The 561,342-nt window shown below is 43.0% G+C and overlaps 2 protein-coding genes across 2 annotated transcripts; one reads left to right on the top strand and one right to left on the bottom strand.

Moving 5' to 3' along the window:
* The first annotated feature begins 5,726 nt into the window (after positions 1–5,726).
* rab35b (RAB35, member RAS oncogene family b) lies at positions 5,727–64,408 on the top strand. Its single transcript, XM_060931787.1, has 6 exons — positions 5,727–6,063; positions 20,318–20,368; positions 20,541–20,664; positions 60,006–60,130; positions 62,191–62,315; positions 62,739–64,408. Exons 1-6 carry the CDS (start codon positions 6,012–6,014, stop codon positions 62,865–62,867), a joined length of 606 nt encoding a protein of 201 aa, XP_060787770.1. The 5' UTR covers positions 5,727–6,011; the 3' UTR covers positions 62,868–64,408.
* A 21,021-nt stretch (positions 64,409–85,429) lies between these two features.
* Positions 85,430–381,180, bottom strand: bicdl1 (BICD family like cargo adaptor 1). Its single transcript, XM_060930787.1, has 11 exons — positions 380,773–381,180; positions 330,775–330,990; positions 175,167–175,283; positions 168,268–168,279; positions 159,964–160,110; positions 101,773–101,952; positions 101,331–101,549; positions 94,596–94,739; positions 94,323–94,450; positions 85,938–86,058; positions 85,430–85,480 (listed from the first exon to the last, which is right to left on the bottom strand). Exons 1-11 carry the CDS (start codon positions 381,178–381,180, stop codon positions 85,430–85,432), a joined length of 1,743 nt encoding a protein of 580 aa, XP_060786770.1.
* Between the last annotated feature and the right edge of the window lie 180,162 nt (positions 381,181–561,342).

The following is a 561,342-nucleotide window of genomic DNA, read 5'->3' as shown; positions in this document are numbered from 1 at the left end:
CCACACAGACTTGTGTCATTTTTAGGGCATACCTAACAACCTGTTTTTTCTCTCCCTCCCCCAATCTGTCCCTCTGAGTTACATGTCGGTCCTGGGATCGAGATGCTGACCTCTTCTGTCCCTCGGACCTGCCTGATCCATCCTGGTGCCCTGTGTCTGATTGGAGTCTTATCGCATCGCTCCTGTGGAGGATGGCCCCATGAGGACAGTTGAAAGTTACACCTGGAGGATGCTCTGGACTCTTACAGTAATGCTTTTATGGCTGAGGACCACAGTTGGCTTGCTAACTTTAGGACTGCAGTTGTCATGAACAGTTTTGCACTCAAGTTTCCATCAATGAAGAGTTACAACATCAACGAAACTGTCTTCATGTTAAAACTGTGAATGTTATAGTCATGCTGTCTGTTGTTGCCCAAATGAGGATGGGTTTCCTTCTGAGTCTGGTTCCTCTTGAGGTTTCTTCCTCATGTCGTCTGAGGGAGTTTTTCCTTGCCACTGTTGCCGCAGGCTTGCTCATTGGGGATAGATTAGGGATAAAATTAGCTCATGTTTTAAGTCGTTCAAATTCCGTAAAGCTGCTTTGCGACAATACTTATTGTTAAAAGCGCTATACAAATAAACTTGACTTCATGACACATTTCCTGTTTATGTGGGGAGTTAGACCATAAGGTGAACCCCGTTTTCGTTTTAGGTCGCTCTGACGTCTCTGAACCACATGCTCTTTAGCTGATAAAAAGGACCAAGTTATGTTACACTTATAGCAAAATTTCCGCGTCACAGAATCACACTCATTTTTTAAATCGAGACATTTTCTGAAGAACTATTTTCCTCAGAGCGGAATGCGATTTTGACGTCACAAGACACCACGTTAAACCAATTGCGTAGCCGATTTACGCCAACAAACTGGAAAAATGACAGCCTGCTTCTTGTTGTCACATGTAACCAACATAAAGGAATCTCCCAAAATATCCTTCTAAAGTGGGCCAAATTGATTCTTAACAGTGCTTTATTTATAGCACGAAGAACATTGATACAAGTGGATGATAAAGGCAGACATTTCATGTTGTCATTTTGATCAATAAATGGAAATAATTCTAATTATCAATGATAATGATCATTCATGTATTTCTAAAGTGGGCCAAATGGATTCTAAATAGTGCTTTATTTATAGCACGAAGAACAATGATGCAAGTGACCTTTCATGTTTGTCATTTTGATCAATAAATGGAAACAATTTAATTATCAGTGATAACCATTCATGTATTTCTAAAGTGGGCTAAATGGATTCCAAACAGTGCTTTATTTATAGCACAAAGAACAATGATGCAAGCGGGTGATAAGGTAGACCTTTTCATGTTGTCATTTTTATCAATAAATGGAAATAATTCTAATTATCAATGATAAGGAACATTCAGGTATTCATTTGTTCATTTATTCACTCACAACTATATACAACACATAAAAACAATCATAACAAGTATACATTGACTGGCATAAACTTATATACATGTATAAATAAACATCATAATAAAATGAATGATGATGATATCAATGGAATAGAACAGAGGTAAAAACCACATGACATGCTATTCCTCAGTGTCAGGGCAGTTATCATCTTTCTCTTCTGTTTCCTTTGTGTTCGAACAGCTGGAACACCTGCACAAGTCTGTACAACAGAGTCCTGCAGAGAGACAGGAGCATCTGTTTGTCTCACAGGCACTCCCTCTGCAACCACAGTGTATCACATGCAGAACAGTGTCAGGGGCTGGATTTCTTGTCATCCATGTCACTTGTAGATTTCCATCTTCCAGATGCCAACCATATCCAGTGGGAGATGGAGCGCCAATGTTTTGTTTCACACATGACCTCATGATTGCAGCCTGATAATTTGCCCTTTTGCAGTGCTGGTGGAGGGCATCACTCCAGAGCCACACAGTCTTTGTCCTTGATGTGAACGAGAATGCTATGGTCGTCCTTTACTTCAGCAGCGTCCTGCAACTTGCCTTGTACAAAAGAAAAGAAAAAAGGATGGATAGATAGGCAGACAAACAGTCAGACTTCATTTTTCCTGGTGGACTAGTATTCAGTGGCATATTAACATCAAAGCACACAGACATACTATGACATCCATACAAACATACACACTACCCTATTAAAGTCAAAGTGTACTTTATTGTCAAAAATCTTTGCAACAGGCATTAAGACAGAAGGGGGGGGGCAGTCCTTAACTCAAACACTGCATTTTGGTCATTTATGGTATTGGAATATTATAGGCATGGGGAAGTTATGTATTGGAATGTTATTTTACTCATACCCACACACATACACAACACATTATAGTTCACACACACGCACACCAGCAGAAGTACAACCAATAGACATCTTTCCATATTCATACAGCCATCTGTACGTCAATGTAATATAAATACACACATACATTCAAATTAGACAAATGCAAGGAGATTTTGTGCAGTCAGTAGCAGTGTAGTCATTCAACTACTCACTCTCTCTCTGTGTGTGTGTGTGTGTGTGTGTGTGTGCTGGGGGATGGGATGCATTTGCATAGACTACCTACTGTGTAGTGGGGGATGAGGGTGAGATGCCTTTTAGCTTACCTGCGGTTAAAGTCTGTGTCCTTGACAAAGCTTCTTTTTGTCGTCTGCCAGCCTTGACGACATATTTGCAGGTTTTCTTGCATATTATACAGATGGCAGGAAGGACGGGGCCAGAGCTTGAGATGGACAGGCTTGATCTGGAACGAAGTTTCCTTGTCGGAGTCGTGCCAGTCTGTCAGTACGTTTACATGCACATCCAAATCGAGCTGCTGTCGGTAATCGAGCTGAAGGTCCCAGCAGGGTGCCAGAGAAATCCAATCGTACATGCACACAACTGAAATCCGGCTATTGTGTGAGGTGCATTGTGCACCCGAGCCACAGGTGGCGCAACACGCCCCATCGTGTTGGTACACTTCCGGTTGTCATCATGAAGAAGAGCTATTCAAGAGTGTAAACAAAGTTATCAGTTCCGTGTTCTCCATTGCGCGTTTTTCTCCCGTCCATGAATTTTAATATATTCAACTCCTTAAGCTGAATGAGCATGAACTCTGTCTCCTCATTGCTCCAGAAGTGCACGTTTTTGCTTGCCTGTGGCAGTGGGGGCGTGGTCAAGCGCCGGTCTGTGACAGGAGGGCGGAGCCAGGGAAGGTGAGTGGCAGAATCACTTCACCTGACGGTAATTAACCTGTGTTTGTGTGGCTTCCCAGTAACCGCGCCCTATTTAAGGAGGCAGAGGGGACAGCTCATCCCGGGACTAGAACACAGCGCGCGTGTGCGTGCGTGCTTCTCTCAAGAATAAAAGTAGGCTGTTAAACTGAAAAGTCTGACAATAAAAAGCCTATTAGTACCAGAAGCTTTGTCCTGCCATCCTCTGTGCTCCACCCACACTTCAGAGAGCTCTACATCGCCATTTTCTCTTCTTCGTTTGTTCCTCCTGACCTCTTCTGCTGCTTGCTACTACTGTTGTCATGCCGACCGAGGCTGTTGTGTTTCCCGCTTGTGGTCTCGTCACTCGTCACTTCCGGAAGTAGCTCGACAACTAGCTCGATAGGGTATACATGCACAAAGTAGCTCGGCAGAAATCGCATAAACTAGGTCGTGTAGCTCGATTCCGAGAAATCAAGTTCGGTTCAATTTCAGCCGAATTAAGGTGTATACATGGCATTTTGAACTTCGATTTCAGTCGAGCAACGGCAGAAATTCGATTCTCTCTATGTGCATGTAAACGTAGTGACTGTTGCAGGGATAGCCTCGCTGGTCTGGGGGTCTTGTTTATCATCTCTCCGCTCTTTCTCTCGCACGAGATGCCTTTTTGCTCTTTCAATTTTGCGCTTGTCAATGAACCTCCAGTAACATGTGGGATGGAAAGCCGCGTCTTCAGGAATTTTATCAAAATCCAAGTCAAGACAGTGTTTGTAATGTTCGGATACGTGTCTGCACTCACCCTCAACTCCAGCCACTGCCGAAGGCTGTTTCGGTAAGTATTCCACCATATGCTGGTGAAATTCTGTGTTTTTTCATGCTTCACAGAAGATATGCGCATATAACAAGTCTTACGTGTCGAAGATTTAGTTTTTTCAACAGTTTCGGCCGAGTTTTCTTCTTCTTCGGTACTGCTGGATGATAGCACTGCTACTCCGGTGGCTGCCATGCTGCTTCTGTTTACCAAACACAGCTGGGAGCTACCAGCTACCCGATTCGTCCAGTCTGATGACGTTTCAACCGTGGCACCTCTCGCGAGCCAAAGTGTTATTACGCCTGCCGAATATGTACATACGCCTTGAAGATACTAGTTCTTCATTAAATGTTGCGATTTAAGAAATAAGCGCGATTCTGTGACGCGAACTTTTTGTTGTAATCTTACCACAACTCATTCTTTTTTATGAACTGAAGCGTGTGCGGTTTGGAGAGGTCGGAGCGGGATCCCTTTTCGGAAGGACTTTTCGAGGTTCACCTTACGGCCTAAGTATTAAAATTCATAATATTGTCATTTCAACATATTATAACATATCAAAAATCCCTTCGCAATTCAACATCAGCAATATCTTGGCATAATGTTTGCCAAGTTTGACATGAATCTGATGAACTGTCTAGGAGGAGTACGTTAAAAATGACCATATGTCCAAACGCATATAAGCCCAATTACCTCACTTCCTGTTGGGCGTGGCTAATGCAATGTATATACGAAAGTTGTTCGGCTTGGGACGAACTACATACGTCCCGAATTTGGTATGTGTAGCTTAAACTATATGCCAATCCAAGGACTCCATGACATTAGGGGGCGCTATGAAGTCCCTGGGCCATGCGTCTGTGGCTGAGAAGCGGTTTTTTGAATAATCCTTCGAAAAACAATAGGGTCTTCGCACCGAACGGTGCTCGGGCCCTAAATATGAGTGCGGGTCAGAACCGATTGCATGTATGTGTTGGGGGAGTTGGCCTGAAGTATCACATGAAGTTTGGTGCATCTGCGGTGGAGCGTATCCGAGTAGGACGATTCGATTCATGAGCCCTATTCATTCTCTATAGGAAAAAACCAAAAGAAAAACGACAAGAGCAAGAGAACGGGCGTGTTGATCCAAAAGCTATATACAAGCACACTACACCACTTCGGGCCAGACGTCTCAGAGTTGGAACAGTGTCTCTATCTCGAACGCCCTAGGAGGAGTAGTGGACCCAAAAAACGTGTCGGAATAAGTAAACTTAAGAAGAACAATAGTGTGCTTGCCTTTGGCAAGCGCACTAATAAAAACCTCATAAAATATGCTCTGTGACATTGAAAAATAGGTCAAGGTCACTCATTTTAGGTCAGTGACCTTCCGTTGTCCATGGCTACCAGCGGTTAAAATTTCGGCCAAAACCGAACAACTTTTGGAAGAAAGGGGAAAAAAAATCACCAAAAACAATAGTCTTCATCTATGAAATCTTTAAAAATAGATTTATTTTTGTATAATATGTGCTGATTGTTCCAAAGTGTGGTGTGAAGTTATGCTTAAACTAAAGGCTATTTTCTATGCTTCTAGCGCTTATTTGTTAGTATCCGATTTGAAGCTTGTTCCGCAGAGTAGTCAAGAAATCGCCTGTATCGCTGTACATCGCGAGAGTGTGGATTTTGTACGAGATTACGTACAACGCACAAACTATCGCGCATGCGAGTTTAAGCTCAATGCGTCAACTTTTCACAACATCAACTATTTACGTTACACGGGAACCAATTGGCACTGATGCCATTAGCTTAGCATTCAGTTCAAAAAGGAAGCTTAGTTTCCGCTTTACGTGTAGTCCTGAACTCCTGAAAAAAAAAAAATACGTCCGTTTTTTGGAATGATAAACGACAGTGTAATTTCACCACCGGTGGGTCGTCTACTGAATTAATTTAGTGCGGATTCGGTTCATGAGCCAGGACAGGAGGCGTAAAGCGACAGAGTAGGCGCGGCGAGTTTAGCCGACACTACCGGCATGGCCAGGGACTACGATTACCTCTTCAAACTGCTCATTATCGGCGACAGTGGTAAGCAACCCCGCTGATGTGCCACGGGAAGTAGGCCTGACTGCGGGCTAACCTGATCATTTGCATGATTGAGAATCATATAATGTAACGTGGGTATCGTTGTTGAGCCGCGGAAATCACTAAATAGTCTTTAACTAATCTTTGCTTTAATATTTTCTTCGTGCAAGCCGAGAGGGTTTTTTAATTAATAATCAGAACTGAGCATATCAACCAACTAGGCCGGATGTGTTAGTGTTGGTTAAACTAAGCTTCATTTAAAAAGTATACATTCTTACAGTTGCCTACCAATATGATTTAACTTTCTAATCGCTAATGTTATTTTCGTCTGGAAAAGAGAGTAGTTGAACTAGAGGCAGTATAGAGAAGGGATGATTCAGCGCAGCATGAACAGAAATATACATGACAGTTTTGCGTTCGAAATGAAAATATTTGTTGGAAATGGGTACCTCACGAATCTTGTGCCTTCTAGACCAGTGAACCTTTGGAAAGACCTCCAACCCCCCGAAAATAAATCAAGTTTCTATGTTACCTGTGCTGAGTTTTTATTTTGGTGGAAGGTCTGGTAAGAGAGTGTACCGGTTGGCTGTATGTGATGTACTGTGAGCATGCTCATCAATCATGTATTTAGATGAGGATTCTTGTTGAGTTACACATGTGATCTATAAACTTTCCTACTTTACACCTTCCTGGCATTCAATAGGGGTCGCATGCAGGGTTAGGGTTAGTTAAAACTTACTCTGGTAAGGGTATTTTGTACGTAATATAAGATATATGAGAGTTTAATATGTAGCAGTGTGTAATCTTCAGGTTTACTTGGTTCAGATGTAAGGCATACCACAACATTTATCATTAGAATTGTATGTTTGTTTGTTTGTTTGTTTGTTTGTTTTTTTAAACTGTTGTGTAGTACCAACTAAATACAATATAGGCTATACCTCTTTATGGCAATACATGCATACAGATTAATCTCCTTGAGAATGTGGATCAAGATGTCGTTAATGTTTTCTTCTGCGTGGCTGTTAACCCTAGCAATTGAGCTGTTGGTTTTTGTGGTTGCTGATTGTGCAGATTTCTTCGGGTAGCAGGTGGCTTTGAAGTATGAATAAGTTCAGTGGTGACCACTGTATCAGTGCACGAAGATGCATTGTATTATTGCATTTTCAACTCGTGTGCATCTATCAGGTGTATGCATTGTCGCATTAAGGCTGCAACACTCTGCTGTTCATACATTGCTTCTGGCACTGCCTATCCACAGACTGGTTTCAAAATAGCAAGTGTCCTCTGCACACACTCCTGTGCTCATACACTGGCCTCAGTGTTTCCAAGCAGATACATGCCCAGTATGGCCTGTTATTGAGGCCTTAGGTGAGGTACCATCTGATAAACGTTCCTTGCTGATATTGTCCTGTGTTATAGAATAGGGTGTTGACCTGGTCTCAGAAAAAAATGGTACTTTGTTAGTAATTGGCACATTTTTAGTGTTTCAATGTTATCATTATTTTTCTAATAAATATCTGCTGCTTCATTGCTTTACTACAGAAACACTGTAAAATTCTGTGTCTGACTGCATGAAGTTGTGTATTGGACAAACTGTCTGGCCTGTAGTAGTGTTTTTTTTTTTTTTTTTTTTTTTAAATTTGAGCTAATGAACATTGTCCATTATAGCAATATTGCCGCTTTTCCACTACAAACGCGGCTGAGCCGTGCCGTGCTGTGCTGAGTCGAGCTGAGCGGGGCTGTTGGAGTTGCATTTCGACTACAACCGCGCTGAACCGTGCTGGCTGGAAGTGGGTGGACACATTGGGTGGAGTTAGCGAAAGTGGGTGGACGTCACGTGATGTCGTTAAGCAGCGCAAACAGTGACATCAGTGAGCTTTTAAGTGGTAGTCTCACGACCCGGATAGTAAACAATAAACATGGAGGACATGGAGTCGTTAGTGTTGCTGGTCTTGGTTCTGTGGCTTGTTGTCACCGACAACGCCAACAGATACTGGCAAGAGCGTATAGATGAGGCGAGGCGCATAAGGCTTCAGAAATTCTCGTAATTCTTCTTCCGGGTTTACGGTGTTTACAGATCCCAGCGTGCTCGCGGGGCGTGTGTGGGCATGTGAGGACACTCCTCCTCACCAATCAGTGCACAGGGGAGTGTCTGCTCACGCCCCCAGCCTCACTCGGCTCGCTTTGGCTCGCTTCAGCCCCACTCCAAAACGGTGCGAGTTTTAGGGGCTAAGCAGAGCTGAAGCGAGCCGAGTCGTGCTGTTTTTTGGTAGTCGAAACGTGAGCCGTGTCGGGCTGAAGTGAGCTGAAAAAGGGTAGTGGAAAAGGGCCAAAAGTGGGCTGTAGGTACAGTGTAAGTAGAAGTATTAATCTCTGGAACTTTTCAATATTTTATAACCTAGAATGGACTTAATTGTGATTTGTGCCAGGAATTTACACAAAATAATCCATAAATTGAAAAGGGGGGGGGTCAATATTGGAAAAATTTACAAATAAGTTGATGTAAAATCTGTAAATGCATTCTGTGCAACTATTTGCCATAGGGAGTCACACAATTAGTTTAAAAGTCTACTTGTCTGCAACTGAAGTGTCAAGCTCAATATAAAAAAAAAAAAAAAAACTTTTCATGAAAAACCGCCACACTCCTGTAATCTTTCATGAACAGTTTTTTTTTTTTTTAAACAAAAAAAACACCCCAATTTATTTAAATTATAATCAGTTGCAATCAGAAATATTCAACCCCCTCACCTCAAAAGACATTTTAGTGATGTGGATGAAAGATAATGATGACAAACCTCATTAAACAGCAAAATATTTAATACATATGAATTATTTTGACAACAGAAGTTGACTTAACTTTGAAGTTCAAATGAAAATGTAAATATTTTAACACGTGTGCATGTGCATTGTTATTCAACCCCCAGCTTCATATGCGCGTGCATATATATATATAAAAATATAAATTACACGTGTGTGTGTATGTGTCAAGGCTTTACATTAACTTTTTTGCTCACCGGCCACTGTGGCTAGTGGTTTTCCCGAGTCGCTAGCCATTCAGCCTTTTCACTAGCCACAATTTTGTTGCCAGGAAATCGCAGTTTTTTTCTTCACCATGATGTTAAAGTTCAGAAGCTCTAGACTTAATTATGAATGGCAGCGTATAATGTATCTCTACAGTAGCACTCAAGTATTCAGTGCTGTTAAGGTAGCTCCCTATATGAAAAGATGCAACCAATTCAGACAAAAATATAAACGGAGTGTTCTGTTTATTGAACTCAAATTCAAGCCCCTTACAATATGAAATATCATATAACATGAAAAATAATTCAGTACAACTGAACTGATTCTAATATTAAAAGTCCAATTCAAAACATTTAGCATTGAAAAACATTTGATGTTTTGATATGCAAGTATTGTGTATTATGTATCTATTAATTGTGTGTGTGTATATATATATATATATATATATATATATATATATATATATATATATATATATATATATATGAAGAGTTCAGATGCAAAACCCTCTAACTCCACTTGACCACTTTTTGAGAAAAAGGCCATTTTTTATCAGGCCTTTGTATTTAAGTATAGAAACCTAGATTAATTTGAAATCACAAGGTTATTAGTTAGGGAAAACACTGTGTTAATCTCACAAATGTTACTTCAGCAAAATTACTGTTTTTAACAAATATTTTCTTTCTTTTGCGTCAAAACCAGCTAAATCCATAGGTTCTTTGTGTGCAAAAACCTCTAAATTCATTTTTTCCTTACAGACATGGGTAAGTGTTACAAAATCACCAGAGATACAACTGGAAACATTGAAAATTAGTATGCCACACATATAGGGTGGTTGTAATAGTGATGGTGGTGTGGTTGGCACATTCATAGCTAAGTTAATGGACCTATGATCATGAGATAATCGTGTCATGTTTTTAAGCAATACCTAAATAAATACCAACACTCTTCATAAATTAAGGCAAAAGGCCTGTCATGTCAACATTTAAGAAATTTGAAATCCACACAGTTTAAACAACGCCAATAGGTTTATTTTCTTCACATCAGCAGACTTTTGCTTTCCAAGCAAATGATACAAAGTACTAAACCAAATAAAATACATTGGAATAATACTGAAGTGCAATAAAAACCTGGTGTAAACAACATGCAAATCTTAACACAAATACATGTACAGTAAATGCAACAAGCAATATTCTGCCAAGAAGGGCAAGTTTAAGTTAGTAACATTAACAACATTGACACAATAACTGTGATAATAATAATAATAATAATTTGATTTGATGGTAAATAATATTATTTATATTATATATTAATATTATTAATATTATTTTAATTATTATTAAAATAATAATAATTAGATGGTCATGTCTCTTTGTCGTCTCTTCCCCTCATCGTCAACTTGTTCTCTCCTCCGCTTAACCGGCATAATATTCAAGTGAGACAGAAGTATAGCGTCCTGTTCAAACTTATCTTTGGACGTGTATAACTGTTTTTTGAAGTAAGCCAGGTCGATCTGAGTTAAGCTTACCGTGGCGCACATCAAGCTGTTGTGATGGCAGACTATTCCATTTTCAACATTTTCGCCGCTATATCGCTTCATTTTCGCTAAATAGCGACCATGATTTTCCACAACACGACGTTTCCTCCGCCCATTCACTGTCTGGAGGACAGGTTCATTCATGCCATCGTAATTCATGTCGGTATTAGCTGCCATTTCGCAAAAATCTTCCTGTGAATAAAGTTTTCCTGACGAAACTTTGTTTACAAACGTTATGGCACGCGAGTCCAGGTCACGTTCTGATTGGTTGTTGAAAGTAGAGGCTTTTGCTGCTAAAGTGAAGTGGCGTTTAGAGGTTTTTGATACTAAACCGATATTTTAGACAAGACGGGGAGTAGTTTTTGTGTAATTTTTTTACAAAAATATTTCAGTTACATACCGTATACTAGATGTAGACAGGATTCACACAACATAATTAACTCATTTTTCACAGAGATGGTGTTTAGGGGGTTTTGCATCTGAACTCTTCATATACTATCAGCTGGATTAAAAAAATAATAATAATATATATATATATATATATATATATATATATATATATATATATATCTCAGCTGGATAGTACAGTGGTAATGCTCACTGACTACGACGCAGGAGATCGGGGTTCGAATCCCGGTCGGGGCAAAACATCATCCAGTAAGGGTCCTTAGGCAAGACCCCTCATGATATATCAGCCTACCTCAGGCTGAAGACATGAAGACATAACTGATAGTCATACCAGCTCAGACGTCGCCCGTCAACAAGGTCTGCGTCAGTTGCTAGGGAACCAGGGCAAACTGATGAGAAATGGGCTACTGGAACAAGACATCGATGGACGAGGACAGAAAATACAGAATTGCTGGAATGCTACTATACAACAAGAGAGGGGATACATGCAGCGAATGTGGGACCAGTGGATACTTCGAAACCCACCGTAATCGAAATCTACTATCTACTAGAGATTAATGAAATACAACAATGATGCTATGGCAAGGGGGAGCCAGGAAGACAGGTCAGCGGGGATGACATCATCCCCACAACCAGAGATTGGAAGACCTGAGAAGGAAGATCGTGACCCAACTGGAAACCTGGAACCCCCGACGAATACCTTCAGAAGATCTACTAGTAGATGTGAATGCTGCTCTGAAGACAATCTCCACAAGAACAACGATCACTGAGACCAGTATCCACCAACCTGGGCAAAGGCGATTAGAGGCCAAGATAAAGGCAGCACGGAGAGAAGTTAGCCAGCTAGCTGAACTACAGAAAGGGAACATGGTGAATAAAGGGGTACCCAGGAATAAAGGGGCACCCAGTAACCATCTCAATGGCAGATGTCCAAGAAAGAGTGTCAAAGATGAAGAGCTGGACAGCACCAGGCTCCGATATGATCCATACGTACTGGCTGAAGAACTGCACTCCATGAACGCCTAGCAGCACAGATGAACCAGCTGTGGGTTCATCAAGTACCAGCTACTGGTTGATAGAACAGTCGCCCGAGACTGTAAGAAGAGACAGACCAACCTGTGCACTGCCTGGATTGACTACAAGAAAGCCTACGACTCAATGCCACACACATGGATACTGGAATGTCTGGAACTGTATAAGATCAACAGGAACCTAAGGACCTTCATCCAGAACTCAATGGAAATGTGGAAGACAACCCTAGAGGCCAACTCAAAACCCATTGCCCAAGTCAACATCAAGTGCGGCATATACGAGCGAGAAATGGACTCGCTGATCCACACCACCCGGATCTACAGCGATGACATAGGGATGTCATTCGGATTGGACAAGTGTGGCCGGATGGTCTCAAAGAGAGGCAAGATGATCCGGACTGAGGGGATTGACCTACCAGAGGGCAACATAGGTGATATCCAAGACAGCTACAAGTACTTTGGCATCCCACAGGCTAATGGAAACCATGAAGAGGCCACAAGGAAGTCAACCACAGCCAAATACCTCCAGAGAGTAAGGCAGGTCCTGAAAAGTCAGCTGACTGGTAAGAACAAGGTCCGAGCCATCAACATGTACGCACTACCAGTCATCAGATACCCCGCTGGTATCATAAACTGGCCAAAGGAGGATATAGAAGCCACAGATATCAAGACTAGAAAGCTCCTCACCATGCATGGAGGGTTCCACCCCAAGTCCAGCACCCTGAGACTATACACTAAGTGGAAAGAGGGAGGCCAAGGGCTAGTGAGCATCAAGACCACGGTCCAGGATGAAACATCGAAAATCCGAGAATACATCAGAAAGATGGCCCCAAAGGATGAACTGCTAAGTGAAATGTCTCAGGCAGCAGAACCCTGATGAGAGTGCAGAGGAGGAGGAGGAACAGACAACCTGGAGGGACAAACCCCTACATGGCATGTACCACCGTCAGATAGAGGAAGTGGCTGATATCAAGAAATCCTACCAGTGGCTGGATAATGCAGGACTGACAGACAGCACAGAGGCACAAAATCATGGCAGCACAAGAACAGGCCATAAGCACAAGAGCCATAGAGGCCAGGATCTACCAGAGTAGATCAGACCCAAGATGCAGACTGTGCAAAGAAGCCCCTGAAACAGTCCAGCACATAGTAGCAGGGTGTAAGATGCTAGCTGGATCAGCATACATGGAGAGGCACAACCAAGTGGCTGGGATAGTATACAGGAACATCTGCAACCAGTATGGAATAGAAGTACCCAAGTCCCAATGGGCCATACCACAGAAGGTGGCTGAGAACAACAGGGCCAAGGTTCTGTGGGACTCCAGCTTCCAGACTGACAAACAGATCCTGGCTAACCAACCAGACATACGGTAGTGGTGGTGGACAAAGAGCAGAAGAGGGTGGTGGTGATAGATGTGGCGATCCCAGCTGACGCCAACATCAGGAAGAAGGAACATGAGAAACTTGAGAAGTATCAAGGGTTGAAAGAGCAGCTGGAACAGATGTGGAAGGTCAAGGGTTGCGTGGTCCCTGTGGTAGTGGGGGCACTTGGGGCAGTAACCCCCAAACTGGGAGAGTGGCTCCAGCAAATCCCAGGAACAACATCTGAAGCCTCAGTCCAGAAGAGCGCAGTCCTAGGAACATCGAAGATACTGCGCAGAACCCTCAAACTCCCAGGCCTCTGGTAGAGGACCCGAGCTTGAGGATGACATGGATACCACCCCCCGCCGGGGGTGAGAAGGAGATTTTTTATTTATATATATATATATATATAATATATATATATATATATATATATATATATATATATATATATATATATATATAAAATATAAGGGCTGAACGATATATCGTTATTGTATCTATATCTAGCTATGAACATTCAATATATTAATATCGAAAAAGCAATGATATAGACGATATAGATTTCCCCTCCCCCCGCATGTACAGCTCTGGCAGTCACAACAAACACAATTTTTACTATTGCCCTTGAATGCACCGCTAAGGCCAGCCAACCACCCACAATCCTAATTTCATGCTTGCAGTGGATCGACAGCTGAAGCCAACCAATGACAAACATATGAGGGCGGGAGTGAGGGAGACGGAGACCGATGTGCGCGCACACTACAGACACAGCGGGGAAATTAAAAAGAAAATGCGTCCGGTGGCGGTGCAGAATCTGACTTGGTGCCAAAACATAAATCATCCTCCATTATTTGGAGGTATTTTGGATTCAAAAAGGACTATGTTAACCAGAGTGAGGTGTTGTGCAGGTCGTGCTTAGCACAAATTGCGACGAAGCAAGGTAGCACAACAAACATTTTTCACCACCTGAAACAACACCATCACGTGCTGCGCAAAGAGTGTATGACAATGAAAGAAACACCGGGGACTTCTCAGTCATCCCAAAATAAGCCAAAGCAAAGTTTGATTGCTGATGCGTTCAGTAGTGTTACACCGTATGAGTCGACGTCCACCAGACATAAAGAAATTACAGACGCTATAACATACCACATTGCAAAAGACATGGTACCTGTGTACAGTCTCGAAAGAGGGCTTTAAAAAAATGGTTCAGACGCTGGACAAGCGATATAAAATACCATCCCGAACACATTTTAATCAAGTGGCCATTCCGAAACTCTATAATGAGTGTAAAATGAATGTTGAATCCGAGCTCCGTGAAATCGATCATTTCGCCACAACCACAGACCCATTGTTAAAGCAGAGCTGCAGTAAAATGTTTGATTTGTAATGTATTTATTCATAATTTATGTTAATGTTGATGACTGGCAGTGAGTTCTTAAAAATAAAACTGCACTTTCCACATTTTTTTGTATTATGATGTTTTTATTTTTCTGAAAAATGCTTGGTTTTTACCAAACCCGTAGTCATATTGTATCGATATTGAGTTATCTGGCATGAATATCGAGATATGAAATTTTGTCCATATCGTTCAGCCCTGATGTATACGTGTGTGTGTGTGTGTGTGTGTGTATGTAGGTATAGGGTAGGTAGACAGATAAAGCAAACCTAAACTAGCAGCATCATGTAGACTAAGGAAGTGGCAAAACGGGTTCATGATAAAGTTCTGTAAAAGTATCAGGGTTTGGATGTTGGTCTCAAACCTTGAACATCCAGCAGACTATCATTATTTAATCCATTAATGGAACTTGGATAAGAATGGGAAGAGTGATAAGATGGCGGGGTGCAGCAGCTTCTCGACTCCTGGTTAGCGTATGACCCCTTCCTATCTTTTCTATTAACTCATGCAACAAACCGAGGCTGAAATACAGTGCACAGGACCTATTTATTCTGGGGAACCTGAATGTGGAACTGAAACCAGACCTCAAGGCAGTGTTGGGACGTTTTGGGCTGTTAAAGGAGAGTGGATGAAGGAAAACAAAGTAGCAGTGCGCAAGGAGACAACGGTGCCCCTGGAGGCAGAAGAGGGGGAAGAGAGCCGGCCTGCTAGCTAGGCTAAGGGCTAACAGACCCGCTCTTCCAGCTCTGTTCCTGTCTAACGTCTGCTCTCTGGACAACAAGATTAACCTGTTTAGGCTGAGACTGAACTTCCACAAGGAGATTGCTGTGCTTTCCTGCTCACCGAGACCTGGCTGAACGACAACATGCCAGACTCCGTGTACCACCTGGACGGACTACTTCTGCGCTGACCACGATCAGCTGTCGAGGGGGGGGGGGAAGCTGGGGTGGAGGACTCTGTGCTTATATCAACAAGAACTGGTGCACAAACTGCGTCCTGGTAAGCCAGCATTGCTCTGAATCTGCGGAGTTTGTCGCTAAAGTGCTGCCTGCATTACCTGCCTTGGGAGTTTACAGTAGTGTTGCTGGTGATTGTTTACATTCCTCCGAGGGCGCACGCTGGCACGGAGCTGCACGCACATGTCAGCGAGCTGCAGGATCAACACCAAGAGGTATTTTTTGTGATTTGCTGAGGACTTTAATCACACCTGTCTGACGGACTGCCTGCCCTGGTTTTACAAGAACATAGACATTGCAACCGGGGAGGCAATACTCTGGACCAGGTCTACACCAGCAAGCAGGGTGCATATGCTGCGGTGCCACGGCCCTACCTAGGCTTCTCTGATCACATCTCCGTCCTGCTGGTCCCTGTCCATCAACCTGTGCTGAAAAACCACAGGCCAACATGGAAGACCATCACTGTGTGGCCCAGCACAGCAGTCCCTGCACTGTAGGACTGCTTTGAGTGGATGGACTGGCGGGTCTTCAGGGAAGGTGCTACCACCGGTGAAGGTGTAGATCTGGAGGAGTATACCTCGGCCGTCTCTGGCTTCATCCAGAAATGCATCAATGACGTCACCACCACCACCAAGAACGTCATACGTCCCAACCAGGAGCCGTGGATGAGTGGTGAGGTTCAGCGTCTCCTGAGAGCACGTGACGCAGCTTTCAGGTCTGGAGATGCACTGGCACTGAGAGCGGTGAGGAGGGACCTCCAAGCGGGTGTGACATGGGCAAAAAGAGCACATGCTGATAAAATCCAGGGTCACTTTGCATCCAACGACCCTCGGAGCATGTGGCAGGGCATAAAGGCAATCACAGGCTACAACAGGAAGAGTGCAGAGTGTCCTCGGGACCCATCCCTGCCAGACACCCTCAACGCCTTCTATGCCCATTTTTAACCTGCCAACCCACCCCCACCTGCACCAGGCTCACTATCCCAGAGGGTGAGCTACCATCATTCAGCGTGTCAGCAGACGATGTGAGGAGGACTCTGTAGCGTGTCAACCCCCGCGAGTCAGCAGGACCAGACATCATCCTGGGGAGGGTCCTGAAGGCCTGTGCACATGAGCTCACTGAGGTGTGGACAGACATCTTTAACACCTCCCTCTCCCAGGCTGTGGTGCCAGTGTGTCTGAAGACATCTTCCATCATTCCAGTGCCCAAGTGTGCAGCAGTGAGGAGTATGAACAACTATCGACCAGTAGCTCTCACCCTGATAGTCATGAAATGCTTTGAATGCCTGGTCATGGACCAGGTCTGTAGAGGACGCCATCTCATCCATTGTCCACTCTGCTCCCACCCACCTGGAGAGCAGAGACACCTATGTGAGGCTGCTCTTCCTGGACTTTAGCTCGGCGTTCAACACGATCGACCCACAGACTTTAGTCAACAAACTGCTGCTGCTTGGATTAACACCATCCCTCTGCAACTGGGTACTGGATTTCCTGACACACAGGCCACAGACAGTAAAGATCCACAGCGTCTCTTCTACCATCATCTTCAACACCGGCTCCCCCCCAGGGTTGCGTCCTTAGCCCCCTGCTCTACACTCTGCTCACATATGACTGCTCCGCTAAACATCTGGGCAGTCGTATTGTGAAGTTCGTGGACGACATGGCGGTGGTGGGACAGATATCCCATGGCGATGAGTCCGCATACAGGCAGGAGGTGGAGGACCTGGTGGACTGGTGCAGGGACAACAATCTCTGCATCAATGTGGGGAAAACAAAGGACATGGTTGTGGACTTCAGGAGAGGTGACCGCCCCCTCCCCCCTCTACATCAGAGAAGCTGTAGAGATGGTCCACGGTATCAAGTACCTGGGGCTGTACATCTCTAGTGACTTGAAGTGGACCATGAACACAGCCAGCGTGGTCAAGAAGACCACTCTACTTTTTGAGGAGTCTAAGGCAGGCCGGACTGAGCCCTGCGGTCTTGGGAGCCTTCTACAGGTGTGTGGTGGAGAGCACACTGACCTGCCCCATCACCTCCTGGTATGGAAACTGCTTGGCTGTGGACAGGAAGGCTCTGCAGAGGGTGGTGCGCACAGCACAGAAGATCACCTGTTGCAGCCTGCCGTCCATAGAAGACATCTACAACAGCCAGTGCAGGAGCAGAGTGGCCCGCGTCATGGGTGACTCCACCCACCCAGCGCACAGACTATTCAGCCTCCTCTCCTCAGGAAAAAGACTGCAGCATCAGGGCCAAAACATCAAGGCTCCAGCGCAGTTTCTTCTGAGAAGCTGTGAGACTAATGAACACTAAGCCTAAGCTCTGATGCTACCCCCCCACTCTCCTCATTTTATATTTTTGCACATTATTGAAGTTTTCACTGTTCACCTGAACACTTTTTAATCATGGTTGCACTATTTTTCTATTTATTTTTAATTTTAATTCTTCTATTTATATACGCTGCTGGCCCTGAGGCTCAAATTTCGTTTACATGTGAAACATGCAAATGACAATAAACAACCTTGACTTGACTTGAATATGGCCCAACTGGGACTCTGCTTAGAGTTAGAGAAGGCTATCCGATAAAAGCCAGTAATCAGGTAAGGAGGACATTAGTCGGAGAAGCAGAGAACTTGCCCTACCAAAATTGCAGAGCAGCCTCAATATAGCGCAGCGTGACTTTTAATTCTCAAGCCTAATAAGAGCCAAAACCAATTATGCTGTGGTTTAGATGTGTGTAAACTAAAATGTTATACTCTTCATGAACAGAGCCAACCAGTTGAAATTGCACTGTATTTGATTACTGCTTAAATATATAATTGGGGGCAAAAAGGAAAACTTGATTATGCCAGTATGTCTTTGAGAACTGCATTGTCTGATAATGCTTTGTTTGCTCAGATGATCGTGGGTGTGTGTCTTGTCAGTGCAGTTACCGTTCACTACTGTTAACAGATCAAGACACTTTTGAAGCACTACTAAATCTAAAATCTTAAGACTAAAGAATGTTTTTAAAAGAATAAAGAATAGTTTTTAGTTTTCTTTAGTTTTGTGCAAACAAATGTTTGTCCATTTGCTTCTATTTTGGCCTTATGTGTAGGAGTAAATGTCCTGATTTCTAAGCTTTTTATTTATTTATTTAGGGACACTTGAGACCAAACTTTTACCTTATGAATAGTGGATCTGGGTTAGATCCAGAGGATACCATTTTAGCCATCTTGAGGCTGGAATTTATGCTGAACTTGATTTTACTACTGTCTGCGATTTTTAGTTGGATGGTGTTGGCATCTTCTGTGAGAATAGAGAGCTGAATCTCCTAGAATCTCCAGAGAAGGTAGCCCCAGTTGTCAGTGGAGAGATGCTCCAAGACTACTTGTTCCTGACAGTTCCTCACCTAGCTTCAATTATTTTTCTCCACTTCTTTTAATTTGAGCTGTAGTTGCTGACCAAATGTCTGTATAGAGTTGCTTGTTACTGTAGGGTAAACTTTGTTTCAGATTTTTTGTCGCAATTAATAAAAATGGGTAAGTAGAGTTGTGAGGTTAAAGCTAGCTAGTTCTTGATTGCTAGTTCAAGGTTTCTTAACCAACAAAAATTAACCAGCTTTGTACAGAGGAATCTGAGTTGTGAAAGGTGTTCACCCAGTAAACGCTGAACACCTAAAGTCCATTGCACACCTTCCCAATTCGCTTACTATTTTGTCGGGCCGATTAAATCGCTTGCAAATCGTAAATGTGTGCAGGGGCACCTCATAGCCGATTTCATCGGTTGCTCGGTTCAGATCAAACTGGTCTTGATATTTTCGGATGTGATCTCCTCATACGAAACACAATCGGTAGTGTGTGCGTTGTTACTACGATCTCATCGGTTATGATAATTTTAAACAGCCAATTGGAGTGCCAGGATTGCGCACATGTGGACTGCAGACTGGGAAGCACAACTTGTCACTTTGGGAAGCATCCACCTGTCTTCATGACATATTAGTTCACCTGATTACAGCAAACGGGAAAAGAGGAATGAGGCTATGGCTGTAATTGTGTCAATTTTGAAAATGCCTGGTAAAGTAGTATAGTATTGTCAGTGGTACAGAAATCACTTGTCTGGAATCCCAGAATAAGTTGAATTTTAAGAATGACTGAGCAAGTTAGAATAAATTCTTATTATTGATTTTGTCTAGTTGGGATTATTATCCCTTTTTGATTCTAATATTCAAAATTTAGTGTGTGTGTGTGTGTGTAATTTTATTTTGTACTAACATATCGTGATATATTGAACATGTGACTATCTATTTGGGCTGAATGTGTACGATGTCTCGCAAATGTGTGCGGGGAATTTTGAACCGATCAAATCGAGCTCATTCACTCGTAACAGATCGCCCGACACACGAAGCCCCGATCAAATCGGGAAGGTGTGCGCTGGGCTTAAGACACACAAACTAATCAGGAAACTTGCTCATTTTATTCTGTATTTGGCTGTTAGTATCAGCTGTGAAATGAAATCTGTTTGATCCATTATCTCAATTTTTAAAACCTGCTTCTTTTTTTCCACAGGTGTGGGAAAGAGCAGTCTTTTACTGCGCTTTGCAGACAACACATTTTCAGGTACCGGTGTACTCAGTGTTTGAAGTCATTTTAATATTCTTTTTAAATTGAGCAGTAAAATGTTGAACAGGCAAGACCTGAGGGCTCTTCTCCTTATTCTGGCTTGAAAATGGTAGTTGATTTACATAAAATTCCCCCATCTGGTGATACAGTTGAGTGTTGTGTTGTGCAGGTAGCTATATTACCACTATAGGAGTTGACTTCAAGATCCGAACAGTAGAGATCAATGGTGAGAAGGTGAAGTTGCAGATTTGGGACACAGCGGGCCAGGAGCGCTTCCGAACCATCACCTCCACGTGAGTAATGACAAACAGCACAGTGATATTTGACATGTCATATTCATTGCATTCGTTATTGGATCTAAAAGGGACATGCTTTAAAACTGAGGCCTGCTTTATGGGATGGTATGTAAAAGTGGCCTTGTATACCTATATAGTTCAGGAGGGTTTTTGGTATTGAAATAACACATTTTCACTAAGGACGTTAATTTACAGAGTGCACTGTAGCATCAATGTGTATTAAAGGGCTGATGACACGAACATGACACTATGCAATTTCTTAAATAAACTATACAACATGGCAAACATGTTAGATTTCTGTTATAATTACGTGAAAAGAAGCTGTTGTTACGCAAATATCCAACTTTTAATTGCACAGCGCAAGAAAACTGGGTCCGTGGCTCGCGGCCATGTTGTGACGTCAGCGGAAGAACACGCTGCGGTTCACTGGCTGTTCTACTCAATGGAAATGGCGCATGAAAACGCCAGTGAACTCTCTAGTGCTAGCTCTTCCTCTTCTGGGAGTCTAGAATTGTGTTGATCTCTTCCGAATAGAATCTGTGATAGCCTACCCTCTTTACCCTTTGCCTCTCGTTGCTAGGCGGCAGTTACATGAAAGCCGCAAGCTTTCACAAGCAAATACATGACTGATATCACGCCGACTTTGATTACATTTATGGTTATCATGTAGAATCTATAGCTCTACATACCTTTATCTTATGTCATTTCACAACACATGTTCTGACAGGAGGACTGTCTTTGGATCCGGCATAGCTACTAGTAGACCCCCTCCGGAATACTGGCAGTGTTGCCAGATTGGGAGGTTTCCCGCCCAGTTGGGCGGTTTCAAGTGCATTTTGGTGGGTTTTGAACATATTTTGGGCTGGAAAACGTCAGCAGTATCTGGCAACAGATACTGCTGACGTTTTCCAGCCCAAAATATGTTCAAAACCCACCAAAATGCACTTGAAACCGCCCAACTGGGCAGGAAACCTCCCAATCTGGCAACACTGTGTAGGCACTGCTGATGGTAGTAACACACGTTTGTGCTGAACTGAACACCCAAGAGATTCTTTTAAGCTGGGAAGGGTGTCAAAACAATCCAAATCGAAGTGTTCAGAGCACAGGACGGATGTTGGTGAGGGCTCCCACTTGTCACGAGTGTGCCTGACTTGCTTCACCCACTTCGCATGCAGCTCGGGATCTCTGGGAAACTTGAATAAACTTACCCCATCTTTGTGGGTTTTGGAGCAAAAGCCGGCAACACAACGCGAAGGCATAATAACTGTATATATTTATATTTATAATGTGTACAATAATGTCTAATAAAAATACTAATAATGATAAACTGAACACCTGTCGCATCAACAACAAACTAGTAAGTTAGGAGGAAGGTTCTTTCGCTGACGTCATATAGCTCCTCCTCCTCCTTCGTCTCCTGGGTGCTGCAGCCCCGTCAAATTTGCCCAAATAGCCGCGTTTATCATCATAACTTGTAAAATAGGCGCCTTCGTGAATTAATATATGGATCATCGGGAATTACTTTTTGTTATAAAACATCGCCAAAGATGTCAAAAACGTGTCATCAGCACTTTAACTTATTTGCTTTCGGAAACTGCTAGGGTTTTTTTTTTTAAAAGCATGTCTGATATTAGGATTTTTCTTGGGCTTCTGTGGTTGATCAATACAGTATAAAAATACACTCTTCTGACTTCTACCCTGTCTGCAGCATCGATTATACAGCATTTGTGCTCATTACATAAAGTGCCACTATTCCTCCTTATTTCCTGTGAATATTGACAATACCACGCTTCCTCGCACACGAAGCACAGTGAGTTTGCAGAAGATAAGAGAGAAACAGCTGGCGTAATTTTTTTTTTTTTTAAGTAAAGTTGTGTGTAAATGTTGCGCAAGCCAACCTGAGCTAAAAAATTCTGCTGAATTTATAGTTATGGTCATAAGTTTACATGCATGCACATGAAAGCCCAATATTGCCATGATATTCAATGATTTAGAACTGTTCTTTCTTCTGTGGCAGAATGATTAGACAACATACATCTTTAATTGAAAAATAAACAAGAATTTTGTTCACAAGTTTTTATTTATTTTGGGTTTTCTGAAATCAGCACTCGTCCTGGGCATGACGTTAAACCAGCGGCGCGGGAAGACATTGTCGGCAGGGGGTGCTGTGACGTGACCTGGGACATTTTTTTGAAGGGGGGTCTGGGGGTCCTCCCCCATAAAATTTTGTATTTCTTAGATGAAATTTCCTGCATTTTAACCAATCAGGCGTCCGAAATCCTTTTAAGCTTGCAATTGCAATATTTCGTTAAACTGCCTACTACTTATAGGCCTAATCCGTAAAAACGATGGGTTTTTTTTTTTTTTTGAGTGATGACGGAAGAATCTGAAGCCTGTCTGTCAACGACAATTCTCAGTTAACACGATTACGAAGGACAGGTTATTTTAGAAGCAGAAGCGCACAGCTGTGGTTTAACAGTCGCAGGTTTTACATCTGCTCTAGATAAACTGAAGGAGACGCGGATTCCACCCGATTACAGCCTTACATACCCAGATCCAGTCAAGCGAGTGTGCATTTCAAATACAGTAGTTAGTCGCACGCACACGCGCGCGCGCACACACATGAAACAGAACAACACTCTCGCTGGAACAACACAAACACCATGGTTCTCTCAATCAACAGACCGAAATCCATGAACCCACTCATCCTACTACTATGGGTTAGTGACACTAACTTAGTGTTCTATTGCAAAAATCACTCATAAAAGTGATGCAGCGGTATTTCACACTCTCCATTAAGAAAAGTAAAACATGATGAGCATGGACACACCGTTTTAAACGAACATTTTTTAAGATTGTAGTTACATCTGAGTCAACTTCAAAGCACGATGCTAGCAACACCTGCACTTGTTCAAGGCATACCAAATAGGCTCAAGTGAACATGACACAGCGAGCAAAATTAATAACCAAATGGCCTTACCTTAAAACGCTGTCTTGATCATATGACTTGTCGCAATTATTCCACTTAAATCCACACGGTTCTCTTCTGAGACATAGTAACTATTAAGTTTCAACTAACTAACTCTTACTCTTCTCTACAGACGGTCGACCCGTACTCGCTTCCTGTTGTAATTTCGCGCGCTGAAAAGCTGAACGTCAACGTCACGACAAAAAAAATTCTGATGGTCCACTAGGCTACATATTAAGTTATAAGTTTTAATTAAATCCTTTTTTAAATAACTAAAATGTAGCCCTCATCATCCTACATCTAAAACATGACAATCATCAGAGCCAAATGAAAACAAATAAATAAATATATTTTCACGTAAGTTTTGTTTTATGTTCATGTCAGTTTTGAGGGTCCACCACCAGGGGGTGCTGCCGCAGCACCACCACCACCACCAGGGGGTGCTGCCGCAGCACCACCACCAGGGGGTGCTGCCGCAGCACCACCACCAGGGGGTGCTGCCGCAGCACCACCACCAGGGGGTGCTGCCGCAGCACCACCACCAGGGGGTGCTGCCGCAGCACCACCACCAGGGGGTGCTGCCGCAGCACCACCACCAGGGGGTGCTGCCGCAGCACCACCACCAGGGGGTGCTGCCGCAGCACCACCACCAGGGGGTGCTGCCGCAGCACCACCACCAGGGGGTGCTGCCGCAGCACCACCACCAGGGGGTGCTGCCGCAGCACCACCACCACCAGGGGGTGCTGCCGCAGCACCACCACCACCAGGGGGTGCTGCCGCAGCACCACCACCACCAGGGGGTGCTGCCGCAGCACCACCACCACCAGGGGGTGCTGCCGCAGCACCACCACCAGGGGGTGCTGCCGCAGCACCACCACCAGGGGGTGCTGCCGCAGCACCACCACCAGGGGGTGCTGCCGCAGCACCACCACCAGGGGGTGCTGCCGCAGCACCACCACCAGGGGGTGCTGCCGCAGCACCACCACCAGGGGGTGGACCCTCAAAACTGACATGAACATAAAACAAAACTTACGTGAAAATATATTTATTTATTTGTTTTCATTTGGCTCTGATGATTGTCATGTCGGTTCCCGCGCCGGTGCGTTAAACTGCAACCAGGTGGCTGTGGGATTGCAACACAGTGGTTTCTCTGTTCAGCATAGGAACTCTGCAGAGGGTTACTGGTGGATAGAGAATGTGTGGCAGACGGAAGTCTCCTATAGGAACAATGGCTGGCACTCATCACTCAAGTTAGCTGAGTATTGCAAGTTGTAGTAGATCTGGGGCCCTGCTACAACTATTAGCCCCTTCGTATACACTATAGCTCAGAGAGTAGAAAACAGTGTCGACCTTGTCAAACGGGGCACCAGCTTGGACTCTGGTGGTCCAGCCCAGTGGAGGACCTGTAAGGAGCTGGGCAGACCTGCACCGTCATCAAGTGACTACCTCAGAATTAGATCGTGGAATGTAAGGACATTGCTGCAACCAGGGAAACTGTCAAGAATTATACAGCAGAAGCTGCATATGAAAGTTGATAGTCTAGGTTTAGTAGAAATGCTGGATGTGGGCGAATTTATAGCTGAAATCCCAACATCACAGGGCTCGACATTAGCACTTGCCCGATGGCCCGGTGGTGTTTTTTACGTCTTTCGGGCCAGTTCGGGCCACTAAATTTGGCCAAACAGTGGCCCGGGTGGGCCAGTACATTTTCGATACAAATTAACAAAGTTTATTACTCGTATTTTACCCAGAATTGTGAAGAAATTGTTCGTAAAATGCACCTTTTTGATACGAGGTCTGCCATCTTTGTTTTCATCCCGCTCTGCTCCGTGGCAGGAGTGTGTCGTCTTCGTGCATCTTTGGAGATGTTCGGCACTGTTCGGAAGCGTCATTTTGGCGGGAAAATAGCATCTTGTAGATGAAGACGGTTGCGGCAAGGAGACCATCAGAACGGTGAAATTCAAATAGAAATATGTTCAAACTCCACGCTCCCCAACCTGGCCAAAGGCCAGGTAAACAGTTTAAATAAGATCATGCATAAATTAACTATCGGGTGTTAACGAACGGCTTCATTTTGAACTCGGCAGCCAATCAGAGCGCGCGACATCACGCTCGATTTACAACTCGCCAAATCGTAAAACAGCATTTCAACGCACGCACTTTTTAGCTTCAGATGGTGTGAAATCGTTCAGACTTTGTATATTAATATCAAAATTTCAGGATACACTGCCAAGAAATATGGCTACATGTGTATCAACTTTTAGTGATTAAAGAATGAAGTATAAATGTTGGTTGCTATGACCTGAAATAGAACAGATAAAGTAATGTGGTAAATTAGATCTGATCCCATATTATATTATTCAAATATCCAAAGATGATGATAATCTGTCAAAATAGCCAAACTAGGTCTACATTAGTTCATTACAACAAAAATAATAACTATTCTGACCCTCTCTGGTACAACCAGACCATGCTAAACCCCGTATACCCCCAGTTGCTAGGGTATCTGCTGTTGCCATGGCAACGGTTTATGCAAATGAGCTGAATTTGCAAAAATGTACTACTAGTTCCCCCAAGGACATATCCTGAAAATTTAGTGTTTATATCTTGTCTTATTAAACGACGTTTCACCCCTTTTTGGCTCACCTGAGCATACCTGTTAATTAGCTAATTAACAGGTAATTAGGGTTATAAATCACCCCCGAGCAGGTAAGGCTTTGCAAAAATCTCACTAGGTTATTCCCCAAAGTCCACCCTTTCAGGAAATGTATGGTTTGTCAGTGATTCTCACGATATTTTATTAATTAAGAAATAAAACTTCTTCATGGGCAATAAAAATGCCCATTTAAATCCAGCATGATAAGGGTTAGTATGCCACCCTCACCTTTCATCCAGACTTGGGACTGGCCTGTGTGTCTCTTGTGGCTATTATATAAAGGTGTATATAAAAAGTTCATTGTGTTAGTCACTACACAAGACAACCACGTCATTCGTTTCCAAACTTTTTAATGAACTGCCGCAACACACCACAAGGCGGACTATAGCTCCGCCCAAAACATTTTTGGTCAAAATAAGTCTGTGAGCCGCTAAATAAAATACATTCATGTTTAACAAACTCGTTGTCTTAAAAAAAAAAACACCAGTAAAATATTTAACTAAAATCTTCACAATTATCTGGCACCCTGAAAGAAGAGAGAACACCAATTTTAATGAAATAAAAAAAAAAGATATCTTTAAAGTGCCCCACTTATTGAAGCTCCCATTGTCCATCACTTAGTGCTTTCAGCAGCTGGTGAGCTGATGCACCCTTTTTGGTCACAGTCCGCAAGCTGTTCTTTTGTGTTGCTCCATAACACACGCTCAATCCTCTGCATTTGAACAAGTTCTTTGATGCTGCTCATTTCCAAGCGGAGTCTTTTCTCAGAAACGGACTTGGTAGACTTCAGTGCATCAACAAGGGAATGATTGTCTGTTGGGTGGTGAGTGTTCAGTGTCACCTGATGTCAGTTCAGAAAACAGCATTGCCAGGAAAAATGGCATTATCGATCCCATCAGACATTGCCAATGTTTTTCCAGCAAGGGTACTTCGCACAACCCTTTTAACTCTCTTTGACTGCCATGCCAGAGGGGAAAATTTTCCATTTTCTCCCATCAAAACAATCAGATGTCCACCTTGACTGCCTCCATCTGAAAGATTTCCAAATGAGGCATCACTGAACATTACGAGTTTGAGAGCCTGGTCACTTCCCAAATGTTGAAAGGTAAGCATAACTCTCTTTGATTTAAGCTTGCATACTATTCTGTTTGCCTCGTGGATTGTTTGCACTGTAGCATTTTTGTTTGGAGGCCAGGTTGCTGGCATCAAACAGGACATCTGGCCTACTCTGTCGTGCTACCCAGAGAATCTGGCCTATCTTTGACCAGAGTTGGTCTCTTTCATCTTCACAAAGAGAAGAGTCCTGTTGCACAGCTCATGAAGGTGACATATGTATAGGTTGCAAGTGCTGAATGTAATTTTCCTGGTGGACTTGCACAGTTTTAACAGTTACAAAATCCATTCCCACATAGCAGAAGTTATGCTCCTCACGACCCACTTGAAAGACTGACCTGAGGTGAGGTATCACTGTTTTGGAGAAACTTTGTGTGCCTCCCCACATGAAGTCATCTACATGGCAGGCTAGTATTCCCATCACATTACAGTCCTGATCAGTCCAGTAGAAAACAGCAGGATCGACCTTGGATATCTTGCCTCCCGCTTCCAGCACTATTTCCCTCACTCTGTTGTACCAGTACAGTGAGGCATCTGCCAAACCATACACACACCTTTTAAGTTTCAGGGGCTGTATCCTGCAGTTGTTTTTACTTCAGTGTTGAAGTTTTCTGCCATATCTCTGACCTCTTCATTGTTGAATTCTCCTCCATTGTTGCTGAACAGCTTCTGAGGTGGGCCATGGATGCTTATCCAGTCGTGTATGAAGTGTTTAACGATTTCAGATCCTTTCTTTGTAGTCAAGACGCTTCCTGCACTAAATCTTGTAAACTGGTCAATAATGTGCAGATACCACAGACCTGGCTCTAGTTCATGGAGGTCGACTGCCACAGTTTCATTGTGCTGAGATGCTAGTGGAAGGCCAACAGCAGGCCTCGGTTTAATCTTGCTGTGTCTCTGACAGGTTTCACACACATTCACAATTCTCTGAAGAATGGAAGCACACTCAGCATCTCTGTTTCCAGAGCTTAACAGGAGCCTCAGCAATCTGTCGACAGAAGCGTGACCAAACTGTCTGTGAAGCTTCAAAAGAATCTTTTTCTTCTCTGTTGTGTTCATGTTTTCTGAGATTGTCAATATTTCTTCATCTCTGTTCTCATGTGGAGTGACATCCTCATGCTCAATTGATAGGAGTACACCGTCATCAGCTTGAATGGCTCTGCCCTCTTTGTCCATAATGTTCACACAGTAATGGCCAGAGCTTGTAAAGTCCAGCTTTATAGATTGCTGGAGCATCACTGTGCTGTCATTTTTCATATCGAGTACAGTTCCTGCTCTCTTCATGGATGCTTTACTCAAAAGAAGTGGAATATTAGCTGGAACGACTTCGATCTCAATGTTGCACTTTGTCTTGCCAATTTTTGCAGGAATCTTTAGTTTTTCTGGTGGAATGGACAACTCTCCCATCCCCAAACTTAAACGGTCTATTACTTTGTTGTTCAGACATCTTAAGATTCTCTCTCTCTCTCACTTTTGCTCAGTCCTTTGACATAATTGTCTAGCCATTCCTCACCACACACAATACGTGTACATGCTGTGTCTAGAGCCAAAACATTCAATCAACAAGATTTCAGCATTAGTGGGTGATTCTTTTGTAAAAAGAGTGATGTTGCACTCCTCAGCGTCTTCAGTCTCACAGTCGTTGGTGACTTTAACCTGTTCACTCTTGTGTGGGCAGTCTTTAGCCCAATGAAATGTACTTTGACAAACGGCACATTTGGATCTGCTCCCATATCTGTCCAATGGGTTAGTACCAGGCAGCGGTGCTTTCTGTTGCTCGTTTCGGCCATGGTCTGCTTTTATGTTGTCGTTTCTGTTCCGTTGTTACATATGCAGCTTCATGATTTATTCCAATCGTTTGACCAGACGTTTTCCTGCCGAAAATCCGTTTCAGTGCCGATTTCATTGCAGCAAAACTCAAATCTGTACAGGCCATCAAAGCTAATTGTTTGTCTTTCACGTCCAAGCATGCAGTATCCAGTAGTTTAAACGCTAATACGGCATCGGGCAGTTCCATTTTATACTTCCGCATTCGCGTGTATCGCTGTTCAAATTAAATTATGAAGTCCGCCATGGACACACTACTGTCTCTCGCTATCTTGTCAAAGTTTGAATATGCCTCGTATGTCCTGTCCTTTTCCTCTACTAGAAACAAACCATCAAGTTTTTCCATTAGCGTAGTCATGCCAGTGTCTTTGTTAAGGTCGTCCACGGGTATCTCCATTGCGATTTCCCGGGCTCTCCCCGTTAGTCCCAGAGCCACTGCAAGCGCTTGCTTCTTCTTTCCGAGCTCCGTCACTCTAATCCACATTTCTACTTCGTTCTTCCAACTTTCGTATGGCTTCCCTTCATCGAAGGTCGGTGGATTTTTATAATTTGTAGCCATCCTCTGCTACCAATGTTAGTCACTACACAAGACAACCACGTCACTCATTTACAAACTTTTTAATGAGCTGCCGCAACACACCACAAGGCGGACTATAGCTCCGCCCAAAACATTTTTGGTCAAATTAAGTCTGTGAGCCGCTAAATAAAATGCATTCATGTTTAACACATTGTACCTCTATTTCTATTAGAATATCTACAGTGGTGAGAATTCAATATCTACAGTGTTGAGAATATATGAGCCAAAGTTGAAACCATGACAAAAAAGGAAAATATGTCTACATCACACAGGGTGGGTTACAGGCAAAGCTTATTCTATAAACAAGTTAGTTGCATGGTGAGGCAAAACTTAGCTTATTCTAAAACTTATACAAACAATTGTTAATGTAAAACAGTAATCAACAGCATGTGTTAAACGAACAGAGAACAAGAACAAAGGAAATTTTTAAATGTAACTAAGAAATTGATAGAACAAGAAATGCAAACAATAAAATATCAATGTGAACAAATATATAATAATGTTAGCAAAATATGAATGATCTTATTTTAATTAATTTCACCTTAAAATGCACCAGAATGCACGAATATGAATCGAAAAATCAAAATTTTCCAGGGGAGGGCCCCCGGATCCCCCTCTTTGTGCAAGCACCTTTGGTGCTTGCAGCGGCTGCCTGCGGCAGCTGTGGTTCGGGTACCGGGCACATTCAGGCCACCACATTTTCCATTTGGGCCAGTAACTTTTCAGTTCCACTGGCCCAATGGGCCACCAGTGGTAAATGCTTAATGTCTAGGCCTGCATCAGATGAAGTTTAGTCCTTTTTTTTTTTTTTTTTCTCGTGAATCTGAAGGCAGGAAAGGAGTTGCGTTTATATTGAATGAAAGATGTACAAGGACGCTGATGTATTATGACACCTACTCTGAGAGACTCGTGCTAGTAAAGCTGAACGGAAACAATGACACCGGCATCATTCAGGCTTATGCACCCACTGCTGAGGCAGAAGAAACAGAAATCAACAGTTTTTATGACCATCTAACGGAGGTGATAAAATCCAACTGCAAGTCAAGGGATAAACTCGTGGTATATGGGGATTTCAACGATCAAGTTGGAAACAAGCGTTATGAGAAGATTATTGGCCCTTATGCGCTAGGTCAGAGAAATAAAAGGGGAGATGAGCTCATTGAATTTGCACATGGTCATCTATGCATAACACATACATGGTTCCAGCAACGTGAAAGGTGTAGACATACCTGGACATCACCTGACAGCACTATAAAGAACCAAATTGATTTACATCCTAGTAAATGGCAGATGCTGCAACAGTGTAAGCAACGCCAAAGTGAGACATGATACAGACTGTGGCTCAGATCATCAACCAGTTATATCAACAAAAACCAAACTCAAGAAAGTGACTGACTAAGGAACGCAAAGTAAAGAGTTGGAACCTTGATCAGTTGAGGCTGGATAAAGTAAAATTCAAAGAAGCAAGTGACACCAAATTGAAATCAATTGAGAAGGACCCAGCAACACTAACTTCAAATCAGCTGTGGAATGAAATAAAGAATCGAATAGTTGGTTGCAGACAGTATATGCGGGAAGAAAACATCAGAGAAAAAACAGCATTGGATGACAATGATCTTGGAGAAGATGGAACACTGCAGAAAGATAAGATCAGTCAAGAAGATTACAAAAAACTGAATCAGGGTATCCAGAGAGAGTGCAGAAAAGCAAAGGAAAGATATACTTCCTATAGTGAGTTCCTCCTCAAAGAAGCCTGAGAAAGTTGCGAGGGTGTGAAACTGAATGGAGTAGTCAAGTTTATTTGTATAGCGCTTTTAACAATAAACATTGTCGCAAAGCAGCTTTACAGAATTTGAACGACTTAAAATATGAGCTAATTTTATCCCCAGTCTATCCCCAATGGGCATGCCTGTGGCGACGGTGGCAAGGAAAAACTCCCTCAGACGACACGAGGAAGAAACCTTGAGAGGAACCAGACTCAAAAGAGAACCCATCCCCATCCGGGCAACAACAGACAACATGACTATAATATTAACAGTCCTAACAAAGTCAGCTTCGTTGATGCTATAAACCCCCCACCAACGGAAACCCGAGTGCAAAACCGTTCACGACAACTGCAGTCCCAAAGTCAGCAAATCAACTGCAGTCCCCAGCCACAAAAACACCACTGCAAGAGTCCAGAGCGTCCTCCAGGCGCAACCCCCAACTGTCCGCATGGGGCCGCCCTCCACAGGAGCGATGTGATGAGACTCCAACCAGACACAGGGCACCAGGATGGACCAGGCAGGTCCCAGGAGCAGAAGAGGCCAGCATCTCGATCCCAGGACCAACATGTAACTCAGAGGGACAGATTGGGGGGGGGGAGAAAACACAGGTTGTTAGGTATGCCCAATGTCACCTGAATAAGTAGGAACAGTATACATATTGCACGGAGTACAAGCAGGGACTCTGGCAACTAACTATGACAGCATAACTAAAAGGGGAGAGCCAGAAGGTAACACAGGCATGAGGGAGCCCCGGGACATAAAGCAGCCAGCCACTACACTGTCAACAAACTCGAGTGAGCAAGCGAGTGGGGACTGACAGCATCCATACATCCCAGTTTACCAAAACACACTATTTCTGAGGACCCTCCAGATCTACACCTTTACCTCATAAACACCATTAACAAAAGGCTTGACTAAACAGATACGTTTTCAGCCTAGACTTAAACAGTGAGACTGTGTCTAATTCCCGAACACTACTTGGAAAGCTGTTCCATAACTGTGGGGCTTTGTAAGAAAAGGCTCTGCCCCCTGATGTAGCCTTCACTATACGAGGTATCAGCAGATAGCCTGCACCTTTTGATCCAAGTAGGCGTGGCAGGTCATAGAGGACCAGAATTTCACTCAGGTACTGTGGCACAAGACCATTCAGTGCTTTAAAGGTCAATAGTAGTATTTTATAATCAGTACGAAGTTTGATTGGGAGCCAATGCAGTGTGGATAAGACAGGGGTAATGTGGTCATGTTTTCTAGTTCTAGTAAGGACTCTTGCTGCTGCATTTTGAACTAACTGGAGCTTATTTATGCACTTATTGGAACATCCAGACAGTAAGACATTACAATAATCCAACCTGGAGGTAATGAAAGCATGAACTAGTTTTTCCGCGTCATGTAGCAACATTAAATTTCTTATATTTCTGAGATGAAAGAAAGCTATCCGGATAATGTTATCAGTGTGAGTTTTGAATGAAAGACTGGGGTCAGTAATCACTCTGAGGTCTTTTACTGCTGCACGTGAAGAAACAAAGGCCATCCAGAGTTACTCAGGGCTCTACATTAACTTTTGAAACCACTTGTCCTGTCAGGCAAGTTGAAAGGAAATTTACTTGTCCGAATGTAAAGTTGACTTGTCCGAAGAAATATTTGAGAGAAAAAACACAAACTATTTGTAACCCAACAATCTTTATTGCATTTGTTGCATTTGCATCACACCGCTTGTGGCTTGTACTCTTGCCATGAGACACTAGAATGTCTCGCCTATATGAAGCTGTACCTTTAAACATGCTGCTCAAGACATCAGCATAAGTAGGATGCGATATGCACAGAGAACATTGCATTCCATCTCCGGTGTCTTGGACCCATTCAAATTCATCCTTCCAAGAACTGAGAAATTTCTGCTCTCTCTTGCTTTCATAGTTCTTCTGTGATTTGTTTCCTCTTCTATTCAGCACCAGATGCCTCAGATTCACTAGACTTCTTTGTGAAGCCGAACTTCAGGAGGGACATTTTCTAAATGTCTAAATTTTTATAATGAACACCATCAACAATTCAAAGATTTGGAAATTACCACATACTCAACGTAAATATACAGTTGAATAATGATCCCGCCAACAGAAATGTCAACAAATCCACGTGTATGACACGATTAAAACCAATCATAAACGACCGTTTACTTTTCAGCAAAAATACACGAAGCGGTATTGGCCTGTTTCGCAAGTGGAATATTCAGTCCCCCCCAGGATTTCGCGGGCCTTTTTTGTGATTGTTGCGGGGGGTTTTCCAAAAAATTGTGATGAAAGTTGCGGTGTTTTTTACGTTTTTGTTACATTGCGGGAGGAAGTGAAAGTTGCGAGAAATTGTTGTGATTTTCTCTTTTTGTGATTAAAATTGAGTGATATGTTAAATATTAAATTATTACTGAAAAACTATTGATTAAAAAAACAAAAGACACTGAGAAATGGTCCTATAAACAACTTTACCAATATAAAAGATTACCAGGACTACAAAAATGCAGAAAAATAGGCTTTACTTATCCAAATGCACCTGTTGGTTCAAAAGTTAAAAGTGCATAGAACCTCACAGCACAACATGAAGTTACCTTAAAATATAATATAAATGCCCCAGCTTTCATGTAAGAAAAAAAAACCTATTAATACTAGTACTGTGTGCAGGCAGTCTCTCCTGAAGACTAAATTTAAACAATTATAAACTAATAAAATAAATGGCTCAGGCTTCATAGAAGAAAAAAAAAACAATAGAATCTCACAGTATGATGCTGAAGCTGCCTAAACAATGGAAAATAAAATACCATTTTGGCAAAAATGTTGGCATCCATTAATTTCTTGTATTAAGTAAAAAATAATGTAAAGTGCACACAGTCCTCCACTGTAAACATAACACACTTTCAGTAACAGAATTTAAGCCTATATAAACACTGACTCGCACATGCTGCTTCTCTTGAACGTATACACGGAAGTAAGGCGGAAGGTAGTTTGTCGACGTCACCTCAAGATGATGCCAACGATTGGTCAAATTTGCGGGAAAGTTGCGGTGATTGGATATAATTGCAACACCGCCCTGAATTCGCGGGGATTGGTTGAATTTGCGTTGATGTTGCAAATCGCAACATTGCGAAATCCTGGAGGGTCTGAGTATTGCACATGCGCACATCGCTCTTTCCGAATAGAAACATCCGGCGATTCATCAAAACAATATGTCGAGTGAGATGCTTCGGAAATCATGTGAATAAACTGATAAATGTGATATGTAACCCGAATATCGGCGTATTTTGGCACTTCAGGGTTTCCCATACATAGACCATTGTGTGGCGCGGCGCCACACGATGGATTCCTATCGCCACACAATCAGACTCACGATTTTGAAAAAAAAAAAATTCCGTTGCGTATCGTTCCGTTCATTCATAGTGCTCTTTCTTCTCGTTCACGCGCGTGCACACCCACACAGAGAGAGAGAGAGAGAGAGAGAGAGAGAGAGAGACGGAGAGGCGTGTACACAGGCCTGCCGTTGCGCATATACCCGGACTGCAAGTAGGCCTGTTAGGCTAATTAAAAACAATGCAGCCTTCCCGATTTGCCTTCCGACCCCTTATTTTAAAAGGTAGCCTACGTCGTGCTTGTGATGAGCTTTATCATAGCCTTCTTGGCTTACAGGAAACGGACATCCCTGAGTCAGGCTATAAACCAATTTTGATGCATACAGTAGCAGCTTGACGCGAGGAGCCGGCCTTATTGCATTATCCCGTTTATCCTGCTTCAGCATTCATGTAAGTTATTAAGAATGGCTTGACTTTCACAATAAATAAGGATTTCCCACTAGCCTAAATAAAATGTTGTTATACTCGCGGGGATGCTTAGTTGATGCTATCTGAAGCATAAAATCTGAATATTTTAAGAAACATCTTTATTAGCGAAGTAGAATTGTGAGCGGGATTTCTCAGCTATGAATAGGGTAAGCACATAGAACTTCAGTATTCCTTTGTATATTTTTTTGATGTAATGGAAATTTTTAGTGCTTTGATGAAGAAAATGTACTTTTTTTTATCCATAGATTAAAACAGACCTCAGGAATAGGCTCCAAGGGGAACACCTGGCAGCTTGCTTATGAGTCTCCATAAATGGTCCCGAACCCAATGACTTCCCTTATGATAGGGCACTTGTTTTTTTTTCAGGAAGCCACGCAGAATTAAATGTTCTGATAGGGCATGCAGGCTTTGCACCTATTAGGGTAATGCTTTTTCATTATTGTTAGTTGCCTTGGTGTTACCTTAAGTGGTTTCTTACATCTAATTATGATATTTTATTATTATTTTGTTGTTACATTATACTATTTATTTCATTTTAGTATTGGTTGAGGTAAGTGTTGAGTTCAATATTTAAAATAAAAACCTCCATCTTGTTTTTTGCAATTTATTCCTTGAATGTCAACTAAAGAATGATTGAAAGATTGCCACCAAAAAAGCAAAAAACTAAGGTAAAAACTAAATTTTAACTTCAGTTTTGGTGAGTAATTTTCATAAATTTAAAAGACAGGTTTTCCACCAACATCAGGCCCAGCAAACTAATGGCCTGCCCTGTAATGTCAAGTTGGGTCGAGGAATGAAACCAGGCAGGGTTCTGGTAAAAATTGTTTTAGCGGTCTTCTCTTAAAGAACTTAATTTTAGGTTGAACTGAATAATCTCAAATGCTCCTTGTAGCTTTAAAATAGTCCCAGCAGGTGACTCTGAAGAAAAATACTGTGTGTTTGAACACCGCCCACTGTAAACACTTTGCATACACCCCAATGACCGACTCCACCGACCGCCACGACACCACCGCGCACGATTCCCTCATCGGCACAGTGGAGCACCACAAATTGTTACCTGGTCTGTGGGAAACACTGCACTTGTCCGATCGGACAAGTAACTGAGAAGATGGACTTGTCCGACGTAAAGCATCACTTGTCCCGGACAAGCGTTAATGTCAAGCCCTGTTGCTATGTAATCAGAAAACTTACTTCTAGCTGCATGTGGTCCTAATACAAGTACTTCAGTCTTGTCAGAGTTAAACAGAAGGAAGTTAATAAGCATCCAGTGTCCTATGTCCTTTACACATTCCTCAATTCTATTAAGCTGGTGTCTCTCATCAGGTTTTGCAGAAACATACAACTGTGTGTCATCAGCATAACAGTGGATTCTAATACAATATTTACAAATAATATCACCCAGAGGTAACATGTATAAAGAAAAAAGCAGTGGACCCAAGACAGAACCTTGTGGAACACCAAACTTTACCTCAGTACGTCTAGAAATATCAGTAAACATTAGGCCAAACAAAAAAAAACTTTGTTTCCGGTTACCCGACTGACCCTCTCTGTCTACAAAACGTTCATGCGATGCACACAGCATGGTTGTCCCTGGTCATAGACCAATGTTATGCATAGCGCGAGTGTCTCTCGCATCATAAACGGCTGATTGTACGCATGCGCGTGACTACCTCTAACAGGAAGCAATGAAAATGGCGGTGGTTTGTGTGCTGGAAGACACGTGTCTTGCACATCGCAAGCCCAGTCTTAGACAAATTATGTCGCTAGAAAAAGAGACATTTAAAGACAGTGAAGATTTGTTAGCTTACACCAGTAGTTCTAGAGTAAATATAGAAATAATCTACGTGAAGCATCGGTTGACACACCAACAAACAGCACTCACTGTGTTGCTGTCAGAGTTCAAGTACTTTTGTGGGGCGCCAGTAATACTCCCCGAACATTTTCTTGCCTCAGTTTGTGGTGTCAGATTGCCTCTCAACTATGCAGATCCTGTTGAAATAGCCTACTATAGCAGTGGATTTGGAAGAACAGACATTTGTCCATATTGTCTTAAAGACTCTGTCTGTGTTAAACCAGATCTGAGAAAAAGATTTAAAACAGTTATTGAAGTATGTGACGAGTGCCTTCAAAAAGGCATAAAAGACATTTGCTACAAGCCATATGGGAAGTAGACATTGAACAGCTAATCTTTACAGTTCAACGCACATGTTCAGTGTGAGAAGTTTGTGTATGGTTTGAAATAAATCTTTGAAAAGTGTTCTTTAGTGTTTATTTCTGAAAACAGAATACCTGCAAACAGGCATTCAAACAGAGTGCTGGGTGGGTGGATATTTTGTTGTGAATATGGGGGGAAAGAGTGGTGATAGCCATGGAAACAACATTTAAAAAAAAAAAAATCCCTACTGACCTACCCTAATTTTTCAAGGCATGTAATAAGAAATGATTTTTTTTGTTTGTTTGTTTGGCCTTACCAACATCCGCTACGCAGATGATACAGTTCTGCTTGCTAGCAATGTTCAGTCTTTTCAAGCAATGCTTGACTCACTCTGCAACACATGTAAGGTGTATGGAATGGAACTGAATGCAAAAAAGACCAAGACAGTGTGTATTAGTAAGCCCACACTTGATGCATTTGTAGTTCATGCAGAATGAAAAAATCTGGTGTATCTGGGGAGCATTATAACAGAAGATGCAAAGTTAGAGGATGAGGTGAAGAGAAGAATTGGAAAGGTGAAAGTAAAGTTCTGGGAATGCAAAGAGTTCCTAAGAAGAGAGATCAGCATGGAGTTGAAGATTAGGTTACGGAGATGCTACAATTTTTTTTTTTTTTTTCTGTGGTCACCTACGGATGTGAAGCATGGCAGTTCACCAATTCCATTAAGAAAGGTCTTTTGAGATGTGGTGTCTCAGGAGAATGTTGAGGATAAGTTGGAAAGAGAAAGTAACCAACAATGAATTTCTGCAAAGAGCTGGGACCCAGAGGACTCTACTGTATGATCCTTAGGCAATGGAAAATGAGTTATGCACGGCATGTACTTTGCAGCAATGGAGGAAAACTTGCTAACCTAATTCTGGAAGGCACAGTTGATGGTATCTGAGCAAGAGGTAGGCAGAGAACACAATAGTGATGACATTAAGAAGTGGAGTTCAACAACATCTTATGAGGAAGCGAAAAGAACCGCAGAGAATAGAGGGCAATGGAGAGCTATGGTGGCCAATCTTCATGTCGAAGATGGCACTTGATGATGATGATCATCATCAGCACAGGGCCAAAATTATATATACAAGGTCAAAAATTCACATATGTCCACTCAGTGGTGCTGAAAGTTCCAAAGTTTCTTAACTTTCCAATGCCTCTTAACATCCTGTTAGTGATCATGTTTGACTACAGCTGGTAGCGTCTCTGTGCCGAAATAAGGGTTTGTTTAACAGCACTCATTTTATTGACCAACCCAGTACAATAGGGAAAGTTCAAGGAAGCTCAGTGCAGATCTGAGAAAGGGGACCATAGATTTACACCTCTCAAGAACGTCTCTTGGAGTCATTTCTGAACAACTGAAGATTCTAAGATCTGTTCAAACCGTTGTATGCAAGTACAAGTTATTGGGAGGTGTAGCTACTTTGCCAAGCCGTTTTGGTGGAAGAAGACCCAAACCGTCAACCTCCGCTGAGAGGAAATTGGTTTGGATGGTCAGGAACGACCCAGGAACCACCAAGGCACAGACCTGCCATGACCTGGAAGCTGCTGGACAACATCATGCTCGACTAAAGTTTGCAGCTCACCACATGAACAAAGGAAGCCTTCTGGAGGAAAGTTTTATGTTCAGATGAGATGAAGGTTGAGTTGGTTGGCCACAATGACCAGAAGTACAGAGGAACACTGTACCAACTGTTAATTGTGGTGGTGGCTCAATCATGCTCTTGAGCTGTTTTACTGCCAGTCAAACTGGTGAATTGCCTGAAGTGGATGGAATAATTAGGGAGGACTACCTCAAAATCCTTCAGCATTATCTCGGTCAGAAATTTGGACATGATTGGGTGTTGCAACAGGACAATAACCCCAGGTACACATCAAAACTGGTTGTGGAATCTATAAAGCAGGGTAATAAGGTTAAAACAAGTCCTGAACTCAACCCAATCAAAAATATGTGGACGGTGCTTAAAAGTTGGGTATGTACCAGGAAACACATAAAAATTTAATTGAACTTTACTCTTCACAGAATAGGTAGTCATATCCAGTTGGAATTCTGTCAGAAGCTTGTTGATTGCTACCAAAAGCCACAGTGAAATTTGCTAAGGGACATTTACCCAAGTATTAAGGATGTGTGTATTTTGCCCTTGTAATGCCTTTTTGTAATGCTTTTAAAATGAATAATCATTTAGTAATGATCAAAATGAATAAATAAAGCGGGCGGATAATAAATTATTTTATCAAGCACAAAACCATGGATAAATCGCGGCTTCGAGATCCCCGAAGGAGGCAGCCTTGCTTCGACAAATCTTTCATGATGTCACACGTGGAACCCTGGTTATCTGTGTCATTTCCGTTCATCTGATCCCGTGCTTGTTTACTCAATGAAATTGGATATTGTTGTAGGAATCTTACAAAAATTACAATGGGAAAGCACTGTGTTTGGATGTTCAAATTCCTATACAACAGGACATTCGGTTCATGAATTTCCAAGAGGAAAAAAAAATCTAAAGCGACAGTGGGTGAGTTTTTGTGCAAACGAAGCGGGCAGATTTTGTCGCCTACTAATAATAAATCTGATTCATCATGTGTTTACCACCACCAGAACGACCACATGGGAATTACTGGTACAAAAAAGAAACCCATTTATTTAATAAATTACATTCAGGCATGCTATTTGGTCACGGATCCGCGAAAATCCGCGGATTTGAATAAATTTTGAAAATTTTGTGAAATGCCAAAATACTCAAAAATCGGGAGAGGTGTTGACTTGCGGTAAATGTGCAAACGCAATATTTGCTATTTTGCATCTGATTCCGTGTCCCATTCCGTGTTTTACGGACTGACCTTGACTCCGATTATGCATGTGTAACGAGGTTCATGATTGGAAGAAAATGTGTCAAGTGTTAGTAATGTAGTCAATTGGCAATGTGAATATATTGTAGCTCGTTCTTGCTTGTTTACAACATGGTAACCGCATTTCGAAGTTAGAAAGCGAATATTTTGAACAGTGGCAAAAGTTATTGATTTTGAAAAGAAGAAAACTGAGCAAGGGAAGTTGATAGTGGGTGCAGAGTGAAATGGAATTGGGAATGGTGTTCAAAACCATTAAAAGTCATTTATAACGATAAAGAAATGGGCACCACTGTGGGCGAATATTACCGGAGAGTTGACATTGCTGGTAAATGCAGGTGCGTCTTGTGTGATGCAGAGACTAACTATGCTGATCGTGGTTGTGTTGCCCTGGTCGACCATATCAAAACAAAAGGACACACACGGAAACTGTATGAAAAGTGGTCAAATCATCATCTGCCGAGTAATTTTTCTCACTCGTCGCCGGGAAGATGCACAAAAACAAGATTTGACATATGGCATTAGCCCTGTTTACTTACAGGCCTCGGGAAAGCCTGCAGCTACACAGTCTAAGTGTCTGACACCATTTGTGGACAGGAAAGCGCACATTGAGGTAAGAAACCACTTTTTGCCAAAGTTTTTGGCACTTTCCTCTTAACTGTCAAACAATGCAAATAATATATCTTAATTACAGAGAAAAGTTTCAAATTTAGAATGAAATGCTACTGATTTTGACATTTAGATCTAATTTTGAGTCATTTACAATTGCAAAATCATGAAAATGAAAATACCTCAAGTAATTTTATGCAGATAAAACTTTAGATCTACTGCAGGCTAAGTTTAAAGGATATGGGACATGAAACATAAAAGCACGCTATATCAGTTTCTTTCCATTAAAAATATGAATTAATTGCATCAACAAATACAAAATCATCTATTAAATTCAGCAAAATCGTTATATTCGTGATGATTATATGGCATTTCTGCTCGACTTCCGATATGCATTTTTTGCAACCGGAAGAGCCGCTGTCACGTGATCATGCGTCACAAAAACTTTCGGGCACAGCACAAGCGGGTAGATGAATGGAGAAGTGGATGACAAGAAAATTGTTTTTATAGTCTTTAAAGTACATTGGACATCATGGTGTATTGTGCTGCTTATGGTTGCAATAATTCCAATGGGAAATGCCCTGGAGTAAGTTTTTTTTTTTTTTTTTTTTTTTTTGCATTCCCCAAGGACCCGAAGCTGAGGAAAGTGTGGGCTCACCTGCGCATGCGCAGTAGGCTTGGTAGGGTAACTTTACAGAACACCTGTTGAAAAAACTTTGCACCTACTGTTTCCCACAAACTGTGTTCGGACCATTTCACTGAGGATTCTTTCAACATTAATACTCAGGTACTGGGCGATATTAATTCATGAAACAGGAAGTATAAGGATGAGAAAAAAAACAGTTTAAATCGGGAAGCTGCGCACATTTGCGCCAGGCTGCACAAATGTGCGCAGCTTCCCGATTTAAACTGTTTTTTTCTCATCCTTATACTTCATGTTTCATGAATTAATATCGCTATTTTTTTTTTTTTTTTAAATCGGATCTGCGCGATTCAGCCATGAAAAAGGCTGATCCGCCGAAAGGCGCGCTGTTTGCATCCCTGCACGGAGGCCAGGGGACAGGGCAGGAATATTTTTGTTGATATGAGTGATCCGGTGCGATTTCGCGACCCCCCCTGTTGAAGGATTAGTATTATAATTTTGAGTGTATCAATTATTGATTATCATAATTCTGACTTGTTTCGCCATTTTGAATGTTTTCATCTCGGACTCTGGAAGCATTGTATCTCAGTCAATCTCGAAAAATATCAGCAAAAAAAAAAAACTAGCTTGCAACGGACTTTAGCTAGATCTATGATGAACTTTCAATGTATGATACAAAAATACTTCTTTCAACAGATCATTAGCCTTTGAGCAGAATTGTTTTTAACTTACCAGGAAGTGTTATCGAGCCGACCACTTTCAGTTTCATGGGGATTGAATGAACTCTCACTCTCAGAATCATCTGACCCGTCAGAGTAAAGACAAGATCCATGTTCCAGCTATCGGTTCGAATTGATAGGGTCTAACTTCACATCTCTGTGAAACATCGGGAATGTCACTGTCGATGGTGTCCATTTCGGTAACCTGTTTACATTAGATTCCCAAGCGCTGGCTCCTTGGAAAGTTTTTGTGACGTCACGGGTCACGTGACCACCTAGCTCATTAACGAATCCTTCTTTTACGCTGATGTATAAAAAAACTTGAATAATGTGGTGATTTTCACATTTTTGATGCCCTGCAGTGATTTAGATGACATTTCTTATGTCCTTTATACATAATTATGCCCAGGTAAAAATCCATGTCCCATATCCTTTAACTAATCAAATGTAGTTTACTGCATACTTGCCAACCCTCCCGATTTCTGCGGGAGGCTCCCTATTTTAGCCTCCATCTCCCACCTCCTGATCGTATTTGTTAAAAACTGGATAATCTCCTGGTTTTGGGAAATCCCTACTGCCAAGTTAAAAATACTCCCGATTTTGTCCAATCAGAATCTTATGAGAAACACTGCTGACGTCAACTGATTTTTAACCAATCAACGAACAAAACGACAATCACTTCTTCCGTAATGTAGGATTCACCCAGGCTGCCCGACATTTTTTACAAGCAGTCATTCATCATGGCCACTAAACCCAATACCAAACGGCAAAAATATGAATGCAAATACCAGGTTGCATGGGAGAATGAATTTCCATGGATAAGCAAATGTTCGACCAGCCAGTTACACATTTTAAGGTAAAGATACCTTAAATCAGAATATAATGGACATTTGAGTGTGAAATTAAACTAGTCTTCCATACCATTTCAGAAACAAACTGTACAACTTCTAAAGTGTTTAGTGAAATTTTGCATGACAGAGAATTTGTTTGGTAAGTGTATTTGAATAGTGTGGTAGTGTCTTAGTGCTATTTTGAATTTTATGTTTGAAAGTTTTAAGTGAAAGTTTACAAGTGAATTATCTGGAAAGTAATTGATTTTGATAGTTTTGAGGTTTTAAGTGAAATTACTAGTGAGTGTATTTTGGTAGTACTAAAATTTTGCATTCGAGTGAATCTTTGTGGAGTATATTTTAATAGTATGGTAGTATTTATAGTGCCATTTTAAAATTTAGTTTGAAAACTTTCAAAGTTTGCAAATGAGCAAATTCCTCTGATGCATTCCAGTAGGATTTTGATAGTATTTCTAGTGCTTTTTAAAAATTCTGTTAGAAAGTGTTTAGTGAGAGAGATGCATTTTAGTAGTACTAAGACAGTGCAGTATTTATTTGAGTTGTTACTATTTTGGTTAAATCTTATTAAAATTTAATTTATATATGATAGTTCTCTGTATTTTTACATGAGCTTACAGAAGGAAAACACATTTGATGCAATCCAATAATACTTTTTCACTGTGACTATTTTAAGAAATTATAAACATTTCTTCTAAAGCATCACTTGTTTACAACCCCGATTCCAAAAAAGTTGGGACAAAGTACAAATTGTAAATAAAAACGGAATGCAATGATGTGGAAGTTTCAAAATTCCATATTTTATTCAGAATAGAACATAGATGACATATCAAATGTTTAAACTGAGAAAATGTATCATTTAAAGATAAAAATTAGGTGATTTTAAATTTCATGACAACAACACATCTCAAAAAAGTTGGGACAAGGCCACGTTTCCCACTGTGAGACATCCCCTTTTCTCTTTACAACAGTCTGTAAATGTCTGGGGACTGAGGAGACAAGTTGCTCAAGTTTAGGGACAGGAATGTTAACCCATTCTTGTCTAATGTAGGATTCTAGTTGCTCAACTGTCTTAGGTCTTTTTAGTCGTATCTTCCGTTATATGATGCACCAAATGTTTTCTATGGGTGAAAGATCTGGACTGCAGGCTGGCCAGTTCAGTACCCGGACCCTTCTTCTACACAGCCATGATGCTGTAATTGATGCAGTATGTGGTTTGGCATTGTCATGTTGGAAAATGCAAGGTCTTCCCTGAAAGAGATGTCGTCTGGATGGGAGATATGTTGCTCTAGAACCTGGATATACCTTTCAGCATTGATGGTGTCTTTCCAGATGTGTAAGCTGCCCATGCCACACGCACTAATGCAACCGCATACCATCAGAGATGCAGGCTTCTGAACTGAGCACTGATAACAACTTGGGTCGTCCTTCTCCTCTTTAGTCCGAATGACACAGCATCCCTGATTTCCATAAAGAACTTCAAATTTTGATTCGTCTGACCACAGAACAGTTTTCCACTTTGCCACAGTCCATTTTAAATGAGCCTTGGCCCAGAGAAGACGTCTGCGCTTCTGGATCATGTTTAGATACGGCTTCTTCTTTGAACTATAGAGTTTTAGCTGGCAACGGCGGATGGCACGGTGAATTGTGTTCACAGATAATGTTCTCTGGAAATATTCCTGAGCCCATTTTGTGATTTCCAATACAGAAGCATGCCTGTATGTGATACAGTGCTGTCTATGGGCCCGAAGATCACGGGCACCCAGTATGGTTTTCCGGCCTTGACCCTTACGCACAGAGATTCTTCCAGATTCTCTGAATCTTTTGATGATATTATGCACTGTAGATGATGATATGTTCAAACTCTTTGCAATTTTACACTGTCGAACTCCTTTCTGATATTGCTCCACTATTTGTCGGCGCAGAATTAGGGGGATTGGTGATCCTCTTCCCATCTTTACTTCTGAGAGCCACTGCCACTCCAAGATGCTCTTTTTATACCCAGTCATGTTAATGACCTATTGCCAATTGACCTAATGAGTTGCAATTTGGTCCTCCAGCTGTTCTTTTTTTGTACCTTTAACTTTTCCAGCCTCTTATTGGCCCTGTCCCAACTTTTTTGAGATGTGTTGCTGTCATGAAATTTCAAATGAGCCAATATTTGGCATGAAATTTCAAAATGTCTCACTTTCGACATTTGATATGTTGTCTATGTTCTATTGTGAATACAATATCAGTTTTTGAGGATTGTAAATTATTGCATTCCGTTTTTATTTACAATTTATACTTTGTCCCAACTTTTTTGGAATCGGGGTTGTATTTTCTGTGGGTCTCCGTATGTATACAATATTCAGGCATGATATTTTTCAGCTAAAAATCTGATTTAAGACTTCCCTTTCATTGTTATATTAAAATTCAAGACTAGTATTATTTCAGATTTTTCACTCTGAGCTATCTCATGCCTGATACATGAATCCCATAACCTATAGTAATTTATGGAACAATATCAATAATTCAAAAATGCTTTAATTGTATAAATTTCAAATGGTTTGCAATTAATTAGGATCCACTGTTTTTATCATTTCAACCGCACATTATACCCTCGGGGCACGGTACGATGCCGGGGGTGACCCCGGGGAACATGCTTTTGCTGTACTAGAATAAAGTGCTGCACATCCACTACAGTAGGTGGCAGTGGCGCTCTCATTGTCAGGGTGTGCATGGGGAGTATTAGCGCTATGGGGTAGGGTTTTTTTGCGTACGCACAGAGCAGGAGATATGAAGTGCAGTGAACACACATGGATTTTATTTAGTTTTATATATTGTGCTCCTGAGTTAATGTTGCTGATCAATTTGTATTTATTGATTTTTATTTAATTTTATTTTTCAGTATCAAATGGGGCGCGCCCCACTATTTGAAAAGGACTGAATTAGTCGGTTAAAAAATGTTTTTTTTTTTTTTTTTGTTTTTGTTTTTTTAATTTTGCAAATTGAAAGCACTTTGATGGACTTTAAATCTTTTCTGTTACAGACTAAAAAACAATGTTAAAGTTATTCTTTGTAAGGTGATCTATATTTTTTCTTTTTTGTTTTCTTTAATGTTAATATGGATACAATGTTATGCAGAGGTGCACTTATTATAAGTACACCTAACACCATTGTTAAGTCTTAACAATTTTATAGACAAATTATACTATTTATAGTCGCGGCAGAGAGTAGAGGGGCGCGAAATGTTTTCTTCTTCCTGGGGGGGCGTAACAGAAAATAATTGAGAAGCACTGCCCTCGCCCAATTGAAAATGTCGTTCATGCACTTTTCTCCCCCATGAGAATTTTTTTAAAAGTTGGCAAGTATGTAATGTACATGTGAGTCTTCGTAATACACAATAGAACAGTTAGTGAATCTAATAGGCTATAGGCCTGTATGCTTTTGCATGAAACTGTTAATGTTGTGGTTTAATGCTTCTCGAATTTAAATATTGTACATGTTGATATTAGCAGATATGTACTGTGATTTTAACAACTTTTAAAACTTATTTTTTCAGGCTTTAATCTTAGCTTTTGCTGCAGAGAAAACTCTGGCCATGAGTGATGTAGATGATCTTGTAGCCTTGTGTAAAGTAGCAGCTAAAGATAAAAAAAAAAAGCCTTGGATGCACTTCACATGGCAAGAAGTAGTGCAACTTACAAGCTGATTCATGGACTGGGGAAAACTTTGACTGTTCCACCCAAGAAAAAGAAAAAGCATGCTGCCAACTTAGGATGTGTAATTTTTCAGCAGTATAATAAAGTTATGAGCTATGAAATAATGTACATTGTTTTTGTATTAACTAATTTTCAAAAATGCTATTCTGTTTCAGTAATATTTACTGAAAATAAACTTATCAAACATCATTACCATTTTTAATAAGTTTTAGTAACCCTCTACTAGTCAGAGGAGTGGAGCCAGTCAGATGAAATACCCCTTAGTGGTCATGAGATTTCTTGAAAGTGTGAAAAATCATGTTCTTGTAATTTGAAAGTTTGCATGCATTTTATTCTAAAAGTTTTCTCAAATTTTAAAATGTGTGCTATGAATTCTGTGAAAAGGTCTTGGCTTCTGGGGGCCTGTGACCCCCAGACCCCCCGGCGGGGTGTTGCTCCTGCCCCCACACCCCCTGGCTTGACATTCACTTTTTTATATATATATATCCCCAATGGCATGCCTGTACATTTGATCTGACATTTTGGACAATTTGTTGATTTCCCCGATTATCTCTCTCACACCATGCACCACATTTACATGCTTGCGACATCAGTTCTAATCATATCTGATGCACTTTAGCAGGAAGAAAAATGTGCATGCCCAATAATCATTAATTATTAACTGAAACGTGTTAAATGCTCTCAGATTGCAATATTGCAAGACTCATTGTTTTTAGTTTTGTTCAGGAAAGCATGATGAAAGGTAACCACCGTGTTCAGCATATCTATCTATCTCTCTCACGTGTGATACAGAGGAAGACTGTCGTGAGCTGGCAGTTTCTCATCTTGGGGGCTCGAAAAGTTGATCATTTACTCTGGAATATCCTTGATAATCATCTGCTCCTTTGTCCGACATATAAGAATCCCAATCACTATTAGGATTCTCTCCAAAACGGGATTCCATATCGAGACTGGTCTAACCACTGCTGTGCCCATGAACGAAATTGATACCTGAATTGTGTTGTGGAAAAATGACACACACCAACACCAGTCTCGTCCTTTTGCAAGAGAAAGAAGGTTTATTGCAGAAACGGACGAGTGATGAGGGTTCGGCACATCCCTTACGCCGTCCCTTTGTTCTCAAATCTATATATACTCTTTACGAGATAAAAAGGAGACATTACATCTTTTTGTATTACATCATTGCAATTACATGCCCTGATCACGCGCCGGGAGTGTTATCAGCTCTGAAGCTGATTGGATAGTCTCTAATCGCTGTCTTGAATGTAAATCTGCTACATGCGTCTACTATGCACATAAGGAGCATGATAAGATGAAAAATGTTTCAGTGCAGAATGTTCTGTTGTTAGTCCTTGAAGAGGCAACACTCAGAAAAGAGGAAAATTACAAAACAGTATGACACTAAAATTTACTGTACAATTCCCCCTTTATCATGTAAATAATAACATAACACTAAATCTATAATCCTGTCATATAGGGTTTACCTACTGGTTACTGTCCTGTCTGTGGCAATAATCAGTCTACGAACTACGTGGTGTTGGGTGTTTCCTATAGGAGTCTCTATGCCTTTATTTATTTATTTATATATATATATATATATATATATATATATATATATATATATAAATAAATAAATAAAAATTTGTCACTACCGCTCAACCTCACACACAAGCTCAGGCTTCTTTCCCACCAGAGAGGTGACATTCCATGTCCCAAAAGCCAGTTTTGTCAGCCGGGAATCAGTACGCCAGGGCCTCCGCCTTTTGGCTGCCACCCAATCCACAGTGCACTGGACCCTTATGGCACCTCCTGCGGGTGGTGGGTCCACAGGAGAGTGGTTCCGTGTTGCTCATTCAGGCTGGGCCCGGCCGGGCCCCACGGATATAGGCCCGACCACCAGGCGTTTGCCGATGAGCCCCTCCCCCAGGCCTGGCTCCAGGGTGCTGTTGACTTCAACTGGGGACATCATCCAGTGGTGGAAGGAATACTTTGAGGATCTCCTCAATCCCACCTTCATGTTGTCCAAGGAGGACACAGAGTCTGAGGGTGCTTGGGAGGACTCTCCTATCACAGGGGCTGAGGTTGACAAGGTGGTTAAAAAGCTCCTCGGTGGCCAGGCTCTGGGGGTGGATGGGATTTGTCCTAAGTTCCTGAAGGCACTGGATGTTATTGGGCTGTCTTGGCTGACATGCCTCAACATTTTGTGTGGAGGTCGGGGACCATGCCTCTGGATTGGCAGACTGGGGTGATGGTCCCCCTTTTTAAAAAGGGGGACTGGAGAGTGTGTTCCAACTATAGGGGGGGATCACACTTTTCAGCCTCCCTGGGAAAGCCTATGCTGGGGTGCTGGAGAGGAGAGTCCACTCGAGAGTTGAACCTCGGATTCAGGGGGAAAAATGCGGTTTTCATCCTGGTCGTGGAACACTGGACCAGCTCTTTACCCTTGCAAGGGTACTGGAGGGTGCATGGGAGTTTGCCCAATTAGTTTAAATTTGTGGACCTGGAGAAGGCTTACGACCAAGTCCCTTGTGGTGCCCTGTGTGTGTGTGTGTGTGTGTGTGTGTGTGGGGTGCTTCGGGGGTATGAGGTTCAGGGCCCACTACTGCAGACCATTCGGTCCCTGTATGACTGGAGCAGGACTTTGGTTTGCGTTGCCGGCAGTAAGTCGGACTCGTTCCTGGTGCATGTTGGACTCCGCTAGGGTTGTCCTTTGTCACCGGTTCTGTTCATAACTTTTATGGACAGAATTTCTAGGTGCAGCCAAGGGGCGGAGGGTGTCTGGTTTGGTGGCATCAGGATCACGTCTCTGTTTTTTGCAGATGATGTGGTCCTGTTGGCTTCATCAATCTGTGACTTACAGCATGCGCCGGGACGGTTTGCAGCAGAGTGCGAAGCGGCTGGGATGAGGATCAGCACCTCCAAGTCCGTGGCCATGGTGCTCAGCCGGAAACAGGTGGAGTGCCTACTCCAGGTCAGGGGGGAGTTGCTACCTAAAGTGGAGGAGTTTAAGTATCTCGGGGTTTTGTTCATGAGTGAGGGTAAGGGGGAGCTGGAGTTGGACAGAAGGATCGGGGCAGCATCAGCAGTGATGTGGACGCTATGTTGATGTTGTGGTAAAGAGAGAGCTGAGCCAAAAGGCAAAGCTCTCAATTTACTGGTCCATCTGCGTTCTCACTGTCACCTATGGTCACAAGCTATGGGTGGTGACCGAAAGAATAAGATTGTGGATGCAAGCGGTAGAAAAGAGTTTTCTCTGCAGGGTGGCTGGGCTTTCCTTTAGAGACAGGGTGAGAAACTTGGTCATTCGGGAGAGACTCGGAGTAGAACCGTTGTTCCTCCACGTCGAAAGGAGTCAGTTGAGGTGGTTTGGGCACCTTGTTAGGATGCCCCCTGGGATGCCTCCCAAGGGAGGTTTTCTGGGCATGCCCCACTGGGAAGAGACCCCAGGGCAGACCCAGGACACGCTAGAGAGATTACATTTCTCGGCTGGCCTGGGAACGCCTCGGTATTCCCCTGGAAGAGCTGGTGGAGGTGGCCGGGGAGAGGGAAGTCTGGGCTGCTCTGCTTAGGCTGCTACCCCTGCAACCCGAATCCAGATAAGTGGTAGAAGATGGCTGGATATCATGAACCCAGTTGACAGTTTGATCTCTTTCTGTCTTACTTTTCCAGCTGAGAAATCTGCCACCTGGAGTCCCTGTGGTGTCAGACACTGCTCTTGTAATACGTGTATTAATCTCTGTCACTGGACAAATACTACTTATACCATGTGTAAGGTTCACAGTTAAGTACAGAATGAAGAATGTGTTGGAATGCACAGTCTGTCATGTGGCTGTGTAGGTCATTGCTCGTGTTTGTTGGTCCCTCTAAGGGCCTCTTGTTAGCAGAGTGTCCACTCATGGTGCAACGAGGCCCCCTGAGGGCTTCTTGAATGTTGTCTTAATCTCCTTCCTGTACCAGGGCCCCCTTGTGCTGCTTGTTCGTTGGTTCAGGTACTCTTCTTCTGCAGTGGCTGGCGTGTACCCATCTGGCTCTGTTGTCCACCTTTACAGCTGACTGTGTGGTGAGCAACACTTGGGATGGACCTGTCCACCTGGGCTTGTTCCACTTCGTCCTTCTGAAGTCCTTAGTCACCAGGTTTCAGGTCATGCAGTGGTCCCAGTGCCGGGACTGGTAAGGCTGATCTCACCTGTTTGTGAATATTATTCAGAGCAGAAGAGAGGGTTGCGCACGCACACAAGACATTTTTGACAATTTTGAGAGTAATTGGGAGAATCCTTTGTTATTGCTGCTATCATTTTCCCTTTTGACACATGGTCTTTCCCATGTGTCAACTTGGCATAATATGAAAACGTATTTAGGGAGACAAGGTCGACTGTCTTGGGCTTGTCCAGACCCCATCTTTAATACTACACCCTTCTTTCCACCACACAGCCTTTTTCTCTGTTGTGGCCTGCTGCTGGAGGTCAGAAACCTGTAAGGGAAGTGTAGAAGGGTTATTTGAAAGCATTTAATGAAGTTGGGGTTCTTGTGGCTGCCTGTTTTGCTGCTGCTTCAGCTCGTGCGTTACCTAGAGAGACTGGATCGGATTTGTTAGTATGTGCATCACGCTTGCATATAGCAAGAGCAGATGGGAGTAGGACAGCATCCAGCAGGTCAGAAACAAGCTTGTGGTGGGCTATTTGTGTGCCTGAGCTGGTCAGGAAATTTCTATGTTTCCAGATTATGCCAAAGTCATGTACTACACCAAAGGCATATTTGCTATCTGCATAGATAGTGGCTGTTGCATGTTTACATGCTTCGGTCAAGGCATATAGCTCCGCTGCTTCAGCTGACAAGTGACTAGGTAATGCTCCCACTGTGATTAATTCTTTGTCTGAAACTATAGCATAGCCCACTTGATTTTTACCGGTTTCTGAGTGTCGTGATGCTGACCCATCCATATACAGAATCATGTCTGGATTCGTGAGTGATTCATCCTTGAGGTTCAACCTAGGGGAACATAATTGGTTAGTAAGTGCCACGTAGTCATGTGGTTCACCGCCCTCCTCTGTAGGGAGCAAAGTAGCGGGATTAAGGACAGTACAATGTTTTACTGTTCTGTTCGGCATGTCAAGCAGGACTGTGTCATATCTTAGCCACCGTTGTGTTGACAAGTGTGAAGTTTCTAAGGCTTGCCATCAGATGTAAATGCAAACCAGTATTGACTGTCTTTGTGTATTGGAATGCTAAAGAATGCATTCGCTAGGTCCACTACTGAAAACCATCTATCAGGTGGTACTTGACCTAGAATGGTGTAGGGGTTCGGAATATCTGTTGCACGCTGTCTGACAGCTGCGTTCACTGCTTGTAAGTCTTGTACAAAACTCCACTCATCAGGTTGGGGAGGTTTTCTGGCTTTTTTTTGCAGGAAATGTAGGAGTGTGCACTGGTGAGTCCAGGCAAGGGACAATTACTCCTGCCTGCAACAGAGACTCAAAGACAGACCTAACACCTTCTATGGTCTCTGGCTTTAGTGGGTACTATGTCTGTCTAGGTCTAAAATCTGACTTGGGAGTTATCACAACCGGTTCAGCATGCTTCATTAAACCCACATCATGTTTACCTGTGGCCCACGGTTCTGGTGGAATCTCTACCAGCCTAGGATGGACTTGGGCTGGGGAGACATCTCCTGAAACGCTTGCAAAAGCCCCTACTAAGCACGTGGAGAGCTCCATGTTGCGCTGTACATGTACTAGCATAGAGAGAGAGTGTTTAAAGACATTCTTTTCTGGATTATAAAAATACAGAAAGAGCCGTTGTACTAACCCAATCAGAGGCTTTCTTACTCACACACCATCGAAGCCAACGTACCACCTCCTTCCATGGGACTGCCTTTGGTTTGGTTAAAGAAATGTGGGGTGTGGATGATGGGACATCAAACGGCTCCTTTTGGCAGCACCTAGGGAATTTGGTTATGCCCTCCAATTGAATCCAGGCACAAATGTCTGTGCAGCGCTGTAATTCAACAGAACATGCACAATATTCTTTTGACCAGTATAAATCTCCTAAGGCGAATACTTTCTCGCTCGCAGGTGTCTTTAACCATACTCTCTCATATGCAGCCTCCTTTCCATCATGCATGTGGGCCATGCAGTGAAGGTCTGTATGCTCCATATAGTCAACATCATGTGCTACAACTCTGTCGTGCTTACTACACAAGATATTGAGTTACATTAGTTAGTGTCTGGACAGAGCTTCCACTCATGTACATAAACAGGGAGCTTTTGTTCATGTCAAACACATGTCAAAGTGGTATTTGTAACTGTAATGCCCTCTGGGGATGATGTAAGAACCAAGCCAAACTTGCACATTAAATATCGCCCTAGTAAATTAACTGGGCAGGAAGAGATCATCAGGAATGAGTGCTCCACCTCCTGTCCATCTTCATCCTGATATGAGACAGGTTTTGAGAACTTTTCTACGACTGAATGGCCTGTTGCCCCAATTGTGCAAATTGATCGAGAACTTGGTTCAAATGGTAAATCCAATTCTCCCTGTTTAATGACTGACTGGGTAGCTCATGAATCTACCAGGAAATTAAACTTCTTTCCCCGTATTGTCAATGGTATGCACAGAAGCTTGGTGGATGGGAAGGCTGAATATTTAAGGAAAGATACATTTTCATCACCTTGTTGCATTTGGAGGTCATGTAGCTGTCTAATGTTGTCTGTGCGATTAGGCTGGGGTGTATGTTCCTGTGTAATGTGAACTACCTGATTTGGTTTTGTGTTGTTACCTCCTCTGTTCTCAGCTGCCTCTCTGTCCCTCTCCCCCTCCCATCAGTCAGGTTTGCCATACACTCTCTCGCAAAGTGTCCTATCTTCCCAAAGTTGTAACACACCAGATCAGATCTGTTGACTCTTCCTTTGCCTCTTCCTCTACAAAGTCCCCAGTCTAGGCCCATCTTGGCCATAAGTCTCAGTTCATGTGTGGTAGGTCTGAATACTCTGCAAAAGATCAACAGCTCTTCCCCAAACTTCCTTCCTCCCACTTCACACACATTAGGGAGGTGTGTCATGCTTTCCTTGATATCTGCCAGTCCATGGACGGTGAACCAGCATAGGCCCATTTGCCCCTGCCACTTCTGCCATCGGCATGTTCAACGCCTTGTCGCCATCATCCTCTGGATGTGAGCCTGCTGTGTGCTTTTTAGCTTTTCTCTGTTTCCTTGTCACCAGTGGCGATGGCTCGCTCTGACGAGGTGTTGTGGGGCGGTCCTCATATCTGGGTGGTGAGCCTGTGGCCTCTGCCAGGTCTGGGTAGAGTGGGCGCTGCACTGGGGTCTGCGGGGGAGGTGCGCTAGGTGTAGATGACGTGAGGACTGGGGCTCCTCCCTTTGCTACTGGTGGTGTTGTAACAAGAAGTGTTGGGTCATTCTCATCTGGCTGTGGTAGTCGTTGTCTCGGTGGGGCGGAGTTGAGGTCAGGATCAACCTGCAACTTAAAACACTGAGAAACAGTGAAGGTCCTGCCTGTCGTTTTTCTCTATGATGTGCCTCACTCTGCCACTCTCCAAATGCTTTCCAGTTCGCTAAAAATGCCTCATTCTCTTTTTTTTTTGTCTAATTCATCCTCCTCTTTCTTATCTAAGGCCTTTCTTAAGCCTTCCAACTGCCTCATACTAAAACTTCCCTTTTCAGTAAACCCACATTCTTTTACCCAGATATCAAACTGTGCTAGATTGTCTTCCCCATAGTTAACTCTCATAAACGTTATGTTAGGACTATCATATGAACAATCAGAGTGCCTTATTGTGTGCCGTGTTGTCTTCGGTGCCTTTGTTATGGCACAAACCCATTTTACTTCAAATTACTTAACTCTTTGTTACAGAGGGGAAACCCTTATTACAACTGTATGCGTAGAATAATGAAATAAAACTTTCATTCACTGTATATAAAACTTGCTTCACCCACACTGCATTAAAAATAGAAATACACACACAAGATATCTCTCTCTCTCTCTCTGTCGTGTGCGCATGCGCGCGCACACGAGATCTCTCTCACGCACAGCGCCTTGAAATTGTGTGAGAGAAGAAAGTGAAGAGAGAGAGTAGGCAAAGATACTGTCCGATAGCACACCGGTGTATATAGGACGAGCCTGGTGTTTTTATTGTCTATGAAATTCAATAAAAAAGTCAATAGCGGATCCGTCTTTTGTTGGCAACTACCCGTCACAAGTTACACCATTCAACCAAACTACCTCTTAACCAACTTGCTTTCGTTAGTTTAACAAACTTTCTGTAGTTCCATAAGATATACCCGTCGGTATAAATCCTTAGTTTTTTTCAAGAACTAAGGGAAACTTTTAATCCTCGGCCGTCGCAGAGGTTGAAGTTCCCAGAACTTCTACCTTAGAAACCCAGTTTCTAGATCATTGACTCCTCACTGATACATCTTTGCCATGACAGACGTTAAACTTCACTGATCATTAATTTCAGTACTCCTTTAATTTTGTGAACTTTAAATAAGGTCAAACACAGAATTAGTGGTTCCTACCTATTTAATGGTGGACTGCAGCGTTTCCCGCCTCTGGGCAGCAAAGAGCATACCACCTCCTCTCTGAGGAATACGAGGTTTGAAGATGGATGCTTGTTTCTCCACGAGCATCTTCCGGTCCGCTTGCCACCCAGAAGTCGTGCAGCCTACCCAGGGACGCCAAGATTTTTCGTGGAAAAATGACAAACGCCAACACCAGTCTTGTCCTTTTGCAAGAGAAAGAAGGTTTATTGCAGAAACGGATGAGGGTTTGGCACACCCCTCACACCGTCCCTTTGGTCTCAAATCTATATATACTCTTTACTAGATAAAAAGGAGACATTACATCTTTTGTATTACATCATTGCAGTTACATGCCCTGATCATGCGCTGGGAGCGTAATCAGCTCTAAAGCTGATTGGATCTTGTCTAATCGCTGTCTTGTATGCACATCTGCTACGTACTTCTACTACGCACGTAAGGAGCATGATGAGATGAAAAATGTTTCAGTGCAGAATGTTCTGTCGTTAGTCCTTGAAGAGGCAACACTCAGAAAAGAGGAAAATTACAGAACAGTATGACACTAAAATTTACTCTACAATTGTTACACGTGTGACGTCACACACCCCTTCGGGATCTTCCGGATGAGTCTCGACATATTCCGTGACAATCGGCTAATCTTATTGATTTTCCATCAGTTTATGGCCTTTTGGATCAGCTATGGTTTGAAAACACATGGTCAGTCAACATAATTGCTGCTTTGTACAAGGAAAAAAGTGGGGTTTAGAGACATTACATGCACCTTCAAGTAGCGTGTTGTACAGTCATTCTGCTACAGGAAAAGAACAGTTCAAAGAAGTCATTGAAAGCCCAATATTGTCATAACGTTCATGTCCGTGTATGAATAACTTCTGACCAACTGTACAAAACTTTCAGAAACTGATTTTCTTTGTATTTGCACATGCATGTTGATGAATGCCAATCGCCTATAAATTACAACGCGCGTACGTGGCACAGCTGATTTTGCCTGTTGTCACTCACAAAACTCCATAAAAGTTCAAGTACATAAACAGCTCAGAGCACAAAACAATCAGGCTAAAGCCTGAAAACAAGTGGAAATTTTATTTTGACTATGTCAAAAGTATTTTAATAATATTTAAGTTATTTGCTAATGTGAATACCAGTAAAGAATAACTGAGACAAAATCAAGATTATTCTTCACTGATGTTTACTGAGCCTGAGGCGGATAATTGTTTTAGTATATAACCCCAATTCCATAAATTTGGAACACTGTGTAAAACGTAAACAAACAGAATGCAATAATTTGCAAAGCTTGGAAACCCTATATTTAATTGAAAATGGTACAAAGACAACATGTCAAACGTTGAAACTGAGAGATTTCGGGTTTTTTTTTTTTAAAATATATACTCCTTTTGAATTTGATGTCAGCAACACATTTAAAAAAAGTTGGGACAGGAGCACATTTACCATTGTGTTGCATCACCTCTACTTTTAACAACACGCTATAAATGTTTAGGAAGTGACACCAAGTGCTGTAGCTTTGAAAGAGAAATGTTGTCCCATTCTTGCCTGATGTACCATTTCAGTTGCTCAACAGTTTGGGGTCTCCTTTATCGTATTTTGCGCTTCATAATGCGTCAAATGTTTTAAAACGGAGACGGGTCCCACCTGGACTCGTACAGAGCCATGCAATTTTAATATGCACAGAACACAGTTTGTCATTGTCTTGCTGAAAGAAGGAAGGCCTTCCCTGAAAGATTTTGTCTGGATGGCAGCATATTGTTCTGAAACGTCTATAGAAGAAGCCTTTGTCACATGCACACTCGAGCACCGTGAAATTCATCCTCTGAATTTAACCTATCTGAAGCAGTGAACACACACACACACACACACACACACACACACACAGCAGTGGGCAGCCATACTATAGCACCTGGGGAGCAGTTAGGGGTTCGGTACCGTGCTCAAGGGCACTTCAGCCCAAGGCCACCCCATATTAACCTAACCGCATGTCTTTTGAACTTCATAGCTGCCAACTACTACAAATAAATCGTATTTATTACGATTTGTCTTTTTGATTACGAAAATACGAATTTACTACAATAAAATACGATTTTGCCAATTTTCATGGGTCATTTTCAAAGTCTATCACCAGTGGGATTCATATTTGATAAAACACCGCTTCGTTCCAAGCGGCAGATACTACGCCAAATTTCATTGGCTATTGCTTGTTCTCTCAGCCAATCAATGATGCTATTAGATCATCCATGGTACGCTATCGTCTGGCCTTTGTTCACGAAGTTTCTGAACAAAGCATGGCGTTTCAAGCTTTTGTTATGAAGATGTAGTGTAGTACTAATCTCTAAAGAAAGCATGGCTAAGGGGAAGGGCCAGCACTTCAAGGACTCGTACCAAGAGGAGTTTCCCTTCATTTCTAAGTCAAGTAAGGGCGATAATTAATTCATTTTTGTTTGTGACTAATGAATGAATGGTGTTAGATATTGCCAAGTTTATGTGGTGCAATAACATCAACTGTTGACTGAGTAAGCTCTAGTCTATTTCTCTAATGTGTACTTTGTCAAAAGTTATATGTGCCAATTGCATTGTTTGAAGTTTTTGCCTGATTCACTGACTCTTTTCATACATTGTTGAAAAGAACTTTGCAAATTAATGTAAGATGATAGTTTAGTTTGTAGAATAAATTTTGTCAAACTATTTTGTTTTAGTGTGATTTTTCAGGGTAGTTTTGCTAGAAAGCTTTGGCGGCGGGAAGCCCCCCTGACCCCCCACCAAGACTCAGTACCCAACCTTGTATTACTATTTACAATTTCGGAATGTTGGCAGCTATGGAACTTTGGGGGAGACCGGAGCACCCAGAGGAAACCCACGCAAACACTGAGAGAACATGCAAACTCCACACAGAAAGGCCATTGGGCTCGAACCCAGAACCTTCTTGCTGTGAGGCAACAGTGCTAACCACTGTATGTATCATTCAGCATTAATGATGCCTTCCCAAATGTACAAGCTACCCATGTCTGTGCACTGATAAGCTGGATGATCCCTATCCTCTTTAGCCTGGAGGATGTGGTGTCCATGATTTCTAAAAAGAATTTCTACTTTTGATTTGTCAGACCTTGGGACAAATTCCCACTTTGCCTCAGTCTATCGTAAGAGCTCGGGCCCAGAGAACGTGGTGGCGTTTCTGCATATTGTTTTTATGCATGGTTTTAACTTGTATTTGTGGATGCAGTAATGAACTATTTCACAGATGATGGTTTTCTGAAGTGTTCCTGAGCCCATACAGTGAGCCCATACAGACATGTCTGCTTTTAATGCAGTGTCGCCTGAGGGCCTTAAGATCACAGGCATCTAATGTTAGTTTTCAGCTAATTCAGAGATTTCTCCAGGTTCTCTAAATCTTTTAATGATGTATACTGTAGATGATCCTCAAATTCTTTGCCATTTTACACTGAGGAGCATTATTCTTAAATTATTTAACTGTTTGCCCACGCAGTTTTTCACAGAGTGGTGAACCTCTTCCCATCTTTTCTTCTGAGAGACTCGGCATCTCTGGGGTACTCTCTTTAATACCCAATCATGCTACTGACCTGTTGCCAATTAACCAAACTTTTTTTTACATTTTTTATTTTTTTTAAAGCATTACACAACTTTTTCAGTCTTTTGTTGCGCCTGTCCCAACTTTTCTGTAAGGTGTTGCTGACATCAAATTCAAAATGAGCATATATTTTTCAAAAAACAGTAAAAATTTCTGTTTCAACATTTGATATGTTGTTTTTGTACTATTTTCAAAGAAATATAGGGTTTCCATGATTTTGCAAATCCTGTTTTTTTTTTTATTTACGTTTTACAGTGTCCCAAATTGATGGTATTGGGGGTTTTAAATACACTGATTTTTATTTTTTTTTTAAAGATCATTATTAAATTCACATAAAATACTTTTGTTTTGAAATGGATAAAATAAATCGCAATTTCACCTTACCTTTGAATAGTTTTAGACTAAACTTCATAGTATCTTAAGATGCTGAAGCACTACTTTCATAATTTCTAATTCCTCACTTTCGGTGACGAAGAGCTGGCCGCCATTTTGCCAATTCGCTGGAGGTGATTATCGAGAAATAATCCGAATCTTTCGACCAATCAGCTTACAGAATTTCCTATAATCACCTCCGTATTTATACTAAATAATAATAAGCAAATGGTAAATGTTGTATGAGCTTTTCCATCGTTTTTAATACTTGATTGCAAAATCCTTTGCAGTCAATAACTGACTGAAGTCTAGATCCTATAGACATCCGTCCACCAAACACGGGGTTTCTTCACTGATGATGATCTCACAGGCCTTTTAATGCAGTTTCAGTTCATGCTTGTTCTTGGAATGTATTGCCTTCAAGTGAAATATGCTCAATTGGATTCACCTCTGTACGTTGGTTTCATTTAATTTGGTCAAAGGTTAATTTCCACACTGATTATCTCATTCTCTTTCATCACAGGTATTACAGAGGAACCCATGGGGTCATAGTGGTATATGATGTCACCAGTGCAGAGTCTTTTGTCAACGTTAAACGATGGCTGCATGAAATTAATCAGAATTGTGATGATGTATGTCGAATATTAGGTAAGGTTGCTCCTGTTCCTCTTTTATTATGAATTACACACCTACAAAATACAATTATTAGAAAAATATTCCAAAGAAATGGAAAAGTATTCAAACCAGAACCCCTAAAGGTATTTCTGTAGTGGTTTTCACTTTTAATTGTTCAATGCCAGATCTGCTTTAACATGCACTGCCTGGCCAAAAAAAGTCACTGGATTTAAATAAGCAAATACTTAAGAGCCTTTGATTGGATAATTACTGCAGTGATTGTTTCAGCTGGCAACAATTATTTTAACCTTAACTGATGGTGAATAGCTTCTCATTTTATAAATGACCATTTTGGAAGCTGTATCCTGTGGTTGAGGAAAATGTTACTATTTTTTCAGAAGGGTCAAAATATTGGCCTGTGTCAAGCAAAGAAAACAACTAGGGAGATTGCTGAAATTACTGGAATTGGGTTAAGAACTGGCTGATGCATTATTAAAACCTGGAAAGATAGTGGTGAACAGTCAACTTCGCAAAAGAAATGTGATGGGGGGGGGATCTTGACTGACTGTGATTGGATATCCCTTATTCTTGAAGTTGAATCATAAAAAAAATGACTGTAGAACTCACAGCTATGTTTAATCATGAACATAAAACCATTTCCACAAACAATGCAAGGAGATCTCACAGGATTGGGACTAAACAGCACAGGTCATCATTGGTACTGAACTGCCATCACTTGAACACCTACACAAGACTCGTTGTGTGTGTGAAGGGCCAAAAACAACATCAAGGACATCAGTCATCCTGAACATAACTTGTTTTAAGCTCCTTCCATCAGGCAGATGCTTCAGATCAATCCATACTTTTATAAACGGACTAAAAAATAGTTGGGTCTTTTTTCCCCAACTGCTGTAAACCTGCTGAACTCTGACTTGCCTTAGTCTGAGAGAATCTCTCCCTGAACATGCACAATAAGCTATATTGGTAATTTGCAATACACTGCTTACAAATATGTGCAACAATGATCAGTGCTGCTATATACTGGTGCAATAATAATTTGTCCTGTTACTTGAACACTTAACACTGTATATGGCATCTTTGCTAATATTTTGAACATATTTTGTATGATTATTCTGATTTTTAGCTCTTTATTTATTGGATGTTAACTGTTTGAACTTTGCTTTTAAATTGTCACTTTTTTCATTTCTTAAACGCACCTTTGGGGTTGTCAGAAAAGTAATTTCGTTGTTATACAATGACTAAGTGCTTGAACTTGAAATAGCTGTGTGGCTATAAGAAAACCACTTGTTAGTGAGGCCAGTTAGAGGGGAAAATCAATTTCCTAGGCAGTATAAAGATGGGACTCTGGAGCAATGAAAAAGGTTAGGTCATGTGACCTGATGAATCTAGATTTACCCTAGTCCAGAACGATGGGTGCATAAGGGTAAGAAGGGAAGTGCATGAAGTGATGCACCCATCATGCATAGTGGCACTGTACAAGCCTCTGGAGGCAGTCTTAAGAACTGGGGTTGTGTCCATTGGTTAGGTCTGGGCCCAACAATGTTGTGTGGCAATAAAATGAAGGCAGCTAACTACTTGAATGTATGGAATGACCAGTTTGTCCCATCGATGAATTATTTTATTTATTTTTTTTCCTCCCCTCTTCCCTGATGGCATGGGCATATTCCAGGACAACAATGCCAGGATTCATCTGGCTCAAATTGTGAAGGAGTGGTTCAGGGAGCTTGAGGAATCATTTTCACACATGAACTGGCCACTACAGAGTCCGGACACCCCAATTAAAAGTCTTTGGGATGTGCTGGAGAAGACTATAGAGTGGTTCAACTGCCCCATAGTCAATAGCAGATCTTGGTGAAAAATTAATGCAACTCTGGATAGAAATAAGTGTTGACACTGCATAATGTAGAAACAGTGTCTCAGTGAATACATGCTGTAATCAAAGCTAAAGGCAGTCCGATGAAATATTAGTGTGCAACTTTTCTTTTTTTGGCCAGGCAGTGCAGAACACTTGCATGGTTTCGGTATATCAAAAGCTTGCTTCCTAATGTGCCTTTGTTGCTTCTTGTTTTTAGTGGGTAATAAAAACGATGACCCAAACTCTAAAGTTGTGGAGACAAATGATGCACAAAAGTTTGCAGAGCAGATGAGCATCCAGTTGTTCGAGACTAGTGCAAAAGAGAACATTAATGTGGAGGAGGTGAGTGTTTTGGCTTCAGGGATTGTAATGTTTTAAAGCCCAGTAAAACCACCAGAGGGCTACAGGAAAATGCTCAGAATATTCAGGAAGTATAGCAACTTGGTTCTAACAACCTTTTCTTGTTAGACTACGGAGGTTTTAAGTGTTTTTTTTTTTCCTTTTTAAATTGAGGTTGTACATTCATGATGGAAAATACATATTTGAGAATAGATAATTATGTGTATAGTAATGGTCAGACAGCATATTTTTGGCAGTAGTTATTCCAGTGACAAACCATGAGACCAGCCATATAACCATTATATAACAAAGATCGTTTGTGAGGGCTTTTATGAAGGAGTGCAAATCTGAGCTTTGTGGGAGGAGCAGCATTAATGAACTGCAGTAATTGGTTGTGTGCACGTGCTCTTTGTGTCTTTTATATAGATGTTTAACTGCATCACGGAGCTGGTGTTACGGGCAAAGAAGGAATCTGTGGCCAAGCAACAACAGCTGCAACAGAATGATGTTATTAAGCTTAGCAAGAACAGCAAACGAAAGAAAAAGTGCTGCTAGTGGATCTCAAACTTGACTCTGCTCTTGCTGAAGAATCCCTATAGAGAAAAGGACTATCATCTAAATTAAAAACAGAAAGCTTAATAAAGATAATTAAATGGAAAAAGGAAAACAGATGTCCCTTTTGGACATGAAGACTTTTTAAAGAAAATGTACAGATTTTATTAGAATTAAGGATTTTTAAGTGGGATTTAAATAGATGTATTTAATAAGAGCCTCTTTTCTTGAAGGACCTGCAAGCTGATATCCTCACCACAATGTGCAGATTTTTATATGCATTGAGTTACTCTTAGAGCCATGTCTGTTTTTGTTTCTCTTTGGGTCTCCATATCAGGAGTGTGGTGGTTTTTTTTTTTTGTATTATTTTTAAATGTTAGATTTATTTTCTAGAAATTGTGATGAAAGAGAGCAGTTCTCTGACCATGAAATTTTAGATGCCAATGACTCATGATTTTTCACTTTTACTGAATTTGACAAAAAAAAAAGCATTGCTTTGACCTGTATATCCAGTGATACTGAGAGTGCAAGTTTTTCGTTCCCCCCCCCCCCCCCCCAATCCTTTTTGAACCTAAGGTTTTTCAGGTATCTGCAATATAAATGTACCCTTTCCCTACCATGTGCCAAGCATTTGCAGGAAAACGGTAGAAATATTTTTACTGCCATGATCTTTATCAGGACCATAATGGACTGATGTTATTCTTAAATATTGCCATGCTAATGCACTTGGGACTGCCAAATTGGAAGACTCATTTTGTGTGAATCTTCATCACAGAGGTCTGAGCACTCGTATCATTTGCCACTGTTCTGTGTTCAGTGTTATAGCTGACCTTTTTCCAAAATGAACACACTTTACCTGTAACTGCATTGTGTCGTGTGTTGCTGTATATTCTTATTGCATTTACAGTTAATTTGGCAATGTCCTTCAAGGGAGTCGGAATCCAGTTCAAGTATAAATGTGTTTTAAAGGTACCCACAGTGCTACAAGAGTCACAAAACTAACCTGTTTCCACCATGTAATCAGAAACACTTGTGTGATAATTGCAGAAAGATCTGAGAAGAAGAAATGCAGCTCATTAAGCGGTGACTCATGTTCTGTATTGGGGGGGTGAAATAATAGGCAAAGGAAGGAGTAAAAGTATTGAGTCTTTATGCCGTATATTTGCAGCTGAATGCCTCTTCTTGTGTAACATAACTTTAATCCACTATAATTAAAGCTAAATACTCAATCATCTCTGTATTAAGGGCAGGCTGATTTAAAGTTCTACATGGGTCATGACCCATTAAACCAAGTAAAGGAATCATGGAAACATGTCTCTCTGACTTTTTATACATTATGCCTGTGTATGTATATAACATTTTTAACCCATCTATTTTAATCTATATGATCTCCATATTTGCACATAGCCATGTGTGTGTGCATGTGGTTGTGCTAGGAAACACTTTCAGCTGTAGCTCTGCTGTACACTGGAGAAAAGAAAATATCCTGCCTTATGAATTAAAGTGACAATAAATATTTTAAGTGGATTAACATTTAGCACAAACTCTTTTGTCTTCCCTTTATTTGTGTGAATCTTTGTGTCTGAATGTTTTCCAATGCTAAACTGCCTTTATTTTCTTGTCTTTGTTAGCATTTGTAATCCTGTGTTTGTAGCAGTGAGGACACTCAAATGTACTTGCATTTTCACTTTATCATAGTGCATTCCATGTAATGACACATTCACTGTATGCTTTTCATACCATGGAGATATAGTTTTGTGTAAATTGTACGTTATGTATATTGCATGAAAAATAAGGTAAACCTTACCACTTCTGAAAATGCCCTTACATGTAAACATTATTCTCAAAAAAATTGTAAAAGTCGAGAAAATGACTTTACAATATATAATAGTATGAAAAAGTTTGGGCACTCCAATACATTTGAGTCCTCATGTAACTTTTACCAAGGCTCGAGACCTTAATTAGCTTATTGAGCTCTGGTTTGTTCACATTCATTATGAGAGAAGGCCAGATTTCAAAGCTGTATGTCTCTGGCTCTTCAGACATGTCCCTTATATCAACAGTCACGGGCTTTTCTTAGCAACTTCCTAGCATTCTCATCATCTCTAGCCGCTTTATCCTTCTACAGGGTCGCAGGCAAGCTGGAGCCTATCCCAACTGACTATGGGCGAAAGGCGGGGTACACCCTGGACAAGTCGCCAGGTCATCACAGGGCTGACACATAGACACAGACAACCAGTCACACTCACACCTACGGTCAATTTAGAGTCACCAGTTAACCTAACCTGCATGTCTTTGGACTGTGGGGGAAACCGGAGCACCCCGAGGAAACCCACGCGGACACGGGAAGAACATGCAAACTCCACACAGAAAGGCCCTCGCCGGCCCCGGGGCTCGAACCCAGGACCTTCTTGCTGTGAGGCGACAGCGCTAACCACTACACCACCGTGACGCCCTCCTAGCATTCTGAAAAATAAAATAATTGATGCTGATAAAGCAAGAGAAGGCTACAAGAAGATAGCAAAGCATTTTCAGGTAGCTGTTTCCTCAGTTTATAATGCTATTAAGAAATGGCAGTTAACAGGAACGGTGGAGGTCAAGGTGAGGTCTGGAAGACCGAGAGAACTTTCTGAATAAACTGTTTGTTGGATTGCTGGAAAGGCAAATAAAAACCCCCATTTGACTGCAAAAGACCTTCAGGAAGATTTAGCAGACTCTGGAGTGGTGGTGCACTGTTCTGTGCAGTGACACCTGAGCAAATGTGACCTTCATGGTAGAGTCAGCAGAAGAAAACCTTTCCTATGCTCTAGCCACAAAATTTAGCATCTGAAGTTTGCAAATGAATAAACAAGTCTGGTGCATTTTAGAAACAACTTTTTGGCCACAATGCACAAAGGCATGTTTGGAGGAAAATAAAAAGGGTGCTGAATTCTAGGAAAAGAACCACCTCTCCAACTATTAAGCATGGGGGTGGCTTGATCATGCTTTGGGCTTGTGTTGCAGCCAGTGGCACAGGGAACATTTCACTGGTAGAATGAATTTGAATAAATTCCAGAAAATCCTGGAAGCAAACATCACACCCTCTGTAAAAATGTTGAAGTTAAAAAGAGGATGGGTCCTACAACAGATGATGATCTGAAACACCTTAAAATCTATAATGGAATACCTCAAGAGGTGAAAGCTGAAGGTGTTGCCCTGGCCCTCAAAGTCCCCCGACCTGAACATCATTGAGAATCTGTGGATAGATTGCAAAAGAGTAGTGCATGTAAGACGGCCCAAGAATCTTACGGAATTAGAAGACTTTTGCAAGGTCGAATGGACAAAAATCCCCCAAGTAAGAACTGAAAGACTCTTAGCTGACTACAAAAATGGTTTGCAAGCTGTGACACTTGCCAAAGGGGGTGTTACTAAGTACTGACCATGTCGGGTGCCCAAACTTTAGCTTCAGGCCTTTTTTTTTGTACCTGTACATGATGGAAATAAAAATGTAAACTTGCTGAAAATATTAAAGAAACGTGTCTTTTACCTTTATGCCTTTTTGTGATCAGTTCATCTTCTGTTCACTTAACTATTCATAATAACATACATTTTAAGTAAGGGTGTCCAAACTTTTGCATTAAATAGCAAGGCCATTTTTTAAAATATGTAAATACACTAAAGGTATTGGGGGTTGAGATCAAAAGATGAACATGAGATGACATCAGAATTTCAACTTTCATTTCCTGACATTTACTTTAACAAAAGTGTGTTAAAAATGTTTCATGTTTTAAATTCTTCAAAGTAGCCACCATTTACCTTGACAGTTTTGCACACTATTGGCATTATCTTAACCAGCTTCATGAAGTAGTCATGTGGATTGCTTTTCAATTAACGGGTGTGCCTTGTCAAAAGTTCATTTGTGGAATTTATTGCCTCCTTAATGTGTTTGAGACCATCAAACTTTTAAAAAGTGAATAATAAAAATACAGTAAATATCCAAATTCCACAACTGTAGTAATCCATATTGTCAAGAAATGCTCAACTAAGTAAAGAGAAATGACAATGATTAAGGCATGAATGTCTTCCATCCATCCATTATCTGTAGCTGCTTATCCTGTCCTACAGGGTCCCTGGCAAGCTGGAGCCTATCCTAGCTGACTATGGGTGAGAGGTGGGGTACACCCTGGACAAGTCACCAGGTCATCGCAGGGCTGACAAATAGATACAGGCAACCATTCACACCCACGGTCAATTTAGAGCCCCCAGTTAGCCTAACCTGCATGCCTTTGGGGGAAACCCACGTGGACAGCATGCAAACTCCACACAGAAAGGCCCTCGTTGGCCGCTGGGCTCGAACCCAGGACCTTCTTGCTCTGAGGCGACAGTGTTAACCACTACACCAGCTCGCATGAACGTCTTATGAAGAAAAAAAAAGTTGAATGAGAAGATATGTCCAAACTTTTGACTGGTATTTGTATCTTTAGATCTGAAACCCAAATATCTTAAGTGTATAGCAAAAACAAAACAATTGGCCTTGCTGTTCCAATCCTGTCAGAGGGGATTGTATACAATGGTGCTTGAAAGTTTGTGAACCCTTTAGAATTTTCTATATTTCTGCATAAATATGACCTAAAACAACATCAGAATTTCACACAAGTCCTAAAAGTAGACAAAGAAAACCCAGTTAAACAAATGAGACAAAAATATTATACTTGGTCATTTATTTATTGAGGAAAATGATTCAATATTAAATATCTGTGAGTAGCAAAAGTATGTGAACCTTTGCTTTCAGTATCTGGTGTGACCCCCTTGTGCAGCAATAACTGCAACTAAACGTTTCCGGTAACTGTTGATCAGTCCTGCACACCGGCTTGGAGGAATTTTAGCCCATTCCTCCATACAGAACAGCTTCAACTCTGGGATGTTGGTGGGTTTCCTCACATGAACTGCTCGCTTCAGATCCTTCCACAACATTTCGATTGGATTAAGGTCAGGACTTTGACTTGGCCATTCCAAAACATTAACTTTATTCTTCTTTAATCATTCTTTGGTAGAATGACTTGTGTGCTTAGGATCGTTATCTTGCTGCATGACCTACCTTCTCTTAAGATTCAGTTCATGGACAGATGTCCTGACATTTTCCTTTAGAATTCACTGGTATAATTCAGAATTTGTTGTTCCATCAATAATGGCAACCTGTCCTGGCCCAGATGCAGCAAAACCGGCCCAAACCATGATACTACCACCACCATGCTTCACAGATGGGATAAGGTTCTCATGCTGGAATGTGGTGTTTTCCTTTCTCCAAACATTACGCTTCTCATTTAAACCAAAGGGGGTTTGAGCGAGGTGTAGCAATTGGTCTCCGCGAACGGATTAAGAGGGGCACCACGTGAAGGTTTGCTACTTGCTTCTTTGAAGAAAGTGACGAAATCTTCTTCCCCTTTTCCCATGATGAGCTGCTTGCTGGTCTGAAACACCTAAAAACTGGCAAAGCATCAGGACTTGATGGAATCAGTGCAGAGATGATAAAACACTTCGGTGACAAGGCCTTAGACTGGCTACTAGAGTTGTTCAACAATTGCGTTAATGGTACTCACCTACTCAAGATGTGGCAACGCGCAAAGGTTGTAGCTCTGTTGAAACCCAACAAAGACCCAAAGATGCCAAAAAGCTACCAACCAATATCACTTCTCTGCATACTCTTTAAGTTGTATGAACGACTGGTAATGACCCACATCAAGCCCACTGTCGAGGAACAACTCTGCCATGACCAGCGTGGATTTAGAGAAGGGCGGTCATGCTGTAGACAAGTACTAAATCTCACACAGTTCATTGAAGAGGGCTTTGAGGCCGGTAAGATAACTGGTGCTATATTCGTCAACCTCATGGCCGCCTACGACATGGTGAACCATCGAGCTCTACTGACTAAAGTAGCCTGCATGATCAAGAACACAAAAATTGTCCGCATCATAGAGTCACTCCTGACAAACCGCCACTTTTTCTTTGAAATGGATGGCAAACGCAGTCGATGGAGAGCACAGAAGAACAGTTTGCCACAGGGGTCAGTATTAGCTCCAATGCTCTTCAACATTTACACAAACGACCAGCCTGCCTTCAACAACATCTGAAGGTTCATCTATGCAGATGACGTCTGCCTGGCTACCCAGGCAAGAAGTTTTGAGATCATCGAGAAACATCTCACAGATGCCCTGAAGATACTAACAGGATACTACAGATCATGGTTCCTGAACACCAACCCAGGCAAGACCCAGGTCTGCACCTTCCACCTAAACAACCGAGCTGCATCTAGGAAACTTAGAATCATGTGGGAAGGGAAAGAACTAGAGAACACATCCTACCCGGTGTACCTTGGTGTCACCCTCGATAGGACCTTGTCCTTCAAAGAGTACATTGCTAAGCTCTGGAGGAAAGTATCCACCTGCAACAACCTTCTCGACAACCTTGCCAATTCCAGCTGGGGTGCTGACCCCAACACCCTCAAGCAGTCCACGCTAGCGCTGTGCTATTCAACAGCTGAGTACTGCGCTGCAGTATGGGAGAGGTCAGCCCATGCTTCCAAAATCGATGTAGAGCTTAACAGAGCCTGTCAGACCATCACAGGCACCCTGAAAGCTACTCCCTTGCCAGCACTGTACAACCTATCAGGTATTTGCCCACCTGATATATGCTGAGAAGCTCAAGAGAGAATGGAGCATGACAAGCAACTGAACGACCCCAGATACCCACTACATGGACATCAGGAGGTCCCCCGACAGCTGAGATCACGTCACAGCTTCATGACGGTTCAAGGCTTAGGTGTAGTACCACCAAAAACCTTCAAGATGGAGAAGTGGAAGGAGAATGACTCAAACAACAACAAGTCATTTCCTCCCCCTAGTGAGACACTTCCCCCGGGAGCAGACCTACCAAGGAGGGACTGGGTCACTCTCAACAGAGCCAGATGCAAGGTAGCTAGGACTGGTGACAACATGCTGAGATGTGGTAAATCTACAAGTGTAGCCTGTCCCTGCGGGGAAGACCCCCAAACCATACAACACCTTCTACATAACTGCGAACTTGGTCCAACCTGCTCAGACGGCGATCTCCGGGAGGCCAACAAGACAGCCCACTGCTGGATCCAGAGTCGGAGCAACAAGATATGATGATGATGATTTAAACCAAAAAGTTCTGATTTGGTCTCATCCGTCCACAAAACATTTTTCCAATAGTCTTCTGGCTTGTCCACGTGATCGTTAGCAAACTGTAGATGAGCAGCAATGTTCTTTTTGGAGAGCAGTGGCTTTCTCCTTGCAACCCTGCCATGCACACCATTGTTGTTCAGTGTTCTCCTGCTGGTGGACTCATGAACATTAACATTAGCCAATGTGAGAGAGGCCTTCAGTTGCTTAGAAGTTACCCTGGGGTCTTTTGTGACCTCGCTGACTATTACACACTTTGCTCTCAGAGTGATCTTTGTTGGTCGACCACTCCTGGGGAGGGTAACAGTGGTCTTGAATTTCCTCCATTTGTACACAATCTGTCTGACTGTGGATTGGTGGAGTCCAAACTCTTTAGAGATGGTTTTGTAACCTTTTCCAGCCTATGAGCATCAACAACACTTTTTCTGAGATCCTCAGAAATCTCCTTTGTTCGTGCCATGATACACTTCCACAAACGTGTTCTGAAAATCAGACTTTGATAGATCCCTGTTCTTTAAATAAAACAGGGTGCCCACTCACACCTGATTGCCATCCCATTGATTGAAAACACCTGACTCTAATTTCACCTTCAAATTAACTGCTAAACCTAGAGGTTCACATACTTTTGCCACTCACAGATATGTAATATTAGATCATTTTCCTCAATAAATAAATGACCGAGAATAATATTTTTGTCTCATTTGTTTAACTGGGTTTTCTTTATCTACTGTACTTTTAGGACTTGTGTGAAAATCTGATGATGTTGTAGGTCATATTTGTGCAGAAATATAGAAAATTCTAAAGGGTTCACAAACTTTCAAGCACCACTGTATGTCACAAAATATATCAACAACACAGCACACTGTCATAGTGTGCATGATCTTGATTACTTTGAATTTGCTTTTGTTTTTAATTTGTGCATTCAAGTTGAATTTTGTGTTTTCTTACATATAGGCTGGCATGATAGTCAAGTAATTTATTGCTCTCTTTACTCTTGCTAAAATTGAAAGTCTGCTATGGATGTGTTTTTATGAGCATTGTATTTCTCAGATCACTTCATTTCTGGGTAGCACAGTGGTGAGCACTGTAGCCTCACAACATGCAGGTTTTGGGATCAAATGTGCCAATTGACTAGGGTCTTTCCTTGTGCCTGCGTGAATTTCCTCTGGGTGCACCGGTTTCCTCCCACAGACCAAAGACATGCGGATTAGGTCAAACTGGCTACAAAAAAAAAAAAACCTGCCCATGGGTCTGAATGTGAATGCTTAACTGTGTCTCTTAGCCCTGCAACAGTTTGGCGACCCTGCCTTTCGCCCAGTGTCAGGTGGGATTGGCTTCAGCTCACCTGCAACCCACAATGAATGTCAAAATAGAAAATGAATGAATGAACTATTCCTTTCCAGATCTTATATTTGCTGTAGGCTACTTTGTAAAAGACAATGTGGCCATGTAAGGCATGCTACAAGTAACTCGTCACATGATTCTCACATGCCATTTTGCTCAAATTTTCTGAATGTTAAAAAAAAAGAAGCAAAAAGTGGGTTTTTAAAAGTCAGAACCATATACATGTCCTCTCTGGAACCATTTTCACACACTGTTATAAAATATTGTAGGCTACAAAACCTGTAGCCCAAGTTTCTCCATGGTTGTAGTGAAACTATCATGCAAACATATGAAAAATGCACATACAGCTTTAAAAGATGTTTAAAGTATTACTTAAAAAAGTATGCTATGTATGTGAGAAAAGTACAGTATCCCTAAAGGAGCATGTTAAAAAAAAAGAATGAAAGAAAGAATCTGGTGCACATGAGGAACTACCTGAGAGAAGCCTGAACCCCATAAATATGGTGAAGTGTTTCTGACAGAAGTACAGCCATCCAGAGAGATATATTCTAGGATGCAAAACGTACCAGAGGATATCATAAATAAACTAACATACAATGTTTATACTGGATAGGTCCTTTATGCACAACATACTTTCTCATATGCACCATAAGCGTTCTATTTTTTTCTCTCTATTTTTCTTTACATGTCCCTTTAGGGGCTCCAGAGAAAAACTCTTGAAATGCACACACTTTTGAATGAATGAAAGAGGATTCCAGACACCAGAAAGACTTTTAAAAACAGTTTAAATGGCAAAATGAGAGAATCAAATGATCAACATTTACAGAACACTGAAGGAAAGAAAGCTAAGAATAAATCGCAAATGAAGACAGATTAACATGAAGGGGATCACACTTTACTGTCTGGTTCACAACTGTGGAAGCTTAAAATATTAGTTCAGTCCCAAATGTCTCCCTTTTGAACATGGTGTGTTACATTGAGTGTAAAATGCCAGCACTTCTGTACTTGTTTATGTGGGAAGCCATTTGAGATTCACCCTAGCAGCTATTCATATTCCAGTAGAAAATAGCACATTATACCCTATAAAACATTGCTATATAGCAAACAGTAGCTTTTGCCATTCACAATTGTCTCAGTGAAACACAATTACCTAACTTATATTTTGTGACCAAATATAAGAATGTAATATATTTGTTAACAGCATGATACTGTATATGAGTGGCTGTATGTACCCTAGTGCCCTGCTGTGTAAACCAACCTTACTCAAGCATAAGGAGAGGGATGTATAAGAGGAAGTGGAGGTATCAGTTGGAATGCTTCTACCATTGTGATTTCCTTGGCTATTTGTAAACTGCACATTGGCATGCTAATCCTGCTGAAAGATCCAGGCTGTTCTGCCAAAACAGACAATTGGTCAAACTGGTAGATCAATACTTGTCTTTATTATACTATTTTCTTAAAACAACTTGGCTATGATGTCATTAGTAACAGTTTCTACAGGCTTTAACAGCTTGTTTTAGAACAAGCTGGGGTTTTTTTTCTTCAGAAAATTACTCCAATAATTTGCTTGTTTTAATTTGTTTTTGTTGTTATTAACATCTTTATTTGCTCTTTTTTTCTTTTGCCATTTTAAAAATTGGATCAGATTGCAATGGTTTTTGATCAAGTTATCCTGTTCTACAGTCTTGTTGACTTCCCGTTCTCCCGGGATGGGAAGTCAACACCGTTTCATTCCCCATTTCCTTTTCACCATGTTAGAGATAGTACTGGATTGTAGGCAGTAAAACAGAGACTCTGCTCCATGCCATACCATGCCATTGAAATTCTCATCAGGGCTTCAACATTTTACTCACAAACAGCAGCTCACAAACCCCTACTTGTTCACAGACAAATGAAAATGTAGATTGCTCTAAAAATACTTCTGTCGTTCAAAATTATACATTTATATCAATTTTGTTTTCCCCCCTTATACAGTACCAGTCAAAAGTTTGGACACACCTACTCATTCATAGGTTTTTCTGTCTTTTGACTATTTTCTACATTGTAGAACAATACTGAAGACATCAAAGCTATGGAATAACATTTGGAACATATACGGAATTATGTGGTAAACACAAAAGTGCTAAAAAATGAAATATGTTTCATATTTTTCATTCTTTAAAAGTAGCCACCATTTGCAAACTATGATCTTAACTAGCTTCATGAGGAAGTCACCTGGAATGCTTTTCAATTAACTGGTGTGCCTCATCAAAAGTTAATTAGTGGAATTTCTTGCCTCCTTAATGCATCTGAGATCAAACAGTAAATAATAAAAATACAGTAGTCATATTCAACAACTATAGTAATCCATATCAAGAACCACTCAACTAAGTCCATCATTACTTTAAGACATGAAGTGTCTTGTAATTAATAAAAATAAAGAAAAAGCATTGAATTAGAAGGTGTGTCTAAACTTTTGACTGGCACTGTATTTCAAAACTATTAGTAAAAAAGTCATTTTTGGGGGGTTTCTCCAAGCCTTCAGTTGTTGCTGTTCGTAAGTAGAAAAAAAGAAGACATCTGCATAGCTTCACTCAAACTAGGCCCCAAATGGCACATTCACAAAGAAAAAAAAGAAAAAGAAAATAAATGAAACAAACAAACAAAAAATATCTCTCCTTAACTCCACATGGCTGTTCTCAGACCCATGGGGAGCTGACTTAATTCAGAACCCTAAATTTGAGTAAATTCCACTATCCATTGCAAGCCCATAACCCAGACCTACAATGTCCCCATGTTTCCATAGGCTGTTCTATCGTGTGTGCCATACACACATTCAGATTCAGGGGTAGTATACATTTTTTCATTCTTTTCGGGATTAGTTCACCTGCAACACAATCATTTAGAACTGGCTATCCAATATCTAGAATGACTAGATCTCACACCCTTGAAGACAATCTGTAAAAAAATTTTCCCTCAAATATAGGAGCACATTTTAAAATTTTTGTCAACCAATTTCTAGTTTTATGAATTAGTGATGCAAAGTAATAAAAATTAAAGTTGCACAGTTAGGTAAAAAATGAGCATGCTAACTATAACAATCAGCCATAACATTAAAACCACCTGCCTAAATATTGTGTAGGTCCCACTTGTGCTGCCCTGACATCTGTGACCCATTGAGGCATGAACTCCACAAGACCTGTGAAGGTGTGCTTACACCAAGATGTTAGCAGCAGATCCTTTAACTCTTGTAAGCTGTGAGGTGAGGCATCTAGGGATCCATCACATCCCACAAATGCTCAATTGGACTGAGATCTGGGGAATTTGGAGGCCAAAACAACACATTTAACTCTTTGTCATGTTCCACAAACCATTCCTGAACAATTTTTGCAGTCTGGCAGGGTGCATTATCAAGCTGAAAGAGCTCACTGCCATGTTGCCATGAAGTGGTGTACTGGTAGGTGGTACATGTCAAAATAACAGCCACATGAATGCCAGGACCCAAGGTTTCCCAGCAGAACATTGCCTAGAGCTTCACATTGCCTCTGCTGGCTTACTTTCTTCTCATCGTGCATCCTGGTGCCATGATTTCCCCAGTTAAATGACACACAAGCACCCGGTTCTCCACATGATGAAAAAGAAAATGTGATTCTTCAGACCAGGCCACCTTCTTCCCTTGCTCCATGATCCAGTTGTGAGACTCACATGCTCATTGTATGCACTTTCGGTGGTAAATGGATCAGCATAGGCATTCTGACCAGTCTGTGGCTTTGCAGCCCCAAACACAGCAAGCTCTGATGCACTGTATTCTTACACCTTTTTATCACAACCAGCATTAACTTAACTTTTTCAGCAGTTTGTGCTACAGTAGCTCTTCTGTGAGATCAGACCAGAAGCAGCCTTCATTCCCTACACACACCAACGAGCCTTGGGTGCCCATAAATCTGTTGCCAGTTCACAGGTTGTCCTTCCTTGGACCACTTTTGGAAGGTACTAACTACTGTATACTGGGAACACCTCACACGACCTGCTATTTGGAGATACTCTGACCTAGTCGTCAAGCAATCACTATTTGGCCATTGTCAAAGTTGCTCAGATCCTTTCCTGCTTCCAACACATCAACTTCGAGAACTGACTGTTTACTTGCTGCCTAATATATCACATCCCTTGACAGGTGCCATTGTCATGAAATGTAATGTAATGTTATTCACTTCACCTGTCAGTGGTTTTATTGTTATGGCTTATCAGTGTATTTCCTTTTAACTGTTAATGGATTTTTGTTCATAACATTTCTTTTTCATTCAAACAAAAGCTTTTATCACTTCTTCAACCACATTATATTGATTCAACAGCTGACTGAATAAGGGGACTCTGAAACATCTTTACAAATACAGCAGTGATTGAAGCTAATTTACAAACAACAATCTGCAGCCTGACTTCAAATCAATGAGAACCCTGCAGAATTTAGCTCATCCTGAGTTAAAAGCCAAAAGAATACTTCAGTTTGACAGAGTTAGATCTGACATTTCCACTGAAACCCTTTGGCAGTGGGGTGAAGAGAATATCTGAGGCACTAATAGGGGAAGTTGGCCTCAATATTATTTAAATGTGGTTATCCTGCACATATTACCCTGAAGTTGCAAAATATCCAAGGACCTTTTCCTCAATGCAAGTTTCTTGAATTTGTACTAAGTTTCTTGCCCCTAATGTAGAATTACAACCCTAAATCAGAAAAAGTTGGGACAAAATTTAAATTTAAATTAAAACTGAAAACAATAATTTGTAAATAATATTTGACCTGTATTGTATTCAAAACAATACAACAGCATATTATTTGATGTTCTACCTCATGAATTTGATTATTAAAAAACAAAAAACACTTATTTCTGTTTTGATTCTTGCAACACATTAAAAAAAAGTCGGTAAAGCATTGGATTTCTGCAATGTTGTTATTCCTTCTCACAACACTTAAAATATATTTAGGGAATAAAGACACCAAATGATAAAGCGTTTCAGGTGTTATTTTGTCCATTCTTTCGGCAAACAGGTCTTAAGGTATGCAACAGTACAGAGTTGTCATTGCCATATTTTTCATTTCAAAATTTGCCATACGTTCTCTATTGGGGAGGGAGGGGACAAGCACCCTCTTCTTCTGGCACTGACACAACCCCATACCATGACAAACCCTGGCTTTTGGATTTGTAGCTGGTAACAGTCTGGATAGTCCTTTTCGTCTTTGATCCGGAGCGCATGGCATCCATTTCATCCAAAAAAAGACCTGGAATACTGATTCATCTGACCACAATACATGTTTCCACTGTGCGATAGTCCATCCCAAATGCTTCTGAGCCCAGAGAAGTCAACAATGCTTTTGGACACAGTTAACATAAGGCTTCCTTTTTGCACAGTAAAGTTTTAACTAGCATTTGTGGATGTAACGCCGTATAGTATGTGGTTGACAAAGGTTTGCCAAAGTACTCCTAAGCCCAAGAGGTTATATCAGGTATAGATGAATGACAGTTCTTGATGCAGTGCCATCTGAGGGATCGGAAATCACAGGTATTCAGATTATGCTTGTGCCCTTGCCTTTTACACAATGAAATTCCTCCAGATTCATTGAATCATTTAATGATATTATGCACTGTAGAGGGCGAACTATCCAAATCCCTTCATATCTTTCTTTGAGGAACATTGGTTTTAAACATTTCAATAATTTTCTCATGCATTCGTTGACAAATGAATGGGCGGCACGGTGGTGTAGTGGTTAGTACGGTCGCCTCACAGCAAGAAGGTTCTGGGTTTGAACCCAGCGGCAGGCGAGGGCCTTTCTGTGTGGAGTTTGCATGTTCTCCCTGTGTCTGTGTGGGTTTCCCCCACAATCCAAAGACATGCAGTTAGGTTAACGTGGGACGGCCTTGGGCTGAGGTGCCCTTGAGCAAGGTACCTGACCCCTGACTGCTCCCTGGGCACTCTGGTGTGGCTGCCCACTGCTCTGTGTGTGTGTGTGTGTGTTCACTGCTTCAGATGGGTTAAATGCAGAGGATGAATTTCACTGTGCTTGAAGTGTGCATGTGACAAATAAAGGTTTCTTCTTAAATTTTAGATCCTTGGACCATATTTTCTTTTCAAAGACTAGGTCTTTCCTGGATACTGATTTTGTCCCAAATCATGATTATAATCACCTGTTGACATCACCTGTTTCAAAACAAATCATTATTGTAACAGTCTATGGCTCTTGGGAAATGAAGAAATGGGAGACAGGCTTGACAACTCAATGTACATTTTATTTTTCCTATAACTTCACTTTTCAGTGACTTCACTCTGTTCTACGCATGCATGCACACATGCGCGCACACACACGGTGTTGGATGGCTCAACTGTCTCTCTCTCTCTCTCTCTCTGGTTACTGGCTTCTTCTGAAAGAACACAAAATGCACACAAGAATAGATTGCCAGTCATCGAACACAGGTGAAACTTGTTGACATGTTACCTGCCAGTTCTACCTGACTACTTGCTGCCCACAGATGATATTTGACCACGCCCCACTGTCACATATCCCCACTGCCCGACTCAGGTTGGGGAGCTGTCCGGCCTGAAGCCGACTTCCCCCCGGTGTGAGAGGTAATCTGCTACCATCACCATCTTTGCCCCCAACCTTAAACTTAAAGGGTTGAAGAGCTAGATACTAATGAGTGATCCACACATTAGCATCCTTCTTGTGGTGGAACCACTGGAGTGGGGTGGGTTGGGACAAAGACTGAAAGGGCATCCTAGCAAGTAGTATCAGAGTGAGGACCACCCATTTGATGGCCAGACACTCCTTCTCAATTGTGTTATCTCTCGCGCTGAGACCTTGTGGCTGATGTACAGCACAGTGTGCTTCTTCCCCTCCAGCACCTGGGACAAAATGGCCTCCAGCCTTCTGTCTGCTGCATCAGTCTGTAAGAAAAAAGGGAGAGAAATGTCAGGAGAATGCAATAGCAAGCCTCCACACAAAACCACTTTAACCTGGGTGAAAGCCCATTCACATGGCTACCATACCAGATCTGGTGCCCAGATCTGTCTACTCAATTGACTCTGGTCCCCCCTTTTTAGTGAAGTCAGTCAGCATGCTCGTGACACCTGAGAAATTATGTACAATACTTATGTAATAGCCAGCAAGACTCACACCCTTTTTGGTCTTGGGTCTTGGGCAGGCTGCAATCACTGCAGTCTTATCACATTGGGGATGTACCTGCCCATGACCCAAGTGGAAGCCCAGAGACCATAGTTCCACTTGACCAATTGCTCACTTGGGTCTTCTGAGTCCTGCATGCCTCATGGATCTCAGGAGAGCCCTCAGATGTTGTCAATGCTGCTGTCAATCATTATTGTAAATGATGATGTCATGTAAATAGGCAGCAGTGTATGCACTTTGTGGGTGGAGGATTCTGTCCATGAGTCATTGAAATGTCACTAGGGTTCCAAACAACCCAAATGGAAGTGTGACAAAATGGTGTTACCTAAATGGAGTTGAAAAGGCCATTATTGTCTTAAGATAATGGGGTCAAGGGTATTTGCCAATATCCCTTTGTTAAATCCAGTGTGGAATAAATGCAAGTCGCACCTAGCTGATTGAGCAGTTCATCAGTGTGAGGCATCAGATATGCATCAAATTTAGACACCGTGTTGACTTTTCCAAAGTCTACACAGAACCAGACTGACCTGTCGGGTTTAGGAACCAAAACCACTGGGCTGTTCCTATCACCACGTGACTCCTTGATTACCCTCACATTGAGCATAACGTTGAGTTCATTCCGAACCACTTTTTTTTTTGTGTGTGGAAGCCGATACAGACGGCTGCATACCACAATTCCTGGAGAAGTCTCAATATGGTGTTCTATGAGACTAGTGTGATTGGGCAGAGATGAAAACACATCTGAGAATTCCTCCTGTAATGTGTGCTGTCTGTGACAGTGAGAGGTGGTCTCCACAGGGGACCGAATTGCATTGGGCCACACTTTTTAGACTTACCTCCAGTCTGAGTTGCTCCTTCTCAGGAACTACCATCACCAGAGCCACCGGAACCTCCACAGTTTCAGGAGACTGAGGTGGTATACCTGAAGTGCATCAGGTCTATCCATTCGCCTCACCTCATAGCTGACTTCTCCAACTTGCCGTTTGACCTCAGAAGGTCCTTGCCACTTTGCAAGTAATTCAGAGCTCGACATGGGTAGTAAAAGATGCACTTTACAGTATCTCCCAGTGTGAATTCTTTTATGTGTGCTTCTGTTATACAGTCGGGATTGGCATTCAGGCATCTGGAACAGATTCTCCTGGGTTAGGTGATTCAGTGTGTGAAGTTTTGCTCTCAGGTCAAGAATGTACTGAATTTAATTTTTTAGATTAAAATGTCTCTTCTCCCAGTTTTCTCTGATGATGTCCAGGACGCCATGAGGTTTGTGACCATACAATAATTCCAATGGGGAGAACCCTGTGGAGGCTTGTGGGATCTCTTGGACATCAAACAAAGGGGACTCAAGCCATTTGTCCCAATTTCTAACATCCCTATGAATGAACTCACAAATCATGTTTTTAAGCATTTGATTAAATTGTTTGACTGGCCCATCCATTTGTGGATGGTAAACACTGGTACGAATTGATTTAAAACCCCAGTAATTTGTACAGTTTGTGAAGGGTGCATGACATGAATGTTTTGCCTTGATCAGTCAGGATCTCTTTTACAATCCCGACTTGAGAGCTAATGTAGAAGAGTGCTTCCACAACATTGTGTGCAAAAATGCTGCATAGAGGCACTGTTTCCAGGTATTGCGTTGCATAATCCACAAAGACTAACACAAAATGATACCCTTGTGCAGGTCGATCTAATGGCATGATGAGATCCATGCCAATTCTTTAGAAGAGGATCTCAGTCAGTGGCAAAGGACACAATGACGCTTTTAGTGTGGCTGGCAGATTCACTAGCTGACATTTGCAACATACTCCACATCTCCGGCAAACATTGCCATGAATGCCTGACCAAAAGAAGCAGGTCATGAGTCAGTTTAGTGTTTTATCTTGACCTAAATGCTCCACCATGGGATTATAATAGAATAAAAGTTCCATATCGCTCTTCGGGACCAAGAACTGGGTCATTTCCTCTCCTGTGTGATTATCCTGTCTCACTCAATATAACCTATCTTTAATAAAAGAAAAATACGGAAAGGAGAGTGCAACATTAGGCTGGAGGTGTTGACCATTGATTCCTTTCACTTGATCAAAAGTGAAGCGTGCCACAGAGTTTCATCTTGCAACTGCTCCAGTGGGAAATCCTGAAGGGAAATCCCCATGAAGAGTGGAGGGACAGAGCCCTCCCCATTCTCAGTGTGTCTCCCTGAGGTGGAGCTGATGCAAATGGCCCTGGGACTGCCTAGCCAGATAATGCTGCAGTGGGAAAACAAACGCCCCCACCCCCAAGTTTTTCTACAGCAGGACCCATCCACAAATAAGTGTTTTACTAGGGCTTTAAACAACAGCCAGTTGGTTCCCAAAATCAGTGGATGGGTGAGGCGAGGACTAACGGCCACTTCCAAATTATATTTTTCACCCCAAATTGAATAGTGATGGGTACCAGTGGATACTTGTGAATATCCCCATGTACACATCTCACCTTCGCCAATTGTCCAATTGTGCACTTCCCCAGTGCCCTGCATTGAATCAGGCTTTGAGGAATTATGGTCTGATCACATTCCAAGTCCACCAAGGCCTGATGTATACCCCCTTGAATACTCACTGCCACTCGGTATGCTCCTGCTTGATCAGGGGAAGCCCAAAGTGCATCAGAAATGCAGATTAGAATTCCCACCTCCTTAAGGAGACGCTGAGAAATGTCTGGCTTTCCTACTGCACCTGCAGACCTGCCTGGGGTTTGTCCTAGTCTTGGTGAACATGAATGGTTTGATCTGTGGAGAGAGAGGTAGTTAGTGCAGCATTGGCACAGAGGCACAAGAGGGTGAGATAAAACAAGGAGGGACACAGGTTTGGATAGTGGGCTTTGGGGGAATTGACCCTGCTTCTCCTGTGCAGGAATAGGGGAGGGGTCAGAATATGTGAGAGAGAAGGGGGTGCTTCCTCCCAGAAATGCCCACAGATGGTCTTCTGTTAGTCTGACTGCCTCCTCCAGAGATGCCATGTGCTGGCACTGGACTCAGGATAAAGTTCCTTCCATTCAGCTGAGCAACAAACCACTCCATTACTGTTTGGTAGATGATGACATCAGCATTGCACTCCTCTGTCAGCAGTCACTGTCGGCAGGCATCTCAGAAGTGTTGGCCGATGGCAAATACGATCTCACTGTATGTCAACACACAGAAGTGTTGCCAACGTTGTTCTGGGGTGTGGCCGACCCACTGCAGAATAGCCCACTTCTAGTCCAGATACTCCAGCAGGTTGGCAGCTGTGAGCTGTTGAGCTGCAAGCTGTGCTTCCCCTGACAGGAGCGACAATAGGTGGACCACCCACTGCGAGGTTGGCCATGAGCACACTTTGGCAACACACTCAAACATCTCCATGAAGGCCTTGGGGTTGTCCCATGGACCCATCCAGAGCAGCAGAATGTGAGGCTTGGCAGCAGCATCCGTGGGAATAGCGGCTGGAGTACTCGATAGCTGGACCTGGCTCTGGATCACCTGCCGGTCCTTTGCCTGGGCCTGGTGCAGAGCCTGGAAGTGCTGATGTGTTTGGTGGTTGTTGACGAAGGTCTGGAAGATTTGACAATTGGTGTGGACTCCAAGACAGTGTTTCTTACCCAATTCCTGGTTTTGGCACTTGTGTAACAGACTATGGCTCTTGGGAAATAAAAAATGGAAGACAGGCTTGGCAATGCAAGGTGTGTTTTATTTTTCCTTTAACTTCAGTTTTCAGTGACTTCATTCTGCTCTATGCATGCACGCATGCACATGTGCGTGCGCATGCACGCACACACAGTGTTAGATGGCTCAGCTCTCTCTCTGGCACAGGGGAACTGTCAGGGCCTTCTAGGCCTTCAGAACAGGCCCAAACATAACATTTCAAATGTTATATTTAATTTCTTTCATTCTTTAATTTATTTCATAATTTAATTATAATCATTCTCTTCTAGTTTTAATTTGGCCTCATTTTCTATCAAATTTGCTTCAGATATGAAAGGATTACTGTCCTGAAAACATTAAAATAGAGTTATCCAATGAGATTTTTTTTGTTTGTTGTCTCTAGGCTAAGAAGAGTTTAGAGCTAGTTCACTCATTGGATAGGACTTCATTGCTAGGACAGAAGGCCATGGCAATGAATGTTTATGTAGGAAGTGACAGATGAATTAACCAATCAGATTTTAATTTATAGTGGGATGGACCAAAAATTTATCACCCTCAGCCTTCTGGAAGGCCAATGCTAGCTTAATTGTGCGTTGGAGAGCAATATGCACAGGTTAACGACTGAGAAACTATTCTGTCTCCATACTCTTCTTCCATGCGCATGTAGCATTGTCAAAATTTCATATGAATAAAGGTTTTTTTTGTGTGAACTTCCCCAAATCCCTCTATTGCAAAATATGTTAATTTGTTGGGTTCCATTAATGGTTCCACTATTGTTTCTGATGGGGTGTTAATTATTGTAACACACGTGGACATTATCGTGCTTGGAAAGGGGCACACTGGCTTCGTGAATCCTGCATGGACAATATTCATTAATACAGTATATTTTTTATTTTTCCCAAGATATGATGTTTATTTTTGATATAAGAATGTTTTGGCACACATCTGCTGTTTGTATCAAGTCTAATATGTAAATTAGCATTGTAAAATTCTGTGTGAAAAGTTGAGTGTTTATCTGAGTAGTCATTTGGCTGTTTGCTAACTAGTGTATTATGTTGTGGGGATGCCAGAATTCTTTCCCCCTGTCTCAGTGTGTTCATAACCCTGTCATTCATTGTTTTCCAGGTATGTTTGCCTGACTATATTAAGAAAACTCTTAAGATATGTCAAATATTTTATCCATTACTGTATGGTTTATTTCATTTATTGTACATTGAAAACTACACTATACGCTCAATATTAAGTGCATGACTATTATAGTCTGTTTTATCTCACACAGTGTAATGTAACCAGCCTACTAAACAGTATGTAGCCTTCAGTATGTAAATTTAAAAAAAAATTAAATTATTTTTATCGTGCTTGAGATGTCTGGAAAGGGGGATGCCAGAATTCTTTCCTCTGTCTCTGTGTGTTGATAGCCCTGTCATTCATTGTTTTCCAGAATAAATGTTGACAGATCAACTCTTCGCCTCCTCTGCATCATCTATTAGCCACTCAGAGACTTTTAGTTATTATTAGAGTAACTGACTGGTTATAGTCCGTTACACACACTTGCTCGAGTATTTTTCACTCAGACTTAAGTATGTATTTCCCTATGTAATTTACTTAGTTACTTTTAAAATCAACATTGACAACTACACCCAGTGGAGCTACCTGGCACCCTGCTGCTAATCCCTTGCAAAATCCTTTGTTCTGTTGCTTTTTTTGGTGTGTCTGGCTAAGTTTTGGCTGAGCTGTATCCCCAGCTCTAATAGTAATGGTTTGCCACTGCTCTCTGGTTACTGGCTTCTCCTGAAAGAACACAAAAGACACACGTAAATAGATTGCCAGTAATCAAACACAGGTGAAACTCATGACGTGTTACCTGCTGGTTCTACCTGACTCCTCGCCATCCACAACTGATACTTGACATTACCCCAGCTGCCACAATTATTTAATTGTTTTACCTTGTTACTAGGGGCGGCACGGTGGTGTAGTGGTTAGCGCTGTCGCCTCACAGCAAGAAGGTTCTGGGTTCGAGCCCCGTGGCCGGCAAGGGCCTTTCTGTGCGGAGTTTGCATGTTCTCCCTGTGTTCGCGTGGGTTTCCCCCACAGTCCAAAGACATGCAGGTTAGGTTAACTGGTGACTCTAAATTGACCATAGGTGTGAGTGTGAATGGTTGTCTGTGTCTATGTGTCAGCCCTGTGATGACCTGGCGACTTGTCCAGGGTGTTCCCCGCCTTTCGCCCGTAGTCAGCTGGGATAGGCTCCAGCTTGCCTGCGACCCTGTAGAAGGATAAAGCGGCTAGATATAATGAGATGAGATGAGACCTTGTTACTAGCCCTAAATTGCCCCCACTCCAACTTTTTTTGGAATGTGTTGCAGGCCTGAAAAGCAGGAATGGATGTATATTAACAAATGAAATTAAATTGACCAGACAAAACATGAAATATCTTGGCTTCATACTGTCTGCAATGAAATACAAGTCAAAGTAAATGTAGAAATCACTGCTTCTCTTTTATTTGCATTTTCCATACTGTCCCAGCTTTTTCTGATTTGGGGTTGTATCTGAAGGAGAGGACTGCCTAGGACAGTTAAAGTGCAAAAACAGCTCCAGTATTTCAGAACAAGGTTTTGTTCTTTACTGATTATTAACTTTACTTAGTCTTTGGCTCTGTCAATCATGGTATGCCACTGCTTTTCCTTTACACTTTTAGCATCTCTCTCCATCTTTGTCCTAGACAGATTCATGTCTTCTTGAAAAATGAGCAAAGGTGCTTTTCCCCTTCAAAAAGGTGGGATGCTCCCCTGGAAGAGGCTCCTGAGGAGCCGTAGGTACTAGCCTTAGCCCCAGAGAAAGAGTTTAGAGAGTCTCTCCATTCCCCCTGATGCATATCCATCAGCTGCTGATCTATCACTCTGAGCATATCATCCTGTGAGAGGGTGACAGAGAGGAAGAACTTTTAAGGTTACCCTTGCATTTTTATTGGTATATAAAACAGAAAGAATGTGATGTTTATAAGATGAATATGAATAGTATCAGGAAAACCGGAAATTGATGGAAATACTGTAATGTTTGAGGGATAAAATAATGAATAAAAGTTTCTGTGAAATTGATGGCTCTCCATGCTGTGTCAAATTCACACAGAAGATATTTGTATATGTCAAGAGGCATATAAAAGCTCACCTCTAAGGCAGGAAGGGGCTACCACAGAGGGAGAGGGAGTTTGTATGGAAGCTAAAAAAGGCCACTAGATCAGAAACCACAAGAGCCACACAGTGAACAGCCCTGAGGAGGCAAACTGCAGACAAGGAGAGAGGAGAGCTAAGAGTTACACAGCGAGAGGCAAGGATATAAACACACACACACACACACACACACACACACACACACACACACACACGACGAGCAAAGGAAAAGGAAAAACAATGCATTAGTCCTGAAAATATAGGAAATAATAGACAGTAAATAGAAACAAACTAGAGACACAGTGCACACAGGAGTGGGGGAAGATCCTAATAACCATATTGCACAGTATAGCCAGGCAACACACCACCACCTTACAAAGGAAAAGGGTGGAGTAGCACATCTTCATGCTTCTCTATGCACTAGTCAGAGATCTAGTACGGTATGTAATCTCTCTAGTCCTCTAGTCCCAGTATAAACCAGCACAGATTATGTTTCAAAATATGTTTAAAAATGGTGTCCTGATGTGTCTGTGTGTAAGGAGGTGTGTGCTTGTGGTGTTCCTGACCCACCTGCCAGGCTTCTAACTGCTGGGACAGATTAAACTTCTGCTGGATAGCATCAAGGAGCTGGCTGTTCAGAGACATAATGTCTACCTTACACTTCGCCAACTCCATCTCCACTGCTTTCTTTCTGAAGTATAGATATAGAAAATATAAAAAAAAAAAGGGTTTAATCCCATTGTAGGACATGATATGCTTGACAGAATATTCCTATGGGGATACATGGATTTAGAAAAATAATGTAAATGATGTATCCTCAATATCATAACACTGTAAAAGCAGATTCTACAAAAGCAGATTCAGTTTCTACATTACCAAATACTTTATAAAGGGACAATAATCTAGTGTTTCTTTCAGTCTAATCTCTTTTCACTACTGTTACTATACAATCACTATCCAACTACCAGTCATTTTCATGTGCTTGTTTCTCTACACTGAGATTAGAATCAAGAATATGTTTTACTTAAAGCCAACTTATAATGTACATTACTGTGCAAAAATCTTAGGCACATGTAAAGAAATGCTGTAGACCAAAAAATGGCTTAAAATAATGAAATGAAATGTTTCAACATTAAAAAAAATACTAAAAACAGCAGTAAGCCCTAATAAATGAAACAAAGTCAATATTTGGTGTTAGATGACCCTTTGCTTAAAACAAACAAACAAACAAACAAACAAACAAACAAACAAACAACAACAAAAATGTAGTCTCAGGTACAATTAGTGCAGTTTTATAAGGAAATTGTTAGGACTACCTGGTGACTTGTCCAGGGTGTACCCCGCCTTTCGCCCGTAGTCAGCTGGGATAGGCTCCAGCTTGCCTGCGACCCTGTAGAAGGATAAAGCGGCTAGAGATAATGAGATGAGATGAGATGAGATTGTTAGGACTGGGACTGTTTTGGCCTCTAGAGGCCACTGTTATTTCTTTTTCTGGTCATGTTTGTTTTGGGCCTCTAGAGGTCACCACTGTGTTCTGTGTTTTGTTTTTGTCTTATTGCCTGTTTCCTGCCCCGCCCTGTCCTTAATTAGTTTGTGTATAAATACCCCTCTGTTTGTTCCCTTGTCACGGAGTCTTTTTCCTATGTTATGCTGTTAGTGCTAGTTCCCTCTGTCCCATGTACCTTGCCTGTGTCTTTGTATTCTTGGTTTTTGCTTCTTTCTTTTGGACTTTGTGGATTTTGTTTTTGACCTTTTTGATCTTCTGAGCGTTTGAGTTTTTGCCTTTTTTCTTATTTGGATTTTGGACTTTGTACCTTTGGATATTTTTATTTTTGATTTATCTTCTGAGCTTTGGATTATTCTTTTTGTTTTTTCCCTTCGATTGTACATAGTGTAAATAAACTGTTTTTGCTACCTTTCTACTTCCGCCTCACGCCTCTGCACTTGAGTCATTCCCCTGGTGGCCTAGTGGGGGTTTGCTGGATTATCACACCAGCAAACCAGGTTCAAATCCCAGCAAAACCCTAACAGAAAGACTCTGTCATGACTGACTCAGCAGAGGCTTCTTCATCTGTCTACCCGGCCAACCTTCAGGGAATGATGGCTGCGTTAACATGCCTTGGATCCACCATGGACACTCATGGACGGACTCTCGCAAGCCAACGTGAGACCCTTGCTCGCCACGAGGTACTGCTTCAGCAGATTGGGAGAACCCTGGCACAGCTGACTTCTCTGCCCCCATCTCCTCTGCCTGATTCTGCTCCTGCTCCAGTGCCTCCTGCCATGCTGCCTTCTTCACCTTGCGAACCCAGCCTTCCTGCACCACAGAGGTATGACGGCAAGCACAGTGAGTGTCGAGAGTTCCTTACCCAGTGTCAACTCACCTTTGAGCTTCAGCCTACCACCTACACTACGAATCGCCGCAAGATTGCCTTTGTGATAACCTTGTTAGCTGGTAAGGCGCGAGCCTGGGCTACTGCTATCTGACAGGGACCTGAGTGCTCTGATTTCCAGCTGTTTACTGAGGAGATGCTGCACGTCTTCGATCAAGCAGACATCAGTAAAGACGCAGCCAGAAAGCTCATGTCCATCCGGCAAGGGGGAAGCATCGTAGACTATGCCATCTCGTTCCGGACACTCGCAGCAGTAAGTGGATGGAATGAGACTGCCCTGGTGTCAGTCTTCCACCATGGTCTGTCTGACCCCATCAAAGACGGTCTGGCTTCTATCGGATGCCCAAGTGACCTCGAAACACTGATCTCACATTCTACTCGTCTGGACAACAGGATGAGAGAACGCCGCCAAGTCCTGAGCCTCCCCGGCCTCCCTGCCTCTACCTGGAGCCCGTCTACCTCCTCCAGTGACTGTCCAGAACCCATGCAAGTGGGCCGTACTCGCCTCTCCGCATCTGAGAGGGAGCGCAGAAGGAGGGACAAGTGCTGCATCTACTGTGGCAAGCCTGGTCACTTCCGAGCATCATGTCCCGAACTCTCAGGAAAAGGACCACCCCGTCCAGCCGAGGGAGGGTTGTGACGGGGCCTACCCTCTCTCCCGGACTCCCTGGCCAAGGAATCTACATCCCAGTCTCCATCTCCTGGGGTGAGTCCGTCCACTCTTGTCAAGCTTTGTTAGACTCAGGGGCGGCTGGAAACTTTATGGATATTCACTTCGCCCAAAGTATCAATGTCCCGACTGCACCTCTTGAAGTCCCTCTGTCTGTGTCTGCCCTGGATGGCCAAGCCTTAGGTGACGGAAGAGTCACCCAAGTAACTTCTCCAGTCTTCCTCCAGTCTCAAGGTCACAAGGAAGAAATATCCCTGCACCTGATTCCTTCACCAGAGTTCTCAGTTATTCTAGGTCTTCCTTGGCTCACCCGCCACAACCCTCGTATAGACTGGGTCACTAGCCAGGTTGTGGAGTGGGGTCCTGCTTGCTATGCCTCTTGTCTGCTCTCTAGCTCTCTTGTGTCTCCTGCCGAGCCTCCTGATCTCACCGAGTTATCTCAAGTTCCCACAGAGTACTGGGATCTCAAGGAAGTTTTCAGCAAGAGCAGGGCTGCCGTTCTTCCTCCGCACCGTGCCTATGACTGTGCCATCGACTTGCTCCCTGGGACTACCCCTCCTTGTGGCAGACTGTTTTCCCTCTCTCAGCCAGAACGCAAGGCCATGGAGGAATACCTCAAAGACGCCCTGGTCTCTGGGTTCATTCGACCCTCCACCTCACCCGCTGGTGCCGGCTTCTTCTTTGTCGGCAAGAAGGATGGGGGGCTCCGACCATGTATTGACTACAGGGGCCTGAACAAGATCACTGTGTGCAACCGATATCCCCTTCTGCTGATGTCCACAGCATTCTACCTGCTCCAAGGTGCCACCGTCTTCACCAAGTTGGACCTACGGAACGCATACCACCTCATCCGTATCCGACAGGGAGACAAGTGGAAGACTGCCTTCAACACCCCGTCTGGGCACTACGAATACCAGGTGATGCCCTTCGGACTCACCAACGCACCAGCTGTTTTTCAGGCCCTAATCAACGACGTCTTGAGGGACATGATTAACCTGTACATTTTTGTCTACCTCGACGACATCCTTATCTTTTCCAAGACCATGCTGGAGCACCGCCACCATGTCCGCCAGGTTCTCCAGAGGCTGCTACAGAACAATCTGTTCACCAAGGCCCAGAAATGCGAATTTCATGTTCCCGAGGTCTCCTTTCTGGGTTTTATTGTACGGACAGGCCAACTCCAAATGGACCCAGCCAAGACCCTGGCCATCCGGGACTGGCCCACTCCCAAGTCCGTCAAAGAGGTTCAGCGGTTCTTAGGATTTGCTAACTTCTACCGCAAATTTATCAGGAACTTTAGTTCTGTAGCAGCACCCATGTCGGACCTCACCAAAGGGACAGGTGGATCTTATGTCTGGTCTCCTCAGGCAGAAAAGGCGTTCAAAGACCTCAAGGACCGCTTCTGCACGGCACCCATTCTGGTCCTCCCGGACACCTCCCAACCATTCATCGTGGAGGTGGACGCCTCAGACAGTGGTGTCGGCGCAGTGCTCTTTTAACGTTCGGAAGGAAAGCTGCACCCCTGCGCTTACTTCTCCCACCGCCTGAGTCCTGCGGAGTCCCGGTACGATGTGGGGGATCGAGAACTGCTAGCGGTCAAACTGGCCCTTGAGGAGTGGAGGCAATGGCTGGAGGGAGCGCAACATCCATTCCTAGTTTGGACGGACCACAAGAACCTGGAGTACCTCCAGCAAGCCAAGAGACTGAACCCATGACAGGCTAGGTGGGCCCTGTTTTTCAGTCGGTTTGACTTCACCCTATCGTACCGCCCTGGCTCCAAGAACACCAAACCTGACGCACTGTCCAGGCCGTTCTCTGACACTAACAGGGAGAGTGAAGTCGGGCCTATCATCCCTATATCCCGGATTGTGGCTCCTGTCCGCTGGGGTATTGAGGAGACCATTCGACAAGCTCAACGCCGGGACCCTGATCCTGGGACAGGGCCACCGGGCCTTCTGTACATCCCTCGTCAAGTCCGGGCCAAGGTTCTCCAGTGGGGTCACTCTTCCCCTCTCACCGCCCACCCGGGAGCTCGGAGAACCCTAGACTTCCTGAAAAGACGCTTCTGGTGGCCTAACATGGAGAAGGAAGTGAGGTCATTCGTCCTGTCCTGTGAGGTCTGCACCAGAACCAAGAACCCGCGACAGCATCCCCAGGGTCTCCTGCATCCTCTGCCTATTCCCCGGCGTCCCTGGTCCCACGTGGCGGTCGACTTCATCACGGGTCTCCCTGAGTCTCAAGGTAACACTGTCATATTGGTCATAGTGAACAGATTCTCCAAGGCCTGCCACTTTATTCCACTGTGCAAACTCCCCTCTGCCCTTGACACTGCTAAATTGTTGTTCACTCATGTCTTCCGAGTTTTTGGTCTCCCTCAGGACATCGTGTCTGACCGGGGGCCCCAGTTCTCCTCCCGAGTATGGCATGGCTTCTGCAAGAGCATCGGGGCCACTGCCAGCCTCTCCTCTGGGTTCCACCCCCAGTCCAACGGCCAGACGGAGAGGCTCAACCAGGACCTGGAAACCACCCTGCGAGGCCTGGCTATGGATAACCCGACATCGTGGAGCACCTGGCTGCCATGGGCAGAGTACGCCCACAACACCCTGCAGTCATCGGCCACCAAGCTGTCACCGTTCCAGTGCCAATTCGGGTTCCAGCCACCTCTGTTCCCGGACCAGGAGGAGGACGCTGGGGTGCCCTCGGTCAGCCATTACGTGAGACGGTGTCGCAAGACCTGGAGCAAGGTCAGGAGGACACTCATCCAGACCTCCAGTACCAACCAGACTCAGGCCAACCACCATAGGAGACCTGCCCACACTTTCCGCCCTGGGCAGCAGGTTTGGCTGTCCACCAAGGACCTTCCGCTGCGGGTGGAGAACCGCAAGCTTGCTACTCGCTACATTGGCCCCTTCAAGGTTGTATGCAGAGTTAACCCTGTCTCCTACCGGCTCCAGTTACCACGTATGCTAAGGATCAACCCCACATTCCATGTTTCCCTGTTGCGGCCCGTACTGACGTCCACGTATGCCCCTGCCCCTAGGAACCCCCCGCATCTTCCAGGGTCAGACTGTGTTCACCGTGCGCCACCTGCTGGACTCCCGCCGGGTTCGTGGGGGCCTCCAATATCTTGAGGACTGGGAGGGCTATGGCCCTGAGGAGCGCTGCTGGGTCCCAGCTCGGGACATACTCGATAAAGAACTTTGTCGGGACTTCCATTCGGCCCATCCTGATCGTCCTGGGAACATCAGGAGATGCTCCTGGGGGGGGGGGGTGTTCCTGTTAGGACTGGGACTGTTTTGGCCTCTAGAGGCCACTGTTATTTCCTTTTCTGGCCATGTTTGTTTTGGGCCTCTAGAGGTCACCACTGTGTTCTGTGTTTTGTTTTTGTCTTATTGCCTGTTTCCTGCTCCGCCCTGTCCTTAATTAGTTTGTGTATAAATACCCCTCTGTTTGTTCCCTTGTCACTGAGTCTTTTTCCTATGTTATGTTGTTAGTGCTAGTTCCCTCTGTCCCATGCACCTTGCCTGTGTCTTTGTATTCTTGGTTTTTGCTTCTTTCTTTTGGACTTTGTGGATTTTGTTTTTGACCTTTTTGATCTTCTGAGCGTTTGAGTTTTTGCCTTTTTTCTTATTTGGATTTTGGACTTTGTACCTTTTGGATATTTTTATTTTTGGTTTATCTTCTGAGCTTTGGATTATTCTTTTTGTTTTTTCCCTTCGATTGTACATAGTGTAAATAAACTGTTTTTGCTACCTTTCTACTTCCGCCTCACGCCTCTGCACTTGAGTCATTCCCCTGGTGGCCTAGTGAGGGTTTGCTGGATTATCACACCAGCGAACCAGATTCGAATCCCAGCAAAACCCTAACAGAAATGAGCTATATGAAAATGAGGTTTTATTGAGCATATTGCAGAACCAGCCACAGTTCTTATGGACACTTTGACTGTCACACTTGCTTCCTAATTTTGCAGCAAAACACAGTAGCATTCATTATGTTGTTGTTGTTGTTGTTTTTTAATCTGAAGAGTGGTCTCTTATGTAATATTCTGCTCAGATACAATTTTTTTTCCTGGAACATTTAATTTTGTGCTGGAAAACGAATGTTTGGAATTCTAAAATGTTTTTTTGTACTGCCTCAATAATGTAGAAGTCATAAAATAGAAATCTATAACAAAGTTTGTATGAAAAAAATAGGGTGCCTAAGACTTTTGCACAGTACTGTATGTCTAATTGTAGTTGATTTCTGAAAATAATCTGTGGAATCCAAGCACTCTTTCCCCACTCTTCTTCCATTGGCCATTTCTGATCAAGTTGATTTGAACAATAATGAGACCACAGAGGAACATAATTCAATTAAATTCTATTTTATTTATTGAATGCTTTTAAAAATTGACTGTCACCAAAAAGCTTTACAGAAATTCAAATATAGCTCTCTAATTAGCAAACCAGAAGTAGAAGCCATAAGCAACAGTGGTAAAGAAAAACTCCTGAGGCAACATGAGGAAGAAACTGAGAGAGGAACCAGACTCAATGGTGAACCCATGCTCTTCTGGGTAGGATAGAAGAGGATAGTGGGAGGACAGTGGGAGTATAAGAGGATAGAGGATAGTGGGCTTATAAATTGTTATGCTTCCATAGATGTATACTATAAACAGTAACAAACAATATGATGCTGCAAGGGTGTTCATTATGAGCATCAGAGTCTTTATAATTAGAGCAGCAATTTTTAGGTACAAGTCTACAATATCCAGGCGAGATTATCCCCTGAAGAAAGGGAGAAACTTGGGCATAAACTGTTTTTGAGAAGTGCAATATTTAGAGTTGTGATGTGACTATCCACAGTAATCTTTAATGTATCCACATGGGACCATCCACAGCAATCTCACAACAAGCTTAAGGCAATAAGATTATGACAATCTTAATCATATAGGACCATCCTCAGCAGCAACAAGTTATTCTCAATTGAGGGACACTCCAAGCAGAAGTAGAAAATCAAGTTTGGGGAAGGGCAACATATGGATGTGATGGTCGGGTGTCCACAAACTTCTTACAATATAGTGTACCATTCAAGGTTTGTGACTCAGAATAGCTCCGTGTCATATGCAAAAACCCTGTCAAATGCCTGCTGAAAGTTCATTGTTTGATGCAAGCCAAGATAATCATCAGAAATCCCTTTACAGATTAGTGCATAGATGCAGTGTACTAAATTTCAGCTTGATCAGACTTGTGGTTCATGAGAAACTTTTATATGAACTCTGCCCCATATGGATGACCATGTCCCAAACTTTGCACACTTCCTCAGATTCAGTATTAACAACACAGAATCCTCAGAATTAACAGTGCTTTTGATTTTCATGGAGATCCATACACCCAAATCACGAATGACAGCTGCATGAGTAAACCACGTTCCATCCTACGATCATTAATTAGCATGTGGCATTTTTCCCAATAATTATTGATATAATTGAATCCACTAAGTATTTTGGCACCAAATTTGTGAAGATTTGTAAAAAAAAAAAAAAAATCTATGACTAGTTTGCAAAAGCCCTAGGGCTCTAAATGGTTACAGATTGGTTCCCACTGACTGGTCTGAGCTGAAGAAGATTCCTAAGGAAAACAAAAGGATTCCATGTGACTAAAAAACATACAAAAAATGTAAATTATAAAAGCATTTTACAAAAATATAGACTGTATATATAGTATAAACTGTCCTTAGGCTTCTGATATGAATAAGTTTTGAGTAAACAGGTTTTCTAGGTTTTTTACTTCCTTATATTCACTTCCCTAGTATTTGCACATACTGTATTCTACAAATAAAGTAGGTAGAGATTCGTAAAAACATTGGGGATTATTCCTTTAAGATAGGAAAACAGTCTACGGAATGAAGGCCTACTTGGCGATGGCAGCATCTCGGTCTCGAATGGCATTTTGTAGTTGTTCACTTGGTTCTCGAACCTCCGACACTCTTAGTCTCTTATTCTCCTCCTGTGATGAGCAGACCTCTAAGGAGAGAAGTGCAATCTACAAGAAGATGATGGAATATCCCAGTGAAGTCAAGATCAACTGAATAATAAATCTAAATGAGCCTATGATTTAAGGCATGTCAAACTACAGTGTCAAACGTTTTTCAAATTTCATTTCTGTTTCACTGTCTTCTGATATGTACCTGATTATGGAGTTTCAGCATGTCTTCCTGAGTGCTCTGTACTCTTTCCTGCTCCTGTTCATAATGCTCTCGTGCTTCTCGCAGTTCCTCACTCAGTTTCCGCACCTGCTCTTCCAGCACATCCTCATCACTGCGGCGTGATCCCTGATCCAAAACACACACGCGCGCACACACACACACACACACCACTATACTATTTTTACAGTCTTGTATTCATTTTCTTAGGTTCCAGTGTACCTAAATAATGCTACACAACAAAAATAAAACATGCAAAACAACAACAACAACAACAACAACAACAACAACAAAATTACATCTAAAAGAAAACCAAAAAAGTGTCCAATGTACTAATTTAAATACAATAATTGAATTTGTTTTCATCAGTAAGTGTTGTTTTAGTTTTTCTCTGTACAACATATTTGTGACTGGAGTTTAAGTTTAGTGGAAAATAATGATTGGCAGGAAGAGAATGAGATTCTGCACCTGCAGAAAAAAACAAATACACACATACACAAATGCAGAGTTCAGCTCAACTCTCTCTCTGGTTCACAGCTTCCCTAAAAGACAAACCACACATTCACCATAATCACACAGGTGAGAATCACGCATTACCTGCCTGTTCAACCCACCTCTTCTTAGTCTGCAGGTGATGCTTGACAATGCCCCCACTGCCACACCTTCATAACCAACATAGTATGCAAATTCATTCATAAATTATTTGAAGGTTGCATGCAGTTCTATCCCAAAAAGGCAGATGGTACTATTTCTTTACAAAAATCCTCAGTCATGTAGCGTGAGCGTGATTCATTGACTAGTCTTACCTTTACTAATTGCAGTTTTTCTTGATCATTTAAACATAACTGGGCCTCTTAATTAAACATCCAAAATCCTGACACCTCTCTCTCTATTTGGCATATTACTGCAGTGATGTGGCTGCTCTGATGGCTTTTCTTCCTGCTATCAAGTTTCTAAGGAAGAATTACAGTAGTGGTTTCCCGTTGCCTTCTACTGGATTATTATAGAGGTTTTCTCCTCTCAACCATTCACATGTATGGGCAATTTAGAGTAGCCAGTTAGCCGCATGTCTTTGGGTGGTGGGGGAAACCAGAGCACCCAGAGGAAACCCATGCAGACATGAGAAGAACATGCAAACTCCACACAAAAAGGCCCCTGTTGGCTGGGAGGTTCGTACCTGGAACTTTTATGCTGTGAGGCGACAGTGCTAACCACTACTCCCAGACAGAGCCATTCCCCAAAAGTATAAACACTATTCCCTGTTTTTGCACATGATTCAAATTTGTTGAACTTTTTGTGGAAAACTCTACACACAAATTTCTTAATATATCACTGGCTGCACCATATGCTCGTTTAAAAAGCACTTGCATTCAATATCATTAACTCAAGTCATCACAGCTCAAAAACAATTAACACACAATTACCCGGGTAGAAAAACTAAGAATCAAAATTGTTCACACACCAATCAGGTAGATCAAAGAGCCATTGGTCAATTCACTTGTTTTGGAACAATGGATCCATCACAAAGACCTGAAGGTAAAGGAAGAGGACACAGGAGAGGAGGTGCAAGTGAAATAGAGAATAGAAAGCAAGGAGACAAAATTTTTTTATGAGATTCGTGCAATTCTAGTTGACCGTGCCCTTGTCCATGGGATTTCAATCAGCGAAGCAGGGCAAAGAGTGCAGTTGAATCCGAGCCATTTCACTGTAGCCTCTATAATCCAGATCCTCAGAGAGGAAATTTACATACTGCTCTCTGCTGGACACATACTGCTCTGTTACAACACCACATACAGGTACTGGAGCTGTTTGCTCTATTGTACTGTATGTTGCCTGAAATCCATTCTATTACTGTGCCACATACAGTTGGGTTACAGTAATCCCATCAGCATTTTTTTTTTTGCAAACCTAAGAGATAACCTCCTAATGGAGGCTGAAGATGGCTATTTTCAGCATGAGATGGAAATAATCAATATGGTCATAGCCAATAATAACATTTGCTTGTGGGAGATACAAAGGATAGTTATTGAGGATCAGGGAATATTTCAAAGCATTGATGCAGTCAGTATCTCAACAACTGACTGCATTCTTGGATGGAACAAGATGCGGATGAAACAGGCTTATTATGTTCCTTTTGAAAGAAACTCCGATAGAGTCAAAGACCAGCACTTGGAATATGTGCAAATATGGTTTTTCATACTGTATCATATATTTTAGTACAGTAATGTATTACAGCACAAAGATACTGTAGTACAGGCTATAAGATGGCCTACTTTTGTGTACTATAGCAATGCATTTCAGAGCAGTTGTTTATGTACCATACTGTGTTTTGTAGAGAAAATTTGAAAATGATTTTAGAGACACTCCTCATGAACTCATCTTTGTTGATGAAGCAGGATTTAATCTTACCAAAAGGAGGAGAAGGGTGAGGAAAATAATTGGCCACCAGGCCATTGTGAATGGTCATTGCCAGTGAGGAGAGACTCAGTGCTGCCATCAGCCACCAAGTGGTCCTCTACCACCATGCCACCGTTGGTCCATACAACACCATACTTCTGTTGGCTTTCCTTGATAGTCTGTCAGATTATGCATACTGACTAGACCAGAGGGAGCCAGCACAACCAGAGCAGCCATGTTACATGGTCATTTGGGACAATGTCAATTTCCACCGAGTGACTCTAGTACATGACTTGTTCATGAACAATGCAAAATTAAGCAGCATCTTTCTACCTACATATTCTCCCTTCCTAAACCCAACAGAGGAGATTTTTCTGCATAGTGGTAGAAGGTCTATGACTGAGACCCCTAAATCCATGTTCACCTTTTCCAGCTCCTGGTGGAGGCTTGTTCAGATATTACGGTTGAGGCTTGCCAGGAGTGGATAAAGTATGTAAGTTTTTCCCCCTCTAGGGCTAGGGCTAATATTACCTGTGATGATAAGAATCTCTGCCCTGACCCAGACCAGAGGTGGGATGCTGAGGTAGAATGAATATGATTTCCTTCTTTATGTACAAACCATTTTTTCCCAGTATAGTAAACCATTTCGGAATGGTTTTATTGTTGTGGTTGCCACAATGTTCATCTGATATTCACAAATTTTGGTGGGGACAATCTCCTCACCATTTCAGATATATTTCCCATTGGTTTGTATTAGTTCCACTCAACAGAACGTCTGCCATTTTGAAATTTGTACATTTTTCACTGAATTTTTATGAACTCCTTCAAACTTCTCCTACAGATTTCATCCAATTCTCTTGAAATTTGATTGGTATAAACTCGAGACATACTAATGTCTCAAACAATTAGAACATTGGGAAAAAGTTCAATATTTTCCATCAGTTATTTAAGAAAGTAAAAATTGTATATATTCTAGACTCATTACATGTAAAGTTAAATGTTTCAAATATTTTTCTATTTTAGTTTTGATAATTATAGCCCACAGTGCAAAAAAAATCTCAAAATATGACAATATTTCATTTCGATCTTAGGTAAAACAGCATAAATGCTGTGTATCTCTCGGTCTACTTCAGTACACAGAACCACAAACATGGGGAAGACTGCTCACTTGACAGTTGTCCAGAAGATGATCATTGACACCCTCTACAAAGAGGGTAAGCCATAGAAAGTCACTGCTGAAAAGGTTGGCTAGAAAAGGTGCAAAAGCAACAGGGATGACTGCAGCCTTGAGAGGATTGTCAAGAAAAGTCAGTTCAAGAACTTGGGAGAGCTTCACAAGGAGTAGACTGAGGCTGGTGTCAGTGCATCAAGAGCCACCATGCACAGACGTCTTCAGGAAAGGAGCTACAACTGTAGCATTCCTAATATCAAGCCAGTCCTGAACCAGAGACAACATCAGAAGCGTTTTACCTGGGCTAAGGAGAGAAAGAACTTTGGACTCAGTGGTTCAAAGTCCTCTTTTCAGATGAAAGTAAATTTTGCATTTAATTTTGAAATAAAGGTTCTAGAGTCTGGAGGAAGAGTAGAGAGGCACGGTATCCAAAGCGTTTGAAGTCCAGTGTGAAGTTTCCGCAGTCTGTGATGATTTGGGGTGTGGGGTGTGTGTGGGGGTGTTTTATTAAGTCCAAAATCAATGCAACTGTCTACCAGGAGATTTTAGAGAACTTCATGCTTCCATCTGCTGATAAGCTTTATGGAGATGCCGATTTCCTTTTCCAGCAGGACTTAGCACCTGGCCACAGTGTCAAAATGACTACCAAATGGTTTGCTGACCATGATATTACTGTGCTTGACTGGCTAGCCAACTCAGCTGACATGAATCCCATAGAGAATCTATGGAGTATTGTCAAGAGGAAGATGAGAAACACCCGACCAAAAATTACAGATGAGCTGAAGGCCGCTATCAAAGCAACCTGGGCTTCAATAACACCTCAGCCACAGGTTGATCGCCTCCATGCCATGCTGGATTGATGCAGTAATTTATGGTAAAGGAGCCCCAACCACTACTGAGTGTATAAATGAGCATACTTTTAAGAAGTTGGACATTTCCATATTGTAAATCCTTTTTTTGACTGATCTTAGGAAATATTCGAATAATTTGAGATACTGAATTTTTTATTTTTATGAACTATAACCCATAATCATCAAAATTTAAAAAAGGCTTGAAATATTTCACTTCATGTATAATGATTACAGAATATATGAAAATTACCTTTTTGAATTAAATTATGAAAAAATAACTTTTCCACGATATTCTAATTGTTTGAGATGCACTTGTGTGTGTGTGTATATAAATTTTCATTTTTATTTTTAAATTGTGTAAAAGACAATCCCAAGTTTTGTTTTTTTTTAAGAATATCGTTATATATGACAACATAATATACTTTTTAACAAAGATCAAATATTATGGCGTGGCATTACTTCAACCAATTCAGCATTCCACCTATCTTACTAAAAGTTAGGGTCTCTACTGATTTCTTATGAAAGCAGGAGTCTTCGTTCTGTGGCAAAATACAGGCTGGTTCATTTTATATATATATATATATATATATATATATATATATATATATATATATATATATATATAAAATGGCTCTGACTGACATATTTCCCGATATCTTCACTCCATGATGTCACTCCCAGTGTTTTCCCGCTGACTTGACGCACACTGTCAAAATGGTGAACTGGTTCAAAAGTAAAATTCTTTTGATTAACTTGTGTATTTTTTTGTGGATGTGTCTATCTAATATAAAGAACATTACATGGTGGCATGAAGATATGAAGTTTATGTTCTCATATTGAAAAATATATCATGCGTTTGCTTTGCTTACTCATGATATATACATTCACCACTTGAAGATAAACTTCATCTCTTCACGCGACCATGTAATATCCTCTTTATATATACAGTACACACACCTATCAGCATAAACTTAAAAACACCAACAGGTAAAATGAATTACAGTGATTATGTTGTTACAATGGCGCCTGTCAAGGGGCTATATTAGGCAGCAAGAAAACATTCAGTTTTCAAAGTTGATGTGTTGGAAGCAGGAAAAATGGGCAAGCATAAGGATCTGAGCAACTTTGACAAGGGCCAAATTATGATGGCTAGATGATTGTGCCTGAGCATCTCCAAAATGACACATCTTGTAGGGTGTTCCCAGTTTGCAGTGGTTAGTACCTACCAAAAGTGGTCCAAGGAAAGACAACCAGTGAACCAGCGACAGGGTCATGGGTGTTGAAGGCTCATTGATTCGCATGGGGCACGAAGGCTAGCCCACATAGTCCAATCCCACAAAAGAGCTACTGTGGCACAAACTGCTTAAAAAGTTAATGCTGACACCTTTCTGTTTTAGCCAGTATAAAAGTTCAGACATGTTGTGAGTGTGTTGTAAGATGGGACTCAAGAGTATTGTGTCGCAATATCATTGGAAGATGTGATTTCAGGAAGCCGAGCTGTCTATGTGTGACAGGGTTGCTTCAACGGGTGATGGAGAATTACATTACTGATCAGGACAGCCTTATGAAAACAGGGAGCAGATGTGTGAGTGAAGATGGAACTAGCCAAAACTAGTAGCAAGCAAACTGGCCAAAACCAGCTGCAAGCATGGCAAACAAATATCTCTATCAAGTGTCATACTGGTAGGGGCCATTTAAAAAAAAAAAAAGGGAAAAAAAAGGAAAAACCCCACAACAACCCACACACACAACATACCACTCCTGGTTTAAATCCAAATATAGATAAAGATGCAAATATTTTGAGCACTAAACAGATACAGACAAGTGGCATTATGTTACACCCTTAGTGTACTATATGCTGACTGTGTGTACTGCATGAGTGTATCTGTACTGCATGTTGCATGTGTTGCAAAGATGGATATTTGGAGCACAGATACAAGTACAGATATTGCATTACACCCCTAGTCTTGGGTATTGCATGTTGAATGTGTATGCGTATGCGCATGTTCAGTGTTTGTTTTATTTGCATGTTGTGTATTTGTGTAATGCATATTGAATGTGTATGCAGTGCATGTTGAATGTTTGTGTTGCATATTGAATGTGTGCATTACATGTTGTGTGTATTTGTGTGATGAATGTGTGTTGTATGTTGAGTATGTGTATTGCATATTCAGTGGGTGTGAATTGCATGTTGAGTATGTGTAGTGAATGTTGAATGTCTGTATTGCATGTTGTGTGTGTGTACTGAATGTTGAGTTTTGTGTGTGTGTGTGTGTTTTGCAGGTTGCATGTGTGCCATACTGTAGACTCATTGCTATCCAGCAGGTTTTGTGCAAGTCTCCGCAGCTCAAGTAGACTGGACTGCAAGCTATCCATAGGCACATCTTTAGCTGATGATGTTTCTGATGACTCATCCATAGATGAATCCGTGGACAGGGCAGAGTCTGTGATGTCATTTCCTCTCAGCTGGGAGCAGATAGAGCGAATCTGGCAATAAGCTTCCCATAGCTGCAGACGCAACTGCAGAGAAAGATGATAACACTGAGAGATAGTGGTATTCAGAACAAGAGACTGGCATGTATGGGTGTCTGTTTCTGTGGAGGAGAAAGACTGGAGAGTGAGAAAACTGTGTGTGACCAACTGTACCTGCAAATCTATGCTATTCATCTTGTGTGTGGGTGAGCTGGAATCTGAGTCAGAGCTGTAGGACCTGTATCTCTGTATCATATGCATGTGTGTGTACCTGCTCTCTCTCCTGCTCGAGCTCCTCCTGCTCCATGCTCTGCTCTATCTCACACAGCAGTGAGTGACTGTTAGAGCTGAAGCCCTGGAGACTTTTCTCCTCAGTCATCTCTGCCAAACGGGCACTTAACTGCCGATGAGACACACACACCTCCTGCAGCTCCAACTGACTCTGCTGCAGCTGAGGACACATGACAGACACACTGTGATTGATGGGCTAGAATAATAGGATAAACATAATAGTTTATAGTGGAGTGGAGCTCCTTGCGCGCACTTTGCATATGCAGAGCAGAGCCCCATACTTAAGACAATATGGTTATGCACCGACCTGATTTTTGATGGCTTTGACCATACGATGTCCGGACGTATGAACGACAAACGTATACCACCACAGGGTACCTGACTGTAAGTGCAAGGGAGCATATTTCCTGAACACTTGACCACTGGACAATGAAAGTTGTATCTTTATTTACCTAAGATAGATGGGTTTTTATCCAGCGCTTATTTTTCATTTGCTTTTAAAAAAAAATAACATGGGATTATTTACTAATAAACACAACCACTGGACAAGAAAACTTGCCTTTATTTACATAAAATAAATGGGTTTTTATCCAGCAATTATTTTTAATTTGATTTTTAAAAAATAACGTGGGGTTATTTACTAACACATTTTTTTTAAAGATACTTTTTTGGGCTTTCTCCACCTTTATTAGATAGGACAGTGCAGAGATAGGAAACAAGCGGGAGAGAGACACAGGGAGGGATCGGGAAATAACCTCGGGTCAGAATCGAACCCGGGTCCCTGGATTTATGGCATGGCGCCTTATCCACCTGAGCCACGCTGCCCCCTACTAACACATTTTATGGAAAATATTCATGACAGTTTCATATAAAACTAGTCAAAACAATTTTATTAGTCCACTAGCTTGTTGGACAATTGACAATTACCGTTGTAATGTTTCTGTTGCGTATTTATGAACCAGGAGAACAACGACATGTTGAACAGAAACTTTGTTTATTGTCCCCGCTTTTTATCTGCACTCAACAACCAGCATAACTTCCTTGCTGTTTTCTCGCACTCCCAACAGGTGGCGTAGTTTGACTGCCAAACATTCAAATATACTCTGAACATCACATTGCCCCCCCCCTTTTTTAGCAAATACCAACACTATGTTTTCGCATTTTGACACAATGCTAACTGCTGAATTTTAAACCAACATTCTGCAGTAATTTCAAAACATTCTGACTGTACTGAACATTGTACTTATTCAGACATATAGCTAATGTGTAGTATTAAACACTTTATCTTTTCACTTTTAGCCAACACATATTACTGAAACTCATCTCATCTCATTATCTCTAGCAGCTTTATCCTGTTCTACAGGGTCGCAGGCAAGCTGGAGCCTATCCCAGCTGACTACGGGCAAAAGGCGGGGTACACCCTGGACAAGTCGCCAGGTCATCACAGGGCTGACACATAGACACACACAACCATTCACATCTACGGTCAATTTAGAGTCACCAGTTAACCTAACCTGCATGTCTTTGGGGGAAACTGGAACACCCGGAGGAAACCCACGCGGACAACATGCAAACTCTGCACAGAAAGGCCCTCGCCGGCCACAGGGCTCGAACCCAGACCTTCTTGCTGTGAGGCGACAGTGCTAACCACTACACCACCGTGCCACCCCATATTACCAAAACTCACAAATGAAATACATATTAAAAGATGCTTTGCAAACGCTTTCTCTTGTTAGATGAAAGTTACATGTCTTTTAATCTTGACCAAACCAGTCTCTTATAAGTTCATAACAGTCCATAAGCTATGTGTAGTCCTGGAGGTAGGCGGGAGGACGTCTGTTCTGCCTCAGAGGGTACCTTTGTGGCGATGTGACAGTAGAGGCATCAATGTTATCACAAACAGTATTGTCACCAGGCTCTTGCGTGATGTTCAACAGCTCCGGGACTATCTTTTTGAAGAAAGAGGGATTCCTGACGATGAATTGTCCATTTCTGGCTGCTGTAACCATAGAGCCTTTGACTTTGGTCACAGAGTATGGCTTGGCATTGTATGGTGTGGTGAGCTTGCTGTGCTTGGGCTGACGATGAAGCACAGTGTCACCTGGATGAGAGCATGTGGTACAGCATGATGATGGGAGTCTGCATGTGATTTCATCTTGGTTTTAGCCTTGTTGTCCTTTGCTCTCACTTCAGAGTCTGAATTGTTCCTTGCTGAGTGAGCAAATGAGGGAATCTTTGTGTACACCTTGTGCTGGAACAATAGTTCAGCAGGGGAGCTTTCTGTTGTGCTGTGAGGTGTAGATCGGTATTCACGTAAGAAGATGTTCAGTTGTTGTTTCCAGGGAATTCCTTGTGTTTCGGCTGCACGTATAGCTTTGCCCAGTGTAGCATAAATCTTTCAGCTTTTTGGCCTGCGGCCAAAAGGGTGTGATCTGGTGGTTGTGGAATCCTAGATAGTCCGTGAACTGAAAGAATTGATCACTGTTGAATGGGGGACCATTATCAGTTTTTACCACTCTGGGAATCCCAAACATGGAGAAAACCTTGTCCATCACTGGAATGACTGTGTTCACTGAGGTTGACCTTACACTCTCAACAACCGGGTAACATGTATAATCATCCACTATGACAAACAGATACTCTCTAGTTGGAAGTGGTCCATAAAAATCTACACTGACACTATGCCAGGGAGCTTCTGGTAGAACGGACATTTTCAGTGGTTCAGTATGCGCAACTGGTGTGTTTGCCTGACATGCTATACAGTTGCGTACTGCTGCTTCTGCTTTGTGATCGATATCTGGAAACCAGACTTTGGTCCTGAGCAGGGCTTTAGTTTTGACAATGCCCTGGTGTCCCTTGTGAGCTAGCTGGAGCACTCTGTCTTGTAGAACAGAGGGAATCACTATTCTAGTGCCACGCAGTATGATGTCTGATGCATCTGATGTTGTTAGTTCGCTGCTAACCTGTCTGAACTGTTTCAATATGTCTGCGTGCTGTGATTTGTCAGTTTTGTGCCAAGTGTTGTGTCTTATGTGAGTACTGACCTCTTGTAGGAGTGGGTCTTTAAGTGTCTCTGCTTTGATTTCCATGAGCATCATGGCTTTGGGTGTTGCATGACTAGCAATGAAGTTCACATATTCCTCTGCTACTTTTGCTGCACGTGTGCTGTCACTTATCTGAGCAGGGATGGGGTGACAAGACATGTAGTCAGCTGGATTTTCAGCTCCCTTTCTATATTCCACTTTGAAGTCATAGGGCTGAAGTCTTAGTCCCCATCTTTCAATCCTGGTGGGTGGTTTTGATTTAGGATTGTTCCATATGATTTGCAGTGCTTTGTGATCAGTCACTAGAGTTAAAGGATGGCCATAGATGTAGAGGTGGAAGTGCTCACAGCTCCACACAATAGCCAATGCTTCCTTTTCTGTCTGTGAGTACCATCTCTCCACGTCGCTGAGAGACCGACTAGCATACGCTACTATGCGTTTCACCCCTTTTTCATCTTTTTGGCAGAGGATTGCATCCAGTCCAACCGGGCTAGCATCCACGATCAGTTCAGTCTCTCTGCCTGAGTAAAAATATGACATTGTTGTGTCACTGGTCAGACTGTTTTTCAGTGTCTGCAATGCAGCTTGCTGTTCTGGTCCCCACTCCCAGGGTGTACCCTGTCTGGTGAGCTTGCGCAGCGGTTCAGAGATGGAGGAGAAGTATTTGATAAATCTTGAGCAGTAATTGACCATGCCCAGCAGACTCTTGATTTCACCTGGAGTTTGTGGATCTGTAGCGTGCCGAACCGCAGCAACTTTCTTGGGATCTGCTGAGACACCCTGTGCAGAAAAGATGAAACCAAAGAACTCAAGCCTGGATTTGTTAAATTCACATTTTTCTCGATTGAGTGTGAGACTGCTCTCTTTTAGTTTCTGGAACAGTGCTCAGAGGTTGTTGTCATGTTCAGTCTGAGAGGCACCATAGACAGTAATGTCATCACTAAGGTTCTTCACACCCGAGAGACCTTGCAGTGTTTGGCATATGGCATTTTGAAACACCTCAGTGGCAGAAGATATGCCAAAACTTAGTCTCTTGTACCGCCTCAGTCCAAGGTGAGTGGTGAATGTTGTGATGTACCTGCTGTCTGTGTGAAGTTCCAGTTGGTAATATCCAACTCTCAGATCCAGTTTGGAAAACACTGTTGCTCCATTTAGCTCGTGTATGACATCATCCATGGTGGGAGTTATGTGGCATTCCCTTTCAATGGCCGTGTTAGCTTGGTGCATGTCGACGCAGATTCTGACTTTATTAGGGTCTTTAGGTTTGGGAGGTGTAACGACAGGTGAAACCCATGGTGTCGGGCCTGTGACCTCTTCAATGATGTCATCTGCCTCCAGCTTTCGAAGCTCATCCTCGACCTTCTGGCGGATGTGGAATGGTACACGTCGATGTGGTTGGCATGTAGACTTGACATCAGGATTTATGTGAAGTTTTACCTGAAAGTCTTTCAGCTTTCCAATTCCTTGGAACAGCTCGGGATTACTTTCCACTAACTTGTCTGCTACTGTGCAATACTGTGGTGTGGATGATACTGCAGTGACCACCTTAATCAGTCCTAGTGCTTTGGACATTTTATAGCTGAGAACATTGAATCCATCACCTTTAATCACAAAGAACATGCACATTGTCCTCTTCTGTCCCTTTTCCACACTGCACCTGAAAGCACCACTGACAGGCAAAGGAACATTGGAGCAGAAAGAGTATATTTTGGTCTTGGTGGAGCTGAGTCATGGATGTGGCATCAGTTTCTCAAAACTTGCTTCACTGACACAATTTGCTGAGGCCCCCGAATCGATTAAAACTAGCATGCTGCTGCTGTTTAGCTTGATGTTTGTCTGTGGTAACTCTGAGATCTTGTCAGCATCAATTACAAACACATATGCATCGTCACTGCTGGAAGAATTGTGCTCTGTGTTCTCACCTGGTGCAGTCTTTGTTATTTGATGGACCTTCTTAGGATACTGGTTAACTTTGTTTTGCGGTTGCTTTGTGTTAATAGAATAGAATAGAATAGAATAGAATAGAATAGAATAGAATGCCTTTATTGTCACTATACACACATGTACAATGAGATTAAAGCATCTCCAATAACAGTGCAAACAGCGTGTAGAGAGAGAGAGAGAGAGGAAGGGGGGAGGAAAAAAAAGGGGGGTGTAAGGTGCACAGTTTGAGGTGTATATGTTGTGTTACACATTGTGGAGTGAGGTATTGCACATATAAAGTGCATGTCTCTGGGTTTTGAGTGGCACTGTCTTGCAAAGTGATTCAGTTTGCCACAAGCTCTGCATTGTTTATTTTTGGCAGGACACTCTCCATCATGAGGGTATTTACCTCCACAGTTCCTGCAGCGGTTCTCTGAACGTCGCTTATCTGACCATCTGCTGTGACTTGGGTTTTTCTCCACAGTCTTTCGATCCAGCATGTTGACTAAAGCAGATGTGCCCTTTTCTATGCCAGATGCTTGCATTTCAGACAGTTCAAGTGTTCGCCCATGGTCAAGAAGCTCATCTAAGGTTAGCTTGGGCTCCCTCAGTGCTTTTCTGCGTAGCCTGGATGATGCACAGCTTTGTATTATTTGAGTTTTGATCTCTGCTTCAGTATCTGGTGTGATAACTGTCAACATTTTCTCCTGGTTCCTGCACAGCCTTTCTGAAGATGTACACTTGATATTGCACGTTTTTCTTGGGAGAGAAATATCCAGATAGCTTCTGCTTAGTGTCTGCATATTTGTCATCTTCAGCTGCCAGTGTGCCATAAATATCATGCACTCGTTCTCCTGCTAATTGCAACAATAATGCTTTAAGTCTAGCATCTCCAGTAATGTTCATTGCAGTGGTGTAATTTTCAAACCTTTGCAGCCATTTGTTCCAGGGAGGTCCGACAGTGCCAAGATCAGTTTCAGTATCAAAAGGTGGGAGAGAAGCGGTGTTCACTGCCATGCTTGCCAAGATGCGCTGACACAACCACGTTTCTTTAGTTAGCTTAGCCCACTTATGGCCCACTTATCGCACAGTTTTGGAGTGGGGCTGAAGCAAGCCAAACCGAGCTGAGTGAGGCTAGGGGCGTGAGCAGACACTCCCCTGTGCACTGATTGGTGAGGAGGAGTGTCCTCACATGCCCACACACGCCCCGCGAGCACGCTGGGATCTGTAAACACCATAAACCCGGAAGAAGGAGAATTACGAATTACAAGAATTTCTGAAGCCTTATGCGCCTCGCCTCATCTATACGCTCTTGCCAGTATCTGTTTGTGTTGTCGGTGACAACAAGCCACAGCACCAAGACCAGCAACACTAACGACTCCATGTTTATTGTTTATTATCCGCTTAAAAGGTCACTGATGTCACTGTTTGCGCCGCCTAACGACATTACGTGACTTCCACCCACTTTCGCTAACTCCACCCAATGTGTCCACCCACTTCCAGCCAGCACGGTTCAGCGCGGTTGTAGTCGAAATGCAACTCCAACAGCCCCGCTCAGCTCGACTCAGCCCGACTCAGCACGGCACGGCTCAGCCCGACTCAGCCGCGTTGGTAGTGGAAAAGCGGCATTAGCTTGTTTCTGCTTGTCCACTTGTTCGTCTTTCACCCTCTTTTCTCCTCAGAAAAAAAACAGCAGTGTCCTTGTTGCTTCTTTGAGTGTATTTTCCTTTACTCCTCATCGCCATTGTAATGTTTCTGTTGCATATTTACGGTATGAACCGGGAGAACAACGACATGTTGAACAGAAACTTTGTTTATTGTCCCTGCTTTTTATCCGCACTCAACAACCAGCGTAACTTCCTTGCTGTTTTCTCGCACTCCCAACAGGTGGTGTAGTTTGACTGCCAAACATTCAAATATACTCTGAACATCACAACTGTCATGTAAGGGTGGTAGACATATGTAAGTGCAGGAAGAGTTTTATTGAAAACACACTAGCAAACAGATCCAAAATGGAGACAAAGGCAGAGTAAAAAAAAAAAAGATAGGGAGTGGTCAAATGAGGCAAGGTCAAAGTCAAGGCTTTTTTATTTGTCATTTCAACCATATACACTTAGTACAGTACACAGTTAAAATGAAACAACATCTCTCCAGGATCATGGTGCTACATTAAACAAACATCACAGAACTACAAATCTACAAATACAACATAAAGTGCAAGAATGCAATGAGTGCAAACATTGCAGACAATAAACTACACAAACACAAAGTGCAGACACAAACAGCATAAAGTGCAGAGTTGAGTGTGCATATTGAAATAGTATATGAAAAGGGAATAAATAAATGTAAACCTTGAGTGTGTGATAGACATTGTAAACAATATCCCCTTCGGACACAAGGAAAAATGCTATGGAACTTCATGCTATGGAACTTCATGTGTACACTTGTACACATTATGTCTGAAGGGGTTTGTGGCAGCAGGACATGGCTGAGCATCGGTTTGTGAATGGAGGGCGGAGTCGGGGAAGGCGAGTAGCCAAATTGCTACACCTGTTGTCAATTAATGTGTGTCTGTGTGTCTCTTGCAGTGATAGCACTCCATAAAAGAAGTAAGAGAGCAGAGCAGGAGGGATTGTGACCAGAATACGATGGTATGTATGTGTGTGTGTGTGTGTGTGTGTGTGTGTGTGTGTGTGTGAGACTGTCCCAATTGGGAAAATATTGTGATGAAAAGCCAAATAAAAAATCTGAATGCTAACAACAGCCTGCCATCCTTCTGTGCTCCACCCACATCTGGGCAGCTTCTACAGTGATGCTAAAACCCGGGAGTGCAGAAGGAAACCCCCCCATGGAGTCCTCACCCTTCAAGGAACTCATCCATGCCCTCGCCACGGCACAGCAGAACCAGCATCAAGCACTGATTGCCCTCCAAAAGGAGCAGGAACAATGCTTCAAAGCCTTGATGCTGGCCCAACAAGAAGACCGCCAGGCGTTCCAACACCTACTCGCGTCGGCGGGGTCCTCAACCGCCACTGCAGCGGGCCCTCCCCACCTCACCCTAACAAAGATGGGTCCGCATGATGATCCAGAAGCCTTCCTTGCGCTCTTTGAGCAAGCAGCCGAGGCGTGCGGTTGGCTGGTCGAGCAGCGCGCAGCATGCCTCCTTCCCCTGCTGACCAGTGAGGCACAGCTCACCGCACTGCAGCTCCCCACTGACAGCCGGCTCATATACGCGGACTTAAAGAAAGCCATTCTCCAGCATGTCGGCCGCTCCCCGGAACAACAGCTTCAGTGCTTCCGCTCACTGTGCTTGGAGGAGGTTGGCTGGCCGTTTGCGTTCGGCCAACAACTCCGGGACGCCTGCCGGTGGTGGCTGAGGGCAGATGACCATGATGCCAAGGGAATTATCAACCTGGTGACACTGGAACAGTTCATCGCGTGACTTCCAGAAGGATCAGTGGAGTGGGTCCAGTGTCATCGCCCAGCATCGCTGGATCAAGCCATCGAGCTGGCAGAGGACCACATGGCAGTGGTTCCAATGGCAAAAAGACATGCTTCTCTTTCTCCTCTTTCCTCTCTCTCTCTCTCCCCCTTCCTTGTCTGTGTCTTCTACCCCTCAGGTGAGTGATATCCGTAACACCAGTGCAGAGGGAGAGCCTGGGCTGGTGTGCTGGCACTGCGGGGTGCTGGAACATATCCAAAATCAGTGCTCTGTGATGGAGGTGGGCACGGTGGTCCAGGTCCCCAGTGCGGCAGAAACCACCCTCAATCGGGCCAGAGCGCATAGTATACCGGGAAGTGCACAAGCGGATACATATCAGGCCTCGGTGGATTCCAGCTGTAACCAGATCTCAATCCACCAAAGCCTGGTGCAAGGTGATGGGTGGTGAGATGTGGTAAGTAGGATCCAAAAGCAGAAACACAGACCAGTAACTCCAATAATAAAAAAGATTTAATAGGAAAAAATAAACCAAAAATAATCCAAAAAACTAGGGACAAAAAACCAAGGCAGACAAGGACAAAAAATACTAGCATGAAAAATAGTCCAGACAAAAAATTTGACACAAAAACATAGTGCAACAAACATAAAAAAGACAAAAACGTAGTGCAAAAAACTGTGGCAAGAAACAGGCAAAACAGAGAGCAAAAATCCAAGAAGCGATAATGCCGCAGAGATGACGTGAAAAACCAACGAGCCGTTCTGGCAAAGTCCCCTTCTGAGAACGGCCCTTTTATGCACAGCAGAGCAAATCAGGAAATGAATGCCAGCAAGATGAAAGTCCTGTCCCGGATCTGGATTGGCGCTGAACTGGGAGATAATAAATCTCCAGAGTGGAAGTCTGGGGCGAAGCATGACAGTACCCCCCCCTTCAATGAGTGGCTCCAGGCGCTTTAGGAAGAGCATCAGGGTGTTGCTGGTGGAACTCAGTGATGAGTGTTGGGTCCAGTATGAACTTGGCGGGGACTCAACTTCTCTCCTCGGGACCGTAACCCTCCCAGTCCACCAGGTATTGGAGTCCTCTACCTTGCCGCCGCACCTTCAGCAGTTTCTTGACCATGTAGGCCTCACTGCCATCAATGAGCCTGGGAGGAGGAGGGGGTTTGGAGGGTGGGAGCAAAGGATTGGAGACCAGAGGTTTAAGCTGAGATACATGAAAGGTAGGGTGAACACGTCGCATGGTGAGTGGTAATGCCAGTCTAACAGAACATGGGTTGATGAGGAAGGGTCCAAAGAACCTGGGTGCTAGCTTGCGAGAGATGGTCCTAAGTGGCAGGTGGCACGTGGAGAGCATAACTCGTTGACCGACTCGGTAGGTGGGTGTCTTGGAGCGACGTTTTTTGGCCTGCCTCTTGGATGCGAGTGCGGAGTGAATGAGTCTTCTCCGGGCCAATGCCCACGTCCTCCTGCAGTGGCGTATAAAAAGCTGGGCTGAGGGTGCCGTGACCTCCTCCTCTTGGCTGGGGAACAGTGGTGGTTGGTAACCTAGTGAGCACTGGAACGGAGAGAGACCTGTGGCAGAGGAAGCGAGAGTGTTATGTGCATATTCGATCCAGGGTAGGTATCCCTGGATGCCATGCACCTGAGTGCAACCTCCAAAGCCTGGTTCTCCCGTTCTGCCTGGCCATTGGTCTGTGGGTGGAAGCCTGAGGAGAGACTACAAGTGGCTCAGATGAGTTTGCAGAAGGCTCTCGAGAACTGTGCAGTGAACTGAGGACCCCGGTCAGAAACAATGTCGGTAGGCAGACCATGTAGGTGGAAAATGTGGTGGACGAGTAGTTCTGTGGTCTCTTTGGCTGAGAGGAGCTTGGGCAGAGGAATGAAATGGACAGTCTTAGAAAAACTGTCAATAACAGTGAGGATACATGTGTTGCCACCTGAGTTGGGGAGTCCTGTGATGAAGTCCAGGGCGATGTGAGACCAAGGTTGATGCAGAGTTGGGAGGGATCTTAACAAGCTGGCAGGGGGTTGATTGGCTGTCTTGTTCTGGGAGCATGTGTTGCAGGCTGCCACGAACTCCTGGACGTCCTCCTTGATGGATGGCCACCAAAAACGCTGCTGGATGAGTGCCAGGGTTCGGGCGGCTCCTGGATGACAGGCCAGCTTGGAGCCATGACCCCACTGCAGCACCTGGGTTCGCATAGGACAAGGAACAAACAGGTGGTTAGGAGGAGTGTTGTTGGGGTTACCTTCACTGGGGTCCTGCTCCAGGGCCTTCGGCACAAGCGTCTCAACCTCTAGAATGGCAGCTCCCACCAGGCAGCGTGGAGGAAGGATGGTCTCGGGCGGCTTGGACTCCTCTTGGTGGGAAGAGAACATCCTGGACAGGGCGTCGGGTTTGCCGTTCTTGGAGCCTGGGCAGTAGGAGAGTGTGAACTTGAACTGGGAGAAGAAGAGAGACCAACGGGCTTGATGGGAATTGAGACATTTGGCGGATTTGAGGTACTCCAGATTTTTATGGTCGGTCCAGACTAGGAAAGGGAGATCAGACCCCTCGAGCCAGTGCCTCCACTCCTCCAAGGCTAGTTTCACGGCCAGTAGTTCTTGGTCGCCGATGTCGTAGTTCTGTTTGGCTGGGGATAGCCAGTGGGAGAAGAAGGAGCATGGGTGGACCTTGTTGTCGTTGGCCCTCTGGGATAGGATGGCTTCTCCTACTTTGCTATTATTAAGGATAGGTTATACTGAGTGACACAGGACACTCAGACTGGAGAAAAGATAATCCATCTATCCATTATCTGTAGCCGCTTATCCTGTTCTACAGGGTCGCAGGCAAGCTGGAGCCTATCCCAGCTGACTATGGGCAAGAGGCGGGGTACACCCTGGACAAGTCGCCAGGTTATGGCAGGGCTGACACAGAGACAAACAGCCATTCACACTCACATTCACAGCTACGGTCAATTTAGAGCCACCAATTAACCTAACCTGCATGTCTTTGGACTGTGGGGGAAACCGGAGCACCCAGAGAAAACCCATGCAGACACGGGGAGAACATGCAAACTCCACACAGAAAGGCCCTCGCCAGCCACTGGGCTTGAACCCAGGACCTTCTTGCTGTGAGGCGACAGTGCTAACCACTACACCACCATGTACACTACACCAAAAAAATAACACGGTTATTAATCCCAAAGAGCTGCAGGGAACTCATATTCCATGCGGCTCACATTAATCCTATGGCCGGACATTTAGGGCAGGATAAAACTGAATAATGGCCCGGTTCTATTGGCCAGGGATTTGCAGGGATGTCTGTCAGTGGTGTGCAGAATGCCATGAATGCCAATTAGTAAATCCCACGGCGACTCCAAAAGCGCCCTTGAGCCCCCTCCCTCTGATTGCGACCCCTTCTGAAAGAATTGGGATGGATCTTGTTGGGCCATTAGATCAGTCAGCATGGGGATATCGCTTTATTTTAGTTCTGGTGGACTATGCAACGTGATATCCAGAAGCAGTGCCTCTCCGCAATATCTCAGCACGCAGTATTGCAGAAGCGCTTTTCCGTATTATCTCCTGGGTTGGGATTCCAAAAGAAATCCTGACAGACCAAGGCACTCCATTTATGTCACAAAAACTACGCTCCCCGGCCTGAGTCGGGCAGGGTCTTGTAGGGTCTTGTGATCCGAGACGGTGCAGTTCCCAAACCAGACCATGATGCAGCTGCTCAGAATGCTCTCAATAGTCCCTCTATAGAATATTGTGAGGATGGGTGATGGGAGATTGGTTTTCCTCAGTCTACATAGGAAGTAGAGATGCTGCTGGGCTTTGTTGGCTATGGAGCTGGTATTGAGGGATCAGGTGAGGTTCTCTGCCAGATGAACACTAAGGAATTTGGTGCTCTTGACGTTCTCCACGAGTAAGCTGTTGATGTACAGTGGAGAGTGGTCACTCTGTGTTCTTTTGAAGTCATCAACCATCTCTTTTGTTTTGTCCATGTACAGAGAGAGGTTGTTGACTCTGCACCAGTCCGATAATCATTGCACCTCATTTCTGTATGCTGATTCATCGTTCTTACTGATGAGACCCACCACAGTTGTGTCATCAGCAAACTTGATAATGTGATTCAAACTGTGAGTTGCTGCACAGTCATGAGTCAGCAGAGTGAACAGCAGTGGACTGAGCACACAGCCCTGGGGGGCCCCGGTGCTCAGTATGGTGCTGCTGGAAGTTCTGCTCCTAATCTGGACTGACTGAAGTCTCTCAGTTAGGAAGTCCAGGATCCAGTTGTAGAGGGAGGTGTTCAGGCCCAGCAGGCTCAGCTTTCCAATTAGCTGCTAAGTGATGATTGTGTTGAATGCTGAACTGAAGTCTATGAACAGCATTCGAACGTATGTGTCCTTCTTGTCTAGGTGGCTAAGGGCCAGATGAAGGGTGGTGGCTATGGCATCATTTGTTTACCGGTTACGGTGATACGCAACCTGCAGGGGGTTCAGTGAGGGAGACAGCAGGGTCTTTATGTGTCTCATGACGAGCCTCTTGAAGCACTTCATAATGATGGGCCTGAGTGCAATGGGGCAGTAGTCATTGAGGCAGGACACTGAAGACTTCTTTGGCACAGGGATGATAGTAGTTGTCTTTAAACACTTTGGAATGATAATGTTGCTCAGGGAGATGTTGACGATCTCAGTGAGAATATCTGCCAGCTGGTCTGCACATTTTCTGAGCACTTTACTGGGGATGTTGTCTGGTCCAGCAGCCTTCTGTGGGTTGATTCTGTGTAGAGTTTTCCTCACATCAGCTGTGGTCAGACATAGCACCTAGTCACTGGGAGGAGAGATGGTCTTCCTCGTTGCCATGCTGTTCTGTGCCTCAAACCGTGCATAGAAGCTGTTCAGTGCATCTGGAAGGGAGGCATCATTGTCACAGGCAGGTAATGTTCAAGTCAAGCCAAGTTTATTTTTATAGTGCTTTTAACAGTAGACATTGTCACAAAGCAGCTTTACATAAAATTAAAGACTTTAAACATGAGATAAATTTATCCCCAATGAGCAAACCTGTGGTGATGGTGGCAAGGAAAATCTCCCTCAGACGACATGAAGAAGAAACCTCAAGAGGAACCAGACTCAAAAGGGAGCCCATCCTCATTTGGGTGATAACAGATAATGTGATTATGAATAACTTGCTTCTATAACAGTGTCCTATATAGTCATAAAGTATAACTGTGAAACCAGGAAATTCATTATAGTTTTAACATGAAATCTGCTTTGTTGAAGTTATAAACTGTTCACTAATGGAAACTTGAGTGCAAAATTATTGACAACTATAGTCCTAAAGTTAGCAAGTCAACTGAAGTCCTCAGACATAAATGTATTACTGTATGTGTCCAGAGCCATCTTCTAAGTGCAACTTTCAACTGTCCATATGGGGCCATCCTCCACAGGAGCAATGTGATGAGACTCCAGCCAGACATAGGGGATCAGGATGGATCAGGGGAATCCAAGGAGCAGAAGAGGTAAAGAGGTATAGTTGCTTTGTAAGAAAAGGCTCTGCCCTCTGATGTAGCCTTCACTATACGAGGCACCAGCAGATAGCCTGCACCTTTTGATCTAAGTAGGTGTGGCGGGTCATGAAGGACCAGAACTTCGCTTAGGTACTGTGGCACGAGACCATTCAGTGCTTTAAAGGTCAATAGTAGTATTTTATAAACAATACAAAATTTGATTGGGAGCCAATGCAGTGTGGATAAGGCAGAGGTGATGTGGTCATATTTTTTAGTTCTAGCAAGGACTCTTGCTGCTGCATTTTGAACTAACTGAAGCTTGTTTATGCACTTATTGGAACATCAAGACAGTAAGGCATTACAATAATCCAACTTGGAGGTAACAAAAGCATGAACTAGTTTCTCTGTGTCGTGTAGTGACATTAAAATTCTTATCTTAGTAATATTTCTGAGATGAAAGAAAACTATCTGGGTAATGTTATCGATATGAGTTTCAAATGAAAGACTAGGGTCAATAATCACCCTGAGGTTTTTTACTGCTGCACATGAAGAAACAGAAAGGCCATCCAGAGCTACTTTGCAATCAGAAAACTTACTTCTAGCTGCATGTGGTCCTAGTACAAGTACTTCAGTCTTGTCAGAGTTAAGCAGAAGGAAGTTAATAAGCATCCAGTGTCTAATGTCCTTTACACATTCCTCAATTCTATTAAGCTGGTATCTCTCATCTGGTTTTGCAGAAACATACAACTGTGTGTCATCAGCATAACAGTGGAAACTAATACCATCCTTACAAATAATATCATCCAGAGGTAACATATATAAAGAAAAATCAGTGGACCTAAGACAGAACCTTGTGGAACACCAAACTTTACCTCAGTATGTCTAGAAAAATCACCATTTACATCAACATACTGATAGCAATCAAATAAGAGCTGAGCCAGGAGAGGGCCATTCCCTTCACTCCCACAATATTTTCTAGTCTATCCAGAAGAATGGAATGATCAATGGTATCAAATGCTGCACTAAGGTCAAGCAACACAAGCAGCGAGACACAGCCCTGATCAGACGCCAACAGTAGGTCGTTTACTACTTTAACCAGAGCTGTCTCTGTGCTATGATGAGGTCTAAATCCTGACTGATACATTTCATGGATGTTATTCCTATGTAAATATGAGCATAACTGCTGTGCCACAGCTTTTTCTAGGATCTTGGAGATAAAGGGGAGGTTTGATCTCATCTCATCTCATCTCATTATCTCTAGCTGCTTTATCCTTCTACAGGGTCGCAGGCAAGCTGGAGCCTATCCCAGCTGACTACGGGCGAAAGGCGGGGTACACCCTGGACAAGTCGCCAGGTCATCACAGGGCTGACACATAGACACAGACAACCATTCACACTCACATTCACACCTACGGTCAATTTAGAGTCACCAGTTAACCTAACCTGCATGTCTTTGGACTGTGGGGGAAACCGGAGCACCCGGAGGAAACCCACGCGGACACGGGGAGAACATGCAAACTCCACACAGAAAGGCCCTCGCCGGCCCCGGGGCTCGAACCCAGGACCTTCTTGCTGTGAGGCGACAGCGCTAACCACTACACCACCGTGCCGCCCGGGGGGTTTGATATTGGTCAATAATTAGAAAGCTGACAGAGATCAAGGTCAGGTTTTTTAATCAGGGGTTTGATAACTGCTAGTTTAAAGGATTTGGGTACATAGCCAATCCTAAGAGAAGAATTTATTATTTTCAGAAGTGGTTCAATTACTTCAGGGACTATCTGTTTGAATAGATGTGTAGGTCAGGGATCTAGTACACAAGTTGAGGATTTTGATGCGGAGATTAATGAAAGTAATTCAGTTTCTCTAAGGGGAGTAAAACATTCTAATTGCTGATCTGATACAGTTATATTGTTCACTACAGGGCCACTTAAATTGTCTGACCTTAAATTAGTAGTTTGAATTTTTTGTCAGATATTGTCAGTTTTGTCATTGAAAAAATTCATGAAGTCGCTGCTACTACATACTGCAGATGTGCATGTGTCTATAGTGGTCTTATTCCTGGTTAATTTTGCCACAGTATTAAATAGGAATCTAGTATTATTTTTGTTATCTTCTATTAGGGAGGAGAGATATGTTGATCTTGCAAGCTAATTTGAACATGACCAATTTTGTTTGATACCATTTACATTCCAATTTTCGAGTGGTCTCTTTTAAAGTGCAACTGTCATCATAATACCAGAGTGCTAATTTTTTCTCTCTGGTAATTTTCCTTTTAATAGGAGCTACATTATCTAAAGTATGGTGGAACATTGACTCTAAGCATTCAGTTGCCTGATCAAGTTCTGCATGGGCTGACAGTGACCCAATTAAAGTTGATAACTCTGGGAGATCATTTATAAAACTCTGTGCAGTAGTTGAGGTGAATGTACATTTAATACAGTAGCGTGCTGAGGTGAAAAAATTATTACTGACATATTTTGAATGAGATGAGATAATGATCTGAGATAACTTCAGACTGTGGAAGTGTGACTATATTTTCTATGTTTAACCCAAATGTTAGTATTAGATCGAGACTGTGACCACCATTATGGGCTGGTCCTATGTCACTCTGATTAACCCCTACTGAATCTAAAATGGACACAAATGCTGTTTTCAAAGGGTCTTGTCAGGATAAACAGACGAGGACCCAAGAGCGCAAGTTAAATGTTGAGTTTTATTGATAGCAGGGGAAAGGGAGTTGGGAGGATGTGCGAAGTTCAGTGGCCAGAGGACTGAGAGGCAGGGATGGCTGGTGGGAGCATGGTGGTGATGTCTGCAGTCTCCCATCCAAGTACTAACCAGGCTTGGCCCTACTTAGTTTCTGAGATCAGACAGGATCAGGCATTGTCAGTGTAGCGTGGCTGTAAGCTAACAGCACTTGGGTTTCAGGCAGTCTCCCAGCAAGCAGTCCCTCAGCAGACAGACAGGACAGCACAACAGGCAGGAGTAGGGAACAGGCTGGAACACAGAGTCACAGATGAGGGAGCAAGATTAGGGACAGAAATGCAGGGTCAGGTTACCAGGACCGAAGAGTTGACGGAGTCGATGCCTGAAGACGATCTGACACTGAAGCTTGGGAGGACTGCAGCTTAAATACCCACAGAGGAGGAGCAGGTGATAGGCAACAGCCAATGACAGCTACTGAAAGTTAATAAGAGGAGGAGTATGCGGGCGTGGCAGGTAATACTGAGTGGAGAGGAGTGGAAATGTTACCTGAAGAGAGGAAAACAACAGGTAGGACCATGACAGAACCCCCCCCTCAAGGGACGGCTCCAGAAGTCCCTAGGTGCAGACCCACCAAGACGGGCGGGAGGAGGGGGAATACCGGTGGAGGGTCAGAATTCCTCTGACCGGTCAGTGTCCATAGCCTCCACACCATCTTCACTGTCGGAAGACTCGGATGCTGGAGCAGGGGTGGCGGCAGGGTCCGGAAGTGGCTCCGTATGGTGAGAACCCCTACGTCGACCCCGTCGGATGGAGGGCTGGTCAGGGTGTAGGCGATGGAAGTCAGCGATGAGGGCCGGATCCAAAATCCTTCCAGCCAGGACCCATGCCCTCTCCTCAGGACCATAACCCTCCCAGTCTACCAAGTATTGGATGCCCCCACCCCTTCGTTGAGAGCGGAGCAGTCACCGGACTGTGTAGACTGGTCCACCATCAATGAAGCGTGGAGGAGGAGGTGGCGGTGTTGCCAGAACCAGGGGGTTCTCGTGCACCGGTTTGAGTTTGGAGATGTGGAAGGTGGGATGTATCCTCATGGTCTTGGGCAGCAGCAGCCGAACTGCCGTGGGACTGATGACCTTCTGTACGGGAAAGGGTCCGATGTAGCGAGGCGCCAATTTGCGTGACTCCACCCATAGTGGTAGGTCTCGAGCAGACAACCATACCTTCTGGCCGACGTGGTAAACGGGTGCAGGGGTCCTCCGCCAGTTAGCCCCAATAGCATAGCTGGTACTGGACTTCAGGAGTGCGGTGTGGGCCTGGGCCCACATGCGGCGGCAGCGGCAGGCATAGGCGAGAGCAGACGGGCAGGTGGCTTCTCCCTCCTGGCTGGCAAACAGAGGTGGTTGATAGCCATACACACACTGGAAGGGAGAGAGTCCGGTGGCAGAGCTGGTGAGGGAGTTGTGGGCATATTCCACCCAGAGCAGATGTTGAGCCCAGGCGTGGGGGTTGCGTGAAGCCACACACCTAAGTGCCTTCTCCAGTTCCTGATTCATGTGCTCTGTTTGTCCATTTGACTGTGGGTGAAACCCGGACAACAGACTGGCAGTGGCCCCGAGGAGGTGGCAGAATTCCCTCCAGAAACTGGCAGAGAACTGTGGTCCCTGGTCAGAAACAATATCCCTGGGCAGGCCATGGACCCAAAAGACGTGTTCTAAGATGACCCGGGCAGTCTCCTTCGCAGTTGGCAGTTTTGGGAGAGTCACAAAGTGGGTCATCTTACTGAAGCGGTCCACAATGGTGAGGATGACCGTATTACCTTCCGATGTAGGAAGACCAGTAACAAAGTCCAGGGAGACGTGGGACCAGGGACGCATGGGTACTGGCAGGGGCTGGAGTAACCCGGCTGGGGGCTGACTGGGGGACTTGTGCTGGTTGCAAGTGGGGCAGGCTCTCACAAAATCCTGGATGTCCTTCCTCATCGACGGCCACCAGAATCGCTGAGACAGCAGATGGAGGGAGCGTGTGACCCCGGGGTGACAGGCCAGGCGGGAGTCATGTCCCCATTGAATCACCTGAGACCTCAGGTTGGCTGGAACATAGAGACGGTTGGAGGGGCAAGCGCTGGGGCCTGGCTGGTCCCTGATGGCCTCTCGAACCTGCTCCTCGATGTCCCAGGTCAGGGCAGCAACGACACAGGGGCTTAGGAGGATGGGTGTTAATTCCTCCTTGGATGCCTCATCCCTCTGAAACATCCAGGAGAGTGCATCGGGCTTGATGTTGTGGGAGCCAGGATGGTAGGAAAGGACAAAGTTGAATCGGGTGAAGAATAGTGACCACCGGCGCTGGTGGGAGTTTAGCTTCCTGGCTGTCCGGATATATTCCAGGTTTTTGTGGTCTGTCCAGACCACAAACGGAACCTTAGACCCCTCCAACCAGTGGCGCCACTCCTCGAGGGCGAGCTTGACCGCCAGTAGCTCGCGATTGCCGATGTTGTAGTTGCTTTCTGCTGGGGTCAGTCTTCGGGAGTAGAAGGCACAGGGGTGCATTTTTCCATCCTCTGCTGCTCACTGGGAAAGCACTGCCCCGACTCCCACATCTGAAGCATCTACGTCCACCACAAACTGCCGCTCGGCGTCAGGCATCTGGAGGATGGGAGCTGAAGTGAAACAGGCCTTGAGGGTTTTGAAGGCTTTGTCAGCTGCTGCAGTCCATTGGAAGGGCTGTTTGATGCTGGTCAGTGCGGTGAGTGGGGCTGCCACGGTGCTGTAGCCCCGGATGAACCTCCTATAGAACTTGGCGAACCCCAGGAACTGCTGCAGTTTCTTATGGCTCTCTGGAACCGGCCACGATGTCACTGCCGACACCTTCGCAGGGTCCATTTGAATGCTGCCCTCGGTCACCATATATCCCAGGAACGAGACAGACTGAGCATGGAACTCACACTTCTCTGCTTTCACAAACAACGAATTTTCAAGCAGGCGGCGCAGGACCAACTGGACATGGTGGGTGTGTTCAGACAGGGTTTTTGAGATCAAAATATCGTCCAAGTAAATGAAAATGAACTTATTGAGCATGTCTCTAAGGATGTAGTTTACCAGCGCCTGGAACACTGCTGGGGCATTGGTGAGACCGAATGGCATGACCAGATATTCATAATGTCCCGCCGGGGTGTTGAACGCAGTCTTCCACTCGTCGCCTTCTCTTATTCGCACCAGATGGTAAGCGTTCCGGAGATCTAGCTTGGTGAACACTGTGGCCCCTTGCAGCAGTTCAAAGGCGGAGGAGAGTAGTGGCAGAGGGTAGCGGTTCTTAACCGTAATGTCGTTCAAGCCCCGGTAATCTATGCATGGGCGAAGAGAACCATCCTTCTTTCCCACGAAGAAAAATCCAGCTCCGGCAGGAGAGGACGATGGACGGATTAGGCCAGCGGCCAGAGAGTCGTTTATGTAGTCCTCCATGGCCTTTCTTTCCAGGGCTGACAGGGAGTAGAGACGGCCCTTAGGGGGTGCGGTGCCTGGCAGGAGGTCGATGGCGCAGTCGTATGGTCGGTGTGGGGGCAACGACGTGGCCTTGGACTTGTTGAACACCTCTCAGATGGTGATAGCAGACAGGAACCTTGGATATGTCGGGGGTAGAGCTGGTGGTCTCCTGGTAAGCTGGCAGGATGGCTCCCTTCAAGCAGGTCTGATGGCAGCCCCTTCCCCACTCTCGTATGGTGCCAGTCTCCCAGTCAAGTTGGGGGTTGTGTAGACGGAGCCACGGGTACCCTAGGATGAGTGGTTGGCCAGGTAAGTGTAGGAGGTGGAACTGGATGGACTCCTGGTGGTTTCCTGACAGCAACATGGTCACGGGGGTTGTGATGTGTGTAACTGTGCCGAGACGATGTCCACCCAGTGCTCATACAGGAACGGGTGGAGTGAGATGGTGGCGACCCACACTCAGCTGCTATGCGAACTCTGTATCCATGATGTTGGCTTCGGCTCCAGAGTCCACCAGGGCGGTCAGGGCACAAGTGGTGTCGGGAAGCTGAAGATGAAGCTGAAGCAGGGGTTTACGGATGGAGGTCAGGTGGCGCTGTCGTTCCTCGGGGGAGAGGGAGGCACGGCCGATCTCCATGGGCTCAGACTGATTATGTCAGCTTTGGGGCGTGACAGGCGGGAATTGGGCAGCGGAAGACTCCCCCCGAGTGCGGGTGGCAGGTTGACTAGGACGCCCCTTCTCTCGTCTACGGATCTGGATATGATGATCGATGTGCACGGCAAGGGCAATGGCCTCATCGAGTGTCGGGGGTTGCTCATGGGAAACGAGCTCGTCCTTGACGTAGTCCGCCAAACTGTGGAGGAAGGAGTCCACTAGCGCCGCCATGTTCCACGAACTGCGCCTTGCCAGGGTACGAAAGTCGATGGAGTAGTCCGCCACCATCCGGTTGCCCTGACGGATACTCATCAGTGCTCGTGATGCCTCTGTTTTTGACGAGCCTAGGTCGAACACCTTTAACATCTCCTCGGCAAAGGCACTGAAGGAGGCACAGGCCGGGATCTGCCGGTCGAATTCTGCTGTCCCCCACAGCCGAGCCCGGCCGGTCAGGTGAGTGATGACGTACCCCACCTTGGCTCCCTCCGTCGAGAAGGTCCTGGGCTGCAGAGAGAACTGGATACGGCAGCTGGTCAGGAATGGCCGGACCTGGTTTGGGTCACCATTGAAACGTTCCAGATTACTGATCTTCGGTTCCGGGTCACCGGGGGCCAGAGGAGGAGGAACATGAGCGGATGGAGTGGTGAGGTTGGTGAGTACTTGCAGGACCTGGGTTAGCTGATGCTGCTGCTGTTGGAGCTGCTGCTGTTGTAACAGTTGTTGCTGCTGGTTAAGCTGGAGCAGAGATGCAATGTCGCCGGACATCCGGTTTATGTCTCCCTCTGTACGTTCCAGTCGCTGCAGGGCAGTCATTTCGGACTCAATCACCATGCTGGTCGGGGAGGGCGCTGGGTCCATGATGGTCAGATCGTTCTGTCAGAATAAACAGACGAGGACCCAAGAGCGCAAGTTAAATGTGGCAGATCACAGAATCCAGGGACACATGTCTGCCCGGGGGCATTTTGAGTTATTGACAGATTCAGAAAGTACAGTTTCTAAGCTTTCCAATGATGCCTTCCATGTGGAGATCTGACAATATTTGAAGAATGTGTGGCCTTTTGAAAGTGTATACTTCTTAAAACAGAAAAGGGAGAAAATTGCCCTCAAAGTTTTCCATCTCAGCTACTCTGGGTGTAGGGCGGGCACATAATGGTGCTCATTTGCATGACATTAAGGAAAGCCCTACCCCCTACTAGCTAGCACGATACTACTTTCATGTAAACAAAGATCACCACGTCAATTTTCCTTCCATGCAAAGTATGCCCAACACAATTATGAAGTACAAAAATAAGTCCTAAAGTATACTTTAACGTTTTGTGGTTGAAAAATTACTCACACCGTAAGAAAGAAAGATAGCACGATGATGACACAACTAACACAACACTAGTTTCATGTAAAGCCTCGGTCACAACCAGCCGTATGTGCTCCTACAGCCGGTCTACATGCAAAAAACGCAAGAAACACACGGAGAGCGCGCATGAAATGCACAAGAGCGCGCGTGTGAAAAGCACGAGAGCGCGCGTGTGATGTGCTGATTTTCGAGCCGCAGACCGGCCGCAGAGGTTCTTTGTCATGTCAAACAAACTCTACGGGCGCTTACGTTTTTTTCAGGTTGCAAGACAAACTTACGGCCAACGCGTGTCTTTCTCCATGAACAAAAAAAAAACGCAGCGATTTGGGAAACGCCAAAAATCACACGGCCAAAAAATCGTACGTCCGGTTGTGACCTAGGCTTAACCAAACCACAACACTCTCCGTTACATGCAAAAATAACCACACAGCCTTAGATTAATAAACTTACCCCATCAGAAAGAGAAACGGCGCCTTGCACACACCAATGCCTCCGATGGAATGTAATCCTAGAACGGTCCATGTATCATCCAATCATTCAAGTATTCCATTCAATCTGGAAAACGAGGTTGCGTTTTTTTTTGCTAGAAATGGTTATCTCCGATGTAAATACTGTATGTCTGTTTGCTTCGCGGTGTGTCAGCTCCTCTGTGCTCTGTTTAGTAACTCATTCCATAGTGAAATCACACGCCTGTATGCAGTTACTGTAAGTAGCCATGCGCTCAGCTCGGATCATACAGCTGATTCGCGGAAAAAAAAAAAAAGACTTAAATCATCATGTGAATGGCCCATATGGTAATTTACCCACACCCCCTAGCAGGCTACAGTCCTGACAAAAACGAGACAATTTGCAATAAAAAATGTATGCTTTTCCAACAAAACAATCTATTATCTGAAATACTGATTGCATTCTTCAAGATCTCAACTTGCACATGATGGAAAAAAACAAAAATCACAAATTTCGAAAAAAAAATGCTTCTTTTGCAGTTATCTCGGATTCGTTTCGGCCAACGTGTGTCCCTGGATTCGGTGAGGGGTCACAAATGTTGAGTTTTATTGATAGCAGGGGAAAGGGAGTTGGGAGGATGTGCGTGTGTGAAGTTCAGTGGCCAGAGGACTGAGGGGCAGGGATGGCTGGTGGGAGCATGGTGGTGATGTCTGCGGTCTCCCATCCAAGTACTAACCAGGCTTGACCCTACTTAGCTTCTGAGATCAGACAGGATCAGGCGTTGTCAGAGTAGCGTAGCTGTAAGCTAACAGCACTTGGGTTTCAGGCAGTCTCCCAGCAAGCAGTCCCTCAGCAGACAGACAGGACGGCACAACAGGCAGGAGTAGGGAACAGGCTGGAACACAGAGCCACAGATCAGGTAGCAAGATTAGGGACAGAAATGCAGGGTCAGGTTACCAGGACTGAAGAGTTGACGGAGTCAATGCCTTGAAGACGATCTGACACTGAAGCTTGGGAGGACTGCAGCTTAAATACCCACAGAGGAGGAGCAGGTGATAGGCAACAGCCAATGACAGCTACTGAAAGTTAATAAGAGGAGGAGTATGCGGGCATGGCAGGTAATACTGAGTGGAGAGGAGTGAAAATGTTACCTGAAGAGAGGAAAACCACAGGTAGGACCATGACAGGTCTTCTGGATTATTGAAGTGAATATTAAAATATCTGACAACTAAAGCTTTATCTCAGGAAATAACCAACTCTGAGGTAAATCTGCAAATTCAGAAAGAAACTCAGAATATGGCCTCGGGGGCCTGTAAATAATAAGTAACATAATTAAGTGGGTAGACTTATTTTTCAAGGCTACATGCATTATACTAGTATGAAGAACTTCAAATGTATTAAATTTATTACCAGGTTTGTGTTACACCTAGATAATCATTATAAATAACCGCGACGCCTCCTCTGCCAGTTAGACGAGGCTGGTGTATATAACTGTATCCAGGAGGACTAGCTTCATTTAATGCTATACATTCATTTGGCTTAATCCATGTTTCTGTTAAATACAGTACATTAAACTCCTGATCAGTAATAAGTTCATTAACCATTTGCGCTTTAGATGTAAGAGATCTAATATTTAATAGCCCCACCTTTAGATCAAAGGTGCTGGCAGCAGCTGTACAGTCAGTATGATCTAATTTTTTATTGATTAGGTTACTGGAACAAACTCTCTGAGTATTTCTACTTTTTTTGTTGAGCTTGGGGAACAGACACAGTCTTGATGTAGTGGACCCTGAGTGACGACTCTGTGCATCTAGCAGACAGTCGGTTTAGCTCGTTCGTCTGCTCCCTAGCCTTGGCTCTGGATTGTCAGAAGTTAACTAGACCTGTTCAGAGACTATGACCTATGCTGCAAGAAATGAGAGCAGCACCTTCCTAAGTGGGATGGCATACATGTCAAGTTATATGGTCTCCCCGTATTTTGTACTGGAAAATGCAATTTTTTGGCTAACATGGTGTACACTGATTTTCATAGGGGAAAATTATGTTTTGCATCAGAGATTTTTTTTTCCGTTACTCCGAGAAAATTTTCTTAGCATCCACCATTTATTTTTTCAAACATGCATGCCCAATGAAACGGAACTATTTTCGATTTATGTGGTTTTATAGTTGCACGTGGTTTTCTCGGTCATTTAAGTACATTGGCTCGGACTGCCCAGACTTCTGTGATAGCTGCAGAAGTTATGTTCTGCCACTTTCTCATGGAACACAACATCCCCCCAAGTGTGGCAGACCATTTTTCGCAGCTAGTGAAAAATAAAAGTTTCTCGATTCAAAGACTGCACAGGTAAGCATTTATTTATTTATTTAAAGTTTTTACTGTTTGCATGTAGGAAAGCTTCCTCCATTATCATGATAATTTAGGTTGGCAATACTGGGAGTTGCCGTTTATACAACAGCAACTGTAGTTACCTGGCAATTTCTGGTTTTGCTTCCCTAAACATTTTAATTGCTGATAAACATTATATGTAGACACAGATGACCAACACTCGTTACTACCATCAGTTGTCAGTAAACTGGAAAAGTATTGAATGAAGAGTAATGGTGGTAACGACCGTTAGTAACCTGTCTCTAAAATGTGTAGTAGGGGATGGAAGCAATTTAACACCATCTACATGTTTGCCATGCTCTGATTTTCTTTTACTGACCAGGAAAATAATAGGGGAAAGGTCTTCAATGTAAAAACTGCTCTGGGTGTTGCCAGGTTTCTGATGCTGAAACAACTTTTTACTGCTTTGCTGTGCCTCCCACATAGCAATGCAGATAGTGAGAGGGCTTTTTCATTGGTTAGAAAAATTCATACAGAGTACAGAAAAAAATATGGCTGCAGACACATTAACTGCATATCTGCAAATTAAAATGAACTGTGATGAGGAGTGCTACAACTGCTACCCAAGCAGTTATATTATAGCTAGTGCCAAATCTGCAACATCTTTATACAACAAAGAACACTCCAAAAAGGAATAAGATTTAGATTCTTGTTATAAATTACTGGGAAGATTTTCAATTTAACTTCATAATTTATGAATATTTTCACTTACCCTTGTGTACATAATATACCTGATGTGGTTCAGTCATCTTTAGTTGGATCTAACACTGCTTATGGTGTCAACACTTTTTTCTCAAATGGAACTGTTTGAAGATTATATATAATTTATTACATGTAACCTACTATTTTAATTAACATACCTACTTAGTACTGCTGTTATATTTCAAGTAATTTTCTTTGGTGGAATGTAAAATTGTAGGTGACATCAACACTTGTCAAATAGAACTTTGTGTAATTTTTATGAACTATTTAATATTAATACATTTTATTTGCAAAATTTACATAAATTATTCTGGTATTACTGATACAATGCATATAAAATAATTAAGTTTATAGTTCAGTCATTCTCTTTAGTAGATAATTGTTTACTTGACTGGACATATAGTCCTTTTTAATTCAGTTGTTTTCTCTGGGATCTAAAATTTATTTTTATTCAGTACATGCTTATTTTGATCCCTTTAACTTGATGCAGTGTGATAAATATGCCTATTACAATAGGAGTGTATCATGTGGAATAAAACAATCAGTGCTTTGGATTATATATTGGAATTTTTTCTTGTGTATAAGGGCTCATGGGTGTATGTAAGGGAAAAGTACAGATTTTGTAAGGGCGTGGGTAACTAAAGGTCGACATGTATGGGATGGATACCATCCCACCCTAACAGGCCAGCAGTGCCCTCAAAATTAGTCCAATTATCTATAAAGCCCACACTGTTTTAGAACACCACCTGGACAACCAGCAGTTCAGCGACCATAACCTGCTGTAAGCTACATTGCCACATCGCATTGGGATGGGGCCAGAGCATACTACAGCATTGGACATTGCCTTTGCTAATTTAAACACCTCGACAAAGTTATTCTTTGTAACCCCAGACTGATGAAGGCGTATATCATTAGCTCCTATGTGGATAACTATCTTTGAGAACCTGTGCTTAGCTAGGACCTTAAGATTACCTGCTATGTCTGGTGCCCTGGCTCCCAGTATACACCTGACTAAAGCTGCTGGTGCCCCGAAAGGCCTAGCTAATTTCACATGCCATATGATAGAGTCCCCTATAACAAAGGCTCTTTCAGGTTTCTCAGTGGGTGCATCACTAAGGAGAGCAAACCTGTTCGACACGTGAAGCAGAAAGGAGTGGTGCTCCTGTGGGTGAGCCTCAGCGGTAGCTTTAGCTCTATGCTTATGCCGCCAAGTCGTCACCCATTCACCCCACTGTGAGGGCTCTACACTGAGTGCAGAATTATTAGGCAAGTGAGTATTTTGACCACAACATCCTTTTAATGCATGTTGTCGCACTCCAAGCTGTTTAGGCTTGAAAGCCTACTACCAATTAAGTATATCAGGTGCTGTGCATCTGTGTAATGAGAGGGGGTGTGGTCTAATGACATCAACACCCTATATCAGGTGTGCATAATTATTAGGCAACCTCTTTTCCTCTGGCAAAATGGGTCAGAAGAGAGATCTGACAGACTTTGAAAAGTCTAAAATTGTGAGATGTCTTGCAGATGGATGCAGCACTCTTGAAATTGCGAAGATGTTGAAATGTGATCACTGAACAATCAAGCGTTTCATTGCAAATAGTCAACAGGGTCGAAAGAAGCGTGTGGAAAAAAAAGGCACAAAATAACTGCACATGATCTGCGGAAAATCAAGCGTGAAGCTAACAAGCAGCCATTAGCATCCAGTTCTGCCATATTCCAGAGTTGCAACATTCCTGGAGTGTCAAAGAGTACAAGGTGTGCAATACTGAGGGACATGGCCAAGGTAAGGAAGGCTGAAAAACGACCACCACTGAGTAAGGCACACAAGATAAAACGTCAAGACTGGGCCAAGAAATATCTTAAGACTGATTTTTCTAAGGTGCTGTGGTCTGATGAGATGAGAGTGACTCTTGATGGGCCAGATGGATGGGCCTGTGGCTGGATCAGTAATGGGCACAGAGCTCCACTCCGACTCAGATGCCAGCAAGGTGGAGGTGGAGTACTGCTATGGGCTGGTATCATCAAAGACGAGCTTGTTGGACCTTTTTGAGTTGAGAATGGACTCAAACTCAACTCCCAGACCTACTGCCAGTTCCTGGAAGAAACCTTCTTCAAACAGTGGTATAGGAAAAAGTCAGCATCTTTCAAGAAGAACATGATTTTCATGCAGGATAATGCTCCATCTCATGCATCCAAATACTCCACTGCGTGGCTAGCCAGTAAAGGTCTGAAAGGTGAAAAAATAATGACATGGCCCCCTTGTTCACCTGACCTAAACCCCATAGAGAACCTGTGGTCCATTATAAAACGTGAGGTCTACAAAGAGGGAAAACAGTACACCTCTCTGAAAAGCATCTGGGAGGCCGTGGTTGCTGCTGCACACAATGTTGGTCGTGAACAGATAAAGAAATTGACAGAATCTATGGATGGAAGGCTTTTGAGTGTCCTCATGAAGAAGGGTGGCTATATTGGTCACTGATTTGTTTTTGTTTTGTGTTTGAATGTCAGATATGTTTATTTGCAAATCTGGAGTTGTCATATCAGTGTACCTGGTGAAAATAAATAAGTGAAATGGCTACATATTTGTTTTTTATTAAGTTGCCTAATAATTCTGCACAGTGAAAGTTACCTGAACACATACATATTCTCCTAAAATGGCCAAAACTAAAAACGCCCCACTCTAACTTCCATACATATTCAGCTTTGATATTTATGAGTCTTTTTGGTTGATTGAGAACATAGTTGTTGTTCAATAATAAAACTAATCCTCAAAAATACAACTTGCCTAATAATTCTGCACTCAGTGTAATGCCGGAGTTGGGGGATTGCTAACTCCACCTAGGGCATCCAGACTTTCCCTTACAGAAACTACACTGTTGTCATTCTCACTAGCCTTCTCTAAAGTCTGGATATTCTAAAGTCTGGATACACTGTTGTCATTCTCACTAGCCTTCTCTAAAGTCTGCACTTCTAAAACTGCAATCTTCTCTGTCAGAGAGCTAACTAATCTGCACTTATCACAAATAAAGCTATCACTAGCGATGGAGGAAGAATGATTAAACATCCTGCACTCAGCACACTGAACAAGGTGTGCCATGAACAAGGTGTGCCATGATAAAAGGATTCAAGCACCTTAATCAAGGATCTGTTGACATTAAACCCAATCTGATGTGGATGGCCTCCACTTGTAGTCTTTACACAGTAGGGGGGGAAAAAAAAGCTTCTGGTCTTGGTGTTAAACAAAACATTTCCCAGAGTGAGTAGTGAAAGTGGTTGCCAATGTTAGTATTATAAAATAGTACAAATAATGCAATATTAATAGTATAATTAATATTAATGTAATAGTATAAATTGAATATTACAATAAAATATAATTACTTTTAATATTTTATTTATACGATTATATTAGACAGTATTTTCTACTATATTATTTATACTATCCAAATAAAAGTGTTGGAATTTGGTTTGGAAATAAAAGTTTCAAGTACTAATTGCGTGTGAAAATATTTTTAAGAATAAATAAAAGGCATGATGCATGGATTAAATATCGTGTGTAGATGCTATATTATTATACAAGTGCTTTAGTCATGACACTTAACATGAGGTGAATAAAAATGCACTTTGATGTGCACATAATGTGATTAAAATAATGAAGCCAAGAAGCCTTTATTTGTCACATGTTCACTCAAGCACAGACTTAAGCACACAGTGAAATTTCTTGGCTTTGAGTTGCGAATGAATATTTATGAGGGGGAATGTCCACGTTGGCTACAGGCTCTCTTGTGAATGATGAGACCTATCCTCAACAGACAGGTTCGGCCACAGAGGTTGCAGGTCAGCATGAAATCAGGGTTGGGAGCAGTGGTTGGTCTATTTTTTTTTCTGCTCCTTTTGTCCTCCAGGTTTGCTCTCCAATCGTCCTCAAAGGAACTGACAGCACTGTGAGCAGTTTTTTGCCAGCTGTCACGGTCTGAAGCGAGAGATGTCCAAGAGTTGGGGTTGATGTTGCAGATCTTTAGGGAAGCCTTCAGGAGATCTTTATACCTCTTGACTGGGGCCCCTGGGTTTCGACAGCTAGAGGACAGCTTGGGTAATTGATGGTCCTCCATTCTGGACATGTGTCCAGCCTATCGCAGCCATGACTTCAGTAGCATGGCCTCAAGACTGGTGGCCTCCGCCTTCTGTAGGACCTCAACATTTTTGACGTAGTCGCTCCAATGGATGTTAAGAATGGAGTGGAGACAGCGCTGATGGAAGCGCTCGAGGAGGCGCAGGTGGCGGTGGTAGGTGACCCAGGCCTCAGAGCCATAAAGGAGAGTGGTCAGGACCACAGCGTGGTACACAAGGACCTTAGTGTTCTTTTTTAAGTCCTTTTTACCCCAGATTATTTTCTGGAGCCTGTCAAAGGCGCTGTTTGCTTTGGCAAGCCTGTTGTCGCTCTCCTTGTCAATCTTGGCGGCCGATGAGATGGTGCAGCCTAGGTAAGTGAACTGCTGGACCGAGTTTACTTCAGTTGGGCCAATGCAGATGCGAGGCTGAAGATACATCTCACAAGGTGCAAGTTGGTGAAGCACCTCTGCCTTCTTGAGGCTGACTTCCAGGTCGAACTGTTGGGCTAAGTCTGTGAAGCAGGAGACCATGCACTGCATGGCTGGCTCAGTGTGAGTGACCAGTGCGACATCATCGGCAAACAGCAGTTCACGGATCGGGTGCGCCAACGTCTTGGTGTGGGCCAGCAGGCGCCTCAGGTTAAACAGGCTGCCATCTGTGCGATAGTGGATGTAGATGCCATCATCCTCGCCAAGCTCTTCCATGGCCTGGTGCAGCATCATGCTAAAGAAGATGGAGAAGAGTGTCGGCGCGAGAACATAGCCTTACTTCACTTCATTGCTGATGGTGAAAGGCTCGGAGAGTTTGTTGTCATAGCGGACCTGTCCTAACTGGTTTTTGTGCAGCTGGATGACCATCTGCAGGAACTTTGGGGGGCAGCCCAGGCATTCCAGGATTTGCCAGAGTCCCTGTGTGCTCACAGTGTCAAAGGCTTTGGATAGGTCCACGAAGGTCATGTACAGGCCCTTGTTTTGCTCACAGCATTTTTCCTGAAGTTGCCTGAGTACGAAGACCATGTCAATGGTGCCTCTGTTTGCCCTGAAGCCACATTGACTCTCAGGGAGGTGATCATCTGCTATGTTGGTCACGAGTCAACTGAGAAGGACTCTAGCAAGGATTTTGCCAGCAATGGAGAGCAGTGTAATTCCTCGATAGTTGGAGCAGTCAGACTTTTCCCCCTGTGTTTTTGTAGAGGTTTATGATCACCGCATCTCAGAGGTTGTGGGGGAGTTTGCCTTGTTCCCAACAGTGGCCAAGAAATTCATGGAGCTTAGCATGTAGGTGAGGGCCGCCGTACTTCCAGATTTCTGGTGGTATGCCGTCGATTCCTGCTGCCTTCCTAGGCTTGATCTGCTCTATGGCTTTGATGATCTCGTCCAGCGTAGGGACTTTGTCCAGTTCAGCCCTGATCATCTGTTGGGGGATGCGGTGGATTGCTGCATTGGCGACTGAGCGGTTGGCGCTGAAGAGGTTCTGGAAGTGCTCGGACCAACGACTGAGGATGGATGCCTTGTCTGTCAGGAGCACTGTACCGTCCAGGCTACGCAGTGGGCTCCACACTTGGTGGATTGGACCATACACTGTCTTCAGGGCCTCATAGAACCCTCTGTAGTCCCCTTGGTCTGCACGCAGCTGGGTCCATTCAGCGAGGTCGGTCCACCACTGATTTTGTATTTCACGCAGGGTGCGCTGGAGATTACTGCAGGCCAGGCAGAAGGCTACTTTTTTCTGTGGACAGGTGGGCTGAGCTAGGTGGGCCTGATGTGCTGCCCTCTTCTTTGTCAGAAAGTCTTGGATTGTTGCATTGTGTTCATCAAACCAGTCCTTGTTTTTCCTTGAGCTGAATCCAAGAACGTCCTTGGATGTCTGGATAATAGCAGTCTTGAGGTGTTCCCACTGCTCTTTAATAGAGGTGATAGGGAAACTCTCATGTTCAAGTCTAGAGTGCAGGCTTTCTTCGAAGGTTGCCCTCACTTCTGGGGACATAAGATTGTTGACCTGAAATTTAACCTCTGCATTTAACCCATCTGAAGTAGTGAACACACACATGCACACTCAAATGAGCACTGAGCATACACACATAGTGGGCAGCTTTGCTACAGTACCCAGGGAGCAGTTGTGGGTTAGGTTCCCTTGCTCAAGGGCACTTCAGCCCAACCTCAGGCCATGGCTGCCCCATGTTAACATAACTGTGGGAGAAACCAGAGCATCTGCAGGAAACCCATGCAAACACAGGGAGAATATGCAAACTCCACATAGAAAGGCCCCTGTCAGTCACTGGGCTTGAACCCAGAACCTTCTTGCCATGAGGCAACAGTGCTAACCACTACACCACTGTGCCACCCAATGAAGTGCGATGTTGTCTTCCACCTTGCCAGACATCCATGATGGACTAGTCCACTGCCCCTGGTCTATAAGCTTACGCTGTTTGCACAATGAACTCGTCTGTGTGATTGAGTTCAAACTGCCCAGTGGCAACAGCACCTACTCAAGTCACAGAACATGGTGGTCAAAGAATTCATTGGCATGGTAAGGTACTCAATATTCTGGAGACTGATGGCAAGCCAAAGCTGCCACAATTCAGCACATTTCTGTCACATTTTGTTAACAGAGTAAAATGCAGCACTGAAACTCTCAAAATGGCATGAAAAGCTCAGTGTAATTACAAATGGTGAGAAAAATGGCGCTCCACATGCTCGTGGACCACCGCTATTAATGCAGCCCGGTGTCACCAAGGATGGCATAAAAAGCAGCATTGCCTTAAAGGTACTGACCGCAAAGTTGAATTCTGGGCAAAATGTTCTATTTCTATTGCTGTTGGAGTTTCAAGATGTTTCGCTGCTGCACACACCATGTATCCTATGTATAAATGTTTTGCCGAGATAAAAAGTGTCCCACATTTTACAATCCCGGAGATTGCCAAAGCAAGTGAGCAACAATATCACGTGACCACCATGGCAAGTTTGACCTACTTTTAACCAAACAAGTTGGCATAGGCAAACATTGCAGACTCCGCTCTCCTGCCAGCTAAAAGCCACCGGAAAAGAAAAGGAAAACTTGCCTTGTGGGTGCAACTGCAAGACAAAGCAAGGTTAGATGACATGTCATTTTTCTGGACAGATAACTAAATTATTCTAGCTAGTGCTTAGCTATCTTAGCCTTAGAATGCATGGGCTTGACTCCACAGTAGTGAGTATGGAGTTATACACCTAATGTTTTGATCTTACAGAGAAAGAAATGATAACAAAAAACAGTAACAGAGAAAAGATATATTCATCTTTTGTTTCACAGATCTATTTGTGAATGTCAACCACAAATTACATACCTGTGACTCAAAACTCTCTGATGTCAGTGCAGAGTCACAATGTTTTCCACCTGTCGCCATCTTGGTGTGATGCAGTTCCATAGTTATGCTAAATAGTTAAAGTTCCCCCCATTCGGCTGTTTCCATTGGGCCATATTGTTTAGCTCAAGATGTAGGATATTTGGTCCAAAATGGAGAAAAGTGACCTTTAGCACATCAAAATGATCACATCTTGTCCACATGATATTGTTCTTGTGAGACATAGGAAAATGCCATGCACAATAAAAAAAAGTTTGAAAATTTCAGATGACTTTGCAGTCAACATCTTTAAAAGATAATGATCTCCACCCTGTGGTTTCACAGCCACTAAATTTGAATTGTCATCACCCAATCAGTAAAGAAGAAGGGCAGACCACACTAATTCAGTACAGAGCTCCTTTGCTGCACAGTGACTGCACCCATTGGCCTAACTCAACCATTCTGTGATGTTTGTCATGCTACTTGTTTGGGTAGCCGAAAGAAAAGCCTAAGTATGAACTTAGATGTAATTTTATTCTCCTTACAAACTTTACAACTAAATAAACACTCTGGCATTAACTAATGGGTATGAGTAGGGGTAATACAACAAAGAAATTTAAAAGCTTGCTGGGGTGTCATTGTATTCTAGAGTGACATGGTGTAGGGAAGGCTCAGGCTCAGCAATCTGGGTTTAATTCCCTCTTTGGTACTTATTATTTGGGGAAAACTTTGCTGCAGGTAAATCATTTAAAATGAACCAACCTGTATTTTGGCACCAAACGAAGGCTCCTGCTTTCATAAGAAATCAGTAGAGACCCTAACTTTTAGTAAGATAGGTGGAATGCTGAATTGGTTGAAATAATGCCACGCCATAATGTTTGATCTCTTACAACACCTTGCAGTAGCAGTGTCCCACTTTATCAATATTCACAAAAAGAATTTGGGGTTTGGTCAGTTAAGGTCTAAAGAAGGGTCATTTCATCTGTGCTTGGTATTTTTTTAATTTTTTAATTGTGTAAAAGACAATCTAAACTTTAAAAAGTCTATTATGCTGTTATATATAACAACATATTCTTAAAAAATTAGGATTGTATTTTATACAATTTGAAAATTAACATGAAAATTTACACACACACACACACACACACACACACACACACTAGTGCATCTCAAACAATTAGAATATTGTGAAAGTTTTTTTTGTAATTTAATACAAAAAGTTACGCTTTTATGTATTTTATATTCATTACATGAAAATTGAAATATTTCAGGCCTTTTTGTTGTTTTAATTTTGATGATTATGATTATAGTTCATAAAAATAAGAAATCCAGTATCTCAAATCTCATCTCATCTCATCTCATTATCTCTAGCCGCTTTATCCTTCTATAGGGTCGCAGGCAAGCTGGAGCCTATCCCAGCTGACTACGGGCGAAAGGCGGGGTACACCCTGGACAAGTCGCCAGGTCATCACAGGGCTGACACATAGACACAGACAACCATTCACACTCACATTCATACCTACAGTCAATTTAGAGTCACCAGTTAACCTAACCTGCATGTCTTTGGACTGTGGGGGAAACCGGAGCACCCGGAGGAAACCCACGCGGACACGGGGAGAACATGCAAACTCCACACAGAAAGGCCCTCGCCGGCCCCGGGGCTCGAACCCAGGACCTTCTTGCTGTGAGGCGACAGCGCTAACCACTACACCACCGTGCCGCCCCGTATCTCAAATTATTAGAATATTTCCTTACATCAATCAAAAAAGGATTTACAATACAGAAATGTCCAATTTCTCAAAAGTCTGTTCATTTATACACTCAGTACTTGGTTAGGGCTCCTTTACTATGAATTACTGCATCAGTCCGGTGTGGCATGGAGGTGATCAGACATTGCTGAGGTGTTATTGAAGCCCAGGTTGCTTTGATAGTGACCTTCAGCTCATCTGTATTTTTGGGTCAGGTGTTTCTCATCTTCCTCTTGACAATATCCCATAGATTCTCTATGGGGTTCAGGTCAGGCAATTTGCCTGGCCAATCAAGCACAGTAGTATCATGGTCAGCAAACCATTTGGTAGTAGTTTTGGCACTAATTTGGTAGTAGTTTTGGCACTAAGGGCAGGTGCCAAGTCCTGCTGGAAAAGGAAATCAATATGTCCATAAAGCTTGTCAGAGGATGGAAGCATGAAGTGCTCTAAAATCTCTTGGTAGATGGCTGTGTTGACTTTGGACTTGATAAACACAGTGGACCAAGACCAGCAAATGACATGGCAGTACAAATCATCACAGACTGTGGAAACTTCACACTGGATTTCAAACATCTTGAATTCTGTGCCACTCCACTCTTCTTCCAGACTCTAGGACCTTGATTTCCAAATTAAATGCAAAATTTACTTTCATCTGAAAAGAGGACTTTGGACCACTGAGCAACAGTCCAGGTCTTTCTCTCCTTCACCCAGGTAAGATGCTTCTGACATTGCCTCTGGTTCAGGAGTTGCTTGACATTAGGAATACAACAGCTGTAGCCCCTTTCCTGAAGACTTCTGTGCATGGTGGCTCTTGATGCACTGACACCAGCCTCAGTCCACTCCTTGTGAAGCTCTCCCAAGTTCTTGAACCGACTTTTCTTGACAACTCTCTCAAGGCTGCAGTCATCCCTGTTGCTTTTGCACCTTTTCTGGCCAGCCTTTTCAGCAATGAGCTTCTGTGGCTTACCCTCTTTGTGGAGGGTGTTGATGATCATCTTCTGGACAACTGTCAAGTGAGTAGTCTTCCCCATGTTTGTGAATGCATGTACTGAATTAGACCAAGAGATACACAGTATTTATACTGTTTTATGCAAACTCAAAATGAAATGTTCTCATATTCTGAGATTTTTTTATTTTTTATTTTTTGCACTGTGGGCCATAATTATGAAAATTAAAACAGGAAAATGCTTGAAACATTTTAGTTTATGTGTAACGAGTCTAGAATATAATACATTTTCACTTCCTTAAATAATTGAAAGAAAATATTGAACTTTTTCATGATATTCTAATTGTTTGAGATGCAGTGTTTATATATATATATATATATATATATATATATATATATATATATATATATATATATATATAATTTTTTTTTTCTATCCACATTCACTGGATGTGAGCAATCATGCACTCTGATTGGCTACTCTACTACTACTACTACTACTACTAATAATAATAATAATAATAATAAATTTTATTTGGAGTGCCTTTCAAGATACCCAAGGACACTTTACAAAGAGTGTAAAAATTGTAAGTAAAAGTCAAAGTAGAACTAGTTAAAAGGCACAGAAGCATGACACAGAATCAACAACAAAGTAAAAAACACAGATGATGCAGCAATACAATTAAAATAATAATACAAGAAAAATTATTAATAAAAATAATAACCTCAATCATTCAGCATTATGATGAGAAAGCAAGGGAAAAATGATAAGTTTTGAGCATGGTTTTAAAAGATGAAAGGGAGGTGCATTGACACAATGAAAGTGGGAGGCTGTTCCAGAGTTTGGGACCAGCCACGCTAAAAGCCCTATTACCCATAGATCGGAGATTTGTGGAGGGGGTGGTGAGAAGGAGTGTATCAGAAGAGTGTAAATTTCGGGTGGGTAAGTATGGAGTGAGAAGACTAGAGAGGTAGGTGGGTGCTAGGTTGTGCTGGGCCTTGTAAACAAGGAGGAGAATTTTGAAATGAATGCGAAATTTAACAGGAAGCCAGTGTAGCTGATGGAGGATAGGTGTGATGTGATGCCAAAGTCTAGTGTGGGTGAGGAGTCTAGCTGCAGAGTTTTGGATGTGTTGTAGTCTGTTTATTGATTTACTTGGAAGCCCAATGAGCAGGGCATTGCAGTAATCAAGTCTGGAGGTAATGAAGGCATGAATTAGGGTCTCTGCAGTGGGGAGGATAAGTGAGGGGCAGAGTTTGTTAGTTTTGAGATGAAAAAATGCTGTTTTAGTGATGTGTTTTATGTGTGAATCAAAAGAGAGAGCTGAGTCAATGATGATGCCCAGGTTTTTCACTTCAGAGGAGATGGTGGTGAAGTAACCTGGGATGGAGAACTGCACAAGATTTAACTTCTTCAGCAGTGTTGGAGTGGCAATGACTATGGCTTCGGTCTTGTTATGATTGAGTTTGAGAAAATTGTGTGTCATCCAGTTACTAATATCAGACAGGCAGGTGGACAATTGTGAGAGGGGGAGTGGATGAGAGGGTTTAGAGTGAATGTAAATTTGTGTGTCATCAGCATAGCAGTGGAAGTATAGGCCATGCTGATGGAGGATATGACCCAGGGGAAGGGTATAGATGATGAAAAGCAAGGGACCTAGGACAGAACCTTGTGGAACACCATGTGGGAGGCATGCACTAGGGGAACGGAAATCACCAATGGAGACAAACTGTTCCCTTCCTGTGAGATATGACCTAAACCAGGAAAGTGCAGTGCCAAGAGTGATTCCAGCCATGTGAATAGACTGCTGTGGCAGACAGTGTTAAATGCAGCTGTTAGATCCAGCAGTAGGAGGATGCTGAAGTGGCCTGAGTCAGCAGCAATCAGCAGGTCATTTATGACCTTGACTAGGGCCGTTTCAGTACTGTGCTTGGCCCTAAAGCCAGATTGAAGCTCCTCCCACAAGCTGTATGATGTTAAGTGGTCTTGAAGCTGGGAGGCCACAGTAGGTTTTAGCAGTTTAGAAATGAATGATAGATTTGAAATGGGGCAGTAATTCTTAAAATCATCCACAGCTGCTCCAGATTTTTTGAGGACAGGCGTAATGGCTGCAATTTTTAGGGAGTGGGGGACCACACCTGTCTGGAGAGATGTATTTATGATTTTGGCAAGAAGGGGACAGAGAGCTGGGAGGCAGGCTTTGACAAGAGGGGTGGGCATGGGGTCCAAAAGGCAGGTGGTAGGCCTTGCCTTGGTGACAAGATCATGGACGGTTTCCTCATCAACAGCAGAGAAACAGGAGAGTGATTGAGTAGGTGTTGCAGGCAGAAATGGACCGTCCCTCAGAGTGGGAGAAGAGAGCGACTGGAGCTGCCTGTAGATGGTGCTGATTTTATTTCCAAAATAATTTAGAACAGGGTGGCACGGTGGTGTAGTGGTTAGCGCTGTCGCCTCACAGCAAGAAGGTCCTGGTTTCGAGCCCCGGGGCCGGCGAGGGCCTTTCTGTGTGGAGTTTGCATGTTCTCCCCGTGTCCGCGTGGGTTTCCTCCGGGTGCTGATTTTATTTCCAAAATAATTTAGAACAGGGTGGCACGGTGGTGTAGTGGTTAGCGCTGTCGCCTCACAGCAAGAAGGTCCTGGTTTCGAGCCCCGTGGCCGGCGAGGGCCTTTCTGTGTGGAGTTTGCATGTTCTCCCCGTGTCCGCGTGGGTTTCCTCCGGGTGCTCCGGTTTCCCCCACAGTCCAAAGACATGCAGGTTAGGTTAACTGGTGACTCTAAATTGACCGTAGGTGTGAATGTGAGTGTGAATGGTTGTCTGTGTCTATGTGTCAGCCCTGTGATGACCTGGCGACTTGTCCAGGGTGTACCCCGCCTTTCGCCCGTAGTCAGCTGGAATAGGCTCCAGCTTGCCTGCGACCCTGTAGAACAGGATAAAGCGGCTACAGATAATGAGATGAGATGATAATTTAGAAAATCAAAGCAGAGATCTGCTGAGGGAGTAAGTGGGAAGGATTTAGATGGTTGGAGGATTTTATGTACAGTGGAAAACAGGGCTGTGGGGTTGTTCTGACCTCTCGCAATGACAATGGAGTAATACAAGGACTTAGCCTTGTTTAGGGCCTCCTTGTAAGCCAGAACATGGTCTTTAAAAGCTTGTGCATGGATAGTGAGCCCAGTCTTTTTACTGAGCCGCTCAAGCCTTCGGCCAGCAGCCTTCATTGCCCTCAGCTCAGGTGTATACCAAGGAGCTGAGTGTGAAAAGGAGACAGTGCGGGTTTTCAGGGAAGCAAACTGATTCAATGTGCTGGTGAGGGTTGAGTTGTAGGAAAACACTAGGTCATCAGAGCATGAACTGAGCGGTTGCACTGAAAGCTGTGAACGAAGTAAGCTAGCCAGCTCAGTCGTGTTGATATTCCTAGTGTTCCGGTATGTGATGGAGCGCAGGGGGCGGAGGCGGCGCTGAGGCTCAAGGATAGCCATACGGAAGAGAACAGCTATGTGATCTGAGATAGAGAGGTCTTTAGGTGAGATGTCAGAAGGCAATGTACCACTAGTGCAGACGAGATCCAGGGTGTGACCTTTTGAGTGTGTAGGAAAATTAACATGCTGGTTAAAATCAAAGCAGTTTAAAACATTTAGAAATTGGTTAGCAAAATTACAATGATTACAATCAACACGTATATTAAAATCACCCAGAACCAGGATGGAGGAGTACTTGGGACATACAGAGGAGAGCAGCTCAATAAGCTCACTTATAAAGACAGAGGATGCCTTTGGAGGCCTATACACCAGTAGAATGAGTAGAGGTTGGCTGCCAGTAAAACTTAGGCCAAGACACTCAAAAGATGTAAAATCCTGCAGGGGCACAGCCACAACCTTAAAACCAGAGCGATGTATTACAGCCAAACCTCCCCCACGCCCTAACAGGCGGGGTTTATCAAGAAAAGTATAGCCTGGAGGTACAGCTTCATTTAGCGATATATGTTAATTTGGAAGCTGCCATGTCTCTGTTAGGCACATACAGTCCAAGTCCAAATCTGTAATTACATCATTAATGAACGGCCCTTTGTTATTGAGGGATCGCACATTAAAGAGAGCAAACGTCGCCAGTGCATTTGAGCCGCAGATTGGAGAGGGCTCGATAAACTTTACAGCGCATAGATTGTCCTGATTCGCATTACGCTTCACAGCATCAGGACCGGTGTGGTTGCGACACCGGCTCCAAACAGTCAATGTTGTTGGGGTGGGAAAAACGAGCAAACTTCCTGTGAGAGCCTCTATGCATGTATTTAGGCTGATGACGCAAAATGCCAAGGTGTTGGTGCATTTTAAGGGCATCGGAGAGTTTATAAGAGTCTTTACATAGGCTGTGCAAGAACGCAGCTGAGTATTTCACCATGGTTGATGAGTGCAACAGTTTGTGCAGAATTTGACAGGGCTTTGGTGACAGCAGCCAAAGCTCAACCAGGAGCCAGAGCAACACTATCAAAGGTCACATCGGAGGGGTGGGAATCAGTCACCAATTTATTCACAACAGGGACATTAATCTGTGGCAGTAGCCAGTAGGCAGAATCTATTACGTTAGCCAACACGAGTGACCACCGAGCCGCCTAAGTAAGAGACTCATCCACTAAAGTAGCAGGCAAGTCACCTACCAAGCAGACCCAGCAGAGAACCATGAGAGGGCTCGCACAGATAAAACCTACATGCATATCTAGTACGTTAGCCAACACGAGTAACCACTGACACGCATAAGCAAGAGACTCACCCACTAAAATAGCAAGCAAGGCACTTACCAAGCAGACCCAGCAGAGTACTCACGAGAGGGCTCGCACAGAAAAGCACAAGCAGGCACACCGCCAGAGCATCCCACGGAGACAGATGGTCCAGGTATAATATAGCCCACAAGTAATCCACAGCAGCAACACAGTCTACTCATAATCCACAGGCAGAGTTGCACAGGTAGAACAGGCCATCGCACAGGTAAACAGACCAGCAAAACTCATCCAGAAAAGTAATCAGGAGCAAGTCTGACTCATGAGATGAGTGAAGTAGTTCGTTATCTGCACCAATAGTGCAGAAAATAGCCAGAGTTAGCCCACAACAAAGTTTAAAAAGTAGCCGCAAACGAATTCCGAATTCCAGGGAGCAGCGGCAGCCAGACACGCGCCAGCATTCACTCACAACCGGAAGTGATGTAGTCTATCAGCTAGTCTATCAGCTCATATACCGTGAGTAGAGAAAAACAAAATGGCAGAGCATGTTGCTGAACCAACCGAGGACGACATAAAAACTCTACTCGAAAACAAACCCCCCAAAAATACAAAAAAGCAACAAAATGATATGAAAGTATTTGTTTATTTTTCAAGAATTATTATTATAGCATTTTCACAAATTGCTACTGTCATTTTGCCAGTTTGTTTACATCCTAAGTGGAAATGATTTTGTCAGATGTTTTGTATGAAGTTTTTATTTATCGAATTTGCAAAAAATAAAAATGCTCTGTTTCTCAAAATCCAGTGAACGTGGATAGAATAAAACAATTATTCCACTCAATCTTTTCATACATGGCTTATAGCTTGGCTATCAGTTCATGTATGACTTAATTTTGTGGAACAAACAAACACACACACACACACACACACACACACTGTATATATTATATACAGAGGATGTTAAATTTCCAAAAACTGTCCCACTTTACCAGGCTTCATCCTATTTTCTGTCCAACAGTTTATAATTGTTTTTTTTTATCCCTATTCTTTAATCATTCTTGAATCATTTCTAAACTTAAGCCACGTTTTGTTTACCAGAGTATTTGTCCATCTTTTTTCTCCTCCTCTTCCATGTAGAATTCACACTGAACAAAGAAGTTATTGCAAAGCATGTCTTTATTGTATGATTTTTTTCATGTACAGAGGATTGGATTATTTTTCTTGTCCATGGTGTTTGAATCAGACATTTCTAAAATTCTCAAAAGGATATCATTCTTCAAATTTAGCTTAGAAATTGTACAAATACAAAACAGACATAAATGACATAAAATGGCAATGTTGGAAGCATTGCTGTCTCTTTTTCTAATGATGAACAGCGATAAACTGGAAATATTTAAATTTTCTATCGTAGCCGAAAAGCAATTCCTTAGTATGAGGGATAATGTACAGCAAGCTGGTCATTAATATAAGGGATAATGTACAGTGAGCTGATCATTAATTTAGGCTATACAGTGAGCTGGTCATGAATCAGTGGCGGCTGGTAGTCTTTCAAACAGGGGAGGCTGGTCGGTTACGATATTTCCAGATTTTAAAAGAAAAAAGAAAAAACACATCAATTTTGCCCATACTCTTGCCTCTGATCTGGCTGATTGTTGGCAGGGTCACAAACTGTGAAATAACAGGTTCTTTTGGCCCATTAGCCTACTGTCCAATATACATGATTTGGGGGGGGTATATTTTAACATTTTATATTTTAAAATTGTGGCATGTTGTTTAAAAATTGATCATTATTGAAAGCAGCTCTTTGTCAGGAACCTCAGCAGTAACAGCAGAGTGTTCTGGAATAGGCACAAGCACTGACCTTGGGGAGCCAAACATAGAGCTGGGTGCCACACATTTAATTCAATGACACTTTCCCTATATTTTACTTATTTTGACTGGGAAATGTTTTATTGACAATTTTGATAACCCTTCACTTTTAATCCAGGTCTGTAGTGTGAAATGTTCTTGGCTGTGTTTTTGTTTAAAAATGTTTTCCAAATTGTAGCTGTGTTTAATTCAGCTCATCTCATTATCTCTAGCCGCTTTATCCTTCTACAGGGTTGCAGGCAAGCTGGAGCCTATCCCAGCTGCCTACGGGCGAAAGGCGGGGTACACCCTGGACAAGTCGCCAGGTCATCACAGGGCTGACACATAGACACAGACAACCACTCACACTCACACCTACGGTCAATTTAGAGTCACCAGTTAACCTAACCTGCATGTCTTTGGACTGTGGGGGAAACCGGAGCACCCGGAGGAAACCCACGTGGACACGGGGAGAACATGCAAACTCCACACAGAAAGGCCCTCGCCGACCCTGGGGCTCGAACCCAGGACCTTCTTGCTGTGAGGCGACAGCGCTAACCACTACACCACCGTGCCGCCCCTGTTTAATTCATATCCAGAAAAATATATATTCCAATATAATATACTCAGCATAAACATTTTAAATAGATTCTATATTTTTGGTCCATCCATGACATATTACTAAAGTAGCCTATTTACTGTTGTTGATGTGGGTCACTTGCTGTTAGCCAATTCACTTTCTCGTACCAGGAGAGCTGAAAGGAACGAGTATTATTCCCTACCTTTTTCACCAAGTCAATTTGAGGCGTTGGTCTACCCTGCTCTTTAATTTTAATTTTTTCCTCGAAAGGAAGACTGGCAAATGGCGTCTCCAAAATTAAATCAGCAATGCTTGGCATCCGTGCGCAGCTTTCTTGGTAGCTGACTAGCCCCCTCAAGTTCAAGTTCAGTCACTCAAATAAACGAAATTTCTGGAACTAAGATAGCAAACTTGACAACACTATATTTACACTTTATTTACAATGACAATATATACAAACTAAAAAAGCTGGTAGAAACCGTATGTAATGAATGAAATCGAAATGTAAGCTGATCTCTTACAATACACCACAGCACTTGCGAATCCGCATGGGACTGAACTGAAATTCACCGCTGCCTGTCTATATTTGAAACGAGCTGTCAATCAAAGAAAATATCCGGCCGCTTTCACCAATCACCAGTCTCCTCACGGAAACTGCCATGTCCCTCCCACTGTGAGGCTCGGAGTCCGTAGGTGGGCGTTTTTGCAGTATTTGTCCAATAACTGTCTTGCATTTTGAGATTGAAAAGCGCATAGCTCCCAAATGCCATTGAAGTCCACTGAGGCTGGGAGTCCGTGAGACTCCGTAGGCGGGCGGTTTCGCAGTATTTGTCCAATAACCGTCTTGCATTTTGAGATTGAAAAGCGCATAGCTCCCAAATGCCGTTGAAGTCCACTGAAGCTGGGCTGCATCACGTTGTCACGAGGGGGAAAAACTCATGCACACATTAGGCGAACTGGGGAAAGTTATAACGGAATGATTTCGTACTGTAGTTGGGTTGAGCACATATATTTCTATGATTCTGGATCTGAAATAGCAATGTTATAAGGTCGGCTATAACATAAGCCTAGCGCAATTCATCCTACACAATGTTCGTCATTTTTAGAGGAGGCTGAGCCTCCCTCGTTGTCTTAGAGCAATCGCCCGTGTCATGAATGTAGGCGACAGCGAGCAAGCATTATTGTGAAATGCTTGCTGACGACAGAGATCAAAGGCAGAGTGCACTTACACTCATTGGTTTTACCAGCAGTGGGTTAGGCAAAATATGAGTAGACTTTGGCAAATTTGTAAATGATTTAGCTGTCACAAAATTTTCCCCAAATAATAAATACCAAACCTCCATCCCCTGCTTCATAACTGTGCACCTTCACCACTACTCCACATCACTATACAATACAATAGCATCTCCAGAATGTTTTAATTATCTTTGTTGTTGTCTTATCCCCACTCATACCCACTGGCTAATACCAGTGTGTTTATTTACTTGTTGTTTTTCCATGACATTGTCCAAAATTTGTCAGGGGGATAAAATAACACTGAAGTTCATACTTGGGCTTTTCTTTAGGCTACCCAAACAAACAGCATGACAAACTTCACAGAATAGGTGAGTTAGGCCAATGGATACAGTCTGTGCAGCAAAGGAGATCTGTGCTGAGTTAGTGTAGTCTGTCCTTCTTTACTGATTGAATGATAACAGTTAAAATTTAGTGGCTGTGAAAACCAAAGGGCAGAGATCAGTATAATTTCAGACAATGCAATGCAAGAGATCACTGCATATTTCATACAATGCAATGCTGTCCTTTGTGACACTGGGCAGCATTAAAAGTGGTGTCCTATGAACATATCCAGTGCCATTTATTTTGCTGCTTGTAATTCCAAAGCATTTTTACGCCGTTTACCATAACATGGTGTAAAAAGCAGCATCCTGAAAGTTTCAAATGCTGCTTTTTACACTGTTACGACAGTTTAAGTGCCATATTTTATGCTGTTTTCTTTAAAAATGTGTTAGAAACATGAATTGTGGTAGCTTTGGCTTGCTGTAGGCACTGCTCCTGTTCTCCCCTGCACCATTCTTGAACAGAGAACGCACCTCAGGGATATCTGGATCTGCTGCATCCTTTTTTAGGTGTGACATTCTGTCATGAAAGGAGGATGAGGGACATGGGTGCATGCACGGAATTGAACTTTAACAATGTTTATAAAAACAAAACTAGAGCGATGACTACAATTATCGACAGTCCATAATTATCGACACCTTTTCAGATTTACCAATAAAAAACAATTTTACAAAAGTGAGTTTCAGTTACAACAGTTATTATTGGTTAATTAATCAACTAGAAGACCCCCCTCCCCCTTTGATCTTGTTGTTTGATTACACAACTCGTTACCCAAGATAGAATTTTTTTTAGCACGATTAGCAATTTGAGGAAAACCCGGATGTTATCATTGCAGGTAAGCATGGTGGAAAGATCATGGACATGTTTTTACTTATCAAGTTCACCGATATTCCATGATATCCTTAATAATAATAATAATAATAATAATAATAATATTATTATTATTATTATTTATAAGTGCCTTTCATGACACTCAAGGACACTTTACAAGAATAAAACAGATAAAATAAACAACAGATAAAAACCTACACAATATAAAATGGAAAGAAGAGAAAAAAAATGCAATTTACAGGGAATAAGCTAAACAGCAGACAGAAACTAAACAGGAGAAATAAGAAAAAAGAGAGAGAAACAATGCAAATTACAAAGAATAGGCTATTTTGAACAGGTGAGTTTTGAGTCTAGATTTGATAAAAGGAAGAGAGTCAATGTTACAGATATCAGGTGGGAGGGAGTTCCAGAGTTTGGGGGCAGAGCGGCTGAAAACTCTGCTCCCCATGGTGCTAAGGCGGGCAGAGGGCACGGTGAGATGAGTGGAAGAGGAGGATCTGAGCAAATGGGTGAAAGTTGCGATATGGAGGAGATCTGACAGATGGGGGGGGCAAGATTGTGGATGGCCTTGAATATGTAAAGGAGAATTTTGAAATCAATTCTGTACTTAAATGGGAGCCAGTGGAATTGTTATTAGACAGGAGTAATGTGGTGGAATGAGGGAGTTTTGGAGATAATGCGAGCGGCTGCATTCTGGACCAGTTGAAGCTTATGGAGGGATCTGTGAGGGCGGCCAAAAAGGAGAGAATTACAAATCATCAATATGGGAGGTGACAAGGCTATGAACAAGGATAGACGTGGTGGGGGGGAGGGGCGGAGACGATTAATATTATGAAGATGGAAATATGCAAACCGGGTTATAATACTGATGTGAGATTGAAAAGATAATGAGGATGACACCCAGACTCTTAACCTGAGGGGAGGGGAAAACTAAGGAGCTGTCAATTGTGATGGAGAAACTGTCAACTTTGGATAGTGTGGATTTTGTGTCAAGAAGAATAATTTCAGTTTTGTCGCTGTTAAGTTTTAGGAAGTTTGAGGTAAACCAGGATTTTATTTCAGATAAGCAGTTAGAAAGGGAAGAGGGCAGAAATGTGGAATTTGGTTTGCTGGATAGATAGAGCTGGGTGCCATCTACATAGCAGTGAAAATGGATATTGAATTTACGGAATATATTGCCAAGGGGAAGAAGGTAAATAATGAAGAGAAGGGGTCCCAGGACAGATCCCTAGGGCACACCTGAGGAAACGGGGGATGACTGGGATCTGAAGGATTTCAGTTGGATGAACTCAAATCCTTGTCGAAACCTACTTTGTTTCTTACTCTTTCATTTGACAGTTGCCATTTTGTATCTAAACGCACGTCTGAGAAGTCAGGTGAGGTGCCAATAGTAGTGATCACTTTCACCACTGTCCACCATTATTGACATCCTGTGGAATTAAATGACATTTACAATGGTTATGTCTTGATCTTTGTGTAACATTTTGAAGTAGATGAAGTACTTTAAAAAAATAAACGTGCTATGATTTATAATAATTTGTTTCTGATTCATGAGAGAATGGAATGCGTATAGAGTATTGGGAATCCTATTGCAATAGATAAAATTAGACCAGAACTAAATTCCTAGCATATAAAAAAATTACATGATTGAAATATTCAGATTTTTCTATTCCGTTCATAAATATTTTTTTGCAGTTTATTGTAAATATCTACAATATCAGTAGACATTTTATATTTTTAGATGTAAAAATATAAAGTTTTGGTTTGAGGAATGACATGTGACCTCATCTCATCTCATCTCATCTCATCTCATCTCATCTCATCTCATCTCATCTCATCTCATCTCATCTCATTATCTCTAGCCGCTTTATCCTGTCCTACAGGGTCGCAGGCAAGCTGGAGCCTATCCCAGCTGACTACGGGCGAAAGGCGGGGTACACCCTGGACAAGTCGCCAGGTCATCACAGGGCTGACACATAGACACAGACGACATGTGACCTTTGACTGGATTTTCATGTAGTTACAATGTCAAGTCAAGTTTATTTGTATAGCACTTTTAACAATAAACATTGTCGCAAAGCAGCTTTACAGAATTTGAATGACTTAAAACATGAGCTAATTTTATCCCTAATCTATTCCCAATGAACACGCCTGTGGCGACGGTGGCAAGGAAAAACTCCCTCAGACGACATGAGGAAGAAACCTTGAGAGGAACCAGACTCAAAAGGGAACCCATCCTCATTTGGGCAACAACAGACAAGACGATAACATTAACAGTTTTAACATACAGTCAATTTTGTTGATGTTATAAACTCTTCACTGATGGAAACTTGAGTGCAAAACTGTTCATGACAACTGCAGTCCTAAAGTTAGCAAGTCAACTCTAGTCCTCAGCCATAAAAGCATTACTGTAAGTGTCCAGAGTGTCCTCCAAAAGTGACTTTCAACTGTCCACATGGGGCCGTCCTCCACAGGAGCAATGCGATGAGACTCCAACCAGACACAGGGCACCAGGATGGATCAGGCAGCTCCGAGGAGCAGAAGAGGTCAGCATCTCGATCCCAGGACCGACATGGAACTCAGAGGGACAGATTTGGGGGGGGGGAGAAAACATAGGTTGTTAGGTATGCCCAATGTCACCTGAATAATTAGGAACAATATACATATTGCACTGAGTACAAGCAGGGACTCCGGCAACTAACTATGACAGCATAACTAAAAGGGGAGAGCCAGAAGGTAACACAGGCATGAGGGAGCCCTGGGACATAAAGCAGCCAGCCACTACACCGTCAACAAACTTGAGTGAGCAAGCGAGTGGGGGACTGACAGCATCCATACATCCCAGTTTACCAAAACACTTTGTCTGATGACCCTCCAGATCTACTCCTTTACCTCGTAAAGACCATTAACAAAAGGCTTGACTAAACAGATATGTTTTCAGCCTAGACTTAAATGCTGAGACTGTGTCTGATTCCCGAACATTACTTGGAAGGCTGTTCCATAACTGTGGGGCTTTGTAAGAAAAGGCTCTGCCCCCTGATGTAGCCTTCACTATACAAAGTACCAGCAGATAGCCTGCACCTTTTGATCCAAGTACGCATGGTGGGTCATAGAGGACCAGAAGTTCATTCAGGTACTGTTGTGTGAGACCATTCAGTGCTTTAATGGTCAATAGTAGTATTTTATAATCAATACGAAATTTGATTGGGAGCCAATGCAATGTGGATAAGACAGGGGTGATGTGATCATATTTTCTAGTTCTAGTAAGGAATCTTGCTGCTGCATTTTGAACTAACTGGAGCTTATTTATGCACTTATTGGAACATCCAGACAGTAAGGCATTACAATAATCCAACCTGGAGGTAACGAAAGCATGAACTAGTTTTTCCGCGTCATATAGTGACATTAAATTTCTTATCTTAGCAATATTTCTGAGATGAAAGAATCCATCCAGCTATCCAGGTAATGTTATCAATATGAGTTTTGAATGAAAGACTGGGGCCAATAATCACTCCGACGTCTTTTACTGCTGCATGTGAAGAAACAGAAAGGCCATCCAGAGTTACTACGTAATCAAAAAACTTACTTCTAGCTGCATGTGGTCCTAGTACAAGTACTTCAGTCTTGTCAGAGTTAAGCAGAAGGAAGTTAATAAGCATCCAGTGTCTAATGTTCTTCACACATTCCTCAATTCTATTAAGCTGGTATCTCTCATCAGGTTTTGCAGAAACATACAACTGTGTGTCATCAGCATAACAGTGGAAACACATATAATGTTTATGAATAATACCACCCAGAGTTAACATATATAAAGAAAAAAGTAGTGGACCCAAGACAGAACCTTGTGGAACACCAAACTTTACCTCAGTATGTCTAGAAAAATCACCATTTACATCAACATACTGATAGCAATCAGTTAAATAAGACCTGAGCCAGGAACGGGCTGTTCCCTTCACTCCCACAACATTTTCTAGTCTATCCAAAAGAATGGAATAATCAATGGTGTCAAATGCTGCACTAAGGTCAAGCAACACAAGCAGCGAGACACAGCCCTGATCAGACACGAACAGTAGGTTGTTTACTACTTTAACCAGAGCTGTCTCTGTGCTATGATGAGGTCTAAATCCCAAATGATACATTTCATGGATGTTATTCCTATGTAAATATAAGCATAACTGCTGTGCCACAGATTTTTCAAGGATCTTGGAGATAAAGGGGAGGTTTGATATTGGCCGATAATTGTACAGCTGACAGGGATCAAGGTCAGGTTTTTTAATCAGGGGTTTGCTAACTGCTAGTTTAAAGGATTTGGGTACATAGCCGATCCTAAGAGAAAAATTTATTATTTTTAGAAGCGGTTCAATTACTTCAGGTATTATCTGTTTGAATAGACATGTAGGTAAGGGATCTAGTACACAAGTTGAGGCTTTTGATGCCGAGATTAATGAAAGTAATTCAGTTTCTCTAAGGGGAATAAAACATTCTAATTGCTGATCTGATACAGTTATATTGTTAACTACAGGGCCATTTACATTGACATTAAATTAGTAGTTTGAATTTTTTTGTTTGATATTCTCAATTTTGTCATTAAAAAAATTCATGAAGTCGTTGCTACTACATACTACAGGTGTGCATGTGTCTATAGTGGACTTATTCCTGGTTAATTTTGCTACAGTATTAAATAGGAATCTAGGATTATTTTTCTTATCTTCTATTAGGGAGGAGAGATAAGTTGATCTAGCAGCACTAAGAGCTTTTCTATACATCAGGAAGCTCTCCTTCCACACTAATTTGAATGCTACCAATTTTGTTTGATGCCATTTATGTTCCAATTTTCAAGTGGTCTGTTTTAAAGTGCAACCGTCATCATTATACCAGGGTGCTAATTTTTTTGTCTCTGACCATTTTCCATTTAAGAGGAGCTACATTATCTAAAGTATGGCGGAACGTTGACTCTAAGCATTCAGTTGCCTGATCAAGTTCTGCAGGGGCTGACAGTGACCCAATCAAAGTTGATAACTCTGGGAGATCATTTATAAAGTTCTATGCAGTAGTTGAGGTGAATGTACATTTAATACAGTAGCATGGTGAGGTGCATATATTATTAGTAAGTAAGTAAGTTTAATTTGTATAGCAAATTTAAACACAGCATACACTGACCAAAGTGCTGTACAGAGTCAGTATTAAAAGACAAATGATCAAAAAGAAAATAAAAAAAGAAAGAAATAAAATAAAACTATAATAATAACAATAACAATAAGCTGATGATTAGGGAAAGGCCAAGGAGTAGAGATGGGTTTTTAGCCTAGATTTAAAGGCAGAGATGGAGGGAGCAGATCTGATGTCCGGTGGGAGCTGATTCCAGAGACGTGGAGCAACAACAGAAAAAGCTCTGTCACCTCTCTGCTTCAGCCGCGAGCAAGGTACATGAAAAAGCCCTGTGTTAGAGGATCTTAGAGACCTCTGGACTGAGTGGGGCTGTAAAAGGTCATTGATGTAGGCTGGGGCCAGCCCACTGAGTGCTTTAAAAACAAATAATAAAACTTTAAATTGTATTCTGAAAAAGACTGGGAGCCAGTGCAAGGAGGCCAGAATGGGAGTGATGTGCTCACGTCTCCTGGTGCCAGTTAAAAGACATGCAGCTGCGTTTTGGACCAGCTATAAACGTCTAAGTGAGGTTTGAGGGAGGCCAAGATAAAGGGAATTGCAGTAATCCAATCGTGATGTGATAAAAGCATGGATGACTATTTCAAGATCGTTATGAGATAGGAAGGATTTGAGGCGGGAAATCACTCTGAGTTGGTAAAAACTATTTTTGACCACAGTGCTAATCTGTTTGTCAAAACAGAGATCGGAGTCAAGGAAGACACCCAGGTTTCTGGCAGAGGGTGTGACATGAGGAGTGAGGTGACCTAAATCGTTCACTGTAGTGCATCTTGCCTTGGAGGGACCAAAAATAATGACTTCAGTCTTGTCACCATTTAGCTGGAGGAAGTTGTTAGCCATCCAATTTCTGATGTCTTCAAGACAGACAAGGAGAGATTGGATGGAGTCCCTAGATTTTAAGGGCAAATACAATTGAGTGTCATCTGCATAAAGGTGAAAGGAAATGTTGTGCTTTCTAATGATGTCACCAAGTGGGAGCATGTAGAGACTGAAAAGCATGGGACCCAAGATGGACCCCTGGGGGACCCCATAGGAGACAGAGGCAGTTGATGAGGAGAAATGGCCAATGGAAACAGAGAAGGTCCTATGTTTAAGGTAGGACCTGAACCAGAGAAGAGCAGTGTCCCTGATGCCCACCTGCTGGTCTAGACGGCTGAGGAGGATGTTGTGGTCAACAGTGTCAAACGCAGCGCTAAGGTCGAGTAAAACCAAAATGGCATTATCACCAGAATCTAAAGTGAGGAGCAGATCATTAGTTACTTTAAGCAGGGCTGTTTCAGTGCTGTGAAGGGATCTGAATCCTGACTGAAAAGGTTCAAGTATGTTACGGGTGGTCAGAAAAGGAATCAACTGTGACAGTATAGCTTTTTCTAGAACTTTTGAAAAAAAAGGGAGCTTGGAGATGGGGCGATAATTTTGCAAACATTGGGCATCAAGGTTGGGTTTTTTAAGCAGGGGTTGGACGACTGCATGCTTAAAAAAGGTAGGGACAGTACCAGATGTGAGACATGAATTTAGAATTATTTGAATCGATGGCCCAACAGCATCAAAAACATCCTTTATGATACAGGAAGGAATGGCATCATAGGGGGATCCAGTGGGTTTCATATGTAAAACTAGTTCCCGCAATTCACTGAGAGAGATGGGCTGAAATTGATTAAAAGTAGAAATAGCTAGTGCACGAGAGTGAACAGGTAGAGCAGTTGATAAGGAGGGCGTAAACACTGATATGATGTTCTCTATTTTATCAGTGAAAAACTTGAGGAATTTTTCACAGGTCTCAGTGGATACGTCAGCAACTGGAGAGTTAGGAGGGTTAAGAAAAGAGTTAATAGTGTTAAACAGAATATTGGATCTGTTGGAGTGTGTACTAATTAAGTCAGAGAGGTGCTTAGTTCTGGCTTTTTTAGCTGCTGTCTGGAAGGAAGCTAAAGTCGATTGGAAAATTTCAAAGGAAACAGTGAGATGGTCCTTTTTCCATTTCCTTTCAGCTTTACGGCAGGCTTGCCTGAGCGAGCGGGTGGCCTCGTCCAACCAATATTGAGACTTTAGCTTGGGGCGGGTGAACGTGAGAGGAGCTACAGAGTTAAGTATGGAAAAGCAAGAAGATTGAAAAAGACTGACTAATTCGTCTGGCCCAGAAGAGGATGATGCCGCTGTTGCAATGGTAGCTGCAACAGAGTTACTAATGAAACTGTCTGAGAATTGGGATGCAGTTTGAGTGTTAATGTGGCGAGAGTGATGACCTTGAATTTTGGCAGTTTGCAGAGCATTTGATAAACTAACATTAAACATAATAGGTTTATGATCAGAGAAAATGGCATCCTCAATCACAATGTTATCCACAGAAAAACCATAGGATAGAACAAGGTCGAGTGTATGTCCCAAGATATGAGTAGCTTTGTTTATATGTTGAGTAAGACCAAAGGCATCTATTACACCACAGAATTCGTTAACCATGGGTCTGTCAGGACAACAGACATGGATATTAAAGTCGCCAAGTATAAGAAGGTGATTGTACGATGACAGGAGGTGAGAGAGAAGGTCGGAGAATTCTGTTATAAAGTCTTTGTTGTGCTTAGGAGGCCTGTAGATGAGTACACATACCAGCGGTGACATAGCACATTCTACAATTACGCATTGCAGTTCAAATGTGACAAAACTCCCCACAGAGAGTGTCCGTAAATTATGACTGTTTTTAAAAATGAGAGCTACCCCGCCTCCTCTTCCAGCGCACCTGGGTGTGCTAATGAACGAGCACTAAGGCGGGCAGAGTTCACTAAAGACAGAAGACTGGCCAACTCCAGCGCTAATCCATGTCTCGGTTAAAAACAGGAAATCCAGGTTGTAATGGGAGAAAAAGTCATTTAGAAGAAAAGTTTTGTTAGACACAGACCTGCTGTTGACCAGGGCGACTTTTGCAGTGGAGTGGACCGTAGCCTGAGGGCGGATGTTCAAGGAATTCACCCCACCGCTACATATCCGCAGTCTCGGGTGAGCAGAGCAGACAGGTGTTTGAGGTTGGTCCTCCAGAGTGATGGGAACATGGCAGGAGTACCAGCGGTCCCACAAACGACGGGCCAGGAAGAGATCTGTCCGGCCTAGATGGACTGCAGAGAGCTGACGAGGCCCAGGCTGGGCGAGAGAAACACTTGCGATTTTCCTCATTGCCACTCGGACGCCTCCACGCTTGCCTCGGCGCCTGTGGCGCTTCTTCCGTAGAGAGCTACAACAAGGTAGGTGAAGGACACAATCCAGGATGGGGTAGACAAACGGAGGATGACATTCGATGTATGGAATAAGAGACCCATCGGTGGTCACCAGTGCGCTTCTCAGATGTAGCAGAGTCTGACGATCATAAATCCAGGTAGGGCCAGCAGAGCAGTGGCAGCATAGCATGAGTAGCAGCATAAACAGACATAGCGCAAATCGGACAGGTAGCAGCTCACGGAGCTGACGGCAAGCCGACAGACACACTGGCGCCATCTTGCTTCCATGTGACTTGACATTGTTACATTATTGTTGACATTATTACTCAGACAGATTTTGAATGAGATGAGATAATGATCTGAGATAACTTCAGACTGTGGAAGTCTCATCTCATCTCATTATCTCTAGCCGCTTTATCCTTCTACAGGGTCGCAGGCAAGCTGGAGCCCATCCCAGCTGACCACGGGCGAAAGGCGGGGTACACCCTGGACAAGTCGCCAGGTCATCACAGGGCTGACACACAGACACAGACAACCATTCACACTCACATTCACACCTACGGTCAATTTAGAGTCACCAGTTAACCTAACCTGCATGTCTTTGGACTGTGGGGGAAACCGGAGCACCCGGAGGAAACCCACGCGGACACGGGGAGAACATGCAAACTCCGCACAGAAAGGCCCTCGCCGGCCCCGGGGCTCGAACCCAGGACCTTCTTGCTGTGAGGCGACAGCGCTAACCACTACACCACCGTGCCGCCCCGACTGTGGAAGTATGACTACATTTTCTACGTTTAACCCGAATGTTAGTATTAGATCGAGGGTGTGACCACCATTATGGGTCGGTCCTATGACATTCTGATTAATCCCTACTGAATCTAAAATGGACACAAACGCTGTTTTCAAAGGGTCTTCTGGGTTATCGAAGTGAATATTAAAATCTCAGACAACTAAAGCTTTGTCTAAGGAAATAACCAGATCTGAGATAAAATCTGCAAATTCAGAAAGAAATTCAGAATATGGCCCCAGGGGCCTGTAAATAATAAGTAACGGAATTAACTGGGTAGACTTATTTTTTGAGGCTACATACATTATATTAGTATGAAGAACTTCAAATGTATTAAATTTATAACCAGGTTTTTGTGTTACACCTAGATAATCATTATAAATAACCGCGATGCCTCCTTCTCTGCCAGTTAGATGAGGATGGTGTATATAACTGTATCCAGGAGGACTAGCTTCATTTAATGCTATATATTAATTTGGCTTAATCCATGTTTCTGTTAAATACAGTACATTAAACTCCTGATCATTAATAAGTTCATTAACCATTTGTGCTTTAGATGTAGGAGATCTAATATTTAATAGCCCCACCTTTAGATCAAAGGTGCTGGCAGCAGCTGTACAGTCAGTATGATCTAATTTTTTATTGATTAGGTTACTGGAACAAACTCTCTGAATATTTCTACTTTTTTGTTGAGCTCAGGGAACAGACACAGTCTCGATGTAGTGGACCCTGAGTGACGACTCTGTGCAGCTAGCAGACAGTCGGTTTAGCCTGTTTGTCTGCTCCCTGGTCTTGGCTCTGGATTGTCAGAAATTAACTAGACCTGTTCTGAGATTATGACCTATTGCTGCAGGAAATGAGAGCAGCACCTTCCCGAGTGGGATGGATACCATCCCACCCTAACAAGCCAGCAGTGCCCTCGAAATTAGCCCAATTATCTATAAAGCCCACACTGTTTTCAGAGCACCACCTGGACAACCAGCAGTTCAGCGACCATAACCTGCTGTAAGCTACATCGCCATGCCGCATTGGGATGGGGCCAGAGCATACTATAGCATCGGACATCACCTTTGCTAATTTAAACACCTCTACAAAGTTACTCTTAGTAACCTCAGACTGATGGTGTATATCATTAGCTCCTGCATGGATCTTTGAGAACCTGTGCTTGCCTAAGAACCTAAGATTACCTGCTATGTCCGGCACCCTGGCTCCCGGTATACACCTGACTAAAGCTGCTGGTGCCCCTAAAGGCTGAGCTAATTTCACATGCCATATGATAGAGTCCCCTATAACCAGAGCTCTTTCAGGTTTCTCAGTGGGTGCATCAGTAAGGAGAGCAAACCTGTTCGACACGTGACGCGGAGAGGAGTGGTGCTCCCATGGGCGAGCCTCAGTGGTAGCTTTGGCTCTACAATTATGCCGCCGAGCGGCCACCCATTCGCCCCACTGTAAGGGCTCTAATGCCGGAGTTGGGGGATTGCTAACTCCACCTAGGGTATCCAGACTTTCCCCTACAGAAACTACACTGTTCTCATTCTCACTGGCCTTCTCTAAAGCCTGGATACGCACTTCTAACATCTATAATCTTCTCCATCAGAGAGCTAACTAATCTGCACTTATCACAAGTAAAGCTATCGCTAGCAACAGAGGAAGGATGACTAAACATCCTGCACTCAGCACACTGAACAGGCTGAAGGTGTGCCATGATGAAAGGTTTCACGTACCTTAATCAAAGATCTGTTGATATTAAAGCAGATCCGATATGGATGGCCTCCGCTTGTGGTCTTTATGCCACAAGGAGAAAAAAAAAGCTTCCGGTCTTGACGTTCTTCCAAAAAAAAGAGAGAGAAAACAAATGGAAAAAGGAATGCAAAAGTGGAAAGTACAAAAAGGAAAGCGAAAGTACAATAAAAATGAAGAGGATACTGGAAAATTATTTGTAGAAAAAATAAAAAAGATTTGTAATTAATGCCAACACTTGCGGAAAAAAGACTCATCGCAAACAACTCGGGAACCAGAAATGTCAATTGCCTGTTGACATTTATTGGTAAACTGCAAAACTAGAAATTAATGCAAACAACAATGAATGATTAACAAAATGTGATCTACAAAAAAATTTAGAAAGTGGGTAGAAAGTGGAACAAAAAGATTTTCTGACACAGGTTAAACATTATCAGTTCATTTGTGTACAAACATGATAATTACTTCCTCGTTTACATAAGCACCAACATCGATATATTTATATAAAATATATTTTGTACTAGGGCGGCACGGTGGTGTAGTGGTTAGCGCTGTCGCCTCACAGCAAGAAGGTCCTGCGTTCGAGCCCCGGGGCCGGCGAGGGCCTTTCTGTGTGGAGTTTGCATGTTCTCCGTGCGGGTTTCCTCCGGGTGCTCCGGTTTCCCCCACAGTCCAAAGACATGCAGGTTAGGTTAACTGGTGACTCTAAATTGACCGTAGGTGTGAATGTGAGTGTGAATGGTTGTCTGTGTCTATGTGTCAGCCCTGTGATGACCTGGCGACTTGTCCAGGGTGTACCCCGCCTTTCGCCCGTAGTCAGCTGGGATAGGCTCCAGCTTGCCTGCGACCCTGTAGAAGGATAAAGCGGCTAGAGATAATGAGATGAGATATTTTGTACTAAATATAAGTCCATGTAGTGGCACGGTGGTGTAGTGGTTATCACTGTTGCCTCACACCAAGAAGGTCCTGGGTTCGCGGCCGGCGAGGGCCTTTCTGTGTGGAGTTTGCATGTTCTCCCCATGTCTGCGTGGGTTTCCTCCAGGTGCTTTGGTTTCCCCCAAAGACATGCAGGTTAGGTTAATTGGTGGCTTTATATTGACCATAGGTGTGAGTGTGAATGGTTGTTTGTCCCTATGTCAGCCCTGCGATAACCTGGTGACTTGTCCAGGGTGTACCCTGCCTCTCGCCCATAGTCAGCTGGGATAGGCTCCAGCTTGCCTGCGACCCTGTAGAACAGGATAAGCGGCTACAGACAATGGATGGATGAATGGATAAGTCCATGTAAAACTAATTTTAAATAAAAACTATGTTTTCTTAACTTAATACCACATACCAATTTAAAAAAAATCATCTGGATGTCAATAACTGTGGAACGGTGTCACGTGATCTGATACGCTGAGTAATCAGGAATCAACTCATTTTTTCCCAGTGGAAGTTTGAGTAATTCTTCATGCACAATTTACGTATTGAAAATCTTTTTACTTTTGCAATGGCCAAAAGATCGTTAAGGTGTCAATAATTGTAGCCGCTGCTCTAGTACAAGTAATAATTGAACACAAACTAAGAACTTAGGAAGAACTGACGTGAACCATGAATACAATAACCAGATAGCAAAGCTAATCCATTGCCTTGCAAAGAGCAAGTGATAAAGGAGTCATTATAGTCCTCAGCCTGATCAGCAACAAACTGTACAGTAGGTGCTCATATTTGCCGAGTTAATTTCCAGCATGAGTGTAGGTTCGCTCTGGGAATTGGAGTTTTTAGTTTGCAGTGCCAGGAAACTGAGTTGGGTCAAAACCGGAAGCATCCCACTGTTGCAGTACCACGCTGCATTAATGAGGCATGCAGAAAGGGTTCATAACAATCATTATGTATTTACAATTAGAATTGTTCATGTAAATCACTTGCATAGACTAGTTTTAACTTACCTGCAAGTCCTTCTCGTGGCATAACTTCTCCAACACAAGTGTCTGCTCTTTCCAGTTGTCAGCAGTGCTGTGCAGCTGTTCATTCTCCTCATGCAATGTGGTTAAACATTGCTCAAGTTCCTGCTTGCGCTCAGACAGCATCCTTATCTGAGTAAGATAAATGGACAGAGCACTGGGTCAGATACCATGCCACAGATAACCAAACAACTGCACTTGACCTTTTAAAACAATTTGTTCATCTGAAGCTCCTATAAACCAAACAGCAAATACTGCATAACTACATGGCAAGGACTAAGGTCAGTGAGTGACACTGCCATAGGAATGCACCTATGACCTAATTTCTGAGTCACTCTACAAAACCAGTGTCCACAACGTTTGAGGACACGCATAAGGCATCAAAAATGTGCCAAATTGTGTTTCCAAAGTGTAAAATTATGAATTAAAGCATTCTTGTTAACATGATATATGAGAAAATGCTGTTTTGAAAGATTAAAATACAAATTTAAATAATTTTTCATTAGTCCATGGCCATTTTCACATGTCCGTATTGACCAACATGAGACTAGCATCTAAAACATCACCAAATAAATGTTACATTTTTATCAAACCTTTATTATTTTTAGAATTGCATGTGTTCTTGTTTACATAAGATATTTCTGTTCAAATGAAAAAAAAATTGAAAAAATTTAAAAGATTTGTGCGCGTCCCTCATTTTGACTTACCAACCCATCACACTAACTTGTTTTGTCTATAAGTAATGTACAGTTGCTTTAAATTACATCACAAAGAGGAAGTGCCATCATTTGAGCCATTGGAGCAACAAGCAGCAAAAGCAGGCAAGTTCTGACATTCTTTTTCATTTTTAATTTGCTGCTTTTTTTTTATGTTTGACCAGACCTCTGACACAAAATAGATAGGAAAAAATGTTTTTTATTTTAATTTTTACATTATTAATGCAAAAAAATGTATATAAAATTGAATGCATGTGTATGAAGTCATGAACTTGACCTCATGGAGCTCTGTGGCCATTTTAGGATAAAATGTACCACCCTGTCACATACTTTATTGTGATGGGATGATAAGGGATGTGATGGGGTGGCTCTGCTTCCCATTTTGAATGTAATAAAAATTGAATGAGGTGGCACGGTGGTGTAGTGGTTAGCACTGTCGCCTCACAGCAAGAAGGTCTGGGTTCGAGACCCGTGGCCGGCGAGGGCCTTTCTGTGCGGAGTTTGCATGTTCTCCCCGTGTCCGCGTGGGTTTCCTCCGGGTGCTCTGGTTTCCCCCACAGTCCAAAGAGATGCAGGTTAGGTTAACTGGTGACTCTAAATTGACCGTAGGTGTGAATGTGAGTGTGAATGGTTGTCTGTGTCTATGTGTCAGCCCTGTGATGACCTGGCGACTTGTCCAGGGTGTACCCCGCCTTTCGCCCATAGTCAGCTGGGATAGGCTCCAGCTTGCCTGCGACCCTGTAGAACAGGATAAAGCGGCTAGAGATAATGAGATGAGATGAAAAATTGAATTAATTGGAGCTTATACCTATCAGTGCTGTTGTTAAGTCACTAAACCTCGAGTCTGAGTCCAGTCTTGAGTCCCTAGTGTTCAAGTCTGAGTCAAGTCCAAGTCATTAAAGAAAATTTTGATTCAAGTCTGAATCGAGTCCACTATTAATCCGAGTCGAGTCCAATTCAAGTCTGAGAACAAGACTCCAACCGCACCAAAGGTGGCCATTGCTGCCTTTATGTGAAACCATCTCTGCTACTGTGTTAGACTAATGTTATTGCTTGACTGCCCCATTTTAGTTAATAGGCTACAGATAAAAAGCTTGTTCATTACTCAGCAAGCCCTCCTATCAATAGGGCAAATAACATGAGAGAGGGTCAGAGGGTGTGGGACCAGGAGTAGGATGGTTGTCCTAGTCTGGTCACCAGGTTTGGATCATTTTTAGTCTGGCCTCTACCCTTGGACCAATCCAGCTTGGGTGGCCCTACTGGGAAATTAGTCTCCCGCCGGCATAGCTCTCAGGGAAGTTTTACATCTCTGACATGTCTCTTTTCCAGCTTTTTGATGTCCGTTGGCATGTTTTTCTCTTGTAAATATGCCTGAAGAATATATAATGAAGGTTTGGTAGCCCTTCGGGTGTTCAGCGTGTCTTCAGTTTCAGTTTTTAGTTTATTTATTTTTGAATGAATGAATGAATGAATTTATTTATTTCGAACATGTATAAAAATGTATGTAACTATTTGTACATACAAAAGAAAGAAAATGAAAAAAGTGACAAAAAAAAGAATAAATAAAATAACATAAAGAGCTAATACATTACAATACACCGCACATTGTTCGAAAAAGGAGTGGGAAGAAGTACAATACTTTTTTTAATTTCCCACCCCTTTTTAACTACCCCGAAATCCAAACTACATTAATACACCTATAAAAATATATACCATATATACACTTCATGATTATCCATATAAATTTATAATTACAAAAATATATACTACATACCATATCCATATCCATATATACACATATACATACATATACACACACACACACATATATATATATATATATATATATATATATATATATATATATACACATATACATACACATACATACATACAAACACATACACTTCATAAATATCTATATAAATATATAATTACAAAAAAAATATCTACTACATACTTATCCCAGTAAATATGAAGATATCTATCCCCATAAATAAATATATACCATATACTAAGCTAGTTCTAATATAACAATCAACCCTATTCTATTTATCCCTCATCATCCTCCATTAACATACTTCCTCTGTAATATACTTGTTTAAAAATATTTTTTTGTACCTTTTTTTAAACAGATTTACATTTGCACTTTGTTTTGTTTCTGTCTCCAGTCTGTTCCATAAAGTCACCCCACAGCTCGATACGCACATGCTTTTCATATTTGTTCGAACCTTTGGTTTTTTAAAATTTAGGTCTCCCCTTAGATTATATCCCCCCTCTCTCTCACTAAACATTCCTTGTATATTTTTCGGCAATAGATTATTTCTTGCTTTGTACATTATTTGTGCTGTTCTGAATTTGACCAGATCCATAAATTTCAACGTGTGATTTTATGAATAGTGGGTTTGTGTGATCTCTGTATCCTGTTTTGTTTATTGTCCTTATTGCTCTTTTCTGTATTGTACATATCGGCTGCAGAGTGGTTTTGTAGGTGTTTCCCCAGACTTCGACACAATAAGTCAGATATGGCAAAAATAATGAGTAATATAGAGTATGCAAAGATATATTTTGTTTTCCACAGAATTGCCAAGCACTTTGCCAGTTTTGCTCATACGTATCCTACATGAGGTTTCTAGCAGACTTTAGGATCCAAAATCACACCAAGAAATTTAATTTCCTGTACCATTTCTATCTTAGTATTGTCTATTATCAATTCTACATTACAACCTATTTTATGTCTCCCAAACAACATAATCTTTGTTTTGCTTAGATTTAATGATAATTTATTTTTGTCAAACCATAGTTTTAGTTTATTTATTTCAGTTGTGATTATCTCTAAAGTCTGCTGCAAATTCTCACCGGAACAAAAAATATTGGTGTCATCTGCAAACAAAACAAATTTCATTTCTTGCGAAATTGTACATATGTCATTGATGTATATTATGAATAATTTCGGACCTAATATTGACCCCTGTGGTACCCCGCATTTAATATTCATGAAATCAGATTTATGGTCACCTATCTGCACAAACTGTTGCCTGTTTCTTAAATAGCTTGACAGCCAACTCCACCCAATTCCCCATAACACCACACTTTTCTAGTTTACTTAATAATATACTATGATCAATAGTATCGAATGCTTTTTTTAGGTCCACAAATACTCCAATTGCTATTTTTTTATTGTCTATACATTTTGTGATTTCCTCTATTAGTTCCATTAGTGCCATCGATGTTGATCTGTCCGTTCTGAATCCATATTGACTGTCTGTAAGGAGGTTGTGTTTTTCAATGAATTTGTCCAATCTATCTGAAAAAAGTTTTTCGAGTATTTTGGAAAATTGGGGGAGTAAAGAAACAGGCCTGTAGTTTGTGAAATGGTGTCTATCTCCAGTTTTAAACAATGGTATCACTTTTGCAATTTTCATTTTGTCTGGAAATGTACCTGATTGAAAAGATAAATTGCAGATGTGGGTGAGTGGTTTCACAATTCCCTCAATAACTGTCTTTACTGTTAACATGTCTATATCATTCCAGTCTGCAGAAGTTTTGTTTTTACATTTTCTTACAATTTGGATAATTTCTTCCTCATCAGTTGCAGTTAGAAAAATTGTACTTGGATTTCTGTCCCCCATATCTTCTATGTTCCCACATTGTGCTGTCTCAGGTTCCTTTATTTTTGCCGCTAAATCTGGTCCCACATTTACAAAGAATTGATTAAAACCATTCACCACATCCTCCATATTATTTATGGTCTTATCATTTTCAGTGTAGTACTCCAGGTAATTTGTAGTTTTGGATCCATTTCTCACAATACCATTTAATACAGTCCATATACCTTTAATATTGTTTTTATTTTTCTCCACTAATTTATTATAATAGTCTTTCTTACATATCCTCATAATATTAGTTAATTTATTTTTATATTTTTCCTCTGCCTCTATAGTTCGATGCTTTAAGAATTGTCTGTATAATATATTTTTCTTTTTGCAGGCATTTTGTAGCCCCTTGGTGACCCACGGACTATTTGTATATTTATGTATATTACTGTATTTCTTTATAGGACAATTTTTATTATATAGTTCATTGAATATTATTAAAAATTCCTCATATGCTTTATCAACATCTTTTTCTTTATAAACTACATTCCAGTCCTGTATTATTAAGTCATTTTTTAGTGCAATCATAGTTTCTTCAGTTTTCACTCTTATATATTTATAATTTTTAGTATCTTTTTTCTTGCTATAATTACAGTAATATACATTAAAAATAGGTAGGTGGTCACTGATGTCTGTTAATAGTAGACCGCTCTCTATATTATTTTCCAGGATATTAGTAAATATATTATCTATTAAAGTGGTGCTGTGAGAAGTGATCCTGCTTGGTCTGGTAATAGTTGGGTACAGTCCCATACTGAACATTGAATTAATGAACTCTTCTGTCATTTTGTGTTTCTTATGATTTAAGAGGTCGATGTTAAAATCACCACAGATGTACATGACCTTCTGAGTTGATTTTATAAACATACTTTCCATCCAATCTATAAAAACTTCTATGCTTGATCCAGGACATCTGTATATACAGCTCACCATTATATTTTTCATTTTTTCACAGCATATTTCTATTGTAATACACTCCATCCAATCATCAACAGCTACCGTCATTTTATTATTAATTTTATATTCCAAACTATTATCAACATATATTGCCACTCCCCCTCCTCTTTTGTTCTTTCTATTGATATAATTTAATTCATACCCGTTCAGCTCAAAATCTACTCCCATCTCATCGTTGATCCAAGTTTCTGATATGGCTATTATATTGAATGGAGTATTGAACTGACTGAGATATTCCTTCATTTTATGGAAATTGGCATACATACTTCTGATATTGAAATGAATAATTGATATCTTATTTCCGTCTCTGATCTTTGCATTGTATTGATATTCAGTGTAATACCGGCAGCTGATATTGATGTTGCTGAAAAGATTATTTTCCGGATCAATATTATTTTCCATATCTTGTATTTTGTGCTCAGTATAAAGGAAAGTGTCCAGTTCTTGTGTCCAGTGTCCAGTCCTTGTGTCATGATTGTAAATTGCTTTATTTGGCTACCTCAGAATTTGTCTAGTTCCCCAATATCTCGGATGACCAAGATCTTGGCCTCTTCTGGAGATCCCTTCAGCTTGATGAAAATCTTGCAGTTTTGTGTCCAAGTGTTTTGGATTTTCCCCTGTTTCCTTAGTAGTCTCGCCTTTTTTGCAATGTCTGCATTTTTTTTTTGTTAAGTGCTCATTTAAAAAAACATCTGAGCCTTTCAGTTTCTTCCCTTGTTTTAACAATTGCATCTTATGCTTTCTGTTGGCAAATCTCATTATTACAGCTGGTTTGCCTGTGTTGCTTCTCCGTGGGAGAGGGTGACATGCTTCAATGTTATTGCTTTTTACCTCAATCCCCTTGGAGTGCAGGAATGCTAACACCTGTTTCTCCACAGAGTTAGCATCCTCCTCGTTCAGTTCCTCTCCATCTCTTCTCGCCACTGCTCCAGCATATGAGCGGGGTTGAATTTGCAGTCCGGTCACAATGATGTCATTCATCCGGGTGTACTGCTCCAGCTCCTCCACTCGGTTCTCGAGAATGGCGATCCTCTTTGCCTTCTCTGAATTCTGCAGCCTCAGAGCTTTGACCTCTTCTACCAGGTCCAGGATGGTCTTCTGCTGCATCCTGACAGCAGAGATTTCTTCCCCCAGAAAGTCGAGGGATTTTTTAATATCATCTATCTCCTCGACCGTAGGAGCTTTCTTCGGGGGCATTGCGTTTGTTGTTATTACGCGGCCCGTTCCCGCGCTACCTCTCGGCCTGCTCCCGCGCAGCTTCGCTCCTGCGCAACCTCTCGGTCCGCTCTCGCGCAGCTTCGCTCCCGCGCAACCTCTCAGCCCGCTCTCGCGCAGCTTCGCTCCCACGCAACCTCTCGGTCCGCTCTCGCGCAGCTTCGCTCCCGCGCAACCTCTCATGCTTAATTATAGCATAGCTAATTCTAGCAGTAGCACTGGATTAGCCTTGTCTTCTCTCCTTCCTGGCAGACACAGAAATTATTCTGTGCATGTGCAACAGAAAAGTTTTATCACTGGATATTCACATGAGCTCTGATGTGTGACGTCGTGTTGTCTTGATGATATGCAATATTGTAATAATATTGCACACTCATTTTCCATTGGGGTGAGTGGCATAATACATGTAGGATAAGCGATATGATAACAATATTGCATGCTATCAATAAACCCACTAAAAGGGAATAGGATATTTGTTTTTATTCCATGGAAAAAGTGGCCCATGTGTATAATAATTACTGTAAATAATATTGGCTGGGTTTGAGTGATCTATCAGATATATTCCATTCAGCTAGCATGATATTGAACGAGTTGAAGATGAATTCAATATCATGCTAGGTGAATGGAATATATCTGATAGACCACAAAAAGAAGCCAGCCAATATATATATATATATATATATATATATATATATATATATATATATATATATATATATACGCACACACTCTCTTCATATCAGCATTCTCGAAGGCCAACACAAGCTTACCTGTGACTTGGTGCTGTTAGTACAGCAGTCCAATTACCTTCTAGCCAGTGTAGCATTCAGCAGTAGTGTTAGTGAAGGCCAACGCAAGCTTACCCATGACTCGGTGCTCTTAGCGTGGCAGTCCAGTTACCATGTAGCATTCAGCAGTAGCATTAGCAAAGGCCAATGCAAGCTTACCCATGACTCGGTGTGTCAGGATTTGGGACTTTTCTCACGTTGCTGTACCTCTCTTCCACCACTAGATGGACTCATTTAGCCCTTTTGTGTTTATTTTGCTATTGCTTACACCTGTGTCTTGTTAGCATGAAGGTATATATTGTGTGCCTAGCCTGGGGCTCTTTGCTGAGTTCTACAGTCTGCTGTGCTCCTGAGAATGTAAGCCTTGAGTTTGTGGCCTTTTGTCTGCTCTCAGTTTTTTTTGGTGACTCTTCTGTCATTTTTTGGATCTTCTGTGTTTTTGCCTTGGACTTATTTTTGCCCTGATTTTTGCTTTTTGGACTGTTTTATGTGCTGCCTGTTTGGATGACCTTTTGTCCACTTTCTGTTACTGAGACCTTGTATGGAACCTGTTTGGTGCAAAACTTGCATCATTTGAAATTTGCTAGATCTAAAGTAAAGTTCTGCAGCTACTTTCTTGTGATTGTGTTTTCTCTGCACTTGGGGATAGTTCATCCATTGTGGTTGCTCAGGGGATCTTACATTGTCTCTCAATCCAGCAACCTGGGATCAAATCCCTGTCTTCCTGACAGAAGAACTCAGCTGTCATGGACCCAGCAGAGAGCCCTCCTGAGCTCTTGAGCACAGTTGCTCATCTTGTATCTGTTGTAAACAGCCAGGAGGAAGCTATGCGGTGTTACAAGCATGTTTTGAGTGCTCAGCGGGTGGGGATGAATCAACATGGGGCTATGTTAAGGGAAATTCTCCAGCAAATTCAAGCCCTGACTACAACTAATCAAGCCCCTGTTCCTCTCCAACCTCAAGCCCTACCTGGGGGTGCATCAGAGCCTTGTCTACCTAACCCAGAGTCAGTGGAGACCCAGAGGAGCGCTGTGGGTTTCTGACACCGTGCCATTTGACATTCTCTCTACAATCCAACACCATCCCCACTGAGTCTTCTTGAGTTGTCTATGTCATCACCCTTCTGACTGGCAGTGCTCTGGCCTGGGCAACAGCTTTGTATGACCGGCAAGATTCCATCTGTTCTTCCTTTGACCACTTCTCTGAGGGGATGTGGAAGGTCTTCAATCCATCAGCCAGTGGCCAGGATGCTGCTAACCAGCTGTGCCAGCTGCGCCAGGGGAGTCAGTGGGCTGCAGACTACACCATTCACTTCTGGACCCTCACAGCTGAGAGTCGCTGGGGACAAGAGGCCCTTCTGGCCACCATGGACTATCTGACTGGATTAAAGATGAGTTAGTTTCTTGGGAATAGATACAGGGTTTGGAGACTTTGATAGTCTGGGTCATTCATCTGAACAATCATCTTCAGGAGAGGTCCCTAGCTAAGGGCTTCAAAAGGACCAGTCCTCAGGTTCCCCTAGGTCCAGCTGCCTTTGCAGTGGAGAATGGCCCTGACCCAATGCAAGTGGGGGGCACATGGCTTTCCCAGACTGTGATGGGGTGACCTCCTCTCCTGATCTACCTGTTGTTGGTCTCTTCCTTACAATTTCCATTCCCTGGGGTGGTCAGGAGCACTCTCTTAGACCTTTTGTAGATTCAGGGTCAGCAGGTTATTTTATGGACTTTTCTCTTGCTGAGCGTCTGTCAGTTCCTACCACTAGCCTGGATTCTCCCCTTTCTGTAACAGCCTTGGTCGTCCCCTGGGTGATGATTGTGTTCATTGGAGAACTGTTGCATTGAGAGTTCTGATTGATAACCATTGTGAAGAGATGTCCTTCCACCTCATCCAGTCCCCATAGTATCTAGTGGTGTTTGGAGTTCCTTTGTTAAAGCTTCATAACCCACACCTAGACTAGTCTACATATTCTGTAATCGAGTGGGGTCCTGCCTGTCACACTTCCTGCCTCTTGCGCAACCTGTCCAGTGCTCTGAACCCTTGCCATCTCCTGAGTTATCCTGAGTTCCCCCTCAGTACCATGACTTTCAGGAAGCGCTCAGCAAGAAGAGAGCTATGGCCCTCACACCCCATAGGCCTTACAACTGTGCCATTGACCTGCTGCCAGGTACCTCTCCTCCCAGAGGCCACATTTTTTTGTCTGCCCCTGAGTGACAGGCTATGGACAGTTACATCAAGGAGGCTCTAGCATCAGGTTTCATCCATCCCTCATCTTCACCTGCTGGGGCTGGCTTCTTCGTAGGGAAGAAAGATGGAGGTCTTCGGCCTTGCATGGACTATCGAGGTCTTAACAAGATCACTATCCAGAACTGATACCTGCTACCCCTGATGTGTCTAGTGTCAGCTAATCCAGCCTCCTGGAGTACCCACCTTCCATGGGAAGAATATGCCCACAACACACTCAGGTACAGCTCTACTGGTATGGCTCCATTTGAATGTCTGTTCAGTTATAAGCCTCCTTTGTTTCCTGAGCAGGAGGAGAATTCTAGTGTCCCTTCAGCCCTGAGTTTTCTGCAGAGGTGTAAGCAGACGTGGAGAAGGGCCCAACAAGCTTTGCTTAGAGCCTCCAAGAGATACCAGGTCCAGGCGAACTGATGGCGCAGACCTGCTCCATCTTTCCATCCTGGGCAGAGGGTTTGGCTGTCTGCAAAGGACCTTCCCCTGAGAATGGAGAACCAGAAGCTGGTGCCTCACTTTGTGGGTCCATTCAAAGTGGAGAGGCGGGTCAATCCAGTCTCCTATGGTCTACAGCTGCCCCAGTCCATGAGGGTCAACCCCACATTCCATGTCTCCCAGTTGCAGCCAGTTATTGCCTCACCGCTGGCCCCCACCCCAAACGCCTCCTCCCCCTCAAGCCATCAACAGACAGACAGCTTTCACCGTCCACAGGCTCCTGGATTCTTGCTGGGTCTGGGATGGGATTCAATACCTGGTAGATTGGGAGGGGTATGGACCGGAGGAACAGACTTGGATTCCGGCCTGGGACATTTTGGACCGTGACCTTATAAAGGGATTTCATTGGGCACACCCGGATTGCCCTGGGAACATCAGGAGACCCTCCGGGGGGGTCCTGTCAGGATTTGGGACTCTTCTCACATTGCTGTACCTCTCTTCCACTACTAGATGGACTCATTTTGCCCTTTTGTGTTTATTTTGCTATTGCTCACACCTATGTCTTGTTAGCATGGAGGTATATGTTGTGTGCCTAGCCTGGTGTACTTTGCTGAGTTCTACAGTCTGCTGTGCTCTTGAGAATGTAAGCCTTGAGTTTGTGACCTTTTACCTGCTTTCATTTCTTTTTTTAGTGACCCTTCTGTGCCATTTTTTTTGGACCTTCTGTGTTTTTGCCTTGGACCTGTTTTTGCATTTTGGACTGTTTTATGTGCTGCCTGTTTGGATGACCTTTTGTCCACTTTCTGTTACTGAGACTTGTATGGAACCTGTTTGATGCAAAACTTGCATAATTTGGAATCTGCCAGATCTAAAGTTCTGCAGCTACTTTCTTGTGATTGTGTCTCTCGGCACTTGGAGACAGTTCGTCCATTGTGGTGGCTCAGGGGATCTTACACCATCTCTCAATCTGGTGACCTGGGTTCAAATCCCCATCTTCCGGACACAGTGCTATTAGCGTGGCAGTCCAGTTACCTTCTCGCAGGTGTAGCATTCAGCAGTAGCATTAGCAAAGGCCAACGCAAGCTGACCTGTGACTTGGTGCTGTTAGCATGGCAGTCCAGTTGCCTTCTAGCAGGTGTAGCATTCAGCAGTAGTGTTAGTGAATGCCAATGTGAGCTTATCTGCGACGCGGTGCTGTTAGCACGGCAGTCCAGTTACCTTCTAACTGGTGTAGTGTTAGTGAAGGCCAATGCTAGCGCAGTCAAGCCGAATAATATTATTATTATTATTCTTTTCCAGGGCGGCACGGTGGTGTAGTGGTTAGCGCTGTCGTCTCACAGCAAGAAGGTCCTGGGTTCGAGCCCCGGGGCCGGCGAGGGCCTTTCTGTGTGGAGTTTGCATGTTCTCCCCGTGTCCGCGTGGGTTTCCTCCGGGTGCTCCGGTTTCCCCCACAGTCCAAAGACATGCAGGTTAGGTTAACTGGTGACTCTAAATTGACCGTAGGTGTGAATGTGAGTGTGAATGGTTGTCTGTGTCTATGTGTCAGCCCTGTGATGACCTGGCGACTTGTCCAGGGTGTACCCCGCCTTTCGCCCGTAGTCAGCTGGGATAGGCTCCAGCTTGCCTGCGACCCTGTAGAAGGATAAAGCGGCTAGAGATAATGTGATGTGTGTGATTTATTATTTTCCCTGTCTAATTTACATGGTTACTTTTAAAATCAGCATCGACAGCTACACACAATGTAGCAATCTGGCAGCCAAAATTCTCTCAATCTTCTGCTTTATCGAAGCTAACCTCGTGGCCATGTTTGTTTACGAACTGTCAGACACTCACTAGCATGGAAGTGTTACATCTCTGATGTGTCTCTTTTCCAGTTTTTTGATGTCCTTTGGTATGTTTTTCTCTTGTAAATATGCGTGAAGAATATATAAAGTTTTGGTAGCCTTTTGGGTGTTCAGCAGGTCTTTAGTTTCAGTTTTCAGTTTATTTATTTAGTGCTTAAACCTAGCACTGGATTAGCCTTGTCTTCTCTCTTTCCCAGCTGAGAAAGAAATAATTCTGTGCGTACACAGCAGAAAGGTTTTGTTATTGGATCTTTGCCTGAGCGCCAATGTGTGACGTCGTGTTACACAATTGTTGTGCAAAATTGTTATATAATATTGCACACTCATTCTCCACTGGGGAGAGTGGCATAATACATGGAGGATAAGCGATTTGATGACAATATTGCATGCCATCAATAAACCCACTAGAAGGGAACAGAATCCATGTTTTTATTCCAGGGAAAAAGTGGCCCATATATATAATATATTATATAGTATATAAATGAGGAACTATTTAATATTTTTCTGACATGTTTCTTCTGAAGTCCAGATCCACTTGTATACTCAGCTCCATGCCTGCCATTGCACGTGACCCTGCTAGGTATGATGTTCAAAATGACCAATTAAAGGAGTGTAAACATCAGCCACTGTACATGCTTCCAAAGGCTCAATGTTCAACTTGACTAGCAAGCAAATGCTGAGAAGTTCCAAGCGTGTAAGGAAGGTCGAGTGAGCGCTCATCACTGCGCCGTGCTTGCAAGACCACATTTGTACACGTGGAGCAGAAATGTATTTTGCTTTTACTTTAATTTTCTTTAATGTTTTATTTTGAAGCTTTTTTTATCAACAAATGTAAAATTATAAACAAGTGCAGCAGAAATGTGCCCTGCTCATTTCCTAACCCCAAATCAGCCATAAAATGGGTGATTTGTCTTCCTGTTACCCCTCCTCTGGGGGGGAGGAGCACTAGCCTAGCCTGACAGTAAACAATACTGGACAATGTGCAATATAATGTGCAATACCTCTTCTGTTGCCCCCCCCCCCCATATCTTATTCTTATTATTTTTTATACTTGTATATGCAACTACCTAATTTAATTTAATTTAATTTATCTAGAAGTTTTTTTCTCTATTTCTATTCTCTGTTTATCCTATAATGATGCTACTGGAATTTTAATTTCCCTGAGGGAACCCACGCAAAGGGATCAATAAAGTTCAATCTAATCTAATCTAAAAGAGTAGCGGAAATGACATAAGTTCTGCGCATGTGTTGTTCAAATCAGGTTTCCTGTCCAAATCGAGTAGTGACACGCCCTCACGAGGTTTGTTTTCTACTTGTGGATACTGTTCTGCGCACATTTGTATCACGTACATGTGCTTGCATGGCTTTTGAGACTAATTTAACCAGACAGAAGCTTGTTGATGGCTACCAAAGCATCTGGTCAAGCCGAAACTTGCTAAGGTACATTCATTCGAATATTATGTATACTTTATATAAACTTCTGACCCTGTATGGACACCAGGAAGAATAGCCTTGTTTATAACAAGTGCTAATGGTGATTCCGAATAAAAATGAAATTAAATGTATGTATAATTTTTATCCTGTGTTAAATTCAGAAAACCTCCCAAAAAATTCTTTTCTTTTCAATTAAAGTTGTCATACAATCAATAATTCTATCACAGAAAAAGAACTGTTCAAAGAAATCAGTGAAAGCCCAATATTGCCATGACATTCATAACATTGATGACATTCATGTTGTTGTATGTAAACACTGTAAAAAAAAATCCCGTTGTTTTTACGGAAAAAAACTGGCAGCTGGAGTCACCAGAAAAAATCCGTAAAATATACAGCAAAACGGTAATTGCTTTTACAGCACAGCATGTACATTTTACAGTTTAAAGTAGCAAATATAACAGAAGTCCAGTGTTTTATATGCTGGATTTAACTGTAAAATGTACAAGCTGTACCGTAAAAGCAATTACCGTTTTGCTGTATATTTTACGGATTTTTTCTGGTGACTCCAGCTGCCAGTTTTTTTCCGTAAGAACAACGGGATTTTTGTATGCTGGTTTCAATGATCTACTAGACAGATATTTTTTTGGGGGGGGCTTTTTTCACCTTTATTGAATAGGACAGTGTAGAGACAGGAAATGAGCTAGAGAGAGACTGGGAAATGACCTTGGGTCAGAATCGAACCCGGGTCCCCAGATTCACGGTATGGCGCCTTAGTCGACTGAGCCACGACAGTGGCCATTTTTGTATTTTTTTTAACAGGGCAATTATGTAATTTTAACTATCACATTCTGTTTTAGTATTACAGTTTGTCTGTGTTTAAACTACAACAATTTGTAAATTCTACAAAAAAATATGATCAATTCAACATATTCTTACTGTTAAATTAACAGTGGTATTTGGTGAGGAGTTTTACAGTATATTGATGTAAATTACACACTGCTTCATTGTTTTTGTATTTACAGTTTTTTTATGTCATGATTTTACATAAATTCCCTGTTAATTCTACAGACATTTTTTACAGTGAACTTCTGACCACAACTGTAACTTCTTTTCTCACATCAATGTCTATTTTTTAAGCTGAGAAGATAGTAAACATAATTTTTTTTTGTCATGATAAATTTTTTGGTATTAGCACTTAGCAAGAAAAATTGAGTGAAAATGATCAGCTTTGCACTTGAATCACAATCCAGATATTTCTACATAGCACAGCTGAAACTGAGTTGAAATCAGGCAGAGATAAACACTGAAACTGAGAGCAGAAAAACAATTCATGAACTATGCATTACACATGAATTGCTAATGAATATATAATGAATCTTGCTAATACATGTAATTTCTGATACATACACGTTTAATGTAGACATAAGCCTTTTAGACATAAATTTCTATTGAAGTATTCATGATGGCTATATATGTGACAGGGCACAACAGTTGCACTGATGTTCTCCTGTGTTGTCAAAGACTATGGGAACATATATGACATGGCACCTGTATCTCTGTGATATTTTAATGAGATGAGTGAGTATTATGAATAACCCATTTGGATAGAGCTCTTTTTCTGCTTTTTTACAATGAAATTGGAACATCAAATGAGTGACAGGGATGAACATGAGAGGATTGTAGTACATGTCCACTTACTTCTATCCACTGCTGCTCCCATGAAAAGAGAATATAAGCAAAATAATTAGAAAAGGATTGGCAGAGAGAAAACTTTTTAAAAACACAATGTACATATTTCCTAGCAACAATTTCCTTTTTAGAATAGTTACTGTAGGCCACTGTGTGCTAAATTCATAATGATTTTATTGCTCTAAATAAGAAAAGATTACATGTTCCACTGTCCTTCACCTGTGCTTGTAGGCTCTCTAGTTGTGTCATGTGTTGGTTTTTGGAGATGTTCTTCTCTCTGAAATCATCCCTCAGTGAATGGACCTGAGTGCACAGCTGTCTCTCCACATCAGCAGCCTGTGGAAGTACACACACACACGTATTACTATTGTTGTATATATGTACAGTTCCCTTCATGATTATTAGCACCCCTAGTAAAAAGGGTTAAACAAAATCTGAAGAAATGAAAAAACAATCCAACCTTTAACTGAAATAAATTTATTCAGAGAAAAACAAATCCCTCATCAAGAAATAATTATTTTCAACAAAAACAGATATGCCACTATTATCCATCCATCCATCCATCCATCCATCCATTATCTGTAGCCGCTTATCCTGTGCAGGGTCGCGGGTAAACTGGAGCCTATGTGCCACTAGTATTATACTTTAATTTACTTTAAGGCAAGGCAAGGCAAGTTTATTTATATAGCACATTTCATACACAGTGGCAGTTCAATGTGCTTTACAGAAGTAAAAGCAAAACAGTAAACAATAGAAAATAAAATTACATAAAATAAATGGGGAAGAAAAATAAGAATTAAACAATAGTAGAAATAAAATAATAAAATGAAGTAAAAATTCAGTTAAAAAACAGCAGAATAAAATAGAATAAAAGTTAAGTAAAGTTTAAAACATGCAGAGACTGTAAAAGTTAAGAAAGTTTAAAACATGTAAAGATGACAATATTAATCAGTTAGCAGAAAGCATCTGAAAACAGCTTGGTCTTTAGTCTAGATTTGAAGCTGCCAACAGCAGGAGCATTTTTGATGTCCTCTGGGAGTTGGTTCCATAGCTGTACTGCATAGTAGCTAAAAGCTGCTTCACCACACTTTGTTTTAACAACAGGTTTTACCAGTAAATTTTGCTGCTGCGATCTGGTAGATCTGATTGGGTTAGGCCACTGCAACATATCAGAGAGGTAATTGGGCCCTGTACCATTTAGAGATTTGTACACCAGCAGCAATGCTTTAAAATCAATTCTGTCGCTTACTGGAAGCCAGTGAAGGGACCTTAGAATTGGAGTAATGTGCTCTGTTCTTTTTGTTCGTGTGAGAACCCTAGCCGCTGCATTTTGAATCACCTGAAGTCGTTTGATGGTCTTTTTTGGGAGGCCTGTGAAGAGGCCATTGCAGTAATCAACCCTACTAGAGATGAAGGCATGTATAAATTTTTCCAGATCATTTTTTGACATAAGTCCTCTTAGTTTGGAAATGTTTTTTAGGTGATAAAATGCCGTTTTAGTGATTGCTTTCATGTGACTGTCAAAATTTAGCTCGCTGTCAATGAAAACACCAATATTTTTAACCATATCTTTTGTTTTAATCCCCTTTGTGTCAAGAATAGTGGTAATCCTGAGTCTTTCATCTTTTTTCCCAAACAGAATTACTTCTGTTTTATCTGTGTTCAGCTGAAGAAAATTTTGTGACATCCAGTTGTTGATTTGGTCGATACACTGGTAGAGACATTAAATAAATAAATAAATAAATAAATTTATTCAAATAAATAAAAAATAAACTTGCCTTTAAAATACTGTCTTTTCCAATCCTTTTACTCACCTGAAATTGAGTGGTCTGCTGCCAAGCTGTTTAACATATCTGGATGTAAATATCAGGAAATGAAAGATGAAATTCTGATCTATTATCTCATTTGTATTTTGATCTCAAACCAAAATGTCAGTGTATACACACACACACACACACACACACACACACACACACACACACAAAGGCCTTGCTGTTCCAATGCTTTTGGAGGGGGCTGTATTTGTTAGACCACAGACATTAGGCACTGACATTGATTTGTAATCAATGATACACCCCACTGGAAATAATATATAGTTCACACAAGGGCACCTCTCAAATTTATCCTGTGGCTGTAGCCTACTTTTAGATATCTTTCTGCCCAATTACTTGTATTTGTTTAGGCTGTATTTGTGACTCAGTAGCTAATGGTGACAGATTTGAAGGGGAATGATGGTCCTCTACAGGAAATGTCACTGCACAGGTCCCACACACTATTATATTTTTATTATATTCCAGAATAATGAAAGAGAAAATAAGGCCAGTGACATACACAGTCTGTGACTCAGATTCCCTGGAAAAATACAATATTTTACATTCACATAATCCCATGCAAGCGCATTGTTATATTTGGCAGTTCAAACATCTCCAGAATGTTCACAGGTTCTTATCAAAGTCCACTGGTCAGTCAGGCTCTTACTATTACTTATTACAATGCTGAGACTAGTAAAGAGGCATTTGCATGAATGAAACAGCAGTTTTTAAGTAAAATGTCACATCATCATGACTATCACCATGGCAACTCTGGCCATCCTCCACAGTTTTCTTTCTTCTATGCCGCCTGAGACAAAAAAGTTATATCCAAATCAACTTTTCAGTTTTTCAGCTACCTCTTGTCATTTGCAATTCTATCAGAGAAAGACAGTGCTTAAACATTACATATTTCTCTCAGAATGTACAGTATAACCGATTAATCTTTAATTTATACACTATCATTGTTTTCAGTGGGCCTATTATTATTAATTCATTTTGATGGTTGTATTACGGTATTTGTTCTAGAGCTGTGTCAAAATTCTTTCATATCCTCTGATCAGGTTTTTGATCCTTCTAGTTACGTAATATCACAGTTCACTGTAGCCCCCAAACCCAGCCTCATTCTACCTAACATTTCTGTTCTAACTGCTAACTGACTTAAGTGCTGTCTGAGTTAATTATTACACCCTATATAGTGGACTTATTGTACCCCACAATGCACCGTGAAAAGTAGTGCACAACCGATGGTCACTAACCAAGCAATATATGGGTGATTCTTGTTCCTGGCAGATATTTTAAAAACCAAAGAACATTTCTACTTCTTTTTTTTTTCACATTTACTACTCATTAAAGGGAACTTGGGAAAAAAAATAATCATGGTTCAACTATGATGTTTTCTATAAAATGGGAGGCATTTTATATGTGTTTTTAGCCATTTTGCCTCTGTCCCTAGGTCAGACTTTGGGTCTTTGACCTTGTTTCACTTTAAAGTTAATAATGAAATAATGTCAAACTCATGCATAAAGTATTCACTACTATTCATTTCAATAAAATATATTATAAAAAAAAATTTAATCTCAATTTGTCATATTTTTCACATGTAGAACACTTGTCCCTTGGGTTTACCGTCATTTCCACCACTCTGTATAAAATACAATCCCAGGTTTATTGCTTTAGATTTGTTTACTCAGTAACCATAGCAACAGACACTCCAAAGGGAACCACATGGATGAGTGAAAGAGTGCTCCCCACAGGGGGTAATAAAAAGAAGATATATGAAGGTAAATATGAGCTAAAATTAGTGGACACTTTTTGTGCGTCATTTCCAAACTGCTCATATCTCATGAGGAAAAAAAAATTGGATTTTTAAAAGTTTATTGGTTGTAATTTGTGATAATCTAATGCTAATTTTAAAACTAATGCTAGTCAGCTCAGCAGCCATGAGATATTGGAGGGAAAGTGAGAAAATGTCATTTCCACAACCGTTATTTCCACTACTGCCTCCATGGTGGTGGAAAAGACAGGTTGGAGTGGAAATGACATGTCTGTGTTATTAAGCTGTAATTTGCCCATAGTATTAAAAACTAAGTTTAGAGACATAATATCTTGTGTCCAGTGTTTCCCACAGAATTTTCGGAGACTATGGGGGGGTAAATCTTCAACTCACTGTAACTGACTATGTTTACATGCACTTCAGTGTACCGAATATGAGGCTTATCCCGGGTTTTGATCATATTCAGGATAAAGTGTTTACATGAATAAATACATGATAAATGTCTCATTTCATTATCTCTAGCCGTTTTATCCTGTTCTACAGGGTCGCAGGCAAGCTGGTCACAGACCCTCCAGGATTTCGCGATGTTGCAACTTCAACGCAAATTTAACCAATCCCCGCAAATTCAGGGCGGTGTTTTAATTATATCCAATCACCGCAACTTTCCCACAAATTTGACCAGTCGTTGGCGTCGTCTTGAGGTGACGTTGACAAACTACTTTCCGCCTTACTTCCGTGTATACGTTCAAGAGAAGCAGCATGTGCGAGTCAGTGTTTATATAGGCTTAAATTCTGTTACTGAAAGTATGTTATGTTTACAGTGAAGGACTGTGCACACTACATTATTTTTTTACTTAATACAATAAATTAATGGATGCCAGCATTTTTGCCAAAATGGTATTTTATTTTCCATTGTTTAGGCAGCTTCAGCATCATACTGTGAGATTCTGTTCAAATTGTTTTTTTTTCTTCTATGAAGCCTGAGCTATTTATTTTATTAGTTTATAATTATTGTTTAATTTAATCTTCAGGAGACTGCCTGCACACAGTACTAGTATTAGTTTTTTTTTTCTTACATGAAAGCTGAGGCATTTATATTATATTTTAAGGTAACTTCATGTTGTGCTGTGAGGTTCTATGCACTTTAACTTTTGAACCAACAGGTGCATTTGGATAAGTAAAGCCTATTTTTCTGCATTTTTGTAGTCCTGGTAATCTTTTATATTGGTAAAGTTTTTTATAGGACCATTTCTCAGTGTCTTTGTTTTTTTAATCAATAGTTTTTCAGTAATAACTTAATATTTAACATATCACTCAATTTTAATCACAAAAAGAGAAAATCACAACAATTTGCTGCAACTTTCACTTCCTCCCGCAATGTAATCGCAACAAAAACCTAAAAAACACCGCAACTTTCATCGCAATTTTTTGGAAAACCCCCGCAACATCAGACATTTTAGCCCGCAACAATCACAAAAAAGGCCCGCGAAATCCTGGGGGGACTGGCTGGAGCCTATCCCAGCTGACTACGGGCGAAAGGCGGGGTAAATGTTTACATGATAAATACTTATGTTCTGGTTACTGATTATAGCATTCGGTTGTCAGAAATCAGGATAAGGTGTTTACATGCTACAGTATCCCAGTCTCTTTCAGAGTACTCCACCTAGCATTTCCTGATTTCTCAGAAACGGGGATAAGGGCTTATTCTGCATACTGAATTTGGGAAAAGGTGTTTACACACTGTAAAAAAAAAAAGTGACCATCTCAACTTAAATTTTCTAGGCAACATGATGCAAGAGAATTTTGTGTTGAGATGGTCAACAACAAAAGGTAAGTTGGTTGAATTCAAATTTAAACACGAAAATCCTTCTTAAGTCAACAAAGATCCTTGTTAAGTCAACAAGGATTTCTGAGTTGAAATTTGAGTTCAACCAACGTACTATTTGTTGTTGACCATCTCAACTCAAAATTCTCTTGCATCATGTTGCCTAGAAAATTCTAGTTTACTCAACCTGTCTCAATTGCTGTTGACCTAACAAGGATTTCTGAGTTTAAATTTGAGTTCAGCCAACGTACTATTTGTTGTTGACCATCTCAACTCAAAATTCTCTTGCATCATGTTGCCTAGAAAATTTGAGTTTACATTTGATTTCAACCAACGTATTTTTGCTGTTACCCAAATTAGGTTACTCTTCTTATAATAACAAATAAATGTTTGCTATAATAACATGTATTTCTACATTTCATATGATGTTTTTTTCAAGTTACCTGTACCTTAAAACATACAATAAATCACTGGCGCAAAAAAGACACTTACAAATAATTGTCAAAGGAAAACACTTTTATTTGTAAGACTGTGTCTCTTGCAAATGAAAAAGAATTCTGCAATGTGCAGGAAAAAAGTGATCCACTTCCAGACAGATTGCTACATGTCAATCTCACATTTCAATTTTAGAATGAAGAACTAAAGACCTTTGTTGAAATTTACCTGAACATTAAAGTCAAGTTGGATTACAGACTATAATTTGAAATTTTGAACACATTTGTTGAATGAGTCTTTCACAAGTGTTCTGGAGTAAACTGACATTTATACCACAATAAAAAAGTGGCTCAGGCTGCATCACAAACAAGTGCTCAGGCTCCATCAGCTACTTGCACTTGACAAAATAAACTAACTGTGACTGCTGTGTCAATTTCAAAATTAAATTTTATGACAAAAAACTAAAAAAAAAAAACCTTAAACCTTTACCTGAGTATTCAAATCAAGTTAACCTTCACAGCTGAGCGTCAGTGTTAATATATGGACTACACACTATGATTTGAAATTTTGCAAACATTTGTTGAATGATTAAGGCCTTTAAAAGTATAAAGTGTTCTGGAATAAACTGAAATTCTACATCACAATAAAAAAAAATGCTCAGGCTGCATCACAGAAACAAGTGCTCAGACTACATCAGCTACTTGCACTTGACAAAATAAACCAACTGTGACTGCTATGTGTCAATCTCACATTTCAATTTTATGACAAAGAACTAAAAACCTTTGTTAACCTTTACCTGAGCTTTAAATCAAGTTAACCTTTACACATGAGTGTCGGTGATTTGCCCCTGCACAGAGGTAAGGAAACCCCATACAGCACGTGTATATATGCGTCATTGGTTTTACCAACAAGGATACCAACATGCAGCGTTGCAACAGGTTGCAGCTAGTTCTATCAACAAGGATATCTTTGATATTTGGATGTTAAAATTCTTGATAGCTCAACATATCACAATGAGAGAAAGTGTATTAGGCCAACCTGGTTTAGTTGGTTGTAAGTGAAAATGACATTTCTGAGTCAAATGATATGTAAAATCTATATTCAATCAACGCCTGCCCGTAAAATTTTTTACAGTGCATGCGCAAACGCAAAGCCAGGATACTTAATATCCTGAACATATTCAGGATACTTAGGTGCATGTAAACATAGTCACTGTCAGTCATAGGTGACATCCTTTTCATCTAATTTATGGCTGCTTTGGAGTGGCACACAGATGCACCATCTTTCACCGTGTGTGTGTATGTGCATGCGTGCGCAAGTGGAGGAGCCTCCAAGGGTGTGCAGCGCACTGCTGCAGGTTCCAAAACAGATTCATGTTAATTTTTTCTACACCAAAACAGGCCTGAATTTGCGGTAGGGCCTACTTAAGTAATTAAAAGTAATGCAAACAAAAGAGACTGACTGAGACGTCAGTATGGCAGAAATATTTTTTCACGTTCCAAATTTAGAATATTGCGGGCCGCCATAGTCTCAACAATGTATGGGAAACACTGATGTCCTAGGGAATTATGTTAATTGAAGCCAACTAAGTGGTCTCTCTGTTTTTTTAAGATGGCACGAAAAACAGCGGCAGAGAAGTCAAAATCATACAGGGAGAGAATAAAATCAGACCCAGTGAAGTATTCGGAATTCCTAAAGAAAGACAGAGAAAGATATTTAAAGAAAAAAGAGAAAGGTATAGTGAAGTCTGTCAAAGAAATGCCAAAAAAGGCCCAAAGAAAAATGAGAAGAAATTGGCAAATTACATAGCGAAATAGACGTAGTAGACTTAAAGAAGTCTCTAAAATGGTCGCAGCAGCAGAAAGTCTTCAAACTGTGGAGATGCCTGGAGAACAGAGCCCTGAGGTGGCTTTGGGATCGCCAATTCCAAGCACATCTGCCAGCAAATCGCAGTCCATCACAGATGTACATGAGGGACTGATTGGAAGCTGGTGTGTCGTCCGATATGATGGGGATCCTTATCCTGGAATAATACAGGATGTGGACTCTGACAGTTGTGCCTTAGTAAAAACTATGAGTCGGATAGGTACAAACCAGTTCTTCTGGCCTTTGAGAGAAGACGTAATTTGGTACCGACCAGAGGATCTGATCAGGCTGGTTCCAGAGCCTCAGCCAGTAACAAAAAGGCATGTAATGCTGGAACCTGCAATTTGGAAGGAAATATGCTCTGATCTTGACAATGCCTGAATATTAGACCCATGACAACATGAAGATGAGGTTTTTATGATGATGTTTTGATATTGATATTATGATATCCATGATTGTTATGATATTGTTACTATATGCACATAATTGTTATGATTTGTAATAACTACTGTCTAACTAAGTGTCTTATGCTCTGATCTTTAATGTCTGAACATTTGGCCCATGGCAACATTTTTATAATGATGTTCTAATTATATTGTTGTGATATCCAGGATGATTGTTATGATATTATGATATTCACTGTGATTGTTATATTGTTATTATATTCACTATAATTATTAAGATTTTCAATATTGCTGTCTAACTATAACTAATTCATCTTGGTATTAAATCTTGGTATTGTTTTTATAACAAATTACAAAGACGTGAAATGCAAATATGCCCTGTCCTGTTAGACAGCAAGTTTTACAGTGTTTTTTTTTCCAAAATGATCTGTGAGACTGATTTTTGATTGTGATTCTACTGTTCTCTTGTCTCTCTCTCAGTGGAAAACCAATTATATCTGTAATGTCATTTCCACCACTTCCCGTCTTTTCCACCACCCCATGTCATTTCCACAACCACACATGTTTTTAGGTAAAACACATTTTGAAAATAGAGTTAAGGCAATGATTGTTATTGTTTTGATAGGTGTGATGTTGAAGGTAGGGTATATGTATATGAGTTGAAAAATATCTGATTTGAAAGTGTATACTATGAAATTAAGGTTTCAGTAACATAATATTAAGCGTTTTTCAGAATTAACATTGTAAAATCATTACACTTACATTTCTGAGAAATAAATGTTAGATTTGGACAGATGTCAGTGTGATCTTTGATAAAATATGTTTATATCATAAAATCTTTGAACATTTTTGCTTTAAAACACATTTTTTGTTAGGTGATGGAAATGACGATTTCTTTGCCATGTCAAAAGGCCGAAAATTCTATATTATTCATGAAAAAGCATTGGAGCCAACTTCATGGCAGGTATCTAGGCAGTATGGGAAAACAAAGTATACCAATAATATTTTAATTAAAAAATGTTACATTCTCTGAAAATGCCCAGGCCAAAATGTACCATAGTTGGAGAATCGCTCATATGACATCATGCATTGCGGTAGCGCTAAAAGAAAAAAAAAAAAGTGTGTTGGGGTGAATGGACGGAGGAAGCAACACATTATAAATGGACATTCAAGTATAATTAAAAATAGTAAGATAATAGAAAGTAAGCTAAAATAGAATAAGACAGAGAAAATACAAGAATAAAAGTTATAGTGCAGAGCAAGGAATTAATCAAAAGCCTCAAATTTGATTTAATAAAAGGCAGAGGCAAACAAGAAAGTATTCAGCCTTGATTTAAAAGAACTGAAAGGTGCAGCAGACACAAAGTACTTTGTATTTATTAATGTGGGAAATGCGCTCAGCATAATATGTATTTATTATTTTGGAAACCCACCAACCGACTGATCTGGCATGTTTTAATTGTGTGAGGTGTCTCCCATAACCCGGTACGGAAAGTATGAACCGGAACGGGACGGTACATTACAATAACATTACGTTTTCTAAATATTCAGGGGTTTCATACTTAACATCTTGTACTCACACGTATCACTGTCATGTATTATTTGATTATCCAGTATTATTACATCCGGTCACATTGTATTAATGTTATATTCACGATATTTTCAATCGAAATTGATCTAAAAGCCCGGAACTCCAATTACGGAATATGCTTTGGCGTGACGTCACAAAGAAATCCCAGGTAGCAGAATGAGCGCCATCTCGAGTAAAATGTGGTTTCACACTGATTGTGAAAACGTAGGTCATAAAACAGAAGCACAGATCAAAAAAGATAAGAACTTGAAATGTATACAGTGTCAGCTGAAGAAACAAAGAGGTAGAGGAAGAGGCAAGAAATTGTAAAATAGATGAATAAATAGTAAAGTTATATGTTTTGACAATATAAACAACTAAACAATATATTTTGTTTTTCTTCTAACTTTATCATACGTGACGGGACGGGTTCATCTATAAAGGTGGGATGACTAATGTAAGTACCGATTAATAAAATGGTGGACGTGATGGATGTCTCTGTGAAACTGGAATAAAAAAGGTAAGATTATCTCATCTCATTATCTCTAGCCGCTTTATCCTTCTACAGGGTCGCAGGCAAGCTGGAGCCTATCCCAGCTGACTACGGGCGAAAGGCGGGGTACACCCTGGACAAGTCGCCAGGTCATCACAGGGCTGACACATAGACACAGACAACCATTCACACTCACATTCACACCTACAGTCAATTTAGAGTCACCAGTTAACCTAACCTGCATGTCTTTGGACTGTGGGGGAAACCGGAGCACCCGGAGGAAACCCACGCGGACACGGGGAGAACATGCAAACTCCACACAGAAAGGCCCTCGCCGGCCCCGGGGCTCGAACCCAGGACCTTCTTGCTGTGAGGCGACAGCGCTAACCACTACACCACCGTGCCGCCAGGTAAGATTATACATTATGTAAATAAATGTCACAAAAATTGTATTGTGGGATGGAACACTTGTTATACATGGGACGGAACAGCATATAAAAACCCGGAAGGCAAATATAAGAAAATACGTGACACCACATTAAAATACGTGACGGTACTGTTCTGTGTGTGTGTGTGTGTGTGTGTGTTTGTGTTCACCCTGATGAGACGGAGAATATCTGACACATCCTGGAACAAAAAAGGTAAGATTATACATTTTTGTTTGTTTGGCAAGCATCTGTCGCGAACGACAATGCTGAAGTGACCTTCATTCCACTACTCTTCGCTTCTCTCTTCATTTTCTGACTGTTTCTAGGTTGTTATCAGCATCCAGTAATCGGCCTTTACAGATGGAGCTTCTCCACTTAACCCTATCACGTGCAACAACAGTCCAAGTGTCAAGATAGATAGAAAAATCTTTCAAGTCCCTCTCGAGGACATCTTTAAAGCGCAGTCTTGGTCTTCCTGTCTGGTGAGTTCCTTCCTTCAGCACACTGTGAAGTATCTTGTGTGATACACGAGTGGTGGGCATTCGAATAACATGACCAGCCCATCTGAGGCGTATGAACTTCAGCCTTGAAGACAGAGGTTCTGACTTTGTAGCTTCAAAGAGTTCCTCGTTAATCATTTTGTCTTCCCATGTTTTGCCAATGATTGAGTGGAGATTTCTTGTGTGGAAGGTGCTGAGGCGTGATTCCTGGTGCCTGTAAGTGGGCCAGGATTCAGCTTCATAAAGAAGAATACTAAGGACACAGGCCTCATATACACAAACTTTTGTACATGTTGAGAGATGTTTGTTTTTCCATACTCATTTGGTGAGTCTTCCGAAAGTTGTGGAAGCTTTACCAAGTCTTATTGAAATCTCCTCGTCTAGAGTTCTGTTATGAGTAACTGTTGATCCAAGATATGTAAATTCATCTACATTGACTAGCGGTGTGTCATTGATCATAAATTGATATGGTTGTTGAGCCTGTGACAAAGTGACGGTCTTTTTCAGGCTAATTGTCAATCCAAAGGTGCTATAAGAATCAGCAAAACAGTCTAGTAGTGTTTGGAGTTGCATAGGCGATGATGCACAGAGGGCAGCATCTTCAGCATACAGCAATTCTCTGATAAATTCCTCAGTTTTTGATTTGGCCTTAAAGCGAAACAAGTTAAAGAAGTTTCCATCAGCTCTATACAATAGAGAGACACCAACATTCCTTTCCAATCCAATGTACTGTAAGCATGTTTGAAAACAAATGAAAAGTATATGCCAAATAAGGTGGGTGCTAGTACGCAGCCTTGTTTTACCCCTTTGTCAATGGGAAATGGGTCTGATAGTTCACCATCATACTGTATTTGACCTTTCATGTTGATGTGAAGAGATTTGATCAGCGACAGTAATGTTGGAGGGCAGCCAGCTTTACCTAGGACCAAGAAGAGTGCCTCCCTGTCTACCAGGTCAAAAGCTTTGGCCAGATCTACAAATGCTGTATACAATGGTTGCCTTTGTTCTCTAGACTTTTCCTGCAGTTGTCGAACTGTAAATATCATGTCTGTGGTGGATCTTTGACCTCTGAAACTGCATTGTGACTCTAGGTATACATCATCGGCTATAGATTGTAATCAGTTAAATAGAATACGAGCTAGCACTTTGCCAGTGACACTTAGTAGGGAGATCCCACAATAATTATTACAGTCCCCTCTATCACCCTTGTTTTTGTAAAGTGTGGTTATCTTGGCGTCTTTGAAGTCTTGAGGGACAGATTTGGATGACCAACATTTCAAAATCAGTTGATGGAGTTGATTAGCGAGTGGAAGAATTCCAGCTTGTAATAATTCAGCTGGGATTTCATCATTTCCTGCAGCTTTCCCTTGTTTAAGATAGTGAATTGTAGCAATCATTTCCTCAATGTCAGGTTCAGAATCCAAATGGATTTGAATGACAGATTGAGGGATGGTTGCCATTGTTTCCAGACAGGCATTACTTCCAGCACTATAGAGCTCACTGTAGTGTTCGATCCAGCGGTCAAGCTTTTCATCCCTATTTTGTATGATGGTGCCATCTTTCTTTTTCAGGATACTGCATGATTGTTTGGATGGTCCTACAGCAGTCTTGATAGCTTCATACATTACTTTTATATTACCAGAGTCTCTAGCACTCTCTATTCTGGAGCAAAGATCATCCCAGCACTTTTTTGCACATTGCCTGACAGTTCTTTGAGCTTCAGCCTTGGCCTCTCTGTAAGTATTTAAATTTCTGCGAGTTGATCTGTTTTTCCATCTTATCAAGGCTTCTCGTTTGGCTTCCAGAACAGGTTGAATTTCAGTGAGTGAGTGATTGAACCAGTCTGGATTTCTTCTCTTTCTTTGACCAAATGTAGCAAGAGCCACATCATGGATTGCGTTCTTCAATCTACTCCAGTGATCTTCAAGAGGTAGATTTTCTGGGATATCAGCTAGTTTTGCCTCCAGCTTCATGCAGTATTCTTCTCTGACCTTTGGGAACTTTGCTTGGGTGATGTTAATTTTAGTGCATGTCTTTGTTGCTCAGTGGAAAGGCTTCGGAGTGAGGGTCATTGAAGATACTACAAGGCTGTGGTCTGAATCACAATCAGCGCTGTGATAAGTACAGGTGTTGTTGACTTCAGCTTTGTGTTTTGTTTTCACAATTACAAAATCAAGTTGATGCCAAGTCTTTGATCTTGGGTGACACCAGGTCTTCTTCTGGTGGGCTTTACCAGGGAACATTGCGTTGGTTAGGTACAGGTTGTTCCTACAGCAGAATTCCAGTAGGCGCTGACCATTCGTGTTCATTTTCCCAACACCAAATCTTCCTAGACAATAAGGCCAATTTTCATGGTCTGAGCCAACCCGAGCATTCATGCCCCCAAGAATGACAATCCTCTCATTCTCAGGTGTACCTATGATAAGGATTTCAAGTTGACAGTAGAATGAGTCTTTCAAAGTCTCCTCAGCATTCAGTGTTGGGGCATAAGCTGAAATAACCAGAATCTTTCCTTGTTTGGTGTTGAAGTGCACATAAGAGATCCTGTCACTTATCATCTCTGGAGATTGTATGCATTGTATAAGACTGTTGTGGATAGCAAAACCTGTCCCATAGAGTCTTGGTTCGTCTGCGGGTCTCCCAAACCAGAAGAAAAAATAGTTTTGTTCTCTGCCCCTTTTCCACCAAAGCAGTTCCAGGGCTGGTTCAGGGCCAGTGCTTAGTTTGGAACCGGGTTTTCTGTTTCCACTGACAAAGAACTGGCTCTGGGGCCAGAAAAAACGGTTCCAGGCTAGCACCAACTCTCTGCTGGGCCAGAGGAAGCGGGGGGGCGGAGTTGTTAAGACCGACAACAATAACAAGACCGCGAAAGATCGCCATTTTTAAGCGACGAGAAGCCGCAGCTGTACAAACGTGAAGTCATCCATTATTATTATTGTTGTTGTTGCTGCTGCTTCTTCTGCATTGTTTTTGCTTAGATATTCGCTCCAAGGTTTAAGCAAACGTAGCGACATAAATGACGTATACAGCGACGTAATGATGTGTCTTCTCTTAGCACCGCGAGCGATGGAAAAGCAAGCTGGTTCTCAGCTGGCTCGCAAGTTGAACGAGTTGTGAACCAGCACCAGCACTGGCCCCGAACCAGCCCTGGAACTGATTTGGTGGAAAAGGGGTATAATTGGCAGGTTCTGGCTCTGTCTTGTCTCCTGAAGCCCAGCAATATGAACTTTCCGCGTGATAACTTTGTCAATTATAGCTGTTTTCCTTGCATCAGTTTGGTCATTATCCAAGTCACAGTAGTTGGACATTCCAGTAGTCATTGTCCGAACATTCCATGTAGATAATAATGCACAATTTTTCTTAGATGAGGTAATTAGGCAAAGACAAACCACCCCATCTGTCAGTGCCATAGTGGTGACCAATAGTAACTTACTGGTTAGGGGCTGCCTAACTTCAGGGGGCGGTAACTATCATGGGATTAAATAACCCCTCCCACTCTCAAAAGAAATCCCTGGCGCCAGAGCATATCACCATAACTCTTAGCTTATAACCGGTAACTACTTCTTTCTGGGTTTTTGTTTCCTGCAGTAGAAGTGACTAGAGTTGCAGCTTTCCTCTGCGAATACTGGATTAAGCAATGTTGGTGGCAAGGTCACTGCCAGGACTAGAAAGCTACCTTGGGCGGTCCTAGTTGCTTATCAAGGGCTTCTCTCGCCCAGAACCTCTCTGCATCAGAGGAAAGGCTCAGCCAATACGTCTGAGAGAGATTTTGGGTGCAGGGGCTGCCATCAGAGTCAGTGGTACTGTCCATCGGATGCCTAAAATGGGACCCCAGCTCCATTTTTGCATGTTGGCCATTGGCTCGGAAGGAGCTCCTACGCCCTTTAATAGGTCTTGTTTTTAATCCTGCTGGGTGACATGCCACCCTCCTCACCAGCCTAAAGCTGGTGGGGAAGCCGGTTTAGATGCCGACCACCCATCCATGCGGTAGGTTGTACTGGGTTACAATGTTACCAGTAGCAGAGTCAAAGACTCTGACCTGACATTAAGATTATACATTATGTAAATAAATGTCACAAAAATGGTATTGCAGGACAGAACACTTGTTATGCATGGGACGGAACAGCATATAAAAACCTGGAAAGCAAATATAAGAAAATACATGACACCACATTAAAATATGTGACTGTACTGTTCCATCCCATTCTGTTCCATACCGGTTTATGGGAGATGGGTTGTGCAACAGTAGTGACATAAATAATGGCACGGCAGAGTAGTGTCCGAAAGTGTTTTTTAATTTTAGCAATGAGCTCAATACACTGTAGGTACAGTCCGTCTAAGAACTACAACACAGTCCCTTTAAGGACTACAACTCCCATCACCAGCTTCCGCGTTGACCTGTGTCACGCCAGGGCGGGATCACCAACGTCACATTCACCATGAAGGCATAAGTAACGGAACACGTTTCCGCTTCCTTCTCTTTCCGTCTGGACTCCAAGCCGTCTGGATACAAAGAGGAGTTGCTCCGCCAAGCAAACCCAAGATAGACGTCTTTTCTTTTCTTTCTTTCTGCAAGATCCACGATTCAGCGCGATTTCTTTTTGTTTACCCTTGGCCACGGTAGACTCCAGAATCGCGCGATTTTTAAACTCAGATAGAATTACAACCGGTTTTGTTTGTCTATCAGTAACATTACCAAACTGCCGCTCAAAGCAGTTTTAATTTAAAGGTTAGGAGCGACCGAAATTCCTCCTAATTAAAGCGCTGTGCACGTTATTCTGATCAGAGACTTTTCATCACGCGCGACCATCGGACCAAGAAATTCTCTGCGCTTTCTACAGAAGCAACTCACGTGCTTCACAACGGAAACTCCAAAGTCTCGGAACATCTCTTCATAATTTTGCTAAAGGCAAGATACTGAGTAAGACTTGGCATTTGGACATAAAACCTCTCATCTCATCTCATTATCTCTAGCCGCTTTATCCTTCTACAGGGTCGCAGGCAAGCTGGAGCCTATCCCAGCTGACTACGGGCGAAAGGCGGGGTACACCCTGGACAAGTCGCCAGGTCATCACAGGGCTGACACATAGACACAGACAACCATTCACACTCACATTCACACCTACGGTCAATTTAGAGTCACCAGTTAACCTAACCTGCATGTCTTTGGACTGTGGGGGAAACCGGAGCACCCGGAGGAAACCCACGCGGACATGGGGAGAACATGCAAACTCCACACAGAAAGGCCCTCGCCGGCCCCGGGACTCGAACCCAGGACCTTCTTGCTGTGAGGCGACAGCGCTAACCACTACACCACCGTGCCGCCGGCATAAAACCTAGTCTTAGGAATTTGCTTTTATTGAAGTAGTGTGAATTTAAACTCAGGAACTGTTTAAGTGTGCACACTGATTTTTGTGTTCCATAATTGTTCTATGATCTCTCAGTTTTGTTTAATAGATAGGTTGCATGGTCTCTCTTTCTTTCTAATACTTTAATTTCATTATTTACACACATCTTGACCTCGTCAAGATTTCAGTGGATTCGGTACTGTTATAACCTAGTGAAATTAGCCTACGGCTAATTCTTTTGTCCCATTAGCATCCAGGGCTAATTGTATTGTCTCAAAGGAGAACATGTGGTGGCCCTCCTCCACAGGCCTCACAAACACACCTTAGCTAGCATTCCTTTGTCTTAGCTAGTGACACAAGGCTAATCTGTGTCTCCATGTGGTCAAACACACCTCAGTTAGCATTCCACACTAGCCTTTCTTTTGCTAGGCCATAGGCCTTACCACGTGGTCACCAGGCCTTTCACACACAAACACATGCTAGCTAGCATCCCTTTGTCTTAGCTAGCGACACAAGGCTAATCTGTGTCTCCACACGTGGCCAACACATCTTAGCTAACAACCAGAGCTAAATCCTTTGTTGTTAAACCCCACGTGGTGACACACCCTCCTTAGCTAGCAACACAAAGCTAATTCTTTTGTCTTAGCAACCAAAGCTAACTCCCTTGTTTTTACTTAGAAACACGTGGTCAACTCCCACACACACACACACACACACACTACATGTTTCATGTTTAATTTCTTTTTTTTTTACACACATCTCTCTCTCACACACACACACACACACACACACACACACACACACACATCTTACTGTTTGTATATATTTCAACTGCAATTATTCAATTTTATCTTTGTTATAATAAATTCATTTATTATTGAAACTGTGTGTTTGTGTTCCATATTCCTTGAAGTCACACAATCTCAAAGAATTCAAAGGTGCATATAAGTTATGTAATATGGTAAGTGATCATAATAATTTGGAATATACCATAATTTAGCTGTTTGGTAATTTATTATTAAGCACCAAAATTAATGGTATTAATTAATGAGACTGATCCAATGAGACTGATTCCATGAGTGATTTAATGATAATATGAGACTGATTCAATGAAAAGGATTCAATGGTATGATTCAAATGAGACTGATTCAATTTTAATTATTAACCTTCAGATTTAATGAGATTGATCACTCAATTAAACTAATTGCACCTACAACACACACACACACACGTGTGTATATATATATATATATATATATATATATATATATATATATATATATATATATATATATATATGTGTGTGTGTGTGTGTGTGTGTGTGTGTATACACACACATACAGTGGTGCTTGAAAGTTTGTGAACCCTTTAGAATCTTCTATATTTCTGCATAAATATGACCTAAAACATCATCAGATTTTCACACAAGTGCTAAAAGTAGATAAAGAGAACCCAGTTAAACAAATGAGACAAAAATATTATACTTGGTCATTTATTTATTGAGGAAAATGATCCAATATTACATATCTTTGAGTGGCAAAAGTATGTGAACCTCTAGGATTAGCAGTTAATTTGAAGGTGAAATTAGAGTCAGGTGTTTTCAATCAGTGGGATGACAATCAGGTATGAGTGGGCACCCTATTTTATTTAAAGAACAGGTATCTATCAATGTCTGATCTTCATCACATGTTTGTGGAAGCGTATCATGTCATGAGCAAAGGAGATTTCTGAGGACCTCAGAAAAAGCGTTGTTGATGCTCATCGGGCTGGAAAAGGTCAAGTCAAATCAAGTCAAGTCTATCTGTATAGCGCTTTTAACAATAGACATTGTTGCAAAGCAGCTTTACAGAATTTGAATGAATTAAAACATGAGCTAATTTTATCCCTAATGAGCAAGCCTGTGGTGACGGTGGCAAGGAAAAACTCCCCCAGATGACACAAGGAAGAAACCTAGAGAGGAACCAGACCCAAAAGGGAACCAATCACAAAACTATCTCTAAAGAAAGAGTTTGGACTCCACCAATCCACAGTAAGACAGATTGTGTACAAATGGAGAAATTTCAATACCATTGTTACCCTCCCCGTGGTGGTTGACCAAAAAGGATCACTCCAAGAGCAAGGCGTTTAATAGTCAGCGAGGTCACAAATGACCCCAGGGTAACTTCTAAGCAACTGAAGGCCTCTCTCACATTGGCTAATGTTCATGAATCCACCATCAGGAGAACACTGAACAACAATGATGTGCATGGCAGGGTTGCAAGGAGAAAGCCACTGCTGTCCATAAAGAACATTGCTGCTCGTCTGCAGTTTGCTAAAGATCATGTGGACAAGGCAGAAGACGATTCGAAAAATGTTTTGTCGACGATGAGAACAAAATATAACTTTTTGGTTTAAATGAGAAGCGTTATGTTAGGAGAAAGGAAAACACTGCATTTCAGCATAAGGACCTTATCCCATCTGTGAAACATGGTAGTGATAGTATCATGGTTTGGGCCTGTTTTGCTGCATCTGGGCCAGGATGGCTTGCCATCATTGATGGAACAATGAATTCTGAACCATACCAGCGAATTCTAAAGGAAAAGGTCAGGACATCTGTCCATGAACTGAATCTCGAGAGAAGGTGGGTCATGCAGCAAGACAATGACGTTTACATTAGACCATATCTGTCTCGTTTTCTTCGCGGATGCACTGTCCGTTTACATTAAACCACCTGGAAACGCCGGGAAACGGGAATCCGCCAGCATCCACGTATTCAATCCAGATCGTGTCAGCTCTGGTGCTGTGTAAACATTCAGAATACACGGATACACTGTGCTGAGCTCTAGCTGGCGTCTCAATGGACAACGTCACTGTGACATCCACCTTCCTGATTCGCTGGCGTTGGTCATGTGACGCGACTGCTGAAAAACGGCGCGGACTTCCGCCTTGTATCACCTTTCATTAAAGAGTATAAAAGTATGAAAATACTGCCCATTGTGTAGTTATGAATGTCTTTAAGCTTGTCATCCTTCCACTTGCAAGTAGTAAGTGATATGCGCTGGGATCACACACACAGCGGCTCAGTCCCGAATCGTGGCTTGTGCACTTCACTCGCGCGCTGTGTGAGCTGCGCAGGGCCGGAGTGCGCACCCTCCAGAGGGCACTCGCTGTTCAGGGCGGAGTGATTTGGAGCGCAGGATGCCTGCGGAGCCGAGCGTATCCGTGTATTGGTGTTGCTGTGTGCACGCAAATCGTGTATTGGTGTTGCTGTGTGCACACTAATAGTTTTAAGAACGTTAATCTGATGATCCGCTGATACGGTCTAATGTAAACATGGGCTAATAAGCACACAAGTCGTTCTAAGTCGTTCTAAGTCATGTTATACTCTACTTTTTTTTTTAAATGTTACCTTAATTTTTCACTCTACCTTTATATTTTGCATTCCATATGCACTTTATATTTTATATTTCATATTTTATATATATATTTCTTTTTATATTGGTAAGCATAGTTTGGTCGGGCAGTTGCAAAATAAGAATTTCATTACCCAGTAATAAACCGCTGTGTCTGTTATTGTGTATATGACAAATAAAAATCTTGAATCTTGAAAGAATGGTTAAAGAAGAATAAAGTTAATGTTTTGGAATGGCCAAGTCAAAATCCTGACCTTAATCCAATTGAAATGTTGTGGAAGGACCTGAAACGAGCAGTTCATGTGAGGAAACCCACCAACATCTCAGAGTTGAAGCTGTTCTGTATGTATGCTAAAATTCCTCCAAGCCGGTGTGCAGGACTGATCAACAGTTACCAGAAACGTTTAGTTGCAGTTATTGCTGCACAAGGGGGTCACACCAGATACTGAAAGCAAAGGTTCACATACTTTTGCCACTCACAGATATATAATATTGGCTCATTTTCCTCAATAAATAAATGACCAGGTATAATATTTTTGTCTCATTTGTTTAACTGGGTTCTCTTTATCTACTTTTAGGACTTGTGTGAAAATCTGATGATGTTTTAGGTCATATTCATGCAGAAATATAGCAAATTCTAAAGGGTTCACAAACTTTCAAGCACCACTATATATATATATATCATCTCATCTCATTATCTCTAGCCGCTTTATCCTTCTACAGGGTCGCAGGCAAGCTGGAGCCTATCCCAGCTGACTACGGGCGAAAGGCGGGGTACACCCTGGACAAGTCGCCAGGTCATCACAGGGCTGACACATAGACACAGACAACCATTCACACTCACACCTACGGTCAATTTAGAGTCACCAGTTAACCTAACCTGCATGTCTTTGGACTGTGGGGGAAACCGGAGCACCCAGAGGAAACCCACGCGGACACGGGGAGAACATGCAAACTCCACACAGAAAGGCCCTCGCCGGCCCCGGGGCTCGAACCCAGGACCTTCTTGCTGTGAGGCGACAGCGCTAACCACTACACCACCGTGCCGCCACACACACACACACACACACACACACACACACACACACACACACACACACACACACACACACACACACACACACACACACAGAGAGAGAGAGAGATATTAGTGAGTAGTGCATAAGTGAGTGATTTTGGACACAGCCTTAATTTTTTGCATGTCTTTTATAAGTCATGTTATACTCTGCCTTCTTCAAAACCGTCTGGCATTGGATACTATATTTAATTTTCAACTAGAGAAATAGAAGTACATCTTTATTTTCTTCCATTCAAAAATTGGAAGTTTATCCACAATTGCAGATATATATAGCTTCTCGGCGTACCAATTGTGATTCACTTTCTTTATTTGACATGAGAATTTAGAAGCAGATGAGCCAGGCTGCCCTTTTCTCATTAACTTGTTCACAGAAAAAATTATGATGATCACCATGACATCAACGTTTAACTTGCTCACAGAAAAAAAAAACCCACAGTCACTGTCACAACCATGCCATTTTACCAAAACCGAAACATGTACCTACTCCAGTGATTCTCAAACTGTGGTACGCGGGCTCCATTCTAGTGGTATGCCAAAGAATCACTTAATTAAATATAAATAAAATTTAAAAAATAAAATAAAACGTGAAATACTATCCATAATATCCGAATGGATGAAAATATCTTATCAACCGATGACAAGAAAATGAAAGGAGATACAAATTAAGTTAATAATTTTAAAAAGTTTGAAAGTGCTTCTGGGTAGCCATACGTAGCATACGTACGCATTCCCGCCGGTTCCGCTGACAGACGGTTATCCACCATTGGTAGACTAGGCTGTGATGGGAAAAGGTGGAGGTGGCTTTGCTAATTATGACGAGTATGACAAAATTACTGTTGTGGCTTAAATCCGCGAATGGGAGCGTGGATCAGGAGAGAGGGAGAACTGAAGAGGACGTGTGTGAGCCGAGCGTAGATGCTAATGACAGTGGCAAAACCAGCCCCAGAACTGCTAGCAAACGGCAGAAACCAGTAAGGAGGAAGTATGACGAAAAATACATAAAACTGCGATTCATTTGGAGCGGGACAGAGGAGCTGCCCAGGCCGCAGTGTGTTGTATGTGGGGACGTTCTGAGCAATGAGTCCATGAAACCATCGCATCTCAAACGGCATCTTACAACCAAACACACAGCACTAAAGGACAAACCAATGGATTTTTTTTTACGAAAACGTGATGAACTGAAGCAGTCCAAGTCCACCATTCTGTCCTATGGTACACCTGTAGCCAAAGCACAGGAAGCTTCATATCGTGCCAGCCTCCTGATCGCCAGAGCCGGTAAGCCGCACACAATCGGGGAACTGCTGTGTTTACCATTAGCCAAAGAGATGACACGTATCATGTGTGGAGAGAAAGCTGCCAGAGAGTTAAACTTGGTGCCGCTTTCAAATGACACCGTGTCAAGGAGAATAAATGACATGGCTGACGATGTTAAAAAGACACTGATTGAGCGCATTAAGAACAGTAGATATTTTACCATCCAGCTTGATGAGACTACAGATGTTGCAGATTTGGCCAATTTATTTGATTCATTATTTAAGTACAGTGTTTTATTTTCCTATATTTAAACACAGTGTTACTGTTCAAAGTACTGTGTGTAATGTTACATTGGCCAACAATATTAAATATACTTGTTAAATAAAACTTCCGCCTTGTTTTTAATGAATACTTAGGCCTACTACGCTACTGTATTTTAATGTTGGTCATTATGGTGGTACTTGGAGAGCCAAGTATTTTCTGAGGTGGTACTTGGTGAAAAAAGTTTGAGAACCACTGCTCTAAAGACACCAAAGGCTCTTGAACAAGAGTAGAAACTGCACTCAGTGATATAGCTGAAAGGACGACACAACTTGAGCAACAAATGAGAGAATACAAACAGAGACTGGGTGATGTAGAAGAAAAAACACAATGAAATGAAAGAGCCCTTAGCTATCTGCTTCAACAAGAAGCTAGCCTATCCGCTAAATGTGAAGACCTCAAGTCGAGAGCAAGACAGAACAACCTCCGTATATATGGAGTGAAAGAGGGTGAAGAAAACAACAAAATGCTGGGCTTCATAAGCAATCTCATCCAAACATCACTGTCATTACCAGGGGATCTGAATCCAAACATAATGAGAGCACATAGATCTCTGACCATGAAACCAAAAGACCTAGGAAGCCCCCCAAGGTCCATCATCATCCGATTTCTGGACTACAGAACCAAATAAATGGTAATTTGGGAAGCATGGAAACACTAGGGAGGAGTGACAGATAAAGGGCAGAAGATCTTCTTTGACCAGGACTACATGTTTGACATTCAGAGGAAACACAAGCAAGTAAGAGATGTAATAAAACAGCTCAAAGAGAAGAACATAAAAGCTCAATCGCCGTTCCCAGCCAAGCTGAAAATTCACCTGGAATCCAGAGTGAAGACCTTCACGACCCTCGCAGATGCGGCCAGAACACTCGCAGAGATGGGTATCTCTGTCCAGGTTGATGAACAGGAGACATTCCTGGTGGAACTTTTACACAGTACAGTGGTGCTTGAAAGTTTGTGAACCCTTTAGAATTTTCTATATTTCTGCATAAATATGACCTAAAACATCATCAGATTTTCACAGAAGTCCTAAAAGTAGATAAAGAGAACCCAGTTAAACAAATGAGACAAAAATATTATACCTGGTCATTTATTTATTGAGGAAAATGAGCCAATATTACATATCTATGAGTGGCAAAAGTATGTGAACCTTTGCTTTCAGTATCTGGTGTGACCCCCTTGTGCAGCAATAACTGCAACTAAACGTTTCTGGTAACTGTTGATCAGTCCTGCACACTGGCTTGGAGGAATTTTAGCCCATTCCTCCAGACAGAATAGCTTCAACTCTGGGATGTTAGTGGGTTTCCTCAGATGAACTGCTCACTTCAGTTCCTTCTACAACATTTCGATTGGATTAAGGTCAGGACTTTGACTTGGCCATTCCAAAACATTAATTTTATTCTTTTTTAATCATTCTTGCTGCATGACCCACCTTCTCTTGAGATGCAGTTCATAGACAGATGTCCTGACCTTTTCCTTTAGAATTCGCTGGTATAATTCAGAATCCATTGTTCCATCAATGATGGCAAGCCGTCCTGGCCCAGATGCAGCAAAACAGGCCCAAACCATGATACTACCACCACCATATTTCACAGATGGGATAAGGTTCTTATGCTGGAATGCAGTGTTTTCCTTTCTCCAAACATAATGCTTCTCATTTAAACCAAAAAGTTCTATTTTGGTCTCATCCATCCACAAAACATTTTTCCAATAGCCTTCTGGCTTGTCCACATGATCTTTAGCAAACTGCAGATGAGCAGCAATGTTCTTTTTGGAGAGCAGTGGCTTTCTCCTTACAACCCTGCCATGCCCATCATTGTTGTTCAGTAGTGTTCTGATGGTGGACTCATGAACATTAACATTAGCCAATGTGAGAGAGGCCTTCAGTTGCTTAGAAGTTACCCTGGGGTCCTTTGTGACCTCGCCAACTATTACACACCTTGCTCTTGGAATGATCTTTGTTGGTCGACCACTCCTGGGGACGGTAACAATGGTCTTGAATTTCCTCCATTTCTACACAATCTGTCTGGCTGTGGATTGGTGGAGTCCAAACTCTTTAGTGATGGTTTTCTAAACTTTTCCAGCCTGATGAGCATCAACACTTTTTCTGAGGTCCTCAGAAATCTCCTTTGTTTGTGCCATGATACACTTCCACAAACATGTGTTGTGAAGATCAGACTTTGATAAATCCCTGTTCTTTAAATAAAACAGGGTGCCCACTCACACCTGATTGTCATCAATTGAAAACATCTGACTCTAATTTCACCTTCAAATTACCTGCTAATCCTAGAGGTTCACATACTTTTGCCACTAACAGATATGTAATATTGGATCATTTTCCTCAATAAATAAATGACCAAGTATCATATTTTTGTCTCATTTGTTTATCTGGGTTCTCTTTATCTACTTTTTAGGACTTATCTAAAAATCTGATGATGTTTTAGGTCATATTTATGCAGAAATATAGAAAATTCTAAAGGGTTCACAAACTTTCAAGCACCACTGTAGCTTGACTGAGGCCTCGACATCAAACAGACCGAACATATTGACCAACACAGGGCTGAAGAGTTTCCTTCGTGCCGATAACTAACAAATGAAAACACACTGAGTCATGAATAGACTTTGGGGAAATGACGATTCAACTTACTTTGTAAGACATTAAGACATTAATATGTTTTGGCTAGTTTAATCATAGAAAGCTTATTAACGTGATGTTAAAACAGGTTGTCCTCAGCTGAGGAGCTTTCTTTTTTCTTTTTTTAAATTCTATTTTTCTTTATGCTCCATTTTGGCGAGCCCACGACAGGCCATAGCAAAGACATCCGACTTCCGTGTAGCCTAGTCGCACTGTGTGCATATCCCCGGAGAGACCGGTCACAACTCTCCGTTCTTGTTGAGACTGATTTTATGTGTGTTAGATCAGTTGGGTTTCTGGAAGTCTGTTTTTATCTCCTGTTGATTGTGTGTTCTTGTTCCCTACAATGGTGGATCTCATCTCATCTCATTATCTCTAGCTGCTTTATCCTTCTACAGGGTTGCAGGCAAGCTGGAGCCTATCCCAGCTGACTACGGGCGAAAGGCGGGGTACACCCTGGACAAGTTGCCAGGTCATCACAGGGCTGACACATAGACACAGACAACCAACAATGGTGGATATTACATGTAAATCTTATAATTATGCAGTCACATAAGGTGCTTTTTGAACATGGGTATATTGGAAAATACATGTTAACTTTTAAAGACAGAATGAAGGGGTACTGTTATCCACATGGATAAATTGACCATAGTAAGTTACAATGTCCATGGTCTAGATCAGGAATCACCAAATGGCGGACCTCGGTCCGGATCCGGACCCAGTGATGGTTCTGTCCGGACCCGTGACCAATGGTAAATTCATGAGATTAAGTAATTTTCATGGAGCATTATTTTGGATGGTCGTGGCTATTGACAGCGGGCACTGCTACTCCAGTTAATACGACAACAGCTTCACTCAGTTGAGCCAATAAAATCGTTAGTTTACCCAGCGCACCACAGCAGAGCAACAAGCAGAGAGGAAGAGAGTTAAGTTCAGAGACAACCGACCGAGACAACATGGCTTGCTCCAAAAGGCGGCGGAAAGTAGACAAGAAAAATCGTTGTTTTAAAGATGAATGGACGGAAAAATATATGTTCATTCTTCCGGCGAGCAGTTCAAAACCAGTGTGCCTCATATGCTCCGAAAACGTGGCATTAATTAAAAGCGGCAACGTGAAGCGCCACTACGAAACGAAGCACAGCTCTTTTGAGCAAAGTTATCCCCTGAAGTCCGAGCTGAGGGCACGCAAAATAACCGAACTGCAAGCACAGTATGACAGGTCTACCCGACTCATCACACATACATTTACAGCCCAGCAATGTGCAAACGAATGTTCCTTAAAAGTAGCGTGGATTTTGGGGCAACATAAAAAAACATTTCGTGATGGGACAGTTGTGAAGGAGTGCTTAAATGCCGTTGCTGAGACATTGATCTGTTCACTGATCTGCAAGGAAATGCTGCATTAAGAGAGCATTTTGAGACAACTGACCCTGCTACTTTCTGGTTACAGACTGTTTCTGAGAGTGTGTTCCCTGGTCTAACCAAAGGAACACTGCACACCTTGACTATGTTTGGATCGACTTACAGCTGTGAGTCAGCTTTTTCCACTATGAACATTGTCAAAACCAAGTACCGTTCTAGGCTCAACAATGAACACCTACATATCTGCATGAGAATGGCACTAACTCCATTCCAACCAAGATTTAAATTACTGGCAGGTAATTGGGCAGCCACATGCCCATTTTTCTCATTAAGAAAAGTAAAATAAGAAGAAATATAGCTGCAAGCAGCAATGTGGGGGCCAAGCAGAATAGGTGCGACGGATTCGTCTTGACCCAAGGATTCCAGAGATAGTGGAATTTTGTTTCTACCCAAAAAGCATCATGAGATATGAGCCAAAAGTAATTTTCCCTAGTTGTAGCACCCCCTAGCGGCCAATTTGTTCTAAATGTTTTGTGGGCCTTTTTGGAGGGGTGTGGCATAATGCCACCAAGTTTCGTTAAGATACGCCAAAGGGCGGCCAAGACATGAGCACACTTCCTGTTTCGTGTCTGCGCAGCCAATTTTGATTGGCTGCCACAGCCAAACGCTTATGAAATTCAAAACACTGAGCATAACTTGTGTGGCTTGATCCAATTATGCTGTGTACCAAGTCTGGGAAAAATTGGTCAAAAATTGAGGGAGGAGAAGCATTTTAATTGATTTTCACAAAATTCAAAATGGCGGGAAATTATTCTGGCAGAAAATGACGTCATATGGTGCGTTGGATTCGTCATGGCCCAAAGATTCCAGTGATACCAAGTTTTTGAAAATCGGACATACGGTTCAAAAGTTACAAGCAGAAATGTACTTGAAACTTTCACCTGCTGGTGGCGCTAGAGGGTTGGGGTGGGGACCTAAAATTTCTTGAAGGCAATCATGAGACTGTCTAGAATGTGGGTGCAAACCACTTTTTGGGAAAATCCAACTAAATTTGCAGAAGGAGAAGCATTTTATTGATTTTCACAAAATCCAAAATGGCGGACATTCTATTCTGGTGGACATGACGTCATAGGGTGCGTTGGATTCGTCTTGGCCCAAGGATTCTAGGGATACCAAGTTTTTGACAATCGGGCGTACGGTTCAAAAGTTACAAGCAGAAATGTGCCTCAAATTTTGACCTGTTGGTAGCGCTAGAGGGTTTGAGCTGGGGATCTGGATTTTTTTGTGGGGAGTCCTGGGATAGACTAGAATGTGTGTGAAAAATTTGAAAACATTCCTATGAAGGGTTGCCGAGATATGAGCTCACTTCCTGTTTGGCGACTTTTAGGACACGTTTGATTGGCTGTGACGGCCAAACGATAAGAGATATCAAAAATCTTTTCATGTTTTGTGTGAGGCTCAGTCCAAAGATGTTATATTCCAAATTAGAGAAAAATTGGTCAAGAATTGAGGGAGGAGTAGCATTTTTAGTGTTTTTGAAAAAATTCAAAATGGCGGGAAAACTATCCTGGCGGAAAATGACGTCATAGGGTGCGTTGGATTCGTCTTGGCCCAAGGATTCCAGGGATACCAAGTTTTTGAAAATTGGACGTACAGTTCAAAAGTTACAAGCAGAAATGTACCTGCAACTTTGACCTGCTGGTGGCGCTAGATGGTTGGGGGTGGGGACCTAAAATTTGTTGTGGAGAATCATGAGACTGTCTAGAATGTGTGTGCCAAATTTGAGCATTTTCCTACGTACGGTTCTATGGGCTGCCATAGACATCCCTAAGGAGAAAGTTGAATTGTGAAAAATAAAAAACCTACAAACACATTAGGGGCCTTCGCCAGTTTTTCTGCTTGGCCCCCAGTTAAAAGAGAAAAGTTCAAAGAAAAATGTTCTGTTTGCATTTCCCCCCAAAAAAGCCACTTGTTTTCTGAAAATGTGGACCTTTTTTTTCTTGAAAAGTAGGTCCTCATTTTTTTAGCCTGGGACCTCTTTATTTTAAGAACAAAGAAGAGAAAATGTGAAGTCAGTGCTCTGTTTGCACTTTTTAGTTAATGTTTTCTGAGTTGACTTTTTTACTTGAAGTGTAGGCCTTCAATTCTTCAGGTTGGGACCTCTTTAATTTAAGAGAAAAAGGAGTTATTCCACTCTGTTTGCATTTTATTTATTTTATTCTGAGGTTTCTGTTTTCTTTAATCTGAAATAAAGGCCTTGAATTTATTTTCATGGGACTACTTTTATTTATGGTAAAAGAGATAGTTGTGCACTCAGTTCATTTCCTGCATTGGAAATTTAGTGGGGCTGTTAAGCTCTTATTATCAGAAGAATTGTGCACAAAATGAAAAAAGCATGAAACTTTCAGAGTTTGTTCTTGAAGGCATAAGCTTTAATTTGAGACGTGGAGGCATTCTCAGTTTGACCTCTGGGGTCAGCTAGAGGTCATTGACCTCCATGATGGCACATTTCTATGCATGAAATTAGAAAAGGCTGTATTTTAACACCTAAATGTGATGTAAATATAAAATAAATGTCTTTTTCCATGTTACTGGGCATGAAAAAAATCATATATAATACTGATATTCCTCTTAGGGGTAACTTCAGGGGTCAGGTAGAGGTCATTGACCTTTGAAATTTGATGTTTCTATGCATGACATTCTAGACGGGTGTATCTTAGGATCTAAATGTGATAGAAATGTGAAATTAATGTGTATTTCCTTGTTTCTGACCATGAGAAACCCATTTTTAATACTGGTATTACTCTTACAGGTCATCTCTGGGGTCAGCTAGAGGTCACTGACCTCCAGCATAATGCATATCTATGCACGAAATTAGAAACGGGTGTATCTTAGGTTCTAAATGTGATAGAAATGTAAACTAAATGTGTATTTCCATGTTTCTGGCCATGATAAACTAATTTCTAATACTGATATCATTTTTATAAGTCACCTCTGAGGTCAGCTAGAGGTCACTGACCTCCACGATAATGCATTTCTAAGCATGAAATTAGAAACAATCTATCTTTGGATTAAAATGTGAAATACTGTAAATGTAAAGTAAATATATGATTCCATGTTTCTGGACATGACACAACTCATTTCTGATAAGTAAAACATCTCCAGTGGTCACAAACTATGTCAGAAGCTGAACACAGTTGCCCCATTTCCATTGATAACTTCAAAGTGAGTAATGTTTTGGGGGCGGCACGGTGGTGTAGTGGTTAGCGCTGTCGCCTCACAGCAAGAGGGTCCGGGTTCGAGCCCCGTGGCCGGCGAGGGCCTTTCTGTGCGGAGTTTGCATGTTCTCCCCATGTCCGCGTGGGTTTCCTCTGGGTGCTCCAGTTTCCCCCACAATCCAAAGACATGCAGGTTAGGTTAACTGGTGACTCTAAATTGACCGTAGGTGTGAATGTGAGTGTGAATGGTTGTCTGTGTCTATGTGTCAGCCCTGTGATGACCTGGCGACTTGTCCAGGGTGTACCCCGCCTTTCGCCCGTAGTCAGCTGGGATAGGCTCCAGCTTGCCTGCAACCCTGTAGAACAGGATAAAGCGGCTAGAGATAATGAGATGAGAGATGAGATGTAATGTTTTGGAGCATTTGCTCTCATTTGCACTAGAGTTGAAGAATAATTTAATTTTCAGTCATTTTAATGTTGGACATTGATAGGGCAATTCTAAATTCACAGGAATAACTATATGTCAGTCTAGCAGAGGTAGAGATTCAACGGAATTTTCATGTTCATGTTTTGTGTGTAGCCCATTATTTTCCCGCGGTTCAGAGTGGGGCAAGATCACTGGAAAACATCCCCCCTACACAAGATGCTTTGAGGCAACACATAAAAAGAGCAATGTACCAGGCTAATATATGGAACCTTGCTTTGGTTTCTCAACCATGTTTGCCCAGTCCATCAGACTGGGGATGGATTGACACCGATGCTGGATGGCAGCCACTTTGGACAACACTCCCTGAAGCTTCACAGGCTTGCTATGAACTTGTGCACTGTGGTTGCAAAAAGGGTTGTACTGGGCACTGTAGATGTAAAAAGGCAGCCTTAAAGTGCACAGCACTGTGCACATGCTCTGGTGACTGCAGCGACTAAATCAGTGTTCTGTAGTTACAATTTGTAGGCCAACATTGTAATCCCCAAAGGTCAAGGCCCTTAGAATAAATGTAGATACTATAAGTGATTTTAAAATGTTCTTTATGGAACCTGTTCAACTGTTTACACTGCATTTAGAGTTTTGATTGTAGTTCAAGTTTTTGATTAGTTAAAGTTTATAATTTCTGACAAGTTGAAGTATATTTCTGTCATGTTCATATTCATATGGAATTGTTTCTTACAATCCAAAACACATGAGATTTTTATATAGATTTATCAAAATGTGGGATGTTTCCCAACCTTGCCTGTTCTCCATGATGTTGACCTCTCAGAATGATATCAGTATCAAAAATGGGTTTCTCATGTACAGAATCATGGAAATACAAATTTAGTTTACATTTCTATCACATTTAGAACCTGAGGTACACCCGTTTCTAATTTTATGCATAGAAATGCATTATGCTGGAGGTCAGTGACCTCTAGCTGACCCCAGAGATGACCTGTAAGAGTAATATCAGTATCAAAAATGGGTTTCTCATGGTCAGAAACAAGGAAATACACATTAACTTCACATTTCTATCACATTTAGATCCTAAGATACACCCGTCTAGAATTTCATGCATAGAAACTTCAAATTTCAAAGGTCAATGACCTCTACCTGACCCCTGAAGTTACACCTAAGAGGAATATCAGTATTATATGTGATTTTTTCATGTCCAGGCACATGGAAAAACACATTTATTTTACATTTACATCACATTTAGATGTTAAGATACAGCCTTTTCTAATTTCATGCATAGAAATGTGATATCATGGAGGTCAATGACCTCTAGCTGACCCCAGAGGTCAAACTGAGAATGCCTCCACGTCTCAAATTAAAGCTTATGCCTTCAAGAACAAACCCTGAAAGTTTCATGCTTTTTTCATTTTGTGCACAATTGTTATGCTTAACAGGCCCACTAATTAACAATAAATATTGTTGAAACCATATGAAAATGTGGACATAGGGGAAGGCTATAAGACACAAGCTGGACTTCGGGTCGGACCTTCTACTTGGACAAAATTTAATAACTGGACCTCAGTGACTTTTAATTGAATACCCCTGGTCTAGATCATCCTATAAAAAGAAAAAAAATTCTATCAGTTAAAAAAATGCATTGTTCAATTGCTTTCCTACAAGAAACCCATTTAACTGAAAATGAACACATAAAACTAAGAAGGGAATGGGTCAATTTGGTATATAGTGCTTCAAACGGGGGAAAAAGAGGGGTGGCGATCCTAATTAGCAGAACTCTGGCCTTTAGTACAGAGAAGGTGGTGCATGATAAATCAGGAAGATATGTCATGGTGGTTGGAAGTGTGGGAGAAATTGAGATTTCCATCTTGAATGTATATGCCCCAAATGACTATGATTCAAGTTTTTTCAAAGAAATTGCAAATATCATTGCAGACAATTTAAAAGGTATGCTAGTAATTGGAGGGGACTTTAATGCAGTGCAAGATGGGAAAAAGGACAGGACGCCAACAGAAAAAGGGCCTCAAAGTCCAAAAACACATATGCTGAATAATTTCATTTCTGAACTGGGACTTGTAGACCCATGGAGAGCTAAAAATCCTAAAGGGAAAGATTTCAGTTTTTTCTCCAGTGTACATAATAGTTATTCAAGGATTGACTTCTTTTGTCTTCCTTGACAATACATTTATAAAGTAATAGATTGTCATATTGAACCTATAACTCTGAGTGATCATGCCCCGGTCATACTAAAAGTGGACCTAGGCATGCACTCTTTTCAGATATTGGAGGTTGAATGTATCACAACTGAATAACACAGAAATAGTAGAGGATCTGAGACAACATGCAAAGGAATACTTTGAGATAAATGATAATGGAGAAGTCAACCCTTCAATTTTATGGGAGGGAGCAAAAGTGGTCCTAAGAGGGGAAAATCGTACAAATATCATCACAACTGAAGAGAAAGCGACTGGAGGAACAGTTGATCTTAGAAAATAAAATTAAGCTCTTAGAAATACAACACAAGAATACAAGATCAAGTAATACTGTTACAAACTTAAGGAGGCAAGAAAAACCTTAGACAAGCTTTTATCATATGAAGCAGAGGGAGCCCTAAGATTTCACCAAACAAAGATATTATGAGATGGGAAATAGATCTAGCTGCCTTCTAGCTTTCCAACTTCGTAAAGCCCAAGCCAACTGAACCGTCGCTAAAGTGGTCCATCCAACACTGGCTAAAACAGTATCTCACCCCAAAAAGGTGGCTGATGCATTTGCATCATTTTATCAAAAAAGAACCCAGATCACAAACAACAACAGACAACACCAGCACCTTCCTTGCCAATTTAAACCTCCCCACATTATCAGAGGAAGTATCACTACAAATGGTAACACTAATTACAGAAACAGAAATAAGGGATGCAATAAAAAGATTGAAAAATAATAAATCTCCAGGAGTCGATGGACTCTCTGGAGAGTTTTATAAATGCTTCATAAATGATTTAGTGCCAGTTTTAACCAGGGTGTACAGATATGCTCTCTCCAAGAATAACCCTCCTGAGACATGGTCACAGGCCATTATATCTGTGATTCATAAAGAAGGAAAGGAACCAACACTCTATGAAGGATATAGACCCATTTGCCTGATATGCAATAATCAGAATTTGCTAACAAGTATTTTAGCATGGAGAGTTAAAAAGCATATTACAACATGGATTAACCCAGATCAAACAGGGTTTATTCCCTGCAGACAGGATGCTAATAATATAAGAAGAACCTTAAACATTATTACCTGGGCTAAGAAAAACAAACAGACATCAATGCTCATAAGTTTTGATGCACAGAAAGCATTTGATACTGTGAACTGGGACTTCTTGTACAAAACGCTATCTGCAATGGGATTTCACCCAAAATTTGTAAAGTGGGTCAGAGCTATATACAAAAATCCAAAGGCGCGAGTTAGAGTGAATGGATACTGCTCTAAGTTCTTCGACTTGCAGTGGGGGGTGAGACAAGGAGACTGTCTTAGGCCCTGTCCACACGGCAACGGATTCAGGTGACTCCGATACAATTGCTTATCATTTAGGCCTGGCGTCCACACGGCACCGGCGTTTTGGGTGCCCAAAACGCAATCTTTTTGAGAACGGGTTCCAGAGTGGAAAGATCTGGCAACGTTGCCATTGTGAAGTCGTCTGGATAAGTAGAACGGATTTGTTTACGATGACGTCACAACCACATGACTGTGAGTGCTTCACGTCGGGTAGAAGTGTAACAAATATCACCAGGATATCACCAGGAAAAAGCCTTACAGAGCACTAGTGAGAGTGAAACACGAGCTTGGATATTATTATTATTATTATTATTATGTTCAGTGTTAGTTCACAGTAGTAATGCAAGAAGCAGAATAGTGACAGTAATAGTGAAGCAAAAACATGCAATTGTACAAACACTGCAGCTCTACAGCAAAATATTCATTTATGAAATGGTCTGATTCTTAACACCAGTAGTGCCAATGATCTTCTCATTGCGATGCGATGCGAGTTGTCAACAAATCCTATAACTTGGTTCATGAAACGCGCTTACAAAATATTTTCACTGTAAATATTTATTGTGTAATGGTGCAAAGTGAGAGAGAGAGAGAGAGAGAGAGAGAGAGAGAGACTCTGCCCTTAGGGCAGAGTCAATCCCGCCAGCAAAAATAAGGAAAAAAAAGGAGCGATCTCACCTCTTCAGATGTTGGTTTTAGTCCTACAATACATTCCTCAAAAAGGGCGTAGAGGAGCAAATTAATCCATCAACGTGTAGCATTCAATTTATTCCGGACCATTAAAGACGCCGCCTTCTGCGTAGAATCATACGTCATCCTCGCCGCCATATTGGATAGGTCAAAGCGGAGAATAAAGATTCATGTGCTGTGTATAACTGTACCAACAGGTTTACCGTCCAAACGAGATCACATGGGATTACCTTTCACAGGTGAGAAACAACAAATTAATCCATCAACGTGTAGTATTCAATTTATTCCGGACCATTAAAGACGCCGCCTTCCGCGTAGAATCATACGTCATCCTCGCCGCCATATTGGATAGGTCAAAGCGGAGAATAAAGATTAGCTGCGTTTAACTGTACCAACAGGTTTGCCGTCCAAACGAGATCACATGGGATTACCTTTCACAGGTGAGACTGGAAAAATACTTTTCATTGTATTTGGTCATTATAATGTAATTTTACGAACAGATTTTCCTGACTTTGTGGCTAATATGAAGTCTCGCGCATAACAGTTTACGCGCATGCGTCCTTACTTCTTCTATTGTTCTGGTGTCTCCAAAGGGACCGTCTTACAGCACCCCTAGAGGTGTGGCATGTGTATTGCATCGTTTTCAGCAAGCGTTGCGTTGCCATATGGACCTGATATTTTACTGATCGTTGCCCATTTGGACGCGATATATTTTTAAATAACATCTCGTTGCCGTTGTCGTGTGGATGTAGCCTTAGTCCCTTGCTCTTTGCTATAAATATTGAACCCCTGGCAGCATCTATAAGACAGAATGAGGAAATTAAAGGTATAAAAGACATGGGAAATAAGGAACATAAAGTATCTCTCTATGCAGATGATATCCTGACTTATATAAGTGATCCACTTGTGTCTGTCCCTGCACTAATGGACACTCTAAAGGAGTATGGAGAATTCTCTGGTTATCAGATCAACCAATCAAAATCAGAGGCTATGATGTTAGATGGACAGTGGCCTTTGCAACTAACAGCAAGGCTTAATTTTCACTGGTCACAAGGATTTAGATACCTGGGAATAATTCTAACAACAGATATATCAAAACTGTTCAAAGCCAATTATGGAAAACTAATGGGCCACTGTGGCAGCAGGGGCGTGGTCAAGCGCCGGTCTGTGACAGGAGGGTGGAGCCAGGGAAGGTGAGTGGCAGAATCGCTACACCTGACGGTAATTAACCTGTGTTTTGTGTGTGTTTTCCCCAGTAAACCGCTCCCTATTTAAGGAGGCTGAGAGAGAGCAGAGGGAGCGCAACCCGGGACCAGACGGAGAATATGTGTGTGTGTGTGTGTGTGTGTGTATGGGCTTACTCCGACTGAAAAGTGGTGTAAATAAATAGCCTTATCTGCCTCAAAACGTTGTCCTGCCGTCCTCTGTGCTCCACCCACACACTAGTCGCGCTACAGCCACATAAAAGCAGACCTTGTAAGATGGGAAATTCTGCCATTCTCTTTGATAGGGAGAATAGAAACAATAAGAATGAACATTCTGCCAAGACTGCACTTTCTCTTCTGATCATTACCCATATACGTTCCTGCGGCCACTTTTACCACTTTAGACAAATGGTTATCCAAATTTATATGGCAAAGCGAACCACCCAGACTTAAACTCAGAAGACTATTATGTTCAATAGACAATGGAGGCCTGAACTTGCCTAATCTGAAAAAAAATATTACTGGGCAGCCCAATTATGATCCATGGTTTCCTGGGTATCCCAGGAATCCGACACTATATGGGTTGGAATGGAGCAGAGCGAATGTCCAGATATGCCATTGGACTCATTCCCACTCCTAAATTTAGAACTCTATGGCAAGAAAAAGATGACCAACAAAGGTCAATGAGAAAATACTTCAAAATACTAAAAAATACGGGTCAAAAATACTTTAAAAATATGGTCAGTTGTAAGAAAAAGAATTAAGAGAGAATAACTTGGATATTAAAGATAAATGAGAACTAGAGATGAACACAATAATACAGTGCCTTGAAAAAGTATTCATACCCCTTGAACTTTTTCACATTTTTCCACCTTACAACCACGAACTTAAATGTTTTTTTATTGAGATTTTATGTGATAGACCAACACAGAGTAGCACATAATTGTGAAGTGAAACGAAAATGATAAATGGTCTTCAAAATTTTGAACAAATAAAAATCTGAAAAATGTGCTGTGCATTAGTATTCAGCCCCCCTGTGTCAATACTTTGTAGAGCCACCTTTTGCTGCAATTACAGCTGCAAGTCTTTTGTGGTATGTCTCTACCAGCTTTGCACATCTAGACACTGAAATTTTTGCCCATTCTTCTTTGCAAAATAGCTCAAGCTCAGCCAGATTGGATGGAGAGCGTCTGTGAACAGCAATTTTCAAGTCTTGCCACAGATGCTCAATGGGATTTAGGTCTGGACTTTGACTGGGCCATTCTAACACATGAATATTCTTTGATCTAAACCATTCCATTGTAGCTCTGGCTGTATGTTTAGGGTCATTGTCTTGCTCCTTCCCAGTCTCAAGTCTTTTGCAGCCTCCAACAGGTTTTCTTCCAGGATTGCCCTGTATTTACCGTAGCTCCATCCATCTTCCCATCAACTCTGACCAGCTTCCCTGTCCCTGCTGAAGAAAAGCATCCCCATAGCATGATGCTGCCACCACCATGTTTCACAGTGGGGATGGTGTGTGCAGGGTGATGAGCAGTGTTAGTTTTCCGCCACACATAGCGCTTTGCATTTAGGCCAAAAAGTTAAACTTTGGTCTCATCTGACCAAAGCACCTTCTTCCACATGTTTGCTGTGTCCCCTACATAGCTTCTGGCAAACTGCAAACGGGACTTCTTATGCCTGTCTTTCAACAATGGCTTTCTTCTTAGATTAGATTCACTTTATTCATCCCACATTGGGGAAATTCTCATGTTACAGTAGCAAGAAAAAGTCAAACAGATAACAAATAAAACTGAAATAAAAATTAGACAAACAAAGGATTAAATACAGAGGGCTATTTGCATCATCTACCATGAAAAAGTATAGAAAAGAAAAAATTGCCTTATTGAGAGGCTCAGAAATATTGCACATTACAGGTAGACTCTGTATATACACACACATATAAATAAATAACATATATATAAGTATGCATAAAAATAGTTTAAGGCCTATATTATTGCACATAATAATTGCATCGATGAGAGATGGCAGAGGTAGTAGTGGTGAAGTAGTGCAAATATAATGACAAACAGGTTATTGGTGCTACGTTACAAGTTGTGGGTGTTATACAGTCTGACAGCAGCTGGTATGAATGACCTGTGGTATCTCTCCTTCTTACACCTTCTACTACTAAAAGAGCTGCTTAAAGCCCCCACAGCCTCATGTAGGGGGTGAGAGGGGTTATCCATGATTGAGGTCAGCTTGGCTAACATCCTCCTCTCACCCACCACCTCAATGGAGTCCAGAGGACAGTCCAAGACTGAGCCAGCCTTTCTGACCAGTTTATTAAGTTTCTTCCTGTCCCTCTCTGAACTTCCACAGCCCCAGTAGACCACAGCGTAGAAAATCACTGATGCTACCACAGAGTCATATAAAGTCCTAAGCAGTGTCCTGCACACACCAAAAGACCTCAGTCTTCTCAAGAGGTGGAGACGACTTTGGCCCTTCTTGTACAGGACATTTGTGTTGTTAGTCCAGTCCAGTTTGTTGTTGAGGTGAACACCCAGGTATTTGTACTCCTCCACGATCTCAATGTCCAAACCCTGGATGTTCATTGGTGCAATTTGGGAAACCATCCTTCTGAAATCGATCACCACCTCCTTTGTCTTGCTGGCGTTGATGCGCAGGTGGTTCAGTTCGTACCAGGCGACAAAGTTGGTGATGACCTCTCTGTACTCCAGATCGTCCCCCTCTGACACACGTCCAACGATGGCTGTATCATCAGAGAACTTCTGGAGGTGGCAGCTGTCCGTGTTGTAGCTGAAGTCAGATGTGTAAAGTGTAAAGAGGAAAGGAGAGAGCACTGTACCCTGTGGAGCCCCTGTGCTGCAGACTACCATATCAGACACACAGTCACGGAGCCTCACATACTGCGGTCTGTTAATGAGGTAGTCGATGATCCATGCAGCCAGGTGACAGTCGACACCAGCTCCCTCCAGCTTCCCCCTAAGCAGTGATGGCTGGATTGTGTTGAAAGCACTGGAGAAGTAAAAGATAATGATTCTCCCAGTGCTCCCAGTGCCCTCCAGGTGCAACAGTGACCGGTGTAGCAGGTAAATGACAGCGTCATCCACACCAATGCCCGGTCGATATGTGAACTGCAGGGGGTCCATCTTGCTGTTCACCAGGTGTCGGAGGTGGGAGAGAACAATCCTCTCCATGATCTTCATGAGGTGAGACGTTAAAGCTACTGGTCGAAAGTGGTTGGGCTCCCTGGGGTGTGCAGTCTTGGGAACTGGAACCACACATGATGTTTTCCACAGAAGTGGAACTTTCTCCAGACTGAGGCTCAGGTTGAAAATGTACAGAAGAATCCCACAGAGCTGATCTGCACAGTCCTTAAGCAGTCTGGAGTTGATACCATCAGGGCCAGCAGCTTTCCTCGTCTTGATCCTCCTCAGCTCCTTCAACACCTGATCAGCTGTTATGGAGAGGCGAGGGGTGTAGCCAAGGTGTGACTCCTGTCGAGTGAGGTCGGGGGTGGAGTGTGTGGATTGGTCTGGCAGGGAGCGGAAGGGGGTGATGTGGTGTGAGGAGGGAGCTGTTGGTGTCAGAGGTATTATGAGGGGAGGGTGGGGTGGTGGTGGAGTGATAACACAGACAGGTCAGGACTATGGTGAGTGGGGGAGGGTGGGGTGGCACAGTCAAATCTATTGAAAAAGAGATTCAACTCATTTGCCCAGTCCTGGGCCCCAGATACAGGGCCCCTCCCACTGTCCTTTGTGTGGCCAGAGATGGTTTTCAGGCCTCTCCATACCTCTCCGGTGTTGCTCCCCTTGAGGCGCTCCTCCAGCTTCCTCCTGTAGCTGTCCTTGCCTCTCCTTATCCCCCTCTTCAGCTCCCTCTGCACTCTTCTCATCTCCTCCTTGTTGCCAGATTTAAAAACCCTCTTCTTCTTGTTTAATAGGGCTTTTAGTTCAGAGGTCACCCAGGGTTTATTGTTGGGAAAACACCGTACCTTCCTGACTGGCACAGTGTTTTCAACGCAGAAATTAATGTAATCCGTGATGCAGGTTGTCAGGCTATCAATGTCATCCCCGTGATGTTCACACAACACATCCCAGTCCGTGGTGTCAAAGCAGTCCCTCAGTGCCATACTGGTCTCCTCAGACCACCTCCTTACATACCTCTTGGTGGGTGGTTGTTTATTCACCATAGGTATGTATGTAGGGGACAAGTGAACCAGATTGCGGTCAGAACGGCCCAGCAGGGGGAGGGGTGATTAACTATATGCGTCCTTCCTGTTCACATACATTAAATCCAAAGTTCTCTTGTCTCTGGTGTGGCATTTCACATACTGAGTGAAGGTTGGGAGAGTGGAGGACAGGGAAGCATGATTGAAGTCACCGGAGATTAGTAGCAGGGACTGGGGGTGCGATGTCTGAAGCTTTGACACTGTAGTGTGTAAGAGCTCACAGGCTGCAGCAGCATCGGCCGCCGGGGGCATGTACACAGTTATCACGATAACGTGCGAGAATTCCCTCGGGAGGTAATATGGCCAAATGCTAACTGCTAGCAGTTCAATATTTTTACTGCAATACTGCTCCTTTACCCTGATGTGCCCCGGGTTACACCATTTGTCATTCACAAACATCACTATACCCCCTCCTTTCCTCTTGGCGCTCTCCTTGGCTTTCCTGTCTGCTCTCATGAGTTGAAATCCGTCCAGAGTGACGTGTGAGTCAGGTGAGAGTTCATTCAGCCAAGTCTCTGTGAAGCACATAAGGCTATACTCCTGGTACTCCCTCTGCAGCCTGGTTAGCGTCGTTAGCTCATCCATCTTACGGCGCTAACCAGGCTGCAGAGGGAGTACCGGGAGCGTAGCCTTATGTGCTACTTCTTGCCACTCGTCCAAAAAGGCCAGATTTGTGGAGTGTACGATTTATAGTTCTCCTGTGCACCGATTCTCCCACCTGAGCTGTGGATTTCTGCAGCTCCTCCAGAGTGATCATGGGCCTCTTGGCTGCTTCTCTGACCAGTGCTCTCCTTGCTCGCTCTGTCAGTTTAGGTGGACAGCCATGTCTTGGTAGGTTTGCAGTTGTACCATACTTTTTCCATTTTTGAATGATGGATTGAACAGTGCTTCTTGAGATGTTCAGAGCTTGGGATATTTTTTTTATAACCTAACCCTGAACTTTATCCCTGACCTGTCTGGTGAGTTCTTTGGTCTTCATGATGCTGTTTGTTCTTCAGTGTTCTCTAACAAACCACTGAGGCCTCCACAGAACAAGTGTATTTATGCTCAGAGTAAATTACACACAGTAGGACTCTATTAACTAATTAGATGACTTCTGAAGGCAATTGATTGCACTGGATTGTATTTAGAGGTATCAGAGTACAGGGGGCTGAATACTAATGCACACCACATTTTTAGATTTTTATTTGTTTAAAATTTTGAAGACCATTTATCATTTTCGTTTCACTTCACAATTATGTGCTACTCTGTGTTGGTCTATCACATAAAATCTCAAAAAAAACTTTTAAGTTCGTGGTTGTAAGGTGGAAAAATGTGAAAAAGTTCAAGGGGTATGAATACTTTTTCAAGGCACTGTATCTGATGAACAGTGGAAAATTGCATGCGAGCAGGGAAATAAAGTAACCAGTAGTCCTAACTGGAGAGAATTTGGATGGAAGCTTAAAATGAGATACTTTAGAAGACCACTTATAACATCAAATGCCCCTTTTCCACCAAATCAGTTCCAGGGCTGGTTCGGGGCCAGTGCTGGTGCTGGTTCACAACTCGTTCAACTTGTGAGCCAGCTGAGAACCAGTTTGCTTTTCCATAGCTCAGGGGAGCCACGTCATTACGTCGCTGTATACGTCAGTTACGTCGCTGCGTTTGCATAAACCTTGGCACGAACATCGAAGCAACAACAACACAGAGAAGAAGCAGCAACAACAACAATAATGGATGACTTCGCGTTTGTACAGCTGCTGCTTCTCGTCACTTAAAAATGGCAATCTTTCGCAGTCTTGCTATTTTGTTGGTCTTAACAACTCCGCCCCCCCCCCCCCTGCTGACGTAAGCAGTTCTTTCCTCTGGCCCAGCAGAGTTGGTGCTAGCCTGGAACCGGTTTTTCTGGCCCCAGAGCCAGTTCTTTGTCAGTGGAAACAGAAAACCCGGTTCCAAACTAAGCACTGGCCCTGAACCAGCCCTGGAACTGCTTTGGTGGAAAAGGGGCAAAAGTGGAACAATAGTGCACAGTGTTGGAGGGGCTGCAGTTTGGTGGAAGACCACACACATATTTTGGGACTGTCCAAAGTTATCAGAGTATTAACAAAACATACAAAGGGAAATAAAACAATGTTTGTCTATAGTCATACCATTGGAACCATCACACTTTATATTAGGAATATTGCCTGATAACTTGCACATATCAAAAGCATATAAAATACACACATTTTACATTAACAGTGAGAATGTAACAATATAGGTTGATTCTGTACATAAGTGCACTTTATCACGACTTAAGCCAACTAGCTACATCACTTCCTGATTTCCCAAACTATGGAGAAGGGAGCCCAGACGATGCCTGTGTTACTCGCACGTTAAAAAAAAGGCATTAAAAGCAATTTGCGTTAGCGCATTTTATATATGAGAGAATATTACACAGTCGCTTGACAATATTAAGTTTATCTTCGAGTAGTGAACCTATTTCATGAGTGAGCATAGCAAAAGAGTGATTTTTTTAACACGAAAATATAAACTTCATATCTTCACGCCACCATGTAATGTTCTTTATATTATATAGACACATCCACAAAAAAATACGCAAGTTAGTCAAAAGAATTTTAATTTTGAACTGGTTCAACATTTTGACGTGTCAAGTCAGTGTCAGGTGTGCGAGTATGACAGATGTAAGCGCAGATATTCACTAAGCATAAACAGTGACATGCAGAGCGATGTAAACTAAAGTACGTGAAACACACAACAGGCAAACAGTCCAAAGGAGCAGGCGAGGTCGGAATCGTGGAAACAGGCAGGAGGTAAAACGAGGCTCGGACAGAGCATCAGAGGCAAGACTATAACGAGAACTAGATACGAGAAACCAAGAATCAAAAACCAGGAAGTCAACCGGACCGAGGAAACTAGGCTTAGCATGGCACACTAGACGCGGCGTAATACTTCGCGCAGTCCTTAAATAGTCCAAACATAGTTCATTGATTAGTGGCAGGTGCACCTTGTTGACGGCACGTGGCATCGACAGTCAGTGGGAAAACACTGGGAGCGACATTATCAGATTGAAATACTGGGAAACATGTCACGGGCAATTCCATGTAAATGTCAACCTCACCATGCAAAAATAAAGCAACATGCAATACATCAAAACCACTCCCAGAGATATCACCTAGGCCTGTACTAAATAAATAAACAAATAAATACATACATAAATAAATATTTTGATCACCTAATACGTCACTGTCAGTCTTTCTTTCTTATAATGTAAAACCCAAGCTAAAATCAACTTTGATCATGTACAATTCTATATTATTGCCACAAGCCACAGAAATGTATGCTAAAATCCACAAAACAGCAAAACAATAGCCATCCTAAATATTATTTAAGAACTTTGATAGTTTTAGCTGATATTTAGAGAGTTTTTCAAAGGGTTATGGTGGTTAAATTGCTGATTTTCTAAACATATGCCATGTCTATTTCAGACGCGTCACATCCATAACGGAATTTCGTCACATCCATAACGCCGACTTTTCCTTCCGAAACTCTGCATGAAATACAAAATATTTTAAACAAAGATTTTTTAATATTCACCTTGGACCCCTCTATCAAACGGATATCTCCATTTCGACATTAGGTTTACAATTTCACAGAGTTTGATAAAAATGTACAGTCACCCAAGAAAAGTGATACTTTTTCTGTCACATCCATAACGCATCTTTTATTGGCATTTTCTGGCATGCCCTAGATGTACTATGGGAATTGTTCTTGTTCTATCACTTCTCCAGTATGGTACAGCCTTAAAATATGCAACACCTGTTTAAATACTGGGAGACAATAAAACATGCACTGGGTCATTTGTTGCCATTTTGAGTTCAAGTGTCACGTCCATAACGCTGGAATTGCTCTCACACAGATCCGCAATACATTTCTTATGAAAAATACAAGTTCTTCAACAGAAGAAGATAAACTTCATATTTTCAAGCCAAAGTGTGATTTTCTTTGTATTATATAGACACAAACAATGCATATCAAGTCAGTGGGAAAACATTGAGAGTGATGTCAGAGTGAAAATATCAGGAATTATTGTACATACAGGATACTTTTTTGATGGAATAAAAACATGTATTCTATTCCCTTCTAGCAGGTTTCATTCATTTGGTTTGATAGCATGCAATATTGTTAGCATATTGCTTATCCCACGTGTATTACGTCACTGTACCCAATGGAAAATAAGCATTGAATATGGTTTACGATATTGCATGGTTGTCAAGACAACATGACGTCAAACATCAGACACGTAAAACTTCCGCGCTCGCGAGTGACAATTAGTAAACAAACATGGCCACCATTTTGCTTCGTTAAATATGGAAGATTTTGAGATAATTTTGAAAGGAATATGTATGTATGTATGTATGTATGTATGTGTGTATGTAGAATAATAATAATAATAATAATAATAATAATATTGGCTGGCTTTTTTTCTTGGTATATCAGATACATTCTATTCAGCTAGCATGATACTGAACTCATCTTTGACTCATTCAATATCATGTTTGCTGAATGGAATATATCTGACATACCACTCAACACCAGTCAATATTTAAATATGTCACTCAGATCCGCAGTGTATTTCATATGAAAAACATGAGTTTTTCAACATGAGAATTCTATATCTTCAAGCCAATGTGTGATTTTCTTCTTTATTATATAGACACATTCACAAACAAAAAGTACCCAAATTTATCAAAACAATTCATCGATATCCTTATGAGTGAAGATATTGAAAAAGGTCACTCGATGTCCTGGATGTAGTGCGTATGAAAAATATGAGTAATTTTATATATTAGTGTGTGTTTGGACACAAGTGCTTTACTGGGAAAAACGCCACTCGCATACCCAGTAAGAAACACAGCCTTGGATTGGCCAAGTCAGGAACACGGGATCCGATTGGTCGACAGATGGGACGACTAAAAGCTATGCTAACGTCCAATGGTAAGAACACAGAAAAATTAATAGTCACAGAAGACATTCAATAACTGCATTATTTTCTGTCACATACAACAGCATCAACTTCTAAAATTTCAATTGGAGCTCGATTGGTGTGCCTAGCCCAGATGTGCCTAGCGCAGTTTGTGAGCCCTTCGGCGAGGCACTTTTATTGAACCCTATGGGTAGCACAGTTAGTGAGCCCCGCAAATAGTGCCTCTAGCAAGCCCAGTGGCTAGCGCCAATAGCTAGCCCTGATTTATTCTGAGGAAATAGTGCCAATAATGTATCTCTAAACTTTATAGAGTTAAAAGAGTTAATTTTTAATTAGTTGGTGAATTAGTCCTGTGAAGTAGTAACACTGCTAAGTTAGTGGTAACATGCTATGAACAGTGTCATCATGTAGCTGTCTTGACATAAGCATGTTGAAACCAACCCTAAGCTACTCATTCATTGATTGGTAGAAATCCTGTCAGTCATCAAACAAATGAAATGACCTGAAAAATCTGTTGAAAGGTACCATCTTGTTCCCACTACACCATTCAACATACCAAAAATCTGATCACAATTTAAACCTGTGACTTCATGTATACCAATTCTAGCCACTTAGGGGGAGGGTAGCCAAGATGGGTGAAAAAGTCAATATTTCTGTTGCCAAATGGTGGTGCTATATGAGGGTGTCACTCTGGGCATGTGAATATCATCACAACCATCATAACCAATAACCTGTGAAGTTTGAGCTGTATCAAGCAATGCACTTCCTATAAATTCATAATGTTACAATTTCAACACCTTGCAAGATATCAAAGATCCCTTTGCAATTTAACAATAGCAACATCTTGCAATCATGTATACCAAATCTGACATGAATACGATGAACCGCCTTGGAGGAGTATTTAAAAATGTTAAAACATACAAAATCCAACATAACACACTTCCTGTTGTGCATGGCTAATGTAATGCATATTACAAATTTTTGTTGTAGGGAGACCCACATGTGTACCAAGTTTGGTGCATATACATGAAACTATATGCGAGACACAAGACTCAACTACAAACGGTGGATTTGAAAGTTGAGGATGTTATGGACTATGTAGGTGGGTTGTCCATCCAGAGTGAGGGGTGAAGTGGAGGGAAAATTGCTGGCTAAGGGTCCAGGTATGACACGTGGAAAGTGCATGAGAGTCTACTGTGTTGGGGCAGGTCGAGCTTGTAGGTGATATTGGTTACTTATTGCAGGATCTTGAAAGGGAGTTTTTTGCAGGTTTGGAGGTTCCTGATGTCTTTGGTGGACAGACACACTCTGTCCCCTGGGTTATATTGGGGGGCTTCCTTTTTATGGTGGTCAGTGAAGTGCTTGTACCTCTGAGCTACTCGTTCCAAGTGCTGGTGGACACTCTCCCATACCTGCTTGCTATGCCTGAGCCAGTCTTCGACTGTGGGCATGTCAGTGGGATAGTTGTCCCATGGGAAGAAGAGGTTGGTCACTGAATACACACTGGAAGGGTGTAAGCTGAGTGGCAGAGTTTTGTAAAGAGTTTTGTGCATACTCAGCCTATGGCAGGAACTGCGCCCAGTCCATCTGATTCTCGATCTCATTTGTCTTCTCAACATTCAGAGACAGGTTGTTGTCTCAACACCAATCCACCAGTTGCCTGTCCTCTTCTCTGTATACAGACCCATCATTGTTACTGATGAGTCCCACCACTATTGTATCTTCTACTAACTTGATATGGTTTGAACTGTGCATGGCAGCACAGTCATTTGTCAGCAGGGTGAACAGAAGTGGGCTGAGCACACAACTCTGGGGTGTGCCGGTGCTCAGTCTGCAGTTGGTATGTCTGCGTACTAGCAATTACTGTACATTAGTGCTGATTGTGAAACAATGCAAGCATCTGTAAAATATCCAAACAGCTTTCCACATCAACAGTTATTAGCAGCCACATTCACCTCAAGAAGAGTCAAGTGAGACTGTGAGCAAAGAGTCAGGCTGGAGGACATATTTACACACACACACACACACACACACACACACACACACACACACACACACACACACACACACACACACAGAGATTTTCAGCTTGTCAGTTTTAAAATGAGGTTAAATACCACAATAACACACCAAGACATTATTATTAGTTTGCCACTTGTCAATATGTCTTTAACAAATAATAATCAGGCTACAATTACCAAATTGTATTATTTGCGTTTCTTGTGGCAAGCAATATAATTTGCTTTAACACAGACAGCTATAGTCTGTATGCATATCAAACATCTTGGTTTAGCACTGGCATGGTCCAGTCAAATAAAACAAAACTGACATGTCCAATCAGATTTGAACTGAGGGGGTTTCCTGGTCAATGTTGTTTTTTCATGTAGGCCATGTTGTTCTTAGTTTGAGACAGTTAATGATTATCAGTTACTTACTGGTAATAACAGGTGGAGATGACCAGTGGCTTTAGCTAGCTTGTCGAGGACCGTAGAAAGCATGCACATCTTCTGACATTTACGCATGCTTTACGGTGTAGGTCGGAAGTCAAGTATATGGTGTGGGATAAGGTAAAAATAAAGTAGTTTGGAGGGCAAGATGGCTGCGAGGTGACATTCTGGTGACATTGCAAGACGGTAGTAGGAGGTGAGATTGATCATGGCAGTGTTCTGCTGCTAGAGGCCGAGAACAACAACAACACATGTGGATTCGACAGACTCAGCTCCCCCCCCCCACATCAAGACTGCAAAAACATACAATTGTATAAGTGTGGAGCAATTGGAGTAATTTATTGACAAGTACTTATATGCTTTATACTTTTATGCTAGTACAAAAGGACCCTACCACTGAAACAGACGATCTCCTCACTACTGACATTGAGGTGAGTGTCCTTGAATCAATAAACAGAAAGCTAACCATTCTTGAGGAGTTACACTGAAATGCAACGTTTTGCACTAGTCTGGTGTACAATCAGGCTGAAATCCAGACCCTCAAAAATGACAATACCATACTCCAATCCACTGTCAAAATGCTCAACAATCAAATGGACAATGTAATAAAACAGGTTAATGAGAGAAATTATACTTGACATTCAATGTCAAAGCATGAGTGATGATCTCGATTTCTCAGGAGTCCCCGAATATCAACAGAACAACCCATAAAATGTGATCCAAGAATTCATACACACTGCATTGAAACTTCCATCAGATGCAGTAGAGAAAATAACTTTCCACCATGTCCATCGTCTCAGAGTATGGGGTAAAGGAAACGGTACTCACCCTATTATAGCGAAATTTGAAGATTTTAAACAGAAGGAACTGATTAAAATCAAGGGAAAGAGCTCAAAGCCACAAAATTTGGGCTCAATGACCAACTCCCCAAAGAAATAAATGAACGAAGGAAAAAACGGTTTCCAATTATGAAACTGTACCAGGCAAAGGGCAACCACACATCAATTGTCATGGACAAACTGTATATTGAGGGACAACTATTCTGCAGCAGCTCTATTACTCCTTGGCTGATTTGATTTCCATAACTATATCAAAACCTGAATATATACGGTACAAAACCTCCTAATGTGATCTCATACCCCTGATAACTTACTCAGTCCTAATGCAACTCCCTACCTTGCTCTCTCTCTCACATTCTGGCTTTTTTTTTGCACTCTCTCTCTCCTACTCTCTTGTCCTCTCTTATTCACTTGCTTGATCTATCTCTGTTGTGTACGTATGTGTGATTATGTCCTCTGTGTTTATGTATTTACAGTATGCATGTTTATATCCTCTGTGTGTATGTGTGATAATACATTTTTGTTGGTTCACTAGGAGAAGAGTGTCTACAAAATTAATAAGAAAATTTGTTTACGTGTCATGGGGAAAATATATGGCCATGAAGCCCCCTTTATTTTGCCATAACATTGATGACAACTATATTGATGATGGTTTTGATGATGATGACCATTGTACAGATTATTAGGAAACTTGTGATAATGGTGATGATAATTATTATTCTGGTAATATGTATACTTAGTCATATTGATAAGGGAAATGGAACAGTGAGGATCCTCTTCTTGGACTTCTCGAGTGCCTTCAACACCATCCAGCCCCTTATGTTTCAAGACAAACTGAACAGGATGCGAGTGGACCCCTGCCTGGTCACCTGGATCTCTAGCTACCTCACCGACAGGCCGCAGTACGTCAGGCTGAAGGACATCACGTCTGACACTGTGATTAGCAGCACCAGAGCACCCTAGGGCACGGTGCTGGCCCCTCTTCTTTTCACCCTGTACACCGTGGACTTCTGCTACAACTCGGAGCTGTGTCACATTCAGAAGTTTGCTGTGTTCACATTCAGATGACACAGCCATCGTACGGTGTATCAGGGATGACAGAGAGGAGGAGTATAGGAGCCTGGTGAGGGACTTTGCTATCTGGTGCAACAGGAACCATCTGCAGCTCAACACCCCAAAGACCAAGGAGCTGGTCATTGACTTTAGGAGGTCCAGACCAAGATCACGACCAGTTCTGATCAAGGGAGTTGAGGTGGAGGCTGTGGCTTCCTACAAGTACCTCGGGCTGTGGCTGGACAGCAAGCTGGACTGGACTTGCAATACCAACCACTTGTACAGGAAGGGACAGAGCAGGCTATACTTCCTGAGGAGGCTGCGGTCCTTTAACATCTGCAGGAAACTCCTGTGGATGTTCTATCAGTCCATGGTCGCCAGTGTCCTGTTTTACACCATGGTGTGCTGGGGGAGCAGCACATCCCAGAAGGACACATCCAGGCTGGACAAACTGATCAGGCGGGCCGGCTCTGTGGTCAGCATGAAGCTGGACTCTCTGGTGACGGTGGCAGAGAAGAGGATTATGGACAAACTACTGAACATCATGGACGATGCCAGTCACCCTCTGCACACCGTCATCAGCAACCAGAGGAGCCTGTTCAGTGACAGAATGCTCCTTCCCAAGTACAGGACTAACAGACTTAAAAACTCCTTTGTCCCTCACACCATCAGACTGTACAACTCCTCTCTGGGGGGGGGGGGGGGGGGGTAACAGGAGGACAGAGGACGGGAAGGAGTAGTAGCCTAGCCTAGCCTGCAATACCTCTCCTGCTGGACTTTTTTCTTTTTCTTTCTTTTTTTCCCATATCTTATTCTTTTTTTATATCTGTATATGTAAATACTTAATTTAATTTATCTAGAATTTTCTCTAATTTCTATTCTCTGTTTATCCTGTAATGATGCTACTGGAATTTTAATTTCCCTGAGGGAACCCTCCCAAAGGGATCAATAAAGTTCTATCTAATCTAATCTACATGCCCATGTACACACACACACACACACCAACAAAATGTTTTTTTTTCTTTTAACACACGCATTGCAGGTACTTACACACCCTTCTACACTGCCTATGGTATATCAATTAATATGATCTATATATAGGGTGACCAGATTTCCCTAGTCTGAAACCAGGACACTTTTGTGCGCGACCATGCTTGTGCACGCACACCTTTTTTTTACATAAACGTGACACTCAGAGAGGTGCTCTTATCATTTTGTTGAAGCTCACATTTATCAACATCTCACATGAAATAAAACAAACAGGCATTTTGTTATCTAGTAGCATAGTGGTATACAGATCAGTTAAATTATGGTCAGACAACAGATTTTGTAATGGCTGAGAATAGGCCAGGCTATGTCCATAGGCCAAATTTAAACTGATTTATTTCACCTGTTTGTGAGAACACCAAGAAGAATGCATATGCACATGTAGGCTATATCTCTAAAATTGTATGCACTATAGCATGAACTTAAAAAGTAGATATGTGACCTCAACATAGCCTAGGTCAGAATCAACCTTACTAACCATTCCCCACAACTGAATGAATAAAGCAAGATGATGTGTACAAAAGTGAACACTTTAATGGAAGGTGCAACAAGCTGTTCAACACAGCAATATGGCCAAACTGTCAGAATGGTATGTTAAACGGAAACAAAAAAGAGATAAGTGATTTGAGAATATATACTACGGAAGCCGAGAGAGGCCCTTCATATAATCCTTTTTTTTATTCACCTTGTTATCCCGAGATAACGACATAATTAATTCAGGATCTCGAGAAAACAACACAACTAATTCGAGATCTCAAGAAAACAAAACCGTTATTCCGAGATAACAACATAATTAATTCAGGATCTCGAGAAAACAACACAACTAATTCGAGATCTCGAGAAAACAAAACCGTTATTCCGAGATCTCGAGAAAACAAAATTATTCCGTGATCTCGAGAAAACAAAACAATTATTTCATGATCTCGAGTAAACAGCTGAGAAATGGTTCATTCAGGTGCACCAAGAGACTTGTGATATGCTGACTTTGGGGCTATTTCTCATTCTGTATAGATGCAACTTTGGTCATTAGAATGTCTGGAATAATCGATCACCTAATAAGGCAATATTTTGATCAGGGGTTGACACAGGGAGAGATTGCATTAAGCCTTTTAATAAGGGATAATTTCAAAATTAGTCCGTGGCACCTCCGCAGAAGACTGGCCCGGCTTCGTCTCTACTGACGGAGATACAGTGATCCAGCTGAGATCATGAAATAATTGTTTTGTTTTCTCGAGATCTCGAATTAGTTGTGTTGTTTTCTCGAGATCCTGAATTAATTATGTCGTTATCTCAGGATAACAAGGTGAATAAAAAAAGATTATATGAAGGGTCTCGCGGCTTCCGTAAATATACACTCAAACAAAACAGCAATAAAGGAGGAGAGGGGCGACAGCCCGAGGAAAGCCCCCACAGGAGCGCACAGCATTTGCAACATAGGCTACCCAACTCAGTACAAGAACAAAACACTTACAGTGTGTGCAGTAGGCTTTGTGCACATTGTTCTGCACCTCTCGGAGGAAGGGGTAGGTGCCCTGTAAATCTTTGGAAAAGGTACATTTTCTTTTTGGCATAATTGCTGCGGCATTACTACTGCTAGCTGCTAGACAAAGAACATTCACGCCAGTTAATGTTTATTTTATTGTTGCATGGCAACACGTTCTGTTGTCTGGAATAATGTGGCTAAATAAACACCCATGCCACAGGGCCAAGGGGCAGTAACCAGGAAAGTTTGCAATTCCTGTCAATTCATCAAAATAGTAAATGCAGACATTTCTCCGCTAATGATTCCCACGCTGCTCAGTCGCAAACATCGCGAGTGGCGAAAACCGGGACATATCCGTGTCCCGACAGACTTTTGTCGGGACTTGGGACGCACAACCCCAAATCGGGACTGTCCCGGTAAAACCGGGACGTCTGGTCACCCTATCTATATAATCATTGACAAACTAATGTCAATCAAACTTATTAGTTGAAATATCCATGGTATTAACTTGCAGGCAAAGAGAACAAAAAGGTATTAAACCATCTCACCAATCTCAAAGCACATATTTGTCTGTTGCAAGAGACACATCTTTTGCAATCAAAAATTAAAAACATCAATCTACACCCAAGTCTACTCTACTTTCTGTGATTCCAAGAAACGAAGTGTCTCCATATTAAAAAAACAAAAACATACAGTTCATTTATAATTCAAGTATTGCTGACCTGAAAGGGTGATATGTTACAATCCATGGTTCAATTAATAATAATAATAATAATAATAATAATAATAATAATAATAAATATAACCAGAGTAGGGATGTTAACCGATGACCGTTTGACCGATGGTTGACCGAATCAACGTCAACCGGTTAATTTTTTTTTTTGGTTGTCGGTTAAAAAAAAAAAATCAATCGTTTTGAAGCTGCCGATTTTGGAGCGGAGAACCTGGTGTTGTAAACGCTTGGGGCATGCCATGCGGTGTAAGGACGACAGCTGACAAATCAGAAACACCCATTCAGTCATGTCCCGCCCTCCCGCCCCAGTTGAAGACAGCTGCCACGCTGCGAAAAAAAAGTCTCAGTGTTGGATTACATTTTACTACAATGTTAACCAGGTGCGTAACATCAAGGAAATTCTTGACTATTAAAGAAACAAGAACACGGCGCATGAATGAAGTCGATGGTTGATTAGTCTGGTGAATATTAATGTCAACGTAATAATAATAATACACAAGCTCTGAACTAAAACCTGGTTACTCAGTGATGTTACTTAGCATCAGACAGTTGCTATATTAGCTTAGTGGCTAATCAGCTCAGCTCCAGCTATCCCATTCCCAATGGCTGTGCACAATTAGCAGCCATGTAACCGTAATATCAGTAGCTGGAAAACAATTGCAGTATGAGGTCTCTGTGGCTCACTTTGAAGAAAAGTGCCTAGTCCGTAGCAGTATGCAATATCAACACACAGCCTACTGCAGTTAACTGTAAACACCAGGGGCCGTATCGCTAAAACGTCCTATCTTCAATGAAAAGTTAAGATGGGACAAGTGTATGATAGGATTGTTTTCAATAGGCTACTCAATGCAAGCACCTGTAGTGACTGAGCTAAAGCTTGCTGCTTAGAAAATGACGGCAATTTATTGAGAACATGTTCACACTGATATTTTTAATGCCAAGTTGCAACTTAACAAAAGTGCATGCCCCTTGCTGACACGTCCGCAGACACAGACCCGGGTGGAGAAGGACAAGGAGGAGGGGTCGAGGGGGGATTTCACGCTTCTCACAATGTCTTTAAGCTGTAGCCATTTGTCCTCTGCTCCAATACAAACCCCTCGACATCAGTGCCGCGTTTGACTAAATGTTTCGCACTGTAGAAAAGGTAATGTGAGTGGAGCGACTGGGACTGAATGTGCTGATGCTCGCGGTTAGATTTAGAATAGATTCTAATAATTCCAATTCTAGAATTTTAAACTCATAGGTTAACCGAATTTAACCGGCTAATGAGGCTCGGTGGTCGGTCAAGATTTTTTTTAGTTTTCGCCATCCCTAAACCAGAGCCAATGTGTATGGTCCAAACAATGATCCAACATTTTTCCATAACTTTATCACCACTTGATTTCTCATTCACCACCTTGAAAATAGGGAGAGACTTTAATACAGGCTTACACCCAGTAATTGACTGATCTAACACTACAGAAAATAAAAGAGCCTGGAACGCCACTAAATTAATAAAACAATACATGGATGATTTTGGCCTTGGCGATAGCTGGCAACTACAAAACCCATCAGCAAAAGAGTACACATTCTCCTCGTCCATACACAAAGCTTTCTCTAGGATTGATTTCTTCCTTATAAGCAACTCTATTATGCCCAATATTTCTAACATACAAATTCACCCAACTACAGTGGTGCTTGAAAGTTTGTGAACCCTTTAGAATTTTCTATATTTCTGCATAAATATGACCTAAAACATCATCAGATTTTTACACAAGTCCTAAAAAGTAGATAAAGAGAACCCAGATAAACAAATGAGACAGAAATATGATACTTGGTCATTTATTTATTGAGGAAAATGATCCAATATTACATATCTGTTAGTGGCAAAAGTATGTGAACCTCTAGGATTAGCAGGTAATTTGAAGGTGAAATTAGAGTCAGATGTTTTCAATTAATGGGATGACAATCAGGTGTGAGTGGGCACCCTGTTTTATTTAAAGAACAGGGATCTATCAAAGTCTGATCTTCACAACACATGTTTGTGGAAGTGTATCATGGCACAAACAAAGGAGATTTCTGAGGACCTCAGAAAAAGTGTTGATGCTCATCAGGCTGGAAAAGGTTAGAAAACCATCACTAAAGAGTTTGGACTCCACCAATCCACAGCCAGACAGATTGTGTAGAAATGGAGGAAATTCAAGACCATTGTTACTGTCCCCAGGAGTGGTCGACCAACAAAGATCATTCCAAGAGCAAGGTGTGTAATAGTTGGCGAGGTCACAAAGGACCCCAGGGTAACTTCTAAGCAACTGAAGGCCTCTCTCACATTGGCTAATGTTAATGTTCATGAGTCCATCATCAGAACACTACTGAACAACAATGATGGGCATGGCAGGGTTGTAAGGACAAAGTCACTGCTCTCCAAAAAGAACATTGCTGCTCATCTGCAGTTTGCTAAAGATCATGTGGACAAGCCAGAAGGCTATTGGAAAAATGTTTTGTGGATGGATGAGACCAAATTGGAACTTTTTGGTTTAAATGAGAAGCATTATGTTTGGAGAAAGGAAAACACTGCATTCCAGCATAAGAACCTTATCCCATCTGTGAAACATGGTGGTGGTAGTATCATAGTTTGGGCCTGTTTTGCTGCACCTGGGCCAGGACGGCTTGCCATCATTGATGGAACAATGAATTCTGAATTATACCAGCGAATTCTAAAGGAAAAGGTCAGGACATCTGTCTATGAACTGCATCTCAAGAGAAGGTGGGTCATGCAGCAAGACAACGATCCTAAGCACACAAGTCATTCTACCAAAGAATGATTAAAGAAGAATAAAATTAATGTTTTGGAATGGCCAAGTCAAAGTCCTGACCTTAATCCAATCGAAATGTTGTGGAAGGACCTGAAGTGAGCAGTTCATGTGCGGAAACCCACTAACATCCCAGAGTTGAAGCTATTCTGTATGGAGGAATGGGCTAAAATTCCTCCAAGCTGGTGTGCAGGACTGATCAACAGTTACTGGAAACGTTTAGTTGCAGTTATTGCTGCACAAGGGGGTCACACCAGATACTGAAAGCAAAGGTTCACATACTTTTGCCACTCATAGATATGTAATATTGGCTCATTTTCCTCAATAAATAAATGACCAGGTATAATATTTTTGTTTCATTTGTTTAACTGGGTTCTCTTTATCTACTTTTAGGACTTGTGTGAAAATCTGATGATGTTTTAGGTCATATTTATGCAGAAATATAGAAAATTCTAAAGGGTTCACAAACTTTCAAGCACCACTGTATCACTTCAGACCATGCCCTAATCAAGGACGCGTTATCCTAATGGGCTTCATGGGCAGCTGCACAGGGCCTCAGCCACTAGGGGGCCTTGGAGGTAGCGAGATCGGAAAATATGAAACAATATTTTCAGAAGTTTTGATCATATTGATAACATTTTGGATGCATTTCACCACCCATAAGGAAGCCCACCTTGTCCCGTCGCATAAATCACCCGTCATTGTCAATATGATCACTGTCCACCATGTCTTCACACACTACGCCAGCTTGAGTTCAATGATTTAATTAATGACTTCGCTTTCCAGAAAAGTAGGAAATTGCCTTGTAAGTTGACCCATGGCTGTCAAACTGAATGCGCAAAGCTGTGTGCCACTGCTGTTTGGGACATTACGTGTGTGAAAGGATGAAATGTTTCACATAGCCTAACATTTTGAGATTTATTTCCGAGAAGCAAGATATAGAGCCCTGCACTCTCGCGGGACCCGACGCAAAGCAGTGCGGCGCGGGACAAATTTTAAAAGCTCATTGCGGGCGCGGGCGGGAGGGGGAGTGCACAATGCGGGAGCGGGCGGGAGAGGTGATAAGCTGCAGTCCCGCTAACTAAAAACGTGTTTAAAATAAAATTTATAAATTATTAATTTATGTCTATCATATATAATTTGTGCTGGATATTTTATTTGGCATTAATAAAAACATTTTAAGATGCCTAAATTTGCGGATGTGGTCTAATCTCGCGTACGTTTCTGATTCCTTTCCGCTCTTCCGTGTTTGAGATCTCCGATCATGGCAGAAGAGCAGAGCTCCTCTAGTGAAGCTCACAGTACTTCAGAAGTAAGTGCTGCTTTAAAAAGAGGTACATTGCTTGAAACGCACCCCTGAACGTGAGCTGTAGATATTTACTGTATGCTCAAATCCACTCAAAGTAGGGGGCGGGGCATCATCATGCTGTGTCTTTAAATTATATTAATGTCTTATAGGCCTACTTGTATTTCCTAGAATGTAAATGTCAGGAGTGACATATATATGCAATGTACAATATTCTTAATATCCACTGTAGATTTTGGTAGGCGTGTTGGGTATCTCTGTAAAGCCTCAGCTGCGCATGCCGCCTGGCAACGCGCATCCTCGCTACGTGCGCTAGGTGAAGGATCGGTCAGTGGAGAGCTCAGCTAAGCTCAACATGTTTAATTCCCCAAGCCAATGACAAGAACTTTCGTGAGAAAGAACGCGAACGTCTACATCATGCGGGATTTGCGGGCGGGAGCGGGACAAAATATGGCAGGCGCCGGCGGGAGCGGGACTGAAAATCATAATTCTTTGCGGGATTGGGCGGGAGCGGGACTGCACAATGCGGGAGCAGGCGGGAGCGGGACTGAAAATCATAATTCTTTGCGGGAGTGGGACTGAAAATCATAATTGTTTGCGGGAGCGGGACTGCACAATGCGGGAGCGGGCGGGAGCGGGACTGAAAATTCTGTCCCGCGCAGACCTCTAGCAAGATATTTTTCTTTCTTTGTTATTGCTCTTTGTTTTCACAAGTTAAAAGTCGCCTGGATTCCAAAATGAAAATGAACGGTTATATACCAAACGAATGTTCTTGTTCTGAATACTACAGAAACTGTTGTAGGCCTAGGTTATGTTCTTGACATGTTGTTCATTGACTCACTCATTCAAAGGCTTCTTGAGGCTAAACTTTAGTTAACCAGACTTGTTAACCGTGATGTCTGATGGATTTTTTCACCATGCAATTGCCTATTTCACCATTGCTTTTTCTCGATTAAATAGGTGTTGATGGATATAAAGTTTTATCGTTCAATAGTATTTCTAATTGTGCCACTGTCATTATTTAAGTTTCTGTGTCTAGTTAGACAGGCATGTCTGAGGGGGTGAATTTGCTGAGCGCAGTTGACAACAGGCGGGGGTGGGGCCTCGAGGGGGTGTCTGCCCAGGGCCTTGGCAAGGGTTAACGCGGCCCTGGCCCTAATTAGTTTTGATTTACATAAGAAACACTTGAGAAAAACAACCTCTAAATTGCGCTTCAATATATCTTTATTAAAGGACCCAAATAACACATACTTCAAGAGAGAGTGGGCATTCTTTCTCCTCTGGGAAATGGCTAAAGTAGTACTGAGAAGCAAAATTGTTTCATTTTCAACATAAAAAAAAACAAAACAAAAAAACACATACAAACAATTGAACATGAACTGGAATAAAAAAATATTAATAAATTCATATTTTTCTAATCCTTCTGACCAAATTGACAATTAACTCAGAAAAGCAAAATTCCTTCTTGAAGACATACTGAACAACAAAAAAAATTCTCATCAAGAATCAAGACAATTTTGAATTTAGTAACAAGTTAAGCAGATTTTTAGCAAATCAACTCGAGACGAAAAATCAATAATTCCAGTAATTAAGGACTCACAAGGTAACATACATTCCTCAGATGATGTCACCACTGCATTTCAGACATTCTACAGTCAACTGCACACCTCTGTCAAAAGACCCAAACCCATTAGAGAATGAAGTGTTTCTAACTAGCATTAACCCCCAAAACTCACATCAAAACAGGTAGAAACACTTGACAAACCACTTTCACTAATAGAACTGAAGAAAGCAGTACATTCAATGACCAATAATAAAGCACCAGGCTTTATAGAATTTCATATAGATAGTATGTCAGAAGTGTTTATAGAATTCAGCAGGATAACCAGGATGGTTATCCTGCTGAATTCTATAAACACTTCTGACATACTATCTCACCACTTTTCATCAGAACAGTTAAAGAAATAAAACCACCTCATATCTGCCAACAAAGGTCTCCTCCATGTTGCCCGGTCCCGCATCAAAAATAATGGGGACCGTGCTTTTGCTGTGACAGCTCCACGTCTCTGGAATGGTTTGCCTCCTGACATCAGATCTGCTCCCACAATTACTACTTTTAAATCCAGACTCAAAACACATTTGTACTCCTTGGCCTTTGCCTCCTAGTTTATTTTTCTTTTATCCCTATTTTTTATCTTGCCTTTTTATTGCACTTGTCTGTTGGAATGCTTTTTGTATTTTATGTATTTTATTCTTGCTGCTTGACCATGTCTCGCTTTTAGCTCATTTTATTATTTAATTCTAGTCTTTTAGTTTGACGCTGTACAGCACTTTGGCCAGTTCTTGCTGTTTTTAAATGTGCTATATAAATTAAACTTACTTACTTACATAATACTGCCCACATGAACACCACTTTGATCTCAGTGCTACTTAAGCCTAATAAAGACCCTACCCTCTGTTTCTAGCTACCACCCCATATCACTTATTAACACAGACCTGAAAATCATCAGCAAAGCACTAGCCACCCAAATTGAAGGTGCCATTCAATCACTAATCCACCCAAATTAAACTGCCTTCATAAAAGTTAGACTTACTTATTTACTTAAGGCAACCTCAGCCGAGCTGCACGCCTCGAAGATCAGTCTCTGCAGTCGGACATGCAGGCAGCGAGCTTGGCATTGTTGGCTGCCCCAACATTCCTCATGAGTGTATCGACTAGTGTAGTCACTGGACAACCAGGACACCGTGATCCATGTGTGGGCTCCCACAGAATGAGTTGACTTGTGGGGAGCTCATTGTGTCTGAGGTAGTGACCCGCCAGGCCAAGCCTCCTCCAGGCCACCTTGTCGGAGATTCTTGGGAGGTCATTGTAGAGCTCTTTGTTGGGAATGTCGTCCTGCCAACTGATGTTTAAGGCAGCACGCAGCATGCGGGTGTATGAGCCAACCAGTGACTTCTGGAGGGAGGTGTTCAGGGCCCAGCACTCGCAACCATACAGGACTATGGATTCCACCATTACACAGAACAACTTGATCTTGAGGTCTCGTGATAAGGTGGATTTCCAGACAGCTCTCATGTCATTAAGGGCCTTCCATGCAAGAGCCTTTCGGATCTTCATGTCATGTTCAGTGGAGCCAATCCATGAGCCGAGATATTTAAAATCGCTCATGACCTCAAGGGGCTTTCCAGTTTTTGTCCTAGGTGAAGCTGTGAGGGGAACATTGCAGGTCATAACTTTGGTTTTCTGGTCGTTGACAAAGAGTCCGACTTCATTACACTCTTCTTTTACAAGTACAATAGCAGCAGTTCCTGGGCCTGCAGGATGTCATCAGAGAGCAAGGCAATGTCATTGGCAAAGTTCACATCAGTAAGTGCCTTCGGAGGGTACCTTCATAATCTTCGGGGAGTGAGTGTAAGACCAAGCTGGGTTTCTTTCCCATCAATGGATTTCCTGAGAGCATAGTCAAGAACCATCACAAACAAGAATGGAGCAAGTGTGTCCCCTTGGAGCATGCCTGCAGTGATCTTGAATTCATCGGAAATGCCATCAGCAGTGACAACTCTGGCTCGAGTGTGGGTGTACATTACTCTGATGGCACTAAGCAACCTCGGTGAGATACTGTACGCTTTTAGGATCTTGAACATTTTGTCACGCCGGATGGAATCAAAAGCCTTCTTGAAGTCTAAGAATGTGATGACTGCTAAGAGATTGTTCTTCCGTACTTCTTCAAGGATGCAGCGTAGTGCCAGAATGTGGCTCACTGTAGACCCGCCTTCCCGAAATCCATTCTGATTGAATCTAAGGTGAGGTTCAATAGGACCATGGATGCGATTGAGTATCATTCCGTTAAAGATCTTGGCAATGACACAAGTGAGGCTTATTCCTCTGTAATTGTCAGTATTAGAGAGGTTGCCTGATTTGGGAAGTGGGATGATGTTGGAGAGTGACTACTGATTTGGCTTTTTGCCATACATCAGCAACCAGTTACAGAAGAACAAGATTATGTTGTCCAGGTGACAGGTTTTGTAGACCTCTGGTGGAATGCCATCAGGGCCAGCACCTTTGCCCAGTTTCAGATCTCCCTTAAGCTCAATGTACTCTTCCATAGAGAAATGACCTTTGTTAATGTCCAGGTCACATAAGACGTCGAGGATGTCATAGGCAATGTCTACTGTGTCTTGGGAACCTCCCAGGAGGTCCCCATATCACTTATTAACACAGACCTGAAAATCATCAGCAAACCACTAGCCACCCGAATTGATCCACCCAGCTCAAACCAGCTTCATAAAAGGTAGACAATCATCCAATAACACATGACGCCTATTCAAACTGATAAATATTGTCCAACAAAAACCTTCAATGCAACAGTCACCTCACTAGATGTGGAAAAAGCATTTGACCAAGTAAACTGGAGATTTTTATTTGCCAGCTTGGAAAAGTTTGGCTTTGGAGAATTATTCATTCACTGGATAAGGGTACAACATTTTTTGTAAATCACAATATTTACAAAATCACCCATGGTTGCAATTACCACTAATGAGATCACTTCAATGCTTCACACTACAATGGGGGACCAGACAAGGATGCCCTCTTTCTCCCTCTCTCTTTGCAGTCTTTATAGAACCCTTAGCTACTGCGATCTGTCAAAACGACAACATTAGTGGAATCTCAATCCTGAACTCAAGCCACAAAATTAGTCTTTATGTGGATGACATACTGCTATATACACAAAACCCATCAAGATCACTTCAAGAAGTTTTCAAACTCATCACTTCATTTTCTGACATATCAGACTACTCTGTCAACTGGACAAAATCAATAATTATACCCCTCAATGAAGCTAAGTGGAATTATGCAGTCCAGAACCAAATCTCACTACTCCTCAGCACTGGCAATATCAAATACCTTGGAAATTAACATCTCCCCCAGACTGTCAGAGTTGTTTCAGCTCAATTTCACCCCCTTGCTAAAACAATTGAAGATAATTTAAAACACTCGAATAACTTCCCTGTTTACTTTATGGGACGAATCTTGACAATAAAAATGAATACTCTGCCCAAAATTAATTATTTGTTCACAATGACTCCTGTCCAACATAACCCAAACTGGTTTTCCACCCTTGACTCAATAATATCAAAATTTTACTGGAAAAATAAACCACCCAGATAAAAAATCCTGCCCACTATACAAAAAGATAAATTCCAGGGAGGTTTAAAGGTGCCAAATTTTCAACATTATTATTTTGCAAACCAACTACAGTACTTTACAAAATGGATGAGCAAAAATCAGTACCAAAACACATGGCTTGAAATAGAACAATCAGAATGCAGAGAGACACTGATGTCAAAGACCTACCCTTCTTGAGCAAAACCATTGAAAAACACCTCTGTTATAAAAATCTGTTCATCTCAACAATTCTGACAGCCTGGTGGAAGATAAATACAGTGGCAAACTTTGATATGACACCTTGCAAACACACTCCAATTTGGTCAAATCCAGACTTCTTGGTCAATAAAATGACAATAAATTATCAAATTTGGAAACAAAAAGGAATCTCCCATCTCCATCACATCTTTGAAAACAATACTCTCCTCAGCTTTGAAGAATTGCGCCAGAGGTATGGCATCCATGGAGATCAGTTTCTACAATACATAAAAGTAAAAAATGCACTACAAAACAAAAATCAATATTGCTTTTAATAATCTCTAACAACCTCCTTTACTCAAAAAATAATTACAATATCTAACTCTAAGAAACAGCTCTCAAAAATATATAAACTGCTATCTATTATAGATCCAACCATTGCCATACCAAAAAACAAATAGGAAGATGGTCCACCTCTACCAGTAGCAACTTCTGGGAACAAACCTGCTCTAACACTTTCACAATGACCTCATCTACAAATCTACAATTAATACAATACAAAGTAATACACAGAACATCTCACTCAACAAAAAATGTACAAAATAGGCTTCAATACCTCTGACATACAATAGTGCTTGAAAGTTTGTGAACCCTTTAGAATTTTCTATATTTCTGCATAAATATGACCTAAAACATCATCAGGTTTCACGCAAGTCCTAAAAGTAGATAAAGAGAACCCATTTAAACAAATGAGACAAAAATATTATACCTGGTCATTTATTTATTGAGGAAAATGAGCCAATATTACATATCTGTGAGTGGCAAAAGTACGTGAACCTTTGATTTCAGTATCTGGTGTGACCCCCTTGTGCAGCAATAACTGCAACTAAACTTTTCCGGTAACTGTTGATCAGTCCTGCACATTGGCTTGGAGGAATTTTAGCCCATTCATCCCTACAGAACAGCTACAACTCTGGGATGTTGGTGGGTTTCCTCACATGAACTACTTGCTTCAGATCCTTCCACAACATTTCGATTGGATTAAGGTCAGGACTTTGACTTGGCCATTCCAAAACATTAACTTTATTCTTCTTTAACCATTCTTTGGTAGAATGACTTGTGTGCTTAGGGTCATTGTCTTGCTGCATGACCCACCTTCTCTTGAGATTCAGTTCGTGGACAGATGTCCTGAAATTTTCCTTTAGAATTTGCAGGTATAATTCAGAATTCAGGGGCGGCACGGTGGTGTAGTGGTTAGCGCTGTCGCCTCACAGCAAGAAGGTCCTGGGTTCGAGCCCCGGGGCCGGCGAGGGCCTTTCTGTGTGGAGTTTGCATGTTCTCCCCGTGTCCGCGTGGGTTTCCTCTGGGTGCTCCGGTTTCCCCCACAATCCAAAGACATGCAGGTTAGGTTAACTGGTGACTCTAAAATTGACCGTGAGTGTGAATGGTTGTCTGTGTCTATGTGTCAGCCCTGTGATGACCTGGCGACTTGTCCAGGGTGTACCCTGCCTTTCGCCCGTAGTCAGCTGGGATAGGCTCCAGCTTGCCTGCGACCCTGTAGAAGGATAAAGCGGCTAGAGATAATGAGATGAGAATTCAGAATTCATTGTTCCATCAATGATGTCAAGCCATCCTGGCCCAGATGCAGCAAAACAGGCCCAAACCATGATACTACCACCAACATGTTTCACAGATGGGATAAGGTTCTTATGCTGGAATGCAGTGTTTTCCTTTCTCCAAACATAACGCTTCTCATTTAAACCAAAAAGTTCTATTTTGGTCTCGTCCATCCACAAAACATTTTCCAATAGCCTTCTGCCTTGTCCACATGATCTTTAGCAAACTGCAGACGAGCAGCAATGTTCTTTTTGGAGAGCAGTGGCTTTCTCCTTGCAACCCTGCTATACACATCATTGTTGTTCAGTGTTCTCCTGATGGTGGACTCATGAACATTAACATTAGCCAATGTGAGAGAGGCCTTCAGTTGCTTAGAAGTTACCCTGGGGTCCTTTGTGACCTCGCCGACTATTACATGCCTTGGTCTTGGAGTGATCTTTGTTGGGCGACCACTCCTGGGGAGGGGAACAATGGTCTTGAATTTCCTCCATTTGTACACAATCTGTCTGACTGTGGATTGGTGGAGTCCAAACTCTTTAGAGATGGTTTAACCTTTGCCAGCCTGATGAGCATCAACAACATTTTTTCTGAGGTCCTCAGAAATCTCCTTTGTTTATGCCATGATACACTTCCACAAACATGTGTTGTGAAGATCAGACTTTGATAGATCTCTGTTCTTTAAATAAAACAGGGTGCCCACTCATACCTGATTGTCATCCCATTGATTGAAAACACCTGACTCTAATTTCACCTTCAAATTAACTGCTAATCCAAGAGGTTCACATACTTTTGCCACTTACAGATATGTAATATTGGATCATTTTCCTCAATAAATAAATGACCAAGTATCATAATTTTTTTGTCTCATTTGTTTAACTGGGTTCTCTTTATCTACTTTTAGGACTTGTGTGAAAATCTGATGATGCTTTAAGTCATCTTTATGCAGAAACAGATAATTCTAAAGGGTTCACAAACTTTCAAGCATCACTGTATGTTCTCACTGCTCACCCAATACCACAGATACCTATACCCATGCCACATGGCACTGTCGATACCGGTTCATCAATTCTGGGAATGCATCATGTCTTTGGTTCTGAACTTCACCATCCCATTATCCCCAAAGCTCTGCCTACTTGGAGAGCTAACAGTTCTTGACCCACAATATCATAACTCAAAATTAGTTTTAGTCACCCTTGCTATCGCCAAGAAAATAATACTCATGAACTGGAAAACTAGACAAACTCAGTATATCATTATGGACACAATTAATTATAGAACACATGCTATATGAAAAAAAGGCAGCCTCTTTAAAAACAATCTGAATACTTTTTGCAAACCTAGAAATCACTTATTTCCTTTCTGAATTTGCCTGAGAGCTGACACCACTCCTACATGTTCTTACCTGCTTGTGCACATATAGACACACATGTGCACATACTAACATACGCCCTGATCCCCATGTACATATAGATGCATAAATACAACATATTCTTACTTTATTATCCTAATTCATGAATGTATCTTTTCTCTCTATTTTCTCCCCCCATTCTTTTCTGATCCCCCATCAAAATCCCATTATTATCGAATATTATTATTATTTCTGTATATAATTGCTTATATTTCTTTATACTTCCCTCCTCCATGTGTATATAATTTTGACTTGGTTGCTGTTTATTCAATTAACTATCTAGCATCTATATGCATAAGTGTTTGTTTATGTCAGTTAATCAGTCTAAATAAACTGTTTGTCTGTATAGAAAGGAGGAATAAAAAAGTGTGTATATATATATATATATATATATATATATATATATATATTAGTATGTGCGGGTATGTGTGCGCGCGCATGAAGACAGAAAAAAAATCCACTTCTCAACAACTGTAGTGTTAACATGGCTGATGCTCCACTGTCTCCTGGCTGTTGGCTGGGCACAGCGGCCACCAGTGACACGCGTTGCTGCATCTGATGGTTCATACGAGCTGGGGCAGGGTGGCTGGCTAGCAGCATGTGGCAGATCAGCTCAGACCTATACTCGCTACTGCATGTTGCAACCTAAACAGGCCACACAAGTCCTACACACCTGTTGCTAAAGCATAGTGCTGATATCCAAGAATGTGCAGCCCAGTTCTGCATAGCTTCCTGCCTAGCAGCTTGGAGTGGTCACCTGGCCACAGTAAAATGTTCCTGGAGGAGGGTGCTGATGTCTAGAGCACCAGCTATGTCCTGCACACTGCAGGCCATCTGACAACTGATGGTAGTCATAGCCAGATGGACACTGAACTGGTGGAGAAGTGGCCTAAGGTAGTTATAGTGCAGAGTGAGGGTAAGGTTGCAGGCTGGCACCTGGCTTCCCTGGTGTGTGTGTGTGTGTGCGTGCCACCCCATGTTGGCCTGTCTGGGTTGCTGGGTATGGTGATGTACGCCTGTCGGTGGTTGCCATGTCCATGTTGACACCTGCCTGCTTCACCGACGGCTGGAGGATGATGGGGTTTTGCTCTTCCTTTTTAGATTTACTGTACATGATCATTGTATGAGAATTGTGGATTTTTTTTTTTGTTCTTGTTATTGTCTCTATTTTGTTCTAGCTTGTTTTTCTTTTTAGTCTTCCTAGTCAGTCTTGGTTTTTTCGTTCTATTTTCTTTTTGTTGTCTTTCTGTTTTTCATAGCTCATGCATATCTTTTTGTCTTGTCTTTCTTCCTGTGACCTCTAAGCAAATTTAAAAAAAACCTGTATGGTTGAATTGCAAAAAAATAAAAAAAATAGAACAGCACATACATTATTTCACGCGTTGCACACTTTACTTAAATGTGTTATGACAAGTGTGTTAGTGCCAGTGGGTTGGCGCAGGCTAGAGAATTGGCTCTTGGGGGCCGGACCTGACCTGCAGGCCACCATTTGGCATTCAAGGCCATAGAGTTGTTATTGGCTACACCTTCAAATTTGACACATAACTTTGAAACAAAGAGTCTGATCAAAATTCTTGATATAAAATTTAAAAAGTTATTGGTTTGAAGATGCTGAAACTGACAAGAAGGAGATAGATTTTAAAGGTTTTACAAAAAATTCAAAATGGAGGAAAATCCAATATGGCAGATTACTATGATACAATTAGCTTTTTGTTCTTCTGGAGCAAGGGAATGTGTTTAAAAATAATTTTGACTCTTGGACAAATGGTTCAAGTGTTACAGCCCAAAACATGTTTTGGCTTGCTATAGCTCAACCATGTGGCCAATCAGGACAATTTTTCTAAAATGAGTAGTGGGTGAACATAGGACCCTAGCTACCAAGTTTGGTTGCTCAAAACATACAGTACCAGTCAAATGTTTGAACAAAATTTCTCATTACTATGAATCAGCAAGTGTGTCCAAACTTTTAACTGGTACTGTGTACCGTTGGGGCTGGTCCTCATGGACTGAATCATGGTTGGCATTGTTTGGTTCAAATGCTGAACATGGAACTTCTTGCTGACATTACAGCAACTCTTCTGTTTGACTTTCTAAAGGTTTGTGGAAATGAACTTGAGATCCATGCAAAGACAGCAATTGGAGGGCATCCACATCGGATCTGCCTTAATATCAACAAATCTTCGATTAAGGGTACATAAACCATTTATCATGGCAAACATTCAGCTTGTTCAGTGTGTTGAATGCAGGATGTCATTCTTCCTCTGTCATTAGTATCTTTATTTGTGATAAGTGTATATTAATTAGTTCTCTGATGAAGATGATTTCAGCTTTAGAAGTGCACATCCTGACTCTAGAGAGGGTTAGTGAGAATGAGAGCTGTGTAGTTTCTGTAGAGGAAAGTCTGGATGCCCTAGCTGGAGTTAGCAATCCCCCAACTCTGGCATTACAGCATTCACAGTGGGGCAAAAGGGTGACGACTCGGCAGCATAATTGTAGAGCCAAAGCTGATGCTAAGGCTCAGCCATGGGAGCACCATGCCTCTCTGCTTCATGTGTCTAACAGGTTTGCTCTCCTCCGTGAAGCACCCATTGAGAAACCTGAAAGAGCTCAGGTTATAGAATACTCCATCTTATGGCATGTAAAATTAACTAGGCCCTTAGGGGCATTAGTAGCTTTAGTTAGGTGTATATCAGGAGCCAGGCTGCCGGATATAGCAGGTAATCTTAGAGTCTTTGGCAAACACAGGATTTCAAAGATGGTAATTCATGTAGGAGCTAATGATATACACCTTCATCAGTTTGAATTTACCAAGAGTAACTTTTTAGAGGTGTTTAGCAAAGGCGATGTCCGATGCTGTAGTATGCTCTGCCCCCATCCCAATGTGGCATGGCGATGTAGCTTACAGCAGGTTATAGTCACTGAATTGCCGGTTGTCCAGGTGGTGCACTGAAAACAATGTGGGCTTTATAGATAATTGGAGTAGTTTTGAGGGCAAGGCTGGTCTGTTAGAGCAGGACAGTATCCATTCCACTTGGGAAGGTGCTGCTTTCATTTCTTGCAGCATAGCTCATAGTCTCAGAACAGGCCTAGTTAATTTGTGACAATCCAGAGCCAAGGCCAGGGAGCAGACAAATGGGCTAAACCAACTGTCTGCTAGCTGCACAGAGTCATCATTCAGGTTCCACTATATTGAGACTGTGTCTGTTCCCTAAGCTATACGAAAAATTAGAACCTCTCAGAGAGTTTGTTCTTATCATCTAATTAATATAAAATTTGATCATACTGATTGTACAGCCACTGCCAGCATCTTTGTTCGAAAGATAGGAAAGAATAATAATATATGTTTTAACTGTACCTAATATGCTCTTCTGTTGATTAATGGCTGTTGGCAAACAGCTTTTAGGTACATTACCACAACCTTCTGGTGATAGTAACACATTATTTACTACCTTGCACCTTGGTGACAGTAAAAGCAAGGGAAAATATATATTTTAAGACAAGATGATAGTTGCATAAATTATTCAACTTTTTATATTTCAGTGACCATTCAAATATTTGAAAATCATGACCCATCGCTAGTGTTATAGAGTGCCACCTGTAAGGTTTTTATGCTAATGAACATTCTGTGTTTCAGAGAACTGAGCCACACAGAGCTGTGTGTGTTTACCTGTGTGTTGAGTAAACTACTGCCTGTCTCCTCATTTTCCCCTTGAACATGTTACACATCTTTTCTATTTTTTTCTTAACATAACTCATTTGAAATCAATACCAATGCCAACACTGTTTAATGTCTTAAAACTTAACATTCATGGTGTTTGCTTGTCAATTTTTGTTTTCAAACTCCATTTAAATAGTGCCAGGGTGGTGCAGATGTGAAGATATATTGTACATGCATGCTAGGAAGCAGACCCAGCGGCAGAAGTGGTCTAGTAGCCGGGCATTGCACTGGTTGGAGGTGGGCACGCATCGGTGAACCCAATTTTACTAGGGGGGTCCGGGGGCATGCTCCCCCGGAAGAAATTTTTGAAAAAAAACCCACTCTAAAATGGTGTATTTTGAGCTCTTCAGACACCCTGTTCCGCTGCTATATATTGTCCGTCACTGAGCGCATTTGCAGGGAATATTCTGTTTCATACGGAATATTGGCAGTACTCCGTTTGCGCATGACACGTTGTAAACTCGTTCCGAATACCCAACACTGAATGCGCAAACGGATGATTGTGATCAATGTTGACAGCAAATTAAGATTGATATTTACAATTAAGAGTGCACAACAGAAGATTACATCACACTCATCCTCCCTGCACAAAGCCTAACTGCAGTCACTGAATCCCTTCTAAGTGAAACCATGCGCATTAAAAGTTTTATGTCTCAAATCTAGTTTTGTGAAGCATGACAACATTAATCTTTAATACAGATGTGTTTTGTAGGTTAACTGAAACGTCAAAACCAGCTTCTTACCTCCAGTGCTTAGTTTGCAAATCAAACGCCAAGTGCATGACAGCGCAGGGCTGATGAGATGGGCGCAGGCCGAAACGTTAAGAAAACAGTGTGTCATGTATACACATTTTAAATTAAGGACTTTTTCTTTAATATTATGCCCTTTGAAAAAAAAAGTGTTTAATTGTAGTAGCCTGCGATTTATTTATTTATTTTAAATATTGTGTTAAGCTGTTGGTCCTAGCCTATGACAGGGCGGGTGGGCCCACACTAGGGCAGACCCATGTGACTAAATGGGCGGGCCTGGCCCCCAAAGGCCCGCCCATTGCGCTGGGCCCGCTAGGAAGATATATTGTACATGCCTGTGATATGCCAATGTACTGGTGACATGTGCCTCCAAACAGGCAAGCGCTCTTCACTGTGTCGCTACAGTAGTGCTGAAGGGACAGCATCACCCTCCTTGCTATGCTTTGCATTGGCATTTCAGCACCAACGCAGGTTGTGGATTAACAGCAATACAGTGGTGCTTGAAAGTTTGTGAACCCTTTAGAATTTTCTATATTTCTGCATAAATATGACCTAAAACATCATCAGATTTTCACACAAGTCCTAAAAGTAGATAAAGAGAACCCAGTTAAACAAATGAGACAAAAATATTATACCTGGTCATTTATTTATTGAGGAAAATGAGCCAATATTACATATCTATGAGTGGCAAAAGTATGTGAACCTTTGCTTTCAGTATCTGGTGTGACCCCCTTGTGCAGCAATAACTGCAACTAAACATTTCCAGTAACTGTTGATCAGTCCTGCACACCAGCTTGGAGGAATTTTAGCCCATTCCTCCATACAGAATAGCTTCAACTCTGGGATGTTAGTGGGTTTCCTCACATGAACTGCTCACTTCAGGTCCTTCCACAACATTTTGATTGGATTAAGGTCAGGACTTTGACTTGGCCATTCCAAAACATTAATTTTATTCTTCTTTAATCATTCTTTGGTAGAATGACTTGTGTGCTTAGGATCGTTGTCTTGCTGCATGACCCACCTTCTCTTGAGATGCAGTTCATAGACAGATGTCCTGATCTTTTCCTTTAGAATTCGCTGGTATAATTCAGAATTAATTGTTCCATCAATGATGGCAAGCCGTCCTGGCCCAGATGCAGCAAAACAGGCCCAAACTATGATACTACCACCACCATGTTTCACAGATGGGATAAGGTTCTTATGCTGGAATGCAGTGTTTTCCTTTCTCCAAACATAATGCTTCTCATTTAAACCAAAAAGTTCCAATTTGGTCTCATCCATCCACAAAACATTTTTCCAATAGCCTTCTGGCTTGTCCACGTGATCTTTAGCAAACTGCAGATGAGCAGCAATGTTCTTTTTGGAGAGCAGTGGCTTTGTCCTTACAACCCTGCCATGCCCATCATTGTTGTTCAGTAGTGTTCTGATGATGGACTCATGAACATTAACATTAGCCAATGTGAGAGAGGCCTTCAGTTGCTTAGAAGTTAACCTGGGGTCCTTTGTGACCTCGCCAACTATTACACACCTTGCTCTTGGAATGATCTTTGTTGGTCGACCACTCCTGGGGACAGTAACAATGGTCTTGAATTTCCTCCATTTCTACACAATCTGTCTGGCTGTGGATTGGTGGAGTCCAAACTCTTTAGTGATGGTTTTCTAACCTTTTCCAGCCTGATGAGCATCAACACTTTTTCTGAGGTCCTCAGAAATCTCCTTTGTTTGTGCCATGATACACTTCCACAAACATGTGTTGTGAAGATCAGACTTTGATAGATCCCTGTTCTTTAAATAAAACAGGGTGCCCACTCACACCTGATTGTCATCCCATTAATTGAAAACATTGGACTCTAATTTCACCTTCAAATTACCTGCTAATCCTAGAGGTTCACATACTTTTGCCACTAACAGATATGTAATATTGGATCATTTTCCTCAATAAATAAATGACCAAGTATCATATTTTTGTCTCATTTGTTTATCTGGGTTCTCTTTATCTACTTTTTAGGACTTGTGTAAAAATCTGATGATGTTTTAGGTCATATTTATGCAGAAATATAGAAAATTCTAAAGGGTTCACAACCTTTCAAGCACCACTGTACATGGCCAGAGAGTGGGCCTTACTGACTCTGCATGGCTAGAGCACACTAATCACCTACCCTCCATGAGCCACCTAAGGAGTATAAATAGGTGCCACTCACACAAAAAAGTAAGCTTCCTCTTACCAATACTCCTGCCTTACTGCCTTTTCTCTGCACCTCGAGACAGCAATGACAGTAGTTTTTTTTTTTTGCATGCCATCATTGACATGCTCCCTCAGGCTCCCCAGTGCCATTCCAGCCAGCAAAAGCCAGCCATGCCACCCACACTTCATCACCGCTCCAGGACCAGGAATTCCCTATGCATGCTTTTCACTCACACCTCACTTGTAAAATAAAGAGCACCATTTTCTGCACCATACTGCTGCACCCTGTGCCTGTTTCCAGCACCACCCTGAGTGAGCTTACACTGGTGGAGAATGTAGGGGCTGGAAACTGAGGCAGCTCAGGGTTCCTCTGACCGAACCCCAGTCATCCAGCACCTTCTCGAGGCCAACCTACATCAGAATCAGCTCTACCAAGAGATGGCCCAGGGACTCTACACCACCACCCAAGAGCTCCTGACCCTCTGGCAGCTGACACTGGCACTCACCACTCCTCTCCCCAACTCAGCGTGGAATGCCCAGCCCCTCCCCAACAAGCTCACCAGGGACGATGACATTGAGGCATTCCTGGGCAACTTTGAGCATGTGACTTCGAATGCCATTGCCCCCTCCTGACTGGAGATGCCCAGAGAGCATACCAGGCACTCTCTGATAATGAAACAGCCAACTCCTCCACTCTTCATGAGGAGATCCTGGCCCAGTGTGGTCTCTCTTCCCAATGAGCTGCTTCACAGTTCCAGCACTGGGTCTAGAGAATTCTCTAGAGCCAATACAAGAATTCTGGGGGCCCATAGATGCCTTGCTCCATATCAACCATTGGTGACTCCAAGCAGACCTCCACACCTTCATGGAGGTCTTGGAAAGAGGAACTCTTCCTGGCAGAGTAAGGCAATCTATTGGGATGAGAGCTGCAAAAACCCAGAGAGACTTGGTCACTGTCCTGGAGTGTGCCTTGAGCACCCAAGAGCTGGGAAGAGGAGAGAAGATGGATTTTGAAAAGGTTCTCTGGCAGGACTGACCCCAACATCCCACCCTCACCACCCCAACTCAGCTAGTGCCAGACACAAGCCCAGCCCAGCCCAGCCCTCGCCCCTCCTTGAGTTGATGCCTATGGAGTTTGACCAAAGAGCCCCTCCCCAAGCCAGCAAGCCCTAGCTAACTGGATGTGCTATTCATGCCCACTCTCCAGCGAGCCCCAACATGGCCACCATGAGGCTCAGTGGGAGACCAGTAATGGTGTTGCTGGACTCAGCAAGCACCATCACTCTGATCTGGCCCTCCACCCTCCCCAAGGCCATCCAGCTTTGCAGCAGCCTAGTGATGAAGTGTGTATATGAGCAAGTTCGAGAAGTGCTGGCTGCTGAAGGACAGAAGGGAGACCATTGGGGTGAGTGGCTGCTGCTAGTGGGGCTAGTTCCTGAGCTGCCAGTGCCACTGCTGATTGGTAGAGACTGGCTGGGCATCCCCAACCTGTCCTCACAGCAAAAAGAAGGAAGCCAGAGGTCTAGATAATGATGATGCAACCAATGACCACTGTCCTCCAGCCACCCCATCCATTTGGCCCAAGATGAGGACAGTGTTGTTGACACTGAGGTGGAAGGTGAGCCCGCCCCTCCCACTAATCCTCCCTCTATTCTGTTTCAGCAGGTTGCCAGAGAGGGGAACTTTGGGAGGGAGCAGAAAGCCGACAACCACCTCAAGCACTGTTGGTGCCAGGTGCTGGAGGTCAACGGGGTGAGGCAACAGCCAGAACAGGAGACTCCCACTGCCTACTTTCTGGTGAAAAAAGGCCTGCTGTACTACTGCTACCAGAGATGTAGTGAAACCCTCAACCTCCTCATCTTTCCACAATCCAAAATCATATACCTGGCCTACACCCATACACTCAGAGGCTATCTGAGGGCCTGCAATGCCTTGGAGAAGTTGCAGAACTGCTTCCACTGGCCTGGCATGGTGGTGGAGGTAAACAATTTCATTAAGTGGTGCCCCCAGTGTCCGAGGATGTCCACTTAGAAGCCAGCACTGGCCTCCCTCATCCCAATGCCCATCATCAATGACCCATTTGAGTGGGTGATAATGCTTCTAGCTTCTGCCATCAGACCCCTACAGCTCATCCAGAATGCTGCAGCTCATCTGTTCTGCAACCTCCCTCATTCTTCCCAGGTCACCCCTCTGCTTGCCGAACTGCACTGGCTACCTATCGCAGCTCACATCAAATTTAAGACATTGGTGCTAGCTTACAGTATCAGGCTCTCAAGGGATTAGGGCAAGCATACCTCCAGAGTCTGATCTGCCCCTACATGCCAGCCAGATCACTATGCTTCACTACTACTGGTTGCCTGGCCCCTCCTCCTGTCCCCTCCTGCTCAGCCCGCTCAAGACTACTGTCTGTCCTTGTTCCCTGCTGGTGGAATGACCTTCCCAATGAGGTCAGAACTGCTGACTCATTGACCGCCTTCAAATGCAGACAGAAGGTTCACCTCTTCAGGCTGCACCTCTCCCCTTCTACCCTCACTGCGTAACTGCGTTTCAGTCTAGACCAGGGGTCCCCAAACTTTTTCCTGTGAGGGCCAAATAACTTTTCCCTTCTCTGACGGCGGGCCGGGGCCAGTTTGTAACAAAAAGTGTGACGATCGCAGAGGTGTCTAAACGTAAACATTTATTGTTTTCCAGAAAGCCACACATAACCAAAAATTAACCCTTTCTGGGATCTTGACAGGAAAAAAATCAGAAAATAAATAATAACATTATTAATGAAATAAATAACACTATTTATGAAATAAATAATAACCAAATAACCCTTTTCAAGTTTTTCACAGAAAAAAAGACCATGGAACATTAACTTTCTTGTAGACACAACTGTTTGCAGCTCTCTCTCATCATCTTCACTCTGAAAACCAGAAAGCAAGCAGGCTATGAAACCGAACTGATACCAACACCTACCAACACAATACATTTCACTACCAGTATGGTTGTAGAACGGATTTTATCTCAGTAGATTTCATTATGATTATATTTGTTTGTACTCAGAATGGCTCGTTCAAGTCAGAAAAGTAAGCTTACCTATATATGTTCATCAGTGTGAACTGTGGGCCTGCATCTGGCTGGTGAGAAGTTCAATGTCAGGTTCCATTTTAGTCACAGCAAGTCTCAAACACTGATGGAGATGTTCATCTGTCAATCTTGATCTCATCGGAGTTTTCAGGTGGTTCATGCGTGAAAAGGTTTGCTCACAGATATACGTGCTGCCAAAAACTGTGGACATCTTCATTGCGTGTTTTTTAATGTTTGGGTACGTGTTGTTTGGTAGGGCGGCATAGAAGTCAATGAGACTGTTGGGCTTGAATGCATCTTTCAGGGCATCACAGTTCTGTAACTCGGCCAACTCAAACTGATAAGAAGGCTGGGCTTCATCAATGTCGGAAACAAAGGGGTTCTGGAAAAGGCAGATATATTTTGCATTAACATGTAGTTCACGGAATCGCACACCGAACTCCGCCTTCAGCATTTCCAGTGCTTCCACACACTTTTCAGCTGGGAACAGGACTGCTGGGTTCTCTGTAGAGAGGTTTTGGGTAGCAGGAAGATGGATGAAGTTGTTGTTTTTCACTTGATCCAAAAGCAGCGCTAGTTTCACCTCAAATGCTTTTATGTGGGAATACATGTCACAGATTAGTTTCCCTTGGCCTTGTAGCTGCAAGTTAAGGCTGTTCAGTATTTCTGTCACGTCTGTTAAAAATGCTAGGTGCCATTTCCATTCTGGGTCGATCAGCTCGGGGACCGTTTTGTCTTTTGAATGAAGAAATGCGTTTATCTCAGGTAGCAGCTCGTAAAAACGCCTCAAAACTCTGCCGCGGCTCAACCATCTGACCTCTGTGTAGTAAAGCACATCGCCATGCGCAGACTCCAGTTCAGACAGGAATTGTTGGAACTGCCTGTGTTTAAGTCCCTTTGCCCTGATGAAGTTTATGCATGACGCCACAACCTTCATGACAGAATCCCACTTCAACACTTTGCAGCACAGTGCTTGCTGGTGAATTAGGCAGTGGACTTGTAGCGGGGCGATAAGACCCCGTTCTTCCATCTCCCGGTTCACGAGCCCGATCAGACCCCGAGACGCGCCCACCATACTAGGAGCTCCATCAGTCGTGATGCTAACAAGCTTTGACCAGTCCAGGTTCAAGTCTTCCATGGTTTGGCATACTTTGCCAAAAATATCCTCCCCCGTCGTAGTCCCTTTGAGACTTTGGAGGGCTGCCAGATCCTCGCACATTTCAAAGTTTGCACTAACTCCACGAATAAAAATTAGCAGCTGCGCTGTGTCCTGCACATCCGTGCTGTCATCCAGTGCTAATGAAAAAAAGTCATATTCTTTCATCTTCTGCTGCAGCTGGGCATATACATTACCCCCAAGTTCTTCAATGCGTCTTGTGATTGTAGTCGCCGACAGACTCACGGCATTAAAGACATCTTTCTTCTCGGGACACACCTCCTCCGCGACAGCATTCAAACATTTCTTGACAAATTCTCCATCAGTGAAAGGTTTACCACTGCTGGCTATCAGTTGAGCAACCCGAAAGCTCGCTCGAACAGACGACTGGTTCAGCTGAGCTTGGCGTACAAATGTATTCTGCTGAGCTAACAGTATACTTTTTAGCTTTGAGAGTTTGTCTGCTCGCATTTGGCCTTGCAAGCTATCATACTTGTCTTTGTGATGGGATTCATAGTGTCGGCGCAGATTGTATTCTTTGAATACAGCCACTGTCTCTTGACAGATGAGACAAACACCCTTTTCTTTGCATTGAACAAAAAAATAATCGTTTGTCCACTGCAGGTTAAATACCCTGCATTCTGAATCTATTTTTCTCTTACCTAATCTTTTCACCATTATTCCGTGTTATTTGACAGTGGTGTGTCCAGGATTTTTTTTTTTTTTGAGGGAGGGGTTTCAGATATGGCACAGACTGCAGAAGGGTGGAATAGAATGTTACATTTCTATGCATGTACAAGTCGCGATCACACGGCCAGACTGAAAAAAAAAATCATAATGCATCTCTGGTATTGTTCAGGGGGCCGGGCAAAATGTGGAGGCGGGCCGTATCCGGCCCGCGGGCCATAGTTTGGGGACCACTGGTCTAGACCAACCCAGGATTTGTATGGTCTAGCCTAGGGTTAGCTCTTTTGAGTTCTATTTATTTAAAAAGTGTGCACACATGCTTGACATAAGCATGATACACAGAATGTGTAATGTTCAAGTGAGACATCAGATGGTGTAAATGTGTGTGCTTTTTTGCAAGAATAAAACTGAATAAAAAGTTATTCAAATGCTACTGTAAATACATTCATTTTGTTCAAGAGTGGTGTATGTATGAATGCTTTAATGTGTTTACTGTGGTGTGGATGATGGACAATAAGAATAAGTTAAAAAAAAACTTCAAGTGCAGAGTGTGCGTAGTCCAAATTGATGGAAATTGGAACTGGGTCTTAATTTGTACAGTTTAAATGTCAATTACTATTATTTAACCTATTCTTATTTTTCCCTCTTTCAAAGTTCACTTCACACATTAAAATTAACTAGTTCACTTCATAGTTCACAGTCCAAAAAAATCAAATGGTCTATTGGTTCTGGACATGTTCTAGGAGTTGAGTTGGCGCATGCGCATTCTGTGCTATGCACTTCCTGGTTTCCAAGTTGTTTGCGACGAGTCTTTTTTCTGCAAGTGTTTGCGTTAATCACTAATCTTTTTTATTTTTTCTACAAATCATTTTCCAGTATCCTCTTCATTTTTATTGTACTTTTGCTTTCCTTTTTGCACTTTCCACTTTCGCTTTCCTTTTTCCGTTTTTTTTTTCGGAAGAACGCCAAGACTGGAAGCTTTCTTTTTTCTGCTCCTGCGTAAAGACCACAAGCAGAGGCCATCCACATAGGATCTGCTTTAATATCCACAGATCTTCAATTAAGGTACGTGAATCCTTTCATCATGGCACACCTTCAGCCTGTTCAGTGTGCTGAGTGCAGGATGTTTAGTCATTCTTCCTCTGTCGCTAGTGATGGCTTTATTTGTGATAAGTGCAGATTAGTTAGCTCTCTGACGGAGAAGATTGCAGTTCTAGAAGCACGTATCCAGGCTTTAGAGAAGGCCAATGAGAATGAGAACAGTGTAGTTTCTGTAGGGGAAAGTCTGGATGCCCTAGGTGGAGTTAGCCCCCAACTCTGGCATTAGAGCCCTCACAGTGAGGCGAATGGGTGACGACTCGGCGCCATAAGCGTAGAGACAAAGGTACCGCTGAGGCTCGCCCATGGGAGCACCACTCCTTTCTGCTTCACGTGTCAAACAGGTTTGCTCTCCTTAGTGATGCACCCACTGAGAAACCTGAAAGAGCTCTGGTTATAGGGGACTCTATCATACGGCACGTGAAATGACCTCAGCCTTTAGGGGCACCAGCAGCTTTAGTCAGGTGTATACTGGGAGTCAGGGGGCCGGACATAGCAGGTAATCTTAGGGTCCTAGGCAAGCACAGGTTCTCAAAGATAGTTATCAATGCAGGAGCTAATGATATATGCCTTTGTCAGACTGAGGTTACTAAGGTACTTTAAGAGTAACTTTGTAGAGGTGTTTAAATTAGCGAAGGTGATGTCCGATGCTGTAGTATGCTCTGGCCCCATCCCAATGTGGCGTGGGGATGTAACTTACAGCAGGTTATGGTCACTGAACTGCTGGTTGTCCACGTGGTGCTCTGAAAAGAGTGTGGGCTTTATAGATAATTGGGCTAATTTTGAGGGCACTGTTGGCCTGTTAGGGCGGGATGGTATCCATCCCACTCGGGAAGGTGCTGCTCTCATTTCTTTCAGCATAGGTCATAATCTCAGAACAGGCCTAGTTAATTTCTGACAATCCAGAGCCAAGGCCAGGGAGCAGACAAACAGGCTAAACCGACTGTCTGCTAGCTGCAGAGAGTCGTCACTCAGAGTCCACTACATCGAGACTGTGTCTGTTCCCTGAGCTCAACAAAAAAGTAGAAATGCTCAGAGTTTGTTCCAGTAACCTAATCAATATAAAATTAGATCATACTGACTGTACAGCTGCTGCTAGCACCTTTGATCTAAAGGTGGGGCTATTAAATATTAGATCTCTTATATCTAAAGAGCTAATGGTTAATGAACTTATTACTGATCAGGAGTTTAATGTACTGTGTTTAACAGAAACATGGATTAAACCAAATGAATATATAGCATTAAATGAAGTTAGTCCTCCTGGATACAGTTACATACACCAGCCTCAGCTACCTCATCCTCAGAGGAGGAGGTGTTGCAGTTATTTATAATGATTATCTAGGTGTAACACACAAACCTGGTTATAAATTTAATACATTTGAAGTTCTTCATACTAATATAATGTATGTAGCCTTGAAAAATAAGTCTACCCAGTTAATTCCGTTACTTATTATTTCCAGGCCCCCAGGGCCATATTCTGAGTTTCTTTCTGAATTTGCAGATTTTATCTCAGATCTGGTTATTTCCTTAGAAAAAGCTTTAGTTGTCGGAGATTTTAATATTCACTTCGATAACCCACAAGACCCTTTGAAAACAGTGTTTGTTTCCATTTTAGATTCAGTAGGGGTTAATCAGAATGTCATAGGACCGACCCATAATGGTGGTCACGCCCTCAATCTAATACTAACATTCGGGTTAAATGTAGAAATATAGTCACACTTCCACAGTCTGAAGTTATTTCAGATCATTATCTCATCTCATGAGATGACACTCGCATTTTAAAACAGACCACTTGAAAATTGGAACGTAAATGGCGTCAAACAAAATTGGTAGCATTCAAATTAGTATGGAAGGAGAGCTTCCTGATGTATAGAAAAGCTCTTAGTGCTGCTAGATCAACATATCTCTCCTCCCTAATAGAAGATAACAAAAATAATCCTATATTCCCATTTAATACTGTAGCAAAATTAACCAGGAATAAGTCTACTATAGACACATGCACACCTGTAGTATGTAGTAGCAACAACTTCATGAAATATTTTAATGACACAATTGAAAATATCCGACAAAAAATTCAAACTACTAATTTAAGGTCAGACAATGTAAGTGACCCTGTAGTTAACAATATAACTGTATCAGATCAGCAATTAGAATGTTTTACTCCCCTTAGAGAAATTTAATTCCTTTAATTCATATCCACATCAAAATCCTCAACTTGTGTACTAGATCCCTTACCTACACATCTATTCAAACAGATAATACCTGAAGTAATTGAACCGCTTCTAAAAATAATAAATTCTTCTCTTAGGATTGACTATGTACCCAAATCCTTTAAACTAGCAGTTATCAAATGCCTGATTAAAAAACCTGACCTTGATCCCTGTCAGCTGTCCAATTATCGGTCAATATCAAACCTCCCCTTTATCTCCAAGATCTTTGAAAAAGCTGTGGCACAGCAGTTATGCTCATATTTACATAGGAATAACATCCATGAAATGTATCAGTCAGGATTTAGACCTCATCATAGCACAGAGACAGCTCTGGTTAAAGTAGTAAACAACCTACTGTTGGCGTCTGATCAGGGCTGTGTCTCACTGCTTGTGTTGCTTGACCTTAGTGCAACATTTGATACCATTAATCATTCCATTCTTCTGGATAGACTAGAAAATGTTGTGGGAGTTAAGGGAATGGCCCTCTCCTGGTTCAGCTCTTATTTAACTGATCGCTATCAGTATGGTGATGTAAATGGTGATTTTTCTCGACATACTGAGGTAAAGTTTGGTGTTCCACAAGGTTCTGTCTTGGGCCCACTGCTTTTTTCTTTATATATGTTACCTCTGGGTGATATTGTTTGTAAGCATGGCATTAGTTTCCACTGTTATGCTGATGACACACAGTTGTATGTTTCTGCAAAACCAGATGAGAGACACCAGCTTAATAGAATTGAGGAATGTGCAAAGGACATTAGACACTGGATGCTTATTAACTTCCTTCTGCTTAACTCTGATAAGACTGAAGTACTTGGGACCACATGCAGCTAGAAGTAAGTTTTCTGATTACATAGTAACTCTGGATGGCCTTTCTGTTTTCACATGCAGCAGTAAAAGACCTCAGGGTGATTACTGACCCCAGTCTTTCATTCGAAACTCACATTGATAACATTACCCGGACAGCTTTCTTTCATCTCAGAAATACTGCTAAGATAAGAAATTTAATGTCACTACACGACGCAGAAAAACTAGTTCATGCTTTTGTTACCTCCAGGTTGGATTATTGTAATGCCTTACTGTCTGGATGTTCCAATAAGTGCATAAACAAGCCCCAGTTAGTTCAAAATGCAGCAGCAAGAGTCCTTACTAGAACTAGAAAATACAACCACATCACCCCTGTCTTATCAACACTGCATTGGCTCCCAATCAAATTTTGTATTGATTATAAAATACTACTATTGACCTTTAAATCACTGAATGGTCTCGCACCACAGTACTGGAGTGAACTTCTGGTCCTTTATGACCTGCCACGCCTACTTAGATCAAAAGGTGCATGCTATCTGCTAGTATCTCGTATAGTGAAGGCTACATCAGGGGGCAGAGCCTTTTCTTACAAAGCCCCACAGTTATGGAACAGCCTTCCAAGTAGTGTTCGGGAATCAGACACAGTCTCAGTGTTTAAGTCTAGGCTGAAAACATATCTGTTTAGTCAAGCCTTTTGTTAATGGTGTTTATGAGGTAAAGGTGTAGATCTGGACGGTCCTCAGACATTCAGTGTTTTGGTAAACTGGGATGTATGGATGCTGTCAGTCCCCACTCGCTTGCTCACTCTAGTTTGTTGACAGTGTAGTGGCTGGCTGCTTTATGTCCCGGGGCTTCCTCATGCCTATGTTACCTTCTGGCTCTTTCCTTTTAGTTATGCTGTCATAGTTAGTTTTGCCAGAGTCCCTGCTTGTACTCAGCGCAAAATATATACTGTACCTAATTATTCAGGTGACATTGGGCATACCTAATAACCTGTGTTTTCTCTCCCCCCCCCCCAAAAAAAAAAATCTGTCCCTCTGAGTTACATATCAATGCTGGGATCGAGGTGCTGACCTCTTCTGCTCCTCAGACCTGCCTGATCCATCCTGATGCCCTATGTCTGGTTGGAGTCTCATCACATCGCTCCTGTGGAGGACAACCCCATATGGACAGTTGAAAGTCACACTTGGAAGACACTCTGGACACTTACAGTCATGTTTCTGTGGCTGAGGACTACAGTTGGCTTACTAACTTTGGGACTGCGGTTGTCATGAACAATTTTGTACTCAAGTTTCCATCAATGAAGAGTTATAACATCAACGAAACTGACTTCATGTTAAAACTGTTCATGTTATAGTCATGTTGTCTATTGTTGTCCAGGTGAGGATGGGTTCCCTTTTGGGTCTGGTTCCTCTCGAGGTTTTTTCCTCATGTCATCTGGGGGAGTTTTTCCCTGCCACCATCACCATGGGCTTGCTCATTGGGGATAGATTAGGGATAAAATTGGCTCATGTCTTGGGTCATTCAGATTCTGTAAAGCTGCTTTGGGACAATGTCTATTATTAAAAGCGTTTTCCAAACAAACTTGACTCTATTTCATGTTAATTTCTTCTGAATTTTATTAATGAGTTGCATTGAATCCAGTGTGAAATTTTTGATCACCAATTAAAACATCAAATTTCACCTCCCATTAGAATATTCTTGGAGTCTACTTTTTTAAAAGGTACCAGTACAGCATTTAAATATAACTGATATAATTATAATAATGCACACAAGTGCAGACACCTGATTAGCTATCATAGGTTGCTTTAAGTCCTTAAACATGTCAAGCTTTATTGCACATGGGTAACCAATATAGCATCCAGGATGTGATGTCAAATCTTTGATAGCCAGGTACTGGAAGTTAATTGCAGCCAATGTACACATACTTGTTAACCTGGATTTAATCAGATTAAAAAGAGCTATCTTCAAATCAGTGTGGAGAAATGGATATCTGAATGAACCTTGGAAAAAAAAAAGACTATCCACACCTGGTAAATGATTTAAGCAGCAAATTATTACAGTAGATGATTATTACAGTAATGATGAAATAGGTTGTATGTTGCAAGTGTAAAGTTGGGAAGGCAGGTCAAAGGGTTTGGCAGCTATCTGATGCCGATGCTCCTGGTCCGAGCGCTGATCCTCTCCCACTTGGACTACTGCAACTCTCTCCTTGCTGGCCTTCTAGCTTCTGCCATCAGACCCAGGGCCGTTGACAGCTTTGGCTGGGCCCGGGACAAAATAATCTGAGTGGGCCCCCCCCAAAATAATCTGAGTGCCCCCCCCCCACACACACACACACATACGCGCGCACGCACATCGCCACACAGCAACCACCCACACCCAACCCCTCTTTTCACAGTCTCCATTCACTCCAACCCTTAAATAACAGGTATTCCAAGCCCATTATAACAGTCAACCATTTTATTTCAACATTTCAACATATTTTACAGTTTGAACATTTCCTTAGTCTGCAACTATTCAGGTGCGAAATGCAATGCGCCGGACTTTTGCTGTGGTAAAGTCGTCAATAAGGTCATTGAAGTCCAGCTCCTTTGCAAGTTCGCGCTCTGTAGAGAGCATAGCCAGCCCATTGAGCCTCTCCTGTGACATGTTTGAGCGCAGGTAGTTGATAAACCAAAATGATTGTTTACGGGATGGAACTGGGCCTCAATGAGAACGGAGTTATGGCTTTCCCGAAATCTGAACATAGAATCACCACTAGTCACACACGGACTGGCCATTGGGAGTAGCGGGAGTGGTGGGCCGGCGGAGAAAAAAAAAAAAAACAGTTGCGCGCTGGCCTTTAATATGATAAGCAATGTTAATAGTTTCTTTAAGAAACTGTTAACATTTCTTATCATATTAAAGGCCAGCGCGCAACTGTAATAAGCAATGTTAACAGTTTCTTAAAGAAACTGTTAACATTGCTTATAATATTAAAAGCCAGCACGCAACTGTTTTTTTTTTTTCTCCGCCGGCCCACCGGGAAAACTCCCGCTACTCCCGATGGCCAGTCCGTGTGTGCCACTAGTGATGTGTACAGTGAGTTTTTCAGTGTATTTTTTTGTCTTGTTTTTCATAAACGTCCTTTCCGTACTCGATTTAGAATGTTACAAAAAAAATTGACACCCTCCCAACCACGTAACATTAGCCTATCTGACCTGGGGGCTGACACGTTTATTACAGATAAACCAAAAGGATTACAACGTTCCCTGGATATAGAACTGGACCGAGAATATTTCAAAATCTTAACGTGTAAGCAACAACAATAAAACAGAGGTTGTTTTATTCATTTAGGGCTTATTAGGCTACTTTCATTAATTGCGCTTTTCATACAGGCCTATCATTTTTCACTTGAGCAAGGGAATTGTTTGAAGAGTATCCAGTCTAAGCGAAAGTTTAATGTTTTGCAACAGACTAACCTCAAAACACCCCATTTATAGCCCATTCGTTACATTAAACTCTATCTAGCTGGCAATTTCACATGCCGTCGTATCTACACGGGATGATTTCCAACAAAATAAGGTTTAATTAACAAGAGGCAGCGTTCCACGGGCTTTCAGCTAACCGGAGTCCAGCTCAGCAAGCGTGCCTAAAACATTTGGATATGATTGCGGGCCAATGTGCTATTCTTTGCTTCATTGAGATATATGCAACACAGTGTTATTAAACCGATATGTTTATGAAATAATTCAATGCCCTGTGCATTTCAGTGTTCACTCAGTGTACCCTGCTATCCCCTACTTTATAATTATGAATGGCGCGTTGCGCGTGCTGGGGTTACATTACGGGGCTGGAAAAAAGTTATCTGTGTCTTACCTGGCTCAGCTGCTCCACTGCCTTCACCACCTGCTGCATCATCTAAATCTTTTCTAAAATATCTATGCAGTGAGCCCCTGAGGCTCTTGGCTTCTTCATCTCTTTTTCTCTTTTCTTTTCTTTGCTCCTGACTTGTGCATGTTGGCAAACGGACTCGCACGCTTATTGTCGAAGCGTTATGATGGAATAGTGCCGTGTTATTTGGCGCCTTAATCAAAGACCAAACCATTTCTGCATTAGGGGTGGTAGGTGGGTTCTTGAATCTATTTTTGAAGACAATAAAGGCAAAAGAACCAGAAATCATTCATTGAATGCAAATATAGCACATTTTTCTCCCCCAAATCAACACATTTTGAAATGAAACAGAATGATTAATGGCATCTTCATGAGGGACCAGTTCTGGGCCCCCCCTCATGCCTGGGCCCGGGACAAAATACCCGGTTGTCCCCCCCTGTCGACGGCCCTGATCAGACCCCTATAGCTCATCCAGAATGCTACAGCTCACCTGTTCTACAACCTCCCTCATTCTTCCCAGGTCACCCCTCTGCTTGCCGAACTGCACTGGCTGCCTATCACAGCTCGCATCAAATTTAAAACATTGGTGCTAGCTTACCAGGCTCTCAAGGGGTTAGGGCAAGCATACTTCCAGAGTCTGAGCTGCCCCTACACGCCAGCCCAATCCCTATGCTTTGCTACTACTGGTCACCTGGCTCCTCCTCCTCTCTGCTCCTGCCCAGCCTGCTCAAGACTACTGTCTGCCCTTGTTCCCTGTTGGTGGAATGACCTTCCCAATGAGGTCAGAACTGCTGACTCCTTGATCGCCTTCAAGCGCAGACTGAAGGCTCACCTCTTCAGGCTGCACCTCTCCCCTTCTTCCCTGCCCACTGCATAACTGTGTTTCAGTCTAGACCAACCCAGGCTTTGTATGGTCTAGCCTGGGGTTAGCTCTTTTGAGTTCTATTTAGTTGTACTTTATATGGTTGGTTTGTTTCCTTGGCTGTTCGAGTACTGGTACTTTAACAGCATATTACACTAGGCATTGCTGTCACTTGTACAGCTGGCACTAGAACTTTCTTGTCTAGAAGTTCAGCACTTCACATTCCTGATTTTTGCACTTGCATGGCAATCTGGATAAGAGCGTCTGCTAAATGCCATGTAATGTAAGGTAATGATGTGGAAAGTGTGTCAAACAGAAAACTGACACTGAATGTATTTGTTATAAAGAGCACAAACTTTTACACAATATAATACAGTCACTGAACCAGGATAAACATGGTTTAGAAATGTATGTTGCACCCAAGCCCACATTGGAAGTTGTCTATATCCAGGCCATGATAACCAGGCATGTGAGAGGGCCAGCACCAGGTGAAGAACTCACAAATCGGTAAGCAGCCTATTACAGCATACAGAAATAGAGCCCTGCACTCCCGCGGGAGTCCCGCGGGACCCGACGCAAAGCAGTGCGGCGCGGGACAAATTTTGAAAGCTCATTGCGGGTGCGGGCGGGAGGGGGAGTGCACAATGCGGGCGCGGGCGGGAGAGGTGATAAGCTGCAGTCCCGCTAACTAAAAATGTGTTTAAAATAATATTTATAAATTATTAATTTATGTCTATCATATATAATTTGTGCTGGATATTTTATTTGGCATTAATAAAAACATTTTAAGATGCCTAAATTTGCGGATGTGGTCTAATCTCGCATACGTTTCCGATTCCTTTCCGCTCTTCCGTGTTTGAGATCTCCGATCATGGCATAAGAGCAGAGCTCCTCTAGTGAAGCTCACAGTGCTTCAGAAGTAAGCACTGCTTTAAAAAGAAAGTGGGAGTTCGAGTGCACAAAGAGAATGCACAGTCACCTGTTCATTCTCGGAAGTGGGAGTGCGAGTGCGCAAAGTGAGAGCTGTCAATCAAAGTGAGAGCTGTCAATCATGAGCGCATGCAGCGCTCAACTTGGAATGTGTCAGCAGAATGTCAGAGTCTAAACAATAAACTTACAATAAATCTAACAATGCCACCTATAAATACACAACATGTAGATCTACATAACATTATCTGTGCCATCTCACAGCATTTTGCTTAGTTATTTTTAATCAGGGCAAATCGCCTTATAGCCAAAACTAGTATATGATGCTTTAATTTATGGAGATGCCTTTTGTTTACACGTGATTTCCAAATGAGGGGTATTGCAATTTTATATTAGTCTAAATGAACATCTACACCAAGTTGTAAGCATCAGGGGAAGATTATGGACGCACCAAATTTGGCTTAATGGTCATTTAATGGTGAAATGTCGTTCGCACTGTCAGCCAACTTCGGGTTGTTTCTCTGAATTCCGACAATAAATGAGACCATCCGAACACATCTGAAAACATTATGGTTTGAGCTGTGTTGGTTCAAATCAACTTGGTTCAGACCAAGTTGGTACTACAGCTTTGGGAAACAATCGTTTTTTGGATGTTAGTTAGTTCAAACTTGCATCGTACCATATTGGTTTAATGCTAACTTGGTTGGTTGTTTGGGAAACGCACCCCTGAACGTGAGCTGTAGATATTTATGCTCAAATCCACTCAAAGTAGGGGGCGGGGCACCATCACGCTGTGTCTTTAAATTATATTAATTTCTTATAGGCCTACTTGTATTTCCTAGAATGTAAATGTGAGGAGTGACATATAAGCTACGTGCAATGTACAATATTCTTAATATCCACTGTAGATTTTGGTAGGTGTGTTGGGTATCAGTCTGTAAAGCCTCAGCTGCGCATGCCGTCTGGCAACGCGCACCCTCGCTACGTGCGCTAGGTGAAGGATCGGTCAGTGGAGAGCTCAGCTAAGCTCAGCATGTTTAATTCCCCAAGCCAATGACAAGTACTTTCGTGAGAAATAACGCGAACGTCTGCATCATGCGGGATTTGCGGGCGGGAGCGGGAAAAAATATGTCAGGCGCGGGCGGGAGCGGGACTGAAAAATCATAATTCTTTGCGGGAGCGGGACTGTACAATGTGGGAGCGGGCCTGAAAATTCTGTCCCGCGCAGACCTTTATACAGAAACTCAGTGTGTGTGGGTTTATGTATATAGGTGTGCCCATTCCAGCAATAAAGCCTATTTATTTTTTAGGTGTGTGAATACAGGTATAGACATGCAATGTGCCACAATAGTTTACATGGTCTAAATATAGGCTAGTGACAGCTCGAAGCCAAGTGTGAATTTAGAGCAGAGCTCCCTGTGCGTGGAGTGAAGCTCCATACTTAAGAGAATATGGTAATGCACTGACCTGTTTTTTTTTTTTTTATGGCTTTTGTGACCATAGGCTACCCAATTATAAGTGCAAGGCAATGCATTTCAAACACTTGTCCACCGGACAACAAAATTTGTATCTTTATTTACATAAGAGATGGGGTTTTGTCCAGTGCTTATTTTTAATGTGCTTTTTAAGAAGTAACGTGGGATTATTTACTAACATTTTACACTCATCAGGAGCTCTGCTTTTAGGCAGTGCTTTATATTACACACACACGCACACACACCATAGAAAGTTTGACAGGTGAAGCAACACAATTTTTCTTTAGCAAGACAGCTTTTTTTTTTTTTACCTAGGTCTAGATTTAAGTCTAACATATGTGAATTAATAAATTAAATTAAAATTAAATTAATTAATTTATTAAATTAATTTATTAAATTTTAAATTAAAAAAACTTTCTCACATTTATTTTAGTTAATTGACTTGTGTGACCTGAATCACTTTTCTGTGGATGGTGTTGGACTATTATTGGCACAGCATAGGGTTTGAGTCTAACATCGCCTATGTAGCCTAAGAACTTGGCCTGTTGATTCCTTTCAATCCATTTGGGCTCAAAATAGTCCTCACAAACATAATTTCTACCAGAGGAAAGTGTTTCTAATGTGTGACCTATTCCCAAGTTGTGTAGCCACTGTTTAGCAAGTTATTTACATTGCTGATTGTCAGCAGTGAAACACAGAAAAAAATGCTTTCCCTTATTATCGTGTTTATTGTTTTTGCAAACATAGGCTTTGCACTCTGCCATTTTTCAATAATGTTTTGTATATCCGGTTACATTGCGCTGTCAGGAGCAGGGAGCCGTGAGCCAATCAAGACACAGGAAACCTATCTATGATTCTGTCATACTGACCTTTGACACTGGTCAAAAAATGGCAATATGGCTACGCTCTGAAGTGGAACTTGAGTAAGTGGAAATACAAAAGAATTTTAAAGCACTGCTTTATGTGTAAAAATACAGGATCAAAATGTATTTGTGCAAAATGTGTAGCATTTCTAGCCTATGTTTATCTTTTGGTGCATATACCCTTTAATATAAGCAAATCTGTAGTGTCATGACCAGTACATCGAAGTGCATTGCCATAAGACAACACTAGTTAAGACAAGGAATGTGTGAGAAAAATCAAGATGATCACATAATTTTCCATGTTACGATCCCAAAACATCGTAATGCATCATAATTCATATCACAATATGAAAGTTAAAGTTTTGCCTATTATCCCTCCTGTTGAGTGAGTGTTGAATGGTTAAACTGCTTATTTTGTGTGTTCATGCACAACATTGCCTATTTTTACACTGTGATACTGCCTCTCTTGACCTTAACATTTTTTAAATCTATACAAATTAGTATTTCTTTTAGCATTAATTGTCATGTTAAAACACTGATATGATGCTGAATAAACATTGTGCCTGCTGGTTTAAGTACTGCACTTATGACCCCATTACCATTTTATGAGGCAACAGTATGACTGGCAACTTTAACAGTTATAGTATGTTTTATTAATAAAATCATATCAATACAGATTAGGACACATGTACAACCCCGATTCCAAAAAAGTTGGGACAAAGTGCAAATTGTAAATAAAAACGGAATGCAATAATTTACAAATCTCAAAAACTGATATTGTATTCACAATAGAACATAGACAACATATCAAATGTTGAAAGTGAGACATTTTGAAATTTCATGCCAAATATTGGCTCATTTGAAATTTCATGACAGCAACACATCTCAAAAAAGTTGGGACGGGGCAATAAGAGGCTGGAAAAGTGAAAGGTACAAAAAAAGGAACAGCTGGAGGGCCAAATTGCAACTCATTAGGTCAATTGGCAATAGGTCATTAACATGACTGGGTATAAAAAGAGCATCTTGGAGTGGCAGCAGCTCTCAGAAGTAAAGATGGGAAGAGGATCACCAATCCCCCTAATTCTGCGCCGACAAATAGTGGAGCAATATCAGAAAGGAGTTCGACAGTGTAAAATTGCAAAGAGTTTGAACATATCATCATCTACAGTGCATAATATCATCAAAAGATTCAGAGAATCTGGAAGAATCTCCGTGCGTAAGGGTCAAGGCCGGAAAACCATACTGGGTGCCCGCGATCTTCGGGCCCTTAGACGGCACTGCATCACATACAGGCATGCTTCTGCATTGGAAATCACAAAATGGGCTCAGGAATATTTCCAGAGAACATTATCTGTGAACACAATTCACCGTGCCATCCGCCGTTGCCAGCTAAAACTCTATAGTTCAAAGAAGAAGCCATATCTAAACATGATCCAGAAGCGCAGACGTCTTCTTTGGGCCAAGGTTCATTTAAAATGGACTGTGGCAAAGTGGAAAACTGTTCTGTGGTCAGACGAATCAAAATTTGAAGTTCTTTATGGAAATCAGGGACGCCGTGTCATTCGGACTAAAGAGGAGAAGGACGACCCAAGTTGTTATCAGCGCTCAGTTCAGAAGCCTGCATCTCTGATGGTATGGGGTTGCATTAGTGCGTGTGGCATGGGCAGCTTACACATCTGGAAAGACACCATCAATGCTGAAAGGTATATCCAGGTTCTAGAGCAGAGGTGGGCAAACTACGGCCCGCGGGCCACATCCGGCCCGTTGGCGTTTTTAATCCGGCCTGCGGAAGACAATCATATAAACGCGATTGAGCAGATCTATAAACTATAAGCTTCAGTGTTATCACGTAGACAGGTGTTCTAGAGATCCGTCTTTCCAGTCAGTCGTATTCACGCGAGATTACATTTGCAGAGTGGTGCAGCGCGTGCCATGGAAGTCATTCTGGCGCCCGTGCCACTGATGATCTCGAGAACACAGGATAAAACTTTACAATGAGTGGTCCTAAAAAAAGAAAAGTGGACAGTGAGTGCAGGGTGTTCAATAAAGAATGGACAACTAAGTATTTTTTTTGCTGAAGTCCGATCAAAGGCTGTATGTCTTATTTGCAAAGAAACCGTTGCAGTTTTAAAGGAATATAACATCAAACGGCACTTTTCCTCCAAGCATGCTAATTATGCTAACAACCAGTCAGCGGAAGCACGGACGAATACAGCTCAGCGGTTGCTGAGTGAATGTGAGTATTAACACTTTCTCTTTTTAAAACTATGTTGGAGCTGTAATAAGATGGTAGTCACATGTTTACAGACATAATAATATAAAAAGTATAACTCTTAGTAATTTTGGTTGTCGTGGGTGGCTGCTGTAGTGCTGGTGTTTGTTTTTAAAGCCTAGGTCACAACCGGCTGTACGTGCTCCTACGGCCGGTCTACGTGCAAAAAACGCAAGAAACGTACGGAGGGCGCGCGTGTGACGTGTTGATTTTCGAGCCGCAGACTGGCCGCAGACCGGCTGCAGAGGTTCTTTGTCATGTCAAACAAACTCTATGGGCGCTTACGTTTTTTTCAGGTTGCAAGACAAACTTACAGCCAACGCGCGTCTTTCTCCATGAACAAAAAAAAAAAAAAAAAAAATCGCACGCCCAAAAAATCGTACGTCCGGTTGTGACCTAGGCTTAAGTACCATGTGCTTTTGGGTGTCTGCTCCGCCCCTCATTTATGTCCCTGTCTATTATGAGCAGCTGACCTTGCTTCTGCTTATATTTGTTCCTGGACTTTTGCCTGTGGAGGTTATTCTGATCTATGAGTGGCCTTTTGGAATATGAAAACCTGTTTGGAACCTGTGTTTTGATTTTTTGAGGACTGGAAATATTTCAGTGAGTGACTTTGAACCTGAAAACCAGTTTGGAGTTTTTTGCTTTCTTGAGCTGTTTTGTTTGATTTTGTGGGCTGGATGGATCCAGTGCCAAACCATTGAACTGCAAACATTTTGGAATGGTGTGGTACCTCTTCTACTAATGGTGGTTGGTTGTACTGGCAGGCTGGAAGTGGATGGTTAAAAAAAAAAACACTCAGGTGTAAATCTACGCATTCAGTGAAATGTACAAAAATGATACAGTGGTGCCTGAAAGTTTGTGAACCCTTTAAAATTTTCTATATTTCTGCATAAATATGACCTAAAACATCTTCAGATTTTCACACAAGTCCTAAAAGTAGATGAAGAGAACCCAGTTGAACAAATGAGACAAAAATATTAGATTTGGTCATTTATTTATTGAGGAAAATGATCCAAAATTACATATCTGTGAGTGGCAAAAGTATGTGAACCTTTGCTTTCAGTATCTGGTGTGATCCCCTTGTGCAGCAATAACTGCAACTAAATGTTTCCAGTAACTGTTGATCAGTCCTGCACACTGGCTTGGAGGAATTTTAGCCCATTCTTCCATACAGAACAGCTTCAACTCTGGGATGTTGGTGGGTTTCCTCACATGAACTGCTCACTTCAGGTCCTTCCACAACATTCTGATTGGATTAAGGTCAGGACTTTGACTTGGCCATTCCAAAACATTAACTTTCTTCTTCTTTAACCATTCTTTGGTAGAATGACTTGTGTGCTTAGGGTCGTTGTCTTGCCGCATGACCCACCTTCTCTTGAGATTCAGTTCATGGGCAGATGTCCTGACATTTTCCTTTAGAATTCGCTGGTATAATTCAGAATTCATTGTTCCATCAATGATGGCAAGCCATCCTGGCCCAGATGCAGCAAAACAGGCCCAAACCATGATACTACCACCACCATGTTTCACAGAAGGGATAAGGTTCTTATGCTGGAATGCAGTGTTTTCCTTTCTCCAAACATAACGCTTCTCATTTAAACCAAAAAGTTCAATTTTGGTCTCATCCTTCCACAAAATATTTTTCCAATAGCCTTCTGGCTTGTCCACATGATCTTTAGCAAACTGCAGATGAGCAGCAATGTTCTTTTTGGAGAGCAGTGGTTTTCTCCTTGCAACCCTGCCATGCACACCATTGTTGTTCAGTGTTTTCCTGATGGTGGACTCATGAACATTAACATTAGCCAATGTGAGAGAGGCCTTCAGTTGCTTAGAAGTTACCCTGGGGTCCTTTGTGACCTCACCGACTATTACATGCCTTGCTCTTGGAGTGATCTTTGTTGGTCGACCACTCCTGGGGAAGGTAATATTGGTCTTGAATTTCCTCCATTTGTACACAATCTGTCTGACTGTGGATTGGTGGAGTCCAAACTCTTTAGAGATGGTTTTGTAACCTTTTCCAGCCTGATGAGCATCATCAACGCTTTTTCTGAGGTCCTCAGAAATCTCCTTTGTTTGTGTTGTGAAGATCAGACTTTGGTAGATCCCTGTTCTATAAATAAAACAGGGTGCCCACTCACACCTGACTGTCATCCCATTGATTGGAAACACCTGACTCTAATTTCACCTTCAAATTAACTGTTAATCCTTAAGGTTCACATACTTTTGCCACTCTCAGATATGTAATATTGGATCATTTTCCACAATAAATAAATTACCAAGTATAATATTTTTATCTCATTTGTTTAACTGGGTTCTCTTTATCTACTTTTAGGACTTGTGTGAAAATCTGATGATGTTTTAGGTCATATTTATGCAGAAATATAGAAAATTCTAAAGGGTTCACAAACTTTCAAGCACCACTGTATGTACTGATATGTAATTTAGTTCAATTTAATGATATGCAATTTACTTGTATGTATAAAATGATACAAATACACTGGCATCCTACTCATCCTGGCAGCTCAAAGATGTAATTTAAGAATTAAGTGTGCTACTTTTCTTACTGTCACGTGTGTGTGTGTGTGTGTGTGTGTGTGTGTGTGTGTGTGTGTGTGTGTGTGTGTGTGTTACTTTTCTGGATGGATCCAGTGCAAATCTGTTGAACTGCAAACATTTTTCTGCTCTGCCTTTGTTGACTGAGAACTAAAATAAATGTCAATCTGATCTGCATTTGGGTCTCTGTCAGTGAAGGCCTTACAATAACACTAAAGCTTTTCCAGTTTATGTTCGATATGTATGAATTTGGTGCTGGCCCGGCCCGCCTGGCAAATTTCAAAAGTCAATGTGGCCCCTGAGCCAAAAAGTTTGCCCACCCCTGTTCTAGAGCAACATATGCTCCCATCCAGACGATGTCTCTTTCAGGGAAGACCTTGCATTTTCCAACATGACAATGCCAAACCACATACTGCATCAATTACAGCATCATGGCTGCGTAGAAGAAGGGTCCGGGTACTGAACTGGCTAGCCTGCAGTCCAGATCTTTCACCCATAAAAAACATTTGGCGCATCATAAAACGGAAGATACGACAAAAAAGACCTCAGACAGTTGAGCAACTAGAATCCTACATTAGACAAGAATGGGTTAACATTCCTATCCCTAAACTTGAGCAACTTGTCTCCTCAGTTCCCAGACATTTACAGACTGTTGTAAAGAGAAAAGGGGATGTCTCACAGTGGTAAACATGGCCTTGTCCCAACTTTTTTGAGATGTGTTGTCATGAAATTTAAAATCGCCTAATTTTTCTCTTTGAATGATACATTTTCTCAGTTTAAACATTTGATATGTCATCTATGTTCTATTCTGAATAAAATATGGAATTTTGAAACTTCCACATCATTGCATTCTGTTTTTATTTACAATTTGTACTTTGTCCCAACTTTTTTGGAATCAGGGTTGTACAACATACTCACAGTTGCCAGATTATTATGACCACCAAATTAAAGCTCATCTCATTGTCTCTAGATGCTTTATCCTGTTCTACAGGGTCGCAGGCAAGCTGGAGCCTATCCCAGCTGACTACGGGCGAAAGGTGGGGTACACCCTGGACAAGTCGCCAGGTCATCACAAGGCTGACACATAGACACAGACAACCATTCACACTCGCATTCACACCTACAGTCAATTTAGAGTCACCAGTTAACCTAACCTGCATGTCTTTGGACTGTGGGGGAAAATGGAGCACCTGGAGGAAACCCACGCGGACACAGGGAGAACATGCAAACTCTAAAAATGAGAACCCTGCGACCCTGTAGAAGTGGTTAGAGATGATGAGATGAGATGAGATAAACAAGCTTCTGCCAGAATTCTGGTTGGATATTTCATGACTCTTCATGGTAGAATTGGTAGAGTTCAATTAAATTTTTTTTTTCTTGGCATGGACTTGACATAAGCACGGTTGATATATTTTCAATAGGGTTGAAGTCAGGACTTATTTTAAGCTTAGTATTAGCCTGCTTTATCCTCTACAACCAGCTCTGATGCGTGTTTGGGTTCATTGTCCTGTTGTAACTCCCAAGTCATGTTCAAGTTTCTGATGGCTTATGCTGAAGAATTCTGAGGTAGTCCTCCTTCTTCATTATTCCATCCACTTGGTGCAATGAACCAGTTCCACTGGCAGCAAAACAGCCCCAGAGCATGATGATCCTACCACCAGTTGGTACAGTGTCCCTCTGTACATGGTGGTCACTGTGGCCAAACTAAATCTATGTCTCATCTGACCATACAGCTATCCTCCAGAAGGCTTTTTTCTTTGTCTGTGAGGTCAGCTTCAAACTTTTAGTCAAGCTTGAAGGTGTCAATTTTGGAGCAGGGGGTTATTTCTTGGATAGCAGCCTCTTAGTCCATGGTGATGTAAAACTCACTGAACTGTAGACAGTGATCCATCAGCTTCCAGTTCATGGCAGGGCTGTGCCATGGTGGTTCCCAGGTTGTTCCTGACCATCCAAACCAATTTCCTTTCAGCTGAGGGTGACAGTTTGGGTTTTCTTGAAGCAAAGTGGCTTGGCAAAGTGACTACACCTCACAATAACTTGGATACAATTGTTTGAACTGACCTTGGAATTTGCAGTTGTTTAGAAATGGCTCCAAGAGACATTCCGGAGTTGTGTACATCTGCGATCCTCTTTCTCAGATCTGCACTGAGCTCCTTGGACTTTCCCATTTTACTGTATGTTGGTCAATCCAATGAGTGCTGTAAACAAACCCTTTTTATGAAGGCTACCAGCTGTAGTCAATCATGATCACTAACAGGAAGAGACCTTGGCAAGATAAGACATTTTGGAAGTTTCAACACCTCCGAATTAACAATTTAAGTGAGCGTATGTAAATTTCTGACTCTGTATGTATAATTTTGACCCTCTGTTGATTTCAGAAAACCCAAAGAAAATTAAAACTTGTGCACAAAATTTGTTTTTTTCATTAAAGATGTATGCTGTACAATCATTCTGCCACAGAAAAAGAACAGTTCAAAGAAATTACTGAAAACCCAAATATTTCCATAACATTCATATCCAAGATGACCTTCATGTCACTGTATGTAAACTTCTGACCACAACTGTATGTATTTTTAAGGAAAGGGTTTAGTTCGTTTGATTAGTTTTTTCTTGTTTGCTGAGTATATATAAAGTTTAAAAGAATGCTAATTAACTGGGATTCTATTGAAACCCAAGCTGGAGCATGGTCCTTCATAAAATAAAACATTCCTGCTCTGATATTAGCTGCCTAGTAATACCACATAAGATTTGGTAGTTGTAATCCACCTCTATCATATGGTAGGTATAGCAGGGAGAGCCTGAGTCTAGGGCATCTATTGTTTCAAATGAAGTTGGAGAAAAGCTTTTTTAGTAAAGAAAAATGAAGGTGGGGAAGCAAGTGGAATAGATTGGAAAATGTGCAAATACTTGCGTAAAACTGACATTTTCAGAATGTTGATGTGCCCAATCACAGATATAGGCATTCTTATATAGGCATTCTTGTCCACCTATTTATAAGCTGTGTAACTTTGTCTGTCAGGGGATTGTAGTTTGGAGCAATTTTTATCAATGGTATCGTGATCTCCACACCTAAGCAAGTAAAACCTTTTAATGGAGACCATAAAAGGAGTGTGAATTGGAGGGTTTAGCCTCTCATTTTCATTCATAAATAAATATTACCAATTTAGTCTTATTTATTTTGTAACCTTCAAAGACACCAAAAGTGCTTATCAGATCAAATAAAGTAGGTAAAGTCTGCTTCAAATGAGAACAAAACAGAATTATGCCATCTGCATAAAGAGCTATGCAATGCTCTATATCTCCTACCTTTAGTCCTCTCAAGTTGGTATTTTTGTGAATTGTCATAGCAAGTGGCTCAACAGCTATGGTAAACAACAGATGGGGGCAACTTTGTCTTGATCCCTAATGTAGTTTAAAAGGTGTTGAAGATAAAGCATTTGTTACAACTATAGCCTGTGGATCAGCATAAAGCAGTTGAATCCAGAGAAGAAATTTCCCCCTGTACCAAACCTCTGAAGAACATCAAATAGATATTGTCACTCCACTCTGTCAAAAGCCTTCTCAGCATGCAATGACAAAATGGCAGTATCTGTACAGCCAGATTTATCAAAAACTATATTAATTACTCTTTGGATATTGTGAAAGCCTTGCCTTCCCTGAACAAAGCCATTCTGGTCAGAGTGAACCATTTTTGGTAAAAGTGCTTCGAGCCAATAGAGATCTTTCACTGACATCACAGATCTTTGTTTATCACATTGCATCTGCCATATTGCCGGGCAAAAAAAGAAATAGCCGCAACAGTTAATAATGAAAATTGAGACGACTGCAGTCAGTACAATCTCTCTGAAACAATTAAAAATTTATGCTTGTCGTCAGTGTGCAGGCACTTATGGATGCAAGCACAGGAGAGACCGGGGGCTTCACAAACTGCAGTCTTAGCCAAATTGAGGAGCAGGAATCGGGTGGAGGTTGCTCGATCAGCAAATGGAGCAATGTAGGGAAAGCAATGAAACAAAGTCGAGACTAAATGTAAACACTGGTCATATGCAGAAAGTCAGGCAGAAATCAAATGGCTTGGTAAGGTTAGGCATAGAACACTAAATGATACTTCACAAAGTCAGGCTTCTTCTTCTTCCTTTTTAATGGCGGTTGGCAAACAACTTTTGGAAGCATTACCGCCACCTACCGAAATGGAGTGTGAGTCTGGATATCTAATACTAAAAAAACCAAAAAAACCAAAACAAAACTAAATTCTTCTAATCAGACCAGATTCTTCCAAGAAGTGAAACAAAAACCTAAAGCAAACTTTGCCTGAATTTTTCTGAAGAATTGCATTTATTCTTAAAGGCACACTTTCTGCCTCCAGCTCTTGGATAAGTTGCTGCCTCTCTTGGTCAAACTTTGTACAGTATTCTATAACATGCTCTATGGTCTCAACAGCATCACATACACTACACTTTCCATCAGCATGCTTTTTTAAAAGAAATAAAGTACTGTCCAAATGAGTGTGCCCAAACCTCATCCTAGAGATAATATCTTCCTCGTGAGTGGATCTAGCAGTTGGTCTTGCACCACCCACAAACCTTTGAATACTGTAATATTTCCTACCAGTGTTAGCATTATTTCAGTCACTTTGCCATTTTTCCTTGGACTTTGACTTGACTATCGTTTTAATTTCAGATTTACTATAATGAATATCCATAGTGATCTCAGGAGATTCACATGCCTTCTTAGCGTTCTTATCAGCTAGTTCATTACCTCGTCCTCCTAAATGAGCTGGGACCCATAAAAAACTGACATTTGTATCAGAGATTAATAGTCGACTTATCATCTGCACAATTTCTAAAACAATGTCCTGTCTGGACTGAGACATAGCACTCTGGATGCTCATCAATGCAGATGCAGAGTCTGACGCAATTAGCACCCCATTCCTTGGCCTGTTGCTCTCAACCCAGGACAGAGCAATAAGAATAGCTACTAGCTTAGCTGTGTAAACTGCAAGATCATTACTCAATCTTTCTTTTGTACAGATCTTGAGGCTAAGTTGTACAAATGCAACACCAACTTTACTTTATATTGACTTTGATGCATCTGTAAATACCACAAGTTTATCTTCATACACATCTCTAATATGGTACTCAACTATATCTCTGTTGATTTCCTCATTCATTTTCAATTCTAACTGGTCTAGGTCAATTATACCCCTTTTCCACCAAATCAGTTCCAGGGCTGGTTCGGGGCCAGTACTGGTGCTGGTTCACAACTCGTTCAACTTGCGAGCCAGCTGAGAACCAGTTTGCTTTTCCATAGCTCGCGGTGCTAAGGGAAGACACGTCATTACGTCGCTGTATACATCAGTTACGTCGTTGTATATGTCATTACGTCGCTGTATACGTCAGTTACGTCGCTACGTTTGCATAAACCTTGGCGCGAATATTGAAGCAAAAACAACACGGAAGAAGCAGCAGCAGCAGCAACAATAATAATAATGGATGACTTCACGTTTGTACAGCTGCTGCTTCTCGTCGCTTAAAAATGGCGATCTTTCGTGGTCTTGTTATTGTTGTTGGTCTTAACAACTCCGCCCCCCCACTGACGTAAGCGGTTCTTTCCTCTGGCCCAGCAGAGAGTTGGTGCTAGCCTGGAACCGGTTTTTCTGGCCCCAGAGCCAGTTCTTTGTCAGTGGAAACAGAAAACCCGGTTCCAAACTAAGCACTGGCCCCGAACCAGCCCTGGAACTGCTTTGGTGGAAAAGGGGCACTAGAGGCTCTCTCAATAGCCACAATGGAACAGCTGGATAAGACACTGATGGACACACATTAAGCAACTGGAGGCCCATTTCACTTGCTTTCTGAGATATAATCCACCCAAAGCTTCTAACTTGAGACTTCTCTCTCTCTTGGCAGTGAATTAAAGAAGAATAACTTATATGATCTTCCTTTTGCCCTCTTTTGCCCAATAAACCAGGGTTACCTGATCCCTCCTGATATGAAGAGGCATTTCACCCATCTCAACCTGAATTGCATTAACTGGGGTAGTTTTCATAGCGCCACAACATAACCTCAAAGCTTTATGTTGAATAACATCCAACTTCATTAAGAGTGACTTAGATGCAGATCTGTAAGTCACACACCCACAGTCAAATACAAATGTAATGAGGCTAACGTAAATAGTTTTCAAGGCTGTCCTATTTGCACCCCAATCCACCCCATGCAAGCATCGCATTTAACACTTTTTTTTTTACATTTCTCAATCATCTTCTGTATATGCACAGACCAGGTTAGCCTCTTATCAAACCGTAGGCCTAAATATTTGAAGCAATCAACTCTTTCTGACTCTGTGCCAGATATCTTCAGCTTTAAGTCTAGAAGAATATTCCTCCTGGTAAAAAAAATACTGTTTTAGTCTTATCTATAGAAATTCTAAATCCCCATTCAAGGACCCACTTTTGGACAGCATCCACTGACTGCTGCATCTTATTCACAATAAAGTTAACATTCCTACCTCTCTTCCACATAGCCCCATCATCTGCAAACAATGCAACATTAACTGATCTCTGTAAATCTTTAAAAACATAATTGATCATAATCAAGAATAGTACTGGGCTGATAATACTACCTTGGGGCGTACCATTGTCAACTATATACTCATTACTAAATTCTTCATTAATTTTAACTACAATTCTCCTACCAGATAAGAAGTCTCTAACCCACTGGAACATTCTTCCTTTAAAGGTGGTGTATGAGATTTTTTTCAGGAGTATTTTTTACCATATTGCTTGAAAAGCTCCTTACACCCATGTTGCAAGCAGTACAATAGAAGGTTTGACCCAAAAACGAAGTATTTTAATCCAGTCTACAGTGTAAAACAAAGGAAAAACGCCATCCAATCATATCGAGGTACCACCTCAAAATGATTGGATACTGACACGTCAATCAGACTGAAGCCCGAGCAGCCCGTCCCTTCTGTGTGTGTGTGAGAGAGAGAGAGAGCAGTGTCACACAGAGCGCAGGATTCTCTCAGTGCGCTTCCTCCAAACAATGGGGATTTACACGAAAACGGAAGGAGATATTCACAAAATTCTTTCACAGTGAGTGCCACAAGGATCTCCTGAACAAACTGATGTAATTTTTTTGTCTGTAGTGTAAAAAAAATGAGGTCACTAGAGCGAGTTAAAAACGAGTGACTTTTCTGGCAAGTTTTAAAATGGAAGTCTATGGGGCTGGGCGGCTGTGCTCTCCTCACTTTCAGGCTTCTCATTCAAAAACTGCAAGTCCTATCGTGTAGGTAGACACATTGGGTGAATCAGGACAAGTGTGGCTACTACTTTTGAGAGAATTGTGTGTGTGGAGTGAAAATTGGGGCTGAAAACACAGTTTAAATGAGAAAGTTTGAGCTATTTTTCCAAGCTCTCTACACTCTGCTCTAAGGGGGAGGAGGGGGGGGGGGAGGAGGGGTGGAGACGCGGGGGGTGGGAGCATGGCGAGGACGGGCGTGTTTCTTTTCAAAATATGGCTTGCAGGAACCGTTATTCCAAAATCTCATACCCCACCTTTAATTCCCATCTGTTTCAACTTAATAAGAAGATCCTCTCTCCAGACCATGTCATAGGCCTTTTCAATATAAAAAAATATGGCCAAAACCATCTCTTTATTAACCTGAGCTTTCCTTATTGAGTCCTCCAGGGCAACTATTGTATCCACAGTCCCCCTTCCCTTCCTAAAACCACTCTGGTAGCTATGTAATAGATTTCTAGTTTCTAACCAGTAGACCAGCCTGTCATTAACCATTCTTTCCATTACTTTACCCATTTGAGAAGTTAATGCTATAGGTCTGTAGTTACTTGGGTACTTTGCATCTTTCCCAGGTTTCCTAATAGGGATAACAGACTGTTTCCTTTCTGCTGGGATGACTCCTTCTGTCCACACCTTATTGAATAAGGTCAACACCACCTCCTTCCCTTTATCAGTCAAATTCTCCAACATTGCGTAACAGATCATATCCTTCCCTGGGGTAGACTTTCCAACTTTCTTTAATGCACTATTAAGTTCTTGTAAGTTGAAAGGTGTATTTAAAATTTCCCCATCTCCTGTCTCTTCAAATAAAACATCCCTGTACTTTCCTATTGTCATTTCTCTTCCTCTTTTCTCCTCATGAGTGAGGTTCTGTGAGCTATGCACCTTTAACAATGCCTTCGCTATGGCCTCAGCTTTATCTTTACTATTTGTAATAACTCTTTGATCATCAATCATTACGGGATACTCAAAATCCCTCCCATTGCTTCTCATTTTCTTAATCATGTTCCATACACTTTGAATTGGAGTTATTTCTATTGAATCACAAAACTTTTTCCAATACTTCTTTTTTGTATTCTTGACTGTTTGCCTCACTACAGTTTGACACAGTTTGTATTTAATCAAGTTTCCAACATTTAGAGTTTGCTTTAAAGTTCTAAAAGCTTTATTATGGTCCCTGACAGCCCTACTACATTCCTCAGACCACCAAGGAACAATCCTTCCCTTACTACCTGACTGACTTGGGAATGGTTAGTTCAGCAGCCCTAATTATGTTGTTTGTAACAGAATAGCACATGAAGTCAACACTGGCATTAGCTTCAATAGAGATCTTGCAGTCACGTGACCGGAAAGTACACAACCGCCATCTTGTCGGTCAAAAACACCGCTGAATACTGCTGCACTCGTGTACAGAATGGATCAATTTCAACCGACGGACTACACGGCTCATTTTTCTAATGAACAGATAACTAGATATATGTCTAAAATAAACGATCTACAGATTTGTGACCCTTATGACTTACCAGACGGAGTTTTCACGACCGGATTTTGAACTGCCAGCGGAATACCCAGACGTGTATAATTACCTCATTAACTTTCCCTCGCTGTTCAGTGGTGAAGCACTGCGTGCCTATAAATCTCTGGACAGTTATCTCTACAGAAATTCAGGATTTGTCAGCGACTCAGATGTGGCATCTTGTAAACAAGAATCCTCATTGGATGGGTAAGTCACTTAAGTATTGAGTATAGCACCGACCAGCCGATTATAGAATAGAATAAGGTAATTCCAAATCGTCCGTGTTGTTTACATGGATCTGGCATTGGAGAGGTAGAGGCTTGGCAGTGGAGGTTTGAGTAGCTGTTTTCTGAGCTTAGTCAACAGGCCGGCTCTGCAGCCTCGCTTTTGCTTCCGCTCCTGGCACCGCCTCCTTCGCTTTGCTTCCGATAACAATCCACGGAGACCCTGCTGGTCTCGCTATCTCGTCCGGAATGTTTTTTTTTTCTCGTCCGGAATGTTGTGCATGCGATGGAAATCGCTACAAACCGTCATTTTCTGCTGGAAACCAATGTCCAGTAAGTCCATACGGTTGTAGTGGATATTGAAGTCCGGTACAGACGAACAACATGCAAAAATACACACAAAAAACATAAACGTGCACAGGTAGGGAGAGCTTGTAGCCGCAGCCGTTGTAGTAGAATTGTATATAGTAGGGTTTTCCAGAAGAAAAGGTAGAAGTAAAAGCAGAAGTAGACCCAGAAGTAGAAGTAGAAGGCGGAATATGGCGTTTGACCGACAAGATGGCGTCTGTCACAATCTGGATCGGCTGTGACGTCACATGCAAGTGCTCCATACCCATTAGACTGCTCTCACTGATGACTGAAAAGGTCTCCCAATCTGCTTCCCTTAAAATCAATCTCCCATTTCTTACCACCTGATCTCTTATTAGTTCTATCTCAAACTGAACCACAACAGGATAGTGATCACTACCCAGTGTACTGTAATTTAATACCTCCCAACTACATCTGCCAGCTAAAGTTTGAGAAACTATTGTGAGGTCTATAGGTGACTCATTGCCTCTTGCTACATCTATTCTTGTATACGAACCATCATTCAAACATACAAGCTCTTTTTCATCTAAAAACTCAATTATTCTACCATTTATATCATTTTTATCTCCCCAGAGTGAACTGTGAGCATTAACATCCCCACACCAAATGACCTTTTCACCCAAACCCCTCCAAATTTCTTCTGAATGCTCTAACTTAATCTGGTTACATGGATTATAAAAATATCACACTCCCTTCTTTAGTCCATACCTCAACACCTATATATTCCAGATCATCTCCTTTCTTTAGCTCTCTATATTGTAGTCCCCTCTTGACAAAAGTAACACACCCTCCACCATTACCCCCCACCCTGTCTCTCCTGATACTAGAGTAGCCCTTAATTACAAACTCCAATGAACTCTTTAGCCAGGATTCCTAAACACAGATCACATCTGGTTTTTCATTTAAATCTTGAATGAAACCTTTTAAATTCCTGACCATTAGCCAGGAGACTTCTAGCGTTCCATTGTAAGATCACTAAGGTTGACTTAGATTAGATTAGATAAAACTTTATTGATCCCTTTGGGAGGGTTCCCTCAGGGAAATTATCAATGGTGGTGCAGATGATATCTGTGGGGGTTCACCCAACCTATTCAGATCTGCATATATCTTTTCCCAAGATAAATTAGTGAGATTTAAGAATTTTGCTGCAGCTTTCACTATAATTCTGATTTTCTCTGTCCTGTTTTTAGCCTGTTCAGTGCAATTTATTACATATGCTATAAATAGCACTAAACGTTCTGAATTGATCATGGTTTCATTTTGCCTTTTTTCCTTGTCAACTTCTTTCACTGTTTCAGCATAAGGCCCTGTCCACATGGCAACGGATTCAGGTGAATCTGATAAAATTGTTTATCGTTTCGGCCTGGCGTCCACACGGCACCGGCGTTTTGGGTGCCCCACAACGATATTTTTTGAGAACGGGTTCCAGAGTGGAAAAATCTGGCAACGGCGCCGTTGCGAAGTCGTCTGGATGAGTAGAACGGATTTGTTTACGATGACGTCACAACCACATGACTAGAACAAGCAGCACTCTCGCTGTTTTGTATGAACCACTGCATTGCATTCACTTTTGTATACAGCTTTTCTTTTAAATAAACAAGTAACTGAACCATTTCTTGAATTTTTGTTTTTATTGGATAAAAATGTTCACACAATATAAAAAGTTATATAAATTATATAAAAATGCTTTTCAAAATGTTCACACACAATAAGAAAATTAAGTTATATAAAACTATGCACACTAATAAAACTAATTTGTACACACAGAAGGCACGATTTCCTCGCGTAGTCGCAGCCATCTTCTTCTTGTTGTGTGCTTGTTCCTGACAGTGCTTCACACCGGGTAGAAGAAGGGGTTTATGCGCATGCGTCTACTTCTATTGTTCTGGTGTCTCCGATGGGACCGTCTTACAGCGCCCCTAGAGGTGTGGCATGTGTATTGCATCGTTTTCAGCAAGTGTTGCCATATGTACCTGATATTTTACTGTTCCGTTGCCCATGTGGACGCGATATTTTTTTAAAATAAAATCTCGTTGCCGTTGTCGTGTGGATGTAGCCCAAGAGAGGTTTTTAGTTGCTCTAACCTGCTGCACAACAGCCTTTTTCCTCGCTGGACAACCGCCATAAGCGGCTGTATGATCCCCGCTGCAATTACAACACTTCCTTATCACTCCCTCCCTGCACTGGCCATACTCATGGTTACCTCCATGCTTATCACATCTCTGACTACCTTTACAAATTGCAGCTACATGACCATACCGCTGGCACTTAAAGCACCTGATTGGAGGGGGTACATACTCCAACACATTAAAACTCAAAGCCTATCATCACCCTTTCAGGCAGATGACGTTCTTTAAACTCCAAGAGCAGTGATGTACTCTCAACATTAGCTCCAGCTCTCTTTGCCATCAATCTTTTAATTCCCAAAACTGACCCTCCTTTAATGTTTTTTTTAAAATTTCCTCCAAGTTTTCACCAAGCGCCACTCCTGAAATTACTCCTCTTGCTCCATGCTCACCAAACTTTCTTACCTCCGCTATTTCTTTCTTACAGATTGACTGAGCTTTCATTACTTTTTCCCTTTGTCCACCTTCCTTACACTTAACCAGTAGGCTTCCATCCCTCAACACCTTCGCCATTTCAATCTCTCCACAAGCCGCCTTCAACCCTGTAGTTAAAGCAACTAAACTAATATCTCTAACATCATTACCTTCCTTAAACTTAATGATCACCTTCAAGTCAGAGTCAGGATCGTGAACAACTCTCCTTCTCACATCTCTACTCCTCTCTCCCAGTTCATTTTCACATTCTTTCCTCGTTTTCCTATTTAGAACTACCTAACCACGGAGTACTAACTCCTCTTCCTCCCCCCCCACTGATTACACATCTGCTGTATTTCAGAGGACCAAATATCCTCTTCCATATCCTCATCACCCATGATCTAAGGCTAATCCAGACCCAGTCACAAATCAGTTTCTGCCAACAATCCACCATACAGTAAATTTAGATGCCAGACCAGAGCCCCCTGCACATGTGCCTGCTTCCACAAAGTCAGTAAGTGAGAGCTGAGCTTATATAGGCGAGGCGATGATTGCTGGATGGGAAACAGGTGATGTAATTAGTAGTCAGGTGACAAAGGGCGCTGTGACTCTTGGGGTTTGTAGTCCAGACTGGCCATGTTTGGAGGCTGCTCTGAACTTGTGGTTTCAGTGCCATTACTGACTTTGGGAGGGGGGCAAAGGAGCTTCCTCTGGGAGCAACTATCTTTCTTGGTTGCCCTCTCCTTCTAGGTACAGGCTTGTTAGGGTGCTAGCTGTGGAACTCTTGGGTAAGGGGGAGGGGTGTCCAATATGTCCCTGGAGTTCACCCAACCTCCCAGTCTACCAGGTATTCCAGCTGACTCTGTCTGCGATGAGAGTCAAAGATCTTGTTTACCTGGAAGATGGGTTTGCCCTTGATGTCAGGGGAGGGGGGCTCTTGGTTGGGTGTATCTATGGCTAGGGGACCTTGTATAGCTGGTTTTAAGCAGGAGACATGGAGGGTTGGTGCCATTCTGCTATGAGGTGGAAGCTCTAGTCTGTAGGATACTTCATTAATCTTGCACAGTATTTTGGATGGGCCAATGTAATGTGCTTGTAGTTTCTTACACATGTTAGGTTCCCTCAAATCTTTTGTGGAGACCCATACCCAATCTCATGGAGAGTATTCTGGGCTATCACTTCTGTGATTGTCTGCTCACTGCTTATATTTTACATTTATTAGTTCCAACCTCTGACCACACCTGCTGGCTTCTCCTGAACCAGGTGTTGACTGCTGGTAATTGGGTGGGTGTGTCATCCCATGGGAATGGGGGGGGGGATTGATAGCAGAGTATGCACTGAAATGGTATCAACTGAATAGCAGAATGCTTGAGTGAGTTTTGTGCATACTCGCCCCATGGGAGAAACTGTGCCCAGTCTTTTTGGTTTCTCGTACAGAATATTCTCAAGAAACAACCCACCTCCTGATTGGCACATTCCACCTGGCCATTGGACTGTGGGTGATATCCGGATGTGAGGCTAACGGACGTTCTTAATCTTTCCATGAAACTGGACTAAAGCTGGGAGATGATTTGAGGGCCCCAGTCACTTACTATGTCCATGGGGATGCCAAAATAGTGGAAGATATGATTAAATATTAGTTCAGCTGTTTGGAAAGCAGTGGATAGACCAGGTAGTGGGATGAGTTGGACTGCTTTGGAGAATCTGTCAATGATTACTGTGATTGTGTTACTTTGGGATGGCGGTAAGTCCATGATAAAGTTCGTGGCAATGTGTGACCAGGGTCTCTGAGGCACTGGGAGAGGGCATAGTTTCCCGGCAGGTGGAGCACATGGTACCTTGGCTTGAGTGCATACTGAACAAAAGGAGATAAAATGATTGAGATCATGTTCTCCCAACAGTACTTGTTGAGTTGGTATGTGTGGTGACTGCTGGGATGACCAGTGGTGGGGGAAGAATGGGCCCAGGTGATGAGTCTCCCTCTGAGGTCAGGTGGGACATGCAGAAGTTCGGGGGGCAGTTCATGGGAGTGTTTGGGGTTTGTGACTGCTTGAGCTCCTTATTAATGTCCCAAGTGTTGGCTTGTATGAAACATTCTGGTGGTAATATGTTAGTTGGTTCAGAATTATGGGGTGAGGAATTATGGATTCTGGAGAATTCATCAGCTTTGGTATTTCTGGAGCCAGGGCAGAAGGATATCGTGAATTGAAAGCAGGTGAAGAATAGGGCCCACTGGGCTTGTCGTTGGTTCAGATGTTTTATGATTAAGTATTCTAAGTTCTTGTGGTTGGTCAGGATCGTGAACGGGTGTGTGGCGCCTTCCAGCAGTGTCTCCACTCCTCCAAGGCCAGTTTAATAGCTAGGAGTTCTCAATTACCAATGCTGTAGTTCCTCTCAGTAGGTGTGAGCTTCTTTGAAAAGAAAGTGACTGGGTGCACCTTGGGTTTCTCCCTGAAATGCTGTGAGAGCACCCCTCCTACTCCTGTTATGAATGCGTCTACCTCTATGATGAATGGCTTGGTAGGTTCTGGATGTTGTAAAATGGGAGCGGGGGTGAATGCTGCCTTGAGCTGGCTGAAGGCCTCCTCAGCTACTGGGTTCCACTGGAGACAACATGGTCCATTCTTTAACAGCCAGGTTAGGGGAGCGGCGATGGACTGAAGCCCCGAATGAAGCGCTTGTAAAAGTTTGCAAAGTCCAAAAAGCATTGCAGCTCCTTAAAGGAACAGTCCACCGTATTTCCATAATGAAATATGTTCTTCTCTGAATTGAGACGAGCTGATCCGTACCTCTCCGAGCTTTGTGCGACCTCCCAGTCAGTCAGACGTGCTGTCACTCCTGTTAGCAATGTAGCTAGGCTCAGCATGGCCAATGGTATTTTTTGGGGCTGTAGTTAGATGCGACCAAACTCTTCCACGTTTTTCCTGTTTACATAGGTTTATATGACCAGTGACATGACAAAGTTCAGTTACACAAATTGAAACGTGGCGATTTTCTATCCTATGGAAAGTCCGCACTATAATGACAGGCGTACTAACACCTTCTGCGCGCTTCGACAGCGCATTGATACCTTCACTCGGAGTTGTACCATTTTTTTTTTTTTTTTTTTTTTTTTTTAGACAGGGCGGATGGACCAGGGCATTCGCCCGCCTGGCCGTGCCCGACGAGGAGCGCTCTCGGCCGGCTTGGGAGGCAGACGGCAGCCCCTCCTGGAAGTGTGGTTTTACCATGGGCCTCATGCGGAAAAATGACAAAGTCCTAGTTTTACCATGGGCCTTAGGCTGAAAAAATGACAAAGTCCCAGTTTTACCATGGGCCTTAGGCTGAAAAAATGACAAAGTCCCAGTTTTACCATGGGGCTCGAGTTGTACCATTCTTTTTAGACAGGGCGGATGGACCAGGGCATTCGCCCGCCTGGCCATGCCCGACGAGGAGCTCTCTCGGCCGGCTCGGGAGGCAGACGGCAGCCCCTCCTGGAAGTGCAGTTTTACCATGGGCCTGTGAAGGTATCAATGCGCTGTCGAAGCGCGCAGAAGGTGTTGGTACGCCTGTCATTATAGTGCGGACTTTCCATAGCATAGAAAATCGCCACGTTTCAATTTATGTAACTGAACTTTGTCATGTCACTGGTCATATAAACCTATGTAAACAGGAAAAACGTGGAAGAGTTTGGTCGCATCTAACTACAGCCCCAAAAAATACCATTGGCCATGCTGAGCCTAGCTACATTGCTAACAGGAGTGACAGCGCGTCTGACTGACTGGGAGGTCGCACAAAGCTCGGAGAGGTACGGATCAGCTCGTCTCAATTCAGAAAAGAACATATTTCATTATGGAAATACGGTGGACTGTTCCTTTAATTTATGTGGGAGTGGGCCATGATGTGACTGCCGAGACCTTCGCCTGGTCCATGCTTACTCCCTCAGAACTGATTATGTACCCTAGAAATGAGATCCAGTTGACATGAAATTCACACTTCTCTGCCTTGACAAAGAGATGGTTCTCGAACAGGTGGGATAGTACAGACCTGACATGTTCGAGATGACTGTCTTCATCTCGGGAGTAAATCAGAATGTTGTCAATGTAGGCAATCACGAATTTCCCCAACATGTCTCTTAATAGTCAGGCTGCCAAATGGCCAAAATGGGCCAAGCTGTACATTAAGGTATATACAAGTTTTTTTTTTTTTCACAGATTTGGGGTGTCTGATATCTTGGGAAGCAGAATCTGAAGGATGACACCCTGTCATCAGTGAGCATTTTTTTCTATTTATGAAATTATAGGAGTACCCTTAGTCTATTTTTGGTGCTTAATTTACCATTAAAAAAATTTCACACTCACATTCGTTTGGAGATTATCAGATGCCAAATATTACCTCATTGTCATATCTAAATATGTTGTGAGGGAATTATATTCATGTACAATTCATTGATGTGTGCATTGAAAAAAAATATATATATATATACCGTAAATCCTCTAATATAGGCCGGGGCCTTTATTTCACTCAAGTGCATCTGGGTCCCGGCCATTATTGGAAGGAGGCCAGAATTAGAGGCAGGCCTCTATTTCTATTTGAGCAAAACAGACTACCAGTGGAATGAATAAAAAGATGCTGGTGACTGAAAACTGAAGTCTCACGTTCGAGTCAAGTTGATGCTTGGTTGCCTGGTTACCACCAGACCTACCGGTAATCACCATCAGGGGCGCCTGCAGGGTTGAACTGTAAGGTACGCACTAGCGGTGTAATCCCCCCCCCAAAAAAAAAAAAACGCTTGCGTGCTGCAGTTTCTATGAAGACTCGATCTATAGGCTTATACACAAAACAACGATAGAACTTTAACTTGAAATTGAACAATAGCCTTCCATGAACACAGGCTGATATTTGAACAACATATGTGAACTACACACGACAATAAACAATAAACTCTTTATAGCCTCGATTAGAATCTAGTGAACTTGCTCAGCACTACCGCACGCACGACTCTGACACACACTGTAGCGCAACGTGGGGTACAGAGACTCGCTGAAAAACTCCTCGGGTATTTTTCTGAGTTTACCGAAAATCAGAGTAGAAGGAGCCACCCACCCTCTGTCTGGTTTGAAGCGGTTCTGTAGGACATTGAGCTTTACAGAGTCCGGTGCACATTTTAAGGCATCTGGTTGAAGTTTCCCTATGTCTGATAAATCTGATGTCAGTGATAGTGGGCTGACTCGTGGCTCATTAGTAAAGCTATCTGATGGCTCATTTGTCAGCAAGGTGGAGCAACCATCTACTTCTGATCGTAAGGGACATGGGGAGATGTAGGTGTTCTTATATGAAATTCACTGGATGTATGGCTAGTTTCAAACTCAGAGGTAGATGAAGGCAATTCCCTCAAAGGAACTGAGCTAGCATCCAGCTGCAGCGTACTGCTGCTAGGTTGCGGAGGAGTGGAAGCTGCCGGTGCCGTGTTACTAGCTGATACTGGAGAGGACTGGCAAGCAGATGACACCCCTGGATCACTGCTTTTGGACTTTTTCGTAAAAATCTGAAACAAGCTCGTTTGTTTCAGGGTTCGTTTACTCATTTTTGACTCGCTTCTCAATAAATTCTCGCACAAGCTCTGACTACTGACGATTGTCTGTCTCCGTTTCTCAAAACTGGAGAGAATCTCAGTGGTGCAAGAAAAGTATATCTGCATTGACCAATGAGCTTTCTTGGTCACGCACACCCCGCCCACTCCTGAAGCACACAAATGCGCCGGCACACACACGTCTCTCTCTCTCTCTCTCTCTCTCTCAAATTATGTTGCATTGCCAAAGCATTCAGGTAACAATTATAATTAAAAAAAATCTCTCTCTCCCCAAGGTACGCCTAGTGCGTACGGCCATACGCCTGGCGGCGCCACTGATCACAATTGTCTTTCAGATCGGAACGATTGTGTAAGGCCACTATGATCTCAGAAACATCGTTGGTTATAGCCCCGGCCTGTATTAGAGTCCGGCCATTATTTACCTCCTCCGACAGCGAGACCGGCCAATATTAGAGTCCCGGCCAGTAATGGAATACAGGCCAGTATTAGAGGATTTACTGTATATATATATATATATATATATATATATATATATATATATATATGTGTGTGTGTATGTATGTGATTATACATGTAATTTTGTTGTCATTTCATTGGAATAGAATACAATGAAAATGAGTCGGTTTTAGCAATTTGTCATCTTAAGCAAAACCACACATTTCTTCATTAGAAATTTCACCTGTACAAGATCATACAATGATACATTTCCTTCAGACTTGGATGTATTTAATATTATCAAAAAAATTAGCCTATAACCTTATGTTGTGACTCAGCGTCTGTCAATCTTTCCACAAGAATACAAAGAAGACTACTTTATAAAATATATTATTTTTTTTTATATTTTACTGGGCTATAATTACCGTATTTTTTGGACTATAAGTCGCACTTTTTTTCATGGTTCAGCTGGCCATGCGACTTATACTCCGGTGCGACGTGTATATATATATATATATATATATATATATATATATATATATATATATATATATATATTTTTTTTTTTTTTTTTCACCGCGGAATAACTGGAGCTGATGCCGAGTCTGACGACAGCCACGCAGAAGAAGAGGAAACGGCGCTTCGTCTGCCGCTGGAGTTGTCAGAGTTGTCAGAAGCGACACCGAGGATGAGGAATTCAATGGATTTGCTGATTTGGAGTGAAATCGTCAGCTTGATAAACTTGATTGACCTGTTTTTTATTATTAATGATAGGCCTATAGGGCGGCACGGTGGTGTAGTGGTTAGCGCTGTCGCCTCACAGCAAGAAGGTCCAGGTTCGAGCCCCGTGGCCGGCGAGGGCCTTTCTGTGCGGAGTTTGCATGTTCTCCCCGTGTCCGCATGGGTTTCCTCCGGGTGCTCCGGTTTCCCCCACAGTCCAAAGACATGCAGGTTAGGTTAACTGGTGACTCTAAATTGACCGTAGGTGTGAGTGTGAATGGTTATCTGTGTCTATGTGTCAGCCCTGTGATGACCTGGCGACTTGTCCAGGGTGTACCCCGCCTTTCGCCCGTAGTCAGCTGGGATAGGCTCCAGCTTGCTTGCGACCCTGTAGAACAGGATAAAGCTGCTAGAGATGAGAGAGGCCTATAGTTATTTAAATAAGTTATGTAATGATTTTAGGCAGTGCTTAATTTGTGAAGTGGGAGGTCCCGGAACGCAGGAGGTGGGTGGGTCCGGCGACTCAAAAAAAAAAAAGGCGGGGTGGTTTACTATAACTTTATACGCACACACGCCTATTGTGTGTGTAAAAAAAAAATAATAATAATATCAGACATTATGATCTTAGAAAACGCTTGAGTGACGAACAGTTACAGACAGTAATATGTTGTGATATGTTATAAAATATTTTTTATTAGGCTATATATTAAATTTATCTTCTAAAATAACTGTACTCATATCACAACCGGTTTATTTCACCATTGGAGATCAGATCACACAAGACATAAGTTAAATGACTCATTTTAAGGATTTAAGTAGGGGATTTAAAAGCAGTGCCAGCGGGATTTCGTGGCTCAGGTGGGTAAGGCACCATGCCATAAATCCGGGGACCCGGGCTCGATTCCAACTTGCGGTCATTTTCCGAGCCCTCCCTGTTTTTCTCCTGCTCATTAAAAGCAGTGCCAGCAAACATAAGTGCAATCAATTCAAGTAATAGTTAAGAAATAAAGGGTTTACAAAACAAGTTGGAGAATTTATTTTAAAAATTTTAGTAAGCTTTCTTTTTTTTTTTTTTTTGCCATTTTTTTCCACAGCGCAAGCTAACGGCTACAAAAAACCCGGTGTTCTATTGAGCGGAAGTAGCCTATACACCCCATGTCCCTCCCTCTTCCCCTTTTGCATAGATTTTGTGGATGTCATAGGAGAGAAATCAACAACAGATATCAAAAATCAAAACCGAACACTAAACAAATTTTTATTTACTTATTTAATTTGTTTGATTTTTTTCCCTTTGTGATGGTCACGGAGGTGATCTGATCCATTTAAATAGCTGCCGGAACACCGAATGAAATGAAAATAGCTGCCGGATCCGACAACGGAGGTTACGGAGCTTGTTCCATCATGTTCCGGCTCAAATTAAGCCCTGATTTTAGGCCTATAGGCTATTGAATAACTTGATGTTACGGTACATATTCAGCCAGTTTTTCTCTGGGCTATTATAAATTATTTTGTTTTGCATTTTTAAAAATAACTCTCCTTCCAAGATGAACTTTATTCTTCGTCTCTGATGTTATGGTGTTAATGGTCTGAATAACGTTTAATGTTTTTACCTGATATGATGTTAACTGGCAGGCGCACTTTCTGCCTGTTTTTTTCTCTGAGCAGTGGTTGTTTTTTTTTTTTTCACTAGACGGTTGTTTTTACTACCGTACCTGTCTTTGGAGATGATATACCTATAGCCTACTTGGCCTCTGATTTGATGAAATAAAATTCGACAAAAATGAAGAATGACACTCCTCGATGATGACTACAGCTTTAATAACAAAGATGAAAGAGCCATGGGGTGATAAGCCCTACCGGTAAAAATATTCTAAAAGCAAACTGATTAATGCATCAGTAATAGGCTACTAATATTAGTTATAATAATAATATAGGCTATTAGTAATAAAGATAGTGATAGTATTAAAGATAGTAGTAGATATTTAAAATAATCAGACTAGGCTACTTACAGGGCAAAGGGCGCGTTATCACTGTTCAGCTGTTCGTTTATTAAATAAACAATGCAGTCGCACAGTAACCACGCGCCGCTTATCAGATAGAATCACAGATTCTATGGATAGAACACCCTTCAAAAAAGTGCGACTTGTAGTCCGGTGCGACGTATGTGTGTTTTTTTTCGTCTTCATAATGCATTTTTGGGCTGATGCGACTTAAACTCCGGAGCGACGTATAGTCCGGAAAATACGGTATGTTCACTGGTTCAGACACATTTTACATTTACACCATTTTGAGCCCATGACCTTATGTTGGTACTCTATGTCTGTCCTTAGTCATTTAGTAGAATGGTCAGCTGTTCAGCTTTACACAATTTTTGATGTAATATGATTAAGTATATGTTAATTGAATCACATGAATCACTTGGTTGGTTAAATATTGTTTGCTAATATCTTTCTTGGTTTTGCATTATTCATTGAAGGGATAATTTTTTTCCAACCTATTGAAATCGATATCTTGCTACCTTTTAAATTATTTCTGCTTGTCCTTACCTGATCTTAGTGCTTTAAACTAAACTAAAAAATCTTTCTTCTCTCTTGCAATGCTTATAGAATATATCTGACTAATGACAGAAACTAACAATGACAGATCAGAGTAGTACTAGTTGTTTCTTTAATTTAATCTCATCTGTGTAATGCCTTGTGTCTTGTTTATGACAAGATGCAGTGTGAGGATTTGGATGAGGATGAAGATGCAACGCTAATGCCCCACAAAGAGGAAGGTAGACAGAGAACTCAGCTTGATACTGCTGACAGAAATCTCATCATTGCCGAAGTACAGAAATACACCAATCCACTTCTCACTGATTCTTGTACACCTTTACACACCATTGCAAGTGGCCGTGTGGCATCTGAAAACATAAATGTTGACAGTGCCCTACAGATTGGAGAGAGAATGGCATTAGACTATTCAGCTAAACTTCCAGAGGGATTTTATACTCCTCTACACAAAGTTGTCATCATGGAGGCAACAAAGAAAAAAGTTTGAAAGTTGGTGACAGGAGCATGTCTCATCTCATCTCATTATCTCTAGCCGCTTTATCCTTCTACAGGGTCGCAGGCAAGCTGGAGCCTATCCCAGCTGACTACGGGCGAAAGGCGGGGTACACCCTGGACAAGTCGCCAGGTCATCACAGGGCTGACACATAGACACAGACAACCATTCACACTCACATTCACACCTACGCTCAATTTAGAGTCACCAGTTAGCCTAACCTGCATGTCTTTGGACTGTGGGGGAAACCGGAGCACCCGGAGGAAACCCACGCGGACACGGGGAGAACATGCAAACTCCACACAGAAAGGCCCTCGCCGGCCCCGGGGCTCGAACCCAGGACCTTCTTGCTGTGAGGCGACGGCGCTAACCACTACACCACCGTGCCGCCCCACAGGAGCATGTATGATCTTGAAAAGTTCTATGCACGGATCCTTGTTGTATCCCAAAAAAGACAAGTGAAACTTGAGTTGTTTCAGTACAAGTTAGCAACAGTTCCATCCTCACTCTTTGATGATTAGAGAGACATGCGGAGTTCATCCAAGTCTGCACCCATGAACAAACTGGCTGTTTTCCATGATGGTCCACTTAATGCAATAGATGCTGAGATTGTTGATGGCAATGAAGCACTCGATTATGTACAGTGGCCAAACATAGGAACAGTAGGACAATTAGCAGAAAGTTTTTGCAATTTCATGACCCATCCTCATGAAACATGTGATATTTGACAAGTATCTGCCAGGATCCATTAAATCACAGGTGGAAATGTGCTGAAGGAACACACACGACAGACCAACACAGCTATGTCTGCAAAGGATGTTGTTATGAAAAATTCCAACAATAAAAAGAACCTCATCAGAATCATCTGCAGCACATCACTGTGAATCTCTCCATCTGATTGATGAAAAAAATTGCTTGTTTGAACACGAAGAGGTAGATGTCAACATCATTTCCTACCTTCTTCGCATCCATAACCAAAAGGGTCACATTCTAGTGGTGTCTAATGAGACAGATATATTTGTGCTTCTCATTTACCTCACATGGAAGCACAAAGTGTCATGTCAATTATCAATGCAAAGGTATGATTGAAAGGTCATTGACATCAATGCAACAGTTGAAAAACTTAGATCAAAATGCAAGACATTTCTACCTCTGCATGCACTTACAGGATGTGATTCCGTGTCATACCCATTTGGAAAGGGCAAGCTGTCTGTTGTCAAGCTGCTTCTAAACTGTGAGTTCAACCTTGACGTAATGTGTGATCCATCCTCAAATGAATCTGAAGTTTTGCAAGCTGGTACTGATGTTATGCTTCACATCTATGGTGGTCCGATTGGAGGCAATCTCTGCACAGTCAGGCATCAAATCTTTGTCAAAAAAAGAGATCCTCCAAAGCTGAAGAGTCTCCCTCCTACAACGGAATCTGCTTCAGAACACATCAAGCGTGCCTATCTTCAGACTCTCCTTTGGTGTGCAGCAGATGAACAAAGTCCTCCCCAAGTGGACATATCAAAATTTGGATGGAAAACTGATGAACGTAACATTCCCATTCCTGTGTTTGGTCCATCTGTCATTGCTCCTGCTGCACTCCTGCAAGTTATTGCTTGCACTTGTAAATCGGCAACACCACGTGGAAAACATCGCTGGTTTGTCATGTACTTCGTACTATAAATGTGAAGGGGGAGAGACCTGTTACAATGAGAACACTTCTCTCCAAGCTGTTGAAGATACAAATAGTTCAGATACTGAATAATATGCAATTGCAAATTTTTCGTCATGCGATTTGTGTGATTTATGTGCAAGAATCAAAATTTTCGATTATGAATATTCACTATCTTCCAAATAAAGGGACATAGTCATGCATCTAATTTGTCAGTCAATTCATATTTGACTAGCATATATGAAAAAAACCTATTCTAAAAGGTATTAAATTGGTAAAGAAAACTGTTGGTATTAATAAAGTTTATCAGTACTTAAATATTGACAAACATGTTGCTTTACAAAGACTAAATGCAAAAATGATTATCAGAAAATATATATAATATATTTTGGCTGGGGGCGGCACGGTGGTGTAGTGGTTAGTGCTGTCGCCTGACAGCAAGAAGGTCCGGGTTCGAGCCCCGTGGCCGGCGAAGGCCTTTCTGTGTGGGGTTTGCATGTTCTCCCCGTGTCCGCATGGGTTTCCTCCGGGTGCCCCGGTTTCCCCCACAGTCCAAAGACATGCAGGTTAGGTTAACTGGTGACTCTAAATTGACCGTAGGTGTGAATGTGAGTGTGAATGGTTGTCTGTGTCTATTTGTCAGCCCTGTGATGACCTGGCGACTTGTCCAGGGTGTACCCCGCCTCTCGCCCGTAGTCAGCTGGGATAGGCTCCAGCTTGCCTGCGACCCTGTAGAACAGGATAAAGTGGCTAGAGATAATGAGATGAGATATTTTGGCTGATATTCTAGTTTGTTTGAATTCAATATTTGGTCTTACGGTCCATTTAGTTCTTATTTGGAGCATATTGATTTTATGCTAATAAAGATATTGATGTTTTCGTTAATTTTGGATATAAAGGGCCACCTAGTGGCAAAAGTGTAGATGAAAGATACACACCAAGACATCTCAAATAAAGAGCATGATTATTTTTATGAAGATATCACATATATTGATGGAGATATGATTAAAACTAAATTTATATCAGTAAAATCTACCCATTAAAATAATCTACTAGGGAACCATACTTTAGCTGCTAATAGAAAACAAATGCTCAAGGGTGCCAAAATGTCATCCATCAGATATGTGATTCTGATACTTTCAAAAATGCATTTCTGTCAAAAAAACTTGTATCAAAATGTACACTTTTCCACTTGGCAGCTTGACTATCTGTTGATTTGTGTATTTTTTTTGCCAGTAAAAATCACATGATTACAGAAAATTTCTGATTAGATTTTTACAATTAGAAGCCTTCATTTGTCACACACACAGCTGATGAGAGAAAGAGATGAGGAGAAGGGAAGGCGAGCTTTGTGTTATCAAGATAAATTGTTTGTTTATATCTTCAAGATGTTGCCAAATCTTACAAAAACAACTATATACCTTGAAACATTTTATTATGGAACGGATTTGAGGTGCAAGAATTATAATAAGTGCTTTGACAAGGTTTTTTTGTGTACATACAGTGGGGCAAAAAAGTATTTAGTCAGTCACCAATTGTGCAAGTTCTCCCACTTAAAAAGATGAGAGAGGCCTGTAATTTTCATCAGAGGTATACCTCAACTATGAGACACAAAATGAGAAAAAAAAATCCAGAAAATCACACTGTCTGATTTTTAAAGAATTTATTTGCAAATTGTGGTGGAAAATAAGTATTTGGTCAATAACAAAAGTTCGTCTCAATACTTTGTTATATACCCTTTGTTGGCAATGACAGAGGTCAAACGTTTTCTGTAAGTCTTCACAAGGTTTTCACACACTGTTGCTGGTATTTTGGCCCATTCCTCCATGCAGATCTCCTCTAGAGCAGTGATGTTTTGGGGCTGTCGCTGGGCAACACGGACTTTCAACTCCCTCCAAAGATTTTCTATGGGGTTGAGATCTGGAGACTGGCTAGGCCACTCCAGGACCTTGAAATGCTTCTTACGAAGCCACTCCTTCGTTGCCCAGGCGGTGTGTTTGGGATCATTGTCATGCTGAAAGACCCAGCCATGTTTCATCTTCAATGCCCTTGCTGATGGAAGGAGGTTTTCACTCAAAATCTCATGATACATGGCCCCATTCATTCTTTCCTTTACACAGATCAGTCATCCTGGTCCCTTTGCAGAAAAACAGCCCCAAAGCATGCTGTTTCCACCCCCATGCTTCACAGTAGGTATGGTGTTCTTTGGATGCAACTCAGCATTCTTTCTCCTCCAAACACAAGTTGAGTTTTTACCAAAAAGTTCTATTTTGGTTTCATCTGACCATATGACATTCTCCCAATCCTCTTCTGGATCATCCAAATGCTCTCTAGCAAACTTCAGATGGGCCTGGACATGTACTGGCTTAAGCAGGGGGACACGTCTGGCACTGCAGGATTTGAGTCCCTGGCGGTGTAGTGTGTTACTGATGGTAGCCTTTGTTACTTTGGTCCCAGCTCTCTGCAGGTCATTCACTAGGTCCCCCCGTGTGGTTCTGGGATTTTTGCTCACTGTTCTTGTGATTATTTTGACCCCACAGGGTGAGATCTTGCATGGAGCCCCAGATCGAGGGAGATTATCAGTGGTCTTGTATGGCTTCCATTTTCTAATAATTGCTCCCACAGTTGATTTCTTCACACCAAGCTGCTTACCTATTGCAGATTCAGTCTTCCCAGCCTGGTGCAGGTCTACAATTTTGTTTCTGGTGTCCTTTGACAGCTCTTTGGTCTTGGCCATAGTGGAGTTTGGAGTGTGACTGTTTGAGGTTGTGGACAGGTGTCTTTTATACTGATAACGAGTTCAAACAGGTGCCATTAATACAGGTAACGAGTGGAGGACAGAGGAGCCTCCTAAAGAAGTTGTTGCAGGTCTGTGAGAGCCAGAAATCTTGCTTGTTTGTAGGTGACCAAATACTTATTTTACCAAGGAATTTACCAATTAATTCATTAAAAATCCTACAATGTGATTTCCTGGATTATTTCCCCCCATTCTGTCTCTCATAGTTGAAGTGTACCTATGATGAAAATTACAGGCCTCGCTCATCTTTTTAAGTGGGAGAACTTGCACAATTGGTGGCTGACTAAATACTTTTTTGCCCCACTGTACTTTGCGGAGTCGCCATGTTGTTTAGCTGCAAAGATCCAAATGCCATCCATTAAGAGTCAATGCCTTTGCGATAAAATAAATTTTTCCCGTAAAATCGGCCCTAAACTAAGCTTAGAAAACTACACTGACAATTCTTTGAGAAAAGGAAAGTTATCAAGTGCTATAAAGTGCTGAAACCTTTGTGCTTGACCTTGTCAAGGGTTTTGTTTACCTGAAAACTTGCTCTCCAGTATAGTGTTGCTATGTGGTATCCAAGCATGTGATCTCTAGCTGCAAAGAGCCTATTACCCCACATGAGAGTGAACTGAAAGAAGCTGAGAATACTTGAACAAGCCGCCTCCTCCTCACTCTGATTACATCTCTAGGGATCACGTGGGTCTCCTGGAGAAAAAAAAAAAAAAACTATTTTGGCTTTTAGTTATCTGATCCTACTCATTACTTATTTTATCTTGAAAAGTTTTTTTTAAAAAAACCCTTACATTCCAAGAGGACCACAAATTTTTACTCAAAAACGAGGGAAGATTAACATTTAGATCTCAAGTTTCAATATCTACTCAGGCATGATCTGGTCTGCTAGTTGTTCAGCACATGACCCTGGCTTTTGTCTTGTTACAGCTCTCCAATGACATGGAGTTAAACCCAGGCCCTCTCGTGTGCAGTTTATGCAATAAAAGCATTCGGAAAAACCAAGGGTTTGTTTGTTGTGCCTCATGTGACTTTGAATTCCATCTCAAGTGTGTCGGTAGTCGGTATCCTGAAACTAAATGCTGTTCTTTGTGCTTTCCGCTTCGCCCTGGTTCTGTAGCTAATTATGTAACAGAGTCTTTTTCAAAACCTTCGAAAATATCACTCTCAAACAATGGTCTCCGAATATGTAATTGGAATGTGAGGAGCTTAAATGACAAAAAGTATCAAGAAATATGGTCTTTGTTAACAAGACAGCTGTCATCTTTAGATATTCTGGTGATCACGGAAACATGGCTCAGCGAGACAAAATCTGACTCGGAAATATCTATTCCCGGTTATCGCATTGAACGTAAGGATAGAGTTGGTCAAAACGGAGGAGGAGTGCTGATGTATATTTCTAGTGATCTTGTCTACACCCATGCTAAAGACCTGGAGGATAATGGTGTAGAGCTGTTGTGTGTCAGTCTTATTCCATTTAAATCAAACTGTCTACTCTATGTTGTCGGAATTTATCGTCCCGAGGATAATACAGAACTGGATGGTAAGATAGAAGATATCTTGGATCAGCTGTATATCACTAATAAAGAGGTGATTATCCTTGGTGACATGAACATCAATGCAATGGATAAGATAAGATTTGACAAACACTGACTCATTAAGCACGCTACTAACCTCGGCTTTCAGCAGTTAATCTACAAAGTAACTCGCTCTTTGAGCAAGTCTTGCTTAGATCATGTATTATCCTGAGCACATTGAAAAGTGGGAAGTGTTCAACATAGGTTTATTGGACCATCTTCCAGTGGGACTTGTCAGGAAATATGCTAAGCGACGTAATGGATTTGAGCACCAATACATTACCTTCAGATCATACAAGAAATTTGATGAGGCTTTCCGAGAAGACCTGGAGAATCTCATCTCCCCATCTCATTATCTCTAGCCACTTTATCCTGTTCTACAGGGTCGCAAGCAAGCTGGAGCCTATCCCAGCTGACTATAGGCGAAAGGCGGGGGACACCCTGGACAAGTCGCCAGGTCATCACAGGGCTGACACATAGACACAGACAACCATTCACACTCGCATTCACACCTACGGTCAATTTAGAGTCACCAGTTAACCTAATCTGCATGTCTTTGGACTGTGGGGGAAACCGGAGCACCCGGAGGAAACCCACGCAGACATGGGGAGAACATGCAAACTCAGCACAGAAAGGCCCTCGCCGGCCATGGGGCTCGAACCCGGACCTTCTTGCTATGAGGCGACAGCGCTAACCACTACACCACCATGCTGCCCCAGACCTGGAGAATGCTCCATGGAATGTGCTTGACATGTACGAGGACCTGAATGATGCTCTTGACTTCTTCAATAAGACCTTTTTATCCATCGCAGAAAGTCATGCGCCCTTAGTGAAGAAAAGTGTCAAGAGGAAAACTCAGCCACCTTGGATGACGCCGAATGTGTACAGCACAATAAGCCATTGTGATAGCCTACTCAAAAGAGCTCAACATACTAATGCCCCTGCGGACTGGGAGTTCTTCAGACAACAGAGTAATGTTGCTTTTAGAACAGTCCGCGAGGCTGAGTATTTCAGAGAAGCCCTAGAAAATAGTCAAAGTTCCAAAGAGTATTGGAAACACCTTAAATACGCTATGGGAGTGACCAGGAAATCCTCTGTGACAAAGATAAAAGAATCAAATGGCAATATTATTCAGGACCCTGAAAAAGTAGCAGATGTGTTCAACAAGTTCTTTACTTTAGTTGCCAACAGTTATGGATTCTTAAATACCCACGGGTACACAACCACCTGGCTTGAACCGCTAATCAGATTTGTTAACGATCGGGTCCCAATAACAATACACTACATCATCCAACCAATCTCATCAGATTTTGTAAGGAACTACCTTAATCACTTGGATGTATCCAAATCCACAGGACTTGATGGCATTAGTGCAAATCTACTTTGAGCCGCTTCGCCTGCTATTACTATGCCATTAGCTAAGGTAATAAATCTGAGCATTAGCAAATCGATCTTCCCATCATCCTGGAAGGAGGCTAAAGTGACCCCTGTTTGCAAGGCAGAGGACCACCTTGATGTAAGTAATTACAGGCCCATAAGTATCTTGCCGATTTTGTCGAAGGTACTGGAGATATGTGTCTACCTGATGCTGTATAAATTCTTGTCAGACTATAAGCTTCTGAGTAAATTCCAGTCAGGATTCCGGTCCCACCACTCTTGTGAAACGGCGATGATCAGTCTTATTGACACTCTACTTGTGAACATGGACAACGGTCTTATCTCTGCACTAGCATTAACTGATTTCCAGAAGGCGTCTGACTTAGTCAATCACGAGATTCTTTTGAAGAAATTGTCGGTCTACAAGATCTCTCCTTCGACTACAGAGTGGTTTAAGTCATATCCAGGTGACCGCAAACAGAGGGTATCTATTGGAAATAAACTTTCAAGTGCACTTCCAGTAACGTTAGGTGTTCCTCAAGGCTCAATTCTTTGACCTTTTATTGTTTATTATTTTCGTAAATTATATTCCCCTGTTTATCCAAAAGTCATCCATTACAATCTACGCAGATGATACAACTTTAATATCAGCAGGAAAGACAGTACAGGATATCGAGAGTGCTCTCTCTGAAGAATTAACTGTAATTGATAATTGGGCAAAAGCAAATAAGATGGCTCTGAATTGCAAATATTTTAACCAATCAGAAAAATCCCCCCGATTGTTTCCGGCAGTGCTCTGACATCATTTGAGCACAAGACACAGAAGCTCCGCATAGCGAGTAAGACTTGAAGCTGCCCCTGGCTGGAGATTATTTCAGTAAAGTTTCTCTCATTTCATTATCTCTAGCCGCTTTATCCTGTTCTACAGTGTCACAGGCAAGCTGGAGCCCATCCCAGCTGACTACGGGCAAAAGGCGAAGTACACCCTGGACAAGTCGCCAGGTCATCACAGGGCTGACACACAGACACAGACAACCATTCACACTCACATTCACACCCACGGTCAATTTAGAGTCACCAGTTAACCCGGTGGGTTTCCTCCGGGGGAAACCGGAGCACCTGGAGGAAACCCACGGGGAGAACATGCAAACTCCGCACAGAAAGGCCCTCATCGGCCACGGGGCTCAAACCTGGACCTTCTTGCTGTGAGGCGACAGTGCTAACCACTATACCACCGTGCCGCCTGCTCTCGACTCATTCATGAAAAAATTCATCAAGACGTCACCAGGCTAGCCTGCTGTAATTACCATAGTAGAGTGTTCAACCCCCGTAGCAATGCAGAAAGAGGGTAAAACAAACACTGCTTTATGCAGCTCATGTGCTTGGAACATTTTGAAGAAAATTGTTTCACTCAAACAACTTGGATGCACCGGCGTTAGGAATACTGTACAAGCCAGCGCTGAATCCAGAGGTGGTTCCCACAATCTTCGGCCAAAAAGCAGACAAGACAAACGAGACAACAGGGTCAGTAGTCCGCAAAAGAGAAGTTCAAAGGGTAAGAAAACACTTTATGGCTTCCCTAAGTTTTTATTAAGCGTTTTGTGAGAATGTTATTTTGAGTTCCTTTGGGCATAAGCATCATAATTGCTGATGCAGCTAAGTGGTTTGACGTTTGTTGGGTGCCTTGCTTTGATTTAGTGTTGACAGAAATGCCTCGGTAATGACTAACTAAAACAACTCGATAAATATTGTTCACTTGTGTGTAATTGATATGGTAATGCTTATTTATCATGATCATCATTGTTATTCGTGTCATTGTTTGAAATACTCGAGGAAATCAGTGAAGAAATGCAACTGGTGCTATGGTCCATTTTGTCGAATATGGCCGTGTAGTGTAAGTGATGTCACATTTTAAGGCAGGGGTCACCAAACTACGGCCCGCGGGCCGACTCCGGCCCGCCACCCCCCTTTGACCAGCCCCTCTGCCCCCCACCACTTGAACCAGCCCTATGAGGCAATCCCCAAAAGTGGTCATGGCCTATTTTTTTTTAAATTGCTTTTTGACAAATAATAACGTCTGCATCTTGTATTTAGTTTTTATCAATTAAAGTTGATATTTAGTTATAAAATGAACTATTCATATTTTCCGAATTTTCGTCATATGCTCGCGATCAAGCAGTGACAGGCAGCGCATGCGCAGAGAACTGTCAGTGTTCAGGACAGTAAAATGGCTAGTGGTAAGTGAAAAGCTGACAGAGAGTGCAGAGTTTTTAAACAACAGTGGACCACCGATTATTTTTTCGTTCAGTGTAAGGACCGTGCAGTTTGTCTTGTATGTAAGGAAAGTGTGTCGGTTTTCAAAGAATATAATCTGCGTCGTCACTACGAAACCCGCCACAGAGTATGCTAGTTTGCGAGGGAAAACAAGAGAAGACAGGATTCGGAGGATGAAATGCGGACTGGCTGCACAATAGAATGTATTCCTTCGCCAAACCCAGATCAACCAGGCTGCTGTCTGAGCTAGCTATAAGGTAGCTCACCTACTAGCTACCCATGGAAAGCCGTTTACTGATGGGGACTTTGTTAAAGTATGCATGCTTGCTGTGGCCGAGGAGGTGTGTCCCGACAAGAAGGATGCGCTCAACGCGGTGAGTCTCTCCGCACCTACTATGACCAGGCGAACCGAAGATTTGGGGGACAACGTATATGACCGGCTGAATGAGAAAGCGTCAGAATTTGAGTGTTTTGCTTTGGCTATGGATGAGAGCAATGACGTGCAGGACACAGCACAACTGCTGTGATCTATTGATCTACTGCTCATATTATAATTTCACTGTTTTTTTAAATTTATTTATTTTATAGGCCTATTTATTTGACCTTTATTAAGTGCTGCACACAATTATTATTAATAATATCAACAGGCCTACCTACAATTTATAATTTTCCACTCACCTTTGCCAGTGTCAGTCACCTCAACTAGGCAGATGTTTCTTACCTTGACAGCTTTGATGTTATTTTTATTAGAAAATAAATAAATGGAATATCTGTGGTATTTCAAATTAAAACCAAGTGTGAAGATCTCGATTACTACTTTTGCAAACCAGTAGTAAAGATAAACAAATATGTGCCAGGAATTAAGTGTTGATCTAGTAGTGTGGATATAGTAGTGGGGATGGCTGTGCCAGGCTAGTAATCTCTACTACACAATGAGGCCTGCTGGTGGTCATATTTGTCTGGGTCATACAATTCTATGTTAAATAGCTGACCCAACCCCGGCCCCCCATCACAGTCAGGAACAACAGTGTGGCCCCCAGAGCAAAAAGTTTGGTGACCCCTGTTTTAAGGAAACCATTTGGAGTTATTTTAGGTATACAGAGATTTGTTTGTGGAATAGTCTACCTCGATCACTGCAATCTAGTCAAACACATGATCATTTTCAAAGAGATACGCAGAACCTTTATTTTAAAATACATTTCTGAGTGGATAGTATCTCCCTCCTTGACTCTTGTATGCTGCATAAATGGAAATTAAAAATATACATTTTTGAGAGTTAAAATCGACCGCAAAGTTGGTATTCGAGCTGCCCTGCTGAGCCAGCCAGGCCTGAGTGCATGACGTCACAGCAGCAACCGGTTTTAAGGCCGAGGCCTTTGACAGCTATAGACCAAAGTCATATAAATAAAAATTTATGGTGAAAGTAAGAAATACCGTGACAGACTTGATCAACTAAGACTGATTTGACTTCATTGATTGTGGGTTGACTCTCATTAAAACAGGATAGGCGTTATAACTTATGCAACATACATGTACATGCATGCATTTTCACTGATAAAATGTAAAAGGCTAATTAAATAATCAGATGAACTGAGACAATCACATTCTGAAGCAAATTAAATAATCTTATACTGGTAGCTTAAATACACAATACAAGTTACATGTAGAATAGAAAGCCTTTATTGTCATTATACAAGTACAATCTAAATGCAGGTAAACAATGAGTGGTGTTGTTTTGTATCCAAATGAGAGTCGCATCTTACCCATCTGTGTTTTTGCTTCTTGAAGGCTGACCGTTTTGAAACAATCTGACTTTCAGCTATTCGTTCAGTTCTCCGTTCATTCACTTCTTCCATGTAAGGACGAGATATTGCTGCTGAGGCAAGCATATCCAGTGGAGAAATCATATGGCTGGGCCACTTATTCTCCATTTTCTCCATACTGAGTACTCCACTATTACTGCTCGGCTCAGGCAATTACTAAAACCTGGGATGGGACGTCACCGGTTTTAGCACCAACCATGGGGAGGTCACTGCCTGAGCGATAATATGTCACGTCTTGTTCCGTCCCAGATTTTAGCAACAACCCTCGGCTCACACTCCGGGAGAACTGCTGTAACTGAACTTACTTTCCTTTTCTTGTAGTTTTCTTTTCCTTTGTACTGCACCCTCTTTCAATATGGGCTTATAGCCAACACTCCTCAACAGATCAGAGGTCTCGTATGAGTCTTCAGTAAAATGTGCAGAGCAGAGAGACCACTTTGTCGGCGCCCAATGTGCCCGTGAACTTCTCACAAAACACGTCCAAATCTTTGCAGTTTGAACATTCTTGGGCCATGAATGCAACGTAAATCCACCTTCTGTCGTGTTGCTGCACCCGCCAGCAACACATCTACGTGACATGGCAAAAAATTAGCTCAAAATGGAAGCTCAGAGTTGCTTTCAGCTCTGTGTTTTAGTATAGTCGAAATGGCGATGAGACTGATAGCCTTCCTGCGGTGACGTCACAGATGTCAAGGTCATTCACTCAGACCGCTACATATATGAATCATTTTAATTGTAAAAATTACTATAGTATTAGATTTATTGTTAATGCTTAAAACTATTCCTATGCCATTCTTGAGGTCTCAAGGCATTTATAAACAAAAATTGAGGCCATGGTTCTGCCAAGAAACAGGTGAAACAGTTTTTATGGAGTAAATTCCAAACCCAATTTTATGATGTGTGTATATAACTAATTTTTAATCATTTTGGTGCCATTTCCAAAATCTAGTTGCACTCTGTGATAATTGCAGTTAGCATATATTTTTTGTTTATGACTCATCATTATTTATACAGTTAGGTCCATATATATTTGGACACTGACACAAATTTTCTTTTTTTTACCTGTTTACTGAAACATATTCAAGTTATAGTTATATAATGGACATGGACATAAAGCCCAGACTTTCAGCTTTCATTTGAGGGTATCCACATTAAAATTGGATGAAGGGTTTAGGACAGTGGTTCTCAAACTTTTTTCACCAAGTACCACCTCAGAAAATACTTGGCTCTCCAAGTACCACCATAATGACCAACATTAAAATACAGTAGCGTAGTAGGCCTAAGTATTCATTAAAAACAAGGCGGAGGTTTTATTTAACAAGTATATTTAATATTGTTGGCCAATGTAACATTACACACAGTACTTTGAACAGTAACACTGTGTTTAAATATAGGAAAATAAAACACTGTACTTAAATAATGAATCAAATAAATTGGCCAAATCTGCAACATCTGTAGTCTCATCAAGCTGTATGGTAAAATATCTACTGTTCTTAATGCGCTCAATCGGTGTCTTTTTAACATCGTCAGCCATGTCATTTATTCTCCTTGACACGGTGTCATTTGAAAGCGCCACCAAGTTTAACTCTCTGGCAGCTTTCTCTCCACACATGATACGTGTCATCTCTTTGGCTAATGGTAAACACAGCAGTTCCCCGATTGTGTGCGGCTTACCGGCTCTGGCGATCAGGAGGCTGGCACGATATGAAGCTTCCTGTGCTTTGGCTACAGGTGTACCATAGGACAGAATGGTGGACTTGGACTGCTTCAGTTCATCACGTTTTCGTAAAAAAAAATCCATTGGTTTGTCCTTTAGTGCTGTGTGTTTGGTTGTAAGATGCCGTTTGAGATGCGATGGTTTCATGGATTCATTGTTCAGAACGTCCCCGCATACAACACACTGCGGCCTGGGCAGCTCCTCGGTCCCGCTCCAAATGAATCCCAGTTTTATGTATTTTTCGTCATACTTCCTCCTTACTGGTTTCTGCCGTTTGCTAGCAGTTCTGGGGCTGGTTTTGCCACTGTCGTTAGCATCCGCGCTCGGCTCACACACGTCCTCTTCAGTTCTCCCTCTCTCCTGATCCACGCTCCCATTCACGGATTTAAGCCACAACAGTAATTTTGTCGTACTCGTCATAATTAGCAAAGCCACCTCCACCTTTTCCCATCACAGCCTAGTCTACCAATGGCGGATAACCATCTGTCAGCGGAACCGGCGGGAATGCGTACGTATGCTACGCATGGCTACCCAGAAGCACTTGCAAACTTTTTAAAATTATTAACTTAATTTGTATCTCCTTTCATTTTCTTGTCATCGGTTGATGAGATTTTCATCCATTCGGATATTATGGATAGTATTTCATGTTTTATTTTATTTTTTAAATTTTATTTATATTTAATTAAGTGATTCTTTGGCGTACCACTAGAATGGAGCCCACGTACCACTAGTGGTACACGTACCACAGTTTGAGAATCACTGGTTTAGGAGTTTTAGCTCCTTAACATGTGCCACCCTGTTTTTAAAGGGACCAAAAGTAATTGGACAATTGACTCAAAGGCTATTTCATGGGCAAGCGTGGGCAATTCCTTCGTTATGTCATTCTCAATTAAGCAGATAAAAGGCCTGGAGTTGATTTGAGGTGTGGTGCTTGCATTTGGAAGATTTTGCTGTGAAGAAAACATGCGGTCAAAGGAGCTCTCCATGCAGGTGAAACAAGCCATCCTTAAGCTGCGAAAACAGAAAAAAAAAACATCCGAGAAATTGCTACAATATTAGGAGTGGCAAAATCTACAGTTTGGTACATCCTGAGAAAGAAAGAAAGCACTGGTGAACTCATCAATGCAAAAAGACCTGGATGCCCACAGAAGACAACAGTGGTGGATGATCGCAGAATAATTTCCATGGTGAAGAGAAACCCCTTCACAACAGCCAACCAAGTGAACAACACTCTCCAGGAGGTAGGTGTATCAATATCCAAATCTACCATAAAGAGAAGACTGCATGAAAGTAAATACAGAGGGTTCACTGCACGGTGCAAGCCACTCATAAGCCTCAAGAATAAAGAGGGTAGATTGGACTTTGCTAAAAAACATCTAAAAAAGCCAGCACAGTTCTGGAAGAACATTCTTTGGACAGATGAAACCAAGATCAACCTCTATCAGAATGATGGAAAGAAAAAAGTATGGCAAAGGCGTGGTACAGCTCATGATCCAAAGCATACCACATCTGTAAAACACGGTGGAGGCAGTGTGATGGCTTGGGCATGCATGGCTGCCAGTGGCACTGGGTCACTAGTGTTTATTGATGATGTGACACAGGACAGAAGCAGCCGGATGAATTCTGAGGTATTCAGAGACATACTGTATGCTCAAATCCAGCCAAATGCAGCCAAACTGATTGGTCAGCATTTCATAATACAGATGGACAATGACCCAAAACATAAAGCCAAAGCAACCCAGGAGTTAATTAAAACAAAGAAGTGGAATATTCTTGAATGGCCAAGTCAGTCACCTGATCTCAACCCAATTGAACATGCATTTCACTTGTTAAAGACTAAACTTCAGACAGAAAGGCCCACAAACACACAGCAACTAAAAACCGCTGCAGTAAAGGTCTGGCAGAGCATTAAAAAGGAGGAAACACAGCATCTGGTGATGTCCATGAGTTCAAGACTTCAGGCAGTCATTGCCAACAAAGGGTTTTCAACCAAGTATTAGAAATGAACATTTTATTTACAATTATTTAATTTGTCCAATTACTTTTGAGCCCCTGAAATGAAGGGATTGTGTTTAAAAAATGCTTTAGTTCCTCACATTTTAATGCAATCATTTTGTTCAACCCACTGAATTAAAGCTGAAAGTCTGAACTTCAACTGCATCTGAATTGTTTTGTTCAAAATTCATTGTGGTAATGTACAGAACCAAAATTAGAAAAATGTTGTCTCTGTCCAAATATTTATTGACCTAACTGTACAATTTTGTCAAATTAGATTAGATAGAACTTTATTGATCCCTTTGGGCGGGTTCCCTCAGGGAAATTAAAATTCCAGTAGCATCATTACAGGATAAACAGAGAATAGAAATAGAAAAAAGTTCTAGATAAATTAAATTAGGTATTTACATATACAAATATAAAAAAGAATAAGATATGGGGAAGAGGGAGGAAAAAAAATTAATAAAAAAAATTGATTATTGTCTCTTATATTTTATTGTTTCCTGCTGTCATCAAGAGGACCACATTGGAAATAAGTGTACTTTATACTTTGTGTTGTCCTCGGTGCTATTTATACTGTATCTTTTTACATGTATGAATTTTACCAAATAAATCCATACCATACCAGCAGTTCAGGTGTTTCAGGGAATATTTTCGCCTTTTTTTCGTACAAGTGCATCTTCCTGTAATGCTCACATGAATCCTGTATCGTAAAGCAGTGTTTGTTTACCCTGTTTCTGCGTTGCCGCGGGGGTTGGACTGCCTACTCTGGTAATAACGGTAGGCTAGCCTGGGGACATCTTGATGAGAAAGTTTTTCATGAATGAGTCAAGAGCATGCTAACGAGTAGTATAACCAGACATCCCAACCTGACAAAATTCATTTCAGGGAGGTCCCCCTCTTTGGTGAAGGATTTTTTTTTTTGGGGGGGGGGGGGGGATACATTGCGGGGGGGTATGGGGGTACTCCCCCAGAAAATTTGGATTTGGCTGATGTGATTTCCTGCATTCTGGTGGATTTTGGGGTGGCCTTTTGGAGATGAACAATACCTGAATCCACTCAGTTCACTCAGATTCATAGCTGACACCCTGATTTGGGGATTTAGCTGCCCCCAACCCATAAACTATGATAACTACAATGTGCCATATACTAAGCTCCTTACTGATTGAATCTGGACACCCCGCCCCCCCAGAACTCATCAACTGGTAAATTCTTATAATTTGGCACCAGTGCTTCCAGGTTAGATGAGACATAAATGGAGTTGTTCTCTGGCATCTGCCTTCATTACATTTGGAAATCTCTCTGCCAAAGTCAAAATCTGCTCTGGTTTCACATCATTATGGTTCTCAGGATTGACCACTGACAGATTCGTCAAGATTTGATCTCTCACTGGGAATTTTTCCTTTTTTTTATTTTTTTGAAAAGCTTCTGATGTAGAATGCTCTCGCATCTCTGTAGAATTGCTTTGTCTTGTGACTGGAGAGTGCTGATTTTCACATCGGAAAATCACATTTTGATGAAAGATGGATGTGTTAATAGTACCTGAAGATACAGTATTAATTGAACAGCGTAAATTTTGCTCATGTTGTGAGAGAATCTCTTTCAGAGCCTATAAACACAGAAAACTCAGATGAGATAGTTGAGAGAGATAACAGGATGGCGTGTCCATTCATTTGATATTGTGAATCATGTTTTTAGATGCAATATAACATCACACGTGTTTCAGTGGACAAAAAGGCAAGGACAAGATTCAGAAATACACAGGGAAGTTTATAAATTAATCTTGCAATGGCTTTTTCCTTCACTCCAATTCCATGATTATTGTAGAGACTTTACCTTAAAATTTCAAACAGGTTCAATTCACCTTAAAATCAGCTCTCTGTAAAGGGACACCGCAAGAAGATCATAGGGTTTGGAATTTTGAAAAAATAAATCTTGTATGGTTGCAGAGATACGATGATTTTAGTAAAAATAAATAAATTAATAAATAAGTAACGGTAATTATGCGTTGACACTCCCCCAAACATACACACCTCTACTTAACGTTGTAGCACAAAATAGAAAGGGTGTGCATGGTCCTAATTGGTTCTGTTTGAGCCAGAAAAGGTTGTAGTATTATGAGCGACTTAGTTTTGGAGGTGAATCCGAACAAATTCCTGGCGGTTGCGTGCCACCTCTTCCTGCAGCTCCAGCACTGAAAGTGAAAGTAATTTATTGCCATTATTGAGCCTTCTGCCGAGCAAGTGAGCTTACAAAGATGACGATTACAAAGAGACACTGTTTTATCATAACTGTGAAAGTTGAACACCAAATCAGTTACAAAAAAAAAAAACCCCGATGATTTGTACCATGCATTAATTTCCTGGGTTCCAGAAAACAGCTGCTGCAGCTGTTGCTCTTCATGCTCTATGCACTCACTGACTGGTCAATAGGTTCAGGATGAAGATTGCTCACTTGCTCTAGATTCCGTGAGATTTTATGTAATTTGCGGGTATCAGGGAGCCGCTATCAATATGCGGGAGACTCCCGGAATTTCCGGGAGACTTGGGATGTCTGTATAACACAGAGTTTCAGCTTCATTTTACAGGCAAAGAGTTCAGATTTGTCCATAAGTCAGGGTTTCAGCTCATTAATACACTATTTCAGATGTATAGTGAAAAAATCAACATTGTCACCTTAGTAGACCTTTTTGCTTTGCCCCTTCAGTACTGAAGTATACACTCAGCCTTGCGCCCAAATGACATCATGCATCGCCCTTCCAACAGGCAACATGGCAGCCTCCTGGTGGCATTAGAGCAGCGATTTAAAAAAAAAAAAACACAACTTTCTTATAAATGGTCAAACAATGCTTGAAACTTTTCTTATGGGTTCTCAATATTACAAGCTACCAGCCCATGCATGTATTTACTTTGCATTGTCTATCCCTTTAATGTCTTAATCGTTCATCGGCAGCCATCAGATGAAGTCCATGATGGGTGCATGGGTCGCAACGTTCAGGTCCGGTTCAAGCATTTCCTTTGATGGCTTACTAGCCCGATCCTAGAGCAGCAGATGTGATGGCAAGTTGGACAGACATGGGCTGTTGCCGATGGACCTCCTGCAGTCAACTTTCTCCCGGCTGTTGTTTGTCTTAATCATACCAGCTAAGTAATCAATACTCAGAAGTTGTCCCTCTTGCCCCAGTGCCCCACATGTCAGCCGTCAACTAATTCCTCCACTTCTGATGCAGTGCTAAAGATGTGCCATTTTCCCTTAACAGTTACCAGAAGTTTAGCAGGATGAATTATCCCATAGCACAGAACTGGGATAGAAAGGGAAGCCAGTTCTTTCTTCACCAAGTTGAAAACTCTTTGCTTGAGCAGGTCAGAAGAAACGTGGAAAAACATGACTCTCCAGTTATCATAAAGTATTTGCCCCTTGTTCCTGGAAGCTTTCATGACCCAAGATTTACCCGCATAATTTAGGAACTTCATGATTACCACTCTGGGGTGTTCTGAGTCTTCAGTGATTCTATATCATCTTGATTGGTGCTAATTCTGTCCTCTGCTTCTGTAACATGCACAGACACTGCCTTCAGTTCCCCCTGTACTTCCTGAATAGTGCTTAATAGACCATCACAGAAGTCTCATTCATCTCTCATTATCTCTAGCCGCCTTATCCTTCTACAGGGTCGCAGGCAAGCTGGAGCCTATCCCAGCTGACTATGGGTGAAAGGCAGGGTACACCCTGGACAAGTCGCCAGGTCATCACAGGGCTGACACATAGACACAGACAACCATTCACACTCACATTCACACCTACGGTCAATTTAGAGTCACCAGTTAACCTAACCTGCATGTCTTTGGACTGTGGGGGAAACCGGAGCACCCGGAGGAAACCCACGCGGACACGGGGAGAACATGCAAACTCCGCACAGAAAGGCCCTCGCCGGCCACGAGGCTCGAACCCGGACCTTCTTGCTGTGAGGCGACAGCGCTAACCACTACACCACCGTGCTGCCCCCATCACAGAACTCACAATGGTAAAATTAAAAGTGGTTGTATATCTTGAATAGCAAAAGTAGCCAAGTACAACCAAACACAATTTTAAATTTCTAACTTAAGCAGTTCTTAAGATATTGCAGTGTTTCAGTTATGGGTGGCATGGTGGTGTAATGGTTAGCACTGTCTCCTCACAGCAAGAAGGTTATGGGTTTGAGGCCAGTGGCCGATGGGGCCTTTCTGTGCAGAGTTTGCATGTTCTCACCATGTCTGTGTGGGTTTCCTCCGGGTGCTCCAGTTTCCCCCACAGTCTAAAGACATGCGGGTTAGGCTAATTGGTGTCTCTAAATAGACCGTAGGTGTGAATTGTTGTTTGTCTATTTGTGTCAGCCCTGCGATGATCTGGCGACTTGTCCAGGGTATACTCTGCCTCTTGCCCATAGTCAGCTGGGATAGGCTCTAGCTTGCCTACGACCCTGCACAGGATAAGCAGTTACAGATAATGGATGGATGTTTGTTATACTGACCCTATTGTCAAAATGTCATAACATAACATTTGATGTGCTTCCAAGGAATGTGATGCTGATGAAGTTTATAAAGTTTAATTAAATTTTACCTTTTATATCAGGGAGAGTAGGAGAGAATGCAAAAACTTATGTACAACCCTGATTCCAAAAAAGTTGGGACAAAGTACAAATTGTAAATAAAAACGGAATGCAATGATGTGGAAGTTTCAAAATTCCATATTTTATTCAGAATAGAACATAGATGACATATCAAATGTTTAAACTGAGAAAATGCATCATTTAAAGAGAAAAATTAGGTGATTTTAGAATTTCATAGCAACAACACATCTCAAAGTTGGGACAAGGCCATGTTTACCACTGTGAGACATCCCCTTTTCTCTTTACAACAGTCTGTAAACGTCTGGGGACTGAGGAGACAAGTTGCTCAAGTTTAGGGATAGGAATGTTAACCCAATCTTGTCTAATGTAGGATTCTAGTTGCTCGACTGTCTTAGGTCTTTTTTGTTGTATCTTCCGTTTTATGATGCGCCAAATGTTTTCTATGGGTGAAAGATCTGGACTGTAGGCTGGCCAGTTCAGTACCCGGACCCTTCTTCTACGCAGCCATGATGCTGTAATTGATGCATGGTTTGGCATGGTCATGTTGGAAAATGCAAGGTCTTCCCTGAAAGAGACGTCATCTGGATGGGAGCATATGTTGCTCTAGAACCTGGATATACCTTTCAGCATTGATGGTGTCTTTCCAGATGTGTAAGCTGCCCATGCCACACGCACTAATGCAACCCCATACCATCAGAGATGCTGGCTTCTGAACTGAGCGCTGATAACAGCTTGGGTCGTCCTTCTCCTCTTTAGTCCGAATGACACGGCGTCCCTGATTTCCATAAAGAACTTCAAATTTTGATTCGTCTGATCACAGAACAGTTTTCCACTTTGCCACAGTCCATTTTAAATGAGCCTTGGCCCAGAGAAGATGCCTGTGCTTCTGGATCATGTTTAGATACGGCTTCTTCTTTGAACTATAGAGTTTTAGCTGGCAACGGCGGATGGCACGGTGAATTGTGTTCACAGATAATGTTCTCTGGAAGTATTCCTGAGCCCATTTTGTGATTTCCAATACAGAAGCATGCCTGTATGTGATGCAGTGCCGTCTAAGAGCCCGAAGATCACGGGCACCCAGTATGGTTTTCCGGCCTTGACCCTTACGCACAGAGATTCTTCCAGATTCTCTGAATCTTTTGATGATATTATGCATTGTAGATGATATGTTCAAACTCTTTGCAATTTTACACTGTCGAACTCCTTTCTGATATTGCTCCACTATTTGTCGGCACAGAATTAGGGGGATTGGTGATCCCCTTCCCATCTTTACTTCTGAGAGCCGCTGCCACTCCAAGATGCTCGTGTTATACCCAGTCATGTTAATGACCTATTGCCAATTGACCTAATGAGTTGCAATTTGGTCCTCCAGCTGTTCCTTTTTTGTACCTTTAACTTTTCCAGCCTCTTATTGCCCCTGTCCCAACTTTTTTGAGATGTATTGCTGTCATGAAATTTCAAATGAGCCAATATTTGGCATGAAATTTCAAAATGTCTCACTTTCAACATTTGATATGTTGTCTATGTTCTATTGTGAATACAATATCAGTTTTTGAGATTTGTAAATTATTGCATTCCGTTTTTATTTACAATTTGTACTTTGCCCCAACTTTTTTGGAATCGGGGTTGTACTACAGACAGGCCTGGACAAACAGGGTGAGCACAAAGACTAAAAATGGAGCTGAAAATACCAGATTTGCTCCTGGTCCTCTGTGATTTCTGAGCCAAGGTGTTAGCGTGTAATTTGCAGGAATTAGATCAATCCAACTCTGGTGTTCACTCAACTGTATTGTCACACTGTGGTAAACTTTGCTGAAGAGTATTGCAAAGCTCATCTCCCAGAATCATACTAGTGATGTTAACCCTACTTGATAGAACACTCACACTTCCTCAGAAACTACAGGGGATTTTTATTTTTTTATTTTTTGTTAAAGTGTCAAGAACATTTAACAGATGAAGTAGTAGTGGCATATTTTCCATTACTTTTATTCTGAATGCTGTGTTGGTGTTCATCCTTGTAGTAGTAGTAGTAGTAGTAATAATAGATTGTTCATATTTTTGTTGTCACCTGTGCTGGCAAAGACCAGTGGACTATTTTTGAACTGCACAAGATGAGGATCATCATCATCATCTTCCAGCTTGTCCCACTTGTGTGTGGGGTCGCTGCCACGTCCTTGACGTGTCATATTTATTGGAGTATAGTTTTACACCGGATGCCCTTCCTGATGCAACCCTCCCATTTCCGGGCTTGGAACCAACCATTCACACTCTCACACCTATGGGCAATTTAGAGTAGCCAGCTAGCCTAACTGCCAAGTAGATGCACCAAAATATTGCATCAACAGTACCAAAAATGCACAGAAAGAGAATATGTTGATGTTTCTCAATTTAATATTTACTTATTTCTTTGATGATGATAATAATAATAATAATAATAATAATAATAATAATAGGCTTTTTATATTTATGTGTTTATGTTGCAGCATCACATAGTCGTCGTCGTCCCCCCCCCCACCACCACCACACACACACACACACACAGGGAACATTATTGTTTTGAGGTTTGCCATGTTGATATTGTCAATATTACCATCAGAGAACTCGACATTATAGTTCATGGGACCCACTTTCTTTTTTCTATCATACAGGGACCAGTCTACTTTGGGGCCACCTTGGCTATAACTTTTTTTGATGCATCCAACAGAAGATGAGCACTGATCAAGATTCTGTCCCCTTCAGGGTACTTCACATGTCTCCATTTCAGGTTATAATACTTTGCTTATTTGTCCTGTGCGTTCTGGATGTTATCAACCACTTGACAGGTCTTTGAGTCTGTCTAGCAGGGCTTGTTTAGCTGAAGTCAGTGGAGGTGTTTGATCGAGGAGTTGGTCCAGAGGTGCCAGATATGCAAGTGGCTGGAGTGAACCCTGAGTTAGCTTGGTGGGTGGCACTAATGGCGAACCTGAACTCTTGCACCCACTGGTCCCAAGTCTCATGGTGTTCACCCACATAAGATGCAATCATCCTCTTGAGGGCCTGGTTGACTTTCTCAATCAGATTAGTTTGCAGGTAGTAATTCATGGTAAGGCATCTCACTACTCCCCAGGTTTTACATATATCTTTCAGGAGTTGGCTCATGAACTGACTGCCCCTGTTGAACAGCAAAACCTTTGGGGTTTGCAAAGTGAGAGAGAGAGAGAGAATAGCCCTTAGGCAGAGTCAATCCCACCAGCAAAAATAGGGAAAAAAAAGGAGCGATCTCACCTCTTCAGATGTTGGTTTAAGTCCTACAATACAGTCCTCAAAAAGGGCGTAGAAGAACAAATTAATCCATCAACGTGTAGCATTCAATTTATTCCGGACCATTAAAAGACGCCGCCTTCCGCGTAGAATCATACGTCATCCTCGCCGCCATATTGGATGGCTCAAAGCGGAGAATAAAGATGCCTCATTCATGTGCTGCGTTTAACTGTACCAACAGGTTTACCGTCCAAACGAGATCACATGGGATTACCTTTCACAGGTGAGACTGGAAAAATACTTTTCATTGTATTTGGTCATTATAATGTAATTTTACGAACAGATTTTTCTGACTTTGTGGCTAATATGAAGTCTCGCGCATAATAGTTTATGCGCATGCGTCCTTACTTCTATTGTTCTGGTGTCTCCGAAGGGACCGTCTTACAGCGCCCCTAGAGGCATGTGTATTGCATCGTTTTCAGCAAGCGTTGCGTTGCCATATGGACCTGATATTTTACTGATCGTTGCCCATTTGGACGCAATATTTTTTTAAATAACATCTCGTTGCCGTTGTCGTGTGGATGTAGCCTTAGTGTTGTCAGGCTTGTATTGCTGGCAGATGGAACAGCCTTTAGTGTACTCCCAGATATCTCCACCATAAGGAGGATCTTCAGGTGGCCAAAATGCCCTCCCAATGGGTTATTATGTAATCCTGCAAGAACCCTGTCAACAGCTTCTTTGGGACTACCAGCTGGTATTTGAACCCATTTCAGGCAATTGGTACCTTTCTGTACACTGCCGCTTGCAGTTCGGTAAAGGTCATCCCATCCACTGGAAGAGCCTGGGTCGAAGATATCTGGGCTTGAATCTCCTTAATGTGGTCATCATTGGCCTGAGCCCCTGCAATCTCTTCCAGAGTGCTGGGTAAATCCACTGTTTATTTGACCTTTCTGTGGCATACAGCAAGGCTTGCTTTGTTAGAGCCCCCCCCTCTGGTGCAACACTGTCATCTGGTGGAATCTGTAAAGGAAAGGGACAACATTCAACATCCTCTATTTCATGGTGAAAGTGAAGGGTTGTAGTCACAGGGTCCATTGTGTCAGGTGGGAGGAAGTCTTTGGGGCATTGAAGGCCCATGACAGAGCCGCAAGGTCAGTTACCACCTCAAATGAGACCCCCTGCAAGAAATTCTGCCATTTTTCTATGGCCCACACCACTGCTAAACTCTCCTTCTCTGACACAGAATACTTCTTTTCAGCCCCATTAAGTAAGCATGACACAAAGATGACCGCATGCTCCCAATCTGCATCATTTTGGGTCAGCATGGCTCCGAGCCCCAGATCGCTCACGTCAGTGGACATCCAGAAAGGCTTGGACAGGGCAAGATGTGCTAAGACCAGGGAAGCCGCCAGGGCTTCCTTTAAAGCTCTTAATCTCTGTTCACATTTCTGTCCACACCCAGACCACTCCTTTCCTCTTTAGATGGTTCAGGAAGGCTGCATGGTTGGAAAAATTCCTGATGAACAACTTGTGATATCACCCAGCTAGCCTGAGGAATCTCTGGAGCTCAAGGATGTTTCAAGGCTTGAGATAGTCAGTGACTGCTTGGTCTGCTGCGACTCTCTCCTCAGATACTACATACCCCAGTAAGGTCAATGAGCTTCTAAAGAAATGTCACTTCTTCAAGTTGAAGGTGAGTGCAGCCTGATCCAGTCTCTTAAACACTTGTCTCAGGTGTTTCAAGTATTGCTTTTTTTGACTGAGAACATGATCATGTCATCAATGTATTCAAAGCAGCATACTCTCCTCAGGTCTGCCAAGACTCACTCCATTAATCTTTGGAACGTAACCTCGGAGTTCTTCAGCCAAACGGTCATGGCCTTGAACTGGTAGAGACTGAATGAAGTTATGAATGCTCATTTCTGGCTCTGCATGCATCCATTGCCACCTGCCAGTATCATGATCTCAAGTCCAAAGAGCTGAATACTTTTGCTCCTGCTAATAATTCAAGGATGTCTTGTCAATATTTTCTTGTTCAAGCACCAGTAGTAGTCCACAAAAAAGAAAAAACATTTGCTATTGGGACTGGATACCAGCACCACTGGAGAGGCCCAGGGAGAGCAGGAAGGTTCTGTGATGTGATCAGTCTTCATCTCCTTCAACAGCTGTTTTATGATGTCTTTTTTGTGCGGCAATGTTCAGTAGGTAGGACACCATATGGGCAGATTGTCAGTAACCTGGATGGTGTGTCTTACTATGGTTGTTTATGGTTGTTTTCCCCAGTTGCTCAAAGCAGACTGAGAGCCATTCCCTCATCAGCTGCACCAGCTCGAGTTTGAGTCCTGAGGGCAGGATTGTTAAGGCAGTCAAATGTCCTGGCTGGCTCACACTGTTAGTGTCTCTTATGGGTAGGGCATAGTAGATGTCAATACTGCCCTCTTGTCCCACACGTTGCCAAGGCTTCTCCCATTTGCCCCTGTTCACGTAGGGTTTGTATATAGTTTGTGTCCTGCTCTTGATGCCATAGATATTTCTTGCCAGATCCAGATGTTGAGGCCCAGTATTACTGGAAAAGCCAGGTCTTTATTGTCCAGGACACATATACAGTGGTGCTTGAAAGTTAGTGAACCCTTTGGAATTTTCTTTATTTCTGCATAAATATGATCTAAAACATCAGATTTTCACACAAGTCCTAAAAGTAGACAAAGAACCCAGTTAAACAAATGAGACAAAAATAGCATACTTGGTCATTTATTTATTGAGGAAAATGATCCAATATTACATATTTGTGAGCGGCAAAAGTATGTGAACCTTTGCTTTCAGTATCTGGTGTGACCCCCTTGTGCAGCAATAACTGCAACTAAAACATTTCCGATAACTGTTGATCAGTTCTGCACACCAGCTTGGAGGAATTTTAGCCCGTTCCTCCATACAGAACAGCTTCAACTCTGGAATGTTGGTGGGTTTCCTCACATGAACTGCTCACTTCACTTCAGGTCCTTCCACAACATTTCGATTGGATTAAGGTCAGGACTTTGACTTGGCCATTCCAAAACATTAACTTTATTCTTCTTTAACCATTCTTTGGTAGAACGACTTGTGTGCTTAGGGTCATTGTCTTGCTGCATGACCCACCTTCTCTTGAGATTCAGTTCATGGACAGATGTCCTGATATTTTCCTTTAGAATTCGCTGGTATAATTCAGAATTCATTGTTCCATCAATGATGGCAAGCTGTCCTGGCCCAGATGCAGCAAAACAGGCCCAAACCATGATACTACCACCACCATGTTTCACAGATGGGATAAGGTTCTTATGCTGGAATGCAGTGTTTTCCTTTCTCCAAACATAACGCTTCTCATTTAAACCAAAAAGTTCTATTTTGGTCTCCTCCATCCAGAAAACATTTTTCCAGTAGCCTTCTGGCTTGTACACGTGATCTTTAGCAAACTGCAGATGAGCAGCAATGTTCTTTTTGGAGAGCAGTGGCTTTCTCTTTGCAACCCTGCCATGCACACCATTGTTGTTCATTGTTCTCCTGATGGTGGACTCATGAACATTAACATTAGCCAATGTGAGAGAGGCCTTCAGTTGCTTAGAAGTTACCCTGGGGTCTTTTGTGACCTCGCTGACTATTACACGCCTTGCTCTTAGAGTGATCTTTGTTGGTCGACCACTCCTGGGGAGGGGAACAGTGATCTTGAATTTCCTCCATTTGTACACAATCTGTCTGGCTGTGGATTGGTGGAGTCCAAACTCTTTAGAGATGGTTTTGTAACCTTTTCCAGCCTGATGAGCATCAACGCTTTTTCTGAGGTCCTCAGAAACCTCCTTTGTTTGTGCCATGATACACTTCCACAAATGTGTTGTGAAGATCAGACTTTGATAGATCCCTGTTCTTTAAATAAAACAGGGTGCCCACTCACACCTGATTGTCATCCCATTGATTGAAAACACCTGACTCTAATTTCACCTTCAAATGAACTGCTAATCCTAGAGGTTCACATACTTTTGCCACTCACAGATCTGTAATATTGGCTCACTTTCCTCAATAAATAAATGACCAAGGATAATATTTTTGTTTCATTTGTTTAACTGGGTTCTCTTTATCTACTTTTAGGACTTGTGTGAAAATCTGATGATGTTTTAGGTCATATTTATGCAGAAATATAGAAAATTCTAAAGGGTTCACAAACTTTCAAGCACCACTGTAGATCGGGTCCAGTAACTCTCCTGGAGCTTGATGTTGCCCTGTACTTGGCCCAGGGCTTTCTTTACAGTCCCATTGACTAGTGCAAACTCTTGGTTTCCACATGACATCAGTGTTTCATCTGCCCCCTTATCTTGCACAATATGTTGTGCTGCATAAGGGAGAATGTGCAGCACATTCTCCCTTATGTGTCAAGTAAAGCAGGTCCTTGAAAGCCTCTGATAGTTAGCAGGATGGCCAGGTGTGACAATGGCTTTCACAAGTCTTTGTGAAGATGCCTTTCAGCTTTCACAATTTTCAGCTCACCATCCTTTTATTTTGGGGGGGCTTTAGGCCCTTTGCTGGAGTTTACTCCAATAATTCTTCATGGCTGCTAAGTCATTTTCGATCATCCCCCGAATCTCACAAGTTCAGCCACTGTGCGAACTGTCCCCTGCAGGCCTGATGCAACCTTTGATTTGGTGTTGTTTAAGATTCATTGCACCGGGGCCACCTTGCTGATGTCTGGCTTCCATTTTAGACATAAAGTTCTATACTTGTATGCAAAGTCTCGTATGGACTTGTTTGAGTTCTCAATTTCTCAGTCTTTCCTCCATTTCACATATGAAGTCCATTGCTAAGAATGCTATGGAAAAAAATAGCTTTGAGTACCTCCCTTGTGCGGATGTGTTTTCTTACTGCCACCAGCTCTTGGCTGAGCCCTTTAGCACTGAGGATAATGTGGCCAGGATCTCTGCATTGTTCAAAGATCATAGGTCAAAAAATTCTTCACACATTTCCACATATGTTATGGGGTCTTTCATTTTGCTATTTCCACCAATGTCAGGGAAATTTAGTTTGATATGGAGTTCAGTTTCTCTCAACAGGTTATGGGAACCATCACTGGTCTTGCAGCTAATTCTTCGCCCTTCATGGCCAATGGTGACCTCCCAGGGGTGCTTTTGAGTTGCAGCTGATTTATCTTATCCTCCCACTGTCAATCTTGCCTTTCCAAGCACTTTACAATAGCTTTTTCCAAGTTGCTCACAATGTCCATGGTGAAATTCTGTATGACATCAATTTTATTGTCCATTAATTTCTCAAAGGAATCTTTCCCTGTTGATTGTGCTAATGTTGGACTCTTGAACTTGCTTCTCTAGGGAGCATAATCATGTTAGTCCTTACATTGTTCTTTGAAACCTTTTTAGTTCAGCTCAGTGGACTGAAGCATGAGAGACCGTAAGTGATGTCTACTTTGTTGTGTTTTGCTTCACCTTCTTCCTCATCCTCACTCTGTCCATTCCCATCATTTATTATTGCTGCCTTCTATTTGTTTATCATTTTAACTCTTCAGTCACAGACAGGGCATTTAGAAACTCTGCTAAATGCTCTACTCTCTTCCTTATGTGTATATGAGGATGGACTGGCTCACTTTGTTCTGGCCCTAGCCCAAAGGATGTATGCTGTCTGGGCTCCCTTAAACTCAGTTCTGAAGTCATTTTAGAGGTAGCAAAAAAAAAAAAAAAAGGGAGAAAAACAGAGGCAGAAAACACAGGATTTAACATAAACTAACCGAAGCACATTCAAGCTCCATGTATGGGCCACCACCTCTAATGATCTCTCTTGAGACACCACATGATAAAGAGTACGGTTTGACTGAGTATGCTACAGTTATTATATTTTTATATATACATCAGGCAAAGAAAGATAGGAGGAAGGATAAGGAACAATTAATAAACTGAAGATAGTTTCTCAATGCAAGATAAATCTGCATGCATTAAACAACATTAAACACTCTTATTTACTCTTTAGTGTCATGGCCATGACACCCAAACAAATGTAAGTTCGATGACACAAAAAGATAAGACAACTCTCACAACAGTTCATTAAATTCACAATACAATCTTAGTGTTTCTCCAAGTTCACAATAATATAAATCTACTAGTTAATGAGTCAGTTTCCATAAAGAAATAATCCAATCCGATAACAGGCCAAATCCCAAAACAGTTCCACATTGAATAAAAGGATCGCTCTGACCTTGGTTTGTATTCTGTATTGGTGTTTTAAATATTTTAAAATGTGTGTGGTTGTACTTGGCCACTTGTGCTGTTGAAGCCATTTAACCACTTCTAATTCCACCTTTGTTTTGCAAAGCTACTTGAACCCTGATTATTGCCACTTGTGGCTATATTTAGTTTAAATGGCTCTTAAATGGCTCTCATTACACACAGCCCTCTTTAGGACTGACTCGACATGAAGCCCGGGAATGTGCTTATGGAGCACTTGCATGTGACGTCACAGCCGATCCAGATTGTGACAGACGCCATCGTGTCGGTCAAACGCCATATTTCGCCTTCTACTTCTGGTTCTACTTCTGCTTTTACTTCTACCTTTTCTTCTGGAAAATCCTACTATATACAATTCTACTACAACGGCTGCGGCTACAAGCTCTCCCTACCTGTGCACGTTTTTTATGTTTTTTGTGTGTATTTTTGCGTGTTGTTCATCTGTACCGGACTTCAATATCCACTACAACCGTATGGACTTACTGGACATTGGTTTCCAGCAGAAAATGACGGTTTGTAGCGATTTCCATCGCATGCACAACATTCCGGACGAGAAAAAAAAAAAAAAAAACATTCCGGGCGAGACCAGCGGGGTCTCCGTGGATTGTTATTGGAAGCAAAGCGAAGGAGGCGGCGCCGGGAGCAGAAGCAAAAGCGAGGCTACAGGCAGAGCCGGCCTGTTGACTAAGCTCAGAAAACAGCCACTCAAACCTCCACTGCCAAGCCTCTACCTCTCCAACGCCAGATCCATGTAAACAAGATGGACGATTTGGAATTACCTTATTCTATTCTATAATCGGCTGGTCAGTGCTATACTCAATACTTAAGTGACTTACCCATCCAATGAGGATTATTTTCTTGTTTACAAGATGCCACATCTGAGTCGCTGACAAATCCTGAATTTCTGTAAAGAAAACTGTCCAGAGATTTATAAGCATGCAGTGCTTCACCACTGAACAGCGAGGGAAAGTTGATGAGGTAATCATACACGTCCGGGTATTCTGCTGGCAGTTCAAAATCCGGTCGTGAAAACTCTGTCCGGAAAGCCATAAGGGTCACAAATCTGTAGGTCGTTTATTTTAGACATGTATCTAGTTATCTGCTCATTAGAAAAATGAGCCGTGTAGTCCGTTGGTTGAAATTGATCCATTCTGTACACAAGTGCAGCAGTATTCAGCTGTGTTTTTGACCGTCAAGATGGGGGTTGTGTACTTTCCGGTCACGTGACTGCAAGATCTCTATAGATTGTGCATACTGTGTGAATGTACAACCCCGATTCCAAAAAATATGGGACTCTGTGTATATTGTAAATAAAAAGAGAATGCAATGACTTGCAAATCCTTTTTGACCTATATTCAATTGAATACAATATAAGGACAAGCTATTTAATGTTAAGACTGATAAACTTTATTGTTTTTTGAAAATATACACTCATTCTGAATTTGATGCCTGCCACATGCTTCAAAAAGGTTGGGACATAGGCAACAAAAGACAGGGAAAGTTGTGGAATGCTAAAAAAAAAAAAACACACCAGTTTGGAACATTCTACAGGAAAACACATTAACTGGTAATTAGAATGGCTCAGTTGTTCACAAGCAAGAATGGTGCGAGGTTCTCCATTTTGTGAAAAACTGCATGGGCAAAAAGTTCAAGGGTTTAAGACCAATATTTCTCAATGGACAATTGCAAGCAATTTAGGGATTTCACCATTGCCAATACATAACATTATCAAAAGATTCAGAGAATCCAGAGACATCTCTGCATATAAGGGTCAAAGCTGACAAGCAACATTGAACGCTCATGACCTTTGATCCCTCAGGCGGCACTGCATTAAACAAAAAACAAACATGGTTGTATAAAGCAGGGGTTCTCAACCTTTTCTGCCTTAAGGCCCACCTATTCATTACTTGTAACGTGTCAGAGCCAATTAAAAAAAGAGCCCCAATTATTTTGGCTTATCTATTCTATTAGAATCTAATAATTTATTGTAAAGTGTATTAATGGAATGCAACATCACTCCGTGTTATAGACAGGGTTTATGGTTATTTAGCACAAAACTCTTTTAGCACAAGTCTTTTAGCACAAGTTCTAAAGTCTCTTAGCACAACTCTAAGTTCTTTAGCACAAAATCCAAGAACACTTAATCTTTATTATGAATACTTACTGATCATGTTTAAAGATGTTTGATAGATTTTTACTTTGTTTTTATACTTATTGAATGGATCACAGCTTTCTTTTACAAAGTCTTATTGGCTACTTAACTGAGTGCTCAATTTAAAGGGAACAACAGGATTACAGAAGTGAAAATTTTCGACATCTATCCCATTGTTATTACAACAACAGTTTTAGGCCCTGTCCACACGGCAACGGATTCAGGTGAATCTGATAAAATTGTTTATCGTTTCGGCCTGGCGTCCACATGGCACCGGCGTTTTGGGTGCCCCACAACAATATTTTTTGAGAACGGGTTCCAGAGTGGAAAAATCTGGCAACGGCGCCGTTGCGAAGTTGTCTGGATGAGTAGAACGGATTTGTTTACGATGATGTCACAACCACATGACTAGAACAAGCAGCACTCTCGCTGTTTTGTATGAACCACTGCATTGCATTCACTTTTGTATACAGCTTTTCTTTTAAATAAACAAGTAACTGAACCATTTCTTGAATTTCTTTTTTTTATTGGATAAGACTGCTTTTCAAAATGCTCACACACAATATAAAGTTATATAAATTATATAAAAATGCTTTTCAAAATGTTCACACACAATAAGAAAACTAAGTTATATAAAACTATGCACACTAATAAAACTAATTTGTACACACAGAAGGCACGATTTCCTCGCGTAGTCGCAGCCATCTTCTTCTTGTTGTGTTTGTTCCTGACAGTGCTTCACACTGGGTAGAAGAAGGGGTTTATGCGCATGCGTCTACTTCTTCTGTTGTTCTGGTGTCTCCGATGGGACCGTCTTACAGCGCCCCTAGAGGTGTGGCATCGTTTTCAGCAAGCGTTGCGTTGCCATATGGACCTGATACTTTACTGATCCGTTGCCCATGTGGACGCGATATTTTTTTTTTAATAAAATCTCGTTGCCGTTGTCGTCTGGATGTAGCCTTAGATCGCTCGGTTTGGGGATGCCACTAAAAACCAGTGTCTGAAAATGTTGGTAAATGTCCTGAAAATTGTGTAGAAATAGGTAACAGCAGGAAGAAAGAAAATAATGGAGATGAAAAGAGAACACTGATAGAGAAAAGGAAATTAACTTTTCCAAGATTTGCATGTACATGCCAATAAGTTGAGAAAAATTATTTTCGTTTGTGAAGGTGAACTTTATCTTGAGAAAAGTCACATTACAAGTAACAGACATGGCAGGTAATTAAAACTGTTAACTTTGGCACGTGAAACTGATGTTCTGATATCACAGCAACACACATTTCTTGCACATGCGTTGACCATGACTATAGATGCATTTCCACACTATGGTGGATATCACAGTATATACATCCATTTCTGTTCACCGAGTGCTCAATTAAAAGAAAACAACAGGATTAGAGAAGTGAAAATTTTTTGCTATCTATTACATTGTTATTTCAGTGACAGGTTTAAAGAACGATACAGAAACACAATAGACTTTATTATTAAAATAAAGTGCAAGCTGTTCTTGATCTGATCGACTTGTGTGAATTGTCTGTAATCTTTGCACTGCAGTTTTTTCGCACAATCTACAAATGAGTGTTTGTGGTTTATTGATTTGATAATTTAGTGTTAAATACAATTTTTTAGCTGTTGATAGCATTGAAAAAAGAAACAAATATTGAAGTCAAATATAAACATGCTGCACCAAAGTGAATTTCCCTGTAAACTAGCTACAGCTTCGAGACTTGTCTTGATGATCAAACAACCCTTACATTTTAGCGTAATCTCTTCTTGCTTCACGATTGCTGTATTATAAACAACTGATATAAATTTTGGTTGTTTTGTCATTCCTGAACATTGCACTTTTATTTAACTGCCATTCGTCCTAGGATACTTTCGTGGAATTTTCTTTCATTTGTTTACATATCGCAACTATTGGTTACTAAGGAGACATAATTCTCATTTTTCTCATTGAAATCGGTCTTTTTTCGGTTAAAGACTTTGCAGCTTTATCTGTCAAATACATATGAAAACAGTAATATGTGATATCAAATAGACTTTTAATAATTTGAGTAAGTTTTTAGGAATAGATTCCGCTCTTAGTCGGCAAAACACGTATTGTCAAGCAAGGCAAGAAACAAAATCCCCCCGGTTAATTAATTTGGCAAAGGTGTAATTATTGACAGTCAGTTGAATTTCTGATATGATCAGAAGTGACTGAAGTTATCGATGAAAGTGCCCACAATTCAAGGTTTGTTATGGCTTAACTACAAATATCCAAAGACACCAAAGAATTGGATTTTCAGTCCACGTTTTTGGGACCAACAACTGATCCTTAACATGCACAGCAGCAGAAATTCCGGCATCTTGCCTATATCAAGATGAGTTTTTTTTTTTTCGATAATTGTGACCATAATCCAGAGTTGTACCAAAGAACATAGAACTGTGCTAAGAGACTTTAAAGCTTGTGCTAAAAAACTTTGGATTTGTGCTAAAAGACTTGTGCTGAAAGACTTTTGTGCTAAATAAACAGATACCATAAACAGGAGCCCAGGAATTAAATCAATGCAATAAAAACAAACTGTTTTTAATTGTAGGTATTGTATTCAAAAATGTATGGATGTGCCAGAAGCCAACATAAAACCATGCATGCAGGGCATTCTCAGTTAAAAGGGATTAATGATCCAAAAGTGAAATCTGGTCGAGTAACACAAGAACTTCTTGCCATGTTTGTGTAGAGAAAACAAGTAAGTTATTAAAACCAAGAAGTACACTCAAAAGAAGTGGATACAAAAACCACTCAATGGGATAGATCCTTACACACTAACAAAGAAGGATTTTTCCTATGAGTTGGAACATTATCCATCTGTTGAGTTCCCCCGAAATCTCTAACTACCTGGTGCTGCAGATATCATTCTACACGAAGAAACAGATGAAAACTTGGAAGAGCATGGCGGCATACAACTTTTTATATGTGGCTGGGTTAAAGATCTAGGCATCAGGACACTACAGGATAGACGGCAGTAGATGGATCTAAGTGCAGGAAGTGTGTTTATTAACAGGCGTGATAAGTCAAGTCAAGTTTATTTTTATAGCGCTTTTAACAATGGATATTGTCGCAAAGCAGCTTTACAGAGAATTAAAGACTTTAAACATGAGCTAATTTTATTCCTAATTTATCCCCAAAGAGCAAGCCTGTGGTTACAGTGGCAAGGAAAAACTCCCTCAGATGACATGAAGAAGAAACCTCAAGAGGAACCAGACTCAAAAGGGAGCCCATCCTCATTTGGGTGATGACAGATAACGTGATTTATAAATAACTTGCTTCTATAACTGTGTCCTATATAGTCACAAAGTATGACTGTGTAGCCAGGAAATTCATTATAGTTTTAACATGAAGTTGAAGTTATAAAAATTTTGTTTATATAACTTTGTTGAAGTTATAAAAACTGTTCATTGATGGAAACTTGAGGGCAAAACTGTTCATGACAACTGCAGTCCTAAAGTTATCATGTCAACTGTAGTCCTCACCCATAGATGCATTACTGGAAGTGTCTAGAACCATCTTCCAAGTGTTTTTTTTTTTTTTGTACAAAAGCAAAACAGAAAGCAGAGAATTTAAACACCGTTATAAACATAGCTAGAAACAAACATGACAGTGATAATTATAATGCTTCTCAAAGCCTCTGTGAAAACAGCTTCCATATCTGTGTGTGCTGATGGCAGTCAAAAATCAGTATCAGGTGTTTCCCATAACGATTGGGTCCCAAGCGTGCGCACAACGTGCTCCGTGAGTGTGCACAGCTGCTCGAGCTGCGCCAGACTCAAGCGCGCAAAGGCGCGACAGTCAAGTGTTCACCTGCTGTGTGACCACAACTTTTAGCTCGTGTATATCGCCATCAGAATGCCTCATTTTCATTGATAACCCATCGCAAAGCATTGCAAGCTGTAGTGTGACCATAGCTTAATGAGGCAGCTGTGATGTCAGATGCAACCCAGCAATTGTACCCTACTACGAGTAAAAATTAGCTTCCACTTGGAAAAAATTGCGGCCCACTAAATGGCGCTTAGTGGGCTGTGGCCCAGTGGTTGAGAAACACTGGTATAAAGGATATTACTACATGGGCTTGGGAACACTTCAGAAAACTGTTGTCGGTAAACATAGTTTGTTGCTGTATCTATTATGTAAAACAAAAGCCATACATCAACAACATCCAGAAATGCTACTGAATTATCTGAGCCTGAGCTAATCTGAGATGACCTGATGCAAAGTGGAAAAGTGTGGTGTGGTCCACATTTAGAATTGTTTTTGGAAACCATGGACATTGTGTCCTTCAGGCTAAAGAGGAAAAGGACCAGCCGGCTTTTTACCAGCACAAAGTTCAAAAACCAGCATCTGTTATGGTATGGGGATGTGTTATTGCCCATTGAATGGGTAACTTGCATATCTGTGAGGGCACCATTAATATTGAAAGGTACATACAGGTTTTGGAGCAACACATACAACATATCCAGACCCTGTCTTTTTCAGGGACATCCCTGCTTATTCCATCAAGACAATGCCAAGCCACATTTTTCATGTGTTAGAACAGTGTGGCTTTGTACTAGAAGAGTGCAGGTGCTAAATTGGCCTGCCTGTCTCCATTGAAAATGTGTGGTACATTATGAAACGCAAAATATGACAATGGAGACCCTGGAATGTTGAGTAGCTGAAGTTGTATATCAAACAAGAATAAGAAAGAATGTGATGTTCAAAACTTCAACAATTAGTGTCCTCAGTTCAGTTCACTTACCAAGTGTTGTTAAAAGAAAAGGTGATGTAACACACTGTTAAACATGCCCCTGACCCAAATTTTTTAGAATGTGTTGCAGGTATCAAATTCGGAATGAGTGTATATTTACAAAAAAATAATAAAGTTTCACATTCTGAACAGTAAATATCTTGTCTTTGTATTGCATTCAATTGAATGTAGATCGGGTGGCACGATGGTGTAGTGGTTAGCACTGAAGGTTCTGGGTTTGAGCCCAGCGGCCGACAGGGGCCTTTCTGTGTGGAGTTTGCATGTTCTTCCCGTGTCTGCATGGGTTTCTTCCGGGTGCTCCGGTTTCCCCCACAGTTCAAAGGCATGTGTTTAGGTTAACATAGGGTGGCCTTGGGCTGAAGTGCCCTTGAGCAAGGCACCTAACCCCCAACTGCTCCCCGGGCACTGTAGCATGGCTGCCCACTGCTCTAGGTATGTGTGTGCTTATTGCTTACTTGTGTGTGTTCACTGCTTCAGAAGGGTTAAATGCAGAGGATGAATTTCACTGTGCTTGAGTGTGCATATGACAAATAAAGGCTTTTTCTTCTTCTAAAAGGAAGTGCAAATCATTGCATTCAAGTTTTACACAGTGTCCCATCTTTTTGGAATCAAGGTTGCAAGTACAGCATGATGTATTGGTTTCAGTGCTCAGTACAACAGTTTTTACGTCACATAGTACATGATTGCCACCCATATCACTTTGATTTCATTGCAATGGTGTATGCAGTTGAGTCTGCCAATTTATGCAACAGTATGACATGGTACGTGCAGTCCCTTACAAAGGATACACCTTTATAGTCCACCTGCTACCCTTGTACCCTTGTATTGACACTAGTTTTGTGCTAGCATGATAAAATAATTTGGTCACAATTTAGTTTTTTAGTGCAATTCAGATGTGTTTCCATTAGATAATGGTATCTGTGAAAGCAGTCAATAATAATTTCTTGAATAATTATTGATAGAATTGACAATGTTTGTTAACTACTTGTCTATGACTTTGGTTATCTCAAAATTGCAAAAAAATATAGGACTTTCTCCCAAACACAATAGATTAATCACTTGAGGAATGCATGAATATGAGAAATACTAATACAATGCGCTGATTATAAAATCTCTTCAGGCTATTCTACAGTGATTTATACGTGCAGACTCCAGGGATGTAATGCAATGCAATTATCTGTATTTGTTTAGTGCTCAAAATCTTAATACCTGTTTCCATGTTCAGATTAATTGGAAGTGGGCATGGTCTGTACCAGAATTTATTATTATTTTTTTTAATGCTATCCCTAGTACTACACCCTAAAAACACTGAAAAGTGCTAAACAAAAAACAACAACCCAAGGCTGCTGCTGGGGGGTGGTGGGGTGGGGGTGTTTCTTCTTCTTTCTGCTGTTCCCATTAGGGGTTGCCACAGCAGATAATGTCACTCCATCTCCTCCTGTCCTCCATATCTTTTTCTGTTGCACTAACTGTCTTCATGTCCTCCTTCACCACATCCATAAATCTCATCTTTGCGCGTTCCTCTTTTCCTTCTGTCTGGCAACTCCATCTCCAGCATTCTTTTCCCAATATACCCTGGATCTCTCCTCTGTACATGTCTAAACCATCTCAAGCTTGCCTCTCTCACTTTCTCTCCAAGCCGTCCTACATGTCCTGTCCCTCTAATATTCCTGTTTCTAATCCTGCCCAACTTTGTCACTCCCAATGAAAATCTAATCATCTTCAACTCCGCTATGTCCAGTTCAGCCTCCTGTCTTTTGGTCAGTGCCACTGTTTCCAAACCATCCAATATAGCTGGTCTTACGACTGTCTTGTACACTTTACCTTTCACCCTTGCTGGTAACCTTCTGTCATAAATCACTCCTGACACGCTCCTCCATCCATTCGAACCTGCTTGCATTCTCTTCTTCACTTCTCCTCCGTACTTGCCATTACTTTATACAGCTGACTCCAGATTTTTCATTATACCAAGCAATTTGCAGAACATGACGAACTACTCCTGAACGAGACACCCTGTGAAACTTTATATCTTCTGTTTAATTTAACTGAGTAAGTAATCTAATTATGTTTCAAAAGAAAGTCTTTCCCAATTAAGGAAACATTTATTTAAAATACAGTTGAGCACAATAGCATATAATAAGCTATATTTTATATTCTAATATTTACAATAATCTGTATTATTATACATCCATGACACTTTTTCGATGGGATAAAAACATGTATTCTATTCCCTTCTAGCGAGTTCCATTCATTTGGTTTGATAGCATGCAATATTATCATATCACTTATCCTATTTGTATTACATCATTCTACCCAATGGAAACTGAGCGTTGAATATGGGTTATGATATTGCATGGTTGTCAAGACAATATGACATGATGTTACACGTCAAACCTTGTTGCTCATGAGCATGGCGAAAGCTGAAACCATGGTGAGTTCAGTATCATGCTAGCTGAATGGAATGTATCTGATATACCACTCAGTGCCAGCCAATATTATTCAAATATTTTAGGAGATTTACTTTAGTTTTGGTTTTGCTACATTCCATAAACTCAGAAAAGTTTGTAATAATAATTATAATTAACATTGCAATTTCTACTATGTTTAAAATTACATGATTAATCACTCATGCATTTTTTTTTTTTTTTGTTTCATCCAGAAGTATCCCAGTACCTGAAGCTGGTAAGCTTTCTTAAAAAAAATTCTGACTAATTTTATTGTATCTGTATTTGTATTAATTTAGAACTCATTAACTGTTCAATTCAATAATATATTTGTTTGGTTACACCCCTAGTACAGGCTGTAAAATTGGTGAATAAATACAGGCCTCTCCTGTATTCTGCTGTATTGTGAAAATACTGACAATACTAGTGCATCTCAAACAATTAGAATATCATGAAAAAGTTTCTTTATGTAATTTAATTCAAAAAAGTAAACTTTCATATATTCTATATTCTTTAAATGTAAAGTGAAATATTCCAAGCCTTTTTCTATTTTCACATTGATGATTATGGCTTATAGCTCATGAAAATCAGAAATCTGGTAACTCAAATTTTTTGAATATTTCCTAAGATCAATCAAAAAAGGATTTACAATACAGAAAAGTCCATCTTCTGAAAAATATGTTCATTTATACACTCAATACTTGGTTGGGGCTCCTTTACCACAAATTATTGCATCAGTGCGACATGGCATAGAGGCAATCAACCTGTGGCACTGCTGAGGTGTTATTGAAGCCCAGGTTGCTTTGAAATCAGCCTTCATCTTGTCTGCATTTTTGGGGCATGTAATTCTCATCTTCCTCTTGACAAGGTCAGGCAGGTTGGCTGGCCAATCAAGCACAGTAATATCATGGTCAGCAAACCATTTGGTTGTAGTTTTGGCACTGTGGGCAGGTGCTAAGTCCTACTGGAAAAGGAAATCATCATCTTCATAAAGCTTGTCACCAGATGGAAGCATTGAAGTGCTCCAAAATCTCCTGGTAAACAGCTGCATTGACTTTGGACTTGATAAAACACAATGGACCAACACCAGCAGATGGCATGGCACCCCAAATCATCACAGACTGTGAAAACTTCACACTGGACTTCAAACACCTTGGATTCTGTGCCTCTCCACTCTTCCTCCAGACTCTAGGACCTTGATTTCCAAATGTAATGCAAAATTTACTTTCCTCTGAAAAGAGGACTTTGGACCACTGAACAACAGTCCAGTTCTTTCTCTCATTAGCCCAGGTAAGATGCTTCTGATGTTATCTCTGGTTCAGGAGTGGCTTGATATTAGGAACATGACAGTTGTAGTTCCTTTCCTGAAGACATCTGGTGTGTGGTGGCTCTTGATGCACTGACACTAACCTTAGTCCACGCCTTGTGAATATCTGCCAAGTTCTTGAATTGACTTTTCTTGACAATCCTCTCAAGGCTGCCATCACCCTGTTGCTTGTTTACCTTTTCCAGCCAGCCTTTTCAGCAATGACCATCTGTGGCTTATCCCCCTTGTGGAGGGTGTCAATGATCATCTTCTGGACAACTGTAAAGTCATCAGTCTTCCCCATGATTGTGGTTGTGTGTACTGAACTAGACTGAGAGATGCATGGTATTTATACTGTTGTACTCAAACTCAAAATTAAATATGCTCATATTTTGAGATTTTTTTTTTGCTCTGTACGCCATGATTATCAAAATTAAAATAGAAAAATGCTTGAAACATTTTATATGTAATGAGTGCAGACTATGTTAAATTTTCACTTTCTTAAATAACTGATGGAAAATATTTAACTTTTTCATGATATTTTAATTGTTCGAGATGCACTAGTATCCTCCCCACGGCTATAATTACATGCTAACCATAAATCTCAACAGAAACCCAGTTCACCTGTCCTAGGCCTCATCTCATCCCATGCGTTCTTCTGTTCATTTTTAGAACCACCCGTTCTGTCCCATGTGGCAAACTACCCAAAGTGCACTCACTCTGTTCAGCTGCTCGAGCAGACTGTGGTTTTGTTCTGAGAGTTCGGTAATGGTGCGGGTCTTGTCCCGATCAGCCTCACGCAGCTGTACCTTGTGCTTCTCCAGCTCACACTTGAGCTGCTGAAGATCAGTCTCCAGCTCAGCCACACGACTCTCCCACTCGCCTTCTCGTCTCTCCAAGCGTTGCTGCAACTCATGCTTCTCCTGCTCCAGAATCTGCAAATGAGATAAAATACAAACTTACTTTAGATATTCTTGTACAGCTCCAGGGTCTCTGATTTGACCCTGAATTCAGGTTACTATCTCTGTGGAATTTTGCATTTTCTACTCATGTCCAGATGGATTTCTGGATTCACCATGACCCTGATGAGAATAAAGTGTTTACTGAAAAAGAAAGAAGGAAGGAAGGAGGAAGGAAGGAAGTAGGTTATGAATGTGCAGGTTCACCAGTATTACTTGAAGTTCCTGGGACTGAACAAATGTTCATCCTGACAGTTCAGATTAGATTCAGAAGGAGTGGACTGAGGCTGGTGCGAGTATATCAAAAGCCACCATACACAGATGTCCTCAGGAAAGGGGCTACAACTGTCGCATTTCTAATATCAATTTATCTCATCTCATCTCATTATCTGTAGCCGCTTTGTCCTGTTCTACAGGGTCGCAGGCAAGCTGGAGCCTATCCCAGCTGACTACGGGCGAAAGGCGGGGTACACCCTGGACAAGTCGCCAGGTCATCACAGGGCTGACACATAGACACAGACAACCATTCGCACTCACATTCACACCTACGGTCAATTTAGAGTCACCAGTTAACCTAACCTGCATGTCTTTGGACTGTGGGGGAAACCGGAGCACCCGGAGGAAACCCACGCGGACACGGGGAGAACATGCAAACTCTGCACAGAAAGACCCTCGCCTGCCACGGGGCTCGAACCCGGACCTTCTTGCTGTGAGGCGACAGCGCTAACCACTACACCACCGTGCCGCCATATCAATTTATATCAACTGCAATTAATGATTTATTGATGACTAGCCCTGAAAAACTCCTAACAGGAAATAGCCTACTATATGTAATGCTGCAGGGAGTAAAACATGCAGGCAAGGTCTTATGAGTAATGAAAAGGCATTGTGGAACAGTTAAAACCTTAACAGAAATCAGTTTACTGATCTGACCTTCAGAAAAATAATTGGTATCCAAACACATGAACTGTATCTGCAGCATTTTCTGATAAAAATAAAAAGACCTTTACAGTATTTTATGTTCTTGTATGTTGTATACTGCAGATCAGGGAGAAAAAATAGGGTATGAGGCCATAGTACAGATCAGTAAAAGATATAGGCACAGTTGCCCTTGGAATAGGACTGAGGATTAGACTTTGTTATACTGTACACCACACTGAGGGAAGAAGGATTTGCATAGCCAAATAATTATAATAGGCAAGCTTACTGTGTCATTGATAATTTTGCCATTAGGCACAGCAAGTTGCATGTTCCCACCACATACAGCGCCCTCCACAATTATTGGCACCCCTGGTTAAGATGTGTTAAAAGCCTTAAAATAAATTCAATTTTTATTGCAGAAGCATAATTCACACTGAAAATTGTAGAAAAATGTAACCCTTAACTCAAGTGAATTAAAAATTAAAAAATCCCTGACTAAGAAATAATTATTTTTCATAAAATCACTTGTTCCACAATTATTGGCACCCATAACAATTCCTAGAAAATAAATGTAATTGAAGCATTTCTGTCATTTCTACTGGAGTTTATAAAGTTGATCAGAGTATCTAGGAACCTTTAATTAGTAATTCATCACATCCTGTTTCCCTGGGGTATAAATATGATATGACACAGAGGCCTATTTCTCTTATCCACTCTTCAACATGGGAAAGACAAGAGAACACACCATTCAAGTAAGGCTGATGTGTGTCGACCTTCATAAGTCAGGCAATGGCTACAAGAAAATAGCCACTCGCCTACACCTGCCCATATCTACAGTCAGAGGAATCATCAAGAATTTTAAAACAACTGGAACAGTGGCAAACAAGCCTGGACGAGGATGCAAGTTTATCTTGCCACCATGCACAGTGAGGAGGATGGTAAGAGAAGTTAAAAGTTCTCCAAAGCTCACTGTTAGAGAATTGCATCAAAGAGTAGCATCTCGGGGTCACAAAGTCTCCATAACAACCATTAGGCGCTATCTACATGCCAACAAGCTGTTTGGGAGGCATGTACGGAAAAAGCCTTTTCTCACTTACAAGCATAAACGTAAACGTCTGGAGTTTGCTAAGCAGTACTGGGACTTCAACTGGGACTGTGTGCTTTGGTCAGATGAGACCAAGATAGAGCTTTTTGGCAACAAACACTCTAATACATCACAAAAGATGAGTATGCGGAAAAGCACCTCATGCCCACTGTGAAGTATGAGGGAGGATCGGTGATGCTGTTTGCCTGTTTCTCTTCCAAAGGCCCCGGGAACCTTGTTAGGGTGCGTGGCATCATGAACTCTTTGAAATACCAGGACATTTTAAATCAAAATCTGGTGGCCTCTGCCCGAAAGCTGAAGATGGGTCATCACTGGGTCTTTCAACAAGATAATGACCCTAAACATGTGGCCAAATCTACACAAAAATGGTTCACCAGACACAAAATCAAGCTCCTCCCATGGCCATCTCAGTCCCCAGACCTCAACCCAATTGAAAATCTGTGGGGTGAGCTGAAGAGGAGAGTGCATAGGAGAGGACCCAGGACTCTGGATGATTTAGAGATTGTGCAAAGAGGAATGGTCGAATATCCCTCTCTGTATTCTCCCATCTTGTGAAATGTTATAGGAGAATATTAAGTGCTGTCTTGTTGGCAAAAGGGAGCTGTACAAATTATTAACATCGGGGTGCCAATAATTGTGGCAAACATGATTTCATGTAAAAAATATTTCATAATGTGGGATTTGTTTCCCCACTGAATAAATGCACTTGAATTCAAGGTTGGATTTTTCTCTTTTTTTGCATTGTTGTCCTACATTATTAAAAAAATGAATTTATTAGAAGCCTAAGAACATATCTTAACGAGGGGTGCTAATAATTGTGGAGGGTGCTGTAGGTCCAGGGTCCCAAGTTTGATTGGGTTATTGTCTATATGGAGTTTCTTATGTTCTCTGTGTATCTTCAGGGGTTTCCTCTGGGTTCTCCAGTTTCCTCCCACTGTCCAAGAGCATGTTGGAAGGTGGCTGCTCAGTATGAACATGCGTATGCATAGTGCCCTGTGTAAAATCCCAGTATAAACTCTGGATCCTCTCCAACTCTGACAAGGATAAAATAGTTCCTGATGATGAAAGATTGAATAAATCTGAAACTTCTAGAAGAACTAATGTGTAAGGATAGCTGTAAGAAATCCTTATTCCATTTTAACGGCCATTCATATAAGCACAACAGTATTAATGATTTACATTGTGATTATGGTTTCATACACTTATGAATGTGCTTTTTTGCATTTATAAAACAAACTTGTGAATGTAGCCTCTCAGGGAAATTAATTTAACATGGCACTGGTTATGGTGCATTATTTTAAACCCTTCGGACACAAGGAAAAATGCTATGGAACTTCATGTGTACAATTGTACACATTATGTCTGAAGGGGTTAAGAAACTGCTTGAGTTTGGTCCCTCTTGTGGTTTCTTCCCTTTTTAATTTAATTCAAATGGGGATCTGAAAATCTCAGATTAAAAATCTGAGTTAGGACTGGTCAGATGATAGGCATGGTATTATCACAGCATGTAAGAGTCTGCAAATGCAAGTCTTTCTAATTAAATGAGAGGTTGTGAACCTTTTTGCAGATTAGGTAAGTCGTACATGGGTTGAGTTTATTTACAAAAACTAATCAGCTAGATCGTAGATTGAGCATCTGCAATTTTCCTTTAACTATGAACAGCTTTACCAGTTTAGCCAGATCACAGGATTCAATAAAAGGTTAATTCTTAAGACTTGTGAAGCCGAGGTTAAAAAAAAAAAAAAAGACCAGAGCAGCAGGCAGGAGTCAAGAAGTAAAATTATATATTTTCTTTGATATCTGAGAAGACAACCATTTCTAGTCAAAATTCTCCTTGGTGGTTTTTAGGAATTGCAGCTCACTATCATCTGTAGCTCACCTTTCTGATTGTGTGGCTAATATGAGCTCTGTTTTGTCACCAAGTACGAGTGTGATCGAAATGTTTAATTTGGTATGCAACATAGGTGAATAAAAAAAACAAAACGGCACCAATAAAAGAATATAGAATATAGCTGAATTCTGTAACATTATAGTTTTTGTATTATCTCCATACAACCTACACCATGCACTCACTTGTTATTTATTTAATTTATTTATTTGCACACAAACAAAAAAAAACACAATACAAAATAAGTAATACATGCAGTTATTTTTGAGATTGAGAAAAGAAAAGGAAAAAAAAAGCTAAGAGAAATGTGCAGGAAGAGCCAATAACACCCATAACGGCTTGTCGAGTGGCCCTCCTATGGTGAGACATTCAACATAAATCCTTAAAAGTAAGGAAATATAGAAAATACATACAAAAGCTAAACACAAACAAAAAAGCCTAAAAGTGGTAAAAGTGTAACAATAAAGGTGACAATGTACTGCCACATAGAATATGATAGTGAGAGTGGTTATGATGTGGTATTACTTAATTGATCCAGCAAGAAAAGTATGGTTAATTTCTTAAATTATTTTGTACTAGTGGAATTTCTAATATGAACTGATATTTGGTTCCAATGGGAAGGACATCTGAATCTAATTGAAAATTTCGAAAAAGTTACAAATTGGCCTAGGAAAGGTGGGGTGGAGATGATTGTCTGACCTTGTATTGTAATTATGAATTTGGAAGTTGGAGTGAAATACATTTTTGAAAACATACTGGGAGTAGGCTGGGGATAGATTCTAAAACACCAGATTAAAAAATGGTTTAAATCAAAGTTGGGGAGAATGCATAGAGATTTAAACAAAGGAGTGGAACTGGCAAATCTGTTGGAATATATTATGTTTTGACAAAATGTTTTTGCAGAGTGAAAATACCATTAAGGTTGCTTTTAAAGGTGTTTGCCCAAACAGTATTACAATATGACATGTAAGGATAAATCATTGTGTAATATAAATTGAGAAGAATTTTTCTTGTTAACGTGTCTTATTCTTCTGATGACTCCAATATTTTTGCTGCCTTGTTGGAGACAAATATTATGATTTTTCCAAGTGAGGTTTTCATCAATAAGAATTCCTAGAAATTTAGTAACTGAAACTCATTCTAAAATATTATTTGCTATATGTACATTAGGATATGTGTTTACTGTTTGATGGTTTCTAGGCATAAACATCATGCATGAACTTTTCTTGATGCTGAGTGATAGCTGGTTTAAAGCTAACAAAATTATCAATTTTCATCAACTCTGCCTTCATTTAAGATACTAATTTTTGTCCATCTTTACCAGATAAGAAAATACTGGAGTCATCAGCAAATAAAATGAACAATGCTTTTAATGAAGTCATGTATAGGTCGCTTATATGAATCAATAATAATCCTAATAATTATCCTAATAATAATAACAGCCCAAGAATTGATCCTTGCAGCACACCACAAGAAACTAACCTGTATTCTGAGGGTGAGTTATTCCATGATACAAATTGTTTTCTGTCTGATAGGTAGCTGTGGCAGTGGGGGCATACAACCCCGATTCCAAAAAAGTTGGGACAAAGTACAAATTGTAAATAAAAACAGAATGCAATAATTTACAAATCTCAAAAACTGATATTGTATCCACAATAGAACATAGACAACATATCAAATGTCAAAAGTGAGACATTTTTAAATTTCATGCCAAATATTGGCTCATTTGAAATTTCATGACAGCAACACATCTCAAAAAAGTTGGGACAGGGGCAATAAGAGGCTGGAAAAGTTAAAGGTACAAAAAAGGAACAGCTGGAGGACCAAATTGCAACTCATTAGGTCAATTGGCAATAGGTCATTAACATGACTAGGTATAAAAAGAGCATCTTGGAGTGGCAGCGGCTCTCAGAAGTAAAGATGGGAAGAGGATCACCAATCCCCCTAATTCTACGCCGACAAATAGTGGCGCAATATCAGAAAGGAGTTCGACAGTGTAAAATTGCAAAAGAGTTTGAACATATTATCTACAGTGCATAATATCATCAAAAGATTCAGAGACTCTGGAAGAATCTCTGTGCATAAGGGTCAAGGCTGGAAAACCATACCTGGTGCCCGTGATCTTCGGGCCCTTAGACGGCACTGCATCACATACAGGCATGCTTCTGTATTGGAAATCACAAAATGGGCTCAGGAATAATTTCCAGAGAACATTATCTTCGAACACAATTCACCGTGCCATCCGCCGTTGCCAGCTAAAACTCTATAGTTCAAAGAAGAAGCCGTACCTAAAGATGATCCAGAAGCGCAGACGTCTTCTCTGGGCCAAGGCTCATTTAAAATGGACTGTGGCAAAGTGGAAAACTGTTCTGTGGTCAGATGAATCAAAATTTGAAGTTCTTTATGGAAATCAGGGACGCCATGTCATTTGGACTAAAGAGGAGAAGGACGACCCAAGTTGTTATCAGTGCTCAGTTCAGAAGCCTGCATCTCTGATGGTATGGGGTTGCATTAGTGCATGTGGCATGGGCAGCTTACACATCTGGAAAGACACCATCAATGCTGAAAGGTATATCCAGGTTCTAGAGCAACATATGCTCCCATCCAGACGACGTCTCTTTCAGGGAAGACCTTGCATTTTCCAACATGACAATGCCAAACCATATACTGCATCAATTACAGCATCATGGCTGCGTAGAATAAGGGTCCGGGTACTGAACTGGCCAGCCTGCAGTCCAGATCTTTCACCCATAGAAAACATTTGGCACATCATAAAACGGAAGATACGACAAAAAAGACCTAAGACAGTTGGGCAACTAGAATCCTACATTAGACAAGAATGGGTTAACATTCCTATCCCTAAACTTGAGCAACTTGTCTCCTCAGTCCCCAGACGTTTATGCTGCTTTTCCACTACCAACGCGGCTGAGTTGGGCTGAGCCATACCGTGCTGAGTTGGGCTGAGTCGAGCTGAGTGGGGCTGTTGGAGTTGCATTTCGACTACAACCGCGCTGAACCGTGCTGGCTGGAAGTGGGTGGACACATTGGGTGGAGTTAGCAAAAGTGGGTGGACATCACGTGATGTCGTTAGGCGGCGCAAACAGTGACATCAGTGATCTTTTAAGCGGTAGTCTCACGACCCGGATAGTAAACAATAAACATGGAGTCGTTAGTGTTGCTGGTCTTGGTGCTGTGGCTTGTTGTCACCGACAACGCCAACAGATACTGGCAAGAGCGTATAGATGAGGCAAGGCGCATAAGGCTTCAGAAATTCTCGTAATTTGTAATTCTTCCGGGTTTACAGTGTTTACAGATCCCAGCGTGCTCGCGGGGCGTGTGTGGGCGTGTGAGGACACTCCTCCTCACCAATCAGTGCACAGGGGAGTGTCTCCTCACGCCCCTAGCCCCACTCGGCTCGGTTTGGCTCGCTTCAGTCCTACTCCAAAACCGTGCGAGTTTTGGGGGCTAAGCAGGGCTGAAGCGAGCTGAGTCGTGCTGCTCTAAGGTAGTCGAAACGCGAGCCGTGTCGGGCTGAAGTGAGCTGAAGCGAGCTGAAGTGAGCTGAAAAAGGGTAGTGGAAAAGGGCCATTACAGACTGTTGTAAAGAGAAAAGGGGATGTGTCACAGTGGTAAACATGGCCTTGTCCCAACTTTTTTGAGATGTGTTGTCATGAAATTTAAAATCACCTAATTTTTCTCTTTAAATGATACATTTTCTCAGTTTAAACATTTGATATGTCATCTATGTTCTATTCTGAATAAAATATGGAATTTTGAAACTTCCACATCATTGCATTCCGTTTTTATTTACAATTTGTACTTTGTCCCAACTTTTTTGGAATCGAGGTTGTAGTTGAGTGTCAGCTGTGAATGGCGAGGAGGCAGGTTGAACCAGTAGGTAACATGTGATGAGGTGCACCTGTGTCTAATTACTGGCTGTCTATTAATAGGTGTCAATGTGTGTCTTTCAGACAGCCAGGAATATATGAGGGAGAGAGTGAGCACGTACGTACGTGCTCAGTGTGCGCACTGTGTCACCCCGTCACATGTGTGTGTACTGTGTCTACAAAGTACTAACAGTCACTAAAAAGTGCTAATAAAATGCAGCATACTTTGAATTACAGTGCTTGCTTCCAGTTCCTCATTGACCACCCCCACAAAGCTGTTACACTGGTGCCAAAACCTGGGACTTTGAGGAACAAATGCTGCCATGGAGCCCACACCAGTCCGGGAGCTCCTCCAGACCCTCACAGTGAACCTCCAATGCCAGCACCAAGAGCTCCTCACTTTACCACCAAGTAGGTGCAGCGCTTCCAGGCCCTGCTCGATGCCCAAGTGAAGGGCTGGCAGGAGATGTGCCGCCTGGTCCAGTCAGCGGGTACTCCAGTGGTCGCTTCTGCAGCCAGCGTTCCTGTGCGGTTGGTTAAGATGGGGCCTTCCTCGAGCTGTTTGAGCATGTCGCAGAGGCAAGCTTGTGGCCAACCTCACAGTGAGTGGCTTGCTTATTGCCACTCCTGTTGGGGGAAGCACAGCCTGTGGCTCAGCAGCTCCCTGCCACCAGCATGCTGGAGTATCTGGACCTGAAGTGGGCTATACTGCAACGAGCTGGCCGTGGCCTGGAAGAGTGTTGCCAGTGGTTCGGTGCACTGGCCTACAGCGAAGTCGGCTGGCCGTTTGCATTCGCGCAGCAGCTCCGATAAACCTGCGGACAGTGGGTACGGGCAGGCAAGTGTGTTAATTGAGGACATAATTGACCACACAACGCTGGAACAGTGCGTTGCCCAACTGCCAAGAGAGACATCAACATGGGTCCAGTGTCACCGAGCAGCATCACTGGAGGAGGTGGTCCGGCTGACAGAGGACCAGCTGACAGCGTTTCCGGGAGCAGGTGCTCCTGCAGCTTCTCCGCTGCGCTCTCTCTCTCTCCCTCCCCCTCCCTCTCCTCACCCCTCCCCTACCCCAGCCCCATGGAAATGGAGGGCAGTTCACCCGAAACCCACTCCCCGCACTGGTGTCTGTCCTCATGTTTCTTCTCTCTCTTCCCCTTCTGTATCTGTGCCACTGTTAAACCCCTCTCTCTCTCTCTCCACAGGTGAACTCATCCATGCCCACTAGAACCTGGAGCAAACCCAGGCAGGTCTGTCAGTGTGGAAAGAAGGTGGGGAATCAGCGCTTCCACAAGGAAGTAGGACTACAGCTTAGAATCCCTGATACCCCACAGGCTTCCCCTGATTGAGCAGGAACATACAGGATAGTTGTCCATCTTCAAGGGGGTACACATCAGGCTTTAGTGGATTCTGACTGTAATCAGACCTTCATGCATTAAAGCCTGATTCAATGCAGGGCATGGGGAAATGCATGATTGGTGAAGGTCAAGTGTGTGCATGGGGACATTCAGAAATATCTGCTAATGCGGATGACACAGAGGGGGGAGAGCTCACTTCCCTCTCTGGGGAATCCCTTAGGGGATTTCCCATTGAAGCAGGCATGTGAGGAGTCTCTGAGACATGCTTTTGACTAAGTGAAATTAATTGATGGCCAAATCCTCCAACCTAATGTTGCACATTCCGTCTTTTATTTTTTTATTATTATTATTAATGAGATTAGGCTATATCGAGTGATGCAGGACATTCAAACTAAGGAAAAGATAACACAGTTGTTGGTCCCGAAGAGCCATAGGGTACTTTTATTCCATGCGGCTCATCACAATCTTATGTCTGGGCATTTGGAGCAGGATAAAATACTGAATCATCTCATGGCCCATTTCTATTGGCAATGGATTCATGCTGATGTCCACAGGTGGTATGCATCTTGTCGCAAATGCTAGCTGGTGAATCCAGCAGCTACACCAAAAGCACCATTGCACCCATTACCATTAATGGAGATCCCCTTCAAAAGAATTGGCATGGGTCTTGTCAGGCCATTAGATCGATCTGCATGTGGGTATCACTTTGTATTAGTCAAAGTGGATTATGCAATGCAATACCCGGAAGCAGTGCCTCTCCACAATATTTCAGTATGCAGTGTTGTGGAGGCACACTTCCACGTTATCGCCCAAGTAGCAATTTCAAAATAAATCCTGACTGATCAAGGCCCTACTTTTGTCATGCACATGATGCAAAATGTACGAATTATTGGGGATTAAATCGATTCATACTAGTGTTTACCATCCGCAAACAGATAGGCTGGTTGAATGATTTAACCAAAACACTTAAAAACACTTAAAAACATGATTTGTAAGTTCATTCATGGGGACACTAAACACTGGGACAGGTGGCTAGACCCTCTGTTGTTTGCAGTGTGTGAGGTCCCAGAAGTCTCCACCGGGTTTTCCCTGTTTGAATTGCTGTATGGGTGCAAGCCCTGTGGTGTCTTAGACATCATTAAAGAAAATTGGGAGGAGGGACCTTCTCAAAGCAAAAATGAAATTCAACATGTTCTTGACCTGAGAGCAAAACTCCATACACTGAGTCACATAACCCAGGAGAATTTGCTACAGGCCCAAGAATGTCAGTCTCACCTGTACAACAGAGGGACACGGCTAACGGAATTTGCACCAGGAGATAAAGTCCTCATTTTGCTGCCCACCTCAAGCTCAAAATTACTCGCCAAGTGGCAAGGGGCCTTTGAGGTCACATGGTAAATTGGGGAGGTCGACTATGAGGTCAAATATCCAGATAGAGGTGACACTTGTCAAATTTACCATCTTAGTCTCCTGAAACTGTGGAGAGAGGAGGTTCTTGTGGCACTGGCGATGATAGTTCTGGAGAAGACAGAACTGGGACCGTAGGCAAGTCTAAAAAGTGTGGCCTAATTCACCCTGGTCCCCTGTGGAGACCACCTCTCACCATCCCAGAGAACACAGGTTATTTGGTTGCAGGAGGAATTCTGTGATATGTTCTCGCCCCTCCCCAATTGCACTGACCTTATAAAACACCACATTGAGACTCCCCCAGAGGTGGTGGTGTGCAGCCACCTGTAGCGGCTCCCTGAGCACAAGAAAAATGTGGTTCGGGACGAACTCCAGGCTATGCTTAAGATGGGGGCAATTGAGGAGTCGCACAGCAACTGGATCAGCCTGGTGGTCTTGGTTTCCAAGACCAACAGGTTGGTCCAGTTCTGTGTGGACTATAGAAAAGTCAATGTGGTGTCTAAATTTGATGCATATTGGATGCCTTGCATTGATGAACTGCTTGCTCAGTTAGGTGCAGCTTGCTTTTACTCAACACTAGATTTAACAAAGGGATATAGGTAGATCCCCTTTACTCCATTATCCTGTGAGAAAATGGTCTTTTCCACTCAGTTTGATTTATAGCAATTTGTCACCCTTTCTTTTGGGTTGTTTGGGGCTCCAGCAATGTTTGTGTCTCATGGACCAAATTCTCCATCCCCACAATGTGTATGCAGTGGCCAACTTCGAAAATATAATCATCTATAGGAATGATTTGGGTGGCACGGTGGTGTAGTGGTTAGCACTGTCACCTCACAGCAAGAAGGTTCTGGGTTCGAGCCCAGTGGCTGACAGGGGCCTTTCTGTGTGGAGTTTGCATGTTCTCCCCATGTCTGTGTGGGTTTCCTCCGGGTGCTCCGATTTCCCCCACAGTCCTAAGACATGCAGGTTAGGCTAACTGGTGAATCCAAATTGACCGTAGGTGTGAATGGTCAGCCCTGCGATGATCTGGCGACTTGTCCAGGGTGTACCCTGCCTCTCGCCCATAGTCAGCTGGGATAGGCTCCAGCTCGCCCGCAACCCTTCACAGGATAAGCGGTTACAGATAATGGATGGATGAATAGTAATGATTGGGAGCAGCATTTACAGCATCTCAGGGCAGTCCTGAGGTTGCTGAGGTGCGCTGGGCTCACAGCAAACCCAAAAAAGTGTGCAACTGGATGGGTGGAAGTATGGTATCTGGGCTTCCATTTGGGTCATGGGCAGGTGTGTCCCCAAATTGATAAGACTGCAGCAATTGCCACCTGCCTGAGACCTAAAACCAAAAAGGGGGTGAGGCAGTTCTTGGGGCTGGCTGGCTATTATAATCAGTTCGTGCCTAACTTTTCAGACATCACCAGTCTGCTGACTGACCTCACTAAAAAGGGGACGCCAGATCCAGTCCAGTGGACAGAGCCATGTGAATGGGCTTTTGCTCAGGTAAAGGTGGTTTTGTGTGGGGGCCCGCTGTTGCATTCTCCTGACTTTTCTCTCCCTTTTGTTTTACAGACTGATGCGTTGGACAGAGGGCTGGGGGCCATTTTGTCCCAGGTGGTGGAGGGGGAGGCGTTTCTGGTGCTGTACATCAGCTGCAAGCTCTCCATGTGAGAGTCAAAGCACAGCACGATAGGAAAAGTGTGTCTGGCCATCAAGTGAGCAGTCCTCACTCTTCAGTACTACCTGCTAGGATGCCCATTCACCCTCTGTTCCTACCGTACCATGCCCTGCTCCAGTGGCTCCACAGCATGAAAGATGCCAATGCACAGATCACTCATTGGTATCTGGCCCTTCAATCCTTTAAATTTGAGGTAGTTCATAGGCCAGGGGCAGAGATAGTGGTTGCAGATTACTTCTCCTGCCTGGGGGGAGTCAGCTGCAGGCTGGATGGCACCCTGGCCTGAATCAGGCGGTGGGGGTATGTAGCAGCGGAGGCGTGGTTGAGTGTCGGCTTTGAATGGCGAGGAGGCAGGTTGAATCAGTAGGTAACTTGATGAGGTGCACCTGTGTCTAATTACTGGCTGTCTATTAACCTGTGTTTCTGTGTGTCCTTCAGACAACTAGGAATGAGAGAGAGAGTTGTGTCACCCTGTCATGTGTGTGTGTGTAGTGTGTCTACAAAGTACTAAAATGTCACTAAAAAGTGCTAATAAAGTGCAGCATACCTTGAATTACAGTGCCTGCTTCTAGTTCCTTATTGACCACAGCTGGTACAGTAGCTTTTAAACCATAATTTCATCTTGGCTATAAAGAGAGAGTTTCTGTAATATGTCATGGTTAACAGTATGAAATGCCTTTCAAAAATCAACAAACACTCCAAGTGTAATTTCCTTATTGCCTTGGGCTGCAGTAATGTTATCAACAAGTTTCTCTCTGAATCCATATTGATGGGGATAAAAAAAAAAGTTATTTTTATTAAGATATTTCATCAAACTATAATAAATTAGTTTTACTAAAACCTTGGAAAAACATGGCAGGATGGATATTGGTCTATAATTGGAAAATAAGGAAGGATCATCTGTTTTAAAAAGGGGGATTAATTTAGCCCATTGCAATTGTTCTGGAAATACACCAGTTTCCAAAGACAGATTTAAAACATGAAGGAGTGGTTTGGAGATGTATGGAAAGCATCTTTAAGTATTGAAGGTTCTAGCTCATCATGACCTGGTGCAGCCGATTTGAGGTTGTTGACAATATCAACAAGCTCAGTCTCAGAGATGGGAAGAAACACAAAAGCGAAGGAGGGGCTCTCAATCCCAGATATAGACAGTGGGATCTGTGGTATTTTATTGGCAAGTGAAGGACCAATATTCCCCCTAATTTTTTTTTTTAATTCATTTGTTATTTCACAAGAATCAGAAATAATTTTACCCACCCCTTGGAATTCACTTTGCAAATTAGTACTATTGTTTTGGGTTTTTTTTTTCTTATTCATAATTTCATTTATAATCTTTCATGTATTTTTCATATCTTTGAGAGTTAGTAAATTTATTCTCAGAATACCTGCATTTAGCTGACCTCAGCAAATGATTCAACTTATTTCTGTAAGCTGTATATCTTTTCAAAAAATCACTACTTTTTGAAAAGATATACAGCTTACAGAAATAAGTTGAATTAAGATATTTCATCAAACTATTATAAATTAGTTTTACTAAAACCTTGGAAAAACATGGCAGGATGGATATTGGTCTATAATTGGAAAATAAGGAAGGATCATCTGCTTTAAAAAAGGGGGATTAATTTAGCCCATTGCAATTGTTCTGGAAATACACCAGTTTCCAAAGACAGATTTAAAACATGGAGTGGTTTGGAGATAATCTCTCTAGAGATTATGCTTTTTAACAATAGAATGCTTCAAGCCAGAAGTTAACCAGTATTTCCAGTGGTCCTTGAAAGTTTGTGAACTCTTTAGAATTTTCTATATTTCTGCATAAATATGACCTGAAGCAATCGGATTTTCACACAAATACTAAAAGTAGATAAAGAGAACGAAGTTAAATGAGACAAAAATATTATACTTGGTCATTTATTTATTGAGGAAAATGATCCAATATTACATATCTGAGTGGCAAAAGTATGTGAACCTCTAGGATTAGCAGTTAATTTGAAGGTGAAATTAGAGTCAGGTGTATTCAATCAATGGGATGACAATCAGGTGAGAGAGTGGGCACCCTATTTTATTTAAAGAACAGTGATCTAAGAAGATCAAAGTCTGATCTTCACAACACATGTTTGTGGAAGTGTATCATGGCACGAACAAAGGAGATCTCTGAGGACCTCAGAAAAAGCATTGTTGATGCTCATCAGGCTGGAAAAGGTTAGAAAGCCATCTCTAAAGAGTTTGGACTCCACCAATCCACAGTCAGACAGATTGTGTACAAATGGAAGAAATTCAAGACCATGGTTACTGTCCCCAGGAGTGGTCGACCAACAAAGATCACTCCAAGAGCAAGGCATGTAATAGTCGGTGAGGTCACAAAGGACCCCAGGGTAACTTCTAAGCGACTGACGGCCTCTCTCACATTGGCTAATGTTAATGTTCATGAGTCCACCATCAGGAGAACACTGAACAACAATGGTGTGCATGGCAGGGTTGCAAGGAGAAAGCCACTGCTCTCCAAAAAGAACATTGCTGTTCATCTGCAGTTTGCTAAAGATCACGTGGACAAGCCAGAAAGCTATTGGAAAAATGTTTTGTGGACGGATGAGACCAAAATAGAACTTCTTGGTTTAAATGAGAAGCGTTATGTTTGGAGAAAGGAAAACACTGCATTCCAGCATAAGAACCTTATCCCATCTGTGAAACATGGTGGTGGTAGTATCATGGTTTGGGCCTGTTTTGCTGCATCTGGGCCAGGATGATTTGCCATCATTTATGGAACAATGAATTCTGAATTATACCAGCGAATTCGAAAGGAAAATGTTAGGACATCTGTCCATGAACTGAATCTTAAGAGAAGGTGGGTCATGCAGCAAGACAATAACCCTAAGCACACAAGTTGTTCTACCAAAGAATGGTTAAATAAGAATAAAGTTAATGTTTTGGAATGGCCAAGTCAAAGTCCTGACCTTAATCCAATCGAAAAGTTGTGGAAGGACCTGAAGCGAGCAGTTCAAGTGAGGAAACCCTCCAACATCCCAGAGTTGAAGCTGTTCTGTATGGAGGAATGGGCTAAAATTTCTCCAAGCTGGTGTGCAGGACTGATCAACAGTTACTGGAAACGTTTAGTTGCAGTTATTGCTGCACAAGGGGGTCACACCAGATACTGAAAGCAAAGATTCACATACTTTTGCCACTCACAGATATGTAATGTTGGATTATTTTCCTCAAATAATAAATGACCAAGTATAATATTTTTGTCTTATTTGTTTAACTGGGTTCTCTTTTATCTATTTTTAGGACTTGTATGAAAATCTGATGATGCTTTAGATCATATTTATGCAGAAATATAGAAAATTCTAAAGGGTTCACAAACTTTCAAGCATCACTGTACTTGGGTTAGAAGCTTATCCTTTTCTTTGAAATGGAAAAGCTTCATCAAAAATACACACACACACACACACACACACACGTGTATTTTTGATGAGGCTTTTCCATTTCAAAGAAAAGGATAAGCCACTAACCCAAGTAAATACTGGTTAACTTCTGGCTTGAAGCATTCTTCTATTATATATATATATATATATATATATATATATATATATATATATATATATATATATATATATATGTGTGTGTGTGTGTGTGTGTATATATATATATGTGTGTGTGTGTATATATATATATATATGTGTGTGTGTATAAAATGTATGTATGTATGTATCATGTGCAGCTTAAGTATCATGTTCATCTTCAACAGCAGACCAAGTGGCTGTGGATAACCTGTCAATAAATTCATTCAACTTACTGTTGTTAAAATATCAGAGAAAAAACTCAACAGGATTCCCTTTAGCAATTGGCGGTGCAAGATAAAACACTGGAAGATGGTCAGATAAATCTCATCTCATTATCTCTAGCTGCTTTATCCTGTTCTACAGGGTCGCAGGCAAGCTGGAGCCTATCCCAGCTGACTACGGGCGAAAGGTGGGGTACACCCTGGACAAGTCACCAGGTCATCACAGGGCTGACACATAGACACAGACAACCATTCACACTCACATTCACACCTCCGGTCAGTTTAGAGTCACCAGTTAACCTAACCTGCATGTCTTTGGACTCTGGGGGAAACTGGAGCAGACCCACGCGGACACGGGGAGAACATGCAAACTCTGCACAGAAAGGCTCTCGTTGGCCACGGGGTTCAAACCCGGACCTTCTTGCTGTGAGGTGACAGCGCTAACCACTATACCACCGTGCCGCCCGGTCAGATAAATACCAGAACAAAATACCAGGGAACCCAGAAGCACAAAAGGAATTTGTAAATATATTGACAAATCAAAGTTTCATTTGGGCTCTAATTCTTGTTGCCCTTCTTATGAGAGGGAAGAAAGATGAGGCATTTAAGGAGCTCAATAAATTGGGATGAGTGAGTCTTAAAGTCAATGTAATCACCCATCATCTCATCTCATCATCTCTAGCCGCTTTATCCTTCTACAGGGTCGCAGGCAAGCTGGAGCCTATCCCAGCTGACTACGGGTGAAAGGCAGGGCACACGCTGGACAAGTCGCCAGGTCATCGCAGGGCTGACATGTAGACACAGACAACCATTCACACTCACATTCACACCTACGGTCAGTTTAGAGTCACCAGTTAACCTAACCTGCATGTCTTTGGACTCTGGGGGAAACTGGAGCAGACCCACGCGGACACGGGGAGAACATGCAAACTCCACACAGAAAGGCCCTTGCCAGCCACGGGGCTCGAACCCGGACCTTCTTGCTGTGAGGCGACAGCGCTAACCACTACACCACCGTGCCGCCCCATCACCCATAATATAGCTGCTTATTTTTTCTCATTTGTAATCTTAAAAAGAGTGGTGGAAAAGCTGTCAATGAAACAGTATTAGAATTTGGTGGTCTATAAATACAGCCAACAATAACCTTATTTTTTTGAGACCACCTCTAAAAAGACAGTCAGATTCAGATTCAGAATATTTGTCATTGTCACAAAAAAGAACAACGAAATTTCGTTTGGAGCATCCAAACAGCAGAGTTGATAAAGTGCAAAACCCATAAATAAACACATACCCCCCCAAATAACCCAGTGTAAACATTTGACCCAGAATTACCTCAGTACGACAAAAAACAGCATAGTAAATAGCAGCATAGGTTCTTAAACTTGTAAAGTGCAGAGCAGGGACATTCAGACAGATACCTGAGTATTATGACACTGTATAAACAGTGCAAAAACCAGATCAGTGCCATTATAATGTTATAACATTATTATCTGGGGGGTGGGGAGGGGGAGAGAGAGTAGTGACAACTGCAACAATGCAAACCAGTTCAATGATATTAATTGGTGGATGTGGTTGTGGCAGAGTTCAGTAGCCTCACAGCTTGTGGATACAGGCTATTGGCCAGTCTGGATGTTCTGGCCTGTATGGACCTGTATCTTCTCCCTGAGGGCAGCAGGTGGAAGAAGTGATGAGCAGGGTGGTGCTGATCCCGCAGGATGTTGCGCACTCTTCTCAGACAGCGAGTGGAGTAGATGGTGCTGATCTCTGGGAGAATTGTTCCAATGATTCTCCCGGCAGCTTTCACCACCCGCTGAAGTGCCTGCTGGTCGGCCTTAGTGCAGCTGGAGAACCACACTAGAAGTCCATGCGTCAGCACACTACTGATGGCACAGTTATAAAAGTTCACCATCAGAGGTCTGGGGATATTAGCGCTCCTCAGCTTCCTCAGACAATAGAGCCGCTGTTGTGCTTTTACCACGGCTGTGGAAATATGAGTGCCCCAGGACAGGTCCTCAGTCACTATTACCCCCAGGAACTTGAAACTCCTCACCCTCTCTACCACATCGTTGCCTATGGAGAGAGGTAGGTGGTCAATGTGTCCTTTCCTGCGAAAGTCCATGACTATCTCCTTGGTCTTCTTGGTGTTTAAGGCCAAGTTATTATTGTGGCACCACGACTCCAGGTGTTGTACCTCTCTCCTGTAGTTTGTCTCATCGTCGTTTGTAATAAGTCCGAGAACCGTGGTGTCGTCAGCGAACTTGATGATGAGATTGGATGAGGAGGAGGCAGAGCAGTTATGTGTAAACAGAGTGTAGAGCAAAGGGCTCAGCACACACCCTTGAGGGGCCCTGATGTTAATGACAAGGGTGGAGGAGGTGTTCTTGCCTACTCTGACACTGTGTGCGATTTATTAGAAAGTCCACAATCCAATTGCACAGGGTGGTGTTGAGTCCCAGCTGGTGGAGTTTAGACCGGAGTTTGAACGGCTGGATGGTATTAAAAGCCGAACTATAGTCCACAAAGAGGAGCCGTGCATAGGTGTTCTTATGCTCCAGGTGCTCCAGCAGTGTGTGCAGCACCATGGCAATGGTGTCCTCAGTTGACCGGTTCTCTCTGTAGGCAAATTGGTGTGGATCCAGTATTGGTGGTAAGGCGGCTTTGATGTGTTTAATGACCAGTCTCTCCAGACATTTGGCGGGTCTGTAGTCGTTAAGACATGTGACATTGGATTGTTTTGGGATGGGAACAATGATGGCTGCTTTGAAACAGACTGGAACCAGAGAACAGGACAGCGAGGTGTTGAAGATGGAAGTGAAGACGTCCGCCAGCTCCGCAGCACAGTCTTTAAGCACCCGGCCCAGCACTCCATCTGGTCCGGCCGCCTTCCTGGTGTTAATGCTGCGGAACACACATCTCACCTCATACGTGCTCAGGACTGGAGCAGGGTCGGTCGAGGGGAGGGGGGGGCAGGACAGGATCGGTGTTGTCCCTGTCAAAACGGGCGTAAAAGAGGTTTAAATCCTCAGCCAAGGTGGGACTGTCAGCTGAGGGTGGTGGTGTTTTCCTCTTATAGTCCGTGATAGCCCTGATGCCCTCCCAGACCTGCCTTGGGTTTGTGGTGGTGTCAAACCTGGCCTCAATACGCCTCCTGTAATGGTGTTTGGCAGTATTGATGCAGTATTGTATGCCTCCTGGTCCCCAGAGTGAAACGCAGAATCTCTAGCTCGGATAAGCTGTTTTACTCCATGTGTCATCCATGGTGGTGTATTAGGGAACACACGGAATTGCCTCCAGCAGGTGACATTGTCCACACAGAAGCAGATGTAATCTAAAACAGTGGAGGTGTAATTGTCCAGTGAAACACGATTGTCAGTGTCCTGTACTTTGAATACATCCCAATCCGTGTGGTGGAAACAATCCTGGAGCATAGGAACTGCGTCCACCGGCCATGTTCTCACAGTTTTGGTTGTGATCCCAGCGCTCTTGATCTTAGGTGTATACCGTGGGTGTAGCAGAAGAGAGAGGTGGTCTGACAGACCCAGGTGGGGGTAGGCTTGGGCCTTGTATGCATCTGCTCCATTAGTATACACCTGGTCCAAAGTTCTGTCTCCTCTAGTAGCACACTTCACATGTCGGTGAAATTTGTGAAGCACTGATTTTAAATCCGCGTGATTAAAGTCCCCAGCTGCAATAAAAACACTGTCCGGATGTGCTACTAGGCTGTTGTTGATGCTGCCGCTCACTTGTGCTAACACTAGCTTAGCATTAGCGTCCGGTGGAATGTAAACAGCACAGATGTAAACAACAGCGAATTCCCGCGGGAGATAGAATGGACGGCACTTTAACAGCAACAGTTCTGCCTCTGGACTACACAGCTTATCCACCACAGTGGCGTTTGTGCACCAGGAGTTGTTGATATAAATGCACAGTCCCCCGCCGGTCTTCTTACCAGAGTCCATGGTCCTGTCGGCTCGGTAGGCGGTGCGGCCTGCTAGCTCGATAGCCGCATCTGGGATGGAGCTGTCCAGCCAGGTCTCGGAAAAGATCAAACACGAACAGTGGTTTAAAGTCCTTCATGTAGCCATCTGCAGTCGTATCTCGTCCAGTTTATGACGGATTGAACGAGCGTTAGAGAGAAAGATGGTCGGGAGCGGTGGTTTGAAGGGGCTAGCCTTTAGCCTAGCCCAGGCGCCCCCCCGCTTGCCTCTCTTCTGCCTCCGCTCACAGCGCCTCCTCCTCCGGCCTGCTGCTGCGGGTGTCCCCGGGAGTGGTTTAACAATCTCTGGGGGGGATCAGATACTCCACAGACAGCTGATATTCTCCGCTCAGTTGTAAAAGTTCATTTCTGCTGTACTGAAACATGCAAAGACTGTGTGAAATGATACACAACACCACCAACAAAGTGTAAAAGTAGTAGGCGCTCCAAGCCGCTGCGTCTGTGCGCGCCGCCATCTTGAATCTGCTGACCGTGTAAGGTGTCTGGGTTTCCTCCAGTCTGAAGTGTTGAAGTCTCAGCTTCAACCTCAGCTGAAGTGTAAGGAATAATTGGCCACACTCCCTGTTGCATACCTTACATATATCAGGTACCAACAACCATGCTATAGTTAAAGTCTCTGACATCATTGACAAAGCGAGCCCAAAATGTTGACACTGGAGTGTGAAGAGTGACTACTGCGCTCGATAAAAAATCTGGAGAGCTCATAGGCTCAGAGTGAAGCCATCTGGCCGCCATCTTACCACTCACATAGTGTGTATTTGGCTTGCGTATTAAACCATCGTATCTGATCAAACTTGCCCCAAGAAAAGTATCTCCTGACTTTTTTCTTTCATTACCTCCTCTTATTTTCTCAGTTTTACCCACATTCCTTACATATCTTTATAGTACTCCCCTTCACTGTTATTGTTTTTTCCTTTTCCAGTCCAGTCTCTGATCATTTTTTTTTTTTTTGAATGGCTCTAACTATATGTCAGTAACTCTGCTCAAAACACACACACTGCAAACATGGACACTCAGAACTACAATTCCCAAGAACCACAGCACCCTCTGTCACCTGAGGACTAATTACAGCTGTCACGCATTCCCCTAATCAGCACTCCACCTACTTAAGTCACGCTCACACAACACCTCAGTGTGAAGTATCGTCCTGTTTATCCAGTACATTACCGAGCCTTGTATTCTCCTGTTTGTCTCTGTTTTCTGACTTTTGCGTGTGCTATTCTACTACGATTCCTGTCTTGCTTATTCTACGTTGTTTGCTGATCTCCTGACCTACGCTTGTTTCCTGACTTCGCTTCTGTCTTATGTTTTGGCTTTGTTGACCATCTGCTTCCCCACTCTCCTCTGCGCATACATCAGTAAGTGCCTACATTCTGAAAGGATGCTTCACCGTTATGGATGTAGCAGAGGATGCAAAGCAAACGGCTTTGAATGCTCAGGGACGCCTATTAGGAGAACATCAACAGATGCTAGTGGACCTCAACACCCGCATGTTGCAGCTAGCAAATATGTCGCAGGCGCTCCTAGTCAGTGCGTTTACATGCACATAGAGAGAATCGAATTTCTGCCGTTGCTTGACTGAAATCGAAGTTCAAAATGCCATGTATACACCTTAATTCGGCTGAAATTGAACCGAACTTGATTTCTCGGAATTGAGCTACACGACCTAGATTATGCGATTTCTGCCGAGCTACTTAGTGCATGTATACCCTATTGAGCTACGTATTCGAGCTACTTACTTCAGCACTGCCCCTTCCGGAAGTGACGAGTGACGAGACCACAAGTGGGAAACACAACAGCCTCGGTCGGCATGACAATGAATCATGACAACGGCATGAATCTTTTCTTTTTGTGGCATTGTTTGCACTGTTAAAATTTAGCTCACTTACTGTATCACCAAATACATCTGTACAGCTGTTGCATAGCTGTGAATTGTGTACATAAACAAGTCATTGTATTTGTGTGTGTGTGTGTGTGTGTATGTCCAACATCTGAAGAATGTCAATAAAAACAAAACAATTGAACTTTGTGTGTTTATTAAGACATAAGTTAAATTGTAAGCAAAAAAAAACATTTTTTTGTAAGCAAAAAATGGACTTTAGAAAAATATTATTGTGCAAAATAAGTTGTCTTCCAAAACAGTGGTCTGCGCCGGACAGTTTGTAGCCATACAGTCTGTTAGAGCAAGCCTAACAGCTTGAACACGGAACTGCAAGTGTTGCCAGATTGGGGGGTTTTAAGTGCATTTTAGCGGATTTGAACATGTTTTGGGCTGGAATACGTTAGCAGTATCTGGCAACACTATAGCTCTTCATGACGACAACCGGAAGTGTACCAACACGATGGGGCGTGTAGCGCCACGTGTGGCTCGGGTGCACAATGCACCTTGCACAATAGCCCGATTTCACTTGTGCATGTAGGATTGAATTTCTCTGGCACCCCTGCTGGGACCCTTTGCTTGATTACTGACAGTAGCTCGATTTGGACGTGCATGTAAACGTACTGACTGCGTCCTGAGTCCCTCTCCAGCGCCGCACTACAACTTCCGCCTCCAGGGAAATTCGCTGGAGATCCCACCGAGTGCAAAGGTTTCTTGCTTCAGTGTTCAATGTATTTCGCTATCGTGCCTACCCTTACTGACAAGCACAAGATTGCCAAGTTTATTATTTTTCTCACAGGCAAAGTGCTGCGCTGGGTCAGTGTGATTTGAGACAAAGAATAGGATCAGTCGACTTCCTATGAGCAATTCCTCACCATGTTTAAAAGGGCTTTTAACCACAAACCAGAGGGAATTGAAGTCGGAGAGAGTCTGCTAACCATTTCGCAAGGTTCCCGTAGTGTTGCAGAACATGTTCTCGAGTTCAGAACGATAGCAGCGGCTAGTGGATGGAACAAACCCGCTTTGAAAGCAGTTTTCCGCCAGGGTCTATGCCCTGCAGTTCTAAGTGAACTTGCCTGCCATGATGAACGGCTCACTTTGGACTCGCTGATCGATCTAGCGATTCGACTGGATCATCTGCTGACTCACAGACCCTCCATTCAAGAAAGTGCTAAACTTGCCATAAACTCCGATGACAGCATTCCCATGGAGGTTTCACATACCAGGCTCTCTCATTCTGAACGTGAGAGGAGAAGAAGGGAGAGATTGTTTTTACTGTGAAAACTCAGAGCATCGACTGAATAACTGTCCCATTCGTCCTCCCTGTAAGGCACCAGCAGAAGAGCCTACATGCACAGCGAGCCCAGTAAGAAAATCTAACTCTAAATCCTTTAAAGTTCCAGTATTACTAAAGCTCACAGATGCCATGCACACACACTGTGCTTTCATTGATTCAGGAGCAGAAGGAAACTTTATTAGTAGTGCAGTGGTGCAGAAATTCAACCTGCCAACAACCCTTTTGCAAAGCGCGCTCAACATCTGGACCATAGATGGAGGACCTGTAGGAGATGGCCTAGTCACCACTCGGACCGCATCTATTCACATTCAGGTGGGAGCTCTGCATTCAGAGCACATCTCCTTTTATGTCACCACCACAGATGATCACGATCTCATCCTTGGCTTCAACTTCATGACCCACTAATATACTGGCAGAACAAGAAGATCCTCCAATGGTCTTCCACCTGCTTCCAGAATTGCATTTCATGCCCGCGAATCAACTTCACCTCCACCTCTGTAGAAAGCCCTCAACTAGATTCCCTGGACAAGATTCCAGAATGTTACATGGACTTACTGGAGGTCTTCAGCAAGGGAAAAGCATGTGGATTACCACCACATCAACCTTATGATTGTGCCATAGATCTACTGCTAGGCATGTCACCACCTCGTGGACGCATATATCCTTTGTCCCAGAAGGAGCAAGTGGCCATGGAGGAATACATTCAGGAGGCACTTAAGCAAGGTTACATCCGACTGTCCAAGTCTCCAGCTTCTGCAGGCTTATTCTTTGTCGAGAAAAAAGGAGGTAGTCTTCAGCCCTGTATTGATTATCGTGGTCTTAACCAAGTCTGTTAAGTATCCATATCCTCTTCCTCTGGTTCCTGCGGCCCTAGATCAGTTAAGATTGGCCAAAATCTTCACAAAACTTGATCTGAGAAGTGCTTACAATTTGATCAGGGTCAAAGAAGGCGATGAGTGGAAGACCACCTTTAGTACTACCGCCAGCCATTTTGAATACTGGGTAATGCCGTATGGTCTTTCTTCAGCGCCCAGTGTGTTCCAATGTCTTATCAATGACATTCTACGGGACATGCTGGGTAAGTATGCCATCACATACATCGATGACATCTTAGTCTACTCTCCTGATGAGAGGTGTCACCAAGAGCACATCAGAGCAGTATTACAATGTCTTCTCAAAAATCACCTCTACGTCAATGCTGAGAAATGCGAGTTTCATCAGAATTGCATCTCCTTCCTGGGGTGCATCATTAGTGCTGAAGGAGTCAGCATGGACTCCTCTAAAGTATCCACAGTGACCTCTTGGCCTACTCCTACTTCCATCAGGGAACTTCAGTGTTTCCTCGGTTTTGCCAATTTCTACCATTGGTTCATTAGAGGTTTCAGTACCCTTGCTAACCCCCTAACCACACTACTTAAGAAAGGACCCAGATGCCTCCAGTGGAATCCCCAGGCCAAAGAGGCGTTCCAGCGTCTCAAGAAATCCTTCACCACTGCTCCAATCCTACAGCATCTAGACCCTGCCAAACCTTTCACTGTAGAAGTGGATGCATCGGACACTGGAGCAGGGGCAATCCTATCCCAACGCTTCGGTGAGAAACAAAAGCTCCATCCCATAGCATTCTTCTCCAAGAAGCTCTCCTCTGCTGAGAACTATGATGTCAGCAACAGAGAACTGCTGGCCATAAAATTGGCCCTAGAAGAATGGAGACACTGGCTAGAGGGAGCTACACACCCCTTCATTATCCTCACCGATCACAAGAATCTCGAGTACCTCAAGGCAGCCAAGAGGCTGAACCCTCGCCAAGCCAGGTGGGCCTTATTCTTCACCAGATTTAACTTCACCATTTCATTTCACCCTGGTTCCAAGAACATCAAGGCAGATGCACTTTCTCAAGGTTTCACTTCAGCACACCAAGAGTCCATCAGTCACCCCATTCTTCTACCTCAATGCTTCATACAATCCATTACATGGGACCTTGACAGAGAGATAAGACATTCCCAAACATCTACATTACCTGACCATCTACCATCTGGCCTGCTCTATGTGCCAAAACCATTTCAAAGTCATCTCATTACTTGGGCTCATTCATCTCCTGCCACAGGTCATCCGGGCAGCCAGCATACTCATCTAATGCTTAGAAACAAGTATTGGTGGAAAAATATGCTGACCAATATTAACCAGTACATCGCCTCTGGCTCCACATGTGCTCAGGCCAATGGTCCCAGAACGCCTCCCGCTGGCAAACTATGTCCTCTGCCAACATCTCAAAGACCATGGTCACATATTGCCATCGATTTCATCACTGACCTTCCCTCGTCTGAAGGCAACGCAACCATCATGGTAACCATAGGCCATTTCTCGAACGGTCTCAAGCTCATCCCTCTACCAGTCATCCCCACTGCATCTCAAACAGCTGAGCTCCTCTTCCAGTACGTGTTTAGATACTATGGTATCCTAGAAGACAGTGTCGGTGATCGGGGCTCCCAATTCATCTCTTGCCTCTGGACAAGTTTCAAGGATAGACTCAGGGTATCAGTTAGCCTTACCTCTGGCTACCACCCCCAGTCCAATGGGCAAGTTGAAAGGTACTCGAGATTCTTGTGATCGGTGAGGATAATGAAGGGGTGCGTAGCTCCCTCTAGCCAGTGTCTCCATTCTTCTAGGGCCAAGAAATCAACTGCTTCCTCAGAATTTTTTGCATGCGCAATCAGGGGACTGGGCATGTTATCTACCATGGGCCAAGTATGCACAAAACTCCCTGAGACATTCTATTCCACAGCTAACACCATTTCACTGCATACTTGGCTACCAGCCTTCCTTATTCCCATGGGATGACATTCCTAGCCAGGTCCAGTCAGTTGAGGATTTGTTCATACGCAGCCAAACCACATGGGAGGAGGTTCACCAACATCTAGAAATGGTCAATACCAAATATAAGGAATATGCAGACAAACACCAAGGAGACAACCCGAACTTTTCTCCTGGCAACAGAGTGTGGGTGGCCACAAAGAACCTCCGAGAACCCAACACTTGCAAGAAACTCCAGCCATGTTACATTAGGCCTAAAAAGTCCTACATTGCATCAATGAAGTCTACAGGTTAGAACTCACCCCCCCCCCCCCCCCCCCACAGCAGACTATCTCCCACATTCCATGTCCCCAACCTGAAACCCACCATCACAGGTCCTCTTGCTGAAAACACACCAGTGCTCGAACATCCAGAATACCTTGTAGAAGGTGAGCCCGTCTACCAGGTAAACAAGATCCTCGACTCGAAACACAGAAGACAAATCAAATACCTGGTAGATTGGGAGGGGTATGGACCCAAGAAACAGAGCTGGGTCCCTGCCAAGGACATTCTGGACCCTCTCCTCAGGCAAGAGTTCCATGCCCAAAATCCCACACCACGAGGTAGAGGCTGTCCTCGTAAGAATATAGCTCCCAGATGGAGCTCATTGGGGGGGGGGGTTCTGTCAGTAACTCTGCTGAAAACACACAGACTACAAACATGGACACTCAGAACTACAATTCTCAAGAACCACAGCACCCTCTGTCACCCAAGTATTAATTACAGCTGTCACACATTCCCCTAATCAGCACTCCACCTACTTAAGTCACACTCGCACAACACCCCAGTGCGAAGTATCGTCCTGTTTACCCAGTACATTACAGAGCCTTGTATTCTCCCATTTGTCTCTCTGTTTTCTGACTTTTGCTTGTGCTATTCTACTACGATTCCTGTCTTGCCTATTCTATGTTGTTTGCCAATTGCCCAACCTACGCTTGTTTCCTGACTTCGCTTCTGTCTTCTGTTTTTGCTTTGTCAACTATCTGCTTCCCCACTCTCCTCTGCGCATACATCAGTAAGTGCCTGCATTCTGACACTATAGTTATTTTTTCAGACATTGTTTCAGTTTCTCTTATACATTTATATCTTTCTCTTTTGTACATTTCTTCTTCCTTTCTATTTATTTTATTTGTTTGTCTATTTATTAATTTATTATACCAACACACAGGCTATACAATACTTCCTTTCTATTTGGGACTGTTGTTGAAACACAATTATTTTCTCATGTTATTTGCCATTTTCACTTCATTCTCACATCTTAACAGTATTTATTGGTCACATAATTTACTGTCATTTTAGACACAAACAATTCAATTTTGATGCTTTTTCTTTTTAAGACCACGCAGTGTTTAGCAAATGGAGTAACTTTTAAAGTGGTAAACAAATGCAATGAGAAACACAACTTGGCAAACAATGTGACAAACGAATGCAACTTTTATCAGAATTATGAATGATATGCACATTGGAAAATGAAATCATTCATGTCTATGCAAGATGAGTGATTGATGCAGCCATCAGATACATTGCAGGCTATGTAGTTCAGATGGCAAAATGACAAACCATCTGTCCTGAATGTCAAGAAGTATTGACGTCTGACAGCATGGATGCTGGTGGTGGCCTCTTGAAGAAGAAAAGTTGAGGAGGACTTGTCAAGCCATCAACTGATGTAGTCAAGGTGCGCCAGGCAGCTGAGCAATGCATTTAAAGATTTCTCCATTCTGCAGACAATGCTCTTCCTCAGTCAGTAGGCATCATGTCTGCTTTATCCACCATAGTGTTGCATGACATTGGACTCTAGCCAATATTCATGCAGCTTGTTGGCCAAATGTTGGACTGTCACCTGACCACAACCATGTCTTCTTTTTTATCAAGTGCATTGCCACATATTATATCAAGATTTGGATGTACCATCTTGCCAAATGCTTCAATGAGAAGATGACGGTACCCAGCAGTTAACAAAACTCATCTTGCATAGGCATGAATGATTTCATTTTCCAATGCATGCATCATTCATAATTCTGATAAAAGTTGCATCTGTTGGTCACATTGTTTGCCAATTTGTATTTTTCATTGCATTTGTTTACCATATTAAAGGTTACCCCATTTGCTGAACACTATGTGGTCTTGAAAAGAACTGAATCATTCGTGTCTAAAATAAGTGAATTATGTGACCAATAAATACTATTAAGACATGTGAGAATGAAGTGAAAATGGCAAATAACATGAGAAAATCCTGTTTCAACAACTGTCCTTAACAGAAAGGAAGTATTGTACAGCCTGTGTGTTGGTATAATTAATAAATTAATTAATGAATGAGAAATATGCACTATATAAGAGGAAAACTGAAATAATCTCCTTAAAAATAATTATAGTAGTAAAAGAGCCATTTAAAAAAAATTATCAGAGACTGGACTGGAAAAGGAAAAATAAAACTAACAGTGAAGGGGAGCGATATAAAGATATGTCAGGAATAGTGCGCATGCGCCAGCTCACGTGCAGCCTGCGACGAATGCTCCTGATACTTTTTCTCTATTTTTCCTACTTGTCTTATCTTTGTTTTTTTTTGCTATTTTTCTCTGTTACCATAACACTGTAATCAAGCCACTATGAGGGTTGCAAGAGTTTTGGTGTTTTTGCTCGCAGCCACAAAACTTTTTTCAGCGCAGTGACGCAACAACTCCACGCCGCCCGCATTGTTTACACCAGGGATCAGCTGATCGAACTGAAGCCGACCACTCTAGCGACAAGACCGGAAGAGATCCCTGCAGTAATTTGGCGGAAAACACACAGAGGATGCAGAGGAAATAAGAAGCTACGGAGGAAGAGGGTGGCTTTGAGACAACGGAAGCTTATTGAAAAATCTTATAAGCCGTGTCTCCCCTCTATCATCATGGGGAACGTGAGGTCCCTTGGGAATAAAGTGGACGAGCTGATGGCACTGGCCCAGAGTCAGACGGAGTATCGGGAGTGCAGTTTAATGTGCTTCGTGGAGACATGGCTGCACCGGGACGTTCCTGACGACAATGCTCTTCATTTTTTTTTTTTGGTTTCCGTTTCCGGTTGAGAGTACGTCGTGCGCATTCTGGCTGCCACTTCTCACCAGAGCTTTTCTGATTTTATTTTCTTTCTTTTTCAATTTTCATTTTTTTTTCTGTGTGTTTGTGTAGTTTGGTGTTTGAGTTTTGTCCGCCGGTTGTGGTGTAGCTCTGGACCCAGTTTTGGGCATTGGTTTCCCTCCAGGCCTTGGTTCGCCGTGGGCAATGCCTGTGCTCCCAGCTGTGGACTGCAGTGAGCTCGTTGCTCATTTAACATCGTGGTTGTCCAGCACTCTGCGCTTTAATGCTTGGCGTGATGTTCCGAACCATGTTGCTTGGTGGCGTCGCGGCGGCTGTGCAGGCGGTTTGGGACATACCAGCACTCTGCGTGGCAGAACTTCTCTGCTCGCTTTATGGATCCACGGCGTGGTGTTCGAGCGATGTGGCTGACGGCGTCGTGGCAGCTGTGCTGGAGATATGGGACTCGTTTTCATGCGCCTTTTGGTGGGACTGTGGCTGCTACACCACGGGAATTACATCCTGACCATGGGAATTACATCCTGACCCCTACTTGGTGGACTTTTTAACTTTTTATTATTTATTCATTTATTTATTATTTTTTATTATTTTTTTTCCTTTATTTTTTTATTTTTATTTTTTCTTTGTTTATAATTGTAAAGCGTTCTTGGGTTTCTTGAAAGGCGCTATATAAATTCAAATTATTATTATTATTATTATTATTATTATTATTATTAATGCTACAATCAAGGGCTTCCACACTGTGCATGTGGACAGAGACTGCGCCAGGTGTGGTAAGTGCGAAGGGGGAGGGCTTGACATTCTTGTGAACAACCAGTGGTGTAACCCAGCTCACATCACCATGAAGGAGCGCATCTGCAGCCCGGATGTTGAACTGGGTGCTGTCGGACTTCGTCCATATTATCTGCCCAGGGAGTTTTCTAAATGTTATCATGGTGGCTGTTTATGTTTCCCTCTCTGCAAACCCAAACACTGCTTGTGACACTATTCACTCTGCAATAGCCCAGCTACAGACTCAACACCAGAGTGCATTCTTTGCTATCTCAGGTGACTTTAATCATGTTAATTTGGACAAAACACTTTCCACTTTCACCCAATTTGTGAATTGTCCTACCAGAAAGGGAAGAACAATAGACCTGCTGTATGCTAATGTTAAAGAGGCTTACAGCTCTTCCCCCCCTCCCCCCACTGGGCAGGTCAGACCACAACCTGATTTACCTCTCCCCCTGCTATGTGCCCCTGGTGAAGAGACTGCCCTCCACATCAAATATAGTGAGGAGATGGACAGATGAGGCCAACGAGACACTGCAGGGATGCTTCGAGGTGACAGACTGGCAGACGCTGTGTGAGCCCCACGGAAATGACACTGATGGGCTCACACAGTGCATCACGGGATACATCAACTTCTGTGTGGACACCATTGTCCCAGCTAGGACTGTCAACTGTTACCCCAACAACAAGCTGTGGGTAACAAAGGACATCAGAGCCCTCTTAAATGAGAGGAAGAAGGCTTTCAGAGCTGGCAACAAGGAGGAGGTGCGAGGAGTACAGTGTGAACTGAGAGCAATGATCAGGGAGGCCAAGGATAAGTACAGGAGGAAATTGGAGTGGAAACTCCAACAGAACAACATGAGAGAGGTGTGGAGTGAAATGAAGACCATCACTGGTTACAAGCCAACCAACAGTGAAGGAGTGGAAGGCAATGTGGAAAGGGCGAATGAGCTGAATCTTTACTTCAACAGATTCGATAGTGTGACCCCAAACCACCACCACCACTCTTCTGCGGGATGGCTACAACCACACACTTCACATTCTCTCCCCTCCCCCACCTCTTCTTGCCCAACCTCATCCCCGTTTCAGGACCTTGCTCGCACCTCCTCAACAGACCCCCTGACTGAGCACCCTCCCCAAGAAACACCTTCATCCCTCCCCCACCAGTCACCACCACACCGATCATCAGTGAGGAGCAAGTGAGAAGACAGGTGAAGAGACTCCATGCAGGAAAATCAGCAAGCCTGGATGGTGTTAGCCCCAGGGCCCTGAAGACCTGTGCCCTCCAGCTAAGTGGAGCACTTCAGCACATCTTCAACATAAGCCTGGGTCTTCAGAGGGTCCCCGTGCTGTGGAAGACATCATGCCTCGTCCCTGTACCAAAGAAGCCGTGTCCCAGTGACCTCAAAGACTACAGGCCCATGGCATTGACGTCACACATCATGAAGACCCTTGAGAGACTCATCGTGGAGCAGATCCAGCCTATGGTCCAACCACTTCTTGACCCCCTTCAGTTCGCCTACCAGCCCCGTCTTGGAGTAGAGGACGCAATCATCTACCTGCTCAACAAAGTCTACGGCCACCTGGACAAGCCAGCCATCACTGTGAGGATCATGTTTTTTGATTTCTCCAGTGCTTTTGACACCATCTGGACAGTTCTGCTGGGTGAGAAGTTGACAGCGATGCAGGTGTCCCAGTGGTGTCCTGGATTGTGGATTATTTGACTGGCAGACCACAGTACGTGCGCTTACAGTGCTGTGTGTTGGACAGAGTGATCAGCAACACCAGGGCTCCGCAAGGGACTGTCCTTTCTCCTTTCCTTTTCACTCTCTACACCACTACTGCACGGAGACCTGCCCCCCTCCAGAAATTTTCTGATGACTCCGCAGTGGTTGGACGTATGCAGTGGTTGGTGATGAGAGTGTGTACAGGACGGTGGTGGACAACTTTGTCATGTGGAGCAGGAAGAACCACCTACAGCTCAACGTGATGACGAAAGAACTGGTGGTTGATCTGAAGAGAATCAGGGCTCCGGTGAACCCTGTTAACATCTAAGGGGTCAGTGTGGACATGGTGGAGAAATATAAGTACCTGGTGGTGTACTTGGATAATAAACTGGACTGGTCCAAAAATGTGGACACCGTATACAAAAAGGGCCAGAGCCGTCTCTATTTTCTGAGACGGCTGAGGTCCTTCAACATCTGCCGAACGATGCTGTGGATGTTCCATGAGTCTTTGGTGGCCAGTGCCATCCTGTATGCTGTCGTCTGCTGGGGCAGTGTCTTGAAGGTGAAGGACACTAACAGACTCGATAAGATCATCAGGAAGGCCGGCCATGTTGTAGGCGTGGAACTGGACTCTCTGACAGTGGTGTTGGAGCAGAGGACACTGTCCAAAATAAAAACAAAACAATCTTAGACTGTCCTTCCCACCCTCTACATGAGGAGCTGATCAGCCACAGGAGCACATTCAGTAAACGGCTGATTCTTCCACGCTGCACAACTGAGAGACACAGGAAATCATTCCTACCTGTTGCAGTCAAGCTGTACAATGCCACTGTATAACTGTGGTACACTGTCTTACCATGTACACTTTATCCTTAACTCAGGTGCAATATATGTATATAGAAATCATTGTATATAAAATCACTTCATTTTGCTTTTACTCAAGTTATTGAACTTATTTACATTTATTTTATTTATTCTTTTTTCAGACGATTTTATCTTCTATTTTTAGACATGTTTACTACTTCTCTGATTCAGGAGCTTGGTAGCAAGTTTGAATTTCCCTCCGGGGATTAATAAAGTAATTCTGATTCTGATTCTGAATGTAGGTAAAGTTGAGAAAACAAGAGGAGGTAATAAAAAGAAAAAAAATAAGTCAGGATATACTTTTCTTGGGGCAAGTTTGATCAGATACAATGGTTTAAACATATAAGCCAAATACAGTGGTGCTTGAAAGTTTGTGAACTCTTTAGAATTTTCGATATTTCTACATAAATATGACCTAAAAATCATCAGATTTTCACACAAGCCCTAAAAGCAGATAAGAGAACCCAGTTAAACAAATGAGACAAAAATATTATACTTTGTCATTTATTTATTGAGGAAAATAATCCAATATTACATATCTGAGAGTGGCAAAAGTATGTGAATCTCTAGGATTAGCAGTTAATTTGAAGGTGAAATTAGAGTCAGGTGTTTTCAATCAGTGGGATGACAATCAGGTGTGGAGTGGGCACCCTGTTTTATTTAAAGAACAGGGATCTATCAATGTCTGATCTTCACAACACGTTTGTGGAAATGTATCATGGCATGAACAAAGGAGATTTCTGAGGACCTCAGAAAAAGCGTTGTTGATGCTCATCAGGCTGGAAAAGGTTACAAAACCATCTGTAAAGAGTTTGGACTCCACCAATCCACAGACAGATTGTGTACAAATAGAGGAAATTCAAGACCATTGTTACTGTCCCCAGGAGTGGCTGACCAAAAAAGATCACTCCAAGAGCAAGGCATGTAATAGTCGGCCAGGTCACGAAGGACCCCAGGGTAACTTCTAAGCAACTAAAGGCCTCTCTCATATAGATAGTTTTCACATGACGTCACAGAGTCGGGGATTCCCTGGTGGCGGCCATCTTGGAGGGCTAGCTTACCGTACGGGTCACTGAGCACACATTGTAGCACGCGAGTTACATTCATTTATACATTATTTACATTTATAGTTACATTAATACTATTTAAAGCTAGCAATGGTGCACACCTGTTGTATTCACGGCTGTCATAATAGGTCAGATGATGACGTCAAGCGGGGCTTTTATGGAATTCCCACTGTACAGGAGTACGAGGGCAAGCAAACAAACTCAGCATACAAAGGAGAAATCTATGGCTTGCGAGAATCAACCGCAAGGATTATCAGCCTTCCAAACACAGCAAAGTCTGCTCCGATCATTTTATAAGTGGTAAGTTGTTTAAATAAACATTCAATTGTGTTTAAGTTTGTTTTTGGAAACCAAAACATCATGTGAACAATCTCTGGAGAATGCCTAACTGGAACCGCTGAGTGTACGTTTACATTGTAACGTACACTTAATATCGCTCGTTTGTCACGTTTCTATTTGAAACTTGTTACTTCACTCACGCAAGGGTCATTTTTGAAAAACATTTTAGGTCCATTCTGTATGATTTAATGTGTGTTTGGGATGCAAACAGCGCGCCTTTTGGTGGATGCCGCCTGAATCGCGCAGATCCGGGGTTTTTTTTTTAGGGGGGGTGTTGGAGTGTCTGATTATAATTTCAAAGTAAATTCTGTATTAAAATTACTAAATAAGCAAATCCGTTACAGTCCATGAAACAGGAAGTATAAGGATGAGGAAAAAAACAGTTTAAATCGGGAAGCTGCGCACATTTGCGCAGCCCGAGCGGTGTGCAGCACTGCGCAAATGTGCGCAGCTTCCCGATTTAAACTGGTTTTTTCTCATCCTTATACTTCCTGTTTCATGGACTGTAACGGATTTGCTTATTTAGTAATTTTAATACAGAATTTACTTTGAAATTATAATCAGACACTCCAACGCCCCCCCAAAATAAAAAAAATAAAAAAAACGGATCTCCGCGATTCAGGCGGCATCCGCCAAAAGGCGCGCTGTGAATATATAAAGTTGTAAGACAGCCTTTAAAGTTTGATGAAGTCAGTTTCAGGCTTTGGAGCAGGCTTTGGCAGTTTCAGGCTTTGGCAGCCCTGCATAGTCACTTGAAAATGCATCTTTGTCCACTTCGTAGGGGTCAATTCCCCCAATCAAGGCCAGTTTGGCTGCATACCGTTGTCGTGAGATGTCGTCTAATGTATCTATATACTTCTGTTTGCTTGATTTTGCCGACATTGATCTTTATTTTAGAAAACTGACTATATAACTTCATAAATTCGTCCGAGATAACATAGCCGGTAGTGGCGATGGTCCGTTTTGTTTGCCCTCCAAGATGGCAGCTGGGGGGCGTTCCCCGGAATGCCGTGATGTCAGTGAAAACTATCTATTGGCTAATGTTAATGTTCATGAGTCCACCATCAGGAGAACAATGAACAACAATGGTGTGCATGGCAGGGTTGCAAGGAGAAAGCCACTGCTCTCCAAAAAGAACATTGCTATTCATCTGCAGTTTGCTAAAGATCACATGGACAAGCCAGAAGGTTATTGGAAAAATGTTTTGTGGACAGATGAGACCAAAATAGAACTTTTTGGTTGAAATGAGAAGCATTATGTTTGGAGAAAGGAAAACACTGCTTTCCAGCATAACAACTTCATCCCATCTGTGAAACATGGTGGTGGTAGTATCATGGTTTGGGCCTGTTTTGCTGCATCTGGGCCAGGACTGCTTGCCATCATTAATGGAACAATGAATTCTGAATTATACCAGTGAATTCTAAAGGAAACTGTCAGGACATCTGTCCATGTCTCAAGAGAAGGTGGGTTATGCAGCAAGACAACGACCCTAAGCACACAAATCGTCCTACCAAAGAATGGTTAAAGAAGAATAAAGTTAATGTTTTGGAATGGCCAAGTCAAAGTCCTGATCTTAATCCAATCGAAATGTTGTGGAAGGACCTGAAGCGAGCAGTTCATGTGAGGAAACCCACCAACATCCCAGAGTTGAAGCTGTTCTGTATGGAGGAATAGGCTAAAATTCCTCCAAGCTGGTGTGCAGGACTGATCAACAGTTACCGGAAACATTTAGTTGCAGTTATTGCTGCACAAGGGGGTCACACCAGATACTGAAAGCAAAGGTTCACATACTTTTACCACTCACAGATATGTAATATTGGATCATTTTCTTCAATTAATAAATGACCAAGTATAATATTTTTGTCTCATTTGTTTAACTGGGTTCTCTTTATCTACTTTTAGGACTTGTGTGAAAATCTGATGTTTTAGGTCATATTTATGCAGAAATCTAGAAAATTCTAAAGGGTTCACAAACTTTCAAGCACCACTGTACATGCGATGTGAGTGGTAAGATGGTGGCTAGATGGCTTCACTTGTCTCTACAGTGTGAAATAGGCTATGAGCTCTCCAGATTTTGTATCAAGCTCAGTGGGAGTGACTCAAATGGCAATAGGGGCTTTGCACGGTCACGTGACCCCATAGCAAAGGTAACAACAACGCCATAATGGGGAGCATGCTTGTAGTGCTTCATTCAGACAAGTTAGTTATTATTGACTGGTATGGGAAGGTTTTGCTGTGTTTTTGGATGTGCACATTATTTTGAACAAAACAAAATCATCAGATTTTTTTAATTTACCAAAAGTAATTCATCACCAAGTGGAAAAAACTGGAGAAAATTCTAAACATAGAAGGGAAAATGGGAAAAAACTTTCATCGGGACTCGGCGTTGAATGGAAAGGTGAAAAAACCTATGGTATGCTCATTTCATTTCCATGAAGGTAAGAATTAAAAAAAAAAAAAAAAAACAACTACAGAAAGGTGCTCATTCTTATACAGTGACATGAACATGAGCGTCAACACAGCGGCTTGGCATCACCTAATCTTCACCGAGACTTAAAAAGTGCATTTACATTCAGGGATCCTTTGGAGCACATTGTGCACGCGCTTGGGACCCAGTCGTTATGGGAAACAGCTGATGCTGATTTGAACACAATCAGCACGTCCATATAAGAACACAGAGGCTTTCTGAAGTATTATTATCACAGTCACATTTGTCTGTAGTCATGTTTATAACTCTGCTTTCAGTTTTGTTTTTGTAAATATCATGCTAATAAACACTCTTCCTGCACTTAGATCCGTCTACTGCCACATGCCTGACAGAATACTTCACAAAGTCTCTATAAATGTGCTGATTGTGCTCAAATCAGCATCAGGTGTTTCCCATAATGACTGGGTCCCAAGCGCATACACACAACGTGCTCTGAAGGATCCCCAAATGTAAAGGCACTTTTTAAGTCTTGGTGAAGGTTAGGTGAAGTTGATGCTCATATTCATGTCACTGTATAAGAATGAGCACCTTTCTGCAGTCATGAAATTAATTTTTTTTTGGAATTCTTACCTTCATGGAAATGAAGTGACCATAACATGGGGTTTTTGACCTCTCCATTTGACACCAAGTCCGGCCAAATGTTTTTTCCCCATTTCTCCCTTCTACATTTAGAAATTTCTCTCATTTTTCCCCTGATGAAATACTTTTGGTAAATTAAAAAAATCTGATGTCTTTGTTTCGTTCAAAATGATTTGCACATCCAAAAATGCAGCAAAAACCTTCCCATACCAGTTAATAACAACTAACTCACCTGAATTAATCATTACAAGCGTGCCTCCTGTCATGGCGGCATAGTTACCATTGCTATAGGGATCACGTGACGGTGAAAAGCCTCTATTCCAGTCAGGCAAATGTGAAGCTTAGTTAGCTACTTAGCTTGCTCAGTGGCTACTGACCACATAACCCTCCAAATAGTGACTGATATATGCAAAAAATAAATTTGATATCTTACAACTTACTTGACCCACCTGATAGTAGTTGTTGAACCACTGGCACCCCATCAGTGTGAGGCATATATGCTCACTTTAACAAGAACACCTGTACACCTGCTCATTTATCCAATTCAGCCAATCATGTGGCAGCCACACACTGCATAAAATCATGGAAATACAGGTCAAGTACTTCAGTTAATGTTCACATCAAAGATCAGAATGGGGAAAAAATGTGATGTCAGAGAATTTAACCATGGTTGTTTGTTTCAGTTGGGCTGGCTTTAGTATTTCAGAAACTGCTGATATCCTGGCAATTTCCTACACAACAGCCTCTACAGTTTACACAGAATGGTGTGAAAAACAAAATCCATACTCTGTGCAGAGGGTCTGCAGAATGAAACAACTTGTTGATGAGAGAGATCAGAAAAGCACCTTGAGGTGGATGAGCTACAACAGCAGACCACATCAGATTCTTGGCTGACATGAGTGGAACCCGATGTAGTCTTCTGCTGTTGTAGCCCATTCTACCTCATGGTTTGAAGTTTTGTGCATGCTGAGAAGCTTTTCTGCTCACCATGATTGTAAAAAGTGATTATTTGGGTTACTACATCCATCCTCGCAGCTCAAACCATTCTGGCCATTTTCCTCTGACCTTTCTCATCAACAAGGCATAGAACTGTCGCCAGTCAATATTTTTAGGTTTTTCTGTGTAAACACTAAAGACTGTTGTGTATGAAATTCCCAGGAGATCAACAGTTTCTGACACACTCAAACTAGCTCATCTAGTATATACAACATCCATGGCACAATCAATGTCACAGATATCACACTTTTTCTTCAATCTGATATTTAATATGAATCTAACATACCAAACCTGTATCATCTTGACTCTTGACCTGTATCATAATCATGAATTTTTTGCATTGTACTGCTGCCATATGATTAAATAACTGCTGATTAAGTTACTGCATGAATGTACAGGTGTCCCCAATAAAGTGAGCAGTAAGCGCAAATCCCAATGAAATTGTTACCCAACCTTTATTGCAAACATTTGCCAGAGATGTATATGGTTGAGCTGTTCTCAAATGATATATTCATAAAATATACACTGAAAAAATAAATCTGAGAAGTAAATTTAACATAATTTGAATTTGTGATCTTAACAATAAAAATTCAAGTTTGTATGTTTACACATATATCTAGTTTTGAATCAATTTGTGTTTGTTAGAAACAAAAAAATTTTTTTTCCAACGAGAATAATTAAGTAATGCAAGCCAATCTTCTTACGTTCACAATCTCAACAAAGCAAACCTTGTTATCTTTACTCTTTTCCATTCAACACCAAACACTATGAGGTAGTGGTGGGCGAATCGATCTAAAATATCAATATATCGATACCAACGTTGGTATCGGTATTGATCGATATTTGCGTGATGAGATCGATATGTACGTTTCAGTTTCTCTTCTCTACGTTCAGTGCACAACTCCCGTTACATCAAAGTGGTTGTGCATGTGCAAACACCGCTCCTCTCACTCACTTCGCTCATGCTCGCTCTGTCCCCCAAACCCTGCCCCCCCCACTATACTGTGAGTGTTGCCGGCTGCAGTCACATCACTCAGCAGCACGCTGCTTGGCATTATAACATGCCAGAGAAAAAGACGAGTGCATACCTGCCAACCTTGAAAAACTTTTATGAGTACAATTTTACAATTTCATGAGTACCCCCCCGCGTCAACCTCACCCCAACCCGGCGCGCATGCGCCCCCACAGACCACAACGAGCAGACCAAAAAACACACTTTCAATCCAGTTTTATTGATTGACCTTGGGAACATAGTCCAGTTTTGTAAAACATTCCTATTGATAGACTTTGGGAAACTGTTATTGATGGCTCTTGGGAACTTCCTTCCGTTTTGAAAAGCACAACAAACATTAAATACATGTGCAAATGAAATGAAATTAAACCAGAGCCACTCTTTCAAAATAAATAACACATTAAATTAATACAGTATGTAAAAAAGGCACTTTCAACACAAAACATGGTATGCACAAATTTCCCATGCAATAGGTTTAGACTTTTGCATTTTTTAACATGTTGGAAGTATATTGCATTATACAGTAAAAATATTGCATTATACAGCACACTGCAGTATTTTGTAGTATGCCTTTTTCATGTGCAAACTATTGCATTTGCATTCGAAATATTGCATTTACTGCAGTAATACTGTATAAAAAAAGCATTTGATACTGCAGTACCACACAGGTTTTTTCATACGAAGGATGACCAATTTTCGACTTCACATCATCTGCAAACATTCTAGGCTACCATTGACAGAAGTTACCGACTGCCCTTAAGATATACAACACACTACATTTTGTTGAGCACATCAATAAAGTGGTACTTATCATAGTGATTCAATGAGAGCGCGAGAGGAATTGTAATCAGGTTTCGTTGGTTACCGCATCGAATATGCAACCTCGAGTGACGGCTTTGAAGTTAAATGAAGAACTAGCCTGTACTGTTGGTGTTGTAAATGCACAAAATAACGGCTAGGAAGCTCGAGTACACGTGAAACACAACCGTTTCTGTTACAAATATAAAAACGACGTCTCTAACTGACGTTTCAATCCCCGACTTGCTCTAGCCACCTGGCTGCACCGCTGCACTCAAGTCAGAGGTGCGAAGGAGGAAGGGGAGGGGCTGAAGAGGGCAGAGCGTTCCATTCTGGCTTTGAGTTTTCTCACAGATCAGCGGTATCAACTTCAGCGAGAACTTGACTGAAATGTGAGTTCGGACGATATGTGTACTTTTTAATGTGAAAACGTACAGTCGTACAATGAGGTAAAAATTCGTAGCGGCTACGCAAGATGCATACAGGTTGGCAGGTATGCGAGTGCTGTTTGGTCTTACTTTATAGTTTCAGACCAACATACTGCAACCTGCGATGTTTGGAGAAAAGAAATCAGGTACTGTGGCAACACCACAAATTTGTACAAACATCTTAAAACCCACCCACATGAGAACTCCGAGCTCCAAAGCAAATGGAGGGCAGAGGAGGGGAATCCCCCAACCACAAGCAGACCCCCAGGACCCAGACAGAAGTCACTGGTAGATGCTTTGCAGCATGGCCAACAATATCCAGGTAGCTGATTTATAGAAGTGAAAGTAAGAATTAGTCATCTTTAGCATTAGTTAATGTTATTTTTCAAAGTGTAATTGGTCATCATAGTTGTAATTTTAGCAGACTGATTAAATATAGACTATTCAGACAGTCATATAATATATTCAGCCAGTTGAAATAAATCTAAATGAATTATTAAAAAATATATATACACCTATATAAAGATACATACCTCAAACCTGAAATATGAATATGGCTGAATATAATAACCCTTTTGTGGTAACTGTCAAAGGAACATTAGTGTTCCTATATTTAGGCTACATGCAGATAGGTTATAGATTTAATTATTTTGTTATTTCTCCTAGGTGATTCCCCAAGAGCTACAGTACAAGGAGCCTTGCTGAAATGGTTGTAAAGGACCTACAACCTCTATCTGTGGTAGAAGATGAGGGTTTTAGAAGTTTTGTAAAGACACTTGATCCTCGCTACAAGATTCCAAGTAGGAAAGATTTAATGGGGGGGGAAATACCAGCACTGTATGAAGAGTCGCTCAAAAGTGAAAAAATCTCTGGATGTTGCAAACAGTGCTGTACTCACAACAGATATGTGGACATCAAGAGCCACAGAGGCTTATTTAACTGTCTCATGCCACATCATTGATAAGAACTGGCAAATGCAAGCATATGTCCTAGAAACCAGTAGTTTTTCAGGAAAACACAGTGCTGACAACATTTGCCTCAAATTAAAAAGGATCAGTGATGAATGGGGCATAACTGCCAAGGTTCAGGCTGTAATCACAGATAATGCTGCCAATATGGTTGCTGCTGTGCGCAAAGCAGGTTGGGCACATTATCCATGTTTTGCACACACCTTAAATTTAGTAGTAAAAGACTCCATTAAGGCTCTCCCTAATCTTCTTGACATCCAGCAGAGGTGCAGTGCTATTATAGCTTTCTTTCACCACAGCACAAACGCAACAGAGAAGCTCCAAGAAATTCAGAAACAACTGAAGTTTCCAGAACACAAACTGATACAATCAGTTGAAACAAGGTGGAACTCTGTGTTCTACATGTTTGAGAGACTACTTGAGCAAAAGGAAACTTACTACAGTACTTTGTCTTCTTGGAAAGAGCTCACTGTGCTTGAGTGAGGAAGACTGGTCCATGGTTAGTCTCTCCATTGATGTCCTGAGCCCATTTGAAGAAGTAACAAGAGAGATATCAACTGAAAAACATGTTTCAGTTTCAAAAGTGATTCCCCTGGTTACACAACTTCTGAGATCAACTGCATCTCATGAGTGCCATGGTAGTGAGCTAGCTGCTGAGCTGTCAGCACAATGCTAGCACCATTTCAGAGGTATTGAAACCTTTTATGGTCTTGCTGTCAGCACCTACCTGGACACAAGATTTAAAAACTTTGGGTTCCGTGACATGGCAAATGTTGAAGCTGTGAAAAAACGACTCATCACTGAAATGCAATTAGTGAACCAGACCTCAGGCCTTTCAGTCTCAGCTCCTGAACCAAGCACAAGCTCTGCCACCAGTTCTGTCTCAGCTCCTGCAACTACCTCAAGCTCCCCTGCAGGGGCTTCTCCATCCCCACCTGCAGCAAAAGGTGGGATATGGACAGAGTTTGACACTCAAATCCTTACATTCCAGCAGCATCACACAACTGCCACTATTGAAATGCGCCGGTACTCAGAAGAGAAGCTAATTCCACGGGATGGAGACCCACTTCTTTGGTGGAAAGCGAATGAGCCAACATTCCCCTCTCTGAGTAAGCTTGTTAAGAAACACCTGGGAGTAACTGCAACATCTGTACCTGCAGGACAGTTATTAAGTCAGAGAAGTAGTGCAATAAAGGGGAAGAATGTAGACATGTTATTGTTTCTGAACAAAAACCTATAAATCTGTAGTTCTCAACATGGGGACAGGGCCCAAAAGGGGACTGCAGGGGATAATTCCTTGGACACAGGAGGGCTTTGAGAGCAAAAAAGCCAAAGGTCGTAAATGAGAGTCAACAGTAGTTTTTGCTTTTGTTTAGTTATTTGTACTATTGCCTTTATTTTTTACAAACAATTATGTGTAATGAAAGGGATTTTTTGTTATATTGTTGTTTATGAACAAAAACTGAACAAAACTCAACTGAAAAAGTAAAATTTTAATTTGTTGTTGATAAAATTGTGAATATTGCAATATTGCATTGAGTTAGTTAATAAAAAGTATTTTTCATTTGCCTACATTCTTTGTCCTATGTTTTATTATGATCATAATCATGATAACTAATTAAAGGAAAAATCACAAGATCATTCAATGATCATGAAAATTTAAATTTTCATTCAAATTTGCATATTGATGCTTTCACTTCATAATTTATGATGCATTGCTCTCTCCAACATGAAAGTAGATAAGCTGCTTTTCTAAGTACAAAAAGTATCAGTATCGGCATTGATATCGGCAATTCTGGCCCAGTATTTACTTGCAGGGTTCCTACGCAGTATGGAAAAGTATGGAATTTGATTTTAGTATTTTCCAGGTCTGGAAAAGTATGGAAAATGGAAATTAGGGTATGGAGAAATATTTGTGTTTCCAGACCTTTGCCGCTACATAGTAAAATGAAGTTCAACATTTCGACATTCAGTTGAATTTTGCCAAAGAAATGTGTTGAAATGCGGAGGGAGGGAAACGGGTGTTCTGTTGTACTGGCATGCGCTCCGCCACACCCCCTGAACCTGCTTGCTTCTTGCAAGACTTTGGACAAGACGCAGGAAAACCCCCTGCTACAAAACGCCTCTTGAACACACGTGAACACACATCATAGCTCCAGTCCGTGTAAAAATGCTTATGGCTTATTTGGCAGTGTTGCTAGAATTTGCTAGAAAAATAAGGCACATGGACCCTGAAAACAAGCGACCCAAGACAAAAAAACTGCCAACAGAAATATGAAGGCTGTGTACGCAAACATACATATAAACTGAACAATGCTGTTATTACATTATTATTATAATTACATTACATTTAGTTGTCGCTTTTATCCAAAGCCACTTACAGTTATTACAGGGTTCAACATGGTTACAACCTGGAGCAATGTGGGGTTAAATGCCTTGCTCAAGGGCACTGCAGCCATTACATACTGGTTAGGGTGGCCACGTCTCGGCCACGTCTGCCATCTCTTGGTATGTGGACAAAATGTGATCTACAGTGGAACTAACACAGGGCCTTCATAAAATACAATAGTAAATACAAAAAATGCCATAATGACTGTTTTCAAATTAGAAGCTTCAATAATCTTCTGTGTGTGCACAACATACAGGGTGTCCCGAAAAAATGTATACTCCCGGATAAAGCGGAAGAAGACGAGACGAGACTTTATTGTTTTATCACTGCCTCTAACTGATGTTTATAGTCTACGCTATGAGACCTGCAACAGTCACTGAAAGTGAATGTCCAAAAATACCAAGAGAATTGAATGTGATTTGCATTGTCAGCAGTGACTGGACCAGAATGGATGTCAGTTTGAGAACAGGTGGTGACTAAATAATAAAATGTCTGTAAATTCTATTACTCTTTGAAAATTACACGGATTTTAATAAACACGTACAGTACTTTACAGTGATTAAAAGTGTGTATACATTTTTTTTCGGGACATCCTGTATGTGCTTGACATCTTCACACACCTGTGTTTTAATGTCTTAAAGTGTGCATCAGATACGTGTGCATCAGAGTGGCATCCTGTATTTTGTGTAATGTGTATATATATTTATGACAAAAACAGGGCACTGATACAAATTTTAGGCCAAGCTAAATATGGTATGCATTTTGGTGGTATGTCATAATGTGAGTACATGTTTGATTTTCAAGTAATTCTTTTAAATATATGAGTAGTTGTTTGTTCGTTTAAGTCTCCAAACCTGAGAATTTGAGTATGGAAAAAGTTTGGAATTTTAAATTTGAAAACGTGTAGGAACCCTGTACTTGGTATCGGATCGATACCAAATTTTGCAGTATCGCCAGCCCCTACTATGAGGTTTGTGCACCCCAAGTGCATTGTGGGAACATTTTACAGGAACAAGTCTGGTCCGAACCAGTCTGAACCAGGTCTGAGCTGACAGCCTTCGACACTTAACATTAAATATCAGTAAGAATAATGTTTTTCTTTCATTTTTGCTTATTGTTGTCAAACCAGAATTAATCTGACGCTTTTCGTATTAACTGAAGTTACCGTAGTGTGTTAAGAGCCTTGTAAAGGAATTAAGTTACATGATTTATAAGCTAACGACTTACTAGCGCCAAATCTGTAATGTTAGCTAGACCCGACCAAACCTTCGGTCAGCCTGTGGCTAGCGTCGGTCTGTAAGCATTATTGCTGGCAGTTTTTTCGTGGTGTATCCTACCCTGTTAGAAGTAGAGACGGTCACCTTGCCAAGGCCTTAATGATTAATGTTATTTGAATGGTATGTATAAATAAAGTCAATCATTTAAGTGGGCTGCTCGACTGTTAATGTTGAATGGCTGGGCTGGTCCTCACAATTATAGCTGATTCTGTGCAAATGTAAAACACAAAAGTTTAATGCCATCCACACAGCTTCTTTACTTAACCGACAACACGGAGTTATAAAGAATTGAGGAAGGATTAAAATCAAATGTCCCATTTTTATTTCGCTGTACATATTTGGGCACAACCTCTAGTTTCAGCTCTCCCTCCTTGGCTCCCCGAGGCTGGGGGAATACAGCATAGTAAAGTATTATTCAACTGTTTCCGAAGTAAACCTTGACTACGGTGAGACACGAAAATAAAACTTAAGCATATGAATATGCGAATAAAAAGTTAAATCTGACATGAGATGTGCCACTCTTCAGGAAATACATAATCATATGATAATTGGATAAAGAATAAGATTAAAAACTCGTTGCAGCTGCAAATATACTTGCCATTCAAAGCAGAAAAGGAAAGGTAAGAGACATCAGCCACAGAAAAATGATGAAATAGTCTCTAATTGTAGGCTAGTTATTTTTGTGTAATTGTAATTGAGTGTGACGATGTAAACTTCTGTTTCTGAATTACAACATCCAGAGATGAAGTGTAAAAAATGCAGTTTAAATCTTTCAACAATGTGAACATAATGCAGTAAATTCAGCTATGTATATTATTTTCATAGATGAAGGAACAGCCTATTTTTTACAAGACATTTCCAACATTATTTATATAGAGTTGAGGAGAACAGAGGAAATAAAGGGTTTGAAAGTCAACATTTTCAGGAGGAGATTTTTCTGAGTGAGAATGAGAGATTAGTCATGTAACGTGCAATTTTAATTTTTAGATAAGTAGTTCTTTAACAGTGCCTTAAAATGAAAAAAAAAATTAAATCACCTTTTGTGTTTGCTGTTAATTACAACTCCAATGAAAGAAAATCAAAATCCACAAAAATTGGAATTGGCTAATGAAACTGCAAATATTATCAATGAGGGACACTCAAGTTAACATTAACCTTACAGGTGAGCAGGCCTGTGGTGATATCATGAAGCTAACACTGTTAGCTTCATGATATCACCACAAAACCAATGAGAACATTTTTATTTGTTTGACAAGTTTTCTGAAAATAACTTAAAATATGCTAACAGGGCATTGTCTTATTTAAATGTGCTAATTTACATATGTTCAGAGTGAAAAAAAAAAGTTAATGTTGGATAAAGGCACAATTCTTGTTTTATTTTGTTGATACATGTGTGTCAGTTTTTTAATGAGGGAATTTTGGATCTCTCTTATTGCTACACTGGGAAAAAAAAGACCTAGCAGCCATAAAAGTAACTCTTCTCTTTGGAATGAAATGTTGTTTAAATTGGGTCATGAATGATATTTTAACAAAAACGTATCTGCCCCAATGTTGGTTTCTTTTATTGGCAGTTATTCACTTTATCTCCACCAGGTGGTTCTTGAATCTCCACAGGAAGGCTATACTGAATGAAGATATGTTCAAACATTTGGTTAATTGAGGTGGGGAAATTAGGACAACAGGTAGATTCATTCAGTTAGCTTATCAGCCAGAAGACGAGTCATACTTTCAGATGTCAACGGTTTTGTTGTCCTGGATTTACTTTATGAAGCTCCGATGAATATAAATTCAAATTCAATCATGTTACCTGTGGCAAATTATCAGTATGTTTCCCTCATGAGGTTGACCAGATACCGTGGTGCTTGAAAGTTTGTGAATACTTTAGAATTTTCTAGATTTCTGCATAAATATAACCTAAAACAGATTTTCACACAAGTACTAAAAGTAGATAAAGAGAACCCAGTTAAACAAATGAGACAAAAAATATTATACATGGTCATTTATTTAGTGAGGAAAATGATCCAATATTACATATCTGAGTGGCAAAAGTATGTGAACCTTTGCTTTCAGTATCTGGTGTGACCCCCTTGTGCAGCAATAACCGCAACTAAACATTTCTGGTAACTGTTGATCAGTCCTGCACACCGGCTTGGAGGAATTTTAGCCCATTCCTCCAAACAGAACAGCTTCAACTCTGGGATGTTGGTGGGTTTCCTCACATGAACTGCTCACTTCAGGTCCTTCCACAACATTTCGATTGGATTAAGGTCAGGACTTTGACTTGGCCATCCCAAAACATTAACTTTATTCTTCTTTAACCATTCTTTGGTAGGATGACTTGTGTGCTTAGGGTCGTTGTCTTGCTGCATGACCCACCTTCTTTTGAGATTCAGTTCATGGACAGATGTCCTGACCTTTTCCTTTAGAATTCGCTGGTATAATTCAGAATTCATTGTTCCATCAATGATGGCAAATCATCCTGGCCCAGATGCAGCAAAACAGGCCCAAACCATGATACTACCACCAACATGTTTCACAGATGGGATAAGGTTCTTATGCTGGAATGCAGTGTTTTCCTTTCTCCAAACATAACACTTCTCATTTAAACCAAAAAGTTCTATTTTGGTCTCATCCATCCACAAAACATTTTTCCAATAGCCTTCTGGCTTGTCCACATGATCTTTAGCAAACTGCAGATGAGCAGCAATGTTCTTTTTGGAGAGCAGTGGCTTTCTCCTTGCAACCCTGCCATGCACTCCATTGTTGTTCAGTGTTCTCCTGATGATGGACTCATGAACATTAACATTAGCCAATGTGAGAGAGGCTGTCAGTCGCTTAGAAGTTACCCCGGGGTCCTTTGTGACCTCACTGTCTATTACATGCCTTGCTCTTGAAGTGATCTTTGTTGGTCGACCACTCTTGGGGACAGTAACAATGGTCTTGAATTTCCTCCATTTGTACACAATCTGTCTGACTGTGGATTGGTGGAGTCCAAACTCTTTCTTTAGAGATAGTTTTGTAACCTTTTCCAACCTGATGAGCATCAACAACGCTTTTTCTGAGGTCCTCAGAAATCTCCTTTGTTCGTGCCATGATACGCTTCCACAAACATGTGATGAAGATCAGACGTTGATAGATCCCTGTTCTTTAAATAAAATAAGGTGCCCACTCATACCTGATTGTCATCCCACTGAATGAAAACACCTGACTCTAATTTCACCTTCAAATTAACTGCTAATCCTAGAGGTTCACATACTTTTGCCACTCACAGATATGTAATATTGGATCATTTTCCTCAATAAATAAAATGACCAAGTATAATATTTTTGTCTCATTTGTTTAACTGGTTCTCTTTACTTTTAGGACTTGTGTGAAAATCTGATGATCTTTTAGGTCATATTTATGTAGAAATATAGAAAATTCAAAAGGGTTCACAAACTTTCAAGCACCACTGTACATTTCATAACTAACCCTATTAAATGTTGTCAAATTTAAACTGTATTTTCTCAGTTCCTCATATGCTCCAGCAAATCAAATCAGTTGTGTTTTTGAGTTTTCTTTTATATTTGCATATAGAGAATTGTTTAAATAACACAAATATCCCATTGTATAAGTGTTTTGAAATTCTGATTAATCAACATAGATATGGTTAATAAGTGTTTTTGTTTTAGGCTCCAAGTCCATTTTGGCATTGGACTTTGCACAAGTGAAGTGTTCAGAAAAGGTCCTGTCAATTCAGTTCCGTCAGAGGAAGGAAACAGCTGATAAAGTTTGATTTTTGGCTGGGCTATGCCATTAAGATATTTTTAAAATTTTAATTTATTTATTATTGTTATTTACTTTCAGTTAAATTTAACTTTGAAGTGGTCGCTCATATTTCCTATCCAAGCCAGTTTGTCATATTTTTTTCTAAATAATAAAGCAAGATGTGGTGCATCATAAAGTGAAACACTGACATTTTTTTTCCACTTTTACTATTATGCTATTATGCTACTATTATCCACAGCCCCAGGAATGCCAGGTAATGGCTTTGTGCTTGTCCACTGGTATTGCCATTGGCATGGGAATGCACATGTAAGTTAAAAATAACTCTAGCATGTTTGAATAATAACTATATCCCACATATATGTAAGGAAAGTTCTTGATATAACTAATTAAGCTGTATCTACAATAAAAACCAGTTAACTTGCAGATTTTATTTTAAATATAAAAAAGTAATTCATATTTATAATATTGTTTGATGTACATCATAAAATAAAGTTGATCTTACATGCAAAATGTCATTAACTATGTTTAAAAATTGAAGTTTTTTTAAACAAAATATAGTTTTGTTTGATCTATGTAATAAAACCAAGTTGGTTTTACTTGCAAATTTCATTTATAGCATAAAAAATTAAGTAATTCATACAAAGACTAACTTTGTTGAATCTAAGCAACAAAATTGAGTTCATATTACTTGGATTTTTTTTTTCATGTACAAAAACAAATGAGTAGTTTATACAAATAATAATCTGGTGTGATCTACATGAATAAATTATGCAAAAAGTTGCCTCAATTTTTCTAAGTAGAGCTGTCACTTTATTTTTATCAGTGTAGATTTCTTGAAGTCAAACACATAGGCATGATTCCTCATGTCTTTTTCTATTGTCAATGATATTTTTGTGCAACTACCATGCTAGGCAGTTAAATACAGGAAAAAATAAATAAATCTTCCAAAGAACTTCTGGGTGAATCTAACGCATAATTTTGTGTTAATTTAATTTTTTTCTAAACTCCTTGGTTGGTTTATTCATTTTTTTTTTCTTTAAAGGATATGGTCAATAATGGAGATGACAAGGCTATCTCAAGGACAGAAATATGCAAAAAGCTCAGTTTCATATTAGTAAACTATGACTTACTGCTTCTTTACTTATACTTCTTGTTGCAATTAAAAATGCCGTACCTCTAGCTTTTCGTTCAGTTCCTTGGTCATTTTTTCATATTGCTTCGTGAGGTCCTGATTTCTCTCGAGCAACGCTTTCCCGAGTTTTGCAGCCAGAACCAAGTCCTTCTCTTTCTGCCGGAAGAGCGCTACAAGATCTGTGTCCTGTTCGTTTATGACCAGTTCTTCTTCCCGTTCCCGCGTAAGCATGGCCAGTTCTTCCTCCAGGACCGTGCCGAGGCCTCCGGAGCCGGCGTGTAGGAGTGACTGATGCAGAGGAGTGAATGGGGGCGGATGAGTGAAGTCTGCTCTTGAAGCTGGAGGAGTTTGCGAGTCGCAGTCCGCGCAGGCTCTGTCCACCTCAGCTGGTGCTGAAATCTCGGCCGCAACGGACGAAACAGTGTTTAGATTCAGGCCGAAATCTGACATCGCAAAATAAACCGAGGGCTCAAACTGCTCTATAGCCTCTGGTTTTTTAACCTTTTCAGCGTCTCTGGGAGATCTGATCTGCTAAGCGCCATACATTTAGCCATATCGTCTCACTCCTCCTTTCAGGACGTCTTCCCTCGTTTGAATATATATCTAAATTCTGTGTCCCTGTTAATCTCCTAGGTAATCCCAGGCAATAAAGCCACTTCCACAATTGTAGGATTGTTTTTCTTTTTCAGATTTCTACGTTATCCACCTTGACGCATACTCTCCACCGTTCGATGTGTCCATCTTAATGCATCTGTGTCTTGTGTCCCCATAGCAGGGGTTCTTTACACCTGATATGTATTTTGCGAGTCCCCTGATCTAAAATACAAATACCGACACTGTTTTCGATGTTTGTGCGAGAGCTCTGCGTACAACGCACCTTCTCCCTGAGCGCGCCCGCACCCGTGACGTCAGACCTACAAACTGTTAACCCATTGGTTGAATATAATAACGCCATATGTAAGTGCGCTACGTGCCTGATACAGATGCGCCCACACTGATTATATGGAGGTAGGATATGTCCAAAATGGACCATAGCTCATTAACAATTTCCATAAACTGCCATAGTTTTTCATCCGCTCAAGAGATTAGGAAAACAAACAAAAAACCCACTGTGTCACGTGAAATCTTGGTGGTGGGGGCGGGTGTGGTATTGGGGATGTTATAACTATTATTCATGCAAAATAAAATATCACAGTCTGACATGGCACGGGGGGGCTTATATTGTCTCCATTATTGTGCAGTAGTGTGCATTAAGGCAACGTGGGATATCAGATAAAATGATACGTGTTGCTGTATAAAAACAGCAGCCAATCGCTAAAGCTGTACTTGAATGCTTGTTATAACCATAGTTTCATGGAACAAAGCCAGACATGTTAGCAGCACCAACGTTTTAGAGGTGACAACTGTCCACGTTAAATTTACTGATTGAAATAATTCTAACATTTTATCCAAAATGTTTTAATTAGTTGTTTTTGGAATTAAGGCAGGCATTAATTAACTAAATTAAGTTCCTGGCTAGGCTGAGTTCAAGTTTACGATCCTGTTTAGAACTGTTAACCTTATCTGAAATGTAATGTCTAAGACATAGGTCATAATGTTTCTGTTTGTTGGTATTAAGTAGTTAGACTTATCAGGATGTAACAATAGGTAAAGATAGCTTGAGGTTAGTATGTCTGTCACATTAGGTTTAGTAAATATTATGCTTCTTTATAATGATTATAGCAAATATTTTTTAAAATAAAAATTTGTTTGGCATGCTTGAAACTGATACAAGCTGTTCTAATTGCTACTTGTTTTGGTTAGTTAAATCCTTGAGATTTATCTTTGCTCACACTTTCTGCTCTCTGCTTAATGAAGGTGATGTTGACCAATAATGCCTTTCTTCTTTTCATAGGCTTATGATCCTGACGGGGGATATATTGGTACATAATGTCTATCTTCTTTCATAAAGTAGTGTGGTCCAAACCAATGTAATGCTTCATCACCCATTTACGTTACCCTGTCATACATAGATAACTTAGTTTCGTAAATCACAGCGTCATCATCCAATTGCATAGTTCCAACACACTCTTGAATGTGAGCGTTTGTGTTTGTCCTACAACCCCGATTCCAAAAAAAGTTGGGACAAAGTACAAATTGTAAATAAAAACAGAATGCAATGATGTGGAAGTTTCAAAATTCCATATTTTATTTAGAATAGAACATAGATGACATATCAAATGTTTAAACTGAGAAAATGTATCATTTAAAGAGAAAAATTAGGTGATTTTAAATTTCATGACAATACCACATCTCAAAAAAGTTGGGACAAGGCCATGTTTACCACTGTGAGACATCCCCTTTTCTCTTTACAACAGTCTGTAAACATCTGGGGACTGAGGAGACAAGTTGCTCAAGTTTAGGGATAGGAATGTTAACCCATTCTTGTCTAATGTAGGATTCTAGTTGCTCAACTGTCTTAGGTCTTTTTTGTCGTATCTTCCGTTTTATGATGCGCCAAATGTTTTCTGTGGGTGAAAGATCTGGACTGCAGGCTGGCCAATTCAGTACCTGGACCCTTCTTCTACGCAGCCATGATGCTGTAATTGATGCAATATGTGGTTTGGCATTGTCATGTTGGAAAATGCAAGGTCTTCCCTGAAAGAGACGTCATCTGGATGGGAGCATATGTTGCTCTAGAACCTGGATATACCTTTCAGCATTGATGGTGTCTTTCCAGATGTGTAAGCTGCCCATGCCACATGCACTAATGCAACCCCATACCATCAGAGATGTAGGCTTCTGAACTGAGCGCTGATAACAACTTGGGTCGTCCTTCTCCTCTTTAGTCCGAATGACACGGTGTCCCTGATTTCCATAAAGAACTTCAAATTTTGATTCGTCTGACCACAGAACAGTTTTCCACTTTGCCACAGTCCATTTTAAATGAGCCTTGGCCCAGAGAAGATGTCTGCGCTTCTGGATCATGTTTAGATACAGCTTCTTCTTTGAACTATAGAGTTTTAGCTGGCAACGGCAGATGGCACAGTGACTTGTGTTCACAGATAATGTTCTCTGGAAATATTCCTGAGCCCATTTTGTGATTTCCAATACAGAAGCATGCCTGTATGTGATGCAGTGCCGTCTAAGGGCCCGAAGATCACGGGCACGCAGTATGGTTTTCCAGCCTTGACCCTTACGCACAGAGATTCTTCCAGATTCTCTGAATCTTTTGATGATATTATGCACTGTAGATAATGATATGTTCAAACTCTTTGCAATTTTGCACTGTCGAACTCCTTTCTGATATTGCGCCACTATTTGTCGGCACAGAATTAGGGGGATTGGTGATCCTCTTCCCATCTTTACTTCTGAGAGCCGCTGCCACTCCAAGATGCTCTTTTTATACCCAGTCATGTTAATGACCTATTGCCAATTGACCTAATGAGTTGCAATTTGGTCCTCCAGCTGTTCCTTTTTTGTACCTTTAACTTTTCCAGCCTCTTATTGCCCCTGTCCCAACTTTGAGATGCGTTGCTGTCATGAAATTTCAAATGAGCCGACTTCCGGGTGGGTCGGTAGAGCAGCATGGACGTGTAAGACAGGAGCTCCTTCAGGCCAACATATTAAACGCCGCTAAAACCCGAGATAATCGACAGCAAACTTTGAAACTGAGAATATGAGCGGAGTACCAACAAGAACAAAGAATAAAAAGAACCCAGACATCCAAGGTAAAGAAATAAATAGACTGATTAGCAAGAGCAAGCTAACACCGGAAGCTAGCATGGCCTTGTTTCAAAGCAGCCTGGACAGCATTAGCAAGCAAATTCAAGCCCTGCAAAACGAAATGAAGACGGACCTAAAAGCATTCAAAAGACGAAATTACAGCGCAAATGAGAAACGAACTGATAGAACTTAAGGGAGACATTGATCAAAAGTTTGCAAAAATGACCATGGATATTGGTGAACATGATGAGAAGATAAGCGCTGCTCTGACACGCACAGAAGAACTCGAGTCGTGGAGTTATGAAGCAAACGGTGCACTGCAGGACATAATGCAAGAGCAGGAAATGATAATGGTCAAACTAGACAACTTGGAATCGAGGTCCCGTCGGAATAATTTATGGGTGTATGGCATATAAGAGGAGGCAGAGTCTGAGAGTGACTCAGTGGCACAGTTCATGGATAAGTGGCTCCGTGAGGAATTTTCCATAAACTCGGACCTTCAGATTCAGCGCGCTCACCGAGCCTTGGCTCCAAAGCCAAAAACGGACCAGCCTCTCAGATCGATTGTCATCAACTTCCATCAGTTTACTGTAAAGGAGATGATTTTGAAAAGAGCTTGGGAGAAGAAAACAATCACCCTCGGAAGAAACAGGGTTTATTTCGATCACGATTACTCAGAGAGGACACTGAAACAACGTAAAGCGTACTCCAACATCAAGAAGATTTTAAAGAGAGAAGGCATCCGCTTTCAGACACCTCTCAACAAGATGCGCATCCACTGGGCCAGCGGCGTGAAAACCTACGGCAGTGCAGAGGAGGCAACTAGAGACCTGCGGGAGAGAGGATACGATGTTGATAGCGCGGGGACCAACACCGGAGAAACCAGAATCGTTGAGAGACTCCAATCGACCGGAACCGCGACATGGAAACACACCGGGAGTGGACGCACCGGGGAGGCCAGCAGACGCGCACGTGAAAGACTGCATGATTTTCGTCTAAGGGGAAACAACGCTGAATAAGTAGCTCTCACTAAATCTGAGTTAAAATGAACAAGAAAATTATATAATTTTCTAAGGGTAGGTGAAGTTAAACGTAGTTAGCTTTGATGGGTTATAGATAAACGGTCTGTTGGCTTAAGTAGGACTGAAACACAGCTGCAGAGACTGGTATGAGTATATTAATCCTATATGGGTTGAATCTCATTACTGGATGGGGGCCCTTTCTCTGTGAGAGGCTTTCCCCCTCAAAACAAAAAGAGTGTCAGCAGAAGTGGAGGGGTGTTGACATCTCTTTATGGAGGTCCTTTTTTTTTGTATATAGTTCAAATAAGCACTAAACAGTTTTGGAGAGTGTTGCTTGTTCCTAAATGTTTAACTGTAAGCTTGTGGATGAATCTCTACAAAGTTAATACAACTAAAATGGTTTATGGATACCAATCAAGAAGAAATTAATGTGCTTTCTTTGAATGTCAACGGTTTGGGAAACCCAGTCAAAAGAGCCAAAATAATGACCAAACTTAAAAAAAGAAAAAGACACAGATAAATTTCCTGTAAGAAACTCTTTTATCAAAAGCAGAACATGAGAAATTAAAGAGATTTGGTTTCAAAAACACCTTTTATAGTTCACACTCCAGTGGTCGGAAAAGAGGAGTAGCAATACTGATGCCTAATGCAACCAAATTTGAATGCCAAAAGGAAATAAAAGACAAAGAGGGAACTTATATTATTGTAAAAGGGATGATGGGCCAAACAGTGATAAAGTTGGTGAACATATATGCCCCACCTGAGAGTAATAAGGAATTTTTCAAGTCACTATTTGACACCATTGCATTGGAAGCAGAGGGCATATGTATATGTGGGGGAGACCTTAACGTTTTAATGGATTATGACATGGATACATCTAGTTTGAAGAGAAATAAGAAATCTATCACAAAACTGGTCAGGAATACTTGGGAGGAGATCTACATCCATTGCAGAGAGATTTTAGTCATTACTCAACAACACACTCGGTGTACTCTAGAATTGACTACTTTTTTATGCAAAAGGAAAATAGAGATAACATAAAAGACTGTTGGATTGGAGTGGCAGATGTATCTGATCATAGTGCCATCTATCTGAAGATACACTTAAAATGTAGACGGAAAGATACAATATGGAGATTGAACGTGGGGATATTAAATAATAAATCAGTAGTCAAGCAAATTAAGGCAGATATACGGACTTACCTGGAGGAAAACAATAATGGGGAAACAGATCCAGCTATATTGTGTGACGCTTTAAAAACAGTGATATGGGGAAAATTGATCGCAATTACAAGCAATCTCAAAAGAGAAAGAATAAAGCAATATAAAATCTATATAGCAGAATTGAGACATTTGGAACAGAAACATAAGGGGACTGGCAAAGTTGAACCAAAAATCAAACAACGAATGAGTGAGGTAAGAAAGGAAATTAATAACCTACTTCAGTGTGAAACAGAAACAAAAGCAAGATATTTAAAGCAAAACTATTATGAATCAGGTCCCAAAGCAATGAAATTGTTAGCGAGACGTTTACGGAAACAACAGGCAGAAACTACAGTCAATAAAATACGCGACCCAAAAACAAACCAGCCCAAATTTGAACCAGTAGAAATTGAAAATATTTTTAGAGATTATTACAAAGAACTTTACACTGAGTCATCGGCTTTAGATCAGAATGATATAAAGACTTTCATCGACTCTCTGGACCTACCTTCAATAGGCACTAAACAAAATTAACACATTACAGCAAAGATAACAATAGATGAAATCCGGAAAACAATACAAAAATTAAAATCAAATAAGGCACCTGGCAGTGATGGATTTCCCTCAGAGTGGTATAAAAAATTCAGTGAGGAACTATTACCACTGCTCCACACTACTTTTAATTGGATTATGACTAATGACAGAATACCCCCCTCCTGGTCAGAAGCAATTATTACTGTGCTCCCCAAACCCTTTAAAGACAAAGAATATTGCCAAAATTATAGGCCGATTTCAGTACTAAACATCGACTACAAAATGTACACCTCAATTATATCAACTAGACTCCAATCATCTGTACCAGACTTAATAGATGAGGATCAAAGTGGGTTTGTTAGGAATAGACAAACACAAGATAATATTAGAAGAACATTGCATATTATACATAAAATACATAAAGACAACATACAAGCAGCTTTGATCAGCTTAGATGCAGAAAAAGCTTTTGATAGAGTCAATTGGGAATTTTTATATTTAACTTTGGGAAAATTTGGATTCAACATGAAGTCAATTCAATGCATCAAGTCTATCTATAACAAGCCTACAGCTAGAGTAAAGGTCAATGGCTCTCTGTCAGAAAGATTTGTTTTGGAGAGAGGTACCAGACAGGGATGCTGTCTTAGCCCCACACTGTTTGCCCTATACATTGAGCCATTGGCCCAGATGATCAGACAAGACAGTTCAATAAAAGGTATAGAAATTAATAAACAAGAGCACGTAATAAGCTTGTTCGCGGATGACATTATGATTTATTTAAAAAACCCAGGGAATTCATTTAAGCAGCTTACACAAACTCTTGACAAATTTGGTTTTTATTCAGGGTATAAAGTAAATATATTGAAAACTCAAATCCTCATGTTTAACTGTTCACCAAACCAAGAACTTAGGGAATGGCAGATAAACTGGGAAGCAAAATCAATTAAATACTTGGGCATAAACATAACTAAAGATCTTTCCAAATTATATAGTAGTAACTATGAACACATTAACAAAAACATAAGGGCAGATATTGACAGATGGTTCACTTACCCACTGGGATTAAATGATAGGATAAATGTGGTAAAAATGAACATCCTACCACATCTGCTATATTTGTTCCTATCTTTGCCTGTAGATATATCTAAAGACCAATTTATTAAATGGGATAAGTGCATATCAAGATTTGTATGAGGAGGTAAACGGCCCAGAGTACGCTACACCACACTACAATTATCTAAAGACAGAGGGGGAATGGCACTCCCAAATCTAAAAGAATATTTTCTTTCTGCACAACTGCGTCAACTAATTTACTGGTGTAATGAGGGATATGTAGCTAGATGGAAAGATATTGAAATGTCTTCATTTAAATATCCGATTCAAATAAGTATTGGTGAAACAGAAATCCCCACTTATATTAAAGATGAGCATAATTTTAACCCAGTGATATCCTTTACTTTAGATATGTGGTATTCCACAGTGAAACAATTAAAAATAGGGAAGGAAATTGGACTATTAAAATGGATTGCATATGATGACAAATTTGCACCAGGAAAATATGATGTTAGATTTAAATATTGGGCAGAAAAAGGAATTACAGCTATATGTACAACTATTAAAGGAGGTGAAATGAAAAGCTTTCAAGAACTAAAGAATACACATGATCTAACGAATCAGGACTTATTTAGATATCTACAAATGAGGGATTATTATATCAAAAGTATTAAAACAACTGGGGATAAAATACATCCCATCATAAAGCTATTTGTACAAGCTTATAGCCAAGCTATTCCAAATTCTGTGGCAGTTTTGTACAAATGTTTGATGGCTTCTAGAACAGCTTCAACATTATATGTTAAAGTCAAATGGGAAAGAGAGCTGGGTGAGGAGATTCCAGAGGGGATATGGTATGATATGTGGAAAACACATCAAATTACAACACAATCTTTGAAATGGAGGGAATTCAGTTGGAAGAATCTAATTCAGTACTTTATTACACCTAAAATTAGAAGTAAACAGATAAATGTTCAACAGCCATGTTGGAGATTATGCAACCACATGGATCCAGATCATACACACATTTTTTGGAATTGCACAAAAATACAACCCTTCTGGGGGAATATTCACTCAGTTCTCTGTGATGTTTTGGGTTATATGATACCTAAATCCTGTCTTGTTTTGTACCTGGGTCATTTGGAGGGCATGGTGCATGAAAGTGACCAATATTTGGTCAGGATTCTTTTGGTGGCTGGGAAGAAGACTATTACTAAGAATTGGCTCAAGTCTGACACTCCAAGTTACAAACAGTGGATGACAATCATAGATGATATATTGGTGATGGAGCATCTCACATACAAGTTAAAAATGAAAGATGTTTATATAAAAAGATGTGGGAAATGGTTGACATATAAGGGAAGACATGATTAATCAGATGTCAGTAACATTTACTAATACAGTCTCACACAGGCTCTGTTTTTGTTTGTTTGTTTATATCTTTTGTTATTGTCTTTTGGGTTGTTTTTTTCCCAATACTATTAAGATTGTCTTGTATTGATTTTGTATTGATTTTTTTCCAATATAATAAGATTGTCTTGTATTGATAACTATGAAAACTAAATAAAGATTGTTAAAAAAAATTTCAAATGAGCCAATATTTGGCATGAAATTTCAAAATGTCTCACTTTTGACATTTGATATGTTGTCTATGTTCTATTGTGAATACAATATCAGTTTTTGAGATTTGTAAATTATTGCATTCCGTTTTTATTTACAATTTGTACTTTGTCCCAACTTTTTTGGAATTGGGGTTGTACAATAAACTGAGAAACAACAGCTGTGTCTGTGTCAGTGACTGTTTGCTTCCGGATCCGTGAGGCAGAATCTCTTAGGTGGGAGAGGTCTACATTCATAGATCATACTTTGTTAATTCAACCTACTTCAGTACAGACAGAGTGAAACCTAATATTTTTACATAATCGTACAAGGGTGAGTCAAATTAAAACCTTAAAAGTGTGACAAAAATTAGATTGATTTTTTTTTCCCATTAGAAGAATCCAGACACTTCTTTAGCACTGGAAATTGCACAGAACAAGACAGACATTATGTAGAAAAATGATACATTGTCATACTTATCTGAAATAAACAGTGCAAAAATAATAACTAGAAAAGCACTCTGAGAGTGCAGACCTCCGCCAAGAATCCTTTAAAAAAAAATCTGGGATCCAGAAGGTGATCTGGATCACCGCCAAAATTTAATGGATTGTTACTTGTCCCCAGTCACACCTCTGGAAAAAATTTCAGAGCGATCCGTTCATAACTTTTTCCGTAATGTTGCTAACAGACAAACCAACAAACTAACGCTACCGAAAACATAACCTCCTTGGCTGAGGTAAAAAAGTTTTCAACAGTATATACGCGTCTCTCTCTCTGTGTTTATATTTAAGTCACATGCAATTTGCTGAAATCCATGATGACTATAAGATATAAATAAAACTACGATATAGCTACTGTACCTTTATGCTCACACTCATTAACATGCTGCTACAGTGAAATTTACACATACATAAAAACTGAGTCCCCTGAAACACCTGCAACTAACTCATCGACTGTGCAGTTAACTCAATCAGCTTAATAATTTGATCGCTAACTTACATTTGCGGTATTGAGCAGTTGCCCTTATTCAGAGTGACTTAAATAAGTGAAAGGATATTACGGGGCAGGGGCACCTTAGTGGTGTGGCAATTTAAATTCAGAATCTAATCAGTAGTACAGTGCCTTAATGTCTGACCTACCAGTGACCCTTGGTTAATAAGGGTAATAGCTTGGTATATAAGTGAAGTTATGATTGTGAGTAATTGCCTGAAATATTTAGTTATCACATAAATTATTACGGTGGTGTAGTGGTTAGTGCTGTCGCCTCACAGCAAGAAGGTCCAGGTTCGAGCCCCGGGGCCGGCAAGGGCCTTTCTGTGCAGAGTTTGCATGTTCTCCCCGTGTCCGCGTGGGTTTCCTCCGGGTGCTCCAGTTTCCCCCACAGTCCAAAGGCATGCAGGTTAGGTTAACTGGTGACTCTAAATTGACTGAGTGTGAATGGTTGTCTGTGTCTATGTGCCAGCCCTGTGATGACCTGGCGACTTGTCCAGGGTGTACCCCGCCTTTCGCCCGTAGTCAGCTGGGATAGGCTCCAGCTTGCCTGCGACCCTGCAGAACAGGATAAAGCGGCTACAGATAATGAGATGAGAAAAAAAATATTCCCATTCCAGTTCCCCCCCTGCACGGGATAAAAAAAAAAAAAAAGAGTAACACCACCCTCTGCTGGAAAACAACTGTACTGGCCTGAGTTTCCCAAAAGTATCGCAGTACAAAGATCATCTTTAAATGGTAGAGCAAGCAGCACAGTGAACACTCTCTCTCCTAGTTAAGATTTTCTTAGCATTAAGAGCCTTTCAGGAAATCCACCCCTGAACAGTTTCAAAACTATTGTGTTGTCTGCTGTATTTTCATTTTATTTCCTCTGAGTGTAATAATACAATAAAAACAATCTATTCCTGAGACAAAAAAAAAAATCTAACTGGGTTGAGGAAAGGCAGCAATTTAATCATACCTTAACAAAGTGCACTATCCTATGAATTGAATGGAACACCTGTCCACGCATGCAGTTATTTAATCAGCTAATCATGTGGCATCCATCTATTATCTGCAACTGCTTATCTTGTGCAGGGTCACAAACAAGCTGGAGCATATCCCAGCAGACTATGGGCAAGAGGCAGGGTAAATCCTGGACAAGTCGCCAGGTCATCACAGGGATGACACAGAGACAACCAACCATTCACACCTACGGTCAATTTAAAGCCACCAATTAGCCTAACCTGCATGTCTTTGGACTGTGAGGGAAACTGGAGCACCTGGAGAAAACCCATGCAGACATGGGGAGAACATGCAAACTCCACACAGAAAAGACCCCATCAGCTACTGGGCTCGAACCCAGAACCTTCTTGCTGTGAGACAACAGTGGTAACCACTACACCACCATGCCACCCTAATCATGTGGCAGCATTGCACACCAAAAACAAAAAACACCCACCCACCCACACACAGATACAGGTCAAGAACTTCAGTTAATATTTACATGAAACATAAAAATGGAGAACGTGTAATCTGTGACTATCTGTGGCACAGTTGCTGGTAGCAGATGGGCTGGTTTGAGAATTTCAGAAACTGCTGACTACCTGGGATTTCCACATACAGTCTAGTTTATGCAGAATGGTGCAAAAAAACAACAACACACAACCACGCACCACACCCACAGGCAGAAAGTCTACAAACTGAAGCCATGTTGATAAGACCACTCAAATACCAGATTGGTTTGCACCGACAGTTGTAGTATAGTAACTCAAACACACTTTACAATCTTGGTGAGAAGTAACGCATTTCAGAACACATCAAACTTTGAGGTGGATGGTCTACAACAGCCAAAGACCATATCAGGTTCCACTCCTGTTAGCCAAGAACAGAAGTGTGAGGCTATAATGGGCACTGACTGACCAAAACTGGGGATGGGTTTCCCAAAAGCATCATAGCACAAAGATCATTAAATGGTGGAGCGAGCAGCACAATGAACTCTCTCTCTCTCCTGGTTAAGATGTTCTTAGCATTAAGAGGCTTTTGAGAAACCCACCCCTGAATAGTTGATTGGAAAAAGAACTGGTGATTCCTTCTGACGCATCTTCAGTTGTCCAGTTTGGGTGAGCCTATGCCCACGATAGCTTCAGATTCTTGGCTGACAGAAGTGGAACCCAATGTGGTCTTCTGCCCCTTTTTTAAAAATATATAAACACATCCACCTTGTGCATGCCAAGATACTTTTCTGCTCATAAGAGTGATTATTTGAGTTTCTATATCCTTCTGGCATCTCAAACCTGTCAGGATTGCAGGTGACAGATGGATATAAAAGCAGCAGAGAGTTTAATTAGGCAAAGTTGGCAGACAAATCCAAAATGGTAAGCAAAACACAGAACCAAAATACAGACAGTGGTAAGGCGAGGCACAAACAGGTTACCAGAGGCAAGGACAAAAACACAAAAAGTACAAATAAAGTCAAAACCAAAATATCAGCCTGATTCACAAAAAGCTTGATAAAATCAGTCAAGAATACACTGCACATTTACCTCACAAGGACCTTCTTCTTCTTCTGTCGATTTATTGGCAGTTAACAAATGACGTGTATTACTGCCATCTACCGGGCTGAGGTGTGATCTCAAGGGATATTAAATTGCAGACTGATTATAACAAAAAAAACCCACACAAATTCTGTTTGCTAGTTGAGTGTCCTTTAAATACTGCATTAGAGCTGTTACTGCTGATTGTGTGAATGGCTGACTTAATGAGTTGTCTATAGTTACAGGTTTCCTCAATGCCCTCCCCATCTTCTCTTTCACTGGAATACTGTGTACAGTGTATAAGAACATGCTCAACCTTTTCTATTTCTCCACAGTATGCACAGGCCCCAGACTGATGTTTCCCTATAGTATACAACCTACTATTTAGACTTGTGTGTCCTATCCTCAGCCTAGTCAACCAAACCTCCTCCTGTCGTTTCAATTCACCACCCCTTCTAATCACCACCTCCTTTTGTAAATTATATAGATGCCTTCCTTTCTCCTCTGTATTCCATTTCTCCTGCCACATTTTGTTGATGTCTTTAATTATTACTTTAATTTCTGCCTTGCTTAATGGGACTTCTAACTCGACCTCATTTGCCTTGATGGCCTCTTTGGCCATTTTATCCACTCTCTCGTTACCCTCAACCCCCTTATGAGCTGGAACCCATGTGAACTGAATAAAAGTTTTATGTTGATTTATCTTAAATATGAGGTGGTTAATTTAATCTAAGAGGACTTGTCAGCATGTAGATTTTCCACTCTGGATACTATTTAAGGAAGACATAGGCCCTGTCCACACAGCAACGGATTCAGGTGAATCTGATAAAATTGTTTATCGTTTCGGCCTGGCGTCCACATGGCACCGGCATTTTGGGTGCCCCGAAACAAAATTTTTTGAGAACGAGTTCCAGAGTGGAAAAATCTGGCAACGGCAGTGTTGCGAAGTCGTCTGGATGAGTAGAACGGATTTGTTTATGATGACGTCACAACCACATGACTAGAACAAGCAGCACTCTCGCTGTTCTGTATGAACCACTGCATTGCATTCACTTTTGTATACAGCTTTTCTTTTAAATAAACAAGTAACTGAACCATTTCTTGAATTTCTTTTTTTATTGGATAAGACTGCTTTTCAAAATGTTCACACACAATATAAAAAGTTTTATAAATTATATAAAAATGCTTTTCAAAATGTTCACACACAATAAGAAAATTAAGTTATATAAAACTATGCATACTAATAAAACTAATTTGTACACACAGAAGGCACGATTTCCTCGCGTAGTCGCAGCCATCTTCTTGTTGTTGTTGTGTGTTTGTTCCCGAGTGCTTCACGCCGGGTAGAACAAGGGGTTTATGCGCATGCGTCCTACTTCTTCTATTGTTCTGGTGTCTCCGATGGGACCGTCTTATAGCGCACGTAGAGGTGTGGCATGTGTATTGCATCATTTTCAGCAAGCGTTGCGTTGCCATATGTACCTGATATTTTACTGATCCGTTGCCCATGTGGACGCGATATTTTTTTTAAATAAAATCTCGTTGCCATTGTCGTGTGGATGTAGCCATAGAATCTGAACAAATAACTGCCTTACTAGGCTTCACCTCCTCCACCCACTGCAGGGCCAGTATAATAGCCATCATTTCTGCTGAAAAAATTAACAAGTGATCTGACGTCCTTTTCCCAATACTTATATTGTAGCTGGGAATGAATACTGCTGTTCCTATCTTACCAGTTTCGTCTTTAGAAGCATCTGTATATATGTTGTATCATCATACATTACTTCTAAATACTGCTGTACATTCTGATAAAACCTCTGAATTTTGCAACCTCCTTAGTTTCCAAATTTACAATAGGGAAATAAAATAACCAAGGGGGAATGATTGACCTTGTAATTGTTTTGCAAAGAAGAATGTCACTGATCCCCAATTGATCTGCCTGCTGATTACCATCCCACCCAAAACTACGTATGGGTCGACCATACTCCCAGCATTCCCTTAGTACCTGTTTGGTTGGGTGATTATCTTCATGACCCTGTAGGTTTAGCCAGTATGACACTGATAATTTCAGTCGCCTGAGGTCCAGTGGCATCTCCCCTGCTTCCACCTGAAGTGCTGGGACTGGAGAGGTCCTGAAGGCACCACAACATATACGGAGGGCTTTGGCTTGTATCCTGTTTAGCTCTAACAAGGAAGACTTGGCTGCTGAATTATATGCTATGCATCCATAATCCAATACTGGTCGGATTAGGGCACTATAAATTCTTTTCAAGGATGTGCTTGATGCCCCCCAGTCATTCCCTGCTAAGCATTTCAGAATATTAATTCCCTTTTTACATTTGTCTATAACCTTCTGAATATGAACTTTAAAAGAAAGTTTGATATCGAACCATACACCAAGGTATCTTAAATTATCCATTTGCTTGAGTGGCTGCCCATACAACCTGAGGTCCACTGTAGGGTTAACCCTTTTCTTTGAGAAACATATAACTTGTGTCATTTCAACAGATAAATGAAACCCCTACTCATGTGACCATCTTTCAACCTCAAAGCTATTTGCATTCTGTTCCTCAGACTATCAGAATTTCGGCCTCTCATTCACAGTGCCCCATCATCTGCATAAAGTGCTGTACTGATTCTGGAGTCAATATTGTTAAAAACATCATTAATCATTATATTAAATAGAATTGGGCTGCAGACGCTACCCTGTGGGGTACCCACATTTTTCAATCTCATATACTAACCTCTTAGTTATCATCCTTTCCATCAACTTGCAAAGATTGGAGGTTAGTGCTATAAGCCTATAGCTTTTGACCTCTGCTTTATCTTTACCTGGTTTAGCTATAGGTACCACTACTGAATGTTTCCAACTAGAGGGCAGCTTACTTTGCTCCCAAATTTTATTACATAACTTTAAAATCACACTTTTAGCCACATCAGATAATTGTTCAATCATTTAATAACAAATTCTATCTTTACCTGGAGATGTATTTTTAACACCCACTAATGCTCTTTTCAGTTCAAATAATGTAAAATTCTTATCAAGTGCACTCTCACTTACGGTATATCTTTCTTTCCTAATAAGTTTCCATTATCTTCAATCATTTTTGTTCTCCATAGTAACTCTTCATTTGATAAGTTTTTAGAGCTATGCACTTTAACAAAGGCCCTAGCAAGCATCTCTGCTTTTTCATCATTAGTTACTGCTTCACCATCGCTATCTTTAATTACTGGTAAAAAGAAATCCCTTCTTATTCCTCCCATCTTTCTAATCATTCCCCATACCTCAGTGACCTTAACTTCTGATCCAATAGTATTACAGAAACTCCTCCAGTAATTCCTCTTAGTTTCCCTTATTACTCTTTTAGCTTGAGACTGTGCCTTTTTATATAGTAATTATTGAAGGAATGATTTGATTTCACCATTCTAAATGCTTCATTTCTGGCTTTGACTGCTTTTTTACATTGATCTGACCACCATGGCACCATTTTCTTTTCCCTTATCCCAGAAGACTCACCCAGAACCTCCCCTGCTGACTCATATTTGTGATTATGGAATTTACTAATTCAACATCATTGCTTAAGTTTGACATGTTCTCCATAAGTTTGCCACTTGCCTTCATACTATATAGCCCCCAATTAGCCTCTCTCATTTTCCATCTTGGGTACCAGTTTTCTTCCAAATTAACATTCTGCTCTTGTATCTCTCACAAGGACCTGTGAGGGTGAAGTCCTTAAATAGTGTGGCTAAGCAACAGCACTGTGATCGACTTCAGGTGTGTGTGATTAGAATTCCAGAGACTGAGTGGTTAGGTGCAGTATGGTTATTGTAGTCCATGGTAGCCAAATTTGAAGGCAGTTGTGAATCCTGTGGAGTCTTGAGTGCAACCAGGCACAGATGTGACAAAACCAATCTGCCCATTTTCCTTTGACCTCTCTTACCAAGGTGTTTCCAACCACAGAACTGTTGCTCACTCAATATTTTTGTTATTCACACCATTCTGTGTAAACTCTAGGGAAACTGTGTGATAGGGATATTTGTTTGGCATGTTTGGAGCTGGTACAGGCTGGTCTGATTGCTACTTGTTCTTGAAATTGAAACAGGCAGGGCAGGCTGTTCTGATTGCTACTTGTTTTGGTTAGTAAAATCATTGAGATTTATCTTCATTCGCACATTCTGCTCTCTGCTTAATGAATGTTACATTGACCAATAATGTCTTTCTTCTTTTCATAAGACTATGAACCTGATGGGTGATGTAATGGTATAACCCCAATTCCAAAGAAGTTGAGATGCTGTGTAAAGTGTAAATAAAAAAACGAATGTGATAACTTGCAAATTATGGAAACCCTATATTTCATTGAAAATAGTACAAAGACAACATATCAATGTTGAAACTGAGAATTTTTATTGTTTATTGAAAAAAATGCTCATTTTGGATTTGATGTCAACAATACATTTCAAAAAAGTTGGGACAGGCGCATGTTTACCACTGTGTTGCATCACCGCTGCTTTTAACACACTTAAGGGTGTCGAGATGTGGTGAGTTAGGATCCAATAGCAGAACACAAACCAGAAAATCCAATGAATAAAATATGATTTAATGAAAAGTCCAAAAAGAGTCAAACAAAAATAGCAAAAACAATCCAGACAACAATGAGGTAGACAAAGTACTAATATGAAAAAAAAAGAAAAATAGTTGACAAAAACTGGAGACAAAAATGTAGTGCAAAAAACATGAAAAACTGACAAAACTTGAGTGCAAAGAACTGTGGCTAAGACTAGGGAAAACAGAGAACAAAAATCCAGGAAGCAAAAAAATGGCACAGAGATGACGTGAGAAACAGACAAGACGTTCTGGCAAAGTCCCCTTCTGAGAACGGCCTATTTATACACAGCAGAGTAGACCAGGAAGTGAATGCCGGCAAGATGGAAGTCCCGTCCTGGATCCGGATTGCGTTGAACTGGGAGATAGTAAATCTCCAGAGTGGAAGTCCGGGGCTGATCATGACAAGTTCACTTGGGAGGATGTCAGTGGAAACAACCTAGCCTTTTTGGACTGCGGTGTGCACATCAATCAAGACAGAAGCCTTAGCGTTGAGGTCTACCAGAAACACACACACACACACACACACACACACACACACACACACACACACCAGTACCTACTGTTTGACTCTCACCATCCACTGGAACACAAATTGGGGGTCATTAGGACCTTACATAACAGGGCTCAGAACATTCCTACAGTGGTAGAGGGAAAAGAGAAGGAGCAAAAACACATCAAGGAAGCACTTCAGAAACGTGGGTATCCCAACTGGGCTTTCATCAAGACCAGAAAAAGAAACATAACAGATAGGGAAGAAAGCAGCAACAAAAACATGAGGGGTGTTCACACAGCAACTTTTACTCCTGTGTAGCACCGGGGCTGCCCTGGTAGAGCGTTCACATGGTACAAAGTTATACCGGTGTAACCCCTGAAAGCTGCTTAAACCGGTGCAAATCTAACCCTGCTCGGGAGGTGGTTTAAGAAATTTACTCTGGAGTAAATGCTAGTTTGCGGGGCAGCAGCGATATAAAATGGGACGTCTGAACGCTACAGGGGTAGACTCGCTACGCATGAGGAGAGTTGATTACATACGGGCATTACATAATTTGCATCCTGGTATTTTGCGTTTCCAAAATGGCGAATATCAACAACAGAACTGCATGTCTTCCAGTGTTGCCAGATTGGGCAGTTTTAAGTGTATTTTGGCAGATTTGAACATATTTTGGGCTGGAAAACATCAGCAGTATCTGGCAATACTGGTGTCTTCATCCATGTTGTTTTCCCGGCACTTGGTGGTGCCATGACAACAGGGAAAAGGAAGTACATTTTCACGCATGCGCATATTTCATTTCCGCATTATTACTATCGTATAGCACGGTCGCAAAAACTGCTGTGTGAACGCAAGTGGGGCTGCACTGGTGCCAACATGCTTCTCTCTAGTAAGCAGGTTTGTGACGCGTGAACGCTCCACAAAATTTACACCGGTGTAAGATATATCGCAACAAGATACATTGGTGCAGCATCGATGCAAATATGTGCCATGTGAACACCCCTATTGTCATTCCTTACATTTCTGGACTATTTGAAAAACTCAGGAGGCTCTTCTACAAACACAATGTTCCTGTACATTTCAGACCCAGTAACATTCAGAAGCAGAAATGGGTCCATCCTAAGGACAGAATACTCAGACACGAACAGGACAATGTAGTGTATGCAATTCAATGCAGTGAGGAATGCATGGACATGTACATTGGGGAAATGAAACAACTGCTTCACAGGTGCATGGCTCAACACAGGAGAGCCAGTTCCTCAGGCCAGGACTCTGCAGTCTATCTTCATCTCAATAACAAAGGACACTTGTTTCAGGAAAGCAATGTATGCATTTTAGCCAGAGAAGACTGGGGGTTTGTAAGAGGAGTAAAAGAAGCCATCTTCGCCAACCTGGAATGACCATCACTGAACAGAGGAGGTGGTCTGAACCAGACCAGAGGTTTAAGCTGTGATACATGAAAGGTGGGGTGAACACATCACATGGTGAGTGGTAATGCCAGTCTAACAGAACATGGGTTGATTACCTTCTTGATGAGGAAGGGTCCAAGGAACCTGGGTGCCAGCTTGCAAGAGATGGCCCTAAGTGGCAGGTGGTGTGTGGAGAGCATAACTCGTTGACCAACTCAGTAGGTGGGTGCCTTGGAGCGATGTTTGTCAGCCTGCTTCTTGGATGTGAGTGCAGAGCGAATGAGTCTTCTCCGGGCCAATGCCCATGTTCTCCTGCAGCGGTGTATAAAGGCCTGGGCTGATGGTATGGTGACCTCCTCCTCCTGGCTGAGGAACAGTGGTGGTTGGTACCCTAGTGAGCACTGGAATGGAGAGAGACCTGTGGCAGAGGAAGGAAGAGTGTTATGTGCGTATTCGATCCAAGGTAGGTACTTGCTCCAAGAACTGGCATCCCTGAATGCCATGCACCCGAGTTCAACCTCCAAAGCCTGGTTAGCCCGTTCTGCCTGGTCATTGGTCTGTGGGTGGAAGCCTGAGGAGAGACTACAGGTGGCCCCAATGAGTTTGCAGAAGGCTCTCGAGAACTGTGCAGTGAACTGAGGACCCTGGTCAGAAACTATGTCAGTAGGTAGACCACGTAGGTGGAAAACATGGTGGATGAGTAGTTCTGCCATCTCTTTGGCTGAGGGGAGCTTGGGCAGAAGAGTGAAATGGACAGTCTTAGAAAAACAGTCAATGACAGTGAGGATGCATGTATTGCCACCTGTGTTGGGGAGTCCTGTGATGAAGTCCAGGGCGATGTGAGACCAAGGTCAATGCGGAGTAGGAAGGGGTCTTAGTAAGCCGGCAGGGGGTCAATTAGCTGTCTTGTTCTGGGAGCATGTGTTGCAGGCTGCCACGAACTCTTGGACGTCCTCCTTGATGGATGGCCACCAAAAGCACTGCTGGATGAGAGCCAGGGTTTGGGTGGCTCCCGGATGACAGGCCGTCTTGGAACCGTGACCCCACTGCAGCACCTGAGTTCGCACATGACAGGGAACAAACAGATGGTTATGAGGAATATTGTTGGAATTAGCTTCACTGGGATCCTGCTCCAGGGCCTTCTGCATGAGCATCTCAACTTCTAGAATAGCGGCTCCCACCAGGCAGCATGGAGGAAGGATAGTCTCAGGTGGCTTGGACTCCTCTTGGTGGGAAGAGAACATCCTGGACAGGGCATCGGGTTTGCCATTCTTGGAGCCTGGGCAGTAGGAGAGCATGAAGTTGAATTGGGAGAAGAAGAAAGACCAACGGGCTTGGCGAGAGTTGAGATGTTTGGCAGACTTGAGGTACTCCAGGTTTTTATGGTTGGTCCAGACTAGGAACGGGAGGTCGGACCCCTTGAGCCAGTGCCTCCACTCCTCCAAGGCTAGTTTCACGACCAGTAGTTCTCGGTTGCCAATATCGTAGTTTCGTTTGGCTGGGGATAGCTGGTGGGAGAAGGAGCATGGGTGGACTTTGTTGTTGTTAGCCCTCTGGGATAGGATGGCTCCGACCCCTGACTCGGAGGTGTCAACCTCAATGATAAACTGCTTGGTAGAATTGGGTATGGTGAGAATGGGTGCTGTGGTAAACCTGTGCTTGAGACTGGAAAAGGCTTTCAAGTTCAAGTCAACTTTGTCAATAATGCCATATGTGCAGGACATACAGAGAATTGAAATTGCGTTTCCCTCTTATCCATGGTGCAAACAGTAATAAACATGAAATATAAAATATAGGTACAAGATATAAACTTTAAAAGGGGGGGGGGTTATTTACACACACGCACACACACACACACACACACACACACACACACCCGCTGAAGCTATCTAAGAAAAGACAGTGGCAATCCAGAAAGTGAAAATGTGGCAGTGTGAACAGAATTAATGGTATAAATTTAAATGTGACGAATAACAATATAAACAGAATGAACAATGTAAATGGGAACAGCAGTCTGACAGTATAGTAGGGCAATATAGCACGATATAAACAGAATTATCAGTATAAATATAAATAAATAAATATGGCAGTATGAGCAGAATTCAGTGCAAGTATAAATATGGCAGATATGACAGTATAAACAGTGCAGCAGTGAAGTCTATCAAAGATAAAAGATGTATAAAGTGTAAACAGTGTTGTAAACAGTTTTTATATAGTGCAATTAACTAAAAAAAAAGAAAAAAACCATAAATAAATATGGCAGTATGAGTGGAATTCAGTGCAAGTATAAATATGGCAGACATGTAAAAAACGTCAGGTGTTGTAAACAGTTTTTATATAGTGCAATTAATTTAAAAAAAACCCCGTGTAGACTGTATTGTAAACAGTTTTTACATAGCGCAGTTGAATTTCGTTACAGTTCATTAAAGTGGCTGGTGACATTTGGTTTATGTATTAAGGGAAGGGGGTAGTGGCCTGAGAGGGAGTTCAGCATTCTGACGGCTTGGTGGATGAAGCTGTCTCCCAGTCTGCAGGTTCTTGCCTGGAGGCTTCTCATTCTCGTCCCAGAAGGCAGGAGGCTGAAGAAGTTGTGGTTGGGATGGGTGGAGTCGCCCGCAATAATGGGCGCTCTGCGGGCCAGGCATATGTTGTAAATATCCAGAAGGGAGGGTAGGGGGACACCGATGATCATTTCAGCTGCTCTCACTATGCGCTGCAGGGTCTTCCGGCAGGATGCAGTACAGCCGCCGTACCACACCATGATGCAGCTGGTCAGGATGCTCTCGATGGTTCTGCGGTAGAAGGTCTGCATGATGGGGACTGGTGCTCTAGCTCTTTTCAGTCTGCAGAGGAAGTAGAGGTGCTGCTGAGCTTTCTTGGCCAGCGATGCGGTGTTGCTGCTCCAGGAGAGATCCTCGGTGAAGTACACACCCAGAAACTTGGTGCTGCTCACTCTCTCCACAGCGGCACTGTTGGTCAGTGGAGGATGCTGGGTGGAGGCTCTCCGGAAGTCGACAACCATCTCCTTCATCTTCTCCACATTAAGAGAGAGATTGTTGTCTCTGCACCATGCGGCTTCCTCCCCCCACTTGAACTTGGTCTTGGTTGAGGTCAGGGCTGAGAGAGGTCAGGCCACCATGCTGAAGTTGCGGATGAAATGCCTGTAAAAGTTGACAAACCCCAGGAAATGCTGGAGCTCTCGTCTTGAAGATGGGGCGGGCCAGTCAGCGACTGCCTCCAGCTTGAGGGGGTCCATCTGGATCTTGGCTGGTGAAATGATGAACCCCAGGAATGAGACAGAGCCTTGGTGGAACTCACTCTTCTCTGCCTTAACGAACAGCTTATTCTCCAGCAGGTGTTGAAGAACCTGCCGGACGTGACCCTGATGTTTCTCCAAGGAGCGAGAGAAAATGAAGATATTGTCCAGGTAAACAAATACAAAAGGTATTAAGAAAGTCCCTCAAGACATCATTAACCAACACCTGGAATACCGCAGGCACGTTAGTCAGGCCAAAAAGGACTACGAGGTACTCATAGTGGCCTGTGGTGGTGTTGAAGGCCATCTTCCACTCATCCTCTTCCCTGATCCTAACTAGGTGATAGGCATTGCATAAGTTTAGTGGACACCTTGGCTCCCTGGAGTAGTTTGAAGGCTGTAGTCATGAGCAGTAGTGGGTAGCGGTTCTTGACTGTGATGGCGTTGAGACCTCGATAGTCAATGCAGGGGCGGAGCGACTTGTCTTTTTTCTCCACGAAGAAGAATCCCACCCCTGCTGAGGAGGAGGAAGGGTGGATGATCCCAGCTGCCAGAGACTCAGTGATTTATTTCTCCATGTCTTGTCTCTCGGTGGGGGAAAGAGAGTAGAGATGTCCCTTGGGTGGCGCCATCCCTGGCAGGAGGTCAATACCGCAGTCATAGGGCCTATGAGGGGGAAGGGACACTGCTCAGGTCTTATTGAAGACAGGCTTGAGGTCCAGATGTTCCGGAGGCACATGAGAAAGGTCGGGAAACTCTCTGGCTGAGGGCCGAGGTGGTTTGGCGGGAGGCAGAGCGGAGTTCAGGCAGGAGGCCAGGCAGGAAGGACTCCAGCCTAAGATGGTGTGGTCAGTCCAGTTTAAGTGGGGGTTGTGCTGCATCAACCAGGGTAATCCAAGAATAATAGTAATGTGAGGGTTGTTCATGACGTGAAGTTGTATCGTTTCGGAGTGATTGCCTGAAATCCTTAGGGTGAGCGGGGTGGTGAGGTGAGTGATTGTGGTCAAGCCAGTGCCACTGAGTGTCAGGACAGTGAGAGGGACCTTGAGGGCGAGTAACGGGATTCCGAGATCCTTGGCGGTGGCGGAGCAGATCAGGTTCCTGTCCGCCCCTGAGTTGACGAGCACCTGAAGATGGTGATGCCGATTGTTGAGAGTGATTATGAGGGGGAGCTATGGTCAGTCAGCAAGGGACTGGTTCCTAGCATTGCCCACCAGGGCCCCTCGATTCACTGGTGGGCTCGTCCTTTTAGCGGGCAGGCTCAGCAGATGTGTCCCTGCTGACCGCAGTAGAAACAAGCCCCCGTGCTCTGTTGGCACAGTCGTTCCTCTGCTGACACCCGTACCCAATCTATCTGCATGGGTTCGATGGACAAGGTGGGTGGTGGAGAGGGGTTGAAGTTGTGGCGGCTCCTCTCTCTCCTCCGTTGTTGGACCCGTGCATCAATGATTGGCAATGTCCATCAGGCTGGAGAGGTCCGACAGCAGTTCCCACAAGACGAGTTCATCCTTGATGGCGTCGGATAAGCCATGTAGGAATGCGTCAACCAGGGCACTCTCGTTCCAACCGCATGATGCTGCCAACGTCTGGAACTCGATGGCATAATCCGAGGTAGATCAGGACCCCTGCCGCAGCTCCATGAGCTCTCTTGCTGCCTCTCAGCTGGACAGAGAGCAGTTGAATGTTCACCTCATTTCCTCAGAGAATTCCTTGAAGCTGGAACAACAGGGCGCGTCGGCATCCCAGACCACCATCCCCCATTCCCTGGCCTTGCCGGTGAGAAGTGTGATGGTATAGGCTATCCGGGAGCGTTCTGTGGGGAAAGCCAGAGGTTGAAGCTCCAAGATCAGCAAACACTGTGACAAAAAAAAGATCTGCAGGTACCTGTTTCTCCACTGTAGGGCTGAGGCGAAGGGAGTCTTGGTTTGTGGAAGGTGGTGGGAGGTGAAGAAAGAGATGGCTGGGCAGGGGTAGGCATGGCTTGGGAGTGCTGGATTGTGTGGCTAGGAGGTTGGGTGAGTCGGACAGGGTGGCCAGGTTCTGAGTGATCTGCTGGAGTTCCTGTTGGTGGGTCCCGAGGAGGGCTCCTTGCTGCTGCATAGCCGTTCTCAGATGGTTAAGTTCTGCTGGATCCATGTTGGCCAGAATGTACTGATAAGGGTGGTGAAATGTGGTGAGTTAGGATCCAATAGCAGAACACAAATCAGAAAATCCAATGAATAAAAAAAAATGATTTAAAATCCAAAAAGAGTCAACGAACAAAAATAGCAAAAATAATCCAGACAACAACGAGGTAGACAAAGACAAAGTGCTAATATGAAAAAAAACATGAAAAATAGTTTTGACAAAAACTGGAGACAAAAAACATAGTGCAAAAAACATGAAAGACCGACAAAATGTGAGTGCAAAAAACTGTGGCTAAGACGAGGCAAAACAGAAAGCAAAAATCCAGGAAGCAAAAAATGGCACAGAGACGACATGAGAAACAGACACGACGTTCTGGCAAAGTCCCCTTCTGAGAACGGCCTATTTATACACAGCAGAGTAGACCAGGAAGTGAATGCCGGCAAGATGGAAGTCCCGTCCCAGATCCGGATTGTGCTGAACTGGGAGATAGTAAATCTCCGGAGTGGAAGTCCAGGGCGGATCATGACACACTCTGTAAATGTTTGGGAACTGAGGAGACCAATTGCTGTAGTTTTGAAAGAGAAATGTTGTCCCATTCTTGCCTGATATACAATTTCATTTGCTTAACAGTTTGGGGTCTCCTTTGTCATATTTTGCGCTTCATAATGCACCAAATATTTTAAATGGGAGACAGGTCTGGACTGCTGGTAGGCCAGTTTAGCACCCGGACTCTTACTACAGAGCCATGCAGTTTTAATATATGCAGAAAGTGGTTTGGCATTGTCTTGCTGAAAGAAGGAAGGCCTTCCCTGAAAAAGATTTTGTCTGGATGGCAGTATATTGCTCTGAAATATGTATATTTCATTCAGCATTAATGATGCCTTCCCAGATGTAAAAGCTACCAATGTCATATGCACTAATGCACCCTCATACCATCACAGATGCTGGCTTTTGAACTGTGCACTGATAACAAGCAGGATGGTCCCTCTCCTCTTTAGCCTGGAGGATGTGGTGTCCATGATTTCTAAAATACATTTATACTTTTGATTCTTCAGACCTCAGGACAATTTTCCACTTTGCCTCAGTCTATTGTAAAAGAACTTGGGCCCAGAGAAGGTGGCGGCATTTCTGGATATTGTTTATAACTGGTTTTAACTTGCATTTGTGGATGCAGTAATGAACTGTTTTCACAGATGATGGTTTCCTGAAGTGTTGCTGAGCCTATATAGTGATTTGCACTACAGACACATGTCTGCTTTTAATGAAGTGTCACCTGAGGGACCTGAAAATCACAGGCATCCAATATTAGTTTTCAGCCTTGTCTCTTGCATACAGAGATTTCCCCAGATTCTCTGAATCTTTTAATGATATTATGTACCATAGATGATGTGATCCCCAAATTCTTTGCAATTTTACATTGAGGAACATTATTCTTAAATTGTTGCACTGTTTGCCCATGCAGTCTTTCACAGAGCGGTGAAAACCTCCCCATCTTTACTCTGAGAGACTCAGCCTCTATGGGATACTCTTTTCATACCTAGTCATGTTACTGACCTGCTACCAATTAACCAATTAGGTTTTTTTTAGCATTACACAACTTTTTCAGTCTTTTGATGCCCCTGTCTCAACTTTTATGAAACATGTTACTGCCATCAAATCCAAAATGAGCATATATTAAAAAAAGCAATAAAATTTCTCAGTTTTAACACTTGATATGTTGTCTTTGTACTACTTTCAATGAAATACAGGGTTTCTATGATTCACAAATCTTCACATTCTGTTTTTATTTATGTTTTACACAATGTTCCAAATTTTTTGGAATTTGAGTTGTACATAATGTCTCTTTTCTTTCATAAAGTAGTGTAGTCTAAACCAGTGATGTAATGCTTCATCACCCATTAACATTATACATAGATAACTTAGCTTTGTTAATTAAAATATCATTACCCAATTACATAGCTACAACACACACTTGAATGTGAATATATACCCATGTTTGTCTTACAATAAACTGAGAAACATCTCTGAGCAGCTGTGTCTGTGTCAGTGGCTATTTGCTCCTGGATCAATCTGTGAGGCAGAATCTCCTGGATATCCATGAGGCAGAATCTCATAGGTGGCAGAGGTCTACATTCCTAGATCATACAACCCCGATTCCAAAAAAGTTGGGGCAAAGTACAAATTGTAAATAAAAACAGAATGCAATAATTTGCAAATCTCAAAAACTGATATTGTATTCACAATAGAACATAGACAACATATCAAATGTCGAAAGTGAGACATTTTGAAATTTCATGCCAAATATTGGCTCATTTGAAATTTCATGACAGCAACACATCTCAAAAAAGTTGGGACAGGGGCAATAAGAGGCTGGAAAAGTTAAAGGTACAAAAAAGGAACAGCTGGAGGACCAAACTGCAACTCATTAGGTCAATTGGCAATAGGTCATTAACATGACTAGGTATAAAAAGAGCATCTTGGAGTGGCAGCGGCTCTCAGGCCCTGTCCACACGGCAACGGATTCAGGTGAATCCGATAAAATTGTTTATCGTTTCGGCCTGGCGTCCACACGGCACCGGCGTTTTGGGTGCCCCAAAACGAAATCTTTTGAGAACGGGTTCCAGAGTGGAAAGATCTGGCAATGGCGCTGTTGTGAAGTCGTCTGGATGAGTAGAACGGATTTGTTTACGATGATGTCACAACCACATGTGCTTCACGCCGGGTAGAAGTGTAACGAACTCGATGCGAGTTGTCAACAAATCCTATAACTTGGTTCATGAAACGCGCTTACAAAATATTTTCACTGTGAATATTTATTGTGTAATGGTGCAAAGTGAGAGAGAGAGAGAGTTAGGGCAGAGTCAATCCCGCCAGCAAAAATAGGGGAAACAAAAGGAGCGATCTCACCTCTTCAGATGTTGGTTTAAGTCCTACAATACATTCCTCAAAAAGGGCGTAGAAGAACAAATTAATCCATCAACGTGTAGCATTCAATTTATTCCGGACCATTAAAGATGCCGCCTTTCGCGTAGAATCATACGTCATCCTCGCCGCCATATTGGATGGGTCAAAGCGGAGAATAAAGATGCCTCATTCATGTGCTGCGTTTAACTGTACCAACAGGTTTGCCGTCCAAACGAGATCACATGGGATTACCTTTCACAGGTGAGACTGGAAAAATACTTTTCATTGTATTTGGTCATTATAATGTAATTTTACGAACAGATTTTTCTGACTTTGTGGCTAATATGAAGTCTCACGCATAATAGTTTATGCGCATGCGTCCTTACTTCTTCTGTTGTTCTGGTGTCGCCGAAGGGACCGTCTTACAGCACCCCTAGAGGTGTGGCATGTGTATTGCATCGTTTTCAGCAAGCATTGCGTTGCCATATGTACCTGATAGTGATGGGAATTTCGGCTCTTTTTCGGGAGCCGGCTCTTTTGGCTCTTCTTACTATAAGGAGCCAGCTCTTTCGGCTCCCAAATGGCTCCCAAACGGCTCCTGAGATTTATTTTTTATTTAATTGCTGCAATTAACTAGTTAATTAATTACATTATTATTTATATTTTATCAATAGGATGTTTTCCATTTTATTTTTTAGTTTTTGTAGCCATTGTAAAGCTTTGTAAAGTATAGCAGTGTAACAATGTTCTAGCTATAGAAATAAAACTTACCAATTAATAAATTATTTTCTCACAAACATAATGCAAAACTGTGTTATATTACCAAAATAAAATACACAGAAGACATCAACTGTTTATCCTTTATGGCTTTATTTCACACTCGACCTTGAACAAAATGCCACAAAAATAAATTATGAAGTATAAATCAGGCCTAAGAAACTATGAAACAAAGTTGGAAATTATTTTAACAAACACAGAACAATGTGCAACAAAATATTTTATTAAATAAAGTATTAAATAAGTATATAAAATAAGTATAAAAAGTATAAAGTACAATGAACAAAGAAGTAAAAATTACAAAGAAGTGTCAATAACAAAAAACTATTTACATTAAGGCTGCACAAACTCCCAGAATAAGTCTTTAGTGGAGATTGGCATTGAGGAAAACCAAGTGTCTCAGCTTGGAAGGGCTGATTCTATTTCTCCTCTGTTATAATCTGTCCTGCTTTTGAAAAGATCCTCTCTGAGGGGACAGATGTTGCCACTATACACATCCTCTGTGCCATCACGTGTGTAAGCCGTGGATAGAGTGCAGCCTTGGTCTCCCACCAGCTTAGTGGGTCTGCGTTTCGCTGTAACAGGGGCTCCTCAAGATAGGACCGTACTTCCATTATGGAATCTGCCGTGGGATTCCTGCTTGCAGTGTCTCCACTGGCCCGCTCTTCAAAAAAACCTCCACACAGCAGATGCTGGCTCCTCTGGCACATCCTCTGCTGCTTCTTCTCCCTCTTGGCCCCCTTGTAGTGACTGGCCAATTCTTGCAGCTGCTGTGGTTATTCTTTGAAGAGCTTCATCGAGTGCTCTGTTGTCATTAAACGCCACTTTTTTGTAACGGGGGTCGAGGACGGTGGTTTGAGACAGAACAGTGTTATATTCCATTCTGTGGAACTTTCTGTCCATGGAAGCAGAGAGAGACTGCAATAGCTCCTTCATGATCTCTGTGGAAATCCGGGTCTGGTGCTCTGCTGTCACTCTCTGCAAACCCCTGCACAGTATTAACATCTTAGAGGCTGTAACAAACCTGAAATGAAAAAAGGTGTCAGGATATTTTTATTTCATTAGCAATATTATTTTCAGTCATTTCTAATCTGCATGTCATCCCAAGAATTATGTTATTCATTTACCAATATTATTCTCAGTCATTTGTAATCATTTGTAATCTTCTTGTCATACTAATAATATACATACTAAGTGTGTATTACATCACACTTAGCTGGCGCTGTTTTACAAAGCGACTCGCCATTATATTACAGGGTATTAGTTACAGTCCCTGGAGCAATGTGGGGTTAGGTGCTTTGCTCAAGGAGACTTCAGCCATGGTATGTGGGGATGGTATGGGTTTCAAACCTACAACCTTACGATTGAAAGACCGCCTCCCTAACCATTAGGCCACGGCTGCCACTGATGTACTCCCTACCCCTTTAGCAGCACCCCTGGTCTACACCAGCAAGCTTCCAGTGCCTGGCTGCCACCCAAAGCAAGTAGTCACATTAACCAATTTAATGCAAATACACAATGTAACAACTAATTGTAACAACTAATTGTTGTTATTGACATCAGTATTATTATTGTTATTATTACTAATAATAATATTCATTACATAAAAAGTAATGGTAAATAGCAGTATTATAATGGTAAACTACAATAAGTGTAATATGAAAACATTTGTACACTGTACCTGTCTGCACTGATCTCCACAGTGACCTGCTCAAATGGCTCCAGAACAGTGCATACCTCCTGCAGTACGTCCCATTCCTCTTGGTTCAGAGGATCAACAGGTGCATTTATGACAGCCAGTGTAGAGATGACTGCATCCTTGGACTCCAGTATGCGTTTAATCATATAAAATGTGGAGTTCCACTGAGTCACACACTCCTGTTTGAGCTTGAGCTCGGGCATGCCCATCTGCCTTTGAGTGGATTTCAGCTTTTGTGTGGCTGTTGTGCTTCTGTGGAAGAATTCCACTATTGTCTTCACCTTGTCCATACTAGGTTTCATGACACTGAGAGCATCCCTCACCAACAAGTTAATTGTGTGAGCAAGGCAGGGATGGTGGGTCCATTTCAAAATCTTGATTGCTTTGGTGATATTGGCTGCATTGTCAGTCACACAGCAAACAACTTTTCTGTCCACCTCCCACTCCTTTGCCACTCTCAGCAGTTCTTCTGCAAGATTTTCCGAGGTGTGTCTGGCACTAAACTCAAAGCAATCAAGGAGACACGTTACCATTTTATAATTTTCTACGAAGTGGCAGGTGACTGACATGAATGCCATTGTGGCTCGGGATGTCCAGCAGTCCGTGGTTAAACAAACAGCAGTGGCTCTCTTAACGCTTTCTTGCAGAGACTCGCGAGTTGCCTCATATAGGCCTGGAATTATTTTTTGTGACAGTGTTTTTCTGCTGGGGAGGGTATACATAGGATTTAGTGCATGGCTGTAATTTCGGAAGCCTTCATCCTCAACAATTGAAAAAGGCTGAAAATCAAGTGCTACCATCTTTGCAAGCTCGTCATCAATGGGGTTCTGCTTTGATGGGGTCAGAGACTTCTGCATGAACTGCATGATTGAGCTCTGGGTAGCTCTCGGTTGCTGAGGTGTAGGCCTGGGGGGAGATGATGCGGCAGCTGCAGCAACAGTACTCACAGAGGCACCTTGTGTAGAGACAGGCTCCCTTGCCTGTCTCACCTCCTCCAATTGTTCTGTGGGGTGCATGGTCCGAAGATGTCGATGCAGGTTATTTGTGGAGCCTGCTCTATAAGAAATGCTGGTTTTGCATAGTCTGCATTCTGCTTTTGTACTGCTGGTTGTTTTGAAATATGTCCAAATTTTACTTCTTTTTCTGCTTTCACTCATTTCTTCTTGTTTGTGTTCATGTTTAAACTCTGTCACTGTTCTCTGTGAGTGTCCTGTGCGATTGTGCTTGGGTGACAGCGGCTTTCACAAAAAAAGTTGTTGTTCTTAAGTGAACGTGGTACGTGATTGGTCAAGATGTGTGGGGGGAGCTGTGGAGCGCAGGAGAGAGGAGACGGTGAGGCACCAGGGGAGGAAAAAAAAAATCAGCTGTTCATGGTCAAGCCACACGTCATTGGTAAAGATGCGAGGTCATCTTCAGGGCACACGTGTAACTTGAGATGAGAGGAGACAGTGAGGCTCCTGAAATGGGAGGGGGGCTGGGCTGAGTGGCACCTTGAGCGCATGTAAAAAGAGAAAAAAGTGCCGCACTCTGCTCCACCAGTAATGAGAAGCCGCTGGAACAGCAAATATGCTCCTGTTATAATGACTGCTGTCTCGTTGTATACCGCAGATTAATCTGGCCATGCCAAGGCGGTTGCCGACCGAACCTGTCAATTTATGAGCGACAATTTATATCATGAGCTTTAGGAATTCACGGCAACAAAACAATGATCATGGTTGTCAAATAGACAATCATCCTTCAGCTGAGCTGAACTCTCTCTCTCTCTCTCTCTCTCTCTCTGAGGCACCTAAGGACAAAAAACTAATTCGGCTCCCCAACTCGGCTCCCACCGAAGAGCCGGCTCCCATCGTTCACTTCAAAGAGCCGGCTTTTTGAACCGGATCGTTCGCGACCGACACATCACTAGTACCTGATATCAGAAGTAAAGATGGGAAGAGGATCACCAATCTCCCTAATTCTGTGCCGACAAATAGTGGAGCAGTGTAAAATTGCCACAAAACAGTGTAAAATTGCAAAGAGTTTGAACATATCATCATCTACAGTGCATAATATCATCAAAAGATTCAGAGACTCTGGAAGAATCTCTGTGCATAAGGGTCAAGGCTGGAAAACCATACTGGGTGCCCGTGATCTTCGGGCCCTTAGACGGCACTGGCATACAGGCATGCTTCTGTATTGGAAATCACAAAATGGGCTCAGGAATATTTCCAGAGAACATCATCTGTGAACACAATTCACCGTGCCATCTGCCATTGCCAGCTAAAACTCTATAGTTCAAAGAAGAAGCTGTATCTAAACATGATCCAGAAGCGCAGACGTCTTCTCTGGGCCAAGGCTCATTTAAAATGGACTGTGTGTGAAATTCCCAGGAGATCATCAGATTATGAAATACTCAAACCACCCCTTCTGGTACCAATATCCATGCCACAATCAAAGTTACATAGATCACACTTTTTCTTTTTTTACAGATACACATTTACTAACATTGTAAATACAATGTCAGAAGACATTATGTGTGTAAATTTAATTTAAATTTGACAGGGAAACAGTCCTATGCATAAGTTTTAGACACATGCAAAGAAATGCTATTAAACAAAGCTAATGAATAATGAAAATTAAAGAATAATGAAAATTAAATGGTTCTGAAAAAAACAATATACTATAAAGGACAATAAACAGGCTTCTTGAGTCTCACAATGGAAAATTGTTTACCCTATTATCCAGAGATCAGAATCGTTTTAATTGCCAAATGTACAATGCAGCACAATGAAATAGGGGAAATATCAAAATAAGACAGAAGGGCCCTCTAGGCTTAAGTAAAACTGACAGTAAAAGGAGATGCGTAATAAATAAAATAGAATAAAAATAACCATAAATGAGAATCTATATACAAGTTGAGTATATTTCTATTCATCTATTATCCATAATCGCTTATTCTGTGCAGGGTTGCTGGCAAACTGGAGCCTATCTCAGCTGACTATGGGCGAGAGGCGGGGTACACCCTGGACAAGTCGCCAGGTCATCACAGGGCTGACACATATGGCCCTTTTCCACTACCCTTTTTCAGCTCACTTCAGCTCGCTTCAGCTCACTTCAGCCCGACACGGCTTGCGTTTCGACTACCAAAAACCAGCATGACTCAACTCGCTTCAGCCCTGCTTAGCCCCTAAAACTCGCACGGTTTTGGAGTGGGGCTGAAGCGAGCCAAAGCGAGCCGAGTGAGGCTGGGGGCGTGAGCAGACACTCCCCTGTGCACTGATTGGTGAGGAGGAGTGTCCTCACATGCCCACACACGCCCCGCGAGCACGCTGGGATCTGTAAACACCGCAAACCCGGAAGAAGAATAATTATGAATTACGAGAATTTCTGAAGCCTTATGCGCCTCGCCTCATCTATACGCTCTTGCCAGTATCTGTTGGCATTGTCGGTGACAACAAGCCACAGCACCAAGACCAGCAACACTAACGACTCCATGTCCTCCATGTTTATTGTTTACTATTCGGGTCGTGAGACTACCGCTTAAAAGCTCACTGATGTCACTGTTTGCGCTGCTTAACGACATCACGTGACGTCCACCCACTTTCGCTAACTCCACCCAATGTGTCCACCCACTTCCAGCCAGCACGGTTCAGCGCGGTTGTAGTCGAAATGCAACTCCAACAGCCCCGCTCAGCCCGACTCAGCACGGCACGGCTCAGCCCGACTCAGCTGCGTTTGTAGTGGAAAAGCGGCAAGAGAGACAAACAACCATTCACACTCAATTTAGATCCACCAATTAGCCTAACCTGCATGTCTTTGGACTATGGGGGAAACTGGAGCACCTGTAGGAAACCCACACAGACAGAACATGCAAACTCCACACAGAAAGGCCCCCGTCGGCCGCTGGGTTCAAACCCAGAACCTTCTTGCTGTGAGGTGACAGTGCTAACCACTACACTACCATGCTGCCACATAAGTATGTTTGTACTGGTTAAATAATATTGTGTTCTAGATTATGCTACATATTGCACAGTCCTGGCAGGACAGTTGAGACCATAGTAGGGGGTTGCACCATCCTATACAATTTGTGTGAGAAGTACATGTGCATCCAAGTGGGTGGGTGTATGTTTGTACAGATGTGGGCATTGGCAATGGTGGGAGGTTGGGGGGTGAGGTGGGAGCTAAGATGAGTTGTTGAGGAGAGCAATTGCCTTGGGGAAAAAACTATTCAGGTCTTGATGGAGCAGAACCTGCAGCTGGTTGGGAGTTTTCTGATGAAGTAGTGAGCCAGGTGTGATGGGTCCTCTACTAGCCTGCTAGTCAACATCCTGGCTCTGGCATCATGCAGAACACACACACAGGTGCCTGGCCTGTGAGCAGGCTGACTATTCACTCAATGCATTTCAGTCCATGTTTGGTGTGGGCAGAGGATGTGGGGTACTGTGATGGAAGAGGTGAGAACACTCTCAATGGTGGCTCTGTAGAACTGGGTGTGGACTTTTGAGGAGGTCTTCTATATCAGTCTGAGGAAGAACATTCTTTGATGGGCTCACTTGATGATCTTGGATGAGTGTGTTTCCCATTTCAGGTCGCTAGTGATGACGGTACCCAGAAACTTAACAAACCCCACTGCCTTTATGGCGATGCTGTTGATGAGTGGGAGAGGGTGGGTGGGGGTGGAGATGGATGTTTCTTGAAGCTGATGTCCATTTCCATCATCTTGTTGACATTGAGCTACAGGTTGCTTTATGCACACCATCCTGCTAGCTGTGACGCAATGTTCCTATAGGCCAACTCATTCTTGTACCTTGTAGCCAAGTACCATGGTATCTTCAGCAAACTTGACCAGCTTGATGGAGGAGCGTTTGGAGGTGCAGTCATTGGTGTACAGATATGGAGAGAGAGCACAGCTTTGTGGAGTTCCAATTTTAGTGGTGTGGGAGGCAGACAGGTAGGTTATGAGGTTCTTCCTGTTGGTCAGGAAGTCCAGTACTCACTCACAGATGGGGCAGGGCACCATGGAGTGATTGGTTCTGTAGGTGAATTGTAAAGGGTCCAGATAGGGGTCTGTGACTAGCTTGAGATAAGACAGGATGAGTCTTTCAAACCACTTAATAACTATGGATATCAGGGTAATGGATCTGTAGTCATTCAGGCACATAAGTCTGTCCTTCTTAGAAACTGGGATAATGGTATCTACTTCAAAACAGGATGTCACATGGCATTCAAAGATGGACTAATTGAAAATGTGTGAGAACATTGGCAAGAGCCAGGTGGCATAGTGCCTCAGTATAGCTGGGGAGACACCAGCAGGTCCTGGGGCTTCCGTGGATTAAGCTGTGTGAAGAGTTTATGGACATCCTTCTCTGTGAAGGTGGGAGAGAAGGGGATGGTGGGAGGCAGGCAATCCACATCTGATGGCTCTGGAATGTATTCCTGAGATGGGGTGAGGGAAGGCTGATGGTCTTGTAGTGACAAGGGTAGCCCAGACAATGGGCTATCAGTGTGTGATATAGGGGTCCTCTCAAACCTAATGTAAAAGGTGTTGAATTCATCAGCATGTCCAGGAGATGGAGTGATTGCAGGGCTTTTCTTATTGTAATTTCTGATTGTCCTGAGTGTGTTCCAGACAGCTGCAGAGTTGTTGGTGTTTGAATCACACTCCAGCCCATTTTGTACTCTACCTTGGCTGATTTGATGGTCTTCTTGAGGTTATATCCAGGCAGCTTGAATGTATCCATATCACCTTCCCTGCATGTGTGTTCTCTGTGATACATGAGTTCTCTAAACTGTTTGGAGAACCAGGGATTGTGGTTATTGTACTGTATTATGGTTTTTGCAGACCTGCTTATATAAGTTGATATATGAACATAGTGTTAGCATATAAGTTGTTGTTGTCCTCAGGGACTTTCAGAGACTCCTAGTCGGTGGACACTGTGCAGTCCTGGAGCATGTCAATTGCTTCTGGAGTCCATCTCCTTACCGTAGTCCTGGATGGTTTAGCCCTCTGCAGTTGCTGCCTGTATGTTGGGACCATTTGTATTATGCAGTGATCTGAGTGTCCAAGGGGTTTGCAAGGTATAAAGCAGTGGAGTAAAAATGGTCCAATGCATTACCCTCAAGCATGGCACATGTCACCAGCTGTTTGTACCTTGACAGTTAATGTGACAAAATACACGAGTTAAAATCTCCCATGACAAGAATTAATGAGTTCAACCTAGTGTTTTCCACAGAGGAAATTTGCTCAGCCAGTAAGTGCTGTGCTTCTTGTATGGGGGTTTGAACCATTTATCCCAATTTCTACTGTTGTCATGCACAAATGTATGAATCATGTTTTTAAGCATCTGATTAAATCATTTGACCATCCCATCTGTTTGCAGATGGTACATGTTGGCAGAAATTGATTTAAACCCCAGTAACCCATACAATTCACAAAGGGTGCATAACATAAATGTGGTGCCTTGGTCAGTCAGGAATTATTTCAGGATCCCATCCAGGGAGATAACACAAAACAGTGCCTCCACAACACTGTGTGCAGAGATGTTGCGCAAAGGCATGAGTTCTGGGTATCACATTGCATAGTCCATAAGCACTAACACAAAGTAATACCCTCGTGCTGTTCAATCTAATGGCCTGATGATATCCATTCCAATTTTTTAAGGGGACCTTAATTAATGGTAGTGAGCACAATGGTGTTTTTGTGATGACCAGTGGATTCACCAGCTAACATTCATGACATGCCACACACCACCAGCGAACATCACCATGAATGCCTGGCCACTAGAAATGGGCCACGAATGGATTTAGTGTTTTTCTTGCCCAAGGTGTCCAGCCATGGGACTATGATAAGCTGCATGGATCAAAGGTTCCATACAGCTCTTTGGGACCAGCAATTTGTTCATCTTGTCTCTAATCTGAACATCTTATATCACTCGATATAATCTGTTAATAATAGCAGAGTAAGGGTAAAAGAGTGCAACATTAGACTCAATCGTTTAACCATTGACCAACTATTATTTTCACTTGGTCAAAGGCATGTCTCAGAATCTGCTCCAGAGGGAAATCCCTGGAGGGGAATCCCTGAAAGGGCTGGAGGGGTGCAGCCCTCTCCAGATTTTATGTCTCCTTGATGCAGAGCTGACATTGATGGCCCTGGGACCTCCCTAGCCAGCACCGCATTGGCTGACTTCTTGTGGCAAGACCCATTTGCAAATAAGCTTTGTCCCAAAAAATCAGTGGATGGATGAGGCAGGGACTAATCGCTGCCTCGACACTATGCTTTTCCCCCAGAAATTGAACTAGCCTCACTTGAACTAGGTTGACTCACTCAACCTCCTAGCCACACAACTCCAGCACTCCCAAGCCGTGCCTACCCCTGCCCAGCCATCTCTTTCTTCAACTCCCACCACCGCCACTCTCCACGAACCAAGACTCCCTTCGCCTCAGCCCAACAGTGGAGAACCAGGTACCTGCAGATCTTTTTTTATCACAGTGTTTGCTAGATGGAGAATCTCCATCTTCTTGAGGCTGATTGTCAGTCTAAAGGCACTTGCAGCTTTTGCAAAGTTGTTGACCACTAGCTGTAGATCTTCTTCACTGTGGGCTAGAAGGTTGCAGTCATCAGCAAAGAGTAGATCTAGTACCATTTTTTCACATGTCTTGGTTCCAGCCAGGAGTCTTCTCAGGTTGAAGATGCTTCTGTCTGTGCGGTACCGGATGTAGACTCCCTCAGCCAAATCTTGCTTGGTCTCTCTGAGCATCATGCTGAAGAACACAGCAAACAATGTGGGGGCAAGGACGCATCCTTGCTTGACTCTGATGTCGATGGGGAAGGTGTTGGACATATCTCCATTCAGCTTGACTTGGCCTTTCTGTCCTTCTTGCAATTGTTGGATGATCGTGAGAAGCTTGGGAGGGCAACCGAGTCTTCTGAGGATCTTCCAAAGGACCACTCCTGCTGACAGTATCAAATGCCTTTGTGAGATCAACAAATGCTGCATATAAGCAGATGTTCTGCTCTCTGCACTTTTCTTGGATTTGTTGAAGCATGAAGATCATATCGGTGGTTCCTCTCTTGGCCCTGAAGCCGCACTGACTCTCTGGGAGGTTGTCCTCAGCAATTGTTGGAATCAGCCGGTTGAGGATGATTTGGGCCAGTATCTTTCCTGTGATGGATAACAGAGTCACACATCTATAGTTGGAGCAGTCTGATTTTTCTCCTTTGTTCTTGTAGAGTGAGATGATGATGGCATCACGCAAGTCTTGGGGTGCAGATCCTTGTTCCCAGCAGGTCCTGAAGAATTCTGTGAGTTTTGCTTGGAGAGTGTCTCCACTCAGCTTGTATACTTCGGCTGGTATGCCATCCACACCTGGGGCTTTGTGGCACTTGAGCTTCTTTATCGCAATCTTCACTTCTTCAGTTGGTGGAGCATCGAGTTCTTCCCTGACTGGCTGTTAGGGGATTCTCATGATGGAATCTTCTTGGACTTGGCACTTGTCTCCAAAGAGGTTCCTGTAGTGCTCTGTCCAGCGATGCAGGATGGATTCCTTGTCAGTAAGAAGGGTGCTGCCATCTGTAGAGCAGAGCAGTGCTAACACTTGGTGGGTGGGGCCATACACTCTCTGGAGCACATTGCAGAAAGCTCTTGTGTTGCCCATGTCAGCATGATGTTGGGTTTCTTCAGCAAGGTTGATCCACCATTGGTCTTGGATTTCTCTCACTCTGCTCTGCACTCTGTGGCATGCTCTTCTGTATGCTTCTTTAGCCACTGGATCCTTAGGTCTTGCTAGACAGCTCTCAAAACAGGCACGCTTATCCTTTAAGAGGCCCTGGATGACATTGTCACTTTCGTCAAACCAGTCCCTGTTCTTCCTGGAGGTGAAGCCAGCAATCTCCTCTGTTATTGACTGCAGCACTATCTTGAGGTTCTTCCACTGTGTCTCTGGGTCTGTCCGCACTTCATCATTAGGTCTTGTGGTTTCTGTTTTGGCTTGCAGTTTCTCTGCCACTGCCTGTTGAAACATCTCCCTCTGGCTCACGAGTCTCTGTGTTCAGCCTCTTTGCTTGTAGACCTTTCTTTGGTGGAGTGGTTAGGCGAAGTTTGCTTCTGACGAGGCGGTGGTCAGTGTAGCAGTCAGCACTGGGCACAACCCGGGTGTGAAGTACATCAGACAAGTCTTTCTGGCAGACAAAGATGTAGTCCAGTAGGTGCCAGTGTTTTTAGCATGGGTGTTGCCATGTGGTCTTGAATCTGGCTTTTTGTTGAAAGACAGAGTTGGTAATGCAGAGTTCCTGTTCAGCACATAACTCCAAGAGCAGTCTGCCATTGTCATTGCAGTGCCCTATCCCATGTTTTCCAAGTACTTTGGGCCATAACCCATGTTCAGAGCCAACTCTTGCATTGAAGTCTCCCAACACAATGACTTTATCCTCTTTGTCCACTTTTCGCAGGAGTTCTCTGAGGCTGGAGTAGAACGCATCCTTGGTGGTGGGGTCTGCCAGTAAGGTGGGAGCATAGACACTGATCAGAGCTGCAAACTTGTCTTCAGCAAGGGGAATCTGTAAGGACATTAGTCTGTCAGAGTGACCCACTGGTAGGGTTTCAAGCTTGCTTGCAATTTTTGTCTGGGTCATGAAGCCAACTCCTGACATTCTCTCCTCTTCTTGCACCCTTCCAGACCAGTAGAGGGTGTAGCCTGCTCCATGTTCTGTGAGTGATCCTTGTTCAGCAAATCTGACTTCACTGAGTGCAGCTATGTCAATGTTGAGTCTTGTGAGTTCTCTTGCTATGAGTGCTGAGTGTCTCTGTGGGCGATTGGCTCGCTCAGAGTCTTGCATCGTGTGCACATTCCAGCACGCAATGTTCAGCAAAGTTGATTTCTTCTTCTTTCTTCTATTGTTGCTCGTACTGCTTGAAAGGGATGCCTGTTGACCGTGGCCAGCCAACCAGGGGTGTGATGAGACAAGCTTTCTTTGAGCCAGTTTTTTCAGGCCCTTCCCCATTTGGGCAAGCAGTGCAGTCCCTAAATAGGGCTGCTTGGACGCTGCCGAATGATGCTGTTGTCTCGGGTCAGCACTGAACGACCCATGCTTCTGAGCCGCCTGCATGCAGGGTTAAGGCTGCAGCTGCCAGTGCCATCCAGCACCTGCCATTTCGTCTCTTCCCCATTGCTGCCGGACTTCTTCCCACCTGTGCTCTGTGAGTTTAAAGTGAAGATCAGCTCACGTAAACCAATCCCACAATTTAGGCTGCACATCCTTCCTCAGTGGCTCAGCAGACTAAGATGGCTGAGGCAACCTTGTAGCTGTAGATTTTGGGTCAGAGTGTCCTTCTCTTAGCCTTAGTGTCAAGACACTGGCCTGCAAGGCAGCAGGTGGTTTTATTATAGAGTGCCCTTCTCCTAGCCTTTGCCTAAGGAGGCTTACCCTACAAGGCAGCAGGAGGCTGATTGGTGAGTGCCAGGGTGTGCACACTGCACCTCTGGGGCTCAGACCTGCTCCAAGATCCCTCACAGTTCGGTGTTACCCGTGGTGTGCCAGCGGAGGCACTGTGAGAGTCTTGGTGTGGCAGCCATAAAACCATCAGGAGAGGGCTTATGCACTTGGCCTCTCTTTTCGCTCATGGAGCTAGATGGTGGCTGCAACTGGAAGCAGAATGACAAGCCACACACGCACAACTGCAACACTACAGCACACACACACACCCTGTGCATAAGCACCACACCACAATATATTGGCCATATACTGTATAGGTAATGGACATTATTATCTCAATTAGGGCCAGGAAGAACTGTATTACCATGTTTGAGATACAACTCACACATACCAAAGAACTACTCATTTTGTGAACCAGCATGTCAGCTCTCTTATATTTGTGCTATAGGCAGTGAAGATTTAAGTGCAAAGCTTCATCAGCTTGTACCACTATTGAGACCACTATTGTCTCACCTGAAATTAGTTCCTTGTGGAATGAATGGTCCTGTCACTCACTTGGGCAGATACACAATGAAATAGTCTTTAATTATCTTAATTAATGGTTTTAATTTTTTGCTAAGGTATCCTTAATTCCAGTCTGTAGCACATTTACTGCTGCTGCTGAGCTGCACTACTGCATCATATTTTGATCATCTGAATGCTCCAATGGCTGGTGAGCTACTCAAGTTGAGAGAACCAGGAAGAGTCACTAAGAGTACATCAATGTTTGTCTCTATGTGCAAGACAGCTGTATTAAATATCTCCAAGGTCTGCTTTTCATTAAGTTGTTGCTAGCAGCTCAGAAATGTTGGCTCATGCCTGCTGCCAAATCCTCCACTATGCAGTCCTCTACTCTGGATTCTAGGGGGCTGAGCAGCTTTCTACCTTTTTTGGTTCCTGTTGTGCCAATGCAGTAAAGATTTATTTTTTTTTCCTATTACATGTTCCCTTGATGACATTGTAGCAAAGAAGCATTCCTTTACTTTTTGAAAGGCTCAGTGGCCATGTCTGCTGTTTGTTTCAATCCCTTCTGCAGACAAAGGAAGAGACGACATAGTTGTCGGTCCTGAAGAGTTGTAGGGAACATTTATTCCATGCAGCAAATCATAATCCCATGGCTAGGCAGCTAGGTCAGGACAACACACTAAATCATCTCATGGTTTATTTCTGGTGGCTAGGGATTTGCCCCAATGTTCACAGATAGTGTGTGGCTTGTCACAAATGCCAGCTGATAAGCCCAGCAGCCATACCAAAAGTGCCATTGTGCCCATTACCATTAATTGAGATCCCTTTTGAAAGAATTGGCATGGATCTCGTCGGGCCATTAGATTGATATGTCCATGGGGATTATGCAATGAGATACCCAGAAACAGTGCCTCTCCGCAATATCTCTGCCTTGTAGTGTTGCAAAGGCACTCTTCTGCATTATCTCCTGAGTCAGGATTCCAAAAGAAATCCTGACTGATCAAGGCACTACTTTTATGTCATGCACATTACACAAACTGTACAAATTATTGTGGATTAAATCGATTTGCACCAGTGTTTACCATCCGCAAATGGATGGGCTAGTCAAACAATTAATCAAACACTTAAAAATATGTGTGGCAGCGGGGGCGTGGTCAAGCACCGGTCTGTGACAGGAGGGCAGAGTTGGGGAAGGTAAGTGGCAGAATCGCTTCACCTGAGTGTCATTAACCTGTGTTTTGTGTGTTCTCCCCAGTAAACCGCCCTATTTAAGGAGGGAGAGTGAGAGCAGAGGAGATCATCCCCGGACGAGACGCTGTGTGTGTGTGTGTGTGTGTCTCTCTCGCTAGTTGAAACGTTATTGTAACCCTGAAAAGTGTGGCAATAAAGCCGATAGTCAAACCTGATCTCTGTCCTGCCGTCCTCTGTGCTCCACCCACACGCGATTCGCGCTACAGTGGTGCCGAAACCCGGGATCGTGGAGCACCTGTCCTGCAGCCCCATGGAATCCTCCCCATTCGCGGACTTGGTCCACGCCCTCGCCACGGCTCAGCAGAGCCAGCACCAGGCGCTCGTCATGCTCTGGAAGGAGCAGGAGCGCCGCTTCGAAGCCCTGGTGCTGGCTCAACAGGAAGACCGTGAGGCGTTCCGGCGCCTCCTCGCGTCGGCGGGGTCCACCAGCGCCCCGGCCGCGGGCCCATCTCCCATCACCTTGACTAAGATGGGCCCGCAGGACGACCCCGAGGCGTTCATCGCATTGTTCGAACAGGTCGCCGAAGCCTTGGGGTGGCCGATGGAACAGCGCGCGGCGCGCCTCCTCCCCCTCCTGACGGGAGAGGCGCAGTTAGCTGCACTACAGCTCCCCGCCAACCACCGGCTGGCCTACGCCGACCTTCGCCGGGCTGTCCTCCAGCGCGTGGGGCGCACACCAGAGCAGCAGCGCCAGCGCTTCCACGCGCTGCGAATGGAGGAAGTCGGCAGCCCGTTCGCGTTCGGCCAGCAGCTCCGGGACGCCTGCTGGCGGTGGCTGAGGGCCGAAGATCGCGACGCCGAGGGGATCATCGACCAGGTGGCGCTGGAGCAGTTCATCGCCCGCCTACCCGCCGGAACCGCGGAGTGGGTCCAGTGCCACCGCCCGGCGTCGCTGGATCAGGCCGTAGGACTGGCGGAGGATCATCTGGCGGCTGTCCCGGCGGCAGGACAACGGATGTCATCTTCTCTCTCCTCTTCTCTCTCTCTCTCTCTTCCCCCTCCTCCCGTGTCCCGTCCTCGCCCCATTCCCCCACCACGGAGGCGGGGGCCGGCCCCACCCCAGCCGGCCCGCCGCACCCGTGGTGCCCTCCCGTTTCTCCCTTCTGTGTCTGTCTCTCCCCCCCCCTCAGGTGAGTGACCCTCAATCCACAGCTGCAGAGGGGAGGCCCGGGCCGGTTTGCTGGCGCTGCGGGGAACCGGGCCACCTGCAGCAACAGTGTGCCGCGATGGAGGTGGGGGCGGTGGTGCGGATCCCCGACGCGCCAGAGGCTGCCCTCAATCAGGCCGGAGCATATCGCATACCGGTAAGTGTACAAGGGGCGACCTATCAGGCGTTGGTGGATTCGGGTTGCAACCAGACCTCGATCCGCCAAAGCCTGGTGCAAGACGAGGCATTGGGGGGAGCACAAGGGGTGAAGGTGTTGTGTGTGCACGGGGATGTTCACTGCTACCCGTTGGTGTCGGTCCACATACATTTCAGAGGGGACAAATCTATAGTAAAGGCGGCAGTTAATCCTCGCCTTACCCACTCTTTAATCTTGGGGACTGATTGGCCGGGATTCCGGGGGTTGATGGCACACCTAGTAAAGAGTGGGTCCTGCCGGTTAGCCGGGGGGGGTCCCGGTGTCGTTTTGGCTGGAGCTGCGGTCGCAGAGCCGTCTACGTCATCTCCGCGACAGAGTGAGGAGCCCCCGGCTCCTCCTCTTTCTATTGGGGAATCCCTCGCGGATTTCCCACTGGAACAATCGCGAGACGAAACTCTGCGACACGCGTTTGACCAAGTGAGAGTAATCGATGGTCAAACGCTCCAGCCGAATGCCACCCCGACCTTCCCCTATTTTTCCATTTTAAAGGATAGGTTATACCGAGTGACGCAGGACACTCAGACGAAGGAGCGTGTCACCCAGTTGTTAATTCCAAAGAGCCGCCGGGAATTGGTATTCCAGGCGGCTCACTTTAATCCCATGGCGGGACACCTCGGGCAGGATAAAACACTCACCCGGATAATGGCCCGATTCTATTGGCCGGGGATTCGCGGCGACGTCCGTAAGTGGTGTACGGCGTGCCGCGAATGCCAGTTAGTAAATCCAGCGGCCATTCCAAAAGCGCCCTTGCGCCCCCTACCATTAATCGAGACCCCGTTTGAACGAATTGGGATGGATCTCGTCGGGCCATTAGATCGGTCAACACAAGGGTACCGCTTTATATTGGTTCTGGTGGACTATGCAACGCGATACCCGGAAGCGGTGCCTCTTTGCAATATCTCCACACGTAGTATTGCAGAGGCCCTCTTCCACGTCATCTCCCGGGTCGGAATCCCGAAAGAGATTCTGACTGATCAAGGCACCTCGTTTATGTCACGAACACTGGCCGAACTGTATGGGCTACTGGGTATTAAGCCGATCCGCACCAGCGTGTATCACCCACAAACGGACGGTTTAGTCGAACGGTTCAACCGCACCCTCAAGAATATTATCAAAAAATTCGTAAGTGAGGACGCACGTAACTGGGATAAGTGGCTCGAACCCTTGTTGTTTGCAGTGCGAGAGGTCCCCCAAGCCTCCACGGGGTTCTCCCCATTTGAATTACTGTATGGGCGTAAGCCGCGCGGCATCTTAGATGTACTGCAGGAAAATTGGGAGGAGGGACCTTCGCAGAGCAAAAATGAAATTCAATACGTTATGGATCTGCGTGCAAAACTCCACACGCTCACCCACTTAACTCAGGAGAATTTGCGGCAGGCCCAGGAACGGCAAACCCGCCTGTACAACAAGGGCACGCGCCTTAGAGAGTTCACTCCGGGAGATAAGGTACTCGTCCTGTTGCCCACGTCGAGCTCCAAATTAATCGCCAAGTGGCAAGGGCCCTTCGAGGTCACACGGCGAGTCGGGGACGTCGACTATGAGGTTAGGCGAACGGACAGGGAGGGGGCGCTACAGATCTACCACCTCAATCTGCTGAAGCTCTGAAATGAGGAGGTCCCCGTGGCGTTGGTGTCGGTAGTTCCGGAGAAGGCGGAGCTGGGGCCGGAGATCCAAAAAGGGTCATTGGCATCTCGCACCTCTCCGGTCCCCTGTGGAGACCACCTCTCCCCGACCCAACTCACGGAGGTCGCCCAGTTGCAGGCCGAGTTTTCGGATGTGTTCTCGCCCCGGCCCGGACGCACCAACCTCATAGAACACCACATAGAGATGCCCCCGGGGGTGGTAGTGCGTAGCCGTCCTTATAGATTACCCGAACACAAAAAAAGGTGGTTCGGGAAGAACTTCAGGCCATGCTCGAAATGGGCATCGTCGAGGAGTCCCACAGTGACTGGAGCAGCCCGGTGGTCTTGGTTCCCAAGGCCGACGGCTCGGTCCGGTTCTGTGTGGACTATAGAAAAGTCAACGCAGTGTCTAAATTCGACGCGTACCCAATGCCTCGTATTGATGAGCTGCTCGATCGACTAGGCACGGCTCGCTTTTACTCGACACTGGATTTGACGAAGGGATATTGGCAGATCCCCTTGACTCCATTATCCCGGGAAAAAACGGCCTTTTCCACACCGTTCGGCTTACACCAGTTCGTCACACTTCCGTTTGGGCTGTTTGGGGCGCCCGCTACGTTTCAGCGGCTGATGGACTGGATCCTTCAGCCCCACGCCACCTATGCGGCCGCGTACTTAGACGACATCATTTATAGTAATGACTGGCAGCGGCACCTGCAACACCTGAGGGCCGTCCTTAGGTCGCTGAGGCGGGCGGGGCTCACTGCCAACCCGAAGAAGTGTGCGATTGGGCGGGTGGAAGTACGGTATCTGGGCTTCCACTTGGGTAACGGGCAGGTGCGTCCCCAAATTAATAAGACAGCAGCGATTGCGGCCTGCCCGAGACCCAAGACCAAAAAGGGGGTGAGACAGTTCCTGGGGCTGGCTGGCTATTATCGTAGGTTTATACCTAATTATTTGGATGTCACCAGCCCGCTGACTGACCTCACTAAAAAGGGGGCGCCAGATCCGGTCCAGTGGACGGAGCAGTGCCAGCGGGCTTTCTCTGAGGTAAAGGCTGCACTGTGTGGGGGGCCACTTTTGCACTCCCCTGACTTCTCTCTCCCCTTTTTGTTGCAGATGGATGCGTCGGACAGAGGGCTGGGGGCCGTTTTGTCCCAGCAGGTGGGGGGAGAGGACCGCCCAGTGTTGTACATCAGCCGGAAGCTGTCAGTGCGTGAGGGGCGCTACAGCACTATTGAAAAGGAGTGCCTGGCCATCAAGTGGGCGGTCCTCGCCCTCCGTTACTACCTGCTGGGGCGCTCTTTCACCCTCTGTTCGGACCACGCGCCCCTCCAGTGGCTCCACCGCATGAAGGATGCCAACGCGCGGATCACCCGTTGGTATCTGGCGCTCCAACCTTTCAACTTCAAGGTGGTCCACAGGCCGGGGGCGCAGATGGTCGTGGTGGACTTCCTCTCCCGTCAAGGGGGGGGGGGGGGGGGAGTCGGCTGCGGGCCGGACGGGCGCCCGGCCTGAGTCGGGCGGTGGGGGTATGTGGCAGCGGGGGCGTGGTCAAGCACCGGTCTGTGACAGGAGGGCGGAGTTGGGGAAGGTAAGTGGCAGAATCGCTTCACCTGAGTGTCATTAACCTGTGTTTTGTGTGTTCTCCCCAGTAAACCACCCTATTTAAGGAGGGAGAGCGAGAGCAGAGGAGATCATCCCCGGACGAGACGCTGTGTGTGTGTGTGTGTGTGTCTCTCTCGCTAGTTGAAACGTTATTGTAACCCTGAAAAGTGTGGCAATAAAGCCGATAGTCAAACCTGATCTCTGTCCTGCCGTCCTCTGTGCTCCACCCACACGCGATTCTCGCTACAATATGATTTGTAAGTTCATTCACGGGGATGCTAGAAACTGGGATGAGTGGCTAGACCCTCTTTTGTCTGCAGTGTGCGAGGTCCCAGAAGCCTCCACCAGGTTTTCCTCATTTGAATTGCTATATGGGTGCACCACCCATGCAAGCATCATGGTGTCTTAGGTCTGTGAAGGTTCTCAGTCATCCAGGCCATCATAATCCATAGGTGCTAAAGAAGGCAACTAGACTTGCTTGAAATCCTTGAAGATGTTTCACTTCTAATCCGAAAGGCTTCTTCAGTTCTGTCTGACTCGTGGGGATTTTCAGGTATTTATCCTCTAGTGGACCAAAAGCAACCCTAAGGAGAGTCGTTGAGGTTGTTCACCCTCTCAGCCATCCTATAGGTTGTTAGGGTCACTGGAGGCCAGGTGTAAATGGTGTTAGCAGCCAGGAGGGTCGTTAGGGTGATCTGTGTGTTGTTGACTCTCTCTGCTATCATGTGAGTCATTGAAATCAGCTGAGTCTTGGTGGAGATGTGTATTCAGTTGTCTGGGAAGGACTGCATTGTAAGTGGCTGATAAGTGGTGTCTCAGACCACCTTTTTTGTTCAGGGATGGTCGTTCCAGGTTGATGAAGATGGCTTCTTTTACTCCTTTTTCAAACCACTGGTCTTCTCTGGCTAAAATGCATACATTGCAGTCCTGAAATGAGTGTCCTTTGTTATTGAGATGAAGATGGACTGCAGAGTCCTGGCCTGAGGAACTGGCTCTTCTGTGTTGAGCCATGTGCTTGTGAAGTGGTTGTTTAATTTCCCCAATGTACAGGTCTGTGCATTCCTCACTGCATTGCATTATGTACACTATGTTGTCCTGTGGTGGCATGGTGGCGTAGTGGTTAGTGCTGTCGCCTCACAACAAGAAGGTCCAGGTTTGAGCCCCATGGCTGGCGAGGGCCTTTCTGTGCAGAGTTTGCATGTTGTCTGCGTGGGTTTCCTCCGGGTGCTCCGGTTTCCCCCACAGTCCAAAGACATGCAGGTTAGGTTAACCGGTGACTCTAAATTGACTGTAGGTGTGAGTGTGAATGGTTGTCTGTGTCTATGTGTCAGCCCTGTGATGACCTGGCGACTTGTCCAGGGTGTACCCTGCCTTTTGCCCGTAGTCAGCTGGGATGGGCTCCAGCTTGCCTGCTACCCTGTAGAACAGAATAAAGCGGCTAGAGATAATGAGATGAGATGTTGTCCTGTTGGTGCCTGGGTATTCTTTCCTTAGGATGGACCAATTTGTTACTTTTATATATATAAATATACATACACCCACACATAGTTGTGGCCATAAGTTTACATACAGTGACATGAATGTCATCTTGGATATGAATGTCATGGCAATATTTGGGCTTTCAGTAGTTTCTTTGAACTGTTCTTTTTCTGTGGCAGAATGTACAGCATGCATCTTTAAAAAAACACTAGAATTTGGTGCACAAGTTTTAATTTTCTTTGGGTTTTCTGAAATCAATACAGGGTCAAAATTATACATACAGGGTCAAAAATATACATACAGCACAACTAATATTTGGGTAAGAGCATGATGATCCTACCACCACCACCAGCTGGTACAGTGTCCCTCTGTACATGGTGGTCATTGTGGCTAAACAACTCAATCTTTGTCTCATCTGACCATACAGCTATCCTCCAGAAGGCATTTTTCTTTGTCTGTGTGGTCACCTTCAAACTTTAGATAAGCTTGAAGGTGTCAATTTTGGAGCAGGGGGTTATTTCTTGGATAGCAGCCTCTTAGCCCATGGTGATCTGAACTGTAGACAGTGATCCATCAGCTTCCAGTTCATGGCAGGGCTGTGCCATGGTGGTTCCCAGGTTGTTCCTGACCATCCAAGCCAATTTCCTTTCAGCTGAGGGTGATGGTGTGGGTTTTCTTGAAGCAAAGTGGCTTGGCAAAGTGACTACACCTCACAATAAATTGGATCAATTGTTTGAACTGATCTTGGGATTTGCAGTTGTTTAGAAATGGCTTCAAGAGGCATTCCAGAGTTGTGTATCTGCGATCCTCTTTCTCAGATCTGCACTGAGCTCCTTGGATTTTCCCATTTTACTGTGTGTTGGTGAATCCAATGAGTGCTGTAAACAAACCCTTTTTATGAAGGCACAGATAAGCTACCAGCTGTAGTCAATCATGATCACTAACAGGAAGTTAAGAGACCTTGGCCTTGGCAAGATAAGAGACCTCCGAATTAATAATCTAAGTGAGCGTATGTAAATTTTTTGACCCTGTATGTATAATTTTGACCCTATATTAATTTCAGAAAACCCAAAGAAAATTAAAACTTGTGCAGCAAATTCTAGTGGTTTTTTTTTTAATTAAAGATGTATGCTGTACAATCATTCTGCCACAGAAAAAGCACAGTTTAAAGAAATTACTGAAAGCCCAAATATTGCCATGACATTAATATCCAAGATGACATTCATGTCACTGTATGTAAACTTCTGACCACAACTGAATATATAAGTAGTCAAGTCAGTTTATTTCAGGGGTGTCCAAACTGATCCATAAAGGGCCGTGTGGCTGCAGGTTTTCATTCCAGCCATGCAGCAGCACACCTGACTTGGCTCATTCAATCAACTGAACTGTCTTCACACAATCAAATACTTGCAGCCACACCCACCCTTGATTAAAGGGTGGGTGTGTCAGTTGATTGAATAAGCCAAATTAGGTGTGCTGCTGCATGGCTGGAATGAAAACCTGCAGCCACATGGCCCTTTATGGATCAGTTTGGACACCCCTGGTTTATTTGTATCATGCCTTTAACAACAGACATTGTTACAAAACAACTTTCTAGAAAAATAAAGACTTGAATGAATGAATGAACCCTTTATTGTCACTAGTCAGTGCCAGCGAAATTAACCATCAACCTGTCCTTACATATACACATATATACAATTGACAGAGGGGGAGTAGACAGGACAGGAAGACAGGGATGAAAAGAAAAAATACATAGTAACATGAGGAGGGGGAGGAGAAAAAAGCAACCCCCACACTATGCTCCTGTGAGGAGTACAGTGTGGGTACATTAAAAAAAAACACCTCAGCACATAAGCACAAAATAACACAAGTACACTTTACAACATGAAAACTTGGGACTTGAGGGTGGAGGGGGTGGGGGGCGATAAGGGGTGGAGGGGGTAGGGGTGGAGGTAGAGATAACCCAGCGCAAGCAAGCAGCCGGTTCCTGTAGCCATGACGGCGCTGGTCGCGCACCCACTTGTCACACTGGGGGTAAAAGTGGCACCCGAGGGAAGTGGGGGAAGGAATGCAAGAGCGTCTCACTGCAGTGATCTTCAGGGGGAGTTGTTGTTCCAGCAACGGCCTTGGCCAAGGCCAGTGCTGTCTGAGCGAGTCAAAAGCAGATAAGATTGGGATTGTTTGGTCTTGGGGTCAGTAGACGCATTCTTTTACACGACTACTCTGTTTGTCCATTCTGGTCTCTGAATCAATCCATTTCCTTTGCAAAGCCAAAAGCTTCTCCATGATGTTATCCATGTTGCGGTTCAAGTTATGAATAGCCACAGTCTGAGTGCCGACAGCTCTGCCCACCACTTCAATTATGTTGGGTAGCTTTATGGGGCTTTGGACAGCTGTCACCATTTTCTGATTTCCTTGATAAACCAGGGCAATGCCTAATCCAATCAGCAAAAGACTTGTAATCATGGTTCCGAATAGGTAGATGTCTTCAGTGTCCTCCACAGAAAGAACTGCCAGGCACACGACCCGCCACTTCTCCCACGCTTCCATTGTGTGCGAACGTTCTGGCAGGACAGGCCGGTTCCCCCGAACCCAGGCTTCTCATTGAGAAAATTGTGTCAATTGTGTTAAGAGACCAGTTTATCAATTCCATGATTTTTTAGTTTGGAGAGCAGTGCAGAGAGAGTCTCTCAAAAGTATAGACAGTAGACAGACGAGACACGAGGCGCAAAGCAGGGAAGATAAGGGAGAGGAGAGGCAGAGAGATGTGACCACCTTCCGTGAGAGCATGGAGAAAAGACCCACTTTAAACATATGAAGTAATTTTATCCCTAATAAATTTATTTATCCCTAATGAGCAAGCCTGAGGTGACAGTAGCAAGGAAAACTCCCTCAGACGACATGAGGAAGAAACCTTGAGAGGAACCAGACTCAAAAGGGAACCTATCCTCGTGGTTACTCCGTCCTCCAAGACGTACCGGTGGAATGGCAGACTGGAGCCAGGCAGACCCAGTGCTGGGTCTGATGTGAGAGATTGTTTCAGATAACAGGATGAGTGCATCATTTCAAAGGACCATACAATGTCATTGGGCTGCTCTTTGAGGCAGGACTTTTTCAGGATCTTGTCATGATGAGAACAGTCTGGAACGTACTGATGACAATACTTAATGAGTCTGACAAAAGACAGCATGGCAAACTTATTCGAGGGAGGAGCCACCTCGAGTGTCACAGAGAGTGAATCAGATGAGAGATGACGCTCAACCTGAGAGACGTCAAAGCCAAGGTATCACAATGAAGGCTGACAAAACTGCAGCTTGGACCATGGGGCTTTAAATCCACACCTAGCCAGGTGCATGGAAAGAGCCAGAGAGCCTTGGTCACACTTGGACTTGTCTTCAGCTGAGATTAGAATGTTGTCCACATATTGGAGCAATGTGCAGCCATCAGGGAGAGTCAGAGAGTTCAGTGAATCTCGAACAACAATAGAGAAAACTGGAGGGAAGTTGATGAACCCTTGAGGTAGGTGGGTCCATGTATATTGTTGCTGCTTAAAAGTAAAGGCAAATGTGTTGAGTCTCAACACTCACGGGGACACTGAAAAATGCACCACAAATATCAATGGCAGTAAAGTGGGTATGTTGACTAGGAATAAATAATAAAAAGGAATGAACAACCCGTGTAGGACGACTGACATGAATAACCAATTGATTGTGTCTTAAGTCCTCAGTGAATCTTCAGGCCACATTTGATTTTTAAATATATGTTTTTACAGGGTTAACTGGAGTATTATACAGAGAAGAACAAGGGAACAAAACACTTTGTGATAAAGACACAATCACAGGTTGAATGCCCTTCTCCTTTTCAGGGGACAGTGGATATTGTTTACAATACACAGGACAGGTGTTTTCAAACTGGCAGTGTATGGGGGTACCTGTACATGTCTGACCTCATTGGGGTGCAACACCTAGAGAGTTTGAGACACTTAATTCAAAATCTGAGGAACATAGACTTCAGCACCTGTGTCGTCCTTCAGGTCATACCCAGAGAAAACAGCAGAAGCAAAAGATAGGTTATCTGGTGTGCACAGAACAGTACAGCCTTGTTCAAGAGAGATGGAACAATTGAGTTTAGTCAAAATATCATGACCGCATCGATTAAAAGGGAGCTAGGAATAACAACAATGTGATGAGCACTTAACGTAAGTTTACTGAAGTGATGTCTAATTTATAATGAATATGCTTTTGTGGGGTTCTTTGTTTTATTAATTTTTATATTTCTTCCATTTCTGACTATCACGTACAATAACTGTTAATGCAGTGTTCTTGATAGAAATTTAGTAGTTATAAGAATTTTTCATCTTCACATTATATATGTCAGTAACAGTGTTGAGGGCATAAACTCAAAACAGCCTCCAAACATGGCCACCATGAACTACACTTCCCATGAACCACAGCGCCCTCTGTCTCCAGCCTATTAAGTACACCTGTCACTCATTTCCTCCTTAATCAGCTCTGCTGCTTAAACTCCACTCTCACTCACATTCAACACGAAGTATTGTTCAGTGTTTATCTCCTGTCATACCGAGCCATTTACTTTCTGCCTGCTTATTTACTATTTGACCTTTGTTTACATTTTCCCCAAGCTCGTCTCTTAGTCTCACCTCCGACATTCCGTTTGCCGATCAACCGACCTCCGCCTGTCTCTTTGACCATGATTCTAGTCTACTGTTTTGGCTTCATCTGCAGTTTGCTTCTTCCGCTCTACCCTGTGCCTGCATCCGTAAGTGCCTGCACCCTGACAGGATACTTCGCCACCAATGGATTCAGCAGAGGAAGCAAAGCAGACTGCTGTGAATGCTCAAGGGCGCCTCTTAGGAGAACACCAGTAGATGCTCAGCGACCTCAATGCCAGGATGGCACAGTTTGCTGCTGTGATGTTGCAGGCCCTTCTAACACGCCCTGAGTCCTCCATGAGCTTCACTAAGCTTCTCTCGCTAGCCCGAGAAATACACCAGCGATGCTGCCAGTTGTAAGGGATTTCTACTCCAGTGATCCCTGTACTTCTCATCACTCACCGGTATAGCTGAGGAACAGAAAATCACCAAGTCTCTCTCACTGGGACTTATCTTGAAAAAAAATTTAAATACTTTTTGTTGTGTGGTGGTTAGAATATTTATCCCACACACACATACACCCCAGTTGCCAAGCCTTGGGTGAACAATTTTCAAAAGCCAAAAACCTTTTTTCATTAATGTTCTGTGTGATTTGAGTAAAGGTCTGCAAGATTCAATTTGTTTTTTTTTCTTTTGTCTTTATGGTCATTTTATTCATACTTTTATCTATTTATACATTCATGTGACATCACTGCAGCAGACATTCTGTTTGTCAGTAATAGATGGTGGAGGCAGATCTACAGTAAGTGCAGAAGAGTTTTTATTATAAAAATGACAGGCATACAGTCCAAAATGGCAGGCAGAAATCACAAACAGGAGACAGGCAAAAGGACGAGTGAGACACAAAGACTAGACAAGGTGAAGACAAAATCAGAATCCAAAAAAAAAAGTGAGTTAAGAACCAAGAAGACAATCTAAACAAATGGCTCAGTCAGGGTCAAGAGAGAATGCAATATTTTCCACAATGTGTGAGTTCTCAGCATCCTTTTAAGCATGCACTGATAGCGCTTTAATCTGGTACAGGTGCGTGCAATTACCACGTGACAACAAAATGAGAAGAGTGATGGCGGCAGCTCTGGGTGGTTTGGAAGGCTCCACTCATGAGCAGGAACATTTTAACATCGCCGTTTTTAATCTCTCATACTTATTTTTAAATATCTCTCTTTGGTTGTTCAGGAAGTTAATGTTATTGCATAGGTCCATCAAACGGTGTCGTCAAAACAAAGACAACCTTGAACAAACCAATGCTGGCCTCTACCTGCTCACCTGCGGTCTTTTATTAGGCCTACTAATGCCAACGTTCTCTATCTGCAACAAATCAAAGCCTCTTGTGAGTACGCATCATGCTCATAATAATACCGCTGATCCTCTGGGCATTCTGACAGAGAAAACACAACTGAACTTTCTTGGATTAGGATATCACACCGTTTTCACACGATTTTCGAAGAATGGTCGGGTCTTTACGCAAAGCAGCAAAATCAACACCGGGAAGAAGGCCAACCAGTCATCAGCCAAAATGCTGCTACTAATGCTGCTGTTAATATCAGGAGATGTCCATCTAAATCCAGGCCCTCTTTGCCATCCAGAGCCTGACCCAACAGCGCATAACATCACCCCGTCCCGGTCAGAACCATCGGTAGCGACTACACCTGCTCCAGATACTACACACACGCAACTCACCCTGGCTCCGGTGTTGGAGAGCGTCTATCATGGGGGAAGAGTGGCGTGTGGGCCTGCGGCGCTTGGAGGTCATCTGACCGAGTGGAATGCCGGTTGGCGGGGCTCTCTTGCCGAGTCCAGGGCGGAGAGGCTGGTGAATTCGCCAGCTGGCATCGGAAACGGCGAGCCAGTGTTGGATTCGGTGACCCGTATGGACTTAACATTACGTGACATCTCCCCAGCCATGGAATATCATCCTCGGGAGGAACCGACTGCAACAGCGGACGAATGTCATCTAAGACGGCAACAAGTGAGTGCCCAAAAACATTTTATTAATCGCGCCGTGCGGAAACAAGGACAGTCCAGACTTTTCCAAACTGGGAATCATGTCCAAATGAATGCGGATGAACCGACTGAAACGAATGAATGTCAAATAGACTTACGGCATGCTGTGAGTGCCAAAAAACATCTCACAAATCGTGCAGCCTTGAAACAGAGACAGTCGAGACTTTTACAAACTGTGAATCATGCCCAAATCATTTGGAATCCAGATAAAAAACCGAACGGAATTATGGGAGGGCATATAAACATAAGAAGCCTTTTACCAAAAATAGATCAGATACAAAATTTACTTATAGAGTCAAATTTGGATTTTTTGTGCATATCTGAGACTTGGTTATCCAGTAACATTTCTACTGACCTGGTCAATGTACCAGGATATACATGTTACAGGAGAGATAGGCACAAGGGAAGGGGAGGGGGTGTTTTGATCTACATAAGAGAACAGTTTAAGGTCCTACAGTTTGACCTGAATGTGAACTTGGAGTGCCTGGGACTAAATGTAATACTTTCACCAAACATGAAATTCAACATAATTGCACTGTATAATCCTCCATCCTGCGGTGTATATTTTTACAATGATCTGAAAAATCTTTTGAATGTTGTTGATACCTCTTGTGAATGTATGTTGTTTGGAGATTTTAATATTAATTGGATAGACAAAAAGGGGAAAACAAAACTCAAATCAACGATGGACAAATTTAAATACAAACAGCTGATTGATAGACCTACACGGATTACTAGAAAGAGTGAAACACTTATTGACCTGATTTTTACAAATAGACCAGAGAGAATAATAAAGCTGTATAATCTCATTACTGGTCTTTCAGATCACAACATGACACTGATTATAAGGAAATTAACCAAAAAGCGTCTAGTCCATCACAACAAAATACAAAATCGAATTTCAACAACTGGAATCCCCAAGTCAAAAATGGCTGATTTTGAACATGATCTGAAAGAAGTCAACTGGGAGATGACAATGAAAGAGTCAAATATAGATCATAGTGCGGACATTTTTGCATCTACCCTTAACGACATAATAACCAGGCATACAAAATCCTGGAAAAGTAAACCGAAGAAAAACTCTCTCCCATGGTTTAACAGTGATATTTTAAAGCTCACCAAAGAGCGCGACCTTGCTCTCAAAAGGTCATTGATTACTAAAACTAACACTGATCACCTTACTTACACCAGTTTAAGAAACAAAGTAGTGTCTGAGCTGCGCAAAGCAAAGACCAATTATTTTCACAAACTTATTGAAGAGGCCAATGGAAACAGCTCTAAATTGTGGCAACAGATAAATAGATTAACTAACACAAGTAAGCACAAACATTTAAACATTCAATAAATTAAATATTCAATAAACCTACTGATAGCAATGAATCAATTGCAAATGATTTTAATATTTTTTTTATTGAATCTGTAAGAGAATTAGCAAAACATTTCAAATCTACTGGTCCGCCTCCTGTCCAGTTTGACTACGACGACACAGACTCCTTTCGCATAAAAGAAATATCTCAGGACAAAGTTAAAAAGGTGATTGCAAACCTGAGAAACTCTATGGCAAAGGACAACCAGAATTTAAACACTGCTTTTATAAAGAAATATCACAGTTGTCTGGTGGAACCAATTACTTATTTAGTGAATTTGTCAATTCAAACTTACACTTTCCCTGAGAGCTGGAAAATGGCAACAATCACTCCAGTCTACAAATCAGGAGAAAAGGACTTAGTAAGCAACTACAGGCCTATTGCCATTCTTCCTGTAGTATCTAAAGTTCTAGAAAAAATTGTAGCTGAACAATTAATGGAGCATCTGGAGTCTAACCAACTGCTTTATTCACAGCAGTTTGGATTTAGACAGAAACATTCTACAGAATCAGCAAATGCTTATCTAATTGAGAAGATCAAAACTTCACTTGACAAAGGAAATGTTGTAGGGGCAGTGTTCCTGGATTTAAAAAAAGCTTTTGACACTGTGAATCACAAAGTTCTACTGAACAAATTAAATCAGTTCAAAATGTCAGCTGACGCCATGAAGTGGTTTAAATCATATCTGGAGGGAAGACAGCAGTGTGTTAGGATTAATGGGGTAAAGTCTGATGTACATGGAAGCAGCATGGGTGTACCACAGGGATCAGTGCTGGGCCCATTGCTGTTTTCCATGTATATCAATGACCTACCAAGCTGCTGCCCAGGTGTTAACTGCCAGATGTATGCTGATGACACAATTATCTATGTGTCTGCCAAAACACCCAGTCTGGCTAGCGAACGCCTGACGCAGGCTTTGGTTCATATATCTGAGTGGCTTGAGCTATCTCATTTAACCCTTAATGTTAAAAAAACTGTGACCATATGTTTTTCCATCCATAATAACCCCTCTAACCATGATGCATTTAAGGTCATGATCAAGGGAGAAATCATTGATGCTGTAAATGAGGTGAGGTATCTAGGTATTATCCTGGACAAATATTTAAAATTTGATAGTCAGGTTAAACACATTTGTGATAAGGTCAAACCAAATCTGAACTGCTTCCGCCTTATTAGAAGAAACCTGTCAATGAAAGCTGCAAAGCTATACATGCATGCAAGGATTTTCTCTCATTTATCATACTGTATTACCTCATGGTCACAGGCGTCCTCTACCACTATGAAACCCATAGTCTCAATATTTAAGCAAACAATTAAAATCATGGACCAGAAACAAGTGAAATGGCATCATTGCCACATATTAAAGAAACATAAGCTTTTTACCTTTGATAATTTTATTAATTTTAATATTCTTACATTTTTCTTCAAATGCTTAAATAATCATATGCCAACACTGTTCTCTGAGTTGGCCATTAGGTGCCAGAGTTCTCACAGAGTTACGAGAGCTGTCACTAGTGGTGATTGTTTAGTTCCAAGATGCAGGACTTCTTTCTGTCAGTCTGCCCTCTCTGTAAAGGGGGCAAAACTCTGGAATTCTCTACCCACAGAGTTGAAGCTGGAAACAAATAGAAATGTTTTTTACAAAGGACTAAAACAATGGCTAAAATGTACACAACAGTGTACACATTAAGTCTTGTAGTTGGCTGACTGGTTTGTTCAAAATGTCTTTGCTTCGAAATTTGTCTCTCTTTTTCTCTTTTATCTCTTTCCTGGTTGTTTCTTTTTTATTTTCATATTTGAATGTTTTTATTTTTATAAAAGCCTCCTGTGGACTGGTGTTGTAAATTAGCACTTGTGCTAAAACACTCAAACAATGCATCTGGTTTGTCCAATGTTATTGCTATGTCCATATCAAATAAACATTTAAAATAAAATAAAAATTAGTCATTGAGATGCAGAGTGCGAACGTGCATGAGTAGAAGTTCCAGGCATGAACACGCACAGATGTGACACTGTTAGCTCAGGCTGTCCTAAGAAAAAAAAGACATATACAGCAAGTTGATTGTATACAAACATTATTACACAAGGAGACCAGGTCAAGAAAAAACAGGAAAAGATTGCTTTGACCAAAGAGGGTTAAGAGAAGTGGACATCACATTTTATTACCTTGGTTAACTGTGGTGTTAATTTAATGATTGTCAGGGATGAAGGCTGCGGAACTGTCCCAAATGTGTCTCAAGCTTTACATTTCCACAGCACAACTCATATGAAGTGCATCTACCTGTCCTTCTACAACCCTGATTCCAAAAAAGTTGGGACAAAGTACAAATCGTACATAAAAATGGAATGCAATGATGTGGAAGTTTCAAAATTCCATATTTTATTCAGAATAGAACATAGATGACATATCAAATGTTTAAATTGAGAAAATGTATCATTTAAAGAGAAAAATTAGGTGATTTTAAATTTCATGACAACAACACCTCAAAAAAGTTGGGACAAGGCCATATTTACCACTGTGAGACATCCCCTTTTCTCTTTACAACAGTCTGTAAATGTCTGGGGACTGAGGAGACAAGTTGCTCAAGTTTAGGGATAGGAATGTTAACCCATTCTTGTCTAATGTAGGATTCTAGTTGCTCAACTGTCTTAGGTCTTTTTTGTCGTATCTTCCGTTTTATGATGCGCCAAATGTTTTCTATGGGTGAAAGATCTGGACTGCAGGCTGGCCAGTTCAGAACCCGGACCCTTCTTCTATGCAGCCATGATGCTGTAATTGATGCAGTATGTGGTTTGGCATTGTCATGTTAGAAAATGCAAGGTCTTCCCTGAAAGAGATGTAGTCTGGATGGGAGCATATGTTGCTCTAGAACAGGGGTGGCCAACCAGTTGGAGACCAAGAGCCACATTTTTTACTGTATTACCGCAAAGAGCCACATCATACACATGGGCACACGAACATCACCCATCCCTTCCTCTCTCTCTCTCTCTCTCTCTCTCTCTCACACACACACCTCTGCTCAGCCAGATTAATAGTAAATGTCACACACCAACATATTTACTCCTACAGTACTAAGACCACAGGCTGAGGCCAGTCATTTTTAACAATGAACATTGTGTGCACTTACTATGCATGCTGCTTAGTGGGACTCATGGCATTACCAAAAAAAAGCCACACCATACACATGACCGCACATGTGTACCATACATGTGACCCCCTTCGCTCTCTCTCTCCCTCACAGACACACACGCTCACACACCTCTGCTCAGCCAGATTAATAGTAAATGTCACATGCCAACATGAGAGAAATTTACTCCTTCAGTCAGTACTAATACCACAGGCCAGTCATTTACAGCAATCAATATTGTGTGCACTTACTATGCATGTTGCTTAGTGGGACTTCTGACATTCCTTGCCTTGAACAATCCTCTTCAAATCTGGCTTGTATTCCGTCGTTGCCACTCGAAGCAGTTCTTTCACATGGGTGTCAGTCAGAACAGAACGATGCTTTGACTTCATGTGTTTCATGGTAGAGAACACAGACTCGCAGACGTATGTTGACCCAAACATTGACAGTATCTTAAGCGCAGCCTGTTTCACATTCGGGTATTTTTCCAATGGCACACTTTTCCAAAACTCAATGGTGCCTTCCCTCAAAACAGGTTTCAGTTGGTCTTCCTCACGAAGATTGATCATCTCCAACTCAGCCGCAGCCTCATCTGTGACAAGCGGGGCTTTCAAACAGTCCATCTCCGCATTGAATGGGTTGACGAGGAACGTAATCTGTGGCCTTTTCAGTTGTATATCACGGAACTGGGTTACAAAGCTTGCGTGCAGGTTTTCAATTAGTGTTGCATATCTGGCTCCTTGCTTATTCAGGGAGGCGGGAAGCTTTGAAATGAGCTAATGATGACTGACATATAAGGCAGAATGGCTTGCCATTACGTTCAACAAAAAAGTATAAACTCTCCCACTCTGTTAAAAATGTCCTATGTTCGTCTTCATATTTTCGTTTTGCTGTGCATTTTTTCATTGCCATTTTGAGAGGCTACTTGACACAAGATACACCTTGCCCAAAAACTTAGCGATTATCTCACGCACATGCGCATTTGACATGACCTGAAAATACCGTAATATACCCAAACAAAGCGAAGATGTATTTGATGAAAATACCATACTGAACTCAAGCAAAGCGCACACGCACATAAAAAACCCTACAAACTTCGATATGAATGTAAGAGCCGCATGACACCGGGCAAAGAGCCACATGCAGCTTGCGAGCCGCGGGTTGGCCACCCAAGCTCTAGAACCTGGATATACCTTTCAGCATTGATGGTGTCTTTCCAGATGTGTAAGCTGCCCATGCCACATGCACTTGTTAGGACTGGGACTGTTTTGGCCTCTAGAGGCCGCTGTTATGTTTATCTTGTCATGGTTGTTTTGGCCTCTAGAGGCCGCCACTGTTTTGTGTTTGTCTTGATTGCCTGTTTCCTGCCCCGCCCTGTTCCTTAATGAGTTTGTGTATAAATACCCCTCTGTTTGTTCCCCTAGTCACGGAATCTTTATGCTATGTTGTCTAATGCTAGTTTCCGCTGTCCCACGTATCTTGCCTGTGCCCCTGTGTTTTTGATGTTTTTGCTTTCTTTGGACTTTGTATTTTTGATCTTCTGAGCATTCTGCATTTTTGCCTTTCCTTTTGTTTTTTGGGACTTTGTACCTTTGGATATTTTTATTTTTGGTCATCTTCTGAGCTTTTGGATTTTCTTTTTGTTTTTTCCATCGGATTGTATATATTGTAAATAAACTGTTTTTTGATACTCTACCTACGCCTCACGCATCTGCACTTCCCCACTGGTGGCCTAGTGGGGGTTTGCTGGATTATCACACCAGCGACCTGGGTTCGAATCCCAGCAAAACCCTAACAGAAAGACTCTGTCATGACCAACTCAGCAGAGGCTTCTTCAACTGTCTACCCGGCTAACCTTCAGGGAATGATGGCTGGTACTGCTTCAGGAAATTGGGAAAACCCTGGCACAGCTGACTTCTCTGCCCCATCTCCTATGCCTGATTCTGCCCCTGCTCCATTGCCTCCTGCCATGTTGCCTCCTTCACCTTGCGAACCCAGCCTTCCTGCACCACAGAGGTATGACGGCAAGCACAGTGAGTGTCGGGAGTTCCTTACCCAGTGCCAACTCACCTTTGAGCTCCAGCCTACCACCTACACTACGGATCGCCACAAGATTGCCTTTGTGATAACCTTGTTAGCTGGTAAGGCACGAGCTTGGGCAACGGCCATCTGGCAGAGACAGGGACCCGAGTGCTCTGATTTCCAGCTGTTTACGGAGGAGATGCTTCGTGTCTTTGATCAAGCAGACATCAGCAAAGACGCAGCCAGAAAGCTCATGTCCATCCGGCAAGGAGGCAGTGTCGCAGACTACGCCATCTCATTCCGGACGCTCGCAGCAGTAAGTGGATGGAACGAGACTGCCCTGGTTTCAGCCTTTCACCATGGTCTGCCTGACCTCATCAAAGACGGTGTGGCCTCTATCGGATGCCCAAGTGACCTCGAAACACTGATTTCTCATGCCATTCATCTGGACAAAAGGATTAGAGAACGCCGCCAAGTCCTGAGTCTCCCCGGCCTCACTGCCTCAACATGGAGCCCGTCTACCTCCTCCACTGACTGTCCAGAACCCATGCAAGTGGGCCGTACTTGCCTCTCCGCATCTGAGAGGGAGCGCAGAAGGAGGGACAAGTACTGCATCTACTGTGGCAAGCCTGGTCACTTCCGAGCATCACGTCCCGACCTCTCGGGAAAAGGACCGCCCTGTCCAGCCGAGTGAGGGTTGTGACGGGGCCTACCCTCTCTCCCGGACTTCCTGGCCAAGGAATCTACATCCCGGTTTCCATCTCCTGGGGTGAGTCCGTCCACTCTTGCCAGGCCTTGTTAGACTCAGGGGTGGCTGGAAACTTTATGGATATCCACTTTGCCCAAAGTATCAATGTCTCGACTGCGCCTCTTGAAGTCCCACTGTCTGTGTCTGCCCTGGATGGCCATGCTTTAGGTGATGGAAGAGTCACCCAAGTTACTTCTCCAGTCTTTCTCCAGTCTCAAGGTCACAAAGAAGAAATATCCCTGCACCTTATTCATTCACCTGAGTTCCCAGTGATTCTAGGCCTTCCTTGGCTTACTCGCCACAACCCTGACATAGACTGGGTAACAAGCCAGGTTGTGGAATGGAGTCCTGCATGCCATGCCTCTTGTCTGCTCTCTAGCTCTTCTGTGTCTCCTGCCGAGCCCCCTGATCTCACCGAGTTATCTCAAGTTCCCACAGAGTACTTGGATCTGAAATAGGTTTTTAGCAAGAGCAGGGCCGCCGTTCTTCCTCCACACCACGCCTACAACTGTGCCATTGACTTGCTCCCTGGGACTCCTCCTCCTCGGGGCCGACTGTTCTCCCTCTCTCAGCCAGAATGCAAGGCCATGGAGGAATACATCAAGGAAGCCCTGGTCTCTGGGTTCATTCGACCCTCCACTTCACCTGCTGGTGCCGGCTTCTTCTTTGTCGACAAGAAGGATGGGGGGCTCCGACCGTGTATTGACTATAGGGGCCTGAACAAGATCACCGTGCACAACCGCTATCCCCTTCCGCTGATGTCCACAGCATTCGACCTGCTCCAAGGCGCCACCGTCTTCACCAAGTTGGACTTATGGAACGCATACCACCTCGTCCGTATCCAACAAGGAGACGAGTGGAAGACCACCTTTAACACCCCGTCAGGGCACTACGAGTACCAGGTGATGCCCTTCGGACTCACCAATGCACCAGCTGTTTTTCAGGCCCTAATCAACGACGTCTTGAGGGACATGATTAACCTGTACGTTTTTGTCTACCTTGACGACACCCTAATCTTTTCCAAGACCGTGCAGGAGCACCGCCACCATGTCCGCCAGGTTCTCCAGAGGCTGCCACAGAACAATCTGTTCGCTAAGGCCCAGAAATGTGAATTTCATGTACCTGAGGTCTCCTTTCTGGGTTTTATTGTACGGACGGGCCAACTCCAGATGGATCCAGCCAAGACCCTGGCCGTCCAGGACTGGCCCACCCCCAAGTCTGTCAAAGAGGTTCAGCGGTTCTTAGGATTTGCTAACTTTTACTGCAAGTTCATCAGGAACTTTAGTTCTGTAGCAGTGCCCATATCGGACCTCACCAAAGGGACAGGTGGATCATATGTCTGGTCTCCTCAGGCGGAAAAGGCGTTCAAAGACCTCAAGCACCGCTTCTGCATGGCACCCATTCTGGTCCTCCCGGACCCTTCGCAACCTTTCATCGTTGAGGTGGACGCCTCGGACAGCAGTGTCAGCGCGGTCCTCTCTCAACGCTCGGAAGGTTGCACCCCTGCGCATACTTCTCCCACCGCCTGAGTTCTGCGGAGTCCCGGTATGACGTGGGGGATCGAGAACTGCTAGCAGTTAAACTGGCCCTTGAGGAGTGGAGGCACTGGCTGGAGGGAGCGCAACACCCATTTTTGGTCTGGACGGACCACAAAAACCTGGAGTACCTCCAGCAAGCAAAGAGACTCAATCCACGACAGGCTAGGTGGGCCTTATTTTTCAGTCAGTTCGACTTTACCCTATCATACCGCCCCGGCTCCAAAAATATCAAACCTGACACGCTTTCCAGGCTGTTCGCTCCCACCAACAGGGAGAGCGAAGTTGGTCCTATTATCCCTGTGTCCTGGATTGTGGCCCCTGTCCGCTGGGGTATTGAGGAGGCCGTCCGATGAGCCCAACGCCAGGACCCCGGTCCTGGGACAGGGCCACCGGGCCTCTTGTACGTCCCACATCAAGCCCAGGCCAAGGTTCTCCAGTGGGGTCACTCATCCCCTCTCACCGCCCACCCGGGAGCTCGAAGGACCCTGGACTTTTTGAGAAGACACTTCTGGTGGCCTAGCATGGAGAAGGAAGTGAGGTAATTCGTCCTTTCCTGCAAAGTGTGCACCAGAAGCAAGAACCCACGACAGCATCCCCAGGGTCTCCTGCATCCTCTGACCATTCCCCGGCATCCCTGGTCCCACGTGGCAGTCGACTTCATCACGGGTCTCCCTGAGTCACAAGGTAATACTGTCATTTTGGTCATAGTAGACAGATTCTCTAAGGCCTGCTGCTTCATACCACTGTGCAAGCTCCCTTCTGCCCTGGAAACTGCCAAACTCATGTTCACTCATGTCTTCCGAGTTTTTGGTCTCCCACAGGACATCGTTTCTGACCGGGGGCCCCAGTTCTCCTCCCGAATGTGGCATGGGTTTTGCAAGGTCATCAGAGCCACTGCCAGCCTCTCCTCTGGGTTACACCCACAGTCCAATGGCCAGATGGAGAGGCTCAACCAGGACCTGGAAACCACCCTGCAAGGCCTGGCTATGGATAACCCGACATCGTGGAGCACCTGGCTGCCATGGGCAGAGTACGCCCACAACACCCTGCAGTCATCGGCCACCAAGCTGTCGCCATTCCAGTGCCAATTCGGGTTCCAGCCACCTCTGTTCCTGGACCAGGAGGAGGACGCGGGGGTGCCCTCGGTCAACCAATATGTGAGATGGTGTCGCAAGACCTGGAGCAAGGTCAGGAAGACCCTCATCCAGACCTCCGAACCAACCAGACTCAGGCCAACTGCCATAGAAGACCTGCCCACGCTTTCCGCCCTGGGCAGCGGGTTTGGCTGTCCACCAAGGACCTTCCGCTGCGGGTGGAGAACCGCAAGCTTGCTCCTCGCTACATTGGCCCCTTCAAGGCGGTGCGCAGGGTGAACCCTGTCGCCTACCGGCTCCAGTTGCCCCGGACTCTGAGGATCAACCCCACATTCTATGTTTCCCTGTTGCGGCCCATACTGATGTCCACGTATGCCCCTGCCCCTAGGAATCCCCCACCCCCCCACATCTTCCAGGGTCAGACTGTGTTCACCGTGCATCGCCTGCTTGACTCCCGCCGGGTCCGTGGCGGGCTTCAATACCTGGTAGACTGGGAGGGCTATGGCCCTGAGGAACGCTGTTGGGTCCCCGCCCGGGACATTTTAGATAAAGGACTGTGCCGGGACTTCCATTCGGCCCATCCGGATCGCCCTGGGAACGTCAGGAGACGCTCCTGGGGGGGGTCCTGTTTGGACTGGGACTGTTTTGGCCTCTAGAGGCCACTGTTATGTTTATCTTGTCATGGTTGTTTTGGCCTCTAGAGGCCGCCACTGTTTTGTGTTTGTCTTGATTGCCTGTTTCCTGCCCCGCCCTGTTCCTTAATGAGTTTGTGTATAAATACCCCTCTGTTTGTTCCCCTAGTCACGGAGTCTTTATGCTATGTTGTCATGTGCTAGTTTCCTCTGTCCTATGTATCTTGCCTGTGCCCTTGTGTTTTTGATGTTTTTGCTTTCTTTGGACTTTGTATTTTTGATCTTCTGAGCATTCTGCATTTTTGCCTTTCCTTTTGTTTTTTGGGACTTTGTACCTATTGGATATTTTTATTTTTGGTCATTTTCTGAGCTTTTGGATTTTCTTTTAGTTTTTTCCATTGGATTGTATATATTGTAAATAAACTGTTTTTTGATACTCTACCTACGCCTCACGCATCTGCACTTGAGTCACCCCCTGGTGGCCTAGTGGGGGTTTGCTGGATTATCATACCAGCGACCTGGGTTCGAATCCCAGCAAAACCCTAACAGCACTAATGCAACCCCATACCATCAGAGATGCAGGCTTCTGAACTGAGTGCTGATAACAACTTGGGTCGTCCTTCTCCTCTTTAGTCCGAATGACACGGTGTCCCTGATTTCCATAAAGAACTTCAAATTTTGATTCGTCTGACCACAGAACAGTTTTCCACTTTGCCACAGTCCATTTTAAATGAGCCTTGGCCCAGAGAAGACGTCTGCGCTTCTGGATCATGTTTAGATACGGCTTCTTCTTTGAACTATAGAGTTTTAGCTGGCAACGGCGGATGGCTTGGTGAATTGTGTTCACAGATCATGTTCTCTGGAAATATTCCTGAGCCCATTTTGTGATTTCCAATACAGAAGCATGCCTGTATGTGATGCAGTGCCGTCTAAGGGCCTGAAGATCCCGGGCACCCAGTATGGTTTTCCGGCTTTGACCCTTACGCACAGAGATTCTTCCAGATTCTCTGAATCTTTTGATGATATTATGCACTGTAGATGATAATATGGGCGGCACGGTGGTGTAGTGGTTAGCGCTGTCGCCTCACAGCAAGAAGGTCCTGGGTTCGAGCCCCGGGGCCGGCGAGGGCCTTTCTGTGTGGAGTTTGCATGTTCTCCCCGTGTCCGCGTGGGTTTCCTCCGGGTGCTCCGGTTTCCCCCACAGTCCAAAGACATGCAGGTTAGGTTAACTGGTGACTCTAAATTGACCGTAGGTGTGAATGTGAATGGTTGTCTGTGTCTATGTGTCAGCCCTGTGATGACCTGGCGACTTGTCCAGGGTGTACCCCGCCTTTCGCCCGTAGTCAGCTGGGATAGGCTCCAGCTTGCCTGCGACCCTGTAGAAGGATAAAGCGGCTAGAGATAATGAGATGAGATTTCAAAATGTCTCACTTTCGACATGTGATATGTTGTCTATGTTCTATTGTGAAAATAATATCAGTTTTTGAGATCTGTAAATTATTGCATTCCATTTTTATTTACAATTTGTACTTTGTCCCAACTTTTTTGGAATCGGGGTTGTACCATTGCTCCATTGAGAGCATATTGACTTACTCTTTGTGTGTGTGGTTTTCTAGTCGCACAGTCGGAGACAGGAAAGCACTCCAGAGGGTTGTCACTACAGCCCAGATGATCATCAGCTGCCCTCTCCCTTCTCTGGAGGATCTGTACAGTTCCTGCAGTACAAAAAAAAAAAAAAAAGCACAAAACATTCTCAGGGACCCATCTCACCCCAGACACACTATGTTTGAACTGCTGCCTTCAGGCAGATGTTACAGGTCATTAACAGCTAGGACAAACAGGATTAGGAACAGTTTCTATGCCAGTGTCATAAGGGCATTAAATAAAGCAAACCTGTACATTCAATAATACAAATATGATACAATACAGGATCGTGCAATGCCCTCCACACCATAGGGTGTGAATGTTTGCGAGTGATGACTGGTGTTTTACATAACTTTTTAAATTATTTATTTATATATTTATTAGTTTATCTTATTTTCATGGGTTTTTAGATGCACTTTTTTGCATCAAGGATTGCATTTTAATTTTGTTGTATTTATTTACAATGACAAAGATATTCTGTCCATTACAGTTTATCCATGAAATCATCAATATTCTTCACAAGTGAGATAGTGATGCATCACAAACTCACTCATGAAGTTTAAACTTCACAAAATATTTAGACATTGGATATTATGACTTGCATACCAAACTTGTGTACTGAATGTATATATATTGTCTCATACACAAAAAAGCTTCTATAAACTGATAACTCTAATGTATAAAAAAAAAAATCATGACCTTTTCCACACATCCATACATGCTAAACTAGATTCAAGTAACCATACATGCTTATAGAATTTAGCCTGTATGATGTGTAGATGAGAATCTAAATGTTTTATATGCGAAATGATGTAACTAATGTAATATGATGTGGCACATGAGGGGTGTTAGTTCATTATACATTTGCTCATGAAGATTAAATTGCACAAAATGTTTAGAATTTGAGCAGTATGATTTCCATCTTGACTGTATCCTTGTAGTTGATACACAAAAACTGATACTTCCAGTGTTTAAAACGTGACTTTTTTTGCACACACACAAGTAAAATAAAGGCGATGTCTGAAAATGAGATATTACTGTACATGCATTTTACATTTGTCAGATGCAAATTTACACAGCACATAAAAGGGGTTATAGCACTATTGCAGGTTACATGAACAGGTGAACTGTAAAGATTGGGTGTCACTGTGTGCAGTCATTGAGGTCAGTGAGCTTTATATGTTAAAAGGTTCTCCTTTTTCTTGTAGTTTTATTTAGAATCATGACACTGATGTTTATACTGTCTAAAGATGCACATGAATTTAACAGGCATATTTGTGTTTGTTTGCCAATACCTCAGCCAGTGATTTGGGCATGGTATATGCTATAGCTGGGAAATGTTAAGTCAAGTCAGCTTATTGTATAGTGCTTTTAACAACAGACATCGTCATAACGTGGACAGCATGGTGGTATAGTGGTTAGTCCAAAAACATGTAGGTTAGGCTAATTGGTTGCTCTAAATTGACTGTAGTGTGAATGGTTGTTTGTCTCTATGTGTCAGCCTTGTGATGACCTGGCAACTTGTCCAGGGTGTACCCTGCCTCTCACCCATAGTCAGCCGGGATAGGCTCCAGCTTGCCCACGACCTGGCACAGGATAAACGGTTACGGATAATGGATTGTCACAAAGCAGCTTTCCAAAAAAATAAAGACTAATTTTAAATGAACTCATTTTATCCCTAATCAATTTATTTGTCCCTAATGAGCAAGCCTGAGGTGACAGTGGCAAGGAAAACTCCCTCAGACAGCATGAGGAAGAAGCCTTGAGAGGAACCAGATTCAAAAGGGAAACCATACTCATCTGGGTGATAACAGATAGTGTGTTTTATAAATAACTTGCTTCTATAACTGTGTCCTATATACAAGTAATCACAAAGTATAACTGTAACCAGGAAATTACACAGTTATTATATAGTCCTGGGGTGGCATGATGGTGTAGTGGTTAGCACTGTCGCTTCACAACAAGATTGTCCTGGGTTCAAGCCCAGTGGCTGACTAGGGCCTTTCTGTGTGGAGTTTGCATGTTCTCCCTGTGTCTGCGTGGGTTTCCTCTGGGTACTCTGGTTTCCCCCCACAGTCCAAAATCATGCAGGTTAGGTTAATTGGTGGCTCTAAATTGACCGTGAGTGTAAATGTGAGTGTGAATGGTTGTTTGGCTGTATGTACTAGCCCTGTGATGACCTGGCAACTTGTCCAGGGTGTACCCTGCCTCTCACCCATATTCAGCTGGGATAGGCTCCAGCTTGCCTGTGACCCTGTACAGGATAAGCAGCTACAGATAATGGATGGATGTATAGTCCCAGTATGAAGTCTATTTTGTTAAAGCCACCATTGATCCATCAATAGAGAGACCTGAGCACAAAACCATTCATGACAACCAGTGGCAATCCTAGAGTGATTTACTCCCCGGGTGAAACCCCCTGCTGGCGCCCCCCCGGCCCAACCCGACAACCACCTCCCACCCACTACCTAAGCAAACACTAACTTCATCCAGAACACACACACGACCCCATACACAAACTCACAACAGCTATTTTCAAGAACAAATTTCCAATTTTAATGACTAGTGCAATAAAAAATACAAAGATAAACAATAAAAGATAAACAATAAACAAAAAGACTCAATGACTTTGCATTACAGCTATCCACAGCTATTTAAAAAAGCACAACTGCTTAATTTGAAATAAACATTGGGATATAGGCATTAGTGTTTCTGTGTGTGTGTGTGTGTGTGTGTGTGTGTGTGTGCACGCGCGCCTAACTTGTCGTAGCCCCATAATATGCACAATCCCGCCAGCGGAACATTGTATTAGTCATCAAAAAGACTTTACTACCATAGTACTACACTACTATGACATTACACAGAGTCTTAAGTAATACATTACGACTTGATCATTGCCATTCTGGTAACAGCAAATTTATAACGGGCCATGTCCGCGACGTACAACACACGACGAGAAATGTTTAAACGACCATGTAAATCTGTTAACATTCTGTTGGCTAATACAGAGCCCAACGTTAACCCAAGGCAATGACAGCAATAACTTTAAACGTTTTGTTGCAAAGCCTAATCGTTATGCTGAAATTAATTTCGTGTTGGGGGGCAGGCCAGGCCAGGTCGTCCGACTTAGCAAGAATCAATAATATAAGGCTAATTAGGGCACTAATTCATGTCACTCACTGAAATTGATTCATAAAGCATACCTTTTTCTTTTGCTCATTTCTTCTCCTCTTCTTTCCTTTTCTTCCGGAATTGGGCACCTGATGGCTTTGACCTTTTCCTATCCATTAGATCTATCTCTGAGTACGACTCCATTTATTTGTCATTCGACATCCTCCTGAATGATTCCCCCTTCCCCCAACACAAACTCACCGTCAGTGTGTAGTGGTGATCACCTAACGCGAGAGGTGAGACTGAACCATTTCAACTTGACCAATTGACCACCACGACCACAATAATCTTGGGAATTCATTCGGTTCATACACACAATCAAACGTACAGCCGTTTTGAAGTTGTTTGGATTGTTCTGCTTTTCTGTTCTCTCCTCTTTCTCACGCGCACACGCACACACACACAAAAGCGTTTGCTCAATGTAATGTAATGTGGTCTGCACATTTGAGAGGCGTCTTGAGTTTGTGTCCTATGCATTGCGGCACCATATTTGGTTTGTTATTTAAATTATACGGGGTTTTGTGCCCACAGCAAACGTGACGCATGATGGCTTTTGCTGCATGTTACACTTGTGTGTGTGTGTGTGTGTGTGTGTGTAACACTGCTGCAAACCCTTAATTACAGTTGAGCTACAAGAACTGACCAACATCAGGTATTGACACCTCTTGTTATGATGACATCACCACCTGCGCAACTTTGGTATTGGGCTTCCCCATCCAAAATGTTCACCCCCCGCCCGTCTTGTTTTTTTTTTCGGGTTTTTTTTTTGGGGGGGACCTTTTTTTTTCACGCCCGTGCTCGTGCCGCCCCTGCGATGTCGCCCTGGGCGGCTGCCCGGTCGGACCACCCCCAGGACCGCCCCTGATGACAACCGTAGTCCCAAAGTCACCATGACAAACCATTGTAGCAAAACTAAGTCTCTCGAGCCATCTTCTAAGTGCATCTTTTGACTATCCATATGGGACCATCTTCCACAGGATGGATGTGATGAGAACAGCCAGAAGTAGGGCATCAGGATGGATCAGGCAGGTCTGGAGAGCAGGAGAGGTCAGCATCACTGGTATCTCAGGATTGATGTGTAACTTGACAGAGAGGGAGAGATAAAGATGAAAAAAAAAAACAGGTAAGGTATACCCATTGTACAGCAAGACTAGCTATAACCACATGTCTAAAAGGGAGAACCAGAAGGTACCACAGACATGAGGGAGCCCTGGGACATAATGCAGCCAGCCACTCCATCTAATCTGAGTGAATGCATGGGGGGAGGGCAGCATCCATACATCCCAGTTTACCAAAAGTGTCTAGGCCCAAAGATCCTTCAGATCTACTCCTTCACCTCATAAAAAGCTACTAACAAAAGGCTTGACTAAACAGATATGTTGTCAGCCGAGACTTAAACACAGACTGTCAGAGTCCTGAACACTACTTGGAAGGCTGTTCCATAACTGTGGGGCATTGTAAGGAAAGGCTTCTCCCCTGATGTAGCCTTCACTGTTTGAGGTATCAACAGATAGCTTGCACCTTTTGATCCAAGTAGGTGTGACCAGTCATAAAAGACCAGAAGTTCATTTAGGTTTTGTGGTGCAAGACCATTCATTGCTTTATAGGTCAATAGTAAAGATATTATCATCATCAGTCAACCATGAAGGGGGTCAAGGTCAGTCCCTGCACAACGTCACTCCAGACGTCACAGTTCTCCATCGCCACCTTCAAGTCCACATACTCGATTCCAGTGTCAAGAGACAAGACTTGTTAAATGTGACTTTCCTGAAGAAAACTCTACTCACAGGTTTCCAGTGTAAGACAGATAATACCTTATTTTTGGCTCACTGACAATGCCTAGTGAACTGAACTTGCCTCTGAGTTACTCTCTGAGATATGGTTCGAGCTTCCCATAGATTGTTTTCTTGGTCACGTGCTATCTCCAGTTGATGTTTTGTGCTCTGCCTAGTAACTTGGTGTATATTCCATCCAGTCTAAGATTGAAAACATGTTGTCAAGGTCCAGGTTTCTGCACCATAAAGCAAGATGGGCTCCACTGTACTGCAAAAAAAGTTGGATTTTGATGTCACTATCTATGTTGGAATGCCAAATATGGTCCAATTTGTTGCAGGCATTCCATGCCATTGCTTTTCGAGTTCTACAATCTTTCTTGAAGTCCATGATGCGAGAGCCCAAGTACTTGAAGTCTTCTACTCTCTTTATGCTGCCACCAGGGGAAGATTTGAGAATTCTTGCCTTGGTAGTGGTATTTATATACTATTTGGCTCATTGCAGTAAAGACCTATCTACACAACAACTGTTTTGAGAGACTGGAGGAGAGCTTCAGCATCCTTGATCGATTGCACTAGCAATGCAAGATCTGCAAAGTCCAAATTAGTCAAGTTCTTTGCAGGATATCTTATATTTCTTTTTGGTTGGATTTCAATGCCTTTTTCATGCATGTTATCCAGAGAGAGAGTGCATAATCCAGCACTATGATAAATAGGAGTGGTGTTCATGTGTCACCTTGTAAACACGACAGAAACTATTTCAAAAGATGTTTTACTGTCAGGTGTAATTTCTGTAGCAGTGGTGTTGGTCGATAGAGTTCTAATTCATTGATTAGAGGTGATGGAATGCCATAGAGTGGAAGAATCTCAAACATTGTCTCGCTATTTATGGAGTCAAATGCTTTGCAAAAATCGACAAAGAGCGTGACGAGGTCTCAGTTACATCTCATTTCCTCAATGATGCAGTGGAGGGAAAAGATGTGTGTGATGGTGGATCATCTTCTAAAGCCATTTTGAATTTTCCTGAGTAGTGGATCTACTGCTGGTACAAGTCAATTTAGCAGAAGCTTGTTATAAACTTTTGCTGCGATAGGAATGAAAGTGATCCCTCTATAGTTGGATGATGTTAAATCACCTTTCTTTGACACTGGAATGATTCCACATTTTAGCCATGCAGATGGTAGAGTGTGAGTAACAAAGGTAGTGTTGCATAGTTGGAGGTGGTCATAAAAACTACATCTTTTCATAAGTTGGTGGGAATATTATCAAGGCTAGGTGATTTATCAGAAAGATTCCAGGATGGTTTTTAGTTCAAGAGAAAAAGGTTCAGTGGCAATGTTAAGTTCACTGGATCCTTGTATCTTTATTTGATGATTAGCTGGTATTTTTGGTGGCTTACTAAGAAGTTAACTAAAATGTAATCAGTTGGCTTTCCTGTTTTCTTGTGAACTACCTTTAAGTTTGATCGATGGTTTTGATTTATGTCCAGTGAGTTTGTAAGTTAATTTCCAGGTGGTCATGTGTTGTTTGATGGAGGAGTTTGATGCAACAGCTTTCCAATCAGTTTCTTTCATGGGATTTATAAGTGGCTTTTTGGTTACCATTAGACTGAGGCAAGTGGTGCAAGATACAATTCTATGGTTGGACCCGACAGATGAAAGGAAGGAGAAAGCTTGGCAATCTCTTATACTGTTCTTCCATTTGTTGTGGATCAGGATATAATCAATTTGAGGTTGATAACCTGCAAGGTGTTGATATGTCCACAACTTGTTTGATGCCTTCATGAATTTGGTGTTGGAGATAGTTAATTCAAACTCCTGAGTGAAGTTGAAGAGCTTCTCTCCATTCCTGTTTGTCTAGGAGTTGTATGGGAAATAGGCATCAGTAAGTCCAAACTGGCTGTTGAAGTCACCAGCTACAAAAAAAAAAAAAAAAAAAAATTGAGAGAGGGAACACTTTTAGTGACTCTTCTAAGATCTTGGTAAAACAAAAACTTCATTCTCATCACTAGAGTTGGTTGGACTATAACAATAAATGACAGTTATTTTAAGGTTGCTGTTGAATTCAGCAAGTGACTGGTTGGTAATTGTTGATAGCTGTATTATTGGATAGTCTTGTCTGAGTGGTATATTTGATGTTTTTGGATAATGACAATGTCATTCTTATCTTTCAAGGTGGTAGAGACTAGTTCATGTTATCTGCTGGTTTGTGAAATGGATCTAGCATTAAAAGGTACTAGAGATTGTTGGTCTTTTACACCTCATAAATTTGAGTTCCTCTCTCTCCTCTATCGTGAAATCCCCTTTCCAAGGAGTTTGAGGGATTTTGGCAAGGGCGTAGAATTGGCATGGACGGAAGTGACATGTCCCCACCAATATCCAGCGGTTATTGAATTGTCCCCACCAATAATTTCCCTAAAAACAAAACAAACAAACAAAAAAAAAAACGATCTGTCAACATCTAATTCACCTAGAGGTGCAGAAAGGGTTAAATCAGAGGGGGTTGGTTAAATCACGTTCTCTATTGTAGTCTTACCTCGGTTACACATTATAGTGTGATTGGCTGTGCCTTTCCCGAGCTGTCATGTGAGACTCTGTAGCCATGTTTGGTTGTTAGCAGCGCCAAAACTGGAAGGTAGACCACCAGCGGGATTTACTGTGTAAGACTCAGGTGCAACGTGACACATGGGTGTCATAAGTGAGTAAGGATGGCAGCGAAAAAGAAGAAAGTGGACATAAGGACCTACTTCTCAAAGAAACCTGTGAGTTACTTAAAGTCATGTTCGCTAATGAAATGAGTCTAATAATGTGGCAAGGCTTTGTCGCACAGCATAACGTTACATACAGCAGGCTAAAATCATCAGTAACGTCAGCTATGATGAATAACATGGTTTGGAAACCAACTACACAACAAATTGCCAACTGTCAGTTCTGTTAAAGTCTCACAGAGTAGCATGTCTAACTTCGGTTGAAACTCTATGTCAGAGAAAACTGCAGCCTTGTGCAAGGATATTAGGCTAGCCTACAGAGCCTGTTGAAGTGACATGTCTATCTGGTGACACACAATAACTTGGTTGTATTAGTAGCCTACTACTGACCTGATGTGTTCATTGGGTTAATTTTTTGAGACAACAAAGTAGGCTATCATGTGCTTCTGCAAGTATTCCACTTTGCAGTGCAGTTGGCACAAATTGTTTTAAAAATGTACTCACTGAAACATTAATGATGATTCAAGATTTGCACAAAGTGACTCAGAAAGACTGAAGTAGCTGTCCATTTTTTTTTCATACTGGCATGCATGTCCTATTTTGTCAGGTGACAGAACCAACACAACCATCAGACAGCGATGGAGAGACAGGTTCACAGGTGAAGTTGCATGATGACTTGGTGATGTAGGCTAGTTGTCCTGTGATTCAACAATGTGAACAGTGGTTCATCACTGTATTTGAAACACATACTGTGTTACAGCTCATATGGAATGTCTCACTGTTCTATAACAGGTGACAGAGGTAGAGGCAAGGTCACAGGTGAATCTGAATGTTGATTTGGTGCGACAGATATTTAGCGTCATTACAAATGTTAGGCTGATGTAAAGTGATTCATTAGTGTACATTTGACAAAGAATTTGAATTGACATGTCTCACTTTTTGTATGGCATGCATCAATATGTTATTTTATCAGGTGACAATCCTGACCGGTACTAGTGCAGTCAGAGGGGAAGAGTCAGGGCCAACGGTAAGACCCATTAAGCACATAATCATGGTTTTAATGTGGAGATAAAATGAGTGGTGATCTCATGAAGTCACATATGTATTATCACAGTCAGCGTTACAGTATGGCTTATTGTATAATGTGGTCTATCTCTAAGGAGACTGGTACACCTGTAGTGAGCAACAGGGAGAGCAGCAGTGAGAGTGACAACAATGAAGAACAGTGTAGAAGTGGAGATATTCTGGACATTGAAAACACGCCAAACCAGCCTAATCCCAAATGCATCCCAGTTCAAACATTGTCCAGTAGGGTCCTTCATTTTCAGGAGAGGTGGTACAAAGAGTATCCATGGCTCCATTATAGCCCAGCAGTGAAGGGGATTCTCTGTTTTTACTGTGTGAAAACATATACTGTACAGAAAAGTACTACGTCAAAAAAAGGCAGACCCTGCATTCTCCTCAAAGGGGTTTACTAACTGGAAGAATGCTCTGGAAAGATTTGAACGGCATAAAAATTCTCAATCCCATCACCATGCAGTCACAGTTAGCGCTCAAGAAGCAGCCCCAATAGATTTGTAACTCTCAAGTGCCTGGTCAAAAACAGGAAACTGCCAGACACTGTTTACAGAGCATTTTGGACTCAATACAGTTCCTTACCAGGCAGGGTTTGGCACTGCGGGGCCATGGCAAGGAAGATGGTAACCTGTTTCAACATTTAAAATATAAAGCCAAGGATGACACCTATCTTTCTGACTGGCTGTCCCGTAGTCATGACTATACCTCTCCACCAGTGCAAAATGAGATTTTGCAGTTGTTAGGAAACTGCATTGTCAGAAATATTGCACAAACTATCAAGTCCCTATCTGTCCTGCAGTACTCCATCATTATAGATGGTACTCAAGATCTCTCAGGGAGAGAGCAAGAGTCCATATGTTTTAGATATGTGGGTGAGGACCTGGTTCCACATGAGGTTTTTATTGGCTTTTGTGAGGTCTCAGGAACTACTGGAGTGGAGACAGCTAGAGTAGCTGTGGATGTGCTTTTGAGGCTGAATATTCCGATGGCATGTTTAAGAGGTCAGACCTATGATGGTGCTCCGAACATGGCAGGAGCTTATTCAGGTGCTCAGGCAGAAGTGAAAAAATGACAGCCATTGGCATTGTACGTGCACTGCGGGCCTCACTGCCTGAACTTAATTACACAGGCTGCATGTCAGGCTAGCCCTTTAATACGTGATGCCTTAGAGCGGGTACATGATCTGGGGTCATTAAGCAAACGATCTGGAAAATTCAAAGCTATGTTTTCAGCGATAGCAGCAGAATCAGAATCAGCATCACTCAGACCACTCTGCCCAACCAGGTGGACAGTATGGGGAAATGCTATCAAAGCAGTGCTGTCTCAGTATGAGAGTGTTTTGACTAGCTTAGAGGAGATGGCAGCAACTGGATCTAGCACAAATGCAAGGGCAAATGGATTGCATGAGAGGTTTGAAAAGGGCAAAACAGTGCTTGGGCTTTTTTTGGCCTTGGAAGTTATTGAGGAGTTAGAATGTCTGAACAAGTCCCTGCAGAAATGGATTGCAACTATTGCAGGAATGAGAAGCTCAATAGAGTGTGTCCGAGCCACTCTGCAGTTGAAAAGAAATGAAGAAAGATTTCACAAGATTTTTGATAAAGCAGTGGAAATGGTGGACTCCCTTGGCATTGAGCCCATTCAGATTCCTCACCAGAGACGGCCACCAAAACGATACACTGGCGGGGCTAGCCAGCACACTCCCAAGTCACCTGAGGAGCATTACAGAGCAGAGTTTTACAAAGTGCTGGATAGTGTTGATGTTCAGTTTCAGGAGAGGTTCAACCAACCAGATCTAGGTGTCTTGCAGAAGCTGGAAGAAATTCTGCTCACTGGAGAGGTGGAGGGAATTGTTAATCAGTACCCAGAAATTAACAGGGAGAGCCTAAAAGTTCAGCTAGCCATGTTCAGATCTAAATATACCATTACATCTAGTACAGAAGTGGCTACTATCTTGAGGGGAATGCCAGTGGAGGTGAGGGGTCTATTTGATCAAGTCAAAAGCCTTGTCAGGCTGCTTTTAGTCATCCCTGTATCATCGGCTGAGGCTGAAAGAAGCTTCAGCACTCTCAGAAGACTAAAAACATGGCTAAGGTGGGGTTTACATTAGACCATATCAGCGGATCATCAGATTAACGTTTTTAAAATGATTAGTGTGCACACAGCAACACCAATACACGATTCGCGTGCACACAGCAATGCCAATACACGTATACGCTTGGCTCCGCAGGCATCCTGCGCTCCAAATCACTCCGCCCTGAACAGCGAGTGCCCTCTGGAGGGTGCGCACTCCGGCCCTGCGCAGCTCACCGAGCGCGCGAGTGAAATGCACAAGCAATGATTCGGGACTGAGCCGCTGTGTGTGATCCCAGCGCATATCACTTACCACTTGCAAGTGGACGGATGGCAAGCTTAAAGACAATCATAACTACACAATGGGCAGTATTTTCATACTTTTATACTCTTTAATGAAAGGCGATACAAGGCGGAAGTCCGCGCCGTTTTTCAGCAGTTGCGTCACATGACCAACGCCAGCGAATCAGGAAGGTGGATGTCACAGTGACGTTGTCCGATGACGATGCCAGCTAGAGCTCAGCACAGCGTATCCGCGTATTCTCAATGTTTACACAGCACTGGACCAGACACGATCTAGATTGAATACGTGGACCCTGATGGAGTCCCGTTTCCCGGCGTTTTAATGTAAACGGACAGTGCATCCGCGAAGAAAACGAGACAGATACGGTCTAATGTAAACTTGGCCTAAGACATCTTTGCTAAGGCATCTTCAACAATGACCCAAGTGAGATTAAACAATGCTGCTGTATGCCATGTCCACCAGGACAGCCTGGACAGTATAGATATAAAAGAAATATGCCAGCAGTTTATCTCAGTTAATGAGAGGCGAAGGCATGTGTTTGGCTCCTTCACATAGGAGCTGTGAACATTGAGCTGTTGTGGGGTACCAGCAGTCCATGTCTGTTGTGGTAACAGTAGTTCATGTTTAAAATCATAGCTTACTGATTTAAAAGGGGCAATAGCATGTGTTTAAAAATGTATACAAGTTCACAGAGAGACTACTGAAATACTTTTTATTCTGTGATAATGTTCCCTACTTTTATCAATGCTAATTTATAAAAGATTTCAATTGCACCATGGCTGAAGTAATATTGATAAGCCTTTAGATGTAAACTCACTGTTTGAAACGGGCTGAAATGAGCCTGTCTTCTAGTTTAATTGAGACATTGAGAAAGAATGTATTTTTTTCTGGGATTTTTACTTTGGTTTTGTGGACAACAGCACCAGGTTATGCAGTGCTCCATGTATTCGTGGCAACACTATCTGAAAATATGTCTTGTACTTTCATTGACACATTGAGAGCAATGTTTTTTCTGTGATTACTTAGGCTACTTGATTACTTTGTTGGTTTTGTGGAGGTTATGCAGTGCTCCAGCTACTTTTATTACTGTATGAAAACTGTTTAATTTGCACTGTGGCAGAAGTAAACTGAATTCTAAACAACTTGTTTCTCAGTCACTGGTTTAATATTAATGAATTAAAGTATGAATTGTTATGTAGAATTGCAAGTACATAGAACAGCATATGTTGTATGTAGTCAGTCATTTATTGTTCCATCATGGAGTAGAGATGGAGACGGATTGGTGGTAGTGGGGGGGGGGGTAGATTCCTAGGTCCCCACCAATGTCAAGAACAAATCTACACCCTTGGATTTTGGTCATGAATTTCGGGAGAAACGTCATTCAAATTGGTAACGGTTTTTAGGGGCTTTAACCTTCATGCTGTGATTGGTTATATGGTTTGTGAATCCTTTTGATAGCTGTGTAGAGAACGTGGAGTGCCAATCCTCTGTTCAGTGAAGAGACACCAGCTCCCTATGGTACTCAACTAACTTAAGTGTGTGTGCGCGCCTCCATTGTCATCATGATGGGCTTCCACAGGACCACTGTGCTAATTTGCCATGCTGCTGGTCTGTTGACAGACCTTTTATATCAATGCAAAATGTGATTAGGAGCCAGTGCACTGTAGATAAGATAGGGGAGATGTGGTCATATCTTCTAGTTCTAGTCAGGACTCTTGCTGCTGCATTATGGAATAACTGGAGCTTGTTTATGCATCTACTGGAACATTCGGACAGTAAGAAATTAGAATAATCCAACCCTGAGGTAACAAAGGCATGAACACATTTTTCTGCATTGTGTACTGACATATTTCTTATCTTAGCAATATTTATTAGTTGAACGAAAGCTATCCTCATAATATCAACTTGAATTTCAAATGAAAGACTGGAGTCATGGTAAATGTTAAGAAACTGTACATCATAATTTAGCCACTTTTATAACCAAGGGCACAGCAGGGAGTTGCACCCCATTCCAGACAAGGGTCACCATGTTGGTTTATGTGTTTAGAACACATTAGCGTTGTTAATTCTCTGATGATGCGATACATTTTGCAGGCTTCCTAAAAATGGAGCTCTTTTCATGTTGTGTTAGTGTGGTGACAGCACTGGAGGTACAAGGGTCTGTCATTGCCACTTGTAGCTTTGTGGCTATATTTATAGGGCCCGAACACTGGAGGTGCTCAAGTCATCTTGTCTTTGGAGTGGTCTTATTATTAGGGTTCAAGCACTGGAGGGGGAGGCTAAAGGCCTTTACTGGAGGTGCTAAAACCCTATTGTTTTTGGAGTGTTTTAATTATTATTATTATTTCCCAGTAAATGGGATAAGTTTCTCTCTGTAGTTGCCACGCATTTCATCCAATATTCAAATTTTTGTGGGGACATCACCACCATGTCAGATACATTTCCCTATTGGTTTGCCTTAGCTCTGCCCAGCAGGAAATCAGCAATTTTAAAATTGCTTTTTTTCAAATAATTATGTACTTTTTCAAACTCCTTCTACAGATTTCATTGGATTCATTGGATTGTGTTGGTGTTGGAGTTTACCCTTGGAATTTGGTTGGTATAAACTCCAGACATGTGATGAGAAATTGTGAAGGCATAATAGATCTCTCAAATGAGAACATAAAGGTGGACAGCTGATTTGCTTGAGATGCAACAGTAACCTAGATGCAAGGGTCTTCATGGTCAGGACACCGTTGCTTTAACTTTCATTACATTTGGCATGAGTATGACTGTCATCCATCCATCTGTAGCTGCTTATCCTGTTCTACAGGGTTGCAGGCAAGCTGGAGCCTATCCCAGCTGACTATGGGCGAGGTACATCCTGGAGAAGGCACCAGGTTATTGCAGGGCTAACACAGGGACAACCAACCATTCACACTCACATGCACACCTACGGTCAATATAAAGCCACCAATTAACCTAACCTGCATGTCTTTGGACTGTGGGTGAAACCAAAGCACATGGAGGAAACCCATGCAGACACATGGAGAACATGCAAACTCCACACAGAAAGGCCCTTGCCCGCCACTGGGCTCAAACCCAGGACCTTCTTGTTGTGAGGTGACTGCACTAACCACTATACCACCATGCCACCCATTATGACTCATGATTTTGGGAGATTTACTATTGGTTTGAGTGACTCTGCACAATAGAAAGTTGGCCATTTAGGAATTTGTCAGTTTTTCTAACAGCCTTTACATTCTCTTTCAAACTTCTAGAGAGTTTATCAGATTTCCATGAACCTTGTTTGAAATAAACTTCAGAGATGTGATAAATTGTGAAGGAACTGTTGATACCTCAAACAAGGACATGATGGGAAGAAATTGAGTTGAGTTGTGACACCAAAAGAGGAAGTGGACATAACTTGGTGACTGTGACAGTGACTGTTCGTATGGATGGGTGGAGCACAGAAGGACGGCAGGCCAGAACTGAGTTCACAAAACTCTTTTTAACACTTTTCAGCGTTACACTCTCCCAGACACTCAGACACACGCACACACATCAGTCATCAGGTTGGGGAGAGAGCTCTCTCTGCTCTTGCTCTCTCTCCTTAAATAGGGCGCGGTCACTGGGGAAGACACACAAACACATTAATTAACATCAGGTGCAGTGATTCTGCCACTTACCTTCCCTGACTCCGCCCTCCGGTCACAGACCGACGCTTGACCACACCCCCACTGCCACATACCCCCACTGCCTGACTCAGGCCAGGCGGCTGTCCGGCCTGCAGCTGACTCACGCCCCCCCGACGGGAGAGGAAGTCCGCCACGACCATCTGCGCCCCCGACCTGTGGATCACCTTGAAGTTAAAAGGATTGGAGTGCCAGATACCAATGGGTGATCCGCGCGTTGGCATCCTTCATGCAGTGGAGCCACTGGAGGGGTGTGTGGTCCGAACAGAGGGTGAAAGGGCGTCCCAGCAGGTAGTAACGGAGGGCGAGGACCGCCCACTTGATCGCCAGGCACTCTCTCAATGGTGCTGTAGTGCCCCTCATGCACCGACAGCTTCCTACTGATGTACAGTACTGGGTGATCCTCCCCCTCCACCTCCTGGGACAAAACAGCCCCCAGCCCTCTATCCGATGCATCTGTCTGTAACAAAAAGGGGAGCGAAAAGTCAGGGGAGTGTAAAAGTGGCCCCCCACAAAGTGCAGCCTTTACCTCAGAAAAAGCCCACTGGCATTGCTCCGTCCACTGGACTGGATCTGGTGCCCCCTTTTTAGTCAGATCAGTCAGCAGGCTGGTAACGTCTGAATAATTAAGTATAAACCTACAATAATGGCTAGCCAGCCCCAGGAACTGTCTCACCTCCTTTTTGGTCTTGGGCCTCGGGCAGGCTGCAATTGCTGCTGTCTTGTTAATTTGGGGACGCACCTGCCTGTTGCCCAAGTGGAAGCCCAGATATTATACTTCCACCCGCCCAATCACACACTTCTTTGGGTTGGCTGTGAGACCTGCTCGCCTCAGTGACCTAAGGACGGCCCTCAGATGTTGGAGGTGCCTCGGCCAGTCATTACTATAGATAATGATGTCGTCGAGGTAGGCGGCCGCATAGGTGGCGTGGGGGCGGAGGACCCTATCCATCAGCTGCTGAAACGTAGCAGGCACCCCAAACAGCCCAAAAGGAAGTGTGACAAATTGGTGTAAGCCGAACGGTGTGGAAAAGGTCGTTTTTTTTCTCGGGATAATGGAGTCAAGGGGATCTGCCAATAACCCTTTGTTAAATCCAGTGTCGAGTAAAAGCGAGCCATGCCTAGCCGCTCGAGCAACTCATCAATACGAGGCATTGGGTACGCGTCGAATTTAGACACTGCGTTGACTTTTCTATAGTCTACACAGGCCTTGGGTACCAAGACCACCGGGCTGCTCCAGTCACTGTGGGACTCCTCGACGATGCCCATTTCGAGCATGGCCTCGAGTTCTTCCCGAACCACTTTTTTCTTGTGCTTGGGTAACCTGTAAGAGCGGCTATGCACTACCACCCCCGGGGGCATCTCAACATGGTGCTCTATGAGGTTAGTGTGGCCGGGCAGGGGCGAGAACATGTCCCAAAACTTGGTCTGCAACTGGGCAACCTCCGCGAGTTGGGTCGGGGAGAGGTGGTCTCCACAGGGGACCGGAGAGGTACGTGATGCCAATGTTCCCTTTTGAACCTCCGGCCCCAGCTCCGCCTTCTGCGGAACCACCGATACCAACGCCATGGGGACCTCCTCGTTCCAGAGTTTGAGCAGATTGAGGTGGTAAATCTGTAGCGCCCCAGCCCTATCCATTCGCCTCACCTCATAGTCAACGTCCCCGAATCGCCGTATGACCTCAAAGGGTCCTTGCCACTTGGCGACCAATTTGGAGCTTGATGTGGGCAACAGAATGAGTACTTTATCTCCCGGTGCGAACTCCCTAAGGCACGTACCCTTGTTGTACAGGCGGGTTTGTTGTTCTTGGGCCTGCCGCAAATTCTCCTGAGTTAGGTATGTGAGTGTGTGGAGTTGTGCGCGCAGGTCAATACCGTATTGGATTTCATTTTTACTTGGTCCCTCCTTGGGAGGTCCCTCCTCCCAATTTTCCTGCAGCACATCTAGAATGCCGCGCAGCTTACGCCCATATAACAATTCAAATGGGGAGAACCCTGTGGAGGCTTGGGGGACCTCTCGCACTGCAAATAGCAAGGGTTCGAGCCATTTATCCCAATTACGTGCATCCTCACTTACGAATTTTTTAATTATATTCTTGAGGATGCGATTGAACCGTTCAACTAAACCGTCCGTTTGTGGGTGATACACGCTGGTGCGGATCGGCTTAATACCCAACAACCCATACAGTTCGTTCAGTGTACGTGACATAAACGAGGTGCCTTGGTCAGTCAGAATCTCTTTCAGGATTCCAACTTGGGAGACAACGCGGAAGAGCGCTTCCGCAATACTGCGTGCTGAGATATTGCAAAGAGGCACCGCTTCCGGGTATCGCGTTGCATATTCCACCAGAACTAATATAAAGCGGTACGCTCGTGTTGACCGATCTAATGGCCTGACGAGATCCATCCCAATTCTTTCAAACGGGGTCTCGATTAATGGGAGAGAGGGCGCAAAGGCGCTTTTAGAATGGCCGCTGGGTTTACTAACTGGCATTCGTGGAACGCCATACACCACTTACGGACATCACCGCGAATCCCTGGCCAATAGAACCGGGCCATTATTCGGGCTAGTGTTTTATCCTGCCCTAAGTGTCCAGCCATGGGATTAAAGTGAGCCGCCTGGAATACCAATTCCCCTGCGGCTCTTTGGAATCAAAAGCTGCATGACTCGCTCTTTAGTCTGAGTGTCCTGCGGCACTTGGTATAATCTATCCTTTATAATTGCAAAGTAAGGGAAGGATGGGGTGGCATTTGGTTGGAGCGTTTGACCAATCGATTACTCTCACTTGGTCAACCGCATGTCGCAGAGTCTCGTCTCGCGACTGCTCTAATGGAAAATCCACGAGGGATTCCCCAATAGAGAGAGAGAGAGAGAGAGAGAGAGAGAGAGAGAGAGAGAGAGAGAGGAGGAGCCAGCGGCTCCTCACTCGGATGCGGAGATGACGTAGACGGCTCTGTGACAGCTGCTCCCGCCAATGCGATACCGAGACCTCCCCCTGTTAAACTATGGCAGGACCCACTCTTCACTAGATGACTCATTAACTCCCCAAATCCCAGCCAATCAGTCCCCAAAGTTATCGAGTGGGTAAGGCGAGGATTAACCGCTACCTTTACTATAAATTTTTCCCCTCGAAAAAGAATGTGGACTGACACTCAAGGGTAGTTGTGAACATCCCCATGCACACACGCACACACACCACCTTCACCAATTGTGCTCCCTCCAATGCCTCGTCTTGCACCAGGCTTTGGTGGATTGAGGTCTGATTACAACCAGAATCCACCAACGCCTGATATGTATCTCCTTGGACACTCTCCGGTATGCGATACACTCCGGCCCGATCGAGGGCGGTTCCTGGCATGTCGGGGATCCGAACCACCGCGCCCACCTCCATCACTAACCACTGCTGTTGGAGGTGGCCCGGCTCCCCGCAGCGCCAGCAAACCGGCCCGGGCTTCCTCTCTGCACTAGTGCTCTGGGGCTCACTCACCTGAGGGGGAGAAGAGAGACACAGAAGGGAGAAACGGGAGGGCACTGTGGGTGCGGCAGGCCGGCTGGGGTGGTGCCGGCCCCTGCAGTGGGGGAAATGGGGCGAGGAGACACAAGAGGAGGAAAGAGAGGGGTTGTCTGCTGTCCTGCCATCGGGACAGTTGCCAAATGGTCCTCCGCCAGCTCGATTGCCTGATCCAGCGACGCCAGGTGGTGGCACTGGACCCACTCTGCGGTTCCTGCTGGTAAACGTGCGATTAACTGCTCCAGTACCACCCAGTCGATGAGTCCCTCGGCGTTGCGATTGTTGGCCCTCAACCACTGCCAGCAAGCGTCCCGGAGTTGCTGGCCAAACGCGAACGGCCGGCCGACTTCCTCCAAGCGCAAAGCGCTGACATTGTTGCTCGGGGGTGCACCCCACACGCTGGAGGACAGCCCGGCGAAGGTCCGCGTAGGCCGGCCAGCCGGCAGTCGGCGGGGAGCTGTAGCGTGGCCAGCTGCGCCTCTCCCGTTAGCAGGGGGAGGAGGCGCGCCGCGCGCTGTTCCACCGGCCACCCAGAAGTCTCTGCTACCTGCTCAAAGAGCGTGAGGAAGGCCTCGGGGTCGTCCTGCGGGCCCATCTTTGTTAGGGTGGGGGGGGGGGGGAAGGGCCCATGGCAGAGGAGTTGGTGGACCCCGCCAACGTGAGGAGGTGCCGGAACGCCCAATGATCTTCCTGTTGCACCAGCACCAGGGCCTCAAACCGTTGTTCTTGCTCCTTTTGGAGTGCGAGCAGCGCCTGGTGCTGGCTCTGTTGGGCCGTGGTGAGGGTGTGGATCAGGTCTGCGAAGGGGGAGGACTCCATGGGGCTGTTTTCTTTTGCGCTCGTCCCGGGTTTCGGCACCACTGCGACAGTTCGTATGGGTGGGTGGAGCACAGAAGGACGGCAGGCCAGAACTGAGTTCACAAAACTCTTTTTATTGTCACACTTTTCAGCATTACACTCTCCCAGACACATGCACACACAGCAGTCATCTGGTTGGGGAGAGCGCTCTCTCTGCTCCCACTCTCTCTCCTTAAATAGGGCACGGTCACTGGGGACGACACACAAACATTATCAGGTGCAGTGATTCTGCCACTTACCTTCCCTGACTCCGCCCTGCGGTCACAGACTGATGCTTGACCACACCCCCACTGCCACTTTCATATCCATCCCCTCCTCTGACCTGTTTTGCTGTTTGCTATGACTGCTCCTTGCACCATAGTGTGAGGGCCCCTTGTTCCCTGTGATGGGGCGGCAGCATCTTGTTAAGGCTTGAGCATCAGAGGTGCTCAAGGCCTAATGTTTTTGGAGTGTTTTTTTCCTTTAAGGGCATTCATTTTTTAGGCATTTGCCACACTTGAAAGCTAATAGGAAGTCAGCCATTTTGGAATTTGTGCATTTTTAATCATAGTCTTTACTATTTTATTCAAGCTCCTCCTACAGAGTTCATTAGATTTCCTTGAAATTTGGTTGGAATCAACTTCAGAAATGTGATAAACTGTGAAGGGCTTGTTGATACCTCAAATGAGGACACAATGGCAGGAAATTGATTTACAAGAGATGCGAAAGAGGTGGAGGACATAACTTGATGCTTTCATATCCAGTCCCTCCTCTGACCTGTTTTGCTGTTTGCCATGGCTGCTCCTGGGGCCCTTCGTTCACCTGTGACAGGGGGACATCTTGTTAAGATCTTAGCACCAGAGGGGCTAAAGACCTAATGCTTTTGGAATGTTTATTTTTTTAAAAGGCATTCACTCATTGAGGCATTTGCCATGCTTGAAAACAGGAAGTCATCCATTTTGTAACTGGTACATTTCTTACTTTTTACAATCTCATTCAAACTCTTCCTACAGAGTTCATTGGATTTCCTTGAAATTTGGTTGGAAAAAATAGGATGAAGCCCTTAATTTCCATGGGACAGAGCGACATCTTAAACTCAGGAAATCTGGTACACTCACCATCGTTTGGCAAGTTTTATTAGTGCTTGGTCATTTGCCCTGAGTGTGGGCAGTGGACTCCATAGTACCCCCTAACATTTCTGAATGAGTCTCTATAGTTGCTACAAAGTTCACCCAATAATCACAGTTTTTGGTGGGGACATTTATCACCATCACAGACATATTTCCCATTGGCTTGGATTATCTCAGGAAGTTGGCAATTTTTAAGTTGCTCTACATAATTTCTGTACTTTTTTTGAACACTATACAGAATGCATTGGATTCCCTTGAAATTTGATTTGTATAAACTCTAGACATGTTGATAAATTAAGGCATCATGTACATCTCAAAAGAACAGTTATGGGCAACAGATTTTCATGAGTCACTAAACCAGATGCAAGGGTCTTAATGATCAGGACGTAGTTACATTAACATTTATTAAATTTGGCATGAGCATGACTCATCATTTTGAAAAACTTTAAATGACTCTGCTCAAGAGGAAGCTGGCCAATTTAGTATTTGTACATACCATATTTCACATGTATTTTATAATCTCTTTCAAACTCCTCTGACAGACTTCGTTAGATTTCCTTGAAACTTGTTTGGAATAACAGACATATGGAATGATGAATTGTGAAGGATATGCAGATGCATCAAATGAGGACAATGGTTAGGAACTGATTTGCAGGAAATGCCACACCAAAAATCTTAATTGGATATAACTTGGTGATGCTGGATTTGATCAGCCTCAAATTGTGCAACATAACTAATGGTCCAGTCCTAATTATACCAAAGTGGCAATTATGAGTCATAGTCAATAGGTAATTTTATCTGGACCAAAACCACAGATGAAAAGTCCCTTAACCTGACAGGTGCCCCAGGATTGAACTCAACAGGACACCACTATGAGTGCAAACAATTTTGTGTACAAGCAAGCTGATATTCAAAATCTGTGGGGGGGGGAAAGAGCATGATAAAGAAAATCCAGAGACAACCAGAAAAGGAAATGGGTGGGGGTGAACACTGAATCATGTTTTGAATGAGGCCTGCAGGATAGGTTTCTCAGTGAAATGTCAGACCAAAGGGAGTGAGTATAAACGTGTGCTGATCCTTGCAAAGCAGAGTGTAACATAGGACATGGATTTTTATATGGAGGAATCTTAGAGGATGAGTGAGATATGCCTGAATCAACCCTATCAATAGTACAAGTGCTACCTGTACTAGATTAGAATCACTTTTATTGCCAGGTATGTGAACACATGAGGAATTTGACTCTGGTTTCACTTAGCTCTCTTAGTACAAACAGATTAAAAAAAAAAAAAAAAAAAGTTATGTACATGTAGAAGGGTAAATATGTATAGACAAGGATTTTTTTAAATTGTTTGGTGCAAAATGGTGCATAGTGCAAGGATGACTTTTATATAATATACATAAATACCCCCCCCACACACACACAGAATGATGGTACGAGTGTGCAGATATTTCGGTTGATGTTACTGATATTTGAGCCTGGTTTTAGCTGTTCAATTACAGACAGCTGGGGGGGGGGGGGGGGTGTGTCTTGTGTCTGGTTGTTTTTGCGTACAATGTTCTGTAGTATCTCCCAGAGGGGAGAAATTTAAACAATTTGTGACCAGGGTGTGATGGGTCTGCAGAGATATTACCTGCCTGTTTCCTGACTCTGGACAGGTACAGGTCTTGGATGAAGGGCAGGCTGACACCAATATTTTCTCTGCAGACCTTGTCTGTTGCAGTCTGTTCTTGTCCTGCTTGGTTTGGATCGGTTACCAAAAACAATGATGGAAGAGCAGAGAACAGACTGCATGATGGCAGAGTAGAATTGTGTCAGCAGCTCCTTAGACAGGTTGAGCTTCCTGAGCTGGTGCAGAAAGTACAACCTCTGCTGGGCCTTTTTGATGGTGACTGTGTTGGTCTCCCACTTCAGGTCCCAGGAGATTGTGGAACCCAGAAACCTGAACATTTCAACAGCAGTCACAGTGTTGTTGGTGATGGGTGGCGGGGGTCCTCCTAAAAGTCCACTGTCATCTCCACAGTTGAGCATGTTCAGCTCCAGATTATTCTGACCGCACCAACAGACCAGCCATTCAACCTCCCATCTGTATGCAGACTCATTACCATCTCAGATGAGGCCGATGACAGTTGTGTCATCTGCAAATTTCAGGAGTTTAACAGACGGGTCTCTTGAGGTGCAGTCATTGGTGTAAAGGGAGAAGAACAGTGGGGAGAGCACACACCCCTGGGGGGCACCAATGCTGATAGTCCAGGTGCTGGATGTGATGCTCCCCAGCCTCACCTGCTGCTTCCTGTCAGTCAGGAAGTTTATGATCCACTGACAGGTGGAGGAGGGCACAGTGAGCTGGGTGAGCTTGGTGTGGAGGATGTCTGGAACAATGGTGTTGAACATTGAACTGAAGTCCACGAACAGGATCCTGGCATACATCCCTGCAGAGTCAAGGTATTGCAGGATGTAGTGCAGTCCCATATTGATTGCATCATCCGCTGACCTGTTTGCCCAGTAGGCAAACTGCAGGGGGTCTAGTAGGGGGTCTGTGATGTCCTTCAGGTGTGACAACACTAGTCTCTCAAAGGACTTCATGACTACAGATGTGAGGGCTACAGGCCTGTAGTCATTCAGTCCTGTGATGGTGGTTTTCTTGGGAACCAGGATTATTGTGGAGCATTTGAAGCATGAGGGGACTTCACACAGCTCCAGGGAGCTATTGAAGTTCTGGGTGAAGATGGGGGCCAGCTGATCAGCACAGACCTTCAGACAGGAGGGTGACACACCATCTGGGCCAGGTGCCTTCCTGATCTTCTGTCTGAAAAAGCTGACAAACATCCTCTGCACAGATCTTGAGTGCTGGTGTGGGGTCAGAGGTGAGAGAAGGCAGAATAGCAGGGGGTGTAAATGGGTCTTTAATGTCTGGGGGGGGGGGGGAGGTGTGAATGTGTCAAATCTGCAGCAGAATACATTCAACTCATCAGCCAGTTGGTTCATTGCAGTGTTGGGGGATGGTCTCCTGTAGTTGATGTACTTCAGGCCTCTCCACACTGACACCAGATTGTTGGCTGAAAGGCTGTTTTTGATCCTTTCAGTGTAGCTCCTCTTAGCTGCTTTCACCCCTTTCTTCAGTGCGTTTCTGGCCTGTTTGTACAGGACTCTGTCTTCACTTCTGTAGGCCTCCTCCTTGGCCTGGCAAAGCTGCCCGAGTTTTGCAGTGAACCAGGGTTTGTTGCATGTACAGAAGGTCTTGGTGGGCACACATCCTCACAAAAACTGATGTAAGATGTCACAGTATCAGTCAGTTCATGCAGATCTGAAGCTGCAGCCTCAAAAAACACTCCAATCAGTGCAATCAAAGCAGGCTTGTAGTTCCACTTTGGCCTCATCGGACCATCTCCTCACCATCTTGACTACAGGCTTAGCAGATTTCAGCTTCTGCCTGTAGGTCAGGATAAGATGAACAATGCAGTGATCAGATAGTCCCAAGGCTGCACGGGGGACAGAGTGGTACGAGTCCTTTAAAACAGTGTAACAAATGGTCCAGAGTGTAGTGTCCCTGGTGGGACACTTAATGTGCTGTCTATATTTTGGCAGTTCATGGCTGAGGTTTGCTCTGTTAAAGTCCCCCAAAACAATGAGCAAAGAGTCCAGGTGTTTTTTCTCCACATTGTTTATCTGGTCAGCCAGGTGTTGTAATGCCTCAGTAACAAGCCTAAGGAGGGATGTAGACTCCAACCAGAATAAGTGAGGAAAACTCACGGAGCATAAAATGGTTTGCAGTTTATGAAGTGTCTCCAGATGAGGACTGCATGATTTGTTTAGAACCGTGACATCAGTACACCAACCTTTGTTAAATGTAAAAGCAGACTCCACCTCCCCTCGGTTTCCCCGTGAGCTCAGTTTCATGGTCTGCTTGGTGCAGGTGAAATCCAGGCAGATGGAGAAGTGTCTGGGATGTGCTCACCGAGCCAGGTTTTGGTGAAGCACAAGGCAGCAGGTCTGTTAAAATCCATGTTGATTGTGTTGAGGAGCAGCAGTTTGTCCATCTTGTTGGCCAGAGAGTGGATGTTAGCCAAGTGAATAGACAGGAGCGCAGTGCGAAACTCCCACTGCCTCAGCCTGATGAGCACACCGGCTCGCTTCCGTCAGTGTCTCCAGCAGAGACCATAGAGAGCTGCTGCTCCTCCAACAAGTAGCTCTGGAAAACTTTCTGGATCAATGAAGAAACTTTACTGGTGGTTATTCCAATGTTTGAGTTCTTCTCTGGAGTATGTGACCAGAGAAGTACTGAGGCAACCGTCCGCGGCACCATCTTGGACAGATTCAGTGTTGTACTGCAGGTTGAGGTGGGGTTTATATGGTTTGTTTGTTTTGGGGGGGGGGGTTAGAAGAGATATGAGATACTGTTTGATTTGGTCTTGAAGTTCAATGTACAGTGGTGCTTGAAAGTTTGTGAAGCCTTTAGGATTTTCTATATTTCTGCATAAATATGACCTAAAACAGATTTCCACACAAGTCCTAAAAGTAGATAAAGAGAACCCAGTTAAATAAATGAGAAATACTGTACTTGGTCATTTATTTATTGAGGAACATGATCCAATATTACATATTTGTGAGTGGCAAAAGTATGTTAACCTCTAGGATTAGCAGTTAATTTGAAGGTGAAATTAGAGAGTTAGGTGTTTGTCATCCCATTGATTGAAATCAGGTGTGAGGGGGCATCCTGTTTTATTTAAAGAACAGGGATCTATCAAAGTCTGATCTTCACAACACATGTTTGTGGAAGTGTATCATGGCATGAACAAAGGAAATTTCTGAGGATCTCAGAGTGTTACTCATTAGGCTGGAAAAGGTTACAAAACCATCTCTAAATAGTTTGGACTCCACCAATCCACAGTCAGACAGATTGCATACAAATGGAGGAAATTTAAGACCATTTGTTACCCTCCCCAGGAGTGGTTGACCAACAAAGATCACTTCAAGAGCAAGGAGCAAAGGACCCCAGGGTAAATTCTAAGCAACTGAAGGCCTCTCTCACATTAGCCAATGTTCATGAGTCCACCATCAGGAAAACACTGAGCAACAAATGGTGTGCATGGCAGGGTTGCAAGGACAAAGCCACTGCTCTCCAAAAAGAATATTGCTGCTCATCTGCAGTTTGCTAAAGATCCCGTGGACAAGCCAGAAGGCAATTGGAAAAATGTTTTGTGGATGGAAGAGACCAAAATTAGAACTTTTTGGTTTAAATGAGAAACGGTATGTTTGGAGAAAGGAAAACGCTACATTCCAGCATAAGAACCTTAACCCATCTGTGAAACATGGTGGTAGTATCATGGTTTGGGCCCGTTTTGCTGCATCTGGGCCAGAACAGCTTGCCATCATTGATGGAACAATGAATTCTAAATTATACCAGCAAATTCTAAAGGAAAGTGTCAGGACATCTGTTCATGAACTGAATCTTGAGAAGGTGGGTCATGCAGCAAGACAATGACCCAAAAGCACACAAGTCATTCTACCAAAGAATGGTTAAAGAATAATGTTTTGGAATGGCCAAGTCAAAGTCCTGACCTTAATCCAATCGAAAATGTTGTGGAAGGACGTCAAGCAAGCAGTTCATGTGTAGGAAACCCACCAACATCCCAGAGTTGAAGCTGTTCTGTACAGAGGAGTGGGCCAAAATTCCTCCAAGCCAGTGTGCAGGACTGATCAACAGTTACTGGAAATGTTTAGTTGCAGTTATTGCTGCACAAGGGGGGGGGGGGGGGGTCACACCAGATATTGAAAGCAAAAGGTTCACATACTTTTGCCACTTACAGATATGTAATATTGGATCATTTTCTTCAATAAATAAGTGACCAAGTATAATATTTGTCTCATTTGTTTGACTGGGTTCTCTTTATCCACTTTTAGGACTTGTGTGAAAATCTGATTTTTTAGGTCATTTATGCAGATATACAGAAAATTCTAAAGGGTTCACAAACTTTCAAGCACCACTGTAATCTTTGAGTATAACAAGAATTTGAAATAGTAAGAAATGAAATAGAATTGTTCATTGTAGCCATATCTAATCAACAGTAAACCCTTGATTTAAAAAAAAAAAAAAGTGCAAATAAGTGATTGACTGATAAAATGTCTTTGTCCTGGGTATGACCTGTCAAGGGCCCCAACTATGGGTAAATAGTCTCACTACCTTGTGAGTGCTAGAGATAGTGGAAGGCTAAGGAAGTAAACCCTGACAGAAAACTCGGAGCGGAGCCCCGTCAGGCGGTTTGACCTGGCTACCAGTCAACTCTTCCGGCAGCTTCTGCAGCCAAGTTGGTGCCAGATGTACTGCACTGCTTTCCTCTGGACCATATCAGCGAGGCTGAGAGGGGGGTCCTGATGCTTGGGCAACTCAGGATCTCCATAACCCTGCCCAGGCGTTTTGCATCATGGAGAGGTCACTCCATCTTTGTGGTTACAAGCAAGGGCACAACACAGGAGTCAGCAGTTACGGGTAATAAGTCCTATTTTAATTGGTGTAGAAAAAGGACGCCACGGGCTGACTCCGACGGTGGGAGGAGCCGCCATGCTCCACTGATCAGCTACCGCCCGCCTGAAGCTGGGCAGCCCCCAGTCAATAGAGTGCTGAGCCGTCACGGTCTGCTGCTCCTTTGGGTGTAAGAGGCTTAGGGCACTCGTGCTTAACAAGCAGGCTGATACTCAGCACACCTGCTCACACAAAGCAAAGGAAGTCTCCAGCACTTCATATAGCAAGCTGGAACGTTAGGACAATGTTAACAGGATTGTTGTCAGATGAATTACAACATCGAGGACAACCGAAAAACAGCTGTCATTGATGCTGAACTTGCCAGACTAAACATGGACATTGCTGCACTCCAAGAAACTAGACTTGCAAATGATGGCTCGTTACAAGAAAGCCAATACACCTTCTGGAAGGGGAAACACCAGGATGACAGACATGAACACGGAGTTGGGTTCGCAGTGAGAACATCTCTCCTAACCATGATAGAAGCACCTTCTCTGGCAGTACCGAACAGCTACTGTGCCTTCATTTGGAAAACCCTCCAAATGGTGCACAGCACACAGTTATCACAGTGCTGACTGACTCTGATCATCCCGTTATCAGCAAAATAGTGCTACAAGGAAGAAAACTGCTGCATCATGCTAGGCCAAGGAGTCTCCCAAGGATAAACACTGCCTGTACTAAAGATATTGGCAGCAAAAACAAATTCCATTCCCTTATTAACAGCCTGAGACTGGCCAGGGATGTTGTGTCAGCAGAAACATGATGGCAGCACCTCAGCACTGCTATATACACACACACACACAAGTCTGCTATTGCCACATTTGGGAGGAAGGAAAAGAGAAATGTTGACTGGTATGAAGCCAGCCTTATAGTTATGGAGCCAGCAACCCGGGCCAAAAAAGAAGCATTAGTTAAATGGAAGAGGGACCCCACTTTGCAGAACTTACTCTTGCTAAAGAATGCTAAGGCCAGTAGTCAAAAACTAGCAAGGAAATGCACAAATGACTATTGGCTACAGCTTTGCTCCTCCATAGAACATGCATCCTTGACTGACAATGTTAGGGCCATGTACGAAGGCATTAAGCAGGCCACTGGTCCAACCATAAAGAAAACAGCCCCCTTAAAAGCAAAAACTGGTGACACCATCACTGACTGACAGGGACAGATGGATCAGTGGGTTGAACATTACTCAGAGCTGTACTCCATGGAGAACACAGTATCTGAGAAGGCCATAAACAGCATTCCATCAATGACCGTCCTTGAAGAACTAGATACAGAGCCTACTATGGCAGAGTTAGAGAAGGCAGTTGATGCCCTCTCTAGTGGAAAAGCACCAGGGAACGATGCAATCCCACCAGAGGTAGTTAAGGAAGGAAAACCAGTGCTTCTCCCACACCTTTATGAACTTCTTTGCTTATGCTGGAACAAAGGTGAGGTGCCATAGAGCATGTGGGATGCAAATATTGTGACTTTGTATCAAAAAGGGGATAGAACAGATTGCAACAACTATCGTGGGATTTCGCTTCAACATAGTTGGGAAGGTCTTCACTCGTGTGGTTCTTGGCAGACTACAGGTACTAGCTGACCGTGTGTACCCAGTGGCACAGTGTGGGTTCAGAGCAGGGCGCTCCACTATTGACATGGTATTCTCAGTGAGACAGTTACAGGAAGTGTCGGGAGCAGCAGAAACCCCTCTACCTTGCTTTTGTCGACCTCACAAAGGCTTTCGATCTCGTAAGCCGTAGCAGACTGTTCAGGCTACTTGAGAAGATAGGTTGCCCACCAAAGCTGCTCAGCATAATCAAATCCTTCCACAGCAACATGAAAAGCACTGCCAGCTTCGAGGGTAGTACCTCCAAGCCTTTCCTGATTCAAAGTGGATTTAAACAGGGCTGTGTACTGCCCCAACGCTGTTCAGGATCTCTCACTGCTCTTGATGTATGCCTTCCAGTCCTCCGATGATGGGGTTTACATCCATACCTGCCATGATGGCAAACTTTACAACCTGGCCCACTTACGCACCAAAACAAAAGGTAACATGCATGCTCCTTAGGGAGCTACTATTTGCCGATGACACAGCCCTTGCGAGTCATACACCTGATGGACTCCAACGCCTGATGGACAGGTTCTCAAATGCCTGTAAAGAGTTTGCCTTAATCAGCATAAAGAAGACTGAGGTGATGGCCCAAGATGCTCCAAGCCCTCCGGTAATATCGATCAACTGCTCTTTGCTCTTTGTGACTGATCGATTCACATACCTGGGATCCACTGTCACAAACAACTTGTCTCTGGATGCTGAAATAAAACAAGAATTGGCAAAGGAGCCTCCGTTATGAGCAAACTCAAGAGTTTGGGGAAACAAAAACCTGACAAACACCAAGCTAAAGGTGTACCAGGCCTGTGTGCTAAGTACTCTCCTCTATGGCAGTGAAACATGGAGGACCTATGCCAAACAAGAGGCAAAGCTCAATGCCTTTCACATGTGGTGTCTTCGCAAGATCCTAGGAATCAAATGGCAAGACAAGGTAACAAACACTGATGTTTGAGAGGTCCAGTTCCAGGACCTTATTTGCAACGATCAGTGAACGCCACCTGAGATGGCTTGGACATGTTCACTGTATGGGGAAAGGACGTATTCCAAAAGATCTCCTATATGGCCAGCTTGAATGTGGTTCACGTCCAACTGGTTGCCCGCACCTAAGGTATCGAGATGTGTGCAAGAGAGATCTTAAGTCGGCCAACATCGACAAACTCATGGGAGGAAACAGCGATTGACCGGTCAGCATGGAGACAAATTGTCAAAAGCAGGGGTGAAAGAAGCTGAAGCTACCGGATCCCAATTCAGACCAGCAGCGACAGAAGGCACCTTCTGCCAACACCACCACATTCAGTTGTGCAGGATGTGGCAGAGACTGCCACTCTAGAATTGGCTTGTTCAGCCACCAAAAGTGATGCCGACCATGACCGAAACCCATTGTCTCCAAGATGGATGGAGGCGAAGGAGAAAATGTCAACAAAAAAAAAGGCTTCTTTATAATGCCTTTAAAAATGCAGATTACAAGAACCTAAACAACTAAACCCTTCCGGCAACCCAAAACCTACTGGTGTTTACTGTGTGTCTTATAGTTAATGAGCCAAGCCAATTCATAATTTCCCTGAGGGAACCCGCCCAAAGGGATCAATACAGTTATCTAATCATAAATCACAGAGCATTCTTATGACATCAGCAGGGGTCTATAAAAAGGAATTTTAACTTTAACATCTTTTGCAAGACAGACTAAATACATTTCTTCTTATGCAAGGCAGGCAAAAAAACAAACAAAAAAAAAACAAACCACACACTTTACCCATAATCCCTCAGTTTGTTTACACAGGTGAGAACACACTTCTCAGAGACACTCTTGTACCCAGAAGCTGCAGGGGGATTCCCAACTCCATAGAGGTTTCATTATGAGAAAGTTCACAGAACACAGTCAAGAAGACTGCGTTCTTCAATTCCCTTAGTCAGCCTATGGATTCACTGAAGATATGGAGCTCTTTGCAGTCAATCCCATTTCTCCATAAGCTACTGCTCATTGTCTTCACAAATTCTCCTAAGAGCCCTTCTTCTGTTTCAGCAATGCTTTCTGTTTGTGATGCTTCTTTTTTTCCTCCTGCCTGTCTTCCTGCTTTGGAATCTAAATGCATAAATTCAGGAAGGCAAGACTTCCTCTCTTGCATTTCGATTAGGAAAGCAGGATTTATGCAGGTGCTCATAACCTCCCCCCCCCTTTGATCTCACATTACATAGGACTAGCCCATCTATGAAAATCAACAAAAGGTATCTGATAAGGCAGCTTTTGATTATCCTTTGGGTTGGATTTAAATACCTGTTTCCTGAATATTAGAAAATTTCAGAGTAAGGAACTCCTTTCGAGTCTGGGAATTTAATTATCTTAAATTCAACCCATTCTACAGGATCAAATATAGTTGGGTGTAGATCTGCTGCTTTGATCTGTTGTCAGGATTTGTTCTTGCAAACCCAGAGATGTAGTACCTGTCTCCCCATAAAGACAGTCATAACTTTCCCATCTGACATGGAGCTCACCAGGTCTAGTCACAGCTCATATTTCAAGATATCGGAGAACTGGACAGCCATCTCGGTCTCAGAATCAGATTCAATTAGTCTGTAGGAGAAAACATACCACATATCTATCTGAACAGTACCATTTTATCCACAAAAATTGACTGAGGAAGTGATCGTTTTCACTTTTTTTCTTCCCAGTTTAAACAGGGTTTGTATCTTTACTCTCTGGCATTGATGGGAGGAAGCACTCATTTTAGCCAATATTTTGTTTCCTGATAGACCATACTGCCTTATACCACAAAACTCTTTCGTTTGGAATTTCTTTTCCATTTGGAAGGAGTACACTTCCATGCAATGCTTACATTACTTTGTTCTTTAAAATACAAGATGCTCTTAGATAGCTCCTTTCACAATTTACACAGTTGTTTGTCTGGCTTCCTATATTCAGGATTATACAGCAAAATATTTATATGAGAATGTTCAATATTTCAGTCCTTTCTTTACACATCTCTCCAACAAAAAGAATTGGCGTCGAAAGTTGAAACTCCCATTTCAATCTGAAGAGGAGTCAGATGTTTGTCCGAGTCTGATTTTAATTGCAACTTTTTCTGGTTTCAGAAATAAGGCTATTAAGTCTGGGGGAAGCCATGACCTAATGGTTAAAGAAGCAACTTTGGGACCAAAAGACCACTGGTTTGATTCCTAGACCAGGAAGAATGGCTAAATTGACCTTGAGCAAGGCACCTAGCTACCAACTGCTCCCACAGCTACTCTGGGTATGTTGTAGGTCACTCTGGATAAGAGTGTCTGCTGAATGTAATGTAGAACTTTTAGCATCTATTCACAAAATTCACCAAGAAAATTCAAAACGGTTGGCTGGCCGTTTGCATTCGGTCAACAGCTCCAGGACGCCTGCTGGTGATGGCTGAGGGCAGACGACTGCGATGCCGAGAGGATCATTGACCTGGTGATACTGGAGCAGTTCATTGCATGACTTCCAGAAGGAACATCAGAGTGGGTCCAGTGTCATCACCCGGTGTCACTGGATCAAGCCATCAAGTTGGCATGTTGCATCGAGGCGGGCATGTCGGCCCTTCTGTTTTCTCTTTCTCCTTCCCCCCCACCACAGAGGCAGGGGCCGGCTCCCCCCCCAGCTGGCCCACCACACCCATGGTGTCCTCCCATCTTCCCCTTCCATGTCTGTGTCTTCTCCCCCCCAGGTGAGTGACGCCCATAAAGCCAGTGCAGAGGTGAAGCCTGGGCTGGTATGCTGGTGCTGTGGGGAGCCTGGGCATCTTCAGGGTCAGTGTTTCATGACAGACATGGGACCTGTGGTCTGGATCCCCAACATCCCAGAGACTGCCCTTGATTGGGCCAGAGCTTATTGTAAACATTACTGCCACTGTCAGGAACTTGCCTGTTACTGTCTCGAGGGGGGAAACGAAAGAAAAAAAAAAAAAAAAAAAAAGCTGATTTTACCTGAAATTCTAAATAAAAAAAAAAGTTTTATATTGCATGGTTAATAATAATAAAGTTTATAGCAAGGTCCCAAGGTAACTTTTCAGAAGGGATGGGGGGGGGGGGGGGGACTAAAGCAGTAAGAGAGGAAGAGAAATGTTCATGGAAAAGATAAGGCTTCAATTGGGATTTGAAAGTAGGGAAAGAAGAGTCACAGAGAAACTGAGGAAGTGAATTCCAGAGTTTGGGGGCAATGACACTAAAAGACTTGCCCCTATGGTAGAAAGTCAGGTGTGTGGGACAGCAAGTAAATTGTTTCTAGATGGCCATAGTGGGCAAATAGGGGTCAGTAAGATTATGCAGGACTTTGAAAATGACAAGATTTTAAGTTTAACATGGGACAGAACTGGTAGCCAATGTAGCTGAGAGAGGATGGAGTTGATGAGCAGGATACAGGTCATTTCATTCAATGACCATTTTGTCCAAAGCCTTTTTCATACAGACAATCAATTATTTTTATATTTCAGGTATTTGTTTGTTCGAAAAAAGGAGAACTTCTCAATGGAATTTGATCAAAGCAAAGCATTTTTGCAAAATGAAAACGAAACCAGAAATAGGAATCAGCTAGACTGCACTGAATCAGCGTTCGGCTGGGGCCGCTTATAGGGAGAGATCGTTTTTATTAGACCAAATTACATAAATCTATACTTGCCAGATATCCTTGGCAAGCGTGAGATGATATATCCAGATATGAGAAAACATGCGTTTTCAGTCTTTATATAGGCACGCTGATGCCTCGATCATGTGCAGGTGCGAGAGTCTGCTCGGGTGCACTTCAGACTGCATGCATGCTGTTAATGAGGCTCACCTGCACATGATCAAGAGGAATCAGTGTGCATATATAAAAGACTGAGAAAACGCACATTTAGCACAAAGCATTGCACCATGTCAGCGTGCATTACCGAGCCTTATTCTCCCATGTAGATTCCCTGGGTTTCTGATCCTGTTCTTAGTTTCGGTCTTTGCCTGATTTAGCCTGCTTGTGCCTTGCCAGACATTTAGCCAATTTCACGCTTACAAGATTGCCTGCCATTTTGGATTATTTGCCTGTGTGTTCACAATTGTTAATAAACATTACTTCTGCACCTGCATCCATCTTCTACTGCTCTCTGACCATGGGAGGTACATGTAGGTACCTCTTACTTTATCCACATGGCATTAGGTATATAAAGTCACAGGAAATGCAGTCATAAACCTGCTTAAATGCACTCCCTTCAATGAATAAAATACTAAAACATTTATTGAGCCATTTTACTGATTAAGGCTGTGTTGGTCTTAAAGGAACAGTCCACCGTACTTCCATAATGAAATATGTTCTTTTCTGAATTGCGACGAGCTTATCTGTACCTCTCCGAGCTTTGCGCGACCTCCCAGTCAGTCAGATGCACTTACTCCTGTTAGCAATGTAGCTAGGCTCAGTATGGCCAACGTTATTTTTTTGGGCTGTAGTTAGATGCAACCAAACTCTTCCACATTTTTCCTGTTTACATAGGTTTATATGACCAGTGACATGAAACAAAGTTCAGTTAAAAAAATTGAAATGTGGCAATTTTCTATGCTATGGAAAGTCTGCACTATAATGACAGGCGTACTAACACCTTCTGCGTGCTTTGACAGCGCATTGATACCATCACGGTATCAATGGAAAAAACATTGATACAGGAAAAACGTGGAAGAGTTTGGTTGCATCTAACTACAGCCCAAAAAAAATACCGTTGGCCATACTGAGCCTAGCTACATTGCTAACAGGAGTAAACAGGAGTAACAGCGCGTCTGACTGACTGGGAGGTCGCGCAAAGCTCGGAGAGGTACGCATAAGCTCGTCTCAATTCAGAAAAGAACATATTTCATTATGGAAGTACGGTGGACTGTTCCTTTAAAGGACATGGGACATGGATTTTTTTTCTGGGTATAATTATGTATAAAGGACATAAGAAATGCCATCTAAATCACTGCAGGGCGTCAAAAATGTGAAAATCACGTTATTCAACTTTTTTTATACATCAGCGTAAAACAATGATTCGTTAATTAGCTAGGTGGTCACGTGACATCACAAAAACTTTCCAAGGAGCCAGCGCTTGGGTATCTAATGTAAACAGGTTACCGAAATGGACACCATCGACAGTGACATTTCCGATGTTTCACAGAGATGTGAAGTTAGACCCTATCAATTCGAACCGATAGCTGGAAATTCACATGAACATAGATCTTGTCTTTACTCTGACAGGTCAGATGATTCTGAGAGTGAGAGTTCATTCAATCCCCATTAAACTGAAAGCGGTCGGCTCGATAACACTTCCTGGTAAGTTAAAAACAATTCTGCTCAAAGGCTAATGATCTGTTGAAAGAAGTATTACTTTTGTATGATACATTGAAAGTTCATCATAGATCTAGCTAAAATCTGTTGCAAGCTAGTTTTTTTTTGCTGATATTTTTCGAGATTGATTGAGATACAATGCTTCCAGAGTCCGAGATGAAAACATTCAAAATGGCGAAACGAGTCAGAATTATGATAATCAATAATTGATACACCCAAAATTATAATACTAATCCTTACCTCAGCTTTAAGTCGCTTAGCGAATGCACCTCGGCATTTTTCCGCATGAGGCTCATGGTAAAATCACACTTCCAGGAGGGGCTGCCGTCTGCCTCCCAAGCCGGCCGAGAGCGCTCCTCGTCGGGCACGGCCAGGCGGGCAAATGCCCTGGTCCGTCCGCCCTGTCTAAAAAAAAAAAATAATGGTACAACTCCGAGTGAAGGTATCAATGCACTATCGAAGCGCGCAGAAGGTGTTAGTACGCCTGTCATTATAGTGCAGACTTTTCATAGCATAGAAAATCGCCACATTTCAATTTGTGTAACTGAACTTTGTTTCATGTCACTGGTCATATAAACCTATGTAAACAGGAAAAACGTGGAAGAGTTTGGTCGCATCTAACTACAGCCCCAAAAAAATACCATTGGCCATGCTGAGCCTAGCTACATTGCTAACAGGAGTAACAGCGCGTCTGACTGACTGGGAGGTCGCAATACACCATGATGTTCAATGTACGTTAAACACTCTAAAAACGAAACAATTTTCTTGTCATCCAAGACACAAAAACTATTTTGTCGCATTCGTCATCACGATTCACACTTCTCCATATTCATCTACCCGCTTGTGCTGTACCCGAAAGTTTTTGTGACGTATGATCACGTGACAGTGGCTCTTCCAGTTGTAAAATATGCATATCGGAGCTCGAGCAGAAATGCCATATAATCACGAATATAACGATTTTGCTGAATTTAATAGATAATTTTGTATTTGTTGATGCAATTATTTCATATTTTTAATGGAAAGAAACTGATATAGCATGCATTTATGTTTCATGTCCCATGTCCTTTAAGACTGGCTATATGATGACTTACAGTAAATGGCTTCACTGGACTCAAAGCTCAGAGAGCAGTATGTAATGTAACGGTAAGGGTCTACTTGTTAACACCCCTTACGTCACTCTTTTGTGTTGAAGCACTTGTATTATGGCACTCGTTTGCTTTACAAAAATTGTTTATTTCCATTTATTACAGGGAGATGCAGTCATAAACCTGCTTAATGCACTCCCTTAAATGAGTTATGGTTTGTTTATATCTCAATCTTGTTGCACATATAAAATTACTGATGGTGCATATGAAAGACTTTGGTTGAAATGGTTATTAGACAAAGTGTCCTGATGAGCATAGTGTTAAGTAAGAGTTAGAACCCTAGAAGCAGAGTTCTGAATATATTGTGGCTTTTGTAAAGGCTTTGTAGGAATGCCTATGAAGAATGAGTTACAGTAATCTAAAATGGGACAAAATGAAAGCATGAATCAAAGTTTGTGCATCATTGCTAGTCAGAAGCAGATGAGACAAGCAATATTACAGAGGTGAAAGAATGCAAGTTTGGTTAGTGACTCAAAATGGAGTGATGGTGAAATAGTACTCCAAGATTTCTGACAACAGTAATTGTTTTTTAAAAACTCTTTCAGTTAAAAGGTGCTAACTGCAAAGTCACCTGAAATTTTCAAAGTTCTTTAGTGTGCATGGCATTTTCTTATGTCTCACAAGAATAATATGTGGATGAGATGTGATCATTTTAACGTGCTGAGGGTCGCTTTTGTCAGAATGCAGGTACTTACAGATGCAGGGGAGACTGGGGGCTTCGCCAACAGCATGCTGAGCCAAAATGTACAGCAGGAATCATAATCCAGAAACAAATGAGGGTCAGTTGATCAGCAAACAACATGATGGAGAGGAGACAAAAGACGAGGTTGGTGATAAATGTAAACACAGGTTGTACACTGGAATTCAGGCAGTAAAGTTAGACATAGAGCACTAAACAATACTTCACAAAGTGGAGAATTGTGAGCTGAGTATATATAGGAGTGCTTGGTAACTGTTGGATGAGAGACAGGTGTAATTAATAATCAGGTGATAGAGGGCACTGTGACTCCTGGGGCTTGTAGTCCGGAGCAGCCATGTTAGGACGCTGCTCCGAACTTGTGGTTTCAGTGCAGTTACTGTCAGCTTTTCTTTGTTTTGGAACCATTTTCCTACCTCTTCAGGTAAACAGTATGGCCATACGGAAATAACTGAATGTGAGGAGCTTTAGCTAATTAGCATAACTATGGAACTGCATCACACCAAGATGGTGACACATGGAAAACATTGTGACTTTGCATCAACCTCAGGGAGTTCTGAGTCGCAGGTATGTAATTTGTGGTTGACGTTTGTGAATAGCTCTGTGAAACAAAATATGAATATATCTTTTCTCTATTGCTGTTTTTGTGTTATCATTTCTTTCTCTGTAAGATCAAAATATTAGGTATATAACTCCATACTTGCTACCGTGTAGTCAAGCCTATGCATTCTAAGGCTAAGTTAACTAAGCACTAGGTAGAATGATTTAGTTATCTGTCCAGAAAAATGATATCCTCTAACTTTGCTCTATCTTGCAGTTGCACTCACTTGGCAGGCTTTCCTTTTCTTTCCTGCTGGCTTTTAGCTGGTGGGAGATTGGCGTGCCCCACGTTTTGTTTTGGTTAAAAGTAGGTTAAACATGCCCCATGGTGGTCACATGATATTGTTGCTCACTTGTTTCAGCAATCTCTGGAATTTTAAAATGTGAGACACATTTTATCATGACAAAACATTTACAGATAGAATACAGTAAATGCTAATGAGTGTGATGTAAAATCCCATTTGACTATGCTAAATGTGTTAATGTCTTAAAAACTTAAATGGAGTTAAGAAATGCTGCTGATAAGCAGACGTGTCAGTAATGGTGTTGAGATCGCCAGCTCGAAACAAACTTCTAACATGGCTTAGAACTACAACACCCAAGAACCACAGTGCCCTCTATCACTCATTTCTTGGTTCATCAGCCCTGCTACTTAAAGCATATACGCAGAGCCATAGCCTCGCTTTTGTTTATAAATGCTTTGAGACCTCAAGAATGGCACAGGAATAGTTTTAAGCGTTAACAATAAATCTAATATAGTAATTTTTACGATTAATGTGATTTATATATGTAGCAGTCTGAGTGAATTACCTTGACGTCTGTAACATCACAGCAGGAAGGCTATCGGTCTCATCACCATTTCCGCTATACTAAAACACAGAGCCGACTGCAACTCCGATCCTCCATTTTGAGCTAATTTATCGCCATGCCATGTAAATGTGTTGCTGGCCAGTGCAGCAACATGACAGAAGCTGGATTTACGTTGCATTTATGGCCCAAGAATGTTCAAACTGCAAAGATTTGGACGCATTTTGTGAGAAGTTCACAGGCACATTGGGAGCCTATGAAGTGGTCTCTCCTCTGCTCTGCACATTTTACTGAAGACTCGTATGAAACCTCTGATCTGTTGAGGAGCATTGGCTATAAGCCCGTATTGAAAGAGGGTGCAGTATCAACAATTAAATAAAACTACAAGAAAAGGAAAGTATTTATTTATTTTATTTATTTTTCTTTTAAAAGGAAAGTGAGTTCAGTTGCACCAGTCCTCCTGGAGTGAGCCAAGGGTTGTTGCTAAAACCCGGGACAGAACGGGATGGGACATATCGCTCGGGCAGTGACCTTCCTGCAGTTGTTGCTAAAACCGGTGACATCCCGCTCCGTCCTTGGTTTTAGTAATTGCCTGAGCCCAGCAGTAATGGCGGACTACACAGTATGAAGAAAAGTGAATGAGTGGACCAGCCGTCTTATTTCTCCACTGGATATTGCTGCCATCTCTCCCTTACATGGAAGAAGTGAATGAACAGAGAACTGAACGAACAACTGAAAGTCAGATTGTTTCAAAAACAATTGGCCTTCAAGAAGCGAGAACACAGATGGGTAAGCTCCGACTCTCATTTGGATAAAAAAACAACACCATGTTGTTTACCTGCATTTAGATTAATACATGTAATTTGTATTGTGTGTTTAAGTTACTGGTATAAGATTATTTAATTTGCTTCAGAATGTGATTGTCTCAGTTCATCTGATTATTTAATTATCCTTTTACATTTTATCAGTGAGAATGCATGCATGTACATGTATGTTGCATAAGTTATAGCACCTATCCTGTTTTAATGAGCGTCAACCCACAATCAATGAAGTCAAATTAGTCTTAGTTGAGCAAGTTGGTAACGGTATTTCTTACTTTCACCATAAATTTTTATTTATATGACTTTGGGCTATAGCTGTAAAAGGCCCCTGTCTGGTTCCTGCTGTGATGTCACACACTCAGGGCTGGCTGGCTCAGCAGGGCAGCTCAAATGCCAACTTTGCGGTCGATTTTGACTCTCAAAAATATATTTTTTTTATTCCCATTTATGCAGCATACAAGAGTCAAGGATGGAGATACTATCCACTCAGAAATTTATTTAAAAATAAAGGCTCTGCATATCTCCTTTAAGCACCTCTTCCACTCTCACTTAATGTGAAGTATCATTCAGTGTTCATTCCTGTTGTACCAAGCCTTCCCTGTCAACACACCCTTGTGGGGCCCATATGGGTTGGATATGGGCTGCCCAGCTGGGCTCCAGTCAGTTTTGTCCGGGGGTTCCATGGTGGCCCCATGTGGGCAAGCCCAGTTGGGCTGAAGGTGGGTTTCACATGGGCCCTAGCTAAAACCCACTTGGGCAACCCAGGTTTCTCCCATCTGGGGCCCACACTGAGTGGGCCCATATGGGCTCATTATGGGTCCCTGATTGTACCCTTTAAGGTAATAACTATTATGGGGCTTATTTTACAGTCAGCCCATAGTACAGTTCTTTACACAAACAACAATGTCAAAAAGACTAGTAATACAATTACTTTTTTATTGCTATTTACAAAAAATAAAAACTGTAAGTTTTTATTACAGAAATCACTGAGAAAAAAACAAACAAACCACAATTTAAATTTCCTGAGGGGCTGCCTCTCTGGCCTGACGGGCCTGTCGATTGCCCCCCCCGGTCCCTAGCACCAATCAGCCACTTCGAGACCGCCTTCTCTGCGTCCTTCCTGGTGATCTGACTGGTCATTGCATTCTTCTTCAAGGTTCCTGCAAGGCATAAATATAGCCGTGACTTACTTCATGTGACAACTCTCAGCCAGGTTTGCAGAAGCAACAGAGTTTCTCAAAAAATTGAATATTGTGGAAGTTTGTTAAAGGAGAAATCTAGTGTGAATCAATCAATAGCCCAGTTGTTAAGGTTCATTGAAGGTTATCTGTATGTATGTGGTCTATGTTACATCACATTTTCTTGTTCTTTTTCCTGACAGCACTTGTTGACCTCAAACAACCGGGCTAATGACTGATTCACACCAAACTTCTCCTTTAATTTCAGTAATTCAATGTATAAGGCGAAGCTCATACATTAAATAGATTCATCAGACATTAAGTGAAATATTTCTAGCCGTTATTTGTTTCCAATAAAAGGCATTCTATTCTATTCTAAGTTTAGGAAAACTGTGTAGCGGAGTAATATTTTAATAACATATCGAAATATCGAGTTTCATGTCTGCGTATTGAGCCGTAGGGGGTGTGTCATTCAGTTCAATAAAAAAACAAGAACCATTGCATTCCTAACTATTATACCCCAGACATCACCTATGCCCACCCTTACACACACCTGTAGTTGCCTTTACAGTTCAATAAACATGTTTGGTATTATGATCTCTTTCTAATATTGTACAACTTAAACATTATCCATATGCACACCTACCATAAATTACTTCAAACAGCTTGAGGGGCTTGAATCCTCTCTTGCCGTTTCTCCCCACGAAGTTGTACTGTCTGGATAGGTTGTGGTCAATGAGGAACGCCATCATCCTTCTCATGGCCCCGTCAACAGTGCCCCCTCCAATGTCCGCCACAGCTGCAATCTGAGGGGGAACAAAGGCAATACAAGGCAGGTCAATCTATATTCCTCACTGGAGTAAACCTCTCAACATGAAAGAACTGCCAGATGCATGGATATTTGAAAGTTAGGGTGCGCACATAGTAGATACAGTGTGAAAGAGTGGGAAGATCCCACTAGTGGATCGAAATGTTGCCTTATAGTTAAATAATAATGTGTTTTTGGAGCGTATACCCAGTGTGCAGACCACTCTTTCACACTGTTCTCATAACTTTCAACAGCACTTGGCAACGTGAAACAACAGGGCAACAGGTTGATTCAGTCCACATACTGTAATACATTTAACATACATACCAGTTATGACATGAAGGTGGGGTTTGCCAGTTTTTCTTCCATGCAGTCAACTTCATTAACCGTCTTGAGGGGGAAACCCTCTGGAGTAGAACAAACGGGGTTGGCAATGTTGTGTCGATCTTGGAGAAGTGCCTGGAGAATCCTCCCATGGTTCCTCTGTGTGTCTTTCACCTCCTCAAGGAAGGTCAAAATGCAAACAAACATGCTATCCCGAATGACCCGTGGGTGGGAGCAGGGGGTGCAGGGGTCTGTATAGACCCATGGGTGGGTGGAGGGGTCTGCAGAGACCCGTGGGTGGGTGGAGGGGTCTGCAGAGACCCGTGAGTGGGTGGAGGGGTCTGCAGAGACCCGTGGGTGGGTGGAGGGGTCTGCAGAGACCTGTGGGGGGGAGGAGGGGTCTGCAGAGACCTGTGGGGGGGAGGAGGGTGGGGGAGGGGTCTGCATACATCTCAGAGTAGATGAAGGCCTCGGAGGTGATGGAGATGCCTGATTGTTGATGTCGTCGTCGTCATCCTCATCTTCAGCCTCGCTGGACATGACCACTTGCCTAAACATGTATAATAATCAAGCACAATCAATAAGTTAAAGCATTTCAGTTAAACTATAACTACTTTAACTAAAGTATTAGCTTATATAAAGGAAAAATAAAATTTAAACAGTTTTCGTAAGTTAGTGACAAATTGAGCACCTGTGGCACATCCTAAAGTGGAAGTTAGAGAAAAACAAGGTGTCTTTTAACATCCACCTGCTCTGAAATGTCATCACAAAGGAGTGGGAAAGGATTACAGTAGAAACCAGTGCCTCTTTGGTGAATTTCAAGGCCATACAGGTTAAGGCAGTTCATAATAATGGTGCTCACACAAAATATTGACAGTATGTATGAACACATGTTCGCTGTGGGGTGTACTTAATTTCGTTTCCAGCTGTTTCAGCATTAACATTACGTTGAGATTTTCAGAAGACTACAAATTTCTGTTGTTATACAAGCTGTACACTGCCTTCTTTAAGTTGTATGTTTCATTTCTAGTGCTGTCCCATGAAAAGATTTAACAGAATATTTGCAAAAATGTGATGGTTGTTCTCACTTTTCCCTCTTGTTACTTTTTTAAAGTGATTACATTTATTATTATTTATTAGTTAATCATATATTTGTTCATTCTACTGTTCTCTATAATTCAAATAGTCTCACCTCCTTTTGCGCTTCCCCCTGCCCATATTCTCTGTAGACTCAGGCTCGGTTGATACTGTATTCTGTTCATATTCCACTAACTTTGAGCAAGCAATTTCATATGTTGCTGTGGGAGACAGACAAATCAGTGGCAATTAGTTTCATTCAGAGCAAAATTAAAGGTGGAAAATGAGTTCTTGAATGGTTTTTAACACAATTTCATTTTTTTGTATCGAACCATAGAGCAACTCCCCTTGATCAGTTTTCTGCCAGCCCCATGAAAAATTTGAAGAAGAAAACAAACAAACAAACAAACAAACAAACAAAAAACCTTGTCTTGGGAGGCAACAAGGGGGTTGTACACATCAAACAAACACTAGGGGCACAGGCTGTGCACCAAAACATAACAAACCACTTCCAGCCAATCAACAACATGGTCAGGGGAGGGGGTGGGGGTTAGTGAGTGTGCACATATTGGTGGGGGCAGTGAGCAAAGTTGATTTAGTTGCTGGAATTTGAGAGTACCGTTTTGTATAGCATTTTAGGTATTTACATGGAATGTCAACGGAAGTGATAATGCAGGAACTCGTAGTGCACCTTTAAACAAAATCTACAATGAACTCATCTTGTAAGATAATATAATACAAAGTACACATGGGCACATTACCAGCTTTTCTCTTCACGGTCACTTCGTGTGTCACCCAGTCAGTGCAAGGGTCCTTTTGCTTTATGGCTGCCCTTGTCGAATTCATCTTTGTTGGTGGCCAATAGCATTCATCCTCCTCAGGCCCAGTAAACCATTTGGTTGCTATAACTGCCAGTCCGTGATTTGAAAACTCCACTACAGCGAAAGGTAACATGCTTAAAAAAACAAAAAACAAATACACATATATAAATAAAAAATAAACAGCACTTTAGTGCAAGAGTGGCAATGTCACGTATCCAGTCTTGAATGGCAACAAAGCCATTTTTGTTTTCAACTCATCCACAGGTAATAGCTGCAAGTGCTCAGATAAATTGCAAACAAAAAGAATTCCAAGACGTGAGGAGTCCATTGGATAGGTGAAAAAGGATTTGGCGGTTTCAAAAAAACTACACAGGACTTTAACAGTTCCAGAATGTGACAAAATGTTCCGCACAACAAGAACCCTTCCCCCTACAGAAAAACAGTTGTCACCACGAGAGGAAGAGATCCATGTCTTTCCATCATTGTAACACATGTATTGTTCCCATGTTGCAACTGAATTAATCGTTTGCCCAGAAAAGTGGAGCTGATTAAGTGGGCTTACAACAGACATGGTCTTTTGGCTTGCCAAATTCTGCTTCTCATGGATCCGCCTGACGAGTTGTTGGACAGGGTCTTGAGGCCGACGGACAAGCTTTTTCAGTTTACCTAAAAACGTCTCGAACGGGAAAGCTGACACATTATCCAATGGGCCAAATTTCCGTGCATCTTGAGCTAGGTGTATCAATGAATGCATGTTGTAGCTGACAAATTCAGTGCCATAAATTGAAGCTAAATCTGTTACAAAGAGTTTCAAAATCTCCTCAGCATAGTCACAATTGTCAGGACAACATAAGGCAGGACTCAGGAGAATTCTCATAGATACAGATAGAAGTAAAAAGTTTCTGTACATTCTACTGGGTATATTATTGAGAAGAACAACAGGGCCAGTGTAAAGTAAAAATTGCCGAAGCTCTGTAGCTTTCCATGTGCTGAATTCAAACAAGGATTGTGGTTTCCTTGCAAAATTGCTAGGTAAATATTGTCTGATGGAAACCATATATGCTGACATTGCAATAAAAAAATTCATAGATTGCCTGCATTTCAATGGCCCCTTCATCAAAAGAAATATCAATTTATGTATTGCCCCCAAACACACAAGGTGCATGTAATCCAACACAAAACTGGTAACTAAACCAATACCCAAATCATTTAGGGGGGAGACTGAGAGTTGATGCCGTTGATAGCCTTGCCTACCAAATTGCTCATCTGTCCTGAGCTCTGCTGATATTTCGGGATAAACCATCTTCCCATTCATATCCTGGCCTTTCTGAATGCACCTCTCATACCCGTAATATCCTGTATGACCTTTGGTGCATTTAATAAAAACCCGAGCTGGTGCATCACAAATAAAAGCATCAGGCATTACTACCCTGAAATGGAAGTCATTGTGCACAATACCAGTCTGACAGATGGCTTTCATATCTGTAATGAATTCTCGTAAATACTCTTGTACGTTAGCTGGTTTAGACAGGCCCGAGTAAACTCCAATTACAAACACATTGCACTCTTGAATTTCCTTAATTCTACCCAGAATAGGCCACAGACTCATATTTGAGCTACGGAATAACGGCAATCCGTCAATGTTAATTCGTAGTGTGAGTGTATCAGTCACATTTGCCAAATGTCCTAAAGATGTCAGTTCAGCAATGAGAGCATTTCTGATTCCAAAATGGTAGTAGGACCCCCCAGCCACATTGCTTACATTACATGATCTGTCAGTGGACATAAGAGTTCTTGCATCCAGTGGAATGTCTAGGCCCTTCCTCCTCAGAATTTTAAGAAGCGCAGACAGTGCAATTTGTGGTATGTTATATTCTGCCGCCCACTCTGCAATCCCACAGGAGTCATCATAGTCATTTTCAAAAGTAGAACACTCATCTTCATCCAAATCACTGTCACAATCTGGCCTGTCACCTGGCAGGTCACACTCATAAAAAAAAGAATTTTCATGCAAGTCAAAACTGTCGTCACGAGCATCATAGAAAATGTCAGTGGAATCTTCCCTTTTGGAATGCTCTAACACGTCATCCAGTGGGTATTCAGTAATAGACTCTTCAACGAGACGCAAATGTTCCTCTGCTTTTGCTGATATTTTCCGCCTTTTCGTTCTTTCCGAACACTCCATTATTTCTAAAAAAAAAAAACAAATAAATAAAAGCATTTTAGATTTCAGATACGATTACAGAGGATCGTGAATGACAAACTCTAGAATACTAAGCAAATGATTAGCTTGTTGAAGCTGGTAATGCAGCCAAATTCACCAACTGTTCTTCTGGTAACCTAAAATGCGATCTGTGCACCATTTGAAAGATAACATTAGTCTCTGTTAAGGCCAATCACTAGCTCTAACATGCCTGGTACTGGTACTGAGGTACGAAAGGTACTGAGTGAGCATCACTTTTAATGAGCAGTATTTGTGTTTGATAGCCTATGCATGTATCTTCTATCTCGTCTTGCACATACAACACCAAAACAGGATGCCAGAAAATAGCCTAATTTAATAAGACTTATTTCTTATTTAAAAAAAAAAAACTGTGCAAAACAAAGACCGAAATACCAGGTCTATTATGATCTGACCTCCACTGTCCCAAGTACATAAAACCACAGCTGAGAAAAAGGATCTTTCTCTCCATAGAATGAGAGACATGAAACATCACTTTTTTCTATTCTACAGTCTTAAAATGGATAGAACAATGGTCTACCGTCTAAACAGCTGGAATTTGTGGCAACGCGGAGCTCATTGCATTTTGATCAATCTAAAGTTTTGATAGATTAGCATGGCACTGAATTGCCGAAATACCAGAGCCTTAAAAGTAGTTATCCGGAGCATTGTAGGTCAATATTATGATTATTGGGAGTACCATAAAATACCTCAGCTATGTTTCGATTTGCTCAGCTATGCTGTGGCCAGCCTTTCCCCCGCCAGCCCCCACTCGCCCCCACCCTTTGCGCTTCTCGACATGACCTGAGGCATCTGGAACCGAAGAGGGCGCTCAGTTCAAGGCAGCATAACTACAATCATCATCTGACAGTAAACAATGGTAAAGTGTTCTGTGATGTCGGAATTCACACAAATTATCATAAAGGTGGTAGCTTGCACGTTTTTTATGCAGGAGATTCTCAGCTAAGTTGTGGTCACTAGCCTTTCCTGCGCACCGGCGGGCAGCCCCCACCCTTTGCGCTTCTCGACATGCCCCTGAGGCAATCTGAAACTGAACGAGGGCGCGCAGTTCAAGGCAGCATAACTACAATTATCATCTGACAGTAAACAACGAAGTGTTCTGTGATGTTGAAATTCACACAAATTATCATACAGGTGCAGCCTACACGTTTTTTTTATGGAGTAGATTCTCCAAAACACTCGCTGCAGCATAAAGGCCCCATACCCTACATGTGAGACATTTGGATAGGCCTATATGTGAAGTGTTTCACACGGTTGACTTCGTACATAATTTGACACCAAATCGAGGAGCTTACACTGCTAATGGACAGAAACCCGTCTAGCCGAGAAAACTTTGCTGACGACTTTAACAGCTAATCTGCCTTACTGAAATACCAACAAATCCTTCTAAACAATAAAAGAACCATTCAAAATAAGCACGAAAATACTTAAAGATCGGAATCAACATCAAGGTTTCACCGGATTTAATTACCAACGTTAGCAGCCACCTCACTCATTTACATTCACTTAAAGCCAGTTAGTTCCTGTCCTTTTGGTTAACATATCATGCAGTAAAAAAAGATAGTTATTGCCAAAGTGTCTATACTCGTATTATTATGCAGAATGATTTTACCAACCTTTTGTTCAGCCACACAACACGTGCTTGTCCAGATGCTCTTCTAACCAGGGATGAGAGTGGGTGGTCACCAAAAAAGCAGAAAACAAGATGGCCCCCGAGGGAAACCCCCCCCAGGAAAATTTTGAAAAATAAGGCCTTTTTTTCTACAATGTAATTGGCCAAAACATCGCTGGCGAGAGCATGATAGCCAATCATAACAGTTCTTACAAGAGTGTGAGAGAGAACAAAAGCCAATCAGTTTGTTACAAGGCCTATGGCCTTGGGCTTGCAGTGGAATATGCGTGCTTTCTTTTAGGTTATAGCAAACTTTATCTGTTATGCTCTAAAATTGAGAAATTTTATTTTTAATTGTAATTAATTTCGTGGTTTTTTTTAAAGATTATTTTATTACATCTCAACTGGTAGGTATGAGAGTAAAATTCTTTGTGTTTTTGAATTGAATTGAATTGAATTGAATTGGTGTTGAATTGGAGCCTTGCTGGAACCCACTTATAGCCCATCTTAGTTTAGCCCATCTACTGCCCACCTATTACCCATGTGGGCTCCAACAACAAAGCCCACTTATTGCCCATGCTTAATTTAGCCCATTTAATGCCCACCCATTGCCCATGTGGGCTCCAACAACAAAGCCCACTTATTGCCCATGCTTAATTTAGCCCATTTAATGCCCACCCATTGCCCATGTGGGGCCCAACAACAAAGCCCACTCGAAGCCCATGCCCATGCCCAGCCGAAGCCCACCTAGCCCAAATGAGGCCCATGTGGGCCCCAACTGTATGTTTGAAGGTTGATAACACAGGAAAGCAAGCAGACAGTAAATTTACTGTCTGCTTGCTTTCCTGTGTTATCAACTTTCGTTCTCATATTATTCTCATCATTCTCTAGTCCTGCTTGCATTGCCCAGTTTACTATCGACCGACCCTTGCCTGTCCTTTGACCACGATTTTCGTCTAACATTTTGGCTTTGTTTCCAGTTTGCTTCTCCCACTATCCCCTGCACATACATCCATAAGTGCCTGCACCCTGACATGTTCAGTGAATATTTTAAAGGTGCATCAGTGAGTAAAATGTATAACTTGATTTATATTATTTTGATGTATGTGTTTTATATTATGCATCTTAACTGCAACTGAGCTTTTAGCTAGGTAAAACATTAGCTAGTTTTAACGAGCTCTCTGAAGTAATTATTTTGTTTGGTTATGATTGGGATTGTGATTTTGAAAATGAAGTGAACTCTTTTTGTTGTACAACAGAGGTTTGTAACTTGGAGCATTGGTTTGATTTAATAAGCCTCATTCTATGATCAGAAGTGCTCATAGAATTGGCATAAAGGTAATTTTATCTTATTCTCAGGTCAGGGATTTTTTTGTTTTGTTTTAAGTTGGATTAAATCTTCCTTATATGAGCGGAGACTTCAGAGGAGATTTCAGAGATGATTCTGCAGAGTGCAGAGAGAATCTTTTCCACTACTAGATGGTGAGCCCAGCCCACATGATCTAGATCCTGATGCCTGCAAGAAGAAGGCTGTGAACTAAAGAACACTCAAGTATTCCACACCTACCTCAAGTGCAGTAGGATTGAACTGTACACACATACAGCCCAGGAGACAACAGACATACAGACTTTTCTTCATGCCAGTCCCACACAGGAGTGGGAGCAAGAACTGTGACTTACAGACATTTCAAAAAAACCTGGGCCTATCTTGACTTTTGAATGTGCATACAGTGTACCGTCTAGATGGCCTTTGTTTCTTCGCATGCAGCAGTAAAAGTCCTTGGGGTGATCATTGATTTCAATCTCTCATTTTAAACTCAAATCAATAACATGATGAGGATAGCTTTCATCTCAGAAATATTGCTAAGATAAGAAATGTGTCATGAAAATGTCAACATGATTCAGAAAAACTAGTTCACACCTTTGTTATATCTAGTTTGGATTATTGTAATGGCTTACTGTCTGGATGTTCCAATAAGTGCATAAACAAGCTCCAGTTAGTTCAAAATGCAGCAGTAAGAGTCCTGACTAGAACTAGAAGATATGACCTCATCACCCCTATCTTATCCACATGGCATTGGCTCCCAATCAGTTTGATTATAACGTATGACTATTGACCTATAAAGCACCGAATGAGCTCGTGCCACAGTACCTGAGTGAACTTCTGGTCCTTTATAACCCACCACACCTACCTGGCTCAAAAGTTGCACGCTATCTTTTTGTATCTCGTAGTGAAGGCTACATCAAGGGGCAGAGTCTTGTTACAAAGCTCCCTTGTTATGGAATAGGCTTCCAAGTCATGTTTGGGACTTGAACACAGTGTCAGTGTTTAAGTCTAGGTTGAAAACATATCTTTTTAGTAAAGGCTTTTGTTAATAATATTTATTAGGAAAAGTAGATCTGGAGAGTCCTGAGGCATCGTGTTTTGGTAAACTGGGATGTATGGATGCTGTCGTCCCCCCCCCCCCCCCACACACACACATGCATTTACTTGGGCTTGTTGATGGTGGAGTGGCTGGCTGCTTTATGTCCCAGGGTTCCCTCATGTCTTACCTTCTGCTCTTCCTTTTAGTTATGCTGTTATAGGTCATGCCAGAGTCCCTGCTTGTACTCGGCACAAAATGTATAGTTCTTAACCAATAAGCAAGACTGGGCACATACCTAACAACTACTCACTCACTCACTCGCGCTCTCTCCCTCTATGTCAAGTTACATGTTGATCCTGAGACACCAATGATGCTGACCTTTCCTGCTCTTCAGACCCCCCTGATCCATTGTGATTACCTTCGTCTGGCTGGAGTTTCATCACATCACTCCTGTGCTGGATGACCCCATATGGACAGTCAAAAGACACACCTGGAAGATGGACACTTACAGTTTTGCTATGATGGCTGAGGACTACAATTCCCATGATAACTTTAGGACTGCAGTTGTCATGAACAGTCTTGCACTCAAGTCCTCATCAATGAACAGTTTAACTGCAACAAAATAGACTTCATGCTCAAACTCTAATGAATTTACTGTTTACACAGTTGTACTTTGTGACTGATTAGGACACAGTTATAGATGCAAGTTATTTATAATCATGCTGTCAGTTGTCACCCAAATGAGGATGGCTAACTTGACTTAAATTGTGCAACAATAAGAATAATATTCCTCAATGTAAAATTTCAAAGAATTTGGGGATGACATCATAATGTACATAATACACTGCAAGCCCACTATAATGAACTCTTACTAAAAACTTTCGCTTATAATGAGCTAAGCTTATGTCCCCCACCTTTACTGACAATGAATCGGAGTCTTCAAAAAACATCACTGAGCCAAACGCTCCTCATGCCCCAGAGACAATTAGTGATCAAGTCCACAGTCAAGTCAACAATCCATGTTAACGCCATAAAAAAAGGCTTAACTAGCCTTGCTTTGGTGTCAATCATGAACAATTATCAAATCACTGCAATCATTGACTTAAATCTCTTAAAAGGACTTTTTTGAGCTAAAAGCAGTTTTACTTGAGTCTAACAGTAAGCACTGTTGTCATGGCTACTTAAAGTTTCCATTTGTCAGAGAATGCAGATGATAGACAGATGTTATCATTGGAAGAGTTTTATTTAAAAACAACAACACTGGCAAACAGATTCAAATCAGTAATCAAAAATCAGAATTGAGAACCAGGCAGTGATCAAGCAAGGCACAAACAAGATATCAAAGGTGGAGACAAAGTGCAAAATCCAGAACAGTCAGAAACCAGAATATCAACACAGTACTACACAAGGTACAGCATGTATACTTCGCAAAGTATGTGTTTAGTGAGAGTCCTTATAAGCGCCTGTGGTAGCAGGGGTGTGGCCAAGCATCAGTTTGTGAATGGAGGGCGGAGTCAGGGAAGGTGAGTGGCCAAGTCATTACACCTGTTATCAATTAATGTGTGTGTTTTGTTGCAGTGATGGTGGAGCATAAAAGGAGGGGGAGAGCAGAGAAGAGGTCTCTCCTGACCAGAACACGTGTGTGTGGCTGTGTGTGAGCAGTGAGCGAGTGAAGCTGAAAAGCAGCAAAAGAACTGAAAATGAAGTGTGTGAGAACTTCAACTCCCACCTGTCATACTTCTGTACTCCACCCACACCAGGGACTTATTACAGTGGTGCCGAAACCCAGGACGTACAGAAGGGAACCACCACATGGAGTCTTCCCCATTTAAGGAGCTCATCCATGCTCTCGCTCTTGCCCAGCACAACCAGCATCAAGCGCTGACCACTCTCTGGAAGGAGCAAGAGCAACGCTTTGAAGCCTTGATGCTGGCCCAGCAGGAAGATCGCCAGGCATTCCGGCATCTGCTCGTGTCAGCAGGGGCTTCGACTGCCACCACAGCGGACCCTCTTCATGCCACCCTCGCGAAGATGGGCCCACCTGATGATCCAGAAGCCTTCATTGCTCTCATCGAGCAAACAGCTGAAATGTGGGGGTGGCCACTTGAGCAGCACATGGCATGCCTCTTCCTGCTCCTGACTGGTGAGGTGCACCGCAGCAGCTCCCTGCTGACAGCCGGCTCATGTATGCCAACCTAAAGCGAGCCAACCTGTAGTGCATTGACCGCTCCACGGAACAACATTGTTAGCATTTCTGAACACTGACATTGGAGATCAGCCAACCGTTCACATTCGGGCAATGACTCCGGGATGCCTGCCGTTGGTGCCTGAGGGCGAAAGACCGCAACGCCAATGGGGTCTTTGATCTTGTGGCACTGAAACAGTTCATCTCTCGACTTCTGGAAGGAATGGCAGAATGGGTCCAGGGTCATTGCCTGGCATCGCTAGAATGAGCCATCGAATTGACGGAGGACCATCTGGCAGTGGTTCCAACAGCAGGCGAATGAGCTGCCTCTCCTCATTTTTTTTCTCTCTCTCTCCCTCTTCTTCACCCCGTTCCTCCACCGCAGGGGTGGCGGCCGGCTCCCCCCCCCCAGCCGGCCTGTTGCACTTGTGGTGTCGTCCCATTTCCCTCTTCCATGTTTGTCTTCTCCCCCTCAGGTGAGTGGCACCCATAACACCAGTGCAGAAGGAAAGCCTGGGCCAGTGTGCTGGTGCGATGGGGAGCCAGAGCATCTCCAGAGTCAGGGCTCCACGATGGAGGTGGGAGCTGTGATCCAGATTCCCAACATGCCAGAGACTGCCCCCAATTGGGCCGGAATGTATCGCATACCAGTAAGTGTTCAAGGGGATACATATCATGCGTTGGTGAATTCCAGTTGTAATCAGACCTCAATTTACCAAAGCCTGGTTCAAGGTGAGGCACTGGGGAGAGCACAAGTGGTGAAGGTGTCGTGTTTGTGTGTGTGTGTGTTTTCACAATTATCCTCTAGTGTCCATCCATATTCTATTCCAGGGCCAAAAGCATAGAATAAAGGTGGCAGTTAATCCTTGTCTCACCCACTCACTGATTTTGGGGACTGATTGGCCAGGGTTTAAAGAACTGATAGAACACATAGTAAGAGGTGGGTCCTGCATTAATACATCACGGGAAGATCCCGGTGTGGCATTAACTGGGGAAGCTGTCACAGAGACGTCTACATCAGTACTGCATCAGGGTGATACGAGGAGTGAGGAGCAGCTCACCTCTCCTCCCTCTCTCGGGGATTCCCTTGAGGATTTCCTGTTAGAGCAGTCATGAGACAAGACTCCATCATGCATTTGACCAAGTAAGAGTAATCAATGGTCAAACTCTCCACCCAAGCATGACACCGGCCTTCCCATATTTTGCTGTTATTAAGGATAGGTTGTACCGAGTGATGCAGGACACTCAAACTGGTGAACCGATAACTCTGTTGTTGATCTCAAAGAGCCGTAGGGAACTTGTATTCGATGCAGCTCACTTTAATCCCATGGCTGGACACTTGGGGCAGGATAAAACACTACCCCAAATAATGGCCCTGTTCCATTGGCCAGCGATTAGTGGGGATGTCCATTGGTGGTGTGCAGCATGCCGCAAATGCCAATTAGTAAATCCTGTGGCCACTCCAAAAGTGCCTTTGCCCCCTCTCCCTCTTATCGAGACCCCTTTTGAGAGAATTGGTATGGATCTCGTCAGGCAATTAGATCGATCAGCACGGGGATATCGCTTTATTTCAGTTCTGGTGGACTATGCAATGTGATATCTGGAAGCTGTGCCTCTCTGCAGTATCTCAGCACACAGTATTGCAGAAGTGCTCTTCCGTATTATCTCCTGTGTTGGGATTCCGAAAGAAATCCTGACAGACCAAGGCACTGCATTTATGTCATGCACACTGCACAAACTGTATGGGTTATAGGGAATTAAGTCTAACCGCACCAGTGTCTATCACCCAGAAACAGCAGGCTTAGTGGAACAGTTTAATCAAACACTCAAACTTAATTTGAAAATTTGTAAGTGATTGGGATAAATGGCTCGAGACGCTGTTATTTTTAGTGTGAGAGGTCCCACAAGCCTCCACAGGTTTTTCACCATTTGAGTTATTATATGGGCATAAGCCGCATGGCATTTTGGACATGCTACGAGAAAATTGGGAGGAAGGACCTTTGCCTAACAAGAACAAAATTCAAAACGTTCTTGAGCTGCTTGCAAAACTCCACACCCTCACGCACTTAACCAAGGAGAATTTACGGCAGGCACAAGAACGTCATATCCAGCTGTATGACAGGGGCACACACCTTAGAGTTCACACCGGGAGCCAAAGTGCTCGTATTAATGCCCACATTGAGCTCCAAATGAATCGCCAAGTGGCAAGGGCCTTTCTAGGTCCCACGGCGAGTCACGGACATCGACTATGAGTTGAGGCGAACGGATGGGGTGGGGCATTGCAAATTTACCACCTCAACCTGTTAAAACATTGGACCGAGGGGGTCCCTGTGGCATTAGTTTCGGTAGTCCCAAAGAAGGCAGAGCAGGGGCTGGAGGTTAAAAAAAAAATCTCGGGCCACTCCGGTCCCTTGTGGAGACCACCTCTCACCAGTGAGTGTTCAAGGGGATATTCATCATGCGTTGGTAGATTCCAGCTGTAATCAGACCTCAATCCACCAAAGCCTGGTGCAAGGTGAGGCATTGGGGAGAGCACAAGTGGTGAAAGTTCTGTGTGTGCACAGGGATGTTCACAATTATCCATTAGTGTCCATCCATATTCTATTTCAGGGAGAAAAGCATAGCATAAAGGTGGTGGTTAATGCCCTTCTCACCCGCCTGCCGATTTTGGGAACTGATTGGCTGGGGTTTAGAGAATTAATGGAGCATATAGTAGGGGTGGGGCCTGTGATAATACATTATGGAGGGATCCCGGTGTGGCATTGACTGGAGAAGCTGTCACAGAGCTGTCTACATCAGCACCATGTCAGGGCGATACAAGGAGTGAGGAACAGCTTGCCCCTTGAAGATTTCTTGTTAGAGCAGTTGCAAGACAAGACTCTAGGTCATGCATTTGACAAAGTGAGAGTAATCAATGGTCAAACTCTCCAGCCAAATGTGACACCCTCCTTCCCATATTTCGTTATTATTATTAAGGACAAGCTGTATCAAGTGACACAGGACACTCAAACTAGCAAACAGTTAACCCAGTTGTTAATCCCAAAGAGCTATAGGGAACTCATATTCCATGCAGCTCACTTTAATACAATGAACAAACACTTAGGACAGGATAAAACACTAGCCCGAATAATGGCCCAGTTCTATTGGCCAGGGATTCGCGGGGATGTCCGTTGGTGGTGTGCGGCATGCCACGAATGCCAATTAGTAAATCCCATGGCCACTCCAAAATCGCCTTTGTGCCCTCTCCCTCTAGTTGAGACCCCCTTCAAGAGAATTGGCATGGATCTTGTCTGGCCATTAGATTGGTCAGCATGAAGATATCACTTTATTTTAGCCCTGGTGGACTATGCAATGCAATATCTGGAAGTGGTGCCTCTCTGCAATATTTCACCATGCAGTATTGCAGAGGCACTCTTCTGCGTTATCTCCCAGGTTGGGATTCTGAAAGAAATCCTGACTGACCAAGGCACTACATTTGTCATGCACACTGCATGAACTGTATGGGCTATTGGGAATTAAATCTATCCGCACTAGCATCTACCACCCACAAACAGATGGCTTAGTGGGGTGATTTTAAACAAACCCTTAAAAATGTAATTTGTAAGTTTGTGAGGATGCATGTAATTGAGATAAATGACTCAAGCCCTTTTATTCACAGTACAAGAGGTCCTGCAAGCCTCCACTGGGTTCTCCCCATTCAAATTATTATATGGGCAAAAGCCTTGTGGCATTTGGACAGGCTGCAGGAAAATTGGGAGGAAGGACCTTCACCTAGTAAAAATGAAATTCAATACATTCTCAACCTGTGTACAAAACTCCACACCCATACACAATTAACCCAGGAGAATTTATGGCAGTGTTGGTAACTTGCCAGCACCCCCTATAATGATCCCACAATTCCTTGCGCACTCCACCTGGATGTGATGTAAAGTGGAACTGCTTTAACTGTATCGAGAGCGCCTCGATTCGCCCTCTCATGTTCTGGCTACTGGAGTGGTTGGACGGACTGTTGGCACACTCGCCGACAGTGTTGAGACTAACCGCTATGGTCTGAGAACAGCCTGTTCAAATTAGTTTCGGCCGAACTTTTGAACGACCCGCTAAGTTTCAGTGATATAGTGGTTTTGATTCTAAACCTTTGCAAAGTTTAACTACAGTTAAGTAGTTTTCCACGCTAAGAGGCATTTGCGGACAGCTTCGCTCCTCTCAGCCTTTTTCTCGTCGACGCATCACCGGAGGTTTCTCCCGAAGCACCGTGGGCCAGCTAGGCCTCCATCTCCCTGCTTCATTAGCCGCGGTTGGACGCAACTCGCCGCTAACCTCCTCTCCTCGGACCGCGACCCTCAGTGCGGACATCGGAGAATGAACTTCCATCGCATTGAGTAGGCACTTGGGCAAATTTTAATTTGTAGCTTATTCAGATGGTTGTTAGGGTCATGTTTAAGCTTTGAGCTGTTTAGCATACCCGCTCAGACACGGAAGGTGTTTGGTTTTTTTATTGTTTGTTTTGGTTCTGTTTTTTTCTTTGAACTTGTTAGACAGGGTATCTTGCATGATATCTTTCCTTAACTCCATTGCTAGCTTCCCTATCTGATTAGCAGCGCAGCAACAAGTTTGTTATTTTAAGCTCCGAGGCTAGACCGCTACAAGGCCTAGTTCTCTCCACCCAACACCTATTACACACACACACACACACACACACACACCCTCCCTCTCTCTCTCTCTCTCTCTCTCCCTCGCGTTGAGTTCTTTGCCTAGATAGTCTGTTGGAAATTGTTAAGTACAGTGTTTGGATCTAGCTGTAACGTGGTCAGGTTCTCCTTAGCAACTTATTGCTAGCTACCTCAGGGTGATACGCTAGCTGGTAGGCTTGTGTTCTTGACTAGGCCTGCAGGCGCCATATTGCCCGACGCCATTTTGGTACCTCCCTCATTGAGTTACCTGTGATACGACACCTAGGCACTGACCGCCATTTTGTTTAAGCATTGCCAGAGTGGCTAGTCATTAGCATCTGCCCACAGATACATGCACACCTACACACACGCACGCATCGGCTTGCCCTAGTCTCTCACACACACACCACACACACACACACACACACACACACACCTACACACACGCGCACACACAAGGGATTCTCTTTTCCTATCTCTTTCTCTCTCTCTTCCCCTCAAATCTATGGTCCAGGTGTAATTGTTCCATTGTTTTGTCTTGTTATTACCTTTGCCCGACGTTGAATGTATTTTGTGAGATTATTATTAGTGAGTAGTAGACAAATAAAAGCTAATCAAATTGAATTACATTTTACTTGTTCCTGTTGTTTATTCACAAGGTCAACTATTTAGAACTCCTTTTTCCTTCAAAATTTAGCTTTTGTATACAACTGGGTTTCCCATCTAATGCAGAGCTACCATTAATCTTGAATGTAACCATTCACGGTGAGTATAAAGATTAATAATTTAAGATTTTATGAGACTGATCTTTATTTATAAATTGATTAATTCAATTATCAATTATTACATAATATATAATTTAATTAATCCCAATTCCACCTACATTAAAGTGGTGCCCCGTGTGAGGAATAGTTTAATGACCTTGTGAATTTCTCAACAATAACTTGTAAACTGCTGTATACCCAAAATCAACTGCCAAGGTATAACACAGGTGACTTTAATGGTGAATTATTAAGTGTGTTAATCACAGAACTGAAATTCAGCTGTCAACCACAGTTAGCTGATAAACTGGTTTAATTGATTAGTACATTAGAGTAATATCTAATCCAAGTACTTAATTAATATTATTAATAATAATCATTATTGTTAACTAATATTATTAATTGAGCTAATTAATACAAGTGAAACATTAGTGAAAAACAAAGTAGCTAAGAAACCACAAATCAATTATTTAGCAACTTGGATTAAATTAAATTCTAACCTAATCAACACCTAGTATTAATTTCCTTTAAGTTAATTAATACATTTTGAACAAAATGTCGCATTCCCCATCAAGTGAGTCAGAAGGGCCCCTCCTCTCTCTCTTCGATGTTGTAGGCGATTTAGGCCAAGTCCCGGAGGATAGGAGAAATTACTTCTGTGATCTGGACCAAAAGGCTCGCTTTGATGAAATACACATAGCCGTTAGGGAACTTAAGGAGCGTACTATGACTCTCCCAGAAGGGCTACCCAAATTGTTCATGATCTACTATAAGGAAATGGAACATGTGTGTATGACCCTCGAACAAGAGAAAAGAACACTAAAACGACAACTGGCCGAAACTCAAAGGAGAGCAGAAAGCGCGGAGAGTAGCCTCGTGGGCCTGAGAGCCACACAAGATGAACTAAAGCGCGAAATAGAATGCCTCAGAGAAGAAGTGACGCAAGCACGTCGCTCAGATGAGGGATCAGCCAAACCCTCCCAAGAACAGAGTTCCGCTCTGGAGGAGGAAGGACCTGAGCTTAGAACGGTAGATCAGACACCGCACTCAAGCTCAACTCGCGTGAAAGCCGCGCGATCGCCACCTCGTGGCGCTGGGAGTTTTTACTTTACTCCCCACTACACCCCCTCGCACTTCAATATTGTTGCAGCCTCTAGCCCGCAGAAAACGCCGCGCTACGTACCCTCAGACTCCTCTGACGGAGAGGCTGCCTACAAGCCGAAACACAGACATAGGCGATATGAGAGCAGCTCAAGTAGCGAAGACAGCGAGGACCCCTACGGGTCAAAATCAAAACGCCTCGTCACAGAACGCAAAACTAGGATCCGCCAAATCGACGTCCTTGCGAAAGACAGAGCGTTTTGAGCCGGAAAATCATAGACACCGAAGTGTTAATGATTATTTCTGGGAAATCGAACGTAGCCTCCTGGACCTGCCAGAGGCTACGTCACATGAAAAGGCCAGACTAGTCTGGAAAACTTTACGTAGTGGCGTACGAGCATTCGTTGAGACCCTACCACAGTCAGTCCTCAACAACTACAAGAAAATACGTAAGTACTTGAAAGAGGAATACTCGTTGTACGAGGACGAGACTGCTGTGACGATGGGTGCCATTCTAATCAGACAGAAACGAAGCGAACACCCTCGTGAGTACTACCGTCGGCTCCGCGCGGCATACTTTCAGGGCAGAAGCGAGCCCAGACTAGAGGAAGATCGCAACTTCAAGTCCCTCTTTCTCCATAACCTTCACCCGTGCATCCGTAACCAAGTAACACTCGCGTGTCGCCAGCGCCCCCATACTATGAGAGAAATGCGTGGCACCGCACAACTAATGTGGGAGACGTTCGTCCGACCCATGGACCGCCACGAGGACGATCCCAGAGTCCTCAGCCTATATGAGCAGGAAGGTCAGTCCTTAGGCCTAGAAGGGGGTGAAGTCCCAAACCGCGGACCCCCTTGGGCGAACCCAAACCCCGGCCACCAGACGTCGAGTCAACCCAAAGGTAACTGGAAAGTTCGACAAGCTGGAGCCAAGGGGGAACAGGGCCCCAACGCCAAAGGGCAAGGTAACCGCAAACCTGGCAGTCACGGCCCTAAATCTCAGAATAGCAGACAGTCAAGGCCCCATCGCAACTCCTCTCGAAGGGAGCAGAGCCCTAAGCTAGCTACCGCTAAACAAGCCAACCAAGAGCCGCTTGGGATGGCAGAACTGAGGGCCGAACTAGCACGGATTAAACAAGCCAACCAAGAGCCGCTTGGGATGGCAGAACTGAGGACCGAACTAGCACGGGTTAAACAACTGCTGAGCAATAAGAACAGGAAGGGTAAGCCGAGCAAGGACAGGGACGAACCGTCAGCATGACTAGGCCGGGACCCATCCCCACCACCACGTGTCTACCTCGTGGGGTGGGGAAAGGACCCCTGCCCAATAGGCAGCGATGAGTTGAAACCACCCCCCCCCCGGTAGTGAAGCCTGACCCGCAGGATGCACCCCTGACGCAGTTTCTTGGAGATTTGGTTAGGAAAGGCAACGCCAAGCGTATCTATACCCCAGTGGTGGTAGAAGGCAACGTTTCCCTCCAAGCTCTCTTGGATACCAGGTCGGAAATCACCCTGATGTGTTCCAAAGTCTTCGCAGAGGTTTCTGATGCGTGGCGCGCGCAAAGTAGACCCATCAGAACCGAACATTGTGATGTCAAGTTGGTTAGCTTCACCCAGAATCAAGCCCCAGTAACAACCATTGCATGGTTAGAACTCACGTTCCAGGGCATGTCCATCACTCACCCCACTTACATCTGCTCTGTTGGGGTAGAACCGTTCCTCATTGGCTAAGACCTACTAGATAGGCTAGCGCCCCTCATTGACTGTCGTCGTGGGCAACTGTGGGCCCAGGTCGCGTCCCCACAGACCCCAGATCCTCGTCATCATGATCGAGCCCATTGCGATGAAGTTAGCGTGGATGCTACTCCACCGATAGCTGAGTCAGGGCAGGTCCCCGAGAACCTCGAGACCACTCCGCTCCACCCTGAGCCGAGTCAAGAAGTACCAAACTCAACCGACACTCTTCTCAACCGCAACACACTTGATGGCCACCCGTCTTTCCTTTGCTTTCTTGGCAAATCTGCCCCAACCAGGTACTACCCCTGGATATCTGGCAACAATACTGTCAACAGCGTCACGGCACCGGGCGTCAGGTTAGCGCTTTGGTCAGAGAAGTCAGCCATCAGCCAAACGTGGTTCGACATAGTGCATCAGAGCACTCCTTCCCCTGTCTTTGTGCAGAAGAGCCACCAGCTACTGTCAGCCGAACAACCACAGAGCCCCACCAAAGCCACGGGCGTCTGCGCTGTGTCACTCGCCATCGGTCAGAGAGAATTTCTTCATTTCTTGAGTGTCGTCCCCGGACTTCCTGATTCACTGGTCATCGGGGCAGACATCTTGGTCAGACTGGGAGCCCAACTGGACCTAGTCAACCGGGTCATCTGGACCCAAGCCGACGCCACTAAGCACCCGTTCCAAGCTGACCCGGAACAAATGCGGTCTGGACAAACGATTCCCCAAGCCTGCCATGTCGCTAGCGAATTTGACGTTGTCATTCCCGCTAGGACTGCTGGTTCCCCTCTTAAGCTGGTCATCATGAAAGACCAACAGTTTCGTAGCTCCCAGGCGTTCTTCCAGCCTCTCAGATTCTTCATGGAGCTCGACTTAGCCATGTGTGGGACTCCGCTGCTTGAAGTGAGTCATCGTTCCGCTTACCTCCTGGTTCAAAACTCCACGCAGGACACCATCACGATCCCCGCCCATCGGCCTTTAGGCCTTCTGATAGACCAGGCATTCCATGACTTTGAACTCACCATTCCAGTCATCGGTGAGCTGCCAATGCCGGACACTCATTCCGATCCAGTGGGACCTCTCTGGGTTACTCTTCCTTTCCACATGATCCGCGTCGAACCTCACGACATGCTTCGCGAAGAGCGCATAGTCATAACCAAAACTGACACCCTGAAACACATGATGGTGTACGCTCTTGCCACGCAATCGAGCAACGTCACCCCTGCAACTGAGGTCGTTGATTCAGCTTTAGGTGAACCATACCCAGGCTTCGAATGAGAAGTTCAACAACAGCTGGTGAAAGCTGACAGCCTGACCACGGACGCCCAGAGATGACAGCTCCGTGAACTGTTCTACGACTTCAAGGTGATCTGGGCGCGAGATTCCAATGATTGCGGAGTCACAGACATCCACACCGTCTGAATCCCAACAGATCCGAATGCTCCACCGACGTTCGTGCGGCAATACAAAATCCCGTTAGCCGCATACGACTCAATACAAGAAACACTGGACACTCTGCTGGAAAAGCAGATCATTCGCGAGTGTAACTCAACTTACAACTCCCTCTTGTGGCCGGTGCTGAAACCGAACGGCAAGTGGCGTCTCACCATTGACTATAGGCAGCTGAACAAGCAAGTGCCCTTGTCAAGATGGCCCATGATCCATCTGGATCAAGAACTTGCCAAGGTGAAGGGTGCAAAGTTCTTCTCCACCGCCGACGTGGCGAGTGGATTCTGGACCATGCGCATGGATCCAGCTGACCAGCACAAGCTGGCCTTTTCCTTTGGGAACTTCCAGCTAACTTTCAACCGATGTCCGTTCGGCTACGTGAACTCCCCCGCTGAATTCAACATCTTCTTGCATAAGGCAATGAGCGATGCCGCAGCTCGTGGCAACTTGATCTATGTCGATGACATCCTCATTAGGTCACACACTTTTGATGCACACCTTGAAGAGATATGCCACGTTCTGTCTCAGCTGTCCAGAGCAGGAGCGAAGCTCTCTGTCACCAAAGGGCAGTGGTGTCGCACCAAAGTCGAATACGTTGGACTGTGCATCGGGCCAGATGGCATTGAACCCCAGTCGGGGAGGGTGCGGGCTATCCAAGACATCAAAGCCCCATCCAACGTACCCGAACTCAGGAGCTTCTTAGGGGTCTGCAACTACTCCCGACAGTTCATCGAGGACTACGCGGAGATAGCACAACCGCTCACCGAGCTCCTCCGAAAGGATAAACCCTTCCAGTGGAGTGACCCTCAAGAACTCGCGTTCAAGAGCATGAAGCTGAAGCTCTGCTCCGCTCCCTGCCTCGCGTATCCCGACAAAGACAAAACGTTCTTCTTGGAGGCTAGTTTCTCCACCCACTGCCTGAGCGCCGCACTGTCACAGCAGCATGACAAAGATCGCCGTGTCGTAGCATACGCCAGTCGGCCCCTCAGTGCTGTGGAGTTGAAATTTTCAGACTGCGAAAAAGCCCTGCTGGCCACGGTCTGGGCCGTTGAACACTTTCGCAGTTACATTGGTGGCCAGAAGGTGGTGATAGAGACCAATCATCAACCGGTCTCGTTCTTGAACAGCCAGAGGCTGAGAGAGGGAAGAGTTTCGAACAGTCGCATCGCAGCTTGGATGATGGCATTACAGGGCTACGACGTCGAGGTGAAGTATGCCCAGAACCACAAGATGGCGCTTGGCCGAGGCCTGGTGGAATGCCAGCATTGCGACTGCGAGAATAGTCCGGATCAAACCGAACTAACAACCGTACCTGCTCTCCCCTCCGACCACCACTACTATGACGAGAACGTCTGCAAAGACCTCCCCACCGCTTACATAGATGGATGCTCATTCCATCATGAACGCAAAGTCCAAGCTGGTGTCGGTATCGTATGGGCGAACGGCCCTATACTAGGGAAATATCAACATCGACTCGGGGCTAAGACTAGCCAATATGCGGAGGTAGCAGCCGTGCTCATCGTCCTGCAACAAGCTGCCTGTGCGAACATCAAGCGGTTAGTTCTCTGCTCTGATTCAAACTATGCCAGGCATAGCTTCGTCTCACACTTTCCCTCGTGGAAGGTGAAGGACATGAAAAACGCAAGGGGCAAGGAAGTGAAACACTCCGAACTCTTCCTAGCATGCGATCGACTCGTAACCGAACAGGGAATGTGCGTCTACTGGAAGAAGGTGAAGGGACATTCTCAAGTCCCAGGACCTGACAAAGTCGGTAACAATGAGGCAGATGGCCTCGCCAAAGCGGGAGCCGTAGACAGCCCCCTTTGGGAATTCCAGCCATCATGGCTTCCCGAGACGCCACGCCATAACGTAACCGCGATTACTCGCCGACAGGCTAGAGCAGGTCAAACTGACGCAGTACCCCAAGCAGGAACAGTGCAACTCAGCCGACTGCCCCAGGACGCCGACCTGGTGTCTATGCAGGAAAGGGATCCTGTGATCCACCAAATCCGTAAGTTCCTTGTGGACCCCGTGGTGTCCCCAATTTCCCCACAAGAGTTGCAACAGTCCCGAGACTTAAATCACCTTCACAATCTCAAAAACAGCTTAAAACTCGAGAAAGGACTCCTGGTGTACACACCAGGCAACCAGGGACCTCCCCGGTGGGTCGTGCCCACATATCATGGGGGGTCATGTTGCAGTACGCTCACGACAGCCCGTGCGGGGGCCATAGGAACGCTCAGGTGACCTACCAGACACTCCAAAAGATTGTCTATTGGCCCTTCATGATTCAGGACGTCACCGAGTATGTCAAAGGGTGCTTGATTTGCTGCCAATTCCGACCAGCCCAACCGTTGAACCGCGCCCCACTGCAAAGCAAAGGCATCTCATTCCCCTGGTCTAATCTCCAGATAGACTGGGTCGGACCGGTGCCAAAATCGGCTCGAGGTAATAAGTACCTCCTGACCGTCACTTGCACGTTCACGAAGTGGGTGGAATGGTTGCCCGCCCCGAACGAAACCGCAGAGACCACCACTCTCCTTCTTATGAACCATGTGTTCAGCTGTTGGGGCTTGCCCCTATCCACTGATTCCGACCGAGGTACTCATTTCACCGCAGAGGTCATGAGAGTGTTGTGGGAGATGCTCGGAGTCGAGGCAAAATTCCACATCGCGTATCATCCTCAGTCTTCCGGTCAGGTCGAACGCGCCAACCAAACCATCGTGAGCATGCTTCGCAAGTATGTCAGCCACCATGGCAAAGATTGGGACATCAAACTCCCTCTGGTGCTGATGGCCATTCGGTCCACTCCTCACCACACCACCGGAGTCACCCCGTTCGAAATGATGACTGGCCGTGAAATGGTTCTTCCCTTACACCTCCTCTACCGACCAGAGGACCTAAGCGTTGCCACTGCGTACACCGCACACCAGTATGTCACCGACTTGCAACGCCACATTTGCGTGGGCCCAGGAACACCTCAAAAAGAGTGCGAAAGGCCAGAAAGCTTACTATGACAGAAAGGCGACACACGGTGAGTACGAAGTAGGCGACAGAGTCCTATACTTCAATTTCACCAAACCGGTAGGAGTAGCCAGAAAATTCTTACCCTGTTGGTCCGGTCCTTTTGAAATCGTCGGTAAACTGTCCCCCGTCGCCTACCGCATCAAAACTTCGAAGCCCAGCCAGGCGCCTTCGTATATATGGGTCCATAGCAACCAAATAAAGCTCTTTGAGCAGTCCACACTCCATAGGGGGGTGGACAAACAATAAGTTATAGCCTGCCCAACTTAGTTGCATGCCTCTCAATCCATAAGCGTGCATCTATAAGTAACCACCCTTGTTACCACTCAAATCGGAATAACAAACTCCTGTATGTTGCAGAATGGCCCCTCTCTGGATCCTCGGCATCTTCCTAGTCCTGCAGACCACATTGGCTGGTAACATAGTGGAACCAGGTCCGCCGAGCGGCATCGTTCTCCAAGATGCCCCAGGACTGCTCCTCACCAATTGCCGCGTCCACACCCAGCGCGTGTACACCCGCCTCGATCCTTGGGACGTGTACCGTAAGCATTTTAGGTCGCCCACACAAACAAACCTCGAAACCGGGCCTGACTCCGAGATTGGGTCCAACATCGAACACGCCAAGCGTACCACAGTTCACATGCTCGAACAGTTACAGAAGTTCATAGTCACTGAGGAGGAACTCAGCGGCAAAACACGCCCTAAACGGTTCCTTGGAGGACTACTTACTGCTGCATCCGCCATCGGCTCTCTGTTCTCAATGGGCCTCTCTGCCGTTAACACCGTTAGCCTGACCGCGGTCAAATGAGAAATGAACATTCTTAAGGAAGAAATGCCAGAAATCCAGGGTAGACTACTAACTCAACAGGAGGAGCTGCAGGGCCTAGGCAAAACCCTGCAGGGAACCATACTAACCGTTAACATGCATTCTACATTAATCAAGAACACAGTACATGCCGTAGACAGGCTAGCAACAATCATGAGAAGCGAAGTCAAGTACGTCCGAGTAATCCGAGACCTAATGCAGGACCTGATGAGAGAAGTAAGTAGCTCTCTTAGCACCCTGAGTGGAGGTAAAATCCCACCATATTTGATACCCCTCAGCATGGTTGACAGCATACTCCGATCTACTACCACGACTAACGTTTACTCATCACAGATTCATCTGGCTTATAGTCTTGGCAGTGCTATTCCCATTTTTGTGAACCCTCAAAACCTAGAAAGAGGCTTCATCCTCAATCTCCCCGTTATTGAACGGCAAAACATATACAGAATCAAATCTGTCCTTAATGTAGGTTTCTGGAACAATGACGTACACGTACGTTTGCAGACACCTCCCACCATACCCTATCACGATGACAACCCCTCTATCTACCTCATCCCTAACTTAGACATGTGCACCTCTACCAAAGATATCCACTGGGTCTGCCCCAGCAATCCCTTTATCCGAGACACCACAGACCGTCTCTGTGGATTGACAAAAGTCCCCGATCAGAAGTGTGCAGGCAAATTGTCTATTAAAGATGAAGGAATAGGAACTAGAGTAGAAAGAGCTGGTAATCGGTGGCTAATCAACACTCCCCAAACTGAGATTCTGATATCATATGATCAACATAACACTGCCACTAGAATGAAGATCCCTAACAAAACCTCCCTCCTAAGTGTCCCACTAGGAGCCACTGTTCACGTGGGTGACATCACCCTCCATCACCTTAGCGCTGACCAGTATGAGACCGAGATAGAAATGCCCGATGCCTTCCCAGGTCACGAACTTGAGATAAACTCCACCCTCCAAGCACAACTACTGCTGGAAGGGACCAAAACCGTGCAATTCAATCTTAAGCCCACTGGCATCGCTACCACTTTCTTGAATAACCGCTCAAACCCCTCGTCCGATCAAGGATCTTTAATAAGCCAAATTGCGCTGGGATTTCTAGCTAGTGGTTGGGTTATCACAGTCTTCATAGCCATCACTCTACATAGGTACATACTGACACTACACCGCAAACTGGACAAAATGCTCTACGCACCTGAGAAATTAGATCGTGGCATTGTCCGATTCTTCATCAGGCCTAAGGCCTCCACTAACTTTCTTGAAGAATAGGCTTGCTAACACGCTAACTAACCCCTCTTTTCCATTTTCTTTTATGGAGTTTTGATTATTTTTTTTGTTTGCTGTGTGAAATGTTGTATGTAGAAGGTAGTTAAGTAGCCATAGTGTAATTGTTTTCATGTCCAAGTGCCTATGCTTTCATGCCCAAGTGCCTATGCATCTTATGGACTGTATGAAATGAATTGAACTGTTGAACTGTGTCTGAAAGACTTTTCACAGAAAGGACCCTTGGAACTACCTCATTGTGGAACTACCTCTTTGTGGAACTACCTCTTTGTGGAACTACCAGGGACCATGGGTCGCAGACTAAACACCATGTGCCCATAGGGTATCACTCCTTTCAGCACCTATGGCCAAGGGGGGAATGTTGGTAACTTGCCAGCGCCCCCTATAACGATCCCACAATTCCTTGCGCGCTCCACCCGGATGTGATGTAAAGTGGAACTGCTTTAACTGTATCGAGAGCGCCTCGATTCGCCCTCTCATGTTCTGGCAACTGGAGTGGTCGGACGGACTGTTGGCACACTCGCCTACAGTGTTGAGACTAACCGCTATGGTCTGAGAACAGCCTGTTCAAATTAGTTTCGGCCGAACTTTTGAACGACCCGCTAAGTTTCAGTGATATAGTGGTTTTGATTCTAAACCTTTGCAAAGTTTAACTACAGTTAAGTAGTTTTCCACGGTAAGAGGCATTTGCGGACAGCTTCGCTCCTCTCAGCCTTTTTCTCGTCGACGCATCACCGGAGGTTTCTCCCGAAGCACCGTGGGCCAGCTAGGCCTCCATCTCCCTGCTTCATTAGCCGCGGTTGGACGCAACTCGCCGCTAACCTCCTCTCCTCGGACCGCGACCCTCAGTGCGGACATCGGAGAACGAACTTCCATCACATTGAGTAGGCACTTGGGCAAATTTTAATTTGTAGCTTATTCAAATGGTTGTTAGGGTCATGTTTAAGCTTTGAGCTGTTTAGCATACCCGCTCAGACACGGAAGGTGTTTTTTTTTTTTTTTTTTATTGTTTGTTTTGGTTCTGTTTTTTTCTTTGAACTTGTTAGACAGGGTATCTTGCATGATATCTTTCCTTAACTCCATTGCTAGCTTCCCTATCTGATTAGCAGCGCAGCAACAAGTTTGTTATTTTAAGCTCCGAGGCTAGACCGCTACAAGGCCTAGTTCTCTCCACCCAACACCTATTACACACACTCTCTCTCTCTCTCTCTCTCTCTCTCTCTCTCTCCCTCACGTTGAGTTCTTTGCCTAGATAGTCTGTTGGAAATTGTTAAGTACAGTGTTTGGATCTAGCTGTAACGTGGTCAGATTCTCCTTAGCAACTTATTGCTAGCTACCTCAGGGTGATACGCTAGCTGGTAGGCTTGTGTTCTCGACTAGGCCTGCAGGCGCCATATTGCCCGACGCCATTTTGGTACCTCCCTCATTGAGTTACCTGTGATACGACACCTAGGCACTGACCGCCATTTTGTTTAAGCATTGCCAGAGTGGCTAGTCATTAGCATCTGCCCACAGATACATGCACACCTACACACACGCACTCATCGGCTTGCCCTAGTCTCTCTCTCTCACACACACACACACACACACACACACACACACACACACACACACACACACACACACACACACACACAAGGGATTCTCTTTTCCTATCTCTTTCTCTCTCTCTTCCCCTCAAATCTATGGTCCAGGTGTAATTGTTCCATTGTTTTGTCTTGTTATTACCTTTGCCCGACGTTGAATGTATTTTGTGAGATTATTATTAGTGAGTAGTAGACAAATAAAAGCTAATCAAATTGAATTACATTTTACTTGTTCCTGTTGTTTATTCACAAGGTCAACTATTTAGAACTCCTTTTTCCTTCAAAATTTAGCTTTTGTATACAACTGGGTTTCTCATCTAATGCAGAGCTACCATTAATCTTGAATGTAACCATTCACGGTGAGTATTAAGATTAATAATTTAAGATTTTATGAGACTGATCTTTATTTATAAATTGATTAATTCAATTATCAATTATTACATAATTTATAATTTAATTAATCCCAATTCCACCTACAGCAGGCACAGGAACGTCGAGCCTGGCTGTACGACAGGGGCACGTGCCTTAGAGATTTCACCCCATGAGACAAAGTACTTGTATTATTGCCCACTTTGAGCTTCAAATTAGTCCCCTAGTGGCAAGGGTCGTTCAAGGTCACATGGCGAATCGGGGATGTTGAATATGAGGTGAGGCAAACGGATGGGAGCGGGGCACTGCAAATATACCACCTCAACCTGTTAAAATGTTGGAACAAGGGGGTCCCTGTGGCATTGGCGTCGGTAGTTCTGGAGAAGGTGGAACTGGAGTCGGAGGTCAAAACAAAAGTAATGACTCAAACCACTCCAGTCCCTTGTGGAGACCACCTCTCATCAGCTCAACTCCCAGAGGTTGCCAGGTTACAAAAGGGATTTTCCAATGTGTTCTTTCCCCTTCCTAGCTACACCCACCTCATAGAACACCACATTGACATGCTCCCAGGAGTGGTGGTGTGTAGCTGCCCTTATCACTTACCCAAAAACAAAAAAAAGGTGGTTTGGGATGAACTCCAGGCTATGCCTGAAACGAGCATAATCGAGGAGTCACACGTTGACTGGAGCAGTCCGGTGGTCCTGGTTCCCAAGACTGATGGGTCGGTCCGGTTCTGTACAGAAAAGTAAACACAGTGTCTAAATTTGATGCATACCCAATGCCTCACATTGAGGAGTTGCTCGATTACTTAGGTGCTGCTCAATTTTATTCGACACTGGATTTGATGAAGGGTAATTGGCAGATCCCCTTAACTCTTCTATCCTGAGAGAAAACAGCCTTTTCCACACTGTTTGGATTACACCAATTTGTCACACTTCCTTTTGGGTCATTTGGGACTCCCGCTACGTTCTAGTGGCTCATGGACAAGATCCTCTATCCCCATGCTACCTATGCGGCGGCCTACCTTGATGACATTATTATTTACAGCAACGATTGACTGTGGCACCTCAAACAACTTAGAGCCATCCTGGAGTCTCTAAGGCATGCAGGTCTCATAGCTAACCCAAAAAAAGTGTGCGACTGGGTGGGTGGAAGTATGGTATCTGGGTTTCCACTTGGGCCATGGGCAGGTGCGGCCCCAAATTGACAAGATTGCAGCAATTGCGGCCTGCCTGAGGCACAAGACCAAAAAGGGGGTGAGACATTTCCTGAGGCTGGCTGGCTACTATTGTAGGTTCATACCCAATTATTTGGACATCACCAGCCTGCTGACTGATCTCACTAAAAAGGGAGCACCAGATCCAGTCCAGCGGACGGAGCACTGCCAACATGCTTTCACTAAGGTAAAAGCTGCACTGTGTGGGGGGCCATTTTTGCACTCCCCTGACTTCTCTCTCCCCTTTATTTTACAGACAGATGCATTGGACAGAGGGCTGGGGGCTGTTTTGTTCCAGAAGGTGGAGTGTGAGGAACATCCCATGCTGTACATCAGTCACAAGCTCTCAATGTGTGAAAGTAAGTACAGCACCATCGAAAAGGATTGCCTGGCCATCAAGTGGGTGGTCCTCATCCTCCAATACTACCTGCTGGGGCACTCTTTCACCCTCTGTTCGGACCACACGCCCCTCCAGTGGCTCCACCGCATGAAGGATGCCAATGCACAGATCACCTGTAGGTATGTTGCCCTCCAGCTGTTTAAATTCGAGGTGATTAACAGGCCGGGGCATAGATGGTGGTGGCGGACTTCAGGGGGGAGTCCGCTGCAGGCCGGATGGCTCCCCGGCCTGAGTCGGGTGGTGTGGGTATGTGGCTGCATGGGCATGGCCAAGCCTCAGTTTCTGAATAGAGGATGGGGTCAGGGAAGGTGAGTGGCAAAGTCAATACACCTGTTGTCCATTAACGATGGGCGTGTGTGTATTTGTTGCAGTGATGGTGGAGGATAGAAAAGGATGAAGAGAGTGAAGAAATGGGAGCTCTCCTGACCAGAATGTATGTGTGTGTGTGTGTGTGTGTGTGTATTTGTGTGTGGGCAGCAAGGGAGTGAACATAGCTGAAAAGCATAAAGTGTGTGTGAACATCATCCCCCGCTTGCTGTGCTTTAGTACTCCACCCACATCTGGGAATCTGCTACAGGGGAATTTTTTTTTTCAATGCGTAAAACATGCTGAAAATGATAAATAATCAAGCTTACCCAAGACTGAGCTTCTGAGCTGGGTTCTGGCTGTAAGTTAGTTGTCATTCACCCAATCAGATCCCTGTTTCCTGATGATGGTCAGGTTTGAGCTGTTGTAAATAACCAGAACAATGTTAGCCCTTGGTGGAAGAAGCAAATTTGAATTTTGATGCTTTCTCAAGATTTTCAGAAATGTCCCTGTCTTTAATCAGCATGGTCAGGAGTCAAAGTGATTTGTTCTGCCACACTCCTGGTCTTTTTAAACTTCAATATGATCCATACCTAGTTCATAACCAAGCCACACCTATGTCCATCTGTCTCCAGTTCTATCTGGTTCTGGCTTGTTCAGACATCTATTTGAGAGAATTTTGTCTCTAGCTTTGGTTTAGAGCTTCAGAATGTGTTAGGATTCCCATAGACTTTCTGTCTCTGGAGGCACCAAAAGGTGTGAAATCTCTATTTCTAGCTATGGTTATCTTTTTGATCCACTGCTGACTATATTTGAAAGACTGCTTCCCCATTTCAACATTTATGGGCCTCACACCTCCAGTCAGACACTATTTCCTGTTTCTTAATCACCTACACTCCTATATAAGACTTAGGCTACATCCACACGACAACGGCAATGAGATTTTTTTTTTAAAAATCGCATTCACATGGGCAACGGATCAGTAAAATATCAGATACATATGGCAATGCAACGCTTGCTGAAAACGATGCAATACACATGCCACACCTCTAGGTGCACTGTAAGACGGTCCCATCAGAGACACCAGAACAATAGAAGAAGTAAGGACGCATGCGCATAAACTATTATGCGCGAGACTTCATATTAGCCACAAAGTCAGAAAAATCTGTTTGTAAAATTACGTTATAATGACCAAATACAATGAAAAGTATTTTTCCAGTCTCACCTGTGAAAGGTAATCCCATGTGATCTCGTTTGGATGGTAAACCTGTTGGTACAGTTAAACGCAGCACATGAATGAGGCATCTTTATTCTCCGCTTTGCCCCATCCAATATGGCGGTGAGGATGACGTATGATTCTATGCGGAAGGCGGTGTCTTTAATGGTCCGGAATAAATTGAATGCTACATGTTGATGGATTAATTTGTTCTTCTACGCCCTTTTTGAGGAATGTATTGTAGGACTTAAACCAACATCTGAAGAGGTGAGATCGCTCCTTTTTTTTCCCTATTTTTGCTGGCGGGATTGACTCTGCCCTAAGGGCTATTCTCTCTCTCTCTCTCTCTCTCTCTCTCTCTCTCTCTCTCTCACTTTGCACCATTACACAATAAATATTCACAGTGAAAATATTTTGTAAGTGCGTTTCATGAACCAAGTTATAGGATTTGTTGACAACTCGCATCGAGTTCGTTACACTTCTACCCAGTGTGAAGCACATGCGGTTCTGATGTCATCGTAAACAAATCCGTTCTACTCATCCAGATGACTTCACAATGGCGCCGTTGCCAGATTTTTCCACTCTGGAACCCATTCTCAAAAGACTTCTTTTTGGGGCACCCAAAATGCCAGTGCCATGTGGACACCAGGCTGAAACGATAAACAATTTTATCAGATTCACCTGAATCCATTGCCGTGTGGACAGGGCCTTAGACAAACAAATGGACAATGCAAAGTATTGCTAAGTGTTCTGACCTGACTTTACCAAGCCTTTCCTTTCATTGAAGGTTTCCTGTGACTGACTTTATTGCTTTGTTGTTCCCAACCTTGATCTCATTTAGTCTCCATTACTCTGTTTGCACATTGACCAACCTTAGTCTACCCCTGACTATGCTATATGGATCATGTCTTGGATTTGGTTTCCAGTTTGCAATGCACCCGCTATCCCCTGTCTCTGCATCCAGTAAGTGCCTGCACCCTGACAGAATACTTGGCTACCGTAGATGCAGCAGAGGAGGTGAAGCAAACTACTTTAAATGCACAAGGACTTCTGTTGGGAGAACTTAACACCCATTTGTCACAACTAACAGTTGTTTTGCAGGCCCCCTGACACATCCCGTGTCATCAACCAGTGCCGCTTCAATGGTTCCTTGGCTGTAAAGGTTCTCTGGGGAAGTATCAGAATGTAAAGATTTTCTCCTTCAATGTTCCTTGTACTTCTCAACACTCTCAGGCATCACAGAGGATCAGAAGATTGCTCGGTTCATAACTCTTCTTACAGGTAAAGCCATGAAGTGGACTAGTGCAGTATGGGAGCACGGTGGTGAACACATGACATATGACCATTTTGTTGAACTATTCAAGAGTGTTTGATCATCAACCCGAGGGAGTTGAAGTGGGAGAGTGATTACTCACAATCAGGCAAGGAGATAGAAGAGTGGCTGAATTTGCCCTAGAATTCTGTACACTAGCGGCAGGAAGTGGATGGAACGAACCGGCACTCAAGGCCACATTTTGCCAGGGTTTGAACCCCAGTATTCTCACTGTTTGCATGCTGGGACGGATAATTGTCACTGGACTCACTGATTGATCTAGCCATTAAACTTGATTATTTGCACCACAAGTGACCCTCCTTGAAAAGTGTACCAGTCTCACCACTCATCACACAAGAACCCACACCTATGGAAGTATCCAATACCCAAATGCCCCGATTGGAGAGAGAAAGAAGGAAGGAGGGGCTCGGTTTCTTTTGTGGTGAGCAATGTCATCTCATAGCTCAATGTCCAGTCCATCTGGCTAAGAAAGTAGATCCCTCCAGGCAAACTTCCAGCCCAGTGAGTCCCGAAATATGTTCTGTACAATCTACTTTAAAAATTCAGATATTACTGAAACTTTCAGACTTGGCATATGTTCTTTCTGCCCTCATAGACTCCAGGGCTGAGGGCAACTTCATCAGCCATAAAGTCATCCAGAACCTCAGCCTGCCCACTGAATCTTCCACACCCAGTAACCTTGAAAGCCATTGATGGTAGGCCCATCAGCAAGGGGCTCATCACTGACCGCACCACCCCAATCACCATTCAGGTGGGAGCCCTACACACAGAACTCATTTCTCTGTTTGCTCACCAAACAATAATACTAGGCTTCCCTTGGCTGCAACACCATGACTCACTTATCTCCTGGCAGCACTGCAAAATTCTCCAGTGGTCTCCCACATGCTTTCACAAATATCTACAGCTTCTGTGAATCACCCTAGCTTCTACTTCTTTAGAAAGTCCTGAGGCGGGAGGCATTGAGCATATACCGGTCTGTTATCACCCACTCAAGGAAGTGTTTAGCAAAGGCAAAGCCAAAGCCCCCTGCACTATCCCTATGACCTGTGCCATTGACCTCCTCCCAGGCATGACCCCTCCATGCAACAGAATCTATCCACTGTCCATTGTGGAACAAAGGACCATGGAATAATATGTTCAGGAGGCTCTGAAACAAGGGTATATACATCCATCCATGTCTCCAGCCTCCACCAGCTTCTTCATGGAGAAGAGCCCCTATATTGACTATAGGGGGTTGAATCAAATTAGACCCATATCCACTTTCACTTGTACCATCAGCACTAGAACAATTTAGGGAGGCCTGTATCTTCACAAAATTAGACCTAAGAAGTGCATACAATCTGGTCCGTATCCAAGAAGGTGATGAGTGGAAGACAGCCTTTAGTACTACCTCTGGGCACTTTGAGTCCTGCATGATGCCATATGGCCTTTCTTGAATGCCCAGCATCTTCATGTGGTTCTCCATCATTCTCTGTAGGGAGAAGAGAGGCAAGATTCAGAACAGAACAACGTTTCACAATGATGTTAGGCATATCAAGTATGACAGTGTTATACTTTAACTATCTCTGTGCTGACAAATGTGATGTCTTTTTTCTCCAACAGAAACAGGGAGACAGCATGTGGGACCAAAAGGGTGAGGTTAGAATACCCCACAATATTTCTGGAAGCAGTTACTGCCTTTTCAGCTGCAGCAACTGCACGCAGGCAAACAGGAAGTCCAGCCACCATTGGGTCCAATTTGCTAGAGAAGTAGGCTATAGGTCTTAACCTATCCCTGTGTTTCTGCCAAAGAACAGAGGTCATGAAACCCTTCTTTTCATCTACAGTTTGAACAAATGGTTTATTGGGGTCAGGCAATCCTAGAGTGGGTGTGGTCTGCAGAGTGCTCTTTAGGGCCAAGAATGCTTCTTCAGCCTCTGGTGTCCATACAACAGGTGACGAAGCGGTGAGGGACGAACCGTGCACGAGCTCTCTCACTGGGCTTTCCAGGATGGAATAATTCAGAATGAATACTGTGCAATAGGAACACATACTGTCAGCGGGCACCTGGCCCAAAATGGTGTATGGATTAGGGATGTCAGGCGTGCACGGAACAACCGCAGCATTGACTGCTTGCAGATCTTGGACAAACCTCCACTCATCGGGCTGGGATGGTTTTCTTGCCTTCTTAACTGGGAAAATAGGAGTGCACACTGGAGAGTCCTGGCAAGGGACACTTACACCTGCCTTCAGCAATGAATCAAAGACCGGTCTTATACCTGCGATTGCTTCTGGTTTGAGTGGGTACTGGGTCTGTCTAGGTCTGAAATCTGATTTGGGGGTGATCACCACTGGTTCAGCATTCTTTATTAGGCCTATATCATGTTTACCCTTCGCCCAAATGGAATTTGGAACTCCCGCCAATTTGGGGTGCACCTCTGCTGGAGTTATGCCTGTGGAAACAGATACAAACAGGCCACTATGGTAGGGGTCCCCAGGACCCTGGTCATCAGTGGCTAATATTACGCTGCACTCAACATGCGCACACACACAGCATGACTTTGTTTGTAGACCTCATGCTTTTGGCAAAACAACACACTAGGTTCCTCTGTTTGGGACCATTCATTGCCATTGACTGCATACTTCTTGACCCATTTCCCCACGTCTTTCCAATGGGTGGCTCGTGGCTTTGCTAATGAGACATGGGGTATAGAATTAATGATGTCAAAGAAATCATGCTGGCAGCAGCCAACCTCAGAGTCCTCTGACACGAGGCCACACATAACATGTTTGAGAACACTGTGATGAACATTGATGTAGCTGTTCGGACAATAAGTAAGATGAACCTGTGCAGCGCAATAATGTTTAGACCAATATGTAGTTTTGAGGGTCAAGCTTTCACGTGCATGGGGGTCTGAAAACCAAGTCTTTTCAAACTCTACATCTTGCCCTTGGTGAACATGTGCTCATCTCATCTCATCTCATCATCTCTAGCCGCTTTATCCTTCTACAGGGTCGCAGGCAAGCTGGAGCCTAACCCAGCTGACTATGGGCGAAAGGCGGGGTACACCCTGGACAAGTTGCCAGGTCATCACAGGGCTGACACATAGACACAGACAACCATTCACACTCACATTCACACCTACGGTCAATTTAGAGTCACCAGTTAACCTAACCTGCATGTCTTTGGACTGTGGGGGAAACCGGAGCACCTGGAGGAAACCCACGCAGACATGGAGAGAACATGCAAACTCCACACAGAAAGGCCCTCGCCAGCCACGGGGCTCGAACCCGGACCTTCTTGCTGTGAGGCGACAGCGCTAACCACTACACCACCGTGCCGCCCGTGAACATGTGCCGTGCAATGCAAATCTTCCTCTTTCATATAATCTTTGTCAACTGATGAGATGTTCAAGTGTGCAAGGTGTTTAGGAGTTTGTGTGAGTTGATCTGAGCAGAGCCGCCAGACATACACATACAGGGGGCTTCCAAGACCATACTGCACACCACACATTTCACTTACTTCAATAGTTAGTCCATCTGGAGTGGATGTGAGATTTACTCCTAATTTGCACATTAAATCGTGTGCTAACAAATTTACTGGACATGTACAGTGGCATGCAAAAGTTTGGGCACCCTTACTGAAAATGTCTGTTACTGTGAATAGTTAAGTGAGCAGAAGATGAACTGATCACCAAAAGGCATAAAGCTAAAGACAACACATTTCTTTTCAGTGTTTTCTGCAAGATTTGTGTATTATTTTTGTTTTGTACAATTGGAGAGTGAAAAAAGAAAAGGAACACCATGCAAAAGTTTAGGCACCCCAATACATTTGAATTCTCAGGTAACTTTTACCAAGGTTCCAGACCTTAATTAGCTTATTGAGCTGTGGCTTGTTCAAATTCTTCGTTAGGAAAGGTCAGATGATGCAGATTTCAAAGCTGTATAAATTCTCTGACTCCTCAAACTTGTCCCTAAAATCAACAGCCATGGGCTCCTCTAAGCAACTCCCTCGCATACTGAACAATAAAATAATTGATGCTCACAAAGCAGGAGAAGGCTACAAGAATGTAGCAAAGTGTTTTCAGGTAGCTGTTTCCTCAGATTGTAATGTTATTAAGAAATGGCAGTTAACAGAAACAGTGGAGATCAAGGTGAGGTCTGGAAGATGAAGAAAACTTTCTGAAAGAACTGCTCGTTGGATTGCTAGAAAGGCCAATAAAAACCCTGTTTGACTGCAAAAGACCTTCAGAAAGATTTAGCAGACCCTGGAGTGGTGGTGCACTGTTCTACTATGCAGTGACACCTGAACAAATATGACCTTCATGAGAGAGTCATCAGAAGAAAACCTTTCCTGCGTCCTAGCCACAAAATTCAGCGTCTGAAGTTTGCAAATGAACTAAATAAGCCTGATGCATTTTGGAAACAAGTCCTGTGGACTGATGAACTCAAAATAGAGCTTTTTGGCCACAATGTGCAAAGGCATGTTTGGAGAAAAAAGGGTGCCAAATTCCAGGAAAAGAACACCTCTCCAACTCTGAAGCATGGGTCCGTGGATCGATCATGCTTTGGGGTTGTGTTGCAGCCAGTGGCACAGGGCACATTTCATTGGTTGAGGGAAGCATGGATTCGAATAAATATCAGCAAATTCTGGAAGCAAACGTCACACCATCTGTAAAAAAGTTAAAGTTAAAAAGAGGATGGGTCCTACAATAAGATGATGATCCAAAACACACCTCAAAATCTACAATGGAATACCTCATGAGGCACAAGCTGAAGGTTTTGCCCTGGCCCTCACAGTCCCCTGACCTAAACATCATTGAAAATCTGTGGATAGATCTCAAAAGAGCAGTGCATGCAAGACAGCCCAAGAAACTTGTAGAACTGGAAGCCCTTTGCAAGGACGAATGTGTGAAAATCCCCCAGGTAAGAACTGAAAGATTATTAGCTGGCTACAAAAAGTGTTTACAAGCTGTGATACTTGCCAAAGGGGGTGTTACTAGGTACTAACCATGCAGGGTGCCCAAATTTTCGCTTCGGGCCCTTTTCCTTTATTGTCATTTTGAAAATGTAAAAGATGAAAATAAAAAATTGGTTTTGCTTAAAATATAAAGGGAATGAGTCATCTTTAACTTTATGCCTTTTGGTGATCATTTCATCTTCAACTTGCTCAACTGTTCACAGTAACAGCAATTTTGACCAGGGGTGCCCAAACTTTTGCATACCACTGTATATAGGATGAGGAATGAGTGGGACATAACTATTCCTCCCTTGCTTTTACACGGGAGGTTGACTGAGAAAGTTTCGGTTACAGGGCCTCCTGAGATGCCCATCGTCTGAATAGAATTTGAGCTGAGCGGTGGGTCTACTGGAAAGACCCCATGTTGTACAGTATGACTGAGTGTCCCGCTCCAGAATCTACTAAAAAGGTCAACACATGCCCACATACAGTGAGGGGCATACAAGGGAGTTTAGAGAAGGGAGTAGTTGTGTATTTTAACAAACTTAATGTAACTTCAGGTGTATTTATCTGGACTGGTGTATCGGGTGTTTCTGTGTAGTCTTGCTGTTGTATGGTAGGTGGCTGGTAGGCTGGGAGAGATTCCAGAGGCTCTTTTTTTTTGGCTTTGTCTCAACTTCTCCCCCTTTCTGTGGGTGAAGCACTTGTGGGAGTGATGCTCCGCCTTGCTGAGGAGGCAGTGTGTGTCGGGGTGGTGGGGCAGACTCCAGGTAAGGGTCCATCTGAAATTTCAAACACTGAGAAGAGGGTGAGAGCCCTGCCTGTTGTTTCTCTCTTTTGTACTCTCTCTTAAGTGTTTCTTCTTTCCATGCAGAAAATGTCCTCCAGTCCCCTAAGAACTTAACATTATCTGCAGACTCTTCTTTTTCCTTCAATTTCAACTTTTCTTCTAACTGTTCTATCTGCCTGGGACTAAAACTGCCCTTCTCAGGGAATCCTAAGTCCTTTACCCATATGTCAAACTGTGCCAAATAATCCTCCCCATATGAGGTTTTCATAAACTGGATGTTTGGGCTGTCATAGGAACACCCAATTCTTATTATAGCACATGTAGCCTCAGGCTTACTTGCTTTTTCTTTTCTTTCCCTAACTTGCCATTTCTGTTCCCCATTGTACCCTGTTATATCAATAGGTTGTGACAACAATGTCTGAGTTTCTTTACTAGGATCACAAGAAGAACAGGTTGGACTATATCCAAAAATGCGACACAATAATCCTTTAGGTATGTTCTATTTAGTAAACAATTTATCTGACATTTACCTTAAGCTAAAAGTAGGTATCATTTAGCAAAATAACCTCAAAGACAACTCATGCATGTGTACAAGATCTATTTCTCTGTTTCAGAATTTGGAGGAGGACAGTACTCTGTTAATTCATCAAGATTTTGCGTGCACACCAGTGTTTCTTGGCGACTTCGTGATCGAACCTCTCTATCCCATTCCTACAACGGGCCAGTTGTTCACACAGAACAAAGGGAGCAAGATTCAGTTCTTTCCCAGTTACGAATCGCTGAACGTGAATCCGTAGAAACACGCACCCGTACTTCCCTCTCTCAAGTAGGTGAGCCGTTACCCAGTCGTCACTTAGGCAGATTTTCTCTTACACAACCCAATAAACTACTCGCGGTTTATTGTCTCAAAATTGTGTTTTATCTGTTTCTGCAAACATATTGATGGTACCACAGCTTAGCAGTCCTCCTGGGCTTGGACAAGCTTCTGTCCGTCTCTTATATCAGTCTTCCTTGACTAGGACAAACTTCTGTCCATCTCTTATATCAGTCTTTAAATACTGTTTCCACTAATTTCTTTACACAAGAATGCAAAGTTATCACTGACTGGTTCGGTGAGCCCTGACGGTCTGGTCTCTCTTCCGAGTTCTCAGCTCCACACCGTGGCCTTGGGAGTGTCCCATCATCTGAGGATCAGACATGTATGGCCCACTCAGGGATGCCAAATTGTAATGGAAACTTCTAATAAACACTTCAGAACGCTTAGCAGTTGTCTTTTCAGTTATTTATTATAGTAGATCATTTAAAATGGATATATAAAATAGGAAAGGAAAAAAGAAGAAAAGAAGAAGACACCACTTCAGTGATGCAGAGAGTACACGCACTCTGAGTTGTGTTTTAGTGGCTGTTATCTATTATACTCTAAAGGCATTCGCTTACTGCTCGCGTCTTCATGTGATTGGCTCAAGATTTTCTATGAAGCTTTGTTAAAGCGTGCACCTGGCGTGCTCTGGGATGTGCAGGTGGATGCATGGGAGAACTCAGACTCCCTGCTTATCACCAGCCAAGGGCACAGAAAGGCGATTACAGTATGTGGAAAAACAACTTTTCTCAGTACACTAGGCCACTTGAGCTCAACACACAAACACAGAGAATAGGAATGTTCATTCACTAAATTTCCTTTACACTTCATTAAGCCTACTATTATGTAAAAGATCTGCACGAACATCACAGCAGCAACTAGGACTAATAAAACCATGTCCAACCACAGCCATGATATTGATACACCTCATTCTGCTAGCCAAAGATATTGAGACACAGCCCGGCCCTAGAACACCTAAATTTCCATGCGGCGTATGCAATAAGGCAGTGAAAAACTCTGATGATGGTCTTCAATGTGACACATGTGATGTATGGTATCATACAAAGTGCATGGGTGTTAATGACTTTCTTTATCATTATATGATCAGAAACCATTGCAGTGCTTCATGGCATTGTCTGAAATGTGCTCTGCCAAACTTTTCTATTGGGCTTTTCCGATCATCCACCAGTGACTCTGATGTCATCAGTCAAGGGAGTAGATTCTCAAATTTGGATGTTGAGTCATCAAACCTTGACCAAAACAATGAAAGTTTTGTTAACCATATCTCAACCATCAAACTTGTGGTCACATCCAGTCCAATAAAAAAAACGAGAACACTAAACACCATCAGATCTCTTTGCTTGTTAAACTTGAATTGCAACTCTATCAATAACAAGAGGGCACTGTTCCAGGAACTGGTAGATAACATCAATCCAGACATCATTATTGCTACTGAAATAAAGCTACTTCCTGACATAAAGGAATGCAAGCTAGGAACAGTAAATAAGTTCTCAGCCAACTATAATATTTACTGAAAGGACAGAAATAAAATTCATCGAGGAGGTGGCGTCCTTATTGCAGTGAGAAACACTCTGTGTAGCAATAGAGTAAGCATCCTGGAGACAGACTGTGAAATTCTGTGGGTTAGAATCAACCTTCAAGAGAGCAAAAACCTATTAGTGGGAGGGTTCTATCATCCCCATACAGGAGATGAACACAGCTGTGATGAATTAGAAGCCTCCATCTTAAAAGCAGCAAACCAAAACACTAATATCTGGATTGCAGGTGATTTCAAACTCCCAAATGTAAATTGGAGGACAAGAGATCTTAAACTGGAATGCCCGAGCACTCAATGCCGCTTTATTGACATTGATGAAAAGCCAGCAAGAGGAAACAACATCCTCGACTTGTTTCTAACAAACAACAGGTCCTTTAATCATCACTGGGATGTGATTGATGGGTTATCAGACCATAACGCAGTCCTCACTGATGGCTCACTACAGGTTAAAACCATTCAATAGCAAAGAAGAAAGATCCCCTTGTATAAGAAAGCCGAGTGGGACAAGCTCTGAAACCACATGGGAAAACCCCAACAGAAATTCATCGCTAATGAATATCATACCTGTTGCTTGACGGAAACAAGCTGTTGGAAGCTTTCAAAACACACCCCCAGGAAGGCATTAACAAATTCATACCACACAAGACTACCAGATCCAAAGACCAAAAGCCATGGATCACAAAAGAGATTAAAAACCTTCTCCAAAAAAGCAAACAATTTCACAGGAAGAAGAAAACGAACCCTTCACATCAATTGATTGAACAAAATCAACAACTAAGAGCCACCATACAGAGGAAAATGAGACAAGCATACTGGACATACCTCAATAACATCCTCACCCCAGCATCCGATTGTTAGGACTGTAACTGTTTTGGCCTCTAGAGGCCGCTGTTATTTCCTTTTCGTGTCATGTTTGTTTTGGCCTCTAGAGGCCGCCACTGTTCCTGTGTTTTGTGTTTGTGTTGATTGCCTGTTTAGTCCTCATTATTTTCACCTGTTTCCCATTTAGTTTGTGTATATATACTCCCCCAGTTCAGTCCCTAGTCACGGAGTCTTTATGCTATGCTGTCTAGTGCTAGTTTCCTCTGTCCCATGTACCTTGCCTGTGCCCTTGTGTTTTTTATATTTTTTGCTTTCTTTGGACTTTGTACTTTTGGATCTTCTGAGCGTTTTGCATTTTTGCCTTTTCTTTTTTTTTTGGACTTTGTACTATTGGATATTTTATTTTTCCCTTTGTCTTCTCAGTGTTGGCTTATACTTTTTGTTTTTTTGCCCTGGATTGTATATGGTGTATATAGTGTAAATAAACTTTTTTTTAATATATACTCTACTTTCACCTCATGCCTCTGCACTTGAGTCATTCCCCTGATGGCCTAGTGGGGGTTTGCTGGATCACTACACCAGCGACCCGGGTTCGATTCCCAGCAAAACCCTAACAGAAAGACTCCGTCATGACTGACTCAGCAGAGGCGTCTTCAACGGTCTACCCGGCTAACCTTCAGGGAATTATGGCTTCTTTAACACACTTCGGAGCTACCATAGACAAACAATTGCAAGCCAACGTGAGGCCCTTGCTCGCCACGAGGTACTGCCCCAGCAAATTGGGAAAACCCTGGCACAGCTGACTCCTCATCCTGATCCGGCTCCTGCTCCACCATCTGCTCCCGCTCCAGTGCCTTCCGCCACGCTGCCTCCTTCACCTCGCGAACCCAGCCTTCCTGCACCACAGAGGTATGATGGCAAGGACGGTGAGTGCCAGGAGTTCCTTACCCAGTGCCAACTCACCTTTGAGCTCCAGCCTACCACCTACACTATGGATCGTGGCAAGATCGCCTTTGTGATAACCTTGTTAGCTGGTAAGGCACGAGCTTGGGCCATGGCCATCTGGCAGAGACGGGGACCCGAGTGCTCTGATTTTGAACTGTTTACTGAAGAGATGCTTCGGGTCTTCGATCAGGCAGACATCAGTACAGACGCAGCCAGAAAGCTCATGTCTATCCGGCAAGGAGGAAACGCCACAGACTACGCCATATCGTTTCAGACGCTCGCAGCAGTCAGCAGATGGAACGAGGCTGCCCTGGTTTCAGTCTTTCACCATGGTTTGTCTGACCCCATCAAAGATGGCCTGGCCTCTATCGGATGCCCAAGTGTCCTTGAAATTCTGATCTCACATGCTATTCGTCTGGACAACAGGGTAAGAGAACGCCGCCAAGTCCTGAGTCTCCCCGGCCTCACTGCCTCAACATGGAGCCCGTCTACCTCTTCCAGTGACTGTCCAGAACCCATGCAAGTGGGCTGTACTCGCCTCTCCGCATCTGAGAGGGAGCACAGAAGGAGGGACAAGTGCTGCATCTACTGTGGCAAGCCTGGCCATTTCCGAGCATCATGTCCTGAGCTCTCGGGAAAAGGACCGTCCCGTCCAGCCGAGGGAGGGTTGTGACGGGGCCTACCCTCTCTCCCGAACTCCCTAGCCAAGGAGTCTACATCCCTGTCTCCATCTCCTGGGGTGAGTCCATCCACTCTTGCCAAGCCTTGTTAGACTCCAGGGCTGCTGGAAACTTTATGGATGTTAACTTCGCCCAAAGCATCAATGTCCCGACTGCACCTCTTGAAGTCCCACTGTCTGTGTCTGCCCTCGATGGCCAAGCGTTAGGTGATGGAAGAGTCACCCAAGTTACTTCTCCAGTCTTTCTCCAGTCTCAAGGTCACAAGGAAGAGATATCCCTGCATCTTATTCATTCACCAGAGTTCCCCGTGATTCTAGGCCTTCCTTGGCTTACCCGCCACAACCCTCGCATAGACTGGGTAACAAGCCAGGTTGTGGAATGGGGCCCTGCATGCCATGCCTCTTGTCTGCTCTCTAGCTCTCCTGTGTCTCCTGCCAAGACCCCTGATCTCACCAAGCTATCTCAAGTTCCCACAGAGTACTGGGATTTGAAGGAGGTATTTAGCAAAAGCAGAGCCGCTGTTCTTCCTCCGCACCGTGCCTACAACTGTGCCATCAACTTGCTCCCTGGGACTACCCCTCCTCGGGCCCGACTGTTCTCCCTCTCTCAGCCAGAACGCAAGGCCATGGAGGAATACCTCAAGGACTCCCTGGTCTCTGGGTTCATTCGACCCTCCACCTCACTTGCTGGTGCCGGCTTCTTCTTTGTCGGCAAGAAGGATGGGGGGCTCCGACCATGTATTGACTACAGGGGCCTGAACAAGATCACTGTGCGCAACCGCTATCCCCTTCCGCTGATGTCCACAGCATTCGACCTGCTCCAAGGTGCCACCGTCTTCACTAAGTTGGACTTACGGAACGCATACCACCTCATCTGTATCCGACAGGGAGACGAGTGGAAGACTGCCTTTAACACCCTGTCAGGGCACTACAAGTACCAGGTGATGCCCTTCGGACTCACCAACACACCAACTGTTTTTCAGGCCCTAATCAACGACGTCTTGAGGGACATGATTAACCAGTACGTTTTTGTCTACCTCGACGACATCTTGGTATTTTCCAAAACCTTGCAGGAGCACTGCCACCATGTCCGCCAAGTCCTCCAGAGACTACTACAGAACAATCTGTTTGCCAAGGCCCAGAAATGCGAATTTCATGTCCCCGAGGTCTCCTTCCTGGGATTTATTGTATGGACGGGACAACTCCAAATGGACCCAGCCAAGACCCTGGCCGTCTGGGACTGGCCCACTCCCAAGTCCGTTAAGAAGGTTCAGCGGTTCTTAGGATTCGCTAACTTCTTCCGCAAGTTCATCAGGAACTTCAGTTCCGTAGCAGCACCCATGTCAGATCTCACCAAAAGGACTGGTGGATCTTATGTCTGGTCTCCTCAGGCAGAAAAGGCGTTTAAAGACCTCAAACACCGCTTCTGCACGCCACCCATCCTGGTCCTCCCGGACAATTCTCAACCATTCATCGTCGAGGTGGACGCCTCAGACAGCAGTGTCGGCGTGGTTCTGTCCCAATGCTCGGAGGGTAAGCTGCACCCCTGCGCATACTTCTCCCACCGCCTGAGCCCAGTGGAGTCCCGGTATGATGTGGGGGATCGGGAACTGCTTGCGGTGAAACTGGCCCTTGAGGAGTGGAGGCACTGGCTGGAAGGAGTGCAACATCCATTCCTGGTTTGGACGGACCACAAGAACCTGGAGTACCTCCAGCAAGCTAAGAGGCTGAACCCATGACAGGCTTGATGGGCCTGGTTTTTCAGCCGATTCAATTTCACCCTTTCATACCGCCCGGGCTCTAAGAACACCAAACCAGATGCGCTCTCCAGGCTGTTCTCGCCCAACAACAGGGAGAGTGAAGTTGGGCCTATTATCCCTGTGTCCCGGATTGTGGCCCCTGTCCGCTGGGGTGTTGAGGAGGCCATCCGACAAGCTAAGCGCCAGGACCCTGGTCCTGGGACAGGGCCACCAGGCCTCCTGTACATCCCTCGTCAAGCCCGGGCCAAGGTTCTCCAGTGGGGTCACTCTTCCCCTCTCACCGCCCACCCGGGAGCTCGGAGGACCCTGGACTTCTTGAAAAGATGCTTCTGATGGCCGAACATGGAGAAGGAAGTGAGGTCATTCGCCCTGTCCTGTGATATCTGCACCAGAACCAAGAATCCTCGACAGCGTCCCCAGGGTCTCCTGCATCCTCTGCCTATTCCCCGGCATCCCTGGTCCCATGTGGCGGTCGACTTCATCACAGGCCTGCCAGACTCTCAAGGTAACACTTTCATTTTGGTTATAGTCGACAAATTCTTGAAGGCCTGCCACTTCATACCACTGTGCAAACTCCCTTCTGCTCTGGAAACAGCTAAATTAATATTTAATCATGTCTTCTGAGTCTTTGGTCTCCCACAGGACATCGTCTCAGACCAGGGGCCCCAGTTCTCCTCCCGAGTGTGGCACAGGTTTTGCAAGCTCATTGGAGCCACTGCCAGCCTCTCCTCTGGGTTCCACCCCCAGTCCAATGGCCAGACGGAGAGGCTCAACCAAGACCTGGAAACCACCCTGCGAGGCCTGGCTATGGATAACCTGACATTGTGGAGCACCTGGCTGCCATGGGCAGAGTATGCCCACAACACCCTGCAGTCATCGGCCACCAAGCTGTCGCCGTTCCAGTGCCAATTCAGGTTCCAGCCACCTCTGTTCCCGGACCAGGAGGAGGACGCTGGGGTGCCCTCGGTCAACCAATATGTGAGATGGTGCCACAAGACCTGGAGCAAGGTCAGGAGGACCCTCATCCAGACCTTCAGAACCAACCAGACTCAGGCCAACCGCCATAGAAGGCCTGCCCACATTTTCCATCCTGGGCAGCGGGTTTGGCTGTCCGCCAAGGACCTTCTGCTACGGGTGGAGAACCGCAAGCTTGCTCCTCGCTACATTGGCTCCTTCAAAGTTGTGTGCAGGGTGAACCCTGTCTCCTACCGGCTCCAGTTACCACGAACGCTAAGGATCAACCCCACATTCCATGTTTCCCTGTTGCGGCCCGTATTGTCATCCACGTATGCCCCTGCCCCTAGGAATCCCCCGCATCTTCCAGGGTCAGACTGTGTTCACTGTGCATCGCCTGCTTGACTCCCGCTGGGTCCACGGTGGGCTCCAATATTTAGTGGACTGGGAGGGCTATGGCCCTGAGGAGCACTGCTGGGTCCCAGCTCAGGACATATTAGATAAGGAACTTTGTCGGGACTTCCATTCGGCCCAACCGGATCGCCCTGGGAACGTCAGGAGATGCTCCTGGGGGGGGGGGGGGGGCTGTTAGGACTGGGACTGTTTTGGCCTCTAGAGGCCGCTGTTATTTCCTTTTCATGTCATGTTTGTTTTGGCCTCTAGAGGCCACCACTGTTCCTGTGTTTTGTGTTTGCTTTGATTGCCTGTTTAGTCCTCATTATTTTCACCTGTTTCCCATTTAGTTTGTGTATATATACTCCCTCAGTTCAGTCCCTAGTCACGGAGTCTTTATGCTATGCTGTCTAGTGCTAGTTTCCTCTGTCCCATGTACCTTGCCTGTGCCCTTGTGTTTTTGATATTTTTTGCTTTCTTTGGACTTTGCACTTTTGGATCTTTTGAGCGTTTTGCATTTTTGCCTTTTCTTTTTTTTTGGACTTTGTACTATTGGATATTTTATTTTTTCCCTTTGTCTTCTCAGCATTGGATTATACTTTTTGTTTTTTTGCCCTGGATTGTATATAGTGTATATAAACTGTTTTTTTAATATATACTCTACTTTCGCCTCATGCCTCTGCACTTCAGTCATTCCCCTGATGGCCTAGTGGGGGTTTGCTGGATCACTACACCAGCGACCCGGGTTCGAGTCCCAGCAAAACCCTAACACCGATACCAGTGAAGATTGAAGAACAGCTGCTTTTGGACATTTTATAAAGCACAGCAAACAAGAAAATCCGGGCATAGCTCCTTTACTAGGAAAGAATGGTGAGACCGTGACTGACAGCAAAGGGAAAGCAAACATCCTAAACAGCCAGTTCCATTCAGTATTTAGCAGTAGATCACCACCATCACTCCGACAACTGTGTAACAAACTCACTGGCAAACCACCATCCTCGATGCCGGACATCATTGTGACACACCAGACAGAGTCTCCAAATTGCTTAATGGCTTAAGTCCCCATAAAGCCTCAGGCCCTGACCAACTTAGCCCTAGAGTACTTAAAGAACTGGGAAAGAGTATAGCACCCATTCTGTCCAAGATCTTCCAGTGCTCCTTAAATACATCTAAAGTGCCTGATGACTCGAAGACTGCAAGTGTAGCTCCAATCTTTAAAAAGGGAAACAAGGAAAATCCGGCTAATTACAGACCAGTTTCCCTCACCTATGTCTGCAGCAAATTATTAGAGCACATCGTGACCAGCAACATGATGTAATTTCTTGAAGCAAACAATATTCTCAACAACAGGCAGCATGGCTTTCGCAAGCACAGATCGTGTGAGACACAGCTCATAGAATTTGTGGACCAACTTCACACATCATAAGCAAAAGGCCTCAGGATCCATGCTGTAATCATGGATTTCAGTAAAACCTTTGACAAGGTATCACACAATTGTTTGCTCCTCAAATTATCCAGATATGGAATCTCTCCCCAAGCCATCAGTTGGATAAAAGATTTCCTATCAGGAAGAACCCAAAGAGTGGTTGTTGAAGGCACCTTTTCCGAACCAAAACCTGTCACAAGCAGAGTGCCCCAAGGTTCAGTCATTGGCCCAGCCCTCTTCTTGGTATATATAAATGACCTACCTGAATATGTCTCCTCTGAAGTGTGCCTGTTTGCAGATGATACAATTATATACAGACCCATTAAGTCAGTCAGTGATACGCAATCTCTTCAAGAAGATCTTAAACACCTAGAACAGTGGGAAAGAGATTGGCAGATGGAGTTTCATCTGCAGAAATGCCAGGTCCTAGTCCTTTCAAGATCAAGACAAGATGACCCCCCCAGTGTACCAACTACATGGGCAGACCTTAACCACTGTGACATCAGCTAAATATCTTGGGGTTGACATCAGCAGAGACCTCAAATGGAATGGACACATAAATTGTATCACAAAGTCTGCAAACTCCATCTTGGCCTTCTTACGCAGGAATATCAGGACCTCAAACACTGCCATCAAAATACAGGCATTTCATACTGCCCAAAGCTGGAATACTCATGCTCAGTCTGGAACCCTCACCACCTGCAAGATATTTATCGCATTGAGATGGTTCAGAGAAGGGCAGCCAGATGGGTAACCTCACGTTACCATAACATTTCCAGCATATCTGAGATGATCAAATCCCTTGGATGGCAAACCATACAGACCAGAAGAAAACATGTCAGGCTAATTCTTCTGTACAAAATTTTAAGCAACAGTGCTGTGGTTGATATCCATCCAGAGCCACTAAAACGCCAGTCCAGAACAACTAACTCAAGATCATTCAGGCAAATTCAAGTTACATCTGATCCCCACAAATTCTCTTTCCTTATACGAACAGTTGTTGAGTGGAACCAGCTGCCAGAGGCTGTCATCACAGCACCATCTGTCAAGGCTTTCCGGGAGGCACTGAACTCCATCCATTAGGCTGCCATGTTTTTATCGCTTTTATCAATTTTATCTGCACAAACTTGTTTTTAAGTTAATACATTTTTTATCCTGCATGCTGATGTTTTTAACTATTATGCACGCCTAGACATAATGGTCAAGATTGACAGAGTCTGGTACTGGAAGAAGAAGAGCAGTGGAAGAAGTGTTAGCTGACAAGGATGACAATTCTTTTGGCCATTCATCGGCAAACTGCCAATAATTGACAACCTCCCACCACCACCAAACCAATGGAATGGGTCACATCTGTGAACAACTTAATCTGGAATCTCCATTAGCAATTCATTATAGAAGAATAAGATACTGTTCCATTACCCAACAGAAGAAGACCAGAACCAGCATTCTGATCTGCAGCCTGTGTCCAAGCTCACCCTAATATGGAGTTCTGTATGGATTTAGAGAGGTCAAAAGCCTGGATACAAAGGAGCATCCCTGGGGAATAATATGCATAATTAAGATGCCCAAACATTAGAAACAATTCCATTTGAAATTGCTCTTGCCTCCTGCACTTCTCATAACCTCCTCTGAAATAATTTGATTTTTTTTCAAAGGGCAGTGAAGCTTGTATCCGGTTGCTGTCTAAGATGATGCCTAGAAATTCTATAGTCAAGTCAGTTTATTTGTATAGGATTTTTAACAGACCTTGTCACAAAACAGCTTTACAAAACATTAAAGACTTTAAACATGAGCTAATTTTATCCCTGATGATGAGCAAGCCTGTGGCAATGGTGGCAAGGAAACTTCCTTCAGACGACATGAAGAAGAAACCTTGAGAGGAACCAGACTCAAAAGGGAACTCATCCTCATTTATGTGATAACAAATTACATGATTTAGATATCACTTGCTTCTATAATGGTCTCTTTTATATAGTCACAAGTGTAACTGTGTCTCATCTCATCTCATTATCTCTAGCTGCTTTATTCTGTTCTACAGGGTCGCAGGCAAGCTGGAGCTTATCCCAGCTGACTATGGGCAAAAGGCGGGGTACACCCTGGACAAGTCGCCAGGTCATCACAGGGCTGACACATAGACACAGACAACCATTCACACTCGCATTCACACCTACAGTCAATTTAGAGTCACCAGTTAACCTAACCTGCATGTCTTTGGACTGTGGAAACCGGAGCACCCAGAGGAAATCCACGCGGACACGGGGAGAACATGCAAACTCCACACAGAAAGGCCCTCACCAGCCATGGGGCTCAAACCCGGACCTTCTTGCTGTGAGGCGACAGCACTAACCACTACACCACTGTGCCACCCACCAGGAAAATCATTAGTTTTAACACGAGGTCTGTTTTGCTGAAATCATCAACTGTTCATTGATGCTTTGAACTTCATCATTACAGAGAGCAGATAAATTGATTTTTGGGCTTCTGCCCCCCAAAAAAATATATATATTTATGGGGAGTTATCTTATAGAGTTAACACAAGTTATAAAATTGAGTAGGTAGGTGGTGACGTCATTGTTCTGTGATGCAGAAGCTGCCCTGCAGTGAATTTGAGAGCATGGGAGGATGTAAACAAACCCACTTTTATCCAGAAATGCAAAGTTGTAGAGGGAGCCAACCAGACTCCAGGGCTCGAATTCTGGAGTTCATGGTAGCAAGTGATACTGGACAAAGCTGACAAGAAGTTATTCGGGTCTGTAGGTGTGGCTGCTGGGGCTTAGACTCATAGTCTTGGGCGGCAGAACGTCCAGAGCTGGGACTGCGCAGAGGTGCCACAGTGTTTTCATTTCAGTGGCTTCCCTAGGAGCAGAGGAGCTGAAAGATCTGCAGCTGGGGGCTCGATGTGAATGCCCCCCACAACAATGCACACAATTCCTTGTGGGAAGCTCTGACTGGAGCTGTGGTGCTATTTATTAACATGATTGATCATGAGAGGAACCTGGGCGCAGGCCATTTGTTAGTCGTGGGAGCAGAAGACTTCTACTTGCCACATGAGAGCTCTAGCGAATGTAAATGGTGCTCACTTGCAAAATGGCTTGCAGAGGAAGCAGCAACAGTAGGTAGGTTAAAGCATCTTGAATAATGTGCTGTATGAGAGATTTGCCAATCAAATGCATAGAAGGGAATCAGCTGATGTGGGCTGGCTTGAGATCAGCTGCAGTCAGCTGATGTAGCTGGGATTGAGGGCTGAGCTTGACTTTGTGGCCTGCCAGAGCTACGCTACACTCGATTTATTTCTAATAATCACAGACAGGCATTAAACACAACAAATGACATAATCAGACAAACACAAAGGGATGAAAGGCAGCATGATAACGATCAATACAGAATGAAATACTGTCATGAAAATCCAGAGTCAAAAACCCAGCATCAGCGAGCAAATTCAAAACGATATTAACTCAGCATGTTTAGAGGTAAAAGGCCTTTAAAAGGTAAACACATGATTAGCAAATGAATGGGAGTTGGTTTATCTGTTCTTGCTGAAGTTGCAGAAGCTCATGGTGACTCAGGAGTATTCTCGCTGTAGCAGCTGATGCAGTCCATTCAGGATGTTTTCAGAGAGGATTCTTGGCCACAGTTCAAGTTAAGCATTCATGGTCTAGTAGATTGAGAGGGACCAGCAGAGTGGATCATTGATACTGGTTTGCCAAAAAGTCAGTCTTTGTCTGAGCAAGGGTTTATCTTTTGGAGTCCTCATGTATATTAATGTTTCTGCACATAACCCTCTAACCAATAGTTATAACATTCCTTCTCCCCACAAGGGAAGAGCAGGACTCATGATTTATGACCCCACACTGCTACAACTTTCAATCCATTTGACATTATCTACACAGGACACGTAATGGGTACATCTTCATTACAATTGAATACCATATTTGAAATCAGGAGAATTTTTCCAGCACATTGATACCAAACACACTCATTGTATCTTGAGCAATTTGCAACTTCCATCCATCTATCCATCCATCCATTATCTGTGGCCGCTTATCCTGTTCTACAGAGTTGCAGGCAAGCTGGAACCTATCCGAGCTGACTATGGATGAGAGGCAGGGTACACCTTGGACAAGTCGCCAGGATAATCGCAGGGCTGAGACAGAAATAACTAACCATTCACACCTACAGTAAATTTAGAGCCACCAATTAACCTAACCTGCATGTTTTTGGACTGTAGGGGAAACTGGAGCACCCAGAGGAAACCCATGCAGACACAGGGAGAACATGCAAACTCCACACAGAAAGGCCCTCACCGGCCACTGGGCTTGCACCCAGGACCTTCTTACTGTGAGGCGACAGTGCTAACCACTACCCCACCATGCGACTCCCAGTTTGCAAGTTATTACTCATTAATTTAATCATTGTATTTAAGTAAAAATCACACCAGTTGTCTTTGCATAAATGACACAAGTTTATCATGGCTTTAGCAGAGTACATAATGAACCAAAAATTAATTGAGCTCAGTGATACACATCATTCTTAAACCCCATTTCCTTTAAGAAAGGAAAATGTTCTTTGTTCAAAGGGAGGTGTGTGTGTGTGTGTGTGTGTGTGTGTGTTGAGAGTGCATATGGGGGCTGTGTGTGTGTGTGTGTGTGTGTGTGTGTGTGTGTGTGTGTAAATTGCCTATTTGTATAAATTAACAGAACAGTGTTATCCTGTGGGGCCCTGCTGTGCATTGTCTGGGAATCAGGCACATCTGTGAGAGAAGAACAGCATGTCCTTGGGCCAGCATACTTAGGGGCCAGTTGGACACCAAGAGGGGTGGTGATGGGATTTCCTGTAATTAAACTTCTCAGTTTTATAATCTGAGGGTTCCAAATTGTCCATTGAAAGATCAATATTTGTCATGGCTAGATTTGATCCTACAGAGAGAAAAAATTGCACCCTGGTATAATGATCACACATGCACCTTAAAACAGACCACTTGAAAATTAGAACATAAATGGCATCAAACTAAATTGGTAGTATTCCAGTTAACATGGAAGAAGAGCATCCTGACCTATACAAAAGCTCTTAGTGCTGCTTGATCAATGTATCTTAACAGTCTAATATAACAGTCCTAGATATTTTATTTAATTCAGTCACAAAATGAATAAGACCACCACAGAAACATGCGCACCTTCAATATGTAGTAGTGATGACTTCATGAAATTTTGCAATGGCAAAATTGGACATATCAGGGAAAAATTCAGACAACTAATTTAAAGTAAGATAATTTGATAACTAACCCTGTAGATCACAAAATAACTATATCAGATCAGTGATTAGAATCTTTTACTTCTGTTTGAGGGGTCAAAATAATTTCACTAAATTTCCTCATCAAAATCAGGAACTTGTGCAAGAGATCCATTACCTAAATGTTTCTTCAAACAGATACTACTAGAAACAATCAAACCTCTTCTAAGAATAATCAATTCTTCACTTGACACTGTCTATGTACCTACATCTCTCACATATGTGCCTGTAAATATTTAAATAGATATCAAATCCCTAATTAAAAAAATAAAAGCAACAAACAAACAACAACAAAAAAAACCCGACCTCAACCCCTGTCAGCTGTCCAACTACAGGTCAATATCAAACCTCCTGTTTTCCTCCAAGATCTTAGAAAAGGCTCTGGCACAGTGGTTATGTTCATACCTACCATATACTGTACCATATGCCACACTCAGGGCTGTGAAAAATCCACAGATCCGCGGAATTCCTCGAATTTGGCCGCCAAAAATATAATTTTAGTAAATCATCTTATTTTGCAATAAAAATTGGGGGGGGGGGGTAGGTTTCTTTTGCGACAATGACAGACCGGTTTACGGCATTTGTGCCATGCTTACAAACCATGGAGCGAATCTTGTGTTCTTTTCGTTTTACCATTGTGCTCTTTAAACACGCTTTCGATATCAACGGTTTTGAAAAGGAGAATTTCACTGTATGTCCGTGTCACGGAGGGACATCGTTCAGAGGGAGCATATAAAGCTTACAACAGTGAAAAGGCAGAAAAAGCAAAGAAGAAACAAGAAAAACAAAAAGAACAAGGAGTTATCCTAAGTGCAGCAAAGCTACCATCCAAAAGGAAAGCTAAAGAGGTGCTTGAAAGAGAGACCAAAAGAGCAAGGAAAAGCCATATTGAAAGTCAGAAAGAAAAGAGTAGGCTTTCTAAGCTGAAGAAACTGCTAACAAAGAAAAGGAAATAAATATAAATATTGACTTGTAAATAGTTGTATATAGTTTTTGACTAGAATCTGTCTAACATGAACAAAAAAGACATTTTGGTATTGAATCAGTTCAAAAACAAGAACATCAGTGACTATTATTTAATAGTCAGTCAAGAATTTCCCCCCTGGAAAAGACATTATGGTACCCAATGAACTGATACGAATCTACACAAGAATATAAGTGAATTTACAATATGAGGTATGTTATTGATATATTTTAATTCTTCAAGTGAACCCTTATCAGTTAAAAGGTAAATCAGTTCATATTGTATTATTTCAACATAATAATAACAGTTCAAATTAAATGGCATGGTTGGAAAATATTTGCTTTCAGGAGATGCTTCAAATCTATCAATATACACAAAATCTGTTCAGCTTGTCCGGATGGTGATGTCCGATGCTGTAGTACGCTCTGGCCCCATCCCAATGCGGTGTGGCGATATAGCTAACAGCAGGTTATGGTCTCTGAACTGCTGGTTGTCCAGGTGGTGTTCTGAAGACAGCATCACAGTTCTTTATAATGATTATCTAGGTGTAACACACAAAGCTGGTTATAAATTTAATACATTTGAAGTTTTTCATACTGATATAATGTATGTGGTCTCAAAAAATAAGTCTACCCAGTTAATTCTGTTACTTATTACTTACAGCCCCCCAGGGCCATATTCTGAGTTTCTTTCTGAATTTTCAGATTTTATCTCAGACTTGGTTATTTCCTTAGACAAAGCTTTAGTTGTTGGAGATTTTAGTATTCACTTCGATAACCCAGAAGACCCTTTGAAAACAGTGTTTGTGTCAGTTTTGGATTCAGTAGGGATTAATCAGAATGTCATAGGACCGACCCATAATGGTGGTCACACCCTCGATCTAATACTAACATTCAGGTTAAACAGAGAAAATATAGTCACACTTCCACAGTCTGAAGTCATCTCAGATCATTATCTCATCTCATTCAAAATATGTCTGAGTAATAATATATGCACCTCACCACGCTACTGTATTAAACGTACATCCACGTCAACTACTGCACAGAGCTTTATAAATGATCTCCCAGAGTTATCAACTTTGATTGGGTCACTGTCAGCCCCCGCAGAACTTGATAAGGAAACTGAATGCTTAGAGTCAACGTTCCGTGAAACTTTAGATAATTTAGCTCCTCTTAAAAGGAAAACGATCAGAGAGAAAAAATTAGCACCCTGGTATAATGATGACACTCGCACTTTAAAACAGACCACTCAAAAATTTGAATATAAATGGCGTCAAACAAAATTGGTAGCATTCAAATGAGCTTGGACGGAGAGCTTCCTGAAGTATAGAAAAGCTCTGTGCTGCTAGATCAACATCTCTCCATCCTAATAGAAGATAACAAAAATAATCCTAGATTTCTATTTAATACTATAGCAAAATTAACCAGGAATAAGACCACTACAGTATAGACACATGCACACCTGCAGTATGTAGTAGCATATCCTCAATTTGTGTACTAGATTCCTTACCTACACATCTATTCAAAACAGATAAATACCTGAAGTAATTGAACTGCTTCTAAAAATAATAAATTCTTCTCTTAGGATTGGCTATGTCCGCAAATCCTGTAACCTAGCAGTTATCAAACCCCTGATTAAAAAACCTGACCTTGATCCCTTTTAGCTGTCCAATTATAGGCCAATATCAAACCTCCCCTTTATCTCCAAGATCCGAGAAAAGCTGTGGCACAGCAGTTATGCTCATATTTACATAGGAAGAACATCCATGAAATGTATCAGGCAGGATTTAGACCTCATCATAGCACAGAAACAGCACTGGTGAAAGTACTAAATGACCTACTGTTGGCGTCTGATCAGGCCTGTGTCTCGCTGCTTGTGTTGCTTGACCTTAGTGCAGCATTTGATACCATTAATCATTCCATTCTTCTGGATAGACTAGAAAATGTTGTGGGAGTTAAGGGAACAGCCCTCTCCTGGCTCAGCTCTTATTGAACTGATCGCTATCAGTATGTTGATGTAAATGGTGATATTTCTAGACATACTGAGGTAAAGTTTGGTGTTCCACAAGGTTCTGTCTTGAGCCCACTGCTTTTTTCTTTATATATGTTACCTCTGGGTGATATTATTCATAAACATTGTATTAGTTTCCACTGTTATGCTGATGACACACAGTTGTATGTTTCTGCAAAACCAGATGAGAGACACCAGCTTAATAGATTTGAGGAATGTGTAAAGGACATTCGACACTGGATGCTTATTAACTTCATTCTTCTTAACTCTGGATTATTCTAATGCCTTACTGTCTGGATGTTCCAATAAGTGCATAAATAAGCTCCAGTTAGTTCAAAATGCAGCAGCAAGAGTCCTTACTAGAACTAGAAAATATGAACACATCATCCCTGTCTTATCCACACTGTTAGGACTGGGACTGTTTTGGCCTCTAGAGGCCGCTGTTATGTTTATCTTGTCATGTTTGTTTTGGCCTCTAGAGGCCGCCACTGAGTTTTGTGTTTGTCTTGATTGCCTGTTTCCTGCCCTGCCCTGTTCCTTAATTGTTTTGTGTATAAATACCCCTCTGTTTGTTCCCTTGTCACAGAGTCTTTATGCTATGCTGTCTTGTGCTAGTTTCCTCTGTCTCATGTATCTTGCCTGTGCCCTTGTGTTTTTGATATTTTTTGCTTTCTTTGGACTTTGTACTTTTTTGATCTTCTGAGCGTTCAGCATTTTGCCTTTCCTTTTGTTTTTGGACATTTAACCTTTGGATATTTTTATTTTGGTTTATCTTCTGAGCTTTTGGATTTTCTTTTTGTTTTTTCCATTGGATTGTATATAGTGTAAATAAACTGTTTTTTGATACTCTACTTTCGCCTCACGCCTCTGCACTTGAGTCATCCCCCTGGTGGCCTAGTGGGGGTTTGCTGGATTATCACACCAGCAACCTGGGTTTGAATCCCAGCAAAACCCTAACAGAAAGACTCTGTCCAGCCGAGGGAGGGTTGTGACGGGGCCTACCCTCTCTCCTGAACTCCCTGGCCAAGGAGTCTACATCCTGGTCTCCATCTCCTGGGGTGAGCCTGTCCACTCTTGTCAGGCCTTGTTAGGCTCCAGGGCAGCTGGAAACTTTATGGATGTTCACTTCACCCAAAGTATCAATGTCCCGACTGCACCTCTTGAAGTCCCACTGTCTGTGTCTGCCCTGGATGGCCAAGCCTTAGGTGATGGAAGAGTCACCCAAGTAACTCCTCCGGTCACAAGGAAGAAATATCCCTGCACCTGATTCCATCACCAGAGTTCCCAGTGATTCTAGGCCTTCCTTGGCTTACCCGCCACAACCCTCGCATAGACTGGGTAACAAGCCAGGTTGTGGAATGGGGCCCTGTGTGCCATGCCTCTTGTCTGCTCTCTAGCTCTCCTGTGTCTCCTGCCGAGCCTCCTGATCTCACCGAGTTATCTCAAGTTCCCACAGAGTACTGGGATCTCAAGGAAGTTTTCAGCAAGAGCAGGGCCGCCGTTCTTCCTCCGCACCGTGCCTACGACTGTGCCATCGACTTGCTCCCTGGGACTACCCTTCCTCATGGCAGACTGTTTTCCCTCTCTCAGCCAGAACGCAAGGCCATGGAGGAGTACATCAAGGACGCCTTGGCTTCTGGGTTCATTCGACCATCCACCTCACCCGCTGGTGCCAGCTTCTTCTTTGTCGGCAAGAAGGATGGGGGGCTCCGGCCGTGTATTGATTACAGGGGTCTGAACAAGATCACTGTACGCAACCGCTATCCCCTTCCGCTGATGTCCACAGCGTTCGATCTGCTCCAAGGCGCCACTGTCTTCACCAAATTGGACTTACGGAACGCATACCACCTCATCCGTATCCGACAGGGAGACGAGTGGAAGACTGCCTTTAACACCCCATCTGGGCACTACGAGTACCAGGTGATGCCCTTCGGACTCACCAGTGCACCAGTTGTTTTTCAGGCCCTAATCAACGATGTCTTGAGGGACATGATTACCCAGTATGTTTTTGTCTACCTCGATGACATCCTAATCTTTTCCAAGACTGTGCAGGAGCACCGCCACCATGTCCACCAGGTTCTCCAGAGGCTGCTACAGAAAAATCTGTTCACTAAGGCCCAGAAATGCGAATTTCATGTTCCCGAGGTCTCCTTTCTGGGTTTTATTGTACGGACAGGCCAACTCCAGATGGATCCAGCCAAGGCCCTGGCCGTCCAGGACTGGCCCACCCCCAAGTCCGTCAAAGAGGTTCAGCGGTTCTTAGGATTTGCTAACTTCTACCGCAAGTTTATCAGGAACTTCAGTTCTGTAGCAGCGCCCATATCGGACCTCACCAAAGGGACAGGTGGATCGTATGTCTGGTCTCCTCAGGCGGAAAAGGTGTTCAAAGACCTCAAGCACCGCTTCTGCACGGCACCCATTCTGGTCCTCCCGGACCCTTCGCAACCCTTCATCGTTGAGGTGGATGCCTCGGACAGTGGTGTCGGCGCGGTCCTCTCTCAACGCTCGGAAGGAAGGTTGCACCCCTGCGCATACTTCTCCCACTGCCTGAGTTCTGCGGAGTCCCGGTATGACGTGGGGGATCGAGAACTGCTAGCAGTTAAACTGGCCCTTGAGGAGTGGAGGCACTGGCTGGAGGGAGCGCAACATCCATTTTTGGTCTGGACAGACCACAAGAACCTGGAGTACCTCCAGCAAGCAAAGAGACTCAATCCACGACAGGCTAGGTGGGCCTTGTTTTTCAGTCGGTTCGACTTTACCCTATCATAGCGCCCCGGCTCCAAAAACACCAAACCTGACGCGCTGTCCAGGCTGTTCGCTCCCACCAACAGGGAGAGCGAAGTTGGGCCTATTATCCCTGTGTCCCGGATTGTGGCCCCTGTCCACTGGGGTATTGAGGAGGCCGTCTGACGAGCCCAACGCCAGGACCCCGGTCCTGGGACGGGGCCACCAGGCCTCTTGTACGTCCCACATCAAGCCCGGCCCAAGGTTCTCCAGTGGGGTCACTTGTCCCCTCTCACCACCCACCCGGGAGCTCGAAGGACCCTGGACTTCCTGAGAAGACACTTCTGGTGGCCAAGCATGGAGAAGGAAGTGAGGTCATTCATCCTTTCCTGCGAGGTGTGCACCAGAAGCAAGAACCCACGACAGCATCCCCAGGGCCTCCTGCATCCTCTGACCATTCCCCGGCGTCCCTGGTCCCACGTGGCAGTCGACTTCATCACGGGTCTCCCGGAGTCACAAGGTAACACTGTCATTTTGGTCATAGTAGACAGATTCTCCAAGGCCTGCCACTTTATACCACTGTGCAAGCTCCCTTCTGCCCTTGAAACTGCTAAACTAATGTTTAATCACGTCTTCCGAGCCTTTGGTCTCCCTCAGGATATCGTCTCAGACCGGGGGCTGCAGTTCTCCTCCCGAGTGTGGCACGGGTTTTGCAAGCTCATCGGAGCCACTGCCAGCCTCTCCTCTTGGTTCCACCCACAGTCCAATGGCCAGACGGAGAGGCTCAACCAGGACCTGGAAACCACCCTGTGAGGCCTGGCTATGGATAACCGAACTTCGTGGAGCACCTGGCTGCCATGGGCAGAGTATGCCCACAACACCCTGCAGTCATCGGCTACCAAGCTGTTGCCGTTCCAGTGCCAATTCGGGTTCCAGCAACCTCTGTTCCTGGACCAGGAGGAGGACGCGGGGGTGCCCTCGGTCAACCAATATGTGAGATTGTGTCGCAAGATCTGGAGCAAGGTCAGGAGGACCCTCATCCAGACCTCCAGAACCAACCAGACTCAGGCCAACCACTATAGAAGACCTGCCCATGCTTTCTGCCCTGGGCAGTGGGTTTGGCTGTCCACCAAGGACCTTCCGCTGTGGGTGGAGAACCGCAAGCTTGCTCCTCGCTACATTGGCCCCTTCAAGGTGGTGCGCAGGGTGAACCCTGTTGCCTACCGGCTCCAGTTGTCCCGGACTCTGAGGATCAACCCCACATTCCATGTTTCCCTGTTGCGGCCTGTACTGATGTCCACGTATGCCCCTGCCCCAGGAATCCCCCACCCCCCGCATCTTCCAAGGTCAGACTGTGTTCACTGTGCATCGCCTGCTTGACTCCCGCCGGGTCCGCGGTGGGCTTCAATATCTGGTAGACTGGGAGGGCTATTGCCCTGAGGAACGCTGTTGGGTCCCCGCCCGGGACATTTTAGATAAAGGACTTTGTCGGGACTTCCATTTGGCCCATCCGGATTGCCCTGGGAACATCAGGAGACGCTCATGGGGGGGGGGTCCTGTTAGGACTGGGACTGTTTTGGCCTCTAGAGGCCGCTGTTATCTTTATCTTGTCATGTTTGTTTTGGCCTCTAGAGGCCGCCACTGTGTTTTGTGTTGTCTTGATTGCCTGTTTCCTGCCCCGCCCTGTTCCTTAAGTGTTCTGTGTATAAATACCCCTCTTTTTTTTCCCTTGTCATGGAGTCTTTATGCTATGCTGTCTTGTGCTAGTTTCCTCTGTCTCACGTATCTTGCCTGTGCCCTTGTGTTTTTGATATTTTTTGCTTTCTTTGGACTTTGTACTTTTTTGATCTTCTGAGCGTTCAGCATTTTGCCTTTCCTTTTGTTTTTGGACATTTAACCTTTGGATATTTTTATTTTGGTTTATCTTCTGAGCTTTTGGATTTTCTTTTTGTTTTTTCCATTGGATTGTATATAGTGTAAATAAACTGTTTTTTGATACTCTACTTTCGCCTCACACCTCTGCACTTAAGTCATCCCCCTGGTGGCCTAGTGGGGGTTTGCTGGATTAGCACACCAGTGACCTGGGTTTGATTCCCAACAAAACCCTAACACACACTGCATTGGCTCCCAATCAAATTTCGTATTGATTATAAAATACTACTATTGACCTTTAAACCACTGAATGGTCTCACACCACAGTACCTGAGAGAACTTCTGGTCCTTTATGACCCACCATGCCTACTTAGATCAAAAGGTGCAGGCTATCTGCTGGTACCTCGTATAGTGAAGGCTACATCAGAGGGGCAGAGCCTTTTCTTACAAAGCCCCACAGTTATGTCACAGCCCTCCAAGTAGTGTTCGGGAATCAGACACAGTCTCAGCATTTAAGTCTAGGCTGAAAACATATCTGTTTCATCAAGCCGATGGAAAGGAGTAGATCTGGAGGGTCCTCAGACATAGAGTATTTTGGTAAACTGGGATGTATGGATGCTGCCAGTCCCCCACTCACTTGCTCACTCGAGTTTGTTGATGGTGTAGTGGCTGCTACTTATGTCCCAGGCCTCCCTCATGCCTTTGTTACCCTCTGGCTCTCCCTTTTTAGTTATGCTGCCATACTTGGCTTTGCCGGAGTCCCTGCTTGCACTCAGCGCAAAATGTATACTGTTCTTACTCATCAGGTGACATTGGGCATACCTAACAACCTGTGTTTTTTCTCCCCCCATCCCTCTGAGTTACATGTCAATCCTGAGCTTGAGATGCTGACCTCCTCTGCTCCTCAGACATGCCTGATCCATCCTGATGCCCTAGTTCTGGTTGGAGTCTCATCACATCACTCCTGTGGAAGATGGCCCCATATGAACAGTTGAAAGTCGCACTTGGAAGATGGCTCTGGACACTTACAGTAATGCTTTTATGGCTGAGGACTACAGTTGACTTGCTAATTTTAGGACTGCAGTTGTCTTGAAGAGTTTTGCACTCAGGTTTCCATAAGTGAAGAGTTATAGCATCAACAAAACTGACTAAACGTTAAAACTGTTAAAAATGTTATTATCACGTTGTCTGTTATCACCCAAATGAGGATGGGTTCCCTTTTGAGTCTGGTTCCTCTCGAGGTTTCTTCCTCATGTCTCCTGAGCAAGTTTTTCCTTGCCACCATCACCACAGGCTTGCTAATTGGGGATAGATTAGGGATAAAATTAGGTCATGTCATGCTATAAAAATAAACCTGACTTGACAATATAAAACCATGCATGCAGGGCATTCTCAGTCAAAAGGGATTATTGATCCAAAAGTGGAGTCTGGTCCATTAACACAAAAACTTATTGCCATATTTGTGTACAGAAAACAAGCAAGTTATTAAAACCAAGAAGTACACTCAAAAGAAGTGGATATAGAAACCACTCAATGTGATAGATCCTTACAATGCTAATAAAGAAGGATTTTTCCTATGAGTTGGAAAATTATCCATCTGTTGAGTTCCTCTGACATCTCAGCCTAACTGGTGCTGCAGACATCATTCTACACGGTCAAACAGATGAAAACCTGGAAGAGCATATGTGGCTTGGTTAAAGATCTGGGGACCAGGACACTACAATATAGATGGCAGTAGGCAGATATAAGTGCAGGAAGAGTGTTTATTAGCAGGCATGATATTTAAGTGAACTTTATTTGTATAGCACTTTTAACAATAGACATTGTCGCAAAGCAGCTTTACAGAGAATTAAAGACTTTAAACATGAGCTAATTTTATCCTTAATTTATCCCTGATTTATCTGCAACAAGCAAGCCTGTGGTGATGCTGGCAAGGAAAAACTTCCTAAGATGACATGAGGAAGAAACCTTGAGAGGAACCAGACTCAAAAGGGAGCCCATCCTCAGTTGGGTGATGACAGATAACATGATTATAACTTGCTTCTATAACGGTGTCCTTTATAGTCACAAAGTATAACTGTGTAACCAGGAAATTCATTATAGTTTTAACATGAAGTCTGTTTTGTTGAAATTATAAACTGTTCATTGATAAAAACTTAAGTGCAAAACTGTTCATGACAACTGCAGTCCTTAATTTAGCAAGTTGACTGTAGTCCTCAGACATAAATGCATTACTGTAAGTGTCCAGAGCCATCTTCCAAGTTTTTTAATTAATTAATTAATTATGGCGGCATGCTGGTGTAGTGGTTAGCGCTGTCACCTCACAGCAAGAAGGTCCGGGTTCGTGCCCCGTGGCTGATGAGGGCCTTTCTGTGTGGAGTTTGCATGTTTTCCCCGTGTCCGCGTGGGTTTCCTCCGGGTGCTCCGGTTTCCCCCACAGTCCAAAGACATGCAGGTTACATTAACTGGTGATTCTAAATTGACCGTAGGTGTGAATGTGAGTGTGAATTATTGTCTGTGTCTATGTGTCAGCCCCGTGATGACCTGGCGACTTGTCCAGGGTGTACCCCGCCTTTTGCCCGTAGTCAGCTGGGATAGGCTCCAGCTTGCCTGCGACCCTGTAGAACAGGATAAAGCGGCTAGAGATAATGAGATGAGATGAGAATTTTACAAAAGCAGAACAGAAAGCAGAGTATTTAAACAACCTTATAAACAGGGTGCGGGGCGGCACGGTGGTGTAGTGGTTAGCACTGTCGCCTCACAGCAAGAAGGTCCGGGCTCGAGCCCCGGGGCCGGCGAGGGCCTTTCTGTGCGGAGTTTGCATGTTCTCCCCGTGTCCGCGTGGGTTTCCCCCGGGTGCTCCGGTTTCCCCCACAGTCCAAAGACATGCAGGTTAGGTTAATTGGTGACTCTAAATTGACCGTGAGTGTGAATGGTTGTCTATATCTATGTGTCAGCCCTGTGATGACCTGGCGACTTGCCCAGGGTGTACCCCGCCTTTCGCCCATAGTTCAGCTGGGATAGGCTCCAGCTTGCCTGCGACCCTGTAGAAGGATAAAGCGGCTAGAGATAATGAGAGGAGATGAGATAAACAGGGTGAGAAACAAATGTGACAGTGAAAATGATAATGCTTGATCTTGGTTTCATCTGTCCAAAGAATGTTCTTCCAGAACTGTGCTGGCTTTTTTAGATGTTTTTTTAGCAAAGTCCAATTTAGCCTTTTTATTCTTGAGGCTTATGAGTGGCTTGCACCATGCAGTGAACCCTCTGTATTTACTTTCATGCAGTCTTCTCTTTATGGTAGATTTGGATATTGATACGCCTACCTCCTGGAGAGTGTTGTTCACTTGGTTGGCTGTTGTGAAGGGGTTTTTCTTCACCATGGAAATTATTCTGCGATCATCCACTTCTGTTGTCTTCTGTGAGTGTCCAGGTCTTTTTGCATTGATGAGTTCACCAGTGCTTTCTTTCTTTCTCAGGATGTACCAAACTGTAGATTTTGCCACTCCCAATAGTGTAGCAATTTCTTGGATGGGTTTTTTTCTGTTTTCGCAGCTTAAGGATGGCTTGTTTCACCTGCATGGAGAGCTCCTTTGACCGCATGTTTTCTTCACAGCAAAATCTTCCAAATGCAAGCACCACACCTCAAATCAACTCCAGGCCTTTTATCTGCTTAATTGAGAATGACATAACGAAGGAATTTCCCACACCTGCCCATGAAATAGCCTTTGAGTCAATTGTCCAATTACTTTTGGTCCCTTTAAAAACAGGGTGGCACATGTTAAGGAGCTGAAACTCCTAAACCCTTCATCCAATTTTAATGTGGATACCCTCAAATGAAAGCTGAAAGTCTAGACTTTATGTCCATGTCCATTATATAACAATAACTTGAATATGTTTCAGTAAACAGTTAAAAAAACAAAATTTGTGTCAGTGTCCAAATATATATGGACCTAACTGTATATAGAAACTGTGTGTGTGTGTGTGTGTGTGTGTGTGTGTGTGTGTGTGTATTTATGCATATATGTATGTCCAAACTAGCTATAAAGCCCTATTTATTTATTATATATGTGAATGCAGGTTTAGACATGCAATGTGCCACAATACTTTATTTTCTAAATATAGACATACAGTGGCAGCTCGAAGCTGAGTGTGAATTTATAGTGGCACTCCCCACATGCAGAGTGAAGCTCCATACTTAAGAGAATATGGTAATGCATCAACCTGATTTTTGATGGATTTTGCAACCGCTGAGTACCCAATCATAAGTGCAAGGCAATGTATCTCAAACACTTGACCACCGGACAAGGAAATTTGTATCTTTATTTACATCAGATAGATGGGTTTTATCCAGTACTTATTTTTAATTTGCTTTTTAAAAAATAATGTGATATTATTTACTAACACATTTTACACTCATCAGGAGTTCCGCTTTTAGGCAGTGCCTAAATATATAGATATATTAGCTTTGAATGTCTGTACTATTCTAGCTAATTGGCTTGCATGGTCCGAATCCCTTTTCTGTGGACAGTGTTGGAAAATTGTTGGCACAGTATTGGGTTTGAGTCTAACACAACCTATGTAGCCCAAGAACTCGGCCTGGCCATTCCTTTCAAAGCAGTTGAGCTCAAAATGGTCCTCACAAACAACGGAATTTCTACCAAAGGAGATGGGTTTTTTTTGAAAGTGTGACTTGATCTCAAGTTGTGTAGCAACTGTTTATCAAGTCACTAATGCTGCTCAAGTGTTGGCAATGAAACAGAAAAAATTTTCAGGTTTGTTGACTATGGAATAGCTGGCTGCTTTATGTCTCAGGGCTCCCTCATGTCTGGCTCTCCCTTTTAGTTCTGCCATCATAGGTAATCTTGCTGGAGTCCCTGCTTGCACTCAGAACACAATGTGTACTGTTCTTAACCATTAGGTGACAATGGGCATACCCACTGACCTGTGTGTTCTCCCCCCCCACGTCTCTTTGTCGAGTGACATGTCAACCCTGAGACACCAGTGATGCTGATCTCTCCCTCTCTTCAGACCCACGTGATCCATCCCAATGCCCTACTTCTGCCATGAGTCTCATCACATCACTCTTGTGGAGGATGGCCCCATGTGGACAGTCAAGACACAGAGAAGATGACTCTGGACACTTACAGTTTTTCTATGATGGCTGAGGACTACAATTGACATGGTAACTTTAGGACTGCAGTTGTCATGAACAGTTTTTCATTTAAGTCTCCATCAATGAACAGTTGATGATTTCAACAAAATACAGTTGATGACTTCATACTAAAATTGTAATAAATTTCCTGGTTACACAATTGTACTTTGTGTGTCATGATCCACCCCGGACTTCCACTCAGGAGAATCATTATCTACCAGTTCAGCGCAATCCAGATCCGGGACGGGACTTCCATCTTGCCAGCATCCAGTTCCTGGTTTGCTCTGCTGTGTATAAAAGGGCCGTTCTCAGAAGGGGACTTTGCCAGAATGTCTTGTTGGTTTCTCACATTGTCTCTGTGCCATTATTGCTTCCTGGATTTTTGCTTTCTGTTTTTGCCAATTCTTTGCCACAGTTTTTGTACTCTTGTCTTGCCATTTTTTCATGTCTTTGTGCTACATTTTTTGTTTACAGTTTTTTTGTCAGGACTATTTTTAATGTTTTTTCATACTTGCATTTTGTCTTTGCCTACCTTGTTTTTGTCTGGACTATTTTTGCTATTTTTGTTTGTTTACTCTCTTGGACTTCAGTTAAATCTTTTTTTTATTCATTGGATTTTCTGGTTTGTGTTTCTGCTTTTGGATCCTAACTCACCACATCTCTTCACCCATAACAGTACGTTCTGGCCAACATGGATCCAGCAGAACTTAACCATCTGAGAACGGCTATGCAGCAGCAAGGAGCCCTCCTCAGGACCCACCAACAGGAACTCAGGCAGATCACCCAGAACCTGGCCACCCTGTCCGACTCACTCAAACTCCTAGCCACACAACTCCAGCACCCCCAAGCCGTGCCTACCCCTGCCCAGCCGTCTCTTTCTTCACCTCCCGCCACTGCTGCTCTCCACGAACCAAGACTCCCTTTGCCTCAGCCCTACAGTGGAGGACCAGGTACCTGCAGATCTTTTTTGTCACAGTGTTCACTGATCTTGGAGCTTCAACCTCTGGCTTTCCCCACAGAATGCTCCCGGGTAGCCTATACCATCACGCTCCTCACCGGCAAGGCCAAGGAATGGGGGACGGTAGTATGGGATGCTGATGCGCCATGTTATTCCAGCTTCAAGGAATTCTCTGAGGAAATGAGGCGAACATTTGACCGCTCTCTGTCCGGCCAGGAGGTGGCAAGAGAGCTCATGGAGTTGCAGCAGGGGTCCTGATCTACCTCGGATTATACCATCGAGTTCCGGACATTGACAGTGTCATGCAGTTGGAACGAGAGTGCCCTGGTCGACGCATTCCTACATGGCCTATCCAACACCATCAAGGATGAACTCGTCTCGCGGGAACTGCCGTCGGACCTCTCCAGCCTGATGGACCTTGCCAATCGTATTGACGCACAGGTTCAACAACGGAGGAGAGAGAGGAGCTGCCTCAACTTCAACCCCTCTCCACCACCCGCCTCGTCCATTGAACCCATGCAGGTAGATCGGGTACGGGTGTCAGCTGAGAAACGACTGTGCTGACGGAGCATGGGGGCTTGCTTCTGCCGAGCCTGCCCGCTAAAAGGACGAGCCTACCAGTGAATCAAGGGGCCCTGGTGGGCAATGCTCAGAACCAGTCCCCTGTCGACCGACCATTGCTCTCCGTCATCATCACTCTCAACAATCAGCATCACCATCTTCAGGCGCTCATCAACTCAGGGGTGGACAGGAACCTGATCTGCTCCGCCACCTCCAAGGATCTCGGAATCCCGTTACTCGCCCTTGAGGTCCCTCTCATCGTCCTGACACTCAATGGCACTGGCTTGACCACCATCACTCACCTCACCACCCCGCTCACCCTAAGGATTTCAAGTAATCACTTTGAAACTATACAACTTCACATCATGAACAACCCTCACGTTCCCGTTATTCTTGGATTACCCTGGTTGATGCAGTACAACCCCCACCTAAACTGGACTGACCACACCATCTTAGGCTGGAGTCCTTCCTGTCTGGCCTCCTGCCTGAACTCTGCTCTGCCTCCCGCCAAACCACCTCCGCCCTCAGCCAGCGAGTTTCCCGACCTTTTTCATGTGCCTCCGGAGTATCTGGACCTCAAGCCTGTCTTCAGTAAGACCCGAGCAGCGTCCCTCCCCCCTCATAGGCCCTATGACTGTGGTATCAACCTCCTGCCAGGGACGGTGCCACCCAAGGGACGTCTCTACTCTCTTTCCCCCACTGAGAGACAGGCCATGGAGAAATACATCACTGAGTCTCTAGCAGCTGGGATTATCCACCCTTCCTCCTCCCCGGCAGGGGCAGGATTCTTCTTCGTGGAGAAGAAAGACAAGTCGCTCCACCCCTGCATTGACTATTGAGGTCTCAACGCCATCATAGTCAAGAACCGCTACCCACTACCGCTCATGACTACAGCCTTCGAACTACTCCAGGGAGCCAAGGTGTTCACTAAACTGGACTTACGCAATGCCTATCACCTAGTTAGGATCAGGGAAGGGGATGAGTGGAAGACAGCCTTCAACACCACCACAGGCCACTATGAGTACCTCGTAGTCCCTTTCGGCCTGACTGACATGCCCACAGTATTCCAGGCATTGGTTAATGATGTCTTAAGGGACTTTCTTAACATCTTTGTCTTTGTTTACCTGGACACTATCTTGATTTTCTCTCGCTCCCTGTTCTTCAATGCCTGCTGGAGAATAAGCTGTTCATTAAGGCAGAGAAGAGTGAGTTCCACCAAGGCTCTGTCTCATTCCTGGGGTTCATCATTTCACCAGCCAAGATCCAGATGGACCCCCTCAAGCTGGAGGCAGTCGTTGACTGGCCCACCCCATTTTCGAGACGAGAGCTCCAGTGCTTCCTGGGGTTTGCCAACTTTTACAGGCATTTCATCCGCAACTTGAGCACGGTGGCCAGACCTCTCTCAGCCCTGACCTCGACCAAGACCAAGTTCAAGTGGGAGGAGAAAGCAGAAAAAACCTTTTCCAGTCTCAAGCACAGGTTTACCACAGCACCCATTCTCATCATACCTGATTCTACCAAGCAGTTTATCGTCGAGGTCAACACCTCCAAGTCAGGGGTTGGAGCCATCCTATCCCAGAGGGCAAACGACAACAAGGTCCACCCATGTTCCTTCTTCTCCCACTGGCTATCCCCAGCCAAATGAAGCTATGACATCGGCGACCGTGAACTACTGGCCATGAAACTAGCCTTCGAGGAGTGGAGGCACTGGCTCGAGGGGTCTGACCTCCCGTTCCTAGTCTGGACTGACCATAAAAACCTGGACTACCTCAAGTCTGCCAAAGGTCTCAACTCCCATCAAGCCTGTTGGTCTCTCTTCTCCCGATTCAACTTCACACTCTCCTACCGCCCAGGCTCCAAGAATGGCAAACCCAATGCCCTGTCCAGGATGTTCTCTTCCCACCAAGAGGAGTCCAAGCCACCCGAGACTATCCTTCCTCCACGCTGCCTGGTGGGAGCCGCTATTTTAGAGGTTGAGATGCTCATGCAGAAGGCCCTGGAGCAGGAGCCCAGTGAAGGTAACTCCAACAATATTCCTCATAACCATCTGTTTGTCCCTTGTCATGTACGAACTCAGGTGCTGCAGTGGGGTCACGGTTCCAAGTTGGCGTGTCATCCTGGAGCTGCCCGAACTCTGGCTCTCATCCAGCAGCACTTTTGGCAGCCATCCATCAAGGAGGACATCCAGGAGTTCGTGGCAGCCTGCGACACATGCTCCCTGAACAAGACAGCCAATCGATCCCTGCCAGCCTACTAAGACCCCTTCCTACTCCGCATCGACCTTGGTCTCACATCGCCCTAGACTTCATCACAGGACTCCCCAACTCAGGTGGCAATACATCCATCCTCACTGTCATTGACCGTTTTTCTAAGACCATCCATTTCATTCCTCTGCCCAAGCTCCCCTTAGCCAAAGAGACCACAGAACTTCTCATCCACCACATTTTCCGCCTACATGGTCTGCCTACCGACATTGTTTCTGACTGGGGTCCTCAGTTCACTGCACAGTTCTGGAAAGCCTTCTGCAAACTCACTGGGGCCACCTGTAGTCTCTCCTCAGGCTTCCACCCACAGACCAACGGCCAGGCAGAACGGGCTAGCCAGACTTTGGAGGTTGCACTCAGGTGCATGGCATCCAGGGATGCCAGTTCTTGGAGCAAGTACCTACCTTGGCTCAAATACGCACATAACACTCTCCCTTCCTCTGCCACAGGTCTCTCTCCATTCCAGTGCTCACTAGGGTACCAACCACCACTGTTTCCTAGCCAGGAGGAGGATGTTGCCGTACCATCAGCCCAGGCCTTTATACACTGCTGCAGGAGGACGTGGGCATTGGCCCGGAGAAGACTCATTCACTCCGCACTCACATCCAAGAAGCAGGCTGACAAACATCGCTCTGAGGCACCCACCTTCTGAGTGGGCCAACGAGTTATGCTCTCCACGCGCCACCTGCCACTTAGGGCCATCTCTCGCAAGCTGGCACCCAGGTTCCTTGGACCCTTCCTCATCAAGATGGTAATCAACCCATGTTCTGTTAGACTGGCATTACCACTCACCATGCGACGTGTTCACCCTACCTTTCATGTATCACAGCTTAAACCTCTGGTTTCCATTCCTTTGCCCACCCCATGTCACACTGATGAAGATGGGACTGCACTACAAACCTGAGGCATTTATCACTGTTTGAGCAAGCGGCTGAAGCGTGGGGGTGGCTGGTCGAGCAACGCACACCGCATCTACTACCACTATTGACTGGGGAGGTGCAGCTCACCGTGCAACAGCTCCTTATTGACCGTCGGCTCATTTATGCTGACCTGAAGCGAACCATCCTGCAGCATGGCGGCCGCTCTCCAGAGCAACATCACCAATGTTTACGCACACTGATGCTGGAGAAAGTCAGCCAGCCATTCATGCTTGGCCAACAACTCCGGGACGCCTGCTAGGGGTGGCTGAGGGCAGAAGACCGTGATGTTGAGGGGATCATCAACCTGGTGACACAAGAACAGTTCATTGCCTGGCTTCCGGAAGGAACGGCAAAGTGGGTCCAGTGCCACCGCCCAGTGTCACTGGATCAAGCCATTGAGTTGGCAGAGGATCACTTGGTAGTGGTTCTGGCAGCAGGCAGACATTCTGCCTCCCTTCTCTCTTTCTCTCTCTCTCTCACCTTCCCACCCTCCCTCCTCTTCCCGTCTCTGCCCCGTTCCCCCACCACGGAGGTGGGGGCCGGCTTCCCCCCCAGCCGGCCTGCCGCAACCATGGTGTTTCCCTCCCATCTGCCCCTACTGTGTCTGTGTTTTATCTCCCCCAGGTGAGAGTTGAAGCCTGGGCCGGTATGCTGGCGCTGAGGGGAGCCCAGGCATCTCCAGGGTAAGTGCTCTGCGATGGAGGTGACAGTTGTGGTCTGGATCCCCAATGCGCCAAAGACCGCCCTCAATTGGGCCGGAGTGTATCATATACTGGTGAGTGTTCAAAGGGATACGTATCACACATTGGTGGATTCCAGCTGTAATCAGACCTCAATCCACCAAAGCCTGGTGCAAGGCAAGGCATTAGGGAGAGCACAAGTGGTGAAAGTTCTGTGTGTGCACTGGGTTGTTCACAATTATCCCCTGGTGTCCAGCCACATTCTATTTCATGGAGAAAATCATAGAATAAAAGTGGCGGTTAATTCTTGTCTCACCCACCCACTGATTTTGGGGACTGATTGGCTGAGATTTAGAGGGTTAATGGAACACACAGTAAAGGGTGAGTCCTGTGATAGTATGTCACAGGGAGATCCTGATTTGGCATTGACTGGGGAAGCTGTCACAGAGCTGCCTACATCAGCACTGTGTCAGGGCGATACGAGGAATGAGGAGCAGCTCGCTCCTCCTCCCTCTCTCATGGATTCCCTTGAGGATTTCCCATTAGAGCAGTCGCGAGATGAGACTCTGCATCATGCATTTGACCAAGTGAGAGTAATTGATGGTCAAACTCTCCAGCCAAATGTGACACCCACCTTCCTGTCTTTATCTATTATTTAAAGATAGGCTGTATCAAGTGATGCAGGACACTCAAACTGGTGAACAGATAACACAGTTGTTAATCCCTAACAGCTGTAGGGAACCCGTGTTCCATGCAGCTCACTTTAATCCCATGGTTGGACACTTGGGCAGGATAAAACACTAGCCCGAATAATAGCCCAGTTCTATTGGCCAGGGATTCACAGGGATGTTCATCGGTGGTGTGTGGCATGTCACAAGTGCCAATTAGTAAATCCTGTGGCCATTCCGAAAGTCAAGTCAAGTCAAGTTTATTTGTATAGCGCTTTTAACAATAAACATTGTCGCAAAGCAGCTTTACAGAATTTGAACAACTTAAAACATGAGCTAATTTTATCCCTAATCTATCCCCAGTGAGCAAGCCTGTGGTGACGGTGGCAAGGAAAAACTCCCTCAGATGACATGAGGAAGAAACCTCGAGAGGAACCAGACTCAAAAGGGAACCCATCCTCATTTGGGCAACAACAGACAGCCTGACTATAATATTAACAGTTTTAACATGAGGACAGTTTCATTGATGTTATAACTCTTCATTGATGGAAACGTGAGTGCAAAACTGATTCATGATAACTGCAGTCCTAAAGTTAGCAAGACAACTGTAGTCCTCAGCCATAAAAGCATTACTGTAAGAGTCCAGAGCATCCTCCAGGTATAACCCTCAACTATCCTCATGGGGCCATCCTTCACAGGAGCGATGCGATAAAACTCTGACCAGACACAGGGCACCATGATGGATCAAGCAGGTCCGAGGGGCAGAAGAGGCCAGCATCTCAATCCCAGGACCAACATGTAATTCAGAGGGACAGATTGGGGGGGAAGAGAGAGAGAAAGAAAACACATGTTGTTAGGTATGCCCTAAAAATGACAAGTATTAAATCTGTGTGGTAGGCTCGCAGAGACGAGAGTCTTGACATCAGGCATAACACACAACAATGGCAATGTTAATATGGTAAAAAAATATATCATGACCTGCTCTGGCTGGATGCTTGATTGGGTGATGGGAGCACACTCCTCAGCAATGCAGATGGGACCCTTAGGGCTGGCCAAGACAATTCAGTTACATTTCACCAGGTCTGGGACATGTGACAGAAGTCTGACGGCCGATTCCCTGCAGGCTACGATAGCCAGTCGAGGTCTCCACCCTCTCCACCAAAAGATTTCCTGTTGACTCCATGTAACTCAGAGGGACAGATTTGGGGTGGGGGAGGGGGGAAGGAAAGAAAACCCAGGTTGTTAGGTATGCCCAATGTCACCTGGATAAGTAGGAGCAGTATACATATTGCACCAAGTACAAGCAGGGACTCCGGCAACTAACTAAGACAGCATAACTAAAAGGAGAGAGCCAGAAGGTAACACAGGCATGAGGGAGCCCCGGGACATAAAGCAGCCAGCCACTACACCATCAACAAACTCGAGTGAGCAAGCGAGTGGGGACTGACAGCATCCATACATCCCAGTTTACCAAAACACTCTATGTCTGAGGACCCTCTAGATCTACACCTTTACCTCATAAACACCATTAACAAAAGGCTTGACTAAACAGATATGTTTTCAGCCTAGACTTAAATGCTGAGACTGTGTCTGATTCCCAAACATTACTTGGAAGGCTGTTCCATAACTGTGGGGCTTTGTAAGAAAAGGCTCTGCCCCCTGATGTAGCCTTCACTATACGAGGTACCAGCAGATAGCCTGCACCCTTTGATCTAAGTAGGCGTGGTGGGTCATAGAGGAGCAGAAGTTCACTCAGGTACTGTGGTGCGAGACCATTTAGTGCTTTAAAGGTCAATAGTA

The sequence above is a fragment of the Neoarius graeffei genome, chromosome 10 (genome assembly GCF_027579695.1).
Source record: "Neoarius graeffei isolate fNeoGra1 chromosome 10, fNeoGra1.pri, whole genome shotgun sequence".
Lineage (NCBI taxonomy): Eukaryota > Metazoa > Chordata > Actinopteri > Siluriformes > Ariidae > Neoarius > Neoarius graeffei.
The sequence above is the reverse complement of the archived record's forward strand: the minus strand, read 5'-3'. Positions and strand labels throughout refer to the sequence as shown.

Excerpts from the sequence above, each read along its gene's own strand:
- rab35b (XM_060931787.1), top strand. The coding sequence starts at position 6,012 with ATGGCCAGGGACTACGATTACCTCTTCAAACTGCTCATTATCGGCGAC. Across the intron at positions 6,064-20,317 it reads GCTCATTATCGGCGACAGTG|GTGTGGGAAAGAGCAGTCTT; the intron begins GTAAGCAACCCC and ends TTTTTTCCACAG. Across the intron at positions 60,131-62,190 it reads TGATGTATGTCGAATATTAG|TGGGTAATAAAAACGATGAC; the intron begins GTAAGGTTGCTC and ends TCTTGTTTTTAG.
- bicdl1 (XM_060930787.1), bottom strand. The coding sequence starts at position 381,180 with ATGTCAGATTTCGGCCTGAATCTAAACACTGTTTCGTCCGTTGCGGCC. Across the intron at positions 330,991-380,772 it reads AACTGAACGAAAAGCTAGAG|ATTCTGGAGCAGGAGAAGCA; the intron begins GTACGGCATTTT and ends TCTCATTTGCAG. Across the intron at positions 175,284-330,774 it reads TGCTCGAGCAGCTGAACAGA|GCTGCTGATGTGGAGAGACA; the intron begins GTGAGTGCACTT and ends GTACTTCCACAG.